The sequence below is a fragment of the Dreissena polymorpha genome, chromosome 13 (assembly GCF_020536995.1).
Source record: "Dreissena polymorpha isolate Duluth1 chromosome 13, UMN_Dpol_1.0, whole genome shotgun sequence".
Lineage (NCBI taxonomy): Eukaryota > Metazoa > Mollusca > Bivalvia > Myida > Dreissenidae > Dreissena > Dreissena polymorpha.
The window spans coordinates 65,039,302-65,496,892 of NC_068367.1; the positions used below are offsets into that span (position 1 = coordinate 65,039,302).

General features: G+C 36.1%; 12 protein-coding genes and 2 long non-coding RNA genes across 29 annotated transcripts; 8 read left to right on the forward strand and 6 right to left on the reverse strand.

Moving 5' to 3' along the window:
- The first annotated feature begins 10,697 nt into the window (after positions 1-10,697).
- LOC127854724 (serine/threonine-protein phosphatase 6 regulatory ankyrin repeat subunit B-like) lies at positions 10,698-38,910 on the forward strand. The gene is made up of 29 exons (XM_052389782.1): positions 10,698-10,745; positions 11,412-11,510; positions 11,820-11,918; positions 13,109-13,210; positions 15,122-15,220; positions 16,015-16,113; positions 16,301-16,399; positions 16,618-16,716; positions 17,378-17,476; positions 18,144-18,242; positions 18,936-19,034; positions 19,511-19,609; positions 21,435-21,533; positions 22,211-22,309; positions 22,987-23,085; positions 23,653-23,742; positions 24,209-24,307; positions 25,892-25,990; positions 28,253-28,351; positions 31,631-31,735; positions 32,171-32,269; positions 33,247-33,345; positions 34,043-34,141; positions 34,696-34,802; positions 35,512-35,691; positions 36,163-36,316; positions 36,761-36,952; positions 37,301-37,563; positions 37,836-38,910. Exons 1-29 carry the CDS (start codon positions 10,698-10,700, stop codon positions 38,350-38,352), a joined length of 3,639 nt encoding a protein of 1,212 aa, XP_052245742.1. The 3' UTR covers positions 38,353-38,910.
- Positions 38,911-58,784: 19,874 nt separating this feature from the next.
- LOC127855254 (uncharacterized) lies at positions 58,785-64,179 on the forward strand. Of its 3 annotated transcripts, none has more exons than XM_052390693.1 (4): positions 58,785-58,911; positions 59,119-59,287; positions 60,248-60,395; positions 61,181-64,179. In XM_052390693.1, the coding sequence occupies exons 2-4, from the start codon at positions 59,129-59,131 to the stop codon at positions 63,775-63,777; spliced, it is 2,904 nt and encodes a 967-aa protein (XP_052246653.1). In that variant the 5' UTR covers positions 58,785-58,911; positions 59,119-59,128; the 3' UTR covers positions 63,778-64,179. The 3 variants fall into 3 exon arrangements, with proteins under 3 accessions (XP_052246653.1, XP_052246652.1, XP_052246654.1); XM_052390692.1 differs by having other exon boundaries at positions 58,896-58,970; XM_052390694.1 differs by lacking the exons at positions 58,785-58,911; positions 59,119-59,287 and adding an exon at positions 59,749-59,927.
- A 6,285-nt stretch (positions 64,180-70,464) lies between these two features.
- LOC127855270 (uncharacterized) lies at positions 70,465-295,408 on the forward strand. 2 transcript variants are annotated; one of them, XR_008037434.1, is made up of 4 exons: positions 70,465-71,263; positions 71,843-72,074; positions 86,341-88,936; positions 294,831-295,408. XR_008037434.1 is itself a non-coding variant. In XM_052390719.1 (3 exons), the coding sequence occupies exons 1-3, from the start codon at positions 71,180-71,182 to the stop codon at positions 87,171-87,173; spliced, it is 1,149 nt and encodes a 382-aa protein (XP_052246679.1). In that variant the 5' UTR covers positions 70,465-71,179; the 3' UTR covers positions 87,174-89,732. The 2 variants fall into 2 exon arrangements, 1 of the variants encoding a protein (XP_052246679.1); XM_052390719.1 differs by lacking the exon at positions 294,831-295,408 and having other exon boundaries at positions 86,341-89,732.
- LOC127855279 (cilia- and flagella-associated protein 95-like) lies at positions 99,889-102,757 on the reverse strand. 2 transcript variants are annotated; one of them, XM_052390738.1, is made up of 6 exons: positions 102,739-102,757; positions 102,428-102,547; positions 101,851-101,956; positions 100,982-101,106; positions 100,627-100,759; positions 99,889-100,230 (listed from the first exon to the last, which is right to left on the reverse strand). In XM_052390738.1, the coding sequence occupies exons 2-6, from the start codon at positions 102,535-102,537 to the stop codon at positions 100,045-100,047; spliced, it is 660 nt and encodes a 219-aa protein (XP_052246698.1). In that variant the 5' UTR covers positions 102,538-102,547; positions 102,739-102,757; the 3' UTR covers positions 99,889-100,044. The 2 variants fall into 2 exon arrangements, with proteins under 2 accessions (XP_052246698.1, XP_052246699.1); XM_052390739.1 differs by lacking the exon at positions 102,739-102,757 and adding an exon at positions 102,717-102,735.
- On the forward strand, positions 102,780-114,945 carry LOC127855272 (F-box/LRR-repeat protein 12-like). 3 transcript variants are annotated; one of them, XR_008037437.1, is made up of 4 exons: positions 102,780-102,967; positions 109,896-110,059; positions 111,692-114,412; positions 114,565-114,945. XR_008037437.1 is itself a non-coding variant. In XM_052390722.1 (3 exons), the coding sequence occupies exons 1-3, from the start codon at positions 102,882-102,884 to the stop codon at positions 112,420-112,422; spliced, it is 981 nt and encodes a 326-aa protein (XP_052246682.1). In that variant the 5' UTR covers positions 102,780-102,881; the 3' UTR covers positions 112,423-114,945. The 3 variants fall into 3 exon arrangements, 1 of the variants encoding a protein (XP_052246682.1); XR_008037436.1 differs by having other exon boundaries at positions 111,692-114,393; positions 114,540-114,945; XM_052390722.1 differs by having other exon boundaries at positions 111,692-114,945.
- LOC127855256 (importin-13-like) lies at positions 120,426-191,202 on the reverse strand. Of its 2 annotated transcripts, none has more exons than XM_052390696.1 (29): positions 191,080-191,202; positions 183,618-183,704; positions 182,915-183,034; positions 180,597-180,655; positions 179,344-179,452; positions 178,736-178,831; positions 174,377-174,430; positions 169,048-169,120; positions 167,689-167,905; positions 166,363-166,447; positions 164,618-164,749; positions 161,360-161,440; positions 158,337-158,475; positions 156,379-156,428; positions 155,606-155,707; positions 154,718-154,865; positions 153,630-153,811; positions 152,003-152,029; positions 150,235-150,369; positions 149,404-149,526; positions 148,032-148,112; positions 147,372-147,509; positions 146,589-146,685; positions 144,825-144,886; positions 144,399-144,465; positions 140,539-140,597; positions 140,059-140,145; positions 134,177-134,358; positions 120,426-126,251 (listed from the first exon to the last, which is right to left on the reverse strand). In XM_052390696.1, the coding sequence occupies exons 2-29, from the start codon at positions 183,657-183,659 to the stop codon at positions 126,140-126,142; spliced, it is 2,859 nt and encodes a 952-aa protein (XP_052246656.1). In that variant the 5' UTR covers positions 183,660-183,704; positions 191,080-191,202; the 3' UTR covers positions 120,426-126,139. The 2 variants fall into 2 exon arrangements, with proteins under 2 accessions (XP_052246656.1, XP_052246655.1); XM_052390695.1 differs by lacking the exon at positions 191,080-191,202 and adding an exon at positions 189,362-189,483.
- On the reverse strand, positions 137,239-140,045 carry LOC127855294 (uncharacterized). Of its 4 annotated transcripts, none has more exons than XR_008037461.1 (3): positions 138,956-140,045; positions 138,564-138,619; positions 137,239-138,367 (listed from the first exon to the last, which is right to left on the reverse strand). It is a non-coding gene; the product is annotated as an uncharacterized LOC127855294 (long non-coding RNA). The 4 variants fall into 4 exon arrangements; XR_008037460.1 differs by lacking the exon at positions 138,564-138,619 and adding an exon at positions 138,648-138,675 and having other exon boundaries at positions 137,239-138,395; XR_008037462.1 differs by having other exon boundaries at positions 138,564-138,675.
- On the forward strand, positions 194,360-215,428 carry LOC127855275 (exosome complex component RRP4-like). The gene is made up of 8 exons (XM_052390734.1): positions 194,360-194,489; positions 203,755-203,856; positions 205,019-205,154; positions 206,355-206,420; positions 207,048-207,116; positions 209,405-209,581; positions 212,231-212,359; positions 213,631-215,428. The coding sequence occupies exons 1-8, from the start codon at positions 194,371-194,373 to the stop codon at positions 213,712-213,714; spliced, it is 882 nt and encodes a 293-aa protein (XP_052246694.1). The 5' UTR covers positions 194,360-194,370; the 3' UTR covers positions 213,715-215,428.
- On the forward strand, positions 221,894-234,498 carry LOC127855276 (replication protein A 32 kDa subunit-like). The gene is made up of 8 exons (XM_052390735.1): positions 221,894-222,040; positions 223,810-223,880; positions 224,874-224,978; positions 225,633-225,746; positions 226,764-226,958; positions 228,889-229,002; positions 229,574-229,668; positions 234,005-234,498. The coding sequence occupies exons 1-8, from the start codon at positions 222,022-222,024 to the stop codon at positions 234,084-234,086; spliced, it is 795 nt and encodes a 264-aa protein (XP_052246695.1). The 5' UTR covers positions 221,894-222,021; the 3' UTR covers positions 234,087-234,498.
- LOC127855278 (exosome complex component RRP40-like) lies at positions 235,943-249,823 on the reverse strand. The gene is made up of 4 exons (XM_052390737.1): positions 249,481-249,823; positions 242,540-242,689; positions 240,397-240,551; positions 235,943-236,644 (listed from the first exon to the last, which is right to left on the reverse strand). The coding sequence occupies exons 1-4, from the start codon at positions 249,670-249,672 to the stop codon at positions 236,428-236,430; spliced, it is 714 nt and encodes a 237-aa protein (XP_052246697.1). The 5' UTR covers positions 249,673-249,823; the 3' UTR covers positions 235,943-236,427.
- On the forward strand, positions 249,788-304,558 carry LOC127855261 (histone-arginine methyltransferase CARMER-like). Of its 2 annotated transcripts, none has more exons than XM_052390709.1 (13): positions 249,788-250,042; positions 257,231-257,356; positions 257,952-258,052; positions 265,927-266,031; positions 266,387-266,497; positions 268,127-268,307; positions 272,832-273,004; positions 273,791-273,966; positions 291,390-291,527; positions 292,394-292,566; positions 293,746-293,859; positions 297,516-297,644; positions 302,964-304,558. In XM_052390709.1, coding segments are annotated over exons 1-13 (1,662 nt in total). In that variant the 5' UTR covers positions 249,788-249,909; the 3' UTR covers positions 302,966-304,558. The 2 variants fall into 2 exon arrangements, with proteins under 2 accessions (XP_052246669.1, XP_052246668.1); XM_052390708.1 differs by having other exon boundaries at positions 249,790-250,042; positions 297,516-297,640.
- An 8,825-nt stretch (positions 304,559-313,383) lies between these two features.
- On the reverse strand, positions 313,384-372,384 carry LOC127855258 (YTH domain-containing protein 1-like). 5 transcript variants are annotated; one of them, XM_052390702.1, is made up of 18 exons: positions 372,242-372,384; positions 370,258-370,362; positions 366,980-367,207; positions 366,036-366,152; positions 361,624-361,785; positions 358,064-358,210; positions 356,961-357,109; positions 353,398-353,452; positions 350,422-350,539; positions 348,763-348,847; positions 346,694-346,863; positions 340,122-340,210; positions 337,943-338,022; positions 336,573-336,671; positions 328,765-328,836; positions 326,963-327,097; positions 318,054-318,104; positions 313,384-314,538 (listed from the first exon to the last, which is right to left on the reverse strand). In XM_052390702.1, exons 1-18 carry the CDS (start codon positions 372,270-372,272, stop codon positions 314,383-314,385), a joined length of 2,049 nt encoding a protein of 682 aa, XP_052246662.1. In that variant the 5' UTR covers positions 372,273-372,384; the 3' UTR covers positions 313,384-314,382. The 5 variants fall into 5 exon arrangements, with proteins under 5 accessions (XP_052246662.1, XP_052246660.1, XP_052246661.1 ...); XM_052390700.1 differs by having other exon boundaries at positions 340,122-340,207; positions 358,031-358,210; XM_052390701.1 differs by having other exon boundaries at positions 336,573-336,668; positions 358,031-358,210.
- Positions 372,385-376,742: 4,358 nt separating this feature from the next.
- On the forward strand, positions 376,743-413,840 carry LOC127855267 (tyrosine-protein kinase SRK3-like). Its single transcript, XM_052390716.1, has 11 exons — positions 376,743-376,891; positions 391,277-391,454; positions 392,067-392,166; positions 392,950-393,054; positions 396,916-397,007; positions 397,900-398,058; positions 398,988-399,134; positions 400,565-400,824; positions 404,849-405,002; positions 407,619-407,750; positions 408,127-413,840. The coding sequence occupies exons 2-11, from the start codon at positions 391,298-391,300 to the stop codon at positions 408,339-408,341; spliced, it is 1,521 nt and encodes a 506-aa protein (XP_052246676.1). The 5' UTR covers positions 376,743-376,891; positions 391,277-391,297; the 3' UTR covers positions 408,342-413,840.
- A 23,631-nt stretch (positions 413,841-437,471) lies between these two features.
- Positions 437,472-443,741, reverse strand: LOC127855292 (uncharacterized). The gene is made up of 3 exons (XR_008037458.1): positions 443,296-443,741; positions 440,799-440,849; positions 437,472-440,015 (listed from the first exon to the last, which is right to left on the reverse strand). It is a non-coding gene; the product is annotated as an uncharacterized LOC127855292 (long non-coding RNA).
- Positions 443,742-457,591: the final 13,850 nt, after the last annotated feature.

Below are 457,591 nucleotides of genomic sequence, written 5' to 3' on the forward strand. Positions count from 1 at the left end.
AATATCGTAGAATATTCGATGCCGTTAATTAATAAATGACGTCCGTTTTTGCATGTTATGGAACAAAATTGCACTAAGGTTATGTACATAACTGACTTACATTTAGTAACCATAGTAACATTATGTACACATAGTGCTATGGTGATGATATAACTAGAAATTCTACGGACGATCGTGTATAGAGATCACACACTTGCAGCAGACTGAAAAACATTAAGTAACGATAGAACTCTTATACTTGTACATGTTATTCTTTATCTTTGAACACTGTCATAAAATTATCAATAGCAAACAATCTATAAAGATGCAAAATTGTGTACATGTATGCATATATGCTATAAGAACAGACTTAGTGGCCCCGCATTCACACCAACCGATTCTTATAATCAAGTCTTAAAATATTCATAAAATCAAGAAGTGCGACAGCTTGGTGAAAGTTATGTCTAGCATGGTAGCTTACACCTTAACCCTTCTCCATAAGAAGCAAAGTGAAAATGGCTCGCAGTCTGTTCAGGTTTTATGCTGTTTGCTGCTCATCAGTAACTTAGGGTTGGAAATGAAGCGTTTAAAACTTGAATCTAGTAAGAAAGGTCTTTAATTAAATGTAACTTTCTAATGGACTACACGTGTGTCAAAATACGTATCTAAGTGGTAAAGTGGTAAACACGCATTGTTCTACATTTAGAAGAACGTGTTAGTGGCATAAGCACCATTTTAGCCTATATATATTCAAACGCTGCAGTAAGTGTTATCGAATCTAAGTCTAATCTTTATTATTATGTCTAAGAATAGGCTCGTGAATACGTTGTCAAAATAAATGAAGGTAAACGAGCAAGTGTACCGGTAAATAGTATCGCATGAGTTTGTATAAAAGAGGGAAAAGTTTGTTTTTCTTAAACGTGTTATTGCCTTTTGTATCGTTATGTCGTGAAATATGAGATTGGTGTTTTAAGACAAACGATTTACCGGAGAGATGATGCAACCGATGTTTTATCTTACAAACATGGTGTTGTTAATTGGCGCGTAATAAAATGAGAAATCGTGACTCCGAAAACGTTTGATATGGAAAACCAATACTGTACAAGTCATTATATAGTATATCTGTAAATAGATATTGTATTGTCTGTGCTGTAATGCGACCTACGCACAACGAAAAAACAACAGCAATTCCACCACGCGACTATTTAATCACGTGTTGCACAATCGTTAATTGTTTTGGCACGTGTGTAATGCAGCTGTAACATTCTGTGATTAATTTATGTTTGGTTGTGATGGTTTTGCCTATAATTGTATAAATGTGTCGGCGTTTCCTTGGTAATTTTTACCAATTATTGGACATGCGATATAATATTTAGGCATGTTTAGGATAACGAAAATCTGTTTTGTGTTAAAAAGTGTAAGTCTTCCTTTGTTATGTATGTATATGCATATATTGTGTGAGACTCGTTAGTTTATTAATAAAACGTATTATCATACCCCTACATCTTGTCTATAAAAAAGTTGCTTTATAAATCTGGGCTTCACTATAACGATATCATCATCGTCCGATATCAATCTGTTATCGTAAGAAAGTAACCATGTATTTCTTATGTATCAGGTAAGCAGGCGTTTGTAGAAATTGATGTTTGCATGTACGCGACATAATTCGGAAACAACAATAAAAACTAAAATTATATTCATTCCCGCCAAAAATTTGAATCGAAGCGATTAAATTTCTTTTTTTTTTCTTTAAAAAATGGTGACGTAGCGGGATAATCAACAGCAAAAACAGGCCCTGTCGCTTAAAAATATATCAGGCTGTGTTGTAAAATAAACAAAAAGTTGTCATTTTGTTCGCGTATAACACACTTATTCGTGACATCGAAAACGTTTTGTTCGGGAAAAGATTACCGCCAGTTGTCGTGTTGTACAATCGTCAGTAAATGATACGTTATTATGAGACAACAATTAGGCCGGTTGCGATGCAGACAAAACAATAAAGTATCCTTGAAAATGTCACCACGCGACTATGTAATCACGTGCTGAAAAATCGTTAATTGTTTTGGGCACTGTGTAACATTTAAGTACTATTTTCAGACTAATAGTCACGGTTTTGTCTGTTGATTTGCTCCCGCGGCGCAAACGTCGAAGGTGTGATACAACATGTAGCCAACTGTTCTCGAAAATCGAATATCTGTCAAAAATAACAGGTCTTCCTTTTCCACAGATACGCTAATATTAGTACTATTATTGCTGGTGATTTGTAATATTGTATCAAATCTCGTGTGATTTTCCGTAATTGACGATGCTGCGAAGCAGCTCGTCTAAGTTATCATACCATGAAAAAATTCTTCACAATGGCGACCTATGTAAAAGACCGAGCCAGTCCGATTGAGATAGCTCGATTTTTCTAATCGGCATACCTCGCTGATTATCATTGATAAAGGTATAGGAAGCTCAGCTATAAATAGGACAGCATATTCTGGGGAAAAGATTTAATAATAGTTTGAAAACGTTAATTTTAAATCAGTTATATTCAATCAATTATATGTTTATAGATCAATGAAACAACTATGCATTTCTATATTGTATTTGACATTTGACGTGATTCAGTAAATAAATTGCGAATTAAAACGTGTATAATTAACTTTCAACGCGATCACGAGTGTAAAGAAAACGAATTATTTCGAACCTGCCATTTGTAAACGTTGTAGCGACAATGGTATATAAACAGCATACTAGCCGTATGACTTCTGTGAAACTCGCTCTTATGCGTGCTTTCTCATTTAGCATATTTAATAAACTTTTCAAACAGAAATTACAGAGCCACATCAGAGCACATACTATGTTTGATAATTCATTCGTTTGTTGGATATTGTTTGCTGTTTAAAACACATATTAGGTCATATCGCGGAGATTTAGTTAACCTTACCATGTGTTCATGGGCGAACTCACGTATTTAAGTGCTCTTACGACTATGTGCTCATACCTACTTTCGGGAGTCATCATGAAATTATTGCCGTACTTAACGAACAAACATGCCTAAGCTTATTGAATTAGAGAAAAAAACAATAATAAAAACAAAACAAATTATATGTTCATGCACATGGGCATGTGAAATCACGTCCGTACACATAACATCATTAACTTAGGAAAGGAAACAACGAAATATAAAGTTTGGTATGATATATATATGTGGAATTAAAGAGCATGGTGTAATTAAAGAGCATGTCAAGTTTTGAATTTATATGCTGAAACGTAATGTTATAACCCACAAACGTTTTACTGTAACAGAACGTTTTTTAAGAGAAGTGGGACAGAAAATACAAGTCGAATATCTTTTTAAAGATGGTTCTTGTTATATTTGATCGAGAATGTAACCCGCCTCCCAGTTTCGCTAAATGGATCAAATTCCCCACGGGTACTATTTCCCCGTGCCCCCAATTTTTGTTTCGTACCCTACATTTTTGGTACCCAATTTTTTTCGTTCAAAATTTTTTTTCGTACCCAAATTTTTGCTCGTACCCCAATATTTTTTCGTGCCCAATTTTTTTGGGCATAATTTTTGTACCCATTTGTTTTCATACCCAAAATTTTTGTACCCACATACACAATTGTGGTGATGCAGATAAACTTAAATACATGCTTTTCTATCAATCCTCTTCAAAAGCATCGTCACACCAGTACTGTCAGTACTGTCAGTACTTTGATTTTATATCTTTGTGTGTTACTAATACGGCACATATTTAATGCTTTTCCGTAATATTATGTCTTGCGTGAAACACGTTAAAAAATAAGTATCATGTAATATCAACATACTGTTTCTAATACTAGATGATAAAGCATCTAGTACATGTATTAGATGCTGCATGAGGAAAACGTGTTTCTGTATCTTTTTAATAACATCAGGTTTTTACAGTAAAAAAAAACAGGTGATGTAGATAAGCATATTTTTGAAAATGTGAGATAACTGTATATATTTACAAAATCACTTGTCAAAACTTACATTTGAAGCTCAGTCGACAGTCACTTCAAGACGCATCTAATAAAACAGGAACAGTGTAGTTTATAGCAATATCCAAAACGCTAGATGTGGTATGGTAACATAGACTGAACGAGATACAAAATGCTCGTTTTTGACGATACTGCGAAGCAGCTCGTCTAAGTTATCAAACCATGAAAAAATTCTTCACAGTGGCGACCTATGTAAAAGACCGAGCCAGTCCGATTGAGATAGCTCGATTTTTCTAATCGGTATACCTCGCTGATTATCATTGATGAATGTAAATATTAATAGAACAACATATTCTGGGGAAACAGATTCAATAAGTGTATCAAAACGTTAATTCTAAATTGATAATTTTACAACCATTTTATCTTTATGGACCAATGAAACAACTATATATTTTCTCTATTGTGTTTGATATGTGTTCTCGATTTTGTAAATAAATTGCGAATGAAAACATGTGAAATTAACTTTTTACGCGATCACAAATCCAAAGAATAAGAACAATTTCGAACCTGCAAATTCTAAACGCTGCACTGCTATGATCTATATAGATAAAACAACATTTCTAAGCTTGGTTGGCCGTCCCGTTAGCGAAGTGGTCAGCACGTACTCTTTTTCACCTCTACGACACTGGTTCGATTCCCGCTCCCGGCGCAATGTTTTTTTGTGTTTTTGTTTTGTGGTCGCCATACCGGACAGGTGGGGTTTTCTCCGGATAATTCTATCCCCCCCCCCCCCCCGCAGCACAAGACCATATCAAAAATTAAAAAGTATTTCAGTAAAAAAAATAATCAGCTGAAAATTGCAGCTATCATTCAAAATTCGTCCCAACTGTCGTCAGTCTAAGCTTATTAGGTAAGAGTGCTGGACACACTCCGGGTCCCAACATTATGCAGCCTCAGGCGCGGAGGTAACTCATAACCTTGGAAATACACAAATACACACACTGGGTGCAGCCTAGCGGGCACAATCATTTTAAATGTATATTCTAACAAAAATTACACAACCATCTATGTGTACATACCATATTTGATAATTCGTTCGTTTGTTAGATTTCAGCATATACTTGTATAAGGTCATATCGATTTGGTTAGTTAACTTACCCATATGTTCCTGGGCGAACTCGGGCAGTCAAGTGCTCTTACGATTGAGCTCACCGGGTCCGGCTATGTGCTCATACCTCCTTTCGAGAATAATCATGAAAGTATTGCCATAATTAATGAACAATTATGCCTATGCGTATTGAACTTAAATTAATAAACAATATTTAACAGGAAAAAGCATATACCTATGTCCATGGGCATGTGAAATCACGTCCTTACATATAACATTATTATATTAAGAACGTAAACAACGAAACAAAGGTAGGGTATGATGTACATGTGTTATTAACGATCATGTCATGTTTTGTACATATCTGCTGAAACGTAATTTTAATAACACCGCAGTATTTATTCTTATACAAAATTAACTTAAGCACACATCATCGACGCCGATAGCCAAGTTTGTTAAAGAAGGGAGAAGACTCTTTGATAAATGTGCGTAAGGCAAAACATCATCAGGTATCGTATTATTCGATGTATCTAGTAGTAAAACAGCACAATTATGTCTTGTAAAGATAAGAGCTTCAATTAACATTTAATAAGATTTAAATGACTTCCTGGACCTAATACTTTACTTTACGTGTAACAAGCTTCGTAAATAGTGAATTCCAGATGCGCAACGGAAGTAAAGAAGTTTAGTAAAGTAACATTATTAACATTTTTATAGTTACCTACTTATTAATTAAGCATTCCCTCAATTTCGAAATCATGACCATCATTGCCGCCATCGTCGTCCTCCTCCTCCTCATCATTATCATCATCATCATCATCATCATCATCATCATCATCATCATCATCATCATCATCATCATCATCATCATCATCATCATCATCATCATCATCATCATCATCCATCATCATCATCATCATCATCATCACCATCATCATCATCATCATCATCATCATCATCATCATCATCATTATCAAAATAAATCATGATCATAACTACCACCACAAATGAAAACAGCAGCTATACTTTCTAGACGAAACACATTCCACCACCATCACGACATCAATAGCCGATTACCACCACTGTAAACATCAACAACCGCCACCACACCATTAACAACCCATACAGCTAGAACAACATTTACAACCTATACCACAAACACCACAACATCAACATCAACAACACACACCACCATCAGAACATCATCAAGAACCCATACCAACACCACCATAACAACATTACTTAGCCATACAACAACCACCACAACATTAATAACCCATACCGCCGCCATCACAACATCAATAACTCAAACCACCATCATCACTGTAAACAATAAAATCCGATACCACCACCACTGTAAGCATTAAAACCCAATACCAACACCACAATCACCACATCAGTAACTAAGACCCCCACAACCACAACGTCGACGACCCATATCACATCAACAACGAGATCAATAACCCTTACGAACAACAAATGACACCACACGCACTTAAACAACAACAACCACTTACACTAAAGCAACAACATTAACAAACCATACGACCACTATAACAACAACATCAACAACACACACCATAACAACTTCATCAACAACCCATACCACCACCACCACAACAACATCAACAACCCATACCACCACAACAATAAAAACCTATCCCTACCGCCACAACAACATTAACAACATAAACCACCACCACATAAACAACTCACAGCATCACCACCATCACAATATTAACAACCCATACCACAACAACCGCAGCAACATTTACAACCCATATCATCAACACCACATCAACAACCCATACCACCACCACCACCACCACAACAACAACAACAACAACAACAAACCAATGCCCCGACCACCACAAAAACATCAACCACACAAACAAGCACCCTCACATCAACGACACAATCCGACGCCAACAAACCATCAACAGCACATACAACCACTACCGCAACCTCAACCGAAATCGCCTTCAACAGTATCATCACCAGCAACATTATTATCATAAATATACACTCACTGCTAGAGCAGAATCATTTGTCGTCTGCTGCATACAGGCAGCGGTTATCGTCACTAGCAGAGTGAGTTGTGGTTCTTACCGTACTTAATGCTTCTAAGCACATACTGATTTGCAAAATATGCTCTGTAAATTTGGTCGGCCGCTAACGCGACCAACTAAAAACAGCAATCGCTATTCACACAATGAGCCGAGTCACACACATCGAAACCATTAATAGTGGCCGAAACACAAATACATCCTGCAGGGTGCGGCTACCGGCTCCGTAGCCTTCATGACCGTCTAGGCGTTTATATACGCAGCGGGGGTCAAATCGAACCTTGTTCGTATATGGTTATGGTCGTTCACTTTGCCAGCACCTATTTTATTAAAAAGATCACGATTGCCTGTATGTTGTCGCCCGGTATATTGGAAACGGGAGGAAAGATGTTCATCAGTAAAGGTAAAGTCAAAAGCGGGCGGAATTGTTAACATTCGCGAGGATCGGTGTTGAAATAAAATCAATCTCCGACATTTACGATTGTGTTGGTTTAGTCACGGGTGTGCAAGGTTCAACACCGCTCACATGGTTAAATTCGGGCAGATACTATAGTTAATCGTCGTCTGTCTTTTTTTTCGCGAATTTGTCGATGCCAAGCACTAAATTTGTTATTCGCCCTTAAAAAAAACTTGTGTGATCGATGGGGTGCGAGCACCCTGGCGCGATCTGACTCACACTTCTCGCTGTGTATAGTAACGACCAATAGAAAGAAATGTGACCTGTGATACACGTGTTCTTGATCCAATATCATTCAGTTCAACTCAGTGATGTGATTTGAGTTTCCACTCAGCTATACACTGAGAATTTTTATCAGCTTTTGAACAATCACGAATCTCACCTATAAGAATATTATTTTTCATCGAACTCAATACTTGGAAAGACTCATAACTCAAACCAAAAACAATCCATGAATACCAACTGGCGAATGACTGTCAACTTCATCTAAAAATGGAGAAAAAGCTCAAAGTTGACTTAACCCATTTATGCCTAGCGTCTTAAAAAATGCATTGGCAAACAGCGTAGACCCAGTTGAGACGCCGCATGATGCGGCGTCTCATCAGGGCCTGCGCTGTTTGCTTAAAGGAATTTCTGTAAGAAATATTCTAAATATAGAAAGAAATATACTAGACATGCCTTATTTTGGAAATAAATTGATCCAATTTAGAAGGATGGGCCACTAGGCATAAATGGGTTAAGTATCATTGTGATCCTAGCCCCTGATTGTTGATTATTGGCCTAGCTGTGTATTTAAATGAGCATATATAATCATTCATTCAAGTTTAAGGATGAAACACATTTTACCGTACACTTGCCAATCTCTTATCATGAAACATAATGAGAGACCACAGTGATGTCCGATTGGGCAGTCGTCAATCGTGGCATCGAAAGATCTTGAGTTTGAAATCCACGCATTCGATACCAGCTTCAAGAACGAATTCTTCCCAGACAATGGGCTCGAACATCTGTCTACATGGTTTATGAATGGCGAGACACTACTTGTTTATTGTGAACGAAATTTATACTTTGTAACATTAAATTAACAAAAATATGCGGAGTTCTTTTGTCGACAATTATTAATGCCTCAGTCACAAATAATCCGGTCGCCGGCCGATGTGTCCGATCTCCAGGCATCGGGATAACTGGACACATCGGAGCCGTCCGTCGTCCGATGAGTGACACAGTTTGATACCTCAGTCACAAATAGAGACCAATCACCTTCCCATTAGCGGACGACGTATTTTTCCGATTTTCGGGCTGGCGCCCGGCCGACGATCGCACGGTTAGCGGGTCATTTTGTAGAATCGGGCGGCATCCGGGGTAATTTTAAGTCTCACTGTAAATTTTATCCCACGTCGGGCCCGGGAAGGAATCGAGTTGAGATCAAAAGAAAATCGGACGATCAACGCGCGGTTATCGCCCGGCGATCGACCGACATCGGATTCGTTGTACGTGTATCACGACTAGCTCAGTCCGGCGTCCGTCAGTCATCGTGCGGAGACCCTCCTGAAATCAGACGGTCGCCGGCCGATGTATATGTCCCTGGAAAATACTTTGATTTTTGTCGATACACGTACAATTAATCCGATGTCCGGCGATCGCCGGTCGATAACCGGGCATTGATCTTCCGATCTTTTTTCGATCTCAATTCGATTCCTTCCCGTGCTCAACGTCGGGTAAAATTTTAAGTTAGACTTAAAACTAATCAGGACGCCGCCCGATGCTACAAAATGACCCTGTATCCGTGCGATCATCGGCCGGGCGCAAGCCCGATGAGCGTAAAAATACGTCGTCCGCCGATCGGATGGAGATCGGGCTTTATTTGTGATTTAGGTATTAGCAAGATGGAGTCGATTTGTTTTGTAAAGGTTCATAACTGATTGTTTATTCTTATTGTTTCACGCTGAATACATCCTGTGTTTAAGACGCTTGGTAATTATCAAAGAGAGATCAATTTGATCACAGCGTTTTGTTACATAAATCACCCATTGTTAGTGTTTATGGAATGAACGGTTGAAGACCTAAGCGCAATTAAACATAGACAAATTACCGACACGAGCATCAAACTAAGTTATATCCAAAAAACGAGCAAACAAGCGAACGGATTGAATGTGATTCAAGGGTCAAAATGACTCAACGAAAAGGTGGTAAAAATACTTTAAAAACAGTCGATGAAGATGAGGAATTTGCTTTGAAGGTAAGTGTACTTGCAATAAATATTTCGCACTCGTTTATACTCTTAAAACAATATATTTTTTTTTTAATGTGCAATGTAATTGTTTAACAAACAAATCATTATTAAACGACATTTATTTGCAGACGGTTGTCAATTTGCCTAAACTCAATATGTGATATTGAAAATCAATATGTAATATTTACATGTATTGTTTAAATCGACTTGAAACAAAGCTTATCCGTTATTTTAAACACGTCTTACAACATGTATAGTATTGCAAAAAACGGTGTCTGATTGCTTTAATTCTCTTGAATTCGCAAGGTTTAATAAATTTACGACTGTTTGGATATTCTCGTGGTTTGGTTGTTGATACGATCATTACTGTTGTTGTTGCTGCTGATGGTAGAGAAGCCGATGGTGCAATGAATAAGTTATATATTTGGTAAATATTCAGAGATAATATCAACCATTCAATTGAATACGTAAAGCAAGACAACACGAAAAACTGTTCAGTAATAATACCGCGTGTTTATAGGGCATGCACACAGTTTGAATTTTAGTTTCTCAAATGACCGATTTGGACTATTGTTAACATAAAATGTAAACCTAAACCAATTATACAATAGAAGTACTAGTGTCTCTAAACCGAACGTTCAGAACTAGCACAAATGTAGTATAGTTGGGAACCAATAACGTTAATTAGATATACCGGTAAACTAGACGAGAATTTTAAAAAGAAGCATAATAACGCTAGGGATATGCATTAGAAATAAATATGGTCAAAACAACATCATGCTTATAATATATAATACATAGACATCGATGTGCGCCACTTTATAGTAGTGGTAATATTCCTGGTAGCAGAAGTGGCATCAGTTTTTGGTAATTGTGGAAGTATTGGTGGTTGTGGCAGTGATGGTTGCAGCAGAGATGATAGTACTGATGGTGAAAGCAGTTATGGCGGTAGGGATTTTTATCGGGGTTTTGGTAGTGGTGACGGTGGCAGTAATTGTAGTATAATTGGTAGTTAAAGTGTTGATAGCATTTGTGGTGGTAATAGTAGAGAAGAAGTGGTGGAAGTGATGGTGTTGGTAAAAGTTGTGATGATTTCAGTAGTTGAAACTTATGGTGGTAGTAATTTTTGTGCTTGTGTTGGTAATAGTTGTTGTAGCAAAAATGTTAGTAGTAGTGGTGGTAGAAATGGTAGTAAAAGTTATATTGGTGGTAGAAGTGGTTGAATTAGTAGTGGTAGAAGTGTTGATAGTAGGGTTGATGTTTATGGTGGAAGTAGTGGTAGAAGAAGTGATATTGGTTGTGGTGAAAGTAGTCATGTTGGTAATAGTAGTGTCAACAATTAATTTATTCTCCAGTAGCCAGTTGTATACATGAATAACTTGAGCCAATCCAAGAGATAACTTCGTTCGGGTACTGATTAACAAAAGTCAAATACCTTGGCTGAATGTTATTCAAAACTTAACCAAAACGTGCACCTGTTCGGATATCCTTTTTTCATACAATTGCTAATCAAGCAAAAATATACTAAAAGTGAAGATTAGCAAACGTTATCCGCTGGATTAGAGGTATCCAGATTTATTAAATTCGCTACTGACCTTTATATATTATATTCAGTATTACGGACCATATCCACTGCACGAAGCTGCAAGCTCGGGAGATCTCGAGGCCGTGAAGTTCTTTATCTCGAGAAAACACGTGGATTCTTACGACCAGGTATGTTGTTATGTCGGAATATAGTATCGTAAGGCGTATGTATTCTATTTTCTTGCGCCAGAATGTAGTGGTGTCATCATAGTGTTTGTTATGTCAAAACGTTTCGCTGTGCAAAAGTTACCATAGTTTCAGCACTATTTTAGTTGTTTTCACCGTTTTCAAATTCGAGAGTTATCTCCCTATTTTTCATATATCAATAGAGTTATACCATACAAAAATCGCATGGAATTGTTTATATATTACCGGAACTAATGCCTGCTCATTGTCTTTCACCGTACCAGAGTAGTGTACCTTATTTAATCATTGCAGACAGGCCGGACGGCGTTGCATATAGCCATAGAGAACGGTCACGTGACATGCGTGCAGGAACTTCTGCTGCTTGGCGCAGACGTGAACATTCCCAACAAGGTGCGTGTATTAAGTGAACCACTCCAACGATGACGATGACCATGTGTTGATAGATGATCTTCTTTTGCATTTAGTTTTATAAGACTTTGTGAAGAAATGTGAGATAATAAAATGCCCAAAACAAAGGTTGAAAGATGTATGCTTAATTGTTTACAAAATGAAGATTTGCAAGTTTTATGGTGAAACATAAGGTTCTTAAGTCACTTTTTTTCTTAGGGAAAATAATATATTCATTAGGAAAATTTATTTTTTCTTAAGGAAAATTTATGTATTCCTTAAAAACGATTAAATCTCCCCAAAGAAGAATTCTTGAATTAATCATTTTTGCTGCGTGCATTGTATTATTCTTTCTACATTTGAATTCTTTATATGATTTTTGAATTGTTCCTATAAAAGAATAACATCCTTTCGATTCGTCAATTGTCAGACAATCAGTAATTATCTCTATGTGTTAACAGCCTCAAAATCATAGAACCCCAAGATTACGCAATATACATGTATGTACATGTATATATATATCATATATCAAAGTGCTAAATTACATACATTTCGTAAGAACTTAATAACGTGTTCCGACTACAAACAATAAATTAAAGCGACAAATGCATACAAATCAACCCGCTGTAAGGATTTCTCTCAATAAAATCAAAGCGCTAAAATATTGTTATCCAAATTGATGGCTTTCTAGCCTCATCAATCAAAAAGCTAGATGGTTGACTATCTACATTTGTTTAAGGGCTTGATAGGGTTTCTTTCCATATATAGCTTGACGATGTGCTATGAATATAATTGAGACTTGTCTGAGAACATTGGGCTTAATGCATGTGCGTAAAATGTCGTCCCAGATTAGCCTGTGCAGTCCGCACAGGCTAATCCTTGACGACAATTTTCGCCTTAATTGGATTTTTGCTAAGAAGAGACTTCCTTTAAACGAAAAATACCATAAAAGCGGAAAGTGTCGTCGGTAATTAGCCTGTGCAGACTGTACAGGCTAATCTGGGACGACACTTTACGCACATGCATGAAACCCAGCTTTCTCAGAACACGGCCCATTTAATAAATGGCTTGATAGGGTTTTTTCCATATCTAGCGTGACGATACGCTATGAAGATACATTCAAGCGCTAAATGGGTTTGATACATATTGCATTAAGCCAGAGGAAACAATAGATTTGCCTGGTTCTCTTGCAGTCTACCGGTCAGACTGCCTGCCATCAAGCCAGCTTTCTTGGCCGCTCGGACATTCTGGACATCTTGTTGCGCTACGGTGCAGCTGTGTTCGAAATTGACAGGGTACATCCATTTAACTTATTTAAATTATTGTGTGTAAGTATCAAAATATAACATGATATTTATATATAATTACGCGCGGTAAACAATTTTGAACTAATTTGAATTTACGTGAATGACAATATAATCCGATTTATGTCTAGTGGACTCTCCCATCATTCTAAATTGGATCAATTCATTTCCAAAATTAGGGATGTCTAGTATATTTATTTCTATATTTAGAATATTTCTTACAGAAATGCCTTTAAGCAAACAGCGCAGACCCTGATGAGACGCCGCATCATGCGGCGTCTCATCTGGGTATACGCTGTTTGCCAAAGCCTTTTTTCTAGACGCTAGGCATAAATGGGTTCAAGACAGGTGCACAGCAAAATAATTACATATGTTAAGCAAGACGCTCTATCTATCTAGCTAAAGCGCAGACTGCACAGACTAACATTACCTAGAGACGAGGATGATTACTTTTAACCTTTCCCGCAGTAGGCTTATCCTACCCATGAAGCGGTGAAGACAACATAGACAACATAGACAGTCTAAGACAACATATAGTAAAATTGCTGATATATGACATGTTTTTATATTTCCAGCTTGGTGCTTATCTTATCTATGCGCAGAGTTGCCAGTCCATGCCTGCCTTTATTTAGAGTGGTGCCTTGTGCTATATGACATGTTTTACAATTTTCATCATGGTGCTTATCGTATATATGTAGCGGAGCATAGTTTCCAGTCCTTGCCTGCCTATATTTAGAGTGGTGTCTGGTGTTATATGATATGTTTTACATTTCCAGCATGGTGTTTATCTTATCTATGTAGCGGCGCAGAGTTTCCAGTCCTTGCCTGCCTATATTTAGTGATGCCTTGTGTCATGTGACATGTTTTACATTTCCAGCATGGTGTTTATCTTTTCTATGTAGCGGCGCAGAGTTTCCAGTCCTTGTCTGCCTATATTTAGAGTGGTGCCTTGTGTTATATGACATGTTTTACATTTCCAGCATGGTGTTACTTATCTATGTAGCGGCGCAGAGTTGCCAGTCCATGCCTGCCTATATAGAGAGGTGCCTTGTGTCATGTGACATGTTACATTTCAAGCACGGTGTTTATCGTATCTATGTAGCGGCGCAGAGTTGCCAGTCCATGCCTGCATTTAGAGTGGTGCCTTGTGTTATATGACATGTTTTAAATTTCAAGCATGGTGTTTTTTATAATGTAGCGGCGCAGAGTTGCCAGTCCTTGGCAGCCAATATTTAGAGTGGTGCCTGGTGATATATGACATGTTTTACAACATCCATCATGATGCTTATCTTATCTATGTAGCGACGCAGAGTTGCCAGTTCGTGCCTGCCTATATTTAGTCCGGTGCCTTGTGTTATATGACATGTTTTACAATATCCAGCATGATGCCCATCCCATCCATGAAGCGGAGAAGAGTGCCCAGTCTAAGACCACCTATAGACCGGTACCTGCTTTATATTACAACTTGATTTAACACTTCCAGCATGGTGCTTATCCTATCCACGTAGCGGCACAGAGCGACCAGTCTATCATTATCAAAAGACTAGTATCCGCTGGGGCCATACCGAATTGCAAAGACAGGGTAGGCAATATTGCAACGTTGCAAGTTAAAATTCAAAGTCACAAAGTGACAGTCCCAATTTGTTATAATACATATTTGATTATTTATAATATTGTAATATTTGCACATAAAAGAAACTCGTTACAAGCTTAGCCGTTGTATTTATGTTTTGACAAAAGTGGCTTTTGTGGTGCGTTTGAGTAAACACACTTCAATAATGAGTGTTATAAGGTAAACAATTACTTAGACAAGTATTGAGTTATTCTAAAGTGCATAGTTTTCTTCTTAATAAAAAACACGTCATGAAAATGAATCATATTAATGTTTATGCGCCACTAAAGGAGAACTGCGATCCGCTCCACTACGCCGCCAAGAACGACGCCGCCGTGGCCATAGAGACGCTGGCAAAGCTAGGAGTCAGCATGGAGTGTCGAGACAAGGTACGCAGCAATCTGATAGACGTGTATACACTTTCATCAGGAATCACAGATAACGGATATTGTTCTCCAAAACCCGAAAAAAATAATCAAGAAACAAATCCATTGACGTAGATCATTGTTTCGTTTGAGTTTTGCTTGCACTTACATAATGATCAAATATTTTTTTATTACAGATTTTTAAGGCTTGCAATGGTTTATCTAAAGAAAACAAAAATGACTTTCACCAAAAATCTCGTAGTTTGTGTTTACATGTATTTTTGCAGAGTAAAAGTATATATATATTGAATGTGATTTTTAAATAACTACTCTTTGGTCACCCATGTAGTTTTATTTCACTTTCCTCACCAGGAACCATTATTTGAATACAACTATGAAGGTTGTTCTCTTATTTGAATGTTGCATTAAATGCGATCTGCTTTTTTAACCCTTAGTATCATCGTATTTTAAGATTTGATTTTCAATGATTTATTTATGTAAAACAAACGTTAATGAGTCATACATCCACGTCAATGGTCTAATTCGTGGCTTTCGAACTGATGGTTTGATTATTTTAGGACATGTTTGAGAGTTTTGCTGACATATATATATGAAGGGTATAAAATTAAACGTACACACAGTTGGTAATCCTAACGATTCTAACGTTTTCAACTGTAGCTTTACATTTGGCATGATATTCGTTACTTTTGTAATTTATGTGATTAATGACAGAATAAAGTCCGCATTTCACACCGATTGAAACATTTAAGTTCACCATAGTTTCAAGAGATTCTTGCAACTGTATGTTTCCCTTAAAGGTTGGCGCAACACCCCTGCATGTCGCAGCGGCTCTCGGTAAACTGGTTTCCATCCGTCAACTGTGTTCTTTGAAAGCCGACCTCAACTCTACAGATCAGGTACGAACCGTATTGGTTAAGAGTTGTAATAATAACAAAGAATGACCAGTTACTAGTCTATCACATCACGATTACAATGAGTTTAACCCTCGTCATCATCTAAAAGTAATAGGGTTCTATTTATTTTTGTTTTCTTACTGCATACAATTACTGCAAAGTCCCACCAGAGTCACGTTAATCTCACTAGAATATCGAGACGCCTTTGCACATGGCTGTGCGGTCCTCACAGACGTCTGCTATAGCGGAGCTCGTGCAACTTGGGGCGAACGTAGAGGCCCGCAATAAGGTGAGACCTTAATAATAACAGCAACAGTTCTTTTAAAGGGATGTTACAATTTAAGTTTAAACCATCTACTTTTTTAAAAGGTATAATAGAATAGAGACTTAAACAATCTATTTCGATTGTTATTCCATCTTTTGTCCTCACCTGTTGACGCTTCGTAACGATATGTTTCGTACCCGTATACGCATGCATTTACATCGTGCGTGTATAATTACCGACAGGATAACGAATGTCCCCTGCACGTGGCTGTCCGAATGGACCTATGGACTTCCGCTCAGCAACTGATTAAATCTGGAGCCAGCATGGACACTCCCTGGCAGGTTGGACCTTTTAAAATAAATGTAATATTTATAATTTCTGTGAAGTCGATCACGATTTTTGCACAATATAGTCGTATTGTTTACGGATACTCGTGAAGGCTCAAGAAAAAGTCAATACGTACATACAATGAGCCACTTCATGGCTCTTATGCCATATGCGGCAAACCAGCTTGCGTACCCGCACAGTCTGGCCACGAGCCAGCATAGCTTCAAACCAGCTTGCGTACCCGCACAGTCTGGCCACGATCCAGCATAGCTTCAAACCAGCTTGCGTACCCGCACAGTCTGGCCACGATCCAGCATAGCTTCAAACCAGCTTGCGTACCCGCACAGTCTGGACACGAGCCAGCATAGCATCACCCCAGCTTGCGTACCCGCACAGTCTGGCCACGAGCCAGCATAGCTTCACACCAGCTTGCGTACCCGCACAATCAGGCCACGAGCCAGCATAGCTTCAAACCAGCTTGCATACCAGCACAGTCTGGCTACGAGCCAGCATAGCTTCACCCCAGCTTGCGTACCCGCACAGTCTGGCCACGATCCAGCATAGCTTCAAACCATTACGTTATTTAAGATGTAAATGATATTGAAAATAATTCTAATTTTTAAGGCCATTTGTCCACATGCTGATATTGAATTTTGTCTTGACACATGATTCCAGAAAGGTGTCACGAGTCTTCACCTAGCGGCCATATATAGCAGCTGTCACGTGATTTCTCTTTTGGTATTGGAGCGTTGTGACCTCAATACAAGGGACAAGGTGAGACGAGGACGGTTTTTTTTCGCCGTTTTTTTGTCTATGGTTGTTTGTCCAATGATCTGAAGTAAATTGACATCAGGTTGAGTGGATAGATTAACCCATTTATGCCTAGTGGACTCTCACACCCTTCTAAATTGGATCAATTTATTTACATAATTATGGATGTCTAGTATAGTTATTTCTATATTTAGAATATTTCTTACAGAAATTCCTTTAAGCAAACAGCGAATACCCTGATTAGACGCCGCATTATGCGGCGTCTCATCTGGGTCTACGCTGTTTGCCAAGGCCTGTTTAAGACGCTAGGCATAAATGGGTTAACCGAGCCTAGTGTTGTAAGCAATCATAACCAAAACTACAGAAGCATTCCAAATAGTTTCGTTGCGCGTTACAAATGTTGCTGTTTTTTAAACTTATAAACACGCAGTAAAAACGAATTTAGCATACATGTCTTTTCCTGTGCGTAGTGGTAATTCGCGCTTTAAAATCATACAACATTTTTGATGTTTGCAATCTGTGAGTTAATTCGTCTTTATGTGAATATATTTCACATTAATGCCAATTGCTTGTTATAATTATTTTTATATATTACATTCGATTTTTTATTGCTTATGGTAATTTTATTGTTGTCAGGTTCAATAGCTTTATACGCTTATCTTTCTTCTAGGCCGGAAACACGGCGCTCCATCACGCGGTGATGCGCGAGCAAACGGAAGCGATATCAAAGCTGGTGGAACTCGGGGCAGACGTAAACGCTAAGGGAAAGGTAACGCGATACATAATAATGCAAACTTCAAATATCAAAATAGTGTATTGGGGAAAATTTGTGCATGCAATGTGTGTTTAAAGGCCTCTGTGATGGTGGTATTATAGTAAGGACTTCACTGCGTATTTTGAGATTACATGTAGGAGTACGTATACTAGTGTTATATGGCTCATTGCTGTTTTTGGCTCTTATGTTTGCATCAACATCATACAAAACATGGAATGTTTCTATTTATATTGCTTGCGTTAACATTGTGTGTGGCCATTTACATAAACGGTAGATATAAATATAGTTGATGTTTCTCTGTATATTGCTATCGTAAACACAAAATAAGTGCAGTAGTATTTAACCGTTTATATAAACATAGATGAAAACAAAGGATGATACCTTGTGCGTTGAAAGCAATAACAATAACAAGTCCCACGAATATCTATGCCATTGTTCGTCGTCGGGATTTATTTTGGCTTATTTGTATGTAGACGTTATCGATTACATTTTGTTATTCATGTTATGTGCGTATGAAATGCTGTATATGTAAACAATAACATCGGCACTAACCGTACGATCGCGATTCCCGCTTTAAAAATTGTTGTTTCGTAGTTTTAAGTCACTCCATGGATGAGGTTGCACTACGTAAAAACTCGGCTGGATAGATATAAGAAACTGGAAAGATTATTCTCACGTATTTTTTAGAGAGGCGACACGTGTTTGCACGTTGCAGTGAAGCTAAAAAAGACTAAACTCGTGCAGCTCCTCGTTCGCCTTGGGGCCGATTGTAATCTGGAAAACGAGGTACATTGGAACTTGAACTTACATTAAATATGCCCTTTCATAACTATGACATTGACCTTGTGTATATACCTAACGCAGTTGTGAACTTTTACTGCATGAACTATGGCCTTGAACTTGAATATATTTGGTATTGAACCAACATATATATATGAGCGTGCAGTCGGTAGGTCGCCTAAAAAATGTTCGTTGACTTTTTTTAACATGCACAAGTTATTACCAACTTTAAAAAGGATATTAATTGACAGGCATTATCCTTAAATAAAAATAAGAAAACGACTATGTTCAAACGTATCAAAAATAATAATAGCGAAAGCTTTAATACCAGCTGCTATGTATTAGGTCGGCACAAATATCAGGGTAGGTCGGGTTCACTGGAACAAACAACGTTTTTACGGATGATATATTTCAAACATTCTGTTTTAAGATGTATGTTGCACCACCCTCGAATATTGAAATTTAAAATTACTGCATTTCAGCAACGTCTGTTTCCAGTCTATCTCGCTGCGGTGAACGATGACGTCATAACATGCCGCTGTCTGAAACGCGCTGGAGCTGACGTCAACAAGCTTAACACGGTGACGTATACTACGTGTTGCGTTAAATGCTCGTACATTGATGGTTTGAATCTAAAACAATCCGGAAACAGACAAGTTTTGCATGTTTCAAACATATTCAAAATGATATTGTGTTTTCAATTGTATGTTGTGTTTATGTGTATTAAATTTCCGGCGAATATAGTATAATAGAACAAAAAATATGTCAATTTCTGGTCATATGAAATAAAGTTCAATACACTTATATTACGGAACCTGAACATAATGTGTTACAAAAACAAAATTTCATGTTAACTTTCCTCATTTTTGTTGAGTCCGCTTGCATAAAGCTTGATGTAGAACTCACACTTGTTCCCGGCCTAGCTACGCGCAATTTGCGTATTTGGGTTCGATCGACAAACAATCGAAGAAATCGGAGTCATAAAGTATTATTGATCAAAATGTTTCACTGCAGGAATACAGAATATCCTACACAAATAATACAATGTTCATCCAAATTGGAATGGTTGTCTGAAACAATTTTCAACAAGTTAACTGAGTATTGAAGGGAAAGCGAATGATTGGATGTTACGTGCACGTGTTTAGAACAGGTTTAATTCAACTGAATGTTAAGTATAGAACAACTGAGGCTACAGTCTATGTCTGATATAAGAGCTAACTAAAACTGCTCGACAATCATATAAAAACAACACAAAGTGTTCAATATTAATTTAATATTTATTTATACCCTGAGACACAATGGTCATGTTTATGTGCGCAGGTGACCATCATCATAAGAGTCTTGTTCTGAGAAAACTGGGCATAATGCATGTGCGTAAAGTGTCGTCCCAGATTAGCCTGTGCAATCCGTACAGGCTAATCAGGGACGACACTTTCCGCTTTTATGACATTTTTCTTTTAAATGAAGTCTCTTCTTAGCAAAAATCCCATTTAGGCGGAAAGTGTCGTCCCTGATTAGCCTGTGCGGACTGCACAGGCTAATCTGGGAAGACACTTTACGCACATGAGTTTTCTCAGAACGCAACTCATAAGATGCCGTGTAGCGTGTGGCGCCCGTATCCTTTACTCAAAAGGCAAGGTCACAATTAGAGTCTAATGTCAATTTTGCCATAAAAAAAGCTTTTCCTTACTGAAACTTTGTCACTGATGATGCAATTTTAAAATAACTTACCACAAATGGCCATTATGATGAGACGGTGTGTCTTTCAACCTCAAATATATTTTTAACAATAGTACATGAAGGTCAAGTCAAATTTGGGTATACAACAGCTTTCCATACTGTAACATTGCCATTCATAAATCAATGTGAAAATCATTAAATAATTAAATGATAATTGTTGAGAAGATATGTTACCCCTTGGACGAACGTAAAGGTCACATAAAGGGTCAAAGGTCGAAAATGTGCAAAGTGAAGCTTTTTAAATCAAAACAAGCATTTTTTTTACAGTGAGCTTGCCAATATGCTCTCAGACATCTAGTTAAAAGATGGGAGTTCTTTATAAACATCAAAACTTTACAGCATTTCAAAGGCACGAACGTCATGTAACTGGTAAACTTTCCGAGACTCTTATTATACGCAGTTTTCAAAGAAATGTTAAGAGATTGTTTTGGCGTATTTCATATGGGGATCACATAGGGATCGATTGTTCCCGGGTTAAATACTCACTCTGGGAATTATCTCAAGATCTTCTCCAAATTAATCAAGAACTGGTTCTGCCCCCCCCCCCCCAAAACGGACTCGTGACATTCTAAATACGCCTTCGGATTTCGGATAATTTAGCTTGGATAAATGGTAATGATTGAGAGTTTTAACAGATGGTTTACATTATGTATACTGGTCTTACAGGAAGGGGACACAGTCGTGCACATTCTCGTGGAGGAGGAAAAGTTTGAAGGGTTCTCTGCCCTTGCTGACGTCAACGTCAATCTGAACGTCCTCAACAAGGTTTAACGAGCGTTGTTGACGTCATTTCAGTGAATTATTATTGTTTTATTCAAACTCTCTATGACACAGATACATCAGAACACAGAGGTCTGGAGCACACCGATAAGTACACCACTCTGCTAGTAAGGCTCATTGGGTCATTGTCGACCTGAAATGGCTTGAAGTCACCCTGGGGTGACTAGAAGCCGATTCGTGTCACCCTAGGGTGACTTCAATCCATTTCATGTCACCCTGGAGTGACTTCAAGCCGACGCTAGTCACCACCGGTTGACTAGAATCGGTCTCATGTCACCCCAGGGTGACATGAATTGGCTTCTAGTCAACTCTCGGGTGACTTTAAGCCATTTCAGGTCGACAATGACCCAATGAGCGCTAGTAAAGCCACTGTTATTGTGTCAAGAAAATGGTTAAAATAAAGATACAATACCGTGTTTTAAATAAATCTGACCAATGAGTCAAGAACTAATTCTTCAATGGAATTACAAAATAAAGAATTTTTAAAGGCGGCGAAATCGGATCGTTTCCGAACTTTGTTGTTTCGCTTTAACGCTTTTCTCATCCTAGTTTTCTAGTTGATGATGTTTATTTCAACGGCAATAGTATTGATAAGATGATAATAAAGTTTACGGATGCTGATTCTTAGGCTATTTATAAATAAAATATACATATATTTTCAGGATGGACTAACAGCGTTCCATATAAGTTCGGTGGAACGCAACCTGACGTCAATGAGGAAGTTAAAAGAACTAGGGGCAAATATTAACGCCCCGGACAAGGTAGTTTTCATAGTGTCAGTGGAATTTAAATTGAAATTATCCTCGCTATGGAAGGAATGGGCTTTATGCATGTGCGTAAAGTGATATCCCAGATCAGCCTGTGCAGTCCGATAAGGCTAATCAGGGACGATCGTTGTCTGGGACAAGACTTTATGCACAAGCATTTAGCCAGATGTTCAAAGGGCGCGGCTCAAATGCTTTTGAAAAGGAATATCTTTAGCGATCTACAGGCCTATGTATGTTAACCCATTTATGCCTAGTGGACTCTCCCATCCTTCTAAATTGGATCAATTTATTTCCAAAATTAGGGATGTCTATTATATTTATTTCTATATTTATAATATTTCTTACAGAAATTTCTGTAAGCAAACAGCGCAGACCCTGGTGAGACGCCGCATCATGCGGCGTCTCATCAGGGTCTACGCTGTTTGTCAATGCCATTTTTCTAGACGCAGGTATAAATGGGTAAATATATCAACACAATGAGTGAAATGATAGCTATGGCATTCATACAATAGCCATAACAAACCAGTAATGCAGCATGATATGTCCTATATTCTACACGTTATTTAAAAAATCAGTTATTATTCTAGCGGTGAAGCATTGTCACTTATGAATGGTATTTTACCTTTTGTGAAACACATATACGTGTAACATGTATTTAACGTGTATTTAAGCACGGTCTGACGGCGCTGCATCTAGCGGTGATGCGAGGGGGCGGAGAAGAAACGGACCTGCTACACGATCTTGGTGTGGACATGGATGCACCCACGCTTGTACGTAAAACGAATAGGCCTGACAGTGCTTTAGCGCAGGTTTCATCGGAAAGCTTAGGCGAGAAACATGGATATTCTTTCATAGCCCGCCACCGAGTTGTTGAACGCATGTTTCAAAATGGCTGACACAAGGTGTGGAGGGGGGGGGGCTAACATAATTTGGGGTTCTATCAATCGGACCGAATCGCGATTACAAAAGTTTTTTTCAAGCTGCGTGTACTCTGATTGGTTGATTTCATCGTTTTCGCGAGTGAGGTTTGTCGATTTCACGAGTTACAAATTCGTTTTCACAAGTTCGTACTTAATAGTCCAAAGACATAGTAATTAGTTCCCACGAGTACGTTATCTCATTCCCACGACTTACGAACTTGTGGGAACGACTAACTATGGCATTGGAACGAGCTACTATGTCGTGGTAACGACGTAAATAAAAACAAGAACAGGATCATTCTGTGCAATCGTTTGTATCAGTCCTTAAAAAAATAATATTGTTTCAATAAACACAATGTCATAAGCGTGAATTCATGACACGTACCATCATCATTTCATCTTACCAATTTTCCACAGAATTTCTCTCGCAAGAAGGACATGCATCCACTTGGGAAACAAGAATGGCCGCCTGAAGACATTGACCATGGGGAGTACTGGAAAGTCAAAGTATGACATTCATGTTGTCAACGCGTGCCACGTTCATTTTGCATCTATGTGTTTACACACTACATTTCTAAAACAAAATATTTAGAAATATTTTACAACCATGCTAACAAGTTACGTATGTTTAAACGTACAGTGTCACTACTATGGTAAAATCTCGGATATCATGTCCTTTACTTTATACCACCGGCCTTCATTTTCGTGTAAAACATTTATATATACACCATGCCAAGCTTACGCTAAACGCTATTCATACATTAAAGAGGTTTTATTAACAACTAGGTATCGCAGCAAGCTCGCCACTAATATTTTCACTACCGGTTTGTTTACTTTGTCTTACTAGTAACTGACATTCGTGCAACCGTTTTGTATAAGACTCACATACAAAATAGTTTGTTAAAACACATATCAACAGATGTAATACACATTTCACTCTTTTTGTGTTTTCTTTTGTTCCTATGGTTACCAGGGTGGACTCACTGCGGTACACCTGGCCTTTCTTCACGGTCATGACGACCTTTTGAAGCACGTGGTCTCGTGTGGGTCGGACATAAACCGAGCAAACAAGGTGCGTTCCAGTGGTAAACGACAATGTGATAATTGCCAATCAATAACTTTTCCGTGGCTACCTAGTCAAATCAAGTAATTGCAAACTCTTGACGTTACAGCGGACAGCGTAGCTACTGACCGGACTGCGCCATTGCGCAGGCTGCTATGGAGCTACGCTGGACGTATCACAGAATACCCAAAGCAAATTGCTGCATAATCCAAACAAGTAAATGCAAACTCTGGAACAAACATCCGCTACGAGGCGAGGTAATTAATTTGTGTCGTCTGTGTGTCTTTGAGTCTTTGATGGACATAGTATGCAATGCTAGAGCAGATTTGGATAAATGTGGAACCAAAAGAATATTATCTCATCGATAAACCCATGAATTCACACGTAATATTATTTACATCAAATGACGTACAGAAAATAAATGATGACATAATTGCCCTGCGCAGTGGTTAGATTAAATTTGTGCACACTAGCCTAACAAGGGACCCTTAACCCATTTATGCCTAACGTCTAGAAAAAAGGCCTTGGCAAACAGCGTAGATCCAGATGAGACGCCGCATGATGCGGCGTCTCATCAGGGTCTGCGCTGTTTGCTTATTTCTAAGAAATATTCTAAATATAGAAATAAGCATTCTAGACATCCCTAATTTTGGAAATAAATTGATCCAATTTAGAAGGATTGGAGAGTCCACTAGGCATAAATGGGTTAAAATTTATAATGAAAATAACTTATATTACCAGCGTAATGTATAAACCGATCTTAAGCCATATGCGACAAGCGCAGCCACTGACCAGTCTGCGTATCTGCACATTCTGGTCAGAATCGCCCTGCGCGGTTACGCTAGCTGTCTGGAGCTACGCTGGCAGCATATGACGTATGGCATTTTCTAATCCTGGCTCTACGCTTAATCATATGTCCTAAATGATGTATAAAGAAGTAAAAGGGTGTGAAAATGTGGTAAATATGGAAGTTTCTAATCATGGCTGTACGTTTCACCCATTTAAGCCTAGTGGACTCTTCCATCCTTCTAAATTGGACCAATTTATTTCCAAAATTAGGGATGTCTAGTATATTTGTTTCTATATTTTGAATATTTCTTACAGAATTCCTTCAAACGAACAGCGCAGGCCCATATGAGACGCCGCATCATGCGGCGTCTCATCTGGGTCTTCGCTGTTTGCCAAGATTTTTTTTCTAGACGCTAGGCATAAATGGGTTAAGTTTTTAACTATAAGTGATGAGTGGAAACTTGGGAATATTTTTTACAAATCAAGTATGATGTTGGGATAAAAAAATAACAAACAGAAGTCCCTTTGTTTTTTGCCAAGAAGGATGAGACAGGCAAATATCACCAGGACAAGACCACACACTTTAGTGAAATATTGTTTGATTCATTCAAAGAATACCTAACAAACATACTTGAACAGAACTCAATTGCTGTTTTTTCATGTAGTTACGTTATTTTATCATTGAGATGAGTCGACATTTACATAAAAGCGCTTATGAAACATATTCATTCTATAACTTTCAAGCTGTGATATAATGCGTTAGAAAAAAAGCTTAAACAAACATCTATCCTCAACATGATCAAGGACGGAGAGACGGTGTTTCACCTTGCCGTGTTTTACAACCGACTGGACATGATGAAAACGCTGCTGTCATTGGGTGCGGACAGGAACTGTAAGGATAGTGTAAGTTGTCATGGTAACCTATTTGCGCACATGCTCCATCAGAAATACATAAACAAAACAACACCAATAAAAAAAAAACAGAAGCATCCAAAAACAGACCAAACGAGCTTGAACTACATACAGCTATTTCGGGCAATTCTTTCTGTTTGCTCTTGGTGAGTTTTAAACTCGTCCATCACTCAAAACAAACAAAAAACTATAACATCCAAAAACAGACCAAACGAACTTGAATGACATCAAGCTATTTCGAGCATTTCGTTCCTGTTGTTCTTAGTGAGTTTAAAATTCGTTCATCTCTCAAAACAAATACCGGTACTCACAAGAAGGACAAAAATTAACAGCATCAACAAAGCAACAAAAACAACAACAACATCATCACAAATGAACAAACAATCACTATCATACATACCGAACTAAACTGGATTCAGTAGCATCATATTTAGAACCATCTTGAATTTGTAGTCAACCATCAAAATAGTGTTTCATTCATCCCTGTGTGTATGTATTTTACGAAGATTGGTGGGCATTTAGTTTAAATCCATTTATTAAAGCTCGATTGCAAAAAAATCATATGCCTGCTTATTTGAAACGCTCTCGAGTCCGTTTCCTGGGCCTAGTACCAGTACTTGGTGTCTATTGGGAAGATCTTACGAACGCCCCCACAGTGGGGATCGAACCCGTTACCTCCCGGTCGCTAGGCGGACACCATATCAACTACGCCACGGCGACCTTGGTAGGCCTTTACAATTGCATTTTTACGTCACCTCATTATCCGTCCTACTAATTGTTGTTCTCACCCATACTTTCATTGTTGAATGACTTTATTGTGTCGATGATCTTAGCGAGAGGAATTTAGGCTGCGGAGGCGAGTTTCGACAGAATTGTGGCCCTTTTTCTGTTTTTTTCTCAATGGAATACATAGCCAAAATGTTGTGTTGTCAACTGCTCTAACTGCTTTACGGACTTATTTGACCCATGTATGCCTAGTGGACTCTCCCATCCTTCTAAATTGGATCAAATTATTGCTAAAATTAGTAATGTCTAGTATATTTATTTCTATATTTAGAAAATTTCATGCAGAAATTCCATTAAGCAAACAGCGAAGACCCTGATGGGACAACGCATCATGCGGCGTCTCATCTGGGTCTACGCTGTTTGCCAATGCCTTTTTTTCTAGACGCTAGGCATAAATGAGTTAAATCTATTTATTATAGCTCGATTGCATAGAAAGCCTAAGCCTGCTTACTTGAAACGCTCTCGAGTCCGTTTCCTGTGCCTAGAACCAGTACTTGGTGTCTATGAGGAAAATCTTAAGAACGCTCCCACAGTGGGGATCGAACCCGCGACCTCCCGGTCGCTAGGCGGACACCATATCAACTACGCCACGGCGACCTTTATAGGAATTTAGAATTGCATTTTTCCGTCAGCCTATACGTCCGTCCTCCTAGTTGTTTTTTTTGTCACTCAGATATTCACTGTTGAATTATCTTAATGTGTAGATGATTCAAGCAAGAGGAATTTAGGCGGCGGCGGCGATTTTCGGAAGAATTGGGGCCCTTTGTCTGTTTTCCACAATGGAATACATAGCCAAAATGTTGTGTTGTCAACTCCTCTCACTGCTTGGCGGACTTATTTAAAACTCTCACAGCTGAATGGCATTGCTGTTGTAGCGGATCCGTGGTCTAGTGGTAACACACTGGCTTCACAATCCAGAGATCGCTGGTTCGATCTCCCGCTGCACCTAACCTTCTAACTCGTCTTTCGCATGAGACGTTAAACCGAGGTGCAGTGTACTAGGTGCTATACACCGGGCACTAAAAGACCCAGGGTCGACTCTGGAACGGGGTGTCTCCTGTATCTTGCACTATCCCCCGTAACCAACTAACACGTCTTTCTGGGGGCGATGGCCATATGGGAGACAATCCCGGTGCACTCGATAAAAAAACAAAAACAACAACATGACTTTGCTGTTGAGATGAGCGTTATGAAATGAGTTCGTACTCAATCCGTTTTAGCTGAATGTATATGGCCCTTTGACTATTTGTCAAATGTAGAATATAATAGTTGATTTTGTTTCTTTATTAAATGTGTTTCACAAACCCTTAGCGTATCCGGAAAGGCATTCTTACCGTCGGTAAACTTTGTAAAGAAGATTATTTTTCTAAGTTACTTAAAAACGTTAGTTAGTTGTTCAATGGATAAACATATGCATTCAAATGTTCTCGCAAATAGTATCATTCATTTTGTATTTGCGATTTGCAGAGAGGACGGACGCCGCTCCTTTATGTCGCGCACACCGGAAGTTTAGATGCTGTCCGATTACTGCTTAAGAATGGCGCTTGTATCAACGATATTGATAGTGTAAGTGCACTGAAATATTGATGGAATGGAAAAGCGGGTTACTGCCCTACTGTATTGTAATATGAGCCTTGTTCTGATAAAACTGGGCTTAATGCATGTGCGTAAAGTGTCGTCCCAGATTAGCCTGTGCAGTCCGCACAGGCTTATCAGGGACGACACTTTGCTCTTTTATGGTATTTTTACTTTCATTTTTACTTTTTCATTTTTAATTTTTACCGAAAATTAAGTTTATGCGGAAAGTGTCGTCCCTGATTAGCATGTGCGGACTGCACAGGCTAATCTAGGATGACACTTTACGCACATGCATTAAGCCCAGTTTTCTCAGAACAAGGCTCATATATAAAGCGATGCTAAGTGTTCAATAAAGGCGAGGCTTTTTTGCCTTTGTCTTTGTTGTTCCTTTTTGTGTCTGTAATGTAATGCATCTTTGAATGAAATTGTTAGCTGTGTTCATATATACCTCAAACGAAGACTTTCGAGAAATATGTCCAACAAATGACTGATATATAGTTAATAACAGGTTACTGCATGATCTTTTTGTAATTTATCAGGCTCGCAACGAATAAAATATATTATTCTAAGTCTCGCCTGATAAATTACAAAAAGATCATGCAGTAACCTGTTTTTCTGTTTATCATACCTATACGTCCCCGAATTAAGAAATAGTGTGAAAAATGTTACCACGCTGCATTTTTAGCGGGAATGAAAATGATTTCTTACATTTAACTTATTAATAATTATGTCATTAGCATATGCGCTTAATATTTGTAAAACATATATTTTGCTGTTTTTGTTGCTTTTTGTGTCTAAAATATATTACATCAAGTTTATCATGCGAGGCTTAGAACCATGGTAAGCCTCGCGCTACTTTGGTTCGTGCCGGGCATGATAAACGTGATCTTTATCCAAAACTCACATAATATTCTATTTATCCTATAATTTTCTCCCTTTTTCCACAAATAATCATAAAATATCGCATTTTTTACCGATTTTATCTTTCCGTAGTTGACAAAAAACATTATGTCCAATTTTGGAAAAACCCAAATCTGATCTAAAAATAGCGATAGTATAAAGGTAAAGTTTATACGATCGTTGTAATACTATCGATTTTCATCTGATAATAGGATAAAAAAATATATCAAACAGTGTTTTATCAGGCAAATATCAATGCAGCGGTATGATAATAAACGCCTACTAACCTGCACTAAAATATAACGGCCATATGTATCAGGTCGATATCAACGTAGAGGTATGATATTCGTTAAGAATTCTATTTTGTTAAAATTAGTATCAAATAATGATAATGTTTTATGAAGAATTAATTATGATTATCCATTGATGGTCATGATGATCATTATTCTGCAAAACTCGTAACTCGAACTGGCTTGTGAAACTTGCAAAGAGAAATATATCGTCATGTGAACGGCATTTCAGCAAGTAACATGTTAGAATGCAAATTCTATCATTATATTCGAATATTTTTTTCTATTAACGGACAGAAAAAAACGTTGTTGGACAACTCAATTATATAAAAACAAATGCAAAATAGTGTCCAAAACGAAAAATATAGTTAGGTCAGTTATTGTTAATATGTTTTCAGATTCTCATATTATAAAAATAATTTTCGCATAATCGACGTATCTCTAAAACTAACCATTCAATGTCTATCATCAGACTTAAGCCCTAGTGGTTCATTTCGTACACAACACACACAATCGTTGTTAAGTAATCGATTTAAAACATACATTACAAATTATGTGCCACGAGAAATAAGATAATATGAGTCGCGTTCTGAGAAAACTGGGTTAAATGCATATGCGTAAAGTGTCATCCCATATTAGCCTTTGCAGTCCGCACAGGCTTATCAGGGACGACACTTTCCGCTTTTATGGTATTTTTAGTTTCAAGGAAGTCCCTTCTTACCAAAAATCAAGTTTTTGCGGAAAGTGTCGTCCCTGATTAGCCTGTGCGAACTGCGCAGACTAATCTGGGATGACACTTTACGCACATGCATTAAGCCCAGTTTTCTCAAAACACCACTCATAAATTAACATATATAAACATTCGCCATTTTGATGATGAAACAAAACACTCACGTTTGAAACTTAACATGTGATGTTCGACAATAATGTCAATATCCCATTGCGTTTCATAATGGTTTCTTTACATGTACATGTATAAATTAACAACTTGTTCGTCCAACGACACCACACTGAGTTGGTGTTTATGAAAGATTCACAAGATTTCAGGCAAAATCTCACGTTTTCGATGAAATTGCCCGGGAAGTGAGAAAAAAACAACATTATTAGCTTCTACAAAATGGTATATCTTTATTGTTTTAACACAAGATGAGTGTTTATCAGTATTTTGCCCTAATCATGTTTTCTCACTAACTAACCTTTCAATTGAGGCCAGACAATAGCAAATGCTTCACGTTATATTACGAGTGTGATCATAATCTCTAAGTTCAATGTCAACAGTGTCATGTTTTTAATACAAATAGGCGATTTGTTATTAAAAAAATTGGCGGTCGTTATCAAAAATGTCAATGTCACTGAAAAGTGGGTTTAGACGTGGTGTAAAGACTGACAAAATAATATTTCCAAGTTAAATTTCAACATTGTAACGTTTGTAACAAATAGGCGACTATTGTCAAAACATGTTATGGAAGTTATCAACAAGGTCAATGTCGAAACAGGGAAGTTATCAACAAGTTCAAGGTCACTGAAAAGAGGTTGATTGCAGCTATGAGAGAAATGAGTGCAAAAAGTCAGATATTGTATAAAAATTCTATAAACACAATACACGTACAGGGGCTATATTTACGTGCACACACACATGGTTGTTAAAATAAACGTCTATACAAAGAAAATGGTTTTCTGCACTTTGCTAGCATTTTGACAGGATCCGGAAGCTTTCAAGTTATTAAACACCATAATCCTAATCTATTATTGATAGTAACTACGAGTAAGTTACTTGTTCCTACGAGTTAGCGAGTCGTTGCAACGATTAATTAAGTCACAAAACCTTTCTCTGCGAAAATGATAAAGACTTGGTAGACTTGACAAATTTACGAAATTCTCTCTATCTACGGGTCTATCGTCTTCGGATCTCATTGAAAACAAAAGTTCAATAAAAATAGTCATGAGCAAACAATCATTGATTTACACGCATGCGTGCATACAGAAAAGCGTATATAGTATATCCACAAGGTAAAAATTCACCATAAACAATATTAATAAAATGCATTTTATTGTACAAGTTCTTTCATTGACTTAGGAAGGACGACAGGCGATACATTACGCTGCAGCAGAGGGACATTTCCTGCTACTTCCGGAATTCACGGCACGCAGTCGGGCTGTAGACTTGAACTGCAAGGACAATGTACGTGTAACTCTCTGATACGGTAAGGTTATCGGAGAAAAAGCCATGTCCGAATAAAATGTTTGATATCAAACCATTCGACTTACAATCTAACTTAGCAGTGATCATTCGCCTAAAATCGTTCATATGATAACTCCGATATTCTCTTACACTAACATTCGCTTAAAACTCCTACTTCAGATATTTCCCTCGCAACCCTTTCGCTATCATACGCTAGCATCTACCATATTCAGTCTCACTTTTATACCACCTATCAATTTTAAAATAAGTCTTGTGTTGACACTAATACTTACTTTTATTCGCACTCTCTTAGACCACTGACATTCTCTAAGGTTACGAATCACAATAATGGGCTCAAACTCTCTGATCGAGTTATTTCTGTTTAAGCGACACCAACATGTGTACATACATGTTCTATCAGCGCTTTGATTTCAGATGGGTTTCACCCCGTTGCACAGGGCGTGTCAGGGCGGTCACGTGGACACGATCGTTGACCTTCTAACCTTGGGGGCAGACGATCTGGCCGTGGACAACGTACGTTATAACCTGGACCCCTTTCATTATCGCATCACGCTTAATCAATCGCCATTAACCCATGTATGTCTAGTGGACTCTCCTATCCTTCTACATTGGATCAATTTATTAAAAAAATAGGGATGTCTAGTATATTTATTTCTATATTCATAATATTTCGTACAGAAATTCCTTTAAGCAAACAGCGCAGACCCAGACGAGACGCCGCATCATGCGGCGTCGTCTCATCTGGGTCTACGCTGTTTGCCAAGGCCTTTTTTCTAGACGCTAGGCATAAACTGGTTAACCTTTTATTATTTTTTAACTCAAAATATATCGGCATTTATCGTTGCACACTAACGACCCAAACTCAAGGATTTGGGTTAATCTCATGCACTTTAATAGACACAAGTCAGAGCGAACAGGAGTTGTGTATCATGATGTGGCAAATAGCTCGTTTTGATTGAAATGAGCACTATATTTTACTAATGTACGCTTATGTTCAGAGCTTCTTTTGGGATTTTAGAATGTCTTATTTTATAGTGATACTTGCTCGTTGTATATGCAATAACGTGCGGCATCATGTTTGAATGAAGTATAATGTTCAGCATATAGAATCAAGCATTCACAAGCTTCAACCACGATATGACACGCGTAATGCGAAAAGGGGGTCTTTTGCAGTATGCGAATAGCGTAACTTCAGACCAGCCTGCGCATTCGCAGTCTGGTCATGAATAATCAGACCGCTTATTTGACCACGACCCTTGCGTGACGTGATAACTGACAGAGGAGGCCCCGACCAGACTTCATATGACAGAAGACCAATTTTCGCACGCAACAGCTCATCTAGAAGTACTGAGTCCCGTTCAAATAATGATCATGTGTACATAAATACATTTTTACACGTCGGCTTTTTGGCGATTTGCTTCTGACAGATTTCCAATAGGACAGGTCCCACGTATAATTATGAATATAATAGTTCGACCCTCCGTTTGCAGGACGGCAACACGACGGTACACATGGCGGCGTGCCAAGGTCAGACGGAGGTCATAGCGCAGCTTGCGGCCCTTGGGAGCCGAATGGACGCGCAGAATCTGGTATATTGCAAACATATGCTGTCCTTATTTGTACAGTAGTTTCTTTGAGATACATATGAGAAGCTCGCACTGGGAAAACTGGGCTTAAAACATGCGCGTAAAGTGTCGACCCTAATTAGCCTGTGCGGACTGCAGGGGATAATAATGTCCACCTAGATTGGATTTGCGTTCAGAAGAAACTTCCTTTGCAAAAAAATAACATTAAAACGGAAAGTATTGTGCCCGATGAGCCAGTGCGGACTACATATGCAAACCTGCATAAAGCTCTGTTTTCCGAATGCGCAGCTCACGATGAATTGTTAGTTGCTGAAGCAAAAATGGGTATACAGTTTTGTACCAATTTTGTACAAATTGTGTACCAATTTATTGAAGAGCCCGAATCTCTATGTAATGTGTGTAAATAAATTGTTAGTGCATAACTTATGCACTTAGTTATTCTCATGTTATGAATGTATGTTATTATGATATTATGCATAATACATTTTAGTAAAATATCGCAAATATGTGACAGTGCATCGTTATATCGCAAAAAGTGCACATCCCGTTTCATGTTCCGAATATCTGACTGTGCAAAGTGCAATGCGTGTGGGTTCTTTACGACAAACACTATTTTATGTCTGTGCAATAATTGAAGCATCTCAGATAACACCGTCAACACAATACAGCACTGTTTGAGCGTATTTTGGGTGTTATTTAGGAGAAGAAGACGCCTCTGCACGTTGCGGGTGAGGCGGGCCAGGGCGCGGTCATGGAGCTCCTACTGCTGTGCGGTTGTGACCCAAATATCAGGGACATGGTGAGCGCCTGCAGTGGATAGACTATTTCCGCAATCACGACAAACTACGTCCGCAATCACTAACGGCAATACGAACATCATATTAACTATATTTTTTTACTATAACACCGTCACTAAAGCCGTCCAAAACACAACTAATGCCGCTGCCACCACTACAAGTATAATTGTTACAACAATTCCCACCAACAACACCTACATAATTTTTTTCAACTTTACAACACACGCCATTGTTGTTGTTGTTGCTATTTGGTTTATGTTTTGGGTTCTTGTTTTTTGTTAAATAAATAAATAATAATAATAATAATAATAATAATAATAATAATAATAATAATAACAACAACAATAATTATTAGTATTAATATTATTGTAGTTGTTGTTATTATTATTATTATTATTATTATTATTATTATTATTATTATTATTATTATTATTATTATATTATTATTATTATTATTATTATTACTATTATTATTATTATTATTATTATTATCATTATTATTATTATTATTATTATTATTATTATCATTATTATTATATTTGTTTACTCCACTTAGAACGACAATCTGGCCAGTACATTCCGTCTGTCCCCTGACCAGAAGCGGTCCGTGGCCAAAAGAATCAAACAGTACAACGACAATCACTCGGACAGGCATCAAACAGGGTAAAAAACGTTACATACCTCAAAGACTTAACCCATTCGTGCCTAGTGGACTCTCCCATCCTTCTAAATTGGATCAATTCATTTCCAAAATTAGGGATGTCTAGTATATATTTTTTCTATATTTAGAATATTTCGTACAAAAAATCCTTTAAGCAAACAGCGCAGAGCCTGATGAGACGCCGCATCATGCGGCGTCTCATCTGGGTCTACGCTGTTTGGCAAAGCCTTATTCCTAGACGCTAGGCATAAATGGGTTAAGAACGAGACGACAGTGTAACCATTGTAATAGCTGTACGTGTGTATATTCGTTGAGATGCACTGGTGCCGGAAACTGTTTGTTTCTAGCCGGGTAGAACGCTTGCGTTATGGTTGACTACATTATCGAAATTATTGCATACTTTACAGTATAATTATAAAGTAATTACTTAATGTTTGTATTTTTCACTAAAAAACTGCGATCATAGAAGCCGACCTGAATAAATAATAACACAAATACGAACAGAAGGGCGAAAATTGCCAACAATGCGTTAACTGTATGTTTGACATTATCCATTTCTTGCGACAATTTATGCAGCGTAACAACTTAACGCAAATCCGAGATTTCACGTTATCAATCCCCATTGTCCTGTATTTTACTTAGCATACGCTATTTCAATATTAAATTTATGGCTGATTGTATTTTTTAACACATTTCTTGTTTCCCTTTCAGGGAGATAACGTTCGATTCTCGCATGGTTCCCGCAGGCAAACCAATCGAGTTCGAAAAGCTAGGGGTCAGCGTTCAGTTGACTTCCGAGAAGAATTGTCGACCAATCATCTTCATCCATCGCACACCGGCGGATTCTGCGCAGCTTGATGTTCCTGTACGCGGACTTGAAGAGATTTTGAGGTTGGCATAACGGCCCATGACAGTATACATAAGAATCCAAATAATTTATTTACAATGTTCAAATGTATGTATATTGGATATACAGATTTGCAAATAATTGTATACAAGTTGAGATCAAAACGACGAAAGTGTTGCTGCGCTATAACACCTTAACCCATTTATGCCTAGTGGACTCTAACATCCTTCTTAATTGGATCAATTTATTTCCAAAATTATGGATGTCTGGTATATTTATTTCAATATTTAGAATATTTCTTACAGTAAATTCCTTTAAGCATAAAGCGCAGACCCTGATGAGACGCCTTTTTTCTAGACGCTAGGCATAAATGGGTTAAGCTTCAAAACGAGTACCGTAAATGCTCTGATACCGTTGTGTTTACGTACTTATCAAACCGTGACACGTACAAATTCTATCTATGATATGTTATGAATATCTTCCTGTTTAACCACATCGCAGTGTCGTACTTTCAGTGATGTGTATGAGCTGAGAGTGTTCGCCCTACCGGAAGAGTGTCCGCTCAGGATAGAGGTCCCATTGGATGGTTATCCCGGAAACTTTGAGGCGTTCTTGCGAACCGCCGAGGCCAAAGAGTACAGTGAGGTCACTACGTCGGAAGAAAATGGGGTATGGGATACGGAATTACTTCCCTTTGAGAAAGCCTAGCGCCAATGTCGATAAGTGATGATAACTTGATTTTCGATATCCGATGTATCATCAACTCGTTGTTTGTATTGACATAATTGCATTAGTTAAAGAGCGTTTTACTCAATGATAAGATTGATGTATATTTAACCAAACTTATAAAAACGACGTGCTATGAAAAACGTAACGTTGCAGCATATAATGCATTTATGTATTCGTTTATACATTTATCAACAAGTCATGCCGATTAATCGTACTTTCTATATAAATTGTGAGTTTACTTGTTATGCTCTGGCCTAAATTTAATCACATTGCATTTTGCCAAATAAAAATTCACAAAGATTATTATGTAAAGGTAAATTCTTCATTTATAGACATGCTTACCAGAATTTTTTGTTATCGAATTCCTTATTGACGTCTCCGTAGATTCCAACCTTCATCGGTATGGTACCGGTACAGCAAGGTACGGTGATAAAGTTTGCCGTGCTTGCGCGTCCCCGTGCGTACTCACACGTGATTGAACCGAATGGAGGCGTGATTATGTCGGAAATAGACCGCCGGATCAGGATCGAGGTCCCTAAGGGTGCTGTGCGGGAAAATGTCTCATTCAACATTCAGGTGGAGTTTTTTCACTTGTATTGAAATTAACGTGTTTTTCAATGGTATATTGTTATAAAATAAAACATGGTTGAATTATGGAATCGCTGAAATCAATCTCTGCAAAGGTTTGTTTTTTAGACAAATTTCAAAGACATGTGAAGCATAACGAATTTTGTCTCTGATAAAATTTTGAAGATTTACGCATTGATGCATATTTGTTTGTGTGATGCTGTTGTTGTTGTTGTTTTAGTTGAATTAAGGCGAAACTTGGTTTTTATCTTAAGAAATTTGCTGCTACGAAATAAAAGTTGCTGTTGCTGTTTACTCATAGAAAACAGCGTTCATACACTTTATTTCACCATTCAGGTTCTGAAAACATCCGATTTGGACAGTTCTACTCCTGGTCTGTTCGCGGCGGACCTAGTCACGGTGACCCTCGATCAGGCGCTCCGCTCGCCTGCGACGGTTCAACTTCCGCTCCACGTGGAAACCGACGAACCGGAAGAGCTGGCCGTGTTTTGCGTGCCCAACGAAGGCGACGTCGCTAACGATTTCCTGTGGAAAGTCGTGGACTCTTTCTTGTACATCCAGAACGGTTGCGTGAAGTTTACGGTCTCACATTTCGGAATGTAAGTTCTCTTTTTGTCTTCTTGCAGGGTGAAATAGTGAAGTTTTTTTTCTTGGACAGGGTTATAAATAAATCTTAACTTCTACACACGGAAAATGTATTTCATTCCATTCCATTTTACTCGTGAAGTATAAGAGATAAAGTGATCAATTTTTAATCTTGATTAGCAGCTTACAACAAGTCAATTACAGTAATGGTAGAATAAAACATAAACAAATGAACGTAACGTTAATTTTTAGTTTTATATAATTCAGTGACATTTTGTCGCAACAGGTTCGTGGTGGTATACTTGCCTAGGGGGTCCAAGATGACACAAGAAGCAGGCAAACGGCAAGCGCGTGACCGCATAAAGGCCGCCATTTTAAGGGAAACTTCGGTGCTCTTCTTTTGCGCACTGGCCCCGAAAAAGGATTCTTTCTTAACTATATTCGAATGCACAACTCCTGGAAGGTTCCAAAGCCGTAAGGAATTCTGGGAGCGCGAGGGATTCACGTTCCATCCGCAGCTGGTGCACTCCGGACATTTTCCCGCCAAGCCCAACGAGACTTTCTACTTTGACGTTAAAGGAAACGTTAAACACGTCGACTACAGCGTTGATGTCGGTCGCCGTAAGCATCTAACGTTCAATCCGCGGTCGTACAAGTACCAATCGTTTTACGTTACTCGAGTCCAGAAAGGTCAGCCGCTGATTGGGGAACTAACGGTGTACAAGTCGCCAACGGGCGCGGGCAGCTTTCTGACTAGTGTTCCATTAGAAGTTATGGAAAACAAATCATGTGTGATATCCTAAGTTGACCTAGTTACTGCAACTGATCTACATATACTGCCATCGTGAATTCGCGCATTATTTTACCAAACTGAGCATGACTGAATTGCTTTTGTTAAATCGTATTGCGATACGCATTTCTATTATACATATCCTCATTAAAACAACGAAAATATTGGAATTACGTTGAGTTTTAATACAACATGTGACGGACATTTCTTGATAGCAACAGTTATTGTACGATACGTCACACCAGTAGCAAGTTTTTAACACTATAAGGAGTGAGTGGAGTGAGTTTATAATTGTTTCGATATACACTCATATTAGTTTCCTATTTTTGAAATTCAACACGTTTCTGGAAGATTTTTCTCGTATCAAATATTATTTTCAAAAAGTTTTTTAAAAATTAGAAACAAGATAGGTTAAACAAAACTTGGTCATTCCATCAAAGCTCATGTGCGCTGTTTAAAGAAGTTGACAATGCATTTTACAGTGGTCAACATACTTGAGTCCGGCACAATATGACATATACCCGAACTTGGTGTGTATGGTAAATGTTTAATAGATGTTAGGTTGGGAATATAGGGCCAATAATAAAATAAGAAAGAAATCCGTGTTGGCATCTTTTCTTTGAGAGCTTTGAGAAATCCAAGATGGCGTCCAAGATTGCCGCCGTTTAAGCATTTTTATCTAAGTGTTGGTATAATCAGGACTTTGTCCGTTAAATTGTATCTCTTCAACCTAAAATAGAATTATTTTATGATGGTTATTGTTTTGAAGTAAATTAATCAAAGTAAAATTCCAAATTATACCCAAGATGGCAGCCAATATGATAGCTTATACGAATAATTGCAGTTGAAATTCCATTCCACTGTTTAGGATATGCATTTCATGCTATACAAACGGGGAAAATTGTCTTTCTGAATGGAACTTTGTACCGTACATTAAAAATCATCACAAAAATTCCTGAGATGCATTATTTTACCTATATATGAAGAGATTAATGGCAAGGACACTAAGAAGCCATATTTAGCTTACGCATGATCTGTATAATATATTTTACACTAGGTACGAACATCATGTACTCATATTTATTACGCACAGGTGGTTTACATTAGTATTTGATTTGCTTTGGATAAGCAAGGGCTACACAATTCAATTCATTATAATTCCTAATTTTGTTTCGAATATAGTAACAACAGCTAAGGGAAGTTACTTCCCGTGTAAAAGTGATATTTAAGAGATTAGTTAATTCCCTTGTTGTTTGTTTCAGAATTATGTAGTGCGCCGAAAATTTGAAAGAAAAATAATATGGGTGAGTGTTTATTCAGCACAATCATGAAATGTAGGGTCAATTGTATGAAAAACACATCAGATCACTTTATATTCCCATACCTTTTCTTTACTCAACAATATTTTTTATTTTATACATTTTTTCATGATTGTTCTCGGTGATATGCCCTTCCTTCTGAGTTTTGTGGGGTCATGGGAACCCTTAAAGCAAGTTTTCGGCGAAAATGACCAAGCAAGCATCAAACTCGTATGGTTGAAATTGTGACTGGAACAATGTCTGTTTATGACGGTCAACCAATTGATATTGATACATCCCGATTGCTATAATTTGAAAACGCACGACCAGACACGTTTTATGGGTCAATATCTAAAGAGGTGAAGAGCCAGGTTGTGTCCAGAAAGCACATTAGGGTTGCAGAGTGTATGCTATCATTCAATATTATTTATTCAAGAGTGATTGGTCGGACTACTTTCATGTGACATTCGTCTCAGCACAATAGTATGCAAAAACATTCAAAAGGTACCGCTTATATTTAATATCACGAAATGTACTTACATCGTGGACTGGATGCAACCATACCCCGAGTCAGTTCTATCTAGTCTTAACGGGCGTCTTCCAAGGCGGCTTTGTTAAGGTCGGTCATCTTGCAACCATGAATCTTATGTAGTTGCAGTAATCTAACTCTCAGCTTTTGACCCTCCGGGTCGCTTGGCTGTACGTATGTGCATGTAAAAGCTTAAAACATTCAAGAAGAACTAGGATCTTATGCATCTAGTACTTACTGTAGCGTAATCAGGTTGCTTTTGCATATATCCCCAATCGAATACTTCAAGTAGCTGATATGGAAATTTACCCTTTTTTTACTCTTGTCTTCAGTACAATAGACGCAATTCGTCAAAAATGGTCTATAGGAACCTTTCTTTATCGTATGAGAGTATCTAAAATCGAACGAAATAACATTTCCTGAAGTAATTCTTTATTTTAAATGCATCTACTAGTATTTTTAGTGTTGCTAACGTTTGCCCACGCAATCATGACACCTTTAAATGATCCATTTCTCACGAAGACACGTCTTAGACACACTGTTCGTCCGTATTTGGTTTCTGCTCTGTAACATATTTAATTGTTTTATTATTTTTTCTTTAACTTCTTATTATTGTTAAAAATTCAACCAATGTCCACTGTAAATCACCAATTTGTGTTCGACAAAACGTCGTTCAAAAATTAACCAATGTATCCTGTAAATCACCCATTTTGTTCGACAAAAGGTCGATGTTAATTATACAATTGTGTCTTGTTCTGTGAAAACTGGGCTTAATGCATGTGCGCAAAGTGTCGTCCCAGATTAGCCTGTGCAGTCCGCACAGGCTAATCAGTGACGACACTTTCCGCTTTTATGATATTTTTCGTTTAAAGGAAGTCCCTCCTTTCCGAAAATCACGTTAAGGCGGAAAGTGTCGTCCCTGATTAGCCTGTGCGGAGAGCACAGGCTATTCTGGGGGCCGACACTTTACGCACATGTATTAAGCCCAGTTTTCTCAGAACACGACTCAATTGTTTAGGGTCAAATTATATCCGTTTCGCAGTTTTCGTTGCAAATGTTGGTTTTCAAACTATTTAATGCCAGCACGGATTTTGTGTGACTTCGTATCATTATTTCGCATTACCAGACGATTTGTTGCACTCAAACCAAACTTATCTGTCAAAGTCCACGGTAACGTTTCACTTAACGTTTTTCAACGTGTGCATAATAAGTGTGCCATTGAAGAGAGGAACTTAAAAAAATAAAACACTTAAATATAGATTCTAGCCAAATAAAATCAATAATAAACGCAATCTTAATAAACGGGGCAAGCCGAAGTCAAATAGCAAATGCATATACTAGCAAATGGGATCACACGGACCTATACGAAAAAACTCGATAAATAAAAATATGCAGATATAAAGGGTACAGCTGTCAAAAATCAGAGAAAACACCAGAATAACGAAATAATCACCTCTTGAAGTAACAAATACAACAAACACTTTTATAACAACAAATAAGACATTTATATTTTGAAAAGTATACACTTAGCAATAAATTATTAGCTTTTCAGAAGACAGGAAGTTTCATTCAAAATGCTCAGAAGCCCTTACTTCACGCCGGTCATTCGGACACTTCGATAGACGGATGACATTTTGATAACAGAGAAAAACAAGAGCAAAGCGTGAGTTCTATTTTTTTTATTGCATTTTTTAAATGTTTACATGGTTTTCAGACACGGGACATTGTTTGACCGATAAATGGTAATGCACTTCGTATCGCGCAGAATGAAATTCGCGGAGGACGGTGGAATGCGTTAAAAAAAAGAAAATTACTTCGACAATCAGCATGATCAGTACATATGTCAATAAAATAAAAATACTGAAAAATAATTCAAAAACGTGTTTCTTTTCGAGTTAAAAGATCTACATGTTTAGTTATTTTATAACATGTTAATTTTGTAGTTAAATAATATATCTGAGTAAATTTAAATGTTTAGAGATTCGGATGCAACATTTTCATGGAGACCTCTTTAACCGAGTGCCCAAATCGTTAAAAGTCGACGCTATCCGACGTGTCCTTTATCGTGAATCGAAGTGTCTACAACATCACGCATACCAATTATTTAACATGCTCGTTCTTCGTTAATATTTTATTGAATAACAATCAAAATTTATGTGTTTGAAGCATAGTTATTACTATACATGGGGGCATAGCAAACACTTTCTTGCAATATTTCTTCTATATTTCTATTTTATTTTATTGAAATGTATTCTTATCATCAACGTTATGATTGTAGCGCCGTTAAATGTCGCATCGACGTTATATGTCGCAGGCTACGAGATTTGTCGCAACGTTGACGATAAATGTCGCAAGGAACGATAAATGTCACAAATCCTACTGACGATATATGTCGCAACTTTAACGATAAATGTCGCAAAAATTTCAACTGCCGATATATGTCGCAACATTAACGATAAATGTCGCACACCTTTGTAAGTCATGTTAAAAACGAAAACTTGAAGTAAAATGACTAAAACTTTAAGGTAAGATTTAGATTACCCGACGAGGTTCTTTGAGCCGACTTGCACTAGGATGGTCAGTTTTTAGTTAGTATTGTCCGAAATGGTCAATTGTGGTCAGTATTTTCCATAATTGTCAGTTGCGGTCAGTATTGTCCGAAATGGTCAGTTGTGGTCAATATTGACCCAAACAATTCTTATAATTCTTGGCTCGAGTAGCCAGTTGTTATTTCCCTGTGCTAAATGGACTGCAGTTATCAAGATTGGCCAAATGTTGTAAGATATAATAAAACTGTAACATTATTACAGCAACACAAATTACGATAAAATTGTATTGAATATTGTATGCCATCACCGCCAGCGCTCAGGTTATCACCGCCAGCGTTAAGGTCATCACCGCCAGCGCTCAGGTCATCACCGCCAGCGCTCAGGTCATCACCGCCATCGCTCAGGTCATCACCGCCGACGTTCAGGTCATCATCGCTCGTAGGTGGATCAGTTTCCCACGTTACTTGTGCTGATGTGTCTACAATTCTTTCTAATACATGTCTATTATAACCAAGGGCAACGTAATGCTCACCGGCGCCCTCTGGGTAATGTCCAAGTATTATTAGAGGATAACGGATTGACAGACATGAACTCCCATCCGGACTTATCAATATAGTGGCACTATTCCTGGTCGACACTATTAAAATCTGCATATTATACAGCTGCGACATCGCTTGCAATGTTATTTGGTCACCGTATTCATATTCTGTAGACATCCGCGACAAATAATTTCGTGGTTGCTCAAGTATTGAGTTCCACCAGTTTGCTCCACAAATCCTTTTACCAAGTACGGGTGTTTGCCTCAAAAAAGTTTCTACGTCGTGTCTAAGCGTTTCTTCCGACCTATGTATTCCATTCTGGCGTAGGTGATATGAAACAGCTCCAAACTGACAGTTTCCGTGCCCAATAGGATCCATTACGACGGGCAATCTGAATTCCGATCTCAAGTTTTCAAGCAGAGACGATTTTGTTGTAGCTATGCAATACTGTTTTCGATGTAACCGTTTCTTGTTGGGTGCACCAGTTGATGTACACGTATATTGTGCGAGGTTGCTTACGTGGTACCATTTTTCTTCCGAACGGGTAGATTGTCCTGCTCCAGCAGATTCGGGGACACCATATTTAATTTTGTGCATGTTTGTTTTCATAGATCGCTTCTGTATCACCCCATCTACTGCCCATATTCTCCTATTTAATAAACATTTTTTCTTATAGCGTAACAGCACTGAGTCTCCAATATTATAAATCGGTGTTTTGTTTGCCTTCTCTTGAGCTCTGTCGTTTCGCCTATTACACTGTAGTGTTGCGACTTTTGCGGCATCTCTTAGTTTGTTTATTAGCAGTTTGCGATATAGCTTTGAATTGTCATTATAAGGATCCCTTCCATTGTAAACCTCATGCGGTGACTTCCATGCTAAACATTCTTTTGGGTCATTGTTAAGTATACGTTGATACTCTGGTAGCTGTTTTGCCCAGTTTATACCAAAGCTATTCGCATGCGTCAAATCGTATGCAATCTTTTGCTTCAATGTTTTTATGCATCCTTTCAACTTTACCCTGACTTTGAGGGTGATAAGGGCGACTTTTGATATTCTTTATATTGAGAACTTTCAACAACCGTTTTACTTCCCCATCGAATTCACGTCCTCTATCATGCTGAATTATTTTTGGTTTACCAAATTCTGCAAATATGCGACTCAAATGTTTAGTGATTACATCGGCTGATTTGCTAGGTATAGCTCGTAACCGCACAAACCGATTAAATATATCCATTACGCTTAGAATGAATTTACACTTTTCTTTATTGTATATAACTGCATGTCTCTGCATATCGACGAGATCAATTTGAAGTATATCGTGCACAGAACTGCTGCACACATGCTTTAGAGAGGCATTGTTCGAAAACTTTGCATTTCCCTTCTGATAATCCGGCAGTTAAGAAATAACTTGCTTTATCTTTGCCTCTGAAACTCCAGTATATCTTCGTTTTCACACCAATGCCTTTACTTTTATGGTAATTATGAGTTATAACTTTGCTGCATTTTGATTCACACAAAAGCTCTTTTCCCTTATAGTACAGTCGATTATTTTCAATCGAATAAAACTCTTTGTTTCGGTGAAATCTTCGCAGTGTAGATCGTTCTAAGGGTGTCTTTTCTGCAACCGGTACATGATAGGTCCCTTCCGATACCGCTTCGAACATGATCCTATACTCTGTATCGGACATTAGCCCGCACGTCCTCCAGCCCTTTGCTAGCGCCATCATAATCTGCAACAGCAAACATATCAACCTGAAATAAAGCATTACTATTATGTTAGTTAACAGCAATAAACTAAAACTCTGTTAACGGTTCTATTATCTTATTGCTTTAACTAATAATTATGTTTTATCAACGTTAAACTGTTGTAATATTTTTAGAATACTTATTTTTCGAAAAATCGCACAATACGGGAATTTGAATCTTTATTATAAGACCTTGATCAACAAGCAATAGAGCTCACTGTTTACCAAACTTGACATAAAAGTACACAGCTGACATTATTCCAATTAAAACGTTATGGTTACGACGTCATTTCCCCTGACCTGCACCGGCCGATTATATGAGACCTTAATTGTGCGTTCCCTGATTCCATAGCAAGCGAAACGTATTTTCCCCATGCGATCGCACATGTAATAAGCATTTGGTAATACGATGGATGGACAAAGTGTCAAGTAAATTCGTCAAGTACTTTGATAATGATTGAAACACTCTAGATGCTTTGGGGCTGACCCTCGTACCCCCTTATCTCAACATTTTACAGTATTGTTTAAATTAATGTATCGCGAGACACGCGCACTGAGTTAAAGGGCGAATACTCTTATGATTTTGTCGGAGCAGAAGTCAAAATCTGCCTCCGGGGTGAATACTATCGATTGTTTCCATTGGCTTATTTAATATAGAGCGCGTGAAAACGAATTGCGACGGCACGTGGGCCAATCTCCACGCAGAGTTGTCGTTCCTTGCTCTCACATACAACTCTGCGAAAGGCTCAGCCCTCCATTTTGTCTATAAAATAGATACAACCGAACAAACGCATTCAACGTATATTTGATTGGATATTTAAGATCGCATGCATTACATTAAGAAATATGACTTTTAAATGTACGATAAATCGTGCAAAAACTTGCGAGTTTTAATGCAACTCTTTGGAACTAATTTATTGCCCATTTACGCAGATGGAATCATTCCACGCACTTCACAAATGTAAACAATTGAACATATTTTTTTGAGTGACGTTAGGAATTGCTTCGACGTGTGTATGTATGTTGGTTTCTTAACATAAAAAAACATATCAATTTTATAATAATGAATTAAGACTGATAAGATATCATGGTATGAGACGGTTTTCTTTAATGCAGTGAATGCAATGTAACCGTCGTGCAAGAGATTGTTTAGTATTCTGTAACCTCAATGATGAACGCTTGGAATGATCATGACATAAATGAGACGCTTTCATAACAATAGTCCGTTCTGAGCCCAACACAGAGGTGAATGTAATGTAACCGTCGTGCAAGAGATTGCACGTGGGCTTCATTAAATTAGCCAATGAAAAAACTCGAAGTATTCAGTCCGGTGGCAGCATTATACTTCTGCTCCGACAAATTCTGTTAGAGTAGTCGCCCTTTAACGCTCGCGATACGTTAATTGGCAACGTCGACGGCTTTTGATTTGACGTCATAGATTTTGCAAAATTTCCGCTAGAAAATTGAATAATTACAATATATGCATTCATTAATTAAAATATATTTCGCCATAGAAAAGTAATATTTCACCGTGGAGAAGGCAGGCGATGCAAAGACGTTCCTTTTCTGAATTTAAGATTTCTAATTTTTGCATATAAATTTTATTAAAGTATGTTGAATCCAAATATGAAATAGATAATAAAATCGGTCCTTGTCTCGATGCTTTAAGGAAAATACTAGTTGTGACAATAATACGTTTTTCTTATACATATACTTTTCATGTTAAATGCATTTTATAATAATAGTTAAACCATTTAGTAAATAAACAGTATTTATGTACCAATTTGAATATTTCGTTAAAAGACTATTGGCAAAGTCTTTATGATACAAGAAAATGAACAACCAATAATATTGCACCCGTGTTCTTCGTTTTGAAGGAATTTAATGTTCGCCTCCGACAACAACAAGTAATTGTAAGCGTCATGTTTTTTCATAATCGCCATTCAAAATTAAAATATCTTTTTTAACATTAAAAAAAGTCAAAATGCACCAACAAATTTCATGCAAATCACATTTACTTTATGTATATGACTTTGCAAAGCTTTTTATGAAATCAAGGTATATAAAGGTATGTTATAGTTACCATGGTTTAATCACACGAGCAATCGTGGTATATTCATGCCCAACTAAAATCAAACATAAACAATAATTACCTAAAAATCAGCATCGCTGTCTTCATGGTTCTTTCTCTAGTAAGCGTGCCAAAATGAAATCCCAGATAATTCAACTGTTGGATAAGAATACTTCATCCAATTAAATTTTATAATCGCAAATCGTGTTTGCATCTTGTAGAAACATGTCTAAACTAAATGTCAACCAGATGGACGATCTCATTTTGCTGCCATTTATTTAAGTTAATTGATTTGTCTGTTAAAATGATTGTTAGCAATAAGACTTTCGTACTGTGGCTGTCATCTGAACATCTGTAAATTTGTGATATCATTTTTGTGACATCAAAGCAGGTGCGGATCCAGGGTTTTCGAATACGGGGAGGGGCGTAGGTCAAGTTTTACATAGGGCGGGTACTTTAATGAAAAATTGTTAACCCTAAAACGTTTGATAGTAGTTTGTGCTATCTAATTCCATCGCCAAAGGCTTTTTTTTTTGGTTAAGCAACCTTTGGCATTCGATTTTAAGGCCCAAATATGCACATTTTAATTTTTAAAAATCTTGACTGATTTAAGGGGGGGGGCGCACGCCGCTTCCGCCCTTCTTGAACCGCCCTTGCAAAGATCCGAAAACGTTCAGCGGAGCACAAAAACGAAATATTTGTTGGACAACTATGAAGATTTGAATATAATCTGGTGAAATTAACATATTCAATAAATGCCATAAATATATTCCGATTTCTATGAAGAATTGTCATTTGTATCTTATTTTTGTCAATGACAACAGTAATGTATGTGTCGTTAAAGAGACTTTTGTCAGCTACTGAACTTATCTTATCGCCGTACAAAAATATTGAATTGACACAGACCTTAGTGCAAGCCTTTCTTCATATTTAGGTTGGAAAATCGTACAGCTTGTTCAGTTTACTAGTAATTACGACCGACACGGAGTCCTTGTCATTTGAGACTGATTACTGACGTTGGGTGTAAAGCCGTTCACACAGTAAAGTTAGCTGTAATCGGCGATAATTTGATTATGCGTTTAGTATCTAATGCATTACGCAGCTGCACCCGCACGACCAACCGTTTCAGAAGAGAACCGCTATTTCCTGACAATTTTCATAGAAAGGCATTGTCCTTTGCCGGCCCCACAATGAGCCAAAGAGCTGAGCAGGTACCGGTGCGATTGACGATTCTACCCAAGAATATTCGTCTTTTATCGCTTATTCAAAGATGGCAAAGTTGTCAGTCTCCAGCAGATAAACCGAGGGATTCACATTTTGTTTTACCCAGACGGTTCCTGTAAGACTGACCTTATATAGCCAAACTTGTCGAAACGGCCTCAAACCCAAAGAAAACTTACGGGTACCTCGTTTTTCCGATTTCCGATAAATTCAAAACAAGGATTTTTTTCATATTGCTTAAAACTTAACGTTTTTGGTCGAAAATGAATAAATATGACCGCTTCGGTCGATCTTCACCGCAGCTGACATTTATGGACAATACTGACCACAACTGACCATTTCGGACAATACTTACTAAAAACTGAGCATTCTGGTGGAAATCGACTTAAAGAACCCCGTCGGGTAATCTAGATCTAACCTTTAAGTTTTAGTCATTTTTACTTCACCATTTCATTTTTAACATGACTTACAAAGGTGTGCGACATTTATCGTTAATGTTGCGACATATATCGGCAGTTGAAATTTTTGCGACATTTTTCGTTAAAGTTGCGACATATATCGTCAGTAGGATTTGCGACATATATCGGTCCTTGCGACATTTATCGTCAACGTTGCGACAAATCTCGTAGCCTGCGACATATAACGGCGATGCGACATTTAACGGCGCTACAATGATGTTATCAAATGAAATTTTCTCTTTTTTGGCATGCTTACGTAAGATTATTTCTTCAAAATACAACAGGGTACCGGTATACCAATTATAAATTCTTTCGTGCACCTTGTCTAAAAAATACTGCTTAGGGTATGAATGTTAAAAAAAGTGAGGAACTTTTCTCTCTCACTGGCTTTTTATCTGTTTTTCTCTGTTTTTCTCTGTTTTTCTCTGTTATCGAAGTACCATTCGTATATAAAAATCCGAATGACCAGCGTGTACTTTGAGCCACAAGTGGAAGTAACGTACCCTGGATAGTATATGGGCCCAGGAGCCCAATATATTCAAATAAATATATAAAATCATGTTTAATGAGAGAAAAATTGACAAAGAGCCATGAAAAAAATCCCCACCCTCTGATATTGGAATCATTACAATGTCATTAACAAGAATTTATCATAGACCTGTCTTCGCGGGCCGCAAAAATGTCAAAAATAGCTTTAATCAAAAGCATCCCTTGGTCCTCTTATGGGCAGTTGAACAACCTTTCAAAAAATTACTTCAAAGAAATATGTCCAGCCGTTAACTCACAGTCGGCCGATAACCAAGCAATATTTCGAGCACGTTTGTCCATCCGAATAAATCTTGGATGTACTTTCAAACAATATTGTTGAGTTCTTCCCCTTAATCGATAGCTCGCGTCCTATTCCTTTTAAACAACGAGGCATGTCACATAATGCATGCTTTTCAACCACTAAAAACTAATTCCAAAAGTTTTTATTTTCTAGTTAATGACCTTGTTATGATTCTTATATCAGAGGGTGGGGATTTTTTTCATGGCTCTTTGTCAATTTTTCTCTCATTAAACATAATTTTATATATTTATTTAAATATATTGGGCTCCTGGGCCCATATACTATCCAGGGTACGTTACTTCCACCTGTGCTTTGAGATATATGTGCAACGGTGAAAGCTGACAATTCCAGTAGTGATTTCCACATTCCTCAGTAGTTTAGCTCTACGGATGGTACATTCTCCTCGGCCACATCTTGTCGTAGTGTTATTGAAAACTGCTTAAATTTAGTATAACAATGTTTTTCCTTTCATTTTATATATTTAATACATTTATTTAAACATGTGATTTGATTGATTAGTTCTGTACATTTAGGTTATATTCAGCCAATTACATCGTACGTTATATTACCTGACAAAGTGCATACAAATGCCGGATAATTGTAGTAAATAATTATAGAAAACAGAGTAACAACTCCATTCTTTTTCAAAATCAATTTACTCATTACGGATAATTGTAGGTAATTTGAACAAATGTAATATTTAAAGTTACATGCACACAAGAAAAATGTATGATTTGATTTCAAAATGGTCTATGTCTTATCATACAGGTAAAATTTGCTTAATTTCCCTTTACTTATTAAATACTGAAACAAAATGTGCCAATTGGAGTTTCATGCCTGTGGGCGAGTTCACTGTTTTCACGAAAAAATCATTTAAAACAAACCCATAACAAATTTATTACTGTTAACAAACTCATTTTCAATAAGATAATATGTCTTTGTTGTTGTTATAGTTCCTTTGGTGTATGTATTGCTTTTAGAAGCGAATTTTTCGATAGCGTTCAGACTATTGCGTTGTGACAGTTGTTTCTTTTGTATATCTGTATAGTACTTGAAGAGTATTTTAAACAGGTTCTGTTCAGAAAACAAACGTCAATGTATATGACCATAAATCAATTGGCATATAAACAAATACATTTTTCAGTAACAAATGCTTGCATTCCATTGCACAATTACATCGGCTTCAGCTGTATTCCTGCGTACCCGGTATGACAAAAATGTTACACATCTCTTTGGAGTCTGCGCACGAACACTGTCACTAATGGACCTTGTCCAATCAGTCAGTTATACAATGGAGTTCTTGCATGCCAGCTGGAATGCGTATAGTTAAAGGGACAATATATATGACGTCGTACTGTTGAGCCTCGCTCTGGGAACACGGGTTTTAATTCATGTGCGTAAAGTGTCATCCCAGATCAACCTGTGCATTTCGCACAAGCTAATTAGGGACAAAACATGAAGTTGTTATCCATACTGACTGCGATGCTCCAATTTCTAGTTCCACCAATAAGACCATGGCCATAAAATATGAGGCCAATTTTGTAAACTGTGCAGTATAATAATTTATAAATACGAGTTAAATACAATACTTTAAGGTTCATGCTATGTACATTTGTTCACGCACCCAATAATGGATAACATCTTCATTCGAATATTGGGATTTCTTAACAAAATATTATAATACTGATGATACAAAAAAAAATCTTTATTTATGGCATGTTGTGCGTTATTCCACCATCATGTAAGAAACACGGCCGTTTGAGCAGAGTATTTAAATTACTAAAACTACCGAATGCGTTTATGGCAACCGAAGTATTTTGTATCGGCTTGGACATTAATGCATTTGGTTAAAAAAAATGTGTGTACCTTTAATAATATTTTTTTATAGACGATCTGAAGACACAATGTATATTCAATATAGTTAATCATAACTTGTATAGGTTCATCTTGGTTTTGTTTTAAGACCAATCGACGATTTAAGGCGATACATACATGGCGCGCTCTACTGATCTTAAATAAACGCCTATACGAAAAGGTGGCAGTTTTGCAAAACGATTTGATAATATCCCCTGAAGCGAGTCCAAGCTACCGACGAAGTAAGATATCATCTTCCGAAACGTATATACTGCCCTATCTATAAAGCATTTGTTGTCGGAGCAGTGATTTTAACAGCTTTTAAATGGACTTTTCGTGAGACGATTATTTAGAGGTATTTACACTAATACATTAAAAATTATATAATTTGGCTATGAAAAAATGATTAATAGACTTGTCGCCATTACAGTTAAGTTTAGTTGTGCTTAAACATAAATGACAAAATTGTGCGAAGCGACAGGTTTACATGGTAAGTGAAGCAAATTGAATCGAGTCAAGTTAAGTAACTAAAAATATAATAACGTTTTGAAAACAGGTGATACGAATAATAAGTTAACACATGTATTAATGTGATAATGATATAATTGTGGGGCATTTGAGGGGAAATAATATGCCTCAGATATTTATAAAAACAAATAGTTTTAGAGTAAATACTAATTGAAAATTATGAACAACTTATTGAAATCGTACCTGAAAGGTAAATTGCTGTTTAAAGGGATCTTTTCACGGTTTGGTAAATTGACAAAATTGAAAAAAGTTGTTTCAGATTGCAAATTTTCGTTTTAGTTATGATATTTGTGAGGAAATAGTATAACTGAACATTTACCATGGTCTAATATAGCCAATATATGCATCTTTTGACGTTTTAAAAACCTAAAAATTATAAAGCGTTGCAACGCGAAACGATTTAATAATTTGGAGAGTTCTGTTGTTGTCGTTAAATTTTGTGAAACTACGAAGATTGCTCATATAATGCATAAAATTCTCTAATCAATTATGCTTGGCAGAATAGCCGAGCGGGCTAATACGTTTTTACTCCTGGTTACTCCAGGACTCCGGGGGTCACTGGTTCGAGTCCAGCTACGGCTACTTTTTTTCCTATTTTAAATTTTATTCTTGATTTTTTACTGGAGCTTTTAAGATCCAATGTTTACATTTATCAATATAAAGCATTTAATGACGTATTTCAAAACATGCCAAAACTGTGAAAAGGCCCCTTTAAGCCAACAAATAACACTTTGGAGTTGCGTAATGACTTTCTTGCAATAAAATACTGAAGAATAGTACATGTAATTAAAGTGTAACTGGTCATGAATTGCAATTAGGATTTGGTATTAAAAGATCTTCAAAGCGTTTAAAGGTAAGTCTTAGTTATGGTATATATATATTTCTTACTGGTTGAATGCATGGAGAAGCGATACTCTTTAACTCAAGGTTCATCCTGAGCACTGACAACAGCAACAAGTATTTTTTTAATGCAATTCATTCACTTCGTCATACGTTCCTTAAAACATTTCTGTGCATTGTTAAGGCAAATGCTATTGTAGATCATAAGGGTACAAAACAAATCAACATACACGTAGAATTCTTTTTACCATGTAATGCGACTGATTGTTTTGTTTACAACATTTGTCAGCTCCAAATTTGCTGTGGGTTTATGATATTGTGAATTTCAAAATTGATCGAATGTTCGGGCAAACTTAAAACTATACACACTTATGTAACGTTGTATGGTCATATAACATACATTAAGATTATGAGCCTCGCTCTGGGAAAACGGGACTTAATGCATGTGCCTAAAGTGTCGTCCCAGATTAGCCTGAGAAGTCCTCATAGACTAATCAGGGACGACACTTTCCTCCCTTAGATGATTTCTGCATAGAAGAGACTTCCTTTGCTTGAAAAAAAATCAATACAAGCGGAAGGTGTCTCTGCAAATTATACAGTCTAAGCTGGGACGACAATTTACGCACATGCATTCTAATTTGGGACGACAATTTACGCACATGCATTCAAATTTGGGACGACAATTTACGCACATGCATTCTAATCTGGGACGACAATTAACGCACATCATTTTAATCTGGGACGACAATATACACCCATGCATTCTAATCTGGGACGACAATATACGCCCATGCATTCTAATCTGGGACGACAATATACGCCCATGCATAAGGCCGTGTTTTACCGAACGCGGCTCATATATTTGCTAATGTAATACATGTATCGTCATTTTAAATTTGAGCATAAATCGCAGTAGCTCTGTCGTCAAGGGAAGATGATTACTTTTACTGTATAACACACGGAGTTGAGAATAATCTTTCAATATGTATATCGTTCACCAACCAGTTGCGATGGCTATAATTGTAATCATGATAGTTTTTCAGTTCCCAGTGATTTTTTATGTGTTATAAATTACAATACATAAAAATTAAATGTTCATAACGTGTCCGAGAAATAGACAATATGTAAATTTATTGTAAAATATAACGAGGGATAGTGTACTATGAATATACGATCATATAAACGCAAGGGATGGTGTACAATAAATATAAGATATTTATACGCGAGGGATAGAGTTTAATAAATATACGATCATTTATATGCGAGGGATAGAGTACAATACATATACGATCATTTATACGCGAGGGATAGAGTACAATAAATATACGACCATTTATATGCGAGGGATAGAATACAATACATATACGATCATTTATACGCGAGGGATAGAGTACAATAAATATACGATCAATTATACGCGAGGGATAGAGTACAATAAATAAACGATCATTTATACGCGAGGGATAAAGTACAATAAATATACGATCATTTATACGCGAGGGATAGAGTACAATACATATACGATCATTTATACGCGAGGGATAAAGTACAATACATATACGATCATTTATACGCGAGGGATAAAGTACAATACATATACGATCATTTATACGCGAGGGACAGTGTACAATAAATATACGATCATTTATACGCGAGGGATAGAGTACAATAAATATACGATCATTTATACGCGAGGGATAGAGTACAATAAATAAACGATCATTTATACGCGCCCCGGTTCGCAACTGTCCATAACGCTCTGTTGTTCACTGAATTGACCAGCATGACCTTTTATGTCCATTATGTCTTTATGTCTATTCAACTGCTCAAGACTTCACAGTCAATTTGATACTTGAATCACTAAATACACTTGCAAAACAGAGGTTTGTTTGGATTAAAACTTGACCGAAGCACAATACAAATAGTGCCGTGTTTTTATTTGAAATCGAGTGAATTCACGATTAATTGTTAGTGACTCGATCTGTTTAAACGATCACCTGTTAAATTAAGACCACCACAAGCAATTTTCTCGAGACTATTTAACTTACAGTTCACTTAATATATGATGCATAAAGAGACAGAACAAACCCGTTGGCTGCATAGTGCTGGCTATTTGTTTTTTTTTAATCAACAAATAGGATCCATCTTACAGGTAATAGTATTAATTCTTCTCTATACCGGTCAATGTATTTAATGTGCTAACAAGTTTCTATATTTTCCTTCTAATTTTCTACTGGATAACTGTAAAAGCACATGATGAGATTGGAACCGTTTTTGTCCCGTCGTGCATTGTCCGTAAACTTTTCATTCAACATACATGTATACTCAACCACTGGGCAGATTTTAACGACACTTTTCAGGATTTTCTACTGGACATATTTTAGCGAAACTCTACAGGATCTACCACAGGGCAGATTGAAACGGAACTGGTCAGGATACTAGAGCGACCCTGTTTTAAATGTGTCCAATCTTTCCGGTTTGCTGCATATATATGTTCTATACTAAAAATAGATTTTAAACATCAACAATTTATAAATCCAATTCTCTCTGAAACCGCAATGGATTTGAGGATTTATAATTGGGCGCGTTGCATCGTTTATTGCTCTTCTACCATGTGTGTTCAAATCATGGCATTGGCTTCAACACTTGCCGAACCCCACGGGTCATATGATTTATACCACAACCGTGAGAGCTTTGATATTTAAGAGGTCTTGTACAAAGTTGGTTCAAATTATTGGATAAACATTAAAGAGACTCGCGGACAATTCATGAAGAAGTCAAAATCCATAACACAGTACATTGTACCGGTAGTTCCCTTTTTACGGGTAAATTGCATAAAAATGTATCATATAAGAATCGACATTATTTTAATTATAGTTATAAATCTAAATCGGTGGTTCTGTATGGCAAGCGGTTCGACGTATAATCCCAAGAAACTAGGTTTCTCATGAGAGTTCTCAGAATGAGAACCTAGGTTCTCGCTTGAAGATTGCACATGGCGTCAAGAACCCAAGTTTTCAAATGAGAACCTAGGTTCTCATGAAAAACCTAGTTTCTTGGGATTATGCGTCGAACTGCTTGCCATATCCGTGGTTTTCATTTGGGAACCATAGGTTTTCTGAGAACCTAGGTTCTCTGACAACCTAGGTTTTCAGAGAACCTAGGTTCTCATGAGAACCTAGGTTCTCATTATGAGAACCAAGGTTCTCATAGAACCTAGGTTCTCATGAGAACCTAGGTTCTTTGAAAACCTAGGTTCTCTGAAAACCTTGGTTCTCATAGAACCTAGGTTCTCTGAAAACCTAGGTTCCATGAGAACCTAGGTTCTCTGAGAACCTAGGTTTTCAGAATTACGCGTCGGACGGCGTAAACTTGCTCGTTTGGAATACGGGACACATATTATTTAGGGCGCAGGATCAATGGGGTTCACATATGAACACACGGGCTGGACAGAATGAAAACACGCCGTTAAGAACTTTATTTTTGCAGATATCTCAAGTTATTGAAATATGTTTGCAAAGTATTGAGCGCATAAGTTTTTCTTGCAGTGTTGCCGATATCTTACGATTGAATAATACATTATTACACATAATCAATAGAGATAAAACTTGTATTTTATACCATAATGATTGCTTCCTACATGTAGGTCACAGACATACTTAAAATAGAAAACTGTACCGTACAGTCGTTTGAGGCCCGAACAAGGGAATTGAATATTTGAAACGCATTTAATGCTGTAACAATGTATTATGTAACGATTGATCTGAATTTTTAGTCTCAAAATAATATTTACAATTAAAGATGTACTTCATAAATAGTTCAATTTTTTATTAACGTGTTCAGACCAATGTCGACCGATTACTTTACTAATTTCATTCCTCAAGAACACCCATGCACGGAAACATGAACAAGAGGCGGTCACCGACGGCTAATGCCTGTTGTCACAAATATTCAACAGATAGGTTTCGTAGAATATTACTGAGCATTGTCTGAACATTGTTCAGAAAATGCTCTTTGGGAGAAACATTCACGGTTTCACGCCTATTTCTATTCATTTTACACATATGCCGCCAGCGTGTACCAAGCAATGGGAGACAACTGGAGGTTAATTATGGCAAGCGGTTCGACGCATAATCCCAAGAAACTAGGTTTCTCATGAGAACCAAGGTTTATGAAATCCCAAGAAACCAGGTTTCTCATGAGAACCTAGGTTCTCATTTGAAAACCTTGGTTTACGCTTGAGAACCTAGGTTCTCATGAGAAACTAGGCTTTTCATGAGAACCTAGGTTCTCATAGACACATAGAGCTTAGGTTCTCATGAGAACCTAGGTTCTCATGAGAACCTAGGTTCTCATTCTGAGAACTTAAGTTCTCGTTTGGTATCCTAGGTTTTCACAAGAACCTAGGTTCTCATTTAAAAACCTAGGTTCTCATAACCTAGGTTCTCATGAGAACCTAGGTTCTCACGAGAAACCTAGTTTCTTGGGATTATGCGTCGAACCGCTTGCCATAGTTCTGATAAGTTGTTATTCAACAACTCGGACTGAAGGACTCCCAATAGTTATTTATTTAAATATTTAAATGCTTATTTTTTAAATCACGTTCCAAACTAAGTTATGCCTTCGAAATATGTGGGTTTGACAACTTTTTTTTATTTTGCGGTTCACCGGTTGTCTCGGTTCGGTTGATGAGAAAAAGAGTCCGGGTGGAGAAATAATTGCAAAACTTGTAAATTTGATATGATAGTGATATATCAGAATGAAGATTATAGCGACCATCTATCCAACTTAATTTGCATTTTGTAATGGGAATAAAGCGACGATCAAGCGCGAGTGAAGTACATGTATTTGGGTTACCGTAGTCGCCGAACAGTTGTGATAATCAAACGTATGCGTGTTGAATGGCATTTATATTTTTAACAGAGACATATCACCGTATTAGAGATATGTTTTTATCAAAAGGATATTAGTGTATAAAGAAGTTGAAAGACGCGTGGCAATTGTAGATTTGTTTATTTTTAAAGCGGCTTTCAGCGATGATTTATGTAGGCCTAATGTGAAATCATGAAAAAAATGTTTATTGTTTTTGTGTTGTGTTGTAAAAAATAATTATATACATATATTTCTTTCCGCCCTGTAAATAGACATAGGTTGGGAAACTCAATTCGGGCAAATTGAAAATCCCGTGTTATAACGAGTCAAAGGCGAGATCGGTACCACGTGACTTCAGTCACATTTAAGTCACAGATCAATTTACTTAAACATCACGCAATCGCCTAAAATATATTTTCTATGTAAATGTTTCTGATTATAGAGTATCGTTTAAAATGTTACTTAAACAGATAAATATTGAAATAAAACCAAAACTAATATTTAAAAAAACAATTCCTTAGTATTTGAGAAACTGTGTTAAGTTTCATCTTTTCTTTGCCTAAAACGTAATTATTTCGATACGAACGTTCATAAATACATGTATTTTTAAGCGAATTAAAAGCCTGAAATAAACGCTATAGTTTTATCTTAAATGGTTCCGGATTTAATTTGAGCAAAACTGCTCGATTCGAGTCTGAGTTAGAACATGTAGAATATCCTGCTATTGAATTTTTTGTTGTTGTATTTCCTTATGAAATTCTACGAACCTTCACGTTAAATACATTTAAAAGTAACAAAATATGAGAACAAACATGTTAGTTCAACTTTAATTTTACGTGTTTAATTGTCAAGAGAATATATGAGCGTCATTTAATCCTTTTTTATTTACTTTTATTATTTTTATACTTCTTTTTATATCATGTCATGTACAATTTACCGTTCGAGTGTATATTGTATAGTTCGTACTTGTAGAAGATATTTGCTGGGATTCAAAGCATCTCGGCCATTGCATCGTTAGTTCGTGATGCTAAGAATTTATAGACTTTTTACTCTAAACGAATCGTGTTAAGCATAAATTTTTGCTTATTCACAGGTTTGTGACTGGATCAAATTTTACCAGTATAGGTGTGTTGTGAACCATCGGAGCGTGTAGAAAACTCGTTCGTTCGTCATCCGAAACCTTGTCAACAATATATTACATGCCTCACGAAATGTTGAGAAAAGCGTGTTGTAAGAGAAGTAAGGAATTTTATGGACATGATGTTTAACGTGTTCGCCGTACTAAAGAAGACTTAAAAGTGCTGTTGTTATTCTTCGTATTGTTTTATAGTTAAAAGAGTCTGAAAATAGACGCTCTGAAATAAGTTTAGACGGTGTTTATGTTGTTAAAATAAGAATTGTTGTTTTTCTTTTTAAATCGAAACTTCATCCTCAGTTATTTTTCAGCTCGTTAAACATGGGAAAGCCCAAGAAACGCCGCGATCAACCTGTGCCGGAAGTAAGCAGCGACTACAAGTGGAGCGCCCAGAGCTATCCGCTGGCGGATATTTTGAAGAGCTTTAAGCTTCCGGTCGTGGTCCAATGTCGAGAGGATACGAATGTGGACGTTTTGAAAGTGCGTTTCTGGATTATTTTACAATTCGTTTATTGAATGTATATATGAGTCCTGCTTCGGGAAAAATGAGCCAAATGCAACAGAGTGGGTAATTACGTGATAGTCAAGATGCAAGATGGCGACTTCCATGCCGAGACAGGTATTTTTCGCCGTTTTATACCCTTTATTACTTTTGTTTATTTTTTAAATGACGCTCAATTTACAGCCACATCAGTAAAACTGTGATTAGCGTTTATTTCGTATTTAAATTCGCTTTATATCTCGACTTTACTCCCCGCAAATTGTCTTATAGTGGAGCCCTAATCAGGTCATCCAGCGAACAAATTTTGCAGGGGGTTAAGTCGAGATAAAGAGCGAATATTACTATGAAATAAACGCCAGTAACTTTCATGCTGATATGGCTGGAAAGTGAGCGGAATTAAAAGACTTAATACAAGTAATAAAGGGTATAAAATGGCGACAAATACCTGCCTTGGCATGGATGTCGCTATCTTGAACAACACGTGATTACCCCATCTGTGCAAGTGCGTACAGGCTGATCTTGGACGAAACATTCCGTCCACACTGGAATTTCGTTTAGAGAAAACCTTTTTTTAACCAATTATGAGCACATTGTACAAGCAGAGTAACACCAATAAGAGTAATTATTTAATTAAGTAATTAATCACTAAGTGAGCTGATAACGTTGCATGCCATTAAGATATGCATTACATTCACTTACATAATTACTCATATGAACATGATATTCCTCTTTTCATTATTTTGATTTAATAGAAAATCAAGGCATAACAAAGAAGAGTTTTAAATATATGATATTAACAAGTTTGGCAATATAGAAAACATTTAAAAGCGAAACATAACTTAGCATATGGATATCTGGAATGTACCGGATACTGAGGAAGACATCCGAATGAAGATAAAAGAGGCACGTCTAATTTTAATATTCTTTTTTATTTGTAGAATTTCTTTTTCGACCTGCGTCAACCGCTCCTGCTACACAGTCGCCGGAAGTGTCGGAAGATTTTCGCGCGTTGCGTTCGGCAGACGACGCCCGGGGGCACGATGAAAGAACTACTTCCGGAAGTTGTCATACCGGAAGACTATGCCGGTACGAACTTAAATTACAACAAGTACACATGAAAAATGTGATTACATTATATTGGGGTCCTAAGACATAAGAACAGCGATTGTTATATGTTACAAATGGTGTTGTTATTTCATTACTCTGTGTTCGGCAGTATAGGAAAGAATAACTCTGTTAGAGGCGAATTCGCAATGCTTTCTGGTAAATAGCATATACGTTTGTCTACGTATAAGTTTTCGTTGACGTTTTTAACCCATGTATGCCTAGTGGACTCTCCCATCCTTCTAAATTGGATCAATTTATTACAAAATTAGGGATGTCTAGTTTATTTATTTCTATATATAGAATATTTCTTACAGAAATTCCTTTAAGCAAACATCGCATGCATAGATGCCTCATACGGCGTCTCATCTGGGTCTACGCTGTTTGCCAAGGCCTTTTTTCTAGACACTAGGCATAAATGGGTTAATATAATAAATTACATGAGAAGTTCGAAACTAAACGCCAACGTATTATTAAAGGTTTACTATCGAACCGTATTAATGTTGTGAATAGATTAGGAACATTCGGGAAAAGATAGTGTCAGAGCTGTTCAATTAAAAACACACATACACAAAGACAATTTGCAATGATTAATTTTGATATCAAATAACTGTTATTACCTATGCCCGCGGTTATTACGCGATTGTGTTCTAGTATTTCGAAAAACAAATCCCTTAGGCAAGATAAAACGCCATTTTTGTTAAATACACAAATAACCTGACAAATGTGAGATTGTTTCTGTCATTGGTCTGTTTTTATTGTGTCAGGTTGGTTCAAGATCAGTAAAGGCTTAGGTTTCACAAAGCCGACACCACACCGCTCCATCGAAGCCATAGCGCAGATCCCTGGCGAGTTCTTTTTGTGTACCACGGAGTTCAACGCCGTCGTCCTCACCGAGAAAGTGGGGAGTCCTCACGCGGACACGCATGTGAAAAGCGCCGGCATTGAGCACGAGAGTTTCGTGCGTCCAGTCGTCGAGGGTGAGGTTCTACGCAAGACCGAGATCCAGAGCTTAAATCAGCTATTACTTCCGGAATGCGAGCGCTCATTAAACAGAAATAACCGTTACTTGCTGTGCATTGATGAGAAAGACTGCGAGTTGTATGTTTCCGTTTCGCAAACCGGATTGTTTTATGAGGTTTCGGATGGGAACTTTAGCGGTGACGACAATTGTGTGGTTCAGGTGTCGGACGTTTTAGACGAAATGGTGGAGATGCCTATATACGTGCGGCATATCCTTGGCGATCCTCCGCCCATCTCCAAATTCTACTCGCCCTCCCTCAAACTGGTTCGCGTCCATGAGGAAGAGACGGTCATGGGCTCGACGCTTGATCCGGAAGACGTAATGCCGTTTGAGATCCAGACAAACTCTCCCATCCGGTTTGAGATGGCGCTTAACACGCCTATGCTGCAGTCTTGCGGGGAATACAATGAGGCGATGGAAATGTGCAAGACTGTGGAAAAGAATTACGTTACTGATATGAAACTCGCTGTTACGTTTAAAGTCAAACAGGAAGAGGAAACCACGGAGAACACTAGCGAGAAACTTGAAGGTAGTGACAACCTCGCGTTCGTTGCAGACAATATGGACTCGTTGACGAACTCAGCAGGGACGACGACTTCGGTCGGAAAGGAGAGCGAATGCGTCGACATCGAGGCGAACTCGGAGTTCAGCATCCAATGGGAGCCGGGCCCGAGTCTGAGGAACACTCCGGAACAATTTGATTTTCCCGAGGATCCGGACTGTGAAAGCATTGATGAGAGTGTCGACACAGAGCAAGCTATGCGGCTCAACACAGTGCTCGGTGGACATTATTTCAACACGGATGTACGGGTGGATTTCGGTCACCAGAATGATTTAAAACACCGGGGCAATTCCATCAAGAACAACAATTACATAAATGTAAAGGACATGCAACGGTTATTCGTTACTGCTAACAAAATACCAAGTAAACACTGGGGAACATCGTCAATAGATAAAATAACCGAAGGAATAACAGACTTTTCAGTCAGAGCTCAAAATGAGACGCGAGTCCGAACGAGCTCACCAGAGCAAATCATAGCTCCCCCTGCGTCTTTTTCAGACAGCCTCGGTTCTTTACCCAGTACGCTTACAACGCCGTCAACAAATCATGTTTCGAACGTAACCTCTCTCAGCTCAACGCTTACCGGCAACACGTTTGGTTCGAATGATACTCAAGAACATGACATCGCTGTGCATAATAAGAACTTGTTGTTTCACGCACATAATGCTAAAAATGACGTCATACAGCGTCTTCATAAGCCGTACGTATTCACAGGGGACGTGTATGTTTGTCCGAATAGCGATAGTAGTTTGGACAGTTCAGAAAGCGGAAGTGACGTCAGTGAAACAAGTGACGTCAGTTCAAGTACGATAAGTCGCGGAAGCATAGCCGAGAGTTGGGGAAGTTGGGAGCGGAATAAATTTCGGGTTGTACGTAGCAAAAACATAAAGGATATACCAAGAGATGTGAATGACATCGCAGGATTATCGAAGTCAGTTTCAATAAACGGAAGAACTAATCCTCTTCCGGAAATCACCACCGTAAGTCAGCCGAGGAGTCGGTCGGTTTCAGACGATATGATTCATTTCGAAGAACCGTCGAAATCGTCGTCTGCAACCAGCATCGTCACGTGTAAAGTAGCAGACGAGATGGTATTCAGCTGCAAAGACCTTAGGCTCTCCTTAGAGGAGATTACGCGAAACGCGCGCAAAAATCACGTGGAAAACACGTGGCAGGCATTTTGTTTGGAACGATCAAGCTCATTACCGGTGCGGTCAAACAGTACAAAGGTCAACCGAGATATTGATGAGCATTCTTTGAGCTGGGAACAGCTTAGTCCGAGGAAAAGTGAAAGTACATCGAACTCCATGCTCAGTACGCCGCGATACTCAAGCACGTACAAAAGGACTAGCCCGAAGAACGCTGTGCTGAAAAAGAATGCCAAAGTCGAAAAACTAAATTTAGATCTAGACAATTCGTTATGTGATAAAACTCAACTAATTTCTGACTCAAGTTCTGAGGACAGTTTACAGTATTCTCACCGCAGTTTGGATTCTACGGAAGAGTTCCAGGCGGGAGATAACTCTTTCGCATGTTCGGAACACTCGGACATGTCCGTTATAAACGCGCCGGAAGACGTTTTGGCCGCCATTGCGGAAATGGAAAGTGCTGTAAATTACGCAGGCAGTTGCCCCGATAGCGAGCCGGAAAATGAGGACAGTGAAAAAAATGCTGACTCACTTGATCGAGAGCGGATTGCGTTTGCGCAGAAAATCAAAATACAGCATGAAATCAAACGACGTTTCGGAGATTGGAATGACGTTGCAGTAATTATATAGCCAAACAAATATTAACTTTTATCTTGTGTGATCATGTCTGCAGGCGCATATAACATTTACACGGATTCCGACTATGTTTAAAACGTTTCTGACTATTACCGTTGCTTAATGCACAGGAGTTTGAAATTCTATCCATAAAGCTAATCTAATGGCTAAATAAAAAAATACCCCTATATAGTGTAAAGACTTATATAGGGCTATTTTTTTATTTAGCCATTAGAATAGCTTTATGGATAGAATTATAAACTCCTGTGCTTAATGTTATCCAATGCATGATATACAGTTTGTCAAAACACATATTGGTACACATAAATCTATTTTATTCATGTCCATGATCACGACAGGTTTTACGCAATTCTCTGTGAAAATTTAAATATTGAAATAAATAATTAAAAGAAGTAATTTCCACGTTACGAATTTAAGTAGATGTTCGCAAATTCGTCCATAAAGTTAATAATGAGCAGTTTTTACGTGAACAAACAAATGTTCTTTGTTGATTGTGTTTAATCCAGAAGCAAATAAAGCACAACAATCTACGTATTTTGGAATGCAATTCGCATACTCCGATCCCAAAACAAATCCGAGCGGTTTTAGAAGTGGTCCAAGGACTGTGTTCGATATAAACGAAACATCAAAACGATACCATTTTTTGTGAACAAAACAAGATAAGGGCAGCAACTCACTGACATATATATCTACAGCAATTCAGAGTTGTCGCGTTTGTGTTCGCACACATTATAATGACAAAATGTCTACTGAATTAATATATCGTTTCATTTGAAATACATTATCCATCGGGCAAAACGATTCCGGTTGTATAAATTTTAACTTGTACATTACGGGTTTACTGTGTGCTTAGTTGTGCGAAGAGTTACACAAAATAAATAAGAACTATCTCACATAATAAAATGATAAAAATATATGCATTTTATCCAAATAAGCAATATAACACTCATGTCTTAATTAGCAAAAACGTATATTGCCGAAATAGCGCTGTTACTAATTTTGAAGTGTCGTTAGCCTACGTACACTCTGGATCAGCAGACGATTCATTGTTTAAATCTGCCTATATGACGGAGGATTCCGGAGATAGACGATGTACCACAATTTAGCCTACGTAGCTATTGCTTCTAGCGGTCACCGGTTCCGTCTAGAGCTGCAACGATTCACCAACAGCTCGATTCGATTCGATTTCGATTTCAGACACTCCGATACCGATTTTTTCGATTCGATTCATCTTCAAACCTAGTTTTATCATATATTCACTCTTATGCCTCAAAATTAACATTTCTGTTCAAATGTGATTTCAATAAAACACATAAAAAAGAATAGCAAATTAGGACTCAATTTTAATATAAAAACTTCTGACTAGAAGATTGTGTTGATTACACAATAATATAAAAAAATAAATAAATAATCATAAGAACGTATCTGGAATCAGTTGAATGGTATTACTATCACTATTACACCTTTACCCAAAACCGCTATAAGCATGTCTACCACTGTGCCATGACAGCATCACCTGTTACCTGTAGAACAAATCACATTCTCTAATAAACTTAACAAAACTCCAACAGAAATAGAACTACTTTTCTGGCTGGCGACTTGAGTAGTTGCACTTGTGCGACCTCTTTGTCTTGCTAAATCATCGTTATGTTTGCATTTGACATATTGCATTAAATTAGATTAGTGGTTGAGCCGGACTTAGCGTACGACACATCCGTGAAGCACAGTTTACACTTTGCTTTATTGGTAGGGCTACCATCCCGAAACCCAAAATACTGCCACACTTTTGATTTAAGCTTCTTAGGCGCATCTGATAATTTCAATTTGTCGGCAACAACTTATTCAGCCATTTTGACGCTTTTTCCGAAAGTAGACCGTAACGGGCTTATTGATTGGATGACTAAAGTAATAAGCAACCAATCGCGCGCGTCGTAATTACAGGTAAAGATAAAACCTACACCTTCCTGTATCAATAGCCAGAATACAGCGTATCTATGTATATATATGTATATATGCTAAAGAATCGAATCGAATTTGGTAGGTTTGGTATCGTAATCTAATCGAAGCATTTCGAATCGATTTTCGATGAATCGGATCGAATCGTTGCAGCTCTAGTTCCGTCCCCATATCATTTTTATTTTTTATCGTTTCTATTCTTACTATAAGAAGTGAAAACAATGGTGAAAACAATTCCAAATAATTAAGTTTTATAAATAAATGTTTTATCGATTTATTATTATTTCAATGATTTATTTGCTACCTCACGCTCTTCCGCTTCAGTGAGTCTCTGATCTCTTAATTCTAATTTCAAATTAACGTTCGGTTAGAAGAAATTTATCTGTAAATCAAAAATGACTGAGGGTTTTGGTGCGTATGGGTTAACCACGAAGATGTAAGCCCTATTCGCACTAGAACACGAAATCTTTAAAGCAAAAGTTTAATGGTGTACATTTTGTATTTTTATTTTATTTTGGCGCCATTCTCCTCGAAACCTTTTAAGATGATCCAAGATACTGGTGTTTGATCTGTCAACATGTGCAATATGTGCGTTAATGCCACACACATTGAAAATATAAATCGACATTTCCGATACAATCATCGGGTATGAAAATCAAACTATATATACAAAAAGTATCTAAAGCTCACATTCAGCGCCTTATATCTTATTTATTTGCGATCAGTGTATATGCACATTGTATTTATCATACCTAACTTTATTTTCCATGTCCACATCCCTGCAATAAAAGGGGGTTAGAAAGCCCATACAAATAATCCCGAATACCGGGTAATCTATAAGAAATCTATAGGCAAAGAAGCCACTTTGTTGTTAGCTTGTCTAGGTTTTTTAACCGCTAAGCCACGTGACTAAGTGGGCGGAGCGATCATCGTCAAGACGATATGTCATGCTTTGACGATTGAGCGTATTCTACCGGTAACGGGCCATGATTGTAAAGTATATTCGGGCTTTTCAGGAAAATATATATATATATATTATGTTATCAAGTTTTGTTCTTTTGATTCCTAGTTTAATGGATCCAATCTTCGACTTGTAAGCTGACAAGATTTGAAGTCGCAGTACACACAGCGCATACTCGTTTGCAAAGAATTTACATAAATGGTGTGCGGTATATAATTCATGCGCAGTGATGTATCATGTGCAATTATAATAAAAATACCAATCCTGTGTGTAAGCAGTATAATGATTAGCTCAGATACATTCTACAATAAGAACCCAGGCAGACCTCCTATAGATGCCCAACCATATCTGTTCTGTTCATATCTTTCCGCGCTGCACTGATTGCATTAACATATCATTTGTGCAACAAAATGTGCCATTACTTCTTATATATTGCACAGTTGGAAAGACAGCGAAAACTGGCGACAAACAGTTTTAAATTATAAATTATTTTAAAAATGCATTTTTGATGAAGTTTCCTGACTCAAAATAACTTAATAGGATAACAGAGGGGGTAATCATGTGATAGTCAAGATGGTGACGTTCATGCCGAGACAGTAATTTTTCGCTGTATTATATACCCTTTATTACGTTTGCATAATTTTTAAACGACGCTACTTTCCAGCCATATCAGTAAAAAGGCGCTAAGTGTTTGTTTCGTTTTCAAATTCGGTTTATATCTCGACTTAACTCCCCGCAAAATTTCTAAGCGGAGCTGTTAATAGGTCACCACCACCCATAAAAAATACGCAGCGAGTAAAGTCAAGATATAGAGCAAAGATTAATACGAAATACACGCTAGTAACTTTCTTGCTGATATGGCTGGAAAGTGAGCGGCATTTAACAAGAAATGCCGGGTATAAAACCAAAGCTCTTTGTTTCTTGATGGATATTTGTATGAAACGGCGAAGAATACCTTTCTCGGCATGGGCGTCGCCATCTTGACCATCACGTGATTACCCACTCTGGATAAGGTACGGTGTTGGTGTCTTCAGAACGATGCATACATGTGACCCGGTACTTGCATAATCTGCAGCATTCATCATATCTGATAAATCACAATCATTGAAGTCCCATTCCATAATTACAATCTGCAGCATTCATCATATTATATACATTACATTTATTAAGGTCCCATTCCACAACTACAATCTGCAGCATTCATCATATCTGATACATTACATTTATTAAGGTCCCATTCCACAACTACAATCTGCAGCATTCATCATATCTGATACATCACATTTATTAAGGTCCCATTCCACAACTACAATCTGCAGCATTCATCATATCTGATACATCACATTTATTAAGGTCCCATTCCATAACTACAATCTGCAGCATTCATCATATCTGATACATCACATGTATTAAGGTCCAATTCCACAACTACAATCTGCAGCATTCATCATATCTGATACATCACATTTATTTAGGTCCAATTCCATAACTAAACTCTGCAGCATTCATCATCTCTGATACATCACATTTATTAAGGTCCCATTCCACAACTACAATCTGCAGCATTCATCATATCTGATACATCACATTTATTAAGGTCCCATTCCATAACTACAATCTGCAGCATTCATCATCTCTGATACATCACATGTATTGAGGTCCCATTCCATAACTACAATCTGCAGCAGTCATCACATCTGATACAACACATTTATTAAGGTCCCATTCCATAATTACAATCTTCAGTCCATCATATCTGCTACATCACATTTAAGGCCCCATTCCTCAACTACAATCTGCAGCATTTATCATATCTGATACATCGCATGTATTAAGGTGCCATTCCATAACTACAATTTGCAGCATTCATCATATCTGATACATCACATTTATTAAGGTCCCATTCCTCAACTACAATCTACTGCATTCATCATATCTGATACATCACATGTATTGAGGTCCCATTCCATAACTACAATCTGCAGCAGTCATCACATCTGATACAACACATTTATTAAGGTCCCATTCCATAACTACAATCTGCAGCAGTCATCACATCTGATACAACACATTTGTTAAGGTCCCATTCCATTTCTAAAATCTACAGCATTCATCATATCTGATATAGCACATGTATTACGGTCCTATTCCATAACTAAACTCTGCAGCATTCATCATATCTGATACATCACATTTATTAAGGTCCCATTCCATAACTACAATCTGCAGCATTCATCATATATGATACATCACATTTATTGAGGTCCCATTCCATAACTACAATCTGCTGCATTCATCATATCTGATACAACACATTTATTAAGGTCCCATTCCATAACTACAATTTGCAGCATTCATCATATCTGATACAACACATGTATTATGGTCCCATTCCATAACTAAAATCTGTAGCATTGATCATATGGAATACATCACATATATTATGGCCCCATTCCATAACTACAATCTGCAGCATTCATCATATCTGATACATCACATTTATTAAGGTCCCATTCCATAACTACAATCTGCAGCATTCATCATATCTGATACATCACATGTATTATGGTCCCATTCCATAACTACTTTTTAAACTTGAACTAAGGCATAGACCGTTTATAATGGACGTCTCACAGATCAAACTTAAACAAGAAATATTCTTATAAAATATGTTGACCTACATAATGGTTTGAAAATAAAGGTTGCACATTTACATTTTAAATAATTAAATTGAAAAGAAAGGTTTAATTGTTGCTGGTTTTGTTTCAGTTGTTGGCCGCGTATCAATTGCTTGGAATTCTTGTTATTTGGTGTATTGCATATTCATTCACTATTACAATTTTTAATTTGAGTTTATACAGTTTATAAATAAAAACATATTACACATCAGATTGCCAATGCGTTGTATGCACTATTTATGTAAAATGCAAATGCTGCACCCATATATTGTGCAATTTCATTAATGCAGTGTTAGAAGCTTATTAATTCGGTGCATTTTTTGGTCAGTATACATTACGCAAAAATATGTCGCGTTTTTTTAGGTCAGTATACATTACGTAAATAAACCGCCTAGGTCACAATATACCAAAAGATTTCCTTAACAAATTCAATGTAAAACCGACTATTTCAACGAAAAATAAAGTCAAACTTTTGCGCGTAGACACCCCCATACCCATACCCTTTTCTTAAAGAGCATGCCAAGCCGAATGTATTTCAACAATAAAATTGATAGGTCATCCAGTATGTAAGAAAGAAATCGACGCGAATCAACGGTCACTGTTTTAAGGCCATCTTTTTACCGGCTGATCTCCAGTTGATAAGGGTTTCCCGCAATCTGTCAAAATCTCATGTAGTCTCCAACCTATAAGCAAAACACTGAATTTGTAGTATACAACAATGTTTTCCCTACCACATGCACACAGAAATATTCAAAAATAAAGTCATGGCAAGTGCCCATACAGAGAATTGTGTCTTCAAATAAATGACGTTCCATTCTTTAGAGGGTATAGCATTAAACACCAAAATGATTTAGTATATTGTAACCTCTACCCACTGACTTCTTAAGCGTGACCAATATTATTTCAATCCACTATTGGACGAGAAAATCGAAACAAGCCATCGAAAGTGTGCTAATACATTTATAAAAGCCATCGACCGGTAAATCTTAAACACTACATGTATGTACAATTATAAATATGTTCATTAGAGCGTGGTCGAGTGCGCAACTGTACGACAGTTTTGGGGTATTTAAATCGATAAATTCTATGTGTTTGAATGTCGGCGTCTTGTTTTGCTGTTATTTGATTAAAAGGACGTTGGTAGCGAGCCATCAAAGTGTTGAGAGTTTTGAATACCATTTTGTGATAAACTGCCAAACTTTGTTTTAACTTAGGACACTTACGGGAGACAGTTGAATTAAATATTTATTCTATGTTAACAGACTTCGCGCAATATCGCAGCACTGAAATCGCACCAAGCGTGTGTGGCAATTGAATTAATAATTTATTTAATGTTAGTTTCACAATAGAAAACCTCGTTTCGCCTCAGTGAAAGGAAAAATGTCGACATGTCAATGCATTGTTGTGGATTTATGATTATGAAATCAAATACTAAAAAAGGAATTTGCAAGAAATGCGAAACAGAATAGAATCGCTTCTTCCAGATAATCCGTCAAAACTAGTGAAAATCATCGTTGTTAGATAATTATATATTTTGCACGGTTCGGCTGGACTGGCTTTATAAAAATAAGTAATACCGTCGTCGTGCGCATCGCGTGTTATGTCAGTCTGTCTTTGATGGCGTCCGCCACATAGTGGTAAATTTGTTGTTTTGTGTTGTCGTTTTTTTACCGTGGCTGTGGCGTTCAAGCGTCAGCGGGTTCTGAACGCTCTGGTCAACCAGTCAGGTTTCCTTCTGATACCAACTAAAGCCGTGTAAAAACACCAGCGTCTATTTGGACCGGAAGCAGTTTTCGACAAGATGTCGGCGCGTCGGACGGCCCGAGTGTCGGAGAGCGGGTCGGCGCAGCAAAAGCGAGCACAGTGGAGCACGCAGGCCTATAAGGTAACCGATCCTAATATCAGTTTTATACAGCATGCTTCACTTACGAGGCGGGTAATTCTAAATTTATGAAGTCCTTCGGCGCCGAAGGCTGCATTATATGAGGACCCGTATCTGACTTTAAACTTTTTAAATATGAAATATCTGCAATTTCCAGCTATCTATTGTTTACTGAAAAAAAAAGATTTAAAATATTGATGTAGTTTTTTTGTATGTTACCGGCGCGGGGGGGGGGGGTGTGGGGGGGGGGGGGTTGTTGGGTTGAGTATTGGGCATGTTGACCACTAACTAAAGTCAAATGCCCCCGGAAAGCTTATACATGTATAAGTTCAATTTCTAGTTCATTCAGCAGGCATAATCGGCAAAACCACAAAAATGACAATAGCATTGGTACTTTAAGGAATACCACTTATATTGAAATATTGTGATTTATGTGTTTTTATTACATTTTTAACATCTCTGTATTACATCGTTTCCTTCTGCAAATCGTAGCTGATGTTTGTCATCTGGATAACATGTGACATGCGTTTCCGTCGACAAACGTGGAGAAGTGCCTCTGAGATATTGTGTAAACCATTTCAGGTAGACGAACTGCTAAGCCAGTTCAGCCTCCCGCAAATAGTGAAGTGTCAACCCCTGTCGATCTTGGTCAAGCGAGACAGCTCATCAATGCCGGTCAACCTCGGTCAGCCGATACTGCTGTTCGAGTCTCGCGCCGTCCGGAAGTTACTGGCGCGGAACGTGGTACTGGACCCTCTGACCGGTCGCTTTACAGAGAACGATGATACTGTGACTATTCCCAATGATTATGAAGGTAGGAGAACGCTGCGGCCATTAAAATGTTAAGTTCATATACATGTAATACCAACTTGCGTCATTTACACGCAAACGCTGCATTACCGGTATGATTTGTTTATCCACCGACGTGACCTGTTTTCCAGATAAGCATTCTACATAATATCGAATGTCAATATTCACAACCATAACTTTTTCCGCGTTTATGAATATGGCGTCATTTCCCCCAAAAGGCCTCCTTATGCAGCTCTCTGCACGATTGTGCGTAACTCACCTTTAAAGGGGCCTTTTTCACGTCTTTGTAAATTGACAAAATTAAAAAAAAATTGTTTCAGATTCGCAAATTTTCGTTTTAGTTATGATATTTGTGAGGATCGAAACAGTTATACTTAACATTTGCCATGCTCTAAAATAGCCATTATATGCATCTTTTACGATTTAAAAACATGAAAATTATAAAGCTTTGCAACGCGAAACGATTGAATAAAAAGGAGAGTTCTGTTGTTGTCGTTATATTTTGTGAAACTACGAGGATTGCTTATATAAATTATAAAATACAACATTAATTGTAAGAGCACGAATGGCCGAGTGGTATAAGTGGGTAGACTTTTACTCCAGGACTCCAGGGGTCAGTGGTTCGAGCTCTGTTGACGATTACTTTTTTTTATTATTTATTGTTGATTTTTTACTGGAGCTTATTAGACCCAATGTTTACAAGCATTCAAACTTCAATACATGCCCAAATCTATGAAAAGGCCCCTTTAATCACTGTCCTTAATCGTTAACTCGCGGAGGCATAAGTTAGGAATTTGTATTCATGAATTCGCATGTTGATTAGCCGATATAAAAAACTATGTTAGAAGCTTTCCCTGATTTTTTTCTCAAAGAATTTTTCCCATGAACCAGTGGATTATGTAAATACCCCTTCAATATTATGACTTTTAATTAGAGCACACTAGAAAAAGATCATAAGCAATCAATCCGCAATTGTATTCACCTTTTGACCGATTCACGGTTTGCTTTCATTCAATGTGGTCTATATTTGTTTGGTAATGTATAATTAGTGTTACTCGCCCACGTTTACTGTTATATAAAGAGTTATGAAATCGCGATATCGATCGCACTTAAAGGGACTCTTTCATATAATATTGATATTTGAAGTACATGTACTAATTTAATCACTTAAAGTACCGTTTGTCCTAAGAATGGCTAAGAGCAGGTACGCATGTGGTTGTTTTCCTACGTATGAGATACATAAAGTGGAAAACACAAAACTTTAACCCTTTGCATGCTGGGAAATTTATCCTCTGCTAAAATGTCGTCTGTTGAATTTATAAAATTAGCATTGTCTTCCATTTTCTTCAAAGAATACTATCAGAAAAGCATTCAGTTTGGATCCTGATAAGACGCCACGTTCTGTGGCGTCTCATCTGGATCCAAACTGTTTGCAAAGGCCTTCAAAATTCGGTTCCAGTACTGAAAGAGTTAATATGAATCTGAACGAATCCGCATTCAGCTCATTTTAAGGCACACTGGCATGACTGTCGTCTGACTTTCTCATGTTGTTTGGTGTGTAAGCTTTAAGTCTGTAAAATAAATATAAGCTTGCTTAAGGAAACCAAGGTTTAAACATGTAAAATGTGTTTCATTTACGTTCACCGAAACATTTTTTTTTTCACGCACCCGTACACATGTATATTATTGATTGAAATATGACCGAAACGCCCTCTCTCCCACCCACACACATACGTCTGCCCCCACAACCGCCGAACAGAGATCAATTTGACTGGCCTCGTGCAGCGTTCATCAAATCTCCGACGCCATTACAAACCACATGATAATGATCGATAAAAATAGTTATAATAGTATGCATGGTTTTAAAACTAGTTAGTTATTAATATTTTCTCAATTGACTCCAATAAAACGATACATAATATGGCAATTAACGTAGCTCATGTCTCGGATTTAATTAGGAAAGAGAGAGAGAGAGAGAGAGAGAGAGAGAGAGAGAGAGAGAGAGAGAGAGAGAGAGAGAGAGAGAGAGAGAGAGAGAAAGAGAGAGTTGAAATCTTTTATTTTATGCTTTCCGGTGGTTTATAGAGAAATATCAGTGAAATAAAATTGGTATTCCACAGTTTTAAACGTATTTTTCACTGTTTTACTGTGAAATGACGTCATTTTTTTTGACGAAATAACGTCATTAATCCAGCGAAATTATACAGTTAAACTCATTTACAATGTAAATAAACGGTGAAAAAAGCATAAAATAAAAAGAAAATTTGTTGGATTCGGTGGAATATCGATTTTATTTCACTCGTGATCATAGAAAATATATTTTATCACTCGTGGCTTCGCCACTTGTGAAAATATTGTTTTCTATGATCACTCGTGACATAAAATCGATATGCCACCGAATCCAACAAATATCCTCTATTTATATTATGATTTCCGGTGGTTTATAGAGAACTGTGAAATGACGTCATTTTTTCGACGAAATGTCGTAATAAATTCAGCGAAATTTTCATGTAAAACTCTTGTATAACGTAAATTATCGGTGAAAAAAGCATAAAATAAAAAGAAAATTTATTGGATTCGATGGAATATCGATTTTATTTCACTCGTGATCATAAAAATACATATTTTCACTCGTGGCTGCACCACTCGTTAAATTTATTTTTTTTAAGATCACTCGTGAAATAAAATCAATATTCCATCGAATCCAACAAATATCCTCTATATATTATTTCCATTCCAAATTTGGAAATATTTTACCTGTGCGCTTGATTTTTCTCCGCGATAAGCTTATACCTACCCTTTCCCCCGAGATACAATCTTTACGTCTGTCCACGGAGCGTATAGTCTCATCTAGAGTCCGTGGTCTGTCATCAAATTTGGGGCTTTTGTCGTTACTGTCATAGTTATCCAGTCTGTAATCTGAAGAGCATTGTTGACAGACGGGTTTGCTTCATACCAGCTCAATCATATCTTATTAAGAGTCTTTTACCCGACAGACCTGTGTATTATTCGTCTAATGTATTATATATGATTAAATCATAAGTCTTCAAAACAATAAATGGCTTGTCATTATTATTCTCCTCCAAATTGTGTCGTTAAACACCAACCGTCAGTATATTGCACTTTTATTGGGTCATTTGTGTTTTGAAATAATGTAATATTTATAATTAAAAAAACACATACTCGAATACACCAATATTTGTTATTAAATTTACACTTGTGACATGTACACAAGAATAGTGTAAAACTAGCGGGTATTTAGCGTTAATATTTTATGGTCTTGTTTAAGGAATGTTAATCCTCGCCATATGTAGTGGAATAGTCGGCATATTGGTCCACCATAAAATCTATCTTCATAATTTTGTCTCTCAGCTGACTGAAAATGGCAGGATTTCAATAATAAAATTATTTCTGTATTTTTTTTCTATTCAATGTTTTTATTTTGTATAATAACAACAGACTTTGCTGAGAAAAAGCAACCATGTTGTTGTCGTCACACAACCTTCGCACACCCTGATGTTTCGTGATGAATTCCATTTTTTTCGTTTAAAAAATCAAATTTTCTTCTTCTATTAACTTTTATTTTCTGTCGCAGTTTTTTGTTTTTGCTGAAATCATAAATTACGGAAATACTTTAATTAACTTTGATAATTTTTTTATAACAAAGCCCGTTGTTTACGGATTTATTCATCTCTTTTACCACACCAATTAGCGGATTAGACTAAGCAGTCCAACAAAGTGTTGACGGGCTTTATCAATCGCCCTTAATCGGGTGCCGATTGTTCGGGTGGACAATTAAATCGGATGCCACTTGTTCTGGCTGACAAATTAATGAGGTGCTCAATGTACGGGAGTGCAAGAAAACGCAGGGAGTCCATTGTCAGGTTGCCATTTGTCCTTCGATTCAATTATGGTGGCTGATGTCTGCCATGTTGTTTTAGAGCGTTGGCGAGTTTGAAGGTCACTAACACAAGAACACGCTACAGCAAAAACAAGGGCGACACATGTCATTTTTGTCGATTTGGCTCCCTTTTGTCCCTCATGCTAGCGATTTGTCGCGTTGAATGTCATCAACACGTCAACAGGCCAGATCGACGAATGCTATTTTAACCATGAGAACGAAATTAAAGAGCGAAAAATGGCGGCGTTAGCGTACTTGCGTCCTTTTTGTTTTGGCGACCACCACTTCAGAACGATATCGTATAAAGTTGCCACCATAGATAAGATGTGTAAGCTTATTAACATTACTGACGCGCTTCTCACCTATACGCCCGATCCCGGCAGCATTTGATTTTGGTTGGTGGTCACCATACAGTACAGGGGGGGGGGGGGGGGGTTCTCCGGGTACCCAGCTTACCCCCACAACAAAAGACCACGCCAAAATTGAAAGATCTTTCAATAACAACGAAATTACTGGAAAATGCAGCTATAATGCGAAACTCGTCCCAACTTTCGTGAGTCTAGTAAGTTAATTAGGTAGGAGTGTTGGGTTCGGAAAGGACCTAAAAAAGATCGACATACAGACACATTTATATTTCTCCTGCCCACTTGATTATCGTATTCGCTCCAGCAGACCATGACCATATTACATTTTATGTGTTTTAAATTTAAGTTGGATATGCAATCATCGGGTACATTCACAACGAGCGCTTGCGAACAGTTGTTTGTTTTGCATAAAATACGGCGTTCCATTAGTATAAGCATGATGCGAGATTTTAACAGTGCGGTTCGGGATCGAAAAATAATTGTCGCGAGCTCGCATCGTAATCTTTTGTTTTCGAATTGTGTTTCGATTTGAACGACTTTGTTAACTTATATCCACATATTTCAGCAACGTTTCTCAGTTAATTTACCCATCCCGCTCGTGTTCTCGCGATTGTTAAAAACAATACAAAGGCATAATGATACGCCACGAGATCGCATACATACGACGAGAGTGTGGAAGTATACAATATAATATTGCAAAACCAAGATGCATGAATCGAAATTAATTTTCTACAAAACTTTCAATTTTAAAATAGTATTTCGAATAAATGAAATCAATGGCTTTATAAAGCAAGTTAGATTTGAAACCATTTAAAGAAGTATTGTGAAAAGGGGCCAGACATCAAATAAGTGCAACCAAATTCCCGGACGAAATACCTTCTCAATCTCTATATTGTAGTCATATAATTGGCAGAAAAAAAACAGATGTTTACCCCCTTTACTGTCGTCGGTAGGACTTTCTTTAAATGAAGTTTCACTTTTTAGGTCGAACTCTAAAATGGTCGCAATGGTGAAGTTGATATGGTGTCCGCCTAGCGATCGGGACGTCACGGGTTCGATCCCCACTGTGGGAGCGTTCTTTAGATTTCACCCATAGTCATTAAGTACTGGTTTTAGTCCCAGGAAACGGACTCGAGAGCGTTTCAAATAAGCCTTGGGCTTTTTGTGCAATCGAGCTAAAATAAATAGGTTTAAACTAAAATGGTGAAATTGCTTAGTATACCTATCATGCAGGTGGATGTTTTTATGGTGCTTTTATCTAAGAGGCTATTCAACGCATCCATGATACGGTGTCTATGGTAAAAGCAAACGGCGCTATCCCCAAATACAATTAATAATAGTTTAACAACATGAATACATCTAAATTACATATATTTATCTGATTTAATGAGTTCGTTAGCTGTTTATTATGGTGTTCGGTTAAGCCACTCGATATTTCGTTAATTCAAACCTCTGGTATGCAGGCGCAAAAATGCGAGAACAATGTCCGAAACACCGGAAATCGCGACGCGGGATTACGAGACGAGATCTCGTTATTTGCCGGTATATCACGAACTATAATTGTATGTAAGTCGTATTATCGTATTTTCGCGTTCCCGACCTTGTATGGCCAACATTGAAAAATGCGAAACCACAGGTTGACGAAACAATGATGTCGCAAAATTTAAATGTATTGTTGGTTTCCTTTCAAAATATATAAATTATGCATCCCATTAGGTACTGGAACTTACTGACTCCGATTCATGCTGTCACTCATGACCTGTTATATATCAACACTTTCATTCATCCTTATTTAAAATTCAGCGTATCGCAACTTCTCAGCTAAACGAGTACATCTGTAATTTGTGGATACCTGCTGGCGAAAGTTATAAATTATAGACACCTTAAGCCTACATAATGAAGTGTAGAGAAGGAAGATCATTATGCCCTCACTGCGTTCGATATTTACGACATTTTCTTTTTGTGGGCAAAACCAAGAGATGATGATTAACGCTGACTAGTTCCGTTCAACCGAGTTAAGCTTTGAATTTTTTTTTATAGGTTCTAATTATAAGCAGCCATTTCCCAGTATTTATCGCCGTCTGTACTGCACATCTTTTCTCTGAGTACATACATAGCTGTGTCAACAATAATATTTTCACCGTCTTCTACCGTACATCGAGCGTTGTGGTCACAATATACCAAAAGATTTCCTACACAAATTCAATGTAAAAGCAATAACTTTAACAAAAAATAAAGTCAAACTTTTGCACGTAGACACCCCCATAACCATACCTTTTCTTAAAGAGCATTCCAAGCCGCAATGATTTAAACAATAAAAAAAGATAGGTCATCCAGTATGTAAGAAAGAACTCATTGCGAATCAGCGGGCACTATTTTATGGCCATCTTTTTACCGGCATCTCTCCAGTTGATGATGGTTTCCCGCCAACTGTCAAAGTCTCATGTAGTCTCCAACCTAAAAGCAAAACAGTTAATTTGTAGTATACAACAATGTTTTCCCTACCACATGAACACAGAAATATTCAAAAATAAAGTCATGGCAAGTGCCCGTAAAGAGAATTGTGTCTTCAAATAAATGAAGATTTTGTTTTTAGAGGGTATAGCATTGAACACCAAAAGTATTTAGTATATTGTAACCTTGTCACATGTATAAATACAAAAAAGTGCATGTATGTAATTCATTGTGTAGGTAAACCCCCCTCATGGTGATTTAATTAATTTTATGCTCCGCAATTATGCCTAAAAGTCAATTGTTTCCACTAATATCACCCAAAAAAATTGGTAAGATGGGTGTAGCGCCGTTAAATGTCGCATCGACGTTATATGTCGCAGGCTACGAGATTTGTCGCAACGTTGACGATAAATGTCGCAAGGAACGATAAATGTCACAAATCCTACTGACGATATATGTCGCAACTTTAACGATAAATGTCGCAAAAATTTCAACTGCCGATATATGTCGCAACATTAACGATAAATGTCGCACACCTTTGTAAGTCATGTTAAAAACGAAAACTTGAAGTAAAATGACTAAAACTTTAAGGTAAGATTTAGATTACCCGACGAGGTTCTTTGAGCCGACTTGCACTAGGATGGTCAGTTTTTAGTTAGTATTGTCCGAAATGGTCAATTGTGGTCAGTATTTTCCATAATTGTCAGTTGCGGTCAGTATTGTCCGAAATGGTCAGTTGTGGTCAATATTGACCCAAACAATTCTTATAATTCTTGGCTCGAGTAGCCAGTTGTTATTTCCCTGTGCTAAATGGACTGCAGTTATCAAGATTGGCCAAATGTTGTAAGATATAATAAAACTGTAACATTATTACAGCAACACAAATTACGATAACATTGTATTGAATATTGTATGCCATCACCGCCAGCGCTCAGGTTATCACCGCCAGCGTTAAGGTCATCACCGCCAGCGCTCAGGTCATCACCGCCAGCGCTCAGGTCATCACCGCCATCGCTCAGGTCATCACCGCCGACGTTCAGGTCATCATCGCTCGTAGGTGGATCAGTTTCCCACGTTACTTGTGCTGATGTTTCTACAATTCTTTCTAATACATGTCTATTATAACCAAGGGCAACGTAATGCTCACCGGCGCCCTCTGGGTAATGTCCAAGTATTATTAGAGGGTAACGGCTTGACAGACATGAACTCCCATCCGGACTTATCAATATAGTGGCACTATTCCTGGTCGACACTATTAAAATCTGCATATTATACAGCTGCGGCATCGCTTGCAATGTTATTTGGTCACCGTATTCATATTCTGTAGACATCCGCGACAAATAATTTCGTGGTTGCTCAAGTATTGAGTTCCACCAGTTTGCTCCACAAATCCTTTTACCAAGTACGGGTGTTTGCCTCAAAAAAGTTTCTACGTCGTGTCTAAGCGTTTCTTCCGACCTATGTATTCCATTCTGGCGTAGGTGATATGAAACAGCTCCAAACTGACAGTTTCCGTTCCCAATAGGATCCATTACGACGGGCAATCTGAATTCCGATCTCAAGTTTTCAAGCAGAGACGATTTTGTTGTAGCTATGCAATACTGTTTTCGATGTAACCGTTTCTTGTTGGATGCACCAGTTGATGTACACGTATATTGTGCGAGGTTGCTTACGTGGTACCATTTTTCTTCCGAACGGGTAGATTGTCCTGCTCCAGCAGATTCGGGGACACCATATTTAATTTTGTGCATGTTTGTTTTCATAGATCGCTTCTGTATCACCCCATCTACTGCCCATATTCTCCTATTTAATAAACATTTTTTCTTATAGCGTAACAGCACTGAGTCTCCAATATTATAAATCGGTGTTTTGTTTGCCTTCTCTTGAGCTCTGTCGTTTCGCCTATTACACTGTAGTGTTGCGACTTTTGCGGCATCTCTTAGTTTGTTTATTAGCAGTTTGCGATATAGCTTTGAATTGTCATTATAAGGATCCCTTCCATTGTAAACCTCATGCGGTGACTTCCATGCTAAACATTCTTTTGGGTCATTGTTAAGTATACGTTGATACTCTGGTAGCTGTTTTGCCCAGTTTATACCAAAGCTATTCGCATGCGTCAAATCGTATGCAATCTTTTGCTTCAATGTTTTTATGCATCCTTTCAACTTTACCCTGACTTTGAGGGTGATAAGGGCGACTTTTGATATTCTTTATATTGAGAACTTTCAACAACCGTTTTACTTCCCCATCGAATTCACGTCCTCTATCATGCTGAATTATTTTTGGTTTACCAAATTCTGCAAATATGCGACTCAAATGTTTAGTGATTACATCGGCTGATTTGCTAGGTATAGCTCGTAACCGCACAAACCGACTAAATATATCCATTACGCTTAGAATGAATTTACACTTTTCTATATTGTATATAACTGCATGTCTCTGCATATCGACGAGATCAATTTGAAGTATATCGTGCACAGAACTGCTGCACACATGCTTTAGAGAGGCATTGTTCGAAAACTTTGCATTTCCCTTCTGATAATCCGGCAGTTAAGAAATAACTTGCTTTATCTTTGCCTCTGAAACTCCAGTATATCTTCGTTTTCACACCAATGCCTTTACTTTTATGGTAATTATGAGTTATAACTTTGCTGCATTTTGATTCACACAAAAGTTCTTTTCCCTTATAGTACAGTCGATTATTTTCAATCGAATAAAACTCTTTGTTTCTGTGAAATCTTCGCAGTGTAGATCGTTCTAAGGGTGTCTTTTCTGCAACCGGTACATGATAGGTCCCTTCCGATACCGCTTCGAACATGATCCTATACTCTGTATCGGACATTAGCCCGCACGTCCTCCAGCCCTTTGCTAGCGCCATTATAATCTGCAACAGCAAACATATCAACCTGAAATAAAGCATTACTATTATGTTAGTTAACAGCAATAAACTAAAACTCTGTTAACGGTTCTATTGTCTTATTGCTTTAACTAATAATTATGTTTTATCAACGTTAAACTGTTGTAATATTTTTAGAATACTTTTTTTTCGAAAAATCGCACAATACGGGAATTTGAATCTTTATTATAAGACCTTGATCAACAAGCAATAGAGCTCACTGTTTACCAAACTTGACATAAAAGTACACTGCTGACATTATTCCAATTAAAACGTTATGGTTACGACGTCATTTCCCCTGACCTGCACCGGCCGATTATATGAGACCTTAATTGTGCGTTCCCTGATTCCATAGCAAGCGAAACGTATTTTCCCCATGCGATCGCACATGTAATAAGCATTTGGTAATACGATGGATGGACAAAGTGTCAAGTAAATTCGTCAAGTACTTTGATAATGATTGAAACACTCTAGATGCTTTGGGGCTGACCCTCGTACCCCCTTATCTCAACATTTTACAGTATTGTTTAAATTAATGTATCGCGAGACACGCGCACTGAGTTAAAGGGCGAATACTCTTATGATTTTGTCGGAGCAGAAGTCAAAATCTGCCTCCGGGGTGAATACTATCGATTGTTTCCATTGGCTTATTTAATATAGAGCGCGTGAAAACGAATTGCGACGGCACGTGGGCCAATCTCCACGCAGAGTTGTCGTTCCTTGCTCTCACATACAACTCTGCGAAAGGCTCAGCCCTCCATTTTGTCTATAAAATAGATAAAACCGAACAAACGCATCCAACGTATATTTGATTGGATATTTAAGATCGCATGCATTACATTAAGAAATACGACTTTTAAATGTACGATAAATCGTGCAAAAACTTGCGAGTTTTAATGCAACTCTTTGGAACTAATTTATTGCCCATTTACGCAGATGGAATCATTCCACGCACTTCACAAATGTAAACAATTGAACATATTTTTTTGAGTGACGTTAGGAATTGCTTCGACGTGTGTATGTATGTTGGTTTCTTAACATAAAAAACATATCAATTTTATAATAATGAATTAAGACTGATAAAAGATATCATGGTATGAGACGGTTTTCTTTAATGCAGTGAATGCAATGTAACCGTCGTGCAAGAGATTGTTTAGTATTCTGTAACCTCAATGATGAACGCTTGGAATGATCATGACATAAATGAGACGCTTTCATAACAATTGTCCGTTCTGAGCCCAACACAGAGGTGAATGTAATGTAACCGTCGTGCAAGAGATTGCACGTGGGCTTCATTAAATTAGCCAATGAAAAAACTCGAAGTATTCAGTCCGGTGGCAGCATTATACTTCTGCTCCGACAAATTCATTTAGAGTAGTCGCCCTTTAACGCTCGCGATACGTTAATTGGCGACGTCGACGGCTTTTGATTTGACGTCATAGATTTTGCAAAATTTCCGCTAGAAAATTGAATAATTACAATATATGCATTCATTAATTAAAATATATTTCGCCATAGAAAGTAATATTTCACCGTGGAGAAGGCAGGCGATGCAAAGACGTTCCTTTTCTGAATTTAAGATTTCTAATTTTTGCATATAAATTTTATTAAAGTATGTTGAATCCAAATAGGAAATAGATAATAAAATCGGTCCTGGTCTCGATGCTTTAAGGAAAATACTAGTTGTGACAATAATACGTTTTTCTTATACATATACTTTTCATGTTAAATGCATTTTATAATAATAGTTAAACCATTTAGTAAATGAACAGTATTTATGTACCAATTTGAATATTTCGTTAAAAGACTATTGGCAAAGCCTTTATGATACAAGAAAATGAACAACCAATAATATTGCACCCGTGTTCTACGTTTTGAAGGAATTTAATGTTCGCCTCCGACAACAACAAGTAATTGTAAGCGTCATGTTTTTTCATAATCGCCATTCAAAATTAAAATATCTTTTTTAACATTAAAAAAAGTCAAAATGCACCAACAAATTTCATGCAAATCACATTTACTTTATGTATATGACTTTGCAAAGCTTTTTATGAAATCAAGGTATATAAAGGTATGTTATAGTTACCATGGTTTAATCACACGAGCAATCGTGGTATATTCATGCCCAACTAAAATCAAACATAAACAATAATTACCTAAAAATCAGCATCGCTGTCTTCATGGTTCTTTCTCTAGTAAGCGTGCCAAAATGAAATCCCAGATAATTCAACTGTTGGATAAGAATACTTCATCCAATTAAATTTTATAATCGCGAATCGTGTTTGCATCTTGTAGAAACATGTCTAAACTAAATGTCAACCAGATGGACGATCTCATTTTGCTGCCATTTATTTAAGTTAATTGATTTGTCTGTTAAAATGATTGTTAGCAATAAGACTTTCGTACTGTGGCTGTCATCCGAACATCTGTAAATTTGTGATATCATTTTTGTGACATCAAAGCAGGTGCGGATCCAGGGTTTTCGAATACGGGGAGGGGCGTAGGTCAAGTTTTACATAGGGCGGGTACTTTAATGAAAAATTGTTAACCCTAAAACGTTTGATAGTAGTTTGTGCTATCTAATTCCATCGCCAAAGGCATTTTTTTTGGTTAAGCAACCTTTGGCATTCGATTTTAAGGCCCAAATATGCACATTTTAATTTTTAAACATCTTGACTGATTTAAGGGGGGGGGGCGCACGCCGCTTCCGCCCTTCTTGAACCGCCCTTGCAAAGATCCGAAAACGTTCAGCGGAGCACAAAAACGAAATATTTGTTTGACAACTATGAAGATTTGAATATAATCTGGTGAAATTAACATATTCAATAAATGCCATAAATATATTCCGATTTCTATGAAGAATTGTCATTTGTATCTTATTTTTGTCAATGACAACAGTAATGTATGTGTCGTTAAAGAGACTTTTGTCAGCTACTGAACTTATCTTATCGCCGTACAAAAATATTGAATTGACACAGACCTTAGTGCAAGCCTTTCTTCATATTTAGGTTGGAAAATCGTACAGCTTGTTCAGTTTACTAGTAATTACGACCGACACGGAGTCCTTGTCATTTGAGACTGATTACTGACGTTGGGTGTAAAGCCGTTCACACAGTCAAGTTAGCTGTAATCGGCGATAATTTGATTATGGGTTTAGTATCTAATGCATTACGCAGCTGCACCCGCACGTCCAACCGTTTCAGAAGAGAACCGCTATTTCCTGACAATTTTCATAGAAAGGCATTGTCCTTTGCCGGCCCCACAATGAGCCAAAGAGCTGAGCAGGTACCGGTGCGATTGACGATTCTACCCAAGAATATTCGTCTTTTATCGCTTATTCAAAGATGGCAAAGTTGTCAGTCTCCAGCAGATAAACCGAGGGATTCACATTTTGTTTTACCCAGACGGTTCCTGTAAGACTGACCTTATATAGCCAAACTTGTCGAAACGGCCTCAAACCCAAAGAAAACTTACGGGTACCTCGTTTTTCCGATTTCCGATAAATTCAAAACAAGGATTTTTTTCATATTGAATAAAACTGAACGTTTTTGGTCGAAAATGAATAAATATGACCGCTTCGGTCGATCTTCACCGCAGCTGACATTTATGGACAATACTGACCACAACTGACCATTTCGGACAATACTTACTAAAAACTGAGCATTCTGGTGGAAATCAACTTAAAGAACCCCGTCGGGTAATCTAGATCTAACCTTTAAGTTTTAGTCATTTTTACTTCACCATTTCATTTTTAACATGACTTACAAAGGTGTGCGACATTTATCGTTAATGTTGCGACATATATCGGCAGTTGAAATTTGTGCGACATTTATCGTTAAAGTTGCGACATATATCGTCAGTAGGATTTGCGACATATATCGGTCCTTGCGACATTTATCGTCAACGTTGCGACAAATCTCGTAGCATGCGACATATAACGGCGATGCGACATTTAACGGCGCTACAATGGGCTAAACTGTTTCGATATCCAATTTAACAATAATATGCATTTAAATGCAGAAATCTTCCAAACGTATTTTAACATTTTGTTTTAGGTAATTTTATTGTATGTGTCGTGTTCTAGGAAAACTGGGCATAATGCATGTGCTTAAAGTGTCGTCCCAGATTAGCATGTGCAGTTCGCGCAGGCTAATCAGGGATGACACTTTTCGCTTTCATTGCATTTTTCGTTTAAATGAAGTCTCTTCTTAGCAAAATCCAATTTAGGCGTAAAGTGTCGTCCATGATTAGCCTGTGCGGACTGCACAGGCTAATCTGGGACGACATTTTCCGCACATGCATTATGCCCAGTTTTCTCAGAACGGGACTTGTATATAAAGTGAATATAGTCAATATGAGCGTATGTATCAAGACTGGCCGCAAACTTTATACTTATTTAGTGAATTTAGCTACATTTAAATAAAAGTCAACCTGGAATGACAACAATAATTCAGAGCCGCGCATCAAATCAGGGTCGGTCGGGTTAGTTAAAATAACAACTTTTTCTTGTTTTATAGGGAATTAAGTTATATTCATGAGCTTTACTTTTACATTGTGCATTTCGTTTTTAATTTCCCCCAACATACTTTGTTGTAATAATAATTGTTACATTAGAGTTTACTTAAATTGTTACACTCAACTATTCTACCTCCAGGCTCGTTCCTACGACTGCGTTCGCGGACCTCCAAAGACCACACGACACACAAGACGATCGAGTCCTTGGCCAACATCAAAGCCTTCCTCAACCTGAGCAAGATGGCCGCCTACCGGATGGTCAACCCGCACAACGGCGTCGGCGAGTACCCCAGGTTAGATTACCTTCCCGGAAACGTGTTCGCCGTAGATACCTTGCTCACCGGAAGCGCAAAACTGAAGCAGGACGGGAAATTCCTGGTGCATAAAAACAGTTCTTCGAAGGATATGAAGATCCTTAAGTGTCGCGACGACAAAGACAATCCGATCATTATGCCCCTAAGTCAGAGTGGCGAGTTCGTAGAAATTATACCTAATGACCTCAACGGCAGCAATCGTCTGTCCGTCAACAGCGCCGAGCTTGTCGAGAAACAAACATTTCCCATCGTCGTTCGCTACATCCGGGGACCTTTCAAACCGCGTCTAAAAAGCTTCACTGGACTGTTCACGCTCCTGGATTCGTTCGAGGAGAATACGATAGTGGGGTGTGTCCTCGACAAGAACGGTTACACGTTCATGGAACTGCCTGTGTGTTCACCGTTGACCTTTCACCTTGCGCTCAATTTCACCGAGCTTCAAGGTCATCCTATGGTGAAAAACGCTTTACGACTTTGCGACACCAACGGTCACAATTTCGCTCGGGATTTGAAATTCAAATTCAAGTTTGCGCAACGCACTGAACAACCAGAGACTCCCGATAAGCCTCCAGATGAGGCGGATGATCCCGGCGAGTCACCAAGCGCTCGCAATAGCATTAAAGGATTTGGTGTGACCTCAACTTATATCTATATTTGAAAAGAGTTTGTCGATATGGACGGTCAAACCAAAGTCAAACGCGCACTGCTTTGGTAAGAGATTAACTGCAGATGAAGTAGCACGTGAAGCGTTTAGACCAAGGAGCGCTGGACACGTGTTAAGACAGCAAGTAATAGAGTATGGTTGTTTCCGAGGTACTAGTATATGTGACTTAAAACTACGGGGATACACACCGTTTGAACTTACAATAATGAAGACCTCTTGTCGATGCAATAACATTAAAGTGCTTAAATTTAATCGGTGTAATGGATTATGTCTTTCGTCTGAATGAAGATGACTGTATAACAAAGGATACCATAAGGACCTGGTTATCGCAGAATACAGGTTTACTGAAAAAGCATGTATTTTTAGAAAATACAGAACTTATATAAAATAACATAAATACTCAAAATCAACAAATATTTCGCAAAATATTTCGTAAAAAATAACCCATTAAAACAGTGTTCCTTTCAGTGACACAATTTCAGCGCTAGATGTAGAATGGTAACATAAATTTAACGAGATACAAAATTCTCGTTTTTATTTTGTGTACGACAATATATTACATGTTAATTTTCCGCCACGCTATCCGAATATTTAAGAGCGAACGCGAGACTCGCTTCGGGCAGGGTCGGAAGAACGACGTATTCGTTAGAACTGGTAGGTACATGAAATATATTGTGACACACAAAAATAAAAATTAGCATTTTGTATCGCGTTAAATCTTCGTTAACAGACCACACCTAGCGTTGAAATTTTGGCTATTGCTACAAGGAACATTGTTTTTTTATGTGTTAACCTTATTTTACTAAATATTGTACGAAATATTCGACGATTTTAAGAAGAATGTAATAATATTTAAGCGTAGTTTACAACACGCATATTTTATTTATTTTTTTTGCTCAAAACATGTTAATGTATATTTATGTATTCTTGTACAAAATATATTGCATTATATATTGCATTTCCTTTGTGAAATGAAGGATAACTTTCATAGTCCGCACACACGGTCATTCAAATAGTCTGTGCTTCTTGATCTGTATCCAAAGATTGTGAAGATGAAGCGATATTTATCATTCTGAATTTGTTGAAAGGATTGGGCTCGGATGTTTTACCAGGATCCAAATTTCAATCGTTTCACGTTCACAGATTCTCTGATTTTAGACAAATTACATAATTAAAATCAATGCCTTTACTTTAATATTTGACATTTTTAATAATAATACCAAGCGCACGGATAAAATAAAAACAGTGAATTCCCTGGCTGTCGAACCAAGGACTTTTCTAACGTTCTATGATAACGCCATGTCGTCTTTTTAAGTGAAGATATGGTTTAAACACTAATTTACAAAAATAATGAGGAAAAGCTTTAAAATATCGATTTTGATTGATGATTGTCCTTTAACGAACCGATATTTTTAAGATTTTTTCTTAATCTAGTGTGTTATTTTGCTTGTTTAAATATTATAATATTGCTGGTTTAAATAGTAGAAATACATTTTTAGCTCATATATTTTTTTTTTTTAAATTATGAGCTATTGTCATCACCTTAGCGTTGGCGTTGGCGTCCGGTTAAGTTTTGCGTTTAGGTCCACTTTTCTCAGAAAGTATCAATGCTATTGCATTCAAACTTGGTACACTTACTTACTATCATGAGGGGACTGGGCAGGCAAAGTTAGATAACTCTGGCGTGCATTTTGACAGAATTATGTGCCCTTTTTATACTTAGAAAATTGAAAATTTTGGTTAAGTTTTGTGTTTAGGTCCATTTTATTCCTTAAGTATCAAAGCTATTGCTTTCATACTTGCAACACTTACTAACTATCATAAGGGGACTGTGCAGGAAAAGTTATGTAACTCTGACTGGAATTTTGACAGAATTATGTGCCCTTTTTATACTTAGAAAATTGAAAATTTGGTTAAGTTTTGTGTTTATGTCCACTTTATTCCTACAGTATCAAAGCTATTGCTTTCATACTTGCAACAGTTATTAACTATCATAAGGGGACTGTGCAGGCAAAGTTATGTAACTCTGACTGGCATTTGGACGGAATTATAGGCCCTTTATACTTAGAAAATTGAAAATTTGGTTAAGTTTTGTGTTTTGGTCCACTTTACCCCTAAAGTATCATAGATATTGCTTTCATACTTGGAACACTCGCAAACTATCATAAGGGTACAGTAAAAGGACAAGTTGCATAACTCTGGTTGTCATTTTTATGGAATTATGGCCCTTTTTTGACTTAGTAACTTTGAATATATGGTTAAATTTTGTGTTTCGATCCACTTTTTTTCTAAAGTATCAAGGGATTCAAGGCTATTGCTTTCAAACTTCAAATACTATAATGCTTTCATGAGGTTACTGTACCTGGCAAGTTGAATTTTACCTTGACCTTTGAATGACCTTGACTCTCAAGGTCAAATTATTTAATTTTGCTAAAATTGCCATCTTTATTAATGATTAGATTTGATTGATACTTTGACAAAACTACTTTTTACCTGACATACCGCAAAAGATCATCTTACAAATGACCACCACACCCTCACACTTTACCTAAAAACCACAAATATTTATTTTTATTATTTTATTATTGAAATACCGTCCAACCATCGCACCCAAGAATCCCCTCCCCCCCCCACCCTACCCCCCCCCCCCGATTTTTTTTCCCGCATTTTTGGAAGATAATGTAATAAATGTCCACCCCTACCTTGTTTGTGATTGAAATTAAGAGTCCCTTCACCTTTAAAAAGAAAATAGATGAGCGGTCTGCACCCGCAAGGCGGTGCTCTTGTTTTAACCTATGACAATTTGTTTGAAAATATTCATTTTTTCCAAACTGTGAACAAGTCCTTTTAATTAAATTGAGAAATGTGCTTTCCATTTCACCAAAAAGCATTGTAAAACCGGACTATGAAGCTTAAACGTTATGGAAACTGTTCTTTTTATTAGCCAGTATGTGAGCGGATTGTATAGTGTTGTTAAATGGCAGCTAAGTGCTTGTATTTTACAGAATTATCTGCAGATGCGCGACATATTTGAGTCGTGTTCTGAGAAAAATGGGCTTAATGCATGTGCGTAAAGTGTCATCCCAGATTAGCCTGTGCAGTCCGCACAGGCTAATCAGGGTCGACACTTTCCGCATAAATTGGATTTTTTCTAAAAGGAGACTTTATTTAAACGAAAAATGTCAACGAGGCGGAAAGTGTCGACCCTTATTAGCCTGTGCGAACTGCACAGGCTGAACTGGGATGACACTTTACGCACATGCATTAAGCCAAGTTTTCTCAGAACACGACTCATTTGTGCATGACATCGGCTGCAAACATACTGTTATTCCACAGTTCATTTCATTTGCGTTAATTATTATTTACTCCGTTAATGTATTTTAAGTTTAAGTATATTCCGTTGTAGAGTATTATTAAATAAATTATATAGAAGATGTATTTACGGCTGTTGTTTTATCCGAACTATTGACTATATCATTTAAAGTGTCATATATTATAATAAAATGCATCTGATATAAAACAAGATAAGTATTGATGCAAAGCATCAAAGGGCGTCGGAAATTTCAGTGTAAAAGGCACTCAATGAAGTTACATGGAACGATTTTTTTTTCTACTGTAAATATTAATATATTGGCCGATTATTTTAAACAAAATAGAAAAAGATACTGGTATAAACATTATCTATGATTTTGTGTTATAACCCCAAAATAACCATTATGTATGATGTCGTGTTATAACCCCCAAATAACCATTATCTATGATTTTGTGTTGTAACTCCCAAATATTTCATAGTTCAGTTTATTTACATTGGTTTCCTTTTTTTACTGGTATCCGTTTGCAGTTTTCATTAATGGAACAGAACTGTGTAGGTTTAAAAAAAATCTGCTTCATCTTGTAAGCGTAATTTCATATTTTTTCAACTTCAAGGGGAGATGATTCTGAACTTATTCTTACGTTGCTCATTTACGATAGGGGTTGAGTACTCATTAATATGAAAACACTGTAAAAGTTTGAAAACAAAATTGAATGAAAACTGTAAATTGTATAAAGAAGCTGTATTTCACAATACTTTGAAATTCAGTAAAAGATCATAATAGATTTATTGCTCCGATATTCATCATTTTCAATAGGGTTCGAGTAATACTGATATAAAAACACTTAACATGTTTGGAAAGATTCGAACGAAAGTTGTGAACTCTTTTAAACAAGTGGAAATTGTTTATTTTGTAAAATTTAATAGAAAAAAAATTCTGAACTTATTGTCCCGATGTGTCTCATTTTAAATGAGGTAAAAATGCTCATTGATATGAAGACACTGTAAATATGGAAAGAATCTGATGAAAAATGTTGACATAATCACCTAACCAAGCAGTTTTTCACTTTTATTTTTAAATTCAAAGAAACATAATTCTGGACTTAAGGTCCGATATTCCTCATATAGAGTTTGGGTTGGGTCCTCATTGATAAGAAAAAAACCTGTGAAAGTTTGGGAACAATCGGATGAAAATTTTGGACTTCGAACAAGGATTTCAAAATGTCTCAAATTCTAAGGAAGATAACTATGCACGTAATGGTCGGATAATGCTTAAGGGCCCAAACCACCTGGATAGTAATACGTGTCGCGCTTCGCGCTCTATATGTGGTTCTTAAAAAAACAACTCCGAGGAGTGCTTGACTCTATGGAAACGGGTTGCTGGCATACAGCTCCTCTTGATAATCGGCTGCTTCCTTTATCGCAACTTATTGTTACAATCAATAATACGTGTCGCGCTTCGTGCTGTATATGTGGTAGGGATAGGTCTATGATAGACAACCATAAAAATACATGGATAATAGATGTGTTCTTTGCATTTATTTGTTAATATAAAACACGTGTATTTTTTTAAAGATATTTAAGTGATGTAAGAAATTTTAATTAACGTTGTCACCACGTTGCATCCATTAATTTTAATACAAATGTCCAATTGTAGTAAAATGGATTTTGAAATGTCTACATAAAATAAAGCTTTATTATATTTATTAACCTGACTGAAAAAATGTCAGCCGCCGAACTGTTCCGTTCGTGTCGGAACCCGGGATTGAACCGGGGCCTTTAGATGACTGTTGCGTAAACAATTTCAGTCTAACGCTCTCCCAACTGAGATATTCCGGCTTACATTCACTTATGGCTATTATATGTCTATTAATAAACTAATACATTGTACGTTTTCGTACCACTACGCCTTCCAATAAACTTGCTTGCGCGATAGGTCGTCAAGTATCGTACTACATTGATTCTCCAATAAATAAGCAAATTAGAAAAACCACAAAATAAATATATTTTGATTATGTTTTGTTTTAAAAATAAAACATCATTTGTTTTTATACAAAACCAGAAAGTTTCGCGTATTTGCCCAGTCCCTGTGATCTTTCCCCTGGGATCAGTTGTGGATCAGTTATTAATTAAAACAATAAGCTTTGCATTATTGGCAATAAATGTTGTAATAAATGTAATAGGCACAAATGCAGTACTTATTTACACTAATTTACACACAAAAAATCACCACTATGCAAGATATTCTTAAAACAAAAATATATACATTGATCCGTAAAATAACTTCTCCTCTCATAAGCGCAAAAAAATGCATTACATACTAGTCGCCGCCCTCCAGGGCGACGCCAATAAATCAATTTGCCGATCTGAGAATCGTTCACTGTAAAATGATAGATTTACACGAGGATAGCGTATACAAACTGATGGCAAAACAGAATGCAAGAGCAAGCGGAATTATACACGTGCTTTAAAATTAATTTTATATTTGATTGTGTAAAATGTATAGAATACCATTTCTACAAAGAAAATTTAGCAAATCATAATTGTACTAACTACTTTAAAGTCTTAGTGTAAACTGGCATTTGATCTCATTCCAGAAAATTATCCCGGTAAAATCAAATACGTGTGTTAATCAATGCTTTTTATATACGTCTCTCTGGGCATTAATTTGTGTGAGATGTGCATTTGTTATTTTTCAGTGTAGCGTTCTGTATCATTTCATCGCATCAGTACATAATCTTTTGAAGTCTATTCACATAAACCCGAAAATGACCTTCTGACAATGATAATGCGTTCAAATATGGCCAAAGTGTTGTGAATTCCGAGCTTAGTATTCATCAAATATTTTGTTTGGCGGTCGAACAAAAGGTGTTTTTTTTTTCAAAATCCGGCATTACTATATCGGTCATCAGGTCAACTTAGTTTGCAAAGCATTCCGCGGAATGTATCACCCCGGTTTCAAAAATACCGCTGCGCTCTTTTGCATTGAAGTTGGAGATGAACGTTTTGGGCAAATTTACTTAACCAATGTAATGAATGGTGGTGACCAAAACCAACAGATGGTCAGTATGCGGCAAATTATTCCACGCTTTGATGTTATACTTCAGTAATTATAGCATTCAATGGATACTTCTGAATTTGTTTAGATAAGTATATGGAATCGTCATACATTATGCCCTTGATTAGATATTTAATTAGCTGAAGAGGTAAGTAGAAAGTTAGCCCATTTATGCCTAGCGTCTAGAAAAAATGCCTTGGCAAACAGCGTAGACCCAGATGAGACGCCGCATGATGCTGAAAGGAATTTTTGTAAGAAATATTCTAAATATAGAAATAAATATACTGAACTGTTGTACGATCTGGGGCAACGCTAATAAAACCAATTTAAAAAGTGAATATTTTACAAAAACGCGCACCGAAAGTCATTCTACAAAAGCCAAATAGAACACCATCTAGAGAATTGTTTTACAGCTTAATTGGCTCTCGTTTATTAATAGATGTAAATACCACACGGCAATCTTGATATATAAATGTGTCAACAATCAGACTCCAGAATATTTTAATAATATTATAACTTTTTCTCAAAATCAAAAATATAACTTAAGATCTGCCACCCATAGCGATATTGTTAATACCAAAGCAAATACAGGTTAAGAAACGAGCTTTTTCATACCATAGCATGGATATTTTGAACAGTATACCGATTGGAATAAGAATGGCATGCTCTATCTCTGCTTTTAAAAGGCAATATAAAGCACATTTATTTTCTAATCAATAATATGTCATATGTTGTGGGTATTTGTGTTTGCTTTTTCTAATCAATGATATTTCATGTGTGTCTGTCTAAAAGGCAAAATGTGTGTTATGTATTGGTGTAAGAAAATATTGTTTAAATGTTTTACTTGTTATAGATCTATTTGTGTATGTTAGTTTAAGGAGGCCACATTGTAAAAAAGTATTGATTCATCTGCATAATATGTATAATGCGTCATTGTCTTTATGTGTAACCTTCTGTTAATAAAGCTTTTATTATTATTATTATTATAATCAATAATATTTCATGTGTGTCTTGCTATGTGTGTTATGTATGGGTGTAAGAAAATATTGTTTGAATATTTTTAATTATAGACCTATTTGTGTATGTTAGTTTAAGAAGGCCACATTGTAAAAAGTATTGATTCATTTGCATAAAATGTATAATGTGTCATTGTCTTTATGTGTAACCTTCTGTAAATAAAGCTTTTATTATTATTATTAATATTATTATTAAAATTACTGTATTTGTATCATCCTCAATTAACCAAATTGTGAACAAGTCCTTTTTGAAATGTATGTATTCGCCACGACAACATTGTTAACCTCGAAGGTAGTCATTAATCAGACCTCTGCCTCCGGACCATTTGTTTGAACAATTATAATGAATCATACACAAACAATATTCAATATTTTTTGAAGAGAATAAACATTTCAATATTTTCTGTATTCAATCTATTACTGAAATAGAACAAAAAGAATGCTATCGTACCACTCATCTATAGCCGCATGATATACGCCTGATACGGTTCGTAGTGGAGAAATCGTTACAATCGAAAATATGAGATACGAAGTGACAGGTTATTCTTGGTAAAATGGGTTGGTATCCTGTTCTCTATAATAAAATTAATGTTCGATCATGCTTGGTACGAAAGTGATTAACGCCGCGCTTGATTGCATACATATCACAAGTAATCGCATTAAAACTGATTTAAAATCTTGGCAAAACAGTAAAGGTAAAATGAATTATGTAATTTAATAAATTGCATGTATACCCATTTTTATACAATTAATATTACAAGGATTTCGAGTCCATTTCACGTTATGTCCCAAATATCTACATATATGATGTATGTAGACCCTCCCTGTTTGAATAAAAATAGTTCCCGGAAATATTCCTCGAATATAATTAGACTGGTGAATATGAACGACACATGTATGTGCATGTATAATTATTCTATTGTTTTCTTAACATGACATAAACTAATATTTCGGTGTTTTTTTTTCATTTTTCAATAACGATATTTTTTCGAGTCAGTGTTTTTCTTGAAAACCTGACTGTGCGTCTAGTGTAAACTTGAATATATGAGTCGTGTTCTGAGAAAACTGGGCATAATGCATGTGCGTAAAGTGTCGTCCCAGATAAGCCTGTGCAATCCGCACAGGCTAATCAGGGACGACACTTTCCGCTTTTATGGTATTTTTAGTTTCAAGGAAGTCATTCCTTACCGAAAATCAAGTTTAGGCGGAAAGTGTCGTCCCCGATTAGCCTGTGTGGACTGTACAGGCTAATCTGGAACGACACTTTACGCACATGCATTAAGCTCAGTTTTCTCAGAACACGACTCATATCGATAGCACACTCTGTCTCCCGATCGCCAATTTACTAGAAAGAAATGCTGATGGCGTGTTTGTGAACTGCTGCGCAATGGAACGTTCTATGTTTAAAGTAAGTGTACACATAGTACAATATTGCAGTGCGATTAACATTTGTTAAATGTTTTAATGTTTAAAATGTTCTAATGTTTATATTAAATATGGAACAGTAAATTATCTGTGTATATCACAGTAAGATTTTAAATGGAACAACACACATACAACACTAGTATTAATCACATGCACAGCGACCCAGTCGTTCTTAGCACAACGGGTACTCGCGACGGAACGTTTTCTACTCATCTCAGTTTACGTGGATTTTAACAAATGTGAAATATCCGTTTATTAATTCGGGCCTACTGGCGGGAAATGTTCTCAATATTTAATCGGACATTTACAAAGATCGTCAAAGGTCGAGGTCAGGGTTGAACAGCTATGCCAAAACTACAGAATCAAGAGTTATGTATGTTGTGCACTGAACTTCCCTGCAATGAGAATTATCTGCCTGAGAAGTTTTAGATTTATTCCACTGATATGTAGTTCTCAAGCACAAGAAATCCTATCGCCTACTGACGGCTATTCGGACAGCCTAAAACCATCATACATCCATCCCCACCCTTACTTTGTTGTGCGGGTGTGTACAAAATGGGTTCACACCAAAGGCCAAACGTTTGAAATAAAAAGTGCATGCCATTTTATCACTGTATACGTCAATTTTGAAGTCTTTAGTGCATGTCATTGTAGAAAAGTGAGCCAGTTTAGAAGTCTGTATGGCACTTCTTTCTAGCACTTTAAGCCCGTTTAAAAGAATTAAGTGCATATCATTCTAGAACTTTTAGCCAATTAAGTATTCAGTAGTGCATGCTATTCTAGCACTGTAGTCTGTTTTTATAACACTGTAAGCCAATTTACGTATCTGTTGTGTAGGCATCCATAACAATACACGTCAATTTAGAAGGCAATAGTGCATCTCACTCTAGAAACGTAAGCCAATTAAGAAGTATGTTCCGCTTAAGCACTGATAATAAACAAAACTTAGTTGTCGTAAATCACATATCGTTCTGCGTGCATAGGCGGGTCAAGGGAGCGGGGGAACGCGGCATAAGCCCCCTCTAAAATCGCCAAAGTAAAGTCAATCCATTTCATGTTTCACACTTAACTAGATCTAAATCACCTTTTAAACTCATTTTTCTTCTTTTTTGTACACAACATTGCCCACTTATCACAGACAATAGCTAAATGTTTAGACTCTCTGTCGCCCGGTTTTTCAAGTAGAACTTTGCGATTCTGATGTATTCCTCTTTTTGCACACTCATTATTTTTTTTCGCTGCATTTTATGTCAACTAAGATGTATGCCTTCAAAATCACTAAAATCGTGGAGCTTCCGGTGGGGCTCTGCCACACTGGACCCCCTAGCAGGGCTTTGCCCTGCACCCACCAGGGGGACCCACGGCAAATCTTTCAATATCCCCCCAACCAGAAATCCTGGTGCCGCCCCTGGGGCCGTTTCATAAACGATCGTACGACAATTTTAACTTACGAGATAAGTATGTAATCTTAATAAGTAGACGAACTAGCTCGCCATGCTCGTCAAATATATACGGCGCTTGAGATGCCAATGTAATTAATTAAGTACTGAAAATATATAATCATATGATATGGACTTTAGCAATTATGTATCTTCAAAAAATGTATCGTATCGTAAATGTGTACTACGATGTTTATTGGGTGTGTATATCGGGAAGTTCATTAGGTCCTTGCGCACATGAGGCTACATCGTGTGGACGTGGAGTGTGTCGAAGCACTCCTACCATATTAAGTTACTAGTCTCACAAAACGTGGGATGAATTTTGAATTAAAACTGCAATTTTCCGACTCTATTTATTATTGATAGATTTTGAATGATGTTGTGTTCTTGTGTTTGGGGTGGGGCCGGAGTACTCAGAGGAAACGGAATAGGGCTAGAAACCTGGTAGCCTAGGTGAGAAGCGCATGTATCAACCACTGCCCTAGTAGCACAGCCCCCACATCATTCTAGCACAAATGCATATAAAGTCTGTAAACCACCTCATTCTAGCACTGTTAGCGAACATAGTAGATTGTAGCGATAATCGTTTAATATCTATAAGCCAAATATTTAGTCAATATATGCATGCCATTGTTGGCACTGTACGTCAATTAAGTTGTCTGTAGTGCATCTCATCATATTACTCGTAGCCAGCGTAGTAGTATGTAACGCAATTTATAATATAATTGTTAGTCATGCTTGTGGACTGTAGTGCATGTCATTCTTACAACTTGAGCTAGTTAAGTAGTATGTTTGCCAGCCATGCAAAGCCTTATACAAGTCAATTTAGTTATCTTTAGTAAAACTTTTACTAGTTATTATATGTAAGTAAATGCGTGAATCATCTCTTAAGCGCGTTACAACACATGTGACCCAAACGTCACGTTCTGTGCGTTTTCGTGTCAGCGCTTGTTTGGTAGAAACCAATTTACATTAAAAGGTAATGAATTGTATACATATGAGCCGCGTTCTGAGAAAACTGGGCTTAATGCATGTTCGTAGTGTCTTCCAGATTAGCCTGTACAGTCCGCACAGGCTAATCAGGGACGACACTTTCCGCCTGAACTGGATTTTCGTATAAAAGAGACTTCCTATAAACGAAAAATACCATAACAGCGGAAAGTGTCGTCCTTGATTAACCTGTGCGGACTGCACAATCTGGCTAATCTGGGATAACACTTAACGCACATGCATTAAGCCCCGTTTTCTCAGAACGCGTCTCATATACTTTGTTTTATAAGAATGTGATGAGAGAACAATCGGTTATGTATTTCCAGTATTGTAATGTAGCATTCGTTTACACGTTATTTATATTGCCTTATATTAATATGAATAAGTAAATATTGATTAATTATTTATGTTCTTATGCAGTGTACTTATTTACTGAAATGCCTTGAGTTTTCCTTCTCTATATTCCAGTAATTTAAATTTATATCATAATCTTAAATGCCAGTATGTTTTCATATTGTTGACAATAGACACCATCAATGGTCCAGATCTCTTTTCTGAAACCCATCTTAAATTCTCAACCTTATACCCCAAAATGATTTCTACCAAACAAGAGAATTGCAAGGAACTTGCATTCGCTGGAAAATCATTTTTTGTATTCATCAAGTTATTTATTTATTTCTATAATATAATGTTAATAAGAGTTACCAACTTACCAGTATGTCATAATTTAACGTTATAAAATGTAAAATATACATTCCTTATATAGTCCATGTACGCCATATGTATTAATATTACTGTACACATATTGTATTTAATGACATCAAGAAATTTTGCAGTCTTCATTGCATATAATAGTTATTTATTTCTATGAACTGCCAATAACAATTGCATGAACAGAGCTATGCACATTACAATACAACAAATATTAATATTTATATGAAACAAATTAGTTTTTGTGTTAACCTTATAAGATTTTAATTTAAAAAATAGAATACGTCAATCAGATTTTTTTTATATAATAGCTGTTTATTTACATTGATTTTATGTTTTCCGGTGGTTTATAGAGAAATATCATTGAATTAAAACTGATAAATTCACTGTTTCAAACAGTGAAAATTAACAGTGAAAATTATTGATAATAAAAAAAAAAAAGCATAAATAAAAAGAAAATTTGTTGGATTCGGTGGAATATCAATTTTAATTCACTCGTGATCATAGAAAATATATATATTCACTCGTGGCTGCGCCACTAATGAAACTATTATTTTCTATGATCACTCGTGAATTAAAAGCGATAATCCACCGAATCCAACAAATATCCTCTATGTATTATTATTATATCAGATATCTTAAAGAATATGTAATTTCCAGAAAGATTTCATTTAAACACAATGAAAAGCATTTTCAACAAGAAGCAACATTACTGATATTTAACAAAAGCTTAATGATAAGAATCAAAACAAAAAGGTTACAAAAAATGATTTATTTCATTAAAATCACACACAACATAAATTCACAAATATTTTTTTCTGTAAAAAAAATAAGTTAAAAAAATTATTAATGCTTCTGGTATGAAAATGACACATTTTTTAGACATAAAATATATAAGTTCATCAACAGTATTTTAGATCTGAGGTGGGATGGTCTGGGTAGGTTGAAATACCTCCCGCTTGTAATGAGAATTGGCATAGATCCCGGACTCATCTTGCCAGGTATTGCGACCAGGGCGTCGGTAATCGGCAGTGTCCGTAAATTGTGATATACACTTCCTGTAGGCAGCAGATTTATCCTCAAAGTCTGGCGGACATTCCTGAAAAAGGATGGTTATAGAGGGTTTATAAAATATGTGAATGTTTTGTGCTGTTTATTCATATTCCGACTGAAATTACTCTGTGGGTTAAACCAAATATTGTATCTAAATTTTATATATGCAATACATTTCCATTGAAATAAAAGACAGACAGACATGTTTTTCACATTCTTTACCAGTAAACATACAGTGAGGAAGGAAACCTTTGTGCATTTAAACATAGCACATTTACCTTTTTAATAAGCATTTTAGTCTCCCATTTTTAATTACATACTCAAACAAAATCTGCAAGTAATTTTATTTTTGCGGTATTTTTCATGCACCATAAAATAGTTTAAATGTACTACTATTAGAAAGAGCAATTGTGCATAATACATCTAACTATTAATCACTTACTGGTACTGGCACATAGTTTGGGTTTGGGGGTTTGAAGTCTGATCTGTGGGTGCTGTCAAGATAGTGCTTGTTATAGTCAGGATTGTGTCGTGGCAGTACAGACCCAAAGCCATGCTTGGGAGCACCGATTTCTCTGTGAAAACAGAAGATATGTTATTATAGTTAGAGAATACATGTATATCTTTATTAAAATAAATTAAAGCCGAGTTTTGTTATAAACAAGGAAGACTATTGATAATAAGGCATTTTAAATATATACATTTACAGTATGGTTATATTCAGCAGAAATTATATTTCCCCTGTGTATTCCATTGAAAATGAAATAAATTTGAAGCTTTTTATATAAACAACTCACCTTTCCATATCTACATGATCTAATGTATCAAGGTTAACCATTGCCTTCCGAACTTCTTGTTCCGTGAAATCCTTTTTTAATTTTGTTTGATCAGCAAATTCTTGGTAAGTAGTTTTTGGTAATGTCTGAAAAATAAAAATAACAACAAATGCATGCATTGTCTCCTGTGAATTTAAGTAAAAAATGCAATATCAAGATACAATCTTTAAAGATTCAAGTATGTTTAATTCAAAGAACGTCTTTTTCTTATGAATTTCAAAAATCTTGAATTGCTGCGAGTAAACAAATCATTATGGTAGGTTCTTCTTTGAGTCGTGGTTATAGAAATCGCGTCAAATCACGTGATATAACGTTCTCAAATGATGCAGTTGTTATGGACAAAAGTTTTGAACAGGTCACCATCGTTTTGCTAATAAAAAATGCAACAAAAACAGGTCAATATTGTAATTCATCAGAACTCTTATCAAATATTTCCTCTTTTATAAATTGTTCATATAGTGTTCCTAAGTAACACACAATAGTTTATTTATGAGTATTGTCCATACTACATCGTCTGTTGAAATTTATTTTAAGTAATTAACCTCCTCTGCAAAATTAGTTTTAAGGCTATTTATAGTATGCAAATCTTAAAATTGGAATAGCCAATCAGAATGCACAGGTCAACAAGAACCTATTTTCACATTTTCAACGCAATTGATTATTTATAATCCATTACAGACGATAAACATTTGAAAAAAATCAATAAATATTAAGACCAAAAATTAATAATTATATTTATAATTATTCATAGTCATTTATTTATATAATATTTGTGATGTAACAACTTTATGAATATTACCCACAACTCAACAAGCATATACCATACTTACCCCATTTGTAACATTTCCAATTCTTTTGTACGTGGCTTTTCCCAAATCTCTCTCATCGTGCTGATTCAGATCATAATCTTTTGGTTCAGCTTCTCTTGCCTGATGCCTGTAGGAAAGAGATCATATGTTATTGTTATCGTCATAGAGAGAAAAATTACACTCACACTAAACCACCAGATCTCTAGAAAAGCTCTGCTCTCCAAGATAAACAGGTGGCTGGTTCTAACTAATACATTCAATGCACTTTCTTGAATAAAGTCATTTCTTATTCTTATGACACAATTGCAATAAATTGAAGGATAAGTGCTTTAAGCTAGAACCCACCATCACAAGTTCAACTGTCATGGCACTCTACGAGCACCATGGGAGCTAATAAAAGGAATGGATTTTTAAAACATAAACATGCTTATAGACATATAATTTTTAACTACAAAGTATGGTCATTATTCTGGAAAATGCTAAAAATAGCTTGGAAACAAGAAATTGAAGAAACTTGAATTGTAAACATTGCATATTTCCACACTATAAACATTTAGATAATGTAATGGTCGTTATTTAAATCCATGATAATACTAACCAATTTGAATTTAATGTTGCTCTTCCATAGTTCATGTGATCAGATCTCAAGAAAAGAGATCCCTTTCTTTCATAATAATCAGCAGCTCCAGTGACACCCGTTGCCGCCATGATTGATTACCTTGACACCGGAAATAAACCGAATGTTTTATAATCTGCGTAAACATAAAGTAGTTCTCAAAATAAATTCAAAGTTAATTAAATATTCAATGAATATTTGCGATAGTAAAAACTGTAATAGGCAAATATGTGTTATTTCAATCTAGAATGCGGTAAATATTGTGAAGTACCAAATTATAATTATAGTATTACGCTTTCTTAGCAACAAGGTCGACAACTCCGCCTCAAATGCTTTTCCCACAACTAAAAACTTTACTGCCACCGAGTATAATACAATAACTAAACACTGATCCTTGTTTAGATAGACCTAAATATATGCAATAACATCACCATAAATGATTCACTTTCTGCAATTACCAGATCTTTTGATACTGGAGGTGTTTTCGCACCTGAATGTCAAAGAAATATGCATCATTAGCAGGTAAGGCATGTTGAGTCAAGGAAATAATATTGTAAGACGAAACTCATACCCTTCTCCATCCCATCAGTCCATGCTTTATATTCCTGTTGAATCTGAAAGGAAACATTTTTCGTTTTCGGTATGAAAGTCCAAATTAAAGATAAACATAATTTAAAGCCCAAACATGAAAAATCCATCTGGATCTTGACTGTGTTGAGCTTTTTAATATGATTACATATTTACGCTCGATTGGTCATTGTCGGCTAGGGAACTACTTATATGTACCCCTGTTGCTCCTAAGTATACTTAAATGTACCCCGGGTACCCAAAATACAGTGAAACGTACCTGGAAATTCTAACGCTAAATTGATTGTTTCGGCCAATTTTTCAAATTAAATATGTTCATATTTATTTCCCTTTTTTGTAAAATTGCCTCTACATTATCGAAACTCCTTAGTACTCATAAAAGCATGTTGAGGCAGATTTTGTTCAAAGAGATTTTTTTTGTATTCTGTAGAGCACTTAACGACATCAGATTTTTGGCAAGAATAAAACTGGGGTACAGTCTAAATTGGCTGCGAATGTTAGTATATTTTTCTTACCTGGGGACCAGAGGTACATTTAAGTATACTTAAGAGTACCTGGGGTACTAAAAGTCTTTCAGATGAAGTGAGCCATATATTATCAACAATAAGTTAAGAAATTTTCCGATTTTGTCATGATTCACATGCAGGGATTTCAATAGACGCAGAATCCTGCGTTTTGACGCAAGCAAATTAAAAATGACTCGTTTTTGACGCAACCCTTTTTTCTGCCGTGCGTCATTTTGACGCATCGAAAATTTGACCTGTGCGCCATTCAGTTAACATCTCGAGTTCCATGGTAATAAATCCCGCTGTGCTCCTAATTGAATTAATGTTTCAGTGTTTGAAACTCGGTCTTTTATCGAGGGAATACCCCGGGAGTTGTTTAACTTATTTGATCTCTTCCAATACACGTCACCGTCTAAATAGTGCATGCGCACTAACTGGGTAATTAGCAGCAGCGATTACGTGATATTTGATTGACCATCCGATAATTGCAGGGTCTTTTGCAGACGGCACAGTTAAAGAAAGTCGGCAAAAGTAATTAAAGAAAAAACAAAATTGATCAAAGGTCTATTAGATCTAATTACGTAGATCCACTAGTAAGTCCAGCGAGTTTTGTCAGTTTGTTAATCCACCAATAATTACGAGTAACACCCATCTTATATAAACTTGAATCACAGTTCATTTTTATACTAACAAGTCATAATATTACAAATAAATATTGAGAAAACACATTTCCTCGATAATATATAAATTATCCGTGTAGAATTTATTTGCTACATCGACCTTCGACACTGTAAATGGCCGACGTAACATTCAACCCGCGTTCATTTCAAAGCTGGCGATTCAAATTGCAAGTAATGGTGATTCTATAATGGAGAAAGCATTAACTGGATTTAAAAACATTTGATAAGGTTTGTTAAACCAGATAAGAAAAAGAAAAATTTGGATAATTAAAGTGAAACTACTACAGGTAAGGTATTCTTAATTGTCCATATTTCGGATATGCATAGTATTCGGATAAACAGTAATAGGTATACTAGATGTTCCATGCATTTAGATTGTGTTTTGTTAGAAAAGCTATCATAGCAATGATGATAATATAATGACGATAAATATGTGATGAAAAGGTGCCACCGGCACAAATCTTAAATGTGTGGAAAGACTTAAAAGTGTTATAAGGAAGTAGATTTTAATGTACCAATTCATTAAAATATGTTGTGCTATGTATCTTGGTATTGTTATTTAATAAAGCAGTATAACTTTTTAAGATATTGTGTTACTCTTAGAGCATATTTTTATCTAAAAAATTGAATAATACAGAAAAAAACACAATTAACACGCTTCAAAATTGACCCCAGCATTTTTCAATTTGACTCCTCAAAATTTCAGTCCAGGGGTCATTGACTCCTGGTTTTTAAAATCTATTGAAATCCCTGCACATGTAACAATAAGAGTTGGTGCAAAAACCAGAATCAACCATACCTGTTTCTGAAAGTCTCCTTTTTCGATAGCTTTTGATAACGGGCATATTTAGTTCATATGTGCCACAACGGTAAACAGCATTTACAGCAAATGCATTCAGTATCATCATTTTAGCTCGACTTTTCGAAGAAAAATTATAGCTATACTTCTCGCCCCGGCGTCGGCGTTGGTTTAAGTTTTTTATAAAGTAAAATAACTTTAACACTATCAAAGATAATTAACTCAAACTTGGAATACTTCTTTATGGCAACAAAACAATTGTGTATGTCAAGATGCATAACTCTGTCAGCATTGTTTTTAGAGTTATGCCTCTCTTTATTATAAAGTTTATACTTAAAAAATTTAAAATTTGGTTAAGTTTTGTTTTAGGTCCATTTAATTGCTAAAGTATCAATGCTATTGCTTTCATACTTGCAACACTTACTAAATATCATGAGGGGACTGTGCAGGCAAAGTCATGTAACTCTAACTGGCATTTTGACAGAATTATGGCCCCTTTTATACTTAGAGAATTGAAAATTTTGTTAAGTTTTGTGTTTTGGTCCATTTTACTCCTAAAGTATCATAGCTATTGCTTTCAGACTTGGAACACTCGCTAACTATCATAAAGGGACTGTACCGGACAAGTTGCATAACTCTGGTTGGCATTTTGAAGGAATTATGGCCCTTTTTAGCTCACCTGAACACAACGTGCTCATGGTGAGCTTTCGTGATCGCCTTTTGTCCGTCGTGCGTCGTCAACATTTTGCCTTGTGAACACTCTAGAGGCCACATTTATTGTCTGATCTTCATGAAATTTGGTCAGAACATTTGTCCCATTGATACCTCGACTGAGTTCGAAACTGGGTCATGCTGGGTCAAAACTAAGTCACTAGGTCAAAAAAAAAGAAAAACCTTGTGAACACTGTAGAAGTCACATTTGATGCCCAATCTTCATGTAACTTTGTCAAAATGTTTGTCTAAATGATATGTTGGTTGAGTTCAAAAATGGTTCTGAATCGCTGAAAAACATGGCCACCAGGGGGTGGGGCATTATTTCTTATATGGCTATAGAGAAACCTTGTGAACACTCTAGAAGTCACAATTTTTGCCCAATCATCATGAAACTTGGTCAAAACATTGGTTTCATTGATATCTCGGACGAGTTCGAAATTGGTCCAGATTGGTGAAAAAACATGGTCACCAGTGGGCGGGGCATTTTTCTCTCTATGTATGTAGTGAAAACATGTGAACACTCTAGAAGTCACATTTTTGGCCCAATTTTCATGAAATTTGGTCAGAACATTTGTTTCCTTGATATGAGAGTTGAGTTCGAAAATGGTTCCGGTCAGTTAAAAAACATGGCTGCCGGGGTGTGGCAGTTTTCCTTATTTGGCTATAGAGAAACCTTGTAAACACTCTAGAAGTCACAATTTTTGCCCAATCATCATGAAAATTGGTCAAAACATTGGTTTTATTGATATCTCGGACGAGTTCGCAAATGGTCCAGATCGGTGAAATAACATGGCTGCCAGTGGGCGGGGCATTTTTCTCTCTATATATATATAGTGAAAACATGTGAACACTCTAGAAGTCACATTTTAGGCCCAATTTTCATGAAATTTGGTCAGAACATTTGTTTCTGTGATATGAGAGTTGAGTTCGAAAATGGTTCCGGTCCATTGAATAACATGGCTGCCAGGGGCGGGGGGCAGTTTTCCTTATTTGGCTGTAGAGAAACCTTGTAAACACTCTAGAAGTAACAATTTTTGCCCAATCATCATGATAGTTGGTCAAACCATTGGTTTTATTGATATCTCAGACGAGTTCGATAATGGTCCAGATCAGTGAAAAAACATGGCCGCCAGTGGGCGGGGCATTTTTCTCTATATGTATATAGTGGCAGTTTTCCCTATTTGGCTATAGAGAAACCTTGTAAACACTCTAGAAGTCACAATTTTTACCCAATCATCATGACAGATGGTCAAATAATTGGTTCAATTGATGTCTCGGACGTGTTCGAAAATGGGTGAGATCGATGAAAAACATGGCCACCAGTGGGCGGGGCATTTTTCTCTATATGTATATAGTGGCAGTTTTCCCTATTTGGCTATAGAGAAACCTTGTAAACACTCTAGAAGTCACAATTTTTGCCTAATCATCATGAAAGTTGGTCAAAAGATTGGTTTTATTGATATCTCGGTCAGTTTTGAAAATGGGTGGGATCGGTGAAAAAACATGGCCGCCAGTGGGAGGGGCATTTTTCTTTATATGTATATAGTGAAAACATGTGAACTCAGTAGAAGTCACATTTTTGGCCCAATTTTCATGAAATTTGCTCAGAACATTTGTTTTTTATATACGAGAGTTGAGTTAAAAAATGGTTCCGGTCAGTTGAATAACATGGCTGCTGGGAGGGGGGCAGTTTTCTCATTATGCCCCCCCCCCCTTTCAAAGAAGAGGGGGTATATTGTTTTGCTCATGTCGGTCCGTCCGTCCACCAGATGGTTTCCGGATGATAACTCAAGAGCGCTTATGCCAAGGATCATGAAACTTCATAGGTACATTGATCATGACTCGCAGATGACCCCTATTGATTTTCAGGTCACTTTGTCAAAGGTCAAGGTCATGATGACCCGAAATAGTAAAATGGTTTCCGGATGATAACTCAAGAACACTTATGCCTAGGAATCATGAAACTTCATAGATACATTGATCATGACTCGCAGATGACCCCTAATGATTTTCAGGTCACTAGGTCAAAGGTCAAGGTCACGGTGACCCAAAGCAGTAAAATGGTTTCCGGATGATAACTCAAGAACTCTTATGCCTAGGATCATGAAACTTCATAGGTACATTGATCATAACTCGTAGATGACCCCTATTGATTTTCAGGTCACTAGGTCAAAGGTCAAGATCACGATGACCCGAAATAGTAAAATGGTTTCCGGATGATAACTCAAGACCGCTTAGGCCTAGGACCATGAAACTTCATAGGTACATTGATCATGACTTGAAGATGACCCCTATTGATTTTCAGGTCACTAAGTCAAAGGTCAAGGTCACTGTCCTGAAATAGTAAAATGGTTTTTGAATGATAACTCAAGAACGCTTATGCCTAGGATCATGAAAATTCATAGGTACAATGATCATGACTCGCAGATGACCCCTAGTGATTTTCAGGTCACTAGGTCAAAGGTCAAGGTCACGGTGACCCAAAGCAGTAAAATGGTTTCCGGATGATAACTCAAGAACGCTTATGCCTAGGATCATGAAACTTCATAGGTACATTGATCATGACTCGTAGATGACCCCTATTGATTTTCAGGTCACTAGGTCAAAGATCAAGGTCATGGTGACCCGAAATAGTAAAATGGTTTCCAGATGATAACTCAAGAACGCTTATGCCTAGGATCATGAAACTTCATAGGTACATTGATCATGACTTGAAGATGACACCTATTGATTTTCAGGTCACTAAGTCAAAGGTCAAGGTCACTGTCCTGAAATAGTAAAATGGTTTTTGAATGATAACTCAAGAACGCTTATGCCTAGGATCATGAAAATTCATAGGTACAATGATCATGACTCGCAGATGACCCCTATTGATTTTCAGGTCACTAGGTCAAAGGTCAAGGTCACAGTGACTTGAAATAATAAAATGCTTTCCGGGTGATAACTAAAGATTGCTTATGCCTAGGATCATGAAACTTCATAGGTACATTGATCATGACTTGCAGATGACCCCTATTGATTTTCAGGTCACTAGGTCAAAGGTCAAGGTCACAGTGCCAAAAAACGTATTCACACAATGGCTGCCACTACAACTGACAGCCCATACGGGGGGCATGCATGTTTTACAAACAGCCCTTGTTAGATTGGCTGTTTTTTGGAGAAAACCGAGGTATTGTCATAGCCAGCTTGTTGTCCGGCATCCGCCGTGCTCAAACCTCAACATTGGCTCAAAATCAAAGTGCTTCTACCTACAACTTTGAAACTTCATATTTAGATGCACCTTAATAAGTTCTACACACTGCAACCATTTTTGGGTCACTAGGTCAAAGGTCAAGGTCACTGTGACCTCGAAAAAAATAATCTGACAAGCTTTCATTTATTCAAAACTGCACCCGCAGCCGAGCATTGGCACCCGTTATGCGGTGCTCTTGTTTCTTAGTAACACTCTAGGGGCCACATTTATTATCTGATCTTAATGAAACTGGGACAGAAGATTTGCCCCAATAATATGTTAAACTAGGTCAAAAATGGTTCCACTATTTTGAAAAACATTAGAAGATACTTGTAAAATTAAAAATTTACCAAACACCCAATTATGAAGAATGTTTTATTAACATTTACTCTGACGCCACCCATCCTATATGTAATACCAAGGGAAAAGGGGTATGTGTAGGTACAAGGTTTAAAAAAGCCTTTTATTATGAAAATTTTCAAACAAGATTTACCGAAACTGGCCTAATTGTGTAAAATTATATTGTCAACATTTTTTTTTCTAAAAATGCAAGTTTTAAAATGAGAGTCAAATGAAAGACCTATTTACCAGTGTGTGACAGTTAGGACACAGGAACATGTTCAACAATGCCGTGCTAGCTCTAGTGGCACGTAATCTTCATGTTTGAGACCCTGGTTTGATTCCCTGTCTTTTTCATTTAAATAGCACTGAATGGGAATACTTAATTCAAACATACATGTTGGCTCATATATCTGACTTCAGAAAAAATAGATGAGTGAATAAAAGTGATTTGCATGTTAGCTCCCAATTTTGGAGTTTGCTAAGTTCTTGAGAGGTACTTTTGAAGTTCATTTTAAGCTCACATACATGTACATGTTTTATCCAAAGTATTTAAATATAATTTCTGTAACATATACTTTTTTGGCTTCAGAGTATGCAAGCGCTGGAATAAAATTGCAAAAGACAAGTCCCTGTGGCGGAGAATTGACATGACAGACGCCCGTATAAATTTGAAAAAGGCCTGGAAGTTCTATCGGAGCCGTCTGTCAGATTGTCTTCAAAAGTTGTGCATGAGAGGTTACTATTCGCCTGGCGGTGAGTGAAACAACAGAGAAATCAATAGAGCATACTGAGAAAACTGGGCTTAATGCAAGCACATTAAGTGTTGTTCCAGATTTGTTTCTGCAGTCTGCACAGGCTCATCAGGACAACACCTTTCGCTTTAACCCTTTGCATGCTGGGAAATTTGTCGTCTGCTAAAATGTCGTCTGCTAAATTCCTAAAATTAGCATTTTCTTCATTTTTTTCAAAGAATACTATCAGAAAAGCAAACAGTTTGGATCCTGATGAGACGCCACGTTCTGTGGCGTCTCATCTGGATCCAAACTGTTTGCACAGGCCTTCAAAATTCGGTTCCCGCACTGAAAGGGTTAATGTAATCTTTTTCTAAACAATCCAGTGTAGTCTGAAAGTGTCATCCTTGATAAGCCTGCAGGCTGCATAGGCATATCTGGGACAACACTGAACGCTCATGAATTTAGCCCAGTTTTCCCAGAAACAGAGGTCGAAACATTTACTACGTACTGTTCAAACTAAAATACTGTCAAGCCTTTTCCTGGCGATTTTGGGGAAAACGCAATTTCTGGATTTGTTTTCAATGGCTCAAAAAGTTCAATGATTTCATCTGATTTGGTAAATAATATTTTAATATAACTCTTTATAATAATTGGTAACTCTAGTTTGTAATTCCTCAAAAGTAAGGGCCTTACTATTCTTAGAAATTTGCATTTATACAAAACAGACAGGTAAAAGTGTTTGGGAAACTAGTTTCTGGTTGCATTTAGGGCCACTGGGGTCATGCTCACACACAGTTACACAAAATATACAGATTTTTGTGCAAGATAACTAAATTAACTATCATATTGCTGGAGGTATTGTGCTGTAATTTTGTGTGTAGGTAGCTTCTATGCATACTTTACTTGCAAAGTTAATTAAATTGAATATGATCAATAGGTAAAAAAAATCTTTGCATTACATGTATCATAATTCTTGTTTTAACCCTTTACCACTTACATTGTAGATACGTATTTTGATGCCTTTGCAGTCCCTTAGAAAGTTACATTTAATTAAAGACCTTTTTACTGGATTAAAGTTGTAAATGCTTTATTTCCAGTCCTTAGATACCAATGAGCAGCAAACAGCATAAAACCTGAACAGACTGCGAGTTACTCGCAGGCTGTTCTGGTTTTATGCTGTTTGCACACAGCGATTATCACTTTGCTTCTGAGTTGGAAAGGGTTTATTTACACATTTTCAGCTTTTACTTAACATGTACTTTTTAACAACTACAGAAATCACATTTTAGTATTTTTTGAGGTCATAATATCAGTTGGCACAGACAATTAATATTATACCATAAAGCGGGAGAATAGTCAAGAGCGCTTTCTGGGCACAGCTCTTATAGATATTTTCTTGCAGAAATGTTTTGCACTAAACTGCAGTGCATAGTTCAGCTATATATATCATTATAAAAGCATTTACAAGTACTGTTGAAGTGTTACCAGTACATGTATTAATAATGATTTTTTCATGTGCTTCAACTGATAAGCTTGGATTATACATGTATTTTTTTCCAAGACAGCTTTCTAGATTCATAATCATCAACGATTGCTAAGATTTATCAATTAAATATTACATTTGAATCTTCAGTTATTTCTTTTTCTTTAGATGCAGTGAAACAAAAGAAAGCAGTGCTCTCAGACGCCTTGTTGGAGGATATACACACCAGCTGTCCAAATATTGAGGAGATCGTCTTGGAGAAATTCTACTTGGGCAGCATTTCAAGCAGCAAGCTGCCAAGCTCATTGGTTTGCCTGAGACTGTCTCACTGTCAATGGCCAATAGGTTGGATGAAAGGGGCGGAGTTACCAAACCTCCGATCCCTGTATGTCGACCATTGTAGCCGCATTGACAACGGTGAATTGAAAGAGTTCTTTAAGCTTTCAAGCGTAGAATTGCTGCATCTTGGTCACCTTTACAGGGTAAAAACTGAAGGCATACAGGGTCTCACAGAAAGCATGACACAGCTGAAGAACTTAACACTGTGCAATATGAACGTTGACGATCTGGCTGTTCATCACATTTGTCGCAATTTGAAGCAACTCAACAGGTTGACAGTCACCGAATGTGAACTTTCTGATGCTGCTGTTGACAATATGTTTGTTTCCCTTAAAGAGCTGCGGGTTTTGGACATCTCTAAGAACAAAAATCTAACTGGCGAAATAATTGCCTTGTCGGCAAAATCCAAAGGTCTCCAGAAGTTAGTGTATCGTCTCGATCCAAAGTTAATAAACAAAGATGCTCTGGATTGTATTGAAAACAGATTCCCAGGGAGATGTTGCAACACATTTGTGTCGGAATATAATTGTCCCCTACCGGTGAAACCGGAGGGGACTTAGCTTTGCGCTCTGTGTGTCCGTGAGTCGGTCAGTCAGTCTGTCACACTTTTCTGGATCCTGCGATAACTTTAAAAGTTCTTCATATTTTTTCAATAGATGGCAATAAGGTGATTATGCACGTCATTTCATTTCGTTTCTACGTCAAAAATTCTGGTTGCATATGAAACAAAAAAATAAAAATCAACAATTCTGACAATGGTGGAGTTTCACAGGTAGGGGACCATATTGCTTGACAATAGTCTTGTTTTATATAAAATTAGTGCATAAGTATATTTTTATTAAGTGGTTTACAAATAATGTTATGAATTTACTTTAATGCATACCGTAAAACGCTGTGTATAACGCGCATTTATGTATAACGCGCATCTACTTTTTTAAGCTAAAAAATCGGAAAAAAAGTTTTTGAAGCAAAAAACTCGGGGGAAAAATTCCGTACAACAGGCTACAATTGTAACTGAAAATCGTTATGTTTACATTGCCGATCTTCCGTGTTCTTTTATTACTTTAATTATTAATTATTTTAAAGGCGATAACGATACAACTAGTTTGTGTTTTTTTTAAATCATATTATGCGTAAAAATAAATGTTTGGATTTAAATAAATTATGCATGAAATGCACACTTTCCACAAGGATATCATCAAGGTTTTCATCATATGTCTCCGAAGTAACTGTCCACGATTTTATTGTGGAGGAGTACACATAACAGATGGATTAGTTATAACTAAGAAACTGACATAATCGATTGGTATTGTCACGTGGTTATTCATGCATGACTTATTCACAACCGCGCGTTTATTTACATAGTTACAGTTTAAACAGCGGGAAACAGAATGATACGAATTACCGCAACTGGGTAACTGACAGGGAAAAATTGTCTTGGCATGGCAGGGCCCTCAATCTGTCAAATCCACGGCCGAAATTCGGCCGCATTCCCCCCCCCCCCCCCTGAAAAGTATACTTTTTCCCCTTTTTGGGGGAAAAATACCCCCTAAAAAAAAAAAAAAAAAGTTTTTTTTATAGATAGATGTCTCATGATTATTATATCTCAATTCTATTTTAATCTTGTCAAACATACTAAATTATGAAATAAGCAATGAATATACTGCAAACATGTACAAATGTAATTATTAGATAGTAAGTAAAAAATACCCTAAAAAGGGAAAACGCCGCGAAAATTCCCCCTGCTATGGGTAGCGACCCGCTTCCCCTAAAATAGATTGAGGGCCCTGCATGGCTGTAGTTGTGCATAACGCGCATCAAGTTTTTTAAATGAAATTTTGGGGTAAAAATGTGCGCCTTATACACAACTTTTTACGGTAATTGTCATGTCATGGATATGCTAGTATGTATGCCTTTATACATGTTCACATTTAATTATTTGATCACTTGTTCAAATGACAACTAGATCTATACATTTATAGACATTTCAAAACTGTAAAAACAATAATTTACTGGTATGTTTAAATTATTCCTTATAAATTTATTTCATTAATAAAAAATTAAGTCTGTCGGCCTTTTGCGTTCAAGTTTTATAATAAATAAAGTACTCAATCAAATTCATCATATTGATGTTATTGCATTGAGATAGTTTCCAATTAAATATCAGCATGCTATTTAACTTGTACATGTTTTAGATATTTATTTCACTTAGATGAGACACGCTAGCTGTTCCAGCAAAGTATAATTAAATTTACAAATAACTTGTTTACAAAAAATATGTGCATTATTTATTTATGATTGCTCTGATCAAATTACAGTTAAGTTAATGTGTTTCTATTTATACTGTATTTTTATGTGCCCCACTATAGTAGTAGGGGACATATTGTTTTTGCCCTGTCTGTTGGTCTGTCTGTTGGTCTGTTTGCGCCAACTTTAACATTTTGCAATAACTTTTGCTATATTGAAGATAGCAACTTCATATTTGGCATGCATGTGTATCTCATGAAGCTGCACATTTTGAGTGGTGAAAGGTCAAGGTTATCCTTCAAGGTCAGAGGTCAAATATATGTGGCCAAAATTGCTCATTTTATGAATACTTTTGCATTATTGAAGATAGCAACTTGATATTTGGCATGCATGTGTATCTCATGGAGCTGCACATTTTGAGTGGTGAAAGGTCAAGGTCATGGTCATCCTTTAAGGTCAGAGGTCAAATATATGTGGCCCAAATCGCTTATTTTATGAATACTTTTGCAATATTGAAGATAGCAACTTGATATTTGGCATGCATGTGTATCTCATGGAGCTGCACATTTTGAGTGGTGAAAGGTCAAGGTCATCCTTCACAAGGTCAAGGTCATCCTTCAAGGTCAAACGTCATATAGGGGGGCATTGTGTTTCACAAACACATCTTGTTCAATAATGAATTTCTTGTTACGCAGTTTATATATACATGTATTTTTATTACCTGTACTTGATTTTATACACTGTTAAGTGAAAAAGCATGCCTTGATGTCAGCGAAAAATATAAATTCAAGCTGTGTAAGAGTCTTACGGTAATTAAATGGACATTTTACATTAAATATCGTTCTCTTTCCTCATCTTACCATATATACTACTCACAATTTGCTTAGGATCCCTTTTTATTGTATGTGTAATTTGAAGTTCACCCCTAGCTAGATTCAGCCAGCGTCACGCATCCAATGATAAATAAAAACATAAAAAAAAATCAAAAACACATATTCTAATAACAAAACCTGCAAAATAACAATTTAAATTAAATTAAATTGAAGATAATGTGAAAATAAAAATTGATCCTTAGCAAATTTTGAGTAGTATATAAGTAACACTGCATGATCACCGACTAATGTAAACAGGGAAAGTACATAAAGTGTTAACACTTTTCTCTAAAAGGAAACAACATTTTGGGCAGTTGAAGAAATTTGACCTTCAAAAATGTAAAACACACACAAGTTTTATTGTTTTATTGAGTACTCTACTCTTCCTCTTAATCTGTTCTATAATTCTATGAAGTGTCACTTCAGTCCCTTCATTATTTTCGAAGTTATGCACAAAACAAGAAACAGATTCCACATAAAAGCAAAGGGCAATAACTGAAAAAAATGTTGGTTGTTCTCCGCACTTCCTCTGAATGCCTTCTGCAAATACCTTCATATCAAAACTAAGGGGTTTATGCTTTGATAGAAAATTCATTTCAGGGAAATAACTATATACATCCTGAAGAGTTATGGATCTGGCACTCTGCACTTTTCATTAACGCTATCTATGATATGAAGCTCATTAAGAGTTCATGCAATACTTCGTAACTTGAGCACCACACAGAAAATGGGCTATACCATAAATAGGCCAAATGAAATAACTCCGGAAAAGAGTTTTTTTATGCGCTGCACTTCCTTTCAAGGTTCATTTAAATGCCTTCAATAACGAAGAAGTTATGCTCCTCAAACCAAAATTTACTAACTGGCAATAACTCTGTAAATCCCGACAAGAGTTATGGTTCTTGTACTCTTTACTTCCCCTTCATGTCCTCCATCTTTATACTAAGTAACATTTGAACCCCTTCATTACTGCTTGAGTTATCCACAGAATAGCACACGGAAGCAAGATGGTAGTGAAGGACTGACGATGGGATTATAAGCTCCACTGGCCAAAGGCCAGCGGGGCTTATGTCATGGTCCTGTGTCCGTCATGTGTGCGTCCGTGCGTTAACCTTTTCTTTAAACATCTCCTCCTAAACTACAGGTCCAATTCTGATGAAATTTCTCAGGAATGTTCATGTGGTGAACCTCTTTCAAAATTGTTCAAACTATGCCCCTGGGGTCAAATTTGACCCTGCTCCAGGGGTCAAAAAATAAAAAATTTGCTTATATAAGGCCTATTTTGTGCAAACTTTAAAAATATTCTTGTCCATAACCATTGGGCCTAGGGCTACCAAATTTGCTATGTAGTGACTTCTTATAGTCCTCTACCAAGTTTGTTCAAATTATGCCCCTGGGGTTAAATTTGACCCTGCACCGGGGGGTTAAACAATTGAAAATTTGCTTATATAAGGCCTATTTTGTGCCAACTTTAAAAATCTTTTTGTCCATAACCATTGGGCGTAGGGCTACGAAATTTAGTATGTAGTGACATCTTACAGTCCTCTACCAAGTTTGTTCAAATAATAGCCCTGGGGTCAAATTTGACACTGCCCCGGGGGGGTAAAAAATTGAAAATTTGCTTATATAAGGCCTATTTTGCGCAAACTTTAAAAATCTTCTTGTCTATAACCATTGGGCCAAGGGCTACCAAATTTGCTATGTAGTGACATCTTATAGTCCTCTACCAAGTTTGTTCAAATTATGCCCCTGGGGTCAAATTTGACCCTGCCCCGATGGGTTAAAAATTGAAAATTTGCTTATATAAGGCCTATTTTGTGCAAACTTTAAAAATCTTCTTGTCCATAACCATTGGGCCTAGGGCTACCAAATTTGGTATGTAGTGACATCTAATAGTCCTCTACCAAGTTTGTACAAATTATGCCCCTGGGGTCAAATTTGACCCTACCCGGGGGTTTAAAAAAATTGAAAAATTTGCTTATATAAGGCCTATTTTGTGCAAACTTTAAACAATTTCTTGTTTATAACCATTGGGCCTAGGGCTACCAAATTTGTTATGTGGTGACTTCTTAAAGTCCTCTATCAAGTTTGTTCAAATTATGCCCATGGGGTCAAATTTGACCCTGCCCCGGGGGGTCAAAAATTGAACATTTGCTTATATAAGGCCTTTTTTGTAAAAACTTTAAAAATCTAACTGTCCATAACCATTGGGCCAAGGGCTACCAAATTTGGTATGTAGTGACATCTGATAGTCCTCTACCAAGTTTGTTCAAATTATGCCCCTGAGGTCAAATTTGACCCTGCCTCGGGGGGGTCAAAAAATTGAAAATTTGCTTATATAAGGCCTATTTTGTGAAAACTATAAAAATCTTTACGTCCATAACCATTGGGCCTAGGGCTACCAAATTTGGTATGTAGAGACATCTAATAGTCCTCTACCAAGTTTGTTCAAATTATGCCCCTGGGGTCAAATTTGACCCTGCCCTGGGGGGGTCAACAAATCGAAAATTTGCTTATATAAGGCCTATTTTGTGCAAACTTTAAAAATCTTTTTGTCCATAACCATTGGGGGTAGGGCTACGAAATTTAGTATGTAGTGACATCTTACAGTCCTCTACCAAGTTTGTTCAAATTATAGCCCTGGGGTCAAATTTGACCCTGCTCCGGGGGGTTAAAAAATTGAAAATTTGCTTATATAAGGCCTATTTTGCGCAAACTTTAAAAATCTTCTTGTCCATAACCATTTGGCCTAGGGCTACCAAATTTGCTATGTAGTGACATCTTATAGTCCTCTACCAAGTTTGTTCAAATTATGCCCCTGGGGTTAAATTTGACCCTGCCCCGGGGGGTTAAAAAATCGAAAATTTGCTTACATAAGGCCTATTTTGTGCCAACTTAAAAATCTTTTTGTCCATAACCATTGGGCGTAGGGCTACCAAATTTAGTATGTAGTGACATCTTACAGTCCTCTACCAAGTTTGTTCAAATTATAGTCCTGGGGTCAAATTTGACCCTGCCCCGGGGGGTTAAAAAATTGAAAATTTGCTTATATAAGGCCTATTTTGCGCAAACTTTAAAAATCTTCTTGTCCATAACCATTGGGCCTAGGGCTACCAAATTTGCTATGTAGTGACTTCTTATAGTCCTCTACCAAGTTTGTTCAAATTATGCCCCTGGGGTCAAATTTGACCCTGCCCCAGGGGGTCAAAAAATTGAACATTTGCTTATATAAGGCCTATTTTGTGAAAACTTTAAAAATCTAACTGTCCATAACCATTGGGCCAAGGGCTACCAAATTTGGTATGTAGTGACATCTTACAGTCCTCTACCAAGTTTGTTCAAATTATGCCTCTGAGGTCAAATTTGACCCTACCTCGGGGGGTCAAAAAATTGAAAATTTGCTTATATAAGGCCTATTTTGTGAAAACTATAAAAATCTTTACGTCCATAACCATTGGGCCTAGGGCTACCAAATTTGGTATGTAGTGACATCTAATAGTCCTCTACCAAGTTTGTTCAAATTATGCCCCTGGGGTCAAATTTGACCCTGCCCTGGGGGGTCAAAAAATCGAAAATTTGCTTATATAAGGCCTCTTTTGTGCAAACTTTAAAAAACTTCTTGTCCATAACTGTATGGCATAGGGCTACCAAATTTGGTATGTAATGACATCTTATAGTCCTCCACCAAGTTTGTTCAAATTTAGCCCCTGGGATCAAATTTGACCATTCCCCAGGGGTCACAAATTGAACATATGCTTATATTGGGCCCATTTTGTGCAAACTATAAAAATTTTCTTGTCCGTAACCATTGGACCTATTTCTACCAAATTCGGTAGGTAGTGACATATAATAGTTCTCTACTTAGTTTGTTCAAATTAAGCCCCTGGGAAAAAATTTGACCTTGCCCCAGGGGTCACAAAAATGAACATATGCTTAAATAAGGCCTATTGTGTGCAAACTTTAAAAATCTTCTTGTTCTTAGTTATAGAGCCTAGTGCTACTAAATTTGGTATGTAGTGATATCTAATAGTCCTCTACCAAATTTGTTCAAATTATTTCCCTGGGCACAAATTTGACCCAGCCCCGGGGGTCACAAAACTGAACATATGACATTTACCAGTGGAGATTACTGCGGCCATTTGGCTGTGACCAACAACAACATCAACATCTTGTAAACATGAGATAAAACCCTGTCATTTAGTGCCATTTTAGGTCAGATGGTGACTGCTTACAAAGGCATTGAAGTAAGAACATGTGTTATGAATGCTTTTCTTACAAACTGAAAAAAGTCGGGTTTTATTTAAATATGTCGAAAGTGACCATATATCTGGATGAAAATATTTTGGATGACATGTTAATTTCAGGTCTTTTTTGTAGTGTTTAAACCAGTTTATATTATTGATTTTTAAAACATAACTTCCATGAACATAATTATTTCAAGAAAAGTCAATATATGATACTGCACAGTAAACTCAACCTTTGTATCCAAGAGGTGTTAAAATTTATGAAGTGCAATGTTCTCAACTATCGTAAACTAATGCTGCTTTTTAATAACTAATGATTCATTCTTCCATTTGTGAATCGTGACTCCTGAATTGTGGATATGATTGTCAATTGCTCAACAATCCATATACATTTCTGACCATTTTATAATTTTCTTAATATAAGTTATGAATTGATCTTAGAAGTCAAATGTATTACTTAATTAAATACATTTATAAATATAAAGAAATAATCTTTAGATTATCATAATATTCTCAGGCCTGTTGGTCTTAGGGATGTGTGGGTTGATAAGCAATTTCTCCTTTAATCACAATTATTTCTACCCTACCTGATCATTTCCTTTATATTCCATTTTAATTTAATTGACGTCTGCAACCTCTTTCAAATTCGGAAAGTCCAAAATGTGTCGTTTGGTAAAGGGTTAAGGCATTTTGATTCCTATTGGTCTTGTGAATCTGTTTCAAATCAAATGCGTAGATTTGATCTTCAGCATCTAAAAATATGTGAAATAGAAAGAGCGACAATACCTTTTGGAGAGATAAATGTTCCTACATTATAAGCAAAGGACCTGTGCAACAATTCCAAGGCTTTTAAGTCTGTTTAGTTAACACGGTAGTAACTTTTTCTATATATAAAAATGCTCACCCTTCCAACTTTAATCCCCCAGTGGGACGAGGGATAGAAAGAGAAAGTCACATGCTTGAGTACATTTCATCCCATGCGCATTGCATGTTTTTTTCGCAAAGAAAAAACAGTGGAGCGATACCGGGCCATCATGGCCCTCTTGTAATATGCCTCTTTGGGGCAAACAATTTTACTTAGTTTTAAATAACATCTGAAATACATATTTTTTAAACTTAAGAACGGGTATACTGAACCTAAGTTTTGCATTTAAAGTTATGTAAAAATAAATTGTCTGCAATTGAATAAAATAACACAAATGCCTTTTTTTCACATTTTATTTATTAAAACATGACATTTGATGAGTATGCGACAGAAATACATGTATAGCACAAACATAAACAAGCACCTGGCTTACCCATAAACAAATGTTAGATTATACTATGAAAGGTTATAGTACACACCAATCTATTATCTTATAACAAAATGGCAGAGTTATATTTATTATATATTTTAATTTGAATGATTGCAAACATCAAATATATTTTTTTATTTCGAGCTTTTGCCACTATCACTAATATTTCAGACATATCCCAGCAGTCTGTAATCTCCTACTCGTACAGTTAACTACTCACACCAGACATATCCCATCAGTCTGTAATCTCCTACTCGTACAGTTAACTACTCACACCAGACATATCCCAGCAGTCTGTAATCTCCTACTTGTACAGTTATCTACTCACACTATTCGTGTGTAAGTTGGTTAACCCATTTATGTCTAGCGTCAAGAAAAAAGGCCTTGGCAAACAGGGTAGACCCAGAAGAGACGCCGCATGATGCGGCGTCTCATCTGGGTCTGTGCAGTTTGCTTAAAGAAATTTCTGTAAGAAATATTCTTAATATAGAAATTAATATACTAGACATCCTAATTTTGGAAATAAATTGATCCAAATTAGAAGGATGGGAGAGTCCACTAAGCATAAATGGGTTAAACACAGTTCTTAGTGCACATACTAATGCCAGTAACTGACAGCTGACCCACTAGATTTTTGCAGTAGAATTCATAGCCTTAGAATTATTTACAGCATACAGTTTTTGCACCTATAAATCCAGAGGATCTGTAAATGCGGATCTCATTTACCAAAAATATTAATAGTTGTTTGAATGCAAAACTAAGACTGCTAAGGAAAGGAAAGATCATAAATGTCTTCAACATTGGGAAAATTCATGTACTTTTTGTTAGTTTAAAAAAAAACTTGTTTCAAATTTAAAGTCAACTGACAAAATACCTAAAAAAATAAATTATCTAAAAAGCACTTCAACAGTGATTTGTTCTAAAACAGATGTATTTCAAAAAAGGCTATCTAATCTTTCTCAAATAAAACATTTGACAAAGAATAAACATCTTATAAATCATTAAATCAAACATTATATTGCATTGGAGATCTTGATTTAATGACCGTTAAATACATATGTCATGTAAAAACGTTTGTTTCAGGAAAACATAAAGTCCCATTGATTCAACAACAGCATTCACAACTTGCCTAGGACAAATTTATTTTGAAATTATTGTAGGCTTAGCTAGAAAATTCTTTTTTTTTAGGTCAAGGACACAGTCAAACATGGTTAAAGTAGACAAAGCTCAAAATATAAATTGCATTATTTTTGTTCTCTTTAAACTTAATTTTTTTCCTGACTTTCATCTAATTTCATATTGCTGATTAAAACTCTGACAAGTACAGCCAAATATTAGAACATGCAGACGCTTTTTGAAGGCCTTTGCAAACAGTTTGGATCCAGATGAGACGCCACAGAATGTGGCGTCTCATCAGGATCCAAACTGTTTGCTATTCTAATAGTAATAAGTATTCTTTGAAAAAAATCGAAGCAAAAGCTAATTTTAGAAATTCAGCAGACGAAATTTTTAGCAGACAACAAATTTCCCAGTATGCAAAGGGTTAAAAAGAACAACTTCGTATAAAGCAAGAGAGAAGCACAATAGCGAGAAAGATCTAGAACCACAAGGTTTATAAGAGGATGCTCAAAAAGGAGCATGGTGGAAATAAGGAGTACCTCCTGACATAGTCTAAGAATTTTTCAAATACAAAGATTCATGTTCTTTAATAAGCGCTAAATAAAATGATTCAGTATAAATTTTACATTTGTCAACAATTAATTTTTTTTTATATAAAGAGCAGGTCAAGAAAGGAAAAAAACTGCGCAGGCACTCTCGACCTTTTCCAAATACATTGATATAACAAGAGCTGTATCCATCGGAAGACAGATGCCCCTGAAAAAAGCTTTTTCAAAACCTAAACGCAGATTTCGAAACCTAAGCGCGGACCCCAAGTTCAAGGGCCTTGTCAATATACACATGCATACCAAATATGAAGGTTTCATCTGAAGCGACAAAGAATTTATGAGCATTTTTCGAAACCTTAACACAAAGTGTGAGGGACAGACGGACAGTGCGATCACTATATGCCCTCCTTTGGGGGCATAAAAATAAATACAATAAGTCAATGAAACTTGTATAAAGCACAACAAGCTCAAGTATATAAATGCCAGCAGCTAGCATTAACACAACAACATAATGAGGTTACAATTTGCCCTTGTTCAAATAATTGCACAGTATATGCATGACAAAACTAAAGACAAACAGGTTTATAAAAAGAAACCATAGATAAACTAAAGTAGTGAAGACTAACCCCATCAGACGTTACATGTAGCAAGTTGTAACAAGTTTCATACAGAGTGAACTAAAAATGTAACTTTTAGAGTGCTAACAAGGTTTTACTATAGCCATATAAGGATAAAATTCCCCAACCCCTGGCGGCTATGTTTTTCAACAGAGAATAACTATTTTTAACTGATCCAAGATAGCATTTAAACGTTCTGGCCAAGTGTTATGAAGACTGGACAATAAATGTGACTTCTAGAGTGCTAACAAGTTTTTACTATAGCCATATAAGGAAAAATGCCCCGCCCCCTGGCGGCCATGTTTTACAACCAACCAGAACTATTTTCAAACTCGTCCAAGATATCCTTGGGACAAATCTTCTGACCAAGTTTCATTAAGATCAGACAACAAATGTGGCCTCTAGAATGTTAACAAGGTTTTACTAAAGTAATATATAGCCATATAAGGAAAAATGCCTGCCCCATTGAGGCCATGTTTTTCAAGCAACTGTAACCATTTTCATTATGCTAAGGTGAGCTAAAAATAAAAACTGTTACTCTGTGGGGTATTATGGCCAGTTTTTACACCACTATTGTTCTCACTTCTCACCACTCACCTCTGGACTGTTTGGAATCAGACACGTTAACTTTCAAATTTAAAGTATTATTGATGACCATCATGTTAAGAAATTCTAAATTGACAAACAGGTAGATCTATAACAAATGTATTGTATGATCTGTAAAGAAGCAAAATACTAATGCACAGCTTCATATTATAGGAAATAATGCATGAAAATCTAAATGTTGTACGTGGACAAAAGTAGAAAACTCGTTTAAAGACTGACAGACAGACAGAAATCCATGGTGATTCCGGTATCCCCCCCCTCCTCTGCTTGGTATGGCGGGGAATTATCAACAATTAATTTACTAAATGTGCATTTACCGGTGTACATCAAACATGCATGTGTAAAATGTATATATCTTAACTTCAACAAATAAAAATATATTCAAACAAATATCTTAAATCTTTACCAAATATAGATACCAAGCTGCTATTTATGTTAACATAATACTGTAAGATACATCAACTGTGATATGGTCATCCATACAACTACTTTATCACGAACAAAACGCCTTTAGACAACCAAACAAGCATTTCATATCAATACAATTATGTTTACTGGTTATTGGTACTGAGCAAAGTTTACTTCATGAGAAGCGTTCTGTGCCTTTTGTGCATATGTCATTTACTAGAAATATGATTTAAATGAGCGGCAATAATATGAGCGGCACACTGGGACAACTGGGCTAAATGCATGCGCAAAAAGTGAAGTCCAAGATTAGCCTGTGCTGTCAGCACAGGCTAATCAGGAATGACACTTTCCAGCTGAACTGGATTTTCTTTAAACAAAAACTCCATGAAAGCAGAAATTATTGTCCCTGACAAGCCTAAGTGCACTGCCAAGGCTTACATGGGATGATACTTTATTTAGACACATGCAATAAGCCCAGTCAATAAGCCCAGTTTTCTCGCAATGCTGATCAGATCATTGCATTATATAATTATTTCCAGAAGATGACATTGAAACAATGCTTATACCAATCAACAATCTATTATGTTATTGACAATACTTATACCAAACAACAATCTATTATACTATTGATATTAAGTTAAATTCATTTAATACATGCGAAAATGGGCATAATGCCATGGCAAGCGCAGCTCTGCAAACCAGCCTGTGCATTTGTGCAGCCTGGTCAGAAGCAATTCTGTTCACTTTAAATCATGCAAGATTACGCATTCTCATGGGAATGAGTATTTGCAAACATTCTTATCTTTTCATCAGAGAATACAGATGCAGAGGCAAAGCAGGAGCTTCTTTGTTTGTCATATGTCCCAGAGCCCATTTTTTCACAACACTCCTTATTTAACAATGGTAACTACCGGTTGCACAGTACACAACTATTATTCCACGGTTTCTCTGATACGTACACTTAGGTCAACACTTGAAACACAAGCAATACAATCCTTATACACCCAATTAACTCTAAACAGAATCATTTTGGAAAAAATGAACAACTTTTTGTTCCCTTTACACAGAACTCCAGATAAGGTTTTGTGAAATTCTTAACGTAACTACCAGATTTTCAAAAAGAATTCTTAACTCTGAAATTTTATTCTTAATGTTACTACTAAGTTTTGGAAAATAATTCTGAACTTTTCTAAATGACCTAAAAATAAATAATAATGGTTATTTTCATGCAAAAAATCAAAATAAACATACTAGCAACTTTATTTATACGAGTTCAACAGTGTCTATTCAGTATTATACAATTTTATTTTTCAAATACCTTCATATCTGCCCAAACTGTGCTTAGATTGCATGCCTTCGCTGAAATTTTACATATTTCACAATTAAAATGGGTCTTCCCTTCAATCTTATTAACGATTAGCCACGGGAATTGTCCCTTTAATTCGTTCAATGTTTTTTTTGTTAAAGTTTGGACCCGTCTTGTCGCGTTTTTTTTTATAGCTTTTCTGACTGTGTCAGCAACTGAACATACAACATCGTATAAGATCTTTTCTATAATGTCTTTCTTAACATTCAACTTCGGCTCACTTTGCGTACAATATGTTAAAAGCGTGTTTTTGCACGCTTTGCAGTTTTTTAGGATGCTCTCTGGGCGCCGCCATTGTTTTTTGACAGATAGACCGTACACGCCGCTTTTATTGGAAAAAATGCGCTTTGCTAAACAAACCCGATAACCATTCAATATAAGCACCGAAAAGATCTTTAATACGCGAAAAGAACTCAATAAAAATCGATACGAACCGATGTAAAAATAATATTTGTAACTTGATTTTGTAATTCTTAATGGTACAACAAGATTTTAAAATAAATACGTAACAGACTTGAAAATAATTCGTAATTACGAAAATACGACCCTTATCTGGAGCTCTGTTTACATGTATTCTTGGTCTTTTTTTTACACAGAGAAATTTATTTGTGATAAGTTATTGGTAACTAGACCAGGTGAATGATTATGGAGAAAGGAAGCATTTGATTGATGAGAAATTTTAATGATACATGTATTTCATCTCTAAATTCATAAGTCAAACCAGAATTGAAAAAGTTGAACACTTTTTGTATGTCTTTAACCAAGATTTGTGTATCTCTTATTTTAAAATAATTAACCCTAATTAATTTTTAATAAATCTTTAGATCATATTTTTACAGCTGATTTTCTTGTCTGCCTGTCACATAGTAATTTTTTTTTCTTACACAGTCTAACACACACCATACATCATAGAATACAACTATATCTGATTATCTTGTACAGTTAGCTACAGCACTTAAATCACCAATTCGGTCATCTGTGCCCCGTATTCGGTCCCTAGCAGGCCGCGGCAGAGAAGTGAGAACTCCTTGACAAGTTGTCGAACTTTTGACTTGCTGACACGCTCTCTGAAAGTTGGTAAAACTTGTAGATAGTTAGTTTATACATTATCAATATATAAAACAAGGTGCGTTTGTGAAACACAATGTACCCCTATATGACGTTTGACCTTGGAGGATGACCTTGACCTTGTGAAGGATGACATTGACCTTGTGAAGGATGACCTTGACCTTTCACCACCCAAAATGTGCAGCTCCATGAGATACACATGCATGCCCAATATCAAGTTGCTATCTTCAATATTGCAAAAGTATTCATAAAATAAGCGATTTGGGCCACATATATTTGACCTCTGACCTTGAAGGATGACCTTGACCTTTCACCAGTCAAAATGTGCAGCTCCATGAGATACACATGCATGCCAAATATCAAGTTGCTATCTTCAATATTGCAAAAGTATTTATAAAATAAGCGATTTGGGCCACATATATTTGACCTCTGACCTTGAAGGATGACCTTGACCTTTCACCACACAAAATGTGCAGCTCCATGAGATACACATGCATGCCAAATATCAAGTTGCTATCTTCAATATTGCAAAAGTATTCATAAAATGAGCGATTTTGGCCACATATATTTGACCTCTGACCTTGAAGGATGACCTTGACCTTTCACCACTCAAAATGTGCAGCTTCATGAGATACACATGCATGCCAAATATCAAGTTGCTATCTTCAATATAGCAAAAGTTATTGCAAAATGTTAAAGTTGGCGCAAACAGACCAACAGACCAAAAGACCAACAGACCAACAGACAGACAGGGCAAAAACAATATGTCCCCCACTACTATAGTGGGGGACATAAACAATTCCATAAAGATACACAATTTTGGTGTTATCAGTAACCAAACAAGAGCTGTGTTTATTAAACACAATGCCCCGTATTGTGCTTTGAAGCCATATATTTTTTAGATTTCAGACCGCGACACATGACGCACGAAGCGATACTCCATATTTTGCGCGACAGTTGCTGTTCAAATATCGCTATAATAATATCGCCTGTCTCGTTAAAAAAAAAAAGAATGCGACAGTCGCCCTTTTATATGTGACCGTCGCACTTAACAAACGCGATCGACGCCCTTTATGAACCTGACCGTTGCCCGTTTATATGTGAGATATCGCCTATAAAAGGGCAGTCTGATATTAGACCGCGATACACAAGATATGGATAATATGGGCGATATTTGAATAATAAAATATAGTGCGTCGCTACAACTGTCGCGCAACATTCCTGGCGATGCACAATATTTTGCGCAACAGTTGCAGTTACGCACGATATTTTGCGTGACAGTTGTAGTGACGCACGTTTTTTTGGGCGACAGTCGCGGCGACACACGATATTTTTCGCTGATATATTTGACACGAAATATCGCCTTTTGGGCTACCTACACAAGGGGGATATTTCCTGATACATTCTCGCGCGTCGCTTTGTGTATCGGGCAAAATATTGTGTGTCGCCGCGACTGTCGCGCGAAATATCATGTATAGCTTCGTGTGTCGTGTATCGCCCTTGATGAAAGAAGGGGGAGATAATAGATTGCACTATGCAGATTCTGTACCAACCAGAGACAAAAAATAACACTGTTTTTACGGCAACATTACAACACTGAATTACATAGATGCAGATTGCTGCACTTATTTTTCAATCAGTATTAAGAGGATCTACCAGTAACATATGATGAAATATTTAAATAATTTTGATTACCGGTAATCAAATTAACATAATAACATGTTATATAAAATTAACAATATCATGCATATTAAAATACTCAATAAAGAGGTCTCCCATGAATTATAGGGAACAATTCACCTTTTTATAAGTTAGGCTGGTAAAGAAAGTAACTTGATTGCTTACGAGGTATTGTATGGTAGCAACCGCTCATGGTTAGTAATTATAAATTGTTCTATCAAATTTCAATTTAGAAGAAAATAAATATATTATTCACATTCATCACACTTGTTTACCAAAAATACAACAATTTTGACAATCAAATAACACAAATTTAGTGCTATTTTTGAAAATCAAAATTGGTTAACAAGTGTGCTGTTGTCATTCAATTATGATAAACATAAAAAAAGCTCAAAATTGGCGTTTTTGCATCGACAAACGAGTTTGAAACATTTATTGTAACGTCATCAATGCAACATACAAGGCAATAACTAGGTCAATGTAAAGCGCATGTCGTTTTCTTCACATTTTATAATTGAATTATGGCATTAATTAACTAAAAACAATATTCAGGCTAATAATTTCCCTTACTGGCCCTGTCCTTTGAATCAGCACAAACTCCAGTACGCCTCTTACCAATAACATTAGCCAGTAATATAAACTGACTTGTACTTGAAATATGTTTATGTCACAGGGTATAAATTCTTATTTAGTTATTTGTTACTAATGTCAAGTAGTTTTAGGTAACTCTGATATAAAACCTAGACTGTAGTCTTAGTTGTTTTCTAGTTAACCTATAGTTGAATTTAACCTATTTTAGCATGTGCACGTAACAACCAATCATTTACTTTCCCTCCTTTATTCAGTTGCTTGCTGAAGGTTGTTTCAGACAGCCATTCTATTTTGATTGAAACATTATAATTATTATTTGTGTAGGACATTTTGTATTCCTGCAGGTAACTTATTTAAATCTTTTATTTATCTTATCTGTCGAGTGTTTGTATTATTATTTTAGAGGTATCTGACGGTTATGGTTGTGTTAATTAGTTATTTATTAAAATCGCCATGCAATGCTGGTCATTATAAATATGTGTATTTCATTTGAATGCATACATATATTATCTTGATTATATACCTAATTGCATGTATTAATTGTTTCTATTTCAGATACCTTTATGGATCTATTAAAACTTTAAACCTCGATTGATTCGATAGTTTGTCGTCGAACTAAAGTACGCAAATTTCGCGTAGCTAGGCCGGCAACAATGGCGCCCAACGTTCAGTGAGATCGATCAAATGATATAATTTGGACAATCCGTGTGCACAATCCTTTTATGAGGATCTACACTTGATGGCCACAACAGACGTTGTTTAATACCCGGGTTAACATTAAAGCATGCTAAGGGCCCTCTTCAAGACCGTTACGTCACATCATCAGGACCAAGGACCATTCGTCAATGGAAGTGAATAAACTGTGTGTGACTTGTTGTATAAACACTGACAATAGTGATTATTTCTCATGCCGCATGGCGGTGTGGTGAGCTGTACATTTTATTATTGACTATTTAGTATATTTATCTGATAATATTTAAAATATACTATTGTTCACTTTGTATCATTAATTTTTGAAATAATGTAAATGTAAATTTGTGTCCAACCTTGGGTTAAAGATTTTTTTAATTCAATGCACTAAACATAGGTTGTCCCGTTTAACATACGCCCCTGCATTTGTGTAAACTGTGTTTTCACTGTCACTTATCCGTTTTCAATAACAATAGAAGTACATAAAGTAGTACAATACAGACAGGTAGGCAAATAAATAGCTCAGGTGATAGTTTAAAGGTCATAACTTGGGATCTATACAATCAATAGATTTGCTGCCCAATTATAAAATGTTTCAACCAATGTAAAATCAAACTTGTCTCTAGTTGTTTCAAACTTACAAAATTTTGAAACAACGCGCAATCATAGTACTTTTATAAATAGGAAATCGTGAAAACCGAGTTATTTCTTACTGAATCAACTGATCATCTAATTTCATTGAGAAATACTGGTTTGCGTTTAATCCTTGCAAGGTAAAATAATCGCGCCGTTTTATCGGGTTTTCGAACGGGACAAAGACAAATAAATCGATGTAGCAATTTAAAAGCGTACACATTCAGTTTGTGGACAGTGCTTTTAAATTATCGATTTATTCGATTACTGACAACGAAGTCGCGCAATAATTGATTGCGTATCTAGTATATTCATTGTAAGGAAAAATAGTAATTGCGTCGCGGGTTACACTTGACACTACGTACAAGTGACCAGTGTAATTTTCGGACCAGAAATAGCGGAATCGAATCTGTACAGATAGCCATTTTGTTGTATGATAAATAGTATTCAATGATTGTGTGATTGCATATGTATGGTTGTACGTGTGTGAGAGTGTATTTGTAAATAGTTGTACGTGTGTGAGAGTGTATTTGTAAATAGTTTAATCAAATTGTATTGTTCAATTGTTTCATAAATGCGCATCAATAATTGTAATTATTATAATTAAATAAGAATAATTCATAAATTAGATCATAATTTTTTAATTAATTACATTGAAATTATTTTAACTGTTTGAAGACATTTATTAAGATCTTGTTGAGTTTGATAAAACATGAACATTTATAGTTTGACTTAAGTTTAATCTAATCTACTTTAATTGTTTATTAAATAAGTGATAATTAACTAGAGAGATTAAACATTTAATGATAATACCTATTTTTGGTATCCAATAATTGAATGAATGTGTACAATTATTTGTTGTTGTATTGTATTATATGACATGTAAGGTTACTTTTATACATAGGTGTTAAAATTGAATTAGATTTATGGGTCACTATTGAAATTAGTGATTTAGTGTGTTATTACATTGAATTATTTTGAGTTGACTACAAAGGCAACTATTGTAAAACGGAAATACTGAAATGATGATGATCTAAATGTTGATTTAATTGGAGTGGGTATTATATGAAGTGTTATGAAACATAATTAACACTTAAAGTGCGTACTACTGAATTGAAATAGACAATTGGTGAACGGTGTTGTGTTTAATTGTAAATTATTGCATTGAAAGTAATATTAATGACAAGTGAGTAATATTACTGAATGACATTATGACATTGAATCTAGAGAGTGAAATTGAACAAATACTAGATACATACTAGTTTTGAATGAATTGTTTTGTGTTGTAAAGTGCAAAGGATATTGTGAAGCGACGTGAATTAAAGAGTAGTGTTTGATTTTTGCATATAATTCTGATCAGTTGTATAACTGAGTGTGAAATTGTTTGTGAAACCTGAAGTAATTGAAAATGGATACGGATAGAGAATTAAGGAGTCAAAGAAGGGAGACACAGAAAGAACAACAAACATTAAAGGAACAAGAATTGAAAAGTCAGAGGGACATTGAATTACTGAATAAAATAAAGGAACAAGACACAAAGATTCGTGAAATTTAGCGACAAAGAGATGAATCGATAAAGATGAGAATACAAAACAAAACAGCCCAACATGTGAACGATGCAAATGATGTTAAGCATAAACAATTAAGAAGAGAAACTGTTGGAGAAAGATTACAGCACAATTGTAAAGAGATGGAACATGAAAAGAGGACTGAACTTGACCATGATGATGATGTTGATGGTGCTGTAGGATTAAAAACTGATGATTACCATAGCAATAATTATGAAAGTAACATGGATTCTATAGAAGAAGAACTTTGTTGGTTGACTAAGAAGATGGAGGAAACATTCCAGATACATGCTGATTCTTGGGACAGAATATTTAAAGAGGGGGTGCGATGCAGTACCAAAACACCATCTGACACTGACTACTATGCTTATAAACAAAATGGTGAAAATAATGAAAGTATAACCAGCGATGAAGATGATGATGAAAAAGCACCTGAAGCTGATATAAAAGCAATGAAGCTTAAACAGATGAAATTAAAAGAGGAACTTGATCGGAAAGAGAAAGCAAAACGATTGAAGGAACAAGAATTACTGAAAGAAACACATAAAAAACAGAAAGAAGAACGAATAAGGAAATTGAAAATAATGAAACAAGAATTGGAACAAGATATGATAGAAATACAAAGTACAATTACGTCATTAGATGAGGAAGCAGAACCTGAAGTCAAACCTGACCAAAACAAATATAAAAGAAATGCGTTACGGAGAGTGCTTCCTAATCCACCATTAATGTTCAAACCAAGTGTTTCTAAATTTTCGGACCCAACACAATTTAGAGAATGAAAAATAGAAATTGAAAGTATGATTCGGTCAGAAATTTATCAGAAAGACATACTGAAACATTGCGTAAGAAATGCGATATCTGGAGAACCAAGGAAGGTTTTAACAACATTTAAAGCTACAGCAACCTTAGAAAACATTTTTTCAACGATGGAAAGTTATTTCGGTGATGTAAAAAACGGACAAAGTATAATGGAAGAATTTTATCAAGCCAGACAAAATAAAGACGAAGACATAACGTCATGGGGTATAATATTGAAGAAATGATCCAAAGAGCATTAGAAAAGGGTGAAATACAAGAAAACAAGAAGGATGAAATACTGAGAACAAAGTATTGGAAATACTTGAGAAATTCAGAGTTGAAGAATGCTACCAGAGTATTCTATGAAAACTGTCTCACATTTGAAGAGTTGCGAAAACGAATGAGAAGAGAAGAACAGGAATTGAAAGTATCACAAGAGAGGCAAGAACAACCCAAACAGATAAATACACTGCACATAGATAAACAATTTAGTTTATTGAATGACCTGACAGAGAAGTTACAAAGTATGCAACAAAGTATGGAAAAACAACTGAATAATGGAGGGAAAGTGAATGATTGGTTGTTACGTGCAAGTGCTAAAATTGGTTAAATTCAACTATAGGTTAACTAGAAAACAACTAAGACTACAGTCTAGGTTTTATATCAGAGTTACCTAAAACTACTCGACATTATTATCAAATAACTAAATAAGAATTTATACCCTGTGACATTTACAAATTTACAAAAACAGTCAAATCTCTGCAAACCAGTCAAAATGAAACTGGTTGCATCAACTCGCCTTATAACAGATAAATTGACAAATCTAGAACTCATTCTCTGAGGAACAAACAAATTGGAAGAACCCTATCATCAATGTACCTTAGCAAAGATTCAAAATATTTAGAAACAATAGCACCGCATAACGGGTGCCACGCTCGGCTGCAAAAGCTTGTCAGAATTTTTTATATATATATTATTTTTTTTAGAGGTCACAGTGACCTTGACCTTTGACATAGTGACCCAAAAATGGGTGTGGCATGTAGGAGTCATCAAGGTGCATGTAGATATGAAGTTTAAAAGTTGTAAGTGGAAGCACTTTGATGTTAGAGGCAAAGTTAAAGTTTTATATTAGAGGTCACAGTGACCTTGACCTTTGACCTAGTAACCCAAAAATGGGCGTGGCGTGTAGAACTCATCAAGGTGCATGTACATATGAAGTTTCAAAGTTGTAGGTGGAAGCACTTTAATTTTAGAGCCAATGTAAAGGTTTTAGCAGGACGCCCGGACGGCGAGGAGGCCATCACAATACCTCGGGTTTTCTCCGAAAACAGTCGAGCTAATAATAATTAGAAACTAGAAATGGCATGGCAGAGGCTGACGCGTAACCCCACGCCGCATGTTTGACCCAGGGGCGCCCCAGGGTTGGTAATGGGGCCATGCATAGTTGAGATTAACCGTATTGTCATAAGAGAAGTTCAGTATCAATTTGAAGTGAATCGGTGTAGAAATGAAGAAATTATAGTAAAAGGCAATTTTGGGTGGGAGTGGCCTATGTGGGCGGACGCCCCAGGGTTGGTAATGGGGCCATGCATAGTTTTGATTGACCGTATTGTCATAAGAGAGGTTCAGTATCAATTTGAAGACAATCGGTGTAGAAATGATGAAATAATAGTAAAATAACCTAAAAAAATGAGTAAAGATCTCTGTCCCGGCCCCACCCCAACCCCCATAATTTTTTACCCAGGGGTTAGATCAAAATTCTAAATAGTGCAGAGTCGCTCATATGCTCATAGCTACCATGTATGTAAGTTTCAAGGTTCTAGTGCAAATAGTGTAGGAGGAGATAGTGGCCAGGACGGACGGACAGACGGCGGAGATAATCACAATATCCCCATGCTTTTCAAAAAGCGTGGGGATAATTAAAACAAACAAGCACAAAACAAAAATGGAAAGCAACCTACTTGAGCACAGATTTCATAAATCTGTCCTTGTCATCACGAGTGCAGCGTATGGACGGATATCCCTCCTTGTCCACAACATCCTGAGACCAGAGTCGAACCAGGTCGGTGTAATGCTTGCACAGGATGAATAGCACATCTGAGATATGCTCCATCACCTGGCGAGGGGATTCCCCACCCATTGCCTGAAAAGACAGACCAACATTTCAGGGACCCCATTGGACAGATTTTTTTTCCCTGGGAAAGGTAAACTTAGCCTGTTACACATTGACAAGGCTCCCATGCATGTTCCTGGCATGAGGATACCCCACCAATTGGTTGAAAGAACCATGGTTCAAACAGAAATCTCAAAGCTAAATTCAAGCACTTTTCAAGGACTTTTCAAGGCCAAATTTTCATTTTTAAGGCCGTGAATCGTACGTTAGTTTCCTTTTAAAAAGGCATTTTCAACCGAACATGGGTATCCATTTGCTTGGATTGGTCTTTCTTGTTTAAACTTTCATCAAAAGACACTGAGTACTGTCCACTTATAGAACTTATAATAAAGTAAAGTTTTGAAATATTCAGCTAGCCCAAAAACGGCACATATGCTGTCTTGCGGTCTCCGCAAGAAAATATCTGTTCTGTGGTACCATCATGGAACATAACCTAAACTAACTGTGTATTGTTTTAAGTGGAATTGAAGGATTGATGTGTGCAAACGGTATGCAATACCCAAAATTCTTCCGCTTTCAACATATCATTTTTGTAACGAATTTTGTCTATGGATGTCTGCGAGTTTGATACTGCTACTGATGGTTGCGAAGGTCCTGGAATTTGAATATCTTCTATCTGCACACTTTCTGTGGCTGTGCCTTCCTGGTTCGAAACAGATGGGCTGTTGTTGTTTTAGATTTAACAGTTTTAACAATAGTACCTTCCTGTTTCACAAAAAACGCATCGCAGGAACCCTGTTTGCATCTCAATTTATTGTTTCTTTGTGGGTTTCCCCTTTCTCGTGGCTTTTCAAAGCGCTTTCCCCCATCTCCCTGATATCAATCGTCTTCATACAGACCCGACAATGTGCTTTTCGAATGACATTTGCTTTCTGTACCCAGGAATATTCAGTTAACCACCCTGGTTTGAAACGACACTTCCCCATCGCTGCGTTTTCACTCGCGAAAATTGATCACAATGGAGAAGCTCTGACGTAGTACACATAATCTGTGACGTGTACACATACCGTTTTGTACCTCAATAGTGTACGAAACTTATATTTAGTAATCAACTTTTTGCGCGAAGGAATTTATGATAAATTTTCGTAATATTTCCCTTAAGAACGATTTAAGTTTATAATTAAAGCAATGATAAAAGTAATTTTGAGCAGAAATAAACATTTTCAAGGATTTTTTTACATGAAATAAGCACTTTTCAAGCACTTTTTCAAGGCAAACCTTTGTTTAAGGGCTTTTCAAGCCTAGGACTCTTTTTCAAGCACTTTTCAAGCCCTGTGCGAACCCTGAAGAACAGAACCATGTTACCCATATTACCAGCGCTCTGAACGGGATTACTTTCAATTAGCTTTCATGTGCTATCTTAAGTTGTTAAATACAGACAAATACTTTCCATTTACCTCGCATCTTCTTGCCTCACACAACAGACTCATATTTCTGGGCGCCCACAGAATATAATTTTTTCAAGCCTTTATGTGCTTTGCTATATAATTTAAACTCATAAAGCCTATCCAATAGAACTTACCCTCACAAGCTTTTACAATACAACTTATCCACAAAAGGGTATCTAATGAACTTTCCCTGATGAGCATATCTAATCGAACTTACCCCCATAAGCCTATCTTATAGACTTACCCTCATGAGTCAATCTTATAGACTTACCCTCATAAGTCTATCTATTAACAAGGGCTGTTTGTAAAACATGCATGCCCCCCTATATGGGCTATAAGTTGTAGTAGCAGCCATTGTGTGAATACGTTTTTTGTCACTATGAATGGTGGTGGTGGTGGTGGTGGTGGTGGTGGTGGTGGCGGTGGTGGTAGCAGCAGAAGAAATAATAGTAGTAGTAGTAGTAGTAGTAGTAGTAGTAGTAGTAGTAGTAGTAGTAGTAGTAGAAGTAGAAGTAGTAGTAGTAGTAGTAGTAGTAGTAGTAGTAGAGTAGTAGTAGTAGTAGTAGTAGTAGTAGTAGTAGTAGTAGTAGTAGTAGTAGTAGTAGTCAGCGATTTTCCTCCTTCTTTATAAAGTACCGGTAAACGGTACTTTCCCAATCAAGCAAAAATTCCCAAATTACCTAATCGGCATCTGAAAAAACAACAATCGACGTCCGAATTTTTTCTCAAAACGACCGAAATTTTCGTAACAAAACCCAACTTTCGGCGAGCGAACAAAGAAAATCGTATAGTTGTGCGTAACCACGCGCTCGATTAATTTGGGGTTTTATTATTCAGCGCGTGCAATCAATAGTGTCGTTACTGTTTCCGGTTCTTTTGTCAGGCAGTCAGCATACTGTTTTATGTCGGTTTGTAACCTTGCCTCTGTGGAAAGGGTGTTCAGTCTAATGAACAATCTTTGCACAAACAATCGGGACCGTCTATCACACGACACATTGACAGCACTAATGATGCTGTGCAGAGAGGTATGCCAGCAACTGATAGATGATCAAACATCAAAGATTGTTGAAATTTTCAAAAAAATGAAAGACAGAGACATTGCTTAACAAGAGATTAAAACAACTTGTAATTGATTTTATGTGTTCTTTATAATATTTTGTTATTTATTTCAACTTAATTACTTAATGGTCATTAAGGCATGCCTGCAAATGATTCTTTTAATGGGTATGTTCAATTAAGTATGAACTGTATGATGTATTCAATAAGACCCAAACTTCACGACGCAATTTTCCCAATTTAAGGATTTCACGACTCGATTTTTTCCCAATTTTGAGGTTTTCACGACTCAATTTTTCCCAATTGGACCGGTACGGGTACTTTTCCCAATTGGACAAGGAAAATCGCTGGTAGTAGTAGTAGTAGTAGTAGTAGTAGTAGCAGCAGCAGCAGCTGCTGCAGCAGCAGCAGCAGCAGTAGTAGTAGTAGTAGTAGTATGCATTACAAAAATGCAGTTAGCCTTACATTTGGTAAAATTTAAATATATTACAAGGGAAGCAAATGCTGTAACAATAAATTTAAACTTATTGCATTTGTTTCCCCTGTATATAGGTAGATATAATAGTGTATTACCTCCCCTGTCCTGCTTATATTTATATAAATCAACAAAATTAAACATTAACACAATATTTAATATACAAAATATACAAAAAATCTCATATTCTGATAATATTTTTACTGATTCACTGTATTTTACTAAAAGGATGATGTTTCATTGGACTGATAATTATAGATTTAGGATTACAGACCAGTTGCTTCAGTAATATTGTTCCGAGTGTTCCCTGTTGGCTCCGTATGCATTCTTGAGTTATCATTCAAAAAACCATTTTACTATTTCGAGTCACCGTGACCTTGACCTTTGACCTAGTGACCTCAAAATCAATAGGGGTCATCTGCGAGTCATGATCAATGTACCTATGAAGTTTCATGATACTAGGCCCAAGCGTTCTTGAGTTATCGTATGACAACCACCTGGTGGACGGACGGACCGACCGACCGACTGACCAACATGAGCAAAGCAATATACCCCCTCTTCTTCGAAGGGGGGCATAATTAAACTTTCCCTCATAAGCCTATCTAAAAGAAATTTCTCTTATAATGCTATATAATAGATCTTTACATCATAAACCTATCTAATAGAACTTTTCCTCATAAGTCTATCTAATAGAACTTTCCCACATGAGCCTACATAATAGAACCTACCCTCATGAGTCTATCTAATACAAGTAATCCTCATAAGCCTACCTAATATAACCTTCTCTCATAAGCCTACCTAATATAACCGACCCTCATAAGCCTACCTAATATAACCTACCCTCATAAGCCTACCTAATAGAACCTACTCTCATAAGCCTACCTTATATAACCTACCCTCATAAGCCTACCTAATAGAACCTACTCTTATAAGCCTACCTAATAGAACCTACCCTCATCAGCCTCTCTAATAGAACCTACTCTTATAAGCCTACCTAATAGAACCTACCCTCATCAGCCTCTCTAATAGAACCTACTCTTATAAGCCTACCTAATAGAACCTACCCTCATCAGCCTCTCTAATAGAACCTACCCTTATAAGCCTACCTAATAGAACCTACCCTCATCAGCCTCTCTAAGAGAACCTACTCTTATAAGCCTACCTAATAGAACCTACCCTAATCAGCCTCTCTAATAGAACCTACTCTTATAAGCCTCTCTAACAGAACCTACCCTCATAAGCCTCTCTAACAGAACCTACCCTCATCAGCCTCTCTAATAGAACCTACTCTTATAAGCCTACCTAATAGAACCTACCCTTATCAGCCTCTCTAATAGAACCTACTCTTATAAGCCTACCTAATAGAACCTACCCTCATCAGCCTCTCTAATAGAACCTACTCTTATAAGTCTACCTAATAGAACCTACCCTCATCAGCCTCTCTAATAGAACCTACCCTCATAAGCCTCTCTAATAGAACCTACCCTCATAAGCCTCTCTAATAGAACCTACCCTCATAAGCCTCTCTAACAGAACCTACCCTCATAAGCCTACCTAATAGAACCTACCCTCATCAGCCTCTCTAATAGAACCTACTCTTATAAGCCTCTCTAACAGAACCTACCCTCATAAGCCTCTCTAACAGAACCTACCCTCATCAGCCTCTCTAATAGAACCTACTCTTATAAGCCTACCTAATAGAACCTACCCTCATCAGCCTCTCTAATAGAACCTACTCTTATAAGCCTACCTAATAGAACCTACCCTCATCAGCCTCTCTAATAGAACCTACTCTTATAAGCCTACCTAATAGAACCTACCCTCATCAGCCTCTCTAATAGAACCTACCCTCATAAGCCTCTCTAATAGAACCTACCCTCATAAGCCTCTCTAATAGAACCTACCCTCATAAGCCTCTCTAATATAACCTACTCTTATAAGCCTCTCTAATAGAACCTACTCTCATAATCCTACCTAATAGAACCTACCCTCATAAGCCTCTCTAATAGAACCTACTCTCATAAGCCTACCTAATAGAACCTACCCTAATCAGCCTCTCTAATAGAACCTACTCTTATAAGCCTACCTAATAGAACCTACCCTCATAAGCCTCTCTAATAGAACCTACTCTCATAAGCCTACCTAATAGAACCTACCCTCATAAGCCTACCTAATAGAACCTACCCTCATAAGCCTACCTAATAGAACCTACCCTCATAAGCCTCTCTAACAGAACCTACCCTCATAAGCCTACCTAATAGAACCTACCCTCATCAGCCTCTCTAATAGAACCTACTCTTATAAGCCTCTCTAACAGAACCTACCCTCATAAGCCTCTCTAACAGAACCTACCCTCATCAGCCTCTCTAATAGAACCTACTCTTATAAGCCTACCTAATAGAACCTACCCTCATAAGCCAACCTAATAGAACCTACCCTCATAAGCCTCTCTAATAGAACCTACCCTCATAAGCCTCTCTAATAGAACCTACCCTCATAAGCCTCTCTAACAGAACCTACTCTTATAAGCCTATAGAATAAAACTAATCCTCATTAGCCAATCTAATAGAACCTACCCTGATAAGCCTATCTAATAGAACCAACCCTTATTAGCATATCTTACAGAACCTATCCTTATTAGCTTAACAGATAAATCTCATAGAACTTACCATCATTGGTCTATCTAAATGAACTTGCGCTCAAGAGTATCTAGTAGACTTTACTCTCATAAGCCTATTTAATAAAACTTACCCTCATAATTCTATCTAATAGAACGTGTACATGGGCATGTACTATATCCCGTACCACAGGAACATCAACATTTGATATTAGCTCACACTGCAATATACAAAGAAAACAAAAGATTCCTTTTCTGCAAATTTATACATGTATACATGAATGACAATTACAGTCTTATGACGTATCTGGAACTGCATAGTAATTTTATCTTTATTGATATTAATACATGTAACTAGGATGTTACTTTTTTTAATAGATAAACTGTGTTCAGTTGATAATTGAGAATCATATGACGAATCTCTGTCCCCAATTATCAACAGAAAAACGAGATTTGCAAATCGAAACTATGTCTCTTAAATACAACTTTATTATACCTAAGGACATTTGTGAATAGATTTAAGTGCTCACCTTAAGTTAAATAAACTGATTTAATTTTAATATCTACATTCATAAGCAATGAAATATTGGACATTTAGCCAAAATATTACTTACCAGAAATATACTTGAGGCTTTTACTGTGTGGTTCTCTGGCAATGAAAGACCCACAATTCCTAAAAATATAAAGGATTGAGATGACTCAAAAATTTCACTCACTATATGCTTCTTTGTCACAAGGCATATTCAGTTCAGTTTCAAATAATGCTTACTAAACAATACAACATTCATAACTACGAAGTTTCGCGTTGATATAATTAATAATCAAGCCTTGGAAATATGAAAGCAGGTGTTATGACTGTTGTATATTGCCCCTCCGATTATTGAGATCTCTCTTCCTTTGAAAGGAACAGTTGTTACCTCGTAAAGTTTGCAAGATATATCTCATTCAAAATTCAAATGAAATAAATTAAACTAGAAATGGCGCGGCAGAGGCCGACGCGTATCCCCATGCCGAATGTTTGACCTAGGTGTGCCCCAGGGTTGGTAATGGGGCCATGCATAGCTGAGATTGACCGTATTGTCATAAGAGAAGTTCATCATCAATTAGAAGTGAATTGGTGTAGAAATGAAGAAGTTATAGTAAAAGGCAATTTTGGGTGGGTGTGACATATGTGGGCAGGGCGCCCCAGTGTTGGTAATTGTGCCATGCATAGTTGAGATTGACCATATTGTCATAAGAGAAGTTCAGTATCAATTTGAAGTGAATCGGTGTAGAAAAGAAAAAATTATAGTAAAAGGCAATTTTGGGTGGGTGTGGTCTATGTGGGCGGGGCCCCAGGGTTGGTAATGGGGCCATGCATAGTTGAGATTGACCGTATTGTCATAAGAGAGGTTCAGTATCAATTTGAAGTGAATCGGTGTAGAAATGAAGAAATTATAGTAAAAGGCAATTTTGGGTGGGTGTGGTCTATGTGGGCAGGGCGCCCCAGGGTTGGTAATGGGGCCATGCATAGTTGAGATGGACTGTATAGTCATAAGAGAAGTTCAATATCAATTGAAGTGAATCGGTGTAGAAATGAAGAAATTATAGTAAAGGCAATTTTGGGTGGGTGTGGTCTATGTGGGCGGGGCCCCAGGGTTGGTTATGGGGCCATGCATAGTTGAGATTGACCCTAATGTCATAAGAGAAGTTCAGTATCAATTTGAAGTGAATCCGTGTAGAAATGAAAAAATTATAGTAAATGGAATTTTTTGGTGGGTGTGGCCTATGTGGGCGGGCGCCCCAGGGTTGGGATTGGGGCCATGCATAGTTGAGATTGACCCTAATGTCATAACAAAAGTTCAGTATCAATTTGAAGTGAATCCGTGTAGAAATGAAAAAATTTTAGTAAATGGAAATTTTTGGTGGGTGTGGCCTATGTGGGCGGGGCGCCCCAGGGTTGGGAATGGGGCCATGCATGGTTGAGATTGACCGTATTGTTATAAGAGAGGTCCAGTATCAATTTGAAGTGAATCGGTGTAGAAATAAAGAAGTAAATGTAAAATAACCTAAAAAAATGAGTGATAATTTCTGACGCGGCCCCACCCCAACCGCTATAACTTTTGACCCAGGGGTCAGATCAAAATTCCAAATAGTGCAGGGTCGCACATATGCTCATAGCTACCATGTGTGTAAGTTTCAAGGTTCTAGTGCTTTTAGTGTAGGAGGAGATAGTGGCCAGGACGGACGGACAGACAGACAGACAGACGGACGGACGGACGGACGGCGGAGATAACCACAATATCCCCACCTTTTTTTCAAAAAGCGTGGGGATAAAAATTAATTATACATCTTAACAAGTTGATACTTCATAAAATTTGCCAGATAGACCTCATTCAAAATTTACATGTAATAAATTACAGATAATTAACCCATTTATTCTTAGTGGACTCTCCAATCCTTAAAATTGGATCAATTTATTTCCAAAATTAGGGATGTCTAGTATATTTATTCCTATATTGAGAATATTTCTTACAGAAATTCCTTTAAGCAAATAGCACAGACCCTGATGAGACGCCGCATTATACGGCGTCTCATCTGGGTCTATGCTGTTTGCCAAGGCCTTTTTTCTAGATGCTAGGCATACATGGGTTAAATTTAGTAAACAATTTTAAGAAAGGGCAATAACCCTAAAAACATGATCACAAAAATTATGGTTCTTGTGCACTGCTTATCCCATTAATTAGTTAAACCTACATACTAGTATTAAGTTTCAAGATGATACCTCCATTAGGTTTCAAGATATGCTCTGTGCACAATTTAAATTTAGCAAGAGCTATAGTTCTTGTTCACTACACATCCCCATAATGAGATCTATATACTAACTACGTTTTAAACTAATACCTCTTGAACCTTTTAACAAATTCTCAGGATGAAATTTAAGTACAGTAATAAACAAAATGATAAACCTTTTTTTAGTTTTGGCCATATGCTCCAGAAACAATTTAAGACTTAACATTATTTAAGAAAAATAACTCTACAAATAAAGGAGCAGGAGCTACTGTTCTTATGCTCTGAAAATCTCCTCAAAATGATCTATCTTGCGCTATACTGTTAAGTTTCAACTTGATGCCTTTTTTTGTTTTAAAGATACGTTTTGCATAAAATTAAAGTAAATTGTTTAAATAAAGAGCTACAGTTCTTAAATAGGGGAGCAGGAGTTATGGTTTTTGTGCACTTCACACCTACTTGATAAGATCTAACCACCTATGAAGTTCAAAGTTGATACCTCTTTCAGTTCCTGAAATATGCACAGGACAAAAAACCACACGACATCAATGAACATGACAACGCAAGATGGACAGCCAGACACCAGTAACCCCCACCTTACGACTTGTTTGTGTGGGAATATCATTAAACAAGGTCCTCAGCCTCAAGGATGCCTTTCTTTATCATATAATGGCTTTACGCCAAACACTTGATTCAATTCTCAATCTGTTCGCTGACCTACGGAGCAGCCATACAGTGTTTGCAGTTCCAAGGCATTAACATCATGATAAGAGTTTTATTCAGGTAGCATTAACAACTAACTATGTACCGGTAGCTTCTTTATTTCATTTTGTTATATTTACCTACTCAAGTTGAAAATGCTAATTTTGGCATGTCTTTGAAAAAATATTTAAATGCATATGTTTGATAATGTACCAGGCAATTAACAAGATCCAGAATTAAGATTTAGGGAGGTGAGATGCTAATTTTTCCCATTTTGAACAGGTACTGGTAATTTTTGGATTCACCTAACAAAGACTGACACCTAACATCAGAACACTATATGGTGGACATTCGTTGCTTCAAAATTGAATTATTAATAAAAGTTACACGCGGGATAAACTTGGACGGGCGAACGGAAAATTTAATAAAAACATAAAACCACCATTGTGGCAACTAAATTGAGCTCCCACATTTCTGCATTGAGACCTCTGACTTCAACGTTTTATATTGACCTTTAAGCAGGGATCATATTTTCCCGCAACATCAATCGGTCTGGATTAAATGGGGAAAGTGTCCGAAAATTTATATCCGAAATCATGACAAATTACGTCAACATATATACCATTGATTTTGCCATTCATGACGGTGGTATAATAAATGTACAAGTTTAATTGCCTTTGGCATTTTTTTTAAACGGAACATACGAGTTTTCTCAATTGGTTTTATGATTTTTTTTTCTCTTTTATTGTTGTTTCGTGTGCTGTTGTATCTGACTTTTTTCATCGTTGTCAATATTAATTATCTGTGTAAGTCTATACCGATGTTTTAAATCGTTGTCGACTCGATAATAGCTTACATACATGCACTGAACCTAACAAATGTCTGTGCGTAGGTTGGATACTTAAGGCAACGGCATGGTTCTTGCGCACAACATAGAAATGATGGCTCAGGATATATAGTAATAGAAGTATTTAAGTAGGAAATGAATCTGAATTACCCTTACCTGCTTGAAACAGGGTTGGTATATCCGTACCAGAATCGAAGAAAGCACTTTTGGACTTTTTGATTACCTGAAAATATTATAGTATTAACAGATTTAAGAACATAAATCAGAATATTTTTCCAGTCGCGCTAAAATTTATGATATATTTATGCTATGTCGCAATGCCACTATAAATGTTTGCCAATGATTTGTTGCCAAAAAAAATCTTCTCTCAATGTATCAACAGAATATTATTGGATAACAAGTTGATCTTAAATAAACTAAATAATCTTGTAAAAATATTTTTTTTTAAACTTCTAGAAATTTCATCCCATTCATAAATCTATTTTTTTTTAAATATAATATTCTAAAATCTCTTCAAAAGATTGATATATTAAAAAATATATCTTCAACAAGGAGTATTGCAGATAAAAAAGAATAACATACCTGCGCTAAAACTAACATAAATGACTCCACAATATCTGTGTGGCTCTGTATAGCTGTCATTTCTGAAAGTGTAATAAAGAGGTACATCTGAAAGTGTAATAAAGAGGTACATCTGAAAGTGTGATAAAGAAGTTAATCTGAAAGTGTAATAAAGAGGTACATCTGAAAGTGTAATAAAGAGGTACATCTGAAAGTGTAATAAAGAGGTACATCTGAAAGGGTACTGAAGAGGTACATCTGAAAGTGTAATAAAGAGGTACATCTGAAAGTGTAATAAAGAGGTACATCTGAAAGTGTAATAAAGAGGTACATCTGAAAGGGTAATGAAGAGGAACATCTGAAAGGGTAATGAAGAGGTACATCTGAAAGGGTAATGAAGAGGTACATCTGAAAGTGTAATAAAGAGGTACATCTGAAAGTGTAATACAGAGGTACATCTGAAAGGGTAATGAAGAGGTACATCTGAAAGTGTAATAAAGAGGTACATCTGAAAGTGTAATAAAGAGGTACATCTGAAAGTGTAATAAAGAGGTACATCTTAAAGCGTAATACAGAGGTACATCTGAAAGGGTAATGAAGAGGTACATCTGAAAGTGTAATAAAGAGGTACATCTGAAAGGGTAATGAAGAGGTACATCTGAAAGGGTAATACAGAGGTACATCTGAAAGGGTAATGAAGAGGTACATCTGAAAGTGTAATAAAGAGGTACATCTGAAAGTGTAATAAAGAGCTACATCTTAAAGTGTAATACAGAGGTACATCTGAAAGGGTAATGAAGAGGTACATCTGAAAGTGTAATAAAGAGGTACATCTGAAAGGGTAATGAAGAGGTACATCTGAAAGGGTAATACAGAGGTACATCTGAAAGTGTAATAAAGAGGTACATCTGAAAGGGTAATGAAGAGGTACATCTGAAAGGGTAATGAAGAGGTACATCTGAAAGGGTAATAAAGAGGTACATCTGAAAGGGTAATGAAGAGGTACATCTGAAAGTGTAATAAAGAGGTACATCTGAAAGTGTAATAAAGAGCTACATCTTAAAGCGTAATACAGAGGTACATCTGAAAGTGTTATAAAAGATACACCTGAAAGTGTAATAAAGGGACAAGTATGCAATAAAGCAATAAATCTGAAAGTGTAATAACAAAGCACATACACCAACACACCAAGAGACCTGATGAAGGTGGCTTAAATGTTTTGTTCATTATAATTTAGTATAAGTAGTGGTATTTTGATATGTCTCTGACAATGTCACTAACTACAGCTATAGTGTAAGCTATATGCTACTTCAGGGCACAGGAACTAGCTTAAAAGATGTCAGACATGGGTATGATTGCTTATTTTCTGATTAATTATCATTTAATTTATTTCGTAAATATTGACATGCACACAGCAACAATGATCTTTGTCAAACCCAAACAATGTTATCTCTAGTTGACAAGATGCACTACCATTGTCTAGGAAGTCAATGTTTATATGAGTTGCGTTCTAAGAAAACTGGGCATAATACATGTGCGTAAAGTGTCGTCCCAGATTAGCATGTGCAGTCCGAACAGGCTAATCAGGGACGACACTTTCCGCTTTTATGGTATTTTTAGTTTCAAGGAAGTCCCACCTTACCGAAAATCAAGTTTAGGCGGAAAGTGTCGTCCCTGATTAGCCTGTGCGGACTTCACAGGCCAATCTGGGACGACACTTTTCGCACATGCATTATTCCCAGTTTCCTCAGAATGCGACACATATTACCACTCCACTTTCCTCACCTCTTTGAAAGAGAGTCTGTGTCTTGGCACAGACAGCCTGAATCAACGCCTTGGCTGACTCCTGGAACTCACAGTCCGTGTGGAACACCAAGATAAGCTGCAAGGATAGAGTGATTAATACTAACTGCTGACAAATACAATCATGTCTGAATTCATGCTCTTCTTATCTATATTTTTCTTTACAATGTATTTGACATTTTGGTTAAATCAAAATTTGGATATTTTGTGTGTAGGTTTTTAACGATAAAATCGTTAATGACCTATTGTCCTCTTTCATCAAATAAAACAATTAAAGAATTATTATACACAAAAACATATAAATATACAAAAAAACATTCAACACCTAATTGCTTTAAATGTGAACGAGAAAAACTTTCTGGTGCATTTGCAAAAGCATGGTTCCACGTCTTGTATGTGTTTTGGTCAAAAGTTGCAATGTGGGTAACCTTCGAGAACATTTGTCAAAGCATGGTTCCCTGCCTAACTGTTCAGTGAGGTCCTGCATTGTAATGACCAAGGGAACCATCCAGTACATTTTTCAAAACATGATTCCTTGCCTACGTGTTTGGTTAGATCCAGAAGTGCAATATGGGGAACTGTCCAGTGCTTTTTTTAAAGCATGGTTCCCTGCTTACCTGTTTAGTGAGGACCAGAATTGCAATGTGGGGAACCATCCATAACATTTTTCAAAGCATGGTTCCCTGCCTAACTGTTTAATGGGGTCCAGAATTGCAATGTGGGGAACCGTCCAGTACATTTATCAATACATAGTTCCCTCCTTACCTGTTTAGTGAGGTCCAGAATAGCAATGTGGGGAACTGTCTGGTACATTTGTATAAGAAGCTGGGCAACATCTTTTGACAATGGGGTAAAGTCATCCATCAATGTCTGTAGGGATCGCTTCAACATGTCACACACAGCCTGAAAATAATTGTGTGCAGCTTTTTGCCATGTCCCATTTGGGTTGACACAAAACAGCTCTGTTATGTCTGTTTTGTCTTTTTTCAACATGAGAGACAATTTAACTTACAAACAGATTTTGTGTTTGTTATGAATTGTTTAAATAGAACCCTTTTGTTGTACCGAGCTCTGCTCTATATGGAACACACAACACCCTAAAGCTAGATTGATTTTCAATGTTTCACAATGATCTAAACATTTGACATAATAATAACGCAAGTTTTCCATCACATTTACCAAAATACACATATATAACTTGGGCATTTCTTAGCCAAATTGAAATTGAAATGTGTTTAAACCAAACACTCAAACTATGCTTCTATATACAGATTAATTGATACAAAACACAAAATGTGAAATATTGTTATTGAATTGATGTATTTTAATTGCGCAGAACTTACAAAGACGCTTGATAGAATCATGTGTTATTAAATAATTGACAAATGACCTAAATGTTAATTTTTGTATCATCCATTCACAAACCTCAATAACACTAGTGTCTGTAATCCACACTGCCACAATGCTCTGCAAGATAGGTGCCACTTTTTGCAGTATCACAAACACCTGAAATTGAAGAGAACACAAGCACCTTAATATAAAGCTTTTTAAAAGTTCATTACCTGGATTCACGTCTTATTTAATATCTTATGAAAAATTAAAGTTACAATTTATCTGTTTTGGACCTATGTAATTCGTTATAACCTACGTTTATGATTAACAAATTTCAGTAATTCTAATCATTCTCTTCCATTTTTTACCATAACCTTTATTTAATAATCATATTGATCATAAATGTCTCGTTGACAGGAGCAAACAAATTCAGAGATTACTTAAATTTGAGCTAAGATCTTTGATAAGAGAGGGCCCAGGTTTCTATATACTCACACCTTCTAAAAATTCATTCAAAACTTCCCAATTGAAAGTTTGACTTTCAGATAAACATTTGAAAAACAAGAGATGTGTTTGTCAGAAACACAATGCCCCCTATTGCGCCGCTTTAAAGCAATAAATTTGACCTTTGACCTTGAAGGATGACAATGACCTTTCACCACTCAAAATTTGCAGCTCCATGAGATACACATGCATGCCAAATATCAAGTTGCTATTTTCAATATTGCAAAAATTATGAAGAAGGTTAAAGTTTTGGTTAAAGTTTTTGATTTTGTTTTTTTGACCTTTGACCTTGAAGGATGACCTTGACCTTGACCTTTCACCACTCAAAATGTGCAGCTCCATGAGAAACACATGCATGCCAAATATCAAATTGCTATCTTGAATATTGCAAAAGTTATGACCAAGGTTAAAGTTTTGGTTACAGTTTTGGGACACACACACACACACACACACAATGACAGACAGGCCAAAAACAATATACCCCCGATCTTTCGATCCGGGGGCATACAAACATTTGTTCAGAGCAGAAATAAAGACATTTATGTTGTAATAACCATATTGCTTTTAAAATTTTGTATTGTTTATAATCCAACATTATACCTCTTTCAAATTTGTGATAAATTGATACTAAATGTCCCTATTTCTTGAGTTTAGGTAATATTCCTGACATGGTAAAACAAACAAGAGATGTGTTTGTCAGAAACACAATGCCCCCTACTGCTCCTCTATTAAGCCATGTATTTGACCTTTGACCTTGAAGGATGACCTTGACCTTTCACCACTCAAAATGTACAGCTCCATGAGATACACATGCATGCCAAATATCAAGTTGCTATTTTCAATATTACAAAAGTTATGACCAAAGTTAAAGTTTTGGGACAGAATGACAGACAGACAGACAGGCCAAAAACGATCTATCCCCGATCATTCAATCCGGGGGCATAAAAAGCTGTATTCTCACCGGTTTTGGTCCTTCCTTGTTGAGTTTTTCCCCCTTCCTGTCCCTGTCTGTGTCTAGAGAGCCAAAGAGCCAGCTCATCATATTCAGCTTTAGGAGGATGCTGTTCTTCACCACACCGGACGGCTGGAAAATACACAATGGCAGTTCTGTCGTGTGACCTTATAAGCAAATGTGTCTTGTTCTGTGAAAATTGGGCAAAATGCATGTGCGTAAAGTGTCGTCCCAGATTAGCCTGTGCAGTCCGCACAGGCTAATCAGGGACGACACTTTCCGCTTGTATGACTTTTTTGTTAAAATGAAGTCTCTTCTTAGCAAAAATCCAATTTAGGCGGAAAGTGTCCTCCCTGCCTGCACAGGCTAATCTGGGACGACACTTTACGCACATGCATTTTGCCTAGTTTTCTCAGAACACGACTGAAATTATAAGCCACATCATGCGAAAATGGTTCTTATGCCCTATGCGGCCAGCATAGCTCCTGACCAGCCTGGGCATTGGCACAGTCAGGTCTGGTGCTACCCTGTCGGCTTTAAAATGTGACTCAATGTATCGTTGTCTCCTAAGCGGACAGATAAACTCTAGACAAGACTGCACAAATGAGCATGTTCTTTTAGTCAACTGGCTGGATATGGCAGAAGACCCATTTTTGCACAACATGGCTCATAAAACTATTTGGCAGCAAGAAAATGTTACAAGCCTCTCTATACAACTTGGAATCTGAGCAAACCCTGGTTATAATAATAATTGGTCGAGATGCTGTTTGAATTAAATTGTTGACAACAAGATATGATTGTATATAAAATGGTTTCTGCACATTGACCCCTGTCATTTACCGGTTCCTTGGTGAGTTGTTCCAGCTCTGAGATTTGTGGGGTTAGAACAGGATCCAGCATTTCCAGAATGTCACCGTACGGCATCACAGACAGCGCATGGCCGATACACGACATAATGCGCACGTTCTCACGGGACTGAAGATGGAGTGAATAGGGAATAAATTGTGGGACAGCCTTTGCCAATTGACAAATGACTTAACGGAAGGCGTAACAAAATATCATATTGATTCAGTTTTTTAACAAGAGCTGTAATCGTGAAACTCAATGCCCCCTACTGCGCCGCTTTGAAGCCATATATTTGACCTTTGACCCTGAAGGATGACCTTGACCTTTAACCACTTAAAATGTGCAGCTCCACGAGATACACATGCGGGCCAAATATCGAGTTGCTATCTTCAATATTGCGAAATTTGACCTTGACCTTGAAGGATGACCTTGACCTTTCACCACTCATAAATGTGCAGCTCCATGAGATACGCATGCATGCTAAATATCGAGATGCTATCTTCAATATTGCAATATTTGACCTTTGACCTTGAAGGATGACCTTGACCTTTCACCACTAAAAATGTGCAGGTCCATGAGATACACATGCATGCCAAATATCAAATTGCTATCTTCAATATTGAAAATTTTTGACCTTTGACCTTGACCTTGAAGGATGACCTTGACTTTGACATTTCACCACTCAAAATGTGCAGCTCCATGAGATAGGCATGCATGCCAACTATCCAGTTGCTATCTTCAATATTTTAAAATTTGACCTTGAAGGATGACCTTGACCCTTCAACACTCAAAATGTGCAGCTAAATGAGCAATGCATGAATGCCAAATATTGAATTGCTATTTTCAATATTGCAATATTTGACCTTTGACCTTGAAGGATGACCTTGCCTTTCACCACTCAAAATGTGCAGCTCCATGAGATACACATGCATGCCAAATATCAAGTTGCTATCTTCAATATAGCAAAAGTTATGGGCAATGTTAAAGTTTTCGGACAGACAGACACTGACTGAGGAACAGACAGATGAACAGTTCAAAAACTATATGCCACCCTTCGGGGGCATAAAAAAGTTATGGCAAATGTTAGTTTTCGGAGGGACAGACGGATGCCATATATTTGACCTTAAAGGATGACCTTGACCTTTCACCACTCAAAATGTGCAGCTCCATGAGATACACATGCATGCAAAATATCATGTTGCTATCTTCAATATTGAAAAAATTATGGCCAATGTTAAAGGTTTCGGACGGATGGACAGACGCCATATATTTGACATTTGACCTTGAAGGATGACCTTGACCTTCATCTTTCACCACTCAAAATGTGTAGCTCCATGAGATACACATGCATGCCAAATATCAAGTTGCTATCTTCAATATTGCAAACGTCATGGCAAAATGTTAAAGTTGGAGCAAACAAACACACAAACCAACCAACCAACCAACCAACAGACAGGGCAAAAACAATACGTCCCCCACTATAGTTGTGTGGGACATACAAAAATACTGTTAAACATAACATCATCAACTTAACATCTGCATCAAGGGAACAAGCAGCTTAAGACAGATAGCTTTAAAACAGACTTAAACATTTTGAAACAGTATTTTGGTGACAGTATTCCTAGATGCACTATTATGGTCAAACGAAACAAAAAAATCAGGTCAGATTGAGCATTGCATTAACTCTTATTTTAACAAATATTGAAAACTTGACAAATAAATATTACATAGATATATCTTCAAAAGAGAAAGCAGACTTTACCTTCAAATGGCCTCTGGCTAAGGCCGCCTGAAATAGGTAATGAAAACTATTAACAAAAGTGTCCTATCAAAATGGGTGTAAGGACAAATCTCAACAGTGCAGCTCCAGATATGAGTCGCCTTCTGAGAAAACTGGGCATAATTCATGTGCGTAAAGTGTTGTCCCAGATTAGCCTGTGCAGTTTGCACAGGCTAATCAGGGACGACACTTTCTGCTTTTATGGTATTTTTCGTTTAAAGGAAGTCTCTTCTATATGAAAATCCAGTTAAGGCGGAAAGTGTCGTCCCTGATTAGCCTGCACAGACTGCACAGGCTAATCTGGGACTACACTTTAAGCACATACATTAAACCCAGTTTTCTCAGACTGCGACTCATATGCATTTGTATCCATACAGTCTGATGAAGTGTCACAATGTCTTCTTATGCGACCATGAAACTTTGTGAGACTTTATAGAGGACAGGGTAGCTTCTGACCAGTGTAAACTGGTCTGTAGCTACACTGGCCACATATTGCTTAAAACCCATGTTGGCACAAGGCAGGTCATGGCAGTAGTCTGCCACCTTGGAAAGCCAGAATGATTTGATCTCTTCCATGGTTAAATCCCAAGATTTTTAATTTCTACTTTGAAAAGTTTTACCCAATCAACACTGTCTAGAATAACATGAATATATGAGCAAGGAAGTCCAAGAGACTGCTATATGCCCTTCCAATATTATTTTGATCATACAGTGGTGACCTTGAATTTGGTCCAGCCTGACTCAAGTTTTTCAATAGCTATAGAAGATATTAAGCAGATAAGTAAACAATGAAGGCTAAACTATTGACCTTTAAATGTGATTTTGACCTAATGCAGGTGCAATTGACTTATGCCTTCCACACATTGTATCAGTAACCATGAGCTTGTCACCAAGGTTCATAAAAACCCATCAAAAGATATAGAATATATAGAAAAGACACACAAATAGTGGTTCTCAATTCTGACCTTGAAACATGACCTTGACCTGGCATGACTGACTCAGACATTATCGTCATTGCCTGAATGATGAATAGTGTTGCTCAGTTTAATGAAGATACTTCAATGGGTAGATGAGATATGCATCAAATGCAAGTATATATGCTAAAATTGACCTTGACCTTACTTTAGCCATATGTTTGATGAATGTCTTCTGCACATTGTTTTTAAAAGCCCTAAACATTTTAGCCATGTTTCTGTAAAATGATTCAAAGAGTATATGATAAACAGAGTGGACATGACTATGGAGGCTCAAACTTTTCACATTGAAGTATGACCTTGACCTTGAGCAAACGTGACTGACACCTTCTGCTCATCATCTGAGTGACATTATTATTCTTTTCAAGTTTAATGTAAATTCTTTAATTAGTATAGACTAGACACACATAAAAGCATAAACTTTTGACCTTGGAGTATGGCCATAACTTTTAACCAGTGGGACTGACTCATGCCTTTAGCACTTTATCTCAATGACCTCAACATTTTTGCCATTAAGGTATCCTAAACCTCGCTAAATAAACTTATCTCTATTCATCACTAACCTATTTTCTCCACATATTCAACACAAATGGTGTATTCTCCATTCACTTACGCAAAATCTCCCTCGTATATACCTGACAAGCCCGCAGGATCTGCGGTACAAAGGGTCGAATGTGATCGAGGTTCTCAAGCGTGATGTCCTTGAGTGCCATGGTAGCAGCCTGCGCAGCCTCTGTGTTCGCAACGCCCTGCAGTAGTAGTGGGATCGCTACCTGCAGTGACTGCGGGTGGTAGCTCATCCACTCACCAAATGAACCTGAATGGTAATAACAATTACTAATTGAGCCTTGCACCGAGAAAACCGGATTAAATGTGCATAAAGTGTCATCCCAGATTAGCCTGTTCAATCCACACAGGCTAATTACGGACAACAATTTTCACTTAAACATGAACTTTCAACAAAAAAAACAATAACAGTGTGAAGTGCCTACCCTAATCTATTTGACACTTTACGCAGAAACATAAAACTCTGTTTTCTAGTAACAAGGCTGCAATAATGATCAGTTCAGAACTTAACAAAGGGTACAAGAAGTATAATCACATAGCACAACAATATACTGTCATGTTTTGTAAATAAGGAGCGGGATGGCTACCTAAAGAGACTGGGGAAGATAGCTATTCTACTAAATAAACCCAACAATTTGAGCCTTGATTGGGGAAAACTGGCCTTAATGCGTGTGAGTTAACCCTTTACCACTAGATATGTATTTTGATGCATTTGTAGTCTTTTAGAAAGTTATATTTAATTTAAGACCTTTCTTGCTAGATTCAAGTTTTTAAGGCTTCAATTTCAACATTTAGATACTGATGAGCAGCAAACAGCATAAAACCTGAACAGACTGCGAGTTACTCGCAGGCTGTTCTGGTTTTAAGCTGTTTGCACATAGCCATTTTCACTTTGCTTCTAAGTGGGAAAGGGTTAAGTGTTGTCCTGTGAAAGCCTGTGCAGTCCAACACTGGGATGAAACTTTCCGCTTTTATTGTATTTTTGATTTAAAGAAAGTCTCTGCTAGCAAATATCTAGATCAGGCAAAAAGTGTTTTCCATGATTTGCCTGTGCAAAATGCAATGGCTAATCTGGGACAAAACTACACAAATGCATTAAGCCCAGTTTGCCCGAAGTGGAACTCATTCAGATTTACCAAGCTTTAAGATTTATTACCCAGCATATGCAGTGCCGTAGAGATGAACTTGATGTTGCTGTAGGGGATCTTCTGCAGAAGGTCAAGGACAGTAGGGATATAGATACTCTCCTCAATGTCAACACTCTCAGCCACAGACGCAAACAGGAAGAAGATGGCCTCCACTAACTGTCAATTATACAAACAGAGCATTTTCAAGTATTTCAAGACTAAACTATGAAATACACATGTATTAAAACAAGAGCACTGCATAAAGGGTGCCAACGCTCGGCTTCGGGTGCAGTTTTGAATAAATGAAAGCTTGTCCGAATTTTTTTTTTTAGAGGTCACAGTGACCTTGACCTTTGACCTAGTGACCCCAAAATGGGTGTGGAATGTAGAACTCATTAAGGTGCATCTACATATGAAGTTTCAAAGTTGTAGGTGGAAGCACTTTGATTTTAGAGCCAATGTTAAAGTTTTAGCACGGCGGATGGCCGAAGACGAGCTGGCTATGACAATACCTTGGGTTTTCTCTGAAAATAGCCTAGCTAAAAAACCACAACAGATTTCATAACACAAGTCTTCTTTGTCCATGCTCCCTCAGGGAATCAAAACAAAGTTCACCATCTGCTAATGAGAAAAGAAAACAACATTTTCAGGTATTTTGGTATTAGGTTTGCAATACAAAGGACAGATGCACATTTCTGGTTACTTTTACCAACAATTTGATCAACCCATTATATATTACAAAACTTTGACACAGATGCATCACACGGCTTTCAGACAAATTCAAAGCGCCGAGTGATATGAAAATGAGTTTGCAGTTCAAGTGAGTATTTTGGTTATCATTTTGTACCTGCACAAATTTTAAGTAGCCAATACCAGTGGTCAATTGATTTTGTTTGACCCTGATAAGACAGGCTTACCTCCCATGTAACGCTGATCTCTTTTTCCGCTCTGACAAGTGTACTAAGAGCATTGCACAGGTAACCTAGTAATGGCTCACGCAAAATGCTGTATGCATACATCTGGCAAATGGAAAAGATAATGATAAAGTCATTTTCAGTTTTTAGCAATCCAACACTTAATCATATTATTCACATGCAAAAATACATGTTATTTTACTGAAAATCAATGAACATTTAAGAACAAAAAGGATTTTTCCTAGACGATTGAAACAATTTACTGTTAGAAAAAGGTCATGGAAAGTAATATACAACTGTCAAAAATACAAAATCCGTTGAAAAACATACTTTTAGCAGGTTATTTTTTTTACTTCCATTTAATGTCAACAAACATTTTGAAGCGCATAGTGACGATTGAATTTCCAAGCAAAAACGACGAATTCTATATTTTTGGTAAAAATAAAGGGTACATGCTCAGATATGGGTGGTGCAAATAGGTTGGCAATTGAGCATAGCCTCCATTTTATGTCTAACAACATTTCCAGAACGTTTTATTAGGACTTTCTTCAAACTGTATGACTTAAACAAGTAATGTGCCAACTGCCCTCCCATCAGCCCAGGGTGTTCCCATAAAATGTCCAGTCAAGAAATTGGCATGTAAAATAGTTAACGCTTCTTTCAATCAATTACTTGATGAAAGGCATATTAAATTGAATTATTCAATCACAAATCACTTATATGGTCATTGCAATATATTGCTAAATTTATTAATAATTATTTATTAATTAACAAACCATCGTATCTCCAATGTCCTGCCTATAACATCGGAACTGCTCTTTCTCTTCTGTAAAAGAGGTCAGACCTGAGATGAGTTCACGGAAAACATGACACAAAATTGCTTAAATTTATTATATACACATTTTTCCTAAACATAGTTTCTATAAAAACTAAACATTGTGGTGGCAATACTCCCCACCATAGTGTTTTTCCCAGGAGGGCAAAGGGGCATGGGGAATTACATTCAAAATGGGCATTTTAACGCACAGTTTAGGCAAAACAGGGCGAAATGTTCTGTGAATACCTGGTTTTGGGAGAAACATTTAATCCTATCAGCGGCAGTTGTGGGAAAAAACATAAAATTATAAACAAGCACATTAAATGGTTATTTATGTATTTGACTTACTTTTATTAACATTAATATATTAACCTTGCAATGTTTTCCATTAGAGTTCCATGCTGTTTCAGTAAACTGTACAGCATGACAAACAAAATAAAGCAATATATGCATATGAATCTGAGTATACAAAGATCAATTAACATATAATTGAAACCATGTTTGTCTCATCTCATTTTCTATCGATAATCTTGTCAGATGTTTTAAATCTGCGAGTACACTGAACCTTAATATGCAAACACGTTTCCGTGACAAAAATCCATTGAGTAAATATGTTTGTTTTTTTAACTAAAATGTTTTATGCAAAATTGATTATCACCGGCATTAATTTTCATTAAGCCCTTCAAAATGTATGATCCCCATCGTTAATTCCTTCGTTTTTTGCCAATTTTGCTGAGAGTCACAATTTATTTTCTGTATCGTCCGCCATCATGTTAAAATGATGTAAGTGAAATTTGCCATTCGTATTTTGTTTAATTAGTATACGATACAATAATTGTTTCAATTATTAATTATCTAAAAGACCATAACAAATAAGTTACAACTTGTTATTTTTAAAAATTAAATTACCTGTACAAATAAATGTTTTAATATTACTGTATTATGCATTAAATGCACAATTTCCACTAGGATTACACTCGGTTTTTATTAATGTTCTCCTAGTAAACTGTCCACGATTTTATCGTGGAGGAGTAAACATTACAGACCCATTAGTGTGGTTTATATGTATGTTTATATGTATATTAGCCACTGAAATTATTTACATATATTGATGCGGAGTTATTAAAGCATGAATAATTCACAACCGCACGCATCTTTGCTGCCTTGGGGTCATTTTTTGATACTAGTCCCCTAAGAAGTTTGGTCCAGGCGCAATTAAGATTTTATCAATAAGGGCGCGTGGCGGCTTTTGCCTTTGAAAAGGGCAGAGTGGCACTTAAGAAGAACGGCGTGGCGCAGTGCCACACAAAAAGGGCCTGGGAAAAAGACTACACCATGGCCCAGTAGCTCTATGTATTTCAACCCAATAACTACTTATCTTCAATTGCCATTTGAAGCTTGTTTTTTTTTAATAAAGGATTTTTTTCTTTAGCCATCAGATAACTTGAAATGGGTGAAAGGGAGTATGAATCTCGGATCAAGGTAAATTCTTGGAACATTCCTAGTAATTGCCCAGTGCTGGCTCGGCTAGCTCAGTTAACAGAGCGCTTCATTACAAATAAGAGGATTGCCGGTTCTATTCCCGTACTGTTTACATAGGATAGGACATGAATTGATTTCTACTTAAGGCATTTGTCAGTTAATGGCATAAATGTATGCTTTTAAGATGGTCAAACTAGCTTATCCAGAAAAAGTGTGTAGATTAACTGTCGCCACTATATAATTTAAATGGGGGAGATTTTTAATTACCGAACAACCCCTCCTCCTCCTCAAATATACATACACAATGCTCCTGTAAAATGTACCTGTAGTCAACAGGTGTCAGATTTCCTCTGTGAGTACTTTGACTAGCAGGTTTTCTATAAACATAACACTAAGCCCCCCACCCTTTTCTAACACACCCACACAATGTTGTACCTGCAGTCCACATTGTGTAGATTTCCTCGGGAGGGTACTGGACCTTGACCAGCAGGTTCTCTATAAGACCCAAGTATACTGGCTGGAATATGGGCAGCAACATGTGGTACTTCTCCACAGGGAAATCCTGCAGGGTGTCCTGCAAGGGGAGAAAATACTGGGAGCTAATGTCAGATGATAACACGTATGGGAAGTCTTGAAGAAGGGATGCAATGGTACCCTATAAACTAGGGATGCAAGAGGTTTCGGGAAAAGGTTAACTTTGAAAAAAATATTTGATTTTATTTTTTCATGGAATTATTCGTACGATTTTACTTTTTGCATGTGGCATACTGCCATCTTGCGCTGGCGACTAGTTAAAACAGCATGCAGCACCATCAACGGTATTAAACAACGTGTCAACTATCAAAGTAATAAAGCAATAAATCACTACCTTTGTGATAACAAATAGGGGGAACATTTTGATTATTGGCCCTATTGTTTTGTTTGACTCGCGAAAATGTAACTAGCGCACTGCGGGGAGTGGGAGCTATTAGCGAAGACGTAATTGACTATTTATCGAACTCGACATCAAATCAGTTGAGACATTGGACGGCTTATTTTGATGTTTTGTTAACCAATATCCAACACTGATTGCCTGGGAAAATACCGTGTTTATAAGTATCAATTTTATCGAGAATTGCATTCGTATTTAAAATCTTGCCGAGTAAACATCGTACTTCTTTATCAGAATATAGTTTCATTATTATAATTTACGTCATACAATTCCAAAATTACCATCCAATGCAAGTTTTATTTAAGAAAGCAAATTACAACTAATAAAATAATAAAACATCAATTAATATATTTACAAAATAAAACCGTTAAATTTAGTATTTGTGTAATTGCTTAAAATTTGTGCGCTATGGTACGTCAAAAAACATACTAACTATTAGTATTCCAGATCTTAATACCTAGTTACTTCGCTATTAAATAAATATACTGATTCTATAAATGATTACATTTACAACTTACATTTTGTTCGAAATTAATTAAATTTGCATTCGTTTCCTTTATTTTACCCACTTTTTAAAATACACAATGAATATCAAACGATAATACTTCGGCTACAGACGCTATTTAAATGCAAACAACAAAATATGAAATAATCGAATAAGAAGAGATGCTGATTCGTTGAACACACATAACACACTTTACATCGAACTGAAAGGGAAAACAACTTTTGAATATTAATTCAAGTTGAATTTCAAAAATTAAAACAGAAGGAACAAACGAACACACAATAGTTGTGAGCGATACGACGCAAACGTAATATAAGCGACCCAACTAAAAATAAGTTAATAACACATGAAAATGAACATTGTGTAGTTCTTTAATGTTTTACTCCTATGCATTAACACAGGAAAAATAAATACAATATATCGCATACATTTACAAAACAAGATGTGTTTGTGAAACACAATGTCCCCCTATATGATGTTTGACATTGTAGGATGACCTTGACCTTGTGAAGGATGACCTTGACCTTTCACCACTCAAAATGTGCAGCTCCATGAGATACACATGCATGCCAAATATCAAGTTGCTATCTCCAATATTGCAAAAGTATTCATAAAATAAGCGATTTGGGCCACATATATTTGACCTCTGACCTTGAAGGATGACCTTGACCTTGACCTTTCACCACTCAAAATGAGCAGCTCCATGAGATGCACATGCATGCCAAATATCAAGTTGCTATCTTCAATATTGCAAAAGTATTCATAAAATGAGCGATTTTGGCCACATATAATTGACCTCTGACCTTGAAGGATGACCTTGACCTTGACCTTTCACCACTCAAAATGTGCAGCTTCATGAGATACACATGCATGCCAAATATGAAGTTGCTATCTTCAATATAGCAAAAGTTATTGCAAAATGTTAAAGTTGGCGCAAACAGACAGACCAACAGACCAACAGACAGACCAACAGACAGGGCAAAAACAATATGTCCCCCACTACTAAAGTGGGGGACATAATTATTAAAATAAATTGTATACAAATTATTTTATTACAAAACTGGTATGTTATCAACGCAAGCGATGTCAAATTTGAAATTACAGGTACTTTCGTTTCTATAAAGCGGGTCGAGCGGCATGACTTTTTTACGTACTATTAATCATTTCAGCTACTTAAGGTGTTTCGGTTAACCGGTTAATAACCGGTTATGGAAAAAGGTTAACCGGTTTATGATTTTTGTAACCTCTTGCATCCCTGCTATAAACAAACTCCTTCAATTATTTAAATAACTTGCGTTTGGTTTCTGAAAGGTACCCTAAAAACACCCTTATTATGTGCTCAATTATTTAAACAACTAGTGCTTGGTTTATGATCAGAGAAGTCTGGTTGAATCAGGTACAATAATAAGAGTTTTTGATAATCATCACTCTTAAAAATTACTAGTAAAGTTGACAGCAGCAGACGAAAGCTAATATAACCCTGACAAAAATGAATCAGTTCTTTTCAGCCCCAGACAAAAGCTCATTCCTTTCATCATCTGCAAGGTACTTAGTTTTTTGAAAGTTTGACGTTTTGTTGGAGCCTTAAAATAAACAGATAAGCTTTTGTCAAGGGCATAGTATAAGCAGGTGAGCTTTTTCTATCTTTGTTAACTTGTAGTTACTGTAGAGAAAATGTCTGGGTGAGCTTTGAATGTAAGCTTTTGTGCTACGTTCTACTTTTATCAAAAACTCAGACAGCAGTTTCATAGATTTTGCAACCCCTTTTCTCAATCTGATCCCATGCCCCACGTTTCCTTGAATGGCTGGATCATGCAGACATGTTTTTTTCTTATAATGTGGTCATACAAATATGAACAGGGATATTTGGAAATATTTTCTTGTCAATATCATCATAGAATATAAGAACAAACATATATGAACTCTATTCAACCAAGCAAGGAACCAGGGGGTCTGGGGGTGGTTTAGGTCACAATTTATGACACAACTGCCTGTGGTATCACATGGCAAGGTATGGTTTACCTGCAAAATGTACCAAAACGTGAAAGTCATACTGCTGCACTGTTCATCCACTGGATAGTGACCAGGCACACTGCAGCATTCCTGAGGAGAGAAATACAATAACAGGTGACATGAATTGCAGGTTTAAACTAAACAGACTGAGTGTTTACTTCCATGGAAAATCCAGATCTACAATCCTTGTAAAAAGCAATTATCGAAAGAAAATAAAAATATTTATTAAAAGAATAAAGACTTTTTAAGTAACAAAGGAAATAAGAACAAGAGATGTGTTTGTCAGAAACACAATGCACCCTATTGCGCCGCTTTGATTTTTTTGTTTGACTTTTGACCTTGAAGGATTACCTTGAACTTCCACCACTCAAAATGTGCAGCTTCATGAGAACGCCGCTTTAAAAAAAAATAAAAAATGACCTTTGACCTTGAAGGATGACCTTGACAATGAAGGATGACCTTGACCTTGAACTTCCACCACTCAAAATGTGCAGCTTCATGATAACGCCGCTTTGAATTAATTTTTTTTACCTTTGACCTTGAAGGATGACCTTGACCTTGAAGGATGACCTTGACCTTGAACTTCCACCACTCAAAATGTGCAGCTTCATAATAACCCCGCTTTGATTTTTTTTGACCTTTGACCTTGAAGGATAACCTTGACCTTCCACCACTCAAAATGTGCAGCTTCATAATAACGACGCTTTGATTATTTTTTTGACCTTTGACCTTGAAGGATGACCTTGACCTTGAAGGATGACATTGACTTTGAACTTCCACCACTCAAAATGTGCAGCTTCATGAGAACGCCGCTTTGATTATTTTTTTGCCCTTTGACCTTGAAGTATGACCTTGACCTTGAAGGATGACCTTGACTTTGAACTTCCACCACTCAAAATGTGCAGCTTCACGAGAACGCCGCTTTGAAGTTAAAAAAAAATAAATTGACCTTTGACCTTGAAGGATGACCTTGACCTTGAACTTCCACCACTCAAAACGTGCAGCTTCATGAGATACACATGCATGCAAAATATCAAGTTGCTATCTTCAATATTGAAAAAGTTATGGCCAATGTTAAAGTTTTCGGACGGACAGACGCCATATATTTGACATTTGACCTTGAAGGATGACCTTGACCTTCACCTTTCATCACTCAGAATGTTCAGCTCCATGAGATACACATGCATGCCAAATATCAAGTTGCTATCTTCAATAGTGAAAAAGTTATGGCCAATGTTAGAGTTTTTTTCGGACAGACGGACAGACTGACATACACACATACATACATACTGACTGACAGACAGTTCAACTGCTATATGCCACCCTACCGGGGGCATAAAAAATATATAACTGTGAAATTGCTTAAAAGTTAATTAGATTAATTAAATTTTTTTTTACTTATTCCATTGAAAAGCAGTTTCAGAATGATTTTTACAACCTTCAGCATTATTGCGTGACAATTAAATTAAGCAACTGTTTCCTTTTTTTATTAATCGGTCATAAAAATGTGAATTTTGAAAAGGACAAAAAATAAAACAACAACAAAATATCAATCAGGCAATAATCAACAGAAATTAAAAACATGTTTTGATGTCTGAACTGTCAGGAAAATGATGCCAAATTTGCATGAAATGTGAAAGTATGCAACAAGACATATGTTCATATGGCAAAGACGTACACAAAACTCTGTTTATGTCTGAAACAAGATATTTACATGGCCAAATTTGACTTTTGACCTCTAAGTTTTACCTTGACCTGCGACGTAATAAGTGTGAAATACACAACACTTAGTTTTTAGTAGTCATTAATGGAAGTTTATTTTTAAATTGAAAGCAGTTTTATGGCCTTATTCGAACTATAACTTCTCCGTGCAACCTTGACATCTGATCCAAGTAGGAATTTTTTAAACAATCATGCAGAGTCTTCATGGTGCTTGTTAGCGGTAAGTCATTTAAAACAAGACTATTGCCAAGCAATATATGTCCCCTACCGGCTCCACCATTGTCAGAAAATCCACCATTGTCAGATTAAAAAAAATAAATATTTGTTACCATAGCACCCAGAATTTTTGATGTAGGAACAAAACGAAATGGCGTGCATAATGTCCATATTGCCATCTATCCATGTTTCAAGTTTCTTGAAAAAATATAAAGAACTTTCAAAGTTATTGCAGGATCCAGAAAACCAAAATTTTCAGCAGTATTTCTAGTCAATTTTTTACCATAGCAACCAGAATTTTTGATGTAAGAATGAAATGACGTGCATAATGTCCATATTGACATCTATCCATGTTTCAAGTTTATGAAAAAATATTAAGAACTTGTAAAGTTTTTGCAGGATCCAGAAAAGTGTGACAGACAGACTGACAGAGCGCAAACCATAAGTCCCCTCTGGTGAAATCGGTAGGGGACAATTAAACTGATTAAAGAAAGAGTACAAATTGCAGACAAGCGGTTTCACATCTGATCTCTAAAAAAGACCTTGACCTTAAAGGTCAGGAGAATGGTTTTAAAGGTGACACATTGTCTTATAATTGACATTTGCTGAAAGTTACCTCAAAATCCATCACTATGTGGCTAAGTTAAGTAATTGCTGAGATGGACAGACAGATGGACAGTGCCACTGCTCTATGCTGTCTCTAATGCAAGGGGGCAGGGGACAAAAACTCCACTAGTCCGCTCTTATTGACGAGTGAAATCTTGAAAGGGCGAGTGAATTTCCAAAAAGCTCTCGTCCTACAGGACGAGTGAAAAAAAGCTGATGTTTAAATATGTATTTTCTGACCACTAAGACTCTTTTCATTAAATAAAATTATTTTCTGGACGCATATCTATTCCGAAAGTAGAACGCGAATGAACTGGAAATTGTAATTGTAAATTTCATACAGCAGGTGCGCGTTGTTATTAGAGACTGTGTCCCGAGTAAATATTGGCTTTTTGGTGTAAACTTTGAGCTTCCATGTTGACAGGGAACCATCCAACTGCATTCACGGTAAGTATTGATTTTCAGAGAATTATTTAACCGCGAAGTACAGTTTTAAACCAGTCTGAATTTCGTCTGAAAAATGTCTGACATACAAGCGTTTTTTAAAGGGGACGGGGCGATTTTCAAACGTCTGAAACAGAAAACACGCGAGCATTAGAAGGACAAGTGCATGTGTTTGCAAGACAAGTGAAAATTGTTATGCACTTGTCCTGCAGGACGAGTGCAGTTTAGAAATATTTTTGTCTCCTAAAAGGGGGCATACAAATGTTCAGCTGATCATACCAGGACCAGTCCAACCAGTTTCTGTGCATCTGACTTGCGGTTCTCATTGTCCCCACACACAGTCTCCAGTATCAGCCGTGGGTGACTCTCTGCCACTGATATCACGATCTGCGTCAGACCCTGACACACGTCCTTCACAGCAACAATAGAAGAAATATAAATCTGTTATGCATTTATCAGAACATTCAATTATTTTCCATATGTTCCTTGCACTGGGAAAACAGGGTTTAATGCAAGTGCGTAGTGTTGTCTAAGATTAGCCGGTACAGTACTTCTGCTTTTAAGGAATTTTTGTTTGAAGTCTCTTCTTGGCAAAAATTCAATGTAGGCATCGTCCCTATTAAACCATGGAGGACTGCTCAGGATAACAAGGGACAACACTTGACACAGATGTTTTAAGCCCCGTTTTTCCAGAGTGTGACACATATTTATATTAATTAGCATCAGAAAGGCATCCACATGAGGGCAATCATGGGGCTCAACCAATCAGAATTATAAAATTTAAATCTTTTAGGGTTTAATTTCCCAGCCTAAAGCTGAGCCAAATTTGCCCAAATCCCCCCCACAGAGGGTTACAGAGTTATGTATATGCCTTATGCTCACCACCAGAACCTTCACAGCCTGGGTGAGAAAAATCCAAAATATGAGTCACGTTCTGAGAAAAACTGGGCATAATGCATGTGCATTAAGTGTCGTCCCAGATTAGCCTATGCAGTCCGCACAGGCTAATCAGGGACAACACTTTCCGCCTAAAAATGATTTTCAGTAAGGTAGGACATCCTTGAAACTAAAAATACCATAAACACGGAAAGTGGCGTCCCTGATTAGCCTGTGCGGACTGCAGTCTGCACAGGCTAATCTGGGATGACACTTTACCCACATGCATTAGGCCCAGTTTTCTCAGAACACGGCTCATATGGTGTCCGATTATTAAGAGACAATATGACATTATATCTTTAGAATTGATGTTCACATATTCTTGTGTTTTACCTAAGCAACCTGATGGAGAGCAATTGATATACTAAAGTATTTATTCAAACATCTTCAAACATAGCGAAATACAATTGCAGCCTATTAGTGACAGATGTTTAAAGCAAGGCATTTTGCCGATGATGATTGCATTGTTTATTTGCATTAACAAACAAACCACAGATTTTCAAAAGCCGTCGGATTACCATCATTGTGTATTTGGAAAAGATTAATAAGCCCATAAATTATGTCTATGGTAGGTTATTCATGTTTTGAAATAACTGTTAGTACAAAGCATATAACAATTGCAGTGGTGTATTTGATATTATTAGGTCTTGTGATGGGGAAGGATTGGACGCATACTTAGGAAGCATCAAAATAATCTTCTTAAGGTCTCCATGGCGTAATAAATATGGTGTCTGCCTAGCGACCAAGAGGTTACGGGTTAGATACCCACTGTGGGAGCCTTCTTTAGAATCCAAGTAATGGTTCTAGGCCTAGGCAACGGACTCGAGAGCATTTCAAATAAGCCTGTGGCTTTCAATGCAATCGAGCCAAAATAATTAGGTTTAAACTAAATATTCTTCTTCTACACATACATTAAGGGTTCTACCCAGGCAGCAATAAGGGTTCTACCCAGGCAGCAACATTGCTGTCATTGTAGTTTGTTTTTTTAAATGTTGTAAAACATGTTACATTTAATTTTTTTTTACAAATTTCAGACAAATGGACAAACCCATTTCTTAAGAAGCTATGCGCCATAACACCTATAGTACCATGTTGTGTTTGTCCACTGCATCCACCAACATTCCCTGCAGCTGAAGAACCAGGGGAAGTAACTTCTGTATTGTCAAGGGATACCTAAAATCAACCAGGATTAGTAACTCCTGTATTGTCAATAGATACCTGCAAACAATCAGGGAAGGCAATTTCCTTATCATAAATGGTGACTTCTGCATTGTTGAAGGATTCCTGAAAACAACTATTCCGATGTCCAAACCTATACATGTGTATCTGCAGCTCACATTCTGCAGACATGTTAAAAATTACGATAAAATTTGCATGACCACCAGTGTACTAGGTTTTTTCAAGTATAGTTAAAGGGGCTAGAAACAATATTACAAGTGCTGAATATATTACAACATTTGTATCAAAAGAAAATAATCAATTATTATGATTTTCCCTACATATAATTTTTACACAAATTATGAGGGGCTTTCACCCATGATTTTTATCAAACTCCAAAACTTTTAAAACAATGAGATGTAATGGTATCACTACCATTACAATGAATATTCTATGCACATATTAAAAATATACTGATAACATCTTCAAAGCAAGTTGCAAAGCCATCATCTGTTGAACTTACTTCTGAATGAACATGGGCATTTAAAGGACAGCTATATCATCTGCCATGATCCTTCAGACTTTCGTGTGTTAAAATTTACCTTAAAGTGACTTGACTACCTTAATATGATGAGCATTGGATGACCTTTTTATGAAAAGAGCAAACAAGTTGTTAAAATATGGGCTAAATCATTGAACCTTTACATGTGACCTTAACCTTGAGTTGGCTTGAATGGTTCATCATAAATCCTTATAATGGTAAAAGAGATATTGAGCTGACACACAAAACAGACATGCGAAAAAGAGGCTAAAAATGTAAACTAAGTGTGACCTTGAACTTGTGCTGGCATGAAAGGCCCATATCTTTTTCACATCGTTTCAAAGACTTTCAAATGCCAACCGAGTATCACAAAAATCCTTTTAAATAAATAGGAGATATGCAGCAGGCAGTAAATGGAGCCTTGAGTATTTTACCTTTAATTGTACCTTAACCTTCAAAAATGATTTATTCATTCTGCACATCATTTCAACCAAAGAGACTCAAATATTCGACCTTCAAGTGTAACCTTCAAAATCCTTTAAAAGGCATAGGCGATCATGAGGGGACACACAAATAAATGAATAACTAACAAATGCCATCTGAAAATTGTCCCAATGACAATAACATATAAGACAAATTTCGAAGAGGATAGGATATAGAAAGTACTAAGGACATACAATCAAGCCTCCAATCTTTAACATCAACCAAGACTCACTTGTGAGCATCAGGCTGAGTGAACACCTTCACAAGCGTATCAACTGCGGCATCAAACAGGTGCTCGCTATTCAGAGACTGGAAAACCTGCACGATGATTTGCTCGGCCTCGTTCATTGGTATGCCGAAGTCCACCCAGGAGCCAAAGCACTTGAGGGCCTGTTCATACACCTCATTGGGTGAGTTTGGACTGATCAGGTTGCTTAATAAGGCAAGGACTGAAATGATAAGAGTGAATTCATTTACCCTTTACCACTTAGATACGTATTTTGATGTGTTTGTAGTCCCTTAGAAAGTTAAATTTAACTAAAGACCTTTCTTACTAGATTCAAGTTTATTTCCAACCCATAGATACTGATGAGCAGCAAACAGCATAAAACCTGAACAGACAGCGAGTTACTCACAGGCTGTTCAGGTTTTATGCTGTTTTCACATAGCCATTTTCACTTTGCCTCTGAGTGGAAAAGGGTTGAGGAAATATCAGTCGTTTCCATTAGTTTTAAACAGGGCGTTTTTTTTTCTTACAGAAAAATCTGCAAACAAGAGCTAGTAACAGTAAAATATATATAATTATAACACTTAAAAATGTGACCCAGTGGCATGGACAGTTTTGACCCAAGAGACATTATTTTTACAAATGTTGTAGAAAGCGATTACAAAATTAAACATACCAAATTTTGAACATTTGGGCCGTGATTTTTTTTTTTAACTATATGAACCCCCTGAGTGTTTCCAGCATTGATCTTTAATATGGTCATGATTTAAGAAAATTTAATAGAGGGCTATTACACACTAACACATAAAAATTAATGCACATTTGGATCTGGTAGTTTCAGAGATGTAAAATATTTGCTCATATAGTTTAAAGTAATTTTAAATTTTCACAATGCCATACTATATAAAACAATTCATGCACCTTTCAATTTTGTCTGTTTGAAAAGTGTAGGAGAACACTAATTTGGTCTATAGATGATGAACAGATACGTATCCATGGTGATTCTTATATATCCCTTTTACTTGGTATCGGGGGTATCAGCAAGCAATGAAGTAATTTTGGACACATGAAAAGGGTAGGAAATGATATTCATTATAAATGTGTTCTTTTTGTAGAGTCTGTTTAAAACATCAAACTGGCCAATAAGGCAAGTATTTACAAGATTTTTGAATGGTTTACAAGTATATGAAATTAGACTTCAAGAACAGTAAAGCATATATACCATGGCAATAGAGACAGAACTAAAAAAAGACAAGTAAAATAAACAAATAATGCAAAATTATTACAAATCATTTGGTAAACACAATTATCTTATTTTCTATCTGAAAGCCTAAACATGTAATACTGAAGAGTTACTAGACTTACTTTTGTTGATGCTTTTATTCAGCTCCTGTCGAACACCAGCTCTCTTGTCATTAGACATGCTAAGGCTAAAAAACTGAAATATCAATATAGGCCTCAATAAGAACTCAATCTATCCCTATGTAAAACAAGAGCACCGCCTTGCGGGTGCAGACCGCTCATCTATTTTCTTTTTAAAGGTGGAGGGACTCTCATTTTCAATCACAAAGGAGGGAGGGGTGGAGTGAAGAGCGGTGCATTGTGTGGGGGTGTGGACATTTATTACATTTTCTTCCAAAAATGCGAAAAAAAGGAAAAAAAAATCGGGGGGGGGGGGGGGGGGGGGGGTGGGGGGGGATTCTTGGGTGTGATGGTTGGACGGTATTTCAAACATAAAATAATAAAAATAAATATTTGTGTTTTTTAACCGTTTCATAAAAAAAAATTGGGGGGGGGGGGGGGGGGGGGGTGAGGTGGGGGGGGTATAGTGTGAGGGTGTGGTGGTAATTTGTGAGATGATCTTAAAAAAAAAAAAAAAAAAAAAAAAAAATAGGGGGGGGGATTCGGGTGGGGGGAGGGGGGGGGGGGGGGGGTGGGGGGGGGATTCTTGGGTGCGATGGTTGGACGGTATTTCAAACATAAAATAATCAAAATAAATAGTTTTGTTTTTTAACCGTTTAAAAAAAAAAATTGGGGAGGGGGTGGGGGGGGGGTATAGTGTGAGGGTGTGGTGGTCATTTGTGAGATGATCTTAAAAAAAAAAAAAAAAAAAAAAAAAGGGGGGGGGGGTGGGGGGGGGGGGGGGCACGGGCGATGGTTTGGGTGGAGTCTATTGTGGTATGTCAGGTAAGAGTAGTTTTGTCAAAGTATCAATCAAATCTAATCATAAATAAAGAAGTTATGGCAATTTTAGAGAAATTTAATAATTTGACCTTGAGAGTCAAGGTCATTCAAAGGTCAAGGTAAAATTCAACTTGCCAGGTACAGTAACCTCATGATAGCATGAAAGTATTTGAAGTTTGAAAGCAATAGCCTTGATACTTAAGAAGTAAAGTGGATCGAAACACAAAATTTAACCATATATTCAAAGTTACTAAGTCAAAAAAGGGCCATAATTCCGTAAAAATGACATCCAGAGTTATGCAACTTGTCCTTTTACTGTACCCTTATGATAGTTTGCGAGTGTTCCAAGTATGAAAGCAATATCTATGATACTTTAGGGGTAAAGTGGACCAAAACACAAAACTTAACCAAACTTTCAATTTTCTAAGTATAAAGGGCCCATAATTCCGTCCAAATGCCAGTCAGAGTTACATAACTTTGCCTGCACAGTCCCCTTACGGTAGTTAGTAAGTGTTGCAAGTATGAAAGCAATAGCTTTGATACTTAAGGAATAAAATGGACCTTAACACAAAACTTAACCAAAATTTTCAATTTTCTAAGTATAAAAAGGGCACATAATTCTGTCAAAATGCACGCCAGAGTTATCTAACTTTGCCTGCCCAGTCCCCTCATGATAGTAAGTAAGTGTACCAAGTTTGAATGCAATAGCATTGATACTTTCTGAAAAAAGTGGACCTAAACGCAAAACTTAACCAAAATTTTCAATTTTCTAAGTATAAAAAGGGCACATAATTCAGTCAAAATGCACGCCAGAGTTATCTAACTCTGCCTGCCCAGTCCCCTCATGATAGTAAGTAAGTGTACCAAGTTTGAATGCAATAGCATTGATACTTTCTGAGAAAAGTGGACCTAAACGCAAAACTTAACCGGACGCCGACGCCGACGCAGACGCCGACGCCAAGGTGATGACAATAGCTCATAATTTTTTTTCAAAAAATAGATGAGCTAAAAATACTTTGTACGTTTAAATACTCACATGAATATTTGCATATTGACAACAAATTTCATGTCGCTTTAATTGTAATCCCTATACATAGCCTGATCATGTATTTAGGTCTTTTTTTATTCGAACTTTAGTTGTTTTTTTGTTTTTTTCCTGAGTTTACAATAACCAATCATCACAAATTTTTGCCTTGAGAGAGTTTTATTCAAGTTCGACTTAAAAAAGTCAGCAATCATTCTAAAAGATGGTCACTCAAGTTATAAAGTAAAGTTAATCTAAATTTTTTCTTAACAGAAATGTGAATTAGGTGGCTTTGACATCACTCTGTGTTCTGTATTAATCAAAGCGCTGAAGGCACTGGAGATGTTCGCTATTGCATAATTTAAGACGCAATTCATTTTTGAAAATCAATCGCAAGTTTAAAATGAACACACGCCATTCAACTTTATAAAGTGTGTGTCATAGCGCACGGGTCGAATTTGTGTGCACTTTTTATCATCCTTATTATTTCATAGAAATAACTAAGACAAAATAAAAACAACATGCTTTTTGGAAGTTCTGAAAGCATAGAAAGTATGATGAAAATGGTTATGCGAACTTAATATAAAGAACATTTGCAGTCACCATCATATTAAAGGAATATTTTTCTAATATCAAATGACTATCTCACCAAGAATATAAATTCATAATGAAAGTTCCGTGTACAAAATTTTTGATTTTTGACACCATATACAAATTCAAAATATACAATAATCTTCGTATCTTGTATATGGAGGAATAAAAGTATATAAACATTGCTGTTTATGCTTTACTTGTTACCCGAGCAGTTCACACGGTGTCAACAACGCTAACATAAAAATAGGTATAGAGCACTAATGCGCTTTTAGGCGTAGCTGTTTCAGTTTTCATCTTAGTGACTTTTACATAACGCCAAAAAACACGCATGAATATTTTCGAATACTTAATAAGCTGATTCGAGATACAACCTCTGAATTTTTGCTACATCACTGCGTATATGCTCAATTCAAAGGATGCAGCACTGTTCAGTGTAAGGAATTCCGGACTTCTCTCTGTATGCTCAAACGACACAAATTGTGGCCCTGTTACAATTACGCGTTACAATCAATCTCGCAGAATTTCACTTTCGCCTCCAAGATGAGTAAACAATCATTAGCGAAATAGTATAGTGTCACGATAAGAGAAAATCGTTTAATTATCATACCACAATATTTGCCGTACTTGGTCAGCACGTCTGGAAATCATTTCTAAATGTGTGGATATGCTGCCATTATTAACAAGTTTGCTATTTTGAATTCAATTTTGTATCAAAAAGCATTGTTCTTAAATGTGGCATTTTCAATTCGCAATGAGATTTGTAATGACCCTCGTCATGCGAAAATGGGTCTTATTCCATATTCGCCCATCATATAAATAGCCCACTCAACAATCCCTCCTTCTGGTAAGGAGAAACATAGCATATTGAGTGATTTTAAAGCGAACAGCATCGCCTATGGCCTGACTGCGCAAAAGCACATGTTGTGTTTAACAAACGCTTGCCGAAACGCATAAGACCCATTTTCGCATGACGGCGCTGTTGACGTGTGATTTAAATGTGTCGAAAGAAAACTGCGTTTAAATCAAATATAAACATACGATATATTTCGATAGAGAAGAAAGATACTCATAATAAGGCATATGAGGACACATATGAAGTGCTCTCCCGTAGTATATTTTTTATTTTCTCACACTAATGTGTGGTTTGACAATGCTAACACACATTTCATGCGGTGAATATGCAGCTTACAAGTGAAAAACACAACACAATAGTTTAACTTTTGTTTAATTGTATTTAATTATTTAGAAAAGTAAATTGCTTACTTTATTTCAAAGTCAGCGTATACGCCGACTACATTTTTAAAAGACATTTATTGTTATAAATATATTTAATATAATATATTTAGTTGTTTTCGGTTTTAGCGATTATAAAGCATTTTCGAGGTTGCCTATAGTATGCCTGTAGTAATTGATGAACTCATATCCAACTGTCTATGTATTGAGAACTGTGAATATAAACAAGCTAAACCTTCTACTAACCTTCTACTGTTGCGTTGCTAGCACCCGTAAATACAAAAGATCGCCGCTATCTGTTCAGAACCAAAGAACGTTTTTAGAAATACCCACTGTAGTAGCATGAACGAGGTTATGAAACAGGTCATTCGTATTATTATTATAAATTGTGTGTTATATTCGGGTTTAGCGATTATGAAACTTTTTTTGTTTGTTTTTGTATATCGTATCGCTGAAGTTATTGTTGAACTTGTGTTCAACGTTTTATAAATTGAGAATATAAATAAGCGTCAACTTTTTCCCGAATCTCTCAATTTACGACCTGTACTACGTAATTGAGTTGTATGTGAGAGCGTAACCTATTGCGTTGTTATAACCCGTAAACTTTCCTTTGTTTATCGACAGGCGCATCTATTAATAGCCTCATATCATGAATGCCAAAACACCCGCGAAAAACGAACCACTTGACCAAATAGGACGCTAAACGCAAATACCATGCGACTACGATTTTTATTGTCGCTCCGCAATTCCTTTGAAGCCGGAGCCTTGTGTTGGCTATTACGTAGAGAATTGACCTCTAACTGAAGTAAGCAAAGGAAACGCAGCACCCAATTGACCCATTCCTTCTAAGTGCGAAGGCAGATTGAATTTTACTAATGTATGGTTTGCCTATTATAACACACATTATAATGCGGTAAATATGCGACTAGCGAGTAAAAAAATACTATAATTATACTTTTGTTTTGAATTAAGTTATTTAGAAACCAAAATTCCAAACCTTATTTCAAAACAGCATGACTACATTTTTTAGAGAATATTCTTGTTATATTTAAATGTTTTTTTAACAGTTTCAGCGATAATGAAACATTTTTTATGTTGTCTATCGTATCCCTGTAATAATTGTTGAACTCGTGGTCAACGTATTATTAATTGAGACCTGTGAATATAAACAAGCGTAACCTTATACTAGTGCGTTATTCTCATCCGGACTCCCCTTTGTTGATCGCCAGCCGCAGAGTTATGAATGAGCTGAGCGAAAATACTACGTCACGCAGACGCAGCAGAAAGTGGACTATTTTAATCATTCATAAACAATCTCCTCCGCGACACGTACATTACGATCATTGTTTATTGATTCTTTTCTATAAAACACCGTTCGAAAATATTGAATGTAACACGATATTAATATAATGTTTCCATTTGTGAATACACATAATTGGAGAACTCAACCCTCTTGCATAAATTATACAACTCTTTCTTGCGGGGATACGCAATCGAGTATTGGGTTAATCATACCTAGGCCGTATCGACCTGAATTTCACATCAAGCACATTAGACGGTCGCTAAAGCGACCATCTAAAAACAGCTAAACCTTTGCAAAATTGGGGAATATAACTTTTTATATAAGACAACCATTTGAAATTCATGTTATTTGTTTACCTCTTCTGGAAAAACAGTAAAGACTTCCAACAATACGCTGCATCTCTGTGTGGACTATAATGAAAACAAACACACATTACTTCACATTACATCAACTTATATCTCATTAAATGGTCATTTCATAATTGGTGATCATTGAAAATTGTTAAGAAAACATAACAGGAACACAATTTTAGTATAATTTCCTTCTAAGAAAAGTTGGGCTCGTATAGCTCAACAACAATGACCTGGCACTCATGAACACAATTACCATAAATAATTTGTTTGGATTGTTTCCCACACTTGCATTCCATTTTGTTCATGCTTTGTTTTACACACTTTGAGAAAAGGCCATTACAGTATTTTATGTGAGAGCTGCTTCAATCAATGCTTCAATCAATTTAAATCGCTTCAAGTACAAAAAAAATAAATTATTGATAGTAAAGGTATTTAACTAGAGTCATGCATAAAGGCCATCACCAGCTTAACACTGGCGAGCTAAAGGTGTAATACAGCAGTTCTCCAAGTTTTTGAACCATTGAACAATTATAGCTGATCAGTTACTTTTTCCCCCAAAATTACAGCCTCTTACAGGATACTTAAAAATGACAAAAAGTAACATTTTCCCCAAAAATCTTACCAAAATTTCCCCCAAAAAGATGCAGAACTTTTCCAACAAGAAACCGTCAATGGGTGATGATCCCCAAAGTTTTTTTTGGTCACAATTTTGCACTATATATTCAGATAAAAGGAAACGTCTTGAGGGGCATAACTTTGGACAAAATAATACGATGGATGTTTTAGCAACTACAAAATTTCAAAGGGCCATAACTCTCTAAATAAATCATCTAACCAGAACCCGCAAATAACATGCGCATCTCCTCAAGGTAGTTAAGCTTCCTATAAAGCTTCATTGAATTCCAGTCAGTAGTTGGGGGGACAAGAATTGCACTATATGTACAGTTAATGGAAAATTTCAAAGGGCCATAACTCTGTGAAAAATCATCCGACCAGAACTGGCTGATAATATGCACATCTCCTCTTGGTAGTGAAGCTTCCCATAAAGTTTAATTGAATTCCGGTCATTAATTGCTGAGAAATAGCCCGGAAAAAAATTGTGCACGGACGGACACATGGACAGACAAAGCGGCGACTATATGCTTCCCCCAAACTTATGGTTTATTATACAGGGATATAATTCTGCAACACTTAACATAAATTTTAAAATGCAGTTAAACCTTTACTTTTAAACAATTGGAATACTGTTATTTATTATCATATTAACAAGAGGGCCTGAAAGGCCCAAGGTATCCCCCGCAACATATGCTTTGTTTGAGGATGGGTGCAAATTGGACGGATGAACAATATGATAGATGGACGGACGGAGGACAATAACACAAAACTAAGACAAAGCTGGCGCGGGAATATATTCATACCAAGTTTCAAAGAAATCCGCCAAAGCGCTTCCAAGATATGGCTCCGGACACAAAAATGCCTATAGTAAAAAGCATATTTTCAAGATTCAAAGGGCCATAAGTCTGTTTTAACAGATGGTGTACAATGCCATTTGGCGTGCATCATCCTCTTATGCATATATATACTCATACCAAGTTTAAATGAAATCCGCCAAAGCACTTCCAAGATATGGCTCCGGACACAAAAGTGCCTATAGTAAAAAGCATTTTTTCAAGATACAAAGGGCCATAAGTCTGTTTTTAACAGATGGTGTACAATGCCAATTGGGGTGCATCATCCTCTTATACATATATATACTCATACCAAGTTTCAATGAAATCCGCCAAAGAACTTCCAAGATATGGCTCCGGACACTAAAAAGCATGTTTTCAAGATACAAAGGGCCATAAGTCTCTTTTTAACAGATGGTGTACAATGCTATTTGGCGTGCATCATCCTCTTATGCATATATATACTCATACCAAGTTTAAGTGAAATCCACCAAAGAACTTCCAAGATATGGCTCCGGACACAAAAGTGCTGGACGGACGGACGGGCAGCCGGACGGACGGACAACGCCAAAACAATATCCCTCCACCTCTGGCGGTGGATAATAATGTTTCATTTGTCCCAGTTGCATGGTTTATCCCATTATTTTTCCCATTCCAACAAGAGCTTGTTACAGTAGTGCCAAATCCCGGCCGAAATGTGTTAGCTTGTATGACAACATTTGCTTTAGAGAGTAGAATAATATTTGTAAAACATGGCACCTGTGTCATCTATTTATATTTCAAGGATCAATAATTTATATAGTGTTGGAGTTATGCTGTATAGAATAACATATTTGAAAAAGAAAGAAAGGGAGGTAATTAACAAAGAAGACTACATTGTATAAACAGTTACTGTTCTTGATCACTGTATTTTTCCTTAAACTCATTTTTTATTTTACAGTGAATACTTCAGTGTTCAAATTAAAATATTATTGTAAAATTAGATAAAAGGAGATATTAAAAATTGAAAAGCTAAAATATTTGCAATGAAATTACAAGAGCTGTCAGAGGACGGCGCGCTCGACTATTCGAGTGCTTGACAGTATAACTAAAGCCATCATAGGGAAATTGTTCATATTCAATAATTTATTCGACGATCTTTTAAAAATAAAAAAAGGAAACAAAAATAATATTTTTTTTTTTTTGGGGGGGGGGGTAGGGGGGGGGGGTGGGGTTGAGAGGGGGGTATTATGTGGGGTGTGGTCATTTATCAGATGATTTTTTTTGGGGGGGGGGGGGTTGAGAGGGGCGGGTAAAATGTGGGGTTTGGTTATTTATTAGATGATCTTTCAAAAATGAAAAAAGGAAACACAAAAATTCCATTGTGGTATTCAGGTAAGTGTTGTTTTGTCAAAATATTAATAAAATCTGATCATAAATAAAGACGTTATGTCAATTTAAGCAAAATGTTCAATTATCTAAGTATAAAAGGGGCCATAATTCTGTCAAAATGCTTGATATAGTTGTCTGCTCTTGTTTATAGATTGGGGTGATTTTGGTAAAGAAGTATGCAAAATATAAAAGCAATATGTCAAAGGACATAGGAAATATTTGGGGTAATACACAAACTTTAACATAGAAAATTAATAATAATATACATATTCTATATATAAAAGGGGCAATAATTCTGTCAAAATGCTTGATACAGTGGTCTGCTCTTGTTTATAGGTTGGGGTCATGTTGGTTAACAAGTATGCAAAATATGAAAGCAATATGTCAAGGGACAATGAAACTATTTGAGGTAGTAAGCAAACTTTAACATAGATTTATCCATAATATGCATATTCTATGTATAAAAGGGGCAATAATTATGTCAAATGCTTGATACATTGGTCTGCTCTTGTTTATAGGTTGGGGTCATGTTGGTAAACAAGTATGCAAAATATGAAAGCAATATGTCAAGGGACATTGAAAATATTTTGGGTAGTACGCAAACTTTAACATTTGCACGCCCACGCCAACGCCGACGCCGGGGTGAGTAGGATAGCTCCACTATATATATTTCATATATAATAGTCGGGCTAAAAATAAATTATAATTTAAAATTATAAATAAATAAAATATAAATATAAAAAAAATAAAGGGAGATAATTAAAAAACTACGGCCGAAAGAGTTATGGTTCATGCTCACTGCACTTATTCTACTTGCCATCTGTTTATATTTTAAGTTCTAAGTAAATCCCTTAAGTGGATTTAGAGTTATGCTCCGGACAAAAATTTACTTTGAAATTAAATAAAGATAGATAATTCAGAAACTAAGGTAGATAGAGTTATGGTTCTTAGTCACTGCACTTCTCCTACTTGCCATCTGTTTATATTTCAAGTAAATCCCTTCAGTGGATTAAGAGTTATGCTCCGGACAAAAATTTACTTTGAAATTAAACAGATGGAAGATAATTCAAAAACTAAGGTAGATAGAGTTATGGTTCTTAATCACTGCACTTCTCCTACTTGCCATCTGTTTATATTAGATTTAGAGTTATGCTCCAGACAAAAATTTACTTTGACATTATATAAAAGGGGAGATAATTCAAAAACTAAGGTAGATAGAGTTATGGTTCTTGGTCACTGCACTTCTCCTAGTTGTCATCTGTTTATATTCTAAGTTTTAAGTAAATCCATTGAATAGATTTGGAGTTATGGTCTGGACAAGTTTCGGATGGACGCACAGACGGACAGTCACAGACGGGACCAATTACTATATCCCCTCAAAAATTCAGCGAGGATAAAAAGCAAAGACTTAAGATATGAAACAAAAAAAAAATCACTGCTGAAATAGTATGGGATTTTTAACAGATTTAAAATTTGTCAGCTTCGTTCATACCCACAGGTTTTGAAAAACACAAACTATGTCTATTATTAGGTAAGCCCATACACTTAGGCTGGAGGCATCGTTTTGGAACATAATGATCAGCTCGTCCACACAGTTGGGCCATTCCTCGGGCAACAACTGGATGGCAAGGGCAGATAACTGAAACACAACAACACACAACATCATTGTTAATCAAAGATGAACTTGAAATGTGTCATAGACACTGATGCTCCCACTTAATATGTTTGGACACAGACAAGTACATTTTATATTCTACAGCAGAAAAAAGGTCAAAGGGTGAAATCTGGTCACAATAAAAATTTCTTCATAACAATCATCTTAACATTCAGCTTTGAAAATTAGAGCAACATCTGCCAAGCTATTGGAGAACTTAAAAGGACACACTTTGAAATTATATATTAAGTGGAGAGGTTACAAAGTTCCGTAATTGTACCGAAACTCATCTCAGCACCAATTTCTTTCTTTGTGACCAACTACAGATGACCGACATTTCATTCAGAATAGAGTTCCTTAAAACCAATAATACTATAAACATGTGAAGGATCTTCCCAGATTAGCCTGTGATAAATTCCCAGACAATTCTGTGAAAACCCTTAAAGCACATGCATTAAGCCTGGTTTTCCCAAGGCCTTTCTCGAATGTCTGCTTACCGCCACACAGAGTCTGGTCAGGATCAGCTTGGGTCCCGTGGCGCTGGTAGCTATCTGCTGCAGGAGGCGGGTCCTCAGGGTCTCCGTCTGGCCCTCTGGAACCTCCTGCCTATAAAACAAACACAGAAGTTAGGGGTCTTTTGGCTGACGGTACACAGTGCTGCATGAAACCAACAAAAATAGGGGTAGCCGGATCAGATTTGTTTGTATTTATAATTTGCTAATAATCATTGAAAATAATCTCTTTAATTTTCTATTAGAAGTTTTGTGTTAACATAAGAGCGATTGTCACGATACAAAAACATTTCAGTAAAAGACTGAACAAAGTGTGAATTTATTTATTTTATGTTACCTATGACCTTAAGCTGACATTGACTTTTGTTCTGATGTGTTACACTTGTTTTAAAGCATTTAACTTCTGCACGTTATTTACAATTCCTTTATTTACTCAAGATTATGTTTGAACTTTGACCTGAATTTACCCATGACACCTTGTGTCACTTTTGCTCAATTATTTGCTAAATTGTGACCTTAACCTTAGACACTCTGTCCAATCATTATGATCATGTATGACAAGTTATTTAAAAATCCATCCATGCTGGACAAAGTTATGCTTTGGAAAAACAAGAGCACCGCATAACGGGTGCCAACGCTCGGCTGCGAAAGCTTGTCAGATTTTCTTTTTTAGAGGTCACAGTGACCTTGACCTTTGACCTAGTGACCCAAAATTTGGTGTGGCATGTAGAACTCATCAAGGTGCATCTACATATGAAGTTTCAAAGTTGTAGGTGGAAGCACTTTGATTTTAGAGCCAATGTTAAGGTTTTAGCGAGACGTCTACGACGCAATGCTGACAGCGGACGACGAGCTGGCTATGACAATACCTCGGTTTTTCTCCGAAAACAGCCGAGCTAATAAATACTACTGCCCGTCTGCCTTCTTAACATCCTCAATGGTGTTCCAAAAATTCATTTGTTTTTTTTAACTGGAAAAATAATATTTTGCCATGGTTGCCCATTTTCGTTATTTCAATAAATCTTGTTCTCACAACATTAGTTTGCCACTCTGACAAAAAAATAAATAATACTTTAAGGCTGATTGGCTACTGGGCTCTTGCTCATTTCAATCTGTTTAAAGATATTCAACATTTTCTGTTACCTTGTACATGTTGCACGATCATGAAAAGACAGAAAAGTACACATATACGCCCAAACTATCTATATTTGTTATAAAATAACCAATTCAAAGCATACCAGTATCTGCTGATTTTCATATGCAAACAGCTGGCCCCAAAGTACTGTACTTGTACTCCCTAAAACACAAACTGTATAGTCCAAGTTTGGTTCATTACAATTTATAATACAAAAACATGCAATAAACAATATAGCAAATAAATTTGCAATACGTGTTTTATTTAAACTTTACAAGAAAAAGTCATTTGCCATGAAAATGCACCACTCTTGCAAAGGATTAATTTTTCATGTACTAATTCCAACTTAAATTACTTGACATCAAATGGGACTAAATAAGTTTATCTTTTAATAATGGCTGCCATTTAGGCCTTCTGAAATCTTTAATTAATTCTCTATTAACAAGCAAATTCGTTGAATTGATATCCCCCGCCAATATGCTTCTGGACACAAAAGTGTTATATTTTACACTAAAAAAACATTTTTCAGGATACAAAGGACCATAACTCTGTTATTAATAGATGGTGTACAATGCCATTTGGCATGCATCATCCCCTTATCCATATATATACTCATACCAAGTTTCAATGAAATCCGCCAAAGCACTTCCAAGATATGGCTCCGGACGGACAGACAACGCCAAAACAATATCCCTCTGCCGATGGCAGGGGATAATAACTGTATACCATAAAGCAATTATTATCGTTTTCATAAGTTCAAACAACAAATAATTAAAAAGGCACAGCAATACCATTTAGTTTTAACATATTTATTGTACCTTTATTTCATCAAAAGCTTTTGGCTTATCAAAAGACTCCAGGGTTGGCATATTGACCGGTCAATTGAGTATTGACTGGGCCGGCGGTCAATACCCGGTTAAAACCGGTCAATACTGGTCATTACTGGTCTTTACTGGTCAATACTGGTCGATTGAAAATTGTAGCATTTAAACATTACAAGCCAGGAGCCATTTTATATTAACTCAATAATTATTCTGTAATTGATAAACTTTTTTCTGAGTTATTTATTGTAAAAAAATCTTTAAAGCTGTAAAAAGTTACTTCTTTATTATTTATGGAAACAGCCTCAAATACATAAGGACTAAGGCAATATCTTTATCTCAGTGTATCACATCTGTTACTTAAGTATTATTACTATTGTAGGTACCATAGCATTTCACTTATCTATTGATATATCTATTTCATAAGCAGATGGACAAACAGAACTCTTGTGTATTCTAGGGTTATAAATCTGGCCTCTTAGTTGGTAATAAAATGCATGCAGTGTTATGTCTCTGATATTGACAATTAAGCTAATCTGCATGCCCTTAGGCTATTTCATATCACTCACACAAAAGAAGATTACATTGTACTTGCTATTAATTTAATAGTTACTTCTAACTTGTTTCCTTTCTGTATTAAGAGGGTTTTTTCCCTTTCTTATTAAAAAGTTCAATTGGTATTCAAATGAATAAACAATCAGTTCTTGATTTTGCCAACAAATAATGTTTTCCAATTGTGGGTCTACTCTTCTTTTCAATTATTTTTTTCTTTTAATAATTATTTCTTATTATGTTTTTATATTCTTATATCAATAAAAAAAAGTTTTTTACACTATTTTGTTTAAAAAGTATTTAAAGAAATCAATGCAAGAATACATGACAAGTAAGGATTGTGTCAAAAAGGTGCCATTTAAGGCCCTATTATCAGTTTTGGGTGCCCCAACCTGTATAGGTGAGAAGACTGTAAGAAGACTGTGGGGACAGTGGGGTATGAGGAACAACGCACACACAGTAATTTACAGGTTCTTGTTGAATCAAGCACAGAATTATCTGAGCATCTTAATTCATTAGAATTGAAAAAAAGTTCAATCAACCAGAAAAATCCAATTGACCAACTTTGACTTATTTGCAAAATTTTGAGAGATTGGCCTACAAATTGCATGAACAGGTATAAAATAGTGGGTATTAATAGCTTAAGACATTATTGGCAACATGTCTGTTTAATTTATATTATCAATATTGTTTAATTAGGCATGGAATATAAATTAAAATTGGGGGTGAAGTTCAATCGACCAGTATTGACCAGTAATGACCACTTCGGGAGTATTGACCGGGGCGGTTTTAACCGGTAAAAACCGCCAGTTAAAACCGGGGGCGGTCAATTGGTGCCAACCTTGAAAGACTCTCAAATATTTTTTCTAAGAAGAACCAGTACTTTGGGTCTTGAGACCAGATCACTAGAACATACCAGACCTCCAATTGCTAGGGGGACGCCACTTCCATCCTTAATTTGATCCAAAGCATACACTTGTTTAGAATTTATTATTTGCACACATGTATAAAACTTCTTTATAAGTCTACCCCAATCCAGGCCCAATACCTTGCCAGGCTGCAGCAATTCCCAACAGAAGGACCACGCTGCTGGCGACACCTGGGCGGCTGTCAGCCATCTATGAACTTCCTGATGCACCTCTGTGTTGCAGTAGAAATTGTTCACCGCCTGCAAAACATCCAAACAAATTTGGCATAAATATGTTTTGGAAAACAGTGATATAGAAAAAAGTCTAAGTCCAAATTCTATAATTTCGCCAAAAATCGATGGACCAGAACTAAATTCACATTTCATCTGAAAGTTATGTTGGTTGAGACACACACACTTTATATCTTAAAGCTTTTCGAAGAAAAGTCTGTAAAATGGATTTCCAGACGGACAGACAGAGGGACATTTCAAGTTCAAGCTTTATGCCACTCTATCATGTTTTTTTTTAATTACTGCCAAAACCTTTATTAATCTCCACCATAATACATCCAGAGTTTTTTCTCAATATCTTTGTAGTTCTCCTTAAGAGTGTTTGAATATGTTGTCTCCTGTCGTTTTTGATTAAACAATTTACAGAAAAAAAAATCTTTTTCAACATTTAAATATTGCAGTTACATTTCTAAATGCAATCTTTAAACATTAACAAACGTTGTGGACAAACAAGGAATCGTGATTGGCTTTTTAAAATTTAGATCAATCTCAGCCTTCAAGCAAATTGTTAATGACAGTTAATACATGTACTAATAAAATAAAATACTCATACCTTTTCAACATTCTCTGCAGTAAATTCTGTAACATCTGCCATTGTGAATTAAAGCATGGGCCTTTAAAAGATGAAGCACTGGGAAAGCTGAAAAAGGAATAACACTTTGAAGCTAAAAAAAAGGTCAACACTCTGAGACGGCCAGCAATGTGCTGTTTGCTGTTTACACTGTTGATATGGTTATTTACATACATTGAAGCTTTGTCCCTTTTACCTAAGGACCATGTTCTTGCACAAAACACACAAACTTACAAATTGTGTCACTGACCATTAATGCTGGACAAAGTCATAGTACCAACAAATAATAAGGATTCAGTGTGTTTTTTTGTGTTCAAATTTGGGTCCTGTAGGGGGACCCATTTCAAATTGAAAAGTATATATTTTCCCAAATGGAACCAGAAAATTCCCAATGGAAGATTTTCAACAAAAAAATTGTTTCAAAAATTCTCACCATTCAATTCATCTCAAATCCAGCTCTATAAGTGAAACCTTAGTGAATAACTTATTAATACCACTTTTATTCTTAATCAACAGTATTTGTTAGCCAAAAAAGGGACAATACTAATTTCCCAAATAAGGTAAAAATGATGCGAATTTTCCCAATGCAAAGTGACCCGGCACCATTCCCAAAATGTAGAAAAAACTAGAGAGTTGTTTGTCGGAAACACAATGCCCCCTATTGCGCCGCTTTGAAATAAAATTTCAATACATCATTTGGCAGGTTTAGAAATTATCTCCTTTTAAAGCTAATTACTTCCCTTGGATTGTATTTTTTTACTTTTAACCTTGAAGGATGACCTTGACCGTTCACCACTCAAAATGTGCAGCTCAATGAGATACACATGCACGCCAAATATGAAGTTGCTATCTTCAATATTGCAAAAGTTATCAAACTTTAACCAAGGTTAAAGTTTTGGGACAGAATGACAGACAGGCCAAAAACAATATACCCCCTCATCTTCAAAGAAGGGGGCATAAAAACAAAATGGGAGTGATTTTTTGTATTTGAATTGTTTACCCTCATTTGTTACCTAGGGACCTGATTCTTGCATCCAACACTCCCACAGTATTCCCCCAAAGAAGATAAATTGTTATTTCATCCCATTATTTTTCAAAAGGGTGGAACAATGGGTCTAGCAGTGACCTATGTCACAAAAAATATTCATGGGATGGGAATCGTCCAAAACGCCAAAAAAAAATCAGGGAAAATTTTGAATGTATATTAATTGTATATTTTGGGTAATATAAGACATCAATTGCATTTAATAGAGTTCTTTTAGTTTGATTTCTTATACCACAAAGATCTTTGATGAGTTCTGTGAGAATTTTTGAAATTGATGAGACCATCATTATTCAGTGCTTTCCACAGGATTTTTTCAGGCGCCCCGAGGCTAATAGGGGTGGTTTTGGAGGTGTTTCCCCTCCCGATGTTGATTTTTTAAAATTTAACGTGTCAATTGACGTTCTGTGGTGCGTTATTAACTCTTAGAAAAACAACGTCAAAAGATGTCATTTGGTGAGCTATGACTCTTCAAGAAAACCCCCCAGCTATAAAGTCATTTATAAAGACATTTTTTAATAATTGTTTTAAAACTTTCCTGCAAAGATAGTAAAATCCCGACTCTAACGATTCCCTAATACATCCGTATCAATCCGACTCTATTACTGCATTATGCCACACTTACTACTTTTCAAGTTTCTAATCCTTACCCGATAATCCCGTTTTAAAAAGAACTTTCTGGTAAATATTGACGATACAAGTGCTCAATAACTTCTTTTACAACAAGCATTGCCATTTTTCTAAAGTATCAATAAATTTCAGCATAAGTGACTATTTATAGATTAGATGAAATATTGCCATTGAACATGCGTAAATCGCTTGACGTGGTGTGTGCTTGTTAATACAACGCTCAATACACCCACGCTTTCTATGCAAATGACGCGACGTTGTACATGCTTCATAATTTTTGCGCCCCTTTTATTGAAACAAAGAGTCAACACAAAATAAATTATCACTGTTTATTTCAAGCAAGAACCAGTTAACGTAGAGTTAACATTTACATTCGGAAGTGAGTTTCGGATTTCAAATTTAATTACGCTCATTTGAGACTTCAAGAAAACATTAACAGTTGCGTAATTAATTCAACGATAATTAGTTAAAACGCTTTACAGGTCGAGTAAATGTTTTGACATTATTATTCATGAAATGCACAACTTCCACTAGGATTACAGCCATTATCAGTCTTCTAAATAACTGGCCAAGATTCCCATGGCAATAACATGTACGTCACGAGTCGTCTGCACGATTAAACTGCAGGTAGTGCCTGCCTACGAGTGCTGTCGCGTATACAAAGCATAATCTTTCATTGGCCAGTATTGATTTTCCAATACAGCGACGCTCTGCCCTTAAGCGGGCTTAAGTTGGGTAAAGCGTTGGATGTAGTTGACAGAGGATCGTAAATCGGCTTTCAAAATTATCGGCAAAGTCGATATCGCTTTGATCTTAAGAAGGGCTAGTTGCAGCAACAGCCAAAATACACTGATCGGAAAATTTCAAGCCCCCCCCCACCTGACCCCCCTGGTGAGGGACCGTTAAATGGCATGTGGAAAGCACTGATTATTAGAACCAGAGATCAAGTTTTTAAACACCTTTGACTTAGTTTCTGTTCAACTGTATTCAGCCAATTAAAGTGAACAAGTTTCATTAAGATAGCAGCAAAAAGAGCTCATACAACAAAGGTAATTGTTGATGGCAATACTGACCCAGACAACCGTACCTACAATACCACCATAAGCACTTAATGCTGAAAAAATCAGAATTCAACTTTCTAAATGTCAGCTCTTATCTCTTGATCAGCGACAAAAACGAGAACACAATGATGACAAGGTGTTTTGTAGCCATTAGAAGATTTTAATACCATTCATATTTTTCATAGCTTAAAATGGCCTTGCCTGGCCTTTTTATAGGTGAAATAAATAGCTCAAAAAGCGTGTTTTGTAGAAAAATTAAATAATGTCAGTGCCTTCCCCAGGAATTTGTTCAGGCGCCCCGGGGGTGGGTTCGGGAGGGGTGTCCCCTCCGACGTTGATTTTTTTAAAATTTAACGTGTCAATTCACGTTCTGTGGTGCGTTATAACTCAAAAGAAAAACAGCGTCAAAAGACGTCATTTGGTGCGCTATGACTCTTCAAAAATATCCCCCAGTCATTTAAAAATATATTATTTTTTTTTGTTTAATTGTTTTAAAACTTTTCCGCACAGATAGTAAAATCCCGACTCGAACGATTCCCCAATACATCCGTTTCAACCCGACTCTATTACTGTATACTTACTATATTTCAGGTTTCTATTTATTACCCGATAATCCCGTTTATTCCGTTTTTATCAATCTCTTTCTGGTAAATATTTACGATAAAAGCTTTCAGTTATTTCTTTAACACAAACCGTGCCATTTTTTAAGTGACTATTTATAGATTTGATGAAATATTGCCTCTGAATATGCGTCAATCCACTGACCTGTTGTGTGCTTGTTAAAACGCTCAATACACGCCATTTGTATGCAATAGACGCGACGTTGTACATGCTGCATAATTTTCGCGCTCTTTTTAATTGAGAAAAAGATTCGACACAAAATAAATTTGCACTGCTAATTTGAAGCAAAAATATTTAACGTTGCGGTAACATTTACATTCGGAAGTGTGTTTCGGATTTAAAACGCGTTAACATCGACTTACGGTAATGGGTTTCGGATTACAAATTTAATTATTCCCATTTGAGATTTCAACAAATATTAACCGTTGCGTTATAAATTCAACGATAATTTGTTTACACACTTTACGAGTCGAATAAATGTTTTGACGGAATTATGCATGAAATTCACGTTGTCCACGAGGATCACGGCCGGTTGCCATCATCAGTCTTCTAACTATCGATTATCGGACGAAACATTTACAAGTGTGCGTAATTAATTTAACGAAAATTTGTTAAAGCGCATTAACTGTCGAATAAATGTCAGAAAAACGAGGTGAATCAGTTCTATAAATGGACATGTTGAAATATACATGTACTGGAATTAAATAAATTGTTTTCACATAATTGTAACCGCTATAATAATTAATTGTTTACCACTTGCAATTAATTTCTCGTATTAATTATGAGTCATAGGTAACACTTGTTTACAGTAGAAAGGTGTGATGATGATGCCCGAAACCGTCTTTAATGTTCTGTACTGTACTAATTACCGGTTTTATATTGCTCAAATGGTACAACTACTTGCTAATCAACCTGCGATAAACTCTTACTTCATGCCCGACGTCAATCAAAAATAATGGTCGATAGTTAACCCCGCCCTCATAAGCATTCGCGTAACCGATTGGACGATGACCTTCACAGTTTGACGACTGGAAAGTTACTAGATACATTCTTGTCAGCATTTAAATGACCGTGTAATGTGGCTAGAATAATCGATACGTGCGTCATGCTATTCTCTTATCAGTGGATTATCCATTACCCCATGTGGTGTTTATGGCGATTACTTGTGAAAGTAGGTACCGAGTGCTCTTTTAAAACAGGGAATATTGATACACTGATAGCAGGGCTTTTTTTCCTTCTTTATGAGTGGCCGTGGAAGGACATTTCACAATTTTGAAAAGGACAATTCACAAACCTAACATGGCCGTGAATTTTTACAAAATGGGCCATTTTTCACAATTTTAATAATTTCACGACTCGGTTTTTCACAATTTTAAGAAGTTCGCGACTCAATTTTTCACAATTTTGAAAAGTTTCGCGACTCAATTTGTCACAATTTTGAAAAGATTGCAACTCATTTTTTCACAATTTTGAAAAGTTCGCGACTCATTTTTTCACAAAATAAGGGGGCCAGGGGCCAGGGCCGCTTCACAAAGTCAGGAAAAAAGCCCTGGATAGGGAAACCTTGATTTTTTTGGACAATCTCCACTTTCTTTTACTGAAGAATACACTGATCGGAAAATTTCAAGCGCCCCGGGGACTCTGATTTCGAAATTCAAGCGCCCCGGCAAGGGGCGCTTAAATGGCCTGGGGAAGACCCTGAATGTTATTAGCAGTTTGGGGTGAATATTAACAGCTTTAAATTAACATACACACTTAAGTGAGGAGATAAATTATAGTAGTATATAATTTATTTTAAATAACATAAACAAATCAGTGATTTAGTAATCAACAATATTTCTTACCAAAAGGCCAGAACATTTACTCAAATAACTGTGTTAAGAAATACAGTAAAATCAATATATGCCACCTGAAATGCTAAGTAAACATTTGTAATTCAATGATGCTATGAATGGCCATTCAAAACAAGGATTGCGTTGCAGATTTGCAGAAAAAAAAACTTGCAAAGATCTCATCAGATCTTTGAGTTAAATTATAAAATGTGTGTTTATTTCATAAAAAACAAAAACAAAAATCAGGATGACTGAAAAGCAAGTGTATGCTATCAAACCAAACGTCTAAAATATATTGATAATATATTTTACTTGTTCGACATTACAATCCAGCAACGAACTGTTATCATCCAACCAAAAATAACCCATAACAATAAATAAACATATCCGAACTTTTCTTTCCGAAACCGGATACAGTTGACGTGCAACAAATGTACAAGTTTGCTAAAAGATGCCTGAACATGCAAATCTATCAGTGATTGCAACAATGAAAAATATTTTTTTAAACCCGAATAAAGGGTACGATCGACAAGAACTTACCGACAGTCGCGTGTTTGAAGAAATAATAATTTGACGCAGCTGATTTGCGGTTTTAAAAACGGTGACATGAGTACTTTTATCCAAGGAAAAGTACCATAGGCTTAAAACCACTCTCTGTATGAGATTTGTTTGTTTGATGAGCACATTCAATAGTGATCGAGTGTCCATACTTAGAGTGAAATATACTATGAGATAACATAAATGTTATTCCATGTTGATTTTAATTTTACTTTACGTGGGTTCATGTAAAAAATAATTACGAGTAGTACCAGCATTTACACATTTAATTTATGTTGTCCTTTCCACTTTTTTATTAACACATTCGAGGAAAGGGAAAGCTATTGTATACCCCAAAACGTCGACATTTGCCTTCGGATCAGTACGCAAAACAAGTTACTGCAGAAGAATCTAAGAGGATATTATGGAAAAACGACATTTGCGAAGTTTGAGTAAAAAAGTTGGGTTGGCGTTGGCGTGCAAATAATAAAATTTCAAATAAAATCAAATCAATATTTATTTATTGTCGGTATGATATACAAAACATTATAACATAAGCTATGAATAGCTTTTGACCAGTTTGCGTACTACCCTTAATATTCTCAATGTCCCTTTACATATTGCTTTCATATTTTGCATACTTGTTTACCAACATGACCCCAAGTAACCTATAAACAAGAGCAGACCACTGTATCAAGCATTTTGATATAATAATGGTCCCTTTTATACATAGAATATGCATATTATGGATAAATCTATGTTAAAGTTTGCTTACTACCCCAAATATTTTCATTGTCCCTTGACATATTGCTTTCATATTTTGCATACGTGTTAACCAACATGACCCCAACCTATAAACAAGAGCAGACCACTGTATCAAGCATTTTGACAGAATTATTGCCCCTTTTATACTTAAAATATGCATATTATTAAACTTTACAAGAAAAAGTCATTTGCCATGAAAATGCACCACTCTTGCAAAGGATTAATTTTTCATGTACTTATTTCATCTTAAATTACTTGTCATCAAATGGGACTAAATAAGTTTACCTTTTAATAATGGCTGTCATTGAGGCCTTCTGAAATCTTTAAGTAATACTTTATTAACAAGCAAATTCGTTGAATTGATATCCCCCGCCAATATGCTTCTGGACACAAAAGTGTTATATTTGACACTCAAAAAAGCATTTTTTTCAGGATATAAAGGGCCAAAACTCCGTTATTAATAGATGGTGTACAATGCCATTTGGCATGAATCATCCCCTTATCCATATATATACTCATACAAAGTTTCAATGAAATCCGCCAAAGCACTTCTAAGATATGGCTCCGGACGGACGGACAACGCCAAAACAATATCCCTCCGCCGATAGAGCGGGATAATAACTGTATACCATAAAGTAATTATTATCGTTTTCATAAGTTCAAACAACAAATAACTAAAAAGGCACAGCAATACCATTTAGTTTTAACATATTTATTGTACCTTTATTTCATCAAAAGCTTTTGGCTTATCAAAAGACTCTCAAATATTTTTTCAGAGAAGAACCAGTACTTTGGGTCTTGAGACCAGATCACTAGAACATACCAGACCTCTAAATTGCTAGGGGGACGCCACTTCCATCCTTAATTTGATCCAAAGCATACACTTGTTTAGAATTTATTATTTGCACACATGTATACAACTTCTTTATAAGTCTACCCCAATCCAGGCCCAATACCTTGCCAGGCTGCAGCAATTCCCAACAGAAGGACCACGCTGCTGGCGACACCTGGGCGGCTGTCAGCCATCTATGAACTTCCTGATGCACCTCTGTGTTGCAGTAGAAATTGTTCACCGCCTGCAAAACATCCAAACAAATTTGGCATAAATATATTCAGAAAAACAGTGATATAGAAAAAAGTCTAAGTCGAAAGTCCATAATTTCGCCAAAAATCGATGGACCAGAACTAAATTCACATTTCATCTGAAAGTTATGTTGGTTGAGACACACACACTTTATATCTTAAAGCTTTTCGGAGAAAAGTCTGTAAAATGGATTTCCAGACAGACAGACAGAGGGACATTTCAAGTTCAAGCTTTATGCCACTCTATCATGTTTTTTTTAATTACTGCCAAAACCTTTATTAATCTCCACCATAATACATCCAGAGTTTTTTTCTCAATATCTTTGTAGTTCTCCTTAAGAGTGTTTGAATATGTTGTCTCCTGTCGTTTTTGATTAAACAATTCACAGAAAAAAAATTATTTTTCAACATTTAAATATTGCAGTTACATTTCTAAATGCAACCTTTAAACATTGACAAACGTTGTGGACAAACAAGGAATCGTGATTGGCTTTTTAAAATTTAGATCAATCTCAGCCTTCAAGCATATTGTTAATGACAGTTAATACATGTACTAATTAAATAAAATACTCATTCCTTTTCAACATTCTCTGCAGTAAATTCTGTAACATCTGCCATTGTGAATTAAAGCATGGGCCTTGAAAAGATGAAGCACTGGTAAAGCTGAAAAAGGAATAACACTTTGAAGCTAAAAAAAAGGGCAACAATCTGAGACGGCCAGCAATGTGCTGTTTGCTGTTTACAATGTTGATATGGTTATTTACATACATTGAAGCTTTGTCCCTTTTACCTAAGGACCATGTTCTTGCACAAAACACACAAGCTTACAAATCGTGTCACTGACAAGAATGTGAAAAACCATTAATGCTGGACAAAATCATAGTACCAACAAAAAATAAGGATTCAGTGTATTTTTTTGTGTTCAAATTTGGGTCCTGTAGGGAGGGGGACCCATTTCCAATTGAAAAGTATATATTTTTCCCAAATGGAACCAGAAAATTCCCAATGGAAGATTTTCAAAAAAAATTGTTTCAAAAATTCTCAACATTCAATTCATCTCAAATCCATCTCTATAAGTGAAACCTTAGTGAATAACTTATTAATACCACTTTTATTCTTAATCAACAGTATTTGTTAGCCAAAAAAGGGACAATACTAATTTCCTAAATTAAGTAAAAATGATGCGAATTTTCCCAATGCAAAGTGACCGGCACCATTCCCAAAATGTAGAAAAAACTAGAGAGTTGTTTGTCGGAAACACAATGCGCCCTATTGCGCCGCTTTGAAATAAAATTTAAATATATCATTTGGCAGGTTTAGAAATTATCTCCCTTATAAAGCTAATTACTTCCCTTGGATTGTATTTTTTTACTTTTAACCTTGAAGGATGACCTTGACCGTTCACCACTCAAAATGTGCAGCTCCATGAGATACACATGCATGCCAAATGTGAAGTTGCTATCTTCAATATTGCAAAAGTTATCAAACTTTAACCAAGGTTAAAGTTTTGGGACAGAACGACAGACAGGCCAAAAACAATATACCCCCTCATCTTCAAAGAAGGGGGCATAAAAACAATGGGATTGATTTTTTGTATTTGATTTGTTTACCCTCATTTGTTACCTAGGGACCTGATTCTTGCATCCAACACTCCCACAGTATTCCCCCAAAGAAGATAAATTGTTATTTCATCCCATTATTTTTCAAAAGGGTGGAAGAATGGGTCTAGCAGTGACGTATGTCACAAAAAATATTCATGGGATGGGAATCGTCCAAAACGCAAAAAAAATCAGGGAAAATTTTGAATGTATATTAATTGTATATTTTGGTGTAATATAAGACATCAATTGCATTTAATAGAGTTCTTTTAGTTTGATTTCTTATACCACAAAGATCTTTGATGAGTTCTGTGAGAATTTTTAAAATTGATGTGACCATCAGTATTCAGTGCTTTGCACGGGAATTTTTTCAGGCGCCCCGAGGCTAATAGGGGTGGTTTGGGAAGGGTGTCCCCTCCCGACGTTGATTTTTTTTAAAATTTAACGTGTCAATTGACGTTCTTAGGTGCGTTATTAACTCTTAGAAAAACAGCGTCAAAAGACGTCATTTGGTGCGCTATGGATGAACGTTAATGTTTCATAATGTTTCATTTTGTGTCTTTCTATTCCAAAACGATACACATTGTTTTTAATAATTAATCGGATCGTGGATAAAATTGAGTGAAATTTATATGACATATTTACATGTAATGTATAAGTCGTAATTATTGCGTTAGAATTGGAAGTGAGTGTTTATTACAAAGATAAGATAAGATAAGCTTTATTTAAAGTTGGCAAGACAGCAACACATACAAAACATAAGCTCATGTGAGCTTTTGAACTGACTATTGTACAACAAGGGTATATAATAAAACAAGTGTAAACCAGCTACAATGTTAAGAGGGTAAGTTACATGATAGTTTCACAATTGTAAAGGAGGCATAGTATTAAGTAAGAAGGCATCATAGTGCACCTAAAAAGTAAAACATCAAGCAGTTTAAATTAAAAAACCATGAAAAATGCCTTTCCGCTTATATATAAATGGTTAAATGAGTATCATCTCTATAAGCTAATGGGATGCCATAAATAAATAAAACAATTAAAAAGACTGTTTAAGAATTCTTCAATAGGAAAACACACAAAGACTTGGCACATGAAGCAGATTGGCAGTAGTCATGATTTGCAGCACAAATACAATACATAGCTATAGGCGATTTAAAATTAGATATAAGCAACGACATTTAATTATTCAAATGACACATTTCTTTTACTTCCGATGTTTGTTTCGATCGCGTGAGTATGCTGTTTCCCTGCATATGAATTTCTAATACGCAAGACTTAAAGGCTATAAAATATATATTATTTGAGATGCTGGCATTGGCTACCAAAATCGGCTAAGCTAAGAGCCTAGAGGAAATGCAGCAGGCACGTTCTTTGCTTACTATTACTCAGCAATTAATTTGTTAAGTTGTTTTTATATTTCTATCGTTTCTACTTTTTCGTCAACCAGAATCCACCCATCGCATAATAGGAAAATGTGACTCAGTCGCTCTTACCTGTTGGTGAAGATGTAGATGCAAGGAAATAAAAAAATATACAATTAGTGGTATGTAACCATTGACAAATATGGCAGTCGATATCAGAATTGCTCGAGGAAAGAAACAAATAAAGCAAATCCATGCTGAAGAAATAGAAAACCTAGTTACACCTGGTGATATTATAACTTCAGATCAAGGATTTATGAGGTTAATTATGTTTATGTATTGAATTGTATCGTAGAATGGAATTAAATGTTGATGTAATATGTTTTCGCGAACCATGTGAGGCATTGTATATTTAATTTTAAGTTTGTAGAAGTTCTTCATGAATGCATTGAGTGCTTTTATGAATGTATACGTACAGCCCATAGTTTATCTTCATAAAACCAAATTTCAAATAATATCTGTTACCATCAACATCAATTTGCGTGTTGTTTGTAGATAAATGCTTGAAACAAAAAGATGAAAAATATAATCAAACCAAAAGCCCAGGCATGGCGAAAAACGTCAGCCCTTGCAGACGAACATTCAAAAAAGGCCAACGGTAAAATGCAAAATCGTCGGCCTTACTGGCCTGTAATTTTTGCTTCAAAAGAGTGTAACCCTCTTGCAGTTTTCACAACTACATTATTTCCTGATTACAAAGTCATGATATTTCTGGACATAATACCTTGAATTTCGTAACAATCTGCATCGATAAATTCAGAAAGTGATTCAAAACATCAACAAAACGTCTCGCCAAACGACTTCTATTGGTTCGCGAAAGTAGTCGGACATATACTAGAAACGTTCATTGCACACATGTTGTAAACGTGATCCATGGCAAGATGGCGGACAATAGAAAGAAATAACGATGCCCAGCGAAAAGGACAAATAACAATCAAATTAATGCATACATCACATAATCAGTATGGATTAATTAAAAGCGCATTTTATTCTACAACGGAGCATACATTTTAGATACTTAGTTTTGGAAATTTTTTCTCTGGGTAGGCCAGTCTTGCCAGTAAATTGTGACGGTCTTTCGCCATGTCTGAAAGCCCATGTTTGAGTTGACGATACAATTATCTTGTGGAGGTTCGGGAGATAGTTGGTGTAGCACAATTGGTTGGTTAGACACGAGACCTATCTTGCCTATGATGCCGGAGGAAGTCCATGCATGAATAAGCAAATTATCAAATTTAGAATACTGTGCATTTTTCATTGCATAACAGGGGCGTAGGAAGCAAATTGACATTGGGGCGGCGGAGTGGTTGGGTATGGATTTTTTTCAAATCAAATGGCGCATTCTGGTGCGTTTTTATGCCTGATGCCTGACCTTATACACGTCTATTGCAGGCATATTCTGAATGACAAAAGTTGTGACAGACAGAAAATCAATGGAGAAGTGATCTCTATATGTCGCAGTTTGTACTTTGTAGCAGGCGACACAACAATAGGGATCATGTGGGTTAAAATAACGTTCTTCTGAATTTTTTTCCCGCAATTCCTTTTGAAAATTTGAAATTCATTGGTTTGAAGTAGACATATTGAAATGACACAAACAAGTGGTAAAAAACATTAAATAAGTTTTTTAGAATTATTGATTTACTTTGAGTTCTTACAATTTATTCAGGCATCTTGAGGTATCTTAAATTTTGTGATAGTTAAGGACTATTGGATATCGGCATATTTGTTTCATGTCATACTTTCCTTTATATATTAATAAAAAGAAGCAAAGGCTTAGATCATAACAACAATTAAAGATTCCCAGGTTTAATTACTCAATAATAAAGGGATTATCGTTTTAAAAGAGATTTATCAATTAACAACATAATTGACACGTACACTACCGCGGGAAGGTGATGGCACATAACAATACACGTGTCATAACCGCGAAAGCGTGATTTCCTTGCTTCGTGGTAAAGATATTTTCAAATATACGGGTATTTAAATGGAAAAGAAAATTTAAAAAGGTCTTGACCGAAATTTCCTTTTTGCCGAAAATATTGGTGCGGCGGCTGCTGCCCCAGCTCCAACGCCTCTGCATTAATTTAACACATTTTATGGCCTAAATGAGCATTTTTTACCCCCCATCATCTGTGGCTTCGCCTATAAAAAAAGCATGCTTTTTTCCTCTACTTTTTATGCTGCCCAAAAAATTTTGGGTGGAGCATATAGTCGCCGCTTCGTCTGTCCGTGCGTCCGTCCATGCACAATATTTGTCCGGGCTATTTCTCAGCAATAAATGACCGGAATTCAATTAAACTTTATGGGAATCTTCACTACCAAGAGGAGATGTGCATATTATCAGCCGGTTCTGGTCGGATGATTTTTCCCAGAGTTATGGCCCTTTGAAATTTTCCATTAACTGTACATATAGTGCAATTCTTGTCCGGGCTATTTCTCAGCAACTAATGACCGGAATTCAATGAAACTTTATGGGAAGCTTCACTACCAAAAGGAGATGTGCATACTATCAGCCAGTTCTGGTCGGACGATTTTTCACAGAGTTATGGCCCTTTGAAATTTTCCATTAACTGTACATATAGTGCAATTCTTGTTCGGGCTATTTCTCAGCAACTAATGACTGGAAATCAATGAAACTTTATGGGAAGCTTCACTATCAAGAGGAGATGTGCACATTATCAGCCAGTTCTCTTCGAATGATTTTTCACTGAGTTATGGCCCTTTGAAATTTTCCATTGTACATATAGTGCAATTCTTTTCCGAGCTATTTCTCAGCAACTTATTACGGGAATTCAATGAAACTTTATGGGAAGCTTCACTACCAACAGGAGATGTGCATATTATCAGCCGGTTATGGTCGTATGATTTTTCACAGAGTTATGGCCCTTTGAAATTTTCTATAAACTGTACATATAGTGCAATTCTTGTCTGGGCTCTTTCTCCCCAACTACTGATTGGAATTCAAAGAAGCTTTATGGGAAGCTTAACTACCTTGAGGAGATGCGCATGTTATTTGTGGGTTCTGGTTAGATGATTTATTTAGAGAGTTATGGCCCTTTGAAATTTGTACGTTGCTAAACCATCCATCGTATTATTTTGTCCAAAGTTATGCCCCTCAAGACGTTTCCTTTTATCTGAATATATAGTGCAATATTGTGACAAAAAAAAACTTTGTGGAGCATCACCCGTCTCCGACGGTTTCTTGTTAGCTCACCTGAGCGATAGCTCGAGGTGAGCTATTGTGATCACTCAGCGTCCGCCGTCCGTCCGTCCGTCCGTCCGTAAACAATTTGTAAACATCTTCTTCTACTAAACCATTGAGCCAATTTCAACTAAATTTCATGTGGAGCATCCCTAGGTCATGGGACAAAAGAATTGTTAAAAAAAATTTGATCACATAACCAAGATGGCCGCCATGACCATATATGGTAAAAACCTTAAAAAATCTTCTTGTCAGAAACCGCTCATCAGATTTTCAAAAAAATTCACAGGGATGACCTTTGAGGGCTCCCCTGAAAAAGTTGTTCAAAGAAATTTGATTCGTCAAAAAACATGGCCGCAGGAGCTCGTTGAACTTTGCATGTTTATTCGTTTTTGCCTATTTTGTGAAAACTTTCAAAAATCTTCCACATTTTTGTCGGATCCTTTCCAAATTTGCACAGTGTCTTTATATCAATGAGGACACGAACCCTACAAAAAATGAGCATTATTGGTCCATGAAGTACAGAATTACCTCCCCTTGAATTGAGAAAATGGTGTTTATGCAATAAAGTCCAAATTTTTCATCCAATTCTTTCCAAACTTGTAAGGATTTAGCATGGTTCAAACAAGGGAAACAACTACAGTTTATGCATGTTCTTTTTATTACAGAATTGCCTCCCTTTAATTCATTCAAAATCTCATTTTACAGCAGAGATTCCAAATCTGACCTGTAAATGAGCCCCATATTTACTGCTGGTGCTATGTTACCTTTTCCCATTTGATCATTCTTAAGTATTGGTCTTGTAATGCTGCTACTGCTACTGCTACTACTACTACTACTACTACTACTACTACTACTACTACCAGGGTTCGCCAAAACTTGAAAAATCTGTCAGTCATTCGGACTGACAGACTTGAAATTTTTGTCAGTCCGAATCAATTTCTGTCAGTCCCACTGTCCGACTAAACTATAACAGCAAAACACAGCAAAAGAGAGTACATTTTAGATGTTTATTGGTTTTGATCACATTAAAATACAATAAAAACATGTCCAAAGTCGTTATAATTAAACAATTATTATATTAATAATAAACCACATATAAACCAAAGGAATTCTTTTTATACTTCTTTTTGTCAAACTGTTTTTTAGCCTGCACAGCTCTACAAATCCGTGTTCTTGAAAAGTAAAGGTGACAAATCCAAACAAGTTTGACGTAATTGCACACACCCATTCACACTACTTTGGATGACATCAATTTCTGTTTATTAGCCAATTTCACAAGTTCTAAAAACACCTTTTGTTAAAATATTTTCTCTTAGCTAAGGTGGTTGATTTCCAGGTTCAATTAAATGAATGTCTTTCACACCTATTTCTTGATTGAAAGGCCCATGATAATTACCACCATCCATTCTTGTTGTCTGAAATAACACAAAACATATTGCTACAAATTATCAACAACAAATCAAAACATAAATATCCCTATGCCCGAATTTTAAAATATCCAAAATATAGTACATTGGGTGAAAAATCTAATTTTGATTTCAGAAATTGTTGGTGTGTAAATTAAAATATATCCTTCCCAGAACAATATAATAATGAAACTATTTAACAGAAATGCTCACGAATGCCTGTTGAAACAAGTTTTCATGCGGTTTTTGTTGTGGAGAAATTAAATGGAACAAACAAAATGGCGGACGCACTCGGTTGCTTTTTTTAACCAAAGACCGTTGATTTTGAACTCGCATGTAATAGTCAATTCTAATCCAACTTTAAACATCAAAACATCAAAATGAAGGTAAGAAAAAAAGGATTTTGACAGCAGTTGAACAAAAAGCATTTACCTTCTATTAATCCAATGGCATATTATACACTTTGAGTGATCTTTTTGAAACCATTTTCCATCCGATTGTGTCGGTCAGTCGGACCGATTATCTTAAATCACTTGTCGGTCCTGAGAAAAATTTGCCGGTCAGGACCGGCGGACCGACGGTTTTGGCGAACCCTGTACTACTACTACTACTACTTCTACTACTACTACCACTGTTACTACTACTACTACTACTACTACTACTACTACTACTACTACTACTACTACTAGTACTACTACTACTAGTACTACTACCACCACCACCACCACCACCACCACCACCACGTCTACTATTACTACTTCTACTACTACTGCCACTACTACTACTACTTTTACCACTACTACTACTACTACTACTACTACCACTACTACTACTACTACTACTACTACTACTACTACTTCTACTACTACTTCTACTACTACTACTACTACTTCTGCTACTACTACTACTACTACTACTACTACTACTACTACTACTACAACTACTATTACTACTACTACTACTACTACTACTACTACTACTACTACTACTACTACTACTACTACTACTACACCACCACCACCACCACCACCATTCACAGTGACAAAAAACGTATTCACACAATGGCTGCTACTACAACTTATAGCCCATATAGGGGGGCATGCATGTTTTACAAACAGCCCTTGTTTCTATGGGATTTTAACCACAACTGTTCATGTTTAGGCCAAAAAAAAAATAGTCTTGGTTCAGGGAACCCGACCGACCCTATTTTTTGCCCCCGACCCTAACGATTTTTTTGGTCCATGGAAAAAAATCTGATGGCGAAAATGCTAAAATCTCGTAAAATTTCATTGAAAACAGCCACCATTTAAACCTGGATTGGTTTTCTATATTTTTCTCTTTGTTTCAATGAAAGTGTTCGCAATTTGAACAGTGAACAAAAACCGGTCTGCACCTGTATACGAGACATCGCTTGACCTTATTGTTATTGAAGTGCGCATGCTAGCTGGCCAATCAACATTGAGCTCGCTTACACATGAAATAACGTTGTTGAATGAAATGTAAAAATGGGTGGAGCTATGGAGTAATATTCGGTAATTCATGCGCAGACTCTGTGCACTTTGAATACACAGTTAATATTGTCGTCTGCAAACAAAAAAGCGGCCGGTCGCAAATGTCGTATTATTAAAGATTAAAAATGAAAAGAAGCGTGACAATAATTTAATTAATTCCAAGCTGTCTATTGATCTGAATTTAAAAGTGATAATTAAATAATTAGTTCTATGTCGATGATGTTACAACTTTCTGTCAATTTCCGATCGAAATGAAAAGATGATTATTAATTAATTTGTTTGTTTTACTCGCACACTATGCTAACTGACAGCAGCGTATTTTAATCAAATGAAAATGTGAAAAACACGCGCGGTTTTATTGTAATTAAAGTTTCGTATTTTTAACACATAGGAAGAGTCATTCATCTAGTCTACTATAAAAATGGAAGTAACCACTTTGTCTCTACAGTCGCTAACATGTCGTCTTTAACCTTAAAGCGTCGTTGGAAAAAAAAAGTCATAAAAAAAAATTAAAACACAAAACACTAGAGCATTCCAAGAGTCATGGAAACTTGACAACAATTGGCTTCGCTTTGATAATGAATCAAAATCAATGTACTGTGACGCCCTTAGCCTGTACAAACCAATAGCAACATTCAAATTTATGTACACTGCTCACTTCATGTGCGATGCGCTCAAACCCATTGCCATTTTATAAAAAAAATGTACCAGAAGAAAGACTTGTGCTATTCTGAGGTTACTCTCCTTTTGACAGCCACTATTCAGACTCTTGAGCACCTGTCGGAGACTAGGTCAGGTCTCATGATGAAAAAAATTCTGAAGGTCACACCCCAAACACCAGAGACTGATAAAGATGACTTGTTCACTTTTGAATATGAAGGTCACACTATCACAGACAGACAAACAAAAAATGGTTGGCTCAAAGAAATTTTGGGCCAGCGCTATCCCTGAAGAAGTGCATAAAGAGCTAGGAATATTGAATAATATACAACGACTAAATACCATATGTGCAATGTTAATCATTTGGTCAGTGTTTAAACAATCATGGGTGCATTAACTGACCCTTTTTCACCCTGAAATCAGTCGACTGGTAAAAAAAAAAAAAAAAAAAAAAAAAGAAAAAACCTACCTACCCTCCTACATTTTTCTGGCCATGTTCCCTGAACCAAGACTATTTTTTTATTTGGCCTTATCTCCGACACATATTTTTAGGTCACCTGTCATGAAGTGACACAGTGAGCTTATGTGATCGTGTGATGTCCGGCGTCCGTTGTGCGTGCCTGCGTGTGTCCGTGCGTCCGTCCGTCAACAATTTGTTTGTGTAGACAGTAGAGGTCACAGTTTGCATCCAATCTTGATGAAATTTGGTCAAAATGTTTATCTTGATGAAATCCGGTTTGGGATTGTATTTGGGTCATCTGGGGTCAAAAACAAGGTCACTAGGTCAAATAATAGAACAACCTTCTGTAGACAATAGAGGTCACAGTTTTCATCCAATCTTTATGAAATTTGGTCAGAATGTTTATCTTGATGAAATCTGGGTTGGGATTTTATTTGGGTCATCTGGGGTCAAAAACTAGGTCACTAGGTCAAATAATAGAAAAACCTTGTGTAGACATTAGAGATCACAGTTTTCATCCAACCTTTATGAAATTTGGTCAGAATTCTTGATGAAATCTGGGTGGGATTGTATTTGGGTCATCTGGGGTAAAAATCTAGGTCAAATAAATAGAAAAACCTTGTGTTGACAATAGAGGTCACAGTTTTCATCCAATATTTATGAACTGTGGTCAAAATGTTTATCTTGATGAAATCTGGATTGGGATTGTATTTGGGTCATCTAGAGTCAGGAACTAGGTCACTAGGTCAAATCATAGAAAAACATTGTGTAGACAATAGAGGTCATAGTTTTCATCTGATCTTAATGAGTCAGGTGAGCGATTCAGGGCCATCATGGCCCTCTTGTTTTTAAAATGCCCCCTACAGTAAAAAAAAAGAAGATAAAAACAAGCACGCAAAACCCGTAACACTTAACAGATATTGTAAGTGTTTTCTAGCCTCATCCATACTGCTGTAGACTGGAAATATTACTTTTTGCGAACCTTCATGATTTTGACATCTACTGGTACACAGTTTCCGGTTGATACAATGTCTTATAACACAAATTCATACAGAAAAAAGCTTAATAAAAAAAACGTTTGCTATGTGCAAAAAAAAGATTTTCTCTTCAAACAAATAGCATTTGCCGATGTTAATGATTGAATTATAAAATCCAAACAGACACACGGGCATCAGCGTCATCAGATAACTGTGATTAAAAGTCAATGGAAATAGAACATGTTGAACTTGAACAAGAGTCGTTGCAAAATGCAGACCATTCACTATGTCAAAATAAAGGACCATGTTTGTGTGTAAATGGAGAGAGAAATATTGCTGGAGCAACAGAAGTTTCACCTCTTAATTATATTGACATTCACTTTATATTTCATCATTACAATATAGTCTAATATGAGTAACAAGACAGTACACTAAATTATAAAATAAAAGCAATGAATACAGTGCAAACATGTACAAATGTAGAGAGAGTATGTAAAAAAAATCCGCCATATAAGGCAAACAGCACTGAAATTCACCCTCTTCAAGGATGTGGGTAGCTTTCCCTGATGTCCAGAGAGGGCTCTGCAATTTTATGAACTGTTGACGTGTTTGAAACTTGGATTGATATCATTATTCTGCCAGATCACCATATCAAGAGATGTTTTATTTTGGGGATTAGGGATATATTTATGATCTGTTTATGGTTATTTATGCTAGAAAATAGTTCATGTAGCTCATTTTACCTATAAAAGTGCCGCCTTGATTCCAGGAAGCAGACTTAAAATGAAAAATGCCATAACAGTTGCAACTCCCAGCGAAACAAAAAATCCAGATAAAGCGTAAAAGTAACAAAGTCAATTAAATATGGTCAAAATTTTACTTGTTACAAAGTTAAAGATGCCTGTATCGTGTGCTGTCTTTTTGGGCACTAATAGACATAACAGAGAGAAAGACAAGTCATTCTATAATCTACATAATAACTCTAAAGGACTGGAAGAGAAAAGAGGTAGATCTTATCTTAAACCAGTCAGCTTCAACACCATTTTGGTGTGCTTAGATCATATGAAGCTTATTGGTTTTCAATTTTGATTTAGAACTTTGCTATTGGATGAAGTCCAACCAATTTTAAATTTGGCATCATGAACATTATGACTACTACCTGTATTTTCAAGCATTAAATAATAATGTTGTATTTTCCCTGCAAAATCAGTTAGTTTATTAGCAAAGGATAATCAATTGTTTTTAAAATGTTGATATTCCAGTTAAATGGAGTAGATTATACAAAAATCTGTTTGTTATTGCAGAGGCCATGGAACGTTTATGGAAGATGGGAAACATTTTGCTTCTGTAGCAGGTGTAGTAGAAAGGGTGAACAAATTGATTTGTGTGACACCTATCAAAACAAGGTATGTCCCCATAGATCTTGCATTTTCTTTACATTTAAGGGCAAACGTATCACTCAAAATTGACAATAATGCCATATTAAGAAGAATTGTGAACTGTTACAGTTAAAATAATACACTTTAGTTTGATATACATGTTATATTATGCACTGCAATGTTTTGTTAAAAAAAGTGAGCAACAAAAAAGGAAAGAAATTTAAAACTTAAGATATTACATGTAAATCAATTATTATGCCCCCTTTTGAAGAAGAGGGGGTATATTGTTTTGCACATGTCGGTCTGTCGGTCTGTCCGTTGGTCCGTCCACCAGATGGTTTCCGAATGATAACTCAAGAACGCTTTGGCCTAGGATCATGAAACTTCATAGGTACATTGATCATGACTGGCAGATGACCCCTATAGATTTTCAGGTCACTAGGTCAAAGGTCAAGGTCACAGTGACTTAAAATAGTAAAATGGTTTCCGGATGATAACTCAAAAATGCTTACGCCTAGGATCATGAAACTTCATGGGTACATTGATCATGACTGACAGATGACCCCTATTGATTTTCATGTCACTAGGTCAAAGGTCAAGGTCACAGTGACTAGAAACAGTAAAATGGTTTCCGGATGATAACTCAAGAATGCTTACGCCTAGGATCACGAAACTTCATAGGTACATTGATAATGACTGGCAGATGACCCCTATTGATTTTCAGGTCACTAGGTCAAAGGTCAAGGTCTCAGTGACTGGAAATAGTAAAATGGTTTCCGGATGATAACTCAAGAATGCTAACACCTAGGATGATGAAACTTCATAGGTACATTGATTATGACTTGCAGATGACTGCTATTAATTGTCAGGTCACTAGATCAAAGATCAAGGTCACAGTGACAAAAAAACGTATTCACACAATGGCTGCCACTACAACTGACAGCGCATATGGGGGGCATGCATGTTTTACAAACAGCCCTTGTTATAATTGACCACCAAAAAAATGTTACAAGCCCCCTTAGTAGACGATATAAAAAAATCTTAGCAAGCCTGGTTCAAAATGTATCATTGCAGGGCTTCTTGTCTTTTGCATATTTTGATTCTTGTTATATTTAAAAAAATATAAAAGTTCAAGATTGATACAAAATGCTCAATTAACAATTTGTTTCTATTTGTGAAATGTCCCCAGGTACAATGGCGAGGTGGGTGACATTGTGGTCGGCCGGATCCTGGAGGTGGGAATGAAGCGATGGAAGGTGGACACGCACTCCAAACTGGACTCAGTCCTCATGCTGTCCTCTGTCAATCTGCCTGGGGGAGAACTTGTGAGATTGTTGAATCTTTTATTTTACATATTAGATAGAAATAAATTGAAGAAGCGCTGGAAATTCGAGGATCATGGGTTCAGTTTCTTGCCTGATACATGACTTATGTTGGGATTGGTTATAAATCCATTTCTACGGCAATTCTTTCCCCACCTTTGATTCAGTTACACTAGTTGGCAGTAACAAGTATATGTGCAATGGTAAACTAGCTGACCAATGAAAAGATTGAGTTGGTCAACACATCCTGTGGTATGACTAAAATACTGTTGACAACTGCAAATAAAAAAAAAGTTCATTATATGTAACAATCAAACACATGTATAAATAATTGTAAATATGCATCTTAATAAAATTATGTATTGCATTTTAATTGTTGAATAAAAACAGAAAGTGTTGTCTCTGATTAGCCTGTACAGACTGCACAAGCTAATCTGGGATGACCCTTTACTCACAAACATCAAGTTCTGTTTTGCCAGATCGAGGCTCGTATACTTAGCAAGTCTTTGAAAACAAAAATCAATTCATATATATATTCTTCCACAAAACGAGGCTAATTATCCCCCGCCATAGGCGGAGGGATATTGTTTTTGCGTTGTCCATCCGTCCGTCCGTCTCTCCGTCCGTCGGGCACTATTGTGTCCGGAGCCATATCTTCAGAGTGCTTTGGCAGATTTCATTGAAACTTTGTATGAGTATAGATATGGATAAGAGGATGATGCACGCCAAATGGCATTGTACACCATCTGTTAATAACAGAGTTATGACCCTTTCTATCTTGAAATAATACTCACTTTTGTGTCCGGAGCCATATCATGATAGTGCTTTGTGGGATTTCATTGAAACTTGGTATGAGTATATATATGGATATGGAGATGATGCACGCCAAATGGCATTGTACACTATCTGTTAATAACGGAGTTATGGCCCTTTGTATCTTTAAAAAATGCTTTTTGATATAAGTTTAGTGCTTAATCTCCATTAGCACATGAGCCAGAGCCATGAAACTTGCCATAGTTGTTCTCAATCATCTTGGGGTGCTTCACATTCAACACCCATAATCCTAGGGGCTAAGGTCAAGGTCACACATTGAGGTCAAAGGTCACAACTTTTGTGTCGAGAAGCATATTGGCGGGGGATATCAATTCAACAAATTTGCTTGTTTGTCTAACATTAACCTTGTATTCTCTGTTTCATTGACAGCGGCGCAGGTCAGAAGAAGACGAGAAGCTGATGAGACACTATCTGAAAGAAGGAGACCTGATTAGTGTATCCTTTACATACATCGTGGTTGTTAGTTAACCCTTTCTCCATCAGAAGCAATGGCTTTTGTAACCAGCATAAAACCAGAACATCCTGCGAGTAACTCGTAGTCTGTTCAGGTTTTAGGCTGTCAAACTTTAATATATTAAGAAACAACTTAAATTTAATTTGATTTTCTAAAAGACTTCAAATGCATCAAAATGCATTTATAAGGGGTAAAGGGTTAAGAAAATAATGATACAAATGAAACTATATTGATGAACCAAGAATGGTCAAAAACATAGATGAGCAAATATTCGGAAGGGACCTAATGAAACTGTAACATATTAACATTAGTAACCATTAAGTATGAAAACATATCAGTCCGTCTCAGGGAGAATTGGACTTAATGCATGTCCAAGATAAGACTGCAAAGGCTAATCAGGGACCATACTTTCTGCTTTAAATGAATTTTTTGTTGAAATGAATTCTCTTCACTATAAAAAATTGAGTCTATACAGAAAGTGTTGTCCCTGATTATTCTGTGCAGACTGCACAGGATAATATGGAAATATACTTTATGCAAATGCACTTAACCCAATTTTCTGAGTGACCAACTCATATATATTTGTCTTTCCTTGATAATCTAATCAGGCAGAGGTACAATCTGTCTTCTCAGATGGATCCCTATCTCTACACACAAGATCTCTCAAATATGGAAAGGTAATGTACCAGGATTGAATTTGATGTTTGTCATTTCAACCACCTTAACTAAACATGCTTTTGTCTTGAGAACAATTTTTTCCATTTATTATGCTCCCCCAAAATTTATTTTGGGGGGAGCATATAGTCACCGCTTCGTCTATCTGTATATATAGTAGTGCTGCAACAATATACCGGTATATCGATATATATCGCAATACGCAATCCGCATATCGTATTGCGATACGCTTTTCATCATACCGGTACGAACATTTTACAAAAATGTATTCACATTTTATCTAGAAAAGCCATCCCAAATAATGATATCAAGGTAAACAAAACAAAGCGGTGTAAACTAATTTTTACGTAAAAATAGCATTCTAAAAAGTGTATTATACGGAGTAGCGTCGCTACATGGGAGCATTTGTTCGATGCTTTTGAACAGATTATCGTTGAATTAATAGCGCACAACTGTAAATGTTTCGTTCAATTCTGAATTCAGCATTGAGCATTATTAAATTTGTAATCCGAATTTCGAAAACACGCTTCCAAATTTTAATGCTAACGCGACAATACAAATTTCTAGCGTCAAATAAAAAGTGCTTTATATTTTGTCTCAATAAAAAGCGCGCGAAAATTATGCAGACATGTAGAACGTCGCATGAAAAGTATGGGTCTATTTTGTGTTGTATAAAAGCGTGAACATCACATTAGGCGATTTACGTGTGTTCAGTGGGGAAAAAAAAGCCCAGGTTGGACGTGATTTCATCACATCTTTTAATAGTAACAAATGCCAAAATGTATTTGATACTTAAGATAATTAGCAAATGTTTGTGTTTCTTGTAATTCTTGAGCACATTTATAGTAAATATTTACCAGAATTTGCTATAAAACTGGAATGTACGGGATTATCGGGTAATTGGCAAGTTATAATTCTGGTACAAGTTAGCAATATATTGCGATATATTGCAATACGGGTTTTTGAACTGACAATATATTGCAATACGGTTTTTGGCGTATTGTTGCAGCACTAATATATAGTGCAATATTGTGACAAAAAAACACTTTGGTGAGCATCACCCGTCTAAGGCGGTTTCTTGTTTATGATAATTAGCATGGAACGAATTTGGCTTATTGAGACCGTCTCAACAGTTCCAGAATGTTTCCATATAATTTGTCTGTTAACCCTTTCCCACTCAGAAGCAAAGTGAAAATGGCTATGTGCCAACAGCACAAAACCAGAACAGGCTGTGCGTAACTCCCAGTCTGTTCAGGTTTTATGCTGTTTGCTGCTAAGAGTTGGAAATGAAGCTTTTAAAATTTGAATCTAGTGGTAAAGGCCTTTAATTAAATTTAACTTTCTAAGGGACTGCAAATGCATCAAAATATTATCCAAGTGGTAAAGGGTTAATTTGAAATATCATAAATTAATTTGTTCAGTAGTATTAAATAGTGAAGTGACCTTTATGTCCAAATACTAAGCTTTTCACGTGTTGAGAATGGGTCCTTTTACTATATTGTTTTAAGTTGGGACTTTTTATTTTATTTAAAAAAAAATTGAACAGAAATTTATGGCAGGGAAATTCAAACCTTAGGCAATCATTATTTTAAGGGATTTCAAAGAATTTTCCTCAAGGTGATGCCACCATTTAATGTAAATGCCAGATAGCTCCTTGGTAGAATGCTGCACTACAAATCTTCCAGAGCGGCGTCAAGGCCACATATAGTGGGTGCAGATCTGCAATGCTTTTTATGCTCCCCTAAAATTTACTTTAGGGGGAGCATATAGTCCCCGCTTCGTCTGTCCGAGTGTGCGTCTGTCCGTCTGTGCACAATTTTTGTGCGAGCTATTTCTCAGCAACTAATGACCGGAATTCAATGAAACTTTATGGGAAGCTTCACTGCCATCAGGAGATGTGCAAATTATCAGCGGGTTCTGGTCGGATGATTTTTCACAGAGTTATGGCCCTTTGAAATTTTCTATAATAAAATTCTTGTCCCCCTAACTACTGTGCCTTGAAGACGTTTCCTTTTTTTCTGAATATATAGTGCAATATTGTGAAAAAAACAACTTTGGGGAGCATCACCCGTCTCCGACGGTTTCTTGTCTTTATGCTTGTATTTTTTACCTGTTATTCAAGTAGGGCACTAATGGGTAAGTACTTGGACTAGTAAAACAGCTTACCAAGGTAAAGTATGAATAGGTTACTGGCAGCTTTAATGGAAAATAATTAAAAAATGAAGAAAAAAAGCTTATAAGATCCCTGGGATATGTATAGAAATAGCCCCATATTTACTTTGTTTGTCAGCTTGGGCAGGGAACGCTGTACCAGGTGTCTCCATCGCTGATCAAGCGGAGGAAGACGCACTTCCACAACCTGCCGTGTGGGGCCACGGTGATCCTCGGGAACAACGGCTATGTGTGGATCTGTCCCACAGAGGGCGATGTCACTGAACAGTCGGGAGGTTATGAGCAGAATTTTGAGGTGGATGTTATATGTTTGAAAAGGATTTCTCAATAACACTTTCAGTAATGCTTTTTAAAGACTTTCAGGAGTTTGCCAGTTTTATTACATTAGCTGTTTTTATGCCCCCGGATCGAATGATAGGGGGTATAGTGTTTTTGGCCTGTTTGTCATTGTATGTGTGCGTCTGTCCAAAATCTTTAAGGTTGGTCATACATTGTGCAATATTGACAATATTGGCATGCATGTGTATCTCATGGAGCTTCACATTTTGAGTGGTGAAAGGTCAAGATCATCCTTCAAGGTCAAAGGTCTTTTTTATCTAAAATAGCTGCCTTGCGGCTTCAAAGCGCAGTAGGTGGCATTGTGTTTCACAAACACAGCTCTTGTTATGCTCATTATTATTTTGTTTATTTACTTTCAAGGGAAGGGGGTCTGGAAACATTTTACGTTTTCCATTTTTTTCCTTTACCTTTTCATGATCTTCAGTTGTATAGTTTTTAGCTCACCTAATTGCTCAGGTGAGCTTTTGTGATCGGTCTTTGTCCGTCGTCCACATTTGTTTGTAAACACTCTAGAGGCCACATTTCTTGTCGGATTTTCATGAAACTTGGTCAGAAGCTTTGTCCCAATGATACCTTGGTGGAGTTTGAAACTGGGTCATGCCGGGTTAAAAACTAGGTAAAAAAACCCAAAAAACTTGTAAACACTGTAGAAGTCACATTTCATGCCCAAACTTCATGTTACTTTGTCAAAATGTTTGTCTTAATGACATGTTGGTTGAGTTCAAAAATAGTTCCGGTCCATTGAAAAACATGGCCGCCAGTGGGCGGGGCAGTTTTCCTTATTATAGAGAAACCTTGTAAACACTCTAGATGTCACAATTTTTGCCCCCAATCGTCATGAAACTTGGTCAAAACATTGGTTTTATTGATATCTCGGACGAGTTCGAAAAGGTCCAGATCGGTGAAAAAACATTGCCGCCAGTGGGCGGGGCATTTTTCTCTATATGTATATAGTGAAAACATGTGAACACTAGATACGAGAGTTTAGTTGGAAAATGGTTCCGGTCTGTTGAATAACATGGCTGATGGGGGGGGGGGGGCAGTTTTCTTATATTTATATAGTAAAAAAAGCTTGTGAACACTCTAGAAGTCACATTTTTTGCTGAATCATCATGAAACTTGGTGAAAAGATTGGTTTTATTTATATCTCAGATGAAATCGCAAATGGTCCCGATCAGTCAAAAAATATGGCCACCAGTGGGATTGGGGCTGTTTTCCTTATATGACTAGAGAGAAACCTTGTGAACACTATAGAAGTACCTTTTTTGCCTAATCATCGTGAAACATAGTCAATACATTGGTTTTATCGATTTCTCGGACAAGTTGGAAAATGGCTTAGATCGGTGAAAAAAGCACACTGTTTAGCTCACCTGATTGAGGTTTTAGGATTGGTCTTAGTCCGCCGCCTGTCTGTCAACATTTTTAAACACTAGCATTCACATTTCTCGAGCATTCTTTATCAAAGTTGGTGAAAGATCTCAGTCAAGTGTGATAATAAGCAAATTTGCATAATAAATGCCATACTTATTGCCCTTAGATTGTCAAAATTTTCATTATATTATACAAAATCCTTTTAAACTCTCTAGAGGTCACAATTTTGTTTCAGATTTAATGAATCTTGGTCATAATATTTATTTTTGTGAGCAAAGTTTGATGTTTGGTCATGGGGGGGGGGGGGGGGGTGAACTCAAAATATAGGTCACCAGGTCAAATCTTACAAAAACAAACAAACTCCATAATGGTTTAATAATGATGAAACTTGACCAGGATGTATGTCTGGACAATATCTAGGTCAAGTTTGACGTTTGGTAAGATTGAATGAACCAACTCCTCTCAGGTGAGCGAACTAGGGCCATCTTGGCCCTCTTGTTTCTGTTCATCTTTTTTGTTTGTCTAAGGTTATTTTTCCAAGAATTTAAAGTCATTTGATTGTTTATGCAACCATTAGCTATAATTTAATACTGAAATATCAACAGGTTATTTAGCAAGTCAATCATTCATTGGCAAGTTTCATGCTGGGTAGTTCCATAGTCTATATGTTTACAATATTTCATTTCGCCCTTTTCATAGGAAGAGCATGTTTTCAATTTACTAGTATAGCTTTATTGGTCGTTGTCGGCTCCGTTACTACTTACATGTACCCTGAGTACACTTAAGTATACTCACATTTACCCCGGGTACGGTAAATATACTTAATCGTACCTGGTCGATATTAAACTGTACCAGAGTTGTATTCCCAACCAAAATCAGATGTCATAAAACGCTCTACCGATTATCTTAACGAAACTTCTCTTTTAAAAAAACTGCATCAACATGCTTTTTGAGTACGAGTTTCGATAATATAGAGGCCATTTTACAGAAAATTGACATAAATGTGAATATAATTAATTTTCAAAAAGTAGCCGACATCGACCAATTTAGCGTTAAATTTCCCGAGTACGTTTTAGTATATTTACCGTACCCGGGGTACATGTATGTATACTTCAGAGTACCCAGGGTACATGTAAGTAGTACCCGAGCCGACAATGACCAATTGAGCACTAGTATACCAAATAAGTCAATACATTGCACTATGTGGTTTACATGTTTTATTTTGTCCTTACAGCCAGTGGTGCGGGCTGACCGGGAGGTGATAGCTAGACTAGGGAACTGCTTGCTGGCTCTGGCAGACCACAAGATGATGTTGTTTGATACAAGCATTCTGTACACATATGAAGCCTCGCAGAAATTCCCAGTATGTTCCATTTTACTAACTTTTAAGACGATGCCATAACATAATAACTTGTGGTGTATTTTGTTGGCTCATTTTGGTCAGTCTATAAACCGCATATTTCCATTCGTCTATGCATACTTACCTATATCTGCATTTTTATTAAAGTTTTATCATTTTCAGTTACTACCATAAGCATGTGGGCTATTGGCAAACCTGCTTACTGTGGAAAGGTTTAAATAATTTAAAGATTGTGTTGATTTGGACTTAAATACTGTTGAAAACAATTAAAAATCCAACTAAACAAACTAACATAAGTTGTAATCAGCAATAATAATATGCTTTGGAAAAAGATGAAGCATTACTGTTAAACAGAGGAAACTTCATATGCTAGTATGTTTATAAACCTAAGATATTCAATAGCAATTGCAACTACTTGGATGTTAAATTGACAATTGAAACTTCCTATTTAATTATTTTAGGAGATCATATTGTAACGTCACTGAGAGATAACAAAGTTCTGCTACTATCAACACAGAAAAATAGTGTTTTGGGAAAGCTCTTGTTGTTTTATTCAGTCATAATTCTGATCATAAATGTATAATAATCATAGGTGGTAATCACTTGTCAAACAAGATGGCAACGTCCATGCCGTGACAGATGTTTTTTCGCCATTTTATACCCTTTATTACTTTTATTAAGTGTTAAAATGCCGCGCCCTTACAAGCCATATTGGCAAGATATCGTATTAATATTTGCTCTATATCATGACTCGCTGCAAACGCTGCAAAATTTCCTAGCGGGTCACAAAATTACAGCTGCCACTAAGAAAATTTGCAAGCAGTGTTTTAACATTTATAAAACAGCAAAAAATACCTGTCTCTGCATAAATACCTGTCTCTGCATAAATACCTGTCTCTGCATGGACTTCACGATCTTGTTTGTCACATGATTACCCCCTCAGATAATGATAAAATAAAGTGTCTTGTTTTGAGAAAACTGGGCATAATGCATGTGCTTAAAGTGTTGTCCCTGATAAGCCTGTGCAGTCCGCATAGGCTAATCAGGGACGACACTTTCCGCTTAAACTAGATTTTCGTTAAAAGGGAACTTCCTTTAAACGAAAAATACCATAAAAGCGGAAAGTGTCGTCCCTGATTAGCCTGTGCGGACTGCACAGGCTAATCTGGGATGACACTTTACGCACATACATTAAGTCAGTTTTCTCAGAACAGGACTCTAAAGATCTCTCTTAGATGCATTTTCAATAATAGCCTATGTGTGCCACTCTACAGGTCAAGGACATTATGAAGCCTGAAGTCATGACAGAGATTATAGACCTAGCAAGACAGAGACTGGAGAGGGAGGGGGCAACATGAGAGGCAGAGGGACAATTAGAGTCGTGTTCTGAGAAAACTAGGCATTATGCATGTGCGTAAAGTGTCGTCCCAGATTAGCCTGTGCAGTCTGCACAGGCTAATCAGGGACGACACTTTCCGCTTTTATGGTGTTTTTAGTTTCAATGAAGTCCCTCATGACTGAAAATCAAGTTTAGGCGGAAAGTGTCATCCCTGATAAGCCTGTGCGGACTGCACAGGCTAATCTGGGATGACACTTTACGCACATGCATTTAGCTCAGTTTTCTCAGAACGTGTCTCATTAGGAGAACGGCGTGTATCAAGTGATGGCGAAAACATCAGCACACTGCAGTGTGGCTAATGGGGGTCAACATGGCGGGGCTATTTCACCTTTAAATGATTTCTTTGAAAATACAGCACGCATTTCAATAGTGAATGACCTCTATGAGTTTTAAATGGTGATTTTCCCTGTTGAATGACTTATTTGAACGTACAGGATTTCTGCAAATTGAAATCACTTCCTTGATAAGACATGCTTATGGTCTGTAGTTTTTGAATTTCACCTTGAACAACTGATGTGAATTGAAATTGTGAATTTCACCTTTAACAACTGTCAGATGGGAATGTAGATTGCAAATTTCAGATTTAACATGAGGTATGAATGTAGATTGTGAATTTTACCTTTACCGGTAAATGACATATGTGAGCATGGTAAAATATTAAATTTCCATGGCTTTTGTGAACATTACCAGGGGACATTTGTAACACCTCTGTATGTATTGATGTTACTCAACAAAGCACATCTCAACATACATACAGGATCACACATTTAAATGACTTCAGACTTCAGTGAACATATTTTGTGGATTTTTCATTTAAATCACTTCTTTGACAAGACGTGGTGAAAACAAATAAGACGGGTTCTGAGAAAACGGGGCTTAATGCATGTTCGTAAAGTGTCATCCCAGATTAGCTTGTGCAGTCCGCACAGGCTAATCAGGGACAACACTCTGCTATTATGGTATTTTTGTTTGAAGGAAGTCTCTCATACACGAAAATCCAGTTTAGGCGGAAAAAGTAGTCCCTGATTAGCCTTTGCAGACTGCACAGGCTAATCTGGGATGACACTTTACGCACATGCATTAAGCCCAGTTGTTTCAAAACGTGACTCAAATGTGGAAATGTATTGTGGGTTTCACATTGTAATGATCTCTTTGAAGATGTATGTTGGATTTCACCTTGAAATGACGTAAAAGGACTGCTTCATATGGACATTAAACAGTCGATATATCCTAGTTATTGAGTATCAGGCTGACAGATCCATAGAGATCTATATTATATAATCATGGAGAGACATTGGCAATCAGATTGTTTAACCACTTTATACTGTGGAAAGCAAAACTATGGTCTGTGGAATTTCCTTTATACATTATACACATACCTTCATATGTGCATGCTTTTAATGAAAGCAGATATATCAGGACAATATATTTACCCTAAATAATGAATACAATTACATTTTCTGCAAGTTTACTTAGTTTGTCCATGCATGAAGGTATAATTTCATGGATTTAGATTTAATTTATGACTTTATACTATTCTATTAGGTGTTTATATTGTGTCTGACTTTTTTAACATAAACGCACTTCACTGTAGCATGTTGTATAAACGTATTGTATTACCTAAAAATAAATGGCTTCCCAAATGGCCTAACCGAGTTGGGGAGCACAATTTATACTGTATTGTGTTAAACGCGCACATTTCATGTGTAATCATTTCATGTTAAATCCACAAACTTTGGTTGGATTGGTAATAAATTTATTTCGACAGACATTATCGCCCTACCTCTGATTTAAGTATTGCAGTTGTCAGTTACCCCGAAAAAGAATTTCCCCTTGGGTGTCCGAGGATACAATTTAAAGAAGGCAGAAAGAAAAGTTCTCGTCCATAAAAAGTCATAAATAATATAACAAAATGCGCGATCAATTTAGTTTTTACTCTATCACTTAGATGCGCATAAGTCAATTTTCAACAACAACAGTACATTATGTTGTAAAACACATTGTTGAATAAATATGTTTAAACCAACAACAACAGTGACGAAAAGATAATCGTTTCGTTACATGACTGCTATTAAATTATGTCTCTATATACGGAACCACAGGTGGTTAGCATGTGGCTATGATATTAATTAGTGAAAACATCATTTTGAATGATAAATAATCATATTATAACGAAATATTAAATTTTATGAAAAAAAAATCACTATTAAATATATATATTTGATAGTGAATGTTTTTTTTTCAGAAAAGATAATTTTTCGTTATAATATAGAGGATATTTGTTGGATTCGGTGGATTATCGATTTTATTTTACGAGTGATCATAAAAAATATTATTTTCACGAGTGGCGCATAGTGAAAATATATATTTTTTATGATCACAAGTGAATTAAAATCGATAATCCACCGAATCCAACAAATTTTCTTTTTTTATTTAATGCTTTCCGGTGGTTTATAGAGAAATATCAGTGAATTAAAACTGATAATTTCACTGTTTCAAACAGTGAAAATTATCAGTGAGAATTATCGAAAATTTTCATTGTTTACTGTGAAATGACGTCATTTTTTTTACGAAATGACGTCATTATCCCAGCAAAATTCGTTAGTTAAACTCTTGAACAATGTATATAAACTGTGAAAAATGCATTAAATAAAAAGAAAATTTGTTGGATTCGGTGGATTATCGACTTTAATTCACTCGTGATCATAGAAAACATATATTTTCACTCGTGGCTGCGCCACTCGTGAAAATATTATTTTCTATGATCACTCGTGAATTAAAATCGATAATCCACCGGATCCAACAAATATCCTCTATATTTTATGCTTTGTTTCACAGTTTATATCAGTTTTAATTCACTGATATTTCTCTATAAACCACCGGAAAGCATAAAATAAATGATTATTTATCATTCAAAATGATGTTTTCACTAATTAATATCATAGCAACACGCTTACCACCTGTGCAACAAACAAGCAATATATAATATTATAGATATACACCTACAGTAATGGTTGGTTGGCGATAGATGTTTCTATTCAAATGTTTTAGCACACCTGATTGATCAGGTGAGCTTTTGTGATCCGTCTCTGTCCATCGTCTGTCCGTCCACATTTCCTGTCCGATCTTCATGAAACTTTGTCAGAAGCTTTGCCCCCAATGATACCTCGGTCGAGTTCGAAACTGGGTCATGCCGGGTCAAAAACTAGGTCAAAAAAAGAAAACACTTCTAAACACTTTAGTAATCACATTTCATGCCCAATCTTTATGTAACTTTGTCAAAATGTTTGTCTTAATGCTATGTTGGTTGAGTTAAAAAGTGGTTCCGGTCCGTTGAAAAACATGGCCGCTAGTGGGTGGGGCAGTTTTCCTTATTTGGCTTTAGAGAAACATTGTAAACACTCTAGAAGTCACAATTTTTGCCCAATTATCATGAAACTTGGTCAAAACATTGGTTTTATTGATATCTCGGACGAGTTCGAAAATAGTCAAGATCGGTGAAAAAACATGGCCACCAAGGGGCGGGGCCGTTTTTGCTATATATGTATATGGTGAAAACATGTCAACACTCTAGAAGTCACATTTTTTGCCCAATCTTCAAATTTGGTCAGAACATTTGTTTCATAGATACGTGATTTAAGTTCAAAATGGTTCCGGTCCGTTGGCTGCCAGGGGAACGGGGCAGTATTCCTTATATTTATATAGTAAAACAATGCCTGTGAACAGTCAAGAAGTCACATTGTTTGCCCAATCATCATGAAACTTTGTCAAAACATTGGTTTTATTGATATCTCGGACAAGTTCGAAAATGGTTCAGATCGGTGAAAAAACATGGCCGCCAGTTGGTGGGACAGTTTTCTCTATAATTTATGTATATAGTGAAAACATGTGAATATTCTAGGAGTCACATTGTTGGCCCAATTTTCATGAAATTTGGTCAGAACATTTGTTTCGTAGTTACGAGAGTTGAGTTCGAAAATGGTTCCGGTCCGTTGAAAAACATGGCTGCCAGAGGAGGATGGGGGCGCATTTCTTATATTTATGTAGTAAAAAAGCTTGTGAACACTCTAGAAGTCACAATGTTTGCCCAATCATCATAAAACTTGGTGAAAACATTTGTTTCATTCATATCTCCGACAGATGAGTTTAAAAATGGTCCCGATCGGTCAAAAAACATGGCCGCCAGGGGGCGGGGGCAGTTTTCCGTAGATTACTATAGGGAAACCTTGTGAACACTCTAGAAGTCATATTTTTTGCTTAATCATCTTGAATTTTAGTCAATAAATTGGTTTTATTGATATCTCGAACAAGTTGGAAAATGGCTCAGAGCAGTGAAAAAACAAACACTTTTTAGCTCACCTGATTGCTCAGGTGAGGTTTTAGGGTTGGTCTTTGTCTGCCGCCCGTCCTTCCGTTTGATTGGTAAACACTCTAGCATTCACATTTCTCAAGCATTCTTTATCAAAGTTGCTGAGAAGCTATACGGCCACAAGATCTCAGTCAAGTTTGATAATGAGCAAAATCGCATAATGAATGCCAAAATTATTGCCCTTAGATTGTCAAAATTTTCATTATACTAAGTAGTATACAAAATCCCTGAAAACACTAGAGGTCACAATTTTGTATCAGATTTTATGAATCTTGGTCATATATTTATTTTTGTAAGCAAAGTTTGATGTTTGGTCATAAGGGTCATAATATAGGTCACCAGGTCAAATCTTACAAAAACCTCGTAAACACTCCATACGCCAGAGTTTTGGCTAAAAAATGATGAAACTTGACCAGGATATTTGTCTTGACAATATCTAGGTCAAGTTTGACGCTTGGTAAAGATTGAATGAACCGACTCCTCTCAGGTGAGCGAACTATGGCCATCTTGACCCTTATGTTTAATTATAAAGCTGGTTTTAATACGGAAATTAAATATAAACCTATCCAAACTAGACACGTTTTGAACTTCCAAGTAAGACGATATATTGTTACTTAATTAACAGAACTTTGTCCTGGTAAGTAATTTTGAGCCATTTTTAATGCTCGCTAAACATTAGATACTTATGTTTTACGACTTTAAAAGAAATAGCAACCTTTGCACCTTACATTTGAATACTGGTAATGTGTTTTATTATTTAGAATTAAAAAATAATACTAACTACACACCAATCAAACCTTGACCCCAAATGTATTTTTTCCTTTATGACGCTTTCTTTGGCTCTTTCTACATTTTTTCGTCGACGCCTCCGCCCGCTAAAACACACAAAAATCCCCGTGAGGAGTAAGCACGGAGCAGAGGCAATGGCTGCAGCATTGACGGCAATATTCCAAACAAAATCTATGAGAAGAAGTGGCCCTAGTCTCAGGTCATCCTACCCAACAAAAGACAACCACAAGCTGTTCAAGAATAACCGCACCATCAGTCATTCGAGGAAAGTCGATCAGGCTGGATTCAAAGCTGGGCGGAGAACAGTGGAACAAATCTTCAACTGCAGAGCCATCAGTGAGAAACACCTGCAAGTTCCAAAACTTCCGTCAATTTTTAGAAAGCTTTCTATCGCGTTTGGCATGATGGCCTATGGCAGGCTCTGAGATGATTCAACATTGAGGACGGGATGATGCATGTCATCCATGAATTGTACGGATACGCCTGCAGCGCAGTACTTCTAAATGGACAGCAGAGTGCTTCTTCAGGACATCAGTGGTCGTCCGTCAGGGATAACTACTGCTCTCCCGCCCTGTTTAACCTTTGCCTCGAGAAGATAATGCAGGAGACCACCGCACCTATATCTATCTCCATTGATGGAAGACCCATTTCAAACATAAAAATCGCTCATGACATTGGTCGCATGTGTGCTAAGCAATAAACTCAAAGACCTCACCAACTGAATGGAGGCAATGCTTGGAAATGGAGATGGAGAGGTCGAATATCATGGTAAACAGCACTACCAACACCAGTGCATACATTACCATGAACGGCGAGAATATTGAAGAAGTTACAAGCTTCAAGTTCTTTGGAGTAATCATGTCCAAGGATGGTACCAGAACCGCTAAGGTCCGAACAAGAACTGCCATAGCGACCGCAGCAATCACCAGACACAGGAAGTTGTGAACAAGCAGCTCCATCTGCTTCCACACCAATTACAGGCTCTACAAGTCCCACGTAGTGTCCACCCTACCTCACGGCTGCGAGACCTTGACGCTTCTCGCGGACACAGAACGCAGAATACATGCATGTTTTGCCGAAGGCTCCGCTTCTCCAACATGGAGCACAAGACCAACGAGTACGTTCGGAACGTGACTGCAACACGTGTTTACCCACAAGAGCCTCGCCTGGACTAAAGTTGGCTTGGTTTGGACACGTTACTAGACACGACTCCATGTGCAAGACTGTGCTCCTTTGCACGCTAGAAGGAGGTCGTCGACGAGACCGTCAGAAGAAATGATGTATGTACAATGTGAAAGAGAGGACTTCCCACACAATGAATGAGCCACTGTCAGCGGCCCATAAAAGACCTATCTGGGAGATGATCTCTGTACCGTATTCCCTCATTTCCACTCAAAGGCCAACGCCAAACCGGTCAATGGAATAATGGTGATAATGATGATGATGATGATTACTCGAATTTCTTCAATACAAATGCAATACAATTATTAATTGCTGACGAAATTATTGTTGAAATACTTCTTATAAGTTCTGACTAAAACCGGGTCAGTGATTGGAAGATTGTTGCTATTGTTCAATGTATAAATAGTTTATATTCTTAGGATAAGTTTTTGTTAAGCATCATGAATGCGAGTGAACGGCCTCTTTTTCTTTACACAATATACTGGTAGTTAATGCTATGATTCAAAGGTCAAACGCCACTTTACGAAACCATTCCTTAATTTGTCGGACCTGTTACGAAAGCAATTCCTTAATTTGTCGGACCTGTTACGAAAGCAATTTAATTTCATTTAATTAATACATTTAGATACAATAAGCAAACAATACAGAATGCATTAACATAATACATGTACATTTATTGTTTAAAAAAAATATTGTATAGACCTAAGCTTCGACGCGCTGAAGTTTGATTTATTAATAACCCTTATGACAAAACGTTTAGTCATGTTGTGCGACAGTATCTTGATTTTTAATAGCACCAGAAGTCCCCATATCAGGTTGCCTATGGCAATAGATGGCTATTTAAAATCGCCCTTTTCTGGTCGTTGGCTGGTTCTTTTCTAGTGGGACCAGCCCGCATGGGTCGCAGGCTTGATCCGCCGTACAGCCATTAACTACTAACTCGTCTGACGCTTGTCATTAAGAGAGTAAACCGAGTTGTAGTGTTAAAGGTGTTCCACAGCAAGGACTAAAACGAACCTGGATCGTCTCGTCTCATTATGTTTCTACTGCGGTACTTCTCTTTCAACATCCATTCAGCATATATTAAATAAAGTATTATTATTTTCAAGCATACTTTGTTTTTATGCTCCTAGCATATAGTTGCCAGTTTGTCCTTCCTTACTTTCTTACCTCTTTACTTCCTTCCGCCACACTTTTGTTACAGTTTCTCATAGCACCTTCAATACTTTACCGATCTCTTTCATATTTGGCATGTAGGTACCTTGCATGGGCCTCTACCTTTTGATGAGGTTTGAGGTCACTGGGGTCAAGGTCAATGTCACCGAGGCTTATAAAAGATTTTTTAGGTGGGTATTAACACATATATTGACAAAGCGCATCATCGGGGAGCATCAGTTTCACTGATATTCTTGTTTATACCAAGTATAACTATATTTGACTGTGTAAAATCACCATTAGCCAATACAAGCTTTTTGGATGTGCTTGAACATTGAAAACTGATAAAGTGAATAACTGAAGATGTATATTTTAAAGTTTTTTTCATAAAAAAGAAGTCCCTCCCCTACCATTCTGCTTTAGCAAAATCCCGATTTGTATCGTTTCTACGGTATATTGTGCTTTTCCTACAAGAACTTTTGGAAAAAGAACATGATACAAAATAAATAGTGTACAGTACAACTTAGTATGAAGTATTAATTTTGTGATATTGATGTCAGAAAAATGGTTGTTTTACACGTTTTTGTAAATTTTATTATATAACAAAATTTCTAAATGTGGAAATTCATGTGGATTCATACCTGCCTTTTGGTTAGTGATGTGTAATCCGAGTCGATTAACTGTAGTCAATCAACTAAGCAGGTCCCATCTCCCGCCATTGTTGGAAAAAACCTATAATTCAGCATTTATCGGCACATTTCAAACGACACAATGTGGAATAATCAAGATGGTATTTGTACTGGATTAAACCCGCGTTAAACGACCAGTCAGACCACCGCTTTTATTAAATTGCTCTATTTTGAGGCAGTCTTAACATATTTATCACATATTGTGAAATTTTAATTCAATTTCAACAGTGATATGTTCATAACAAAACTGCAAAAAACGCATATATATTGCCTATATTCGTTTATATCCGCACTTTTCGTTCATATCCGTGGATATGCGTCATATACAGTCGATTGGTGTATAACGGATAGCTAAGGACTTCGAGTCTCATTTCAATGTAAACACCATGCATTCAGTAATTAAACCATTAAACCTAGATAGACACATGTCTTTCCTATTGAAACATGCCAGCGGTTTTACATTTCCGAAAAAAAAAAATTTGTTTACGGCGAAAATTTTATGGTACACTGATTCAGCCATTACCGGATCGCTTAGGTCTTTATCGGATTACGTGTGTATCGTGTTATTTCTTGAAATTTGACACAGCATTTGTAAACAATAATTGCAGTATATGTACATTTCCAGAAAGGAAATTCATTTTTGCGTTTAATAAGACCAAGTTCATGGAAATCGCTGCACAATTGATGAAATTATGGCTGTTCAAAGCGATGCACCCAATATTCAGGTCATTTTGAGTTGAAAACCTTGTTATATATATAGATTTGATAGTGAAAAATATGTTTTCAAAGAAATCGATTTTTCGTTATAATTTGATTATTTTTCATTAAAAATGATGTTTTCACTAATTAATATCATAGCCACTCGCTAACCACATGTGTATTGGACAACTTCAATTGAGTTTATATTTATTTTAAGACAATCCCCACATTTCTGAATATGGGTCACCACATGTCCGTTATTCACTAAATCCCGAGTTGCAGCTTTCATGCTTATTTTATATGGTACGCATCAATTTGGTTTCTGAGCATTCTTACTTTTGTAAAGGACACATAATACTAAAATATTACATCAATGAACATTAGGTTTACCAAAAAAAATCTGCAAAATTAAAGAAACCATTCGTCTGCACTTTTGCTGTCGTCACAAAAACGGTCAGCGATTTTCCTCCTTCTTTATAAAGTACCGGTAAACGGCACTTTCCCAATGACGAAAAAAATACAAATTTCCCAATTGCTGTCCTTAAATTCCCAATTAAAGTTTAAAAAAAAAAAAAAAAGTTTTTTTTTTTTGTTTTTTTTTAAAGCAACATTTAGTTAGTTTCCCTTTGCAGCTCTATAGCTTGAACCTAGGTTTATATAATATTGACAGCTTGAAACCACTTGTTTATCAATTTTAAAGTATTTTGGAGCAAAAAATCAAGTACACCAATTTCCCAATTTGAGGTTTTCACGACTCGATTTTTCCCAATTTTGAGGTTTTCACGACTCGATTTTTCCCAATTGGACCGGTACGGGTACTTTTCCCAATTGGACAAGGAAAATCGCTGACGGTGTGTACATAACGTGACCTTGTTTTGCTTTCGAAAAAAGAAACAGTTGTAAACATTGACACACATCAACAAAAACATGAATCGACTTAACAATGATAGGCTTTTTTGTATTCAATTCATACATGAATCGACTTAACAATGATAGGCTTTTTTGTATTCAATTCATAGAAAACTATAAATCTTAACATAAATAAAAGTATTTTGCAAAAAAACGTTTAATCTATCCGTTACTCACTAAAATCCGCAATACACCAATCGACTAAACACATTTTAAACAGACCGCGCTCAAAGCCCTAATGTTAATTATGATGTGATTCCAGGTTTCCAAAATCAAGGTGGATTTTCTTCGCCAGGAGGATTTGGAACTCCTCAACAGTCCGATGAAAGAAAGGTTATAGCTTTGTTACAGTCTTTCTCTCAAACATGAGACCTTCGACGCGAATGTACTGTAGTGATCATTTCGATAATTTTGAATGACAATTTTTCTATGCTTAACGTGCTTATTTGATGTGTAAAGGAAGCAACACAAATCTTGTCGCCATTCAATAAAGTTGGAGTTTTTCCCACCATTCTGAAGGCTTTAAGGCATTTGACAAATACTACAATATGTTATGTATAAAAAGTAAATTTATATTATCAATAAAAGCCCTACTATAAGTGCTACTCTTTTTTTCTCTGCTGACTTACAAAATATTTGCTGTTTTTACCTCCTATTTTCAGTCAGTACATTCAGGCCTTTTCCGCTCCATTTTGGGAAAACGCCACACTGGAATTTTGGGAATTTCATGTCGTGAAAAATCCCATTTGGGGAAATAAATTAATCGCAAAACTGGCTCAATTGGGAAAAATAATTGCATGTAAATAGAATTTCTTATATATCAAAGAAGCCGTTAAATGGTTGATAATGACTATTTTGATAACATATTATAAAAATTTTACAAAATGTTATGAACATGTGTGATAAGTGCAGTTTTTTTTATCTGATTTTGGGGAAAGGGCCTGGCCTTTTTTAAGGAGAAAGAAATCGCGCAAAACGCCGGATTTTGGGAAAATAAGAAAATTCTTAAATAATCAATTTAACATATTTTACTGTTTTTTAAAGCAAATTCAAGGCAACAGATAATTTAATTTAGGCATGCAATATTTTTGTATTTTCTACACTGGATCAGGTAAACTTATATATTTAAAGGTTTAAAAAAAATTATTATTTTTTTTTTTTTTGGAAAAAAAATTCAATTGGGAAAAAAACAACCAGATTTGCATTGGGAATGGGGCCGAAATTCGGACTTGTGGCATAGGGTGGAAAAGGCCTGTACATTGACCTTCAAATATAACCTGTGTGAATACTGCTTTTGTTTGTTACATACTTGTTCATTTTACATAGGCATCTCAAAAGCCTCAGTATGTCGCACCAGTGACGATTGCTGAAATAATCAACTCTCAAATAGCTGATGAAAAGTTCTACAGTGGTGACATGGAGATTTATCAGGTAACTTGCTTGCCAGTGATCTTTCATAGGACTGCGATATATGCAAAACCTGTATTTCCAGAGCACAAAACCTTAATTGCAATGTATGTCATTGTGTTTTTTCGTTCAGACCACATATCAGTTTTTTCCCCTTGTCAGATGTATTTTTGTGCCACTAGTGCAGTATTTTTTTTTCACCATTTTGGAAATGGGGCTGGGTCCATTTGGATTGGGAAAAATTGTGGGGTTTTGACCAAAATTTGGTGATGTTGTTTTTTATGTAAACAAATGCTTCAAAAATAAGAATAAGTGGTTTTAAAATAAAATTTAATAAAGTGTAACTTTTAGAGCTGGATGGGAGATTAACTAAATGTCCATCTAAAAAAATAAATTGACTGACTGTATGTGCCTTTGTTCATCATGAAGCTTGTGTTTTCAACAAAACTTCCAGACAGATCTACACGGGCTTATCAGGAACAACCCTTTTTGATTTTATGGAATTTTTGTTAAAAAAGTATCTTTATTGCAAAATCCGATTTTGGCAAAATTGTCTTCCCTGATTGGTGGGCGCAGACTGCGCAGGATTGTCTGGAACAATTCTTGCATGCATTTAGCTCCATTTTCCTAGATTGAGGCTCATATTATTCATTGAAATTATGCTGTTCTATATGGCAGGTGACAATTGTGGGGCTTGTGAGATCAGTGAAGGAGTCTGCTACCAGGCTGGATTATGAAGTGGATGATCTCTCTGGGCCACCTCTAGAAGTGAAACAGTTCGTGGATAATGATGTAAGTGGTGTTTAGATCATAGGTATTCACTATTGTGAAAAGTGAGGAATGTCACAAAATGTTGACATTGTTCATTTTGTGACTGTTTTTCTTGTACAAGATATTGAGGGATTGCATTGACTCACAGGAGACATTTTGAATACTAACATGATATTTGATTGCAAAATTTGAGACAGTGCTAGAGTGAATACATTTTGAATACTAACATGATATTTGATTGCAAAATTTGAGACAGTGCTAGAGTGAATACATTTTGAATACTAACATGATATTTGATTGCAAAATTTGAGACAGTGCTAGAGTGAATACATTTTGAATACTAACATGATATTTGATTGCAAAATTTGAGACAGTGCTAGAGTGAATACATTTTGAATACTAACATGATATTTGATTGCAAAATTTGAGACAGTGCTAGAGTGAATACATTTTGAATACTAACATGATATTTGATTGCAAAATTTGAGACAGTGCTAGAGTGAATACATTTTGAATACTAACATGATATTTGATTGCAAAATTTGAGACAGTGCTAGAGTGAATACATTTTGAATACTAACATGATATTTGATTGCAAAATTTGAGACAGTGCTAGAGTGAATACATTTTGAATACTAACATGATATTTGATTGCAAAATTTGAGACAGTGCTAGAGTGAATACATTTTGAATACTAACATGATATTTGATTGCAAAATTTGAGACAGTGCTAGAGTGAATACATTTTGAATACTAACATGATACTTGATTGCAAAATTTGAGACAATGCCAGAGTGAAAATAATGTTGCTAGTGCTGCTAATAGCTATTTAACATCATGTTTTATGGTGTGAACACAATAAAGATTCTTTTAAACAGAACTATAAAAGTGTTCATTTATATTTAATTAATTTGATTTTTTTGGATTCCTACTATAAATAATGTAACGATGTACATGTAAATATTTGTTTTTGACAAAAACTTAACTTTTAAAACTAACTTTTTATTTAAAAGGCTTAACATTACATTTTATGTACAGGAGTCTGTACCAGATGAGGAAAGGGTGAAAGCGATGAGAGAGAATACATATGTGAGAGTTCGGGGCACTGTGCGTTCATTTGGTGGCAAGAAAAGCATAGTAGCGACCAAGATTACCCCCGTCACGGACATGAATGAGCTCACATACCACATACTGGAAGTTGTACATAGCCATGTGACTTTCAATGCTGCTAACGTAAGTGTTACACTTAAGTTTGACTATCATGTACATAGTTACATGTACCATAGCAAAAGATTAAGATTGAAATGGCAGGGTGCCTTTTGGTTTCATTAACCCATTTATGCCTAGTGGACTCTCCCATCCTTCTCAATTGGATCAATTAATTTCCAAAATAAGGGATGTCTAGTATATTTATTTCCATATTTAGAAAATTACTTACAGAATTTTTTTTAAGCAACGCTGTTTGCAAAGGCCTTTTTTTCTAGACGTTAGGCATAAATGTGTTAAAATTAAGTTGTGAAATTATTGGAGAATAACTTAATAACAAGGGAAACAGTTATGAGCACATGCTTAAATAATTATAATCATATATACATATACCTTAAGAGAAAAGTATTATTAAATCAGAACACATTCCATGCAGTGAAAACCATCTATCAATAAAATATGGATAAACATTTAATGGTTTAAAAAGCAAGAGCATTCAAATGGTGCAAATAAGGCAAAGGCTTTAATCATGTAGCAAAACCTCCAAAATCGAAGGTCAAGAAGTTCAGACATTTTACAATAAAAGCCCAGTAACAAGTAACAAACCATTATCTCTGATTTGTTTATATCTTATAGCGGTACATGTTATTTGTGGCTTTTAGGGACTGTCACCCAGATTGACGAAAAAAGAAAAGTTCTTAAATAACGTATTTTTTTACAATTATATTAGTTTATATTGAATAACATATCATGACTGGTATATTACATTACTTGAAAAATGTTCATATTTTCAGTATATTCAGGGATAAAATTTTGCGCTATGAAATCAAAAGTACATTTCGAAAATTGGTGACGTAACGATATACACACTATAAATAATACAAGTAGATTGATAATTTTATAAATAAAATATATACAATTCACTACGCATGCACAATTTGCATTCCTGGGTTTACCACATGACGATGATGATCGAACTACTTTTGTTATTTATAGTTAACTGGTAGTTTAAGTTACCTGGTACACATACCCAGTAAAATTTTATTACCGAATATACTGAAAATATGAAAACTTAACAACTATTTCAAGTAATGTAATATACCAGTTGTGATATTTTAATCAATATATACTAATAATTGTAAAAAAAACCTGTATTTCAGAACTTTTCTTTTTTTCGTCAATCTGGTCGACAGTCCCTTTAAGTAACAAATATTGGATGTTTTCATTTTAGACACTCATTTCAGTACTTATGTGTGTTTCTTTCCTTAATCAAAGTACTGACAGTATTGGTGTGACGATGCCTTTGAAGAGGATGGATATGAAAGCATCAATTTCAGTTTATCTACATCACCACAATTGGTGTATGTGGGTACGAACATTTTGGGTACCAAAAAAAATATGCCCAAAAAAATTTGGGTACAACATTACAAAAATTGGGGTAAGATAAAAATGTGGGTACGAAAAAAAATTGAGTACGAAAAAATTTGGGTACGAAAAAAAAAATTTAGGGGTATGGAGAAGCAGTACTCATGGCGAACTTGACCCATTCAGCGAAACTGGGAGGCGGGTTACATTCTCAATCAAATCTAAAAATAACTACATTTTTGGTTACCCAGCTTCACAGCGTTTGAAGTGCCATCTGGCAGTTTCGTGTCTGGTTCCTGTCCTGAACCTCTCGATAAATTTGAAAGAGGACAAGACTAAGCTGCTTTACCTTTATCAATGATAATCTGCGAGGTATGCCGATGGAGAAAATTTAGCTAACTCAATCGGACTGGCTTGGTCTTATACATAGGCCGCCATTGTGAAGAATTTTTTCATGGTATGATAACCTAACGAGCTGCTTCACTGAAGCAGCATCATCAAAAACTAAAGTATTTTGCAAGTAAAGTATTTTGAAAACCTGATTAGAGTTTTTCTTGAATCCTGTTCTTACACTTATGTATTTGTCACACAGGGTGATGCAGGTGCGTCTACCAGCAATGTGAGACAGGGAGGTGTTACCACCATGAGCAACGGAGGGGACCACAACAACGACATGGTCAGTGGCCTGACCTCAATACAGAACCAGGTACCAGAGTGTGTTCATGTTCCAGCTTTGTAATAAGTGACTGATCTCTGATGAAATTCTTATAATTTTAAATTGTTGAAAGATCAGTCATGTTTTTTCATGACCTGTAATTTTGGATCAGTACTTTCACAAGTACATTAGACTAATTCTTTAAAAAATTAATCTCTTAGTTTTAGATCTAAATCGCTTTAATTATTATAAAATGAATACTTTGCTGAACAGCAAATTTAATTGTGAGAAAAATAACACGTGTTCATTTATAGAAATTACTTTAAACCTCAAGATTTAGAAAAATGTATTATTACTTTGTTGAGTAACTCTCTGGCAATTGCATGTCTTGAGTTAAATGCGGAACCGGAAATCTTTAACGGTCTTTGTTTTGTTATTCTTGAACGGTCTTTGTTTTGTTTATCTTGAACGTTTTTTGTTTTGTTGAATTTATCTTAAATGGTCTTTGTTCTGTTACTCTTCAACCGTCTTTGTTGTGTATCTTTTCAACGGTCTTTGTTCAGTTTCTCTTCAAAGGTTTTCGGTCTATTTCTCTTAAGCAGTCTTTGTTCTGTTGCACCAGGTGAGGGTAGCGATTCGTAATGACATGTCCTCAGAAGGGGCAAGTGTGGACGCTGTATGTAGACAGATGAGGGGAGTACCAGAGAAAGCCATCAGGTATATTGCTGTTCATTCTTGACGTTGAAATTAGTGCATTTTTAGCTCACCTGAGCGATAGCTCGAGGTGAGCTATTGTGATCACTCAGTGTCCGGCGTCCGTCCGTCCGTCCGTCCGTCCGTCCGTAAACAATTTGTAAACATCTTCTTCTACTAAACCATTGAGCCAATTTCAACTAAATTTCATGTGGAGCATCCCTAGGTCATGGGACAAAAGAATTGTTAAAAAAAATTTGATCGCATAACAAAGATGGCCGCCATGACCATATATGGTAAAAACCTTAAAAAATCTTCTTGTCAGAAACCGCTCATCAGATTTTCAAAAAATTTCACAGGGATGACCTTTGAGGGCTCCCCTGAAAAAGTTGTTCAAAGAAATTTGATTCGTGAAAAAACATGGCCGCAGGAGCTCGTTGAACTTTGCATGTTTATTCGTTTTTGCCTATTTTGTGAAAACTTTCAAAAATCTTCCACATTTTTTGTCCGATCCTTTCCAAATTTGCACAGTGTCTTTATATCAATGAGGACACGAACCCTACAAAAAATGAGCATTATTGGTCCATGAAGTACAGAATTACCTCCCCTTGAATTGAGAAAATGGTGTTTATGCAATAAAGTCCAAATTTTTCATCCAATTCTTTCCAAACTTGTAAGGATATAGCATGGTTCAAACAAGGGAAACAACTACGGTTTATGCATGTTCTTTTTATTACAGATTTGCCTCCCTTTAATTCATTCAAAATCTCATTTTACAGCAGAGATTCCAAATCTGACCTGTAAATGAGCCCCATATTTACTGCTGGTGCTATGTTACCTTTTCCCATTTGATCATTCTTAAGTATTGGTCTTGTAATGCTGCTACTGCTACTGCTACTGCTACTACTACTACTACTACTACTACTACTACTTCTACTACTACTACTACTACTACTACTTCTACTACTTCTACCACTACTACTACTACTACTACTACTACTACTACTACTACTACTACTACTACTACTAGTACTACTACTACTAGTAATACTACCACCACCACCACCACCACCACCACCACCACCACCACCACCACCACGTCTACTATTACTACTTCTACTACTACTGCCACTACTACTACTACTTTTACCACTACTACTACTACTACTACTACTACTACCACTACTACTACTACTACTACTACTACTACTACTACTACTACTACTTCTACTACTACTTCTACTACTACTACTACTTCTACTACTACTACTACTACTACTACTACTACTACTACAACTACTATTACTACTACTACTACTACTACTACTACTACTACTACTACTACTACTACTACTACTACTACTACTACTACTACACCACCACCACCACCACCATTCACAGTGACAAAAAACGTATTCACACAATGGCTGCTACTACAACTTATAGCCCATATAGGGGGGCATGCATGTTTTACAAACAGCCCTTGTTTCTATGGGATTTTAACCACAACTGTTCATGTTTATCTCCGACACATATTTTTAGGTCACCTGTCATGAAGTGACACGGTGAGCTTATGTGATCGTGTGATGTCCGGCGTCCGTTGTGCGTGCCTGCGTGTGTCTGTGCGTCCGTCCGTCAACAATTTGTTTGTGTAGACAGCAGAGGTCACAGTTTGCATCCAATCTTGATGAAATTTGGTCAAAATGTTTATCTTGATGAAATCCGGTTTGGGATTGTATTTGGGTCATCTGGGGTCAAAAACAAGGTCACTAGGTCAAATAATAGAACAACCTTCTGTAGACAATAGAGGTCACAGTTTTCATCCAATCTTTATGAAATTTGGTCAGAATGTTTATCTTGATGAAATCTGGGTTGGGATTTTATTTGGGTCATCTGGGGTCAAAAACTAGGTCAAATAATAGAAAAACCTTGTGTAGACATTAGAGATCACAGTTTTCATCCAACCTTTATGAAATTTGGTCAGAATTCTTGATGAAATCTGGGTGGGATTGTATTTGGGTCACCTGGGGTAAAAATCTAGTTCAAATAAATAGAAAAACCTTGTGTTGACAATAGAGGTCACAGTTTTCATCCAATATTTATGAACTGTGATCAGAATGTTTATCTTGATGAAATCTGGATTGGGATTGTATTTGGGTCATCTAGAGTCAGGAACTAGGTCACTAGGTCAAATCATAGAAAAACATTGTGTAGACAATAGAGGTCATAGTTTTCATCTGATCTTAATGAGTCAGGTGAGCGATTCAGGGCCATCATGGCCCTCTTGTTGGTTCATAAGCTCTAAGTCCACAGTTTTCATCCGATTCTTTTCAAACTTGTTCAGTGTCTTTATATTTATGAGGACTCGAACCCTATTGAAAATGGGTTACATCAGAGTAAAAAGCCCAGAATTATCTCCCCTTGAATTTGAGAAAATTGTGAAATAAGGCTTGTTTACGCAATCAAGTCCACAGTTTTCATCCAATCATTTCCCAACTTGCACAGTGTTTTTATCTGAATGATGAGTCAAACCCTATTGAAAATGAGCAATATCGGAGTTATAAGTCCAGAATTATCTCCCCTTGAATTTGAGAAAAAAATGAAAATCTTTAACATTTTGCCATAACTTTTGCAATATTGAAGATAGCAACTTCATATTTGGCGTGCATTTGTATCTCATGGAGCTGCACATTTTGAGTGGTGAAAGGTCAAGGTCAGCCTTCAAGGTCAAAGGTCAAAAGAAATAATTCAAAGCGGCGCAGAAAGGGACATAGTGTTTCCGACAAACACATTTCTTGTTTGTTTACATATAAAGTTCTATCCTTTTGAAACTTCAACAGATGTTTTATATCATCAAGGGCTGGAATCCCATTGAGAGTGAAGAAAATTTGTCCAACTTATTGTTGAAAAGGAGCCATTTGAAGTTAAAATTTTACTTTTCTTCTTGTTTATGCAATAAATTTCCCATTTTGGGTCTGTTTATTTAAAACTTACTCATATTGTTCATACTATCAAGGGCTTGAGCCCTATTGATTCCAGTCAATAGAGCGATTCAGACCCTCATGGGCCTCTTGTTTTATTTGTTGATATCCTAAAGTTATTCATGAACTTTCCTGTCACAAAATTAGTGAATGGTTCTTGGAGTATGTCTAAGCACAGTAAAATTACGTGTTTATTGGACACTTTAATTGGACTCTAATTAAACAAGAGGGCCTGAAAGGCCCAAGGTATCCCCCGCAACATATGCTTTGTTTGAGGATGGGTGCAAATTGGACGGATGAACATTATGATAGATGGACGGACGGAGGACAATAACACAAAACTAAGACAAAGGAAGGTTCTCAAGCCTTCACAATTTATTAAGGTGAATTAATAAGCCATGGCGTGCATCATCCTCTTATGCATATATATATACTCATATCAAGTTTAAATGAAATCCGCCAAAGCACTTCCAAGATATGGCTCCGGACACAAAAGTGCCGGCCAGACAGCCGGCCAGACGGACAACGCCAAAACAATATCCCTCCGCCTCTGGCGCGGGAATATATTCATACCAAGTTTCAAAGAAATCCGCCAAAGCGCTTCCAAGATATGGTTCCGGACACAAAAATGACTATAGTAAAAAGCATTTTTTCAAGATACAAAGGGCCATAAGTCTGTTTTTAACAGATGGTGTACAATGCCATTTGGCGTGCATCATCCACTTATGCATATATATACTCATACCAAGTTTAAATGAAATCCGCCAAAGCACTTCCAAGATATGGCTCCGGACACAAAAGTGCCTATAGTAAAAAGCATTTTTTCAAGATACAAAGGGCCATAAGTCTGTTTTTAACAGATGGTGTACAATGCCATTTGGCGTGCATCATCCTCTTATGCATATATATACTCATACCAAGTTTCAATGAAATCCGCCAAAGAACTTCCAAGATAAGGCTCCGGACACTAAACAGTATTTTTTCAAGATACAAAGGGCCATAAGTCTGTTTTTAACAGATGGTGTAGAATGCCATTTGGCGTGCATCATCCTCTTATGCATATATATACTCATACCAAGTTTAAATGAAATCCACCAAAGAACTTCCAAGATATGGCTCCGGACACAAAAGTGCCGGACGGACTGACGGACGGACGGACAACGCCAAAACAATATCCCTCCGCCTCTGGCGGGGGATAAAAAGAGACTGAGCAGAGAATAATAACTTATGTGTTTGCAGTATTTATGATGATAACTCGATGTGTTCTTGTATTCAGGCTTACTGAACAAGATTGTAGACAAATTAACTGAATCGTATTGAAACAAAACTTACTAAGTAGAGTTCATCCCTTTCATACTGCAATATGTTAATGGTTACAGAGAGGCGATCGATTTCTTGAGCAGTGAAGGACACATCTACTCAACCATTGACGATGATCATTATAAGGCAACTGACAGCTGAACTGGCCATGCATGAAGACTGTTGCGGATGTGTGAAGTAGTGCTTTGTAAAGATAATTATGTTGAAGGAAATGTTCCAGGCCCATACTGACATAAGGCAGGCATGGTCATGTTGTTTGTGCATTTTTTTTACATTTCATTATTCATATGAAAATCTGAGTCTGAATAAACCATTTGTTTTGTTATGATTAACCTTGTCAGATGTAGAAATATTTGATTTATATGAAATTGCATGCATTAAAACTGTCCTAAAAATGTTTTCTGCAGTGGATAAGAGGATTTCATTGACAGAACTGATTTGATATTGAAGACATTCATGTACTTAACAGGAAAAAAATGTGTCTAAACATTTGTGTAAAGTTGCTCTGCATTCACATCGTAATTATTTAAAAGATGAATTTTTACAAATGAGAGTTTGATGTTATGTTTATTAGCATGTCCCTAGTTTTGGACTCAATGCTACCTTACCAGTTATCACATTTCTTTCTTCAATGTATTGAAACCATGGGCCAATGAGGAACTGGAAAATTGAAAAAGGTTTAGAAGAGTTTCTTGATTGTGTCTGAAGGGGAAGATCCAGAGCAGAATAGCAGGGTGGTACACGTTCCAGATTTTAACAAAAAGTGGGAAAATCTGTTAAAAGATTATATATTTTTGCAAATAAAAAACGGCAATCAAAAATAATATGTTTACGATGAGCCTTTTCAGACAAAACAGCAGTTACCTTACATTTATTGTTGTCAGCGTAAGAATACGATCTCCATCTACCTAGCTATAGTACTTTTTGTGGTTGTGCAGAATCCAGATTTTCGTTATCAATTATCCATTATCATAGCAAAAATTTGTGTGACAAAAAAGGTAATAACTTTCATAAGCCCCATATGTTTTATTGAGTTTCATCAACCTTTCTTATGTACCTTAATGTACAAAAGTTGAGGCATACAGAGTTCGCACTTTCCATATTTTTAGCTCGGCTGTTTTCAGAGAAAACCCGAGGTATCGTCATAGCCAGCTCGTTGTCCGCCGCCTGCCGTTCTTGTCGTGTTAAAACCTTTAAATTGGCTCTAAAATCAAAGTTCTTCCACCTACAACTTTGAAACTTCATATGTAGATGCACCTTGATGAGTTCTACACGCCACACCAATTTTTGGATCACTAGGTCAAAGGTCCCTTTGACCTCTTAAATAATACATTTATGACAAACATTCAAAACTGCACCCGCAGCCAAGCGTTGGCACCCGTTATGCAGTGCTCTTGTTTACTTTTGATGTAGATATTTAGATGATAACTGTTGTTATATATTGAACTGAGGCTTTACAAATACAGAAGGTAATGCCATGCACAATGTACATGTAGTATTACTTTAGCATTGTGAATTTTTACATCAACACTAATGTCCAATTCTGCACAATTTATTTTATGTTCAAGTTGTTTTCAGGATATTAGTGAGAAATCATATAAACAACCAACAGGGTAGATAAACAATGTGTTACTATACTAGTATTAAAATAACATTAGCAGGTAATCTTACCATTTCCTTTACAATATACACAAATATGATTTGTATAAAGAAATACCCAACTCAAAAAAAGAAAAACATATTTTCTTATATGAACCACTGATTAAAGTTTATCTGCCAGTATGATTCTAGACATAAGTGCAGGTTTTGAATATATAAGTTGAGACGCAGCTCGTCACTGCATGCCATAAAAAATATACGAGTTGAGGAATTTCCTAATTAAGCAAGACTTTGACATGTTTAATAATTGTATTTCTTGGGAGAGTTTAACAAATTACTTTTTTGTATCTATAGGACAAAGTTTTTTCTTCAAATGCCTTTTAATGACAAAACATGCAGTGGTTTTTAAGATTTAATTAAAGTGACCATTTTGGAAAAATAATGTTATGCAATAACTCGGTCAAAGAAAATTTGAAGACTAAAACAAGGTACAAAGTAGCCAGGATACAGGTTTCTTAGTTGTTTGTAACAATTAAAAATAGTGGTGTGTGCTTCTAGAACGGATTGATTAAAAATTTTAAAGTAATATTTCAGCACTGGTAACAATATGTATAGAAGTCTTTTATCTAAAAACATTTGTTCACTTCTGGGCCAATATGTGGGATGTGCACTGTAATTTGGCATGTATTTGCAAACTACCTTCCCCTTTCATTTTGTCTTCAGTAAACAGCCATCGTATTCACATGAATATGCATTGTATACTTGCAACATACATATTGGTCTGTTGCAATATAAACTTTGCCAGGCTTGTTTTACTCGGACAATAATTTTGTTGTAAATAATTATAAATATTAACAAGAAAACACACGAAAAAGATAATATTTCATTCTTTTTCGACAAAAACTTCGCCCAGCTTTTTACACATGGAGATGATCTGTTCGTTGGACATGAACTCTGCAGCGTCAATAGCGTTGATCACGGTGATGGTCTGAATGACACTCCGGGCTTGCACCCATATGCGGCCGTTCACTCCCACCGTTATCTCGTACTTCATGCTGCGTCCTAACTGCTTCAGTAGTGGGCAGTCAGGGGACAGCATCCTGCAAGGAGTCAGATGATAGAATGAATCTTTTATTTATATTTTTGGTGTTGAGTTATTTGTCGTGGTCAACAATATTTCAGTCATATCACTTGATTAGTTAACCAACTCACACTTTTCCTGCTATACCAGAACCTACTTATGTCAGTGAGTCAGACAAAATTGGGCATTATGCATGTGCGTAAAGTGTCGTTGCAGATTAGCCTGTGCAGTCCGCACAGGCTAATCAGGGCTGACACTTTCCGCCCAAATTGAATTTTTGCTATTAAAAGAAGAGACTTCATTAAAACAACAAGAGATGTGTTTGTCAGAAACACAATGCCCCCTATTGCGCCGCTTTGAAGCCATAAATTTGACCTTGAAGGATGACCTTGACCTTTCACCACACAAAACGTGCAGCTCCATGTAATACACATGCATGCCAAATATCAAGTTGCTATCTTCAATATTAAAAAAGTTATGACCAAACTTAAACGAAGGTTAAAGTTTTAGGGAAAAAAAAGGTTAAGGTTTTACGAAAGAAAAATACAATGATCTTTGACCTTGAAGGATGACCTTGACTTTTCACCACTCAAAATGTGCAGTTCCGTGAGATACACATGCATGCCAAATATGAAGTGGCTATCTTCAATAATGCAAAAGTAATCAAACTTTAACTAAGGTTAAAGTTTTGGCACACGCACAATGAATGAATGACAGACAGACAGGCCAAAAACAATATACCCCCGATCTCTCGATCCGGGGGCATAAAAAATGTAATGAAAGCGGAATGTGTCCTCCCTGGTTAGCCTATGCGGACTGCATAGGCTTATCTGGGACAACACTACGCAATGCATTAAGCCCTGTTTTCTCAGAACGTGACTCTCAGTAACTGACAACTGCCCTACTTCAATCAGAGGAATGGCGAGGATGGACGTAGAAGGGATTATCATTTTATGACCAATTCCCATACAAGTTATGTGGCTGGTTTGGAGATAGAACCTGCTCTCCTTGGATTTGTATCTCGGTGCACTACCACCTGAGCTAGCCGGCCCTTAATATTTTAATCATTAGGAAAATACAGCCTATTTAATAAAAAAACAAACAAGCTTATCTCAACAAAAATACTTTCAATTTGATTATACAAAATTAGTGTCCTTTTCTTCCAGATTATGAAATATATAAATTATTTTTATTATCCAATACCAATTTAACCAGATCAGAATGACGAGAGCTGTCAGAGGACAGCGCACTCGACTATTAGAGTGCTTAACAGTATAACATTAACTATCATGGGGAGATTGTAAATATTCAATAATTTATTAGACAATCTTTCAAAAATAAAAAAAGGAAAAAAAAAACTAGGGGGGGGGGGGGGGTTGAGAAGGGGGTATAATGTGGGGTGTGGTCATTTATTAGACAATCTTTCAAAAATTCAAAAAAGGATAAACAAATTTTTTTGGGGGGGGGGGGGGGTGAGAGGGGGGTATAATGTGGGGTGAGGTAATTTATTAGATGATGTTAAAAAAAAAAATTGTGGGGGGGGGGGGGGGGAAGTCTGGGGGTAGGGGGTGAGAGGGGGTATAATGTGGGGTGTGGTAATTTATAAGATGATGTTTAAAAAAACAAACATTTTTTTTGGGGGGGGGGGGGGGGGGAGCGATTCTGGGTAGGGGCGTGATGTATTATTTGGGTGGAATCCATTGTGGTATTCAGGTAAGTGTTGTTTTGTCAAAGTAATAATAAAATGTGATCATACATAAAGAAGTTATGGCAATTTAAGCAAAATGTTCAATTATCCAAGTGTAAAAGGGGCCATAATTATGTCAAAACGCTTGATACAGTGGTCTGCTCTTGTTTATGGGTTTGGGTCATGTTGGTAAACAAGTATGCAAAATATAAAAGTAATATGTCAAAGGATATAGGAAATTTTTGGGGTAGTACGCAAAGTTTAACATAGATTTATCAATTATATGCATATTCTAAGTATAAAAGGGTCAATAATTCTGCAATAATTTTGTCAAAATGCTTGATACAGTTGTATGCTCTTGTTTATAGGTTTGGGTCATGATGGTAAACAAGTATGCAAAATATGAAAGCAATATGTCAAGGCACATTGAAAATATTTGGGGTAGTACACAAACTTTAACATTTGCTGCATATTCTAAGTGGAAAAGGAGTCATAATAATGACAAAATGCTTGATAGAGTTGTCTGGTTTTGTTTATAGGTTGGGGTCATGTTGGTAAACAAGTATGCAAAATATAAAAGCAATATGTCAAAGGATATAGGAAATATTTGGGGTAGTAGGCAAAGTTTAACATAGCTTTATCAATAATATGCATATTCTAAGTATTAAAGGGGCAAAAATTCTGTCAAAATGCTTGATAGAGTTGTCTGTTCTTGTTAATAGATTGGGGTAGTACGAAAACTTTAACATTTGCACGCTAACAGCTTGGAACGCCGACGCCGGGGTGAGTAGGATAGCTCCACTATATATATTTCATTTATAATAGTCGAGCTAAAAATGCATAAATTGTTTTGATTGCAATATGATCTGGAAAAAAATGTGCAACTAGGATGTGCTGATGATTGTGACCTACTTATGCAATTAATCAAGTGGATTAATAAGTAACATTTTGATCCTTGCCTATAGAAATATCACATGGGAATACCAGTTGTATTAATCAAAAGTGTTACTAACTATATTGTGTCTTTGACATTTGAAATGATCCTATTTCTCTTAGTGCCTATGAATCTTTAAATATACAAAATGTATTCCTATTCTGATTCAGATATGACTGTGCAACCTTTAAAATGATCCTAATAGCAGGGAAACAAAAGATGTGTTTGTCAAAAACACAATGCCCCCTATTACGCCACTTTGAAATAAAATTTCAATATATCATTTGGCAGGTTTAGAAATTATCTCCCTTTTATAGCTTATTACTTCCCTTGGATTGTATTTTTTGACTGTGAAGGATGACATTGACCTTAAAATTTGTTTCTGATTATATCCTTTAAAATAATATTACTTTCCTTGTGAAAATGATCTGTACCTGCTAAATGATATAAAATAGAAATTATCTCCCTGTAAAGCTTGTTACTTCCCTTGGATTTTGTTTTTTGACTTTTGACCTTGAAGGATGACCTTGGCTTGACCTTTTAACACTCAATATGTGCAGCTTTATGAGATATGCATGCCAAATATCAAGTTGCTATCTTCAATATTGCAAAAGTTATGGCCAATGTTAAAGTTTTCGGACAGACGGACAGACTGACTAACCCACTGACTGACAGTTCAACTGCTATATGCCATTCTTACGGGGGGCATAAAAACCCAGAAATTATAGATGGTATGTAAAAACGGGTCTTATGCCATATGCCTATAGCGTAGCTCTAGACCAATCTGCACCATCCCGCTGTCTTGTCTGTAACTACCCTGTAAGTTAATGAGACCATGAAACCTTGCATTACTCTATAGTGGACCAAATAGCTTGCGCAGTATTGTCTTGAGCTACACTGGACGCACATGACATAAGACCCTTTTTCATATGCCAAGGTTCATAGATATCTCATTCTCAATAATACTTTTAGAATCTGTCATAAATCTGTTCAAAGTTATTCAATGAATAAAGTCTTCAGAAACTTCCAAAAAATAATTATGCGATATTTGAGTTTTTTCTTCTTTAAATTTACGATGAAAGATTGCTTTGTGATGCCTGTCAGTAAATTCTATTCAATGATTGCTGTTCAAAAATTTTTATTCCCATACTTTCTGATGAGATTCAGTGAGCAGGTATGCAGGAATCCTCCGTCGCGACCGATCACTCCCATGCCTGCGCTGCGCCCGGCACTGTCAATGCAGACTAATTCAGGCTCCATGTCCTTATTAGCCACCAGCAACTTCCCGTACACTAGATCTCCAACCTTGTTAAGACAAAAAGTGTACTTACTAACTATGATGATTATGTACAAAAATGTATTATACGAAAAGATAGTTTCCTACCTTAGGATTAGATCAGCATTTTTTCCCTTTAAGCCTGGGGGTGTTTATAATTTGCTGCCATACAAGATGAAATGGCCTTTTCTCAAGTCTAAAAAAGGCCTTTTTCCATATACTGGAAAGCCAGGGACTAAAATTTAGCTCCTTCACAAAGTTACTTGGGCCTATCAAAAAGTCTTTTACATATCAGAATTAAGAAATAAAAGTACTTTCACAATTAAAAATGTTTGAGATAATACAAGGATGCAATGTAACGTGTTCAGTAAAAGATTAAATTAACACTGAGAACATTAAAAACAAGTTTTCCTCGGCCAGGTCTAATAATGACCTCAAGGTCCTGATTTTAAGAATCTTGGTATATGACCTCACAATCCTCTGATATTACACACAAAACATGGCAATGCCATCAAACCAGGCTTTCAATGGTCTAGTTACATTTACTGATATTTTAAAAAAATACAAAAATCTTCAAAGGAAATCATCATTAGTTTTTCTTTTTCTGAATTCTTAGAGTGGAATGTTATATACCGTCCAGAAGCTCGTCTTGCTAAACATTTTTAAACCAATTAAAATTACATTATATTTTTTTAATGAAGCATTATTTCTTAGTTTCAACATTTATGGTTGGTAAATTTCAGTTATTCTATTCTCCTCCTTGAGATCTTTAACATACTGGTATCCTTTATTCTATGAACATATTGGTAAGAAATTTCTATTTACCGTAATTACTCTATGTTTTCGGACACTTAAAAAAAAATAATTTCGTGTCTGAAAACTTAGATATGAAAAATATTCACAAAATACAAGTGTCCAAAAACTTAGAGTCGGAAATTGAAGTGTACGAAAATAGCGTCAATTGTATTAATGACTACCAGTAATAGCACGCGCTTGTAAAATACCATGCCGTATAGTATAAATTACAGTTATATGTGTTTGCACAGCATTTTAAATAATTTTTAATTGACAGAAAGTTACTACAAGGTTGTACTTTGACCAACGAGTTAAAAGATGAGCATGTGATGAACCGATACTCGCTAGAATGAACCTTCATTTAACGCAATAATTTGTTCATTTCCGATAGTTGTTGTCTAACACCTTCCATTGTTCGTAAAATATTCAATAGGGTGCATCACAGATTGAAGCGTTTAGTATTTGTCACAGCTATTTTATTGAGAATGGGTAGTACCATTGCGGTAGATAATTGAACTGTTAATTGGCACTACCCCTGGTAATTGTCTTAACGCTTATGCTATCGGGGGAAACCATTGCTTAATACCGGTTTACAAGGTTATTTACCCAATAACGCAAATGTAATGGTCTGTTGCCCTCAGACATGTTTTATGATGTTAATCTGGTTGTAAAACCCGATGATCGAAGTGTCAATAGATATCGAAAACAGGACCGAAATTTGGTAAAAAAGCGCTGTCAAATATACTGTCCGAAAACTTAGAGACATTAATTATGGATGAAAACTCGTTTGTCCGAAAATTAAGTCATGAAAAATAATTATTTTTGCTAAAAAAGGGGGTGTCCAAAAACTTAGTGTCCGAAAACCCCGAAAACATAGAGTAATTACGGTAATGTAAACAACAAGGGACAAAATTGTCACAAAACCAGGTTTTCAACTCAATGTGTGACCTTGACCTTGGAGATATCAACGTAATTCTGTCGCGCGACACACCGTCAAATGATGGTGAACAAATGTGCCAAATGATTTTAAAATCTCACAATGAACGACATGGTTATACCCCGGACAAGCTTGTTCCGCCCGCCCGCCAGCCGACATTTGCCAATCTAATAACCAATTTTTTCCTTCGGAAAACCTGGTTAAAAATTTATGGACATGGAAAAGACATGGTCCAAGTTTATGACAACTGGTAGGTTAAAACAAAGACAACATGTGCAAGCATACTTTAACATCTGGTCTGTTGCGTTTTGTAGCTCCTTCGAAGGATAGGTAAGACAGTGAGGCTATTTCACTTCCGCCGATGTCCACACGGAAAATGTCCCCAGCTTTATTGGTCACCACCCCAATGACTGAGTCCCCTTTCACTGCGACATACTGAAATGGTGAACATATCTTAAGTCATGGTGGTAGACTCACACAGCAAAAATCAGGTAAAATATCTGAGAGCATTTAGGAAAATAAACCCCAGAAACAGAATTGCGGATGGACATTGCAACTGCTATATGCCACCCTACCAGGGGAATACTAAAATGTTTAGTGTTACGGTTTATTCTAACCTTGTGCATTCAGCAAGCAAACTTTCTCTTCAATAACTTCAACATATATGCATTTTTATCTAAACAAACAGTATCTTGATGCAACAGAATACTATGGAAAAGTAATCGGCGTAAATTCATACTCTGAACAAAAGAACACTCCCCTGAGTAAATATGTATTACTTGTTCAATAAATATACAAAAATCAGCCATATTTACAACAAAGGTATTGAAATCTCTGTCAAAAAACTACAGACGCCCTATTTTTACTGGATGGGCACAATCTTTACTTGCTAAGGAAGACTCTAACCAATAAAACTGAATGAAATAATGGACTGACAAGCAGCGAATGTATATCCTTTCCGAATTTTAATTTGGTAGCCAAAACATTGATATAATTGCTGCCAATTATTGAATGAATTCTGGTTTCTCCGGTTTCTTGTTGGTGAAACACTACTCACCATTTTATGTGTTGGTTATGCAACATTGTTTAAAAAAAAATTAATTGAACATAACAAAAAATACTTTACTGAATAAAGTATTCGCAGTTTGCCTACATATTAAATAGCCATACAATTATTAAGCTCAGGGCCCTCGATTGGCCGGTTTTGGGGCCGACCCCATTCCTCCTTTTGTTAAAATAGTACTGTAAACGTATAGAGATTCGTCGGTATGAAATTTCGTGGTTTAATAAAAATCAACAAATTCGTTGACACGTAATTTCGTGGATTTAATTTTTTTGGGGAATACTGACCGTTATAATAATTAAACTTTTATTAAAACAACCAGAGTAATAATGAAGCATAATCTGCTAATCTGTGTTGACAGCAAGACTTGGGGTTAATGTGCACTGAAGCATGAAAGTGTTGCCGAATGCCAATAATTTTCGAAAAGATTGATAAAGCGGCGCACATGTGGGTCCCTGCTCGCTAATTGCCATCAATGTTGTTTTGACAATATGTGCAATTCTCAGCGCGATCGGTCTCTTAGTAACAATTGAGTAATAAGGTCCCCAAACTACACGTGTGAAAACTGTTATATCTCTCTTAACTTTAATTGGCACTAATTAACATATGTGATAAATCTGCAAACTGTTAATTTGACGATGTCACGTAAAAAAGTATTATTACCCAGACACTTATCAAGAAAACAACATATTGTATTTACTAGCATATCTCAATAAAAAATGTCTCTTTCAAAATGGTTGGAAACGGAAACAGTTCAGACACGTTCCCCTACTATGGCAGGATTGCCCGACCTTGCAAAGGCCCAGTATATGACTGAAGCATTATTGACACAGTGAGGTCGCTAACGATTCAGTGGAAGAAAACATTTTGAATAAGGAAATATTTTAATTAATCAAGAAATTGTGTAATGTGACCTACTGACGTGAAGTAATTATTAAACAAGGGCTGTTTGTAAACCATGCATGCCCCCCATATGGGCTGTCCGTTGTAGTGGCAGCCATTGTGTGAATACGATTTTTGTAACTGTGACCTTGACCTTTGACCTAGTGACCTGAAAATCAATAGGGGTCATCTGCGGGTCACGATCAATGTACCTATGAAGTGTCATGATCCTAGGCAAAAGCGTTCTTGAGTTATCAACTGAAAATCATTTTACTATTTCGGGTCACCGTGACCTTGACCTTTGACCTTGTGACCTCAAAATCAATAGGGGTCATCTGCAAGTCATGATCAATCTACCTATGAAGTTTCATGATCCTAGGCGTATGCGTTCTTGAGTTATCATCCGAAAACCATTTAACTATTTCAGGTCACCGTGACCTTGACCTTTGACCTAGTGACCTCAAGATCAATAGGGGTCATCTGCGAGTCATGATCAATCTACCCATGAAGTTTCATGATCCTAGGCGTATGCGTTCTTGAGTTATCATCCGGAAACCATTTTACTATTTCGGGTCACAGTGACCTTAACCTTTGACCTAGTGACCTCAAAATCAATAGGGGTCATCTGCAAGTCATGATCAATCTACCCATGAAGTTTCATGATCCTAGGCGTATGCGTTCTTGAGTTATCATTCAAAAACCATTTTACTATTTCTGGTCACCGTGACCTTGACCTTTGACCTAGTGACCTCAAAATCAATAGGGGTCATCTGCAAGTCATGATCCTAGGCCCAAGCGTTCTTGAGTTATCGTCTGACAACCACCTGGTGGACGGACCGACCGACAGACCGACATGAGCAAAGCAATATACCCCCTCTTCTTCCAAGTGGGGCATAAAAACAAATATCTCGGATAACCGAAAACAAAATAGAATGTTGGAAATGACATTCGGAAATGACCGATTTCGGCTAAAAAAATGTATAAATAATCGTTGGTACTTGAATTAGTGGTTTAGTGGACCAACGAAATCCACAAAAATTCGTAACACACGAAATTTAATGGTTTTACAGTATACTTTCCCCCCCAATTTTTTCCCCTATTTCAGCTCAACATTCCCCCCTCCAAAAAAAAATATTAATATTTTATTTTCTTTACTTTTATACCTATGTTGCCAGCTAGTATCCTGCTATTAATCTTTGATTAAATGTATATTTATTTAAATAACATTAAAATATTGCAATTTTAAGTGTTGAATGATTGGTGATTTTAAGATCTTCTAAAATTCCCCTTTTACCCCAAAGCAACCCGAAATTCCGCCCTCTAAGAGCCCCGGCACTAATCTCCTACAGTGTAGCAAGGGCCCCTTAGCTCAAGAATTAACAAAATGCATGCATGCGTTTGTTTTGAGGTTGGTTTGCATTGCTTTCTGCAGCTTAAACAACCCTTTTAAATTTTTGTGAAGATTCATTAATGTGTTCCCTTATCTTTTTTTTTCATTCTCTACCAGAGGTGGAATGACAGCTTCACCCCCTAAGAAAATTCCTTCTACGTCACGGAGGTTTTTCCCTAAATAAAAATTAAAAATTTCATTTCAAACCATGACATTAGGAGAAAGTTACACTAAAATTTGGTTTGTAGGGTCCCTTTCCCACGAACAATTAAAAACAACCAATGTTCGGTATTTTATTATCATTAGTTTGAGAATAGTCCATTTTGTTGACGCTCTCAACTATTAAGCTACTTTTTATATTGGTAATATTTGGAGTTCCAAAGAATTTAGCCCATATAAAAAGTATTTCTAAATTCTTTGGGCGTCTTATAAATAAGACTAGTTTGAGAAATGTATTTATGAATGAATAAATTGATTGCTGAATATTTGCTGTAACATCCAAAACCATGATTGAGTTCAAAGATCTATAAATTACGGATGTTTATTTATAGATCTTGTGTCCAACCCTACGATATCTTCTTCTGATACAGTACTCCTATACGTATGAGATCGATCTACATAGTAATTGGTAGATCACGTCTAAATATTTGGACTACTGATACAGCACAAATAGAAGATTTTGTGCCAGCGAATTGTTGGGACTGTCCTTGTTTCTGATTATTTGCAGTTTGCAAATATTAAGCGTGCAGTAATTAAAAGCCAGCAAATACTAAAGCCAATAAGTTATTCCTCTATGTGTCACGACAGATTCCTCATAACGAGGGGTGAACGGATGACTGTTGTAACTCATATTAAATAAAGAAGTAGAATATAATAGAATTAGAATTGTTTATTAAACCAATTATGGGTCACATATGAATCACAAATAAAACATCATTATATATTGCATCATTAACACAATATACTAGAAGTAAGGATATTAAAGAAAGAAAGCTTAATTCGTATTAGATGATACACAATTAAATTAAAGTTTGATAATGCAAAACAAAAGATTTCTAACAGAAAAAAAGCAAATGTATTTACTGATAAGTTAACTACATGTTGTTGTTTTTGTTTTGTTTTTTTTTTACAAATAGTACACGAATGTTAAATGTACTCAGTATAAAATATATATGAACTCATAAGTAATACTAAGAGCCTACTCTAAATTATTATTTAAGATTTTACATAATCATTATTCATAAATAGTATATAATATTATGCAACATTTATCTAAAGTTACACAGGTTTTAACAAACTACCAAATTAGTTCTTTTATTGTAGGCATTATACAAGAAGGTTGATTTATACAGGGACACTAATTAACTTTCGCTTTACCAGAGAATGCAAATTCTTTTTGTGCAAACTAGTAGAGGATAAATTAAGACTTTTGAAAATATGATTAACACTCGTGACCCAGCTGTTCTTATCACTATTAAAAAGTATATTTCCTTCACTAAAGGCAGCTGACAATAAGGCACTTACTTTACCAGAATACATTCTCTGATAATATTTAACAGTATTACATATAATATCAACATATAAAGGATAACGTCCCAGTTCACCATATACAGCATCATTAGACGTTCGCTTATGAACACTTAAAATGTATTTAAAAAACTTCACATGATGTTTCTCACAATACATATTATCAAAAGATTTCAAAAGATTATAGTTGTTCTTCTTGACTATAGGACTATAATTGCTATTCACTGTTCCCCATATTTCACTTTCATATTAAAGTATAGGTTTGATAGTGTGATCAAAAAGATGCAAAACTGTATCAACCCTTTGATGTAATTGCCCAAATATTTTACTCAGTTTGAAACTTGCCTTTCTAGCCTTATTGTAAAGATCAATTTGGCAATAACTAAATGTTCCCTAGGATGAGAAGACAATTCCAATATATTTATAGGAAGTAACATGCTGAATTTCAAATTCTTTATAAAAGTTACCTTTCCTTACATATTCTACCACTTTTACAAAACATTATTATATTTGTCTTTTTCAAATTAACAACAAGACCATTATTATCACAAAAGTGCTCTAGCTTTGTTATACACTGCTGTAGTCCATTAGAACTAGTTGATAACAACAACAAATCATCAGCATATAATAAACAACTAAAATTCATATTACCAAGAGTAACTTGATCATCAGAGATATCAAACATAGAAGGTAGATCATTTATGAAGATTTTAAACAAATTAGGACTGAGGTTGTCACATTGTGGAACACTGATCTTTGGGTTTAGTACAGTTGTTAACTTCTTATCTATCTTAATATGAACTAAATTATCAGTGTACATATTTTTTATAACGTGGTAAAATGGACCACTTATTCCAATTGAACATAGTTTACAATGCAAAATAGAATGCATAACGGTGTCAAATGCTTTTGCAAAATCGTTAAAACACGCATACCACTTATCTCCTTTACTAAAATATTTGTCTAATAAAGTACGCACAACAAACATATGGTCTGATGTTTTTGACCGAGGTTGAAATCCAATTTGGGCATCATTTATAACTCCATTATCCACAAATTTTTGGAGTCTATTATTCATAATACTATTAAACAGCTTTGACATGCAGGGCATTACAGATATGCCCCTATAATTATTTGGGTCTTTAGTATCATCACCTTTAAACAATGGTTTTATATAGCCAACTTTCCAAGAAGATGGGTACAACCCACTACTAAGTATATTATTAAACAGTTTTAATAAAAAAGGATTTAGAACATTATGTCCTGCTTTCAGCATTTCATTAGATATGGAATCAAGTCCTGAAGATCTCTTATTTTTTAAGGACACAATTGCTTTTAACAATTCTTTTTCAGTGATCGAGAAGTCTATTTCTGAAAATGTTTTATTTTTCTCTAAAGATAGTACAAGGTTTTCAAATTTAAGGTCAATTGCCTTGAACTCAGGTTTAATACTAAATAATTTGGAAAAATGATTTATCCACACTTCTGATGATATTTTACTAGAGGGGGTCATCTGCCTGACCATCTTCCTTAAGATCTTTTACCAAACTCCAGTACTCGTTTGGGTCATTTTCATACAAATAATCTAATTTGCTTATTACAGTTTTCTTGAAGAAATTACATTTTTTCCTACAACATTTGTATACCTTCCTGTACTTAAAAAAGGAACCTTTCAAAAGAGGGTCATAAGGATTTTTTGAGTAAAGATAACTTCTTTTTAATAATTCTTTTCTCATCACAGAAAGATCACCATCAAACCATTTTTGGTGACACACTCTCTTTCTCATTTAAGTAGCAGATATTTTCCTAAATAACCAATCACATACATTATAATTATAAATAATATCATTTAGCTGTTTGGTCATTTGGTCAACATTTTCCAAGGGTGCATTTTGAAAGGAATCAAGCAAATGTTTTACATCTTGAGACATAAAAGCTAATTTAAACTCATACGATGACATTTCCTTCCATTGCCATGATACAGGCAAATCAAAAAGAACATTTTTGTCAATAGCATTACAATCAAATTTAGCATGCAACTTCACAGATATTTGGGCGTGATCACTACTAACATGAGGAATAAAGTTTTCAACTTCAAAATTTAAAATGTTTTCATAAAATTGATCACCAACTCTACAATAATCAACCACACTGTTGCCATTATACTTTAGTAATAATAAATAAATATTAGTTTACCAGTAGATTAGCATGACACTTGGGTATAGAAAATGATAATAAATAACCCATATGTTTATTATAAGATAAGCATGTTAAAAATGTATGCATCTATAAATAAATCATTCCATCAAATATTGAAGTTAACATAACTTTTTTAATAAATTTAAAATCATTTGTTTGTGTTACCCTTTTCTGATGACTGTCTATCCAGTAAATATTTGGTTCTTTGTGTCTTAAAATGCCAGGTTTAGTGACAAATATATCTTCTTCATCTTTACGCAGTCCAGGACCAAGCACGGCCTTCGAAGTCTTTTCAGAAACACTCAAATTTTCTAACTTGTCGCCTGGTAAAAGTAACTTCCCCACATGGTCAGCCATCTTACCAAGTACTTTCGGTTTGATACTACTTTCGTTTTAATGTATCTTAGTTTTAAAATAAATGGTTTTGATATTTTTGTGATTAAATGTATTTTTTTTACAAAGAATCAATGAACTTATATCGTTCATGACTAATGTAATACAATAGGTTAATGAGATGATGACTTTCCACGTGCTTTAAATATAAAATCGGTCAAGAGTAAAATGAGCCTCGTTTAGAAAATTAAAAATATCAAGATGGCGACGGTATTCAACAACGTGATTGTTGCCAATTTTGATGAAAATGGACAGAGTGTCAAAGGTTCTGAGACAAAGACAAGAGTTGACATGTCCAGACAAGGCGACAGCGTGGTTCTTTGTTTTTATAAAGGTATTATGCGCTCGAAAGTAGAGTTCTTTACATTTTCTTTATGATCATTTTAACAATAAAGCGCGCGACTGATTTTCATGTATGACTCAGAAATGCAAAATATGACGTTATATAGCAATGCTTATTTTGTAAAAGTGTATTACTTTTTAATACAATATATGTTGCTTAGTATAAGAATCAGTAAAAGGGCGCTGTATTTAAAATCATATATTTTCGCGATTGTTTATATTTGTTGAACACTTAAAATTCATATTTTTATTAAGATTTATGTAGACGAATCCATTTACAATTTAAGCATAATTAAGCATTCCACTATTTCGTATCAAAACTGATTTCCTGCATTTTGTATATATTTTTTTTAAATTATTAAACTATTAATCAGTGATTCATTTTGCCTTGCGTCCCGCGTGCCTAGGTTGGCGCTAAGGAAAAAAAATTAGTAGCCAAATTTCAGCACTACGATAACGACCCACTTTATAACCTTTAATATTTGCTCAATGAACGACAAAATCATTATCATGGATCTATAGGTATCAACAATGACTGTATTAAATTATCAATGAAGTCACATTTACATAAATTATTTGTTACCTGAAATCAAATATTTTCATGTTTTTTTTTTTATTTATATTTATTTTCATGCACTGGCATAAACAGTATACAATGTTAGAAATTTCAGATATGCCCCGGTCTTTGATTGGGTTGGTCTTATTAATTTTTGCCGTAGTCTGGTTCTTCTTGATTCTTGAAAAATACATTTACTGCAATGTATTCTTGAATTGACATATTTTTCAATAGTTGCAATATGTAATTTATTCAAACGTACCGGTAAATTTGTAAGTCTTAAATACTGCATGTACTGAGCGGCAGCACGGGTTCTACATGGCATACCGGTATTAGTGCATAGTGAATAGTTATTATCACGTGGCTGTAGAAAAACGGTGTAAATCAGTTTTACACATAGACATGATAAAATATACATGCACTGGATTTAATTTGTTACCGCATCAAATTATTAACGGGTTTTGTTTTTCACAACTTACTCGCCGTAAGTAATTTTACACTGCTCACCAATTGCAATTAACTTCTCATAATAAATGATTGTTCACAGTACGGTAAATAGGTGTGATGATGATGCCCGAAACCGACTTTAATGTATTGCTTTATTTACCGGTTTTATAATATCACGTATTAATGCTACATGTTTTTGTTTTTCTTTTTTTATCGAGTTCACCGGGATTGTCTCCCATATGGCCATCGCCCCCAGAAAGACGTGTTAGTTGGTTACGGGGGATAGTGCAAGATACAGGAGACACCCCGTTCCAGAGGTGACCCTGGGTCTTTTAGTGCCCGGTGTATAGCACCTAGTACACTGCACCTCGGTTTAATGTCTCATGCGAAAGACGAGTTAGTAGGTTAGGTTATTAATGCTACAACTGTGATTCATTGTTAATAAACCTGCGATAAATGCTTACTCTGTGACACACGTCAATCAAAAATAATAATCGCTATATAACTCCGCCTCCATAAACATTCTCGTAACCGATTGGACGTTAAATATCACAGTTTGGCAACTGGAAAGTTACCCGAAAATTTCCCGTGATGCATCTGTCAGCATACATGACTGTGTTATGTGGCTTGAATATACGATACGGGAATCCGGTTATCTCTTATCGATGGACTATCTATTACCACCTGGAGCTTTTATGGCGATTACATTTGGAAATCGGTACCAAGTTCTCTTTAAAAGTAGGGAATAATATATACTTATAGAGAAATATCAGTTTTTTTTGCAATCGCCATTTTCATTCACATTTTAAGCTTTAATAGCCAGCTGAAAGATTCAATCGCCTTTGGCGATTTTGGCGATCGGAAACGCTAACATAGCGTGCCAGACGCACGTTTTTTTCTGGGTACGCATCATTCTCAAACATGTGCGTTCTCGGGATGCGTTGTTTAAAACCTCTGATTTTCAACGTCGTCAAAGTTGTACATGATACCGAGTATGATTCTTGGATATAAGCAAAACACATGTAAACACCGTTTTGAAAAGTAGAACGGAAGTCACATTACTACATTTGGAATTTAGCACGCGTATTTTGATTGGTTAAAATATATCAATTATCCAATCAGTTACAGCGTTTTATTTCAAGTTTGTTGGATTAATTGGCTGTCCCGGATGGTAAACAAAGAAAATGCGACTGAAAAGGCTTTGTTGGGAATTTAGCGCGCCTTTGTGTGACGCCGCCGTTGGCGCGCCATTGTGTGACGCCGCCGAATAGCGTCATAAACATGCACGTCATCTTGTTATTGTTGTGTCAGTTTATATATTGTTATGATTGACAACGGACGACATTAAAACGTAAAACACAACGCTATACTTATTTATTCAATTCAAGTAGACATTTTGGTGCCGTGACGAAAAAACTAAGTATGCCGTCAACAAATACAGATAAGTTAAAGGGGCAGAGACTAGGAAATCAGAAAGTTATTGAGCGATTAATCAAAAGATTGGAAGAAAATGACAAATTGCAGTTTGAACCAACCATCGTTGCAATAGAGAACCAGTTGGAGATAATACGAGGATTAAATGAAAAAATAATCGCACTATCAGACGCGGAATCGACCCCAGACAAGCTGTTGGACTCGCAGATGTACGTTTTTGACATGGAAGCGAAGCTTCGGAGATACTGTCAAAATCTGCGTGAACACCCATCTTCAAGTAGTACAGCCGTCCATGATAGTAGTCTGTCGATGTCCATTCTGCAGCCATCCGAGTCATCCAATACACTTTATCGAAGCGTAAAGGAAGAACCACACGCGTCTCTGTAGTTACCTATCCCACCGACACCATCCAAAAAGGTTAATCAGTCGTCGCCTCCGGCCTTTCATCAACCCCGTCAAGTCTCTACCACCATCGCTGACACCAACGTAATGCAACCAGCCCAGCAGAACGTTAAGCACCCAACATCCCGTGACACAAACATGCATAACAAACCATCGCCCAGTGAAATTTCAAATAGATCTGGAGCCGCACATAGCAGGTCTAGGGGAAGGAATAAGGAGCAGGACGCTCATTTGACGCCTCAAAATTTGTCAGAGGCTATGGGCGGGTCCGGCAAGCCTGAAAAGTCTACCAGAGAAAGTCAAAGCAATATTGAAACGGTCCAGTCATGCAAAACTTTACGAAGAGATGCAGAGAGCTAACCTGTCGCCATACTTAAGGCATCGAGCAGATCTGTGGGATAAAGCGGTGTTCCTCGGACACCAAGTAAGTTTTCGGCCGACTATCCCAAGGATCCCTAGGAATGGCTCCTATATGACGTCAGATGGCATTCCCTAGGAGCACGGGGTTAGTTTGGACAACATTCCCAAACCGTCGGTGAGTTCAAACCGCACCCCCGATGGACCCATCGTGAGTTCGAATAAAACTTCCCAGAATCCTGGGATACTCTCTGATCACTCCCAGCGAGAGATCAAGAAACTGTCCGATTACTGGAGCCGACAGAGCCCACTAGTGGAGAGTTCGCCGCCACTGCAGAGCAACCGGAAGTCACTATTTAACATCAAAGAGTGCCTGGGAAAATCATCGCAATTAACACCAGTTCGAAAAAGAAGCAGAAGTCACGACTGCCTGGAGCAGACAGGCTATTTGACATCGGAGAATCTTCTGGAATCTCCATTTCCGTCCACGAGTTCGGATTCAAAATCGCCATCCAGTCGGAAATGGCCGGAAACCAACCATTCAGAAGATTAGACGACATCGGAAGCGCTCAATGCAAGCGTCATTCCAAAGAGTGCATGCACGGACGTCGTTCAAACACCGAGCAAAACACGGTGGTGCCAAAACAGCAAAAGCTCAATAAATGACAATATTATGTAAAAAAGGAAACACTTATATGCAATTCGAAACATCAGGGCATCTACTCCACGGAAGAAGACTGACTGGACTTCCGCAGATGACCCCTATTGATTTTCAGGTCACTAGGTCAAAGGTCTAGGTCACAGTGACCTGAAATAGTAAAATGGTTTCTGGATGATAACTCAAGAACACTTATGGTTAGGATCATGAAACTTCATAGGTACATTGATCATGACTCGCAGATAACCCCTATTGATTATCAGGTCACTAGGTCAAAGGTCAAGATCATAGTGACAAAAAACATATTCACACAATGGCTGTCACTACAATGGAGAGCCCATATGGGGGGCATGCATGTTTTACTAACAGCCCTTGTTAAGTTTTGTGTGTAGGTCCACTTTTCTCATAAAGTATAAAAGCTATTGCATTCAAACTAGGTACACTTACTTACTATCATGAGGGGACTGGGCAGGCAAAGTTAGATAACTCTGGCTTGCATTTTGACAGAATTTTGTGGCCTTTTTAACCAGGTTTTCCGAAGGAAAAACTGGTTATTAGATTGGCGAATGCGGGCGGGCTGGCTGGCTGGCGGGCTGGCTGGCGGGCTGGCGGAATAAGCTTGTCCGGGCCATAACTATGTCGTTCATTGTCAGATTTTAAAATCATTTGGCACATTTGTTCACCATCATTGGACGGTGTGTCGCGCGAAATAATTACGTCGATATCTCCAAGGTCAAGGTCACACTTTGAGTTCAAAGGTCAAAAATGGCCATAAATGAGCTTGTCCGAGCCATAACTATGTCGTTCATCGTCAGATTTTAAAATCATTTGGCACATTTGTTCACCATCATTGGACGGTGTGTCGCGCGAAATAATTACGTCGATATCTCCAAGGTCAAGGTCACACTTTGAGTTCAAAGGTCAAAAATGGCCATAAATGAGCTTGTCCTGGCCATAACTATGTCATTCATTGTGAGATTTTAAAATCATTTGGCACATTTGTTCACCATCATGGGACGGTGTGTCCCACGAAAGAATCACGTCAATATCTCCAATGTCAAGGTCGCCACGACTAAAAATAGATTTAAAAAAAAAAAAAAACTTACAAAGGGGGTTAATTTTTTTTGTTCATTTCAAAAGTTCAGTTTGAGTTTTCTCCCTTTATCAGATTTTTTTTTCACAATGAAAACCTGGTTTTGTGACAATTTTGTCCCTTGTTATACTTAGAAAATTGAAAATTTGGTTAAGAAAAAAGTATACTTTTTGCGATTGGGAATATAGCCGAATTTCAGCTATAAAATTGGGCAAAAAAAAAACCTGCTTAGGATCATGAAACTTCATAGGTACATTGATCATGACTGGCAGATGACCCCTATTGACTTTCAGGTCACTAGGTCAAAGGGTTAGGTCACAGTGACTCGAAACAGTAAAATGGTTTCCGGGTGATAACTCAAGAATACTTAGGCCTATGATCATGAAACTTCATAGGTACATTTATCATGACTTGCAGATGACCCCTATTGATTTTCAGGTCACTAGGTCAAAGGTCAAGGTCACAGTGACAAAAAACATATTCACACAATGGCTGCCACTACTACTGACAGCCCATATGGGGGGCATGCATGTTTTACAAACAGCCCTTGTTATAATTATAATTACTGATAACAAACAATAGGGTCCTTTAGTGTGTTTTGTTTTTGATGTAGGAGGCCGTGCTAAATTTTAATAAGCTTAATGCTATTTAATTTTGAATTGTTTATTACAATTTTTAATTTATTGTCATATAAAATTGTGATTTGCAGAGTTCTTGAAGCAGTTGAATTTAGATATTCATTTAGATTTGTATGTCCCCCGCCACTATAGTGGGGGACATATTGTTTTTGCCCTGTCTGTCCGTTGGTCTGTCTGTTGGTTTGTTTGCTCCAACTTTAACATTTTGCCATAACTTTTGCAATATTGAAGATAGCAACTTCATACTTGGAATGCATGTGTATCTCATGGAGCTGCACATTTTGAGTGGTGAAAGGTCAAGGTCATCCTTCAAGGTCAAAGGTAAAAAAAAATCAAACGGCGCAGAAGGGGACATAGTGTTTCCGACAAACACGTTTCTTGTTTAATTGGCAATTAAGTTAACTTATCAAAGAGTCAGAGATGCTGCCTAAGCCTACGCTCAAGATGCTGTCAGAGAAATATGGGATAGGAAAGTCAAGGATCGGGGATATTGTGCACTGTGTACATGTCTCATTGGTTGTTCTTATGTGATGCAATAAGAATGAATGTTATATAAAAATAAACTATTAAAATTTGCTAACAGTCTGTGTTTTTTTCCACGTTAGGCTATTTAATTGACCTTCTTAAAGTAAAATAGTCCATTTCCCCTCTAAACCGGAATCTTCTCTAAACCGGAATTTCCTCTTGGTCATGAAGATGTCCGGTTTAGAGGGGTTCCACTGTATCATATGTTGCGTTTATCATATTGTTCGTCACAATGAATAAGCTGCCACATTGTGTGGGCATAGGGGTAATCTGCTCATCGACAGCAATTTAATAATGATACATTAAAGTATTAAAACAGTGTATATTCACACTTTATTTGAAAAAATAAACATTAATAAACAATGTCTTTGTAGTAGGCACTAGAAAGTAAGTATTAACCCATTTATGCCTAGTGGAATCTCCCATCCTTCTAAATTGGATCAATTTATTTACAAAATTAGGGATGTCTAGTATATTTATTTCGTCATTTAGAATATTCCTTACAGAAATTCCTTTAAGCAAACAGCGCAGACCCTGATGAGACGCCGCATCATGCGGCGTCTCATCTGGGTCTACGCTGTTTGCCAATGCCTTTTTTCTAGACGCTAGGCATAAATGGGTTAAAGAGCAACTTATTTTCTCAGCTGAAGACCTTCAGGACAAGAGGCTTTTAAAAGATTTTGTTCACTGCAATTAAACATAAAATAAAAGGATAAGAGCCTAGTTCAATCAACTTACATAATGTGATTTGTAACATTTCCTTGTTTGTCCGTGTTAATTAACCCTTTTAGCGCTGGAATCGAATTTTAAAGGCCTTTGCAAACAGAACGTGGCGTCTCATCAGGTTCCAAACTGTTTGCAATTCTGATTGTATTCTTTGAAAAAAATCAAAGAAAATTTAATTTTAGAAATTCAGCAGACGACAAATTTCCCAGCATGCAAACTATACATTGATGATTCCCTACTTGAACAACGCATGCATCAAAATGACACAAGTCCGAAGTCAGTTAGTTCCTCTTTATAAAAAAAAAAGCATTTATTTCAGCACAATTACTTTTTGTTTTGGACAGGTGAAGATAAAATAAAATCTGTGATTGCATCAAAGGAGGCAGAGTACTGTCGACTGGGCAAACAGAGTCTTGTGATCACTACAGATGCTCAAGAAAGCACGTTGTTAAAGTTTGACAGCATACATAGTAAGTATTTTATGTATTGAAAGGATAATATTTGTAGAACAGCACTGAACAAATACTTTCAAAAAAGTAAATGTTGTCTTTACTAAATTGTTATCTATAATTTAAGCAGATAACTTTGTCGATGGACAATATATACAAACCAATAAAAAAACAAATTACAATCTGTCAATTTCTTGTAATATGGTAATTGTTTGTTGTGTAGTTTCTATACGCTTGAGTGCATGTGATGGTTTCCAGGTGAATCCAGGGGTAAAACACAACAGCAGTAAAATGGACCTGATCACAAACTAAACAGACCCAAGCCTAATAGTGATTTTTTGCAGACGTCAATTATACCACTTTGTTTCAGTTTAGTACAAAACAAATTTTATGCAGTCTGCACAGGCTTATCCGGGACAAAACTTTCCTCTCTTATTGGATTTCTTGCTAAGTAAAGACTTTCTTTAAACAAAAAATACCATAAAAGCGGAAAATGTTGTGTTTGATTAGCTTGTGCGGACTTCATGAGCTAATCTTGGACTACACTTTATGCATTAAACACCCTTATCCCTTAGCGAGGCTATATTTATTTGATCTTACCCTCATATAATTTTAGGTGTGAAGTCGTTTCAGTTTAAGTTGAAAGAGTTACAGGAAGGGTTGTCATCAGTTTTCACAGAAAGAACAGATGAAGCCTCTGCAGTGCAATATTTTCAGGTAATAATATGTGTTATTATAATAGTTGAATGGCATTTTTGAGTTAAGAATAATTTACAATTTTGCAATAACATTTGTTCCAACAATCTCTCTGTTGAGATAAATTCTCTGGCATAAGGAATAAACAAGTCAGAAAGAATTCATATTTATTGCTCAAACTTTGAGAGATCAGATCAGTTTCTTTGAGTCTTGGGAAAGTGCCCCAGGGCTTTTCGCCGCCTGTAATTTTCGTTCCTACTTTTGTGGCAATGTCTCAATTCCGTTTTTATGCCCCCGGATCGAAAGATTGGGGGCATATGGTTTTGGCTTGCTTGTCTGTCTGTCTGTCTGTACTGTCTGTCTTGTCTGTCTGTCTGTCTTTCCTGTCCGGTCTGTCTGTACTGTCTGTCTGTCTGTCTGTCTGTCTGTCTGTCTGTCTGTCTGTGTCTGCTGCCTGTCTGTCTGTCTGTCTGTCCTGTCTGTCTGTCTGTCTGTCTGGTCCTGCTGTCTGTCCTGTCTGTCCTTTCTGTCTTTCTTCTTCTGTCTGTCTGTCTGTTCCCCTGTCTGTCTGTCTGTCTTTCTGTCCTGTCTTGTCTGTCTGTCTGTCTGTCTGTCTGTCTGTCTGTCTGTCTGTCTGTCTGTCTGTCTGTCTGTCTGTCTGTCTGTCTGTCTGTCTGTCTGTCTGTCTGTCTGTCTGTCTGTCTGTCTGTCTGTCTGTCTGTCTGTCTGTCTGTCTGTCTGTCTGTCTGTCTGTCTGTCTGTCTGTCTGTCTGTCTGTCTGTCTGTCTGTCTGTCTGTCTGTCTGTCTGTCTGTCTGTCTGTCTGTCTGTCTGTCTGTCTGTCTGTCTGTCTGTCTGTCTGTCTGTCTGTCTGTCTGTCTGTCTGTCTGTCTGTCTGTCTGTCTGTCTGTCTGTCTGTCTGTCTGTCTGTCTGTCTGTCTGTCTGTCTGTCTGTCTGTCTGTCTGTCTGTCTGTCTGTCTGTCTGTCTGTCTGTCTGTCTGTCTGTCTGTCTGTCTGTCTGTCTGTCTGTCTGTCTGTCTGTCTGTCTGTCTGTCTGTCTGTCTGTCTGTCTGTCTGTCTGTCTGTCTGTCTGTCTGTCTGTCTGTCTGTCTGTCTGTCTGTCTGTCTGTCTGTCTGTCTGTCTGTCTGTCTGTCTGTCTGTCTGTCTGTCTGTCTGTCTGTCTGTCTGTCTGTCTGTCTGTCTGTCTGTCTGTCTGTCTGTCTGTCTGTCTGTCTGTCTGTCTGTCTGTCTGTCTGTCTGTCTGTCTGTCTGTCTGTCTGTCTGTCTGTCTGTCTGTCTGTCTGTCTGTCTGTCTGTCTGTCTGTCTGTCTGTCTGTCTGTCTGTCTGTCTGTCTGTCTGTCTGTCTGTCTGTCTGTCTGTCTGTCTGTCTGTCTGTCTGTCTGTCTGTCTGTCTGTCTGTCTGTCTGTCTGTCTGTCTGTCTGTCTGTCTGTCTGTCTGTCTGTCTGTCTGTCTGTCTGTCTGTCTGTCTGTCTGTCTGTCTGTCTGTCTGTCTGTCTGTCTGTCTGTCTGTCTGTCTGTCTGTCTGTCTGTCTGTCTGTCTGTCTGTCTGTCTGTCTGTCTGTCTGTCTGTCTGTCTGTCTGTCTGTCTGTCTGTCTGTCTGTCTGTCTGTCTGTCTGTCTGTCTGTCTGTCTGTCTGTCCTGTCTGTCTGTCTGTCTGTCTGTCTGTCTGTCTGTCTGTCTGTCCTGTCTGTCTGTCTGGTCTGTCTGTCTGTCTGTCTGTCTGTCTGTCTGTCTGTCTGTCTGTCTGTCTGTCTGTCTGTCTGTCCTGTCTGTCTGTCTGTCTGTCTGTCTGTCTGTCTGTCTGTCTGTCTGTCTGTCTGTCTGTCTGTCTGTCTGTCTGTCTGTCTGTCTGTCTGTCTGTCCTGTCTGTCTTGTCTTGTCTGTCTGTCTGTCCTGTCCTGTCTGTCTGTCTGTCTGTCTGTCTGTCTGTCTGTCTGTCTGTCTGTCTGTCTGTCTGTCTGTCTGTCTGTCTGTCTGTCTGTCTGTCTGTCTGTCTGTCTGTCTGTCTGTCTGTCTGTCTGTCTGTCTGTCTGTCTGTCTGTCTGTCTGTCTGTCTGTCTGTCTGTCTGTCTGTCTGTCTGTCTGTCCTGTCTGTCCTGTCTGTCTGTCTGTCTGTCTGTCTGTCTGTCTGTCTGTCTGTCTGTCTGTCTGTCTGTCTGTCTGTCCTGTCTGTCTGTCTGTCTGTCTGTCTGTCTGTCTGTCTGTCTGTCTGTCTGTCCTGTCTGTCTGTCTGTCTGTCTGTCTGTCTGTCTGTCTGTCTGTCATTGTGTGTGTCCCAAAACTTTACCTTGGTTAAAGTTTTGCAATAACTTTTGCATTATTGAAGATAGCAACTTGATATTTGGCATGCATGTGAATCTCATGGAGCTGCACATTTTGAGTGGTGAAAGGTCAAGGTCATCCTTCTAGGTCAAAAGTCAAATATATGGCTTCAAAGCGGCGCAATAGCGGGGCTAATGTATGGTCCTGTGTCCGTCGTGTGTGTGTCAGTGCGTCTGTGTGTTAACTTTTTCTTTAAACATCTTCTTCTCCTAAACTACTGGTCCAATTTTGATGAAATTTCTCAGGAATGTTCATGTGGTGAACCTCTTTCAAATTTTTATGCCCCCCTTCAAAGAAGAGGGGGTATATTGCTTTGCTCATGTCGGTCTGTCGGTCGGTCTGTCCACCAGACGATAACTCAAGAACGCTTGGGCCTAGGATCATGAAACTTCATAGGTACATTGATCATGACTTGCAGATGACCCCTATTGATTTTGATGTCACTAGGTCAAAGGTCAAGGTCACAGTGACCCGAAATAGTAAAATGGTTTCCGGATGATAACTCAAAAACGCATACGCCTAGGATCACGAAACTTCATGGGTAGATTGATCATGACTCGCAGATGACCCCTATTGATTTTCAGGTCACTAGGTCAAAGGTCAAGGTCACGGTGACTCGAAATAGTAAAATGATTTTCGGATGATAACTCAAGAACGCATATGCCTAGGATCATGAAACTTCATAGGTAGATTGATCATTACTCGCAGATGACCCCTATTGATTTTGAGCTCACAAGGTCAAAGGTCAAGGTCACGGTGACCCGAAATAGTAAAATGATTTTCGGATGATAACTCAAGAACGCCTTTGCCTAGGATCATGACACTTCATAGGTACATTGATCGTGACTTGCAGATGACCTCTATTGATTTTAAGGTCATTAGGTCAAAGGTCAAGGCCACAGTGACAAAAGTCGTATTCACACAATGGCTGCCAGAACAACGGACAGCCCATATGGGGGGCATGCATGTTTTACAAACAGCCCTTGTTTCAAATTATGCCCCTGGGGTCAAATTTGACCCTGCCCCGGGGGGTCAAAAATGTTTTGAAAATTTGTTTATATAATGCCTATTTTGTGCAAACTTGATAAATCTTCTTGTCCATAACCATTGGGCCTAGGGCTACCAAATTGAGTATGTAGTGACATCTTATAATCCTCTACCAAGTTTGTTCAAATTATGCCCCTGGGGTCAAATTTGACCCTGCCCCGGGGGATCAAAAAATTGAAAATTTGCTTATATAAGGCCTACTTTTTGCAAACTTTAAATATCTTCTTGTCCATAACCATTGGGCCTAGGGCTACCAAATTAAGTATGTAGTGACATCTTATAGTCCTTTACCAAGTTTGTTTAAATTATGCCCCTGGGGTCAAATTTGACCCTGCCCCGGGGGGTCACAAAATTGAAAATTTGCTTATATAAGGCCTACTTTTTGCAAACTTTAAATATCTTCTTGTCCATTACTATTGGGCCAAGGGCTACCAAATTTGGTATGTAGTGACATCTTATAGTCCTCTACCAAGTTTGTTTAAATTATGCCCCTGGGGTCAAATTTGACCCTGCCCTGGGGGGGGGGTCGAAAAAATTGAAAACTTTAAAAACCTATTTTGTGCAAACTTTAAAAATCTTCTTGTCCATAACCATTGGGCATAGGGCTACCAAATTTAGTATGTAGTGACATCTTATAGTCCTCTACCAAGTTTGTTCAAATTATGCCCCTGGGGTCAAATTTGACACTGCCCCGGGGGGTTAAAAAATTGAAAATTTGCTTATATAAGGCCTATTTTGTGCAAACTTAAAACATCTTCTTGTCCATAACAATTGGGCCTAGGGCTACCAAATTTGCCATTAGTGACATCTTATAGTCCTCTACCAAGTTTATTCAAATTATGCCCATGGGGTAAAATTTGACCCTGCCCCGGGGGGTTAAAAAATAGAATATTTGCTTATATAAGGCCTATCAAGTTTGTCAAATTATGCCCCTGGGGTCAAATTTGACCCTGCCCAGGGGTGTAAAAAAATTGAAAATTTGCTTGTATAAGGCCATGGGTTGTGATTTTTCCGCGGATCCGCGGATCGGGTTGTCCCGGATGTCGCTTCTGAGATTTGCGTAAATTCGTTTTAAAAAATGTGGGGAAGAGGGGCTACCACCGATTCCGCGGACGTATTTCATAAGCGGCCCGAAATATCCGCGGCGCGCGAAATCTCTCCGCATTTTACACTGGTAGATTATGCCTAAGCATTTTTAAAACGAGCCATATAATTGGCTGTCGTTTCCCAATCTTCCAATTAAAATCGTGTTCTTAAAATGCGCTCTGTGATTTGTTTGCAAATGGCGCCGTTGTGAAGAGAAAATTAAGATTATTGAAATAACAAATAGCAATCGAATAAACGACTGACATTACCTAGTCTGATAGGAATAATGAAATGTGTTTGTCCAAAAAACAGACTACAATTTAGATACAAGCAACACCTATTTCGTTAAGAAATGTGCCCACTGAATTTGTGTCACGGAAACCAGTGTTTGCAAATTGGAGTTTAGTCTACTCGCGAAGTAAAACAATTTAGAAGAGAATCGTTCGAACATGGAAATAGACAAACATGATTTGATTTTTATATGTCTGTGGGTCTGTGTATAATCAGACTCATATGCATATTCTGCTTTATTATGTTTGTCACGCTGTTCAGTTAACTTAAATAGCTTTGAACTGAGTGAAGATGTGAAATGCGAGATATTGAAAGGTAAACAAATTAAATATATTAATTTAACTCAGTTAATACATCATTAACACCAGAAGAACACTCAAGTGTGTTTGTTTATATTTAGTCTATTAACTGTAATTCAATACATTGAAAAACTGCTGCTATTGATCACAATAAATACTTAACTGTTTACTTTGCATCCTCAGTATGTTAAATGTGGAGTTTTAACAGGTTTTTATAAAGAAATGTTGTTATGAAGTTCAAAAAGTTGTTTATTTTAATGTCTGTTTTATGTTTGTCATTGCGTTATGCGCACCATTCGCATTGTCAAAATCAGTCAACAGAATTTTCCTCCCCTCTGACTTTGCCTCAATCACACCCCTGAAGGCCTATTTTGTGCAAACTTTAAAAATCTTCTTGTCCATAACCATTGGGCCTAAGGCTACCAAATTTGCTATGTAGTGACTTCTTATAGTACTCTACCAAGTTTGTTCAAATTATGCCCCTGGGGTCAAATTTAACCCTGCCTCTTGTTCAAATTATGCCCCTGGGGTCAAATTTGACCCTGCCTCGGGGGGTCAAAAAATTGAAAATTTGATTATATAAGGCCTATTTTGTGCAAACTTTAAAAATCTTCTTGTCCATAACCATTGGGCCTAGGGCTACCAAATTTGCTATGTAGTGACTTCTTATAGTCCTCTACCAAGTTTGTTCAAATTATGCCCCTGGGGTCAAATTTGACCCTGCCTCTTGTTCAAATTATGCCCCTGGGGTCAAATTTGACCCTGCCTCGGGGGGTCAAAAAATTGAAAAATTGATTATATAAGGCCTATTTTGTAAATTTTTTTAAAATCTTTACGTCCATAACCATTGGGCCTAGGGCTACCAAATTTGGTATGTAGTGACATCTAATAGTCCACTACCAAGTTTGTTCAAATTATGCCCCTGGGGTCAAATTTGAACCTGCCCTGGGGGGTCAAAAAATTGAAAATTTGCTTATATAAGGCCTATTTTGTGCAAACTTTCAAAATCTTCTTGTCCATAACCGTATGGCATAGGGCTACCAAATTTATTATGTATTGACATCTTATAGTCCTCTACCAAGTTTGTTCAAATTAAGCCCCTGGGATCAAATTTGACCGATCCCGAGGGGTCACAAAATTGAACATATGCTTATATTGGGCCCATTTTGTGCAAACTATAAAAATCTTCTTGTCCATAACCATTGGGCCTATTTCTACCAAATTCGGTAGGCAGTGACATATAATAGTTCTCTACTTAGTTTGTTCAAATTATGCCCCTGGGAACAAATTTGACCTTTCCCCAGGGGTCACAAAAATGAACATATGCTTAAATAAGGCCTATTGTGTGCAAACTGTAAAAATCTTCTTGTTCTTTATTATAGAGCCTAGGGCTACTTAATTTGGTATGTAGTGATATCTAATAGTCCTCTACCAAATTTGTTCAAATTATTTCCCTGTGCTCAAATTTGACCCGGCCCCAGGGGTCACAAAACTGAACATATGATGTTTACCAGTGGAGATTGCTGCGGTCGTTTGGCTGTGACCAACAACAACATCAACATCTTGTAAACATGAGATAAAACCCTGTCATTTAGTGCCATTTTAGGTTAGATGGTGACTGCTTACAAAGGCATTGAAGTTAGAACATGTGTTATGAATGTATTTCTTACAGACTGAAAAAAGTCGGGTTTTATTTAAATATGTTGAAAGTGACCATATATCCGGATGAAAATATTTTGGATGACATGTTAATTTCATGTCTTTTTTGTAGTGTTTAAACCAGTTTAATAATATATTATTGATTTAAAAAACACAACTTCCATGAACATAATTATTTCAAGAAAAGTCAATATATGATACTGCACGGTAAACTCAAACTTTGTATCCAAGAGAAGGTGTTGAAATTAATGAAGTGCAATGTTCTTAACTATCGTATATGCTGCTTATTAATAACTAATGATTCATTGTTCCATTTGTGAATCGTGACTCATGAATTGTGGATATGATTGTCAATTGCTCAACAATCCATATATATTTCTGACCATTTTATAATTTTCTTGATATAAGTTATGAATTGATCTTAGAAGTCAAATGTATTACTTACTTAAATACATTTATAAATATAAAGAAATAATCTTAAGATTATCATAATATTCTCAGGCCTGTTGGTCTTAGGGATGTGTGGGTTGATGAGCAATTTCTTCTTTTATCACAATTATTTCTATCCTACCTGATCATTTCCTTCATATTCCATTTTAATTTAATTGACGTCTGCAACCTCTTTCAAATTGGGAAAGTCCAAAATGTGTCGTTTGGTAAAAGGTTAAGGCATTTTGATTCCTATGGGTCTTGTGAATCTGTTTAAAATCAAATGCGTAGATTTGATCTTCAGCATCTAAAAATATGTGAAATAGAAAGAACGACAATATCTTTTGGAGAGATAAATGTACCTACGTTATAAGCAAAGCACCTTTGCAACAATTCCCGGGCTTTTAAGTCTGTTTAGTTAACACCGTAGTAACTTTTTCCATATATAAAAATGCTCACCCTTCCAACTTTAAACCCCCAGTGGGACGAGGGATAGAAAGAGAAAGTCACATGCTTGAGTACATTTCAACCCATGCGCATTGCACGTTTTTTTCGCAAAGAAAAAACCGTGGAGCGATACAAGGCCATCATGGCCCCCTTGTTTGTTTCCAGTTAAATGGCTACCTCCCATAGCCCGTTACTTTTAATTCCCAGTTTAATTGCTACCCCTCATAACCCATTTCTTTCCATTTCCAGTTGTATGGCGACGTTTCAATTCTACTTTTTTCTGTTCCCAGTTTTATGGCTACCTCTCTCAGCAACAGAACATGATGCAGGACTACATACGTACATCCACATATCAACGGGCGATGCTCTCAAATGTCAATGATTTTCTCGACAAGGTATGTACGTGTCTCTAATGTGAAAGAAGCATCTTAAGGCGTGTTTTCTGAAAAAATTGACAATGTGATTCCCAGATCATCTTACACAACTATGACTTATTGTCTGTCTTTTTGGTACAATATATGCTGTATATATCATAATATTCATAATAAGATATACAGGTTATGTGGTAAATTCTCCAAACAATAGTATATTCAGGATACATTAAATTATTTTTGTATTGTCGATTCGTTCTTCAAGACGATTCCCACACAATATCCTTGATTGACACGTATGTACTGAACACTTCCAACAGAATGTAATGGATTGACACGTATGTACTGAACACTTCACACAGACCTCAATATGTTTCAGGTTGTGTTGGATGTGGGGGCAGGGTCAGGGATCTTGTCATTTTTCGCTATTCAAGCCGGAGCACGCAGGGTTTACGCCATAGAGGCCAGCAACATGGCAGAATATTGTGAGGTACAACTTAACTGTGAACATTTGCATGTACAATTTAAGCTGAAAACATGTTTTAAAAACATGTAGTGACTTTTTGAAACATATCCTAATTATTTACCTAACTAATTATAATGATCAGATTGGGGCACAACAAATGTGAAAAAAATAAATCAACTTACTCAAGCCGAGGGTCAATCAAAACTCTATTTAAAGCCACATAAATACTCCAAATCAACAAATATTTAGTTAAATATTTCGTAATATAAAGTTAACACATAAAAATTCAGTGTTCCTTATAGCAATAGCCAAAATTTCATTGCTAGATGTGGTATGGTAACATAGATTGAAAGAGATACAAAATGCTAGTTTTTATTAGCTCATCTATTTTTTGAAAAAAAAAAGAGCTATTGTCATCACCTTGGCGTCGGCGTCCGGTTAAGTTTTGCGTTAAGTTCCACTTTTCTCATTAAGTATCAATGCTATCGCATTCAAACTTGGTACACTTACTTAACATCATGAGGGGACTGGGCAGGCAAAGTTAGATAACTCTGGCGTGCATTTTGACAGAATTATGTGCCCTTTTTATACTTAGAAAGTTGAAAATTATGGTTAAGTTTTGTGTTTAGGTCCACTTTATTCCTTAAGTATCAAAGCTATTGCTTTCATAATTGCAACACTTACTATCATAAGGGGACTGTGCAGGCAAAGTTATGTTACTCTGACTGGCATTTTGACAGAATTATGGGCCCTTTATACTTAGAAAATTGAAAATTTTGTTAAGTTTTGTTTTGGTCCACTTTACCCCTACAGTATCAAAGCTATTGCTTTCATACTTGGAACACTCGCAAACTATCATATGGGGACAGTTGAATTTTATCTTGACCTTTGAATGACCTTGACTCTCAAGGTCAAATTATTAAATTTTGCTAAAATTGCCATAACTTCTTTATTTATAATTAGATTTGATTGATACTTTGACAAAACAACTCTTACCTGACATACAACAATAGACTCCACTCAAACCACCCCCCTCGATTTTTTTTATTTTTGGGCATTTTTGGAAGATAATGTAATAAATAACCACACCCCCACACAATACACCCCTCTCCACCTCTCCCTCCTTTGTGATTGAAATTGAGATAGGTCCCTTCACCTTTAAAAAGAAAAATAGATGAGCGGTCTGCACCTACAAGGCGAGCTCTTGTTTTTGTGTCACAATATATTTCATGTGAATTTCCTGCAACGTTATCCGAACAATCACAAGCAAACGGGAGATTGGCTTCAGACAGCGTCGGAAGAACGACATGGTTCTCATGAGCTGCCCGAAGCCAATCCTGCATTGGCTTGTAAATTTTTGGATATTGTCGCGGGAAATTCAAAATTAATTCTTTCCCACTCAAAAACAAATTGAAAATGGTTATATGCAAACAGCATAAAACCAGAACATCTGCCAGTAACTTGCAGGCTGTTCAGGTTGAATGCCATTGGTGCTCATCAGTATCTTAGGGTTGGACCTAAAGCTGTTAAAATAGGAATCTATGAAAGCACTGAATTGAACGTGATTTTGTAAGGGACGACAAATGCATCAAGGTGCGTATATAAGCGGTAAAGGGTTAAACAAATGAGATAACTGGTACCTATGTTTGTCAGCAACTGGTGCGCCACAATAAGCTGCAGGACAAGATAGTGGTGATCCCAGGCAAGGTGGAGGAGGTTACCCTACCAGAGAAAGTGGACACCATCATCTCAGAACCCATGGGCTACATGCTCTTCAATGAGAGAATGCTCGAGAGCTTCTTACATGCCAAGAAATGGCTCAAACCTAAGACAGGTAAACCTATGTACTGGCTGTGGTTGATGGGTTTTTTGGTACCACCGTATTTTACCAAACATTTTACTTAGAAGTAGAGAAATGGTTCATCTCTCAGCATTCATGATTTTTAGCTCGACTATTATATATGAAATATATAAAGTGGAGATATCCCACTCATCCCAGCGTTGGCGTTAGTGTGAGCTTGCAAATGTTAAAGTTTGCGTACCACCCCAAATATTTCCTATGTCCCTTGACATATTGCTTTCATATTTTGCATACTTCTTTACCAACATGACACCAACCTATAAACAAGAGCAGACAACTTTATCAAGCATTTTAAAAGAATTATGGCCCTTTTTCCACTTAGAATATGCATATTATTGATAACTCTATGTTAAAGTTTGCGTACCACCTCAAATATTTTCAATGTCCCTTGACATATTGCTTTTATATTTTGCATACTTCTTTACCAACATGACCCCAACCTATAAACAAGAGCAGACAACTGTATCAAGCATTTTGTAGGAATTATGGCCCTTTTTTGTCTTTGTAACTTTGAATATTCTGTTAAATTTTGTTTTTAGATCCACTTTACTTCTAAAGTGTCAAGGCTATTGCTTTCAAACTTCAAATACTTTCTTACTATCATGATGTTACTGTACCTTGCAAGTTGAATTTGACCTTGACCTTTGAATGACTTTGACTCTCAAGGTCATATTAATACATTTTGCTTAAATTGCCATAACTTCTTTATTTAACATCAGATTTGATTCATACTTTGACAAAATAACACTTACCTGACATACCACAATGGACTCCACCCAAACTATCCCACACGCCCCACCCCAGAATCCCCCCCCCCAAAAAAAAAAGAAAAAAAAAGTAATTTTCTTTTTTTTCTTTTTTTTGAAAGATCATCTATTAAATGACCACACACCCACATTATACCCCCCTCTCCATGATGGCTTACATTATACTGTCAAGCACTTGAATAGTCGAGCGCGCTGTCCTTTGACAGCTCTTGTTTTGTATCTATGTTTAAGTTTCTGCCTGGTTGTCAAAATATTGTGTATATTAAAAATGTAATTTTAAAACAAATGTTTATAAAATGTTAGTTGAAAATATGTTTCTTGTTTAATTCTCACTGTTTTTATAAATGCATGTGGTTTTTAACCAGGTTTTCCGAAGGAAATTAACCAGGTTTTCCGAAGGAAAAAACTGGTTATTAGATTGGCGAATGCGGGCGGGCGGGCTGGCGGGCGGAACAAGCTTGTCCGGGCCATAACTATGTCGTTCATCGTCAGATTTTAATATCATTTGGCACATTTGTTCACCATCATTGGACGGTGTGTCGCGCGAAATAATTACGTGGATATCTCCAAGGTCAAGGTCACACTTTGAGTTCAAAGGTAAAAAACGGCCATAAATGAGCTTGTCCTGGCCATAACTATGTCATTCATTGTGAGATTTTAAAATCATTTGGCACATTTGTTCACCATCATGGGACAGTGTGTCGCACGAAAGATTCACGTCAATATCTCCAATGTCAAGGTCGCCACGACTAAAAATAGATTTTTTTAAAAAACAAACTTACAAAGGGGGTTAATTTTGTTTGTTCATTTCAAAAGTTCAGTTTGAGTTTTCTCCATTTATCCAGTCTCCGCCAAACTAGTCAAATTTTTACAGGAAAGTAGGTCCTGTAAACTGGGAAAAAATACAGGACCTCCTCTTTTTTACAGGACCTACCAACTACATAAATATATTAATAAAATAACACGAAAAGACGAGACATATACCCCCACATGGTGCATTGAAACAGAATATTTTCATGCTGTCTTCACAAAACAAGAGAAGCGAATTTATGGCGATTTTTAAGAATTAATAATTCATTATCGTTTGTTGATTCTTGTTGCTAAGTCTCAGTGCGCATGTCAGAGAGGAATCTGGTCAATACGGCCTAAACCGACGACGGCCTAGGTAATTGATCACCAGCATTTTTTACGCAGGGACCTTGACAGTCAAGATCATGACATTGCGAATAAAGATGATCACAATTATTATTAACTATCTCGATTACGTCCATACAAATTGATATCTGTATCATTTAATAATCAGATTTATAATTATCTTAATCAGCGACTAGGCCGTCATGGATTTAGACCGTCCTGACGAGCATTCGTCATATGGTAACAACGCAAACAATGGACCAATCGGGTGCATCGCAAAATTCCGTAGAGTAGAGCGTTGGAATGGAAAGACGCGATCGATATTTTATACCGCGGAAAACTTTCAGAGCCGTAAAAACATAAATAATCAACAATTTCGTTCTTTTTTTTACTGGACAATCGGTCCTGTAAATTAGACCGACAGGCCGGACCTTACAAAATTTTACAGGACATGTCCGTCGGTCCGACCATGTTTGGCGGAGACTGTTTATCAGATTTTTTTTTCACAATGAAAACCTGGTTTTGTGACAATTTTGTCCCTTGTATATTTTTACCTTCAAATTCAGCCGCATTTGATTGGCAATAATTGTTAAACATCAGAGAATTTTTGGAATATATTCTGTCAGCTATAATTGGTATTTGAACGTTCAAGTTTTTTCACATTCCTGTCAACTGACAGACCATTGTACAGTGGAACCCCTCTAAACCAGACTTCCCCGTGACCAAGAGGAAATTTCGGTTTAGAGAGGATTCCGGTTTAGAGGGGACATTGGCTATTTTACTTTCAGAAGCTCAATTACATAGCTGATGTGGAAAAAAACACTTTCAGCAAAATTTAATAGTTTATTTTCATATAACATTTATTGATACTGCATCACATAAGAACGACATATGTCACTTAATCGATTGATTCGAAAGCAATATCATTCACAACATAAAACAAACAGTGCACCCTGAAAAACTTACAATTTCACAGGTGTATGCATTTTTTAGGTGAATTTAGTTCCTTTTTACACCGAAAAACATCTTCAAACGACACAGCCACCAATTAGTGCTTTAAAGTCACTGATTCCTAGTTCCTTAGCAAAGCTCCGTGCATTTTCCAGTATGATCGGACCAGAGATCGGCAACTTTTCGACACTAGGTCTGAGGTGTGATAAACCGGCCTTGAGCGGTTTAGAGGGGTACAATTACGTATGGAATGACCCAATTTTGATCCAAAGAATGACCGGTATTCGGAATTGGGGGGATTCAAGTCTTAAGGAGATATTTTACGCATTGTTTTATAGGGGAAAATTGGGACCGGACAATTTTTACGGTTTAGAGAGGATTCCGGTATAGAGAGAATCTGGTTTAGAGGGTTTCCACTGTATTGGAACACCTTTTGGCGGGCAGGAGGATGCATGATTGAGCGGTTTGGAGGGCGTCTTTGATCTGTATATGTCTTACAATCTTTTTGGAATCTTAAGAAGACTTTCTGCAATTGTATGTTGGCATAAAATGGAGGTCTAATTCAATAACCAGACAATAAGAATTAGAGCTGTAACGATTCACCCATCATTCGATTCAATTTCGATACCAAATGGTCCGATTAGATTATTTTTGATTAGATTCAAATTAAACTATTTGCTGCTTATTTTGCAAACTATTTAATGTTTGGTTTGTGCAGGGCATGAATTAATATGTCTGGTATTTGTTATTAACTAATTATGTTGTACATTTAAAGTGTTTAATCTTTGAAATATAATTTAAAAACGCAACATTGTTTTATAAGTTACAAATTTATTGAACAAAACTTCCTGTTGAGTTATTATAAAATAACATTAAATGCACAATGTATCACATCTGAAATATCAACCGAGCGTTTGCTCTTTAAATGTTGCCAAAAATGTGTAGTGCTTCCAGATTTAGGGTAACTTACGTCAACAAAACATGATTTGACAGTTGCCTTTGCATCAAAACTTTCGCGAAACCCGAAATGTTCCCATGCTTTTGATTTTAATTTTGACGGTGCATCTTTCATGCTCTGATGTAATGCTCAGCATGTTATTCATTTAATCATTGGATGCCATATTTGCTATTGACCAATCACAAGACTTATTGCAAATGACAAGAAAGTTTAGACGACGGATTTGAAAAGTAAGGTTTAAAATGCGGATCAATCTGGATTGCAGTTAAAGCAAATTGAAAGTGGCTGTATTGGTATCGAAATCGAATCGGCGGCGTTGAACCGATTTTTCGATGCATCGAACCGAATCGTTACAGCTCTAATAATTATGCACCAGGCTCTTGAGAGTAATTGTCCTTTATTTATAAAAAAAAGTTAAATTTGCCGTTTTGACCTTCTTACTAGTATGGATTTCATGGCACCTTCGCCAAACTTCCTGGAAATGTTTGTTATACTTTTTGTACTCAAAATGCTAATTAGCAGTTTCAGACAGTTCTCTTTATTTATTCACTTTTTGAGGATTCTTTGTCTGTTATAAAATAAAATGCTATATTTAAGTACTTTAAAACTTGGCAAGGAACTAAAACAAAAATGCAAATAAATTATCAAAAATATATTGATTGTCTTTAAGCCCTTGTGTGCTTCCAGGTAAGATGTACCCGACCCAGGGTGACCTTCACGTGGCCCCTTTCACAGATGAAGCTCTCTACATGGAGCAGTTCACCAAGGCAAACTTCTGGTACCAGGAGTCCTTTCATGGCATCAACCTCACCAGCCTCAGGGATGAGGCAGTGAAAGAGTATTTCAAACAGCCCATAGTGGTGTGTAGCCTATTTCTTTCCTACCTTTAAGAATGGTTTGGGATCATACTTTGGAATAATTCTGTTATTTTAAGACATCAACTATAACAATATGACAGATGAGTTATTGCACGAGTACTTTGAGCTGTTCATAGCAGTGTCTAGCCAATTTTCTTCCTTCTTTTTATAGCAATTGAGTTATACTAGAGGTAAATTCTATAATGTCCAAACCTCAAATTCATCAGTGCAAGGGTTGAGGTGAGGTAAAAATACTTCAATCAGCCCATACTGATGTGAAGACAATTTGTTTCCTGCCTTCAAAACAATTTGGTATAAATACTTGTACTTTTGGTTAATTTTATAATGTGCAGGCTTCAACTTCACTAGTAAGAGAACATTGGGGTAAGATTTCTCCCACCAGCTCTTAGTTTAAAAGATCCTTTCTTAAATATGGCACTGTGTTTCATTTGGTAATATTTGATAATTATGATCAACTGGATCATGCGGAGTTGTATATGACGTAAAACAGCCCAGGGTAATTTACTTTCTTTTTTCCCAAATGTTACATTTTAATTTGGGTTAAATACTAAGACATTGAGTTCACTTGATAATAATTTTGATCAGTGTTCGAAATCAGATTAAGAATTTTTACTTATATAATAATTGTGACTTGTCTAGGCAACCCATTTTGGCGAATAACTGAATACAATTTTGTGTGTGTTTATAATCTTTATTATACTTCATTATTTTCCTGTTAATTAAGGTTGTTTGACATTTTTAACCACATTTCACACACTGTGTTTACAGGACACTTTCGACATACGGATGTGTTTATCAAAGTCAGTAAAGCACACGGTGGATTTCTTGGCAGCTGATGAGACAGACCTACATGTAATAGAAATCCCATGTACATTCAATATACATCAGACTGGGCTTGTCCACGGGCTGGCATTCTGGTTTGATGTGGCCTTCTTAGGAACAGTGTAAGTTCTCACTGACCTGAGATGTAATGATTCCTCCTTTCCACTGTTTTTTAACCAGGTTTTTCGAAGGAAAAAACTAGTTATTAGATCGGAGAATGTCGGCGGGCTGGCTGGCGGGCAGAACAAGCTTGTCGGGGCCATAACTTTGTCGTTCATTGTGAGATATTAAAATCATTTGGCACCTTTGTTTACCATCATTAGACAGTGTGTTGTGGGAAAGATCTACGTCGATATCTCCAAGGTCGAGGTCACACTTTGAGTTCAAAGGTTAAAAATGGCCATAAATGAGCTTGTCCGGGCCATAACTATGTCATTCATTGTAAGATTTTAAAATCATTTGGCATATTTCTTCACCATTTTTGGACGGTGTGTCGTGCAAAAGAATAATGTCAATATCTCCAAGGTCAAGGTCGCCACGAAAAAAATAGATTTATTTTGAAACGAGAGGGTAACAGTAACAATGAACATTTTGAGTTGGTCTCCCTTTATTATACTTTTTTTAGCTCGTCTATTTTTTGAAAAAAATAAATGAGCTATTGTCATCACCTTGGTGACGGCATCGGCGTCCGGTTAAGTTTTGTGTTTAGGTCCACTTTTTAACCAGGTTTTCCGAAGGAAAAAACTGGTCATTGTCCCCTACCGGTGAAACCGGAGGGGACTTATGGTTTGCACTCCGTCTGTCAGTCTGTCTTGTCTGTCAGTCTGTCACACTTTTCTGGATCCTGCGATAACTTTAAAAGTTCTTCATATTTTTATGCCCCCCTTCGAAGAAGAGGGGGTATATTGCTTTGCTCATGTCGGTCCGTCCACCAGGTGGTTGTCAGACGATAACTCAAGAACGCTTGGGCCTAGGATCATGAAACTTCATAGGTACATTGATCATGACTCGCAGATGACCCCTATTGATTTTGAGGTCACTAGGCCAAAGGTCAAGGTCACGGTGACCAGAAATAGTAAAATGGTTTTTAACCAGGTTTTCCGAAGGAAAAAACTGGTTATTAGATTGGCGAATGCGGGCGGGCTGGCTGGCTGGCGGGCTGGCTGGCGGGCTGGCGGAATAAGCTTGTCCGGGCCATAACTATGTCGTTCATTGTCAGATTTTAAAATCATTTGGCACATTTGTTCACCATCATTGGACGGTGTGTCGCGCGAAATAATTACGTCGATATCTCCAAGGTCAAGGTCACACTTTGAGTTCAAAGGTCAAAAATGGCCATAAATGAGCTTGTCCGAGCCATAACTATGTCGTTCATCGTCAGATTTTAAAATCATATGGCACATTTGTTCACCATCATTGGACGGTGTGTCGCGCGAAATAATTACCTCGATATCTCCAAGGTCAAGGTCACACTTTGAGTTCAAAGGTCAAAAATGGCCATAAATGAGCTTGTCCTGGCCATAACTATGTCATTCATTGTGAGATTTTAAAATCATTTGGCACATTTGTTCACCATCATGGGACGGTGTGTCCCACGAAAGAATCACGTCAATATCTCCAATGTCAAAGTAGCCACGACTAAAAATAGATTTAAAAAAAAAAAAAACTTACAAAGGGGGTTAATTTTTTTTGGTCATTTCAAAAGTTCAGTTTGAGTTTTCTCCCTTTATCAGATTTTTTTTTCACAATGAAAACCTGGTTTTGTGACAATTTTGTCCCTTGTTGAATGATAACTCAAGAACGCATACGCCTAGGATCATGAAACTTCATGGGTAGATTGATCATGACTTGCAGATGACCCCTATTGATTTTGAGGTCACTAGGTCAAAGGTCAAGGTCACGGTGACCCGAAATAGTAAAATGGTTTCCGGATGATAACTCAAGAACGCATACGCCTAGGATCATTAAACTTCATGGGTAGATTGATCATGACTCGCAGATGACCCCTATTGATTTTGAGGTCACTAGGCCAAAGGTCAAGGTCACGGTGACCAGAAATAGTAAAATGGTTTTCGGATGATGACTCAAGAACGCATACGCCTAGGATCATGAAACTTCATAGGTAGATTGATCATGACTTGCAGATGACCCCTATTGATTTTGAGGTCACAAGGTTAAAGGTCAAGGTCACGGTGACCCGAAATAGTAAAATGATTTTCGGATGATAACTCAAGAACGCTTTTGCCTAGGATCATGACACTTCATAGGTACATTGATCGTGACTCGCAGATGACCCCTATTGATTTTCAGGTCACTAGGTCAAAGGTCAAGGTCACAGTGACAAAAATCGTATTCACACAATGGCTGCCACTACAACGGACAGCCCATATGGGGGGCATGCATGTTTTACAAACAGCCCTTGTTTTCATGAAACTTGAATGGCAATATGGAGATGATGCGTGTCATTTCATTTTGTTCCTATGTCAAAAATTCTTGTTGCTATGGCAACAAATAAAAAAAATAAAAAAAAGATACTGACAATGGTGGAGTTTCACCGGTAGGGGACCATATTGCTTGGCAATCTCTTGTTAGATTGGCGAATGTCGGCGGGAATGCGTTCTGGCGGAATAAGCTTGTCTGGGCCATAACTTTGTCGTTCATTGTCAGATTTTAAAATCATTTGGCACATTTGTTCACCATCATTAGACGGTGTGTCGCACGAAAGAATTACGTCGATATCTCCAAGGTCAAGGTCATATTTTTAGTTTAAAGATAAAAATGGCCATAAATGAGCTTTTCCGGGCCATAACTTTGTCGTTCATTGCCAGATTTTAAAATCATTTGGCACATTTGTTCACCATCATTAGACGGTGTGTCGCACGAAAGAATTTATGTCTATATCTCCAAGGTCAAGGTCACAATTTGAGTTTGAAGGTCAAAAATGGCCATAAATGAGCTTGTCTGGGCCATATGTATGTCATTAATTGTGACATTTTTAAATTATTTAGCACATTTGTTCACCTTTATTGGACGGTGTGTCGCGCGAAAGAATTACGTCAATATCTCCAAGGTCAAGGTCGCCACAACTAAAAATAGATTTTGAAACAACTTTGTAACTATGAACAATCAGTAACAATGCACATTTTTAGCTCACCTGAGCACAACGTGCTCATGGTGAGCTATTGTGATCGCCTTTTGTCCGTCATGCGTTGTGCGTCGTGCGTCGTCAACATTTACCTTGTTAACACTCTAAAGGTCACATTTATTATCCAATCTTCATGAAACTTTGTCAGAACATGTGTCCCAATAATATCTTGGACAAGTTCGAAAATGGTTCCGGTTGGTTGAAAAACATGGCCGCCAGGGGGCGTGGCAGTTTTCCTGATATGGCTACAGTAAAACCTTGTTAACATTCTAGAAGTCACATTTTTAGTCCAATCTTCATGAAACTTTGTCAGAACATGTGTCCCAATAATATCTTGACTAGTTCGAAAATTGTTCCATTTGGTTGAAAAACATGGCCGCCAGGGGGCATGGCAGTTTTCCTTATATGGCTATAGTAAAACGTTGTTAACACTCTAGAAGTCACATTTTTAGTCCAATCTTCATGAAACTTGGTCAAAACATGTGTACCAATAATATCTTGGACAAGTTCGAAAATGGTTCCAGTTGAATGAAAAACATGGCCGCCATGGGGCGGGGCAGTTTTCCTTATATGGCTTTACCCAGGGGCCTCGCTAGTGGGCGAAGTGGGCGATTTGCTTGCCAAGGGAATATTTATTTTGATTAAATAATTCCATGAAGGCGACATAACTTCTCCACCTTTTAATTATTTGTTTGTGCCACACATTGACCATTAAAATCAATTTGATGTAGAGAATTGGACACAGGAGAATTCTCAGCCAGAAGTTGCCTCTTTTACAGGTCATGCAAAGTTGAACATTCAAATGCACAGTCGGGAGCCAGGGGTGGCGAAATCAAATGTCCGAGTTGCCCGAGTCGTACATTTGCTTGTCCGGGCAACTGATTTGTTTCAATTAAGTTGTCCGTGGACAACCAGTCGGGTTTAGAAATACAAAAAAATAGATTGTATTAAAGCCGTTATTAAGTTTTACAAAACCGGATGTTGACACCCGATAACATTGTCAGTGCTATTTGCGGAGCAATCAAGCTAAAATATGGGCACTCTCCTGCACAGTGGTCTCGCTTATTCTATAAGCATGATAAAAGACCAGGAGGCTAGCATGCCGCATTTTCAACATTCGGCCCGTCTGTTTAATAGGTAGTGTACAGACTGGTTTGCTCGTTCATTCCGTACCTAAATGTTGAACGTTCGTCTTAAATTTTAAAATGCATTATTAATACCAAAGGGGAGGTGTAAAACCCTGAAATGTCCGGAAAACCCAGAGTGTGTCACATCGCTCCTACCTAACTAAATTTCTAGACTCACAAACGTCGGGACGTTGGGACGTGAAAGCCGAAAGCCGAGTTGGATTACGTACAGTTCCGTTGATTGGGTGAAGTGTTCCGTTTGAATCAACTTCAATTTATATTTAAGTTGAACAAAGACGGTTAAATAGTCATTATGTATAAAAAACATATATATAATGTATAATTTGATTATTACATTTCCTGGCTTATTTCATCTGCAAAAATGAAAATTATGTATTGAAATACTGTTTTAAAACACCGCTGTGGTTTTAACCGAGTTGAATGGTAGAACTCACTACATACAATTACGACTGACTTATAACATCATGACGTATTTTCAGGTGAGCTTATGAAGCTATATTATACATTTTAAGCAAAATCACACTACTTCCTGAAGTACAACTTGCTCGCGTGTGCTTGATAAGTTTTCCAATTTTGTAATTCAAACCCGAAACTAAAAAAGACAGGAAGAAAGTTCATTCAAATTCAACTGACATGGATGTAAAGACCGGAATATTATGTTGAGATAAAACACCAAATAACACGTAAACAGGAAAAAATAGTTTTCCTGACAAAAAAAGAAATCTTGAACAATTGATCATATGATACGATACAATTGGACAGGAAGAAAATTCATTCAAATCCAACTGACATGGATGTAAAGACCGTAATATTATGTTGAGATAAAACACCAAATAACACGTAAACAGGAAAAAAATAGTTTTCCCTCACAAAGAAGATAACTTGAACAATTGATCATATGATACGACACAATTGGACCCGTTTGGCCAATCCGAAAGCAATTGCGTAAATATTGAGCGGAGATATTTGGTAAACAAAATAATTATGTCAGCAATATATTTCGGCGTTTTACACACAATATCCCGCTTATAAATCCGGTTGTGTATGCAAATATAAACACGTGTAATGTTTCAAGACACTTCATTTTTATACTTTGTTAATCAGTGCTTGCTAGTCTTCCTAATGCTTCATTTCTTATCAATGGCGTTGATACCATTATAAAATACTGTAGTACATGTTAACCATGTAACCAACAACCCAATACGTTATAACATAATACTACTGTTCTGAATGGTTTGATATAATGCAACCTTTGTGTCATAAACGCCTCATGATATTGTGAATAACCAGGATGACTGACCAAAAAGGTCAAAACATAAAATGCATTTGCAAAATGTGAACTCCGTTAGCCTAATGACAGGTTATCAAAAACTATGCTGGTTTTGCAAGTCTATTATTTTAATAAAATACTTTTAAATACTGTTGCTCAAAAAGATACAGGGCAGCGTATACATACAAGTAGTATTTAAAGACGAATGTGCTGTTCATGTATAACTTGGTTTGAATAAATATAAGATAATAAAAATGTCAAAACAAAAGCTAAATGGAAGAAGTTCAGGATTTATTTCGTTATTTCATTTAAAAACTTGTACTTTCGTAGTAATGGCAGTCAACACAGTATTGAAATTAACCTGGAGATATGGTATGTGTTTGTCTTGTGTTAAACTAATTTTATTTACAACTTATTTTATTTGTTGTTTTTAAACGTGTATTCAAAAACAAACCATGCAAAATACGAAATTTGATATTGATCAAGTGTTACATTAATAGTTGTAATTGTATAGGTTAATAACATTTAAATGATGTGTCAATATTATATTCATGTTATTATCGAAATATGCTATGACGTAACGTCAAAAAGTCCGTCAATCCAGAAAATTGCGCATGTGATGTACATGTTTTCTTAATAAAATTATATTTTTTTAACATAGCGTCATGATAATTATATCACACGAATCAGCTGAAAAATGCACATTTCACAATATATAATACAAAAAACAGAGATACCAACATTTAAGGAAAACCTATGTTTAAGTGATTATTAAAGCTATATTATTTTTTCCATATTAATTATAATGGTATCCTAGTAGAGAGGCCCTCTAAGGTTTGTAAAACATGCAACAATAATGTTTTACAATATCAAATAAGCACTCTTGTTAGCGTCCAAAGTTGGTAAAGTTTTATGATTTATAATGCCTAATTATGTTTTGCGTAAAATTCGGAAAAGATAAATATAATTATAAAAGCAATATTTTCTACCGACTTGAATTAAAATAATATCGTTTTTAAGGCAAATTTATGACGTTCCTTAAATATGCAAAAGTATTTTTTCAATATCAGATGTGCGCTGTAGGTTGGTATAAGTTGTTTGATTTCCCTACCAAATTATTACATTTTCTGTTTTAAAGGTACAGTTTTAAAGCTTAAAATTGTTTCCGGTCACCCGACCCTACGTTTTTTTTTCTTGTCGACCCTAAAATTTAGTTTGGAGCATTTAAAGTCGATTTTCGTGCAACACGCTTTTCTTTCGACATTATCACTTTACATGCATATAATAGGGATATAAGGCATCCGGATAAAAACCCTCCCGTCAATTTCATAGGGGCGGACATAAGCTCTCCCGTCTTTTATTCGGAAATTTAAATATCGCTTACCGTTAAACTGAAATAATGACCCTTGGATTATTTTTTCAATATACTCAGTATAAGAATAATTTCTTGTCAACGCATCTCCTCTTATTATTTCAATGGATTTTCATTTATACTCATGGACATTCTTCAGGGCGACATGCAGTTGTACGTCAATGACGGAAGTTATATATTGCCTTTTATTTAGGAAGTTCTGGCCCTTGAAATATTTGCCTCTATTAACCTCAATTGTACAGGAATCTGTCGGACTCTACCTAATTCCCCCATACAGAGGCTATATAATTATGTGTAAAGCTAATTCATGCTAACAATTCACTGTCGCAGTAAAACGGCTATGACCGTCAAAAACAGAATGTATATTAAAAATAAAGTTTTCATTTAGGAATGCATGTATGTTTCCTAATTAATAAAGAACACAATAATTTATATGTTGAATAAGGTTGAGAATGTAATTTTGATCGAGGCAATTTAAAAACCCGCTTGTAAGTGATAATGTTATTTTATTATATCATGAAAATATCCCTGTAAATGTTTGGCAAATATGATGATCTTCTAAACACATCTAGAATATCAGAACAATACTACGGAATTTGAAAAAAAACATGTTATTTTTTTAAAGATCGATTGTGTATATTTGTAAATACTTACCGTACATTCGCGGCCATAAGTCTACCTCGGCCATAAGTCGAGGGGTATAATGTGGCTAGAAAAACTTGGTTTTTTGCCTTGACTCTGCCATAAGTCGGGGGGTAAATTTCCTCAATATCTCGGACATGATTAAGTGAAGTTTTAGTCATGGTTCTGAGGGCTTTTGTACCGGCAGTTGACATTTTTTGGGATATTAATAATAAGAATATATTTTAAACGATACATTCAACGTTTCAATTACTAATTATCACGAAAAATATATATTTTATTGTTCAAAATCATAATAACATATCATTCATTATTTCGAACTTAATATATATTTCACAAATTAAAATTATTATCCCATTTAATGTAATAACTTTCAGCGTTTATATTATGAGCAGATGTTTTTGTATTCAAATGTTAGTGCTATTGATGTGAAAATTCTGTAAAATCTTGAACGCAGAAATTCATTATATGGTCAAAATAATTGTAACTTGCTCTCAAATAATCAACAACGCTTTTGCCATTATGCGTGAAACAAGTGAATTTACCAACACTCGCATCGCTCGCTATATTCGTAAATCACGAGATACCCGAGGAAAATTTTCTGCATTCTGGAAAAACGTCTTATCTAATAATACTTAGCAGATAATCGAAAGTAATTGTGTATTTAATATGTCCAATTACACTTTTTAATAATCCAGGTGAGTGCGTAATATTATTATAATCAAACAATGAATGAAATCTTCACTCAGATAAGATCTATTTATTTACGAAACGATTATGCATTAATTGTGGGACAGTTTTGTGAATAAATCAACGAAACCACACCTTCATCCAATCAAAAAATATACCATGTGAAGTTGAACAATAGCGATTGGTTAAAGGCGTATCCAACGATCGAGTAATTTTTTTGATTGGTCAGAAGTAGTTTGTAGCAGAACCGTTGTGCATATCATTAACGGATAACTATTTTAGGCGTAACGCAATAAAGACAAATGATTGAAAGGATGCCAACACTACACTTTACACTTTGATTTTAGTCAAAGGCCGAGAAGCGATAATTGGTGGCATAAAGACACCTGCACCTGTTGACAGTTTGTATTTACACGGATTAACTTTAAATGGGTACAAGTGTCAGCAGTCGATTTTCTATTGTTCTTAGCAGACAACGGACGATGTATCGATAGACAAATTGCTATGTATAATTTTCGCCACTTTACTGTATGTCACAAATGTTTAATATTTTCGTAGTTAGTTTTACATGTTTTTATTTGGACTTATTACGAAGATTAATGAATTCAAAAACCAATGTAAACATGAGTATTTTGTTATCGGCGGACATTTAAGTAAAAGACGAGTCGGCCTTACCGTAAACAGTCATCATTCCTCCGCTTCGGAGATTTATTACTTTAAAAAAAAAAACGGCACAGAAATATGTTTTTTTATTTTTATTTAGTACCTCATCCATAAGTCGAGTTGACTTTTAAAGTCAATTTTAGGAGCGTTTTTAGGTCGACTTATGGCCGCAAATTTACGGTACTTGTTAAGATTTTCAAATACCTTTTTTGAGTCCCCCAAACCGAAATTTTCATAAAGCACCACACTCGTGTCACTTATATTCAACGTTATGAATGCCCAAATAACGATCGTTTGGTCACGCTTTGGTCAAGATTTGTGCCCGCCATAACCCCACCAATTTCATGTAAAACTAAAGCGGTGGTATGCATGCGCGATACGGATCTTCATCCTGCTTTGTCTCCACGACATAAAATGTCACATTTTTACGAGACTGAAACTTATTTTTCTAAATTTCTCTTGTATATACGGAAAAGGGATATATTATCTTTTATTAACATCAAATCCTGTTCATTGTACATTAAACCATCATTACAGGTTGTTGTGTTCGTTATCGGTTCAAACGACATCGGCACAAAGACCCCGGTAATTGGGTAATGTTTTACACGTTATGTGCATGACGTAAATTACATTAGCTCAGGTTTCTTTAATCTTAATTGCTGTTTTCCACATGTTACATTTAAGGGACTTGTGATATCGTCGAAGACATATAAACTTACTTATCTTCATTTTTACTATCGGTTACAAGTACCATCTTGGAAGTATAGTATAGACTCAATAAATAATACAACTCCAAACAGAGGTGGCGCTAGAGATAATCGAACGTGATATGAAGCTCCGTGTTTTCATCAATAATAACGAAAAGAGGGCAATACTCCAGAAATAAGATCATGGGGGAAAATAGTCAAACCACCCGCTGTCTTTTCCTTATTGCTCTCACGACAACAAAAGCCATCATATATACTATTTACCCTCAACATTAGATATGAATCAAAATAATTCGTAGGCACTTATCAGGATCCTCTTTACAATGGTACCATTATAATTAATATCGAATTAATAAAACTGTTTCCTCTAAACCACTTTTACCTTTCCGGGTTTTCCATTAGGCATTTTTTGTGTGCGAAAAAAAAACTAAAAGTAGACGGACTTTGACTTCAATTTACAGACCGACACCGAACCTGCCATACAATATGTTTACATCGTTAGAAGCTTTGGAGGCTCTTTTTTCCAACGGTACCATTATAATTCATATCGGACGAATAATAATGCATTTATAACCATTTTTACCCTTTCCGGGTTTTACTTAAAAGAATTCCGGGTTTTCCGGACATTTCCGGGTTTTATACCTTCCCATACCAAATGTTGGCTAAATTCTAGCATCATTTTTCTCATGTAATTTCATACAAATTCGAGCATTGCCGGATAGTAACGTTGCATATGGAAATGGCTGTCATTAAAATTCAGAAGTGTTTGTCGGATTACACATTTACTTATGCTCATTTGAGAATAAAACAAAACGTTTACAGTTGTGTGCAATTAATTCAACGAGTTTGTGTTAAAACGCTAAACGTGATGAAAAAATGTTTTGACAATATTACGCATGAAATGCACAATTTCCACGAGGATTACACCGTTGCTATCATCAGTTTTCTAAGAAACTGGCCACTATTTTATCTGATTAGAATGGTACATGTGTAGGTATAACAATAAATGCGTTTATAATTTATATAAACATTAAGTTTAACGGACAAGTGTAGTTCAGCAACGGACACGTTAAATTTCCTAAATTGTTGTCCGTGGACAAGTATAGTTTTTATACGCCCGTCTATGACGGGACGTATTATGGTATACCCCGCGTCCGTCTGTCCGTCCGTCTGTCCGTCCGTCTGTCCGTCCGTCTGTCCGTCCGTCTGTCCGTCCGTCCGTCCGTCCGTCTGTTAATGTCGTACGCTACGTCAAATATCCTTTGACAGATTTTCTTCAAATTTTAACACAATCTTAATATTGATAAACCCTGATCCCCTTTCGTTTTTGACGGAATTCTGAATTGTCGTTCCAGAGTTATGGGACTTTGTTCGTCAAAATTTCGTGATTTCATTGAATGTCCTACTGTAGCTCAAATATCCTTCGATGGATTTTTTTCAAATTTCAACACAATCTTAATATTGATAAACCCTGATCCCCTTTCGTTTTTGACGGAATTCTGAATTGTCGTTCCAGAGTTATGGGACTTTGTTCGTCAAAATTTCGTGATTTCATTGAATGTCCTACCGTAGCTCAAATATCCTTCGATGGATTTTTTTCAAATTTTAACACAATCTTAATATTCATAAACCCTGATCCCCTTTCATTTTTGACGGAATTCTGAATTGTCGTTCCAGAGTTATGCGACTTTGTTCGTCAAAATTTCGTGATTTCATTAAATAAACTGAAGTAAAAAAATGATTCAAAGGGTTATTTATTACCTTACTACTTCATTGGCGAACGACGGGCGTATCATGCGCTCATGGCGCAGCAGTTTATTTGAGATTTCGCCACCCCTGGGAGCTATTAGAGTTCTTAAAATTGTTCATAGGTGAAGCCTTGATTAATTGCCTTGTGCTGGCTACCAATAACTATACTTCAGCAAAGTTAAATGGCCCATTAAAACAATACAAAGGAATGATCAAATGGGAAGAGTTAACCTAGCACTGGCAATAAATATAGGGCTCATTTACGGGTAAGATTTGGAAGCTGTGCTGTAAAATGAGATTTTAAATTAATTTTTATTTTAAAAAATTGTAGCACAATATAAATTTGATTTAATCTTGATTTTCTTAAAATTTACCAGGAAGTAAGAAGATTATGAATATTACTGGTTTTGTTAAAATTGAAGTTTTATTTGATACACCTGTACAGGAAAAAAAAAAGTACCAGAATAATTTACAATCAATTACAAATAAGAAAATGTAGGTTTTATGCACTTGACATCTCTTATTATAAATGAAATGCAGCCTTTTGAATTCCATCACCCATTTCAGCCTCTATTATTGAAATAGCTTATCAGTCATCACATAAATAGCATGTTAAGTGTTAAATATATAACTTAAACTCAGTTAAATACATCAATAACAAAAATGAACACTTAAGTGAGTGTGTGTTTGTATTTGTAAATGTTGTCCCAAAAATGTGAAATAAGAGTTGTTTCTGATTAATGATAATTGGCAGGGTTTAATGAGGGGTATAAGACAATTAAAGAGTTGATTGAAAGCTGAACGGAAATACTTCTTTAATTTGCCGCAAAATACAATCATGTAAAATGAAGACCTGTGACGCAACTGTACAGAAGTGACATCTACGGAAATTTTGAGCTAAGCTTGACCCCTGGATGCAAAAGTACCATTTCTCCCCGAAAGAATGCCACTTCTCCCTATTTTGGCCTTTGGGAGAAGTGACTTCTCCCTAAATTTTGAACCTAGCTAGACCCCTGTTTACTGTATGGTAAAACCTTGACAACACTCTAGAAGTCACATTTGTGGTCCAATGCTCATGAAACTTGGTCAGAATATTTGAACTAATAATATCTGGACTAAGTTAAAAAATGGTTGAGATCCGTTAAAAAAAATTGCCGCAAGGGGGCGTGGCATTTTTCCTTAAATGGCTATTTACTACAAAACCTTGTTAACACTAGAAGTCACATTTATTATCCAATCTTTATGAAACTTGATCAGAACATTTGTTCTTACAATAGCTCGAGTGAGTTTGAAAATGGTTATGGTTCATTGAAAAACATGGCCGCCAGGGGGGGGGGGGGACAGTTGTCCTTATATGGCTTTAGTGAAAACTTTTTGACACTATATTAGCAACATTTATTGGCCAATCTTCATGAAACTTGGTCAGAACATTTGTCCCAATGAAATTTTGCCAGAGATTGAAGCTGGGTCATATGAACTCAAAAACAAGGTCACAAGGTCAAATATAAAAAAAACATGTTAAAAGTGACTTTTTTGGTCCAAAATAATCTTCATGAATCAGCTTGCATTTTTTTCAGAATAATCTAGTTCCTTTGGCTTTCAGGTGAGCGCCTTAGGGCCTGATGGCCCTCTTGTTATTTTGAGTTGTCTCTCTTTATCAGACTTTTTATACTCCCGGTAGGGTGGCATATAGCAGTTGAACTGTCCTTCAGTATGTCAGTCTGCCCGTCCGTCCGGAAAAAAAACTTTAACGTTGGCCATAACTTTTGCATTATTGAAGATAGAAACTTGATATTTGGCATGCATGTGTATCTCATGAAGCTGCACATTTTGAGTGGTGGAAGTTCAAGGTCAAGGTTATCCTTCAAGGTCAAAGGTCACAAAAAATAAATATATAATAATTTCAAAGCGGTGCTCTCATGAAGCTGCACATTTTGAGTGGTGGAACTTCAAGGTCATCTTTCAAGGTCAAAGGTCAAAACAAAATTTTTATTTATTTTATTATTTCAAAGTGGCACAATAGGGGGCATTGTGTTGCTGACGAACACATCTTTTTTTTTTTCTAATTGAAATCAAGGTCAATTTTACACAAAGGGGTTAACAATACACATTTTGAATTGTCTCCCTTTATCAGACTTTTTTCAACTGGAAAACCTGGTTTTGTGACAATTTTGTCCCTTGTCTCATAAAGTATCAAAGCTATTGCATTCAAACTTGGTACACTTACTTACTATCATGAGGGGACTAGGCAGGCAAAGTTATGTAACTCTGACTGGCATTTTGACAGAATTATGTGCCCTTTTTATACTAAGAAAATTGAAAATTTGGTTAAGTTTTGTGTTTAGGTCCACTTTATTCCTAAAGTATCAAAGCTATTGCTTTCATACTTGCAAAACTTATTAACTATCATAAGGGGACTGTGCAGGCAAAGTTATGTAACTCTGACTGGCATTTGGACGGAATTATGGGCCCTTTATACTTAGAAATTTGAAAATTTGGTTAAGTTTTGTGTTTTGGTCCACTTTACCCCTAAAGTATCATAGATATTGCTTTCATATTTGGAACACTCGCAAACTATCATAAGGGTACAGTAAAAGGACAAGTTGCATAACTCTGGTTGTCATTTTGACGGAATTATGGCCCTTTTTTGACTTAGTAACATTGAATATATGGTTAAATTTTGTGTTTACATCCACTTTACTTCTAAAGTATCAAGGCTATTGCTTTCAAACTTCAAATACTTTCATACTATAATGAGGGTACTGTACCTGGCAAGTTGAATTTGACCTTGACCTTTGAATGACCTTGACCCCCCCAAAAAAGTAATTTTTCATTTTTTTTATATTTTTGAAAGAACGTCTTATGAATGACCACACCCTCATACTATACCCCCCCCCCCCCCCCGAAAAGTTTTTTTGAAACATGGTTGAAAAACATGTGACAATTTTGTCCCTTGTTTTTATATAAACCAATATTCACAGTGATAGGGCAAATACCACAACTTTTCCGCTCACCGTCGAAATTTTATACTTCTGACAAGAGCACCGTATCCTTCTGTCAAAAACATGTCCGCAAACTTTTTGGCGAGTCCAGAAATGAAAGAAAAAAAAACGAGAAAGGAAGGTAAGTTGGTAATAAAAAGATATTCCATCGAACGAAGTATATACTAAACATCTAATTGCCGTTTACCGCATCAAAATTGAGTCGCTATGAACTTCTAAATAATGAAAACAATTTGAGTATGTCTTGAAAGAAGTTAATTTCATGACGCGAAAAATCGTATTTTTGCAGATTTTAAACAATTTAAATGAAATATTTTTTTGTTAAATGGTATTTTATGGTAGAAGAATCAAGTTACAACACATAAAGGCATGCTTTATTGAATATAACTGTGATTTTTACATTTACACGTGTTTGCAAGTATGCACCGCTCAACACTGACAGTATAAAAATATGAACACCGCTCAACAATGTCCATAAAAGCACCGCATCTTTATGATTTTTTGGCACCGCTTTATTTTGATATTTTTTCTTTCAGAAGGAAGAGACGTTCAAATTTATGTTTGAACAAACCAAAAAATAAGAAAATGAGACTTTTTCCTCCGGGTGCTGAATTTTACAATGTACTTTGAAAATATTTGGTTTTCAATTGTTTCTTTAATACTTGACGGAAATAACTACCGGTATATACGGTTCGAACCCTTTACATCTCGTTATTACCCCTTTGTTTCTGATATAAGAAGTCAAGACCATCTTTGGTATATATCATTGGTTTTCGCCAAATTCAGAATTCAGTAAATTTAACCACTGCAATATCACTTTGTACACTCAATACATAACTAAATTTATTATTTCCTTCGGTTAGTTTTACACCAACATTTACTTATACCTTTCCATAATCGTAGCTGGACATCTTTTCTTACTGATTATGAATCTGAAATCAATTAATAAAAATTATCAATAATGATTGTATTTTACCACAACAATATAGATAAATTGAAACATGAGACTTAAGCACGTGTCCTCAATGTACTGGAAAGCAAGACAATCGATCCCGGTGAACCTTTTTTGGTGCAAGCATGCCATCATTTTCAAGATCATTTCTGGGACATGTAACTTTTATAAATGGAAGATTATCGTAAATAAATTCAGTTCACGACGGCTCGTTCTAGCTTATCATTTAAAACCATGTGCAGAAGTTAGCGGTGCCACGAATTTCAGTGACACGGAATATAAATACCGTGTTTATAATCAGTGTTGCGCGGTGCATCAATATTTATGTAAGTGATGCATGTTTTCACAAAAAAATTAGGCCTTTAACAGATATTGAAACAAACTGGTTCGTATGGCATGTTCTTTGTATATATACAATGATTTTAGTCTGTCACATCAGGTCTGACACATCGACAATCATCTGATTATTACATTTTTCTCACAAGTACGCATGGTGTCGAGCGCGACACAACTTTTTGTAAACACTATTTCAAAGTCATGCTAAATATTTCACGACTGGTAAACTTTTAAATAGACGACAATTGGTTCAGAAATTCGATGGAGTGTTTCGCAAGTGGCAATCATTTTGCAGTGTCTTATAATAAAACATTTTGTCACGCACTTACCTGATATTGCTTCGTCCGCCATGTTTCTTTTCGTCAGAAGGATACGGTGCTCTTGTCAGAAGTATAAAATTTTGACGGTGAGATGTGGTAATCGCCTTATCGTGATATTGCTTTAGAAATATATGTATTTATTATATGAACTTATTTAAAATTTAAGATATGGCAGTTCTAGTTAAGGTTTTCTTACTCAGAGGGGTTTTATTAATCATACCCTGTTTGATGTTTAAGCTGTAATTGTCTTCTGTGACATTCAATTCTAAACAGTTTTTTTCCATTTTTGAAAATGTACTTGCATTAAGGAACTCATATGTTAACCAAGGCATCTCATTTTACCCATGACTTGTATGATTGATATAGCCATTTAAAATCTTTCTTTATAAAAAGAATACTTTGGAGAGTTCTTGCATTAAATGATTAACGATCAAAATCATTACATGTCCAGTTTCAACAGTCCAAGTAGAGATTGTATTTAAATATGCATCCATAAACATGTGCAGCTATGTCGCTTAATTAGAAAGACCCTGATAAGCCAACAAACAGTATTAGCCCATTTATGCCTAGCGTCTAGAAAAAAGGCATCATGCGGCGTCTCATCAGGGTCTACGCTATTTGCTTAAAGGAATTTATGTACGAAATATTCTAAATATAGAAATAAATATACAAGACATCCCTAATTTTGGAAATAAATTGATCCAATTTTGAAGGATGTGAAAGTCCACTGGGCACAAAAATATGCCCTTTACAGTCTCCGCCAAACATGGTCGGACCGACGGACATGTCGTGTAAAATTTTGTAAGGTCCGGCCTGTCGGTCTAATTTACAGGACCGATTGTCCGGTAAAAAAAAGAACGAAATTGTTGATTATTTATGTTTTTACGGTTCTGAAAGTTTTCCGCGGTATAAAAATAGCGATCGCGTCTTTCCGTTCCAACGCTCTACTCTACGGAATTTTGCGATGCACCTGATTGGTACATTTTTTGCGTCGTTACCATATGACGAATGCTCGTCAGGACGGCCTAGTCGCTGATTAAGATAATTATAAATCTGATTATTAAATGATACAAATATCAATTTGTATGGACGTAATCGAGATAGATATTAATAATTGTGATCATCTTCATTCGCAATGTCATGATCTTGACTGTCAATGTCCCTGCGTGAAAAAGGCTGGTGATCAATTATCTAGGCTGTCGTCGGTTTAGGCCGTATTGACCAGATTCCTCTCTGACAAGCGCACTGAGACTTAGCAACAAGAATCAATTAACGACAATGGATTATTAACTCTTAAAAATCGCCATAAATTCGTTTCTCTTGTTTTGTGAAGACAGCATGAAAATATTATGTTTCAATGAACCATGTGGGGGTATACGTCTCGTCTTTTCGTGTTATTTTAGTAATATATTTATGTTGTTGGCAGGTCCTGTAAATAAAGAGGAGGTCCTGTATTTTTTCCCAGTTAACAGGACCTACTGTCCTGTAAAAATTTGACTAGTTTTGCGGAGACTGCCTTTATGCTATATGAACTGTGCTCCATTTGCAGCACCCACGTGTGGCTGTCCACCAGTCCCACAGAGACGCTGACCCACTGGTACCAGGTGCGGTGTCTCCTCCAGACCCCTGTACTCGTCAAGGAGGGTCAGGTGCTCTCTGGCAAGGTGCTTCTCAGGTGTAACAAGAGGTGAGACACACATGTGCCTTGTTCTGGGGAAACAGGGCTTAATGAAATCGGGTAAAGCACAGGCTAAGCAGGGGCAACACTTTCCGCTTTTATGGAATTTTTTGTTTAAAGGAAGTCTCCTCTACACAAAAATCCAGTCGAGGCAGAAAGTGTCGTCCCTAATTAGCGTTGCGGACTGCACAGGGTAATTCGGGACAACATTTTATGCACATAATTGACATTCATCTTATTCTGAAGCCCAGTTTACAATACTAATATAGTAGCTGAAATGATAGTTATAAAGTAAGGCCATGGTTCTTGCAATAGAATGGCCTGTTATACTACATCATTTACTCTGATATTTTCAAATCATGTGGTTTCCCTGAGACTTGTCTTAGCAACAGATTTTTCAATCTCTAATAATTACCCTAAAAGTGTGTGTTTTCCTGATGTAAACATAGTTATTATGGTGTTGTCGAAATAACTAATTGCCACTTAAATAAAATTCAGAATGTGCTTAGTGTGTCTAAAATGTTTGATTTCAAATGTTCATATTGACATAGAATGATGCCAGTATTAGCAAGAAATTTGCTTAAACATGTGGGAGTACTACATTAAGCAAAGCTTATTTGCCTAATATGTGGGAGTACTACGTTAAGCAAGGCTTATTTGCTTACATATGTGGATGTACTACATTAAGCAAAGCTTATTTGCTTAAACATATGGGAATAACAACGTTAAGCAAAGCATATTTGCTTAGACATGTGGAAGTACTACGTTAAGCAAAGCTTATTTGCTGCAAAGTGGTGTTGATCTGTTAAAAAGATAATCCTGCATTCATCATTGTATAGTGTGAAACTATAAACATGTGTATGTCATGTTTGCAGACAAAGTTACGATGTAGACATAGAGTTGAACATTCCTGGGACCAGCAGTGTCTCGCAGAACAGTTTAGATCTTAAGAATCCATTTTTCCGCTACACCGGCCAGGCCCCGGCCACCCAACCAGGCACCCAGACTCAGTCACCAAGTGACACGTACTGGAACTCGCTTATGACAGGTAGGCACTCTCAACTCTTATGACAGGTAGGCACTCTCAACTCTTATGACAGGTAGGCACTCTCAACTCTTATGACAGGTAGGCACTCTCAACTCTTAATGACAGGTAGGCACTCTCAACTCTTAATGACACGTAGGCACTCTCAACTCTTAATGACAGGTAGGCACTCTCAACTCTTAATGACAGGTAGGCACTCTCAACTCTTAATGACAGGTAGGCACTCTCAACTCTTAATTATGAAAACTGTCAAGCTGGTTATGCCCCCCCCCCCCTCGAAGAAGAGGGGATATATTGTTTTGCTCATGTCGGTCCGTCGTCAGTCCACCGAATGGTTTCCGGATGATAACTCAAGAACGCTTACCCCTAGGATCATGAAACTTCATAGGTACATTGATCATGACCAGCAGATGACCCCTATTGATTTTCAGGTCACTAGGTCAAAGGTCAAGGTCACGGTGACTAGAACCAGTAAAATGGTTTCCGGATGATAACTCTAGAACGCTTACGCCTAGGATCATGAAACTTCATAGGTACATTGATCATGACTCGCAGATGACCCCTATTGATTTTCAGGTCAAAGGTCAAGGTCACGGTGACTCGAACCAGTAAAATGGTTTCTGAATGATAACTCAAGAACGCTTACGCCTAGGATAATGAAACTTCATAGGTACATTGATCATGACTCGCAGATGACCCCTATTGATTTTCAGGTCACTAGATCAAAGGTCAAGGTCACGGTGACTTGACTAAGTAAAATGGTTTCCGGATGATAACTCAAGAAAGCTTATCCCTAGGATCATGAAACTTCATAGGTACATTGATCATGACTGGCAGGTAATCCCTACTGATTTTCAGGTCACTAGGTCAAAGGTCAAGGTCACAGTGACAAAAAACGTATTCACACAATGGCTGCCACTACAACTGACAGCCCATATGGGGGGCATGCATGTTTTACAAACAGCCCTTGTTATATTTTAATAACATGGCTCCTTTTATTTCAAAATAAATTGGCAAAGTTTTAATGTTTTAAAAATGATCAGGAAAACAAACTTTCTGTTGAAATTCTTTAAATATTAACAACATAGAAAATATTTAAGTTCAAATGTTTGTAATATATATTCATCCTCAAAAATGCATGTTCCTTTTGCATTTGACAAAGCTGGATTTTCATGTGTATAGGTCAGACGAACATGTACACAACAGGGCCCCTTCTCAATGGGGGCCTAGGGGACTCGAACTCTCTACAGCACCTCACTGGCCAGGCTCAAATGCAGTCCAACTACATACAGATTTGTTAGTATCCAGTACTTAGACTATGTTGTCTCTGTATAATGATCAAGCAATTTGTTTACTCACCTGAGGAAAACGTGCTTATTTTGAACTTTTGTGATCACATTTTGTACTTGTCCCGTGTTTGTTAAAGCTGAGACAATTTTTATGTTAGACAGGGACTGTTTTGGGAACACAAGAAATTTTAATTGTATGATCATCAAACTTGGTGACAATATTTATGGACATATCTTGATCAAGTTTGATATTCAACCAGATTGCCTGAAGCTCTTCTGAATTACCTGTATTGCCCTTGAATTTTCAGTGCAATGTTCCATGTTGTATACATACAAGTTATCAATACATCTTCACTAATCAATGTTACCCTTGAACAGGCTTATTAGCTCGGCTGTTTTCGGAGAAAACCCGAGGTATTGTCATAGCCAGCTCGTCGTGTCCGTCGTCGTCTGTGTCGTGCTAAAACCTTTACATTTTGTCAAGGTTTTGAACCTTGGCTCTAAAATCAAAGTGCTTCAACCTACAACTTTGAAACTTCATATGTAGCTGCACCTTGATGAGTTATACATGCCACACCCATATTTAGGTCACTAGGTCAAAGGTCAAGGTCACTCTGACCTCTAAAAAAAAATAAAAAATGACAAGCTTTCATTGATTCAAAACTGCACCTGCAGCTTAGGCGTGGAACCCGTTATGCGGTGCTCTTGTTTTTAGCTCATCTATTTTTGAAAAAAAATTATAAGCTATTGTAATCACCTTGGCGTCGGCGTTGGCGTCCGGTTAAGTTTTGCATTTAGGTCCACTTTTCTCAGAAAGTATCAATGCTATTGCATTCAAACTTGGTACACTTACATGTACTTACTATCATGAGGGGACTGGGCAGGCAAAGTTAGATAACTCTGGCGTGCATTTTGACAGAATTATGTGCCCTTTTTATACTTAGAAAATAGAAAATTTTAGTTAAGTTTTGTGTTTAGGTCCATTTTATTCCTTAAGTATCAAAGTTATTGCTTTCATACTTGCAACACTTACTAACTATCATAAGGGGACTGTGCAGGCAAAGTTATGTAACTCTGACTGGCATTTTGACAGAATTATGTGCCCTTTTTATACTAAGAAAATTGAAAATTTGGTTAAGTTTTGTGTTTAGGTCCACTTTATTCCTAAAGTATCAAAGCTATTGCTTTCATACTTGCAAAACTTATTAACTATCATAAGGGGACTGTGCAGGCAAAGTTATGTAACTCTGACTGGCATTTGGACGGAATTATGGGCCCTTTATACTTAGAAATGTGAAAATTTGGTTAAGTTTTGTGTTTTGGTCCACTTTACCCCTAAAGTATCATAGATATTGCTTTCATACTTGGAACACTCGCAAACTATCATAAGGGTACAGTAAAAGGACAAGTTTCATAACTCTGGTTGTCATTTTTACGGAATTATGGCCCTTTTTTGACTTAGTAACTTTGAATATATGGTTAAATTTTGTGTTTCGATCCACTTTACTTCTAAAGTATCAAGACTGTTGCTTTCAAACTTCAAATACTTTCATGCTATCATGAGGTATCTGTACCTGGCAAGTTGAATTTTACATTGACCTATGAATGACCTTGACTCTCAAGGTCAAATTATTAAATTTTGCTAAAATTGCCATAACTTCTTTATTTATGAATAGATTTGCTTGATACTTTGACAAAACTACTCTTACCTGACATACCACAATAGACTCCACTCCACCCCCCCCCCCCGTTTCCTCCCCCCCCCCGTAATTTTTTTTTTTAAGATCATCTCACAAATGACCACCACACCCTCACACTTTACCCCCCCACCCCACCCCACCCCACCCCACCCCCCCCCTCCCCCAATTTTTTTTTTAAACGGTTAAAAAACACGAATATTTATTTTTATTATTTTATTTTTGAAATACCGTCCAACCATCGCACCCAAGAATCCACTCCTTCCACCCCCCCCCTCCCACCCCCGAATTTGTATGCCCCCCTTCGAAAAAGAGGGGGTATATTGCTTTGCACATGTCGGTCAGTCGGTCGGTCCACCAGGTGGTTTCTGGATGATAACTCAAGAATGCTTGGGCCTAGGATCATGAAACTTCATAGGTAGATTGATCATGACTCGCAGATAACCCCTATTGATTTTTAGGTCAAAGGTCAAGGTCACGATGACCCAAAATAGGAAAATGATACCGGATGATAACTCAAGAACGCATACGCCTAGGATCATTTTGAGGTCACTAGGTCAAAGGTCAAGGTCACGGTGACCCGAAATAGGAAAATGGTTTCCGGATGATAACTCAAGAGCGCATACGCCTAGGATCATGAAACTTCATAGGTAGATTGATCATGACTCGCAGATGACCCCTATTGATTTTGAGGTCACTAGGTCAAAGGTCAAGGTCACGGTGACATGAAATAGTAAAATGGTTTCCGGATGATAACTCTAGAACACATATGCCTAGGATCATGAAACTTCATCGTTAGATAGATCATGACTCGCAGATGACCCCTATTGATTTTTAGGTCACTAGGTCAAAGTCACGGTGACCCGAAATAGTAAAATGGTTTCCGGATGATAACTCAAGAACGCATATGCCTAGGATCATGAAACTTCATAGGTAGATTGATCATGACTCGCAGATGACCATTATTGATTTTGAGGTCACTAGGTCAAAGGTCAAGGTCACGGTGACCCGAAATAGTAAAATGGTTTCCGGATGATAACTCAAGAACGCATACGCCTTGGATCATGAAACTCCATCGTTAGATAGATCATGACTCGCAGTTGACCCCTATCTATTTTGAGGTCACTAGGTCAAAGGTCAAGGTCACGGTGACCTGAAATAGTAAAATGGTTTTTGGATGATAACTCAAGAAAGCATACGCCTAGGATCATGAAACTTCATAGGTAGATTGATCATGACTCGCAGATGACCCCTATTGATTTTGAGGTCATTAGGTCAAAGGTCAAGGTCACATTGACCCGAAATATTAAAATGGTTTTCGGATTATAACTCAAGAAGGCTTATGCCTAGGATCATGAAACTTCATGGTTAGATTGATCATGACTCGCAGATGACCCCTATTGATTTTGGGGTCACTAGGTCAAAGTTGAAGGTCACAGTGACAAAAAACGTATTCACACAATGGCTGCCACAACAACGGACAGCCCATATGGGGGGCATGCATGTTTTACAAACAGCCCTTGTTTTGTTTTTTTTGCATTTTTTTTCCGCATTTTTGGAAGTGTAATGTAATAAATGTCCACACCCCCACACTATACACCCCTCTTCACTCTACCCCTCCCTCCTTTGTGATTTAAATTGAGTGTCCCTTCACCTTTAAAAAGAAAATAGATGAGCGGTCTGCACCCGCAAGGCGGTGCTCTTGTTTTACAAGTTGGCACTCATGTTAATAACTAGGAACAGTTGTGTAGCCAGTTTAAATCCATGAATGTTTTATTTGATAGTTTAAACAATTCTTTCACTTCTGTACAGTAAGAATGGAGAGCCATGTATCTGATATTTAAATTTTAGGCAGGTACACACATTTGACTTTCAAAACAAACACAATTATTATGGTATGCACATATTGTTGGATGCTCTCAATATTCCTCTAAATAGTCACAATTTTTTTGACGGTCTTTCACAGCCGGTGCTCCCATCAACCCTGGAAGCATTCCAAGTGTACTTAACCTCGCTGTGAACAGCTCCTCCAACCGCACATCTGTCGGCGGTGGAATCAGTCCCATCAACTTCATCAGCTCACAACCTCAGGTTTGTACGTGCATTTATTCATCAATTTGCTGATTTTCACCTTAAGTCTGCAGTCACTGAGATAGAAATAATGCAAGCCCATTTAACCTTGATGATAAGATATGGGCCAATTCAGAAATAATGCAAGCCCATTTAACCTTGATGATAAGATAGGGGCATATTCAGTTTAATGGGACTTAGCAAGCTTTAAATGATACTTATCTTGGATTGTATTTGAAGCTTTTTGTGTGAAGTTCATTGTCAAGGGATCTTAAATTAAAAAACAATAAATGCTCAATAACTTTTATTGGAATGAGATCATTCAGTGACATTATGTAGCTTACTTGAGACTAAGCTTGAGATAGCATGTGAAGAAAGTCTGAACAAGGTCAAGGCTACTTTTACCATAAACAAAGTTGTCTGGTGAATAACTTAAGTATAGCGTGTTGAATTTGTGGTATTTGTTTATTATTTTTGTTTGTATGCAGACCTAGCATGGAATTAGATTTGGGACCAATTAGGTTATGGTCAAAGTCAAATTTACTTAAAAGAGGAACAACGTTTTCTGCTAAAAAACTTTAATTTGGACGGAGGTATTGCAGATACCTTCAATGGGTATCAGGCTTATTTTGTTTCTTAAAAAAAAAAAGTTATTAGCAATTTTTTCTTGGATTTCCGTGGTGGTGATTGTTTACATTTCTTAAGTCTCATTATTCTGAATTGTCAATTTAAATGTCAGTACTGTAACACCTAAAAATAATGTCTTGTATGCTGATAAACTTATACCAGCAGAAAATTTAGTAGATATATTATCAAATAAAATATTCTGTTGATAACTACTTGAGTTTGGATGGACTTATTGTTTTATAATTTGTGGGGATATCGTAGTGTAAGAAGTTTTGATGAAAGTGAAGGTTGAAAGTTTGTGTGTAACTTACTTGCAGAATTAGCTTGGCATTGGACAATTATTTATATAAGTATCTTAACCATTGAAAGCCTTGCTTCGTGAAGCAATCATGTCAAGTTTCCTTAATTTAAATATTAATTAATATAATAATTGTTATAACTAAGACTTTAACCATTTTCGCTTATGTATACTATGTTTTAATTGTTCCCTAAATGATAGCTTAACATGTTATAATCAAATAACTTGTTCAAGCACAAGCACAAATTTATGGCTCCTTTTTGACCTCCTAAAAAACATGAATTCCTGAGAATTACTTGTGACATCCTTAATAGTTAGAACTTATTTTAGTCAAATGGGTGTCATACAGGTTAAGTTCAACTTTATTCAAACCACTAATGTTTGGTTGTATTTGAATTTTCGTAATGTAGACTGTTTTCATTAATAAACATTCAAGTTGCAGTAATAGACATTTAAGTTCCAGTTATAAACATTTAAGTTGCAGTGATATACATTTAAGTTGCAGTGATATACATTTAAGTTGCAGTGTTATACATTTAAGTTGCAGTGATATACATTTAAGTTGCAGTGATTTACATTTAAGTTGCAGTGATTTACACTCAAGTTGCTGTGATTTACATTCAAGTTGCTGTGATTTACATTCAAGTTGCTGTGATTTACATTCAAGTTGCTGTGATTTACATTCATGTTGCTGTGATTTACATTCAAGTTGCTGTGATTTACATTCAAGTTGCTGTGATTTACATTCATGTTGCTGTGATTTACATTCACGTTGCTGTGATTATCCCCACGCTTTTTGAAAAGCGTGGGGATATTGTGGTTATCTCCGCTGTCCGTCTGTCTGTCCGTCTGTCCGTCCTGGCCACTATCACCTCCTACACTATAAGCCCTACAACCTCGAAACTTACACACATGGTAGCTATGAGCATATGTGCGACCCTGCAATATTTGGAATTTTGATCTGACCCCTGGGTCAAAAGTTATGGGGATTGGGGCGGGGCCGGGTCAGAGATTTTCACTCATTTTTAGCTCGACTATTATATATGAAATATATATAGTGGAGCTTTCCTTATGAAATATATAACGCGTCGGCGTGAGCGTTAGCGTCTGCGTTAGCGTGCAAATGTTTAAGTTTTCGTACAACCCTTAATATTTTCTTTGTCCTTTGACATATTGCTTTCATATTTTGCATACTTGTTTACCAACATGACCCCAACCTATAAACAATAGCAGACAACTCTATCAAGCATTTTGTCATAATTATGGCCCCTTTTCCACTTAGAATATGCAGCAAATGTTAAAGTTTGCGTACTGCGCCAACTATTTTTAGCTCGACTATTATATATGACATATATATAGTTGAGCTATCCTGCTCACCCCGGTGTCTGCGTCTGCTTCTTCCTCTGCTTGCAAATGTTTAAGTTTTCGTACTACCCTAAATATTTTCTTAGTCCCTTGACATATTGCTTTCATATTTTGCATACTTGTTTACCAACATGACCCCAACCTATACACAATAGCAGACAACTCTATCAAGCATTTTGTCATAATCATGGCCCCTTTTCCACTTAGAATATGCTGCAAATGTTAAAGTTTTCGTACTACCCCATTTATTTTCATTGTCCCTTGAAATATTGCTTTTATATTTTGCATACTTGTCTACCAACATCACCCAAACCTATAAACAAGAGCAGACAACTCTATCAAGCATTTTGTCATAATTATGGCCCCTTTTCCACTTAGAATATGCTGCAAATGTTAAAGTTTTCGTACTACCCCATTTATTTTCATTGTCCCTTGAAATATTGCTTTTATATTTTGCATACTTGTTTACCAACATGATCCCAACCTATAAACAAAAGCAGACCACTGTATCAAGCATTTTGACATAATTATGGCCCCTTTTACACTTAGATAATTAAACCTTTTGCTTAAATTGCCATTACTTCTTTATTTATGATCACATTTTATTATTACTTTGACAAAACAACACTTACCTGAATACCACAATGGATTTCACCCAAACAATACCCCAAGCCCCTACCCAGAATCCCTCCCCCCAAACCTCCCCCCCTCCTAATTTTTTTTTTAAACATCATCTAACAAATTACCCCAACCCACATTATACCCCCCTCTCACCCCCCCCTACCCCCCCTCCAATTTTTTTTTTAATTCCTTTTTTCTTTTTGAAAGATCGTCTTATAAATGACCACACCCCACGTTATACCCCCTCTCAACCCCCCTCACACCCCCCTACCCCCCAATTTTTTTTTTTCCTTTTTTCTTTTTGAAAGATCGTCTAATAAATGACCACACCCCACATTATACCCCCTCTCAACCCCCCCGCACAAATTTTTTTTTCTCCTTTTTTTACTGAATATAACAATTTCCCTATGATGGCTTACGTTATACTGTCAAGCACTCGTATAGTCGATCGCGCTGTCCTGACAGCTCTTGTTTTATGTTATTTTACATTAACTTCTTCATTTCTGCACCGATTTACTTCAAATTGATACTGAATCAGGGTTCATACAGACCTTGAAAAGTGCTTGAATTTCAATGTTCTCCTTGAAAAGTGCTTATAAAGGCTGTTGAGTGCTTAAAAAGTGCTTATTTGCATATAAAAACTTTAAAATGCTTAAAAAGTGCTTATTTTGGGCTTCAAAAGTGCTTGAAAAACTCGCCAAGGGTAAAAATATATATTTTCATATCTTTTTCACGAGTCCGAAGTCGTAGTTTTTTCCACGATTTATGACGGTTCCGATCTGTTCATACTGGTAGATACTGGATCGGTATGGGTTGGTATGGGTTTTAGAACGTAAGGGAGGCAACTACTACTAATCTTCCGCAAATTGGTCATTATGCCATTACAGTTCTGACAAGTTGAAATATTCCAATTAATAAGCGCATTTTTCAGAAAGGGTTGCTTTTGAAGTACCCTTGGGTTGTTGACAATGCCCACTCTAAAGTCAAAGCATCTTGTAAAGTATGCAGAACAGATATAGAGATAGCTAGTATGGGGGAATCCGCGATGAAAAGCCACCAGAAAAGTGAACATTTAGAATACATATTCAATACAAATAACAGGTTTTTGTTTTTGTATGTGTAATGACTTCTGTCAATCATTATATCATAATGAAATAACTTACTTTTGATTAAATTTGAACAGTTGTTACTGTAGCAGGGTAGTGCAGACTGTTGTAAGTCACATAGAATGTTAAGCAAGAAGAGACCAATTAAGCGAAAATGTTGTTAGTATTGGACACAGAATAATATAGAGTTTTCAGTACGACAGACTAAAAAAGTGCTTGAATTTGGATTTTTTCCCTTAAAAAGTGCTTGAATTTCATTAAAGAAAATCTGTATGAACCCTGTGAATCTCTCTTATGACAATACGGTCAATCTCAACTATGCATGGCCCCATTACCAACCCTGGGGTGCCCCGCCCACATAGACCACACCCACCCAAAATTGCCTTTTACTATAATTTCTTCATTTCTACACCGATTCACTTCAAATTAATACTGAACTTCTCTTATGACAATATGGTCAATCTCAGCTATGCCTGGCCCCATTACCAACCCTGGGGCGCCCCACCCACATAAAATTGCCTTTTACTATAATTTCTTCATTTCTACACCGATTCACTTCCAATTGATACTGAACCTCTTATGAACTGAACCTCTCTTATGACAATACGGTTAATCTCAACTATGCATGGCCCCATTACCAACCCTGGGGCGCCCCGCCCACATAGGCCACGCACACCCAAAATTGCCTTTACTATAATTTCTTCATTTCTACACCCATTTACTTCAAATTGATACTGAATCTCTCTTTTGACAATACAGTCAATCTCAACTATGCATTTCCCCATTACCAACCCTGGGGCGCCCCGCCCACATAGGCCACGCCCACCCAAATTTGCCTTTTACTATAATTTCTTCATTTCTACACCCATTTACTTCAAATTGATACTGAACCTCTCTTATGACAATACGGTCAATCTCAACTATGTATGGCCCCATTACCAACCCTGGGGCGCCCTGCCCACCCAAAATCGCCTTTTACTATAATTTCTTCATTTCTACACCGATTCACTTCTAATTGATACTGAACTTCTCTTAAGACAATACAGTCAACCTCAACTATGCATGGCCCCATTACCAACCCTGGGGCGCTCCTGGGTCAAACATGCGGCGTGGGGATACGCGTCGGCCTCTGCCGAGCCATTTTTAGTTTACATTCAAGTTGCTGTGATTTACATTCAAGTTGCTGTGATTTACATTCAAGTTGCAGTTAATGAACATAAATATTGCAATAGTAAACATTCATTAAAGTTCCAGTGAGGAACGATTCTCCTAACAGATCTTAGATATAAAGATGATTCATAATGACATGTGTTTTGTCTATTTTCAGAACGTGATCACTGGTGGGATCACATCATACCCAATCAGCAGTCAGTTCATGATTGGTGACTATGTAACGCCTGGCAACCTTGTGACGTTAAGTAACCACGACAACAGCTGAGCTGCTGTAACTCAAAACTTTCAATTGTAAAACTATAATATGTGACATTTAAGTGTTGTGTATGTTTATAAGTATAGAACCAGTGTTCAACATTTGTTTTTTTCGAATTCCTGACAAAAAGTGTAAGTAAAGTTCCTGTTTTAGGGAACCGTGAAAACTATTGGCTACAATGCTTTGTGCAAAATTGACCTACCATTTGGGATTGAGTAAAAGGAGCTGGTGTATAATTTGCAGTGAGTGTTGATGGATTGCTTATTCTGTTAAAACATAGAACATGAATATTCGAGATGTACAGACTCTTTTCCTTCAAGCTGAATGAAAAAAAAAATGTGGTAAAGAGAACCAAAAAAGGAACTTTTATTTTTAGTGCTACCCAATGGGTCATGGCAATGCTTGTGGACATTTTAACTCATCTTAAAAAGTTATTAACATTGTAGTTAGATTATAAAAAACCACTAGAAGACATGCTTATTGCACATTTTTTGTGCTTTGTACAGTTTACCACTTGATGCCACTAGATTCAAAGACACAATTTATATATCAAAACAGCTTTCCAAACATTCTATTTAAATGGTTACCGGTAAATAAATTATGTTTAGGCTCAGTTCCGTGTTTGGCTCAGTATAACCTAGCAAGATCTCGGCAGTCTTTGCTTGTGACTTTGTGTGTATATATAGGTACATTTGCAGTAGGTACGCTCTATACATCATCCTACTGCATGACATTACTGTGAATCTTTGACAGTCCTACCTGCCAGTATGTTACAGTCCAATGGGATAGTGACCACTTCAGTTGTATACTGGAGTCTATTGGAGGACTGGTCTTGGTACAAAATGTTACATGACATTTTATGTCAGTGTTCAGGTGCCATACTTGTTATGATGGAATGCAGAGAACATTGTTGGTTATACATATGATGTGTTTATTTTCTTGCACTATGTGCAAATCGAGTACGGCAAAATACAACAATATGACTTTGAATTGAATATATATGTAAAATGTCATATAAACTTCACAATTGTATGTACTATAGGACATAGATTTGTGTTCTTTGGACATAATGTTTCTGTATAATTGAACTGCTTTTTAAGATGCATTTACTTCAGGAAGGCAAAGTATTTGTTATAATTACATTGTTAAAGAATTATTTACACTGTACTTTCCATGAAGAATGTGCAAGAGGAGCTCTTAATACTTGTAGAGTTTTAATAATGAAGTCTTTTACAATAGATCTTTTCTATAAAAATACAACAATGATTTGGAAAATGACTGATGAAACAATTAAAATGAAAAAAACATTTTGATTCCAAGGTATGAATTTTGCTGTTATGGTTAGATTTAACTTTGCTCTTTATAAATATTGATTGACAGCACCGACTTTAAACAGAATAAACATTTTATAACTAGTTTATTTGTCAATAGAACATGTATGTACAGAGGTGAAATGCTTTTAGTAAAAAAACATGCTACACGTACTGCTGGTAGACACAGCGTTGCTTTTCATTATTCCCTTCACAGAGCTCCAGATAAGGTTTTGTTAAATTCTTAAGGTTACTACCAGATTTTCAAAAAGAATTCTTAACTCTGAAATTGTATTCTTAACGTTACTACTTAGTTTTGGAAAATAATTCTTAACTGTTTTAAATTACCTAAAAATAAATAATAATGGTTATTTTCATGCAAAAAATCAAAATAAACATACTAGCAACTTTATTTATACAGTGTCTATTCAGTATTTTACAATTTTATTTTTCAAATACCTTCATATGCCCAAACTGTGCTTAGATTGCATGCCTTCAATGAATTTTTACATATTTCACAATTAAAACGGGTCTCCCCTTCACTCTTTTCAACGATTAGCAACAGGAATTGTCCCTTCCACTTGTTCAATGTTTGTTTTTTATGCCCCCCTTCGAAGAAGAGGGGGTATATTGCTTTGCTCATGTCCGTCAGTCGGTCGGTCGGTCGGTCCACCAGGTGGTTTCCGGATGATAACTCAAGAACGCTTGGGCCTAGGATCATGAAACTTCATAGGAACATTGATCATGACTCGCAGATGACCCCTATTGATTTTGAGGTCACTAGGTCAAAGGTCAAGGTGACCCGAAATAGTAAAATGGTTTCCTGATGATAACTCAAGAACGCTTATGCCTAGGATCATGAAACTTGAGAGGTAGATTGATCAGGACTCGCAGATGACCCCTATTGATTTTCAGGTCACAAGGTCAAGGTCACGGTGACCCGAAATAGTAAAATGGTTTCCGGATGATAACTCAAGAACGCTTATGCCTAGAATCATGAAACTTCATAGGTAGATTGATAATGACTGGCAGATGACCCCTATTGATTTTCAGGTCACTAGGTCAAAGGTCAAGGTCACGGCGACCCGAAATAGAAAAATGGTTTCCGGATGATAATTCAAGAACGCTTATGCCTAGGATCATGAAACTTGATAGGTAGATTGATAATGACTGGCAGATGACCCCTATTGATTTTCAGGTCACAAGGTCAGGTCACGGTGACCCGAAATAGTAAAATGGTTTCCGGAGGATGACTTATTAACGCTTATGCCTAGGATCATGAAACTTGATAGGTAGATTGATCATGACTCGCAGTTTACCCCTATTGATTTTCAGGTCACTATATCAAAGGTAAAGGTCACAGTGACCCGAAATAGTAAAATGGTTTCCGGATGATAACTCAAGAACGCTTCTGCCTAGGATCATGAAACTTCATAGGTACACTGATCATGACTCGCAGATGACCCCTATTGATTTTCAGGTCACTAGGTCAAAGGTCAAGGTCACGGTGACCCGAAATAGTAACATGGTTTCCGGATGATAACTGAAGAACGCTTATGCCTAGGATCATGAAACTTAATAGGTAGATTGATCAGGACTCGCAGATGACCCCTATTGATTTTCAGGTCACTAGGTCAAGGTCACACAATGGCTGTCACTACAACGTAGAGCCCATATGGGGGGCATGCATGTTTTACAAACAGCCCTTGTTTGTTTAAGTTCGGACCCGTCATGTCGCGTTTTTTTGTTAGCTTTTTAGCTCACCTGAGCGATAGCTCGAGGTGAGCTATTGTGATCACTCAGCGTCCGGCGTCCGTCCGGCCGTTTGTCTGTTAAAAAAAATTTGATCGCATAACCAAGATGGTCGCCATGACCATATATGGTAAAAACCTTAAAAAATCTTCTTGTCAGAAACCGCTCATCAGATTTTCAAAAAATTTCACAGGGATGACCTTTGAGGGCTCCCCTGAAAAAGTTGTTCAAAGAAATTTGATTCGTCAAAAAACATGGCCGCAGGAGCTCGTTGAACTTTGCATGTTTATTCGTTTTTGCCTATTTTGTGAAAACTTTCAAAAATCTTCCACATTTTTTGTCCGATCCTTTCCAAATTTGCACAGTGTCTTTATATCAATGAGGACACGAACCCTACAAAAAATGAACATTATTGGTCCATGAAGTACAGAATTACCTCCCCTTGAATTGAGAAAATGGTGTTTATGCAATGAAGTCCAAATTTTTCATCCAATTCTTTCCAAACTTTTAGGATTTAGCATGGTTCAAACAAGGGAAACAACTACGGTTTATGCATGTTCTTTTTATTACAGATTTGCCTCCCTTTAATTCATTCAAAATCTCATTTTACAGCAGAGATTCCAAATCTGACCTGTAAATGAGCCCCATATTTACTGCCAGTGCTAGGTTACCTTTTCCCATTTGATCATTCTTAAGTATTGGTCTTGTAATGCTGCTACTGCTTCTGCTACTGCTACTGCTACTGCTACTACTACTACTACTACTACTACTACTACTATACTACTACTACCTACACTACTACTACTACTACCTTACTACTACTTAACTTACTACACTACCACTACTACTACTACTAACTACTAACTACTACTACTACTACTACGACTACTTCTACTACCGACTACTACTACTAGTACTACTACTACCACCACCCCACCACCACCACCACCACGTCTACTATTACTACTTCTACTCACTACTGCCACTACTACTACTACTTTTACCACTACTACTACTACTACTACTACTACTACTACTACTACTACTACCACTACTACTAACTACTACTACTACTACTACTTCTACTACTACTTCTAGCTACTACTACCACTACTACTACTACTACTTCTACTACTACTACTTCTACTACTACTACTACTACTACTACTACTACTACTACTACTACAACTACTATTACTACTACTACTACTACTACTACTACTACTACTACTACCACTACTACTACTTCTACTACTACTACTACTACTACTACTACTACTACACCACCACCACCATCACCACCACTACCACCACCATTCACAGTGACAAAAAACGTATTCACACAATGGTTGCTACTACAACTTATAGCCCATATAGGGGGGCATGCATGTTTTACAAACAGCCCTTGTTTCTATGGGATTTTAACCACAACTGTTCATGTTTATCTCCGACACATATTTTTAGGTCACCTGTCATGAAGTGACACGGTGAGCTTGTGTGATGTCCGGTGTCCGTTGTGCGTGCCTGCGTTTGTCCGTCCGTCCGTCCGTCAACAATTTGTTTGTGTAGACAGTAGAGGTCACAGTTTGCATCCAATCTTGATGAAATTTGGTCAAAATGTTTATCTTGATAAATTCCAGTTTGGGATTGTATTTGGGTCATCTGGGGTCAAAAACAAGGTCACTAGGTCAAATAATAGAACAACCTTCTGTAGACAATAGAGGTCACAGTTTTCATCCAATCTTTATGAAATTTGGTCAGAATGTTTATCTTGATGAAATCTGGGTTGGGATTTTATTTGGGTCATCTGGGGTCAAAAACTAGGTCACTAGGTCAAATAATAGAAAAACCTTGTGTAGACATTAGAGATCACAGTTTTCATCCAACCTTTATAAAATTTGGTCAGAATTCTTGATGAAATCTGGGTGGGATTGTATTTGGGTCATCTGGGGTAAAAATCTAGTTCAAATAAATAGAAAAACCTTGTGTTGACAATAGAGGTCACAGTTTTCATCCAATATTTATGAACTGTGGTCAGAATGTTTATCTTGATGAAATCTGGATTGGGATTGTATTTGGGTCATCTAGAGTCAGGAACTAGGTCACTAGGTCAAATCATAGAAAAACATTGTGTAGACAATAGAGGTCATAGTTTTCATCTGATCTTAATGAGTCAGGTGAGCGATTCTGGGCCATCATGGCCCTCTTGTTTGACTGTGTCGGCAACTGAACATACAACATCGTATAAGATCTTTTCTATATTGTCTTTCTTAACATTCAACTTGCCTCACTTTGCGTACAATATGTTAAAAGCGTGTTTCTGCCCGCTTTACAGTTTTTTAGGACGCTCACTGGGCGCTGCCATTGTTTTTTGACAGATAGACTGTACATGCCGCTTTTATTGGAAAAAATGCGCTTTGTTAAACAAATCCGATAGCCATTCTATATAAGCAACGACAAGATCTTTTATACGCGACAAGATCTTTTATACGCGAAAAGAACTCAATAAAAATCGATACAAACTGATGTAAAAATAATATTCGTAACTTGATTTTGTAATTCTTAATGCTACAACAAAATTTTAAAATAAATACATAACGGTCTGAAAATAATTCATAATTACGAAAAAACGACCCTTATCTGGAGCTCTGCTACAACATCGCTTATACTGAATGTGTTAAATGCTTCCAATAAAAGCTTTGGAACATATGAAGAGGTTTGACAAAACAATTCAACGCACTTTCTCATCAAGGTTAACATTTGGTCTTTAAAGATCCTGCCATGCACACAAGTGTTGTAGCTCTTACATGACCACTTTTGCAATTGTGTTTCCTTTTGATTTCATCCTTAGTGTGACTTTGAAGGTCATCGTTAGGTTTTGGAAGCGGCCGTGTCTCGTTGAAGTCAAGTCTGTTAAAATTCCAAAATTGCATCGCTATAGCTTGGACAAGGTCTGTTAGATTATGAAGTACTGTATTTAATTGTATAGTAGTATATTTAGCTCGGCGCTTTCGGAGAAAACCAGAGGTATTTTCATAGCCAGCTCGTCGTGTCGTCCGATGTCCGCATCCTGCTAAAACCTAAACATTTTGTTAAGGTTTTGAACACTGGCTCTAAAATCAAATTGCTTCCACCTACAGCTTTGAAACTTCATATGTAAATGCACCTTGATGAGTTCTACACGTCACACCCATTTTTGGGTCGATAGGTCAAAGGTCAAGGTCACTGCGACTTTAAAAAAAAAAAAAAAAAAATCTGACAAGCTTTCATTTATTTAAAACTGCACCCGTAGCCGAGCATCGCACCTGTTATGCTGTGCTCTTGTTATATGTAATGGTAGTAACATCTACAACCTTTATGGTTGACCTATTGACTTTATTCCCTACATGACGGATTACAATGAATGCAATAAATACTTCCAATAACAGCTTAGGAACATATGAAGTGGTTGGAAAATACAATTCAACACTTTCTCATTAAGGTGAAAATTTGGTCTTTCAAAATCCTGCAATGCACATGGAAGTTGGAGCTCAGACGCACTCACTTTTACAATTGTGCTTGGTTTTGATTACAGCCTTGCTGTGACCTTAAAGTTTGACTGGAGGTTTTGGAAGCCACCATGTCTCTCTTAACAAGTTACCATTTGTTGTTAGAGAAAATTCCTCGATTGCATCCTGCAAGAAACCAAATATCCTCCAGGGCCCGAACATCGTCAAGTGTCCGAACATCGTCCTTTTTTCTAAGCTCGCGATTTAATCACGTGATTTTGTGCAGTGACATCACATACACTAAGTTATCATCACATTTGCCAACCAGGTCCATCAATTAACAACATGTCTGACAGTGAAGTCTCTTCTGATGAAAGTTATGATGAAAATGACCCCTGCTGTGTGTGTAAGCGACACCATCCAATAGAGCGAGCCCAAAGTGTGAGCTTGGTCTTTGTCAAATGGGTCCAATGTGATGGAATGAAAATGGGCATGCCCTGTAAACACTGGACACATTTAGGCTACTGTACTTCCCAAAAGGTTATCAGAAAAGATGTAAAATTTACTGCACACACTGTAAGGAAGAATAACTCATATGTTTGTTTTTGTGTTAAGTGTTTTAAATGTTAGGTTTTAAGTTGAAAATTTTTAACATTTGTACCCAATAAACACATATGGTAAGCTCCTTTGAAAATTGATTGGCCCGTTCAAGTCATGTGACGATGTTTGGACACTGCAAATGGCGGACATTTTGATTCATATGAGGGTGTTTCTAGGCAGATAACGGACATGTGTGCATGGATTTCAATCAAATAAACTTTAGATATACATGCTAAGAAGGGTTTTTTACCCAGGTAAGTGTACTTTTGTACAAATTGCCTTTGTTTATACAAGATATTACTTGACCTTATTCTTAAGGTGACGACGTTAGGGCCCGGGAGGATACATTAATTCAGTACTTAACAACCAACAAGATCCGTTTATTATAAAGAACTGTATTTATATATTTAACATATTTCATAGTCGTATGTTTTCTTGCGCTCTTTTTGGGCAGACCTATTGACTTACTTTACACAAAATTATGAGTGTGCATATGTTTATATAAATGTTGAGAAATTTAGAAAGCTTAGACTGACTTATGTTCAAGTGTATGTGGGCTCATTTTTGGTGAAACCTCATAGGAGTTGTGTCACACACTATTCTACAAAGTCAGACTCATGTAGGACATAAGGTCAGATTGTAAAACATCAGACAGATATGAGCCTTGCCCTGTGGGGACTGCACTGGCTCATCTGGGACGACACATTATGCACATTCAATAAACCCCCTTTTAACAGAGCACGGCTCAATATGCTTGTCTCCTGGCTCAATACGAGACCGTTTCATCGAAGTTCTTGTGTCTGACAGAACAAACATGGGTAAGATTTTGTCAGATGTTTCTTCAACACGTAGGTTTAAAAACTGATAACACAAAATGGAGGTTTCTATATTCAACAAGATGTGTTTGAGAAACACAATGTCCCCGTATATGATGCTGACCTTGTAGGATGACCTTGACCATTCACCACTCAAAATGTGCAGCTCCTTGAGATACACATGTATTTCAAATATAAAATTGCTAGCTTCAATATTGCAGAAGTGACATTACATGCGCAATTTTGACCCATATACTTGACCTTGAAGGATGACCTTGACCTTTCACCACTCAAAATGTGCAGCTCCATGAGATACACATGCATGCCAAATGTCAAGTTGCTATCTTCAATATTGCAAAAGTATTCATAAAATAAGCGATTTGGGCCACATATATTTGACCTCTGACCTTGAAGGATGACCTTGACCTTTCAGCATTCAAAATGTGCAGCTCCACGAGATACACATGCATTCCAAATATCAAGTTGCTATCTTCAATATTGCAAAAGTATTCATAAAATAAGCGATTTGGGCCACATATATTTGACCTCTGACCTTACAGGATGACCTTGACCATTCACCACTAAAAATGTGCAGCTCCATCAGATACACATGCATGCCAAATATCAAATTGCTATCTTCAATTTGGCAAAAGTATTCATAAAATGAGCGATTTTGGCCACATATATTTGACCTCTGACCTTGAAGGATGACCTTGACCTTGACCTTTCACCACTCAAAATGTGCAGCTTCATGAGATACACATGCATGCCAAATATGAAGTTGCTATCTTCAATATAGCAAAAGTTATTGCAGAACGTTAAAGTTGGCGCAAACAGACCAACGTACAGACCAACAGACCAACGTATTGACCAACAGACAAACAGACAGGGCAAAAACAATATGTCCCCCACTACTATAGTGGGGGACATAAAAATGCACACAAGTCAACAGAAGAATGCTTCCAAAAAACCTTGTACCAAACATTGCCGTTCTATAATTCCAACAAAACCTAGACAGATATACAGTATTTTCCATTTCAAAAGGTTAACTTGTGTTATTGTTACTGAAACTATAAGCACGACAAACATCAATGCTCCACATAAGTACATTTATTTTTTCGTTATAATTATGTACAGAATCATATGAATCTCAAGATTCACATCTAAAATTGTAGAAAATTGTGCACAACACATACAAAATGACAACTCATACATAACCAATACTTATCTTAATAAACAAACACGCACCCTACATAATCGAAATGTTATTTGAATGTACATTGGCAGTATCAAAATTTAATGAACGATAGATGGTAATGAAATGACCTTTTTAAGGTTTTAAATCGTACAAAGCGGAACTAATTTAAACACAAATAAACATCTAAAACTGGCTTAATGTTAATTTACTAATACCGAGTTAAAACACGTTGTTTGTGTTAATGCCAATTATGTAGTTCTGTTAAAGTACCCAATAAATAAAGATCCACATTCAGAAGTTCAAGTGTATACATAATGGATTGACAAGCTTTAAATTCTTAATGCCACTGCAATTGTATTAAAATATCAGTTTTAATACATTACAAATACACACATTTCAAATTGGTACAACTAAAATGCAAAAAAAGAAATGATATCTGATGGTAAAATGTATTTACTATTTACAAAAAAGGAAATAAAAATAAAACACTAACAATTCAGAACATGAGTAAAATATGAAAATTTGTAATAAAATACTCTAGGGAGTATAAACAAGTGCTACACACATAAAGAGCATTTCATAATAGAACTGATGCAACAGAAAATGCTTTGATACATAAAATGAAAAGGTGAACAAATAATTATGTAGGTGATAGCAAGTAGGTATTCAAAACTATTTACACATGTACACATTCTTCATTAGATTTTTGGAAATCCAAGAAAAAATATCAGGCTTTAGTTTGAGAATTCCTCAATCCAGATGCCTAGCCCAAAAATTCTCACATCTAGCACAAACGGCTTTAACTTTTAACCAATTGTCGATTGTATTCAAGATGCAAACAGAGACAACAAGAGTTGTCAGAGGACAGCGTGCTCGACTATTCGAGTGCTTGACATTATAACGTAAGCCATCATGGGGAAATTGTTCATATTCAATAATTTATAAGATGATCTTTCAAAAATAAAATAAGGAAAAAAAAATATTTATTTTTTTTTTTTGGGGGGGGGGTAGGGGGGTGAGAGGGGGGAATAATGTGGGGTGTGGTACAAAAATGTATTATTAGATGATGTTTAAAAAATATAATTGGGGGTGGGGGGCGGTTAGGGGGGTGAGAGGGGGGTATAATGTGGGGTGGGGTAATTTATTAGATGTATAAAAAAAAATGGGGGGGGGGGGGGAGGGATTCTGGGTAGGGGCGTGGGGTATTGTTTGGGTGGAATCCATTGTTGTATTGAGGTAATTGTTGTTTTGTCAAAGTAATAATAAAATGTAATAATAAATAAAGAAGTTATGGCAATTAAAGCAAAATGTTCAATTATCCAAGTGTAAAAGGGGCCATAATTATGTAAAAATGCTTGATACAGTGGTCTGCTCTTGTTTAAAGGTTGGGGTCATGTTGGTAAACAACTATGCAACATATAAAAGCAATATGTCAAAGGATATAGGAAATATTTGGGGTAGTACGCAAACTTTTACATAGATTTATCAATAATATGCATATTAATGTATAAGTATAAAAAGGGCAATAATTATTACAAAATGCTTGATAGAGTTGTCTGCTCTTGTTTAAAGGTTGGGGTGATGTTGGTAAACAAGTATGCAAAATATGACAGCAATATGTCAAGGGACAATGAAAATAAATGGGGTAGTACGAAAACTTTAACATTTGCTGCATATTCTAAGTGGAAAAGGGGCCATAATTATGACATAATTATGACAAAATGCTTGATAGAGTTTTCTGCTCTTGTTTATAGGTTGGGGTCATGTTGGTCAACAAGTATGAAAATATGAAATCAATATGTCAAGGGACAAAGAAAATATTTGGGGTAGTACGAAAACTTTAACATTTGCACGCTTACGCTAACGCAGACGCCGGGGTGGGTAGGGTAGCTCTACTATATATATTTCATATAGTTATAATAGTCGTGCTAAAAATGTGCAGCTTTTATGCATGACTAAATTACACATTATAGAGCCAGTATTTCAAACATTCAAAACATTTTTTAAAAGTCTGAAAAAAACAACAGAAATAAACAAAACAATGCACACATTGAATAACCTGTATAAAGCTTACAAATTGAGACCCAGCACATATCAAAATAAGAAACAATCGCTGACTACGTGATCGAGAACGCCTGACAAAGGACCGCAACATCATCTGCGTTCCCTGTGTCGTTCACGTGGTCTCTCCCGCTCCTCTCGTTCTCTGTCTCTATGGCGATGCTCCCGTTCACGGCTACGTTCATGTTCACGCGCACGTGGGGCGTGACCGGTTGTTCTACGCAGGAAATCCTCCACATCACGGTCATACTAAATAAAATATACTATATTATGAAGATATATTAAAATTTTACACAAATAAACACTTACTGAACATAGAGTAGAGAAATTCTATGATTTGATGTCTACTGAAAATGAAAGGTTAATACGAAACATTGCTATGTATATATATAACTCATTTAAAGAGAGAGATCAGTTGATGAACATGTACAGATAATAATGTTCATATTCTCATACACATATTGTATTGTTATGACCATAACCACATGCTGTGTATTATTATTATCAGGGGTGTGATTGAGGCAAAGTCAGAGGGGAGGAAAGTTCTGTCGACTGATTTTGACTACACGAATGGCGCGCATAACGCAATGACAAACCTGAAAACAGACATTAAAATAAACAACTTCTTGAACTTCATAACAATATTTCTTTATAAAAACCTGTTAAACTTCACATTTAACATACTGATGATGCAAAGTAAACAGTTAAGTAAGTATTTATTGTGATCAATAGCAGCAGTTTTTCAATGTATTGAATTGGACTAAATATAAACAAACACACTTGAGTGTTCTTCTTGTTTTAATGATGTATTAACTGAGTTAAATTAACATATTTAATTTGTTTACCTTTCAATATCTTGCATTTCACATTTTCACTCAGCTCAACGCTATTTCAGTTAACTGATAAGCGAGACAAACATAATAAAGCAGAATATGCATATGAATCTGATTATACACAGACCCACAGACATATAAATCAAATCATGTTTGTCTATTTCCATGTTCGAACGATACTCTTCTAAATTGTTTTACTTCGCGAGTAGACTAAACTCCTATTTGCAAACACTGGTTTCCGTGACACAAATTCAGTGGGCACATTTCACCAAATATGTGTTGCTTGTATCTAAAACGTAGTCTTTATTTTTTTGACAAACACATTTCATTATTCCTATCAGACTAGGTGATGTCAGTCGTTTATTCGATTGCTATTTGTCATTTCAATAATCTTAATTTTCTCTTCACAACAAATCAGCTGAGCGCATTTTAAGAAAACAATTTTAATTGGAAGATTGGGAAACGACAGCCAATTATATCGCTCGTTTTAAAAATGCTTAGGCAGAATCTACCAGTGTAAAATGCGGAGAGATTTCACAGGCCGCGGATATTTCGGGCAGCTTATGAAATACGTCCGCCTCATCGGTGGTAGCCCCTCTCCCCCACATTTTTATAAACAGATTTACACGAATCTCAGAAGTGACCTCCGGGACAACCCAATCCGCGGAAATCCGCGGATCTGCGGAAAAATCGCACCCCTGATTATGATGATGTATATATTGTGTTTGGGCCGGAGGCCTTATATGCAAATAAACTATTGATTGAGCACAATATTTTCCTTCTTCCCGTTTTTTTTAAGCCTCCAGTATCTTCATGCGAGACAAATATAGTGATTCCCCTTGCCCCTATTTGGTCTTAAATGTTTTCAGTCAGTGACAGGTGCAGTTGATTTTACCATTTCATTTTGCATCAACATTGCTTGCTGCAAATCTTTGCATCGTTATGACCTTGACCTTATTTTAACAAGAGATGTGTTTGTCAGAAAAACAATGCCCCCTATTGCGCCGCTTTAAAGCCATAAATTTGACCTTTGACCTTTAAGGATGATATTGACCTTTTACCACTCAAAATGTGCAACCCCGTGAGATACACATGCATACCAAATATCAAGTTGCTATCTTCAATATTCAAAAAGTTATGACCAAACTTTAACATAAGTTTAAGTTTTAGGAAAGAACAAGATGTGTTTGTGAAACACAATGTCCCCCTATATGATGTTTGACCTTGTAGGATGACCTTGACCTTGTGAAGGATGACCTTGACCTTGACATTTCACCACTCAAAATGTGCAGCTCCATGAGATACACATGCATGCCAAATATCAAGTTGCTATCTTCAATATTGCAAAAGTATTCATAAAATAAGCGATTTGGGCCACATATATTTGACCTCTGACCTTGAAGGATGACCTTGACCTTTCACCACACAAAATGTGCAGCTCCATGAGATGCACATGCATGCCAAATATCAAGATGCTATCTTCAATATTGCAAAAGTATTAATAAAATAAGCGATTTGGGCCACATATATTTGACCTCTGACCTTGAAGGATAAACCTTGACCTTTCACCACTCAAAATGTGCAGCTCCATGAGATACACATGCATGCCAAATCTCAAGTTGCTATCTTCAATATTGCAAAAGTATTCATAAAATAAGCGATTTTGGTCACATATATTTGACCTCTGACCTTGAAGGACGACCTTGACCTTGACCTTTCACCACTCAAAATGTGCAGCTTCATGAGATACACATGCATGCCAAATATCAAGTTGCTATGTTTAATATTTCAAAAGTTATTGCAAAACTTAACTATATTAAAGTTTTAAATATTCGACCTTTGATCTTGAAGGATGACCTTGACCTTTCACCACTCAAAATGTGCAACTCCATGAGATACACATGCATGCCAAATATAAAGTTGCTATGTTCAATATTTCAAAAGTTATTGCAAAACTTTACTCTATTAAATTTTTAAATTTTTGACCTTTGACCTTGAAGGATGACCTTGACCTTTCACAGCTCAAAATGTGCAGTTCCATGAGATACACATGCATGCCAAATATCAAGTTGCTATGTTCAATATTTCAAAAGTTATTGCAAAACTTTACTATATTAAAGTTTTTTATTTTTGACCTTTGACCTTGAAGGATGACCTTTCACCACTCAAAATGTGCAGCTCCATGAGATACACATGCATGCCAAATATCAAGTTGCTATGTTCAATATTTCAAAAGTTATTGCAAAATTTACTTTAAGGTTAAAGTTTTGGGACAGAATGACAGACAGACAGGCCAAAAACAATATACCCCTGATCTATTTATCCGGGGTCATAAAAAGTAATCAAACTTCAACCAAGGTTAAAGTTTTGGGACACACACAATGACAGACAGACAGGCCCAAAACAATATACCCCGATCTTTCGATCCGGGGGCATACAAATTCAAATTATTGATAGTTGACAGGTAAAAAGATGTAACAGTTCTTGTCTGGTACAAAAACTGCTTGCTAGAAATTTAGATACTAGCACAGTTGTTTTAATGACCATTCTCTATCCTCCTTGTATCATCGAACCTTTACTTTTACCTCCTCTTGGAAATGGGCTATTGAGCACTAACTAGGGGAAATTATGTTGTCACTGATTCTGGTTGTTCAAGCCATATATTTGACCTTTGACCTTGAAGGCTGACCTTGACCTTTCACCACTCAAAATGTGCAGCTCCATGAGATACACATGCATGCCAAATATCAAATTGCTATCTTTAATAATGCAAAAGTTCTAGCAAAACTTTAACCAAGGTTAAAGTTTTGGGACAAACACAATGAACGAATGAATAAATGACAGACAAACAGGCCAAAAACTATATGCCCCCGATCTTTCGATCTGGGGGCATAAAAACACAAGACATCAACTGTATCTAGTTTTACATACATCGCCTGACGGTCTGAAGCGGCTGGAATATTTCTCATATGCATCACGACTCTGAAACAGAGATCAATGAAAACATAAAACACTACTATCTGTAAGAAAGATAGTTCACATTTGAACAAGGTCATGGACTGAAATATATTTCCTCGAAAAAAATGGACCCCACATCTGGTAAGTTTCGTGAAGATTTAGTGAAAAGTAATAGAATTAAGAGAACTGAAATGCCTAATGTATCCATTTTTTTTTTAACAAAGTGCAATAACACCTTAGTGCCTGGCGCTTTTTGGTAGGTTATCAAACTTGCAAATCCATCAATAAACATTTCTACAAAATTTGTTGAAGATTCAATGAAATAATTTTGAGTAAGAGAAAAATGGCAAATTTAGCATTTTGTGTACAAACAAAGGGCAATAACTTTGAAGTGTCCGCTGCAATATTGGCTGGTTATCAAAGTTGGCCTCCATTTTTTTTTTTTATTCAATATCATACATACAATGTAAACATGTGTATGATCATACAACATAGTGATTGTACAAAGCAATATAGTTCAGACATGTTATACAAGATATGCTAATATATATTGTTTTTTAGAGAGAAAAGAAAAGAACAACAGAGGAATAGTTATGAAATATGATGAATTGTATAAAGTTGAAAGAAAACATACTGGACTTGTGTGTTTTGTTGTATATTCACAATGATCTTGTCTGATTGAAAAAAATAAGAATAAAAAAAATAAACAAAACTATTTTAGAGAGATAAACTAACATTAGAGTGAAATGTATATAAGTGGACAAAACATTATGAGAATTTAATCCGATTCCATTTTTGTTCAAAGATGTGTAATGTGTCATTACTGAGGGCTATTTCTTTTTGATCTGAATTTTTAGTTTAAGACTATGGACAAAACAATTAAAATTTGGTACTTGTTTTTTGTACTTCATGTTTAAGATAAAATATTTCATCAATATAACCATAAAATTCACAATATTATTACAGTCTATTGATTTCAATGAGTTAATTCCGAAACTTACATTTAAGAAAGATAGTTTAACGTTGAAAATGATGTTGTTCAAGAAAAGATATTAATTGATTCCAAATAGGCTGGATGTGTTTGCACTCCCAAAAAAGATGTTCTATAGTTTCAATGTTTTCACTGCAGAAGTCACACAGATTTGAGTTAGATAATTTACATTTAAAGAGATATTTATTTGTAGCTATAATTCTATGGATGCATTTATATTGAAAATTTCTCAGTTTGCTTTCAATAGTTGCTTTATATGGCATGGTAAATATGTGTTTCCAATTAAGTTCATTTTCTCCAAAAAGGACTTGCCATTTATTTTGGATTTTGGAGTTTTCTGTACGGTTTTTAATTTGTAGTGTGTAAAATATTTTATTTGTTTTGTTTTTTCTTCTAAGTATGTTTTCTACAAATGTTGTTTGAGTACATGGTGTATTATTTGTATTGGTTTCAGATTTAATATGTATGGGTATGCTTTTGATTAGTGTGTAGTACTTCAAAAAATTATTTGAAAGTATTCCGTATACGTAGCATATATTATCAAAAGAGTAGAAATCCTTAATTCTGTAGTCATATAATTGGTCGACATATTTAATGCTTCGTTCAAACCAGTCTTAATAGAAAAACGTCTTATTGTTTGAAGTTATGTCTTTATTGTTCCATATAATTGTTTTACTGCTGGTTTGGGTCTCTAAGTTATGAGTGACATCACTCCACGCTGATAGAACATCAGACAGAAATATGTTTTCGTTTGCAATTTCATGTAAGATAGTATTGCTGATGTTACATTCAAAGAGTAAGGAGTCACCATATTTTTTTAGGATTTTCTGGTAGAATAATTTCCATTTACTCGTATTGGTATTATCTAGGTATCGTTTAACCCAGCTGCATTTGATTGCATTCAAGAATGAGTCAATGTTCGTTAATTGGATACCTCCATTTTCTACAGATTGAATTAACTGAGTTCTTTTTATTTTATCAGGCTTACCGCCCCATATGAAATTGAATATTGCTGATTTTATATGGTTAATAACATCACTTGGTGGATTTGGGAGAACTGTTAATACATATATTAATTTAGGAAGTGCAAACGTTTTCAATACTGTGTTTTTTCCGATTAGTGTAAGTTTACGATGATGCCATAATTTTAAGCAGTTTTTAAAATTCTGTAATTTAGGTATTATGTTTTTAAGAACTGTATCCTTTTCATTATTTGTGAATATAATGCCTAATGTTGTGGCTTCATCGGATGTCCAATTAAATTTCATTTCTTTTTTATATTGAACATAACTTTGTTTTAATTTACCTACTCGTAGCACAGTACATTTACTTTTGTTTAGTTTAAGACCCGATGTCATTCCGTAAAGGGCTAGCGACTCTATTAGGTTATGGAAAGAATCGTAATTGTTATTTAAAAAATAAGTTGCATCGTCAGCAAATAGGGATTGTTTGATTTCTTCGTCAGGTTCTAGTGATATGCCTTTTATGTGTTCATTTGATTGGATGTGATGTGATAGATACTCGATGCAAATAATAACAAGATGTGTTTGTGAAACACAATGTCCCCCTATATATGACCTTGACCTTGTGAAGGATGACCTTGACCTTGTGAAGGATGACCTTGACCATTCACCACTCAAAATGTGCAGCTCCATGAGATACACATGCATGCCAAATATCAAGTTGCTATCTTCAATATTGCAAAAGTATTAATAAAATAAGCGATTTGGGCCACATATATTTGACCTCTGACCTTGAAGGATGACCTTGAACTTGACCTTTCACCACTCAAACTGTGCAGCTCCATGAGATACACATGCATGCCAAATATCAAGTTGCTATCTTCAATATTGCAAAAGTATTCATAATTAAGCGATTTGGGCCACATATATTTGACCTCTGCCCTTGAAGGATGACCTTGACCTTGACCTTTCAACACTCAAAATGTGCAGCTCCATAAGATACACATGCATGCCAAATATCAAGTTGCTATCTTCAATATTGCAAAAGTATTCATAAAATAAGCAATTTGGGCCACATATATTTGACCTCTGACCTTGAAGGATGACCTTGACCTTTCAACACTCAAAATGTGCAGCTCCATAAGATACACATGCATGCCAAATATCAAGTTGCTATCTTCAATATTGCAAAAGTATTCATAAAATGAGCGATTTTGGCCACATATATTTGACCTCTGACCTTGAAGGATGACCTTGACCTTTCACCACTCAAAATGTGCAGCTTCATAAGATACGCATGCATGCCAAATATGAAGTTGCTATCCTCAATATAGCAAAAGTTATTGCAAAATGTTAAAGTTGGCGCAAACAGACCAACAGACCAACAGACAGGGCAAAAACAATATGTCCCCCACTACTATAGTGGGGGACATAAAAAGCGATGATGAGAGTGGACATCCTTGTCGAACCCCTCGTTCAATGTTAAAACTGTTTGAAAAGAAGCCATTGTTGATGATTATACTGTTAATATCGGTATAGAATAGTTTGACCCATTGAATGAGACTTTCACCAAAGTTCATATTTTCTAAGCAAGAGAACATAAATGAATGATCAAGCGAATCGAATGCCTTTTCAAAGTCTGCAAAGAATATTAGACCAGGATTATTTGAATTGTTGAAATAGTTTATGCATTCAAGACGAACGTTTTCACCAATTTAACGTCCTTTTATGAAACCAGATTGAGATTTTGAAATGATTGATGGTAATATTTTTTAAATTCTGTTTGCTATACTTTTAGTTGCAATTTTATAATCATTGTTTAGTAAACTAATCGGGCGCCAGTTTGATAAGGATAAGTTTTTTCCAGGTTTTGGAATAAGTGATATAATACCTTGTTTTTGTAGCGTAGTTAAGTTTTCGTTGTTAAATGAATAGTTAAGTGAATTAATTAGATGTGTTTTTATATCATTCCAGAATATTTTATAAAATTCGATTGTGATGCCATCAGATCCTGGGCTTTTGTTATTTTGCATTTCTTTTAGGGCTAATCCACATTCATATTCATTAAGCAATCCGTCACACAGTTCTTTTTCTTCCTGGTTTAAAGCGTGATGTGTATTTTTAAAAAGAGTGTTATTTTCAACATTTTTTCGTTTATAGAGGGTTTCGAAAAACAAACGTTGTTCTTCTAGTATTTGAGTTCTGTTTGTTATATCTTTGCCATTGACTACTAATTTGTGTACAGTTTTTTGTTCACTTCTACGTTTTTCAATGTTTGCGAAATATTTTGTATTCTTTACATTGTGTTCAACATGCTGTGTCCGCGCTCTTAGTATTATTCCATTGAGATGTGTATGATAGATTCCATCTAATATTTGTTTTTTTAATGTTATTTCATTTTCAATGTCGGTGGTGTCATTTGTGTTTGTTTGATGCAATTGTTTTTCAAGTGTTTCAATGGTTTTGATGGTTTCAGTTTCAAGTTTGTGTGTTTCTTTTTGTTTAAATGATGTGTATCTAATTGTTGTGTTACGTATATTTCCTTTAATTACTTCCCATAAGGTGTTTGGGTTTGCATCTTTATTATTTTGAACTGTATTTAATATTTCCTGTTTTATTTGTGTTTGATATTGTGTATCTAATAAGATGCTGTTGTTAATTTTAAAGTATCCTGGGCCTCTTTCAGGTTGTATGTTGTGCAGTTTAAGTTCAACTAGAGAGTGGTCAGTAATAAATCCTGGTTTTATTTTACATGTGTCAATAATGTTGCAAAGAGATTCAGATATTAAAAAATAGTCTAATCTACAAAATATTGTTGATTTTGTGTTTGAGTGCCAGGTGAATTTGCTCTCGTTTGGATAAACTGTACGCCAGATATCTATCATATTGTAGTTTTCAATAATGTTATTTAAAATGTTTCTATTTTTAATATGAGTATAAAGGTTTCCATTCTTTTTATCTATTAATGGGTTCAGGACAGTATTGAAGTCACCACCGATTATAATATTTTTATCTTGGTTATTTATTATAAAGGATTGAAATGTTTCGTAAAATGTGGAATCGTCTGTGTTATGGCCGTAGACGTTGATTAATGTTATATGTGTTTCGTGTATTTTGATATCTATACTTGCTTGTCTGCCAATTATTATTTCCTTAAAGTTATCGACTGTGACCCCTATATTATTTTTTATCAGAAAGGCAATGCCTTGTTTATTAGTATGTTCTCCACTGAGATAGATTTCTCCGTCCCATTCATCTTTTAAGGTTTGTGCTAAAGTAGGTGTCAAATGACATTCTTGTAAAAGGCATATACTATTTTTTTTTTCGTCTAACCATTTGAAGATTTTTATTCGTTTGTCTTTATTGTTTAATCCTTTAACATTTAAAGTACATAATTTAATCATTTAAGTAGGTGGAGGGTGGTGTGATTCGTAATTTGTATGTGCTTGTCCAGTAAGTTTTTATTTTAAAATGTGTCCAGTTGGTTTCTCTTATAGGACATAAGATGTCCATACATACAAACAAAAATAGGAAACAAAAATTAGGAATATAAAAAGATAAATATTCCATAGACTTGAAGAAGTAAAAAGAGATAATGACACAAGAAGTTGGCCTCCATGATGTCAACAAATATTTCCAGAAAAGATTCGCTTTAGGATTTTCTAGTACCAGAGTGGAAACAATCGAAAATTAACATTTTAGAATTACCCTGGTTTTCGTCTTTTATTGATATTCTATGAAAGATTAACCAAGATTAAAAATGTTGAAATAAAAGATTACAATGAAAATTGTTAAAGTAAATGAGTGGAAACTATAAATGTGCCCCCCCCCCAACCTCCATTCGCCAAGGGTGTTCCCATAATATGTCCTCTAAAAAGACCAGCGTATAAAAGCTGTCATCATATAACAATTAACCTTCAGACTCTGGCTAAACTGACCCATAAAATACATGTTACATATACTTTTGAATGGAACATCTACATCGACAATAACCCCTGTTTTGTCATGGTTGATATTCTATGAAAAATAAATCAATCCTAAGTTTATGTAAGATGATCCAAAGATCTAGGTGTCAAAAACGTTTACAAAGATCAAATAATATATCCAGCAAACCAACTGCGAACACAAACATTGTGCTATGCAAGATTTATTTTACAGTGCCCCAGATAAATATTTGGGAAATAGGGTTTTCACCCATTGATTTTGAAAAATAGGGTGATTCCATTCTTCAAATAGAGTGAAATGAGTAATAAAAATGCATACCTTAAAATAATTGCTGATTTACTTCTGTTGACACTGCACGCTTGTATTGATTCAATAGAACTTTAAACTATCATCATAAATTTTTATAAACTGATGTTTCCTAATATCTTTAATCCTTGAAACTGTCCATGATATAAACTTAAAAAAATGTCGACAATTTCTAACCAAGGACATGCCTTTTTATACATTTGACAGGTTTGTTCAGTCACAGACTTTCCATCATGTTTTTTGGATGTCAACTCAACTGCTGTATACACAGTTTCTAACAAAATCGATAACACGAATGATTCAGCACTGGCTCTTGCTTTCTTTATTCGAAAAAGTTTGTGATCGGCTGATATTTTGGCGCAACAATCTCGGACGTCTTTCGACGTCTCTTAGCTATTTTTATTTCGTATCGTAATAGAAACTGAAAGTACAGACGCTTTACAAATACATGCACAATATGCGACGAATTAAGTCAGATTGAAAACGCATAGCGTTTGAATAACTATGGCCGTTTGCTGAGCTTGCTGAATGTAAGCGTCACCGCGTTACGATAATAATTCCAAAGAGAAAATACCTAAAATGAGCAAAGCATTTTTGATCAATGCTTTTGTATCGTAAATTTGACGAATTTGCGTACAAGTCAAATTGGTTGCGTTTTCAATACGCATGATATTGTATTTCTTTGCATTTTAAACATTTTAATAGAGTGAAAGACGCAGATACGCAGCTTATCTGGGGCACTGTTTTACAATAAACATCTGTACGAATATATGGTGTTAGAATCCTCTGTTAGTCTACAACTTTTTCCTAATTAAATTACATTTAATAGCAAATATAACACAAGAGCACCGCATAACGGGTGCCACGCTCGGCTGCGAAAGCTTGTCAGATTTCTTTTTTTTAGAGGTCACAGTGACCTTGACCTTTGACCTAGTGACCCAAAAATGGGTGTGGCGTGTAGAACTCATCAAGGTGCGTCTACATATGAAGTTTCAAAATTGCAGGTGGAAGCACTTTGATTTAAGAGGCAATGTAAAGGTTTTTGTTAAAGTTTTATACTAGAGGTCACAGTGACCTTGACCTTTGACCTAGTGACCCAAAAATGGGTGTGGCGTGTAGAACTCATCAAGGTGCATCTACATATGAAGTTTCAAAGTTGTAGATGGAAGCACTTTTATTTTAGAGCCTATGTTAAAGTTTGATATTAGAGGTCACAGTGACCTTGACCTTTGACCTTGTGACCCAAAAATGGGTGTGGCGTGTAGAACTCATCAAGGTGCATCTACATATGAAGTTTCAAAGTTGTAGGTGGAAGCACTTTGATTTTAGAGCCAATGTTAAGGTTTTAGCACGGCGCCTACGGCCGACGAGCTGGCTATGACAATAGCTCGGGTTTTCTCAAATAACAGCCTCGCTAAACAAGATGCGTTTGTGAAACACAATGTCCCCCTATATGACGTTTGACCTTGTAGGATGACCTTGACCTTGTAGGATGACCTTGACCTTTCACCACTCAAAATGTGCAGCTCCATGAGATACACATGCATTTCAAATATAAAATTGCTAGCTTCAATATTGCAGAAGTGACATTACATGAGCAATTTTGACCCATATATTTGACCTTGAAGGATGACCTTGACCTTTCACCACTAAAAATGTGCAGCTCCATGAGATACACATGCATGCCAAATATCAAGTTGCTATCTTCAATATTGCAAAAGTATTCAGAAAATTAGCGATTTGGGCCACATATATTTGACCTCTGACCTTGAAGGATGACCTTGACCTTTCACCACTCTAAATGTGCAGCTCCATGAGATACACATGCATTTCAAATATAAAATTGCTAGCTTCAATATTGCAGAAGTGACATTACATGAGCAATTTTGACCCATATATTTGACCTTGAAGGATGACCTTGACCTTTCACCACTAAAAATGTGCAGCTCCATGAGATACACATGCATGCCAAATATCAAGTTGCTATCTTCAATATTGCAAAAGTACTCATAAAATGAGCGATTTTGGCCACATATATTTGACATCTGACCTTGAAGGATGACCTTGACCTTGACCTTTCAACACTCAAAATGTGCAGCTCCATGAGATACGCATGCATGCCAAATATCAAGTTGCTATCTTGAATATTGAAATACTGCAAGTGTACATTAAATGAGCGATTTTGACCCATATATTTGACCTTGAAGGATGACCTTGACCTTTCACCACTCAAAATGTGCAGCTCCACGAGATGCATATGCATGCCAAATATCAAGTTGCTATCTTCAATATTGCAAAAGTTATTGCAAATGTTAAAGTTGGCGCAAACCAACCAACAGACCAACCAACCAACAGACCAACAAACCAACAGACAGGACAAAAACAATATGTCCCCGCCTACTATATTGGGGGACATAAAAATCATCCTTATGGTTCAGTTCCTGTGCTTAGTGTCGTGGGATGACACATTCTGCTTGTATGGAATTTTTTTATTTAAAGGAGGTCTCTTCTTGACAAAAATCCAGTTACGGCAGGAAGTGTCGTCACTGATTAACCTGGGCTGACTGTGAAGGCTAACATGGGACAACAATTAACGCACATGCATTAAGCCCTTTTTCCCCCAGAGGGAGGCCCATAATGATCAATTTTGAGCCCTGAAACCTGTACATAGTACATACTGTGTGTTTCTCAGTTCTGGTCCTGGGCGGGGAATGTGACCGGCCATAGTCGGCGACTGCAACGGCCATCTGATAGTCTCGTGAGTGGTCGTAGGACGTATACTGTGCCATCGGGGCCATGGTGTATGTCGTGGGCTGGGGATGAAAGTGGGGCTATAAAACATAACACCAGCAGCAAACTGTGATATGCGTACATGATGGGAAGTTCTTAAATGCTCAAAACTACATAGACTGCTTCAAAAAATATCAACGATTATTTTTATTTTGACTGATACAAAATCTATTCAGCATTTACTAATTTTGTCAGAATCTATTTGAAAGAAATGCTATTGAGCTTAAAAACAAAACATTGCCAACATAGTATGACTTCTCTGGTTGATTGTGACCTGAAGCATCGTTTTGTCTGTTTGAAAATAAGTATGAAAAGTCAAATTAAATTTTTCCAACAAAGACTAAAAGACTGTACATTTTTTAGTTTTTAGTTTTTTTTTGTCACAATATTGCACTATATATTCAGATAAAAGGAAATGTCTTGAGGGCACAGTAGTAAGGGGGACAAAAAAAATTTATAGAAAATTTCAAAGGGCCATAACTCTGTGAAAAATCATCCGACCAGAACCCGCTTATAATATCCACATCTCTTGGTAGTGAAGCTTCCCATAAAGTTTCATTGAATTCCGGTCATTAGTTGCTGAGAAATAGCCCGGAAAAAAATTGTGCACGGACGGACGGACAGGCAGACAGACGCACACACGGACAGACGAAGCGGGGACTATATGCTCCCCCCAAAATAAATTTTGGGGGAGCATAATGAATAACAAGAGGGCCATGATGGCCCTGAATCGCTAACCTGTCTAACCAAATACAATCCCAACCCAGTTTTCATCAAGATAAACATTCTGGCCAAATTTAATAAAGATTGGATGAAAACTGTGACCTCTATTGTCTACACAAGATTTTTCTAATATTTGACCTATTGATCTAGTTTTTTTACCCCAGGTGACCCAAATATAATCCCAACCCAGATTTTATCAAGACAAACATTCTGAACCAATTTCATGAAGAATGGATGAAAACTGTGACCTCTATAGTCTACACAAGGTTTTTCTATTATTTGACTTAAGTTTTTGACCTTGTGACCTAGTTTTTGACCCCAAATGACCCAAATACATTCCGAAGCCAGATTTCATCAAGATAAACATTCTGACCAAATTTCATAAACATTGGATGAAAACTGTGACCTCTACTGTCTACACAAACAAATTGTTGATGATTTTTCAATTATTTGACCTAGTAACCTGGTTTTTGACCCCAGATGAACCAAATACAATCCCAACCCAGATTTCACCAAGGTGAACATTCTGACCAAACTTCATGAAGATTGGATGAAAACTGCGACCTCTATTGTCTACACAAGGTTTTTCTATTATTTGACCTATTATGTGACCTAGTTTTTGACCTAGTGACCTAGTTTTTGACCCCAGATGACCCAAGTACAATCCCAACCCAGATTTTATCAAGATAAACATTCTGACCAAATTTCATAAAGATTGGATGAAAACTGTGACCTCTACTGTCTTCACAAACAAATTGTTGACAGACGCACGCACGCACACACGCACGCACACACAACGGACGCCGGACATCACACGGTCACATAAGCTCACCATGTCACTTGGTGACAGGTGAGCTAAAAACATGTTATTAAATTTCAAACTTTAGAAAATGAAGAATCAATGATCATTGATACAAGCTGAAGAAAGTCAATAATTAAAAATAAAATAAAAATAAATTTAATTTACCTGTGGATAGTGCGACATGGGTGCTGGGACAGGGGCGTGATGAACAAACTCCTTCATGTAGTCATTGTATGACTGGAAAAAATAATAGGAAACATGTGTGTGAATACAGGGATAATAAAGGTTACAACTGCTTCTGCTCTACAGTTTCCTATTTATGTAACTGTTGGAAACAGTCATTATTCTTTTTTTAAAGAAGCCCTGTTTTCACCACCTGTTCTTAGCCCTAAGAATAACAAGGGCTGTTTGTAAAACATGCATGCCCCCCATATGGGCTCTCCGTTGTAGTGAGAGCCATTGTGTGAATATGTTTTTTGTCACTGTGACCTTGACCTTTCACCTAGTGACCTGAAAATCAATAGGGGTCATCTGCCAGTCATGATCAATGTACCTATGAAGTTTCATGATCCTAGCCATAAGCATTCTTGAGTTATCATCCGGACACCATTTTACTATTTCGGGTCACTGTGACCTTGACCTTTGACCTAGTGACCTGAAAATCAATAGGGGTCATCTGCAAGTCATGAGCATTCTACCTATCAAGTTTCATGATTCTAGGAATAAGCATTCTTCAGTTTTCATCCGGAAACCATTTTACTATTTCGGGTCATCGTGACCTTGACCTTTGACCTTGTGACCTGAAAATCAATAGGGGTCATCTGCGAGTCATGATCAATCTACCTATCAAGTTTCATGATCCTAGGCCTAAGCGTTCTTGAGTCATCATCCAGAAACCATTTTACTATTTCGGGTCACTGTGACCTTGACCTTTGACCTAGTGACCTCAAAATCAATAGGGGTCATCTGCGAGTCCTGATCAATCTACCTATCAAGTTTCATGATCCTAGGCCTTAGCGTTTGTGAGTCATCATCCGGAAACCATTTTACTATTTCGGGTCACTGTGACCTTGACCTTTGACCTAGTGACCTGAAAATCAATAGGAGTCATCTGCGAGTCATGATCGATCTACCTATCAAGTTTCATGATCCTAGGCCTAAGCGTTCTTGAGTTATCATCCGGAAACCATTTTACTATTTCGGGTCACCGTGACCTTGACCTTTGACCTAGTGACCTCAAAATCAATAGGGGTCATCTGCGAGTCATGATCAATGTACCTATGAAGTTTCATGATCCTAGGCCCAAGCATTCTTGAGTTATCGTCTGACAACCACCTGGTGGCAGACCGACAGACCGACCGACAGAACGACATGAGCTTTGAAGGGGGGCATAAAAATTAGACATATACTCAATCAAAACTTCATTGGCAAAAACCATTGATTTCATTATAAATGATTGTCATTTAAGAAATTCCTTAAACAATGAAAAAATAACATTTAATATAGTTTACAATGAACAGTGGACTTGGCTCAACTAAGGCTTATTTAAAGAAATAATTTAAATAATTGTGTTTTTCTTAAAATATTCAAAGTTCAATACAAATAAAGTCAGAACAACATATCCCCAAGAATCCCTTACATACAAGTCACATGCAAATCAATATGTATTTTTTCTTATCTGTGTTCTTTAATATTAGGCAATTTTTAGAGCAAATGTATTCTTCAGGTAAAGAACATGATTGTCTATAAATTAATCTAATATTCAATCAAACATTTGTTTAATTTAAATGTGTGAATTTCCCTACACCATGCTTTAGGTGGGAAGCCCATCTCAGACGAAAACATGCAAAAATGTTAAATCCACAGCCAAAACTATTTCCATGCATCAGCTGTACAACTGATCAAAATCCTTAATATAAGGGTGTGATTGTCTGGACTGCTCATAGTGCATAACAGTTTTTCCGTCAAGTAATGCAGTGGCCCATGAAATGTTCAATCCTTTTTACAAGCATTGTTTACATAAATAAACATGCCACTCAATCTGTCCCCCAATAGAGTTTAACTGTATAACTAAACAACGGTGTGTCCTTTATCAGTACAATGATTAAATATAAAGAGTGAAGACCCAACCAAATAAACAATGATACAAATAGGGATTAAGCCAAACTGAAAAGAAATGCAGGGAGGGGGGAGGGGGCTGCTGAACATAGGCATGGCAACCGCTTTTGTGCTAAATCGTAGTGTGGGAAACTTTGTAAATTTCACGTTACTTTATTGTGCTTCTTGTACTTTGGTACTTAATATTCAAGCAGCCACTCAGCATATATTCCATAAGATATGTTCATTCTTAAAACTGCATATTAAAGTCTCAAACAATCCATAGCCAATACACACATGTCGGATGTATCTGTGTTTACAAGAACATTGACAAATGAAACAAGAGGTGTTCTTGTCAGAAACACAATGCCCCTTATTGCGCCGCTTTGAAGCCATAAATTTGACCTTTTACCTTGAGGGATGACCTTGACCTTTCACCACTCAAAATGTGCAGCTCCATGAGATACACATGCATGCCAAATATCAAGTTGCTATCTTCAATATTCAACAAGAGATGTGTTTGTCAGAAACACAATGCCCCCTAATGCACCGCTTTTGTTGTTATTGTTTGACCTTGAAGAATGACCTTGACCTTTCACCACTCAAAATGTGCAGCTCCATGAGATACACATGCATGCCAAATATGAAGTTGCTATGATGAATATTTAAAAAGTTATTGCAAAACTTTACTGTACAGTAAAGTTTTGGGACAGAATTTGTATGCCATTTGACCTTGAAGGATGACCTTGACCTTTCACCACTCAAAATGTGCAGCTCCATGAGATACACATGCATGCCAAATATCAAGTTGCTATGTTCAATATTTCAAAAGTTATTGCAAAACTTTACTGTACAGTAAAGTTTTGGGACAGAATGACAGACAGAAAGAAAGACAGAAAGAAAGAAAGAAAGAAAGGCAGGCCAAAAACAATATACCCCCGATAAATCGATCGGGGGGCATAAAAAGTTATGACAAAACTATAACAAAGGTTAAAGTTTTAGGAAAGAACAAGAGCTGTCACCATATGATGATGTATGCCCCCTATCAACGCTTTGATAGAAAATATGAGCATTTTTCGAAACCTAAATGCAGATTTCAGAACGTAAACGTGGACCCTAAGTTCAAGGTCAAGGTCATAGGGGTCAAAATTTTTTGGCATATGGAAAGGCCTTGTCCATATACACATGCATACCAAATATGAAGGTTATATCTCAAGGAACATAGTAGATATGAGCATTTTTCGAAACCTTAACGCAGATTTCAAAACGTAAACACGGACCCTAAGTTCAAGGTCAAGGTTCCAGGGGTCAACATTTTTGTGCGTATGGACAGGCCTTGTCCGTATACACATGCATACCAAATATGAACGTTATATCTCAAGGGACATAGAAGTTAAGAGCAATTTTCGAAACCAAAACGCAGATTTCGAAACCTAAACGCGGACCCTAAGTTCCAGTCAAGGTCACAGGGGTGAACATTTTTGGGTGTATGGAAAGGCCTTGTCCGTATACACATGCATACCAAATATGAAGGTTATATCTCAAGGGACATAGAAGTTATGAACATTTTTCGAAATCAAAACACAGATTTCGATACCTAAACATGGACCCTAAGTTCAACGTGAATGTCACAGGGGTCAAAATTATTGTGCATATGGAAAGGCCTTGTCCATATACACATGCATACCAAATATGAAGGTTATATCTCAAGGGACATAGAAGTTATGAGCATTTTTCGAAACCTAAACGCAAAGTGTGACGGAAAGACGGACAGTCAGATCACCACTATATGCCCTCCTTCCGGGGCATAAAAAATACAATGAGATTTTTACCTTGAAGGATGACCTTGACCTTGACATTTCACCACTAAAAATGTGCAGCTCCGTGAGATACACATGCATGCCAAATATGAAGTTGCTATCTTCAATATTGCAAAAGTTATCAAACTTTAACCAAGGTTAAAGTTTTGGGACACACACAATGAATGAATGACAGACAGGCCAAAAACAATATACCCCCGATCTTTCGATCCAGGGGCATAAAAAGGACACAAAAGGCTGGGATAAATTTTAAAAGGATAGTGCATTAAGTGTGAATACTATAGTTGAAGATTGAGATTTGCCCTTGCCAAAAGACCTTGTATTGAAATAAGTTAATTCTAAATGGCAAAATATTAAGGTATCTGCACAACCACTGGGGTAAATCTGAAAGTGATCCTTAACTTTTGTGTGTGGATCAAGTGAAAGATGTAACAAAATGCAAATGTTTTTGGCAGTTAAGTACCTGAAAACAACCGCACACCAACAGCCCAATGACCCATGGGATCCTTAACCCAGACCGTATGCAGGCCTTTTCCTATGTTGTGTGAATTTGGACCATAATCCTTGATATTCTTGGACTTTTTTAAAATGATCAAAACATACCTTAAAAAGATCAAATTCTACTCTTTTAAAGGGACCTTTTCACGTTTGTTAATTGACAAAATTAACAAGAGGTGTGTTTGTCAGAAACACAATGCTCCCTATTGCGCCGCTTTAAAATAAAACTTTCAATATACAATTTGGCAGGTTCAGAAATTATCTCCCTTTTAAAGCTTATAACTGCCCTTGGATTGTATTTTTTTACTTTTGACCTTGAAGGATGACCTTGACCTTTCACCACTCTAAATGTGCAGCTTCATTAGGTACACATGCATGCCAAATATCAAGTTGCTATCTTCAATATTCAAAAAGTTATGACCAAACTTTAACGAAGGTTAAAGTTTCAGGAAAGAAAAAATACAATGATATTTGACCTTTGACCTTGAAGGATGACCTTGACCGTGACTTTTCACCACTCAAAATGTGGAGCTCCATGAGATACACATGCATGCCATATATGAAGTTGCTATCTTCAATATTGCAAAAGTTATCAAACTTTAACAAAGGTTAAAGTTTTGGGACAAAATGACAGACAGACATACAGACGAGCCAAAAACAATATACCCCCAATCATTCGATCCGGTGGCATAAAAAAAAGTTGTTTTTAGATTCGCAAATTTTCCTTTTAATTATGATATTTGTGAGAAAAAAGTAATACTGAACATTTACCATGCTCTAAAATGTCCATTGTATGCATCTTTTGACAATTTGAAAACCTAAAAATTATAAAGCGTTGCAACGCGAAACGATTGAATAATTTGGAAAGTTCTGTTTTTTCGTTATATTTTGGGAAACTACGAATATTGCTTATATAAGTAAACAAGCTTTGTTTGTGAAACACTATGTCCCCCATATATTTGACCTTTGACCTTGAAGGATGACCTTGACCTAGAACTTCCACCACTCAAAATGTGCAGCTTTATGAGAAAGCCACTTTGAAATAATTATTTTTGACCTTTGACCTTGAAAGATGACCTTGACCTTGAAGGATGACCTTGACCTTACACCACTCAAAATGTGCAGCTTCATGATTACGCCGCTTTGAAATTATTATTTTTTGACCTGTGATCTTGAAGGATGACCTTGACCTTGAAGAATGACCTTGAACTTCCAACACTCAAAATGTGCAGCTTCTTGAGAACACCGCTTTGAAATTTTATTTAAAAAAATGACCTTTGACCTTGAAGGATGACCTTGACCTTGAAGGATGACCTTGAACTTCCACCACTTAGAATGTGCAGCTTCATGAGAATGCCGCTTTGAATTTTTATATTTTTTTGTTACCTTGAAGGATGACCTTGAACTTCCACCACTCAAAATGTGCAGCTTCATGATAACGCCGCTTTGAATTTAAAAAAAAATAAATAATACATTTGACCTTGAAGGATGACCTTGACTTTGAAGGATGACCTTGACCTTGAACTTCCACCACTCAAAATGTGCAGCTTCATGATAACGCCACTTTGAATTATTTATTTTTTTACCTTTGACCTATAAGGATGACCTTGAAGAATGACCTTCACCTAAAACTTCCACCACTCAAAATGTGCAGCTTCATGAGAACGCTGCTTTGATTTTTTTTTTACCTTTGACCTTTATTTTTTTTTTGACCTTGAAGAATGACCTTGACCTTCCATCACTCAAAATGTGCAGCTCCATGAGATACACATGCATGCCAAATATCAAGTTGCTATCTTTAATATTAAAAAATGTGTTTGTCAGAAACACTATGTCCCCTTCTGCGCCGCTTTGATTTTTTTTTACCTTTGACCTTGAAGGATAACCTTGACCTTTCACCACTCAAAATGTGCGGCTCCATGAGATACACATGCATTCCAAATATCAATAAACTTGGTATCTTCAATATTGCCAAAGTATTCATAAATTGAGCGATTTTGACCACATATATTTGACCTCTGACCTTGAAGGATGACCTTGACCTTTCACGACTCAAAATGTGCAGCTCCATGAGATACACATGCATGCCAACTATCTAGTTGCTATCTTGAATATTAAAAAAATTATTGCAAATGTTAAAGTTGGAGCAAACAGACCAACAGACAGGGCAAAAACAATATGTCCCCCACTATAGTGGGTGGAGGACATAAAAATACATCCGTTCATACCATTAGTAAGGAATGGTCGAATGGTTTAAGCGAGAGACTTATTACTCCAGGGGTCAGTGGTTCGAGCCCTGTTGAGGGTTACTTTTTTTTATCTTTTTTTAAAAACTTTTATTCTTGATTTTTTACTGGAGCGCCAAAATCTGTGAAAAGGCCCCTTTAAAACTTTCTATTAATGTCAAAATTCCATGCTCAAGTATCGCTAAATATATGCTTTCCTGTGGTTTTATAGTGAGTAACATTATGCTGATTAAAAACTGGTAATTTACTTTTTCTAACAGTAAACAAAATTTGAAAAATATCAAGAATTTTCACATGTTTTCTGTAATATGAAATTATTTTGATACCATGATGAACCAGTCCAAACAAGCTGTTTTATTGCTAAATTTCACTTTTGACCACAAAGTGTGGCCTTGACCTTGAAGGTTGAAAAAAAAAGAATTGCATGCAAAAAGTTGTCTAGTGAATGGTTACGTTTGTGCAGTTATTTTAAATCCATCAATATAGGGCAGATATAATCATGAAAGGAATTTTTAAGCTGTTTCATGGATAAAATTTGACATGAGACCTCTAAATGTGACCTTGACCTTTGAGATAAGGAGAAGGGTTTCCAAACACATCATTTTTTAACGGTTTACATTTTTGCCAATTATTTTGAAATCCATCAATACATAGAAAGTAATAATTGGGACAGGAATTAAAACTAGAAAATATCTGACCTACATCTGAATGGATGTCAATAACTCTCAACGGCCAGGTGAAATTTGCTCATTCATTCAACTAAGCCTCCATTTTATACTAATTAACATTTTCAGAAAATTTGGTGAGGATCAGACAAAAAACTGGTTGATGAAGACAGCGGAAACAAGAACGTGTAGGAACATGAAGTGTTGGTTTCTATCAGTATCAGAATCCAAACTATCAGTATTTAAAAGATATATATCATTTTCATAAGGAATTAGCCAAATAGTATTTTAATTTATTACACTTAGTCTTGTTACTTCCAAAACCGTTGCAAGTCAAAAAGTTTCAGTTTAAAATTGTACTCCTTTTTTTCTTGAATAACAAAGACTTTTTCTAGTAACAGATAAAGGAAACTTGTCATGAACAAAGTTTTGTTTAGTATTGATACAGAAAAGTATATGTACTTACGATATTGACAATTTAACCATATTTACATGAAACTGTCCGGGTATGAGTATGATCTATCAAATAACAAAATATAAAGCAGACACACATTCCCTTCTCAAATGCCATAAAGCACTATGGTCCAATTTCACAACTAGGAAGGAAAAGGACAAAATAAAAAGGTCTGCCTTAGGATGTTACCAACCTCCTTGTGTTTATAGAGATTAGGCCTGTATGAGGTGTAGCCAGATTGTGGGACAGACATAGTGGAGGACTGATAATCATTGTGTGCAGTCGATGACTGCTGAAATGGCATGAAACAGTCATCTGCATGGCATAGTTCTTACATGGCAATATCAGATGAGTATAGTTGGAATACAGAAAGGCAGGTAAAACACAGCTATTAAGGTATAAAGGTGCATAATTTATCAATTAATTAACAACATTACAACTGTCATTTTACCAGTGAAAATGACACCATCACAAGAATGAGCAAGTATTAAATCTATTTAGAATGGCTACAAGTCAGAAAGTTATAACAATATAATAGAAAGCAACACACACAAACTCACATACATGTACAGAGTTCCAGATAAGGATTTAGTCTAAATGGTATTTTACCCCCTGATATTATTGTAAAAGGGTATTTTACTCCGTTGTTTCAGCCATTAACAGTATTGAGTAATATTGAGGGGTATTTTCCATTTCCATAGAAAACTGACATAGTACATGGTGTGTTTAATCTAGAAAAAATACATGTATTATTTGTTATTAATAAATATGAACATAATAACATTTAAATAATGATATGAACAGAATTTCTTTCTAATATTCAACTTACATGTGTTGTATCTCTGTCATGATTGGGTCTTTCTTGCATATAGCATTCATGTAGTATATAAATGTCATTTCACAATGAATTAAACTCAGATATGTCACTGATTGTGCGATTGAAAATAAAATCACACTACTGCGGTCATCACCATGATGTTTCGTTTTCTTTTTTACTTTAAAAGTGCTGTGACAATGACATTGCTTAAAATATTTTTTACAATTCTAGCATCATAAGATTGATCTCTATAGACAATATTGTAATATACATTTACTTCCAGCAGGAGACGCTGTTGGCTTAAAATGTCACTTTTTCAAACCTAGAGCACGATTATTGATTACAAGGTTCTTTTGATTGACTTTCTTTTGATTCAAAGGTTAACTTACACTAAACACTCAACTGGATTATTGGCTAAACCGGTTACGTACTTAAATTGATTAAAAATACGTCATAAGATTTGTATTGCGTAATGTGACATACTGAAACAATGATTTATGTTCTACCTTGATAAAATACCACAATGATAAAATACAAATGGCATGGGTGGAAGTCTAGACATGTCAAAATACTTACATTAGGTTTAAAAAAAAACAAACACAGGTTTGACTATTATAAAAAGACCATTCAGACAAAATCTTTCAGAAATAGTAAATTAATAATTATTATTGACAACTTTCACCCAAGCATTGAACCCACCTTTCTGGTGCATTACCTCATAAACATAAAGTATAGATTAAACCTACCCCATTGATAAATGTTTCCCTCCGCACACCCTGGTTAAATCTGGATGAGCCTCTGTCGGACCTTCGCTCTCTGAAGAATCCTGTTCAAACCAAATTTTGTTTCACTTGATGAAATAGTGTAAGTATAGACAGATTATAAACTCATTAGTGTTACAACATTTTAAGCTTTATTATCATATGAATAATTTTCAATTTTTTTCATAAGTGTGACAAGAGTTCAATTTTTAACTCTTGCGACCTTGACCATCAACCTAGGGACTTCGTTTTTGAGTGGTTCACTAAATCTCAGTAAGCTGAGTAGGCTTGAAACATCTTCCAAGTCTTTGAAAAAACGAAGTTATGCTTAATGACAAGGATCAAATCCATTTCATTACCTTTGATTTTTAGTTGTAACCTCGACATAAGGGTCAGGGTCGTGTGCTCAACACTCTGTCAATCAATGAGTGGCAATCCTGCCAATTTACTTTATGATTCATACATGCTGGATTCTCAGGTCATGTCGTGAGTTGGTTATGTTAATTTGGCCTATATATCACTGGGACAAAATTCCAACGGTGTGTCATGAGAATGGTCAAGACTTTAGACTTCCAGAATGTTTATTTGAACCACTCACCCAGTTTATGACCAAACAAAACCCAGTTTTTAACTCAACCTAAACGTTACAAGGTTCTGACAAAGTTATATTAATATTATGCAATAAATGTGACCTGTATAGTGTTAACAAGTTTTTTTTCAATTTGACCAAGTGAGTCACCTTGAGTTTGACCTCACATGACCCAGTTTTTAACTCCATATACACTTCAACACCGTTATTTCGAAGTCGTCGGGACAGTTAAAAAAAAATTCGGATTAACGATAATTCGAAATAAACATTTGACAGAGGACTTCTTTGATTCTGAAAAAAATACAACATTGTGGAATTCGCATGGTTCGGTCACACTGTACTTTTAATAATTGTTTTACTTAAAAACGTAAACTAGTCAGATAGCAATAGATTTCTACTTGTTACAAACGGAGGAATAAAACGATTCTTTTTCTTCTTTTTTTTTTCTCTAATAACAGAACATATAAAATATAATGCATAGCGCATCATACATGTAAATACATATGATTACATTTTCGGAAATGAATTAACTTTTTTTTTAAAATAAGACGCGATGTCTTTCTGAACACCGGCGTCAGCAGCACTAAACTGGACGCATGTAACATATTTCTCCAATGTGTCAAGGAAATTGAAGAACTGGCTTCCGCCCGTGTTTTGCTCGCAGAACTGCCTTACGTCATTGATGCATGTGGTCACACGTTGATTAGATATCATGTTCATTCATGTATTGTCGGCCTCGTCGTCGACTTTTGACATTATAAAATTAACATGATACGAGCAGGCGACAAAGGTGCAATTAGCTGCTTTGACGCACAACGCGCAGACGACACAGGTGTGAAATTACGCTGAGTGTTTTGCAGTTTTGACTTCGGATTAAAGATTGATAATAAGGTGCGAATTATAGTGATGGGACCGACATAATCACTTCGAATTAACGATTTCTTCCGTTTAATGAAGTTCGGATTAACAATGATATTTTACATTGAACAAAGAAGAACAATCGGGACCCGAACAATACTTCGAAATAACGGTGACTTTGGATTATTGGTGTTCAAAATAACGGTGTTGAAGTGTATTGCAAATGTTCTGACCAAGTAACATCCATAATTCTAAGGAAATGTGACTCTAGTATTAACCCTTTCCCACTTAGGTATGTATTTTCACGCATTTGTATACCTTTAGGGAGTTTAATTTAATTGAAGACCTTTCATACTAGATTCAAGTTTTAAAGGCTTCATTTCCAACCCTTAGATTCTGATGAGCAGCAAACAGCATTAAACCTGAACAGACTGCGAGTTACTCGCAGGCTGTTCTGGTTTAATGCTGTTTGCACATAGCAATTTTCACTTGCCTCTGAGTGGGAAAGGGTAAATAAGTGTTTGTTCAATTCACCTAGTGGTCTTACTTCTACCAACATGACCCAATTTTTAACTCGTCTGAGACATTAAAGAGACTTATATTTTACATATAAGATTTGGTTTAATGGCTTATTTGGGGAATAAAAGCGCAAGCCCTGATTATTTTTTTTATAGAATAACTGAATCAAGAAAACTTCGTTTTTCAAAACATCATTACCTCTTTCTCTCCCCACATTAAAATCAGGCCTACTCCTTTTAGCAGGTGGGGGGCCTCCAAAATCCCTTCTGAAATCGGGGCGACGCCTTCTGAAAGTGACGTCATAGTGACAAAAAATGAGGCAGGGACTTACATGCGGTTGCTGCGATGAAAAAGCAGAGAAAGGCTACAAAATGACATTGACAGGAAGAAACAAGCCTGAAGTCTATGAAGTAGTTTAAGTGTAAGTAACACACAACACCAAATGTTAATAAATGACCATTTTTGGACACAAGAATGTTGTTATTGACAATTTATAAACAAGTGAGGGGCCTGTTAGTGTGTGGGGTAATTATATAGTGCATTTCATTATGAATATTTGTATGCAAATTCAAAGCGACCTTATTCACAGGTGCAACATTTTTCCTAGAACTTTCTCAAGGATTCCAGAAAACAAATAGAAATCCTTGTACGTCAACAAATGTAGATTATTTTATGCATCTACAAAGGACAATCAAAATGTCTTCTTGTAATCTGTGTTTCGTATTATTTGATCTTTTGCCATTTTCAACCGTATTTTAGTCATATCACAGGGGTCAGTTAACCAACTCACAATTTACCTGATAATCTGATTGACAATTAATAGGTGCACATACTTATGCAAGTCACTGAGAACTGCCCCACTTGAAATTGAAAAAGAGGTACACAGAAACAGGCCTTTTCCGCCCTATGCCATGGGTCCGAATATAAGCCACATTCCCAATGCAAATCTGGTTGTTTTTTTCCCAATTGAAAAAAAATCCCAATTCCAAAATTTTTTTTTTCTTCTTTTTAAACCTTTAAATATATAAGTAAACCTGATTGAGTGTAGAAAATAGAAAAATTTTGCATAATTAAATTATCTGTTGCCTTGAATTTGTTTTAAAAACAGTAAAATATGTTACATTGATTATTTAAGACTTTCCTTATTTTCCCCAAAATCTGGCATTTCGCACAATTTTTTCTCTGTTAAAAAAGGCCTGGCCCTTTCCCCAAAATCAGGTAAAAAAACCTGCACCTATCACACATGTTCATAATATTTTGTAAAATTTTAATAAAATGTTATCAAAATAGTCTTTATTTACCAGTTAACGGCTTCTTTGAAATATAAGAAACACTATTTACATGCGATAATTTTTCCCAATTGAGCCAGTTTTGTGATTATTTTTTTTCCCAAAATAGGGTTTTTCATGACGCGGAATTCCCAGAATTCCACTGTGGCGTTTTCCCAAAATGGAATGGAAAAGGCCCGAGAGATGGGAGTTTTTAAGCAGGAACCATTTATCTTATTAAGTATGAGTTTTTAAGCAGGAACCATTTATCTGTATTAAGTATTTAGTCTATATTAACAGTAGCTACAGTGACCAGACCCTGACTGCAATCTCATATGAAGTTTTGATACAACGCATCCATGTTAATAAATATCAAACCAGATTTACCAAAGCCAGCCTATGAGGTCATATCAGCATGGGGAATACATGTATAAAGTTTGAATGAATTCATTGAAGCAATTACAAAGTAACTTGCTTACCAACAAACTTAAACATGCCTATATAGTGAATGTAAACATTTCTAAATGGACAAGAGCACCGCCTTGCGGGTGCAGACCGCTCATCTATTTTCTTTTTAAAGGTGAAGGGACTCTCATTTTCAATCACAAAGGAGGGAGGAGTGGAGTGAAGAGGGGTGTATAGTGTGGGGTTGTGGACATTTATTACATTATCTTCCAAAAAAGCGAAAAAAAAAAAAAAAAAAAAAAAAAAATCGGGGGGGGGGGTATAGTGTGAGGGTGTGGTGATAATTTGTGAGATGATCTTAAAAAAAAAAAAAAAAAAAAAAAAAAAAATCAAAAAAAAAATTTGGGGGGGGGGGGTGGGGGGGGTGGGGTGGGGGTATAGTGTGAGGGTGTGGTGGTCATTTGTGAGATGATCTTATAAAAAAAAAAAAAAAAAAAAAAAAATTAGGGGGGGGGGGGGAGGGGGGGGAGGGGGGGGAGGGCACGGGGGATGGTTTGGGTGAAGTCTATTGTGGTATGTCAGGTAAGAGTAGTTTCATCAAAGTATCAATCAAATCTAATCATAAATAAAGAAGTTATGGCAATTTTAGCAAAATTTAATAATTTGACCTTGAGAGTCAAGGTCATTCAAAGGTCAAAGTAAAATTCAAGTTGCCAGGTACAGTAACCTCATGATAGCATGTAAGTATTTGAAGTTTGAAAGCAATAGCCTTGATACTTCGAGTGGATCGAAACACAAAATTTAACCATATATTAAAAGTTACTAAGTCAAAAAAGGGCCATAATTCCGTAACAATGACAACCAGAGTTATGCAACTTGTCCTTTTACTGTACCCTTATGATAGTTTGTGAGTGTTCCAAGTATGAAAGCAATATCTATGATACTTTAGGGGTAAAGTGACCAAAACATAAATCTTAACCAAATTTTCAATTTTCTAAGTATAAAGGGCCCATAATTCCGTCCAAATGCCAGTCAGAGTTACATAACTTTGCCTGCACCGTCCCCTTATGATAGTTCATAAATCTTGCAAGTATGAAAGCAATAGCTTTGATACTGTAGGAATAAAGTGGACCTAAACACAAAACTTAATCAAATTTTCAATTTTCTAAGTATAAAAAGGGCACATAATTCTGTCAAAATGCCAGTCAGAGTTACATTACTTTGCCTGCACAGTCCCCTTATGATAGTTAGTAAGTGTTGCAAGTATGAAAGCAATAGCTTTGATGCTTAAGGAATAAAATGGACCTAAACACAAAACTTAACCAAAATTGTCAATTTTCTAAGTATAAAAAGGGCACATAATTCTGTCAAAATGCATGCCAGAGTTATCTAACTTTGCCTGCCCAGTCCCCTCATGATAGTAAGTAAGTGTACCAAGTTTGAATGCAATAGCATTGATACTTACTGAGAAAAGTGGAACTAAACGCAAAACTTAACCAAAATTTGCAATTTTTTAAGTACAAAAAGGGCACATAATTCTGTCAAAATGCACGCCAGAGTTATCTAACTTTGCCTGCCTAGTCCCCTCATGATAGTAAGTAAGTGTACCAAGTTTGAATGCAATAGCATTGATACTTTCTGAGAAAAGTGGACCTAAACGCAAAACTTAACCGGACGCCGACGCCAACGCCAACGCCAACGCCAACGCCAACGCCAACGCCGACGCCAAGGTGATGACAATAGCTCATAATTTTTTTTCAAAAAATAGATGAGCTAAAAATGGCCTTTTGTTTTGACGAATATCAAACTAGATTCACCAAATGGAACCTATGGTGTCATTTCAATAGCGGGAATACATATGAGCCTTGCCCTGTGAAAAGGAGTTTTATTGCATGTGCGTCAAGTGTTGTCCCAGATAAGCCTGTGCAGTCTGCAGAGACTAATCAGAGAAGACACTTGCGGCCAAAACAGGATTGTCGCTAAGAAGAGACTTCCTTTACACAGAAAATACCAGAAAGTGTCATCCCTGATTAGCCTGTGTGGACTGCACAAGTTAATCTGGGACGACACTTCACCCACATGCATTAAACCCCCTTTTCACAGAGCATAGCGGCTCATATGTAAAGTTTGCATTAAATCCATCAAGCTTTCACTGATAAACTAGCTTACAGACAAATTGTAACCATCCTTTTTAGTATTTATTGAAATTTCAAAGGATTAAAAAGCCCTTAATTTTAATAAACTTCAAGCTAGAGTTACCAAACTTGGCTTATGAGGACATTTCAATATGGAGAATAGACATTTCAAGTTTATATGAAATCCATAAAGTTATTGCTGAGAAACCAGATTACCAGAAAACTTATACCCAAGTCTGACGCCAATGCTATGGCAAGAAGCTTGTCTTGTCTTTGAAAAGTCAAGATGAAAAACTGTGAACAAAGTCTCTTCAAATTTTTCATTCACATTTGTAAAAAAAAGTCGGTCTGCCGGGTTAATATGCTGATAGGATATATTCAAATGGCACATACCTCTGTAAACATGAGATTACATTTCAATAATAAATAGAGACATTTTCTCTGCTGAAAGAAGCACAAGTGAAAACAGTGCTAAAATAAACAAGTGAATACTAAGGGAGATGTCAACCATGTTTATAACTCAACATCATGATTATGTCTGCCTTTTCTACATATTAAGGGTGATCCCTTAGATGTAACCAACAAATTGTAAATTTTAAACATAATACAATATAATCTAAGAACAAGACTAGACATATGTTAAATTACTGCTTTTACAAATATAATTGAAGGGCAGTGCTCTCATACAGGGCCTAAAAACCTTTCTTTGAAGAAGCCGAATATCGACCGCTTCCCCAACCGAAGTAACCACTTTTTTCTCTAAATTGACCAAAATTTTCCCCAATACTGGAAAAATTCCCCACCAAAAATAATATATAAACTTCGTATAAAAGTGAAAATTGTTTACTTGTCGAGCCTTCCATTAGGCTGGAAAAACCCAGAGCCGTAAATATGCCTTTCATTACCTCCTGTATTATTCTCCTAGAGGGGTATGCATATTGATCGAATTAGTTGTGCTTACCTTGTGAAGCATGACGTAATTTTTTCATTCATGACCAATTGGCGAAAGACAGAATGAACCGAATTCAAAAGCTATAAATAGATTACATAAAAGGCTATTACTACTTAAAATATTTTCAGTCATGTGGATATTTTTGGGATATTATTGTATCAACTAAAAAATACTGGGTAAGTTATTCCTTTTAGTGCGTTTACGGCGTCTATTTTCACGCGTTTGATTTGCTCTTATTTTTACAGCTTGCTTCCCCCCCCAAAATAAGAAAGAATCGCGCCTTTTTTTCCCTTAAAACAGGCTGAGGCCCCTTCCCCAAAAAAGGGTGTCTTGGCCTTGACATATGAAGAAGGCATACAAAGAGAACATTGATTCCTATTCCACGTTCCTTAGATAACATACGTCTAAACTAACAAATTACATTCAAACTTTCAACTCATTAGAGGATGTTTTATGAACATGGTTGACTGCTTAACATTTGAAGGAAGAAAGTGAAACCAGAAACATTCTGTGTGCTTAAACTTGGCTCAGGCCAAGTGTTCTTTAAGAGATAGTCATATACTAAATTCTTCCAAAAATAACAAGTATAAATGGAAATTTCAATTGAAAAAACAGGACACATTCTTTAAATATCTGGGGCAAAAATCTATCATATGATTTACAATATATTGTAAATCCTAATTAAAGCGGCATGTTCAATTAATGTTTCATTTCCACTTCTTAAAAATATATAAAAACAGAAAAAAAAAAATAATAAATTTCAGCCAAATTTGACAATTCTTTAGAAAGCCGAATTACACCACTAAGCACCTTAGGTTTGAATGCTTCTGATTTCACTCCATGACGATTCTTCTTGCCATTAAAAACAGGAAACTTGTTAATACTGACCTACCGTACATAATGGTACACACATGTCCAGTAATTACAGTCACCACTGGATCTGGCGTCACCAGACATAGCTAACTATCCAATTTTGTAGTGGATATTTGTGGGTATTGCATTTACTTTTGTTGGTCTTGTGACCATGAATCTATCACAAGACACAGTTCATAGATAGTCACACAACCACATTGCACTTGGGCCATGTGACCGTGTTGCGAAGAGCTTCATATATGACCACACACAGAAATAACTAAATGTATAGTCCACATACAAAAAATATACAAAGAAAAAGTCCTGTGAATTGGATGGTAGCTCAACTGAAAACTGCGTCGACACTTGTATTGCAACATTAAGGAACGTCCATTTTGAAATATTCTTCTATATGCAAAATTTGATTTAGTCCATATGAAATGCGCATCGCATAAAAACTATGTGGTTAATTCTTGCAGCTTTTTATCTTGAATTTCGGAGATTTCAAAATTGTCCATTAGATATACATACGCATGCACACTACACAAACACGATATAATAGTCCATTTTCTTGAAAATATTTTTTTGTTTAAGTCCATTTTTTATGACCAGCACTTTAATTTTAAGTCCAATTTTGCATTATGTGATAACTGTCCGAACCTTAACACTTTACCAGCCTATTGCTGATATGATATTTGAACCGCAATGGAGATTTTGCATAACAATTATCGTCCGGGATATTTTAGAGGCTGCCTACAATCGCTGCACGATTTTATTCTGAAATATCCCAAATTGGTATCACAGTTGAAATAGCAAAATTTTCCGTTACTTAGTTTAGAAGCATAAATGACATTACTTAATTGTTTGTTTTCTAATGGTTTAAAATTGAAGATACGAACTTTAACAATAAATCAACTATTTTGCATCATTTATACTTAACCTTTTGTTTTGGATTAAATTGTACACTACTCAAGTTTAAAAAAATACTCTACTGCCTCATGGATGCAAATTATGTACTTAAATTTACTGAAATTGCATCAGCGTATAACACAAGCTTAAAACAAGATTTTATTCCCCTTTTTTTCGCACACACTTTCATTGATAATTATTCCCCTAAATATGAAATCCCAGACATCCCCTTTAGGGAAGTGACCTGACCTAAAATCCCCTCTTCCTCTGAATGAATCGCGTCCTCGGTTTGAACGGAAATTAAAATCGCCTCTTCCTGCACTTGTTTTCTTCGCTTCCCGCACAATATCATTCAAATCCACGTTCTCGTCTGAAGGGAACAGCTTACAAAGTGCCTCGCCACATCTTGGCTCAATCTCCTGTAAATATAATAGGACTTATAATTTCAAACATGGCACTCGTCAATCATGAATGAAAGTTAATAATGGAATAAGAAGCTGGCAAAACAGGGTATTCCTTGCCATTGGTACATTGTTAACAAGAGATTGCCAAGTAATATGGTCCCCTATCGGTGAAACTCCACCATTGTCAGTATTTTTTTTTATTTGTTGCTATAGCAACCAGAATTCTTGACGTAGGAACAAAATGAAATTACATGCATGAAATCCATATTGCCATCTATCCATGTTTTAAGTTTCATGAAAAATTATGAAAAACTTAAAGTTATCGCAGGATCCAGAAAAGTGTGACGGACTTACACGTAACAGACAGACTGACAGTGAGACTGACAGACGGAGTGCAAACCATAATTGCCCTCCAGTTTCACCGGTAGGGGACAATAAAAGTCTGTCAATAATGGTATGCAAATAATGGGTTGAGTTGTGCATGGAAGCTATAAGTAATTTTTAACATAGGACAATTATGAATTACTCCATAACAATAATAGTAATCTTGACAACATGCACTGAAGCACATGCAGATTATTACTCTGTACAAGTTTGGTCAAAACTCACTAAATTTTCACTGTGAAGTAAGTTTTTATTTATAATCAAAACTATATTTTAAATTAAAAAAACACATATAAACAAGACTATTGCCAAGCAATATATCTCCCCTACTGGCTCCACCTTTGTCAGAAATTCCACCATTGTCTGAATTTTATATTTTTTTTTATATTTGTTTCCATAGCAAACAGAATTGTTGATGTAGGAACAAAATGAAATGACATACCTAATGTCCATATTGCCATATATCCATGTTTCAAGTTTCATGAAAAAATATGAAGAACTTTAAAAGTTATCACATGATCCAGAAAAATACCATTTGCAGCAGTATTTTTAGTCTATTTGTTGCCATAGCAACCAGAATTTTTGACGTTGGAACAAAATGAAATGACGTGCATAATGTCCATATTGCCATCTATCTATGTTTAAAGTTTCATGAACAAATATGAAGAACTTTTAAAGTTATCGCAGGATCCAGAAAGTGTGACAGACAGACTCGCAGAGCGAAAACCAGAAGTCCCCTCCGGTGAAACCGGTAGGAAACAATAAATATGTATGTATAAAATGCTCTATAGAAAATATACCGAGGTTATAATATAACTCTGAACGCTAAAAAGCCTGTAAAAAAAGAGCACCCTGCTCACAACGTGTTGATATTTAAAAAAAAATCTGTCTGCAGTAACTTTTTTTTTTTTTTTTACTATCATGTAATATCTTTCCACCTCATCTTACCATATTGAAATACCTGTCAATCTTGCCCGACCATATTGTTTTACCTGGCCATTTCTTCCCGCCAAAATTGTTATATGTGTCTCATCTCGCCCAACCATAATGGAATACCTGTCCATCTTGCCCGACCATATTGTTATACCTGTCTATCTTGTCCTACCATATTGTAATACCTGTCTCATCTCGCCCAACCATATTGTTTTGTATACCTGTCCCATCTTGCCCAACCATACTGTTATACCTGTCCATCTTGCCCAACCATTATGTTATACCTGTCCATCTTGCCCAACCATACTGTTATACCTGTCCATCTTGCCCAACCATACTGTTATACCTGTCCATCTTGACCAACCAAACAGTTATACCGGTCTCATCTTGCCCAACCATACTGTTATACCTGTCCCATCTTGCCCAACCATACTGTTATACCTGTCCATCTTGCCCAACCATACTGTTATACCTGTCCCATCTTGCCCAACCATGTTGTTATACCTGTCCATATTGCCAAACCATACTGTTATACCTGTCCATCTTGCCCAACCATACAGTTATACCTGCCTCTTTTGCCCAACCATGCTGTTATACCTGTCCATCTCGTCCTATCTTCACTGGCCTATTGTCGTTCCAAGGATTGTGTAGATGTGTTGTCTTTGTGAAGTCCAACTCTCGTCTGAAGCAACAATACACATCACTTAACTGCACCTGTTTTTGTTACTCAAGTCAATAATAAATGTATGTGACCCGCATCAATAAAAATTGGGCCTTAGGTCATATCCATTGTAGCTCAAGATATCCCTCTGCATATGTATACAGTCTAACCTATCTTAAGAGACACCAGATGGTTTGTCTTAAAAGCAGTCTCTGAACACAGGTGGTCTCATAACGCAGGGTGACTTGTTTACCTTAAACAATGGCGTGATATTGTTGAAATGAACCCAAAACCACAGGGTGGCACTTGAGTTAATTTTTTATTGATTCATTTGTAGCTACTCTATAATCTCAAAGTTAAAGCTAGTCGGAATCCAATGCAAGATGAATTTTTATTTAAGTCAAGAGCATTAAAGACAAGTTGTCAACAGATGGTGCATGCAGTAAAAGTGAAAACCTGTCAAATTCAATATTTGTACAATTTTAACAGCATATTTATGAGTTAAAATTAAAATGAAAGATGAACATATATAAGTTCTAAAATGAATAATTTGGCAAAAATAATTTACTCAACAGGCAGGCAATCTGATGCCCGAAAATATTTGTACTCGACATTGGTAATTAGGCAAATGCTAATTTTAAAAGCAGTAATGATATAATTAATAGGGCTCACACGGGTCAAAAATATTCTTCGGGTCGGGTCGGCGGGTCAAAATTAAAATACCCGAGAAAATTTGGGTAGGGTCAGATAAAACATAAGTTAATTAAAAATAAAACTACTTTAATTGTCATAGCATGTTTTAGCGTTCTTAAATATTCAACTGTTTGTCAAGTATATTGTTTAGAATATTATGCGTTTTATTGTTTTGATTTATTTAATTATTAATGAAATACTGAACTGCATAAAACTATTTATTACGTTTACGCAATGTGGATCAGCTTAATCAGTAAACTTTAGTATTACTTGGAATAGCAATCAAAAGTGCATGTACAGGAAAAACAACCTGCCGAGCAAAAATCAAGCTTTTCTTATTTTGAGGAGAGAAGCCAAAGTAATTTTCACTGTAAGCTCTAACTGAATTTTCTACTTTAAAAGTCACTGCATTTTATAATACAAGTTTCGTTTTTTTTAACGTCGCCATTTTGAGATCTGAATAACAGATTAAACTCGACATTAATGCTTTTGGTGCGTCACTTCTATTTATTTATGACTGTTTGTAATAACAACACTGCTTAAACTGATAAAGGGTGTGATTTGGCTACACGTTCAACATGTAATCTTGTACTAAGTAGCTTGCCACCCGAACCGATATCTTTCGCAGAAACTTTGACCCGGATCCGCGAGTATTTTTTTGACCTGCGGATTCCGTTTTTTTCGGGTACCCGTTTGAGGACGTATAATTAACCAATGTCGGATTAAATTAACTCTTAAAGATTTAAGAAAATCTGTTGTTTCTGTCAAAACTGTAAAATTGCAATCATCAGTCCTATCCTAAGGGAGCCCTCTAAACCTCAAGCAAATTAATTAAATTAAGACAATGATCAAACAATATTGCTTTTATAATTTGATACAGCTAACCCTGCTAAATTGTATACCTGCTGATCCAGTCCAACTTGAACACCCCACTGAGAGCCTTGGGGCTAAGGCCGGGTGGAAGGACCCACCGGATTGCTGGATGGTCCTTCGTGGACGGGGCAGCAAGACGTGCACAACCTGATGAAAACAGCAACCCAAATATATTGACAAACTATTCTTTGTCAGTGTAAATTAAATATCAGCAAATAGGTCCATTCCCACAGTCCTCCAAAAGAACATCACAAATATATAAACAAGATATTTAAAGGAGTTTTCCCTCTATGATAATTTGGTACTTTATTTTTTTTTCATACTTAATCAGATTTACATACATTTTCCCCCCAATCATAAGTTAAAACAAGTTGCTCTCAAGTTTTTACATGGTTCAAACAGAAATCTCAAACCTAAATTCAAGCACTTTTCAAGTCCAAATTTTCATTTTCAAGGCCAAGAACCATACGTTAGATTCCTTTAAAAAAATGCATTTTCAACCGAACATGGATACCCATTTGCTTGGATTGGTCTTGCTTGTTTAAACTTTCATCAAAAGACACTGAGGTTAGTCCACTTATAGAAATATCAAGTAAAGTTTTGAAATGTTCAGCTAGCCCAAAAACGGCCACATATGCTGTCTTGCGGTCTCTGCAAGAAAATTTCTTTGCTATGGTACTGTCATGGAACATAACCTGAAATAACTTTGTAATGTTTTTAGTGGAATTGAAGGATTGATGTGTGCTAACGGCATGCAATACCCACAATACATCTGCTTTCAACATATCATTTTTTGTAACGAATTTGTCTATGGATGTCTGCAAGTTTGATACTGCTGCTGATGGTTGCAAAGGTCCTGGAATTTGAATATCATCTATCTGCACACTCTCTGTGGCTGTGCCTATCTGGTTCGACACAGATGGGCTGTTGTTGTTTATGTCTGTTTTAGAGTTAACAGTTTTAACAATAGTACCTTCCTGTTTCACAAAAAACACAGCGATTTTCCTTGTCCAATTGGGAAAAGTACCCGTACCGGTCCGATTGGGAAAAATTGAGTCGTGAAAACCTCAAAATTGGGAAAAATCGAGTCGTAAAATCCTGAAATTGGGAAAATCGCGTCGTGAAGTTTGGGTCTTATTGAATACATCATACAGTTCATACTTAATTGAACATACCCATTTAAATAATCATTTGCAGGCATGCCTTAATGACCATTAACTTATAAAGTTTATATAAATAACAAAATATTATAAAGAACACACCAAATCAATTACTAGTTGTTTTAATCTCTTTTAAAGCAATGTCTCTCTCTTTCATTTTTGTGAAAATTTCAACAATCTTTGATGTTTGATCATCACTCAGTTGCTTGCATCCCTCCCTGCACAGCATCATTATTGCTGTCAATGTGTCCTGTGATAGATGGTTCCGATTGGTTTTTTGGCATAATATTTGCTATTATGACTCATTTCAAACTACGATAAGGTTACAAACCGACGTAAAACAGTACGCTGGCTGCCTGGCAAAAGAACCGGAAACAGTAACAACTCTATTGATTGAATGCGCTGAATAATAAAACCCGAAAATAATCGAGCGCGTGGTTACACACAACTATACGATTTTCTTTGTTCGCTCGCCGAAAGTTGGTTTTTTTACGAAACTTTCTATCGTTTTGAGAAAAAATTCGGACGCTGATTGGGATTTTTCCAGATGCCGATTGGGAATCTGGGAATTTTCGCTCGATTGGGAAAGTACCGTTTTGGGAATTTGGGAATTTTCGTTCGATTGGGAAAGTACCGTTTACCGGTACTTTATAAAGAAGGAGGAAAATCGCTGAAACACATCTCAGGAACCCTGTTTGCTTCTCAATTTCATGTTTTCTTTGTGGGTTTCCCCTTTCTCGTGGCTTTTCAAAGCGCTTTCCCCCATCCCCGGACATCAATGGTCTTCATACAGACCATACAAAGTGCTTTTCGAATGTCATTTGTTTTCTGTACCCAGGAATATTCAGTTAACCACCCTGGTTTGAAATGACACTTCCCCATTGCTGCGTTTTCACTCGCGAAAATTGATCACAATAGAAAACCTCTGACGTAGTACACATAATCTGTGACGTGTTTCTTACTCAATAGTGTACAAACATATATTTCGTACTCAATATACTTTTTGCGCGAAGGAATTTATGATAAATTTTCGTAATATTTCCCTTAAGAACGATTTAAGTTTATAATTAATGCGATGAAGAAAGTAACTTTGAGCAGAAATAAACATTTTCAAGGCTTTTTTTAAATGAAATAAGCACTTTTCAAACACTTTTTCAAGGCCAATCTTTGCTCAAGGGCTTTTCAAGCCTAGGACTCGTTTTCAAGCCCTGTGCGAACCCTGTTTTATACTGTAAGCAACAGTGTTTACATTCTTTTGACTTTTTTTCTTATCTGATATCATTTTCCAATTCAGTTACAATCTTTTTTCCATTTCTTAGTTTGACCAGTACCAGTAAAACTAACATATCCATGTGGCATAACACTGCCAATCAACAGCAATTATTTCCCAGATTACAGTTGGTGACAGGCGCTGTATGGAAGAAACTACCATGTAAAACAACAAAAGCACAACAAATCATGAAAATCTGGAAACTGTTGGCCCTCTTTCCTGACAACATGGCAAAAAACATTCATCCAATTATTTCTAAATGTATGGAATGTTTTAATGTTGATGATTATTTACAAAATAGCAAATAAGGGATTTGGGCCTCTTATTTCTGCCCCAAACCTCTGAACAGAGTAGCTACATGTGGAGTACACAATTATTTTAATACAAGCAAGATGTGGAGAATTCTAAGACACATGTATTGCTTTTTGCTTTAAATGGGTAACCCATATCCATGCTTTGAAAATTTGTATATTGTTATTGTATTTCATTTTACTTCATTGAAAAGACTTATTCATAAGCATTGTAAAATATTTTAAAGTCTGTATGATTGAACATTCCACTAAAAGTATTCTTACCTTGAAACTTCCCACTCTCTCTAACAGAGAAAACAAGTATCACGTTATCACATTCCTGAAAATAAAAGGTAAACACAATTCAAACCTTGCCTGAACTATTGCAACAGCCAAACATTCACAAATTTGTGTGAGAGTGTTTTCTGTTGATTTTGTGTGTGTGTGCCAAAAGTTTTATTTGCAAATGGTCAAACGACTTTTCCAAAAAATGTATTTTGTTTAGTATCAAGTTTTACAGTCATTGTGTTGTTTGAACTGTATAATTTTAAGTTTCCTTGCCAATGTGTTACATGCCTAAAACAAGGAACATATTCATGTTTGTATAGTGATACATTTCTATGGCAATCAATCACATGCCATAAAATAAAACACTTATTAATGCTGGAATTACTTTTACATCCCCTGAACTTCATGAAGGTTTTTATAAAACTGAATTTTTTTATTTTTATTGTTAGTGACACTTTAATTAATAAAAATTGTTTGTCAGTGAAACAAGAGCTGTCTCCATTGGAAGACATAGGCACCGGAAAAACGCTTTTTTCCAAACCTAAACGCAGATTTCGAAACCTAAATGCAGACCCTAAGTTCAAGGTCAAGGTCAAAGGGGTCAAAATTTGTGTGTGTATGAAAAGGCCTTGTCCATATCAGGGAATAATCTAGAATTTACTATCTATGGATCCCTGAACTCGCAGATTTTAGACCAATGAGTCCCAGGCAAAATTTAATGAGTCCACCTTGAAAAAGAATGGGTCCCAAATTTTGAAAGATACCAAGTAGTGAAGAAAATCTGTCGAAATCACACTAGCTCAATAACCATACTTGCATTAAACTTTTAATAATCTCAAAAACTTGTTGAAACCAAAAAAACAAAACAAATTCAGAGTTATCACTATCTTGTTTGCCTTCACATAGACTATAACATTATCTGTTACATGAATGTAACCTTTTATAACATTTCAACTTGATTCAAATCGATGATAATATTATTGTTAACATCCGAATTGCGAGCTTGATAATATTATTGTTTACGTCCGAATTGCGAGCCGTTTACCTACCATAATTAAAGTTTAGATTTGTTTGTTTTGGATTATTAAGCTTCAACACCTTAGTTCGGAGGCATTTTTTCTGTATTATTTATGACTAAGTTACACAAAGTTAAAGCAGGTTTCATCCGGGGACTCCAGAAAATATCATAACACATTCTATTTTAAAGGTCGATGCTAATTGACCAGTCGCCAAATTATAGATCGCTCCGCCCACATAGTCACGTGGTCTAGAGATTAGAAAACTCCGACAAGCAGATCGCAATTATAGCGGATTACGTGAGGGAAATTCTATATTTGTAATGATGTATTATGCTCTTTTCTATAAAATGAATTATTAAAGGGGCCTTTTCACAGATTTTGGCATTTTTTTTAACTTATTCATTAAATGCTTTATATTGATAAATGTAAACATTGGATCATAAAAGCTCCAGTAAAAAATCAAGAAAAAAATTAAAAAAAGGAAAAGAACATTGCCCGGAGCAGGTTTCGAACAAGTGACCCCTGGAGTCCTGCCAGAGTCCTGAAGTATAAACGCTTTATCCTACTGAGCTATTCCGCTGAGTACACATTCTTGGCGTATTTTATACCTTATATAAGCAATCTTCGTAGTTTCACAAAATTTAACGACAAAAACAGAACTCTCCAAATTATTCAATCGTTTCGCGTTGCAACGCTTTATAATTATTAGGTTTTAAAATCGTCAAAAGATGCATATAATGGCTATATTAGAGCATGGTTAATGTTCAGTATTACTGTTTCCTCACAAATATCATAACTTAAACGAAAACTTACGAATCTGAAACAACTTTTTTCAATTTTGTCAATTTACCAAAGCGTGAAAAGATCCCTTTAAAGCCGCACATTAACCTAAACTGCTTTGTTAAACGTTAATACAATCATAAAAACTTCAGAGAGAAATGGCGTAATCAAAATAAATGAGTTAACGGCAGACTGACTATCAGAAACGTTTCTTATACATATTATATAGGGAGGTGATGAAAAATCCGTTGTAAAAATGAGCATTTATTTCATATTGATTTTGAACTTGTATTCAACCGTCTTACAGTGAACCCGGTGGCTATTCATATATAATTTTGAAAATATTTTTATTAAATGCAAATGACATATCCATATCATGATGGGTTTTTTGTTTATAAAAAATGTTTAGATCTTTGTTTTATTGTGTTATTTTTAAAAAGACACCGATTTTTTTTATTTGGATATAAATTAAATTTTGATTGTAACCATAATTTAATATAGGCCGAATTTCGTGGTTTCATTAACAGATAGTCTAATATGCATTTTATTTCATGTATGTTTAATGCGAACCTGTTACATTTCACTATCAAAAAATGAAATGTTGGTATTACGGTGCTGTTCACGAACATTCGAATTGAATACATTTAGCATATTATGCATTTGCTTATTTATAACAAGATGGCCCTTATATGTTAATTGCAATGTTCACATTTCTCCCCGTACCAATATATGTTGTATTAGAAATGTTGTTGTTATATTATAAGCCGTACATTTTACACTTGAAGTCGCTTTAAGCTGGCTAATTTAAGCCGCGTTGAAATCACCTTTGTGTTGTTTTTACTTTAGTTAAAACAATATTTAAGTTAACAATTTATAATGATTTCCCTTGTTTATCATCCACAGAAAATAAAAATATAATTGGAAATCATTTAAGTAATTAAATAGTTTTCTTTTCTTGTGTACAGTACCTAACAGTGCCTAAATGTTCCTTCATTCTGAGATCCACGCAACATACTGTTATTTATTAATCATCGACAATTACGCTGAGATTAATAAGCACGTGTGGCAATTATTATGTTGCCCAAACTGCTTAATAATATTGTGCATCAAACGGTATAACACGTTTTATAGAACACACACCTGGTGTGGTTAAACTATTTATTGTGTGTTGTTTTCTCATTACTCGTTCATATGTTCATGAAATAAAGATAAAATAATAACCTTCTATAAAGTATGTATAGCACCTACAATTTTGAATAATGATCGAACAGTAATGATCATGCATTTGATATAAAATCTGTGTAAACTCTTAAAAATTACGTCCATTCCATATGTACAACACGCTTTGTTTGTCGGACCAAATGGCGGCCAGATAAGCGTTGCTGAGGGGTGTGTGAAAAATCGATATCTGATTGGCTGATCGACAAAATGTGGGCGGAGTTGGCGACTGGTCAATTGGTTCGTATTATACATCAGCGGCTCGACTAGAGCCAATCAAAAGACTTGCTGGAGTCTTCAAGCCTCATTTGGTTAAACTTAGCGTTCATTGCTACACTTTTGACTCGTACACAAGATGGTTCATACCTATCGTGATACGCACATGCATAACAAATATGTAGGTTACATATGAAGCGACAAAGAAGTTATGAGCATTTTTCGCAACCTAAACGCAAAAGTGTGACAGAAATACAGACGGACAGTGCGATCATTATAATTTTATGCCCTCCTTCAGGGACATAAAAAGGTATAGGCTTCCATTACCTTAAATGCCTGGTTGAGTCTCGCCTCGTTCTGAGGGGGTGTGGACCAAACACACTTTGCCTTGGCTAGGGCCACATTCTCATGGTTGTTGCTCTTGATGAGGTAGTAGCGAGCATTCTTGAAGAAATACTTCAGCTTCTTCTTACGGGCTGAATAATGTAGTTGGAGATTAAGGTATTCATTGTTCAAACATGTATTTATACTACAATTTACCAGTGGAAAGCAAATTATAGCCTATTGTTTGTCCAAGTGTTTTTAGTTAATCGATTGGATTATGCAGCCATGTGCTTTTAATTATTACTATACTTATAAACCCATGGTGTACTGATTCTTAAATATTGATTGAACATTATTTCTACCTTCTGAAAATGATGTCATGGTTATATTTGTACATTTACTATTACACATTATTTTAATTAGTATATTAAACAATTCATTTTTTATTCTTTGAACCATAAACAGAACAGAAAAATATAATCGTCACAAAAAATGATAACAGTCGAGAAAACAAATGAATTTGGAGAGTACCCGATCACTTTTAACAAATCTGTTAGTTCCGAACTTCCGAGCCATGTACTTGCTTACAAGTAATGTCATAATTTATATCAATTGATCTTTGGAATTCAGTTATACTAACAAGAAATTTCACTGATATGCCAACTGTTTTATAACCATGAAACAAAAGCAGGTCTGGTGTAGTGTTGCACTTAACACATTGCTATATCCATCCACTACAATATTTCCTAAGAAATTCAAAGTTAAGTTTCTCTACAACAACATCTCGACAACAACCAGCATTCTTTAGCCATACTAAGATGTAAATTTGCAAAAATTAGTTCAATTAAATTTTGGATGGTGATTGGATACAGCCAATTTAATTTTAATTCTTTCTTTCTTAGTATAATTTTGAATATTATATGAATTTTTTAACAGATTTTAATGACATTTGTCAATATACTACTACATCTATTCGCTTTCAAAGCCAAGCTTTTATGCAAGCAGCTAAACACGCTTATGCTTTGGTCAAGTACAGAATCTGGCCCATCAAATGGTTGCGGGCACAGGTGTACCTTTCTCGCTATCTTCAGTGGACTTCTTGCTACCTTTCTCGCTGCCTTCGTCCCCTGATTTCTCCTCCTCGTCTTCTTCATCATCGTCACTGTTCCGGTCCCACTGGATAGGCGAGATTGCGCGCTTGTCCGACGACTTGCGCTTCTTAGAGTTTACGCCCTCGCCTTCACCCTCAGATTCTGAAGTGAGGTATAACAATTCTTAGGAATTGCATAGTTTTACTTTATATATATATTTGTGAATGTTGTGTTTGCATAAGTAAAGATAACAAGAGGGCCATGATGGCCCTGTATCGCTCCACTGTTATTTTTATGTGAAAAAAAACATGCAATGCGCATGGGTTGAAATGTACTTAAGCATATGACTTTCTCTTTCTATCCCTCGTCCCACTGATTGCTTAAAAGTTGGAAGGGTGAGCTTTTTTATATATGGAAAAAGTTACTACTGTGTTAACTAAACAGACTAAAAAGCCCGGGAATTGTTGCACAGGTCCTTTGCTTATGTTATAACGTAGGTACATTTATCTCTCCAAAAGATATTGTCGTTCTTTCTATTTCACATATTTTTAGATGCTGAAGATCAAATCTACGCATTTGATTTGAAACAGATTCACAAGACCCATAGGAATCAAAATGCCTTAACCCTTTACCAAACGACACATTTTGAACTTTTTCAATTTGAAAGAGGTTGCAGACGACAATTTAATTGTAATGGAATATGAAGGAAATGATCAGGTAGGGTAGAAATAATTGTGATAATTTTATCACAATTATTTATAAAGTTGTCAGCTACAAACCCGTAAAATCCTGTTAGTGTTTGGTAAAGGGTTAATAATCTCTGGTTCCTTCTTAGAGCCTTTCACACATTTATAACAAATACAATAGTAGAATCTTTCTTTGTAAAGAATCATCTCAAAATATAATTAACAACCCCCACATCCCTAAGACCAACAGGCCTGAGAATATTATGATAATCTAAAGATTATTTCTTTATATTTATAAATGTATTTAATTAAGTAATACATTTGACTTCTAAGATCAATTCATAACTTATTGTAAGAAAAGTATAAAATGGTCAGAAATATATATGGATCGTTGAGCAATTGACAATCATATCCACAATTCATGAGTCACGATTCACAAATGGAACAATGAATCATTAGTTATTAAAAAGCAGCATATACGATAGTTAAGAACATTGAACTTCATTAATTTCAACACCTTCTCTTGGATACTAAGTTCGAGTTTACCATGCAGTATCATATATTGACTTTTCTTGAAATAATTATGTTCATGGAAGTTGTGTTTTTTAAAATCAATAAGATATTATTAAACTGGTTTAAACACTACAAAAAAAGACATGAAATTAACATGTCATCCGAAATATTTTTATCCGGATATATGTTAACTTTCGACATATTTAAATAAAACCCGATCTTTATCAGTTTATAAGAAAAACAATCATAACACTTTTTCTTACTTCAATTACTTTGTAAGCAGTCACCATCTGATCTAAAATGGCACTAAATGACAGGGTTTTATCTCATGTTTACAAGATGTTGTTGTTGGTCACAGCCACACGGCCGCAGTAATCTCCCCTGGTAAACGTCATATGTTCAGTTTTGTAACCCTCAGGGCAGGGTCAAATTTGAGCCCAGGGGAATAATTTGAACAAATTTGGTAGAGGCCTATAAGATATCACTACACACCAAATTGAGTAGCCCTAGGCTCTATAATTATGAACAAGAAGATTTTTAAAGTTTGCACAAAATAGGCCTTATTTAAGCATATGTTCATTTTTGTGACCCCCAGGGCAGGGTCAAATTTGTCAAAAGGGGCATAATTTGAACAAACTTAGTGAAGAACTATTAGATGTCACTAAATACCAAATTTTGGTAGAAATAGGCCCAATGGTTATGGACAGGAAGATTTTTAAAGTTGCACAAAATGGGCCCAATATAAGCATATGTTTAATTTTGTCACCCCTGGGGAACGGTGAAATTTGATCTGAGGGGCTTAATTTGAACAAACTTGGTAGAGGACTATTAGAAGTCATTACATACCAAATTTGGAAGCCCTATGCCATACGGTTATGGACAAGAAGATTTTTAAAGTTTGCACAAAATAGGCCTTATATAAGCAAATTTTCAAATTTTTGACCCCCCCCCCCGGGCAGGGTCAAATTTGACCCCAGGGGCATAATTTGAAGAAACTTGGTAGAAGACTATAAGATGTCACTACATACCACATTTGGTAGCCCTAGGCCCAATGGTTATGGATGAGCAGATTTTTAAAGTTTTCACAAAATAGGCCTTATTTAAGCTAATTTTTTTTTGACCCCCCGGGGCAGGGTCAAATTTGACCCCAGGGGCATAATTTGAACAAATTTGAAAGAGGTTTACCCCAGAAACATTCCTGAGAAATTTCATCAGAATTGGACCAGTAGTTTAGGAGAAGATGTTTAAAGAAAAAGTTAACGCACAGACGCACGCACGATGGACACAGGACCATGACATTAGCCCCGCTGGCCTCTGGCATGTGGAGCTAAAAAACTAAAAAATTAAAAATGGGGATTCCCTGTCATAAAGATAAATATTCGAAGATTTCTAGGGAATCCCACATTCAAACCAATTCAATAATTCTTAACATTTCTTATATTTTTGGGGTGATATTTTTTTTAAATAATGAACCAGTCTTTGTTAAAGGGATCTTTTCACGCTTTGGCAAATTGACAAAATTGAAAAAAGTTGTTTCAGATTCGTAAGTTTTCGATTTAGTTATGATATTTGTGAGGAAACAGTAATACTGAACATTAACCATGCTATAATATAGCCATTATATGCATCTTTTGACGATTTTAAAACCTAAAAATTATAAAGCGTTGCAACGCGAAACGATTAAATAATTTGGAGAGTTCTGTTTTTGTCGTTAAATTTTGTGAAACTACGAAGATTGCTTATATAAGGTATAAAATACGGCATGAATGTGTACTCGGCGGAATAGCTCAGTAGGCTAAAGCGTTTTTACTTCAGGACTCTGGCAGGACTCCAGGGGTCACTGGTTCGAAACCTGCTCCGGGCAATGTTCTTTTCCTTTTTTTAATTTTTTTCTTGATTTTTTACTGGAGCTTTTATGATCCAATGTTTACATTTATCAATATAAAGCATTTAATGAATAAGTTAAAAAAATGCCAAAATCTGTGAAAAGGCCCCTTTAAATATGTACATGGAAAGTGGTACACATGTAAGACATTTTCCTTAATTAAGTAATAATCAAAACAACTGAGGCACTTATAAAGAATGCTGTTAGAAAAGCCCATGCCATTTTATGCTCAATAGATGTACACATAAGCAAAAAGGGCTTAGTAGGCTAGGAGTTAAAAAGAAACAAGATCATGACAGATGTGGTACCAAAATATGCAAACAAAAATACATGAGAGCAACAAACAGGACAATAATAAACAAATATGGGTAAAACACACACTGAATTTCGTTTTAAATATGTTTTCCCAAGTAGAAAACGATCAAAAGCATTGCAGAATTAAAGACAATAAGAATCGAGAGAATTGAGAGAAACTGTCAAGTTATCATTACCAATGTCTGACCCGCCCCCTGATATAACGTCTGCCTGATGCTCACTAGCTTCACTGTGCAAATCATAATCGTTGTCCATCACCTCGGGGTTGATTATTTCCTCTGTGGTTTGATTCAGACTGCTGTCGTTGGCATCACTTTCATTATGAGATGCATCCAGTTCTGTTAAATTAGAGGTTTGACTAGTGAAGTACTAACTTTAAACTTTTTAGTAACCTCACTGTATTCATCAAATTACTCCTCTCTTTGGTAACTATTTTGATCAGTTAGAACTGTTATTTCTGTTAAAACAAGAACTGTCAGCAAAACAGTTTCAAGGATTAAAGCAGAAAAAAAATGGTATGGAGAAGATTCAAATTATCATCAACCTTGGCCTAGATATTATGCCAACAAACATTTTCATGAAGTTTTGTGAAGATAAATTTACAACTGTGGGAAACTGAGGGAAAGATGGTTGAATGCAATTCTTTAAATACTAAAATTGCTATAACTCAACAATTCCTCATGCTGTTTGGCTGATTATCAAAACTAGCCGAGATATTATGCCCATAAGCATTACCATGAAGTTTTGTAAAGATAAAATGTCAACTGTGGTATTTAGATGGGTCAAATGTTATTTTTTAATAGTACAAAAGCTTTAACTTAACAATTACTGTTGCAAATTTGTTGGTTATCGACTCTGGCCAAGATGTTATGTCCACGAACATGTTCATGCAGTTTGGCAAAAATCTTTTGAATACAGTAAACTTCAATAACTTAAATTACTCCAATAAAAGCGGTTTACCAACTGACAGACTGAGTCTAGCAAGCCACTACGCCATCTTGGACAGCAATTAACAAGTTTTACATATTGTAAACTTGAAGCAAACTAGAGCTTTGTCACAGACGTGACGAATACCCCCACATGTCGCATTGACACAGAATATTTTGCATGGCTTCACAAAAAACAGTGGACACCATGCTCAATGTTTAAAAAGCACTAAGTGACCCCCTGACCTAGTTTTTGACACGGCATGGCCCATGTTCGAACTTGGCCTTAAGATCATCTAGATAAAACTTCTGACCAAGTTTGGTGAAGATCGGATAAAAACTACTTGAATTAGAGAGCGGACACCACCCTGAATGTTAAAAAAAGCACTAAGTGACCCTGTAACCTTGTTTTTGGCCCAGCATGGCCCATGTTCAAACTTGGCGTAAAGATCATCTGGATAACACTTCTGACCAAGTTTGGTGAAGATTGGATGCAAACTACTTGAATTAGAGAGCGGACAACACGCTGAATGTTTAAAACGCACTAAGTGACCCTGTGACCTAGTTTTTGACCCGGCAACGCCCATGTTCGAACTTGGCCTAGACATCATCTAGATACAACTTCTGACCAAGTTTGGTGAAGATCGGATGAAAACTACTTGAATTAGAGAGCGGAGACTGACAGACAAGTTCACTCCTATATAACCCCCTAAACTTCATTTGTGGGGGTATAATAAGTATTTTGTGATTTTTCTTCAATTCCAGTTCACTGTGATATAATACAACATTTGGCTAAAGAATGGTTTACTTCTATTTTGCAGTACCCTCATGGTTTTGTATAACAAATGTTAAAAGAGCAAACAATAACAATGGCTGTTTGTAAAACATGCATGCTCCCCATATGAGCTGTCAGTTGTAGTGGCAGCCATTGTGTAAATACGTTTTTTGTCACTGTGACCTTGACCTTTGACCTAGTGACCTGAAAATCAATAGGGGTCATCTGCCAGTCATGATCAATGTACCTATGAAGTTTCATGATCCTAGGCCTAATTATTCTTGAGTTATCGTCAGGAAACCATTTTACTGTTTCGAGTCACTGTGAACTTGACCTTTGACCTAGTGACCTGAAAATTAATAGAGGTCATCTGCTAGTCATGATCAATGTACCTATGAAATTTCATGATCCTAGCCGTAAGCATTCTCGAGTTATCATCCGGAAACCATTTTACTATTTCGAGTCACTGTGACCTTGACCTTTGACCTAGTGACCTGAAAATCAATAGGGGTCATCTGCCAGTCATTATCAATGTACCTAAGAAGTTTCATGATCCTAGGCGTAAGCATTCTTGAGTTATCATCCGGAAACCATTTTACTGTTTCGAGTCACTGTGACCTTGACCTGTGACCTAGTGACCTGAAAATCAATAGGGATCATCTGCCAGTCATGATCAATGTTCCTATGAAGTTTCAAGCATTCTTGAGTTATCATCCAGAAACCATTTCACTGTTTCGAGTCACTGTGACCTTTGACCTAGTGACCTGAAAATCAATAGGGGTCATTTGCCAGTCATGATCAATGTACCTATGAAGTTTCATGATCCTAGGCATAAGCATTCTTGAGTTATCATCCTGAAACCATTTTACTGTTTCGAGTAACTGTTACCTTGACCTTTGACCTAGTGACCTGAAAATCAATAGGGGTCATTTGCCAGTCATGATCAATGTACCAATCAATAGGGGTCACCTGCCAGTCATGATCAATGTACCTATGAAGTTTCATGATCCTAGGCATAAGCATTCTTGAGTTATCATCCTGAAACCATTTTACTGTTTCAAGTAACTGTGACCTTGACCTTTGACCTAGTGACCTGAAAATCAATAGGGGTCATTTGCCAGTCATGATCAATGTACCTATAAAGTTTCATGATCCTAGGCGTAAGCGTTCTGGAGTTATCATCCGGAAACCATCTGGTGGACGGACTGACCGACAGACATGTGCAAAACAATATACCCCCTCTTCCTCGAAAGGAGGCATAAAAATTAAACCAGAGGAGAGATCCAAAAAGCATAAGCATAAGGGAAATTTCAGTTTATCATTAATAATAGAGGTGAATTGCCAAAATGAAGGTGGTGAGTTGCCAAATGATTGATCAAACATCAAAGCAAGCCACAAACCACAAATATTGTATAAACTCTTTACAAACTTGTAATGTAATTTGAATTTAAAACGAACACAGTCGTCGAAATTCGCACTAGCCCGACAGCAAAAAACTAGTATTTTTTCTTTCGGGCTTGTAGGAAATCCAATATTACAAGCCCGACGTGCTTGTACAATTCATTAAACAGAAAACGAGTTCCGCTTTCATTTTAATTATTTGTAAACAAAGTTTTGAGCAGCTTAAATCAACAACCGCTTATGTTTTAACACACTGCACACACGTGCTGGGCAATCACTGCGCATACAGCGCATGGTTTTGTGGTTCCCGGATTGCTATTATGTACAATAAATGTTTTGCGTTGCATTTGGGACACAGAGAGTAGATCTAATGGCCGAACCATTTTGTACACACCGGTCTTACTGACCTGTGTACTTACGCGAAAGGAATTGTGGGTAGCACTTCTTTTACAAGGCAAAAGCGAAAGAAGGTCAGGTAATCATACTTCTAATAATCGCTATCAGTCTGGATAGAGATTAAAAATCACATTTTAACATAATTAAATAACATTTCTTTAAACAACATTACGTTTTAAACACACAATAAAGAACGGTTTTTCTTTCATTATTAACTTTTTCATTCCTACGCAGAACCATTTTGGCGGAAGCATAATTCCCCAAATCAGGGGAATGTGATGCGTCTAAGAATAGAGGTGACAATAACGTAGTGACGTCACCATCTATGTATAGAATGATGGCCGAACAGTTGTCATTCAAGTACGTCGTTGAGGAATGCTTATCTGAGGTAACTGTGATTGACGCATTTGTCAACTGGCTTTTTGTAGAATAACCTGGCACTTAATTGCTTATATATTTTCTGGTGGTTCACTAGGTTTGCTCTCTCTTTCACATGGATAGATGGGATAAATTTCTGCTAATTCTTTACCTAAACTTTATGTATATATTTATAATTGTGATTAGATTGAAATCCGTTTGTGAAATTAATTTCTTCTTATTTCAGGATTCGAAAGAGGCTGGCTCAGATGACGAGGAAGCTAACTTGGATGGTGATGAAATTAATAAGAGATTTGTATTGTATTCTAAAGATTGAATAAATGAATGCTTCTTTGGATGTTTTATGTTATGTTTATCTGCATTTTTAACAAAAATGTTTGGGCTAGTAAAATCTGACTCGGGCTTGTTCAAATTCCCATAGTACTAGCCCGACTTGCTTGTAGATTTAAATCTGAATTTCAATGACTGCGAACAAGCAAATGATACATGTTTGGTAAAAATGTAACACAGGATGAATTTCCCAATTTTTGAGGAAACTGTGAGTTCTTTTCCAGATCAAAGGGAACCAGCCCTATTTCTAAATTTTTCCCCTTTTCACCTCACAGCAAGAAAATGGCAAAAGCTATATAAATCTGATTATAATAGGAATCCATTTTAAAATTTCCCAGTCCAAAGGCTTGCAAGCTAGTGCTTATTTCTATCACTGTGCTACCTTTATCAATGTTTCCTTTCTTGACCTTTCCCTCTTCCTCTTCTTTTTCATCCTCCTCCATTACTTCCTCTGCTGGGGCAACCTTCTTGGATTTCTTAGAAATAGGGCCTTTGACAGCTAAAAAACATATATGTACACTGACAATACATTAAATTTTTATCCAAACCTGCTTTATTTAGAGCCTTTCAAAAACTGCTGACAGCATATGAATTTTTTAACAAGACAACTCCTACATCCTGCATAAAAAAAATCAAGTTCGAGCTTTCTAAATGATAAACAGATAAACAATAAATGCCTTGTAGATGTACATGTACTGTCTTTGTTGCTAGTGGCATACTAGACATGTACAAGTTTTTCATTTTATGCTTTACAGAGAAATATCAGTGAATTGAAACTGATACTTCACTGTTTCACACAGTGAAAATTAACAAAGAAAATTATAATTTTCATTGTTTTACTGCTATTTTTAGATATATTTGGTTTCCATGTTGTGACCCCCAATTTTACCAAGGGCGACTTTTCTGAATATTTATAAAAACATATAGATTAGCTCCCCTTGAACATACATGTTATGAAATTTCAGAAATTTAATGATTGCTTTCATTTGTGTGAAGACATTTAAAACTCATAATTATAATGGCAAAGAAAGGGTGTGAAAGGAATTTTCAAGGTGTTTTATAGCCAATTGACAACTGACCTTAAAGAGTAACCTTCACTTTTGAAGTAAGAATACATTGTACCTGAGTAACATGCGACTCATTGTCTTAAAATGGTTGACATTTGTACCCAATTCTTTTAAAATCCATCGATATACAGCAAAGTTATTAAAAAAAATGGAAGTTTTTTTCCACAAATCATGAAATGCACAGACTGACAGTACAAAACACTTTATGCTGACATCTTCAATATGGCCAAATAAAAGAATAATGAAACATTTATTTTACATTTGACAGCTGTGCGCTTGGCTGGAGATTTTTTCACAGGAGATTTCTTTGGGGTTGATTCTTGCTCATCATCATCTGGTTTGGATTCCAAATCTAAAATTTCAGCATCGTCCTGCTCTTCCGTTTCCTCTTCAACTTTTTTTGCAGCTGCTTTTTTCACTGCCACAGTTTTAGCTGGTTTTGTTTTTGCTTTTACTGGAGCCTTTTTCTTTACAACAACTTTTGTTCCTTCAAAAAAGAAAAAGAAAAGTTATGGTTTTAACGTTTAAAAGCAGTTCATTAGAGCCAATTGGAAAACAAGATGGCCATAACAAGGCTACCACCTGAGACCCCAAGAAACTTAACTTTTCCGAGCAGGTAGTGTTTACATGGTTTAAATAAAACACCTAGCTGCCATATTTTTTTTATCAAACCCTTATCATTTTTTAACTGAGCCCGACATATACAATTTTTTAATATTCTGAGCAAGTTTCGCGGTTAGTGGATAAAAAAATTGACTTACAGAGTGTTCAAATTGTTTATTATAGCCAAATATGGAAAACTGCCTTGCCTCATAGTAGTCATATTTTCATGGAACCAAATCTCACTCGCCCAAGAATGATCATTAAAACAAATGTACAAAGCAAGTATCATGAAGACTGCGCAAACTAATTGACTTCTAGTGTTCACAAGATTGTAATTAGAACTAGGTGCCGAAATATGATGTGGACATTTGCTCTCACAAAGTTTTCTGAAAATAAGGCAATAAATGTGGTCTCTATAATATTCACAAGCATTTAAGGTAATTTGACCTGGTTACCTGTTTTTTTTACACTAGTTTAGAACCGGGCTCAGATATCATTGGTACTGATAAAGTAAAGCGAAAATTGGGCAATAAATGTGCCTTCAATTGTTCACAAGCTTTTTCTTTCATTTGACCAAGTGAACCAGTTTTTGAACCCATGTAAGTCAATTGTGAGTTAGGCCAAGATATGAAAGGGAAAATGGTCTGTACACGTTTCATAAAGATTTGACCATAAATGTGGAATCTTACAGTTTTCACAAGATTTTTATTATTTGATGTAATGACGTTTTTAATCCCAGAAAACCCAGTAAAAAGCTTGTCTGAGATATCATTTGGAAAAATATTATAACCATGTTTGTTATTGATTGGGAAATAAAAGTGCCTTTTCAGGCCTTGAAGAATTTTTCAAGAGCCACTCGCCCTGCAGGGCGAGTAGGCCTGACAATCCACTCACCCTTCACTTTAATTTACTCGCCCTGCATTAAAAAAAATAAATATCTGTATTTATAGTTATGATCATCCAAAACCTTTTTAACCTACGTAACATAGAGAAACTAAACTGCAAACAAATTAACTACATTATCTGATGGATTTTATTTGCTTTCCTTACAATTTCTGCACCTGTTTCCTTTTCTCAATACTTTGTGCTTCTTGTTTTGATGACCTTTCTTTCTGTTCCCTGTCTCCACCACCTTACAGATATTTTAAAATAGAACCTTTTTCCATGCAGAGTTTTAATATTTCAGGCGAACTTTTACTGAAACACACGCTTGATTGACAAATGGTTACAATTGGGTACATTTTGGCTAAGGCTTCTGATAACGAATTATTCTGTTTATTAATAATTATTGTTTCTGTTTATTTTTAATTAAATATAAGAAGAATTATAATTAACCAGTTATTTATAATATTTTTTTATTGATATTTACATTAAAATGAAATTTTATTCTTCACGGAATGACCAATATATTTAACTGTTGCTTTTTTTAAATTTTAATCGATTAGCTAAGAGCACTGACACCTTCGAAAAGAGCGCAGCCAATTTCGAGAATTATTTTTACTGTGCCTGTGACGTAATTTTTCATTGTCAAAACGAAAGTGCAGTTTCTTTGTGTACTAAACCTAATTTTTGTTCATTTGAAAAATTGTTCGCAATTTGTATCGATGTGGCAGGAGTTCTGGCACTGAATTTATATTTCTCAACTTGAACAAGATGCGTTTGTGAAACATAATGTCCCCCTATATGACGTTTGACTTTGAAGGATGACCTTGACCTTGTGAAGGATGACCTTGACCTTTCACCACTCAAAATGTGCAGCTCCATGAGATACACATGCATGCCAAATATCAAGATGCTATATTCAATATTGCAAAAGTATTCATAAAATAAGCGATTTGGGCCAAATATATTTGACCTCTGACCTTGAAGGATGACCTTGACCTTTCACCACTCAAAATGTGCAGCTCCACGAGATGCACATGCATGCCAAATATCAAGTTGCTGTCTTCAATATTGCAAAAGTATTTATAAAATAAGCGATTTGAGCCACATATTTGACCTCTGACCTTGAAGGATGACCTTTACCTTGACCTTTCACCACTCAAAATGTGCAGCTCCATGAGATACACATGCATGCCAAATACCAAGTTGCTATCTTCAATATTGCAAAAGTATTCATAAAATGAGCAATTTTGGCCATATATATTTGACCTCTGACCTTGAAGGATGACCTTGACCTTGACCTTTCACCACTCAAAATGTGCAGCTTCATGAGATACACATGCATGCCAAATATGAAGTTGCTATCTTCAATATAGCAAAAGTTATTGCAAAATGTTAAAGTTGGCTCAAACAGACAGACCAACAGACAGACCAACAGACAGGGCAAAAACAATATGTCCCCCACTACTATAGTGGGGGACATAAAAACAGCACTCGCCCGGTCAGTTGAGTATCTAAAAAACTTTACTCGCCCGACCGTCAACTTCACTTGCATATGTGAGCGGTCGAGTGGATTCTTCAAGGCCTGCTTTTAGCGTGCTCATAATATTTTCTTTAATATGACCTAGTTACCTAGTATTTGACCAAATGTGATCTGGTTTCAAACTTGGAAAAGATATCATTGCGAACAAAAGTTCAGATCAAATTTTATGAAGATTGGGCAATAAATGCGGCCTCTGAAGAGCTAACAATTGTTTTTCTTTAAAATGACCAAGTCACCTATTCTGTGACCCCACATGACCCAGGTTTGACTTTCGCACAGATATAATACAGAAAAAATGATTGGGCACAAAATGAGGCAGCATGAGTTTTCACAGTGCAGGAAAAATGCTCAAGATGCACACCACATGATGGATAAAAGGCGATAACAAAAGCTCACCATGAGCTTATTGTTCGCAGGTTGGCTAAACATCTAAATGTTTTGTTTTAAATAAGCCTGCAATTCATGATAATGAGAAGGATATATAGAATGTTATACTACATTTTACATACGTTTTACAACTTTGGACGGTGAAATGTCCATCGAATCTTCAGCATTAAGTAATTCATCTTCCTGGTTGCCAGTCAAGATGTCATCAAGCACATTCTCATCACCCTCTAAAATAAAAAAAATATGCATACTGCTTGCAGATTTCATGGTATCTTGCCATTTTTACGTTCCAAATACCATGGCTTCTCTTTAAGTATACTAAAAATGTATCCCAGTATGGAAAATATACTTAAACGTTCCTAAGAGTAAGAGTACTAATGCTCAATCTGTAGTTTTCGTCTCATTTTTTCATATTCATTATGTATTTATTCCAATATTCTGTAAAATTCCAAAAAATCCAAACTTAAACTCAAAATGCATGTTGAGGCAGGTTTTGTTCAAATATAATTTTGTTTGGTGATGTTTTACAACATTGGATTTTGGGCCGGAAATCAACTCAGGTAAGTCTAATATTGGCCAGGTACATTTAGGTATCATTTTAGTACCTTGGGTATGTTGATATGAAATTAAAGAGTACTGGGGGTACTTTAAAGTAGTACCAGACATGACAGTGACCAATCTACCTCTATTTACTATGGAAGAAATCAAATTTAAAGTGGATTAAAACAAAAATATCCTCTATTTAACAGTGCTCCAGCTAGGATTTGAAAAGGGCAGGGGGGCTTTTTTGTCAAAAGGGCACTTTCGACGCGCAGTATTTTGTGAAAAGGGCACGTACGAGCGCGCTGGTGTTTCTGGAATGCTTCCTATTGCATGTTAAGTTACATGTTATAAATAATTGTATTATTCCCATTATTATTAAACCATTCAAATATAATGTCTACAATGAGGATTAAAGTAATTACAATGTAATAAGAGAGGTTCGGGGGGGGGGGAGAGGTTCGGGGGGGGGGGGGGTGGGTGGGTTGGGGCAAGGGGGGGGGACAACACTTTACCACAGGATCAGTAGTTCAAGATTTGTTCACATGTATGATGGAACAATCTTTGCCTAACCAGGACAGTTGATCTTCAGAACCCATTCAGAAAGTGGTATTGCTCTCTGAATTATATCCATCATTGTTTCAAACTATTCAAATTTAAATTTGCTTTTCACTTAAGAGTAAATCTCTGAGATTTTTTTTAGATTCTTTCGTTCTTTCAGTAATTTTAATTTTCGCTTCACAAAATACTCATTTGCATGAATCGACAAAGAAAAACCAAATACATTTTAAAAGATCCATTTCAATTTGAAGACAGCCAATGACATTGCTCGTTATAAAAGTAACTGCTTAGGCAGCTTCTACCAGTATAATATGCGGAGAGCTTTCACGGGCAGCAAATATTCCGGGCCGCTTATGAAATATGTCCGCAGAATCGTTACCCCCCACCCTTCTCATTTTTTTACGAATTTACGCAAATCTCAGAAATGACCCCAACATGATCCGCGGAAAAATCACACCCCTGACATATTGATATGTATATACCCCTGACATATTGATATGTACATTGTTAATATATACAAACCTTTGAAAGGTCATGGAGTTCACTTTACTCTTTGAGTCTATCACAACTTTTTATGAGACAAAATGATGCATGCAGCTCAGTTACTGTGCTTCAAAACATTAAGTTTGGAGCCAAATAAGGACTGAAATCTATCCAATTATGTTTCTTATTTTACACATTGTTAAAGGGCTGTTGTTGATGCACTGTCAAAATGTGGTCCCGTGGTCACAAAGCAAATCGATTTTCGATGTCATGCAAAATTGATTTTAGATGTCAGTAAAGTTTTGTGAACACTGGGCCTGGTGGTGCAATATCAGAAAATATAAATAAATATAGCATGGGGATGCAAGGCATATGATAACATGTTTTTAAAGTCAAAAGTAACGTTTTGTAATTATGAAGGAAATGCTGCAATTTTACTTCTTTTTTTGAAATTGGATTTATTGTTCACTCGAACTTTAACGTTTGTTTTTTACTAATTTAATACATTCAAAAATAAAACACCTTTAACTTGATCGGGTGAATCTTCGCTCATCTTCCAAATAAAAATTTAACGGCCAATAGAAAAATGAAAATTTCTTTTGTTTTGTTGACTTCTTAGAAGAACATGTTTCCGCATAAATTTCCAACTCTCGTCCGTTATTCGTTACTTTGCGAGAGTACATAACCCTATGATTGAGGTTATATTCTACCTTGCAAAGTTCGCTGAATACCGTTGTAGCCATTCTCCTCGCAGAGTTGCAGAGCTCCAGATAAGGGTCGTATTTTTGTAATTACGAATTATTTTCAAGTCCGTTACGTATTTATTTTAAAATCTTGTCGTACGATTTAGAATTACAAAATCAAGTAATGAATATTATTTTTACATCGGTTCGTATCGATTTTTATTGAGTTCTTTTCGCGTATTTAAGATCTTTGCGGTGCCTATATAGAATGGTTATCGGGTTTGTTTAACAAAGCGCATTTTTTTCCAATAAAAGCGGCGTATACAGTCTATCTGTCAAAAAACAATGGCGGCGCCCAGAGCGTCCTCAAAACTGCAAAGCGTCCAAAAACACGCTTTTAACATATTGTACGCAAAGTGATCCGAAGTTAAATGTTAAGAAAGACATTATAGAAATGATCTTATACGATGTTGTATGTTCAGTTTCCGACACAGTCGGAAAGGCTAAACAAAAACGCGACACGACGGGTCCAAATTTAAACACAAAAAAAACATTGAACGAGTGGAATGGACAAGTCCAGTGGCTAATCGTTGAAAAGGTTGAAGGGGAGACCCGTTTTAATTGTGAAATATGCAAAAATTCATCTAAGGCATGCAATCTAAGCACAGTTTGGGCATATGAAGGTATTTGAAAAATAAAATTGTATAATACTAAAAAGACACTGCTGAACTCGTATAAATAAAGTTCCTAGTATGTTTATTTTGATTTTTTTTTTGCATGAAAATAACCATTATTATTGATTTGTAGGTCATTTATTAAAAATAAGAATTATTTTCCAAAACTAAGTAGTAACGTTTAGAATAAACTTTCAGAGTTAAGAATTCTTTTTGAAAATCTGGTAGTAATTTAAGAATTTCACAAAACCTTATCTGGAGCTCTGGAGTTGTCGTTTGTGCATCAACATACAGTTTAATACATCTGTCACAAATAGAGACCGATTATCGTCTGAATAGCGGGCGACGTATTTTCCGATCATCGGACATGGCGCCCGGCCGATGATCGCACGGTCGCCGGATCATTTTGTAGCATCGGGCGACGTCCGGAGTAATGTTAAGTCTCACTTAAAATTTTACCCGACGAGCCCGGGAAGAAATCGAGTTGAGATCGAAAGAAGATCGGACGATCAACGCACGGTTATCGCCCGGCGATTGTCCGACATCGGTACATCCGGAAGCCGTCCGATGCTATAAAATGATCCGGTGTCCGTGCGATCATCGACCAGGCGCCAGTCCGATGGGCGTTAAAATACGTCGTCCGTTAATCGGACGGTGATCGGTCTCTATTTGTGACTGAGGTATACTTTAGCGACAGCATAGACTTCCTCGATCTAATGTCATCGGTGGTCAACTGTGCCTCATCGTAACGTGCCACTAACTTGCCAAGTTGATCATCCAGGTGGACGAAAGCGTGTGTCCGGATCCGTGCGGTTCGCTGTCTAGCTATCTATACTGTCTAACTCCCCTTGCGGGTATTATTGACAGGTATAATGGTCGGACATGCTGTGCCTTAACCGGGTGGTACTCAGCCTCGCGCTGCAGGAGAGGTTAGGTACCAAAACATAGAAAGACATTTGAGGGAGGCCCACGCCTTAGAACAGCATGGCTTCCATGAAAGGCACATCCCTTTATAAAGATTCCATAAAGACATATATACTTTTATACTTAATTACACATTAAATAAAGTTGAATATTTTAATTTATCATTTTTTTTTAAATACAAAAGACTTACTGTATAAGTAATTATATGATAAATATAAAAATAAATGTTGTTTTAAGAGTTGACATGTACCTATAACATAATTACACATTGAAAAACGTTACTAACGCTTCTACGTGAGAGAACAGGCGGATTTACAATCACAATTAAACGCTGTTTTTGTTAAAAAGAAAATATGTCGATTTTTTTTCAGTAAGAATTACATGGGGAAATGAACTTGTAGAACTTATGAAATTATCGCAATTGATATCAAAACACATCTCAAACTAGGAGGATATTGGATTTTGTGTTCAATGCTTCTCTCGGGTATGGTTGAGGATTCACTTTAACATCTGTGGCCTTGGAAGGTTGGAGCAATATTTAATAAACAAGCTGCCAATCTGAAACAACTTTAATAAATTATAAAACGATACATTTAGTCCCAGTTACATAAAATAATTTATGTTTGTAAAACGATACTGTGTTAAATTTAATTCCTTTAATCAATCATAAAAATAGCATTAATATTCAACAAAAGAACAGAAACTCCATAACAGATTTAACCATTTCTTAACCGACACAGTTACATAAACCGATTAAGGTTTGTAAAACAAAAATGGTCTTTAATTAGTTTAAAGAATATGTACGATTAAATATAGTGCCGAATAAGCGCTGTTTATAAGGGACCGAATAAGCCAGGATTCACATGCACCAGGTTTTAGGCAAAGGCTAAATAAGCCTGGGGCAGAAAAAGCCTGCTTTCCTTTCAGTGTAAAGCTCAAAGTACATTGCACCTCCGCTATTAATCTCGTGCGAAAGACGAATTAATATGTTAGAGCTGAGAGGGAGACACAACTTTCAACCCCTGAGTTCCGGCACCAATGATTGACCATAAGATCACGGATTCACTCCTGTTTAACCATTCAATATATATTTTGCTATTTATGTTTTAAATTTAAGACGGTATCTGTTTTAAATTTAAGACGGTATCTGCAATAATAATAATAATATTATTTGTTTAATTGTTTACGGAAAAGATGTTAATTTTTACTTTAAAGAAGATCTAATTATTATTGAGTTTAAAAATTGTGGATACGTCGTATATTTAATAAATTATTATTCAATACATAAATTAAAATAAGTAAGTGTTTAAGCAGAATAAATTAATATATTTTTTGTTTGATACTACCCATTTTTATGTTAATACGTCTCGACTACAACACGTGCATGCGCCGGCGTGCGCTTGCTAAACCAGCCAGTTGCTTCTGTTTATATCATGTTCTTTTAAGGGGCCTTTTCGCAGATTTTGGCATGGATTGAAGTTTGTCATTAAAATGCTTTATTTTGAGTAATGTAAACATTGGATCTAAAAAGCTCTTGTAAAAAACTTGAATAAAATTAATGAAAGAGTAATGGAGTAAAAGTCTTTAGCTTAGACCACTCGGCCATCGGTGCTCATAATGTGATTGTAGTATTTTATATTTTATCTGCAATCCTCGTAGTGTCACAAAATTTAACGACCACAACAAAACTCTCCAAATTATTCAATTGTTTCGCGTTGCAACGCTTTATAACTTTCAGGTTTTTAAATCATCAAAATATGCATATAATAGATATTTTAGAGCATGGTAAATGTTCAGTATTACTGATTCCTCACACATATCATAACTACAACGAAAATTTGCGAATCTGAAACATTTTATTTTATTTGGTAAATTTACCAAAACGTGAAAAGATCCCTTTGATATATGTTTGACATTTTATGTTTTATACAAGGTTTATTTAATGAATATATTGGGATCATCTGCTTTATTTGGCAATTACTGTAAGGCTTTTACCGTATCGCTCAATATAAAGTTAAAGGGATCTTTTCACGCGTTGGTAAATTGACAAAATTGAAAAAGTTGTTTCAGATTCGCAAATTTTCGTTTTAGTTATGATATTTGTGAGGAAACAGTAATACTGAACATTTACCATGGTCTAATATAGCCATTATATGCATCTTTTGACGATTTTAAAACCTAAAAATTATAAAGCGTTGCAACGCGAACCGATTGAATAATTTGGAGAGTTCTGTTTTTGTCGTTAAATTTTGTTAAACTACGAAGATTGCTTATATAAGGTATAAAATACGTTATGTATGTGTACTCGGCGGAATAGCTCAGTAGGCTAAAGCGTTTTTACTTCAGGACTCCAGGGGTCACTGGTTCGAAACCTACTCCGGGAAATGTTCTTTTCCTTTTTTAAATTTTATTCTTGATTTTATTTTACTGAAGCTTTTACGATCCAATGTATACATTTATCAATAAAATGCATTAAATGAATAAGTAAAAAAATGCCAAAATCTGTGAAAAGGCCCCTTTAACACCTTTTGACACAAAATCCTCTATTTAGAAAGAGTGTTGTATCTGAAGCAGATATACATGAGTCCACTGAACGGGTAAAAACTCCTTTCGATTAAATAGTGTTTATCTTTGAATTGTCGCTTAAATCAAAGCGATTAATTGCTCGGAACAGGGATCTAATATTTAAACAGCTCCATGCTCATAACTTGTCATTTTAATCGCTGCTCGGATTTTTATTTCAACACACGAGTCAATACTTAATATAGTGGAATGTAATCTGTTTGTATCTCGCTACTTCACGCGATACACAGCTTACTTCCTGCTCCGGAATTTTAATTGAATTTCTCCACGAAAATATAAACACATGGGTTGTAATTCTTGACATAAATGTAAGTACAAAATCGTTCAATCATAATTGTATTTTCCAAGCTATTTGTATTTTATATGTGTGCGGTATGTTGCCGTTGTATGTTTTTGTTTTAACACTTCCTATTTCGATTCTGGACCTCTAGTTTAATAGTTAAGTTGTTGCAGTTTAGTTCTGGCTACCATAACTTTAAATGTCGCTTGTTATGATTTTTGACTGGCGCGACTTTATAGTTATGGACCAACCCCATTAGGAAAGTCAACTAGTCTCATTTATAAGACGCGCAAAGAATTGAGAGATACTTTTTATATGGGCTAAATTCTTTGGAACGTCTCATCGTTGAAGGACCTTTTTTGTGGTGGAAACTAGTTCTGGCTTCCATAACTTTAAATGTCGCTTTTTATGATTTTTGACTGGCGCGACTTTATAGTTATGGACCAACCCCATTAGGAAAGTCAACCAGAAATTCCCGAAAAGTTGACAGTTAACAAAGACCGGTCCAAAACAGCTTTTAAATGCAGTTGTTGGCCCAAATCAACCACTTGATTGGAAAGATTGACATTTTTCACATTTAACTGATATATTCTTTCACAAAAAACTATCTTAAACATTTAAAATGTATCTATTCTGCTCATAAATATCGAGAAAAACAGCGATGTGACAGACTTTCTTGAAATGCGAATCTCCCGAGATTTCACGGTCATATGACGTTATTTCTATTTTTAGTAACAAACCATGTGCTCAAGTGTTTTCAAATTCAGAATGACATTTCCCGGTATTTTAATTATTCTGGCTTATTTTGTAAACAAATTGTAGTGTCAATACAAAGTCAAAGTAAATATTATATAAAACTACCTGATTCACAATGAAATCAGTCTTATAATCCACCAGACGTAAGTTGTTAATCACAAATAATAGATTTCAGAAAACGAAAGTAATGTTTACAATTTCAGCATAAAATGTCACGGTTTATCCGAAAGTATCCAAATGAAAACTCGTCACGTGACAAAGCAACAATGGCGTCAAAATTGTGAATTTCAGACTGATGAGAGTTATTTTCATCTAATGTAAGATGCATTTGAAACATCTGAACCTTAAAACATTCCTCGATGCAGTAATTTATATTCATTCACTAATATATGTAGAAATGTATCCAAGAAAATGAGCTTTCTTTGATTTATAGCGTGACATAAATATGTTACGACTCTGGTTGACTTTCGATACGGGGTTAGCTTCAGCGTACAGGTCTGTCAATACTATATAAACTGTACGCTGAAGTTTCTTTAGCTAGGTGGAAACCAGAAAATTTAAATTTTCATCAATTTGCGTAAAATTGCAAAATAACATTACCAACTCATTCAGTTTTAATTCAGAAGTTCATTTTTACATTAAATATCGTCGATTCGAAGTTAGAAAGGCATAAATTCTTCAGTTAAACTTCTGCTTAAATCGCAAAACAATCACTGACCTGTAGCCATGTCATGAAACTGATTTAAATATGAACCAATCAGAAGAAGGCATTACGGTGTAACGTGTACTCGTAATTTTATTTAACATGAGCTTTTAACACCGACTTATACGTAACTAGATCTAGTATGCTAAACTTTGTTGATTTAATAAGCATATGTTCAAAACAGATATGGTGCAGTTTCTATTCACTGTTCTAAGTTTCAGGAAGTGTTTATGCATGTCTTTTTCGCACCTCTGTCTGTGTTGTTTTATGTACTTACATTCTACGTTACAAAGGACGGTGTACTGTACGATCTGTATCAATTTTATTTATGTACAGTATAAAAATAAAAGATGTAATTTATTTCAGAACTTTTTAATTGTCAATTTAGAAAAAAAAACAATGCGAAATTAATCCAGAAAAGTATAACATCGGTTTACTATGTAACGCACTGCACCACAACAGACAAACGCAAACTGTATTTTACGCTGTTTATTCTTCCACTTCAGGGTTTTTTTTTACTAAGAAAGTGACGCCGATATTCGGCGTCTTCCCCTACCAGAATTTTTCCCCTTAAAATACAATTTCCCCACCAAAAATATCATTTTTCACCAAAATATAATATTTTCTCTCAAAGAAATGTTTATTTTTCCTTGGGGCATTCGACAATTATCCAATTTGCACCATGTACAACGAATTCGCGCTCTCTCTCTCCAGACGAACACACAACATCTGGGAATCCCAGTTATTCTAAATATAGCTCTTCAATAACGTCATGTAAACTGGGCAACTAATCGTAATAATCATGTGACTATTTTACTGGATACCGGTCTTGCGCGAGAAGGGTGTTTCATCAATTAATTACCGGAAACCAGTCGAATTTTCATCCGGGCTATGTTCAAGCCGAGGTATAAACGTGAAAACAGAAAAAAATGTCTCACAATTAGCGTTCTTACACAAACAAAATAAAACATTCGAACTCGGAAGATACTGAACGCATCGAGGCATTTTTTAAGAAAGAATCATCGAAAACCGTTATAACCCAGCAGGATTCCGAGGTAATCAACATCGAACATTGTGAAAGTGAAAGAAGACAATCTGCAGCTGCCGCTCCTTGCCCTTCCAATACTGTAGCAAATCAAGATCGTCAACCCATTCATCATGAAATTGAAATCACAAAATTGACATCGTCCCCCGGCCCTAGTACAAAAATATAGTTGAAAACATTTCCCATTATTAGATCTACACCTGCAACTTTATTAAGGACTTTGACTTTAATACCTGTTAAATGTGTTTAAGAACAAAAAGGACAGAGACAAGTCTCTTTTGATGAGTTATAGACATTGAAATGAACAGTTTTTATTTTTTCCCCTAATATCTCTCTTTCGCACTCTTTTTTTCCCCTTTCACCCAGTGTCCAGCGTCTTCCCCTTTCTCTAAAAAAAACCCCTGCACTTTAAACCAGATGCTTTACATCGAGGTCGTGTTATCGATTTATATCTACACAGCGAGCGAATCGAGAGATATTGAAAAATTGAATAGTGGTTGGATTTAAATTGCTCAGGCGTGCAAAATTCAAAGTGTCATTACATAATTTGTACGGAACATTATCGAGAAATGAATTATCTACACAGGTTTGTAAATATTATTGCAATCGGTTGGTATTAAGTGTCTTATATCGGGGCTTGAATGTTGCGCACAAAATCCTTGCGCAACAATATAGACAAAGAACAAAAAATTCCCACCACATAATTGGTCTTTCACCCTTTGTACGCTCCAAATATTACCCATATAAAAAGTAGCTTAATATTTAAGAGCGTCAAAAATTTGGACTAGAAAGTCAACTAGAAATTCCCGAAAAGTTGACGTTAACAAAGACCGGTCCAAAACAGCTTTTATATGCAGTTATTGGCCCAAATCAACCACTTGATCGGAAAGATTAACATTTTTCACATTTAACTGATATATTCTTTCACTTAATACTATCTTAAACATTTAAAATTTATCTATTCTGCTCTTACATATCGAGAAAAACAGCGATGTGACTGGCTTTCTTGAAATGAAAATCTCCCGAGATTTCACGGTCATATGACGTTATTTCTATTTTTAGTAACATACCATGTGCTCAAGTGTTTTCAAATTCAGAATGACATTTCCCGGTATTTAAGATTATTCTGGCTTGTTTTGTAAACAAATTGAAGTGTTAATACAAACTCAAAGTAAATATTATTTAAAACTACCTGATTCACACTGAAATCAGTCTTATAATCCACCATACGTAAGTTGTTAATCACAAATAATAGATTTCAGAAAACGAAAATAATGTTTACAATTTCAGCAAAAAATGTCAAGGTCGATCCGAAAGTATCCAAATGAAAACTCGTCACGTGACAAAGCGACAATGGCGTCAAAATTGTGAATTTCAGATTGATGAGAGTTATTTTCATCTATTGTAAGATGCATTGGAAATATTTGAACCTTAAAATATTCCCAGATGCAGTAATTTATATTCATTTATCCTCGAGTGCCCAATTTCGACGCATACAAGCAGTTTGTTGAACTTTTGTTACTCAATATAGGGATTTATGTAATTAATTTTGATATTTCATAACACATTTACCTTTTATTTACACAGTTTAAATTCAATCGATTGTGTTATCAACAAAAATTCGTTTAAAAAACGAAATGACCCAAGTCTATGTAACGGCGGCCATATTTGTTGAGAGTGCCCTAAAACGACGCATCTGATTGGTTACCTGATTTCAATATAAATATAACTCCTGTGGAGACTGAATGCATAAAATATTAACTCATGATTCAGGGCCCTCAATCTGTTAAATCCACGGCCGAAATTCGGCCGCATCCCCCCCCCCCCCTGAAAAGAATACTTTTTTCCCCTTTTTGGGGAAAAAAATCCCCCTAAAAAAATATTTTTTTTTTTTTTTTTATAGATAGAGGTCTCATGATTATTATATCTCAATTCTATTTTAATTTAATCTTGTCAAACATACTTATTATGAAATAAGCAATGAATATGGTGCAAACATGTACAAATGTAATAATTAGATAGTAAGTAAAAAATCCCCAAAAAAGGGAAACGCCGCGAAAATTCCCCCTGCTATGGGTAGCGACACGCTTCCCCTAAAATGGATTGAGGGCCCTGTGATTGTTGTACTTAATTTGTATCACTGTAAAAGCAATATGGAACTGAAATTAATTAAATCAAATAAGGTTTTTAATTTTGTGATGCCATACTTTCTGGCAGTGGCCTTAATCAGGCCCTCTCAGCAACCCCTTGTAATAAGCTGTTTTTATGGAAGAAGGTGAATATAACCTGTAGTTCTTTTGTGGAACCTACAATTATAATTGAGTAAATGAAAATCATTACTTAATATAATATGCAATTACCAACATAAACACTTGCTACATGTAGTTAAAATTGTATTACAGCATAACCAAAAAACATATCCGGACTTTAAATCAAAGTTTACGCGTACACCTTTTTCATAGTGAAAATTAATCTATTTATACAATGTTTTGTCAAATGGCAGTCACGTGACTTATGAATGAAATAATGAACTTTTGCAGACGAAACCGATGCATTATCCCACGGTCTTATTTACAAAGACAATTGGGTGTAAAGTGTTCAAAAAATTAGCATTAAGTAAAATACATAAAAATCCATTAATTGCAAACCAATCAACCATATCTTACCTTTTAACCCGCTATTTTCCACATAACAAACAACAACTATAGTAAATTGTGTGTAGTGTACCATGTGCTATTGTACAGCGATTTTCCTCCTCTTTTATAAAGTACCGGTAAACGGCACTTTCCCAATTACGAAAAAAATACAAATTTCCCAATTGCTGTCCTTAAATTCCCAATTAAAGGTAAAAAATTTTTTTTGTTTTTTTTTGTTTTTAAAGCAACAATTAGTAAGTTTGCCTTTGCAGCTCTATAGCTTGAACCTAGGTTTATATAATATTGACAGCTTGAAAACACTTGGTTATCAATTTTAAAGTATTTGGGAGCAAAAAATCAAATACACCAATTTCCCAATTAGAGGTTTTCACGACTCGATTTTTCCCAATTTTGAGATTTTCACGACTCGATTTATCCCAATTGGACCGGTACGGGTACTTTTCCCAATTGGACAAGGACAATTGCTGTTGTATGACGTCAACGGATGTCGCTTATGTATCAAACAGAGGCAAAACAAAAATGCGTCAAATTAGGGCAGTGTCAATTCGGGTCACTCAACGATACTAATATATGTAGAAATGTATCCAAGAAAATGAGCTTTCTTTGATTTATAGCGTGACATAAATATGTTACGACTCTGGTTGACTTTCGATACGGGGTTCGCTTCAGTGTACAGGTCTGTCAATACTATATAAACTGTACGCTGAAGTTTCTTTAGCTACAGTCAGTTCAACTGCCAGTACTGGGTAGTCAATATAAATTGCCGCCATAGAGTCTTTTGATGATTTTTGCTTTGGCAGACTCTTGGCGTCAATAGTCCACTCTATCTTTTTTTTTAATAGCATGATTTCTGACACGAATTTCGGTCGCATCACTCCTGAATTTAAATACACACATATTTGTGAATATTATGAAAGAACGTTGCCTAAATAGTATATATTGAGCAAAATATATCGAAGTGTACCTGTTAATAAACTATATTTTGAGTTTGTTTCATCCAATATAAATCCTTGTATAGTAAAGGTTCATGTTATCTCCCTTGAAGTGGAGGTTAAATTCCTACGTTAATGTTACCAATCGCAAAAATCACCATTGACGATTACAATGCCCGGCTGGAAATTAAAAATAAGATTTTCATGAAACTGGTTATTGGAAAAAATAGACCCTATGCTTTTCAAATGCACAATTTAAATGCCTGCCGAATCGCCAGAAACATCGATAAGATCACACAGATAACACCCTTACTGGAAAGGCCCTAAGCAGGGGTTTTTCTGCCTATTTTGGGAAAAGGAGTCCGACCAAAATGGGAATTTTTTATCGACAAAATTGGCCATTTTGGGAATTTTTGCTTCGATGAAACGGCTCATTTGGAAAAAAATTGTGAATTTTTCATGCTTAAATAATTCAGTGGTTTAACAAATAAATTTGTTTTTATTTGTTATTTTGTCTTCTTTATATAAACAGATGCCATATTGGGCATGTTCAACGTTTATTTAAGTACTGCAGTTTTGTTTTTCAGTTACAGTTACACTCTGAGATAAGAACTGTACAGTCAAAACCTTATAGCAGATATTTTTTTACCAAAACAAACACTGGTTAGTCACACAAGTTATAAGACACTTCATTCTTCCAAAAAAATTTTTTTTTTTTTTGGAAATGGGAATTTTTTTTATAATTTCGGTTTGGGATCGGGTCCGTTTGCTTTGGGAGTGCCTCCGTTTTCCGGAGGCGCAGACAGTGCTGAAAAACCCCTGCAAAGGGATACTGACGACCGCCTAGGTCGATAATCCACATGGCTAATGTCTTAATTTGTCACGCTTTACATTGCAACCAGACTTTTTCGAACATTTGGGTTACTCGGCGATTTACGTGACAACTGAATCACTGAAGCGTGCCGCAAAATGACCTATAGATGTTACGATTCAACGTTATCGAATCAACCAGTATAAAATTGTCATTTAATAAGATGGGCGGAGAAATGGCATTATTGACATAGCCACTATAAACTAATTTCCAAGAAACAGCGATTTTGATTGGCTAAAAAAGTAGATAAGAGTAACTTCCTTTTATGGTCGCTATGCGACTTAAAAGACTGATTTAGAAAGTGAGTTGCAGATTTCGGGAAAAATGGATGCTTCGAACGAAAAAGGAAAGTCAAAGCAACAGAAATTAACACAATTCTTAAGTAAGAAAGAGGACAGAATAATGTAAGCTCAGGAAATGACCAAATGTAAGGTTCCCGATCAGAGGATGTCTCAAATAGTGCAGATGTGAATGCAGAATCTTATCTAACCGGTGTATATAAACAGTTTTTAAACAGTTTCAAAGTTATACAGTTAACTATATTTTTGAATTTATTTCTTCAATTTTTATGAACTAACAAGTTTAGGATAGGTTCAATATGAACATACGTTGAACATACATGTATTTCTAGTTTATACAATGTTGCTTCTAAAAAGAGATTTGTGTGGGTTGTCAAAAACAAAACAAAAAAAACAAAAAAGTAATGTTTGAATTTCATAAAATGTCATATAATAACTACTGAGACATTTTAGTGGTTTCTAACCTAAATACCACATGGACCGAATGTATCATTATCACTACGCCACCAGTGTAAAACAAATCAACTGCAAAATGTCAGCAAGTGGTTCACCAGCAAAGAAAAAAACTTCAAGCCAAAAAGGGCTAATTTCAGAAAAAAAGTCTTAATTTTGCTCAGGAAATAGCACATACATGCCAGACGTCCCGATCTCGGCGGGACAGTCCTGCTTTTGGGCTCTTTGTCCCGGCATCCCGATATGAGACGATTTGTCCCGACATTCGTTAAAAACGATGTAAGGTCTATTAGTTCCCAATATAATTCGCTTTTCAAGCTCTTTATGGCTAAAACTTACCATCACTAATCTCTTTATTGCCCCCAATTTACAACCCACTTCTACTACTCCAGTGCACCAGTGTTGTTTTTGACGGTGTGCGGTAAAAATGCCATAGGTAAAAATGACAGAGGTAAAAATGCCAGGGGTTAAAATGCCAGAAGTAAAGTTGTAAAAATGCCATAGGTAAAAATGCCAGAGGTAAAAATGCCATAGGTAAAAATGCCAGATGCTATATAGTAAAATAGAGTTTTGAGCAATATTTTTAAGGATGTTGAGAACCAGTATTGATGAAATAACATTTAATGTTTATGTAACTTGTTACATTTTTTTACTTATTGAACGTGCTATATGTATTCTAAATTTAGACTGTAATTTAGTTGTTTTTTCACGTATTTTATTCATTATGTTTATTGAGCAATAGGATAATAAATATTGGATATATTAGATAATTAGAGTCAATAACATTGACTTATTTGCATACTCCTCAATGTCTTGATAAATTGTATAAACATTCAGCTAGCAATATAGGTCGACAAGAAATGCAAGAACAAACCAAGACACATTTGCATCTTTAATTTCGGATCTCTAAATTTACTGAGAGCATGCGCTTTAGGTAATAGTACCAAAAGTGATATGCAGTTAAATATTATATACAAAATTTCATTTGTGGGAAAAAAATTAAATCTCTAATAAATCTATATATTATCGGCTCTAAGTTTAAATGCTTTAATACAGAAATAAGCTAGACGTATCAATACATATTTTCTGGTCTCATTTAAAAATAATGCGTTCACGAAATTCTGAACACACATTTATTGTCAATATTGGGCAAAAATTAAAAGTTTTGTAAGTAATATACTGACTACTGACTGAAGAAAAGGGGAAATGATTGATCGTTTTAGGTGTCCCTCTTTTTGGTCAAATGTCCCGACAATTTTTATGGAAAGTTTGATTTGGCCCTGACAAATTCTGGCATTTATGATCCAAAAAAATTCTGGGGGGGGGGTGCTACTAAGTTTTTAGCTCATCTATTTTTTGAAAAAAATATGAGCTATTGTCATCACCTTGGTGTCGGCGTTGGCGTCCGGTTAAGTTTTGCGTTTAGGTCCTTTTTTCTCAGAAAGTATCAATGCTATTGCTTTCATACTTGCAACACTTATTAACTATCATAAGGGGACTGTGCAGGCAAAGTTATGTAACTCTGACTGGCATTTGGACGGAATTATGGGCCCTTTATACTTAGAAAATGTGGTTAAGTTTTGTGTTTTGGTCCGCTTTACCCCTAAAGTATCATAGATATTGCTTTCATACTTGGAACACTCGCAAATTATCATAAGGGTACAGTAAAAGGACAAGTTGCATAACTCTGGTTGTCATTTTTACGGAATTATGGCCCTTTTTTGATTAAGTAACTTTGAATATATGGTTAAATTTTGTGTTTCCATCCACTTTACTTCTTAACTATTAAGGCTATTGCTTTCAAACTTTCATGCTATCATGAGGTTCCTGTACCTGGCAAGTTGAATTTTACCTTGACCTTTGAATGACCTTGACTCTCAAGGTCAAATTATTAAATATTGCTAAAATTGCCATAACTTCTTTATTTATGATTAGATTTGATTGATACTTTGACAAAACTACTCTTACCTGACAAACCACAATAGACTTCACTCAAACCATCCCCCGTGCCCCCCCCCCCCCCCCCCCCCCCCCGAATCCCCCCCGAATCCCCCCCTATTTTTTTTTTTAAGATCATCTCACAAATGACCACCACAACCTCACACTATACCCCCCCCACCCCACCCACCCCAAATTATTTTTTTTTGAAACTGTTAAAAAACACAAATATTCATTTTTATTATTTAATGTTTGAAATACCGTCCAACCATCGCACCGTAGAATTCCCCCCCCCCTCCCCCCACCCGAATCCCACCCCCCCTAATTTTCTTTTTTTTTTAAGGTCATCTCACAAATGACCACCACACCCTCACACTATACCCCCCCCCACCCCACCCTCCCAAATTTCTTTTTTTTTGAAACGGTTAAAAAACACAAATTTTTATTTTATTATTTTATGTTTGAAATACCGTCCAACCATCGCACCCAAGAATCCTCCCCCCCCCCCCCCCCCTCCGATTTTTTTTTTCCGCATTTTGGGAAAATAATGTAATAAATGTCCACACCCCCACACTATACACCCCTCTTCACTCCACCCCTCCCTCCTTTGTGATTGAAAATGAGAGTCCCTTCACCTTTAAAAAGAAAATAGATGAGCGGTCTGCACCCGCAAGGCTGTGCTCTTGTTTTTCCTTAGCGCCATCCTAGAATTCAACTATGTTTGTAACTGAGTTCGAACAAAAACATTAAGTGTGCAATATGCGCAAAACAGCAAAACAGTAAGAAATGAAATTGGAAATAGTAAGAAGATGAAGGAAAAAAAGAATTATAACTATTATAACTCAAAATATTAGAATTGACAGTGATGATATACCCCAAAAGTAATAGGTACGAAATAGCTATGGTACGAAATAACAACAACAACAACAATGCCAAAATGGTTGCCTTTGAGAAAATGATCGCTCCATTCCTATGATTTTGAATGAAATACAGGTTATTTAAGTTCATATCTGTCAAATAACAGGTACATTGTAGATTTCATATTTATACACTTGTAAATAATGTACTTCCCATAAAAATATTGTATTTAGTTTTCGTTATGGTTTTTACAGACCGGAGTTTCAGCGTTCAGATTTATTTTGAACGCAAATTATTTCAGCTATTCTACTGGGCATCAGTTTTTGTGCGGTATCACTTTACTCGCGGTATTTGTTTTCATAGTCAGTTAGTATTTACAGACGAAATTCTCGTGATTGTTTTTGTTTTTGATTGAAATATCATATGTTTGCCTGTATCCTTTATTATCCCCCGCCAGAGGCGGAGGGATATTGTTTTGGCGTTGTCCGTCCGTCCGGCTGTCCGTCCGTCCGTCTGTCCGGCACTTTTATGTCCGGAGCCATATCTTGGAAGTTCTTTGGTGGATTTCATTTAAACTTGGTATGAGTATACATATGCATAAGAGGATGATGCACGCCAAATGGCATTGTACACCATCTGTTAAAAACAGACTTATGGCCCTTTGTATCTTGAAAAAATGCTTTTTAGTGTCCGGAGCCATATCTTAGAAGTTCTTTGGCGGATTTCATTGAAACTTGGTATGAGTATATATATGCATAAGAGGATGATGCACACCAAATGGCATTGTACACCATCTGTTAAAAACAGACTTATGGCCCTTTGTATCTTGTTTACTATTTTATTTCTATGTCAAATGCCACATTTATTACATTTGTAGACAGCATGTATATCAGAATATTGACCTTCTTTATGAATACATTACATACAAATTTTTTTAAGTGAAGTTTGTTAGATGTCAATCTATATTTGTATGTGTATTATTGGAAATAAGAACGAAAATGTATAAATAATCGTTGGTACTTGAATTCGTGGTTCCATGGACCTCACGTAAAAGACATGTGTTTTTCTCCACAATTGGTAATGCTATTTATTATATTTATTTACCATGATTAATAAAACGTACATTAACGATGATGCATAAAAAAAGAAAAACTGATAGATATAGTCTAATGTGACCTACTGAAGTGAAGTAACTATAACAAAAACAAATATCTATCAATAAATGTAATAATAATCGTTGGTACTTGAATTCGTGGTTCCGCGGACCAACGAAATCCACAAAAATTTGTACCACGCGAAATTTAATGGTTTTACAGTAGATGGTAACAGGTATTGTGTTTGTTACGCATTTTTAGATTGACTGAATTCGATTTTATGCACAAACTTGAGAGTTACTCTTTTTACATTAAATTTGGTTTAATCAGGAAGAACGCTGAGCTTTATGTATGTACTCATAAAAGCTCAGAGCATTCAAGAAGAACTAACAACGAAAACTGCATTTAAATCGGCAGTGTTTTGATAAAATAGTATACTGGCTAGACTTAGCTCCCTGTAGTAATATGTTTCATGTACAATTGTCTCATAATATCGAACCTTCTGATTGGTTGCTAAGATTTGATACAATGCGCATGTGCTTGTTTTAAAAATAGTGATTTAATGAATGGAAAAATGGGACTCTTGCTCATGTTGTTCCTAAAATATTTTTACATTTAATTAAAAAATAAGCGGCATATAAAACATTTAATAAAGCTACTTATCCATAAACAAACTAACATAATTGAGTGTAAGTGATTAAAAATCATAGCATCACGCTGGAATAAGCATTACCTACTTTCCAACGGAAAGCATGAGAATGATCGTTGTAATAGTCATGGATAACCATCATTTAATTACAACTTTTAAAAATGAAAAAAATATTTTCCAATATTTGTGAAGGTTTTTTGTTAAAGGCACGATACTTTAAGGAGGGCAGATACTATGATAGTATGATACTAACCAAATTTTGCCTGTGAATTACTGTTATGTTGTACGATTCTCTTATTTCGAGCATAGCCTAATTTCTATCACTTTGTTTAGATTCAGAACACGGCTCTCGAGTTGAAATCACATGCATGAATGAGTTTTTGGTTTTACGAACATTACAAGGTTTGAAAATAAGTAGAAAATAATGAGTGTACAGACACGACAAAAATAAGGATAAAAACAGTATAATTGCATTAAAAAATCTTATTTCAACTGAAATAATCCAAATTTAGGCATATTCCATTCATTTTTATTGGTATCCTTCACTAAACTTGCACATAAATTGCAGACCGAGGCACTGTGTTAGTGTAAACACAACACTTTCATGTATTTGATTTATTTTAAAGAAAATTAATTTACCTTTTCACGATTGCTAGAAAATGTTGCATGGAACAATCTGTGTGCGCATGTCGTGAAAAAAGGTGACATAACAATATACACATGTTAAGTGGATAAACCCTGTCCCGATTGGATGCTAATTTTATCAAATCTTTTAATAGTTACATATATGCCGAAATTTCATTTGAACAAATTGCGAACATTTTTTTTTCAATTCAGGAGCACTTTTTGGTGTCATTGTTGCAAAAAAAAAGATCAAACAGAAACTTGTTAAATTGTATAAAGAAGTTATAAAAAAGTTAAGTTAATTTCAGTTTCTATAAAAATGTTCAGTGAATAGTGTTTTCGAAGTTTTATTGGCCTTATGCCTATTGCAATTGAGTACTCTCGCTTTTTGGATGTGACGTTTGGACACCAGGTGAACAATGCATGTAGTGGATGTGATTTGCTGGTGTGTATGGAACTATCTGCTTTGCGTGGTTAAACACACTGTAAATAAACAATTTTGACATGGACTTAACGGGAATCTTTGAATTAATTCAGAAATTCTTTTACTTGTTTCCTTTACCGCTCGACTCACGGTAATTGTGAGATGTGACTCGTCTCTTGACAGGCATTGAAGGAGAAGTCAGAAGAAATCAAGGAGAAGTCATGTTTTATCTTATGTGTCTTGTAATAAGCTGCATTATGTCACCATTTTAAATCACATAACATGTACATTACTTATCCTACTGATTCTATTAACCTTTATTGTTATATATATTAAATCAACAGTCAAGGACTGAAAAGTGCATGAAGCAAATAGACAAGCTAGATTTTGTATTGAGTTGTCCTGTGCCAAGTTCTTTTTGTATATATAGATTGGCTAAGCCTGTATACAGTCCTTTTGAAGTATTCACTTATATTTGAGTATTTGATTTCAAAAGTGATGTCACAGAAATTTGAAATGCAACTCTTGCTAATAAAGAAAAGAAACTGGAAGTAAATTTCCCAAAGATGCCATACTGCTTTAAAACCTATACAACCAATGTCAAACGATGTCTCTCTCCATGATTGTAGTATCACATCTTGTGTGCTATTTATCATATCATCTCTTTATTTTACCGGACAAGGAAGTATATGTAGATGGGCAATGTAATGGAGCATGCATTGTTCCTTATAACATAACCAAGAAGTCCTCAAGTGCAATTTTTATCATCCCAGTCTTCCAGAAAGCTAAAAAAGTTATGACATTGGCGAAGTGTAAATGCATACATTATGCTTAGATATAAATGCTTTTCCTTAAGTATAACTAAAAGAGTTACATGTACTGTTATGTAAATAGATTTATTTATTTTATGCACATATGTATACCTTAAAATGAAAATATTAATATCTTAGCTCATTAACTTCTGGGCCAACATGAAAGACACTTAGAAGTTACATGAAGATTATTAATTGTTTCACAGCAATTATAAACGGAGACACCTCTAATAGTCCAATTGAATATGACAGTACCTTTGCTAAGGATGTTTGTTACAGATTCAGATTGGTGTTTCAGTGTAATGTTTAGCCAACCACCATGGGGAATTGTCTAAGCAGTGAACCTGTGAAACCGCCAAAGAATCTGCCGCCTTCTCTGTCTGTGTTGGACGGACCATCGTCTCCAGTTTCTCCTGCACATGTCAACGTTTCTTTAGTCGATCAAAGGCCTCTGCCTTCGACACCAAAAGTTAAAGGTACAGTTGCAATAATAGATTTTTGTTTAACATTTCTAGAAAATTAAATCTGTATTACATTTTGTGATGTCTTGTTCTGTTGTTTGTCGTCTGTTTTTTTTTGTAATGAATATTTACCTTGTGAACACTGTGCACCACATTTATTGCTCAATCTTCATGAAAATGGCCAGACTGGCCCATAGTGCTTAGGACATTTTATAATGAATGAATAGTGTTTGCAAATAAAAGTACTTAAAGTATTGTTTTTGTATGATGTATATTCTTCATATTGGAAAAGTTGTATGTACTGTTTAAAGAAATTGTTGCTTTTAAGCTTGATTACGTGGTTGATACATGTAAATGTGCAATTATTTTTTACAAATAAGAACATTTGAGCCGCATTTTGAGAAAACTGGGCTTAATTTATGTGCGTAAACTGTCGTCCCAGATTAGCATGTGCAGTCCACACAGGCTAATCGGGGATGACACTCTCCGCTTTAATGGTATTTTAAGTTTCATGGAAGTCCCTCCTTACAGAAAATCAAGTTTAGGCGGAAAGTGTCATCCCTGATTAGCCTGTGCAGACTGCTTTTTTTCTCAGTTTTCTCAGAACGCGGCTCATTTATTTTTCAGATAAACTCATCGTACGGGCCCTGTACGATTTTGATGCCATAAATGATGATGATCTCAGTTTCAAGAAAGGCGATAAGCTTGAAGTAGATGAGGAAACTGCGTAAGTGGTTCTTGAAAGAAAATGTATTGTCTTTGAAAACTATAAAAAACAAACAACCTTAGATAATAAATTTTAAATTTGTTCATTTTAATCCGGAAATTAAAAATTAATTACATTTATTTTATACTTTCCGGTGGTTTATAGAGAAATATCAGTGAATTAAAACTGATAATTTCACTGTTTCAAACAATGAAAATTATCAGTGAGAATTATCGATAATTTTCACTGTTTATGTTAAATGACGTCATTTTTTGGACGAAATGACGTCATTTTCCCAACGTAATTCTTTAGTTAAACTCTTTAACAATGTATATAAACTGTGAAAAAAAGCATAAAATAAAAAGAAAATTTGTTGGGTTCGGTGGATTATCGATTTTAATTCACTCGTGATCATATAAAATGTATATTTTCACTCGTGGCTGCGCCACTCGTGAAAATATTATTTTCTATGATCACTCGTGAATTAAAATCGATAATCCACCGAATCCAACAAATATCCTCTATAAGGTTGTTTATTTTTCATAATTTAAATCTTTACTTATTTAAAGTGTAACTTAATACACATGTCTAAGCACAATATACAGTATATTTCATTGAATTTCTTTCTGAAATTGTTATGTATTTCTTTATTAATTTCAGACAATTACTTAACAGAACATGTCAGTTAACTTCACTCTGAAATTGTTGTTTGTATTTCTTTATTAATGTCAAACAATTATTTATCAGTTTATTTCATTGAATTTTCCTCTGAAATTTCTGTTTGTATTTCTGTATGAATTTCAGACAAAACTCAGATTGGTGGGTAGCCACACATCTTGGGACGGGCAAGAGGGGCTACATTCCCAGTAACTATGTTACCAAGGACGATAACTCTCCACAGTCGCAAGAGTAAGTATTGTGTTTTTCTGATTTTACCAGTTATTTTCCCATCTTTGTAATTACAATTGCTTTGTGTGTCTTCACACTAGCCACAGCCCAACCGCTCGGAAATGTTTTCTGGGCAGTAGGGAATGACGGTAGTTAAATTAGCCGGCATTCCGTGCATCCTACTTCTTTAGATTCCACTGGGCTGCCTCACTATCCTGCACAGCATTGAAGTGTTGAACGTATTTAGAAATTTTATTTAAATGTGAATTAGAAGTCGTTAAAGAAGCATAATATGAAGAGAATCTCTAGATTATACCCATTTTCAGAAAAAAGGGAACTTTGTGGTTAAACATAGATATTTGGCCTGAATGTTTTGATAGATAACTAACCGTGTCATAAATGAGCATGATTATTAAATCATTTGAATTGTTGCAAAAGAAATAATGTATCAAATGACATCAGTTATGACATTACTAGAACATACAATTATACATTGATGGCATTTTTCTTCCTGTTCATAGTAATGTGAAGGAAATGTTGAAGACTGGTTTCTTACAGTGATGTTTGTTTGTATTATTATATATCTTGGCCGTATGCGAAAAAGGATACATTGAAATAAAAAGCTTACTGAGGGGTGTGGAACTTTTCTCAGTTTGGTTATAGGGAACATTTGTTAACCCTCAAGAAGTGGCATGGTTGCTCAATCATCATAAAACTTGCTCAATCATTTGTTCAAAAGGAATATCAATCAATTTTTTTAAATTGTTTGGGTCCGATGAGGCAGATTGTAGGGTTTTACATCTCTGTAAAAGTGTATGTCACACTCTTTAGTCTTTACAGTCTACAATCTGCTCTTCTTCATGCTGAAATGTACTGGACTCAAACACAACAACTTAGGAAAAAATGATGTTTAAGAAAATAATAACGGCTTCAACAATTTACTGTTTCTGTTGCAGTTTAAAATAGCTGATTTTGTTTTAAGTAGACCATACAAAACTGTTAAGTCTTAAAGCAGGCCTTGACAATTTTTTCCAGACCCACTCACCCTGCAGGGCGTGTAGGACTGACAATCCACTTGCCCTTCACTTTAATCTTCTCGCCATGCATTAAAAATAAAAAAATCTATATTAATTGTAATGATCAACCAGAACCTTTTTCTACTCTTAAACTATCATCTGACTTAGTCTCATTGTAATAAACAAACATCTATAAGTCAATACTGTAAGTTAAAGTGTGCCTATTCATCTTCTTAACTTCAGTGTGACGTTTAGAAATAACAGTGGATTGAGCACATACTATGTTCAAAAATTTCAAGTTGTTGAAGTGGATCATTGTATTCTTCAGACCAGACATCTGTCACAGCAGATAAAACATGCATATCAGAATGCATGGTGCTCTTTGTATCAATTCATTAGTTGTAAACATGTGGCAGCGGTGTAATTGACATAACAAACATGTTAAGTAGTCCAGTATGAAAACAAGGCTTTAATTTTTAGTTTACATTACATGTAGTTCAGACAGTGATGTATTTTCTGGTTTACATTACATGTAGTTCAGACAGTGATGTATTTTCTGGTTTACATTACATGTAGTTCAGACAGTGATGTATTTTCTGGTTTACATTACATGTAGTTCAGACAGTGATGTATTTTCTGGTTTACATTACATGTAGTTCAGACAGTGATGTATTTTCTGGTTTACATTACATGTAGTTCAGACAGTGATGTATTTTCTGGTTTACATTACATGTAGTTCAGACAGTGATGTATTTTCTGGTTTACATTACATGTAGTTCAGACAGTGATGTATTTTCTGGTTTACATTACATGTAGTTCAGACAGTGATGTATTTTCTGGTTTACATTACATGTAGTTCAGACAGTGATGTATTTTCTGGTTTACATTACATGTAGTTCAGACAGTGATGTATTTTCTGGTTTACATTACATGTAGTTCAGACAGTGATGTATTTTCTGGTTTACATTACATGTAGTTCAGACAGTGATGTATTTTCTGGTTTACATTACATGTAGTTCAGACAGTGATGTATTTTCTGGTTTACATTACATGTAGTTCAGACAGTGATGTATTTTCTGGTTTACATTACATGTAGTTCAGACAGTGATGTATTTTCTGGTTTACATTACATGTAGTTCAGACAGTGATGTATTTTCTGGTTTGATTATCCTTATACAATACTGGGACACTTTAGCAAATAAAATGTGTGCAGCACTGACATTTCTCTATAAACATTACAAAATAACACATTTATTGTTACATGTAATTACCATGTTTTGGATTAATAGCACTATGTACAAAAAGTCATACCAGACCTAAATGAAGTTAAACTGTTAAGTGTTGAAACAATCTCATACTTCAAAAAATTAGGAACATTTCAGTTATATTGTAATTGGTAACTATGTTTAAAGAGAGAAGATTGAAACACTTTTGCTAGAGAGGTTAAAACATGTTCAATGAGCTGCCATATATCATAAAGAAGATATTGATCGCAGTTAACACATGAGTTATCACAATTACCCACCCTTGTATGTATCTTTACGACTTATACTTCCTGATTTATGACATTGTAAATGTCTGCACATTAAGTGTTAATGATAACTCAAGTTGGATAGGTTTTCGTCGGTGTTTTACATGTATTATGTACATTTGTATATCTAAACTGAATATTTATGGCATATGATAAGAATGAATCTAAAACCTTGTAGGAAATAACTTTATTTTTAGGAGAAAACAAGTTTAATAGAAGTAATCTAATGATCAATCAATTATCAATCAATCAATTATCAATATATGAAATTGTTCATATGAGCATAAGTCATACCATTTTAAACAATTATAATTAACTTGAACTGGCCAAAATACTGAATGAATGATAATTGAACATGTAGGCATGTATATTGAAAGTGTTTACATGTAAATTAAGCATACTTTGTGTACTAGCCTTCTTAGGATAAGCAGGTGTTCATTTCAACCTTTTCAGGTATTTTCTTATCTCAGTTGGTTTTTTTTTCCACATGAAGTAAGACATTAAGCTGTGTGCTTCATGTCATTTGTATGAACATGTATGTCCACAAATTGCATAGCTTGTGTGTTCAACTGCTCTTTGACTGCTGGTAGATCTGGCTAAATCTTTTGTAGTTGAATAATCTAAATGTGTAGATGATTGTTAAGAAAGGAATTTCTGCTGCAAGTGTTTTTTTTTAATATTTGGCCTTTGTTGTTCTAGTGTGGAATATATAGTCACAGAATTGCATGTTTTCAACTTTTCTTTGACTACAAGGTGGATCCCACGGATCAAAGTTAAATGACCTAAATGTATAAATGATTGTAAGAAAGCCATTATGGCTGTGACCTGTATTGAATGAATTATAGCCTTAAATGTTTTTCCACTAATGACTATGTAATATATAGTCCAAAAGTTTTGTTATTTCGTTTAATTCCTTTAACTGCTTGGCGACCTTTGCTCAAAATTTCCCAGCTGAATGACCTATATTCATAGATAATTATAAATTTTAACTGTTACCAGTTTTTGCTGAATTACGTCCCCTTATCTTTTTGTCCACTCTAGAATATCTAGTTGATGTGTCTGTGTCTAAACACATGTTATTGGGGCATCAGTGTCAGCGACCCATGTATAGCTTTAATCAATCATATATACATATGAGCGTCACAATACAAACATATGTACAATTTTTGACAAATTGTCAAGCATTGGGAACTTGCCAAATATTAAATTATCAAAGCAAATTCAACAGAGAAAACACTTTAAAACTTATACAATCTCTATGTCTTCTGCCAGTTTTTATGATAACTGAACATCAAATCCTGGCCAGATGCATGATGTTGGTTTTCTTCCTTGCAGCTGGTGGTACAGTGTTGAGAGGAAGGAGGCAGACAAACAACTGTTGTTGCCTGGCAACCCAACTGGAACCTTCCTGGTCAGAGAGGCTGGAGGTATGGCACTTTATGAGCGGCCCTCTGAGAAAATGGGGCTTAATGCATGTGCAATCTGTGCAGGCTTATCAGGGTCGACACTTTCTGCCTAAACTGGATATTTACAAAATTATCATAAAAGTGGAAAGTGTCATAACTGGCCACACCAATGGCTTCAAATTATTTTTGATAAGTTAGGGGCCTTGGACTCTTTAAAATAATGCATCCGGATTTTTTTCCGAAACACTATTACATATTGTCCACGGCTTGTAACATTGTAAAAAATCAATAAACTGTAACTTTGTTGTGATGTTGAGATTCAAATTGGGATATAGCTGCTTTGGGAATTGAAAGTGCAGTAGGGGGCCTTGTGTTTTCACAAACACTGCTCTTGTTTTATGTCTGATATAATTGTGATCTTGTGACTTTGTTAACTTTTATAGTCATTTTAAAAAAAGCTTTTATTTTTCTTCACTTTATTATGTAATATGTATCATTGTTTCAAGGTCAGGATGCGCACATACCAGTCATAACCAGACTATAATATCTGCTACATGTATAATATATCTTTTTGATTGTCAGTGTAGAATGGGCATATACATGTAGTATCCTTTATCAAACAATTACCTTGTAAATGTATGTATGAAATAAAGGGACCCTTCTCATATGAAAGTTTACTTTAAATACTGACCAATCATATTATTTGACCTTCGAGCTCCTGATCCACTGGTTAAGGATTAAAGATTAAGAATTAGTTGAAACTATAATTCCTCTTCACTGTTGTGACACAGTTCATAACCATTTCCCATGTTACAGTAAAATAACATGAAAACAAAACGTCTGTTTATATTACCAATTGTAATTTTATAAAATGAATCAATTAAACATCATCTAATATTGTTGTTGCTTTCAGATAGGGCCTCTTTCGTCTTATCTGTGAGAGACCATGACCCAAAGTCAAACGATGCCTGTGTGAAGCACTATAGGATCAGAAGACTTGACAACGGAGGCTTCTACATCAGTCCAAAACGAACATTCGATAATATGTTGGATCTGATTTTTCATTACCGAAGTAAGTTAATTAAGCTTAGACAATATGTTGGATCTGATTTATCTATACCTGAGTAAGTTAATTAAGATTTGACAATATATTGGATCTGATTTAACATTACCAAAGTGAGTTAATTAAGCTTAGACAATATGTTGGTTCTGATTTACGGTATCATTACTGAAGTAAGCTTATAAACATCATTTGCAAAAAAGATTTATAATCCATTGAAAATATTGGATCTGATGTTCAATTATCAAGTACTGGTAAGTATTATTTACAACCCAAGTATTAACATCTGTTGATGTTGGTAAGACAACATGTTGTGATCATAACAACAAGGAAATTTTAAAGGGATGCAGATATAAGATGTGGTTATAAAACATGTTGAAAATAAATAAGTTTGTATTTAATGGTGGTTTTGTGTATTGATAATTCTGAACTTAAAGAAGAATATGTCAAACAACAAACAATTTTTTAACAGTCTGTTTTGTTTGAGTGTTGAAATTTGCATCATTTATGGAAGTGCTGTTGACAGAATGAGTTAACCCTTTCCCCCATAAGAAGCAAAGTGAAAATGGCTAGGTGCAAACAGCATAAAACCAGAGCAGCCTGCGAGTTACTCGCAGTCTGTTCAGGTTTAACGCTGTTTGCTGCTCATCAGTATCTAAGGGTTGGAAATGAAGCCTTTAAAATTTGAATCTATAAAGAAAGGTCTTTCATTAAATGTAACTTCTGAGGTACTACAAATGCGTCAATAAAGGTATCTAAGTGGTGAAGGGTTAAAGTGTTTATGACTGCTCATAGCCCTTGTTCACTATCTTCAAGATGCTTGTAAAGAAAATGCAGCTAAGTGCATCAAACTGGAATGCCATTAATGATGAGCTGATGGTTTAACAACTAACACACAAAAAATAAAGAAAGAAAATAAAAATAAATCCTGTACATTTCAGATGCTGCTGATGGGTTGTGTTGCAAACTGGAAGTCCCTTGTCCGAAGATCCGACCAATGGTGCAGTTCCGTGAACTGGAGGTGGAACGGAACTCGGTGAAACTTAATAAGAAGCTTGGAAGCGGGTGCTTCGGAGACGTGTGGGCGGGTGAGACTCTAGACAGAATTTTGGTCCTTGGTTTTAGAACAGTATTAATGTAATCAAGATGATACTCTCATGCTTGGTTGAAGAGTAATTTCCAACCCCTTATATCAACCAATGAGATTGCTGGTAACATTTGCGTCTTGTTTCATTTTGTTAAATATTTGGAATAATAACTAAGGTGAATCTTCAGCATTTTAATTGTTATTTGGCATATCTGCACAGGAAATAAACCAAATTAGATAGACTAAGATGAGCATCAATTGAGAAATATATATGGTACACAAAATAACCTTTTATTTGGAGTTGAACGTATTATCCTCCGCCATAGGCGGAGGGATATTGTTTTGGCGTTGTCCGTGCTTCCATCTTTCCGTCCCTCTTTCCGTCCGTCTGGAGCCATATCTTGGAAGTTCTTTTGCGGATTTCATTGAAACTTGGTATGAGTATATATCTGGATAAGAGGATGATGACGCCAAATAGCATTGTACATCATCTGTTAATAACAGAATTATGGCCCTTTGTATCTTGAAAAAATGCTTTTTTGATTGTCAAATATAACACTTTTGTGTCCAGAAGCATATTGGCGGGGGATATCAATTCAACGAATTTGCTTGTTCTAAATGCATCTAAGTTTTTTTTCAATGTTCTCTGTACTGTAGGCTATGACATTAAACGTTAAGATTATTTTCTCTTGATTTTCAATTCTTGTCGCGTTTCCTTCCAATGAAAGGCACGGGACAATTGTAATTACTCAAGTTTTCGGACACTTAAAAATAATTAAAAAAAATTGTGTCCGAAAATTTAGATATGGAAAATATTATTTCAGGTGTCCGAAAATTAAGAAACACAAATTAAATGTCCGAAATTATAATTATATTGAAATAAAAGCAATTAATCAACACACAATAGTGGCTCTACTTTAAAATAAAAACATCTTCACAGCTTTGCTGACTCTTGCCTGAAATGATGAAGAACAAAAAAGTAAAAACATTAAACATACTGCTTCCTTAATAGGAAGATATCATTTAAAATGCTGTTGAGTAAAGCGATTGTTTTCCAATGGTATACATGGTTATTTACCCAATTACACAAATGTTATAGTCAATTGCCCTCAGGCATGCATCTGCCAGGTTTTATGACCTTAATCTGTTTGTAAGCCCCCATGATCAAAGTGTCACAAGATAAGCAAATACAGTGCCAAAATCTGGTAAAATAGCGCTGTAGTCATTAATGATAGACGAAAACGCGAATGTCCGAAAATGAAGAGTCACAAAAAATAAATATTTTGGCCAAAAAAGGGGGTGTCAGAAAACTTGAGTAATAACGGTAATTCAAGTTACATTCTTTTGAAGTATACAGTCATTAAGATAAATGCTGGACAGTGTAAAATAATCTGAACTCCATCTATAATTCATTTAAAATATACCCTGTAGGTAAATGGCGTAACACAGTAGATGTTGCGGTAAAGACACTCAAGCCTGGTCAGATGACACCAGAAGCTTTCCTGGAGGAGGCCAAACTCATGCATCATCTGCGTCACCAGAAGCTTGTTCAGTTGATGGCCGTCTGCACTAAGACGGAGCCGATCTGGATCATCACAGAGCTCATGGTGAATGGTGCACTTCTAGATTACCTTCGGAAGGACGAGGGCAGGACAATCACATTTAATATTATTGCTGACATGGCTGGACAGGTATGAGACTGATAAAGCTCAGGGCTTTTTTATGCCCCCCGATTGAAAGATCAGGGGTTTATTGTTTTTGGCCTGTCTGTCTGTCTGTCATTCATTCATTCATTCATTTTGTGTGTCCCAAAACCTTAACCTTGGTTAAAGTTTGATAACTTCTGCATTATTGAAGATAGCAACTTCATATTTGGCATGCATGTGTATCTCACAGAGCTGCACATTTTGAGTGGTGAATAGTCAGGGCCCTCGGAAACGCTTAATTATGCGTATTTGTACGCATAAATTAAAAAAGGACGCATGTTCCAAACCAATCGAGATTCCCTGGTACGCATGTTTTTTTGCAATAAAAATATCTAAAATTGCTTCATATCAAGCAGCTGAAATGTGCCGAAATTGTCCGCCATTCGAATCTGGACTGGTTTTCAATTTGGTTTTATTGTCAGCGTAAGCATTCAAACAAAAAGCAAAACCCGGTCTGCACCATAGTAAGCGACCACGCGTGACTTTTTTGTTATGGAAGGGTGCATGCTACCTGGGCCAATCAATATCAAGCTCGCTTACACATGAAATGACGTTGTCAAATAAAAGTGAGAATGGGTGGAGCTATCGGATAATATTGGGTCATTCATGATTCATGGGCAGACACTGTATACATTGAATACACAGTTAATATTGTCGTCTGCCTACAAAATAGCGACCGGACGCTAAATTGTATGAAGAGATTAGCAAATGAAAAAACATCGTGACAATACCCGTAAGTAAATATTTCTAAGCTGACCACTTTTTATCTTTCTACCGAATATTTACCATATTTGAAGTAAAGAGTGGTAATTAAATAATTAGTTCTATGAGGCTAATATTACATCTTTCTGCCGATTGTCGAATTTGGCATTTGATAAAAAATGTGTTATGTTAATTGTATCATGACCACTGATTAAAACTAGACATTCAAGTAAGGACTAGTGTAATGTGGGTTTTTAATAATAAAACCAATAAGAAAATTATGTATATTTTGCTGAAAATTTGAAGATGTGTGCAAAATGCAACTGGACTCCTACTTTTTCCTTTTGGACTCCTACTTTTTCGTTTTGGACTCCTACTTTTTCCAAGGAAGGAGTCCATGGACTCCTGTTTTAAAATCCTAGCGAGAGCCCGGATAGTCAAGGTCATGGTCATTCTTCAAGGTCAAAGGTCAAATATTATTGTATTTTTCTTTCCTAAAACTTTAACCTTAGTTAAAGTTTCGTCATAACTTTTTAAATATTGAAGATAGCAACTTGATATTTGGCATGCATGTGTATCTCATGGAGCTGCACGTTTTGAGGGGTGAAAGGTCAAGGTCATCCTTCAAGGTCAAAGGTCAAATTTATGGCTTCAAAGCAGCGCAATAGGTTTACTTCAGATTTATTATGTTCCCCCAAAATTTATTTTGGGGGGGGCATATAGTCGCCGCTTCGTCTGTCCGTCAGTCCGTCTGTCCGTGTGTCCGTCCGTGCACAATTTATGTCCGGGCTATTTCTCAGCAACTAATGACCGGAATTAAATTAAACTTTATGGGAAGCTTCACTACCAAGAGGAGATGTGCATATTATCAGCGGGTTCTGGTCGGATGATTTTTCACAGCGTTATGGCCCTTTGAAATTTTCCATTAACTGTACATATAGTGCAATTCTTGTCCGGGCTATTTCTCAGCAACTAATGACCGGAATTCAATGAAACTTTATGGGAAGCTTCACTACCAAGAGGAGATGTGCATATTATCAGAGGGTTCTGGTCGGATGATTTTTCACAGAGTTATGGCCCTTTGAAATTTTCCATTAACTACATACATATAGTGCAATTCTTGTCCGGGCTATTTCTCAGCAACTAATGACTGGAATTCAATGAAACTTTATGGGAAGCTTCACTAACAAGAGGAGATGTGCATATTATCAGCGAGTTCTGGTCAGATGATTTTTACAGAGTTATGGCCCTTTGAAATTTTCTTTAAAAAAATCTTGTCCCCCCCAACTACTGTGCCCTCAAGATGTTTACTTTTATCTGAATATATAGTGCAATATTGTGACAAAAAAAACTTTGGGGAGCATCACCCGTCTCCGACAGTTTTTTGTTCTTGTAGGTTTTGATGTTAAAATTTATAAATTAAATAATAATGTTTGTTCAGTGCGAAATTGTTCCATGTCTCAAAAAACATGGCTGCCTGGGGATAGGGCAGTTTTCTTTATACGGCTAAAGTGAAGCACTTTAGTCCAACCCTCATGAAACTTGGTCAGAACATTTGTTCTAATGATAGCTTATGTCTGGATCAAAAATGGGTTTGTTTCGTAAAAAAACATGGTCTGTAAAGGGCTGGGCAATTTTCCTTAAATGGCTATAGTGAAATCTATTGAACACGCAAGAAGTCAACTTTTAGAAGAATCTTCATGAAACTCGATCAGAACATTTGTTCTAATGATAGCTTGGCTGAGTTCGCCAAGTTGTGGTTCGTGGAAACACCTTGTCGTTGTGGGGTGGGGAAGTCTTCAGTATATTGCTAAGTACATTTTAAGTTCAATCGTTATAAAAATTGTTCAGAACATTTATTTGAATGATATTTTGACTTAGTATGAAAATGTTTAAGGTCTGTTTGCAAACAGGGCTGCCAGGGGGCATGGTAGTTTTCCTTATATATCTATAGTGATACCTAGTTTTATTGGCCTGATTTATTTTCCAATCTGGATGAAATTCGGTCATTTTGGTTGAGTTTGAAACTGGGCTACATGAGGTCAAAAACTTGGTCACAAGGTCAATTAAACAAAAGCTTGCTAACAATCTTGAAGTTGAATGTTTTGCCAATCTTCCTAAAACTTGGTCAAAACATTTGTTCTAACGAAAATAAATATGTGCCTTGGAATATATATATATGTTTCATAAAGTACCTTTTACTTTTATTATTCTTAACTCCACGTCAGAATAGTAAAGTTCCTAGGGGTCTTAGGTGAGCACCTTTGAGCCCATGGCCCTCTTGTTTTTTAACAACTTAAAATATTGTAATCATGTTTTCATTCAATTGTATTCATTTATAGATGCAAAGGATGTATATAGATACTAAGGAAGTTATTATTTTATAATCTTCCTGTTATTATGCTAAAATTGGAACAGAATGGATGTTTTTAGCACTCGACTATTGTTCATTCAAGGTCATAAGATTTAAACGTGATGAAAGCCATAACATTGTCTGTATTTATATATAATTATGGTGACATGTACTTTATAATAAAGGCATTCAGATGTGCTTGACTGGGAGCTTTGCATTTGCCTTTTCCTTTAACTTTTCATTCAAACTCACATATATTTATTACCGAGTACCTTTTCTTATGTGATAATTGGTATTATTCTAAGCATGCAATGTTCGATATTTTGACAACCCCATGCCTCTTGTCTCGTCTTGATAGCCTTCTCATTTTAATACCTGAATTGCTAATATCTGCTGCTGCCTGGATTTTTCTCACCATTTTGGAATACCTGTGAATTACGAAATTATAGCATCATATTTACTTTAAGTTGCAAAATAGTTTTAATTGCTTGATATATAACTTTTGAATAATTATTGATTAAACTTTCACAAAACTTAATTATACAGAACATAAAGATATCAGTTTAATTGAAATTATGACTTCAAACTCATTATTATGTTACTTATAGGCACTTTTTCCAAACATCTGAAAGTAATGCAATCAATTGGGAATTTGGAATTCAACACTTTGCAATTTGCAATATGGCAGCATAGGGACTATACAATCAGGCAAAAAAGGCCTGTGATAAAGAATTGGAAGAAAATTTAAATAATTTTTAAGATAAATGGAGTTGTTAAGAAAGCCCTGACTTTTGTATCCTGGGATTGACAGTCCAGCATTCCAGATTCCTCACTACACAAGTCAAAGTGGCCTGGGTTGACAAAAAAGTGCTCAACCAAAGGAGCTAGCAGGGTTAAGTTTAAAGAATATTCAATATCCTTCGTATTTTTTGCAAACATTTGGTTCATTTCCAGATCGCTGATGGCATGGCATATTTGGAGGCCGAGAACTTTGTACACCGCGACCTTCGTGCAGCCAATATTCTGGTTGGGGAACACAATGAGGTCAAGGTCGCAGACTTCGGTCTTGCTCGAATCATTCAGGAAGATATCTATGAGGCACATGAAAGTGAGATAATAATTTGTTTTATAAAAAAAATGTATTTTAAAATTATTTTATTCTTATTTCATGTTTTATGTCAGAAACCACGGATTATGATTTGAGTAGTTTCATCGATACATACTGGGTGTGCACAGAAACTTGTTTATGATTTGAACAATAATATTTTTAAACTTTTTTCTTGAACAAGAAAAAAAATACATTAAATTTTCTATTAAAACAATAATTATTAGTTAATTGTCTTGGAAATAATAATTCTTTTTAAGGTGCTTAGTTTCCTATTCCTATTTTTAGCAAGGCTGTTTTCAGAGAAAACCCGAGCTATTGTCATAGCCAGCTCGTCCGACATCAGCCGTCTGCCTCATGCTAAAACCTTTACATTGGCTCTAAAATCAAAGTGCTTCCACCTACAACTTTGAAACTTCATATGTAGCTGCACCTTGATGAGTTCTACACGCCACATCCATTTTTGGGTCACTAGGTCAAAGGTCAAGGTCACTGTGACCTCTAATATACAAAAAATAAGTATTCTGACAACCTTTCATTTATTAGCTCATCTATTTTTTGAAAAAAAATTATGAGCTATTGTCATCACCTTGGCGTCGGCGTCGGCGTCCGGTTAAGTTTTGCGTTTAGGTCCACTTTTCTCAGAAAGTATCAATGCTATTGCATTCAAACTTGGTACACTTACTAACTATCATGAGGGGACTGGGCAGGCAAAGTTAGATAACTCTGGCGTGCATTTTGACTGAATTATGTGCCCTTTTTATACTTAGAAAATTGAAAATTTTGGTTAAGTTTTGCGTTTAGGTCCACTTTTTTCAGAAAGTATCAATGCTATTGCATTCAAACTTGGTACACTTACTTACTATCATGAGGGGACTGGGCACGCAAAGTTAGATAACTCTGGCGTGCATTTTGATAGAATTATGTGCCCTTTTTATACTTAGAAAATTGAAAATTTTGGTTAAGTTTTGTGTTAAGGTCCATTTTATTCTTTAAGTATCAAAGCTATTGCTTTCATACTTGCAACACTAACTAACTACCGTAAGGGGACTGTGCAGGCAAAGTTATGTAACTCTGACTGGCATTTGGACGGAATTATGGGCCCTTTATACTTAGAAAATTGAAAGTTTGGTTAAGTTTTGTGTTTTGGTCCACTTTACCCCTAAAGTATCATAGATATTGCTATCATACTTGGAACACTCGCAAACTATCATAAGGGTACAGTAAAAGGACAAGTTGCATAACTCTGGATGTCATTTTTACGGAATTATGGCCCTTTTTTGACTTAGTAACTTTGAATATATGGTTAAATTTTGTGTTTCGATCCACTTTACTTCTTAAGTATCAAGGCTATTGCTTTCAAACTTCAAATACTTTCATGCTATCATGAGGTTACTGTACCTGGCAAGTTGAATTTTACCTTGACCTTTGAATGACCTTGACTCTCAAGGTCAAATTATTAAATTTCTCTAAAATTGCCATAACTTCTTTATTTATGATTAGATTTGATTGATACTTTGACAAAACTACTCTTACCTGACATACCACAATAGACTCCACCCAAACCATCGCCCGTGCCCCCCCCCCAACCCCCCCTCCCCCCCCCCCCCCCCTATTTTTTTTTTTTTTTTTTTTTTTTTTTTTTAAGATCATCTCACAAATGACCACCACACCCTCACACTATACCCCCCCCACCCCACCCCCTCCCCAATTTTTTTTTTAAACGGTTAAAAAACAAAACTATTTATTTTGATTATTTTATGTTTGAAATACCGTCCAACCATCGCACCCAAGAATCCCCCCCCCCACCCCCCCTCCCCCCCACCCGACCCCCCCCCTATTTTTTTTTTTTTTTTTTTTTAAGATCATCTCACAAATTACCACCACACCCTCACACTATACCCCCCCCACCTCACCCCCCCCCATTTTTTTTTATGAAACGGTTAAAAAACACAAATATTTATTTTTATTATTTTATGTTTGAAATACCGTCCAACCATCGCACCCAAGAATCCCCCCCCCCCCCCCCCACCCCCCCCACCCTCCCCCCCCCCCCCCCCCCCACCCCCGATTTTTTTTTTCCTTTTTTTCGCATTTTTGGAAGAAAATGTAATAAATGTCCACACCCCCACACAATGCACCGCTCTTCACTCCACCCCTCCCTCCTTTGTGATTGAAAATAAGAGTCCCTTCACCTTTAAAAAGAAAATAGATGAGCGGTCTGCACCCGCAAGGCGGTGCTCTTGTTCAAAACTGCACCCGCAGCCGAGCGTTGGCACCCGCTATGCGGTGCTCTTGTTTATAAATTATTTTACATTGATTTTCAAACATCAAATTTACCATAAAATTAAGTGCCACGGAAATGTTCTTTTCAGGCGAGACATCCAATTCATACTTACATATCAAATGTTTACCATTCATTTATATATTATAATTTTACAAGGGAGTGGATTGTGTATGGTTTTCTATCAATTCTATTTATTGAAATAAAATCTGTAGCTGGGACGGTCTTTAAAGTAATGAAGGCAAAGTCAGATCTGTCTATAAAATGGTCTGCATCTTCAAAGAAGATTGATGAACATTTGTTTCTAGACACTTAAGTTTATAATTTCTTTTCAGACACTAAGTTTCCTATCAAATGGACTGCTCCCGAGGCTGCATTTGATCGCAAGTTCAGTATCAAGTCAGATGTCTGGTCATATGGTGTTCTACTGTATGAGTTAATCACCTTTGGCCGTGTACCTTATCCAGGCAAGTCAATCAAACATTTGTTTCTTTGTTTTAGTTTATACTTATTATCACCCGCCAAAAGCGGAGGGATATAGAATTGGCGTTGTCTGTCGGTCGTTCCAACTGTCACAAAATTAATTCTTCGGTGGGGATATCAATTCAATGGATTTCTTTGTTTATTTTAGCTTGATTGAATGGAGAGTCCATAACTTACTGATTCTTGCTTATTTGTCTAATGTAATTTTAAGCAGAGTTATGTTACATACTTATGGTGACTCCACTTTCATATTGGAAAACTTGCCTAGTGCGCACATAATTTAGCAAATGCCATGGTTTTTACTCAGCCCATGAATTACCGCAATGTTTCATGTTGAATAATAACTCCTATCGTCCCCAGGTATGAACGGTCATGAGGTGCTAAACCGGGTCGAGAAGGGCTTCCGCATGCCCCGTCCTACAGGTGGTCCCGTTGCCTGTCCTGACCCCTACTACGAGCACATGCTCAAGTGCTGGAACCGATCCCCCGAAACCAGACCCACCTTTGCTTACCTTCAGGACTTTTTCAACAACTACATGGTGTCCGCTGAAGGGGAATATAAGCCTATGGATTAGGAAAGAGAGTTATAATCAAATCAACTATGAACTGTGCAGTTTGCTCCTATGGACTTGGGAAGGGCAAATTTATTCCTCAATCCTGCTTGATTAAAGCAGGTAACCATTCATCACTTTCACCATCCTTCCAGACTAATTCAACGTTTATATTATTTGTTCGAACAAACACAATGTTTGCCAGTTGACTAGGGTCATGACTTAACAAGTTCCATGAAGTTGTACAGTGATTGAGCTGATAACATATGAGCCGTGCTCTGTGAAAAGGGGGTTTAATGCATGTGCGTAAAGTGTAGTCTCAGATTAGCCTGTGCAGTCCGTACAGGCTTATCAGGGATGACACTTTCCGCTTTTATGTTATTTTTCGTTGAAAGAAATTCTCTTCTTAGCAAAAGTTATGTTAAGGTGGAAAGTGTCTATGCACATGCATTAAACACCCTTTTCACAGAGCACGGCTCCTAGTTTTTCTGACTGCAGCTGAATTACAGATAATGTGTTCATGCACATGGAATTGACCTGTAAGAGGAATACCATTTTTACAACATCTTCTAAGAGCATTTCAATGGTATACTGCAATTCATTAAAGCAAATGGAACTTACTGGTACGCCATATAGATTTGTACAACTTCTTTTAAGAGTATCTGAATGGTACCTGGTAATTAGCATACCACATGTTAGCTGTGTTTCATGCACAGTTCTAATAGAGGCCTCACTTAAGCAATATGTGATCTCCCAGTACATTGTTAAGCTTGTTCAAATTTAATGTTTCTTTTGTCTTTTTATTTCCTCATACTTATGTTTAAACCACAACAGGCACTTTGATGTTATTATCTGGGTAATTGAATGACTTGGATGTTTCAAAATGTATATTTAATGAAGAAACTACTTCCAGATAGATATGTTCTTCAGTTGTTTAATTCAGACTTTTAAGCTTTTCACTTTTGTTTGATATATTACATAGATTTAATTTCAATATTTATATTTAATTGCATTTTTTTCGCCTGAAAACATGTTCGTTACATTCCATTTACAATTATTATAATAATACAAAAAATCATATGTATGATTGAAGAAATACATTGTCAATGTTAGATTAGAAGTATATATTTAAGTGGAATGAAAATTCATTATTTACTTTTGGTTGTGCATAATTTGAACATTACTTAGCATGTTTAAAAATAGCATGTGAATATTTTAAGTAGTTGAAAATTAGCCTAGTATTTCTTTTGTAATTTTGCTCTGTATACTTTATATGAATTGAGAATATCAACAAATTTTTGTATAATGACCATTTATATTTTTGTTCATAAGTAGTTAACATGTGGTTAAATGTGTGTGGCTTTGATCCATTGAAAAAAAAAAACACAGGCAACATTGAAGTGGGTTCTATGGTCACTCATTATGTTAAGTTAAATGGCAGAACAATATAAACTGAAAGTACGAAGCCATTTGAACTATTGACAAAATAACATTCATAATAACATCTGATTGTTAAATAAAACAAACTTGTTAGAGGTGTTTACTGCTCAAATGTTCATACATTTGGATAAATGTCGGTTGAGCATGTGCCTATTGTATCTGGAAAAGGAATATAAAAACAAAGATACTATACATTGATTTCAACTCCCTCAACTATACTTTGATAATTGCACATGTACATTAATGGATTTTAATACCCATATTTATGTCGCCCTACATATTTATGTATCCAATGCACAGAAGGGCCCTTTCATGAAACCAATTTAAGCAGGAAGTAGTTCTGATGATCAACTTTTTATTTATTTGAACATCAGTAAACTTTTTCAAGTACCTTATTTTAAGTAAATTGTACATTTGTGTTCGGTGCATGTTTAACTGCTGCATCTGTTGAATACTTTGCTTAAAGTGACTTTTCCTTTTACTATATTCATGTATGGTAAGTTTTTATTCTGAAGTATATTTATTCAAATGCTATAGAATCTTGCCAGAACATTTACTGAAATCACACTTGCTTAGATTTTGAATATCATTTTACAATTGCAAAATAATATTATGCTTAAAACACAATAATAAGAAATCAGTCCAGCATGAATGCCCAGCATTACATACCATAGATTTGTATATTAGTAGTGCAGTTTGAAAAAGAATGATAAAACACATTGTTCCATGATGAGTGAAACTAAAACTTCTATACTGGTTGTGTGGTTTAATACTAATTCTAAAACAATCAAAGAAGCTTTAAGTTTCCTTTATCTTTTCCATAGAACATGCGTGTGGTAATTTCACTATGTTGACTATACTTGTGTTGTATTGTTATATTCCATGATTAGTATTACCATTGTTTCAAACATGTGAAGTTGTTGCTTTTTTTAAACACAGATTTCAGCATCCACTATGCAAAAAGTTCTTCAATAAATTTCTTAACTATTACATTTTTAAGCTCAGATTGAAGTTTTTACTTGAATAAACTTGGTTGCATGGTTTTGAAGCAACAAATAAATCTTGTTTAACCTCTTAAAGATACAATAGGTGAACATTCCTGCTTCATTCCTTTAAAGTGTGTCTTGAGAACATATTCGATCAAAGCTCATAACTAGCTTTTAAGTTTACTACTTATTATTTTGTTATATTATCACTCCTATTAGTTTATGCATAAATGCATCTTATCTCTTTTCATAACATGTTCCTGTTGTTTGATTCAGCACTTTGTGCGCCCTTTAGTATGGCTTTTGCATTTTAAAGTTCTTTCTGTTGCCTGCACTGGTGGAACATACATGTTCACAGGATTAATACTGTTCTATATAATTACACAATGTTGTCGGTTTTATGTATCATGTGATGGTGTATCCAGTATAAAAAGTGCCTTATGCATTATGGCATGAAGTCCTGAAATTTCCATCTTTATAAGTTTTATTGTGTTATTTTATAATGATATATATTTATTTGCAATTACACAATAAGGTGTAAATAATGAAATTATGATCATCACCTGGGCTTGTTTTCACCAACTCATTCTAAGACTTAAGAATTCTGGCCCAGGACCCGTATTAATATTTTATATTATGGATGGTATTGACTGTAACAGTCATTCACGAATGACATGTAACTGTCTACTGAATCATTTACCCAATTTTATACTGTTACATTCCAGCAAGATTGAAAACAAAAGGTAATAGAAAACCTGTGAAAACCACCTTCACTTCCAGTTAAGCCATAACATGTAAGGCTTTTAAATTAGTCTGAGGATATTTCCTAAAACTTGGATCAAAATTTAAGGTATTGTCTAAAAGTGTTGAAAACCTCTTCACAAAATGACAATTATTTTGAAAGATATAAGGAACATAAATTACAGTAATTGAGATATTGAAAATAAATGTGCTAAAAATGTGTAAAATCATCTGTTAACTCTTTCCCACTCAGAGGCAAAGTAAAAATGGCTATGTGCAAACAGCATAACACCAGAACAGCCTACGAGTAATTTGCAGTCAGTTCAGGTTTTATGCTCTTTGCTGATCATCAGTATTTAAAAGTTGCAAATGAAGCCTTTAAAACTTGAATCTAGTAAGAAAGGTCTTAAATTAAATTTAATTTTGTAAGGGACTACAAAAATGTCAAAATACTTATCTAAGTGGTAAAGGGTTAAAAGCAATTTATATGCAGTATTTCAGCATATTTGCAAATGAAGTGCTTCTAATGGCTGCGTCTAGGCTTGTATTTACAAAGCCCAGTAGGAAAAACTAAAAAAATGTCTTTAATTCATATAATTCATTGAGTATCTGGCTAATTTGTTTTTATGTCTTTGTACATTCTTACATAAAGAATGTTTGAAACAAGAAAACATGGTTACAATTGTTTTTAACATTTTTGCATTTTGTAACTAGAAAATATTGGATTTAAAGAGAAAAAAAATATCTGAATTTTGGTCAAGAACAACTGAAATTGAGATGTCCCTTAAGAGCTTTTTGGAATACTGGCCCAAGCTTTTGAACAATGATGTAATGCAAAATAGGGAGTTTATGTTTTCTTTTTTCAGGAAGCTTGGGTTCAGGTTAAGATTCAGATGTGGTTTGCTTCATCAAATGTTTTTTTATATTTGAACCAAAAATATGTACATTATTTTATTACTTTTAATTGTATATTTCCCTCATTGTACATAGTTATTTGTCACTGTGTATTGAACAATGTTTACAGTGTTTGAAATTTGTTATATGTGGATGTAATACATGTAGTTTGGTTATTTATAGTCTATGTATGAGTTTATTTAATGTTTTATCATTTTTCAAATTATGCAATCAAAATTTTCTTCAGTTTCATTTTTTCTTGCATGTTTTAAAGATAATATTTTGTTCTGCAACTCGTTAGCAGGATTCTGTGCTAGAATGCAGTTAATATTATATTTTTTTAGCAGTTTCAACATTCTCATGCTTTTTAGTTGCATATTGGGGAGTGTTTAAAAAGTATTGCATACAATTTTTGGATCATTTTGTTTCTTGAAAACCTGGAAGGGCTTGTCTACCTTGTGCACAAAGGTACTGATGCACCTTTCGGGGTTTTCAGTTATGATTACTTCCTTGATCTTTAATTCCTGTGATTTTATATGTATTATCCAAGAGAATTGCAGTGTTCTATTATATACATTCTTTTGTCTATTGTTCATGGTCATTAATGATTATTTTTGTAAGGTGTTTTAGGAAAAATAATAAGGACTGCTGTACCTAACTTAGTTATATTATACTGATACAAATTGTAGTTTGAATTTCACCATATAGCATACATTTTTCGTTTCTAATAGAGGTACTGAGATTTAAAAAAATACTTATTAGATCTTTAATACCAATCGAGCAAATGTGTTGGACATATAATACATTTACTAATAGCATTATAACTAGAAGTGATTTATTTTGTCTTTTATGTATGATAACCAGTCTGCAATGTGATTGCTGGATTAGTGTTCCTTATAGCTGATCTACCATAGGATAGCGATTATAAGTGAGATATAGATGTTTATAAAGAGTTTTGAAGATGTTTATAGTTTCAATATGCATTGTTGTCTTAAATGGCCTGGGATTTTTTCTCTTAAATGCATGCAATTGACCCTGGAGAGTCAGAATTTATGTAAAGTTGTACTAGTGACACCTTCATTTTAATGGACCTATCTTAAAGTCATTAAGAACATATAAACCTGCTTATATAGAGGGGCGAAAATTTCTTTTTTAGCATAAAATTCTTGTAGATCAGCATGTGGTTTAAATAAACATTCGCATTTGTTTTGATTCAACTAGTTTATTCTTGTCTTTCTGTTATAGAAATATGTGTTTGTAGTCATACTTTTGACATTGCTATTGGGTTTATCTTGGTCACATGTTACTGAGCATATTTTAAATACATATCCTTTTGTATTTGACATTCCAATGTTGCCTTTTTATACATATATAAATTCATGTTTATTCTATAATCAATTTAGAATAACACTCCATGTTAATTAATATTTTTATTATCATGTATTAAACATATGTAATAGTCCTTATGGATCATGTTGTTATATATGGATACAGCAGATATTTAACTTATATTTTGGACATAAACATCAGATATTTAACTTTTATTTTGGACATAAACATATTATTTTAAATTTCCCGGTCCCTAGCAGTGCATTACTTGATTATGTTTCACAAAGTATACTACATGTATCAAAAGTCCAATGCTTCATGCAAGCAACATGTGTATACAGATACATTTTAAGACTTGGTATAACAAAACTATGTGGAAACCTACAGTGGATGTATTGCAATTTATTGTACATAATGTGCTATTTACAGTAGGCATTCATATCCTGATACAATTTCAACAATACCTTTTCATTACGACATGTTGTGTGTTTTTAAATGTTGTGTGCTTTTAAATGATGAGAAAGTGAGTGAAGCACAGTTCAAATTGAATAAATCTATAGAAATAATCTATAGACAACTCTTATTTATATTGAGGATTGATATAGGATTGACACAGTTACTCCCCTTTGACTGCTATGTTATTCATGATAGTTCATTTTACTTGTTTGTATCCTTTGCGTGTTAGTTATTGTAATACACATAAATATTATTTTAATGCCCCCTTTCAAAGAGGGTGGCATATCACAGTTGCACTGAACTTCTGCCTGCCAGTGTAAACTTTACTTTTTCAACCATAACTTTGTTATATGTTAATGGATTTGAAATATTTGTGCACAAATCGCAGGGTTAGAGCCAGAACGTGGTAAGTGCACTTACAAAATCAAAAATCACTTTTTTGCAAGTTTAGAAAGCTATTCAAATACTCTTCAATTTTCACTACCGGTATTCCCTGGAATCATATCTTGTATACAACATAGTATATCCGACAGAACCAAGGTGCACTAAGTGCTTATCGACAAATCCCTTGTATGCCAGAATGCTTTATATCCTTTTCATGACTGCAAGAAAGCTTTAATATCACTTATGTCTTTTTGGCACAATATGTTTTCATACATATTTAGAGGTAATACATGTGCCAAAAGGATTTAAGTGCACTTAAATCATTTTAACACAAGCCAGTTGTGCCCCTTTTTCAAGGTAAAAAATAAAATATGAAGCCCTTACCTTGTAAAGGAATTAATGTATCTGGTTCATATCAACAGGAAACACAAACAATTGTGCTAATGGGTAATTAGATAGGGAGAAATATGACTTTATCTGTGTTTATGTTGATAAAAGACACTGTTCTCCCACTAAGATGGTAAAATAATATAATTGTTTCAACACCTTTCTCATTGAAAGTTCTTTCTTATAGAAAGAAGATGTTTTCAAAGAAAACTACTTTTACAGTGAGATAAGATTTTAAGCTCATCTATTTTTTGAAAAAAAATTATGAGCTATTGTCATCACCTTGGCGTCGGCGTCTGCGTCGGCGTTGGCGTCCGGTTAAGTTTTGCGTTTAGGTCCACTTTTCTCAGAAAGTATCATTGCTATTGCATTCAAACTTGGTACACTTACTAACTATCATGAAAGGACTGGGCAGGCAAAGTGAGATAACTCTGGCGTTCATTTTGACAGAATTATGTGCCCTTTTTATACTTAGAAAATTGAAAATTTTGGTTAAGTTTTGCGTTTAGGTCCACTTTTCTCAGAAAGTATCAATGCTGTTGCATTCAAACTTGGTACACTTACTTTCTATCATGAGGGGACTGGGCAGGCAAAGTTAGATAACTCTGGCATGCATTTTGACAAAATAATGTGCCCTTTTTATACTTAGAAAATTTAAAATTTTGGTTAAGTTTTATGTTTAGGTCCATTTTATTCCTTAAGTATCAAAGCTATTGCTTTCATACTTGCAACACTTACTAACTATCATAAGGGGACTGTGCAGGCAAAGTAATGTAACTCTTACTGGCATTTTGACAGAATTATGTGCCCTTTTTTTACTTGGAAAATTGAAAATTTGTTAAAGTTTTGTGTTTAGGTCCACTTTATTCCTACAGTATCAAAGCTATTGCTTTCATACTTGCAACACTTATTAACTATCATAAGGGGACTGTGCAGGCAAAGTTATGTCACTCTGACTGGCATTTGGACGGAATTATGGGCCCTTTATACTTAGAAAATTGAAAATTTGGTTAAGTTTTGTGTTTTGGTCCACTTTACCCCTAAAGTATCAAAGATATTGCTTTCATACTTGGAACACTCGCAAACTATCATAAGGGTACAGTAAAAGGACAAGTTGCATAACTCTGGTTGTCATTTTACGGAATTATGGCCCTTTTTTTACTTAGTAACTTTGAATATATGGTTAAATTTTGAGTTTCGATCCACTTTACTTCTGAAGTATTAAGGCTATTGCTTTCAAACTTCAAATACTTTCATGCTATCATGAGGTTACTGTACCTGGCAAGTTGAATTTTACCTTGACCTTTGAATGACCTTGACTCTCGAGGTCAAATTATTAAATTTTGCTAAAATTGCCATAACTTCTTTATTTATGATTAGATACTTTGACAAAACTACTCTTACCTGACATACCACAATAGACTCCACCCAAACCATCCCCCATGCCCTTCCCCCCTCCCCCTCCCCCCCCCCCCCCCCCCCTCGAATCCCCCCCCCCCTAATTTTTTTTATCATCTCACAAATGACCACCACACCTTCACACTATACCCCCCTCCCCCCACCCCACCCCCAATTTTTTTTTTTAAACGGTTAAAAAACCCAAATATTTTTTTTATTATTTTATGTTTGAAATACCGTCCAACCATCGCACCCAAGAATCCCCCCCACCCCCCCCCTCCCCCCACCCGAATCCCACCCCCTAATTTTTTTTTTTTTTTTTTTTAAGATCATCTCACAAATGACCACCACACCCTCACACTATACCCCCCCACCCCACCCCACCCCCCCACCCCAATTTTATTTTTTTTTGAAACGGTTAAAAAACACAAATATTTATTTTTTTTATTTTATATTTGAAATACCTTCCAACCATCGAACCCCCCCCCCCCCCCCCCCCCCTCCCCCCGAATTTTATATATTTTTTTCCCATTTTTGGAAAATAATGTAATATGTCCACACCCCCACACTAAACACCCTTCTTCACTCCACCCCTCCCTCCTTTGTGATTGAAAATGAGAGTCCCTTCACCTTTAAAAAGAAAATAGATGAGCGGTCTGCACCTGCAAGGCGGTGCTCTTGTTAGGTATTATATTTGTGCGTAAAAAGCTGTCTATTATAATTAAAATACTAAAATGTTTCATATTTGGACTTGAAAGGCAGGAAGAAATTATTATTACTATAACGGATTTATATAGCACCCTTTTCACGCAAGAGTGCACTTTCAAAGGCGCTTTACATAAGAACATTTGACGTATCGCAGATACGAGTACATTTTGCAACACTGTTTCAAAAGAAATCGATCAAAACTACTCAATTATACTATAAAACTACTCTATTTTACTATAAGTACTACGTAAAAACATGCACAGTAACCATAGATTAGAAAGATGAACAAGACACTATAAAACTACCCTATGTGTATAGCTATAAGACAATTAATGAAACAATAAAATCTAAAACTTAATAACGTAAAACAAAAAATAAAATAATTATGCTTCCATTAAAGGGGTTAATTCAAGTTCATGATGATTGAGATTTTATATCATGAATTGAATAAACCACTGCTTATATTGCATAAGATTGGAGAAGAGGTGAGTTTTCAGTGCCTTTTTGAATGAATTCAGTGTTGAAGAACCTCGAATGTTTGATGGAAGTGAGTTCCAGAGTTTGGGAGCAGCGTACATGAAACTTCGCTCTCCGTATGATACGGATTTAATCTTCGTTGGAATCACTAATGAAGTCGCTTCGTTCTTTGATCTTAAGTTTCGCCTTGGTTTGTAGACTTCAAGTAGGTTTTTCAGATATACAGGCGATTGTCCATTTAAGGCTTTGATCGCATTGGTAAGTATTTTGACGTGGATTCTTTTTTCTACTGGGAGCCAGTGTAATTCTTTTAGGATCGGTGTTATGTGACTATAGCGGGATGTTCTTGTGATAACACGTGCCGCAGTGTTTTGAACATTTTGCAGTTTCTTGAAAGCTGATGTTTGTGTTCCATATAGCAGTGCATTGCAGTAGTCTAGCCGAGACATGACACGTGAATTGACCAATGATTTTGTGGTATTTGGTGTAAGATATTGCCTGATGTGACCTATTTGCCTAATCTGACCGAAACATGATCTATTTATAGCATTAATATGGTGTTCCATGTTCATTCTTGAATCAAACCAAGCACCGAGATTTCGTACGTATTGCGATGGTTATTTGTCGAGCCCCCTACTTTAAAAGTTAACCCATCTACGTACTTGTCGTTGTTTTGACTTGAAAATACTATGACCTCGGTTTTGTCGGTGTTAAGTTTGAGCATATTTGTATTCATCCACGAAGAGATGATATCGTGGTGGCACTTTTCAACTCGATTTAGTGTTTTGCTTGGGCTGCTCCATCGGTGGGTTCAAAGGAAAGGTAGAGCTGCGAGTCATCGGCGTAGAAGTGATGCCCGAGTCCATGTTTTTTGCAAATTTCCCCAACAGGTTTAGTATACATAGTGTAAAATTTTGGGCCTATCACAGATCCCTGGGGTACGCTGAAGGTCAGCAGCACTGGTTCAGATACCTTGTCGTCAATGCTCACCGTTTGGAAGCGGTCAGATAGGTAGGAAGCTACCCACTGTAATGGTTGTTCAGCAAAGCCGAACTGTTGTTCGAGGCGGCTTAAAAGGGTTATGTGGTCGATGGTGTCGAAAGCGGCAGAGAGATCCAGCATGACAAAGACAGTGACCTTTTTCTTATCTAATGATTGTAGGACATCGTTTTGAACTTTTAATAAAGCTGTTTCTGTTGAGTGAAACTTCCTGTATGCAGACTGATTTTCTGAATTTAAATTGTTTTCTGTCAAATGTTCATCTTTTCTTTTGCTGACAACTTTCTCCAATAATTTTGAAACATATGGCAGATTCGAAACCGGGCGATAGTTTTGTAGAGTTTCTTTATCTAAGGTGGGCTTTTTTAATAAAGGTCTTATACGTGATGTTTTAAAGGATCTTGGCACACTTGCTGTTTCCATCGAAAGATTGATGATTTTTGTCAGCATTGGTAGCAGTTCAGTTTTGCATTCTTTCAGGAGCCAAGTTGGAATAGGGTCAAGCTCGCAAGATTTATTTGGGGATTGCATATTGATTTTTTCAACTTCTTCCTCAGTTGTCGGACGGAAATGCGTCAAACTGCATGTTTCTGCTGTTGGGTTATTATCATTACTATGTTTTGAATTTGCTTGAGATAGGGCACGTTCAGAGATATCTTTTCTGATACCTTCAACTTTATTTATGAAAAACTTATTGAAATCTTGTGCTAACTCATCGGATGTTTTGCCAGACGGGAGAGCTATTTCAGATGGGCCATCTAGTAAGTGTTTTGCGATTTTGTGCATGCTCTTTTGATCACGGCCACAGGATGTTACTTTATCTGAATAAAAATCTACGCGTGCTTTTTTCAACATTTTGTTCATTTTGGCGCAGTGGTTTCTATAAATTTCATGATCAATAGTGAGTCTCGATTTTAGCCATTTTTACAAAGAGTTCATATCAACGTCAGAAGAATGTCTTATGTTCAAACATAACGGCATAGGGTGTTACGACTGATCTGATTCGACGTTTCACTATGAACGTGAAGAATGCGGAAAACCTATTTGGTAAATATTCCAGTGATCATAAATTGGAGAAATGGTAGGTGTGCGAAAATGAGACCTCCTTAAAATTAGTGAATCCACAGTATGACGTCATTGGAATGTGCGTTTAAAAACGTCAATCTTTATGTTTAAAAGTATAAACTGGTGGACAAAACTTGTCATAGTGTGTGCATCGTTATACATTTTTTTCTAATGATCTATGATAAACAAATGTTTTGTGGATATTCTGAAGACATAGAATATTTTAATCATTGTTCTTATATATTTACTGTAGTGAATAACATAATATCTTTAAATTTTTCATTGAAAATAAAGAAGTGAAACTCCAGGTGCTGGAGCAGTATTGCATGTTAGTGACATGCAATTAGTTGGTCATTAATTTAAGGCAAGTGACCAATTGCCGAATAGAACAACACAGCAAAATACAAAACAACATAAACATATATAAGAATAAAGCTTGGGTCACCGCCTTGGAACGGTCAACCTCACACTTGGCCCAGCAATATTCATGATAGTACATATAAGTGTGAATAAAATTTAACCTCATAGCATTGCAACTCAAATTAAACAATAATAAAAGGAAACCAAACCGCATTCATTTTAATTACCATTTAATTACTCAATGGTAGGGAAGAGACCAGAGCAACAAAGTTACAACCTTTTGAGGAACGATGAAATGAAATTACGAAAAAGCGTCAACTACATCCCTTATTTTTAGAAAAACGATTTGAGAATTAAGCAAACCAACTTTTATTTGAATAACATAAATCTTTACTCAAATTAAAATATATAAGACGTAGGTTAAAACTAAACCCATACATTTCAGAGTAGGTAAGCAGCTAGAAATCCTCGCATGATTTCTTGGCTTCCTCAACTGACTTTTTTCTCCTGGCAATATTTGATGTAACATTATGCAGTCAATTTGTTTACTGAAAATGACGAACACATATTTTATAGAAAATGTTTAAAGATATATTCATGTTCTGTAATCAAATCCCTTATCAGTAAAACAAGGCAACAATTTTTCCCCATACATGTTGCAAACTGACACAGATTGAGCAATATTTAAAGGACACGTTCTTGATCGTTCTTGTTGATGCCCTGTGTTAGTGTCATTTTCTTTACAGATTAAGATGGAACAATATAACAAATTGGTTAAAAAGTTCGGAATTTATTTTAACAAATATTATTGAAGCGACACTATACGATTTTTGTATGTGTTAAATTGTAATATATTGATTAAAATATGTTATAATAACGCAAAATAGGCAAGAAAAAATATACATTGAAGACAAATTTCATAAAATGCAGCAAAGACAAATTAGCGCCCCGAGCCGATTGTGACGAAGATATTTCGTACATAATTTCCTACAATAACCGAAACATTCATCTTTTTATTAGGTTCGGAATTAGTGTTCGTGTGTTGTATGAATATATATCGTTGCAGGAAATTAAAATGATCCGTAAAACAAAATATAGATTCACATCGTACGTGCATGATATACATGCTGGCGAACTCGACTGTACAGACATTGTCGATTTCAGAATTAAATATCAGGCTTATTTCGCATTTTTTGACACATGTCCTTCTTAACCCTTTCAGCGCTGGAACCACATTTTGAAGGCCTTTGCAAACAGTTTGGATCCAGATGAGACGCACAGAATGTGACGTCTCATCAGGATCCTAACTGTTTGCCATTCTGATAGTATTCTTAAAAAAAAATCGAAGAAAATGCTAATTTCAGAAATTCAGCAGACGACATTTTAGCAGAATACAAATTTCCCAGCATGCAAAGGGTAAACTTTTATTTTAATTTATATTGAAATATATGCATAATAGGTTTTTACACGTTTTATATAAATTCATAAATATTTGACAAAATCGTACAATCTCGGTTTAAAACGGAAATAATACAGTTTATGAAATGACATAAAATAAATATTAAACAAAGATACGCATGTCTATTAAAACATGCATACTTAAAATTATATACAGATTAAAAAAACAGTAAAAGCATATTACAATACCATACAATATGTACTGCTATATATTTGTATAATTTGTAGTTACCGGTATATGTCTGTTTTTGTTTAATTTAAATTTGTTGCTGTATTAATTTCTGTTAGTTATATCACTGACTTATGTCAGTCAACCTTATCACAAAATGTGTGAACAAGTCCCTTCAAAATCTTACACTTTCTTCCTTCCATGACCATCCCAGCCCATATGACAATCAAAATGACCCACAGGTCAGTACAGGGGCAAGGTGGGGGCCATCCTTAACATGGTTAGAAGAGGCAGAATGAAAAAACAATGAACAATTATTCAAAGCAAAGTTAAATATGTCAATATGCTTCAATGTATTTTGAAACAAATATAACTAGTTTATATCAAATGATTGAGAATAAACTATATTTATACAGACATGTTTGCATTATATTTAGATGTACAGTGGCATAGAGATGACATTTACTCCTCTTTTTTATAAACTGCAATCCCTCTTTTTTCTATCTCGTTCCCACGACATACTAACTAGAGGGAACGAGTTAACTATGTCGTGGGAATGATTTATTAAGTCGAGAGAACGAGACACAGAAAAGAGTAGTGCAAAACTAAATAAATGAAGAGTGCAATGAAAAAATTGCATTAAATAAAGGAAAGTGCAATAAACACTTTACTGCACCACTCTTTGTTTCGTTGCACTCCTCTTTAGTTTTGCTCTCTTTTTTTCTATCTCGATCGTTCCCTTAACTTAGTAAGTTGTCCCACAACATAGCTTACTCGTTCCCACGAGTTAGTAAGTCGTTCCCTTGAGATAGTTAAAATGCTCTCTTCTTTTGTTTAATGCACCCCTCATATATTCACTGCACCGCTCTTTTGTGATTGCACGCCTCTTTCATTTAGTTATGCATCCTGGTTTTTTCTATATCGTTCACTCGACTAAGCTGACTGTTCCCTCGAGTTCGAGTTAGTCGTTCTCTCAAGTAAGTATGTCGTTGGAACGAGATAGAAAAAAGAGGAGTGTAATGTAAAACAAGAGGAGTGATTAACAAAAAAGAGTGAATGTCACCTATATGCCAACGTACTACTGATGATCAATACATGCATCTTACTGGAACGTTTTGAACAACTTTGATAGAGGATCACCCATTGATCATTTATGTGAAGGGTTGTTCGAATCTTCCCAGTGGTTGAAGTGGAGATTTGAAGCTGATTGTAGACAAAACAAAGAGAAGCCAATAACCACGTTAGCTAACTCTCAGTAGAGGACCAAATTACAAGATGAAAGGCAAATACTAAAGCACAGAAGATTTAACAGTATGCAGTCGATAAAATTGTGATCAACCTTCAACTTAGGTAAGTCTCAGTTAATCTCGTAATTTTGTCATACAAATTATGTGAACCTCGTTTTGTTACCAGCTTCTAACACTGCATTCACATTAAAACAACTGCTGTAGAGAATCACTATGCATTTACAACATAGGCATCAATTTACATAACCTAAGTGACAAGGCGGTTCAGAACATAATAAGTTATAAATAGTTTTTGGTCTATCGATGTGTTTAAAAGGATGTTGTCCCTGGAGTGCGGAATGTAAAGACTCCAGGATCATAATTAACAAGGATGTTAGTCAATATATATAATATGAAACCTATTGGCATTGCATTTTGAATGCGCTGATGTTGAATATTATGTTGATATTTATAAAATCTATATAACCCATGCGACCCTAAACCATTCAGGCTATATTTCATTTGACTAAGTTAAAACAATCAAAGCATTTATAGTGTTCATAAGCTTTTTCTTATATTTGACATGGTAACCTAATTTTTGAATACACTTTACTTAGATTTCATCTTTGTTGTGATATTGTGATGATACAAATTCTTACCAAATGTGATCAACATTTAGTCATAAGGGAAGCTTCTACAGTTGTTACACCTTTAGCGTAACCTTTAACCTGAAGACCAGGTTTTTGATATCAATTGGCCCAAATTTTACTTTGATTTAAATATTGTTGAGATAAACATTTTTACTTTTATATTTTATTGTCCTTAACCGAAAATCGGAGTTTGCTTTATCAGATCTGTACTGTAGCTTTGCTCTACTTTGCTGTCGGCGTCATGAACTGTAATGAAATCATTGTAGGTCCCGACTTTGATGGCATGAACGTATTAAACTTTGCATGTTTTGTTGATTTACCCAGACAAAATGGACATGTGTTAATTAGAAGCGGATTAAGAATTGTCTTCGTGAGGTAATCAACAACGGTTTGGAGTTCCGATGAATAGGAATTAAATACAAGCATCAGAATAACAAACCGTTGGTTATTACCTTAACAAACAACGTAAGCTATATGTAATTTCAACATGATTTTTTATACATAATATGCCCCTTTTCCACAAAAAATACATACATTTGTTTTCATGACGACAACACACTTAAATTATAATAACTTTTGTGAGGTTCATTAAGATTATTTGAGGAAATTACATTCAATAAAAATATTAAGCTAATCATGCAAAATGTATACCAAGTAAATAGGTTTGGTAACTTATGTATGAACATTTTACTACTTAAATGTGGTTTCACTGGGCCGAATGCAGAAATGATATGTTTGTCAAACGTCTCCTATATCACATATTTAAGTAGGCACATTTTACTGAACTGAACATCTGGGAATTCTTGAATTACCATGACAACAGAGGGCTCTCTTTCCTTTTTTGTGAAGTAAAAGTAAGACGCTCAATTTATTTGGAAAAAAAAATCCCACAATTTTCAAAATTGTGAGAAATTTAGTCACAAACTCCTCAAAATTTTACAAACAATATTCACATACTTGTAGAAATTGTAAAATGATGATTTTTATGCATAGGTATAGTAAAATATTTTCAATGGCTGGACACTTTTGCTTTCGAAAAATAAAATCATACATCATATGAGCAACTAAACTCTGACAGGTTTAACTGTATCTTCAATGATCCATAGGTAATTCTTTTGACAAACATTAAAATGTTTGTCTATGTGATTTCTCTTTAATTGTGTGGCTAGACACATTAGTTATACATTGAATTTTAGTTGTCGTGTGAGAATTGTAAGCCATTTAATTTTTCCAATTTAAAGAAGTGAAACTCCAGCTGCTGGAGCAGTATTGAATTTTCATTAAAACAATTAATTGGTCCTTTATTTAAGGCAAGTGACCGATTGCCCAAACAGTACAAAACAGCACAATACAGCACAATACAAACCAACGTAAACACAAAATAGTTTTCCAAGTTTAAAACCTTTGTCAATAACAAATGTGCCATGTCACATGCGCATAGGATTCCCTATAAATCATATACATATTAACAATATTTGACATTAAAATGCATTTCATGAAAATGCAATTTAATCTATTTGAAAAGAAATTATTAAAGCTTTAAAGAAAATGTACACATATAAACGGATAAGTATACGAAAATCTACTCCAAATTGCTGCCCTTGCCTCGCTCTCTGCCAGTACTACATTACTCAAGTGTTTTCACTTTCGTCACATGATCTTTCTGATTCAAGGTATTTCCGTTGAAAAAGTGCATGCTTAAATCTTACTGTGATATCTTAAAAGTGACTCCTAATTCAAACAAATCTGGATCCCCATGCTTACTTTTTAAACAAAGGATCTCAAGTTTTACTATACAATTTAATGACGGTCCAATGCACTGGTGTGGTGTTTTAGCCGAACTAACGTTACAACACTGGTTTCACCAGTTTCATACTTGTAATTCCTTAACAACAAGCTAATTCGTTGAATTGATATCCCCCTTCTCCTCATTTATATATAGACACCTATGAAGTTTGATGTTAAAAAACTTTAACAGTTTCTGAGATATAGCTCTTAAAAGTTTGTGACAGACAGACGGATGAATTGTACTTTTGAATATAAAATGTCTGTTAAATGTCAAACAACTTACAAAAGCTGGTTTTGTAAAATAGTGTGGATATATAAAATTTGTGAAATGCTTGCATCAAAACTGTGAGATGGCTGACCCAGGCCACACGCAAAGAAGGAATAAAGCCCTACAACATTTACAGGTTTTGATAGCAGAATAACTCCATAATGTATTGCAGTATAACCACATTTGTTGCAAAATAACCTTTAATTTCAAAATCTGTCTACATAAAATAGGTAAGGGTGGTGGAAGAATGATAATTAATTAAAGCAAAGTTAAAAATGATTCTGTAAATTGCAGTGGAATTGTAAACTTGTTAAAATCCTCTTTATACTGCAATTTGAACCAAAATGTTTGCTCATGCCATTTAAATAAGGCAAAAGGAAATTATTGCTTATATTGAGGTATAAAAACCATTGAGAACAAATGACAAAAATTTATATGCAGAAATATGCAAGTACTATACTGTCATAGATGATCTAGGAGATAACAAAGCACATGTATGTATTCTATATGATTAAACTATATATGTCAGTCAATTACAAATAATTTGCAAAGTATATTGTGGAGCTTGTTTAAAATTTTATATTTGTTTATAATACGTGTACGAACTGAAAGTTCTAAAAACAAACCTATTTAACCATTGGTGGGTTTTCATACTCAAAATACTTTTTCCAAGTATATAATCGCAATGATGGTATTTGTTAAGTTGAGTGTCTTTCAAAAATCACTTTAAGTTTCAATTAAACATTTCTCATTATGAATAAAATCTTCCTTGTTGAGGAGAACACTTCTAGTTATTAACTAGTGGTTGAAGTATGCATTCATGACTCTGTATTGAACTACTTGAGAACAATCTACCATTCATCCTCCTCCAGTCTGAATGTTAAATTATTAAAAGTGTTTTTGGAAGAGAGCATAACAAAACTGCCAACTAAAATGTTTTTTTATAGATTAAACAATGTCTAGCATTAATATTTCATGTACAGTAAATTGTGGCCTTCAATTGTTTGCGTAAAATCTACTTAAGTTTACATGGAAGGCAGATTGTTTGCGTGAAATCTACTAATGTCGACATGGGAGGAAGATGCAAATAGCATGAACATACAAAAAACATGAACATGTGCGCAATGATATCTGCCATCAATTTTCTCGCTGCATACAAGTATGGAAAGGAATCTAGATCAAAACCTCTGGATAAGACAGCTACAGTAAAACAAGAAGGTCAACACACACCCTTGTTGACTGTGAGTACTTAAATAGTGGATGGCTGGAAATAGCAATTAATAAAAATTGCATCCGTTTTCTGAATTAGTGGCTCTTGACTGACTTCATAGAAATACATGTTGAACGATATTAAGCACGAATCTTTCCCCACTGCCATGTCTTGATAAAGATGCATAATTATGTATATTGGGCACCTATTATACACATTTCCATGTGAGCTGGTAGGGTGTTGGTAGTACAATTCTGTCTAAAAAGGACTTTTAAAACACATGATGAGAAAGCATACTTTGCACAAGAAACAGATTTTAAGATACGATGTATAGATCAGTATTGTAAAGTCAGTAATTAGTCACTAGCCTTAAAGGGACGGTCAACCAGATTGACGAAAAACGAAAAGTTCTAAAATACCGTTCTAACTCTAACCCTGCGAGTAACTCGCAGACTGTTCAGGTTTTTATGCTGTTCGCTGCTAATCATTATCTAAGGGTTGAAAATGAGGCCTTTACAACTTGCATCTTGTTAAATATGAATTTGATTTAATAGTATTTTGTAAGAGACTACAAATGTGTACAAATATGTATCTAAGTTGAAAAGGGTTAAACAAGAGATTGGACTCTGCATTAGTCTGAGCCAAATGCAGGTCAGCGTTATGCAGCGAACACATGATTTGATTGTATTAGAGTGAACACATTGATAGTGTTGCAAGCACAACATCAATGCACGATTTAGTTGTATTATGCGGTGAACACATTTACCTGATTTAGTTGCATTATGCAGTGAACATATTTACCTGATTGGTATTATGCAGCAAACATATTGACCTGATTTATTTGTATTATGCAGTGAACACAATGACCTGATTTGGTTGTATTATGCAGAAATCATATTCATGTGATTTAGTTGTTTTATGCAGCGAACACATTGACGTGATTTAGTTGTTTTACGCAGCGAACGCATTGACCTGGTTTAGTTGTATTATGCAGCAAACACATTGACCTGACTTAGTTTTATTGTGCAACGAACACATTGACTTGGTTTAATTGTTTGATGCAGCAAACACGTTGACCAGATTTAGTTGTATTATGCAGCAAAGGCATTGACCTGATTGTCAAAATCTCAATTTAATTAGGTTTATGTTAATTCATTATCTATAAGGCTGTCCGGTTAAGGTTAGCGCAGTGGTTGGTACATGCACTTCTCACTTCTGCAACCGGGGTTCAATCCCCATTCCCAGGGCACGTGAGTTTGGTAGGTGGTCACTATAACGGACAGGTGGGTTTCCTCTGGGCAATCCGGCCCCCCCCCCGCCCCCCCGCCCACAGCATAAGACCACATCGAAATTGAATAACTTTCAGTAAAACCTAAATACATATGTAGCTGGAAACTGAAGCTTTAATTTAAAATTCATTTCAACTTTCATGAGTCTAGTAATTAAATTAGGTAGGAGTGGTGGGACACACTTTGGGTTCCGGAAGGACCTCATGAACTTAGAAAATTATCTATGATTATAATCTTTTTTTGTAACACCCCGCATCAATTTACGTAGATCACTTGTTTAAGCAATGAATGATTATCAGCATGTTTCTCAGCATGTGACATCCTGCCAATCTCTCTTAGAGTAATAGTTACGTCTACCTTAAGTCTCGAATAGCATCACGCACATCAGGGTGTTATACTTTACTACGCATGTATCACTGTTACCACACAGTTTTTTTTTTTTATTTTAAGAAGGACATGACCACAAAAGCCAATAAGAAACATACAAATATAATTTAACACGAATAATGCTACATTTATGAATACAATCAGTCAATATGTTAGGGTCGAATGGTATAACAAGGAGGTATTTTACTCAAGTTCAAAATGTAATTCACGCACATGAAATGGAGAACAAACAAGTTTCCCTCCTACCAGTTTATAATACACACATTATAATAATTTTAAGCAAAGTAACCATACTAGTATTAAGCATGAGGAATTTGAGTTAAAACCTATGTTACTATTTTTTTATACCAGACAATGGGTATACAATGTATAAAATATTTTAGTCTGATCGGGATATATGTTAATCCAACCTCGTTCATATTCACATAATTCAGGGATTGTTTTCAATATTTTACAATTGCCATTAACGGGGGATGTGCCGAGTCGTGTAAGGACACACTCATCAAAGCGCAGAGCTATTTCCAGAGTATATCACTTAGATACGAAATGTGTTTGCAAAGCTTTCTTCCTGAAGACGTTAGCTATTGGTGGCAGAATGATAGATACAGCACTGAAATCACTATCTTCAGGAACATTTGCTTCCTTTGACAGGCGTGGAAAGCACACTCCCCATAACAAAACCCCAGATGAAATCATAGAAGACATAACACACGCCAAGACACTAAAAGGCGTTTTCTACGATCTGGTTTAAATATTAGTAAATTGTATTAATTATACAAAGAAAACTGTAAAGAAACGGGCAGGCAATACATATCAAGTTCAATGTATCGTACAATTTTCTGTGAGGAGTTTAACTATTCATTCCATATAACGAAGAAGGACCAGTTTCAGACGTGCGCTGAGTATAGAAATAAGGAGATAGCAGGCGAGCTAACCACCGATTTGAAAATTGCTTTTGAATACCATATTAAAAGAAAAACAGAGCTAGAGATTAAAAGAAGTTGGATAAGTCTCGTGCAAAACAAGACAAGTCAAACCATGTTGCAACATTTGATCTAGAGGCTGTTTTACCGATTCCATGTTCTCTTGTGAGTAAAGTTTATTATAAAAGAAAGCTCAATTGTTACAATCTTTCCTTTTATTATTTACAAAACGCAAGTTCGACATGGTTTTTGTGAAATGAAACTGAAGGAAAACAGGGCTCTTGTGAAGAGGGAACTTGTCTTTTGACTTACATGAAATCTCTTCCTATCATAGTAGAGAATGTCTTTTTTTTATTCTGACTGTTGTTGTGGTCAAAATCGAAATAGGGTTGTTACTGTTGCATTGATGCATGATTAAGCGAAATGTAAAAACATAGAGACACTATTGAACAAAAGTATTTAGAAAGTGGACATACCCAGATGTAGTTGTGATAGTGTACATGCTCGATAGAACGAGCAAAGAAACGTACATCGGTATATGTACCAAGCCAGTGAGAATTGCAAAAAAGTGATCCGGGCGTGTGTTTTTTAAGAGAAGTTTCGATGACACCAGTTTTCAGTGTGTGCAACTTAAATCCTCAAGGAAAGGACCTTCTATAAAATGTGACTTAAAACCCTTGTATGATGCCAAACTTCCAATTACAGTAGCAAAGAAAAAAGACCTGCTATCACTTTGCTCTGATGAATGATTCCTTCAGAATATGGCCAGTATTTCAAGGATATTCCATCTGATAACTAGGGACAGTATTACAAAACCAGATACAATGGAAGAAAGTGAAGATTCAAATTTGGAATAGAAAATCTGAATCTTGACTTTCTTCCATTGTGAAGGTTGGAGACAAACAAGTCCATACTGATTGAAATATATGTATTGTTACATGTGTATGTCCTGTTAAAATCTAGAATGCAAAAGGAAATAATGATGTACTTCTGTATAATAATATCTTGTATTATGAATTTTAATATGAAATTGTGCTAAGTGCACATGTTTCGTTCAGTCTCTCAAAATAGATGCATAGCACAGGGCTGTTTTGCCTTAAGGGCACTTAGACCTGTATGGCTTAGGAAAAGCAGGGTACTATTCTTATGCTAAGTAGCACCAAGTGCACTTTACACAGTGACACACAGAAAATATATATGTTTTACCTTTATGCCATAATGAAGTAAGTGCTATTTTGAATACAAAAGCATTAAAAATTGTATGCAATTCTATGATATGTTTATAATGCCATAACAATATTTTTACCTAATATTGTAACATAATATTATGCTAATATTCATATTCAAATAAAAGTTGTAGTTTGTCAAACCTTCTTTTGCATTTTTCTCCACTATTTGAACAATGGACTTATTACGTTCTGGCTCTAACCCCTCGAAATGTCCACCATAATAAGACATGTCACATGGAGCACCGATACCTCAATGGTGAATGTCACACTTAGTGGTGAAATTAAGCCATAAAACAATTGGAAAATTCAAATATCAGCCATATACGTGGGCATTAAGAAATAACTTTTCACACTCAGATGACCACTTGAATAAAACGTTTGTCTCCCTATCTAGCTCAAGGTCAAACTTTAGAGTTAAAATATTTTTCAAATTAAATAACCACAAATGAAAACAATTGGGAGACGGCATTTTGTGGTCAACAGTCGTCCCCTTTGAGGTCAAGGTCAAACATAGAGGTCAAAAGACAAATTTGACCATTAAACAGATTGAAAATTCCTGTCTCAATCATGATGTTGCCATATTAGTGGGGAATTTAAAAATAATCTCGCACAACTGCAATTCATCATGGGACGAGGATTAGCGTGGTACACTGGTATCCCTTCGTCAAAGGTTAGTAGGTACAAATTTCTTTAAGATTCAGATTTTACATCTTTCATTGTCGCCAACTACACAGACACAGATACACAAAACACACTGTTTTTTAGCCTGCATTATAGAGCATTTATTTATTCAAAACTTAACATTGTATTCTAAATAGCACACCTAGAAACGCTCCGTCTTAATTAAACACAACATTACACGATCGTTTGCTTTGCTTTAAATATTTTTTCTGTCGGTTAAAGTTGTGTTTAGAAACTTTAGAGTAAAGCTATGCGAACTTTAAGAAATGTTACAGAGAGAATTTCTTTAATCTCATTAAAAGTCGGACCATACTCCGACGAAAGTTATCTTAGAAATCTGCCAAGCCCTCGGTTACACCGATTGCGAAGTCTAGAGGGTTCTAGTTCAACTGCTAAGTGTCAACCAGGGTCTTCAATCTTAACTCTCCATAAAATAAACCTAAAGAAATGCCATGCATAAATACAATTTATTAAGTATATGCATATTTCGCGAATTGTCATTTTTATGCCCCCCTTCGAAGAAGAGGGGGTATATTGTTTTGCACATGTCGGTCGGTCGGTCCGTCCACCAGATGGTTTCCGGATGATAACTCAAGAACGCTTAGGCCAAGGGTCATGAAACTTCATAGGTACATTGATCATGACTGACAGATGACCCCTATTTATTTTCAGGTCACTAGGTCAAATGTCACGGTGACTAGAACCAGTAAATGGTTTCCGGATGATAACTCAAAAAGGTTTCCCCTAGGATCATGAGACTCCATAGGTACATTGATCATGACTTGCAGATGACCCCTATTGATTTTCAGGTCAAAAGGTCAAGGTCATGGTGACTCGAAACAGTAAAATGGTTTCTGGATGATAACTCAAGAACGCTTAGGCCTAGGATCATGAAACTTCATAGGTACATTGATCATGACTCGCAGATGACCCCTATTGATTTTCAGGTCACTAGATCAAAGGTCAAGGTCACGGTGTCTTGTCACAGTAAAATGGTTTCAGGATGATAACTCAAGAAAGCTATCGCCTAGGATCATGAAACTTCATAGGTACATTGATCATAACTCGCAGATGACCCCAATTGATTTTCAGGTCACTAGGTCAAAGGTCAATGTCACAGTGACAAAAAACGTATTCACACAATGGCTGCCACTACAACTGACAGCTCATATGGGGGGCATGCATGTTTTACAAACAGCCATTGTTTACATTTATATGTATCAAACAAGTAAATATGGTTAAATTGCTCATTTGTCATACACACTTGAATTTTAAATGAACCGAAATCCTAACGTAGTGCTTAATGCATAAACTATTATATAATACTTATAATTTAATTGTGCGTATTTACTCGAAACATATAATAAACAAGTATATTTTGTAATCATGACAATGTAGAAGTTACTTTCATAGTTGTTTAGATTGGGAAGTCTACTTCCATTTCCTGTTCGATAACTGAATTTATCATGAACTCTTCTACACCGGCATTACCTCAACGCGTACCAAAGTCTGGGATGGTATTTATAAAAGTATATCCCTAGTGATAACTGTAGATGAAAAATCATACCCGAACTTTCTCGGAGACGCGTTGTCTTCCAACTGCAGCAATTACTTAAATTTGCAATTACCTCTATAATGCGCCTAAAGAGATTTTTTCAGAACTCATGATGTTAAACTCAGCAAAATTGTAACGTCGTATTTAATTGCCATTTATATGCTCCCCCAATTTTTTTTTTTTTTGGGGGGGGGGAGCATATAGTCGCCGCTTCGCCCGTCCGTCCGTGTGTCCGTCCGTCCGTGCACAATTTTGTCTTGGCTATTTCTCAGCAATTAATGACCAGAATTCAATTAAACTTTATGGGAAGCTTCATTACCAAGAGGAGATGTGCATTTTATCAGCCGGTTATGGCTGGATGATTTTTTCACATAGTTACGGCCCTTTGAAATTTTCTATAAACTGTACATAAAGTGCAATTCTTGTCCGGGCTATTTCTCCCTAACTACTGACGAGGAGATGCGCATGTTATTTGTGGGTTCTGGTTAGATGATTTATTTAGAGAGTTGTGGCCCTTTGAAAATTTTAAGTTGCTAAACCATCCATCGTATTATTTTGTCCAAAGTTATGCCCATCAAGACGTTTCCTTTTATCTGAATATATAGTGCAATATTGTGACAAAAAAAAACTTTGGGGAGCATCACCCGTCTCGGACGGTTTCTTGTTAAGTTTTTCGATCAGCCGTTTCCCAGAAGTGATAATGCAAATTTCATCTGACTTCGAAACTCATTGGTCTAGAATGAGTCACACGAAATTGTACATATTTATGTTTTTTCGGATAGACTTCATTCTGCACGTTAGCCAACACGACTTATTGTAAACTAGTTCAGCATTTCTTGGATTACATTCGCTTGGAGCGAACGAAAACCCAGCATACATGGGCCGACAAGCTTATAATGCATCTATACTTTTTTGTCAGAATCGACAAGTAAGGGGTTACTCTTGTTGAATGAGGGAGTTAACCGAAGAGAAGGAGTAGGTCACTAAAATGTGATTTTACTCTAAAATTGCAATAATTGCAATCTGCGTTTTTTCCCATAAATTTTAGTCTTACAGCATATGTTCTCGCCTGTAGCCTATTGGATTGGCTTGTGAAAAGAGAATTGTTGACGTAAGGTCGTTTACAAAGCAAGCTTTCCAGTTTCGAATATTTTGGAATGAGGGCACTTAGTCCACCTAGCCTTCTAGGACAGGATCCACCTAAAATGAAATGTCAAAGCAAATATTTATTTTTCCTCTCGAAAACTTCATCAAACTTAATCCTTAATTCTGAACTTATCCACTGTACTATCCTGACTTAACTTTAAGTGGAATACTATCGCCGTCCCAAATAAAGAAAACCTTATGTAAATTGGCCGTAAATGAACCCTCTACAACACGTGTATATTTTAGATTACTATTTGTTGTAAACGATTTTTTGTAGTTCGTGTATCCATCTAATCCACCCGTACAACCAACGCAAATGGTTTTAAGTGGCCGTCCAACAGATTTTGGCATGTATTGAAGCTTGCCATTAAATGCTTTATATTGATAAATTTAAACATTTGATCTAAAAATCTCCAGTAAAAAACAAGAATACAATTTTTAAAAAAGGAAAAAAAGTAACCCTTAACCGGGCTCGAACCACTGATCCCTGGAGTCCAGGAGAAAAAAGCATCACGCCTAGACCACTCGACCATCCACGCTCATCTTCAAGCGGAAGTATTGTTTAGCTATATAAGCAATCCTCGTAGTTTCCCCAAATATCGAATCTCGTCGATACGACGCATTATCTGTTGAACGGCCCCTTTAAATCGTTTTAAGGGGCCTTTTCACAGATTTTGGCATGTTTTGAAGTTTGTCATTAAATGCTTTATAAATGTAAACATTGGATCTAAAAAGCTCCAGTAAAAAAATCAAGAATAAAATTAAAAAAAGGAAAAAAAGTAGACCGCATCAGGGCTCGAACCAGTGACCCCCGGAGTCCTGGAGTAAAAACCAGTTAGACCGCTCGGCCATCCTGACGTATGTACGAATGGCGTATTTTATATTCTATTAAAGCAATCTTTGTAGTTTCACAAAATTAAACGACAACAACAGAACTCTCCAAATTATTTAATCGTTTCGCGTTGCAACGCTTTATAATTTTCAGGTTTTTAAATCGTCAAAAGATGCATATAATGGCTATATTAGACCATGGTAAATGTTCAGTATTACTGTTTCCTCACAAATATCATAACTAAAACGAAACTTTGCGAATCTGAAACAACTTTTTTTTCAATTTTGTCAATTAACCAAAATGTGAAAAGATCCCTTTAAAGGGAATGTGAGGTTAACCGCAAATAATGTTTTTCGTTCAAGAGCACCCCGTATTTCGATTATGATGTATTGACAAGCAAAGACAGCACTTATTAAATGTAAGCGTTTAACGTAGAGAAATAATACGCCTCGAACATTTGATTCAACTCAATATTCGCAAACGGCATTTTAACTCTTCAGACATTCTATACATAGATGGTGACGTCACTACGTTATTGTCACATTCTATACATAGATGGTGACGTCACTACGTTATTGTCACCTCTGTACTTACTCTGGATCAGCAGACGATTTATTTCATAAATCAATCTCTGGGTTAATGGTCGCCATCTTTCGAACTACCTTAATTTAGGTCACAATATACTAAAAGATTTCCTACACAAATTCAATGTGAAAGCAATAACTTTAACAAAAAATAAAGTCAAACTTTTGCGCATAGACATCCCCATAACCATACCTTTTCTTAAAGAGCATTCCAAGCCGCAATGATTTAAACAATAAAAAAGGGGGGTCATACGTTATGCAAGAAAGAACTCGACGCGAATCAGCGGTCACTGTTTTATGGCCATCTATTTGCCGGCTTCGTACCAGTTGAGAAGGGTTTCCCGCCATCTGTCAAAGTCTCATGTAGTCTCCAACCTTCAAGCAAAAGAGTGCATTTCTGTTAAACATCAATGTTTTCCCTACCACATGCACAAAGAAACATTCTAAAATAAAGCCATGGCAAGTGCCCCTACAGAGAATTGTGTCTTCTTATAAATGATGTTCATGTTTTTAGAGAGTATAGCATTGCACTCCAAAATATTTTAGTATATTGTAACCTAAAGGAGAAATTTATTCTGATTAAAATGTGTTTTTCTTGCATATTATTATCTTCCTATGCATATTGCAGCAAAATATTAGGTTTGGCTGGATTATCTGTCCATTTGGCCATTTTATATAATATTTTCACACGCGGGTGTTTTCGGTCCGAAGAAGGCAATTTTAGGCCTGTTAAAGCTTAAATGTCCCTTTAAGATTTAAAGTTGTTGTGTTCAATATATGCAACAAAATACCAAAACAAACCAAATGGACAGGCACGTGGGGCTTATGCGGGGTGGGGAAAGAATGAATTTGTTAGATATTTTCACTCAAAGCAATTTTGATAATGCCTTTTTTGTTCTTTTTTTTTAAATCACCCCAAAAATGTCAATTTCAAAGCAAAAAAAATCCAATTTCATCACAGACAATAAGCAAATTGGTGAAAATGAAAGATCAAAGATACTTTGAAGTGTAGAAATCCATAAGCTTCCAATAACTTGTTGTTTCGCACCAATAAAAGTGTAAAATCTTGAAAGCGCCTTGTTGCTCGGAGCCAATTTGTTTACCAGCTGCCAATTATATATTCTAGCATATAATGTCATGGGTGCCTTTAAACTGAAGAAGATGGTCAATATTCACTGCCAGCTCTCATTAAGAGGTTGAAGAGAATACAAAATTTCATATTTTGGGCACAAAATAAGTACTTTTGACTATTTTGATGGTGGCAATCTGGTCAAAATGGCGCTTCATAACCGAGCCAAAGACAAAAATGCTCATTTTTGGGGTTTAGAATGGAAGGAAAGGTTAAAATGAACAAGACACACACATGTAGGAAAGCATTATAAGCTTAGAAATGAGGTTTCATGTTGTAACAGGGGCAGAAAGGCAGTTCAGATCAATGCAAGCTTCCTGGAAGGGGTTTCTGGTACTTCTTTTGGGGACACAGCTTCCCGCAGAATTCTCAACACAACAAATATCATTGATCCATGTCACCTTTGTATGCAAAGACAAGCGAATAAGGTCAATACTTCCCTTAAATCACTGAATGAGAGAAGCATGTACCAAATAAAAAACAAAACTGGTTGCTGAAATGCCAAATTTTGGCAAAAAGATCCCTCTAAGGTAAATGATGAAGGGGACACTTGCTACAACAATCCTATGTTTAAGTCGGACGCCACATCCTTTCAAGCCGGGACCATGACTGTAAGCATATTGTGAGGAAACAATACCAAACACAAGCTAATTGTAGGGTTACAAGTAGCATATCAACTCAGATGTACTGCATACATGCTTAGGAGCAAGGATAAACCTGTTAAGTGCCAACTTCTGCTGCCAACAAAGCACGAGCTTTACGTGTCAGGACGCGGAGCTATCAATACAAACTGCACGGGGAATTGCACGACGGCAAGGATTTGAGTGACCACAAACCATATTATGACAGTATTTCACACCTTAAACATCATAACTATGCTTATTTGCTTGTGTACATGATAATAATTTAGTATTATTGCCTGTTTTGCCATCAACAACCCTTCTCCAGTTGCCCTCGGCTAAGTCCCAGACATTTCTCTACCTGAAAAGGTCAACATACCCCCAAAAAATAGGTATAAAATGAAAAAAGAAAATGCATTTATGTATTTTATGTGTATTTCTATGAATCATAGCAAGTGATAAAGCTTGTTATGTTCATGATTGAACTAAATATGAAAGCTGGCTCAGTTAAGCGTCTGCTGCACTGTCCAAACTGTAAAAATGTCCGCCATTTCATGTCGGTGAAATGGGGCTCTGTTTGAATGTTCATGCTTTACGCACAAGCTATTGTTGCGTTACTGGATCACGGAGTCCCTGGCGTTGAATTCTGACTTCATGTTGCACATTAACGCTACACGGTCAACCAAAATGCCTTTGAATTTAAGTCGGAAAGCAATTTAGCCCTTATTCAGCTATATAAGGGTGGGGGGTCAACTTGAAAAACAACTATTCCAGGTCAAATAATCTGAATTCATGCATTTAATGCACTTATATTCTTCTCTTTTGCTAAGAAATGACCAAAAATCAGCTTTCACAGTCATATTTTGCACTTGCAGATGATATTTCATTTTTACCTAAAGTTAGTTTAGGTCACAATATACTAAAAGATTTCCTACACAAATTCAATGTGAAAGCAATAACTTTAACAAAAAATAAAGTCAAACTTTTGCGCATAGACATCCCCATAACCATACCTTTTCTTAAAGAGCATTCCAAGCCGCAATGATTTAAACAATAAAAAAGGGGGGTCATACGTTATGCAAGAAAGAACTCGACGCGAATCAGCGGTCACTGTTTTATGGCCATCTATTTGCCGGCTTCGTACCAGTTGAGAAGGGTTTCCCGCCATCTGTCAAAGTCTCATGTAGTCTCCAACCTTCAAGCAAAAGAGTGCATTTCTGTTAAACATCAATGTTTTCCCTACCACATGCACAAAGAAACATTCTAAAATAAAGCCATGGCAAGTGCCCCTACAGAGAATTGTGTCTTCTTATAAATGATGTTCATGTTTTTAGAGAGTATAGCATTGCACTCCAAAATATTTTAGTATATTGTAACCTAAAGGAGAAATTTATTCTGATTAAAATGTGTTTTTCTTGCATATTATTATCTTCCTATGCATATTGCAGCAAAATATTAGGTTTGGCTGGATTATCTGTCCATTTGGCCATTTTATATAATATTTTCACACGCGGGTGTTTTCGGTCCGAAGAAGGCAATTTTAGGCCTGTTAAAGCTTAAATGTCCCTTTAAGATTTAAAGTTGTTGTGTTCAATATATGCAACAAAATACCAAAACAAACCAAATGGACAGGCACGTGGGGCTTATGCGGGGTGGGGAAAGAATGAATTTGTTAGATATTTTCACTCAAAGCAATTTTGATAATGCCTTTTTTGTTCTTTTTTTTTAAATCACCCCAAAAATGTCAATTTCAAAGCAAAAAAAATCCAATTTCATCACAGACAATAAGCAAATTGGTGAAAATGAAAGATCAAAGATACTTTGAAGTGTAGAAATCCATAAGCTTCCAATAACTTGTTGTTTCGCACCAATAAAAGTGTAAAATCTTGAAAGCGCCTTGTTGCTCGGAGCCAATTTGTTTACCAGCTGCCAATTATATATTCTAGCATATAATGTCATGGGTGCCTTTAAACTGAAGAAGATGGTCAATATTCACTGCCAGCTCTCATTAAGAGGTTGAAGAGAATACAAAATTTCATATTTTGGGCACAAAATAAGTACTTTTGACTATTTTGATGGTGGCAATCTGGTCAAAATGGCGCTTCATAACCGAGCCAAAGACAAAAATGCTCATTTTTGGGGTTTAGAATGGAAGGAAAGGTTAAAATGAACAAGACACACACATGTAGGAAAGCATTATAAGCTTAGAAATGAGGTTTCATGTTGTAACAGGGGCAGAAAGGCAGTTCAGATCAATGCAAGCTTCCTGGAAGGGGTTTCTGGTACTTCTTTTGGGGACACAGCTTCCCGCAGAATTCTCAACACAACAAATATCATTGATCCATGTCACCTTTGTATGCAAAGACAAGCGAATAAGGTCAATACTTCCCTTAAATCACTGAATGAGAGAAGCATGTACCAAATAAAAAACAAAACTGGTTGCTGAAATGCCAAATTTTGGCAAAAAGATCCCTCTAAGGTAAATGATGAAGGGGACACTTGCTACAACAATCCTATGTTTAAGTCGGACGCCACATCCTTTCAAGCCGGGACCATGACTGTAAGCATATTGTGAGGAAACAATACCAAACACAAGCTAATTGTAGGGTTACAAGTAGCATATCAACTCAGATGTACTGCATACATGCTTAGGAGCAAGGATAAACCTGTTAAGTGCCAACTTCTGCTGCCAACAAAGCACGAGCTTTACGTGTCAGGACGCGGAGCTATCAATACAAACTGCACGGGGAATTGCACGACGGCAAGGATTTGAGTGACCACAAACCATATTATGACAGTATTTCACACCTTAAACATCATAACTATGCTTATTTGCTTGTGTACATGATAATAATTTAGTATTATTGCCTGTTTTGCCATCAACAACCCTTCTCCAGTTGCCCTCGGCTAAGTCCCAGACATTTCTCTACCTGAAAAGGTCAACATACCCCCAAAAAATAGGTATAAAATGAAAAAAGAAAATGCATTTATGTATTTTATGTGTATTTCTATGAATCATAGCAAGTGATAAAGCTTGTTATGTTCATGATTGAACTAAATATGAAAGCTGGCTCAGTTAAGCGTCTGCTGCACTGTCCAAACTGTAAAAATGTCCGCCATTTCATGTCGGTGAAATGGGGCTCTGTTTGAATGTTCATGCTTTACGCTCAAGCTATTGTTGCGTTACTGGATCACGGAGTCCCTGGCGTTGAATTCTGACTTCATGTTGCACATTAACGCTACACGGTCAACCAAAATGCCTTTGAATTTAAGTCGGAAAGCAATTTAGCCCTTATTCAGCTATATAAGGGTGGGGGGTCAACTTGAAAAACAACTATTCCAGGTCAAATAATCTGAATTCATGCATTTAATGCACTTATATTCTTCTCTTTTGCTAAGAAATGACCAAAAATCAGCTTTCACAGTCATATTTTGCACTTGCAGATGATATTTCATTTTTACCTAAAGTTAGTTTAGGTCACAATATACTAAAAGATTTCCTACACAAATTCAATGTGAAAGCAATAACTTTAACAAAAAATAAAGTCAAACTTTTGCGCATAGACATCCCCATAACCATACCTTTTCTTAAAGAGCATTCCAAGCCGCAATGATTTAAACAATAAAAAAGGGGGGTCATACGTTATGCAAGAAAGAACTCGACGCGAATCAGCGGTCACTGTTTTATGGCCATCTATTTGCCGGCTTCGTACCAGTTGAGAAGGGTTTCCCGCCATCTGTCAAAGTCTCATGTAGTCTCCAACCTTCAAGCAAAAGAGTGCATTTCTGTTAAACATCAATGTTTTCCCTACCACATGCACAAAGAAACATTCTAAAATAAAGCCATGGCAAGTGCCCCTACAGAGAATTGTGTCTTCTTATAAATGATGTTCATGTTTTTAGAGAGTATAGCATTGCACTCCAAAATATTTTAGTATATTGTAACCTAAAGGAGAAATTTATTCTGATTAAAATGTGTTTTTCTTGCATATTATTATCTTCCTATGCATATTGCAGCAAAATATTAGGTTGGCTGGATTATCTGTCCATTTGGCCATTTTATATAATATTTTCACACGCGGGTGTTTTCGGTCCGAAGAAGGCAATTTTAGGCCTGTTAAAGCTTAAATGTCCCTTTAAGATTTAAAGTTGTTGTGTTCAATATATGCAACAAAATACCAAAACAAACCAAATGGACAGGCACGTGGGGCTTATGCGGGGTGGGGAAAGAATGAATTTGTTAGATATTTTCACTCAAAGCAATTTTGATAATGCCTTTTTTGTTCTTTTTTTTTAAATCACCCCAAAAATGTCAATTTCAAAGCAAAAAAAATCCAATTTCATCACAGACAATAAGCAAATTGGTGAAAATGAAAGATCAAAGATACTTTGAAGTGTAGAAATCCATAAGCTTCCAATAACTTGTTGTTTCGCACCAATAAAAGTGTAAAATCTTGAAAGCGCCTTGTTGCTCGGAGCCAATTTGTTTACCAGCTGCCAATTATATATTCTAGCATATAATGTCATGGGTGCCTTTAAACTGAAGAAGATGGTCAATATTCACTGCCAGCTCTCATTAAGAGGTTGAAGAGAATACAAAATTTCATATTTTGGGCACAAAATAAGTACTTTTGACTATTTTGATGGTGGCAATCTGGTCAAAATGGCGCTTCATAACCGAGCCAAAGACAAAAATGCTCATTTTTGGGGTTTAGAATGGAAGGAAAGGTTAAAATGAACAAGACACACACATGTAGGAAAGCATTATAAGCTTAGAAATGAGGTTTCATGTTGTAACAGGGGCAGAAAGGCAGTTCAGATCAATGCAAGCTTCCTGGAAGGGGTTTCTGGTACTTCTTTTGGGGACACAGCTTCCCGCAGAATTCTCAACACAACAAATATCATTGATCCATGTCACCTTTGTATGCAAAGACAAGCGAATAAGGTCAATACTTCCCTTAAATCACTGAATGAGAGAAGCATGTACCAAATAAAAAACAAAACTGGTTGCTGAAATGCCAAATTTTGGCAAAAAGATCCCTCTAAGGTAAATGATGAAGGGGACACTTGCTACAACAATCCTATGTTTAAGTCGGACGCCACATCCTTTCAAGCCGGGACCATGACTGTAAGCATATTGTGAGGAAACAATACCAAACACAAGCTAATTGTAGGGTTACAAGTAGCATATCAACTCAGATGTACTGCATACATGCTTAGGAGCAAGGATAAACCTGTTAAGTGCCAACTTCTGCTGCCAACAAAGCACGAGCTTTACGTGTCAGGACGCGGAGCTATCAATACAAACTGCACGGGGAATTGCACGACGGCAAGGATTTGAGTGACCACAAACCATATTATGACAGTATTTCACACCTTAAACATCATAACTATGCTTATTTGCTTGTGTACATGATAATAATTTAGTATTATTGCCTGTTTTGCCATCAACAACCCTTCTCCAGTTGCCCTCGGCTAAGTCCCAGACATTTCTCTACCTGAAAAGGTCAACATACCCCCAAAAAATAGGTATAAAATGAAAAAAGAAAATGCATTTATGTATTTTATGTGTATTTCTATGAATCATAGCAAGTGATAAAGCTTGTTATGTTCATGATTGAACTAAATATGAAAGCTGGCTCAGTTAAGCGTCTGCTGCACTGTCCAAACTGTAAAAATGTCCGCCATTTCATGTCGGTGAAATGGGGCTCTGTTTGAATGTTCATGCTTTACGCTCAAGCTATTGTTGCGTTACTGGATCACGGAGTCCCTGGCGTTGAATTCTGACTTCATGTTGCACATTAACGCTACACGGTCAACCAAAATGCCTTTGAATTTAAGTCGGAAAGCAATTTAGCCCTTATTCAGCTATATAAGGGTGGGGGGTCAACTTGAAAAACAACTATTCCAGGTCAAATAATCTGAATTCATGCATTTAATGCACTTATATTCTTCTCTTTTGCTAAGAAATGACCAAAAATCAGCTTTCACAGTCATATTTTGCACTTGCAGATGATATTTCATTTTTACCTAAAGTTAGTTTAGGTCACAATATACTAAAAGATTTCCTACACAAATTCAATGTGAAAGCAATAACTTTAACAAAAAATAAAGTCAAACTTTTGCGCATAGACATCCCCATAACCATACCTTTTCTTAAAGAGCATTCCAAGCCGCAATGATTTAAACAATAAAAAAGGGGGGTCATACGTTATGCAAGAAAGAACTCGACGCGAATCAGCGGTCACTGTTTTATGGCCATCTATTTGCCGGCTTCGTACCAGTTGAGAAGGGTTTCCCGCCATCTGTCAAAGTCTCATGTAGTCTCCAACCTTCAAGCAAAAGAGTGCATTTCTGTTAAACATCAATGTTTTCCCTACCACATGCACAAAGAAACATTCTAAAATAAAGCCATGGCAAGTGCCCCTACAGAGAATTGTGTCTTCTTATAAATGATGTTCATGTTTTTAGAGAGTATAGCATTGCACTCCAAAATATTTTAGTATATTGTAACCTAAAGGAGAAATTTATTCTGATTAAAATGTGTTTTTCTTGCATATTATTATCTTCCTATGCATATTGCAGCAAAATATTAGGTTTGGCTGGATTATCTGTCCATTTGGCCATTTTATATAATATTTTCACACGCGGGTGTTTTCGGTCCGAAGAAGGCAATTTTAGGCCTGTTAAAGCTAATTCCCTTTAAGATTTAAAGTTGTTGTGTTCAATATATGCAACAAAATACCAAAACAAACCAAATGGACAGGCACGTGGGGCTTATGCGGGGTGGGGAAAGAATGAATTTGTTAGATATTTTCACTCAAAGCAATTTTGATAATGCCTTTTTTGTTCTTTTTTTTTAAATCACCCCAAAAATGTCAATTTCAAAGCAAAAAAAAATCCAATTTCATCACAGACAATAAGCAAATTGGTGAAAATGAAAGATCAAAGATACTTTGAAGTGTAGAAATCCATAAGCTTCCAATAACTTGTTGTTTCGCACCAATAAAAGTGTAAAATCTTGAAAGCGCCTTGTTGCTCGGAGCCAATTTGTTTACCAGCTGCCAATTATATATTCTAGCATATAATGTCATGGGTGCCTTTAAACTGAAGAAGATGGTCAATATTCACTGCCAGCTCTCATTAAGAGGTTGAAGAGAATACAAAATTTCATATTTTGGGCACAAAATAAGTACTTTTGACTATTTTGATGGTGGCAATCTGGTCAAAATGGCGCTTCATAACCGAGCCAAAGACAAAAATGCTCATTTTTGGGGTTTAGAATGGAAGGAAAGGTTAAAATGAACAAGACACACACATGTAGGAAAGCATTATAAGCTTAGAAATGAGGTTTCATGTTGTAACAGGGGCAGAAAGGCAGTTCAGATCAATGCAAGCTTCCTGGAAGGGGTTTCTGGTACTTCTTTTGGGGACACAGCTTCCCGCAGAATTCTCAACACAACAAATATCATTGATCCATGTCACCTTTGTATGCAAAGACAAGCGAATAAGGTCAATACTTCCCTTAAATCACTGAATGAGAGAAGCATGTACCAAATAAAAAACAAAACTGGTTGCTGAAATGCCAAATTTTGGCAAAAAGATCCCTCTAAGGTAAATGATGAAGGGGACACTTGCTACAACAATCCTATGTTTAAGTCGGACGCCACATCCTTTCAAGCCGGGACCATGACTGTAAGCATATTGTGAGGAAACAATACCAAACACAAGCTAATTGTAGGGTTACAAGTAGCATATCAACTCAGATGTACTGCATACATGCTTAGGAGCAAGGATAAACCTGTTAAGTGCCAACTTCTGCTGCCAACAAAGCACGAGCTTTACGTGTCAGGACGCGGAGCTATCAATACAAACTGCACGGGGAATTGCACGACGGCAAGGATTTGAGTGACCACAAACCATATTATGACAGTATTTCACACCTTAAACATCATAACTATGCTTATTTGCTTGTGTACATGATAATAATTTAGTATTATTGCCTGTTTTGCCATCAACAACCCTTCTCCAGTTGCCCTCGGCTAAGTCCCAGACATTTCTCTACCTGAAAAGGTCAACATACCCCAAAAAAATAGGTATAAAATGAAAAAAGAAAATGCATTTATGTATTTTATGTGTATTTCTATGAATCATAGCAAGTGATAAAGCTTGTTATGTTCATGATTGAACTAAATATGAAAGCTGGCTCAGTTAAGCGTCTGCTGCACTGTCCAAACTGTAAAAATGTCCGCCATTTCATGTCGGTGAAATGGGGCTCTGTTTGAATGTTCATGCTTTACGCTCAAGCTATTGTTGCGTTACTGGATCACGGAGTCCCTGGCGTTGAATTCTGACTTCATGTTGCACATTAACGCTACACGGTCAACCAAAATGCCTTTGAATTTAAGTCGGAAAGCAATTTAGCCCTTATTCAGCTATATAAGGGTGGGGGGTCAACTTGAAAAACAACTATTCCAGGTCAAATAATCTGAATTCATGCATTTAATGCACTTATATTCTTCTCTTTTGCTAAGAAATGACCAAAAATCAGCTTTCACAGTCATATTTTGCACTTGCAGATGATATTTCATTTTTACCTAAAGTTAGTTTAGGTCACAATATACTAAAAGATTTCCTACACAAATTCAATGTGAAAGCAATAACTTTAACAAAAAATAAAGTCAAACTTTTGCGCATAGACATCCCCATAACCATACCTTTTCTTAAAGAGCATTCCAAGCCGCAATGATTTAAACAATAAAAAAGGGGGGTCATACGTTATGCAAGAAAGAACTCGACGCGAATCAGCGGTCACTGTTTTATGGCCATCTATTTGCCGGCTTCGTACCAGTTGAGAAGGGTTTCCCGCCATCTGTCAAAGTCTCATGTAGTCTCCAACCTTCAAGCAAAAGAGTGCAGTTTCTGTTAAACATCAATGTTTTCCCTACCACATGCACAAAGAAACATTCTAAAATAAAGCCATGGCAAGTGCCCCTACAGAGAATTGTGTCTTCTTATAAATGATGTTCATGTTTTTAGAGAGTATAGCATTGCACTCCAAAATATTTTAGTATATTGTAACCTAAAGGAGAAATTTATTCTGATTAAAATGTGTTTTTCTTGCATATTATTATCTTCCTATGCATATTGCAGCAAAATATTAGGATTGGCTGGATTATCTGTCCATTTGGCCATTTTATATAATATTTTCACACGCGGGTGTTTTCGGTCCGAAGAAGGCAATTTTAGGCCTGTTAAAGCTTCCCTTTAAGATTTAAAGTTGTTGTGTTCAATATATGCAACAAAATACCAAAACAAACCAAATGGACAGGCACGTGGGGCTTATGCGGGGTGGGGAAAGAATGAATTTGTTAGATATTTTCACTCAAAGCAATTTTGATAATGCCTTTTTTGTTCTTTTTTTTTTAAATCACCCCAAAAATGTCAATTTCAAAGCAAAAAAAAATCCAATTTCATCACAGACAATAAGCAAATTGGTGAAAATGAAAGATCAAAGATACTTTGAAGTGTAGAAATCCATAAGCTTCCAATAACTTGTTGTTTCGCACCAATAAAAGTGTAAAATCTTGAAAGCGCCTTGTTGCTCGGAGCCAATTTGTTTACCAGCTGCCAATTATATATTCTAGCATATAATGTCATGGGTGCCTTTAAACTGAAGAAGATGGTCAATATTCACTGCCAGCTCTCATTAAGAGGTTGAAGAGAATACAAAATTTCATATTTTGGGCACAAAATAAGTACTTTTGACTATTTTGATGGTGGCAATCTGGTCAAAATGGCGCTTCATAACCGAGCCAAAGACAAAAATGCTCATTTTTGGGGTTTAGAATGGAAGGAAAGGTTAAAATGAACAAGACACACACATGTAGGAAAGCATTATAAGCTTAGAAATGAGGTTTCATGTTGTAACAGGGGCAGAAAGGCAGTTCAGATCAATGCAAGCTTCCTGGAAGGGGTTTCTGGTACTTCTTTTGGGGACACAGCTTCCCGCAGAATTCTCAACACAACAAATATCATTGATCCATGTCACCTTTGTATGCAAAGACAAGCGAATAAGGTCAATACTTCCCTTAAATCACTGAATGAGAGAAGCATGTACCAAATAAAAAACAAAACTGGTTGCTGAAATGCCAAATTTTGGCAAAAAGATCCCTCTAAGGTAAATGATGAAGGGGACACTTGCTACAACAATCCTATGTTTAAGTCGGACGCCACATCCTTTCAAGCCGGGACCATGACTGTAAGCATATTGTGAGGAAACAATACCAAACACAAGCTAATTGTAGGGTTACAAGTAGCATATCAACTCAGATGTACTGCATACATGCTTAGGAGCAAGGATAAACCTGTTAAGTGCCAACTTCTGCTGCCAACAAAGCACGAGCTTTACGTGTCAGGACGCGGAGCTATCAATACAAACTGCACGGGGAATTGCACGACGGCAAGGATTTGAGTGACCACAAACCATATTATGACAGTATTTCACACCTTAAACATCATAACTATGCTTATTTGCTTGTGTACATGATAATAATTTAGTATTATTGCCTGTTTTGCCATCAACAACCCTTCTCCAGTTGCCCTCGGCTAAGTCCCAGACATTTCTCTACCTGAAAAGGTCAACATACCCCCAAAAAAATAGGTATAAAATGAAAAAAGAAAATGCATTTATGTATTTTATGTGTATTTCTATGAATCATAGCAAGTGATAAAGCTTGTTATGTTCATGATTGAACTAAATATGAAAGCTGGCTCAGTTAAGCGTCTGCTGCACTGTCCAAACTGTAAAAATGTCCGCCATTTCATGTCGGTGAAATGGGGCTCTGTTTGAATGTTCATGCTTTACGCTCAAGCTATTGTTGCGTTACTGGATCACGGAGTCCCTGGCGTTGAATTCTGACTTCATGTTGCACATTAACGCTACACGGTCAACCAAAATGCCTTTGAATTTAAGTCGGAAAGCAATTTAGCCCTTATTCAGCTATATAAGGGTGGGGGGTCAACTTGAAAAACAACTATTCCAGGTCAAATAATCTGAATTCATGCATTTAATGCACTTATATTCTTCTCTTTTGCTAAGAAATGACCAAAAATCAGCTTTCACAGTCATATTTTGCACTTGCAGATGATATTTCATTTTTACCTAAAGTTAGTTTAGGTCACAATATACTAAAAGATTTCCTACACAAATTCAATGTGAAAGCAATAACTTTAACAAAAAATAAAGTCAAACTTTTGCGCATAGACATCCCCATAACCATACCTTTTCTTAAAGAGCATTCCAAGCCGCAATGATTTAAACAATAAAAAAGGGGGGTCATACGTTATGCAAGAAAGAACTCGACGCGAATCAGCGGTCACTGTTTTATGGCCATCTATTTGCCGGCTTCGTACCAGTTGAGAAGGGTTTCCCGCCATCTGTCAAAGTCTCATGTAGTCTCCAACCTTCAAGCAAAAGAGTGCATTTCTGTTAAACATCAATGTTTTCCCTACCACATGCACAAAGAAACATTCTAAAATAAAGCCATGGCAAGTGCCCCTACAGAGAATTGTGTCTTCTTATAAATGATGTTCATGTTTTTAGAGAGTATAGCATTGCACTCCAAAATATTTTAGTATATTGTAACCTAAAGGAGAAATTTATTCTGATTAAAATGTGTTTTTCTTGCATATTATTATCTTCCTATGCATATTGCAGCAAAATATTAGGATTGGCTGGATTATCTGTCCATTTGGCCATTTTATATAATATTTTCACACGCGGGTGTTTTCGGTCCGAAGAAGGCAATTTTAGGCCTGTTAAAGCTTCCCTTTAAGATTTAAAGTTGTTGTGTTCAATATATGCAACAAAATACCAAAACAAACCAAATGGACAGGCACGTGGGGCTTATGCGGGGTGGGGAAAGAATGAATTTGTTAGATATTTTCACTCAAAGCAATTTTGATAATGCCTTTTTTGTTCTTTTTTTTTAAATCACCCCAAAAATGTCAATTTCAAAGCAAAAAAAATCCAATTTCATCACAGACAATAAGCAAATTGGTGAAAATGAAAGATCAAAGATACTTTGAAGTGTAGAAATCCATAAGCTTCCAATAACTTGTTGTTTCGCACCAATAAAAGTGTAAAATCTTGAAAGCGCCTTGTTGCTCGGAGCCAATTTGTTTACCAGCTGCCAATTATATATTCTAGCATATAATGTCATGGGTGCCTTTAAACTGAAGAAGATGGTCAATATTCACTGCCAGCTCTCATTAAGAGGTTGAAGAGAATACAAAATTTCATATTTTGGGCACAAAATAAGTACTTTTGACTATTTTGATGGTGGCAATCTGGTCAAAATGGCGCTTCATAACCGAGCCAAAGACAAAAATGCTCATTTTTGGGGTTTAGAATGGAAGGAAAGGTTAAAATGAACAAGACACACACATGTAGGAAAGCATTATAAGCTTAGAAATGAGGTTTCATGTTGTAACAGGGGCAGAAAGGCAGTTCAGATCAATGCAAGCTTCCTGGAAGGGGTTTCTGGTACTTCTTTTGGGGACACAGCTTCCCGCAGAATTCTCAACACAACAAATATCATTGATCCATGTCACCTTTGTATGCAAAGACAAGCGAATAAGGTCAATACTTCCCTTAAATCACTGAATGAGAGAAGCATGTACCAAATAAAAAACAAAACTGGTTGCTGAAATGCCAAATTTTGGCAAAAAGATCCCTCTAAGGTAAATGATGAAGGGGACACTTGCTACAACAATCCTATGTTTAAGTCGGACGCCACATCCTTTCAAGCCGGGACCATGACTGTAAGCATATTGTGAGGAAACAATACCAAACACAAGCTAATTGTAGGGTTACAAGTAGCATATCAACTCAGATGTACTGCATACATGCTTAGGAGCAAGGATAAACCTGTTAAGTGCCAACTTCTGCTGCCAACAAAGCACGAGCTTTACGTGTCAGGACGCGGAGCTATCAATACAAACTGCACGGGGAATTGCACGACGGCAAGGATTTGAGTGACCACAAACCATATTATGACAGTATTTCACACCTTAAACATCATAACTATGCTTATTTGCTTGTGTACATGATAATAATTTAGTATTATTGCCTGTTTTGCCATCAACAACCCTTCTCCAGTTGCCCTCGGCTAAGTCCCAGACATTTCTCTACCTGAAAAGGTCAACATACCCCAAAAAAATAGGTATAAAATGAAAAAAGAAAATGCATTTATGTATTTTATGTGTATTTCTATGAATCATAGCAAGTGATAAAGCTTGTTATGTTCATGATTGAACTAAATATGAAAGCTGGCTCAGTTAAGCGTCTGCTGCACTGTCCAAACTGTAAAAATGTCCGCCATTTCATGTCGGTGAAATGGGGCTCTGTTTGAATGTTCATGCTTTACGCTCAAGCTATTGTTGCGTTACTGGATCACGGAGTCCCTGGCGTTGAATTCTGACTTCATGTTGCACATTAACGCTACACGGTCAACCAAAATGCCTTTGAATTTAAGTCGGAAAGCAATTTAGCCCTTATTCAGCTATATAAGGGTGGGGGGTCAACTTGAAAAACAACTATTCCAGGTCAAATAATCTGAATTCATGCATTTAATGCACTTATATTCTTCTCTTTTGCTAAGAAATGACCAAAAATCAGCTTTCACAGTCATATTTTGCACTTGCAGATGATATTTCATTTTTACCTAAAGTTAGTTTAGGTCACAATATACTAAAAGATTTCCTACACAAATTCAATGTGAAAGCAATAACTTAACAAAAAATAAAGTCAAACTTTTGCGCATAGACATCCCCATAACCATACCTTTTCTTAAAGAGCATTCCAAGCCGCAATGATTTAAACAATAAAAAAGGGGGGTCATACGTTATGCAAGAAAGAACTCGACGCGAATCAGCGGTCACTGTTTTATGGCCATCTATTTGCCGGCTTCGTACCAGTTGAGAAGGGTTTCCCGCCATCTGTCAAAGTCTCATGTAGTCTCCAACCTTCAAGCAAAAGAGTGCGTTTCTGTTAAACATCAATGTTTTCCCTACCACATGCACAAAGAAACATTCTAAAATAAAGCCATGGCAAGTGCCCCTACAGAGAATTGTGTCTTCTTATAAATGATGTTCATGTTTTTAGAGAGTATAGCATTGCACTCCAAAATATTTTAGTATATTGTAACCTAAAGGAGAAATTTATTCTGATTAAAATGTGTTTTTCTTGCATATTATTATCTTCCTATGCATATTGCAGCAAAATATTAGGATTGGCTGGATTATCTGTCCATTTGGCCATTTTATATAATATTTTCACACGCGGGTGTTTTCGGTCCGAAGAAGGCAATTTTAGGCCTGTTAAAGCTTCCCTTTAAGATTTAAAGTTGTTGTGTTCAATATATGCAACAAAATACCAAAACAAACCAAATGGACAGGCACGTGGGGCTTATGCGGGGTGGGGAAAGAATGAATTTGTTAGATATTTTCACTCAAAGCAATTTTGATAATGCCTTTTTTGTTCTTTTTTTTTAAATCACCCCAAAAATGTCAATTTCAAAGCAAAAAAAATCCAATTTCATCACAGACAATAAGCAAATTGGTGAAAATGAAAGATCAAAGATACTTTGAAGTGTAGAAATCCATAAGCTTCCAATAACTTGTTGTTTCGCACCAATAAAAGTGTAAAATCTTGAAAGCGCCTTGTTGCTCGGAGCCAATTTGTTTACCAGCTGCCAATTATATATTCTAGCATATAATGTCATGGGTGCCTTTAAACTGAAGAAGATGGTCAATATTCACTGCCAGCTCTCATTAAGAGGTTGAAGAGAATACAAAATTTCATATTTTGGGCACAAAATAAGTACTTTTGACTATTTTGATGGTGGCAATCTGGTCAAAATGGCGCTTCATAACCGAGCCAAAGACAAAAATGCTCATTTTTGGGGTTTAGAATGGAAGGAAAGGTTAAAATGAACAAGACACACACATGTAGGAAAGCATTATAAGCTTAGAAATGAGGTTTCATGTTGTAACAGGGGCAGAAAGGCAGTTCAGATCAATGCAAGCTTCCTGGAAGGGGTTTTCTGGTACTTCTTTTGGGGACACAGCTTCCCGCAGAATTCTCAACACAACAAATATCATTGATCCATGTCACCTTTGTATGCAAAGACAAGCGAATAAGGTCAATACTTCCCTTAAATCACTGAATGAGAGAAGCATGTACCAAATAAAAAACAAAACTGGTTGCTGAAATGCCAAATTTTGGCAAAAAGATCCCTCTAAGGTAAATGATGAAGGGGACACTTGCTACAACAATCCTATGTTTAAGTCGGACGCCACATCCTTTCAAGCCGGGACCATGACTGTAAGCATATTGTGAGGAAACAATACCAAACACAAGCTAATTGTAGGGTTACAAGTAGCATATCAACTCAGATGTACTGCATACATGCTTAGGAGCAAGGATAAACCTGTTAAGTGCCAACTTCTGCTGCCAACAAAGCACGAGCTTTACGTGTCAGGACGCGGAGCTATCAATACAAACTGCACGGGGAATTGCACGACGGCAAGGATTTGAGTGACCACAAACCATATTATGACAGTATTTCACACCTTAAACATCATAACTATGCTTATTTGCTTGTGTACATGATAATAATTTAGTATTATTGCCTGTTTTGCCATCAACAACCCTTCTCCAGTTGCCCTCGGCTAAGTCCCAGACATTTCTCTACCTGAAAAGGTCAACATACCCCCAAAAAAATAGGTATAAAATGAAAAAAGAAAATGCATTTATGTATTTTATGTGTATTTCTATGAATCATAGCAAGTGATAAAGCTTGTTATGTTCATGATTGAACTAAATATGAAAGCTGGCTCAGTTAAGCGTCTGCTGCACTGTCCAAACTGTAAAAATGTCCGCCATTTCATGTCGGTGAAATGGGGCTCTGTTTGAATGTTCATGCTTTACGCTCAAGCTATTGTTGCGTTACTGGATCACGGAGTCCCTGGCGTTGAATTCTGACTTCATGTTGCACATTAACGCTACACGGTCAACCAAAATGCCTTTGAATTTAAGTCGGAAAGCAATTTAGCCCTTATTCAGCTATATAAGGGTGGGGGGTCAACTTGAAAAACAACTATTCCAGGTCAAATAATCTGAATTCATGCATTTAATGCACTTATATTCTTCTCTTTTGCTAAGAAATGACCAAAAATCAGCTTTCACAGTCATATTTTGCACTTGCAGATGATATTTCATTTTTACCTAAAGTTAGTTTAGGTCACAATATACTAAAAGATTTCCTACACAAATTCAATGTGAAAGCAATAACTTAACAAAAAATAAAGTCAAACTTTTGCGCATAGACATCCCCATAACCATACCTTTTCTTAAAGAGCATTCCAAGCCGCAATGATTTAAACAATAAAAAAGGGGGGTCATACGTTATGCAAGAAAGAACTCGACGCGAATCAGCGGTCACTGTTTTATGGCCATCTATTTGCCGGCTTCGTACCAGTTGAGAAGGGTTTCCCGCCATCTGTCAAAGTCTCATGTAGTCTCCAACCTTCAAGCAAAAGAGTGCATTTCTGTTAAACATCAATGTTTTCCCTACCACATGCACAAAGAAACATTCTAAAATAAAGCCATGGCAAGTGCCCCTACAGAGAATTGTGTCTTCTTATAAATGATGTTCATGTTTTTAGAGAGTATAGCATTGCACTCCAAAATATTTTAGTATATTGTAACCTAAAGGAGAAATTTATTCTGATTAAAATGTGTTTTTCTTGCATATTATTATCTTCCTATGCATATTGCAGCAAAATATTAGGATTGGCTGGATTATCTGTCCATTTGGCCATTTTATATAATATTTTCACACGCGGGTGTTTTCGGTCCGAAGAAGGCAATTTTAGGCCTGTTAAAGCTTCCCTTTAAGATTTAAAGTTGTTGTGTTCAATATATGCAACAAAATACCAAAACAAACCAAATGGACAGGCACGTGGGGCTTATGCGGGGTGGGGAAAGAATGAATTTGTTAGATATTTTCACTCAAAGCAATTTTGATAATGCCTTTTTTGTTCTTTTTTTTTTAAATCACCCCAAAAATGTCAATTTCAAAGCAAAAAAAATCCAATTTCATCACAGACAATAAGCAAATTGGTGAAAATGAAAGATCAAAGATACTTTGAAGTGTAGAAATCCATAAGCTTCCAATAACTTGTTGTTTCGCACCAATAAAAGTGTAAAATCTTGAAAGCGCCTTGTTGCTCGGAGCCAATTTGTTTACCAGCTGCCCAATTATATATTCTAGCATATAATGTCATGGGTGCCTTTAAACTGAAGAAGATGGTCAATATTCACTGCCAGCTCTCATTAAGAGGTTGAAGAGAATACAAAATTTCATATTTTGGGCACAAAATAAGTACTTTTGACTATTTTGATGGTGGCAATCTGGTCAAAATGGCGCTTCATAACCGAGCCAAAGACAAAAATGCTCATTTTTGGGGTTTAGAATGGAAGGAAAGGTTAAAATGAACAAGACACACACATGTAGGAAAGCATTATAAGCTTAGAAATGAGGTTTCATGTTTGTAACAGGGGCAGAAAAGGCAGTTCAGATCAATGCAAGCTTCCTGGAAGGGGTTTCTGGTACTTCTTTGGGGACACAGCTTCCCGCAGAATTCTCAACACAACAAATATCATTGATCCATGTCACCTTGTATGCAAAGACAAGCGAATAAGGTCAATACTTCCCTTAAATCACTGAATGAGAGAAGCATGTACCAAATAAAAAACAAAACTGGTTGCTGAAATGCCAAATTTGGCAAAAAGATCCCTCTAAGGTAAATGATGAAGGGGACACTTGCTACAACAATCCTATGTTTAAGTCGGACGCCACATCCCTTTCAAGCCGGGACCATGACTGTAAGCATATTGTGAGGAAACAATACCAAACACAAGCTAATTGTAGGGTTACAAGTAGCATATCAACTCAGATGTACTGCATACATGCTTAGGAGCAAGGATAAACCTGTTAAGTGCCAACTTCTGCTGCCAACAAAGCACGAGCTTTACGTGTCAGGACGCGGAGCTATCAATACAAAACTGCACGGGGAATTGCACGACGGCAAGGATTTGAGTGACCACAAACCATATTATGACAGTATTTCACACCTTAAACATCATAACTATGCTTATTTGCTTGTGTACATGATAATAATTTAGTATTATTGCCTGTTTTGCCATCAACAACCCTTCTCCAGTTGCCCTCGGCTAAGTCCCAGACATTTCTCTACCTGAAAAGGTCAACATACCCCCAAAAAAATAGGTATAAATGAAAAAAGAAAAATGCATTTATGTATTTTATGTGTATTTCTATGAATCATAGCAAGTGATAAAGCTTGTTATGTTCATGATTGAACTAAATATGAAAGCTGGCTCAGTTAAGCGTCTGCTGCACTGTCCAAACTGTAAAAATGTCCGCCATTTCATGTACGGTGAAATGGGGCTCTGTTTGAATGTTCATGCTTTACGCATCAAGCTATTGTTGCGTTACTGGATCACGGAGTCCCTGGCGTTGAATTCTGACTTCATGTTGCACATTAACGCTACACGGTCAACCAAATGCCTTTGAATTTAAGTCGGAAAGCAATTTAGCCCTTATTCAGCTATATAGGGTGGGGGTCAACTTGAAAAACAACTATTCCAGGTCAAATAATCTGAATTCATGCATTTAATGCACTTATATTCTTCTCTTTTGCTAAGAAATGACCAAAAAATCAGCTTTCACAGTCATATTTTGCACTTGCAGATGATATTTCATTTTTACCTAAAGTTAGTTTAGGTCACAATATACTAAAAGATTTCCTACACAAATTCAATGTGAAAGCAATAACTTTAAACAAAAATAAAGTCAAACTTTGCGCATAGACATCCCCATAACCATACCTTTTCTTAAAGAGCATTCCAAGCCGCAATGATTTTAAACAATAAAAAAGGGGGGTCATACGTTATGCAAGAAAGAACTCGACGCGAATCAGCGGTCACTGTTTTATGGCCATCTATTTGCCGGCTTCGTACCAGTTGAGAAGGGTTTCCCGCCATCTGTCAAAGTCTCATGTAGTCTCCAACCTTCAAGCAAAAGAGTGCATTTCTGTTAAACATCAATGTTTTCCCTACCACATGCACAAAGAAACATTCTAAAATAAAGCCATGGCAAGTGCCCCTACAGAGAATTGTGTCTTCTTATAAATGATGTTCATGTTTTTAGAGAGTATAGCATTGCACTCCAAAATATTTTAGTATATTGTAACCTAAAGGAGAAATTTATTCTGATTAAAATGTGTTTTTCTTGCATATTATTATCTTCCTATGCATATTGCAGCAAAATATAGGATTGGCTGGATTATCTGTCCATTTGGCCATTTTATATAATATTTTCACACGCGGGTGTTTTCGGTCCGAAGAAGGCAATTTTAGGCCTGTTAAAGCTTAAATGTCCCTTTAAGATTTAAAGTTGTTGTGTTCAATATATGCAACAAAATACCAAAACAAACCAAATGGACAGGCACGTGGGGCTTATGCGGGGTGGGGAAAGAATGAATTTGTTAGATATTTTCACTCAAAGCAATTTTGATAATGCCTTTTTTTGTTCTTTTTTTTTAAATCACCCCAAAAATGTCAATTTCAAAGCAAAAAAAAATCCAATTTCATCACAGACAATAAGCAAATTGGTGAAAATGAAAGATCAAAGATACTTTGAAGTGTAGAAATCCATAAGCTTCCAATAACTTGTTGTTTCGCACCAATAAAAGTGTAAAATCTTGAAAGCGCCTTGTTGCTCGGAGCCAATTGGTTTACCAGCTGCCAATTATATATTCTAGCATATAATGTCATGGGTGCCTTTAAACTGAAGAAGATGGTCAATATTCACTGCCAGCTCTCATTAAGAGGTTGAAGAGAATACAAAATTTCATATTTTGGGCACAAAATAAGTACTTTGACTATTTGATGGTGTCAATCTGGTCAAAATGGCGCTCATAACCGAGCCAAAGACAAAAATGCTCATTTTTTGGGGTTTAGAATGGAAGAAAGGTTAAAATGAACAAGAACACACACTGTAGGAAAGCATTATAAGCTTAGAAATGAGGTTTCATGTTGTAACGGGGCAGAAAGAGGCAGTTCAGATCAATGCAAGCTTCCTGGAGGGGTTTCTGGTACTTCTTTTGGGGACACAGCTTCCCGCAGAATTCTCAACACAACAAATATCATTGATCCATGTCCTTTGTATGCAAAAGACAAGCGAATAAGGTCAATACTTCCCTTAAATCACTGAATGAGAGAAGCATGTACAAATAAAAAACAAAACTGGTTGCTGAAATGCCAAATTTGGCAAAAAGATCCTCTAAGGTAAATGATGAAGGGGACACTTGCTACCACAATCCTATGTTAAGTCGGACGCCACATTTTCAAGCCGGG

Excerpts from the sequence above, each read along its gene's own strand:
- LOC127855256 (XM_052390696.1), bottom strand. The coding sequence starts at position 183,659 with ATGGCAGATGTTACAGAATTTACTGCAGAGAATGTTGAAAAG. Across the intron at positions 161,441-164,617 it reads AACTGGTTGGACTGGTCCTG|GAATGCTGCAGTGTGCCTGG; the intron begins GTATGATCAGCT and ends TTCTCTCCTCAG. Across the intron at positions 134,359-140,058 it reads TATTAGATAGAATTATGAGG|GCAATGGGTGGGGAATCCCC; the intron begins GTAAGTTTTATT and ends CTGTCTTTTCAG.
- LOC127855272 (XM_052390722.1), top strand. The coding sequence starts at position 102,882 with ATGATTCACTTTCTGCAATTACCAGATCTTTTGATACTGGAGGTGTTT. Across the intron at positions 102,968-109,895 it reads GAAATATGCATCATTAGCAG|AGTATGCAAGCGCTGGAATA; the intron begins GTAAGGCATGTT and ends TTTTGGCTTCAG. Across the intron at positions 110,060-111,691 it reads AGGTTACTATTCGCCTGGCG|ATGCAGTGAAACAAAAGAAA; the intron begins GTGAGTGAAACA and ends CTTTTTCTTTAG.
- LOC127855254 (XM_052390693.1), top strand. The coding sequence starts at position 59,129 with ATGGGAAAGCCCAAGAAACGCCGCGATCAACCTGTGCCGGAAGTAAGC. Across the intron at positions 59,288-60,247 it reads CGAATGTGGACGTTTTGAAA|AATTTCTTTTTCGACCTGCG; the intron begins GTGCGTTTCTGG and ends TTTTATTTGTAG. Across the intron at positions 60,396-61,180 it reads CATACCGGAAGACTATGCCG|GTTGGTTCAAGATCAGTAAA; the intron begins GTACGAACTTAA and ends TTATTGTGTCAG.
- LOC127855267 (XM_052390716.1), top strand. The coding sequence starts at position 391,298 with ATGGGGAATTGTCTAAGCAGTGAACCTGTGAAACCGCCAAAGAATCTG. Across the intron at positions 393,055-396,915 it reads AACTCTCCACAGTCGCAAGA|CTGGTGGTACAGTGTTGAGA; the intron begins GTAAGTATTGTG and ends TCTTCCTTGCAG. Across the intron at positions 405,003-407,618 it reads TATCTATGAGGCACATGAAA|ACACTAAGTTTCCTATCAAA; the intron begins GTGAGATAATAA and ends ATTTCTTTTCAG.
- LOC127855276 (XM_052390735.1), top strand. Across the intron at positions 225,747-226,763 it reads AACAGTTCGTGGATAATGAT|GAGTCTGTACCAGATGAGGA; the intron begins GTAAGTGGTGTT and ends TTTTATGTACAG. Across the intron at positions 229,003-229,573 it reads TGACCTCAATACAGAACCAG|GTGAGGGTAGCGATTCGTAA; the intron begins GTACCAGAGTGT and ends CTGTTGCACCAG.
- LOC127855258 (XM_052390699.1), bottom strand. The coding sequence starts at position 372,272 with ATGAGCGAAGATTCACCCGATCAAGTTAAAG. Across the intron at positions 338,023-340,121 it reads TAATGTGGGGAGAGAAAGAG|GATTCTTCAGAGAGCGAAGG; the intron begins GTAATGATGTTT and ends TGGTTTGAACAG. Across the intron at positions 314,539-318,053 it reads GCTTCAGACCGTCAGGCGAT|TATGACCGTGATGTGGAGGA; the intron begins GTATGTAAAACT and ends TATTTTATTTAG.
- LOC127854724 (XM_052389782.1), top strand. The coding sequence starts at position 10,698 with ATGGTTGCAGCAGAGATGATAGTACTGATGGTGAAAGCAGTTATGGCG. Across the intron at positions 13,211-15,121 it reads CTGTGTTCGAAATTGACAGG|GAGAACTGCGATCCGCTCCA; the intron begins GTACATCCATTT and ends GCGCCACTAAAG. Across the intron at positions 34,142-34,695 it reads ACCCAAATATCAGGGACATG|AACGACAATCTGGCCAGTAC; the intron begins GTGAGCGCCTGC and ends TACTCCACTTAG.
- LOC127855270 (XM_052390719.1), top strand. The coding sequence starts at position 71,180 with ATGTCGGCGCGTCGGACGGCCCGAGTGTCGGAGAGCGGGTCGGCGCAG. Across the intron at positions 71,264-71,842 it reads GGAGCACGCAGGCCTATAAG|GTAGACGAACTGCTAAGCCA; the intron begins GTAACCGATCCT and ends AAACCATTTCAG. Across the intron at positions 72,075-86,340 it reads TATTCCCAATGATTATGAAG|GCTCGTTCCTACGACTGCGT; the intron begins GTAGGAGAACGC and ends TTCTACCTCCAG.
- LOC127855261 (XM_052390708.1), top strand. The coding sequence starts at position 249,910 with ATGGCGACGGTATTCAACAACGTGATTGTTGCCAATTTTGATGAAAAT. Across the intron at positions 250,043-257,230 it reads GGTTCTTTGTTTTTATAAAG|GTGAAGATAAAATAAAATCT; the intron begins GTATTATGCGCT and ends TGTTTTGGACAG. Across the intron at positions 257,357-257,951 it reads AAAGTTTGACAGCATACATA|GTGTGAAGTCGTTTCAGTTT; the intron begins GTAAGTATTTTA and ends ATATAATTTTAG.
- LOC127855275 (XM_052390734.1), top strand. The coding sequence starts at position 194,371 with ATGGCAGTCGATATCAGAATTGCTCGAGGAAAGAAACAAATAAAGCAA. Across the intron at positions 207,117-209,404 it reads GATCTCTCAAATATGGAAAG|CTTGGGCAGGGAACGCTGTA; the intron begins GTAATGTACCAG and ends TTTGTTTGTCAG. Across the intron at positions 209,582-212,230 it reads GTTATGAGCAGAATTTTGAG|CCAGTGGTGCGGGCTGACCG; the intron begins GTGGATGTTATA and ends TTGTCCTTACAG.
- LOC127855278 (XM_052390737.1), bottom strand. The coding sequence starts at position 249,672 with ATGGCTGACCATGTGGGGAAGTTACTTTTACCAGGCGACAAGTTAGAA. Across the intron at positions 242,690-249,480 it reads TAGACAGTCATCAGAAAAGG|TATGTCGCAGTGAAAGGGGA; the intron begins GTAACACAAACA and ends TCACCATTTCAG. Across the intron at positions 240,552-242,539 it reads GCAACAGACCAGATGTTAAA|GTTGGAGATCTAGTGTACGG; the intron begins GTATGCTTGCAC and ends TGTCTTAACAAG.
- LOC127855279 (XM_052390738.1), bottom strand. The coding sequence starts at position 102,537 with ATGGCGGCAACGGGTGTCACTGGAGCTGCTGATTATTATGAAAGAAAG. Across the intron at positions 100,760-100,981 it reads GATCATGTAGATATGGAAAG|AGAAATCGGTGCTCCCAAGC; the intron begins GTGAGTTGTTTA and ends CTGTTTTCACAG. Across the intron at positions 100,231-100,626 it reads CAAACTATGTGCCAGTACCA|GAATGTCCGCCAGACTTTGA; the intron begins GTAAGTGATTAA and ends ATCCTTTTTCAG.